Raw genomic sequence first — 576,716 nt, forward strand, 5'->3', positions numbered from 1 at the left:
GGTGTGGAGACAGCTGCGGCATGGGCGGGAGATGGCGTGGTGGCATGGAGACGGCGTGGGGACAGCTGCGGCGTGGTGGGAGATGGCGTGGCGGCACGGAGACGGCGTGGGGACAGCTGTGGCGTGGGCAGGAGATGGCGTGGGGCAGCTGTGGCATGGGCAGAAGATGGCGTGGTGACAGCTGTGGCGTGGGCAGGAGATGGCGTGGGGGCAGCTGTGGCGTGGGCGGGAGATGGCATGGTGGCATGGAGACGGCGTGGGGACAGCTGCAGCATGGTGGGAGATGGCGTGGGGGCAGCTGTGGCGTGGGCGGAGATGGCGTGGTGACAGCTGTGGCGTGGGCAGGAGACGGCGTGGTGACAGCTGTGGCGTGGGCAGGAGACGGCGTGGGGGCAGCTGTGGCGTGGGCAGGAGACGGCGTGGGGGCAGCTGTGGCGTGGGCAGGAGACGGCGTGGGGGCAGCTGTGGCGTGGGCAGGAGACGGCGTGGGGGCAGCTGTGGCGTGGGCAGGAGACGGCGTGGGGGCAGCTGTGGCGTGGGCAGGAGACGGCGTGGGGCAGCTGTGGCGTGGGCAGGAGACGGCGTGGGGGCAGCTGTGGCGTGGGCAGGAGACGGCGTGGGGGCAGCTGTGGCGTGGGCAGGAGACGGCGTGGGGCAGCTGTGGCGTGGGCAGGAGACGGCGTGGTGACAGCTGTGGCGTGGGCAGGAGACGGCGTGGTGGCAGCTGTGGCGTGGGCAGGAGACGGCGTGGGGGCAGCTGTGGCGTGGGCAGGAGACGGCGTGGGGGCAGCTGTGGCGTGGGCAGGAGACGGCGTGGGGGCAGCTGTGGCGTGGGCAGGAGACGGCGTGGGGCAGCTGTGGCGTGGGCAGGAGACGGCGTGGTGACAGCTGTGGCGTGGGCAGGAGACGGCGTGGTGGCAGCTGTGGCGTGGGCAGGAGACGGCGTGGGGGCAGCTGTGGCGTGGGCAGGAGACGGCGTGGGGGCAGCTGTGGCGTGGGCAGGAGACGGCGTGGGGGCAGCTGTGGCGTGGGCAGGAGACGGCGTGGGGGCAGCTGTGGCGTGGGCAGGAGACGGCGTGGGGGCAGCTGTGGCGAGGGCAGGAGACGGCGTGGGGCAGCTGTGGCGAGGGCAGGAGACGGCGTGGGGCAGCTGTGGCGAGGGCAGGAGACGGCGTGGGACAGCTGTGGCGTGGGCAGGAGATGACGTGGCAGCATGGCTGCTGGCATAGCAGGGTTGGCGCCATTGCTCCTGCGATTAGGAACCGCCCGAGAGACAGCCTCTGCCCTGCCCGTCTCTTTTCCGTGGGTTCTTGACATGAGTCTAAGTGTTACGTGCCATTCATGCGCCCGCTAGTTCATTCACCGCCTTGTTTATCCAGCACTCAGTGACAAGTGACTGCTGATAAGACATCCAGCCGTGGACATGGAGGGCCTGGGTGAGAAGAAGCCTTTTGGAAGCACTTTCCAAGTCTCCCTGGGGAGCCTGGGTCAGGCTGGGTCAGCCCTGGGAGAACCGAGTCTCAGGACAGGGCAGGTGCAGCCGGTGAATCAGTGGGCGGGTCCTCCCTGAGTCACGGAGGCCACGCCTGAGGACGGCGGTAGCCTCGGCTGCCCAACGTGTCTCCCTAGGTGTGAGCTGCTGACACCCGGCCCCGCCAAACGCAGGCGTTGCCTTTACATTCGCCTCACCCAGGTTTAGGTTCAGGAGACAGAAGCCTAAATGGTCTTTGGCGGAGCTTTCCATGAATTTCCGTGGGACTCTCTCTCCTGGTTCCCATGGCGGCGTTAAGGCTTCAAAAGCTCCTCCCTCCAAAAGCCTCGAGAAGCTTCTCCGAGGGGTGTGACCAGGACGGCTGCTCTTCTCAGCCCGCAGCAGGGGCTCCTGCGATGCCTGACGGCCAAGTCAAGTCCCCAAAGCCAGGCTCATTCCCAGTGGCCAGAGCCGTCTGCCGCTGCGTTGCCCAAGCTCGCATGGGAGAGGGCTTCAGATGCTGGCAGCCCCAGCCTGTTCTTCCCCATGGAGTCACAGGCAAGGCCTCCGGGAGCCTCAGGATCTGCAGGGCGGGTGCCCCAGGGAGCCCCATGGGTAAAATGACTCCTATCCCAGAGCGGCAGGCGGCCTCGGGACCCACAGGCATGGGGAATGCTGTTGGAAGGTGTCATTATCAGACATTTATTTATTGATCAGAGTTTCAGGTGAAGTTGGGCTGAGGTTGTCCAGTGTCTCTGCTTGGGAAATCCTCAGCAAGGCAGAGGCTTCTTTCTCCTCCGGCCTCTTCCCCAGCACAGTCCTACGGGCGAGAGTGGGGCCTGCACCCCACGGATCTGCCTGGAGCAGGGAGGCCCGTGGTGGGGTGGGCGTCCGACTCCCGCCGTCCCCACAGAGACCAAGTCCGGGACCTCTGCCAGAGGTCGACCTGTGTCTCCCGGAAACTCACAGGGTGAAGTCCTGAACCCAGGACTCAGAGTGGGGCCTTGTTTGCAAACAGGGTTGTTGCTGAGGTGAGCAACTGCGATGAGGTCCCGGGCAGGGGCCCTCACACTCCACAACCGAGGCCCTGAGGAAGAGCCCACAAAGGCACAGATGCAGACACCACACAACGGAGGCGGAGATGGCGAAGAAGCGCCAGGCCCAGGGAGGCTGGAGGGAGGCTGGGACGGCTGCCCCGCAGAGCTCAGCACCAGCTCTGGCCTCAGGGTAGGCAGGATGCCTGCCTTCCCCGCCGTCCCCACCGCCCTGTCTGTGGGTCTGTGAGGCTCTGTCACCTGCCTTCCCGCCGTCCGCGCCGCCCTGTCTGTGGGTCTGTGAGGCTCTGTCACCTGCCTTCCCGCCGTCCGCGCCGCCCTGTCTGTGGGTCTGTGAGGCTCTGTCACCTGCCTTCCCGCCGTCCGCGCCGCCCTGTCTGTGGGTCTGTGAGGCTCTGTCACCTGCCTTCCCGCCGTCCGCGCCGCCCTGTCTGTGGGTCTGTGAGGCTCTGTCACCTGCCTTCCCCGCCGTCCGCGCCGCCCTGTCTGTGGGTCTGTGAGGCTCTGTCACCTGCCTTCCCCGCCGTCCACGCCGCCCTGTCTGTGGGTCTGTGAGGCTCTGTCACCTGCCTTCCCCGCCGTCCGCGCCGCCCTGTCTGTGGGTCTGTGAGGCTCTGTCACCTGCCTTCCCGCCGTCCGCGCCGCCCTGTCTGTGGGTCTGTGAGGCTCTGTCACCTGCCTTCCCGCCGTCTGCGCCGCCCTGTCTGTGGGTCTGTGAGGCTTTGTCACAGCCACCCCGGGACAACAACGGGGTCTCCTAGGAGCTCCCTCTCAGCCCCACACACATCCTCCCTTCCCGCAGCCGTCGCAGTCCGGTGGGGCCTGGGATGTGAAGGGGCCCCCGGGGATGAGATGATGCTCCTCCTGCTCCACACGCAGGGGTTCAGAGCCCCGAACTCCCCATCCCCACGAGCCGTGGGGGTTGGCGCTGCTGGCGGAACCCATTGGCCCGAGCTCCTGGGCAGCTCCCAGCAGAGGTGCTGAGAAAAAAGTCAGAGAATTTGGGTGATGAGCGACTGGCAGAGCAAAACCAGAAGCAAAATAAAATAACCAGCGCCCCTGGCAACACGTAATAAACGCCGCATGCAGCGGGCATCTCGGATGCCTGGTGAGGGAGGAGGCCCTGGCAGGGCCTTGGGTCTGGAGGACGCCACAGCCCAGGGACCCAGAGCCCGGCCGGGCCCGAGAGATGTCACAGGTGTGCAGGGTCCCAGTCCTGGGAGAGCCGGCGTGTGAGTGACCCCGTGAGGATACCGAGCCCCCAGCCCAGTGCCCCGCTCAGGCCTCCTCCCTCCGGGGTCAAGCATCCCCAGGTGTAAGCAGGAGGCTGCGGGGGAAGTGGCCAGGCCCCCAGACCCAAGCACTGCAAACTCCAAGAGCCTCTGGGGTGCTGCGTCCTGTTCTTTCCCGCCGTCCTCCTCGCTCAGGCCCTGGGCATCGGCCTCACTGCCCCCGAGACCCAGCCTGGCACAGCACCCACACCGCCTGCAGGAGCTGCCCTCCTGTCTCAACCCGTGGGTGCCACCGCCTCTCCAGCTGCTTCAGGATGAGCCTCATTCGCGGCAGGGCCAGTGGCTCCTGGCACCGTCCCACCCACTGGCCTCTCCTCTTCCCCCTGCCTGCCCTCAAGAGGACACCGCACCCTCACTCCTCCCCGACACCCATGCCACCGACTCAACCCCTCGTTCCCCCCAGACTGGAGGAGACCCTGTCCCAGCTCCTCAGCGCCTTCGTACTCCTGAGGGATCCCGTGACGCTGGAAGGAGCTGCTCTTGCTTCCAACAGGAAGAGGGTGAATGTCGCAGCAGACCAGGGGCGAGACTAACAACAGCTCGCTCCTTCCTCACCCCTTCCTGGCAAACAAAACCCCTCTGCCCTCTGGCGGGACGCAGCCGGGCTCCCTGTGAGCCTGGGGCGGACGCGGGGTTGTGAGCCGTGCACGGAGAGGGGGACCCCTGCGGATGCTGACGGCTGCCCAGCAGCAGACACCAACACGTGGCCCCCGCGTGGAGATGCTGAGTGGGGACGCGAACAAGGGGTGCTACAGAATCATTCTTGGCAATGTTTTCTTTAGTAATTATGATCCTGAAATCATCTTATTGTTGTGTTGAGGGTTCGGAAAGAGGCGGCCAGGGTAAGGAGGCTCCTCTGAGGCTGGAATGCAGCTTCCTCCTGTCCCAAGCCAGGCCTCTTCCCTCACCAAGTCAAGCCGCAGCTGGCCTCCGAGAGCTGGTGGGCGCCGTGCACCCTCGGGGACAGCCCTGAGAGCCTGTGTTCTTGGGGTGCCCAGAGGCCAAGGGCTGTGCGGGGCTGGGATGGGCTTCAAGGGTAGCTGCTGCGGCAGCGTGGACAGGCGTGGCCATCTCAGTGCTAATTAGAGCTCGAGGGGCTTCTCGCGGAACTGGGGAGGAATCAATTCTACCCCAACTGCGGCCGCGGCTGTGGGTGCGGGTACGGGTGCAGCTGCGAGTGCGGGTACGGGTGCGGGTACGGGTGCAGCTGCGGGTGCGGGTACAGGTACGGGTACAGGTGCGGGTACGGGTGCGGGTACGGGTGCAGCTGCGGGTGTGGGTACAGGTGCGGGTACGGGTGCGGGTACGGGTGCAGCTGCGGGTGCGGGTAGGGTGCGGGTACGGGTGCAGCTGCGGGTGCGGGTACAGGTGCAGCTGCGGGTGCAGGTACGGGTGCAGCTGCGGGTGCGGGTACAGGTGCGGGTACGGGTGGAGCTGCGGGTGCGGCAGGCTCGCACAATGACAGGGGTCACCAGCCCCCAGATCCGCAAGCCCGGGACCCTGGAGGCTGGCAGTGGGGTTCCGGTCTGAGTCTAAGAAAAGCCGAGCTTCAGTTTGAATCAAAAGGCAGGAGGGCCCTGTGGGAAGGTTGGCCGTGTCGTTTCAGTCAGGACCTGGGCTGAGGAAGAGGCCACCGTGCTGGGGCCGTCTGTGGTGCATGGTCCACACGTCCCAGTGCCAGGCTCATCTGGAACTCTCGCAGACATGTCCGGCCTCACGTGTCTTACGTTGAATGCCAGGTAGACGTCGTGCTCAGCGGACGTCTTGTGGTGCTGCCGGGCACGGCTGAGTCACACTCAGCGTCAGCAGGGCCAGCAGGTGGAGGGCGGCCCCCCGGGACCAAAGTCAGAACTGGCCAGTGCGGACGCCTTGCCTCAGTGAGACAGAGCAGAGGGCTGGGAGCCCAGGCCCAGGCCGGTGCGAAGGAGCCGCAGAGGCACCGGAGGTCCGGCAGGGGCGCCTGGGCCTGAGTGGAAGTAAAGCCCCGCCCAGGTGGGCGGCAGGCAAGAGGTGGCCTCAGGGCTGGGTGGATTCTGAATTTGGTTGCAATTCTCCTACTCACTCTCTTACTCCCTCCGCAGCCTTTGTGTGCCTGAGTCAGGCGCTCTGGAGGAGGCCCTGGGTCAGCAGCCAACTGAGGGCCCTGGAGGCCTTCGGGGGATGGGGCGACAAGAGCAAGCCCAGGGCACCCACAGCACGGCTGGTGGTACCAAAATGGTGGAGACTTGCAGGCATCTGGAGGGGCTTCTGCGTTCTCCAGACACAGCTGCAGCCACACCAGACAGACCCCGCTCCGTGGCCAGCCCAAGGTGTCGGCCGTGTGGCTCCTAGCGGGCCGCCCGCCCTTTGGGGCCCAGCCCTCCTATGGAGTGGGGCACGGGGCTCACTGCTCAGAGCTGCTTCTGCCAGAGCCAGGCATCTGGGCCACCGTTCTGGGTGTGGGCCTGGCTCGCTGGGAAGGAGCCATGTGCGTTCTGCCATGACTCAGCCCTGGGAAGGTGCTGAATGACACTGCAGCCCCCCGGGGGAGGCTCTGACCCAGACCTGCTCCGGCACGGCCAGCTCTGCCTCCCTAGAGTCCCGGCTGTGGCCCCATGGGGCTCTGGGGTACAGTCTCAGGGAAGTGAAGACTGTTTCGATCCAGACGTTGTCAGCGAGGGGAGAGTCCTTTCCTTTTGATCCTTAAACTCCGTTATCACCACATTTAGGTTCGTGAAACTCCTGGAAACTTATTTAAACTGTTTTTAATCTAAACAGTGGGCTCACCAGTCTCCCATTTTCAAAGCCTGTATTTGAAGCTGAGACTCAGCCTCCGGAGCCACACCGTGGTGTGGAACTCAGCACAGGCCTTGGCTGTGAGCGACAGTGGGGTTTGCTTTGCAAACCACAAGTTTAGCACTTAAAAAAATACTGCTCACCCACCAAGAAGAAAAGAGGGGAAACAACACACGCTTGTTTCGTGAACAAAGCGGGCACTGAGCCGTCTCACTTGCCACAAGGATTAAAGAGCGTGCACCCTTGCGAGGCGCCACGGCCTCGTCCACGCCGGGCAGCCGTGTCAGCAGGCCGCACAGCCCCCGCCCCACGATGCCCAGAGCGAGCTTCTGTCTCCGCAGACGCTGGGCGCTCAGCCAGCAGGGAAGGGGCCTCTCTGCAGGGGCTGTGGTGGGGGGAGGGGTGGGCGGCCCAGCCCGCCAGGGAGTGGACAGTGCCCAGGGGAGGGACGCAACAGGAGAAGACATGGGGGCCCCAGGCTGCCTGGTGGAGCCAGGCCAGCGAGTTACGCCAGTGAGTTAGGCGCAATCTTCCGTGGGGTCTGACAGCTGCCATCCAGCAGCAGGGAGAGGGCGAGAGTGGAGAGGGCGAGCGTGGAGAGGGCGAGCGTGGTATGTGGGCACCGCCTTTCCATCCTGACGGGTGTCATGTGGTGCTGAGTGGAAGATGAGGCCCCATTGCCCCCGGGGGGTGCCAGGCTGGCAGAGATTAAGGGCTGAAGAAAAGAGTTTCTACATCTAATAGAAATAAAAATCCCCAGGCCGCAGCAGCCTGATGGAGCCACATCGCTCAGTATCTGCAACTCCAGGAAGCATCTGGAAGGTTTGCTGGGCAGGGAGGCAGGTCCATGAGGGTGCGGGCCTCCACCGTGGCTTCGTGTGCAGGTCCCGCCCACACCCACAATGCGAGGCAGCGCTGAGCCCCGCTCACTGTGCCGCGCCCTCCCCTGGGCCTCAGGGTCCTGCCTCCCTTTGCCTTCACTAGTTCAGCACTCAGACCCCACTGGGCCCCGGTGGCCGTGGCCACGACAGAACCGTATGTGACATTGCAGGTGCTTAGGGCCCCTCCTGCGTGCAGCCAGCCTCAGCCCAGAGCGCATCTTCCAGCTTCGGGCAGTGAGCTCTTTGTTGAAAGAGGGAAGAGGAGAGATCCCGCAAATGGAATAAAACCGGACTTTTTTCCCGGAGCCCAGGGATTTAATATGCACAGTCTCCCCAGCAAACACAAATGCCTCCTGTGAGGATGCAAACCACAACCAAAAGCCCTCAAGCAGCCACCCAGGTCGAGGGCACCTGCCCAGGGTCCACGCCCGCCCTCCCTGCCTGTAGCTCCTGCCTGGCCCTGGGAAACATTTTCCCACTTCAGCCCCGAGCATCCGGCCCGTCCACTGCCCTGGATCAGGCCTCTCAGCGCCGTGTTCCAGCCTCATTCCTCATCCTCTCACTGGTAATGGGGTGGGGCGGGGGCCCCTCAACCTCCAGCTCGGAGCGGTAGGAACAGCAGGGGGTGTCCTGTCTCCCTGGGTGCAGACCCCCCAGCACGGGCTCCTTCCTTCTCATTAACAGAAATGCTCCCAGGATCTCAGCGCAGCCCCTCAAAACACAACCCAGAATTTCCTGGTTAATGGAAGGATCAGGAAATGGATGGCCTGGTTAATGGAGCTTAGAAACTCCTCTGGGAAGTTTTCTGCAAACGTATTATTAGTCCAGCAGCTTCAGTGGTGGCCAACATGAGACTCCATTTCAAATCCTTGAATACAGTGGAACCGCGAAGACAAGGGCAGAGGCCCTCACGGCTTTGTGATAAGATAATGACCATTTTTCATTTGATAGAAACAGCCCTGTACGTTTTGGACTTGCAGGGTCAGTGAAGCTCTTTCCACATCTGTGGATTACAGAGAAGCCACCGGGCGCCCCCATGGCGGGAGGGGTCTGCGCCAGGTGGCCGGGGGTCCCGGAACCAAGCCCGTGAGGGGAGGGATCGGTGCCAGGTGGCCGGGGGTCCTGGGACCGAGCACATGAGGGGAGGGATCTGCGCCGGGTGGCCGGGGGTCCCGGGACCAAGCCCGTGAGAGGAGGGGTCTGTGCCAGGTGGCCGGGGGTCCTGGGACCGAGCACATGAGAGGAGGGGTCTGTGTGAGGTGGCCGGGGGTCCTGGGACCGAGCCTGTGAGGGGAGGGGTCTGTGCGAGGTGGCCGAGGGTCCTGGGACCGAGCACATGAGGGGAGGGGTCTGCGCCGGGTGGCCAGGGGTCCCAGGACCGAGCCCTGCCAGGGGCTTCCTACTTCCCAGGAGTTTGTCTTCCTGCCTCACAACATGGCAGGGGCCGCCTCCTCCTCCCTCCAGAGCCTCCCCAGGCAGGGACGTTTGTGGACATGGGGCAGCCTGAGGGGCGGATTCCACCTTAGGGGGCCGGCTTGCCTGCAGCCATTGCAGAGAAGAGGGCACTGTCTTTTCTCACAGGCCAAGGTGGGGATCCTCACTGCCTGCTGTCTGGGTGCCGGTGGCGGCAGGTGGGGGGCAGAGGAGGAGGTGGAACCCGGGCATTTGGGAGGCCCAGGAAAAGCAGGGCAGCTGCAGCCGGGCGGGTGCAATGCTGGGGGTCCCACCCACCCTCCACACAGAGAGAGGCCAAAGGGCAGAGAGGGAGCCACCTGCCAGGGGAAGGACTGGCCTACCCTGTCCTAGGGAGCCCCTGGTCTTGGCCTCAGGGCCGCCTCTCTCTCCAGCCCACTGTCCTTGGCCCAGTTGGCTCAGCCCAGAGCCCTGAGGACGTGGACACAGTTGTGGCAGCCACTTGGGGAAGAAGCCCTCGTGGTGTCCAAAGGAGCCCAGGCCCCTCACGCCCCTACCCACAGCCCCGGCCGTGGCAGCTTTTCCACAGGACAATGTGGCCCGCAGTGAAGGCTGCCAACAGCCAGAGATTAGACAGGTCCAACATCATTCAGAAGCCAGTGCTGTCTTGGGAAGGGCTCCTGGGGCAGCGGGGGGACTGGGCACAAAGCTCCTCCAGCATCAGCCTGGGCTCCTCAGCATGGAGTAGTGGCCATCATCAGCGGCCTTCACAAGCCTGGGCACTGGCTGGGCCGGGCAGGGGTGTGGCTGGGTCTCCCAGTGTGGGGTGAGGGGGTGCCCGGGGAGCCAGGCGTGAGTGCCTCACTCTAACCTCAGCCCCAGCCACGACAGGCTGAGGTGGATTTGCCTTGGGAGCCTCCAGCGGGAAGGTTTGGGGACGCGCAGTCCTTCAGGCCCCTCAAGGGTGCCCCACTGGCTGCCCCTCAGGACTCAGGGCTGTTCCGCCATGGTGCAGTCACGGTTTGGGGCCCAGGCACAAAAACATCTTCCTGGTCGTTGTAAATATCAGTATGATAACACAGAACTAAAAAATTTCTGAAAGTGCCATGGTTGGTAACTTGGGCTAAACCCAGGACTGTGTCATGTTGGCTTTGATTTACTCAGCCCCCTCCCCTCTCAGGGCCTCCTGTCCTTCCCCAGGCCTGGTCTCCATGTCCCCAGGCACCTGGCGCACACACGCTAAGCGCACAGCCTGGGGAAGCTGCCCAAAGTGACATGTACGTCTCCACACACCCTCCTGCCAGGCACCGCCAGCCCGTCTCATCTCAGAGAGGCTCCTGGCAGAGGCAGCTGAGTCAGTGGGGAGGGATTTTGCTCTGCTCCCCAAGAATAACCAGCAAACCTGTCCTGGAGTAAAACACCAGCCATCCATCACCAGCAACCAGGACAAGAAGGGACAGCCTGGCCAAGGGGCCTGATGACAAGGATAGGGGGCATACTTGGGGCAGAAATGATCTGGGCCTGTGGCCCCTGTGAGAATCTGTTTCCAGAAAGCTGAGACACGCCCCCCACCAGGATTCAGCTCTGCCAGGGAACCCACCCGACAGACCCAGGGAAACGTGAATCTGTGCGCAAGAGGGCAGCAGAGTGGAGCCCAGAACCCTGCAGGTTCCTCCTGGGACCCTGGGTGCTGGCTTGGGAGGGTCTGACCCCCGGCAAAGCTTGGGAGGGCCGGGGTGAGGCAGGGAGAACACTGGGGGCCCTTGGTCCTGGCCACCCCTGTCCCTTGCCCTCCCTTCCCCTCCATGGCTCTCACTGCTCCCTGCCAAATGTCCCCTCCTGTCTCAGTTCACTGAGTGTGCCTGAGGGACAGCCTGGAACAATTCAATTGGCAGAGGTGTCAGGACAGAGCCTTGCGCAGAGTTGAACAACTCTCAGGTGCAGCCGGCTTTTGCTGTGCCTTAGCAAACTCTTCTGTAGAGTGGTGCTGGAATCTCAGTGTCAACCATCGTCATGAGGTGTAAGTGAGAAAGCATAGTAAAGTGTATGAACTCAGTGGGAATGGATGAGTAGATGGATGGATGAATGAGTAGATGGATGGATGAATGAGTGGATGGATGGATGAGCGGATGGATGGATGAATGAGTTGATGGATGGATGAATGAGTAGATGGATGGATGAGCAGATGGATGGATGGATGATTGGGTGGATGGCTGAATGAGTGGATGGATGAGTGGATGGATGGATGGATGAGTGGATGGATGAGTGGATGGATGAGTGGATGGATGAATGAGTGGATGGATGATGAATGAGTAGATGGATGGTGAATGAATGAGTGGATGGATGGATAAATGGATAGATGGATGAATAGATAGTGGAAGAATGCACGGATGATGAATGGGTGAATGGATAGATGAGTGGGTGGATGGATAATGGATGGATTGATGGCTGGGTTGGTAAATACATGGATGGATAATGGATGGGTGGGTGGGTGGGTGGGTGGGCAAATGGATGAATAAATGAATGAGTGGATGGATGGTGGATGAATGAGTGCATAGATGGATGGTGGATAAATGGAAATGGATGGATGGTGCATGGGTGTGTGGATGAGTGGTGGAATGATAGATGGATGATGGATGGGTGAATGGGTGGATGAATGAATGGATGGGTGGTTGGGTGCATAAATAATGGGTGGATGGATGAGTTAATAGATGAATGTGGCTAAATGGATGAGTTAATAGTTTAATGGTGGCTAAATGGATAATGGATCAATGGGTGGATGAGTGGGTACACGGATGGGTAGAAGAATGGATGGATGGATAATGGATGAATGAGTGGGTGGATGGATGGACAAGGGATGGATAATGGATAAATGGGTAGGGGGATGGATGGATAGATGGGTGGGTGGGTGGGTGGATGGATCGATGAAGGGATGAATGAGTGGATGGATGGGGTGGATGGATGGATGATGGATGGATAATGGATAGATGGATTGGTGGGTGAATAAATGGATGAAGGGGAGGATGACTGGATGGATGGATGGGTGGGTGGGTGGATGGATGAAGGGATGAATGGCTGGATGGGTGGATGGATGGATGAATGGGTGGTAGATGGGTGGGTGGATGGATGGATGGATGGATGGGTGGGTGGATAGATGGGTGGGTGGATGAAGGGATGGATGAAGGGATGGATGAATGGATGAATGAGTGGGTGGATGGATGGATGGGTGTGTGGGTGGGTGGATGGATGGATGAAGGGATGAATGGCTGGATGGGTGGATGGATGGATGAATGGGTGGTAGATGGGTGGATGGATGGATGGATGAGTGGGTGGATAGATGGGTGGGTGGATGGGTGGGTGGATGGATGAAGGGATGGATGAATGGATGAATAAGTGGGTGGATGGATATGGATGGATAATGGATGGAGGGGTAGGTGGATGAATGGAAGGGTGGATGGGTGGATGAAGGGATGGATGAATGGATGAATGAGTGGGTGGATGGATGGGTGGGGGGATGGACATAGATGAATAATGGATGGATGGGTAGGTGGATGAATGGAAGGGTGGATGGGTGGATGAAGGGATGGATGAATGGATGAATGGGTGGATGGATGGATATGGATGGTAATGGATGGATGGGTAGGTGGATGAATGGAAGCGTGGATGGGTGGGTGAAGGGATGGATGGATGGATGGATGGATGGGTGGATGGATGGGTGGGTGGATGGGTGGGTGGATGGATGGATATGGATGGATAATGGATGGATGGTTAGGTGGATGGGTGAATGGATGGATGGATGAAAGGATGGATGGATGGATAGGTGGGTGGATGGATGAAGGGATGGATGGGTGGATGGATGGATGGATATGGATGGATAATAGATGGATGGGTAGGTAGATGAATGGATGGGTGGAGGGATGGATATGGATGGATAATGGATGGATGGGTAGCTGGATGGATGGTGGATGGATGGGTGGGTAGATGGATGAAGGGATGAATGAAGGGATAGATTGATGGATACAGATGGATAATGGATGGATGGGTAGGTAGATGAATAGATAGGTGGATGGATGGATGGATGGATGGGTGAGTGGATGGGTAGGTGGATGGATGAAGGGGTGGATGAAGGGATGGATGGGTGGGTGGATGGATGAGTGGATGGATGGATGGATGGATGGATGCGTGGATGGGTGGGTGGATGGGTGGGTGGATGGATGGGTAGGTGCGTGGATGGATGGATGGAACAAACTATTAACACAGTGAGAAAACCCTGCAGCCTGCAAGTTAACCCTGTCAGTGCCTTCACCTGTGAACTGGGTATGTGGCATGTTTCGTTTCCCTCTCAGAGCAGCTTTGAGGATCAAATGAGGTAGCACACATTTGAAAAATACTCTGACAACCATAGTTGAGCTGCATACATTGACTGTTATCATCTAGATTAATGGTGTCTAAATTTGTGAAAAGTCTATATTAGAGGGTATTTTTAAAAAAATTTTTCCTTTATTTCTTTCAAGTCTATGTCGTTACAAGAACTAATTGCTAATAGCACATTTTCAAGTCAGGTCCTGCTGGGACCGCCAATGAATTGGAAAAAAAATCTCATAATTAGCAGCCTTATTTGCATGCAGACAATGAGCATTCCGAAAAGTCTTTAAAATGCTCCCGTGAGAAAACACTTGCATTCTTGTTTTAAGAGATTAAATTGCTTGGCAAACTCCTTTCTCACTAGAAAGTCAGAAGGTAAACTTGAATCCAGCCAAATCATCATTAAGTTCCAATTATTCCAAATTCCAAATTAAGGTAGTCTCAGTTAATAAGGTTTCCAGGTACAGTCCACGAAAACACAAGAATTAGAACCATCCGTGAATTCAGCAACCTTCGTTTTCTGGGTAGGCACACGCAGGCAGTTCCGTGGTCAGTCTCCAGGTTCCATGCTGCAGCAGGCAGATAGTGGCCCTCCCTGAAAAGCAGTGCAGCCTTGGAGAGGCAGTGGCCAAGCCAGGCAGCAGCGTGTGCAGGCATCAGGATGAGAAAGCGCAGTGCGGCTAGGCGGAGGCGGCGGATGGGAAGCGGGGAGCTCCCAGGACACTGACAGCCACCCCGAGCTGGGTGGAGGCGGCGGATGGGAAGAGAGGAGCTCCCAGGACACTGACAGCCACCCTGACCCCCCGAGCTGTGTGGGAGGAGTGGGGGATTCCCATGCCAGCTGGACATGGATACATTTTTGTTTCCCTGTTGCTGTTTTAAAAGTGAAAACCTCCTGTGTCTTCCCCGGGATTCTTTTGTTTTTCCTCCAGGTAAAAGGCACATCTGGCAGCCAGAGCTGTTTTTCAGCCTCTGTTTGATGCTTTCCCTTCCGATTACAGTTACAGGAGGCCCCGAGGCAGAGCTGGTGATCACAAGCCTTTCTCTTGGCTAGACAGGCAGTTTTTATTTGAATAGCATTATTGTTGTATCGCATAAAATGCAAGGCAATGGAAGATCGACTACTGCACTGACTAAAATTTGGCCAAGGAAGCTCTGAGACATCAGCATCAGAACTTACGCTTTCAGCCAGGAAGGACTAACAGGGACCAGATTCACCCTTCCATGAAAACAAGTTAGAAAATGGACAAAATATCTGAAACATGTGTTAGCCTCAGACACCAGGCACCGAGACCACAGTCCCTGTTAGCCTCAGACACCAGGCACCGAGACCACGGTCCCTGTTAGCCTCAGACACCAGGCACCGAGAGACCATGGTCCCTGAGGGGGCGGGCAAACGAGGTGGGGCCCAGTGTACAGTAGGCATGGGTTCCGGTCCCGGTGAGGGGAGAGGCCCCAGGCAGGGCTGAGGAGAAGGAGCCGGGTCCAGGGAGGACACAGAGGCTGGAGGTCTCAGGCTGGATCTCCGGCAAGGAGAGCTGCCCGGAGGGAGGACTCTGGGATCTGCAGGGGCAGCCTGAGTCTTCAGTCGAGGGCTGACCAGCCTGGCAAAGAACCTCCCGGGCTGACCAGCCTGGCAAAGAACCTCCCGAGAGGCTCTGGGGAGCAACACGGGGTCTCCCTCAGAGCCGGGAGTAGTCCTCGTCCCGCCGTCCACAGTGGAGACACTCGCAAGGCACCAGGCAGTGTCCTGAGAAGGGCTTTGTCTTCACAGAGTGAAAAACTAGTTGGAGACGAAACACTGCTCAGGTCCCACCTGACAAAGCCTGAGAGCAGGGATGGCCCACCAGGATCACCGTCCTCCAAAGCTCCAGATCAGCCAATTCATAAGAATATACAAACCAACTAGCACCAAACGAGGCGGAATTCAGTGTGTAGCGTGTGATCAGAAATGAGCAGGCATTCAAAGAGGCAGCAGAGTACAACCTACAAGAAAACCAAATAGTTAACACCAACGGTGAACGGAGCAGATGGAGAGTTAGCACCCAAGACAGTAAAACAGTTACTGGGACAATCTTCCGCCGGTTCAGGGGGTCAGAGGCGAGGCTGAGCATGGACGTGTAAACATTCCCAAACCACTTCTGGAGTGGAACGCTGCAGCGCTGGAGTCGAAAGGTGTAGTGGGCGGGCTTCATGGCAGACGAGACGGTGCAGAAGGAAAAAGCTGGTAAATTTGAAGACACGGCACTAGAAGTGACGTAAAATAAAAACATAGAAAAGGTCTGAAACGCAGACTGTTAGTGAACCGTGGGCCAGCGTCAAGCAACTTAACACACACGCAGCTGCAGTTGCTGGAGGAGGGGCAGGGATATTTGAACAGAACGGCTGACATTTTTCCACGTTTGTTGAAAACCACAAAAAGAAAGGAAGGGAAGGACGGGCATACACATTAGGGTGGAAGAAATGGCCTTTTGGTAGATGATATGATTGTCTCCATAGAAAACCAAGGAATCTACAGCAAAACTTGGACTTATAAGTGAATTCAGTAAGCTCACAGGATAAATGTCAACCAACAAAAGTCAATTGCATGTCCATGTACTAACACTACACACGTAGAAATCTAAATTAACAACACACCATTTACGTTGGTCCAAAGAGAATGAAATACAAGACACAAACCTAACAGAACACGTGGAGTATCTGTATGCTGAAAATTTTAAAAGCCGATGAAAAAGCTTTGCTTGCGAGCTAAATGGATGAGATGTACCATGTTTGTGGGCTGGAAGGCGCGAGACAGTAAATGTGCCAGTGCTCCTCAGATTGGTCTGTGGGTTAAATACAGTTCCCACCAACATCCCAGCAAGGTGCTTTTGTAGATATAGACATACTTATTCCAGAATTTATAGGGAAAGACACAGGGCCTAGAATAGCTAAGATAATTTTGGGAAAGAATGAAGAAAGAAAGAAAGAATGAAAGTGTGAGAAATCGCTCCCCTAGATTTCACGACCTCCATGATGACGGTGACGCTGACCGGGTGGAACCGGGGACAGACAGGCACGGAGGCCAAGGAAATAGGACAGAGAGCCTCACTGAGAGCTACACCACCTTGTCCAAAGCACACACGTGGCTGTTCTGCAAACAGAGCTGCAGCAACTGGACATGCACAGGGAAAAGGGACCCTCAGGCTGAGTTTTACGTCTTCTCCAAAAATTAACTCAAAATGGATTACAAACTTAAAGCTCAAGGCTATAGAACCTGTCGAATAAGGTGCAGGAGAAACTCTTCCGGACCTGAGGCTGGGTGAAAACTTCTTAGGCTTGACACCAAATGCACGACTCGAAAAAGGGAAAATCAAAAATTGGACCTCATTGAAATGGAAGTTTTTCTCTCCTAAAGATCCTGTTAAGAGACTGAAAAGACAGACTGCAGAGGGGGAGAAATGTGTCGGACAAAGGGCTTACACTAGGATGTTTAAAGACTCTCAAATCTGGCAGTAAAAAACAAACAGAAAGGCCCAAGGAGACGTTCACCAGCTCCAAATGTGTCCAGATCCAGAGACAACAAATGGTCTGTGAAGATGTCCAGCGTCATCAGCCGTTAGGGAGGTGCAAGTTTAGGCCACGATAAAGCATGACCGCGCACCCGTCAGAACGGCTAAAATAAAACCAATCACTCCTGCACTGCTGGTGGGAATGCGAAATGATAAAGCAACTCTGGGAAATTGTTGGGTAGTTTTAAGAAAAGCTAAGCATGCACTTACATAGGACCCAGCAATGGCACTCTTGGGCCTTTATCCCAGAGAAACGAAAATGCATGTTCACCAAAACCCTGGACACCACCAGTGTTCACAGCAGCTTAATTCATAGTAGCCAAAATGTGGGGAAGAAGAAGAGAGCTCAGATGTCCTTCGGTGACTGAATGGTGGAACAAACTGGTACGTCCACGCCATGAAATAAAGGCGCGAACGCCGGACGCAGGTGACAAGGTGGATGGCTGGCAGGAGAGCTGTGCTGAGTGAGGAAAAGCCAGTCTCGAAGGCTGCAGGCTGACTGCAGGTGTGAGATGTTAATTGTAAATATGGAGAGCACATCACTGGTTGTAGGGGCTGGGGATGGAGGAAGGGTGCAGGCGTGGCTCCAAAGGGTTAGGAAATCTCATCATGGAATATTCTGTATCCTGACTTTGGTGGTGGTTACATGAATATATATTTGAGGAAAAAGTTGCATAGAACTATACACACCCACAAATACGTGCATGTAAAGCTAGTGAGATCCACATGAGCCCTCTAAGTGGTACCAGTGCCAGTTCCCACTTTGAGGAGAAACGTGAAGTCTCAACAGGACCTGTCTGTACTACCTTTTTTTTTTTTTTTTTTTTTTTTGCAATTTCTTGTGGCTCTATAATTATTTTAAAATTAAAAAATTAGAAAACAGACAAAGTAAAGGCTTTTTCACATATGCAAAAGCCAAAATAATTTACCCCCCAGATCTGTGCCACACAAAATAATTTACCCCCCAGATCTGTGCCACACAAAATAATTTACCCCCCAGATCTGTACCACACAAAATAATTTACCCCCCAGATCTGTGCCACACAAAATAATTTACCCCCCAGATCTGTGCCACACAAAATAATTTACCACCCCCAGATCTGTGCCACACAAAATAATTTACCCCCAGATCTGTGCCACACAAAATATTTTACCCCCCAGATCTGTACACACAAAATAATTTACCCCCCAGATCTGTGCCACACAAAATAATTTACCACCCCCAGATCTGTGCTACACAAAATAATTTACCCCCCAGATGTGTACACACAAAATAATTTACCCCCCAGATCTGTGCCACACAAAATAATTTACCCCCCAGATCTGTACCACACAAAATAATTTACCCCCCAGATCTGTGCCACACAAAATAATTTACCCCCCAGATCTGTGCCACACAAAATAATTTACCCCCCAGATCTGTGCCACACAAAATAATTTACCACCCCCAGATCTGTGCCACACAAAATAATTTACCACCCCCAGATCTGTGCCACACAAAATAATTTACCCCCCAGATCTGTACACACAAAATAATTTACCCCCCAGATCTGTGCCACACAAAATAATTTACCCCCCAGATCTGTGCCACACAAAATAATTTACCACCCCAGATCTGTGCCACACAAAATAATTTACCCCCCAGATCTGTGCCACACAAAATAATTTACCCCCCAGATCTGTGCCACACAAAATAATTTACCTCCCAGATCTGTGCCACACAAAATAATTTACCCCCAGATCTGTGCCACACAAAATAATTTACTCCCAGATCTGTGCCACACAAAATAATTTACCCCCCAGATCTGTGCCACACTAATTTACCCCCCAGATCTGTGCCACACAAAATAATTTACCCCCAGATCTGTGCCACACAAAATAATTTACTCCCAGATCTGTGCCACACAAAATAATTTACCCCCCAGATCTGTACCACACAAAATAATTTACCCCCCAGATCTGTGCCACACAAAATAATTTACCACCCCCAGATCTGTGCCACACAAAATAATTTACCACCCCCAGATCTGTGCCACACAAAATAATTTACCCCCCAGATCTGTGCCACACAAAATAATTTACCCCCCAGATCTGTGCCACACAAAATAATTTACCCCCAGATCTGTGCCACACAAAATAATTTACCCACCAGATCTGTACACACAAAATAATTTACCCCCCAGATCTGTACACACAAAATAATTTACCCCCCAGATCTGTGCCACACAAAATAATTTACCACCCCCAGATCTGTGCCACACAAAATAATTTACCCCCAGATCTGTGCCACACAAAATAATTTACCCCCCAGATCTGTGCCACACAAAATAATTTACCCCCCAGATCTGTGCCACACAAACGCTAAAGGAAAGTGCGTCAGGAAAAGTTAACTGAACGGAAACCTTGGTCTCCAGAAAGTAGTGAGTAGTGCTGGGAATGGATAAGCGTGAAATGCTTACAATTTTTTATTACTTAATCTCTTTAAAGCAAAATATTAAGAATACATTGTGGATTTATAACATACATAGATGTGAGAAGTTTGATAACAGTTGCACGAAAGCTGGGTACAGGGAGGTGGAGGTCTGCATTTGGGAGGTTCTTATCCTATTCACCATGTGGTAACAGCACTTGAAGGTAGGCTGTGGATAAGCAAAAGAGGTCACCTGTAACCTCTAAAGCAACCACTAAAGTGACAGAACAAGAGATATAGCTCAGACGCCAACAACGGAGAAAAAAGGGGTATCATAAAAATACTTGATTTAATCCAAAAGAAGGCAGAAAGGGGAAACAGGTAATAGATGGATCAGATGAAAAACAACAAGGGGGTAGCTCTGAATCTAACATGATCAATAATTAGATGAAGTGCAATCGTCTAAAACGCCGCTCTCGGAGGCAGAGATGATGAGATTGTACAATAAGTAAGACCAGATTGGATGCCTGCAAGACGCCCACTTCATGTACAAAGATATCCAGGCTGAGTTTCCCTTGCCCCAGATGCTCAGGACCAGAACTGTTTTGAATTTCAGCTGTTTTCTGGTTTTGGAATATTTGCATTACACCAGTTGAACATCCCAAAGAGAAGAAGTCTGAAATCTAAAATGCTCCAACAAGCATTTCCTTGGAGTAGAAAGTTTCAGATTTGGGTGCATTTTGGATTTTAGATTTTCAAATTTGAAATGTTCAATCTATACATGGGCTAAAGGTTTAAAGATGAAAAAATGTCTCTGATGCACACTAATCAAAAGATGGATTAATATCAGACCAGGTAGATTTTAGAGCAGAGTATTACCAGGGACAAGGGGAGAAAATTCATAATAAAGGAGTTGATGAACTTGGAGCTCTCAACAATTCCAAATCATCGACCTTCAAAATACACAGAAGAAAACCTGATGGGGCAACAAGCAGAAAGAGACTCACAGAGTCCGAGGCCGAAACACCTCTCTCTTCATAGTAATTAATATAACGAGAAACCCACAGAGTCCGAGGCCGAAACACCACTCTCTTCATAGTAATTAATATAACAAGGAGACAGAAAATCAGTCAGGAGCTGAAACACTTGAACACCGGCACTGAGCAGCTTGACCTCACTGAAATTTTAAGAACACTCCACCCAGTAATACAGAAGACAGATTTTTATCACGCACTTGGGAACATTAGCAAGACAGCCTCCATTCTGGACTGTGAAATAAGTCTTAATGCATATAAAAACTAAAATAATATAAAGTGCATTATCTGAACAACAATGGAATTAAGTTAGAAAACCTCGAAATTCCCAAATATTTGAAAACTCAACACTTCTCAGTAGGTCAAAGGAGCAGTCAAGTGGAAATTAGAAAGGATTTTGAATTTAATAAAGTGAAAGCAAATCCACATTTGTGGGATACAGCTGACGCAGTATGAAGGGCATTTTATAGCACTGCGTGCCTATATCAGAAGAGAAGAAAGTTTCAGATTGATGACCTCCGAGTTTACCTTAAAAAACTAGATAATGAAAATGAAATTCCAAGTAAGCAAATGTAAGAAAATAATAAATATCAGAGTTTATGATATTTGCAATCAGAAGCCGGTTCTTTGAAAAGATCAACAAAATTGATAAACTTCCAGCTAGACTAGTCAGGAAAAAAGAGAGACAACGCACGTGGCCCAGGTCACGAGCGAGGGCGAGGACGCCGTCTGGTTCTGTGCATGCTAGAGGATAGCAAAGGACCCCACAAACACCTTTATGCTGAGACATTCTCCAGCTGGATAAAATGTACAGGTTCTAAAGGACGTCAGCTACCAAAGACATAAGCCTCAAAACACAAGGACCCTGAATAACATTGTATCTATTGGAGGAATTAGTAATTAGCAATCTTCCTGCAGAGAAAACTTCAGGTCCGAATGACTTCATGAATTCCACCAGGCCAGTTTTACACAGACTCTTCCAGAAGCCAAGAGGAGGCACTTCCCAACTCATTCTGAGCCTGGCATTACTCTGGAGCCAGAACCAGACAGAGGCATTAAAGGACGAGGCCGTGCTGCTCACTGAGCCCCCGGCATGGGGTGTTGACTGTCGAGTATCTCGGCGAAGGGAACCGGTCTCCATTCCCGACTTGATCGGTTTTTCCACCCTCATTGTTTTCCTGCACCTGCTGTCAGTTTAGATGTTAAAGGCCAAGAGAGTGATAAGAGCAGGGAAGAAAGGGAGGAAGAGATTTAGGAGGCTGTGAAGGGAAGAGAAGGATTTGGGAAGAAGGTTCCAGCGTGACTTAGACCTGCTTAGACATTACAGCGTGAGAGGCAATTCTCAAAAAGGATAAAAGGATTCCTGAGTTCACTCTGTCTTGTAATTCTCCTATTCATAGGCTAAAACTAAATCCCCAAAGAGTTCCAGAAAGCTATCATTTTTATAAAATTAGGCCGTAATTATACTGTTCCATTAATTAAGGAGTATTTTAACTCAACCCTCTTTTTTACTGGACATTAAAAAATTACTAATCATTTATCGGGTTGGAATAGAACCCGCTTATAGTGGCCTGCCATGGAGACAGCATCTCAGATAATTTGCCAACAGTTTTAGGATTGCTGTGAATCTGAGCCCTGAGAATTGTGGGCAAATTGGAATGTGTGGAGAGACACGTGGGTGGCTGGAACCCGGAGGTGCTGGGATTTGGAGGTGCTGGGACCTGGAGGTGCTGGAACCCGGAGGTGCTGGGATTTGGAGGTGCTGGGACCCAGATGTGCTGGGACCTGGAGATGCTGGGACCCGGAGGTGCTGGGATTTGGAGGTGCTGGGACCAGGAGATGCTGGGATTTGGAGGTGCTGGGACCCAGATGTGCTGGGACCAGGAGATGCTGGGACCCGGAGGTGCTGGGACCTGTAGATGCTGGGATTTGGAGATGCTGGGACCTGGAGGTGCTGGGATTTGGAGGTGCTGGGACCTGTAGATGCTGGGATTTGGAGGTGCTGGGACCCGGAGGTGCTGGGACCTGTAGATCTTGGGATTTGGAGATGCTGGGACCCGGAGGTGTTGGGATTTGGAGGTGCTGGGACCAGGAGATGCTGGGACCTGGAGATGCTGGGATTTGGAGGTGCTGGGACCCGGAGGTGCTGGGATTTGGAGGTACTGGGATTTGGAGGTGCTGGGATTTGGAGGTGCTGGGATTTGGAGGCACTGGGACCAGGAGATGCTGGGATCCGGAGGTGCTGGGATTTGGAGGTGCTGGGACCCGGAGGTGCTCGGACCTGGAGGTGGTGGGACCTGGAGGTGCTGGGAGTGCCATCTCTGCAGCTACAAGGGGACTCCGCATGGCCTCCCATATCATCCAGGTTCTCTCTTTGCCAGCAGACAGTTAGTGACACTCGGAGAGCTGCCGAGACTGCAAAGAATATCAGGTTTGGAATGAATAACGTCCTTCCTTTACAGCCGTGGATGTTGCAGTCCGTCAACTGAGTTCCTGGAGAGGCAGATGCCATGTGGCATTAGATGTGTGGACTTACAGGGCCACTCCTGGGAGAAGCAGCGAGGAGAACAGCCTGGGAACATGAGGCCGGGCTAGGAACCATGGAAGGAGCGTGGGAAGGAAGGAGGGTGGTGGACGGGCGGCAGCGGTGGTGTGGCCTGGGAAAGGCTCTGCCTGAGCACTTGGTGCCTAGGAGACCCGGGTGGCCCTAGCGGCCACTGTGCCCAGGTACTGGCTGGGTCGGCCCGGGAAGAGCACCCCGCAGGGTCCCCCAGGGCTCCAGCCGACCCACAGGAGATCTGAAAGGGTGGCGCCAGTGGGATGGTATGTGTGTGTCGTGACTGGGGCTCTGTCTGCTGAGCCTTGGTGGGGCCAGCACCAAGGGGGCTCTTCCTAGCCTGGAGCCGTCCCCAGCCAACTCTCGCCTACCCCGCGTCCGTTCCAGCGCTGCCCCGAGGCCCCCGGCTCTGACACGGGACCCGAATGGGACCCCTTTCCAGCACCTTTGCCATGGTTGCCACTATTGGTGCAACTGGGGTTGCTGTTAATGCCACCCGCTCGTTATCGTCACCTTCCCGAGCCTCCTAACTGGTCTCCCTGCCCCAGGCAGCCTGTTCTCAGCTACAGCAGTGGGGCCACTTCAGACCTCACATTGACTCAAGGCCTCCTCTGCTGGGCACCTTCCCGCCACCTGTCCCAGCTGAGTCCTTACTGTCACCCACAGGGCCCCGGGGCTGGCCCCTGCCCGCCACCTCTCTGGCTTCTCATGGCCACGTCCTCTGCTGCTCTGCACCTGACACCCAAAAGTCAGTGGCTTACACCACACCTCACTATTGCAGAGCTCAGCAGGAACCAATGGGTCCTGCTTTCTGTGCAGCTGGGGAGGCTCAGAGGCTCGTTCACTTGCTGGCTGCTCACTAGTCTTACATTTCTCTCTCTCTTACTCGCTCGCTCTCTTGCATGGCTGGTGCTGTCCGCTGGGACCTCCGCCCGGGCCCTGCTGGGACACCTGCTGCAGCCTCCCTGTGTGGCCTGGGCTTCCTCACACCCTGGCTGGTGCTGAGGGGGAGTGTCCCGGGGAAGCGGATGGAGGATGCTGTCCAGCCCAGCCCAGCCCTGCATGTCCTGGAGAGCTGCTTCCCTGCGTGACCTTCGCTGAGGCTGTCACAGAGTCCGTGCAGGCCAAGGGAGGGGAAGGCGCCTCCATCCCTCAGCCAGGGGACAGCAAGGTTCAGAGGAGCCTGTGGGTCCATAAATGTGGCCTCGGTCACTTCTGGGAGATAAAAACCTGCCACCCTCCTGCTCCGACCCAAGCCCTCCTGCCGCCAGCACCCGGTGCCCTCGGACCTGAGGCCTAACACTGACCGTTCCCTTTCTCAGAGCTCTTGTCCCGGACACCTGGAAGGTGGTCCTGCCCGTGGCCTCCGAGGCTGGCGTCCTGGCCCCTCCCCATGGCTTCCCATGGGCTGTGCCTCCTGTTTTCCTCCACTCTCGCCTCCTTCCAGCGGACAGCACGATGCGCTCACTTACTGGGTTTGGGGTTAGCACTGTTTTCCTGGCAGGGGGTCCTGCCTACCCACAGATCTCAGCCTCCAGGATGGGGCTGTGGCGAAGAAGGCTCCCCTTCAATCCTCCTGATGAGGACACTGAGGCTGGGGAAGGGGAGGGTTTCCCTGAAGGTCACAGGTGGCAGATCTTGCCTCACAGCTGTGTGAGTGGCACCGGGCATGGCATTGGGCTTTGGCTGGGGGAGGGAGCCCACCTTGGCATCCCCAGAAGGGAGTTGTTGAGAGCCCTGGAGCCGGCTGGGCACTTGGTCTCTGCTGACATGTCACAGGCACCTCCCCTCCCTCGGGGGCTCAGCGCGCAGCTGTCTCCCATGAGAACCGCACCCAGGAAAGCAGACACCCCCACTGCAGAGAGGGCGAAGTGTCTGCTGAGAGTCCACAGCATTCCAACGGTGCCACTGGGGGCCTGCTTTGCCTCTGGGTAGGACCTGTCCCCACATCTGTGCTGGGCAGCATGAGAGGGGCGTGGCGTTTGCAGCACGAGAGGGGTGTGGCATTTGCAGCACGAGAGGGGCGTGGCGTTTGCAGCATGAGAGGGGCGTGGCGCTTGCAGCACCAGAGGGGCGTGGCGTTTGCAGCACGAGAGGGGCGTGGCGCTTGCAGCACGAGAGGGGCGTGGCGTTTGCAGCACGAGAGGGGCGTGGCGCTTGCAGCATGAGAGGGGCATGGTGTTTGCACCACCCAGGGACCCCGTAAGGCAACATTCACACTACCAGGGTCTGTGCAGCCAGCAGGCCCCTCAGACACAAATGTGCAGTCTGGAAAATGCACCTCTGCAGATTCTCAGCTGGGAAGAGCTGTGGTGGGTGGAGTGGGAGCCCAGACCGTGCCCCCAATGCCCAGGTTGGAAGAGCGGGCACAGCAGGGAGGGGGAACAGCCCGTGAGAGGCTGAGTACTGTGGGCCTGAATCACCCAGCTCCCCTGTCCGGATGGGACCCAGGCCGCCCCCAGCTCCCCCCTGTCCGGATGGGACCCAGGCCGCCCCTAGCTCCCCCCGTCCGGATGGGACCCAGGCCGCCCCCAGCTCCCCCCAGTCTGGATGAGACTCAGGCTGCCCCAGAATAGATGCTCATAAACATTTCCCTCCTTTTTGGGAAAAGGGCATTGCCTGCTGGACACAAAAGTGCTCTGCGAATTAAACCATTCACAGCAGTGGCAGCGCATCTGCCCTCCAAACACTCTGAGGAAGGAGCCACTCAGCTCCGTCCTGCCGGGAAGATGGGACCCAAGTCCCACGTGCTGAAAAACTTGTTGGTCCCAGAGAACAGCCACGTGGAGATAGATGGTAGTCGCTTTCTGGCGACACAACCTGGAAAACGCTCTGCAGCTGTGTTTATAGAGAGGTCAGATGCTGAGTTCTAGGGTCAGCTGGAAAGTCACTGCGTAGATGTCGGCAGAAGCCCCTTTCCTCATGAACCGCGTCCACTGGCTGACGTCTCAGCACCGACGCCCTCACCACGGCTCTTTTCTCTAATTTATATGTGAAGTAAAATGAACGTGTCATCTGGGGCTCTGTGGGCACCGTCACGGCAACTCAGACACTGTGCATTTAGGTCCTGGCAGAAACCCAAAGCAGGGGGGTCTGCCGGGGGAGGGGGGGCTGCAGGCGGAGACAGGGGGGTCTGCCGGGGGGAGGGGGGGCTGCAGGCGGAGAGAGGGGGGTCTGCCGGGGGGAGGGGGGGCTGCAGGCGGAGACAGGGGGGTCTGCTGCAGAGAGAGGGTCTGCCGGGGGGAGGGGGGGCTGCAGGCAGAGAGAGGGTCTGCCGGGGGGAGGGGGGGCTGCAGGCGGAGAGAGGGTCTGCCGGGGGGAGGGGGGGCTGCAGGCGGAGAGAGGGTCTGCCGGGGGGAGGGGGGGCTGCAGGCGGAGAGAGGGTCTGCCGGGGGGAGGGGGGGCTGCAGGTGGAGAGAGGGTCTGCTGGGGGGAGGGGGGGCTGCAGGCGGAGAGAGGGTCTGCCCGGGGGGCTGCAGGTGGGCACCAGAGGGGTCTGCTGGGGAAGCTGTGGGCGGGCATTGAGGGGGTGCAGGCGGGCACGGGGTGGGGGTCGGCCAGGGGGCTGCAGGTGGGGTTGGCTGGGGGGGTCTGCTTTCTGCTTTGGTATAAATGAACATTTAGTCATCTTCTACCTAACTTAATTTTTTTGGCATAAATAATTATAAATATGATGTGCTTCACATATGTGATTCCAAATTAGGTTAGTGAGCCAGGATCTGTCTTAGGGATGGATAATTTAAAAACTGAGGAGGAGAAAACAGTTCCTCAAAAAGTTAAACATGCAATTACCGTAATACCCAGGAGTTCTACTCCCAGGGAATATGCCCCAAATAATTGAAAACAGGGACCTGAACAAAAACCTGAACACCAGCGTTCACAGCAGCGTAGCTGACGGCAGCCAGGAGGTGGGAGCCACCGTGCCCACCAGCCGACAAAGGGGCAGCGGGACGTGGGGTCCCCATCACCCGGGGAACATGACTTGGCCATAAAAAGGGATGAAATATTGACCCACGTGACCACACAGGTGACCTTGGGAAACACCGATGACCTTTGGAAACATACTACGGGGAAGACACCAGCCACAAAGGGCCCCACATTTATGATTCCATTGACATGAAATGCCTGGACGGGCAAATCCGGAGGCGCGTTAACCCGAGGTCCCAGGGACTGCGGGGGCGGGGAGGACACGGGGAGCAGCTGCTGAAGGCCACGGGGTTTTATCTGGGGGTGACAAAAAGATTATGGACACAGAGGTGGTGGCTACACAACCTTGTGAATGTACAAACCACCACGGAATTGTATGTTTTAAAGTGGTTGCTTTCATCTTATGTGAATTTACAGTGTTAAAAAACCCACAAAGCTGGTCCTGGACTTCTCCTAATGAGGTTATCTCGGCGTCAGTGTGCCCTGAGCTCGCGCCACTCATTCACTCAGGTGTAGCTTATTAATCTCAACATGGAATGTATTTTTAAAAATATTCACGTTGAGATGAGACAACCTCCAGTGACGTCACTGGTGGGGACGCCGTGTGGGGAATGTGGCGGAACTGGCGGAAACAGCTGATTTTTTGGGTCCTTCTCTAGAAGCGGGGCCAGGGTGCGTCCCGGCTGGGGAGGGGAATGCTGGGGGAAGGGGCCCAGGTTGTTCATGTAATGAGATGCCCTTGCCAGGGCCAGAAGCTCAAGCACTTGGGTCTTTCCTGGGCTCCACTTGGCTCTGAGGGGAAACTTGATACTTCCATTACTTTCGTGCCACCCAGTCTGCTCAGGAGCAAAGCACATGTGGTCTTGTGGGCGGCTGCGGCTGCCCTGCCTCTGGCTGGGTCTCAGAAAACGCCCCATCCCCCAGGTTCCCCCAGGATTTCGGTCACCGAGGACCACGTCCTAGAGAGGCCAGCGAAGACCAGGAAGGTGGTTCTGCTGCCTCCCGAAGCTGACTTAGCCTTCCAGGAAAACGCAGTCTTGGTTCTGGTGTACACGTGAGGGTGGCGCACGTAACTGCCCGATAGCTTTTCCCCCCGACAGGCAGAACCTCTGGCTGGTAATCAGCCTGTGGGTGCATTTTTCTAGTTACTCAAAATCACCCTAAAAGGCACAAACACTAAGAGGGTTATTCGCAGAAGCTCAACCTCTTTTGCAGAAACTATCACTTTATACATTCAAGATTTTGGAATATTCTATTACTGGGGTTGAGAACAACCAAGGAGGTTTCAAAAAGTCACTTTGAAACCAAGGAAGAGCTTCCAGAGCATTCTGCGTGGACAGCTCCGCTCTCAGCAGAGGGAGGCGATGGGCACGTGCTGGCCGCCTCGGGGCCGAATAGTCCAAGGCTCTGTTAGGCCCTGACTGGGGCCAGCTGGAGGAAAGCAAGGGCTTAACCAACTCCCCCACTCGCTGAGAGCTGAGATCTCCCCCAGAACGCTGGCCTCTGCGCTCTCCTCACACCACCGCACGTGGGACCTTCCCTGCTCCCTGACAGCTGAGGGCTCCTGACGCCTGCAGGGCCTGTGAGGTCTCCTCCCGCTCCCTCGGAACGCTGGCCTCCTGCGCTCTCCTCACACCACCGCACGTGGGCTCTTTGACAGTGTTCTCAGGCTCACTTCAAATATTGTCAAGCGCAGAAGACCGGGGGATAGATGCTTACTAATTGTTTAGGTGGTGATGACTTCTCTAGTTCTTTAACTCAATCTGAACACCTCTGAGCAAAAGAAATCGGTATTCTTGCATTTTGTAAAGTCCTAAATGAAAAATGTTTCTGAAACATGAGAACAGTAATTGCTGTAAAAGTTCCAAGTTTCATATTTTAACTCATGGCCAGGTAATATTTTCCCACCCAAACATGAAGTAGGGAGCTTGGGTGGGGAACAGGGGAAGAGCAGCTTCAAGAAGCAGGGAGAGACGGCGAGAACCTGCGGCTTTCCACACACACGCTTCCTCGCCAGAGGACCGTCAAATGGCATGTGACTGTGTGTGTGGCCAAAGCCTCACCCAGGATATTCCTCTCAGCAAAAACATTTGGCACTAGCAGGCGTTCCTTCTCCACCTCACCCGGATGAACATTTCTGAGCCGCTTCAGTTACAGGGCCTGGGAACTATCCGGCGTCTCGCAAATTTCTACAGCAGGTTTTCACCTCAACACAGAAGAAAGGGACGAGCTCTACTGGCAAGATGCCCTTCCAACTGCGAACGGCTGCGTCTACACAGCCGTCCCAACACGAGGCTCGTCTCACAGACGATCCAATTACACTCAACTGCAAACATACTCCAAGAACAAAGCGGAATCTTCCATGCATGTCATGAACCACTCGCAGATGCCTGTCCAGCAAAAAAAATACGGCTTTATTGGATCTATTTCCTAACTACAGCTGACACAGACATCAAACGTTTCCTTTTCGATGGCAGTCCCCTGAGAAAGGCTGCATGTGACTCCCAGGATGCCGGGTGCAGGGTACCCAGCTGCAGGCAGGACGCGGCCACACGTCTTCACGGTTGTGTGCAGACTGACGGGACGGCCTTCAGGTTGTTTCTTTCTGTGAGGGAGACACAAGAGACGCCATCGTGCGGAGTGCACGTTACAGGCCGTTCCTCCTGCAGGAGCCCTTTCTCCATCAGTGGCGTTCACAGCCGGAGCCTCCACCCACAGGTGCAGTTCAAGCAGGTTCCATGAGGGGGCATTAATTCCTAAGGCACGAGTTCAGGTCAACCGTGTTTTAATGAATAAACCATGCTTTTGGGTTATATGGAACAATAGATCACTGCGAGTAATCATACGTAATAAGCAGTTAATTGTACAAAGTGCCACAGCAAAGCCTACATGAACCAATCTGTTAACCGTAACTCATCTGAAAACACTACGCGGGGCTGAGCGTTCATTAAAGCGTCGTTTTTGGTATTGGTTTTCTTAGATGAAGCAGAGAGTGGTAAGGCTTCTGTGAAACAATCATCTTATAACTGAACAAATATGTTACACTCATGTTGCATGTTATTTACAATCCCTTTCTAATGCTGCCGTCTGGTAACCTACAGCTACTGTGAATCACAGCTCCTGGCTTTCTGGGGTCCTCCTCGAACTGCACGCGACGAGAAAATGCACAGTCGTCCGAGGCGGCGATGGACGCCAGCAAGAGCAGCGCCTGGAGCCCCAGACGCAGGTTCCAAAACGGATGCCGGTTATTGCTGACAGGGAAGCCCTCCTGGGCGAGGACGCGTCGGCTCTTTTATTATTTATCCATAAATAGATGCCTAGATATGTACACACATGCAAATGCAGTCTATCCTGTAGCAGGTTCTTCTGCTTTTGTCCAGTAACCTATTGATGTGCTATTCAACTTACTTGTGCCATGTTCGAAGCCAGATTAAAAACAAAGATGCTAGCATGCGACTATGAACAGGCCTACGGTTTCGACTGCACAGACGAGGGAAGCGTGTTACAGAAGAGCTGAGATGACAGACTGGAAGATTCTAGAACACACTGGGTGAGGCAGCAAGGTTGTACATGACAGCCCAGAAAACGTTCCAAACGTAGGAGGCTCGTATGAGGGTCCTCCCGCAGCCTGCCAGTGTTCTCTTCGTTCATACAAAGGGTAAAACCTCACAATGAAATGTGTTTACGGTTTCTGCTCCTACAAATACTCCTACAGTAGCAAATCCAATGCTCAGTTCTACGATGCCCTGTCGAGTTAAATAAGGCACTTCCAGTATTGAACCCCAGGGCTGCGAGAAGGGCTGGGCTTGGGGTCAGACTGCATGTGGGCCGTTCCCATGAAAGGCCCCTGCACGGTGGGTCTCCTGTCTCAGCCCAGCCACCTCCCTTCTGTTGTCGTGAGATGACTTCTCCTCCAGGAGACACAGTGGCCTCCCTTCTTCCGGGCTTTCCTGCTTGGTGGAGAGCCACGTCGTTGCACGTATTAATGTTCAGCTCCTAGCATTCAGCCAACTGGAGGTTCCGAGTGGTACCAGCTGTGTGTTCAGTTTATTTACTCAAAAGTCTGTCTGCTGAAGTCAGCACAGCCCCGCTGAACCGAGTGCTCCAATGTGGCAACTAGGAGTGGGTGCTCGTGCCGGAGAGGTCATTTCGTATTATTTCATTTACTGCAAGAAAAGAAAAATTGAGAAAGTGTTAGTCAAACACGCCTCTCCAGCAAGTATCTATAAACATCAAAGAAATGCCCCCAGCCCTGCTTCTCGTCAGTGACGCTCACGCCTGTGACAAGGCGTCCCCCCCAGGAACCTGCATTTCCTCCTTGGTCCCACCCTGGTCCATGAGCGTCGGGAACCAGCGCCTGGCTGCCTCGGCAGAGAGCTGGGGTCGCCGGGTTTCTGCCGGCAGAAACCCACCCTTGTCCGTAGCACGGTGCCAGCACGTCTCAGACGGCCAAAGTGCCGGTGCCAGGTGCTGGCCGCGAAGCTGCCACGGATGTCTCTCCACAGACCCAGCGACCCGCGGGTCCACAGCAGCACCTCCGTGGGGGCAGCACCAGCGTTGCCTGAGCCTCCCTCTCAGGCTCTTCCTGATTTTTATTTCCCTTTGGACGGCGGTGCCCCTGAGTCCCCCACACACCGGTGATGTCCCCGTCACCTGGACGGCGGTGTCCCTGAGTCCCCCCCACACCGGTGATATTCCCGTCACCTGGACGGCGGTGTCCCTGAGTCCCCCACACACCGGTGATGTCACCTGGACGGCGGTGCCCCTGAGTCCCCCACACACCGGTGATGTCCCCGTCACCTGGACGGCGGTGCCCCTGAGTCCCCCACACACCGGTGATGTCCCCGTCACCTGGACGGCGGTGCCCCTGAGTCCCCCACACACCGGTGATGTCCCCGTCACCTGGACGGCGGTGCCCCTGAGTCCCCCACACACCGGTGATGTCCCCGTCACCTGGACGGCGGTGCCCCTGAGTCCCCCACACACCGGTGATGTCCCCGTCACCTGGACGGCGGTGTCCCTGAGTCCCCCCCACACCGGTGATGTCTCCGTCACCTGGACGTCGGTGTCCCTGAGTCCCCCACACACCGGTGATGTCTCCGTCACCTGTGACTTCTGGCAGATGCAGAGGAAACAAGCGGCACTGCGAGGGCCTTTGTGAGCTGCCGGCATCCCTGCTCCACCCACCTCCTGCCGCGGCTGCCCTGATGGGCGCTGAGATAGGGAATGTGCCCCCAGCACTGTCACCACGTCCCATCTCCCTCCCAGGTTCTGGCAGGGCGTGCGCTGACGTCACGGAACTGCCCGGGCTTCCCTCTGCCCTGGGCTGGAGCACCCAGAGCCCAGATAAGCCCCATGTGTTTCTGCAAAGGCCCCGGCCTGTCTCAGGGCGGCTTTTCCTGGAGCAATTAGTGGGTGTGCATTTCATCACCCCACTCACTTCCCTAAATTCCCTTTCAACAACCCCCCTGACTATTTTTAAGAATAACAATAACAAAACACAGATGGAGAACCAGGAACTGTGTCATGGAAACTGATAACAGGGACGCACTGGCACTGAGCTCCAGGAGGAATCCTGGCTGCAAACACACACCCGAGGCCGGCTCGCCCAAGGCTCTGTGGGGCCAGAGACCGGGCAAGTGAAGGTGCCCCACACGCCCAGCCCCACCTGCAGCACCTCCTGACGCGGTGCCCACAGAGGGTCCCGACTCCGTCCTGTGTGGGAGCTCAGCCTCCATAAAGACACAGGCACACGTGGGCTCCCCGCCAGCCCTGCTCAGAGGCCCCACTGAACCTGGCCCCTGCCCAGGACGGGACCTGGCGCTCAGCTACAGGACACAGAGCCAGGTTCTCTGCAGAGGGCTCCGCCCCCGGTGTGGAAGGCACCAGAAGGAGCCCGGGCTCCCGCCCTCCGTGTGACTCTTCACAAACACTAATGAGGATTCCCCAGCAGGGCCCAGGTGCTCCTGGACGGGCATGCAGGACCCGACTTGTCCGGAGTGCCCGCGGCAGCTCCTACGCCACAGGCACTTTCCGTGACACTCGGGCGGGCCACAGGGCCTCGGCACAATGCGGAGAGGAAGAGGGCTCTGCTCCGTAAGAGGTCGAATGGCCCCACCCAAACGCCCTGGGCTGCTGGTTCCTCAGCGTCCTCGTGCCCACCATGCTGCTGAGCGCAGCGTCCCCCAGGAGCCCCACGCCCTGCTGTGCTCGGCACCTGTGGCACGAGACGGGGATGCCCCAGAATTTGAGACCAGTTAACTCTCTTCCCATTGCACTGGTTCAGCCTTGCAACAAAAGACATCTGCAAGGAGGCAGGAGGAGCCGCCTGCTCAGGAGGGAGACACGGCGGGGATTCTGGGAGCTCAGAACAGGCCCCACCTGTGGGAGGGCGGCTGCTCAGTGCATGAAGAGGGCCGGGCTCAGGCCCTCACCCAGCCCCGGCCCGCGGAGCTCCAGAAGAAAGGACTCCAGTCAGAATAGTGATTGTGGGGTCGAAAGAGGCCTAAATGATACAAACGGGAAAGACGGGGACACGACAAGGAACTAATGAAGCCAGGGGTGGGTCATGAAGGGTAACAGTGACAGGGACAGGAGGGAGGCCTGAGAGGCAATGATGAAAGGGACAGAAGGGAGGTCTGAGGGGTAGTCATGATGGGACGTGGGGAGGCCTGAGGGGTCATAATGGTGGGATTTGGGGAGGACTCAAGGGTAATAATGGTGGGATGTGGGGAGGACTGAGGGGTAGTCATGATGGGATGTGGGGAGCCCTGAGGGGTAGTAATGGTGGGACGTGGGGAGGCCTGAGGGGTAATAAAGATGGGACGTGGAGACACCTGATGGGTAATAATGCTGAGATGTGGGGAGGACTCAGGTAATGATGGTGGGACGTGGGGAGGACTGATGAGTAATAATGGTGGGACGTGGGGAGGACTGAGGGATAATAATCGTGGGACATGAGGAAGCCTGAGGAGTAATAATGGTGGGACGTGGGGAGGCCTGAGGGGTAATAATGGTGGGACGTGGGGAGGCCTGAGGGGTAATAATGGTGGGACGTGGGGAGGCCTGAGGGGTAATAATGGTGGGACGTGGGGAGGCCTGAGGGGTAATAATGGTGGGACGTGGGGAGGCCTGAGGGGTACTAATGGTGGGACGTGGAGAGGCCTGAGGGGTAGTAATGGTGGGACGTGGGGAGGCCTGAGGGGTAATAATGGTGGGACGTGGGGAGGCCTGAAGGGTAGTAATGGTGGGACGTGGGGAGGCCTGAGGGGTAGTAATGGTGGGACGTGGGGAGGCCTGAGGGGTAGTAATGGTGGGACGTGGGGAGGCCTGAAGGGTAGTAATGGTGGGACGTGGGAGGCCTGAGTGGTAGTAATGGTGGGACGTGGGGAGGCCTGAGGGGTAGTAATGGTGGGACGTGGGGAGGCCTGAGGGGTAATAATGGTGGGACGTGGGGAGGATTGAGGGGTAATAATGGTGGGATGTGGAGAGGCCTGAGGGGTAGTAATGATGGAACGTGGGGAGGCCTGAGGGCAATAGTGAGGGGACATGATGGGTGATAGTGACGGTGACAACGTGGACACGGCATCTCAGGTCTCCATCGTGTTTGTGGGACAGGCCGCCTGCATGGCAGCCGAGAGCCGTCTTGCTCTCCACGGGCACAGGAGGGGCACGTCTGCTGAGGGGCGAAAGGGGAAGCGGCGCGGCAGTGGGGCTTCCCCTTGCTGCCCACGGGCACCTGAGCCTTGGTGGGAGAGCCTGGTGGGGGGCGGGAAAGTTCCTCGGTGTGTCCCCTAGCCACCCAGGTTCCCGCCGGGGACCACCACAGCCTCCTTTGCTCTCTCTGCCTCTGTCTGCGGCTGCTGAGCCCTGGGGAGGGGAGGGGAGGAGGGCCGGCCTCGTGAGAGCTGTCGGGGCCTAAGGAGCCAGCAGCCTGCACCCCACTCCTGTGGGCTGGCGGTGCGTGTCAGCCGACCCTGTCCCAGCGCCGGGTCAAGTGTGTTCCACAAGGTCTCAGACACTGCAGGGACACACGGCTGGGACCGGACACAGCCCAGGCACCCTCCAGTGCCTTCCCGATGCCCCACAGCAGCAGCTGACAGAGAGTGGGAGAGACGACCCCGATGCCACTCAGCAGAGGACGGCACAGCAACCGAACCGCAGAGGCCAGTGCCACTCAGCAGAGGACGGCACAGCAACCGAACCGCAGAGGCCAGTGCCACTCAGCAGAGGACGGCACAGCAACCGAACCGCAGAGGCCAGTGCCACTCAGCAGAGGACGGCACAGCAACCGAACTGCAGAGGAGGCCGCGCTGCCCAACCGTCCACACCGTGGAGAAGAGCCCTGCGTGGAGCTGCACTCACCCCGCAGACGCGGCCTGTGCTGCAACCCTGAGGAAAGCCACAGCTTCCCCTTTCACAGGTGGACAACGGGCCCATCCCGGGGGTCGGTCTGAGGCCACATGGCTCGCTGGCGCTGGGCTGAAAGACAGTACGGGACCCCCCCACGCCTTCCCGCCACGAGCACTTCTGACCCATGAGGTCAGCCACAGCTGCCCAGCTCTGCCCTTGCTACGCCGGGGGCGGCTTCCTTGGGTATGGTTGCTGATGACACCTACGGTTTCCCATACCAGCTCTCGGCTGATAATTTCCATCTTCTTATTCAGCTTTTCCACAGACACACAGGGTTTTTTCCCTTCACGACGCATTTTGAATTGCAGGTAACATGTGACCCTCACGGCGTGTGGGAGAACCTGAAAGAGGAAACTCACTTTGCTTAACGTCAGATGTCCCCGCAACAGGATGTGGTGAGCTGTTACACCACAATTTCATTTAATAAGGAAGGTTTTTTTCCCCTTATATTAGATTTTTCTCTAAAATGCTCCTCAGGTGGAAACTATTGTTTTTTCCTAAAACTCGAGTGTGGCGTTTTGAATCCTTGCTGCGGGCCGAGTGCCTCCCTGGAGGCCACATGCACACACCCACGCTCACACCCACCTCTCCACACACATCTGGAATGGAGTGAAGGAGGAAATCAGTATATTTTTAAATATAAAAACTACCAAGTCCACGGGCAGGCGTGGCTCTCACTGCCCCACCTGTGGATCTTCTCCGTGCCCCTGCTGGGGCCACACAAGCTCTCACTGGCTGTGCGTAAACAAGCCGTAGGCGAGATGCCTTTCTCAGTCAAGTATTCGACCTTCACATAACCAGTTTCTTCTTTTTGATCATCATTTTGAAAGAAAGTTGACATTTAAACTTCACCCTATAGTGAGCTACCCAAAGTTCACCTCTTAAGTTTCACGCAGGAGTTTCGTTTCTCTACGCTGAGAACGATGAGAGCCAGAACGGAGCTGTGAGGGCCTGAACGTTGTTTGATATATTTTGCCCCCTCTCTGCCTGGCTTGGAAGCAACATTTTTCTGCATTTCTGAATGCTTGGTTTCTGAAAGCAATTAAGGATCTTACATTTTAAGGAATGAACAAACCACCCTTTTCCCCAGCAGTTACGCAGCCCTGCCTGGCCCTCGGGGCACCTGCCTGGCCCTCCGGGCACCTGCCTGTCTGCTCCTGGCAACAGTCCCAGGAGGGGCAAAGGCAGGCACTGTAGTCACCCATTCTGTCCATGGGACCACGGAAGGCTCAGAGAGTGGGAATGGCCGCCTGGGACCCCAGAGCTGACAGGGCGGGGCTGACCCTCACTGGGGTCTGAGCTCGCTGGCTCTGCTGGGCCCTGCACAGTCGCCTGCCCCCAGATCCTCTCAGATGGTGGCCTGGGGCCCCACTGGACAAAGCCACAGTGTTAGATGTGCGTTTGTTCTTTCAGTACTTACTAGGAAAGTCGTGGAAAGCTGGAATGGGCCTACTGGCTGGTGCCTGGGGGGGCGACTCAGACCCTGGGACAGGAGGGTTCCCACCCTGCCCGGCCAGCTCCTGGCCCCAGATGCCCATCCTCTCTCCTCCATATCTGCCCCGCTGTCCCTTCCCTCTCTGGTCCTCCCTGTTTCACCTGCAGGGTGCTCAGAGCCCGGAACTTGGTGTGTCTGAGGTGAGGGAAGGCTGGGGGTGGGAGTGTTTACTACCACTTTCCTTTCCTGCGGTGTGCGCCTTTTAACACAAACAAAACACACACACACCAGCAGACGCCCCCCCGCCCACAAAACACACCGGCAGATGCCCCCCCACAGAGATCTGTAGACGCACCCCCCACACACAAAACAAGCACATCAGCAGACGTCCCCCACACAAAACACACAGACATAGACATCAGTGGATGTACCCCCCCAACAAAAATCAGCAGACACCCCCCCCACACACAAATCAGCAGATGTCCCCCTACACACACACAACACACACATCAGTGGACGTCCCCCCGCCAACAGACACACACATCAGCAGACGCCCCCCCTTACACACACACACACAGACACCAGTGGACGCCCTCCCACACACACACAGTCTTCTGCTACTTGGCTATACTTATTTTTCAGTCATTTCTCCGGTACTAGCTTAAATGTGCCTTAAACATTTTTTATGTGGGGTTGGGGGAGGCAGGTGGCCAGTGGAGGAGGACGTCGCGCTGCTGCTCGCCTTCCGCTATGCCGAGAGCCACCAGGACACGTCGGCATCTCCCCTGCTCTGAAATCAACACTGAGATGCACCGAGTCGCTTCGGAGGCACACACAGAGGCAGCGACACCGCGCGAGGCCTGCTGACTCTCCAGCTCTGACACTTCGTCCGGAGCTCCCGGCCGCGCGGTGCGGGATCCCCTCTCGTGAGGGGCCCGGAGGAGCATTGAGAAGGCTCTCGCCTGATGGGTTCCCACAAGTTCCTCACTGCAGACCCTCACTCAACCAGTCTTGATTCCATTTGAAATCTGACTTCCAAGGCAGCCCTGCCGACTGTCAAAACGCCCCCCTTTCCTGGTGTGTGCCCTCCATCCTCGCTTCCTGGGGGCAGCCGGTTTCTTGCTGTGTGGACAACAGAGCTCTGCCAACACCATTTATCTCGTCCATCCAGGACTTTTATCACCAACTGTCCTACTTCCGGCTCCTTTGCGATAGCGTACGTGTCTGTGTTTGGCTGTGACTAACAGGGCCTGTGAATAAAGTGAAAATAATCCCATTTTAAGCTGCAAGAGGAAAGACTCACAGACGGAAAGTCCTTCACAGAGACCCAGGATCCTGAAATGCAGCACGTCCCTTACATGTTCTGAGAGTAAAACTTTAAACATACAAGCCCTGGGAGGAAAAGCAATTCCTAAAACATGGCAGAAACAATGTAAAAAAAAATCTTGCTGTTGTTTGTTTTAAAAATTGACCTAAGACTGGGCATGGTGGCTCACACCTGTAATCCCAGCACTTTGGGAGGCCAAGGCAGGAGGATCACTTGAGGGCCAAAAGTTCAAGACCAGCCTGGGCAATGTAGTGAGACCCCATCTCTACAAACAAATGTAAAAATGAGCCAGACACGGTGGTGTGCACCTGTGGTCCCAGCTACTTGGGAGGCTGAGGTGGGAGGATGGCTTGAACCCAGGAGGTCGAGGCTGCAGTGAGTTGAGATTGTACCACTGCACTCCAGCCTGGGTAACAGAGCAAGACCGTCTTAGGAAAAGGAAAAAAAAAAAAAAAAAAAAAGCCTGATCTCCTGTTTTCCAGGAGAGCCCGAGCCTTGTGAGGGTTTTTCAGATGGTAATGAAACAACCTGGAAGTCAGCAATTCCTAAGGATTTTCTGACTCTTCTCAGACTAAAATTCTCCCACTTTCCTGCTGCCTTGTTCAAACCACTGCTCGGAGATCTGGGAGCAACCACCAGCCGCTGGAGGCTCTGAGGCCTGAGGCGAGGTCTTTGCACCTGAACGCTCTGGTAGAACAAGGTTTAGCCAAAGGGGGCCTGGAAGGGCCCATCCTCGCCTTCTGCCCAGTCCTGCAGGGCTCAGGGCACGTCCTGGGGGCTAATCTGTGGGAAGAGGTTTGACTGAGACCCCGTTCTGCTCTGTGGATGGGTGGACTCTTCCGCATCTCACACGGAGAAACAACTTCCTCCTGGATCGGAGCCCAAGTCGGGGATAAGGTGCCTCCTGCCTGCACTGTGGGCACCGGCCGCCTTGTTACAGAATCACCGGCCATCTGCTGAGGGACACTGGGTGCCAGGGATCCTCACACCCCCCAGAGCACCCAGCACAGCTCTCCTTGGAGCTGGCTGCTACCCTTAGTCTTGTTTTGAAGACAGGATTGGGTGGTCAGGTCAGCCCATCCTCACGCCACGGTGAGCAGCAGGGGCAGGAGCAGCCTTGCTGTGTGCCACACCCCAGGCAGTGAGCAGTGGCTCCTTGGGGAATCTGAGATTTTTCCAGGTCTGTTTTCTATATGGCTGAATGATGTGGCGAAATGTTTGTCAAGGACACCCCCTCGGGTGCTTGGATCTGCCTCTTTCACGAGCACGACGGGGGTGCCAGGCACTTCCTGGTGAACCCTCAGTTACCGCCCATGAGAACAGAAGCAAGCAGTGCAACACAGGCTGGGCCCGGGGGCTCCATCGCCCTTTACACTGCCACGCTCAGCTTCCAGATGTCCTACTGTGCGCGTGTGCCCCTCCTTCACGTTTCTGGGGTTCATGCGAACATTAGTGTTGTCCTTCCCTTTCTGACTCAAAGAATTGACTGTGCCTGTCACTGGACGCAGCGGCTGCCATGAGTGTCGACCGGGAAAGTGATGGGAAAAGCTGTTTGGACACAGCTGAGCTGCCTCTATCTGGTCACCTGCACGCCGGGCCCATGCAGTCTGCTCTGTCCCTGTCCCTGGCAGAGCCCATCTGGGAGCGGTAGTGACCATGCCAGCTGGAGACCCACTGAGCACCAGGGTGCCGCACAGACGACGACGCCCTCAGGCTGCAGGCAATGAAGAGCCGGGAGAGGCAGCACTAGAATTGTTTTTAGGAACTGGATTTGGGTTTAAAGAATAAGCAATGTGGTTCAGCCATGCTAACCCAAATACATTGTTTAATCCTTGCATTTAAAAAGTTTAAGTAGCACAGATGAAGGCCATAACTTGCATAAAAGATTTTTATGTCAAGTTTTAAAAAGCGTATTTGTTCATATAGGTACCAACTAACTTAACTGCATAAAACACATTTAAAAGCATCTTCCCTCTTTTTCAATGGTTATATCAGTTCCAATCAAGAAACCAATTGTGCTACGAATAGTAAAGTCTAACAGTATTTATCTATGACCGCTTAGCAAACTGGACAGTTTGGCAAGGACACAGGCCTCAGAATTCTCAGACATCAGAACGTCCTGCAGGACTGCTCCTTCTTTAGAGCTGTCATTTTCCTTTACACTAAAGCAATACAGGAAACAAAAAAGGTTGTCATGATGCCACCCACGCCCTCTGGGGGCATGTTCCCATCGCCTCTTCCTGTGGCAGTGTCCCCGTCCGCCTCACTTTCTGTTCAGCAGGCTCCCTTCTAAGGCCCACCGTCCCACTGGACATGGCGTAATTAAACCTGCAGCAGGAACGCAATTGTCCCCAGCTTATTCCACTTTCCTCTGAGGGACAGAAAAGTGCATATTTTTCATAGAGGACAAGTCATCAAAAATAACTTTTTAAAAAGAGCAAAACAAAACAGGAAAGACATTCTCCTCGATTCCTATAACTAAGAGATAATTATAAAAAGTATTTGCTAACCTTCCCAGAAAATACACCTTTCGCTAAAGTTAGTCTTGTAACCTAAGAGGGTAATAATTTGGGTAGGACACAGATAGAAACAAATATCTCAGGCCAAATCCTCTTCTTAAATAACTAACTTCTAAGATGTCTCCCAATGACGTCTGCTGTACTCAGCTCTGACAATATCTAATAATTCCTGGAGTAAGAATGCCACTTGGTGGTGGTTGAAAACCTTAATGAACATATGGATTTTCAAGGCTGTGACGTTCATTACAAGGGGCATGATAGATGTATTTGCCAACTCTTTTATGGTTTCAATGAATTGCTGAATACACAACTTTCAATTTTTCCATCTGACATACACATTTAGACTTATATGGCTCTCGTTTAAGGTATTACAGTAGATATGAGCTAAGTACATAAAAATATGGTTAAAGCCACAAATTAGAGATCAGAAAATAGGAAGCGAAGAAGAAAACGCTTTTGTTCCACTGTACGTATATTGTGTCTGATGCAAAGAGCCGGCTTCGGTGTGTGCACCAAGGAAACTGAAGAGGCTGCCTCTCATGTGGGCTTTTTAATTTTTTGAGAAGTAAACTCTTAGAAAGTCTACCATAAATGTTTCCTCCTTCACAAGCAAATATCTGGATTTTCCATAACCTCCTATGTGTAGCCACCACCATGGCCTCCTTGGTCCACCCTAAACTGCCTGCCCCTGCCAGGCGCCTGACGCTTGGCTGAGAAACGGGGCCAGAACAAGGGCGATTCTGCCACCCCACAGCCGAGGAACCACCACGTTCTCAAAAGGCAGGGTCGCGGCGTCTCTAGAATCCTTCTTTACGATTCTGCATTTTTCAAAGATGCTTTGTAAAGCAGTGGAAAATAACAGCTTCTCAGGTTTCATTAAAAAGTACGTTCTCAAGTCCGGGACCTATTTCAGCCTTCACGTATTTTTATCTTTTTCATCGCAATAAGCCACGGCCACAGGGCCTGCTATTTTTGGAAGGCGAGGACGGGACAACAGAGGGATGGTGTGACAAGTCACGGTTTTCATAAAACAGGACCCTCATCTGGACGCAGCTGGCGCTGGGGAGCGGGACCACCACTCAGGACGCCAGCCACTAAGACAGAATAATTTTCCTACCTTAACTGCCTGCTTCCTTATTTAGCCTGAATGTTGCACGAATGCAAACGCCGCGTGGAAACTCCGGGTTCAGGTACAGGACCACGTGCCCGGGAGATTCCGACAGGCTGTCCTTCCGCCCCCCGCTGTGACAGCACGCGGGCGTCTGTTTCCATGGATCTGGTCCACCGTCTTATCTGTGCCAAACTGCCATTCCAGTCACTCACTGGGATCATTAAACCACCACCCGCAGTTTCCAGGGTTTCTTTGTTCTAGGAAATACATGTCCCCGAATTATGAAAATTCCCAAACAGAATTAACAGAATTGAAAAAATAAAAGTGTTAAAGCTCCTTTTAAAGAAGATAAGGCCGGGCGCGGTGGCTCAAGCCTGTAATCCCAGCACTTTGGGAGGCCGAGACGGGCGGATCACGAGGTCAGGAGATCGAGACCATCCTGGCTAACACGGTGAAACCCCGTCTCTACTAAAAATACAAAAAATTAGCCGGGGGAGGTCGCGGCGCCTGTGGTCCCAGCTACTCGGGAGGCTGAGGCAGGAGAATGGCGTGAACCTGGGAGGCGGAGCTTCCAGTGAGCTGAGATCCAGCCATTGCACTCCAGCCTGGGCGGCAGAGCGAGACTCCGTCTCAAAAAATAAAAAAATAAAAAAATAAAATAAAGAAGATAAAACGAATGGACCCCGAGGAGAGTGACGGGTTGGGCCTGGTGAGGTTCTGCTTCCTCCTGTCCCTCCGCTACAGAAACACACAATTCTTCCTCCTGCCTGTTCCGGGGGAGACGGGCACTTGGTGTGAACCGGCACTGACTAGGCAGCCTCCTTCTCTGTAGGGTGGCGGAGAGGGTCAAGATAAAATGTCACCATGTGAAGTGTGTAGCAGCAGGATGTCAAAAGCTCCATCGGCAACTCAGAAGCCAACACGCCCCTGGTGCCCAGCCAGGCTGCAGGGGTGTGAGCCTTGCCCCACCTGAGCCCCCATCCACCACCACCGCCCGCCCACCACCACCACAGGTATCCTGTTGGCCAGGGACTCCCAAAGGAGGCGGCTGGAGACCACCACTCCTGTGGGATGGGAAACTTGCCTTCCTTTTTTCCTTTTTTTTTTTGAGACGGAGTCTTGCTGTGTCACCCAGGCTGGAGTGCAGTGGCGTGATCTCAGGTCACTGCAATCTCCCAGGTTCAAGCGATTTTCCTGCCTCAGCCTCCTGAGTAGCTGGGATCACAGGAACCTGCCACCACACCCAGCTAATTTTTGTATTTTGGTAGAGATGGGGTTTCGCCATGTTGGCCACACTGGTCTCGAACTCCTGACCTCGTGATAGACCCCCCTCGGCCTCCCAAAGTGCTGGGATTACAGGCGTGAGCCACTGTGCCTGGCCTGCCTTCTTATTTATTTTTAGAATCAGGGTCTTGCTTTGTCTGTCGCCCAGGCTGGAGTGCAGTGGAATGATCTCAGCTCACTGCAGCCTTGACCTCCCAGGTTCAAGCAATCCTCCCTCCTCAGCCTCTCAAGTAGCTAGGACCACAGGCGCATGCCACCACGTCTGGCTAGTTTTTAAATTTTATAGAGACAGGGTCTTGCTATGTTGCCCCAGCTGGTCTCCAACTCCTGGGCTCAAGTGATCCTCTGGCCTCAGCCTCCCAAAGTGCTAGGATTACAGGCATGAGCCACTGTGCCCAGCCCCGACCTGCCTTCCTAAAATGTGTCTTTCAACTAAATCTTCCTGTTACCAGAGAATTAGCCATTTTGTTAGGTGTGAAAGTTGCACTGTGGCCATGTAAGAAAACGGCCATTTGAAAAAGAACATGCGTCGGAGGCATGTCGGGGTGTGGGGGCGGGGAGCCAGGTCCGGGCTTTTTTATTCTGTCACTGGCCGGAGGTGCAGCTGTTCCATCACAGCTCACTGGAGCCGTGATCTCCCAGGTTCCTACGGTCCTCCCTCCTCTGCCTCCTGAGCGGCTTCTGAGCACCAACACACCAGGCTAATTTTTGCATTTTTTGTCGAGATGGGATTTCACCATGTTGCCCAAGCTGGTCTGGAACTCCTGGGCTCATGTGATCCTCCCACCTCAGTCTCTCAAGCAGCTGGGACCACAGGTGTGTACAAGTGTGACCCACTACACCGGACTAATTTCTAAAATTTTTGTAGAGATGGGGTCTTGCTATGTTGCCCAGGTTGGCCTCCAACTCCTGGCTCACCAATCCTCCCGCCCTGGCCTCCCAAAGTGCTTGGATCACAGGTGTGAGCCACTGTGTTGGCCGAGGGTTTGATTTTTAAACATCTCAGCAACGACAACTAGATGGGAACGCCAATCCCTGCGGCCACACCTGGAGCAGCTCACAGCTGAACCTGGGCAGCGCCTGGAGGAACCTGCCACTCCTCACTGGGCCCCATGCACGTCCACGTTCACCGTGGAGACCAACACGGCTTTCACAGAAGGAGCCTGAAACACAGTGAGCGGCCGGCTCAGGTGGGGACACGTCCCCGAGAAGGGACAGAGGCTCAGCACACAGTGAGACGAAGGACCCGTGGGCTCCACAGTGGCCCGTCCCGGACCTGGACACGCACATGGCACAGCCAGCGTACCCTCAGGCTTCACCACACCACGTACCTCCCCTTATGGCGAGTGTCCACAGACCACCGTGGGTGTCATCTGTAGCTCTGCAGTGCACAGGCCACACACCCCCAGCGGATGCAGCCCCAGTAACGTCTGGGGAGCCCTGGGTCAGAGGGAGGAGACCAGAAGCCCCAGGGGAAATGGCCCCCATGCCTCAGGGACACTTGCCTTGAACAGTACTTCTCAAGCCCATGAAAGACAACGTCCACGCCCCCGCCGGCAGGATAGCACGTGCCCCTCACCACCACAATGTTTTCGAATTATCATTTGAATCTTTAAGAGGTGCTTCTGTACCAGTTTTTAAAGTGACATTTTCTTTGAGGTTTGAGAAAAGCCCAGAGTCCTCAGAAGCCCTGGTGGATGATGCGGGTATCTGGGAAGGTGGGTGGGAGGCAGGTGGAAGAGCAGAAAAGGGAGCAGGTCATCTCCCTGCAGACCCTACAGGTAGGGGCCGGGAACGGCATCTCTGCAGCGGTCTCAGTGCCCTGAACCCCGAGTCCACCCCCTGGCATCCTCTGCTCTATGCTGGCGGGAGCTGACACAGCCTGGCGGTGGTTCTGGGTATCGAGAGGAATTAAAATACTGGCAGTGCTCCTTTTTTATTGCAAGGGTTTGGAAGTAATACTGTTTTTAAAGTGCTCTTTAAAAACATGGCAGATACAACTCCCTGTCTCACGCAGAATTCCCGCCAGGCCCTCTCCCATCTTACAGGCACATGAGCCAGGTGGGTATGGAAGGCGATTTGGCGTGGGGGGGGTGTGGACCCATGGTCAGGACACCCCTGCAGGCAGCACCCCACGTTCACACAGGAAGGCTGTTTCTTTCAGTGGACTCAGTGGCCGTCAGGGCGCCTCCCCACAGCACACGGAGAAGGTGCCCTCAGGACCTCCCTGACATACAGAGAGGCTGAGAGCTCGAATGGGATGAGACGTGGCTCCTGTGTGCAGCTCCCATTGTTCAAATGGCAGCCGCAGCCCAGAGCAGCAGACACCGACGGTGCGTCCAGGTGGACAGACCGCAGCTCAGCCAACGGGAGGCACACGGGGCCCACCGACTGCAGGCGTCTCCTCCTGCCACACCTGTGAGTCCACAGCCACACAACGGCCAAGGCTCTGACCTCATGGAGCCACAGACGCTGCTCTGGCTCCAATTCCTAGCCAGGCTCACTTCTCCTCCTTGGGAGGCTGTCTAGAAAAATTCACAGCAAAGCAAAAGCTCGGGGTGTGTGGGTGTGGCGGAGTGGCTGTTGTTCTCATAAAACCCCCAAGCCTCAGTGTAAACTCCGCGTGGGGGCGGAGGTCCCGGTGCCGCGTGGGGGCGGAGGTCCCGGTGCCGCGTGGCGCCCGGATTTTGCTGTGGTCAGACCCTTTTCCGTTTCTTTGCCTCCCAGGGCAGCGCCTGTAGCGCAATTTCGACAAAGTCTAAACACCCGCCAGTGTCCTGGGGCCAGGCTGCTGCCTCCTCAAGCCACCCTCCCTGAGGCCTGCTCCTCCCGGGCCTCCCTCTCAGCCATGCCAGGGGTCGCTTGGCCGGAGACAAGGCGCCATTGCCGGACAGGCTCCCGTGCCTGGCTGCTCCCACCACCTGTGCATCCTGGGACGGCTGCGGACATCTCCGCTGCGTCCCATCCACTGGGCTCCTGAGCCAGCACCCAGCGTCCTGCTCTCCCCAGGTCCGTGCCGTCCTCTGCCCCGGGGGGCCTCTGCTCCTGGCCTCCCTCAGAAGCCCCGAATCCTGCCAACTCCCTAGGTGGGTCCTGGACCCGCAGCAAGTCCATCTGCCTCTCCCAGCTCTACTGCACCTCCTGAGCTTCGAAAGCTCTCCTCGGGCCACCTCAGTGCCTCACCGGCCGGCCCCCCACTGACAGCCTCAAACGGGGAGCCTCAAACACAGGCAGCTCCCCGTGCTGCAGCCAGGCGAGCACCTCCGGGAGGCAAATCCAGGCCCTGCCCGCCTCAGGAGCTCAGGGCACAGATGTGTCCCGGCAGGAGGCACAGTACCTCTTGAGCTGGCCCTCTACCCCTCCACGGCCCAGGCTACGTACATCTGGGCACGGCGAGGCTTCTCCCCAGGGCCGCCCCGGACGCTCTGTACATCTGGGCACGGCGAGGCTTCTCCCCAGGGCCTCCACTGTGCCATGGCCCTGGTGCCCTCACAGCTGTTACCTGTGCCGCCCTCCCCTGGCTTAACGGAAACCACTGCGTAGTCACCGCTGTCTGTGTTAGCAGCACTGACCCCCGGCAGAACCTGCTGTTTGCTCTGCAAAGAACAGAAAAGTCACGGAGGTGCGGAGACAACACACAGTGAGCCGCCGTGGGGCGAGGTGCTGGCCACACGCCCAGAGGGGAGACAAGGAGGGGGAGGAAGGCAGAGTCGGGCCCTGTAATCTTTACAACATATTGACCCCGGAGTGAAAAAACACACTCCAAGATTGAATTTCTGTATTGATTATCCAATTATTAATCTTGTGGAGGCTACTCCAGCACTGTGTCTAATGAGCTATTCATCAGAGCGAGCGGGTGCCATGGAGCGGCGCGGCAGGAAGGACATTAGGTGCCTGTAATTGCCGTTGGTGAGCTCTCGTTAGCTCTAAATCGAATCAGCGGGGCTGGCCCAGAGCACCCTGACCGACGCCGCGGGCCCACGCCAGGCCTCGCCAGCGACCACTCCCAGCCTGGCCAGAAACAGGGCACTTCCATGCGGCGGGGCGGCAAGACGGGCGCAGGAGCCTCCGCGGAGGAAGCCGGGGTCTGTGCCCAGGGCCACACAGGGCAGGGGCGCTCCTGCAGGAAGGGCCTGGGTGCCCCCACACCCTGTCTTCCAGAAGAAATTCTATCAACCAACTGCTCCCAAACCCAGCAGACTTAGAAACTGAGCCTGGCAACTGGGAAGGCATCTCGTCCTCAGAGTTTCCAACCTCATGACACTGCGTTTCCCACATGAACGGAAAACACCGGCTGAAACAAGAGAGACTCAGGCCCATGCCTGTTCCTCCGAAAAGTTCTTCAGAGATGGCCTCTAAGCCCCTCAAATCCAAACGCAAGAGCCCTCCACCATTCCTGTGGCAACCGTGCAGGTGCCGACAGGTAGGGCCGCATTCATTTCACCTGGAATTGTGATTTAAACATGAATTACTGTTCTTCCTCTCCCTACTGATTTTCTGAGGGCTCAGGGATCTGATTCCTGTATGTGGTTTTTTAGCCCTAAAGTAATTCCTAAATATTCATTCTATGTCATCTTTTGAAAGTGGGGCCGGGCATGGTGGCTCAAGCCTGTAATCCCGGCACTTTGGGAGGCTGAGATGGGCAGATCACGAGGTCAGGAGATCGAGACCATCCTGGCTAACACGGTGAAACCCCGTCTCTACTAAAAAAATACAAAAAAACCCCCAAAAAACAAAAAACTAGCCGGGCGTGGTGGTGGACGCCTGTAGTCCCAGCTACTCGGGAGGCCGAGGCAGGAGAATGGCGTGAACCCGAGAGGTGGAGTTTGCAGTGAGCTGAGATCCAGCCACTGCACTCCAGCCTGGGCCACAGAATGAGACTCCGTCTCAAAAAAATAAAATAAAATAAAATAAAAAAAGAAAGTGGAATCCGTCCCATTCCTGAGTTTCCAGGTGGGGGCACGACCCAGTGAGCCTCACCACGGCTACGGTTCCCATCCCACGACCACGGTTCCCATCCCACGGCCACGGTTCCCATCCCACAGCCACGGTTCCCATCCCACGGCCACGGTTCCCAACCCATGGCCACGGTTCCCATCCCACGGCCACGGTTCCCATCCCACGGCTACGGTTCCCATCAGGCGACCCTGAAGTGATGGCCGGGGAACCTGCTCGCTGTCCTGTTGGCTGGATTTCTTCCTTGAGGGGGCCATGAGTTCTCTGGAAAACTAAGCACTAATTTCTTCCGTTTTCCTAAATTTGGTTTTTTTTTTTTTTTTTTGAGACGGAGTCTGGCTCTGTCGCCCAGGCTGGAGTGCAGTGGCCGGATCTCAGCTCACTGCAAGCCCCGCCCCCCGGGTTCATGCCATTCTCCTGCCTCAGCCTCCCGAGTAGCTGGGAGTACAGGCGCCGCCACCTCACCCAGCTAATTTTTTTTTTTGTATTTTAGTAGAGACGGGGTTTCACCGTGTTAGCCAGGATGGTCTCGACTCGATCTCCTGACCTCGTGATCCGCCCGTCTCGGCCTCCCAAAGTGCTGGGATTACAGGCTTGAGCCACCGCGCCCGGCCCTAAATTTGGTTTTTGAAGAAGCCTTGAAATATGTCTTCAGAAAAAAAAAGATTGACCATGGAGACAAAAACTATTTAGAGATGCCTGTTCACAATAAACAAGGACTGAAGATCAGTGAGGCTGCACCATGAGTGGTTAACTTTAAACGGAAGCAGCCTGTGAGCTCAGTGTGGCACCTGGCGCTGAGGACACCTTCCAGTAAGTCTTGGCCCATTTCTGAAACACCGAGATGAGGTCAGCCCAGACAAAGTGCGAGGGGTGCCCCAGGAGGAGCAGAAGCGGGGATCGGAGCTCAGAGCTCCCCGGCTTCGCATTCCCTCCCTGGTCTGTGAGCTGACAGGTGTCAGAGCCTCCTGCTCAGGTGTCGGGTGCTCAGCTCAGACTGTGCTGGCACCTTCCAGAACCTTCTGCAACTTTAGCAGGTCCAGATCTAATGGAGATCACTGACATAATCAAAGTGGTCAAAACTGCTTAAAAAGAAAGCCAGGTATCTTTGAGATCCTCCTGAGAGCAGGGGTGCCCTGCCGGGGAGGGGAGCATTGCACGTTGAGGACCACGGCACGGCACTGCGGGAGCATCTGAGGAAACATCACCAGGCCGGCATCTGCGTGCTCTCCTCTCCTCCCACACCCTCTGCATGGCCAACCCCCTCACCGCCCACTGTCCACACCCCAGGCCCAGCTCCTCCTACGGTGAAGGGGGACGTGGGGGAGCAGCTGGGTCCTGGCTCAGCTGGCAGCCCAGGGTGGGTGGCGGTGAGTTCTGGCTGGTGGAGAGCTGGCGTCCAGCAGGCACGGTGGACATCTGCATATGTGGGTGCCAAAGCTCCGCCTTGAAGGCAGCAAGAGACAGGTGCAGAAAAGGGGAACAGGAAGTGGACGGCGGGGAAAGGACACGGGCCCTGCCACTGCACAGGGGCTGGCGCGTCCCTCTCCCCGGAGCCCACACACCTCTGTGGAGGCTCATCACACTGCTCAGCAATGGCGTTTCCTTCCCTGCGGGTCTCTGCAATGCTCTAATTCTCCGCTTTTTCCGTACAAGACACCGCAGGAAGCACAGACACCTGGCCCGGCAGTGGAGACCGACAACCCTGTCCACTCGAGCAGAGAAAAGAAGCTGAAAAGAACCAGACATCACAGTGAACACAGCGACAAAAGAGAAGGCGGGGATGAGCGAGAAAGGGAGGCAGGGACGGAGGGATGGAGAGGGAGACCGAGGGGCAGAGACAGACAGAGGGAGACGGAGAGAGAGAGATGGATGGAGAGACAGAGAGAGGGACAGAGAAACAGAGACTGAGGAAGGGAGGGAGACGGAGAGACAGACAGAGATTCAGAGATGGAGGGAGACAAAGAGGCAACAGACTGAGAGACAGACAGACCAGGAGACAGAGACAGAGAGAGGGACAGAGACACAGAGAAAGACTGAGAGGGGAGGGAGTTCAGGCCCTCCATGCGTTTATGAGCCTTTGAGCACTTTTGAGGGGCAGTCAGACTCGTGCTTTCAACTTTTCTTTTAATCCAGCATAAACACCTAATTAACAGGCTCTGACAAACATTTCTGAGCTCTTTTCTTAAATTAAAACACATAAAAAACACCTGCCCATCCGCCCCCACCAACCCTCACATGCCCTGTGGCTGCCGGTCAGGCTGAGCGAACTGCCAGGTGACCAGGCTTCCTCCTGCCTGGCACCCTGTCCGTCCTCCTTCCCTCCAGCCAGGTGACCAGGCTTCCTCCCGCCAGGCGCCCTCTGTCCGTCCATCCTTCCCTCCAGCCAGGTGACCAGGCTTCCTCCCGCCGGGCGCCCTCTGTCTGTCCCTCCCTCCCTCCCTCCACCTTTTTTCTCCAGCCTCTGCCAAGAGGAAATAACTCAGCTGCGCTGGGAGTCTGGGAATCCCAGAAAACAATCTGAAATCCACAAAAATAATTGAAGTTCACTTTTACTGAGCTGCTCAGTTCCATTCTGATTTTTATTACAATGTCAACAAGAGTTTAATTTGTTTTAAAGTTTGGGTTCTTAAATCTGAGTGATAAACGGCGGTTTACAGCCCGCTGGCAGCAGCTACTGTGGAAAAGGGAAAGTACATGACAGGGCTCCTCTGCCTGACGGCGACTGCGGCTGCGGGGAGCCTGGCCAGAGCGACGGCCCCCAGGGACCCGCAGGACGGCGGCCACGTGACGGGCGCGTTTCCCTCCACGGCCAGCTCCTCCGAAAGCTCCCCAAACCTAACTTCTCACACAAAGACAATGTGGTCACTAACATTCACTATTTCAGAGGGTGAGGGACAAGGTTCTTATTTACTGACTTGCAGCACATCCCAGGTGCGGGCGCAGAACCCCCGTGTCCTTTCCAGGACTCGGGGGACGTGCGCCAGGAACCCACACATCTGTCCCCTGCCCAGGGCTTGTCTGTGAGCCTGCTGAGACGCTGCCGGGGTGGACATCTGGGCCCGTCGGTGCCAGCTGAACAGACACTGGGCTGAACTGCAAACCCATCCACTTGGGGGGCGCAGCCTTCAAGGCGCTGCCCGGGAAGCGGGGGCTCCCTCGGCAGAGGCTGAGCCAGCCAGCGCCGCACAGGGTTGACCCTGTGTCTGTAGGGAGCCAAGGGGACCCTCCCAGCCATGCCTGCCTGATTTATGCGGCGGCTCGCTCGGCTCCACCGGCCCCGGCACAGCCCTCCAACCTGCAGCCCAGGCTGCTGTGCCTTCTCCCTCTCTGCCACCAGCTCTGAGTGCAGTCTCGGGAACCGAGCTGCTGCCAAGGGCTGGGAGCTGTGCGGTTTCCAGGACCTACTTCCTGCCATATCTAAAATAACAGCAGCTGGGAGGGCCTGATAGGGCCTGTCTGGGGCGAAGACTTCACCTCTGGGGTGGGAAGCAGGCCAGGGGCTGATAACCCCCTCCCCGCAGCGCCTGGCGACAGCGTCCTGCTCCACCAGCTCCGTTTGGGAACAAAGACAGCCCAGCCACAGCTCCGGGGTGATAACCAGGGGAGGGCTGGCCTAGCCGCTGGGGCCATTGTCCCAGTATCAGGCTTTGATTAGGGGTCTGGGCCTGGTGGGCGGATCTTTGGAAGGGGACACATTTCTTTGTCCCTTACTGTGTGTGAGTGTCCCCACTGTAATCTGGAAGGAAGGAAGAACCCTGTTTCAAAATTAAAACTGAAAAGGATCAAAAGATTCTCAAAATTCCACACCCAGGCCTCCAGTAATACAACACAGACCCACCCAGAAGCCAGGCAGGAAGTGGCTGAGAAGTTCATGCTCCCGTCTGTGTTTCTAAAGAGATGCCTTAATTAAGCAACACAGCAAGTAACTGGGAAGCACACATGTTTTTCTTCCCCATGAGGAATTCTGTCATGAGCACTGCCATTTGAAAATAGAGCTAGACTCCTCCGAACACTCCCTACAGGACGTGGTCCAGGGACCGAGTGTGGACATGATGGCTTCAAGCCCGGTTCCCCGGCACCGAGCATCTTCAGAGGCCGATGAACCACGTTATGAAACTGCACTCAGCTCTCAAGCCCTGTGAAGGGAGACTCCAGGGGCTGCATGGAGGGCAGACGGACCCACACCCCCAGGGAGGGCACATCAGAGCAAGTGCCGGGCCGGCACAGAGGGCCCCTGGGAGAGGCCTGGTCACCGGAGTTGGGACAATGCGGGGGACGAGGCGCACGGTCCCAGCGTCTTTGCTGGGGAAGCTCAGGAGTATCTGTCCATGGAGGGAGGGACAGACACACAGGTGCCCACAGCCGCTGCTCGGCCGAGGCCACTGCCCCACACCACGCTGCGGCTGAGGAGGTGATTGAAACCAGCCACAGGCTCGGACCCCACAGCGAACCACTCTTTATAAGGAGTTCATTTTCTTGCATTAACAAAACGCTTAAAACTCACTTGAAGAAAAGCTAAAAGCACATGGCGTTCTGAGGGTCTCCCAGCCCCTCCCTAAACACACAGCATTCTATGGAGGTACATTTCGCACAGGGAATGCACCCTTGAGAAGGGCACAAAATTCAGTGATTTTTCGTAAAGGTGCCCAGTCGTGCCACCATCACCACAGGTGCCAGAATTATTCTATCACCCAAGGGTCTCGCCCACACCTCCTCCCACGCAGCCGTCTCCTGCCTCCAGAGCTGCGCCTTTTGTGGACGTCTCACATACAGGCATGCCTGGCTTCACTGCGCTTCAGACACTGCTTTTCACAAATGGGAGGTCTCTGGCAACCCTGCACCAGGCACGTCTCCGGGCACCCCGTCTCCAACAGCAGGTGCCCACTTTGTGTCTCTGTGTCATGTTTTAATAATTCTCATGAAGTGCCAAGCTTTCTCACTGCTCTCATATCTGCTGTGGGGATCTGTGATCTTTGGGGGTCACTGCTGTCATTGTTTTGGGGTGCCACAAACTGTGCCCATCTAAGATGAAGTGAACGGATAAGAGCTGGGTGTGTCCTGACTACTCCACCGACCAGCCATTCTCCATCTCTCTCTCAGGGCTCAGGCCTCCCTATTCCCTGAGACACAACCATACTGACATTAGGCCAATTAAGAACCCTACCCACAGCCTCCAAGTGTTCAAGTAAAAGTTCAAGGGCAAGGAAGGGTCACACGTCTCTCACTTCAAAAGTAGGAATGATTAAATTTGGTGAGGAACACCCGTCGAAAGCTGAGACAGGCTGACAGCTCAGCCTCCCGCGCCAGTCCAACTGTGAATGCAAAGGAAAACTGTAGACAGACAGAAATGAAAACCGCTGCCCCAGTGAGCACACTGATGATAGGAGGGCAGAACAGCCTTATTGCTGATATGGAGAAAGTCCGAGTGATCTGGACAGAAGACCAAACCAGCCACAACATTCCCTTAAGCCGAAGCCTAATCCAGACCAAGACCCTCACTCTCTCTGCCCTACGAAGGCTGAGAGATGAGGAAGCTGCAGAAAAAAAAAGTTTGAAGCCAGCAGAGGCTGGTTCATGAGGTTGAAGGCAAGAAGCTGTCTCCATACCATAAAAGCGAAGGTGAAGCAGCAGGTGCTGATGGAGAAGCTGCAGCAAGTTCTCCAGGGGATCTGGCTGAGACCATCGGTGAAGGTGGCCACACTAGACAATAGATTTTCCGTGCAGACCAAACAGCCTTCTATTGGAAGATGCCGTTTAGGACTTCCACAGCTGGAGACAAAGCTTCCAAGGACAGGCTGACCCCCTTGGTAGGGGCTAATGTAGCTGGTGACTTTAAGTTGAATCCAGTGTCCATCTGCCACCCTGAAAATCCCAAGGCCCCTAAGGATGATGCTAAATCTCCTCTGCCCGGGCACCACCCATGGAACGACAAAGCCTGGATGACAGCACCTCTGTTCACAGCATGGTTTACTGAAGGTTTTAAGCCCACTATTGAGACTTACTGCTCAGAAAAAGATTCCTGTAACAATATTACTGCTCACTGACAATGCACCTGGTCACCCCACACAGGGACGAACACTTTTTTAAGACGTGATGCTGGTGCACACTTAACGGACTCAGTACAGTGTGAACGTCACTTTTACATGCCCTGGAAGCCACATACTCCAGCGGCTTTCTTTTGCCATACTGGCTGTATCCCAGTGGTCTGAGGCTGAACCTGCAACGTCTCTGAGGCGTGTGTGCAAGGGAGCCACTGAGTCTGTGGTCTCGTGTGTGGCTTTTTTCATGGAGCACGAGGGTTTCCAGGTTCATCTGTGTCCTGGTGTGTTCAGTACTCCTTCCTTTTGGGGATGAATAACACTCTCGGGTGAGGATGAGCCCCACCTTTCCTCTCTCTTGCCCACGTGTCGGGCATCCTGGTTGTTTCAGATATTTGGCGGCAGAACGCTGCGAAGAACAGTTGTTGCAAGCCTTTGTGTGGATGTGTGTCTGTTTCCTTGGATACATACCTAGGAGAGGAATTGCTGAGTCACGTGGCAAGTTTCTTCTAACAAATTTCTTTAAGAAACTGCTTAAGTGGCCGGACCACGTTACATTCCTGCCAGCGAGGCTTCAGGGGTCCAATTTCTCCTGGTCTCTAAAATTTGCTATTGTCTATCTTATCTCCTAAAGCCACTCGAATGGATATAAAATGGTATCTTATTGAAATTTAAAATGTGCATTCCCTAGTAACTAGTGATGTTGGGTATTTTTTCATGTGCTTATTATCCGTTCCTATATCTTGTCTGGAGAAATGTCTATTCAGATCTTTTGCCCAGTTTTTGATTAGGCTTTCTGTCTTATCATGGAGCTGTAAGTGTTCTTTGTATATTCTGGATATAAGCCCTTTATCAGATAGCTGTTTTGCAAACATATTCCTCCAGTCTACTGCTTATCTTTTCATTTTCTTAATAGTATTTTTGAAGCATAAAAAATGTAAATTTTGATGGGGTTCCATGTATCAAGTTTTTGTTTTATGAGCTGTGCTTTTGATGTCGTATCTAAGAAACCTCTGCCTAATCCAAAGTCTTGAAGAGTTCCTCACGTGCTGTCTCAAAAAACGTTTGACTGTTTCGCCTCCTACTAGTCCAAGATCAAGTTCATTTTCAGTGCATGGTGTGTGCTTTTTTGCATGTGGCAAATGTCCCGGCACCGCTTGTTAAAAAGGCTGTCGTTTACTCCAATGAAATGGGCTTTGTGCCTTTGTCAAAAAATCAATTTACCACAGATGTAAGAATTATTTTGGGGCTTTTAATTCTGCATCACTGATCTATGTGTCCTATGCCAATACCACACTGTCTTGATTATTATAGCTTCATAGTAAGTTCTGAAATTGGGAAGTGTAACTCATCCAACTTTGTTCTCTGATTTCAAAATTGTTTTGGCTATTCTGGGTCTTTGTAACTCCATATAGATTTTAGGATCATTTTGTGAATTTTAGAAGAAAAATTGCTGGAATTTTGATGGAGATTGCACTGATTCTACAGATCAATCTGGAGAAAGTTGCCATCTTCACAATATTGAGTCTTCTGTTCCATTAACATGCAATGTTCTCCCATATATTTAGATCTTAACTTTCCCTCAGCAACATTCTGCAATTTTCAGAGTGTAAGTCCTTAACTTCTTTAAAGCTATTCATATTTTATTCTTTTTAATGCTATTGTAGAAATTTTGCCTTGATTTCATTTTTTGATTATTCCTTGTGTATGGAAATACAATTTATTTGTACCCTGGTCTCACATCCTATAACCTTGCTGTACTTGTTTGGTAGTTGTAATGGTGGGTTTTTTGTTACCTTTTTTTGGGGGGTAGGCAGATTTCTCAGGATTTTGTACATATAGAATCATGTTGTCTTCCAATAAAGACAGTTTTACTTCTTCCTGTCCATTCTGAATGCCTTTTATTTCTGTTTGTTACCTGGCTGCACTGGCTGGAACCTCCAGTACAAGGCTGAGTAGTAACAGTGAAAGTGACCATCTCTGAATCCTTCCTCATCATAGGGGAAAAGAAGGTCCTCAGGCTTGGATGATTCAGTGTGATGGTTGCAGTTGGTTTTTGTGCATGACTTTGATTAGGTTAAGAAGTTCCCTTGTATTCTAAGTTTGTTAAGCGATTTTATCATAAGTTGGTGTTGGATTTTGTTAAATGCTTTTTTTCCTTGCATTTATTGAAATGATCATGTGGTTTCTGTCCTTTTTCTATTAATATGGTATATCACATGACTTCATTTTCTGATGCTAAACCAACCTTGCATTGATGGGATAAATCCCACTTGGTCATGGTGTAAAATCTTTATGTTGTTGGATTCAGTTTGATAATATTTGGTTGTGGATTTTTGCTCTTGTGTTCATAAAGAATATTTTTCTATAGTTTATTTTCTTATGATATTTTTGATTTTGGTATTAGGGCTATACTGGCCTCAGTATTAGAAGTGTTCCTTCTTTATTTTCTGAAGAGTTTGTGGAGTATTGGCACTGGTATTATTCTTGTAATGTTTAATAAAATTAACCAGTAAGGCTCTCTGGGTCTGGGCTTTTCTTTGTGAGAATATGTTAAATTATTACTTTATTTTATTTCCCTGCTATAGGTCTATTATACTTTTCTATTTCTTCCTGAGTCAGTTTAGGTAATTCGTGTCTAAGAATGTTTCCATTTTATCTAGGTTGTTTAATCTGTTGGCATAAGGTTATAGTATTCCCTCATAACCTTTTGATTTTGGAGGAGTAAGTAGTAATGTCCCCTCTTTCATTCCTAATTTTTCTCCTTAGAGAAACTCATTAAGGTTTTGTCAATTTTGTTGTTTCTTTCGAATAACTAACTTTGGTTTTATTGATTTTTCTCATGTTTCTATTTCATTGCTTTTTCTTCTCATCCTCAGCATTTCCTTTTTTCCACTTGCCTTGGGTTTAGTTTCCTCTCCTTTTTCAACATTTTTAAGGGAAAAGCTTAGATTATTGATTTGAAATCCATCTTATTCCTCATATAGGCATTTAGAGGTATAAATTTCCCTCTAAGCACTGCCTTACCTGCATCCCACAAATTTTGATATGTTGTGTTTTCATTTGCATTTAGTTCAAAATATTTTTCAATTTCCCTTATACTTTCTAACTTCATAATGAATTATTTAGAAATGTGTTGTTTAGTTTCCAAATATTTGTGGAAATATCTGCTGTTGATTTTCAATTGATATCTATTGCAATCAGAATATTCTGATATTTATTAAGGCTTGTTTTATGGCATAGTAGGAAGTCTATCCTAGGTGCACTCCACTCTGTAGAGTGTCCTACAGATGTCTTGTAAAGTTCGTTGATAGTCTTAAGTGTTTTATATCCTTTTGATTTTCTGTCTAGTTTTTCTACCCATTAAGAGTGATATATTGAAGTCTCCAGCTATTATTTTTCAACTATGTATTTCTCCCTTTGTCAGTTCTTGTTTCATGTATTATGGAGCTCTGTTATGTACAAATGTGTTTATAATTATTATACCTTCCTGTTCAATGTACGTTTTATGATAAAATAGAACATTACTACTGACAGTTCATTGTTTCTAGTAATATTTTCATCTTAAGAGTTTAATTTGTCTGATTAGTGTAGCTAACTCCAAATCTCTTCATTAACTCTGCATATCTTTTTCATCCTTTTACTTTCAATCTATTTGTGTCTTTAAATCTGAAGTATGTTTATTTTCCATTATCTCTATATCTCTTTTGATTACTATTTGTACAATATCTTTTTCATTTTACTTTCAACCTATTTGTGTCTTTACATCTAAAATATGTATTTTTTAGACAGCATATGGTTGTATCCTGTTTCATTCTGTCTTCAAAATTCAGTCTGACAACGTCTACCTTTTTATTGGCGTGTTTATTCCACTGACATTTAACGTGATTATTGATACAGTAGAATGTTTTCCATTTTGCTCTTTGTTCTCTACATGTCTTGTGTAATTTTTGCTGTTGTCATTGTTTCTATGTTCCTTCATTACTGGCTTATTTTGTGTTACACACATATTTTCTAGTGTATCACTTAAGCGCATTTTTTGATATTTTATTGTGTGTGTGTGTGTGAGAGATACACTCACACACATATATATTATTTTCTTAGTGGTTCCTCTGGAGATTACAATAAGCATCTTACTCAAAACAGTCTATTTCAGATTAATACTGAGTTCTAATAATACATAAAAACTGTGCTTTGCTCTAACTTCCTTCCCCACCCCTTCCTTTGTGCTACTGTCACACAAATGGTTATAAGCACATTATTATCAGCACAGGTTTGCAATTGTGTCTTATGCAGTTTCCTTTTAAATCAGTTCAGAGAAGAAAAGTTTAAAACATGTTTGTACTGTCTTTTTAATTAACCTATGTAATTACTCTCACCAGTGCTTTTTACCTCACCCTGAAGGACTCCCTTTAATATTTGCTGTAGTTCAGGACTATTGGCAACAATTCTGTGTGTCTTGTTTATCTGAGCACAGCTTTGTTTCTCATCTCGAAAGGTGATTTTTACTAGACATAGAATTCTTGGTTGACAGTTGTTTTCTTTCAGCATTTTGAATACGCTATGCCACTGTCCTCTGACATCCACGATTTGGAATGGTAAGCTAGCTGTTAATCTTACTCAGCATTCCATGTACCGAGAAGCTGTTTTTCTCTGACTGCTTTTGGGATTGTCTCTCTCTGACTTTCAACAGTTTGGTTTGTGTCTATGAGTGAACTGCTTTTAATTTATCCAAATTAAATTAAATGCTTTTAATTTATCCTACTTGAATTTTGTTAACCTTCTGGATGCACTGAATAATGTTTTCCATCAAATTTAGGAAGTTTGGGGCCATTATTTCTTCATGTATTTTTTCTAATCGTCTCTCTCTTTCTGTAACTCATTACCACGAGTGTTTATGGTGTCCCACATGCTCTGAGGCTTTGTTCATTGTTATTGATTCTTTCTTCTGTTCCTCAGTCTAAATCATCTGTTGATTTTTAAGTTTGTTGATTCTTCTTCTCTGCCAGTTCATATATGTTGTTCAGCCTCTCTAATGCATTTTTCATTTCAGTTCTTATAATTTTCAACCCTGTAATTTCTATTTGGCTCTTTTTAAAATAAAAGGTCTCATTATTGATATTCTCTATCTGGTGAGACATATTTGCCATACTTCCCTGTAATTCTTTAAATATAATTTCTTTTAGTTCTTTCAGCGTATTCATTGCAGCTGATTTAAAAGCTTTGCTGGTTTAATACTTGAGCCCTCTTAGGGGCTACGGATTTTTCTTCCTGTGGATGGGACATGTTTTCATGTTTCTTTGCATGTACTGTAATTTTTTGGTTTATAACTGCAGATGACAGGCAATGCATTGCAGCGACTCTGAAATAAGATTCCCCCCATCCCCCTCCAAATAGGAATTGTTTCTTGGCTTCCCCGTCTCCTTGTTGTTGCTTATGTGATTCATGAGTTTCCCAGACTAGTTATCTAGATGTTGTATTCCTTGCAGTATGCGGACACTGAGTTTTCTGTTCTGTTTTAAAATCTTGTCTCTGTCTTTAAGCCAGGCTGCCTAGGGATCACCCTCAGGTTAGCAGCGTTTAATGGCCTGCTGTTACCAGACAGGAGGTTTCCTTAAATCCTTGAGCCATGAAACCAGTCTCCTCCCTCTAGTCATGAAACCTGTGTGCCAGGACCTGCCTCCCAGCCACAGGTAGCTTTAGCTTTCACTTCTGCTTGGTGGAGTTTTGAGATCAGCCAGAGGAGAGTGGCCATGGCTATCTCTGTTGTGAAGCCGTCACACCTCCATTTTCACACGTGCCGTCTTCCAGGTCCCTGGGAATCTCCAAGGTTTTTCAAAGTCCCCGGGGGCCACCTGGTCTGGTCAGGCTCGTTTGCTTCAATGGTGATCACAGCCTTGGGGCAGCTCCCACGATCCCGACTGCAGCCAACGGTGACTGTGCCTGGGGACGGGCCTTTTCCAGGAGCTCCGTGACCAGTCCACATGTGGACTGCATCCTGGGATGGGGTTTTCAACAGAGCCCAGTTCCTCCAAGGTCTGTGCTGTCACTGGCTTTCCACGGCTGTGCGCCTCAGGGCTGGAGCAGGGGTGGAGCGGCCCCAAGTGAAGACACCGCCATCCTGTTCTTCCCCCTGGGGCCACGTTCCTTGAGTGAACGTCTGCATTTGTTCTGTCCTCTTGGTTGATTTGACATTGTTGCTGTATTTTTGTTGCTTTGGGCAAGAGCTGATTCAAGATGCTCTCCAGCAGTTCAGAAGGCCTGCTCCTCTCCAGTCCTTCTTACGGAAACATGCCTTAGCGAACAGTCAAATTCTCTGAAGAAAAGCAGACACCATGCTCCCGTTTGGCTTGCAAAGCCAACTCATACTTGGATGTTAGGAGTTCTGAGCAGAAATCTGCTCATCACCTCTCTCTAGTGGGAAGAAAATACTCAGCGGCAGAACTGGGACCCATGACAGCATGTGGGCCTTGGTGCTGGGGTTAGGGCACTCCTGGTTCTGCCTCATCGACTGGCTTGGAGCAAGTCCAGCGGCATCTCTCTGACCTCGGCTTCCCCCTGGGGAAGGGGGGTGGTGAGTACCGGCATTTCTGCCTGCCCACAGGGCCGTTCTAAGGCTGAACACACACAGGAGAAGATGTGTAAAAGGTCACTTTGGAATGTACAAAGGCTACACATCCAGGACAAGCCCTAGGATTGCTATCCGGGTCTTCTGTTTGCTGGCAAGGATGTGTGACCTCAGGAGTGACTCTCTCAGCATCGATAGGAAGAGAACACTATGGTTCCGACTGTCCTCTCTTTCTAGCCTGGGCTTGGTGGAATGTGTGAGTCAGTTCCTCGCTGCTCCTCAGGAGTCCACGCGCAGAAACACACTTCGCTATCAGGAAGATCACCTGAACGTGCCCGTGCTCGAGCTCCAGGGAGAGCCAAGTGCCCAGCTTAGCGGCCTGGCCCTGGCTGCTCTGGCAAGAACACGGCTGTCTGATAGCCATGGGCAGAGCCCTCCACTGCCCCGGCCACCTCTCTCCCTCTGACGGGCTGTTGGCCTCTGGGAGCTCAACGTGGCTGTTATGCTTTTAAATACCTTGCTCATGGCTTCACGCTGTGGTGCCACAGCACAGCAGTGTGACGTGCTGGCTCAGATCTAAGCGTGTCTATAAAGAACACTGATTCTTAAATAAGGAAGCTCTTTGAAATGTCTACGCAGTAGGAAGAGAGAACGTACGGCAGTAGCAGGAGGCCAGGCAACTTGATTTGAAATGGTGACAATGACACTTAAAATGTTTCTGTAAAGTTTGGCCCCATTTGTAGGAGGAAAACAGTGCATCTACACAAGAAAAACACAGCGTTACAATAACACACTCGCGAACACCTTACTACCGTTCACGGCACACTCGCAAAAGCCTTACTACCGTTCACGGCACACTCGCGAAAGCCTTACTACCGTTCACGGCACACTCGCGAAAGCCTTACTACCGTTCACGGCACACTCGCGAAAGCCTTACTACCGTTCACGGCACACTCGCGAAAGCCTTACTACCGTTCACGGCACACTCGCGAAAGCCTTACTACCGTTCACGGCACACTCGCGAAAGCCTTACTACCGTTCACGGCACACTCGCGAAAGCCTTACTACCGTTCACGGCACACTCGCGAAAGCCTTACTACCGTTCACGGCACACTCGCGAAAGCCTTACTACCGTTCACGGCACACTCGCGAAAGCCTTACTACCGTTCACGGCTTGCCTAAGCAAGATGACAGAGACGTTGCAAACACGCCCCACGCCGCCCAGACGTGCAGTCGCGGCTCAACATCAGGGCTTGGTCTCTTTGCTGCCACTGGCCGTGCATTTTCTTTGGCACAAAATAGATCTAAACAGCGCTCATCATCCAAGTTCCATGAAATCTTCCCAGCTCTTCCCTCTTGCTTCCTTCCACCTCGTCCCTATGTCCCTCCCTCCGGTTACTGACTTCAGACAGCTCTCCGCTTAACGCCGAAACAAGCTAAGACCCACTTTCGAGAAGTCAAAGGCAGAAGGTTAATAGCTGAAAACGATACCGCCAAATTTCCCTTCCAAGTATACATAATTGGACCGTAGACTGATATTTCCATTCTAAACAGTGTAGAATTCAAAGCATTCTGTGTCCACAGTGAGTATCTTCAGGCAATTTTAAAAAGTGCCCAGAACCTCACAGGCCCCGAGGAGCAGCCTGTGGGCAGCTCACAGGAGTGTGCACCTCTCTTCTCTCCCATGCCCACCTCAGGGAAGGACGGAGGCACTGCGGCCTCACAGCCTGCACACCAGGGCGGGAGACCTGTGGCAGCACCCACACAGTATGAGCACGGCCCACTCAGCCCGTTTTTAGAGCTTTGTTCAGTGCCCATCTCAGCACCATCCTTGCCCCCGTTTCCTGAAAGGGCACACTTGCCACTGCAGCTGCCCCAGGGTTCTCCAGCCATGGGCTCCGTGCTCCCCTGGCCGTGCCAGGGTAATGCGGGGCATGTGCCTGCTCTCGCCTTCCCCCGGCCGTACCAGGTTCATGGGGGGCGTGTGCCCGCTCTCGCCTTCCCCCGGCTGTACCAGGTTCATGGGGGGCGTGTGCCCGCTCTCGCCTTCCCCTGGCTGTACCAGGTTCATGGGGGGCGTGTGCCCGCTCTCGCCTTCCCCTGGCTGTACCAGGTTCATGGGGGGCGTGTGCCCGCTCTCGCCTTCCCCTGGCTGTACCAGGTTCATGGGGGGCGTGTGCCCGCTCTCAACTTTCTCACCATCCCTCGCGCTTGCTGGCTGAGACCAGGTGGGAGCGTTTTCTAGAGAGGAACTGAAACACGTGAGTCAACCTCTGTGCCTTGGACCACACGCTGCCTGGCGCACAGGTTTGGATGCGGCCTCTGGTGGCTGCCTCACCTCGGGCACGTCACAGGGTCGGCTCCCTGAGGAAGCAGCTCTGGGCCTGGGGCTGGACAGGCTCCTGGCGTTGGGGAGCTGCCTCTTCAGCGGCCTCTGGAGAGCCCGTTCCGCAGCCTGGCCCGGCCCGCCCCGCTGACAGCAGGCTCCCTCTGGGGGGTGTGCGGTGCGATTTTTATGCCTCGAAACCCCCACGCAGCAGTCCCAAGGCACCAGGCACTGACCCTAATGAATGATTTGCACGGCTGAGTTCACTGCTCCATCCATCACGCGGTAGCCGACGTCTGCAACGTTAACGACGCTGCGTGTTTGATCGCGGCACACAGACCCTTTCAATCATCCTCAGCCGCGGGGAAGGCCTCAGACCTGGGCGCTGGGCCAGGTTAGTAAAACTTTCCATGAGGAGAGCTTTTTGTTCTCTCTGGAGCAGCTCGGGCTCAGGAGGAGGGGCAGGTGAGGGGCCAGTTCACAGCCCAGACTGCGGCAGACACGCTCTGGCCGCCTCGTCTACCTGCTTGTTGTTTTAATGACATCGAGACTTTTTAAACCCAAGTGCTTCTGAGGGACTGAAAGGGCCGATTGTGGCAGAGGCCGTGTGGCCGTCCAGGTGACACAGGGAGGCGCCTGCGGCAGACCAGCCCCACACCGAGGGACGGCCGCTTCCCTCACGAGGCTTGAGGGAGGGTGCCCACTTCAGCGGCACAGACCCGTGGGCACCACAGTGAGCCCCGAGCGCCTCCATTTCAGAAGATGGGCCCCACAGATGCTCTCAATGCTGCAGCGTGTGACACAGAGCTGCCCACGCTAATGTGTAATTCACCGAGAGTCCGTTCCCCGTGGAGCCTCCTCACGGCCCTTCTCCATGACGCGGAATGCGTGGAAATCACATTGGAAAAGGAGCCACACAGAGCTCTGTGGCATTTTTTCAAATCAACATTTAAAATAATGCAAGATACAGAAAACTACTGTTTAAAAAATGAAGCTCTGTGGCTCGGCCATGCTTGAGAAGTCTGAGGGGAAAGCTCAATCTTGGGAAGACACAAAGACGACCTCATTATTGGAATTTATTTACGGTCAAGCACTTCTGAAACAAAACTTGTGAGTAGAAAGGACTGGAAAGCAAAGAAATCATATATATATATATAAAAGCTGGATTCATTTTTTTTTTTTTTTTTTTTTTTTGAGACAAAGTCTCACTCTGTTGCCCAGGCTGGAGTGCAGCGGCGTGATCTCGGCTCACTGCAAGCTCTGCCTCCCGGGTTCACGCCATTCTCCTGCCTCAGCCTCCTGAGTAGCTGGGACTACAGGAGCCCGCCACCACGCCCGGCTAATTTTTTGTATTTTTAGTAGAGACGGGGTTTCACCGTGTTCGCCAGGATGGTCTCGATCTCCTGACCTTGTGATCCGCCTGCCTCGGCCTCCCAAAGTGCTGGGATTACAGGCGTGAGCCACCATGCCCGGCCTGTTTTGTTTTTTTTTAATAGTGTCTCGCTCTGTCACCCAGGCTGGAGTGCAGTGGTGAGATCTCAGCTCACTGCAACCTCCATCTCCCGGGTTTGAGTGATTCTCCTGCCTCAGTCTCCCAAGCAGCCGGGATTACAGGTGTGCACCACCACACCCAGCTAATTTGTGTATTTTTAGTAGAGACAGGGTTCTACCATGTTGACCAGGCTGGTCTTGAACTCCTGATCTCAGGTGATCCACCCATCTCGGTCTCCCAAAGTGCTGGGATTACAGGTGTGAGCCGCTACGCCCAGCCTAATTTTTCATTTTGAGGCTTGAATTCCTTGAGACACACAGGACGTGGGCTGTGCATGACCCTCAGGTTCCTGCGGCCAAGCAGAGGCTGCCACAGAGGAGGGTCCGTTGTGAACTGCCCTCCTCAGACCCCTCAGGGATGCAAATGAGGACACTGTGGACCCCCTCCACCCAGACTCTGCAACTGGACACTATTCTATTATTTAAACAAAATCAAAACCCAAACAAAACAAACGCAAAACCCGTACGCACAGAATAAGTTCTTTCTACGTCCCCAGGGGCAGGCCCTCGTCAGCGTCATGGTGTGTGAGAAGCCTGGATTGCGCCTGGCTGCCTCTGTACAGCTGTTCACGTGAAGCAGCAAAACCCTAAAGTGACTCAGTTCACGGACCCACAGCTCTGATTCTGGTCAGGCAGAGGGAAGCCTCTCAACCACGGCTGGGCGCCCAGGGGCCAGGGCTGGGTCCCCGGCCCCACGAGGACATCCCAGGCGCTGGCCTGTCTCCCCGCTTTCTAAGCCCTGCACGCAGCTCTGCGATCCACCACGGCTTGGTTCGCAGAGGGCTGGAGACTCAATCGGCGCCCCACGCCAGGCTGTTGGCTCTGGAGGCGGCGGCGAGGCCGGCGGAACGCAGAAGGGAAGCCAGGGAGGCTGGAGACGTGGACCCGGCACTGCTTCTGGCACCTGCCATGCCCACGTCCTGCCACAGGCACTCCACAGGGCTTGGGGCTGGCCAGGAGGTCCCCTGCCTTCTGTCCCATAGGCCCATTTACAGATAGTCAGAGGTGTCTGAGTCTCGTCCCCACCACACAGTCTTATTTCTCTCCAGTTTGCTCCAACCCCAGCTTTTCGCTCTGTCCCTGTTGTGTAAACGAACAAAGACAGAGACAATTTCCACCTGCTGAGGACGCCTGGCACGCACGGCACGTGCTGAGGACGCCTGGCGCGCACGGCACGTGCTGAGGACGCCTGGCGCGCACGGCACCGACTTCTGACCTGGGTTCGTGGTTGTTCCTGTCTCCTGTCTCTGCTCCTTCTCCGGGTGCTGAGATCGTCCCTTGGTCGGGGGGCCCTGTGCTCCCCACCCTTCTCTGCCCCCCAACTCCAGGTCACGCTTGCCCGCTTTCTAAGCCAGTGACTGAGCCCCAGGGTGGCTGCTGAGGTGCCCGATTCTCTTAGGGGACGTGAAATTAGACAAAATATATATTAATACTAAACCAGCACTACCCACATTCACCCCAGCCCGCCTCCCTCTCCCACTGTCCCCCATCGAGATGGCCCCTACGTGGACCCCTGCATTTCCGTGGAGCTTCCTGGGGTCTGGGGGACTCAGGGTTTCACCTCACAATTCAGGTCTTCGCCCTGCGTGAGGCTTTCCCAACACAACCTGGGCCCCGACCTCGTTTATGTCATGGTGTTTGTGAGCCTGGGGTGTGGGTTCCAGGTTCCAGGGACCGAGGGCAAGCCGGAGGTCATCTGCAAGGGAGTGACCGACCCAGACTCAACCTTGACCCGGGACCCTTCCCGGCCATCTTGGGGGGACGCTCCAGCCATCTTCTCACAAGGACAGGAAGTGCCCTGTCCACAGCCCCGTCCACCCAGGACACGGGAAACAGCTTGGCCTGTGTCATTCTCAGTGAAGGCTCCATCCACTCCAACACAGCAATAAACATTTGAATCTGCTCTTCTCACTGGGGAGGGGCAGGTGTCTAGAGTGGGTGGACCTGCCCCTGGGTGCTCAGGAGGAACCTGGAGCCCACGGCCTGGTGCCTGTCTCCCAGGGCGGCAGCAATGTCAGGCCTGCACCAGGGACCACCCGCCTGCACCCCCTCAGCCCCCAGGACTCTCCCCTCCCCTCCCCTTGACATACACTGTGAGCAGAACTTCCTCTGCCACACGCCCCGCCCGCCTGTGGACTTCCTCTGCCACGCGCCCCGCCCGCCTGCCCGTGGACTTCCTCTGCCACGCGCCCCGCCCGCCTGTGAAGGACTGAGAGGGGCTGTCTGCCCGCGGGGGCAGATCAGGCCACGGCTGACACTGCTTCCAGCTGCCCAAAGCCTTAACTGCTGTGGTCCTGGCTGGGCATGAAGGGACCTCACAGGTGGAGACGAAATGGACGACGTTACCTGCACACATTTGCCACATCATAGGGAGGTGTCTGCACAGGTATCTGAACCGCCATCCCAACCCTGACGCCCAAAGTAGCACCGCCTAGCGCCATAGGCTAACCCCAAAAGCTTGTGTGTGGCTGGTCCCGGGTTATGGAAACAATGAACGCAGGACTCAGAAATTGTGCCCAGAACAGCGTGCAGGGCTGGCACTCGGGGACTGTGCTCAAGGTCCCAGGACCGGCCTTGAGCCTGATGAGACGTGCGTGTACGAGATGATTGTGGTTCGTGGGCTGGGGTGGGGGAGGCTGGAGCCAGACTCCAAGGCCATCTCTGCTCTGGCAACACAGAAACCCCTGGGTCTTTTGAACAGGACGTGACCCATTTAGATCCGAGTTTGGGGACGATCACCACGGCAATAGAGTGGGGAAAATGGGGAGAGAGGCCTGCTGGGAACTGAGCTCACCCTGCGGGGAGAGGCTGTCCTCAAGTGTCCCGACGGCAGGACTCCGGGACAGAAACTTTCTTAAAAGGGGCGTGAGCAACTGCTTTACAGCTGGCGAATCTTGGGCTCCAGGGTCCCACTGGCGGTCAGGAGAGGCCCCAACGGGAATGTGGCATCGGGCACCCTCAGAGGAGCCGCAGGCCAGGCCCAGCGGCACGGCAGATGCACTCTGGCCTCAGCCCTTCCATGTATCGGGGAGTCGTCCATGCAACCCCCTCCCCCGTCCCGACCCCTCCATTTCCACGCACGGTCAGGTAGGCCAGGGCGGGGTCACACCCTCACCCATGCGGCTCCAACATCCCCAGCCTGTGCACGCAGCAACACAGCAGCCCACCCTCTGTGGCCCGCCAGGCCCAAGGCGAGGCCTGGCTCACGTAGCTTTGACCTCTAGGACCACGGCCAGAGGGGCCCGGGCGACCTGGTGAGGCTTTGGCAGTCACGGGTTGGGTAAAGGGATGATCTCACCTGAGCACCATGTGGGTCAACAGTCCCCTGCCTGCTGTGTTGATGCAGAATACGTCCCAGTCCCCAGCACTTCCCTGGCTCACCCACCCCAAGTCCCACCCCAAACTCTCCCCTTGCCATAAAGCCACACGTGAGCCCCAGGGCACCTGCTTCCCACCTGGGCCTGCGGGAACTGCCCAGATGTGGGAGCCCAGGGCCGGGGGGTCACAGCTGGGACAAGGCGTGGCGGGTGGGAAGAGAACTTCTCAGCATCTCCCAGCCACCTCGGGACCACGTGGCACCACGTGAGACAAAGCAGGGGTGAGGGGCTGGAGGCACGGACGCAGGGGTGAGGGGCTGGAGGCACGGACGCAGGGGTGAGGGGCTGGAGGCACAGATGCAGGGGTGAGGGGCTGGAGGCACGGACACAGGTGAGGGGCTGGACGCATGGATGCCAGCGTCCACCTTGTGCAGGGGCTGGGGAGGAAGGCAGAGTCCATCTGTGCCCAGGAGGCAGCAGAGCAGGGACACAGGCAGCAGAGCAGGGACACGGGCCCCACGCGGAGCTCCAGCTGACCTCGCGGGGGACAAGGAGGACAGCAGGCAGGTCAGACAGAACTTCAGAACGACATCGGCACAGGACACGGAACATTGTCCTGGCCCCGCCCCACAGTCATCATAAACCTCCAGAGAGTGGCCGGGGGCAGCCACAGGCCTCCAGTGTGTGGCTCCGAGGGACAGCCCCAGGGAGGCAACAGCCTCCTGATCTGATGGGACACACTCCCGCAAAAACGGACGATGAGGGCTCGGGCTCCATGGAACGCACGACCGCAAGCTCAACACACACACACATATACACACACACACACACATACACACACACACACACACACACGCACCAGGGCTGCGGACTCAAGAGCTTCATGCTTTTGGGGCTAAAATATTTGCATGCATTCTCCTCAAAAAGCTTGTAGCCTCCCGTCAGGAAACAGCAGGGAGGCCTCACTCCCTTCCCAGCAGATGGAAACTGAGCCCCCGACGCCCGGGAGTCCCTGCCCCCAGGTCAGGAGGGGCTGATGCCGCCCCCTCCCCAGAAGGCCGAGGCTCACCTGGACCCCAAACCACGGGGCAGGGAGTGGGCCAGAAAACATGAGCTGAACCGCCCTCTAACGCGTGGTCCCCACGGCCGCGGGCGTGTCCCTGATCACAGAGCAAGCAAGTTGGGCTGCGCCTTGAGATGTAAACACTCGCCAAGAATGCCACGGCGCCTTCGGTCACTCGCCAAGAACGCCACGGCGCCTTCGGTCACCACCCCTCACAGAAAGGCCTGAGCGCTCAGGGCTCCCCACACCACTCGCCTGGCTACAGACGTGAGGCCACTTCCTTCCCAAACAAGCCCGGGTGCGTGGTGTTGGGTGCGTCTCCGCGCTGTGCGAGCCCAGGGGCTGGACGGGGAAGACCCTGCGCCTGGGGCCTGAAGGCACAGTCTAGGGCCCCCGGTGTCACGGCCGTCCCCCGAGCTCCTGGCAAGGATGCCGTGGCAGTTAGAAGTGTTTACAGAACGGCACAGGGTAACGTGCTCATCACTTCGGCTAAGCTGTTGTCTACAAGCCATTCACAGGACCCAGGCAGCACCCAGGATGCCCCGACTGCGCACGCCGGTCCCCCTCCACCCCTCCAGGTCAGGGCCGGTCCCCCTCCACCCCCTCCAGGTCAGGGCTTTGAGCCTGAGCCGCGTGGCTCCACGTTCAGCTGCAGAAGCAAACCTGGGCACCCAACGTGAGCCTTAGACCCCGGGACAGTCTTGTAGGAGGGTCTGCAGCCCGGGACCCGCCAGGGGCCCCACGCGTGATCACTGGAGCCGATCTCACGGCGGGCACCCCAGTTGGCACTGATGCCATGGCACCACACGGGGGCACTTTATATCAGGAGGACGCACCCCACACCCAACCCAGGGCCTCGGTGCACTTCCACACGTGCCACACTTGCAGCACGCACACGGCCCCTCCGTGAGCTCACGCCGCCATGCCAGGCCGAGACCACATCTGCATGGCCACGGGCACTCACCGTCATCCAGGTACAACTGGTCCAACTCTTCAGGCTCTTGCTTGACCGTTACAGGAATAGGGGCCAAATTAGGACTACTGTCCTCACACGCCTCGGGCAGCAGCCGTGGCTGGGCGGCCGGAGACTCATCCCTGCGGACCGTGGGCGGCGGGTGCTGCGGGCGGCCCGTGGCGGGCGGGCACGCTGGGCTGCAGGGCTGCAGGCAGGTCAGCTCTTGGGCGGCGGGCGGGAGTGGAGGAGAGGGGCTGCTGGGGCAGAGTGAGTGTTCGAGACCGGGGGGGCAGCTACTGCTTGGAGGCACACTCACCTGCTGCGGCAGCAGGGCCGGGGGCGGCTGCCCGGGCGAGCCGGGGTGCGTGGCCACTGGCCTGGGCACGTCCTGGACGGCGGGGGCCTCTCCGGCCGGCTGCGGGAGTCCGAGGTGGCAGTGGCCCGGGCTGGTGACGCCCTTGGTGTAGGCGGCGGGAGAAAGGTCGTGGAGCTTGGGGCTCGCGCCGGGGGCTGCTGGCATCAGGGTGCTTCTCTGCGGACAGGGCGGGAAGCCGGCCACGAGGCAGGAGCTGGGGTCAGGTGGCATCGCGAGCTGCTGGCTGTAGTATGGTCTTGGGAGAGGACTTAACCCCTGGCTCACCGGCCCACAGTTTGGAGCAGGCTCATAATCATCCGTGGGTTCTGTTTTTATCATTGGAACTGTGAGAAGGAAAAGAGAAGTTAAATAAACACCAGTTGCAGATTTGCAGATGAGTATGATCAGGCAGGCTTGTGGCTGGGACACCCTCCGCAAAACCGACAGGGCCCTGACTGGGTCCCTCTGTCTCCTGCCTGGTTCTCCCACCCCATTAAAAAAAAAAGGTGTGAGTCATCGGCCGAGAGTCGCAGCTGCTTCTAATACTGGCGAGGACTGTTTTCCTTGGACTCTCCCGCAGCACTAATGTGCTATGAAAGTCCACTTGCAAACTGCGGTGGGAGCCCTGGACCCAGGGGCCTGTGGATTCGCAGGAATCAAAGCGAAAATTTCAACTTGGAGGCACGACGGCATTTCTGCTCCCAACACTCGGTTTGATAAATGTCTGCACATTTGGTAAACTCGAATACACAAGACGGCTTTCAGGAGTCAGTAAAAATCCAACTGCAAAAGGGAATGACTGCTCCAGGAGAGAAGCCGTCCGTCACTGCGAAAGAAAAACACTGTCGTGGAGGCTGGACCGCCTCCACGGTCCTCCGGATTCCCCTTCTAAAGCGATGGGCTGTGCGGAGGCCGTGACCTGGCAGCCTTGGACGAAACAGGGGGCTCCTGAGTTTCTAGAGCTTTCTCCCACCCAGCCCTCCCTAGAAGTCTAGGGCTGTGGGGAGGAGCCTACAGGTCAGGCACCGGGTCCCCAAGGTCACTCCGCCAGGCCTGGGCCAGAACCGACACCGGCTCCCGGCCTGCGCCCACCCCAGCCTTTGTGCCTGCTTCTGCAGGGGTGTTGGGAAGAAAGCAGGCAGGCGTGCAGTCAGCGGGAGCAGCGAGGCGGTCCTGGCCGGCATTCCTGCGGTTGCTGTTTTTCTGCTGGTCTTAGGTCTCTCGTGCTACTTAGAGGAGACATCAGACGGCTCAGTGGCTCTAAAGCTCTCGCAATGGTGCACGCAAATTCCTAACAGACGTGCAGCGCTGCTCTGGGCAAATGCTGTGTGGATCCTGTTTGGCAGCAGGGTCGGCCACAGGGAGGGAAACTCCCCTCCCATCACCACCTGGGGCCTATGTGTGGCCCCCAAAACCGGCACACAGGCTCCTGGTGCCAACACTTGCCGCTGCAGAAGGTCCAGCAGCCTCCTGCAGTAAACAAAAGCATCTCCAATTCGAGAGAAAATATTTAGCCCCGGGCTTGAGCCTGCGAGTCCATGCAGCTGTTCCCCACCACAGCTGGGTGCCCACGAGTCCACCAGCAGCTACAACCGATGGAGACGGCATTTTCCGGCAGCTCGGGATATGGGAGCACCTGTGCTAGTGCAGCCTCCCCTGCAGCTCCCACCACAGGTCCCGGCGATTGATTAGCCCAGGGGCGAGTCATCTGTGTAGCCAAGGCACCTTCCCGCCACACTGCAGGCATCACAGGAACTGACCCATATGGGCCGTTCCCGGCTGTAGAACCTCACCAGCCTCTGAGTCCGAAGGAAGTCAACCAGAGCTTTCCACCCAGGGATTCCCAGTGGAGTTGCTGCATTTTGTTGCTTTTGTGCTCACTTTTCAAGTCCCTACTTTCATTCACTCATTCAAATCTTTCTATCATCTGCCCTGCACACTGCCTAGGGAGGCCCAGGTTTAAACTGTCCGCCCTGCATACTGAGTAGGGAGGCCCAGGTTTAAAGTGTCCGCCCTGCACACTGAGTAGGGAGACCGAGGTTTAAACTGTCCTCCCTGCACACTGCGTAGGGAGGCCGAGGTTTAAAGCGTCCACCCTGCACACTGAGTAGGGAGGCTGAGGTTTAAAGTGTCCGCCCTGCACACTGAGTAGAGAGGCTGAGGTTTTAGATGGGGTGGGTGACCAGGAGGTGCTGACGTCCAGGAGGCAGGAAGAAAATCACAGGGTAATCGTGATTACAAGGCCTTCCCAGGACAGAGCCTGCAGCTCACTGACCAGGGCCCATAAAGCCACACTCTGCTGAGGGTCCTGCCAGGCATTCCTGGGGCTCCATAGCCCAGGCGTCCCCAGCCTTTGGCCCGGGGCACGTCCAGCCACAGAGAATGCGGGGAGTGCGGCCTGAGCTGTCAAGCTTGGAGGAAGAGGCCAGGGGCTGCCTCTACAGTGGTGCCCAGGGCAGGGGAGGGGGAACAGGTGCGCTCCCCCAGCCTCGTCAGCCACCCCGTCCTGCAATCGCCGCTGGGGTCACGCTGGAATTACACCCCGGAACCGGGTCAGGACTGGAATTACACCCCCGGAACCGGGTCACGCTGGAATTACACCCCAGGAACCGGGTCACGCTGGAATTACACCCCAGGAACCGGGGCATGCTGGAATTACACCCCCGGAACCGGGGCACGCTGGAATTACACCCCCGGAACCGGGGCACACTGGAATTACACCCCAGGAACCGGGGCACACTGGAATTACACCCCAGGAACCGGGGCACGCTGGAATTACACCCCAGGAACTGGGGCATGCTGGAATTACACCCCCAGAACCGGGTCACGCTGGAATTACACCCCAGGAACCGGGTCAGGACTGGAATTACACCCCAGGAACCGGGTCAGGACTGGAATTACACCCCCGGAACCGGGGCACGCTGGAATTACACCCCCGGAACCGGGTTATGCTGGAATTATACCCCCGGAACCGGGGCACGCTGGAATTACACCCCAGGAACCGGGACACGCTGGAATTACACCCCGGAACCAGGTCAGGGCTGGAATTACACCCCAGGAACCAGGGCACGCTAGAATTACACCCCGGAACCAGGTCAGGGCTGGAATTACACCCCAGGAACCGGGGCACGCTGGAATTACACCCCCGGAACCGGGGCACGCTGGAATTACACCCCAGGAACCGGGGCACGCTGGAATTACACCCCAGGAACCGGGGCACGCTGGAATTACACCCCTGGAACCGGGGCACGCTGGAATTACACCCCCGGAACCGGGGCACGCTGGAATTACACCCCCGGAACCGGGGCACGCTGGAATTACACCCCAGGAACCGGGACACGCTGGAATTACACCCCGGAACCAGGTCAGGGCTGGAATTACACCCCAGGAACCGGGGCACGCTGGAATTACACCCCCGGAACCGGGGCACGCTGGAATTACACCCCAGGAACCGGGGCACGCTGGAATTACACCCTGGAACCAGGTCAGGGCTGGAATTACACCCCAGGAACCAGGGCACGCTGGAATTACACCCCGGAACCAGGTCAGGGCTGGAATTACACCCCAGACGTCACATTCAGTTGTCACAACAGTGAGGCCCGCTTGGTCCCATCTGAAGACAACGCTCACGCCTGGCGCACGAGGGTCTGCGTGCTCTCAGCCCCGCACGCTCTCCTTAGTTGGGGCTGAAGGAGGTGCACAGACCCTGGCAGCGCTGGGGGAAGTTCCTGCCTCCAGCCACCTGAATGTGGCCGCCTCTGGGGCTATCCTCTTCAGCTGAGGGGTCATGGATGGGGCAGAGCCCCAGGACTGCCTGTGCAAGTCGGGGGGCTGTGGAGGAGAAGGCGCCCTCATGTTGATTGGGAAACCCTACAGGCCTCACTTTATATTAGAAAGTCGAATATCTGGGCCGTGGGCTGCAACACCTTTTTGAAGGGGCGGTGGGAGGCGGTGCCTGTGGAGGGTGGGGCTCTAGCCACTGTCTGGAGACCACAGGGCTGGGGTCATTTTCATCCAGGGGACGCATTTTGGCCTCAGGCCATGGCCTCCCCACCAACTCTGCGGAGGCAGCTGGGCCTCAGGAACTGCCCCTTCCTGCCGTTCCAGCTTCAAGCATGTGGTAAATCCACAGATGACGAGTCCACGACAAAGCCAGACGGTGGGGAGCCCCAGAGGCAGGGCTCGGCCAGTGGTCTCTGTGAACTCAGGCCTGTGCCTTTGAGAGGCACGGGGGTCACTGGAAACAGGCCCAGACGTGGGAGTGAGACGCTGGTGGGCACCCACGTCTCTCCCGCTCAGAAGAGGCTGATGTCCCCAACAGCCAAGCCTCCATTCTAAATTCGGCCGGTAATTTTCAGAGTTTATGATCTTTAGCAAAAGCACATGGCTGGAAGGTTAAATTAATACCCTGTTGGGATCCTCTCTCCGCTGCATGGGATTTTCAGCCAGGGCCCAGAAACGTGGCCAGGCACGGGGGCCAGCGCGCCTCTTCTGTGAAATGTCCCCCAAGCGCTTTAAAAACTGGTACCTGCCAGCTCTGCCGGACACTAAAGGCCCCGAGCACAGCTGTCCCATAAACAGCAGTGGCCATAAATCAGCCGCCCCACGGGCCAAGGCCAGCGATGCCAGAGAGCCATCAGGCCAGGGCAACCGGGTGGCGTCTGCTGCTGCTGGCCGGAGAATGCCAAGAACACGGTGCAGACGCCGTCCGTCTAAAACCGCGGTGGCACTGGCATTAACCCCCGCATCTCTCCAGCCACTGGATTCTTCCTGGGGAAGTCCTGACCAAGGATCGTGGTGGCGAGGGACACACGGCCCTGGGACATACGACCCACCTCCCCAGGATGCTGGCGGCCGGCAGTGGTGTCGGGATGCCCCGGCCGCTTGCCCTGTGGGTTTGAAGCAGGCCCAGCACTGATGTGTCCACCACCCCCAGGGGCAGGCAGAAGGCCGAGTGGACGCTTCACTGGGACCCCACCAGGTTGGCAGCTCCCGTCCCCCCACCCACAGGCAGGCACTCCCTGAGGCCCGGGGCTCCAGCCCACAGAGGCTGTGGCAACACGCTCCTCACAGGAATAAGCTCGTGTGCCTGCCCGCTGCCCCTCTCCCGCCCACAGCTATTTGCAGGGAGCTGGGGGCAGTGACTTGAAACCTGGGGTCGCTGCATGTGCCCCACCCATGATGGCATCTTCTGAGTCTGGAGAGCCAGTCCCGGTCCCTTGGCAGTATGAGCTGTGGGTGTGGTCACCACGCTGGAAGGTGGCCCAGGCTGACCCTGCAGGTGTCTGCTCCTGTTCCTGCTGCAGTGCCCCTCCCTGGGCTGGGGTCCCCAGGCGGTTTCTCTCAGCCTTGCCCATGAGGTCCGGCTCAAGTCTGGGGTTGGCCGGATGGTTTCTCGGCCCTGGCAGCAGCGTCTTGTGCCATCCCAGCTGCTCCAAAGTTGCCGCCCACCAGGGCCGGGCCTTCCCCAGGTGACTCCCCCATCTCCCTGTCCTTGCCCCAAGGGGCACTGACGTGAAGCACAGCCAGGGACAAAGGGCCGTGGACGGCAGGGACGCGTGAGGCACCTGGCACCCGGCACCCGCGGAGGATGTTTCTGTATGGCCCTGCCTGACCTGCTGGCCCATGAGGATGTAGTGGGATGTTCTCTGCTCAGTCAAGCCCCAGAGAGCTGTGGCCTTCTCAATACAGAGAGAAGCTGGAAAGCGCAAACTCACCTTCACAAGCAAAGGAAAGCCACACGGCTGCTTCCACATCCCAGCATCTAAGACGCTTAAATGCACGAACATACTGCACCTGCGCTTGGCCTAAGCTGTGCTTTTTGTGTGGGTTTCAGGGAAGATGTACACCTGCGCTGTAAATCAGAGCCTCGTGAGACGCATCCTATCAGCGAGGAAACGAGCGAGCGTCTGCACAACAGCCTGGGAGTCTCGCCCGTGGAGGGAGCCGCACGGGCCCCGTTCACGCGGACAGCACGTGTTCTGGGCTCACCCTGCGCCAGGCGGCCTCTGGCTGCCTCCTGATGACGTCAGCCACATGGGGCTGGGGTGGAGGCGGCAAACGGATGGGCTCAGAAGAAGGGCAGCTCACTTTCAGGCTAAGCAACGGCGCACCAGAAACGCCAATCACCTGAGAGTGAGTTTATGAAACTCGTTACAAAGAGCAGAGTGTGGAAGGCGAGTGCTAGCCTCAGCGCCTGCCGGCTTTACAAACCATATACCCACGGGGCAGGCTGGCTGCAGTGTCCACGGCAGCCCCATTGTCCACGGTGGCTACCCCATTGTCCATGACAGCCCCAGCGTCCATGGCAGCCCCAGCATCCACAGCAGCCCCGTTGTCCATGGTGGCTACCCCATTATCCATGACAGCCCCAGCGTCCACAGCAGCCCCATTGTCCACGGCAGCCCCATCGCTCACGGGGACTGTCTGTGGAGGCAGCGCACAGCGGTCAGCGGTGTGCAGAGCTGACAGGTAAACTGTCCCCGCAGACCCAGGCCTCACACTGCATCCTCCGTGGAAGGCACTGAGGGCCTGTCCCGTCCCTGGTGCTGTTCTGGGGCCCAGCTTTTCCCTGACGCCACTGCAGAGTCTCTGCCTCAATAGCAGTGACGTCGGGAGCTAAATCCTGGAGGGAGGCTTCTGCCCCAGGTGAGCACGTTTCCAGGCCCCGTGCAGGTGCCAGTTCTGGCCAAAGACGCAGGCAGTGAGCTGGGAGAGCCTCTCCCCCAGGGCCTCCCTCCCAAAGCCCCCACCACGGCCAGAGAGCATTCAGCACAATCTCAGCCTCTCTTTAAAGAACCCCAAGCCTGGAAAATGGGCTCCCATCTCTACATGGCAACAGGAGCCAGGACGTAAGTGGGCTTCACCCGCTGCAGCTCCTCGAACGGTTCCAGTTCTAAAGCCCCAGCTGGATCTATGCAGCCCCAGGACAGGCAGAGCCCCTCACCTAGGGCAGACCTGGGGGCCCCTCACAGCTCCTAATGGCCCCGACCGCATCCGCCTCCCAACGTAGTCCCCTTGGCTGCCTTGGTGTGACCGGGCTCCTGGGGGAACAGCTGGGGTCTTCATGGCTCCCAGATCAGGGCCCCCTTCTGCTATAAGACAGAGGTGACAAGATCTGAGAATGAAAATCGGCACGAGCCTGCCCCACCTGTCGGCTTCCTGTGCAGTTGGTGACCAGCAGCTCCTGGCTCCTCAGGGACTCTGTCTGCAGCACAGTGAGCACCTGGGGGTGGGCGGGGGGGCCTGGGGACAAGAACGGGGACCTGGGGATGGGCAGGCAGGGGGGCAAGGGGCAGGCCCAGCCCTTTGGCTTTAGACAAGTGGGGTCACTGCTATGGACGGAATCATGTCCCCTCAACCTCATGTTGAGGCCTTAACCCCCGTCCGTGTGACTCTACCTGAGAATAGGGTTTGCAGGAGGTAACTGGGGGTTAAACAATATCATCAGGGCGGGGCCCTGATCCAATGGGACTGTCATCCCATGAAGAAGAAGAGACAAATTGCCTGTCCTGCCATGTGAGGATATGGCAGGATTTTGGCTGTCTGCAACCTGGAGAGGTCCTCACCAGAACTTGACTATACCAGCCCTGACCTCAGACTTCCAGCCCCCAGAGCTATGAGAAATGAATGTCTGTTGTTTACAAGGCACCCAGCCGGTGGTGCTCACTACGGAAGCCCTGAAGGCTGAGACGGTTCCCCGGACCCCCTTCCTGCATCCACAGTAACATCTGGTCCCCAGGTGGCGTTGGGGGCGGGGAGATCCAACACCGAGCTGCCTGCATGCTGCAGGTGCCATGCACAGCAAGGAATGATCCCAAGACAGCTCCCTTCTCCCCCAGGCCCACATTTTTACGCAACCTCAAGTGTTTAGCTTGAATTACTCTACGAGGTACGCGCTACAGTACTGGACAAAAGGGGTTTTGTTCAAAGTCTAAACCCCTGGAAAACAAAGATCAGATTGTCTTCTGTTTGCTGTACGACAATAAAGTCCAAGTTTTGCCATCAACATAAACAACCAGGAATGACTCCTCCAGGGCATAACTTTTCTCAAATGATGAAGGAAAACAGCGGATGGAGCTGTCCTCTCGCCCGTCCCTCGAGGCTGAGCGGGCATCATTTCTTCATGTTCAGAGCCAAGATCAGTTTCCAGAGCAGGTGAGGGACCCACGGCCCACCAGGGGGTGAATCTGCACCAACCAGGCACCGCCCGACGGGAGACAGAGAAAGGTCCTTCCGAACTCCATCTGCCTTTGGGAATTCGTGCTCTCTCCCCGACTCTTCACTGGCGTTCCTGACGAAGCATGTTCCAAGGTTTCCGGGAAGGCACACTCTTCCGGAGCCACAGCCACGTGAGTTGTTTCCAACCACGCACGCCACAGACCTCCAGGCTGAAACCGCAGCTCCGTGGCGGCCGACAACCGCGGCTAACCCCGGCGAGGAGCCCAGGACGGGCCCGAGTGCTTTTGTTCATGATCTCACTTTGCCTTCACACCCATCCTGCGTGTCGGTGGGGGTGAGAGAATTCCCTTTCCCTCAGGTTTATCACGTCGACCCCAAGCAACATCGGTGGGGGGCTTCCTACACACACAGAAGTGTGAAAACAGGCGCAGGGCTCAGTGACTTGACGGGGGTCTCGGGTGGCAGCGACGGAGCCAGGACGACACGGCCGCGGCGAGGGAAAGCGTGAGGGGGCCTTGGGCCGTGGGGCGGCCCCATGCTGCTCCAGGGCACGGCGAGGAGGATCTGTTGCCCAACTAGGCTGATGACAGAGGACGCTCCCACAGACCACGTAAGCCGAAACGCACACTGGTCGGCTCTCGCCAATCCTCACCTGGGTGGCCCTCCGTGTTCTGCGGGGCCAGGCTTTCCCATTCCGGCTGGAGCCATGGAGCCACAGTGGGGCAGCAGCATGGCCGATGCATCGGTCCGGGAGCGTCTCCACGTGGACAGGCGGGTCCCTCCCAGGTGCGCGGCCAACGTCGCCAAGCTCAGGGTGCTCCTCTTGCCCCACGCATGTCCCGGGGCGCGGGCTTCCTGGCGCCCAGCCTCCCCGCTGACTCACACCTCCTGGTTTGTTTTTGGTGGCCCATGGCCCTTAGATTTCTAAACAAGCCCCTTCCCGCCCTCTCGTCCTGTCTCAGGCTCCCGGCCCCATCCTCCTTCTGCAGCCAGACTCGCCCAGCCCCAGGCGCGCCCGTCGGATGCAGAGTCCTGTGGACTCTTCCACACCAGTCTGGATCCCGACGCTAGTTCCCTAATTTATTCCCCTCATCTCTGATTTCTGAAGGAGCCGTCTTCCACCCCAAATCCCTCCTGCTTTAAAACAGGCTCTGAGGACACGCACGGCCTGAGTGTCGGGTGGCTGGGATGCCTGGTGTCTAGCTGGTAGGGGTTTTGGCGAGCACATCTCCGGCTCCCCTTTTAATTGGAGCCCTTCTCTGGACATTTGGGGAGGTCTCCTGGGAGGCCTGGTGGGGCCGGCATCCCACAGCATGTGACAGAATTCCCTTCCCTCAGGTTTACGGCATCAACAGTGAGCATCAGAACACCCCTCCCTCACTCGCTGTCTGAAGCGTGAGGCAACCGACAAAACTGAAATTTAATAAAAGCTGCCTCCCTCCCTCGGGTGGTTGTGGGGCTCTCAGTAGAACAGGGATGAGGAGCCCACAGGCCGCTGCTCACAGGCGGGGCCAGCTCAGCTCCCGCCACAGACACACTCGGCAGCTGGGCTCCCAGACTCCTCGCCCCGTGGCCACCTGGAGCGCGGCGCAGGCCACACTGCGGGCTGGAAATGTCAGCATCATCTGCTCTGTTTGAAATCAGGTAGGACTTCTAAGCTGGGGCAGAGCTGGGCTGAAACATCAGTGTGGGGGGCCCGGCTTGACCCCTACAAGCGGCAGAAAGGGGAGGCCACCCTGGTTCCTGCGCAGGACGGGGCATGGAGTGTGGGTCGTCTGCGTTTTAGGCCCTTGGAGGGCGCACAAGGGGTGCCAGGAGAATCTCTGCTTTAAGAACCTGTGACCAGGCCCTGGTGCATCGAGGCGCCCACAGCCGACACACGGAAAGCATCTTAAGGCTGAAACCCAGAGCACCGCGAGGCCAGGGCTGACCTGACGTTGTCAGGAGCTGGGAGGCAGCTGCCATGATGGCAGGATCAGATGAGGGAACATGGGAGCCATGCCTGGGTGTCTGAAATGGGCAGGTTCACTTTGCAGTGAGAGCCGAGCTCAGGCCCAGCCCCAGGGTGCCTACAAGTGAGGGGAGGGGAGAGGAAGAGGCCACAGGTGTTCAAGGCCCACCCAGGCTGTGCTGTTGGCCAGTGGCAACGAAAGCGCGATTTGGGGCCGCTGAGCATCTGCAGAGACCTCACGAACTTCACTGTCTCAGGATCAAGCTTTACATGCAGTGGACTTGGACAAAGTGAGCCGGGAAGTCCAGGGAAAAGGCAGAATGGGAAACCCCTGGGAAGGGGAGGCTGCTGGGCTGAGCAGGAGGGCGTGGAGGTCGGGCGGTGGCCCAAGACTGCTTGTCTGCAACCAGGAGGATCCCTTGCAGGGTGCTCTGAGCCCCTCAGCTCACGCAGCCCCAGCTGAGCTTACTGAGGGCCTGGGCCACGCCATCTGGAGGAGGCTTCCTAGAGTGGCCGGTTCTGTGGCCTGGGAAGTGCCAGCGGAGACACGCCCCCAGCTGTTGACCCTGGGTGGTGCGCTCTGTGCACGGGGACCTCAGTTTCACAGCCTCCCCCACCCCATGGCTCACTCCCTGAGCAGCTCCCTCCAGTGACCTTCACTGGGGTGGACCCAAGGCCACAGGACCCCGGCTCCCTTTGTACCAACACCTCGCCGATGCCATAGCTATTGCTAGATTTAATAATCCATTGCAAACAGGGAAGTAATGGAATCTATTCCCCTTTCTACCCCTTGAGGCAGAAAGAGATTCTCAGGCCTAGGTCATCGTGGCAGGGCCAGCAGAGCGGCTGGTGAGTAACGGGGGCGGGAAGCGCATCTACCCTTCTTTGTGACATTTGAGTCTCCAGCTGGCTCCTGTCTGGTCTTGGGGCCCATGCCCACCCCCCGTGAGAGACCCCCAGATCCCGAGGCAGATCCGTCCCGACGCCCTCGCACCCCGGACATCGCATTCTGTGGTCAAAGATGTTTCTGTGCCTGGATTATCACAGCAGCCACTCCCTGTCACCGGATGACCCTCAGCTGGACCGCGTACCCGAGGAAGGGGGCTCTGGCCACCAAAGGGACCCCCACAGAGGCAGGGCTGGCTGTGTGTTCCCACGGGGACCTGGGGCTGGGAGCAGCTTCTCCTCGGCACTGATGGGGGAAGAGCTCCATGTCCCCAGCCCTGGGGCCCTGGAAGCATTTCCAGGTAACTGACTAAAACGACTTCAGACAAAAAGACCTGACAAGACCCAGTGATTTGTCATGTTTTATTTTCTTGTTTAAAAAAGTACTGACTTTGGCAGGTAATTTGGAGTTTGTAACTTGGTTTTCTTTCTCCAAAGTGCCCGTGGTCCCACACTGCCTGCTCCTATCTGGGGGTGTAAGTGCACCCCTCACGCAAGCTCCAGGCCACGCGGACGCCGCCTTCTAACCAGACCTGGGCAGGGTCCCCACGTTCCGGGCTCACCTCTCTCCACCTACAATGCTGACATTTTGGAATCACCTCTTGGAACTGCGAACCTTCCTGGTACCAGATCATCCCTCAGCCCTCCTAACACGCCTTCCGGGAGATTAAATTCAGGCCGCAGTTAAACAAAAACAGTGACAGACAAGCCGCTCAGGGAGCCTCTCTGTGGGCGCGTGTGTTCCAGCCTCTTTAATTGCAGACGATCTTTTCACTTTGCTCACCGGGCAGCACCCCGGGATGTCAGGAGGGGCGGCCGGCAGGACTCCTCGAGGTCTGTGCCTGCTCCGTTCATGGAGCTGATACATTCTGGTGGGAACTCTTCCCCATTTAACGCCTGGCCCCACTAGGGAGGGTGAAGAGAACTCTCCCCCTGGGCCCCATCACAGACCATCAACCAAAGGCTCAGCCCCACCTGAGCCCGGGGCCCTCTGCACTCAGATGCGTGATTCCCGGAGGCTGACCACTGAGACCTTCTGACTTGAAAGGAGAGACGCCAGGCCACGGCCTCCCTGGGCCGCCTCCCCGCGCTGCCTCCCTGTCCTGCCTGTGGGGACGGCAATTTTGAAGGAAAACCTAAAATGAGACTTGATTTTACAAATGTGTACATAAAAGGAATTCCACAGCTGGAGTTTAAGTGGGTTCATTTTTGTCATCTTGTGCATTTCAACAGCACATTTCACGACCCCAAGAGTCTGCCCCTCACCACCGTGACCCCCGGGCGCACAGACCCAAAGCTCACTGGCACAGTGGAAACGTAGAATGCGAACAACCCCCCACACAACAGTGTGGAAAAGGGAAAAAGTAAACCAAGAGAAGCTTTGAGTCCGGCCGGGGCTTGCTAACCTGCTGTCCTCCACCCACACCCACCCGTCCTGCCTACACTCCAGGTCCTGCGGAAGCAGAGCTGGCAACTATCTCTCAGACCCCGTGGAAGAAGCCATCTGAGCTGGACCCCAAGACACAGATGAACAGCACGGAGGATGAAGGTCCTGGAGTGGCCTTGGCGTCCTCAGACCCAGCCGGGGTTGCAGGAGCAGGAGGTGCAGCGGGGACGCGGGACGGAACAGGGATACCTGGGTGCTGGTTTCCATTCATTCGTTTATTTATTTAAGAACCACAATGACAGTGGCCTCGAGGTAGGCACAGTGTCAACACCGGGGATCTCGCCCTGCGGCAGCCTGGGGGCTCTGCCTGAGGGGCTCACAGTCTGGTGCAAGTTGTGGTCATACCCCTCAGGACCAGGTGGGGTGACAGGGAGCCGGGGAGCCCCTGGGGGCCTGGTCAGTGTACTCGTGGGGGCCTGGGATGGTCACCCAGGGACTATGGCGCTACGTCCAGGAGAGGAGAGACGACAGAGGCAAAGAGAGGGAGGACGGGCGAAGGCTGGTGCCCAGGGCGAGCCTGGGGAACCTGGCCTGTGTTGAGCCATGCTGGGGCAGATGGCGGGTGGAGGGTGCAGCCGAGACACTGGGCGGGGGTCCAGGAGAGACGTCCACGCCGGGCACGGAGCTGAGAGGGGAGCTGAGGCTGACCGAGGCAGAGGCGCGGCTGGTAGGACAGGACGGCCGGCTGCCAGGTGGGGTGTGGACAGGAGGTAGCAGGAGCGGCTCAACCCCACCGGCTTCATGCTGTGGCCATGGTCCTGGGGGCCTCCACCTCCCGCCTGTGAAGGGCAGGCATGCTCCCCACACACCCCTTCTTCTGCCTCTGAGACGCGTGATCTGTGCTAAACTTGGTGCTGCTCAAACCCACGGTGGGGACTGCCGGGTGCCGAGCAAATAAGAAAAAAATTAATGCACTGCTCTGGAAAGCAGTCCTTCTCTGTAAGGCCTAGGTTTTCTTTAAAACATTCAATTTCTGGTCAACCACGCTTGAAGTTTAATTAGGACACAATCATTATATTTTCAGAAAAAGATGAAATATTTTCTTCTGTAAGATATATTGTACTTTGTTCCAAGAACGGGTCGGGCTCACCAAGTGTGGGTGGCACAGATCATGTAAACCCGAGGGGGGTCCCAGAACGTGAGGCTCTTCCCCACAATCCCAGGGGGTCCCAGACTGTGAGGCTCTTCCCCGCGAGGGCTGGGCTGGGGGCTGCCCGTCCCTGCTACAGCTTGTCTCACAGACACTCTCAGGGGACAGCGACTTTACGGCGAAACCCCATTTTCCACCTGTTGAGAGGCGTTTCTAGAGCTTGCCTGACAAAACGGGGAGTCCCAACAGTTCAGTGTGAACGTGGGGATTCGAGGGCTTTCTTAGAATCTGGTCTATTACAAATGCTGTTTACGTTCAGAGAAAATGGAAACCTTCAAAACACCTCGATTTTGCTAAGAAAACGCGGCTGCTTTTGCAATCAGTTTGCAGTGTGTAATTTCCCTCTTGATGATAGGAATCTCTGCAGTTTTTAGAAAAAAAGCGATATAAAAAGATTGTTGATGTTAGCTAGGCTTACCCAAAATACAGTAAAACTCAGGATGACAGCTAACTCTGTCCTCTCCGAGCTGGGGGGTGTGGCCTGTACCCACAAAGGAAGCCCAGGATGGCGTGGGGGACACCCTTCTCTTCTACTGGTTCAGGGACTGAAAAAACAAACTCAATGGTATTTTCTTTAAGAAAACACCCTAAAGGTTAAAAACAGAAGCTGATTTTTTTTTTTTTTTTTTTTTTTTTTAGTGAAAAGGAGCCATTCCCACGGCAGTTAAGGGACAGGCAGGTTGAGGAGAAGGTGCCCCAGCGTGGATGCCCATGGTCCCAGGAGATGAAATTACCCTTGGAGAAGTGTGTTGGGGACGTCCGCCCAGCACAAAGCTCATTCACCATCCTTAAAGACCACATCAGGACTATATGCTTAAAAGCAAAGTTTATTCCTAAAGTTGCCTGCAAAATAGCTGTACCTATTTGCCTTCTCACCTGAAGCAGCTTTAGGATGCAAATGCACACCAGGACCCCCTCAGTTTTTTGGAGCAGGAGAGCCATGTTTTCCCCTGGGCTGTTATACATTCGCAAGAAGCAGAATAACCGTGACTATCTGAGTATGCAACCCCCCGACCAAACCCCACCAGGGACCAAGGAAAATGCATCCGAAAAAAGCTTCCCTTTTCCTTTCCTTCTCAGGGAATCGATGACTCAGCGTCACTAACGGGACATCACACAGTTAAACGTGCAACACGCCATGCTGCTGTACGGCGACGTCGTTTCTGCGTCTTTAGAAAAAGCACCCCACGCGCTCATTTTCACTGCTTAAGGTTAGAAAGATGGCGTTACCGTTGGCGGGAAGGTAGGTGAAACGCTGGTACTGGCTTCGCTTTCTCTTCCCGTTGCAGACGTAGAAACTGACGTGAACAGGGCTGGTTATCCTCTGATTCCGAAACGGCGGGATCTCAACCACCAGAGAATTCTAGAGGAGAAGGGCACACAGGAGGCACAATTAGCACCCGGCAGGCGACGGCTGCCGCACCACGGCGGCCACACAGCAACCCTGCGTTTCCATGGCGGCGCGGGACGCTGTGACGGCAAACTCCTGACTGGCCACCTGGGTGTCCAGAAGCAGCCGACGACACCCCGGACGCTCTGTGCCACCTGCACTTGTGTGTGGACACTAACAGGGAAGGGATGCCCTTGGCTTCTTGCACACCTAGGAGCCGAGAGGCTTCCTCAGAGCAGTGGAGCAAACAGGACCAACCTCAAGACTGAAATCTTGTCAATAGAGAGAAAGAAGCCAGGAAAAGAGAAGCTGTGAACAGAACTGGGACCTGAGGTGCCTGAGGGTGGAGGTTGCCCGGGGCCACCTGGGCAAGGGGCCTGGTGGGGATGCAAAAGGCTCTGCCTACTCCGATGCCAAAGGGTTGGTGGCCTTCAGAAAACGACCCAAGGCCCCATCGCTGGCCGCTGTGTGATAGAAGTGGTTGGTGGCCCAGCAGCGCTCAGACGACTGCAGTGAACCCCGGAGGAGCAGGTGCATCCTGGACACGCGGTCTCAGGGGAGGGCCTGTGTTTGTCACATTTGATGACGGCCGAGGCCCTCAACCAGACCCCAAATTCACTCCAACTGAAGAAGAGGAGGTGGACCCTGACCCCCGCAGACCCCGGGGTGGGAACAGCCAAGGGCACGGAGGCACAGACAGCAGAGGACGGCATGTGGAGGCTGCCGTTACCATTTCATGTTTTTAATATGAGTCAGCAGCACGTTTACAAAACTCATGCTCTCTCAAGTACACACACGAAACGCAAGCCATGGGGTGTGGCGCTGTTCGCAGAGCTCGGGGCTGGGTGCGGGACTGGGACACAGACTTCCCGACCGCTTGCTCAGGCCCCAGCGTTACTCGGGGCTCTAATGACCCTAAATGACTGGGGTGATGCGGGCATCCCTGCCGAGGGCGACACTTGGTATCTGGGGAGAGGCTTGGTGTGAGTCGCGTCTATAAAGTTTAATTTTTATAATCATATGACTTAGTTTAACAAGCAGGAGAAAAATCCATTGTATTACTTCTTTTGTTAAAATAATTAATTATAGCACAGCACCTAGCTTAATAGCTAAATTGATTGAATCATGTTAACAACAAAATCTTGTGAGTGTTAAAGACAGAAAACTGAAGATAACTTCAGGTCCAGGTTCTCTCATTTACAAATAATGAAAGAGCTGAGGCCCAGACACCGATGCAGAGGGGCCATGCCCGCCTGTGCCCCCCCCGGGGCCCTGTGCCTTGGGACCACGCTTTCTCCTGGCAGCAGGACTGTGTTGTTTAATTAACTGCAGTTCATTGGGAAGAAGCAGAAGCCACGGCACATGGGCGTCTTCCTGCCTCTGCCCCTCATCAGAGCTGCCCCAGGAGAGCTGAAGCTGACGCTGGAAGGACCGCAAGTTCTGTCAATGCCCACGGAGCCTGGGCTGCCCCCAGAGCACTGTGGGTCTGGGCTTCGCCTGGCCTGGCCATCTCCTAGGCTGACCTGGGAAGCTCTGGCCGCCCGGAGCCTGTCTTGGCATTTGTATGGGGGATAAAGAGACGCTTCCTCCAGGGCTGTTTTCTGAATTCAGCAGCGCTCAGGGCAGCTGCTACAGCAGGAGGGTCTTTAGAGCAGAAGCAGCTGAGGGAAGAGACAAGAAGGAAACCTCTCACGAGACTGAAATAAAAACGGGCCGGGAAGCGCTCAGAGGCAGTGGCGAGAGGAGTGGAGGCTGGGACCCCATGGGACAGGCTGGGGTGGAGGTGAGGACCCCGTGGGCCAGGCTGGATGGGCGGAGGCGGGGACCCCGTGGGCCAGGCTGGATGGGCGGAGGCGGGGACCCCGTGGGCCAGGCTGGATGGGCAGAGGCGGGAACCTGTGGGCCAGGCTGGGGTGGAGGCGGGGACCCCGTGGGCCAGGCTGGATGGGCAGAGGCGGGAACCTGTGGGCCAGGCTGGGGTGGAGGCGGGGACCCCATGAGGCGGGTTGGATGGGCGGAGGCGGGACCCTGTGGGGCAGGCTGGATGGTGCATACCAGTTTTCCTAGGTCCTACCTGACTGGAAGGGCCTGTGTTGATGTGGGCACAGGCCAACCCACTTCATCTCTCTAAATAGATAAATTATATGACAAAAATACTATCACCGTGGGAGCACTGCCACTTAAATACACAGAGAAGGAAGCGATAAAGAAGCAACACGGAAGAGCAGGAAGGGAGAGGGAAACTCGTCCGTACCGGAAAAAATACAGGCTCCAAACGGCACCAGCACCCACGCAACCTGCTTTAAAACTCCACTGTTGAGATGAGGCTCATACACTTACTTATAGAAAGTACAAAAACCGTAAGACACAGCACATCCTATTTTGTTTACACACAGGCAGCACGGTGGCTCACACCTGTCATCCCAGCACTTTGGGAGGCCCAGGCGGGAGGACTGCTTGAGCCCAGGAGTTCAGGACCAGCCCGGGCAACACTGCGAGGCCCCGTGTCTACAAAAATTTAAAAATTAGCTGAGCAGGATAGGGCACACCCGTGTTCCCAGCTACTGGTGAGGCTGAGGCATAAGAATTGCTTCAGCACGGGAGGTTGAGGCTGCAGTGAGCTGTGATCAAGTCACTGTACTCCAGCTTGGATGACAGAGCAAGACTCTGTCTCAAAAAAAAAAAATATACACACACACACACACAGAAACACGTATGTACACAATATAATGTATGTAATGTGTGTATGTGTGTGTGTGCATGAACATCTATACACAAAGCAGCAAATGGAGCAGGACGCATGCCCAATGCCAGCAGTGGTTATGTCTAAGTTGATGAGACTACACTAGGTTTTATTTCCTTTTTTATATTGTCCAAATGTCCACAATGAGTATGAAGTTCCTTTATGATGAGAAAAAATATATATTAAAGCAAACTCCATTTAACAGATTAAAAATGAAACAGGAGGCCAGGTGTGGTGGCTCACGCCTGTAATCCCAGCACTTTAGGAGGCCGAGGCAGGTGGATCACTTGAGGTCAGGAGTTCAAGATCAGCCTGGACAACATGGTGAAACCCTGTCTCTACTGAAAAAAATACAAAAACATTAGCCAGGCATGGTGGCTGGCGCCTGTAGTCCTAGCTACTTGGGAGACTGAGGCACGAGAATCACTGGAACCCGGGAGGCAGAGGCTGCAATGAGCCGAGATGGAACCACCGCACTCCAATCTAGGTGACAGAGCGAGACTGTCTCAAAACAAACAAACAAACAAACAAACAAACAAACCAGTAAACATGAAGTACATAATTTTTCACATGTGCTCTTAAATTTCTTTTAAAACATACAACTGTTAAGCTTTCTTCGAAATATGCTGGTGTCAAAAGTAAAACAGAAAATCACAGAGAATGTGGATGTCGGCTTGGCTGGGATTGTTTTCAATGCGGAAAGGCTCACAGCTCCTCCAGACTGCTCTCCCTGCCTAGGGGGACAGGGCAGGCCGGCTCCAGCGTCCTGTGTCCCACATCCTGTGTCCCACATCCCGCGTGCATGTGCGGGGCTGGCGAAGCCTGTGGAGACCCTGACAGAGCCAGGGCCAGGGAGGGTGGGTAGCATGAGGCCAGGCACCAGGCTACGATGCCCACAGGCAGAGGGACGGAGAGCCAGGAGGTCAGTGTACCCAGCACAGACGCAGAGCAGAGCAAGGGCAGCCCAGTGGGAGGAATGAACCAGACACCTGGTGGGCGGGGAGGCCCGGCGACGACCCCGTGAGCAGAGGCTGCCAGCCCCCTGGGCAGCTGCAAACCCCCGGCCAGCGGGAAGCCACAGACCTTCTGGGCACAGGAAATGGCTGTGGGCAGGAGAGGCCGGTATGGACACGGCGACGGGCTGCGGTAAGGAGGCCAGTACGGACACGGGAATGGGCGGTGGGGAGGAGAGGCTGGTACAGCAGCTCAGGCTGCTTCTGCCTGTGTCCGGCCAGTCCCAGGATGCTTCTGAGCACCCCGACCCACTGGCTGCGGGGTAGGCCGAGACTCCTTCCTCTGAACGCCGGCCTGCCCTGGGGCCTCCAGCTTTCCTCGAGGGGCTTCTCAGGTGAAGGCAAGAAAAGCGACAGCATTGAACCAGAGCCCTAAGCTTCAGGGGAGGCCTGAGCACCACTGAAGCTGCAGGTGAGCTCACTTCACCCAGGGCCAGGGAGGAACCTCTTCCATCTGATAACCACTTGGAAAGGGTTCTGGGAAGGGGATGGGCCCTCGGGGGAAGGGCGCTGAAGTCGCAGGGTGGAAGACGCGGCTTTCTGACAGAGCTGCCTCTCGGGACAGGGAGTGAAGGTGCCAGCACCACTCTCCATGGAGGCCACCGACCCTCCCACCAACAGGAGATGACCTCAAGGCCCCTCCCCGGTGTCCTGTCCACCTGCCTCCAGCCGCCTGAAGGTCCCTCCCCAGTGTCCTGTCCACCTGCCTCCAGCTGCCCGAGATCGGCTCTTCCCTGCGGTTTCTGAACGGATCAGCTTCCACCTGCACACACTGAGTGGGTGCACAAGACTTCCCCGACCCCTAGGGACACACATTGCTGAGCTTGGAAGCACGTTCATGTCTTCAAAACCCCCTTGTGAGCCATGTGGTATCTTATGTTGGCCTAAAGATTTCTACTGCTTTTATACGACTAAATAGAACATTCAAAGAATCCAGTGTAGGGATCAATCCAACTGTATCAATAATAAGTAAACATCAGGTCGGGCACAGTGGCTCACGCCTGTAATCCCAGCACTTTGTGAGGCCGAGGCAGGTGGATCACCTGAGGTTGGGAGTTCGAGACCTGCCTGACCAACATGGAGAAACCCCGTCTCTACTAAAAATACAAAATTAGCCAGGTGTGGTGGTGCATGCCTGTAATCCCAGCTACTCGGGAGGCTGAGGCAGGAGAATCGCTCGAACCCGGGAGGTGGAGGTTGCAGTGAGCCGAGATCACGCCACTGCACTCCAGCCTGGGCAACAAGAGCGAAACTCCGTTTCACAAAACAAAAACAAACAAACAAAAACAAACAATGAAACATCAATGGTCTACATGTGCCAATTACAAGACAGCATCAGAGAGGATCCAAGACACCACCAAGAAGATGTTGCCTCCAAGAAACCACTTTAAACATGAACACTTGGATTATGAGAGACACACGCAGCAGCCAGCACCTCATGGGAGATGTGGGAGCAGTGACAACCGTCCAGACAAAAGGTCATCTCCATGACTAGCCAATCTGAGGACGGTCATTATCTTCAGGCACCCACCACATACACATGGTGCCAGGGAAGCTGTGGCAGGTGACTAGGGGTGCTGGAAACGGCCCGGTGACAGCAGAAGCGTGACCCGGCCATGCGTCTGCCACGGCTCCATACACGTGCACCACCCGCTAACAGGCTGTGGCCAGTCGCGAGTCCGGGAGCCACGCCCAGGCTTTTGTGCCTGAGTCACCATCACAGGAGAGGTTGGTGCAATCGGCGCCCTCAGAGGATGGGGTGAGGAGTCCCCATGGGGATGCCACAGAGCCCTGCCCTCGGTGCTCTGGGTCTGGGCAGGTGCTGGCCACGCCCCGGGAACTCAGCACAGCACCGACTCCCAGGGGCCTGCTCTGTGCCAGGTGACGGTGACAGCAAGGGGACAGCAAAGGGCGGGAGGGTCCGTGTGAGATGTCCTTCCCTGGGCTGTCTCAGCACCAGGATGTGGGAGGCAGCCCTTGGCCTGCCCGGCACCGTCCCCAGCCGCCAGGGCTCTGACCTGACCCTGACAGGTTGGGTGCAGTACATGGTGCTTCGGCAAGTACTTGGCGATTCTGTTTGTTACTGGTTCTGTTACTCTATGCATTATTTTTATTTGTTTCATTTTAACAAACAGGAACCCCAGCCTCCCAAGCCCTGGGGACCCGCAGTGGCTCCAGCAGACCCCAGCCTCCCAAGCCCTGGGGACCCGCAGTGGCCCAAGCTGCGCCAAAGGCACTCACCGGCTTGCATAGGTCACGATCGGTTTTCGCTTCCATCTCCCAGACGTGGTGGCCATCTGGAAGAAAGGAGCAGGAAACGTCTGTGACTTTGTGTGGCGGGGAGCCCCCTCCCCGAAGCCCCCATGTGATCCAGACCCAGGGCCCTGAGCCCGGAGAGAGACCCCGGGAGACCCACGTAGGCCCATCCCAGGGCTTTTGTTGAGGGCAGCGCCTCAGGACCCATGTGCCCAGGCGGGGCCCCAAGCTCAACGCCAGAGTTCCCCTGGGAGCCTGGGGAAGCTGAGGACACGTGGCTCAGGGCTTGTTCTGACCCCAGCCCTGGGCGGGAAGGACTACAGGGCAGGGGTATCATCAGGAATCTGTCCTGGGCCTGCATCTGCTGGCCTCTCACAGCCTCAGGACAGGTCACGGGAGGGTTTCTATGCCCCCGTCCTCTCCAGGGAGAGCAGGTGTGAGGGGGAGCAGGTACCCCATCATCAGAGCGCGTGCAGGGCATCTGTGCGTGGACCTGGGGCCCGGCTCTGCAGTCCCCGGCCCAGCCTCCAGGGATGCAGGAGGTGTGAGAGTGGCGCCAGGGGGGCCGGGGGCTCCACGCCAGGGTGCGATGCCTGCCCGTGCTGGGGTCCACGCTGGTGGAAGAGGGCCTGGCCGCTGGCCCTGCCTCTGTGCAAAGGAACCACTGGGTAAATGTGAAGAGCCTTCCTCTGACAACTTCTTGCCCGTCAGGAGACAGAAATGAAAACACAGGTATTTTTAGCCTTTCCCCAGAGGCCATTTGCATGTTTTTAAAAAATGAAAAGGCTCCCAGAGGTGCAGTGAAAGGACGCGTTGTTCTCTCTGCTCCACGCCCGGCAGAGTGGGGACTCCAGGCGCACACGGACAAAGGCGGCCGCACCACAGCCTGGCCCCTCAGATGGGCTGAGTTTGGGGCAATTATCTCAAACTAACAGATGTCAATCTCCCACAGTCTCTTCCTCTCTTTTATCTTCTCCAAAATAAAGTCCGCTCCCAAAATGAACAGTTACAGGTATACACACTTAAGTTTATCCTTATGCTCTCTCTCCAAAGAAGAAAACGTGTCTGTTACAAACTCTCAATTACTGACAAATCAGACAAAATCTCCTTTTTCTCTGTTCCAGTGCCGGGCTGCTGTCTGCGTGGAGGGTGGAGAGAGGAAATGTGAGTCACACAGGACCCCAGAGCCGCCCAGCCGAGCCCCGGCCACGCCAGCCCGGGACGCCCGAGGTCCCCACGCAAATCACCCACCAGATGAGCCCACTCGACAGAGCCTGGCATCCATCTCTCCTCTGGGAAAAAAATAACAGGGAACTAAAACATACACTCAGTTGCGCCTGAAGGCATCTGAGTTTCACGAAGCAGCAAGGAGCTGGGAAGAAAGGCGTGTTCACCCCAGCACAGGTGCTGGTGACGGCGGATTCCCAGAAGCCCCCAGCCCAGATGCACCCGGCGGCTCAGAAGCCCCTCCACCCCCACTTCATAACAATCGAAACCACTCTGTGTGCAGCTAAGTCTTCGGGCTGTTTGGCACCTTTTAAAAACGACTTTTGGAGTTTTCTTATGACAAAGCCCATCTTTGGGGTGAAGCCCCGTCTGCACCCCACAAAAGACTGTGGTCCTCTGAAGCTCCGGGGCACCACAGGCTATGGTTTGCTCTCTGCCCAGCCCAGAAGCTCAGAGTCACAGCTTCAGCTTCCCCAGGAATTTCCCTGAGGCTGTGGAGGCCTTTGGCGCCAGGAAGGGGAGGGAGGTTGATGGTGCTGAGCAGGAGGGACACTGAGGCGCACAGGGCCAGGACGCTGCGTTTAATGACACCCCAAGGAGACGCCATTTTTGCAGCCGAGGCAACACAGCCTGTTCCTCTCTTTATGTCCCGAGAAGGGAGAGGGACTCCAGCCGTCTCCCCGTGGCCTCCTTCAGGCGGCTGCCCCACAGCAGTGAGTCCATGAAAAGCAAATGGAACGACGGCATGAAGGCGTCTTTTTCCTCCCGTGCCTCATGGGCCTGTGGGGAACCAGCCTTGCTGGAGCAGCCCCAAGGGGAGCCACATCTGCGTGGCCAGCCAGGCCCAGCTCAGCACCTGCCACGGAGCAGCCTCCACCACACACCTGGGAGCGCCTGCCCAGCAATCCCTGCACAGGTAGGAGTAGATATGCTTAGACTTCCCCTGAAAGTGTGGGGAACCGACAAACATCCCCGCTGTCCTCAAAGACCCTGGCTGAGCCAGCACCTGTGGCCTTCCCCCTCGGAGGCAGGGCCTCTCCCCGTGGTCTCCGACGTCAGTGGCTGTTTCACCGTCGACCAGGGTGAGGGTGAGGGCAGGCTTTCTGTTTCTGCTCAAGGCTCATAAAGTAATTCTTTCCAAGGCAATATATATTCACGGCCAGAAATGTCTGTCTAGCAATTGCTTCCAGAACAAGACAAAGCACTGAGGCTGCCGTAAGATGCAAATAACCTCGCATCTCAGGAAAGGAGACGGAGGGCCGCGTCCCGCTGGCGAGAGCATTGCCATGGAGGCTCCCGGCTCCGTGGAGGCCCAGGCGGGCAGGGCCGGCCCCCGCGCTGTTCAAAACCCAGCCCCTGGCAGGAAGGAAGGCAGCCGGTCCTGAAAGGGCCTTTGTGTTCAGCCTTATCAGAGCTCCGAGTCCTCAGTAGGAAACTGCCTGAGTGCAGGAGTAAAAATATTCCAGATCATTAGGGAATTCCCTGCAGTCTGAGTCATCGGGAGGCTTCCCTGCCACACCCGCGAGGTTTCCACACAGGCAGGCCTGAGGGCCCAGGAGCCTCCCAGACCCGCCAGGACCCGCCGTCTGGAGCCGGGCCACCCCCACGCTGGCGCTGACGCTGAGCCACTGTTTCCACAGAGAAAGCCACAAGGGCCACCGGTGGAAGCAGCGTCCCTGGGTCCCACGGCGCCCTCGAGTCCTGCACCCTGTGGCGTCCTCCTGCCCCGCTCCCCGTGGCGTCCTCCTGCCCTGCTCCCCATGGCGTCCTCGTGCCGTGTGCCCTGTGGCGTCCTCACGCCCAGAAGCAAGCGTCCCCAGGGCATCTGTCATCCATCCGGGACTCTCCCTCAGGAGTCTGTCCCAGCCTGGCTCCCAGAGGAGATTCTGGAGAGCAAACAGCCACCCGGCCGCACTGCACATCAGCCTGCAGGGCCTCACACGGAGCCACCCTGTGACCCACAGCCCTTTCACGCCGAGGCATGTGCTCAGGCGACAAGCAGGCATCCACACGGGACTCACGCACTGAGGTTCACAGCGGCTTTTCCACGATCATCTCCACAGGATGGACGTGGCCCAGCACCATTGGCAGATGGGTGTGGCAGCCACATGGTGGGCTTCCCTCAGCCACAGAAAGACCCACGTCCCGATCCGCACCAACGAGGGGACCCGAGGACCCCACGCCCTGGCCCGCGCCCACGAGGGAACACGGAGGATGCCACCCTCCATGGAAGCTGCCAGGCACCGCAGCCGGCAGGTTGGGGTTCCCCAGCAGGGAGCAGCCAGACCAGGCAAGGCCAAGCGAGGGGGCTCTGGGGTGGTAGGGGCTGGGGGTGGGGAAGGGAGAGCAGGGGTGGGGAAGGGAGAGCAGGGGTGGGGAAGGGAGAGCAGGGGTGGCCGCTCACGAGCAAAGGTTTCTTTCTAGGGACAAGAAAATGTTCTGAAATTGGTGGTGGCTGCGTAATTCTGTGAAGCTACCAAAACCCGCTGAATTACACACTTAAATGGTGTATAGATCACATCTCGATAAAGCTGATAAAGAAATTAGGCAACATGATCACGGGTGATATTGTCACGTGTGATCCCAAAAGGCCCGAGGAGGAAGAGGAGGGCGAGCAGCCAGAAGCCCGGCCCCCTCCTGTAGTGGGAACTGACACGATGCATGGCCTCCCTCCCCACACCAGCAGGGCCCACGCAGGGGGCGTCTGAGAGTCCCCCTAACGCTATTCAGAATGCGGCTTGACGAGAACCGTGGGTCGTCACTCAGTTCGAGGGGTCCTGGGCCATCTCAGGCCACTGAGCCGTCCTCAGGGCATGAAGAAGAGACGGGCAGATGTCTCCTCCCAGGGTGTGCCCTCCATGCCTTCCCTGTGTGGTCTCTGGGAGCACACAGAGAAGCCCAGGGGTCAGCCCGGCCACCTGCCCTCCTCCCAAAGATGCTGTATGGTGATGAAGCGGCCCCAGCTCTGCTCTTGGAGCCAGCAGTGGCAGTGACGTCTGTCCATACTCACAGGCACCCAGCAGGGTCACCTCTTCCCTGAAAACACAAATCTGGAAGATCTGCATTTGGCCTTTAAACTGTTGGACCAGACACCTCTGAAGATTTTGTCATTATGATGCTGCCTCCGGGGCTGGCATCCAACATCTTCAGGAGGCAACGGCTGAGCTGCTCTGTACGGGGACTGCCCACACCGCAGACGCTGGAGCTGGGGACTCCTTGCTCATCCAGCCCCGTCAGAGGACATGCCATGGAGATAGATGCCACGGAGGCAGCCATCCCCCGGGTCCATCTCCCTCAGCCTACACCCCGCACAACTAAAACAGACAGGCCACAGACCTGCCTGGACTCCACCTCCCACCTCGGCCTGCTCCTCTGCCCCAGGCCAAGACCTTCCACGACGGACAGAGGAGGGACAGCAAGGCCTAAAGGGGTAGTGCCACTAGGTCTGCCGTATGGGGGCCCTGGCCCTCACCTCCTCCCCGCCTGCAAGAAAGAACCAGACCCCAGGAAACCGAGGAGCAGGGGTGGCTGAAGCGGGGGGGCAGGCAGGGTGGCCAGCGGACACTGATGCCCCTCTGGGGAAATCGGGGCCTGCAGGGGCCTCAAGGCTTCCGCGACACCCCGGGGTGAGTGAACCACCCCCTGGCCTTGAAGGGACCTGAAGGTGAGCCCGGAGGGAGTGGCTTCAGGCCTGGGGACTCCTCTGACCCGGCTCCCTGGGCAGACAGGAGGGTCCTTGCCTGGCGCTTCCTGCACCTGGATGACATGGCCTCTGCCTGGGGACGTGCACCCCCCACTCGCCGTGGTGAACGTGTGTGTCCTGCCGTAGGACCAGCAGCTGCCAAGGCCACGGTGGTTCTGTGACAGCTCTGTGTCCTTGCAAGTGTCCTGCCAGCTGCCAGCTGAGCTTGGTGGCTGCTGGGTGGAGCCTCTGAAAACAATGGCCAGGTGCCTGTCAGAGCTTGTGGAAGACCCGGGAACCATGCTGGTCATGGTCCCAAGGCAGGGCAGCCTCGGAAAGGCCCGGACCTTTGGTCCCTTTATTTAAAAAATAACAACATACATTTGGCCCACATCTGGAGTCCTGACCCTCCCAGTGAGGTGGGAGGCAGAAGCTCCGCCTGCGGCTGTGTGGAGCAATCTGGAAACCCGGCCTGTGTCTCCTGCAGTATGGCCAGCGCCTGCCCATAGGCCTGTCTTCTCCATGTGGTAACGTCCAGGGCCAGAGGATGGGGCGGCCGTGAGGTGGGGGCGAGCTGGGGTCCCACCATGTTGGGTTTGGGGGTTTGGGGCGAACCTGGCTGTCTGGGGTTTCTCAGGGGAGGGCTCTAGATGTGCTGGGCTAGGGCCTCTGGGAGGGGCCCGGGCAGCTGTGGGACTCTGGCTACTCGCTCCTACCACGCAGGCCCCCCGGACTCCCACATTTCTGTGTGTCTCCCTGTGAACCTGGGCAGGGCCCCCGGTGTGGTGGCTGGCACAGCACTGGGTTCAGGCCTGGGCCTCGGAGCTCTGGCACAACCTGTCTCTGCTTCCCAGGGGCCCCAGGCTGCCTCCGCAGAGGGGACCCGGGAGGCCACGTGGAGGGGCCCTGATTACCTGGAGATGCTGGCAGTCCAGGCCCCAGCTGGCCTGCCAGTCATGGCGGCCACAGAAACGACCACGGACGCAACCCGCACGGCCCCGCGTACTGAGCCCCGCCCGCTGCGCGATCGCCAGCAAACGGAGCGGGTGTTTTAACCCCTGGCATTGTAGCGTGGCTTCTGCACGGCGACGACACCAGAAACAGGCTTCACTGATGTTTTTGAAAAACGGCACCAGAACAGACGTGTGACTCAAGAAAAGGAGGTTGTTCAGCTCCAGCATTAAGAACTGGCTCATGTTTGATGCATCCAAATCTCAGAAACTTGCGCCTTCTGTCTCATCTCAGCCAAGCTCCAGACACAGCCTGAACTCACGTTTCACGCAGGTGTTTTTCGGGCGTTTCATTTATGTTTCATTATGTGTCCCTCAGCCGCTTCGACGTTCACGCGTGTGCAGGGAAGTGCCTCACATCACACGTCGGAAGAGAGAAGCGGTGATCTTTAAGGGGGGGGGAAGGGAGGGGAGGGGTGGGGAGGGGTGCGGGTGTGAAGGTGGGGAGGGCAGGGGTGCGGGTGGGAGAGGGGAGGGGAAGGGTGCGGGTGGGAGAGGGGAGAAGAGGGGCGCGGGTGGGAGAGGGGAGAGGAGGGGCGCGGGTGGGAGAGGGGAGAGGAGGGGCGCGGGTGGGAGAGGGGAGAGGAGGGGCGCGGGTGGGAGAGGGGAGAGGAGGGGCGCGGGTGGGAGAGGGGAGAGGAGGGGCGCGGGTGGGAGAGGGGAGAGGAGGGGCGCGGGTGGGAGAGGGGAGCGGAGGGGGTGCGGGTGGGAGAGGGGAGCAGAGGGGTGCGGGTGGGAGAGGGGAGAAGAGGGGTGCGGGTGGGAGAGGGGAGGGGTGCGGGTGGGAGAGGGGAGAGGAGGGGTGTGGGTGGGAGAGGGGAGGGGTGCGGGTGGGAGAGGGGAGAGGAGGGGTGCGGGTGGGAGAGGGGAGAGGAGGGGTGCGGGTGGGAGAGGGGAGAGGAGGGGTGCGGGTGGGAGAGGGGAGGGGTGCGGGTGGGAGAGGGGAGGGGTGCGGGTGGGAGAGGGGAGGGGTGCGGGTGGGAGAGGGGAGGGGTGCGGGTGTGAAGGTGGAAGAGGGGAGGGGTGCGGGTGGGAGAGGGGAGGGGTGCGGGTGGGAGAGGGGAGGGGTGCGGGTGGGAGAGGGGAGGGGTGCGGGTGGGAGAGGGGAGGGGTGCGGGTGGGAGAGGGGAGGGGTGCGGGTGTGAAGGTGGAAGAGGGGAGGGGTGCGGGTGGGAGAGGGGAGCGGAGGGGTGTGGGTGGGAGAGGAGGGGGTGTGGTTCCCACTTCCTGTAGCTGAACCCCTGCAGCCTTGAAAACTGAAAGGCTCCCGTAATGCTACGAGGGGCTTCTGAGCTGACACTCGGCCCTCGGCGCCCCACAGCCAACCTGCCTCCTGAACAAACATTCCGCACAGGCTTTCATCATCAGAAAATGTCGTTTTCCGAGGAAGCAGTAAACTAAGTCCCCAGAGAAAGGCTGATTCTGCCCCCGGCCTTTTGCGCCGCCCTGAGAGACCTGGGAGGAAGCTCCGTGGAGTGCAGGTTGAGACCCAAACACCCACCGCACTCCCGCCTGCTGGTGCTGGAGCTGGAGCATCCCGGAGGGACCCAGCACCCACGCTACGGCGAGCCATGCCCGTGCCCGTCGGTTCCCCACAGCGCAGCCCTGCTGCAGGGATTCCCTTCCTCAGGAGGGCCCAACACCAGCTTCTCCCAGCCTTCCAGGGCCGAGCAGCCGCTCCATCCGACGCTTCTCAAAGTTCAGAGGTGCTGTGAACCCACGGCAGCTGAAGGGGGCCTGGCCGAGACACAGAGGCTGAGCTGGCTTGGACAAAGGGCTTCCCTATGTACTCCAGAGAAGGACAGGGCGGAGCCGACCCCGGCCTGTGTCCAACATTCACAACAGCTACAACCGTCCGCACCCTCAGAACGAGGACAGCCGACAGACACAGCGGCCCTTCCTGGAGAAGCCACTTCATCTGCCCGACTGACGGATCCTCGACACGAACCTCCCGAGCTCACGTCCGGCCCTGGTTCCATCCGCGAGAGCAGTCGAAAACAGAACTTTAAACAGACCAGACGATCCCATCACAAGACGAGAGGGCAATTGTGTTTTTAATTTATATTCAGTTTAGTGGTTTCTCCAAAAACAACTAGGAACTCATCGCCAGGATGAGGATGTGGGGCCTTTTGCGGCTCCATCCTCCCGCCTGAGAAGCCCAAAGTAGAGAAAGAAAATTACGTGGATGTTTGTTCTTCGCTTTTGAAAACATGTGATGTGCTTGTGTGTGTATGAATATGCAAATTATCTTATTTAACTATAAAGAATAAAATCACAAATGTGGTCTGGCTTCATCCCTGCAGTATTCACAGCTTCACGTGCTCTTGAGCGCAGCACCTATTCATTTATTGTTCGCCTGCTGTATACCAGACACCGGCTGATGCTGGGAGAGGGTCAGAGACCCGCCCTGACCTCATGGGACAAGAGAAGGACACGGGCAGACAAACTGGCATTGCCTAGAAGTGTGGCCGCGGCAGCCGAGCTTAAGGGCAGCACCTCTGGCCTGCTGACGGCACAGCTCACAGCGATGACGAAGGCAGGAGGGGCTGCCCGTGGGGGCGGCCGCATGAAACCAGGGCTGCTCCTGCATCCCCTTGGCTTCCGGCCCTCGGAGGCCAGTGGCTGCCCTTCCCCATGGCACTGTGGCACCGATTTGGCTAGTGCAATAACTCGGCTAGGGCAGGAGCTGGGGCACCTCTGCTGACTGCGTTTGGGGGGCGGGGGGCTCTGCCAAGGTGCCCAGGCCTCTCTGCACAGAAGAAACCACAAGGAGGCTGCTCAGGCCTGGGCTTTGAGAAGCAGAACCTGGGAGCCATGGTTCTGGCCAGTCTTGGCCCAAGCGCCTCCCTACACTGGGGGCAAAGTGTTTCTCTGCCAACGCGTGGACACACACTGAAAGCTCTGAAGGGCAAATTATTTCAAAATTAGCCTCCTCCTGAGAAGGCACGGGGGATGCAAATGCCTTCCTGGTCACTGCCTTAGTTGGTTTTCTCTATAATTTAAAACGTGTTTTCCAATTATGCCCTGATTCTACAGAAAGCCACGTTAGACGTGAATGACCTCTAAAGCCTATTTTGATTGAAGCACTTAAGTTTCCGGCAAACTGTACAAATCAAGATCCCATTATCAAGGCTGAATGCCTCCGCGGTTTCCGGGGATCAGAGTAAGTGCAAAAAAATTCCAATTGGTAAATGTTAAAAAGAAAAAAAAATCACAAAACAGGTCTTGTAGGGGTGTGTCCCTCATCTGGCCCACCCTGGGCAGAGGCCCAGCAAGGCACCAGGAAGCCCCAAAACCAGAGAGCTCATGGCAGGCTTTGTGGAGAGCCAGGCCAACTCTGCCTGAACCCCCTCGAGGGCTGGGCTAGGGTCCCTGCACCCAGCCACACTGGTGCTCACTCTCCCTGCAACGCCAGGCTCCCGTCAGTGCAGCCCACACTGTTCACAGGCTCTTCTCGGAGCCAGCCAGGCCCTGCTCTGGGATGAGAGCGCTGGGGCCCAGCATCTGCAGAGAACTGAGCTGGGCCGGGAGCCACTTTGTGAGCCCTATCCCTGCAAGACAGCGTCTCCTGTGGGCAGCACAGAACCACAGGCGTGACGGCCCCAGGAGGAACATCATTCAGAAGATGCCCCCGCAGCTGTTCCGAGGTCAGCCCCAGAGCTTCCAGGCTGGGCCGGCACAACACCTACAGGCAGGGGTGACCCGGGCCCTCGGGGCACAAGGGCCTCACACACACCATGGCTGTAGCATTAAAGACCGCCCCAGCCCCCGCCATCTGTGGCACCCACACCACCCCTGCCTCCGACCCCAGGAATGCTGGCAGGAGGGGAAGGCCCCAGAGGGGAGCTCCCTCCTGCCCTGCTGCTAACTGACCCCCAAAGTGTCCACTTCCTGCAGACGGAGGACCCCAGCAAAGCCATCAAGCGCCTTCGCCCTCCTCCGCACGTCCTCAGCCCGCGGGCTCCCTCCGTGTCAGCGGCGATGTGTGTGTGGTGGCCCCGGCAATCAGCATCTACCTCCTCCCTTCAGCAGCACAGCTGTCAGCTCACACAAGAACTCACAGCCGGATGCAGCCACGGGCCCCGCAGAGCCTCTGCTCTGTGCCACACCCCGTAAGCCTGTCCCGGTGACCATGCACAGGTGGGTCCTGCTCCACCGACCGGGAGCGGTTCCCGCCAGCGCTGAAGCCCAGGCCGCAGATGACTCCTGGTGAAGAGCATACCTGGCGCTTTCTCCACGAAAATGACCTTGGAGTCCTGCAGGAAGTTGTGGCCGGACAGGACCATCTTCTTTCCGCCCATGACCGGGTAGCTGTCCATGCTCTGCTTCTCCACCAGAGGCAGCTCCTGGGCCGAGCGCTGGGCTGCGTCAGGGGGAGAGGGGCGGTGAGGGCCTGTCCTGGGTGGGCGGCCCAGGGCACACGCGTGGCACCCAGCAGGTCACGTGTGAGCCCACCCACCCAGGGCAAGCACCGCCACGGCCGGCGGGCTGAGTCCTGCGGATGCCATTACTCCTAGGGGAGAAGCTATGCACATGAATCCTCATGGTCTCCACCTCGTGCTGAAGGCAGCATCGAAATATCCTCCTAAGACTCAGCCAGTTTCACTCAAATCACAGTCACCGCACAAATACGCAAAGGTCAGCACAGCGTGGGGGAAGCCCTGGCCCACACCGCATTCCCTGGCCATGCTCGAGCATTAGAGGAGCCAGAGCCAGGGGCCCCCGGGAGGGCCACAGGCAGTAATTCAGCCGTGATCAACTCAGACCCCACATGGCCACACACTGTGGTGGGTTTGGGGGAACAGTTCAGTACCAAGTCTACACAAACGAAAAGCTGAGAGAGGGAAAGACAGCGACAGCATGTGGGACACCGACGGTTTCCTTCCCCTGCAGCGCGCAGGTGTCCACTTACAACATTCGATGGGGTTGGAGGCCACCTGCAGGGACAGCGTGCGGCCGCTGGGCTGCGGGACGTGAACACGGAACACCAGCCGTACCCGTGTGTTCTTCCTCCCGATGTCCGTCTCTCCTTTCCGAAGTTCAATGTCGGAGTTTCTGAGCTTCAGGATTCCAGCACAGTCAATGCTGCCCAAAACAAAAGCCCACAGCTTTTCCTTCACTAGCTGACACGGGAGCAGAAAGGCCCGGCCCCCAGACCCTCTGGCCCTCCCCCTAGCCCCGCGAGCTCATGCCAGGGAGCTGGTCACTGTCCCTCCCCCGAGGAAAACAAGACCTTGAAGCCGCCAATGTGAGGCCCTTGCCTAGCGCAGAACAGAATCCAACGCCAGCACAGGTGAGAGGGGGCGAGCGGAGGCAGCCCCAAGAAAAGCGACTTCCACCTTCCCCTTCCCACCTTCCCCTTCCCACCGTTCCCTTCCCACCTTCCCCTTCCCACCGTTCCCTTCCCACCTTCCCTCCAGCCTCCAGCCCTGACCAAGTGGGTCCAGTCAGAGCTGTCCCGAGTCCTGGCTGCCTCTAGCACCCACGCTGGCCACGTACACGGGGATGTCACCAGAACAGCAGAGAGCAGCCCAAGGGAGGGGCCGGAGGCACCTGCTGCTCTCTCTTATCTTGGAGTAGTTCCCAAAAAACTTGATTTATCAGAAGATGCTATTATTTCCACTATATTTAAAAGCCTTCATTTTTTGTTTGTAAAACCCGTTTCTTCTACGGTTTCATATAATCTCTTTTAACTTAACAATTTCATTCAAAATCAGGCTCCAGTAAAACATTCCATGTGTATATTCTCAATGCACTAAAAAGCAGTATTTTTAAGTTAAGAGAATGAGAATAAACAGAGACACCCTGACCACCCTTGAGTGGGCAGCGACCACCAGGCTGGCGTGCGGTCCTGGCTGTGGGCGTCTCCCAGCCAGCCTTGCTGCCCCACATCATGGTGGGGTGAACACAGCCGCCAGCGAAGCCAGGACATTTACCGCAGCTGCGGAACACAAGGTTTGTTCTCGAAAACCACCTGACTGTGCCCTGTCTGCAGGAAACTTGGATTATAGCTCTCCAGGAAAACCCAGGGATTCAGAATGAGCTCCCAGGTGCACACATTTCCCCCAACACTTGAAAAGCCAACGTGGAGAGAAAGCGTTCCCTTTGTTTTTGACTTAGAGGCTTTGAGTCACTTATTAAAATGCCTGACGTGGCCCCTGCCGCCATCCCCTACATGCTGTCCCTCCCCGTGTGGGGCTCCTCCCCACTCCTGCAGCCCCAGGACCTCTGCACCCACCCCCGGGGCTCCACCTGGATGGGGCACCCCCCTACAGCTTCGCCATCACACGGGCTCCCGGCCTGCGGGTCACCCTCGTAGGACGCCGTCCCTGCCCTTCGGCCCGGCTCTATCCTGCTGGTCTGCACGTTCCAGCCATCCCAGCTCAACCTGCGCTCATTCACCCATAGACGTGTTTGTCATCTGTTCCCACCATGGTACCATGGGAATCTCTCAGGAACCAGCAGTCCTCTTTCCTGGCTGCCTTCACAGGTCAGGGCCAGCGTGCCCAGCACAAGCTGGGATTAAGCGAGTAAGGCCTTATTTGGAAATTACATGTTTTGTCCTTGGCTTACTAAAAAATTCACTTTTAAACAAATTACAGTGCCAAATTAGACTCAGAACGTCAGCGCAGGCCTATCCGTGTTGTCCGAACCTCCTAAAGTTCAACGTGATCCGGATATGCTGACTGCTTTAATTTTTTGATGCTCACGTTTTAACCATCCTTCTCATTACAAAACTGCTGTATTCAGAAAGAAACAGGGGTCCTGTTTAGGAGCTAAATGCGGAGGGAGGTATTTATAGCTGCGTATCTGAGATATTATTTTAAGTGGCAACATACACAGAGCTGAAACCCTAGAGAGAAGCAAATCCATTGTCAAAAGCAAGAGTGAAGTTTACTTACTGGCTGTTAAACCAAGAGTGTCCTAGCCACGGAGCTTGGAAGTGCAGGGGGCCGGCCAGACCCCCCAGGGCCGGAAGGAAGGCACACCCCGCCCACCGCCCCCGCCAGAGGTCAAAGGTCGAAGGTCCCCGCGCTTACACGGCTCGCATGCTGTTCTCCGGCAGGAGCGGGATCTCCAGGACTTTGGTGTTGGAGAGGATGGCCTCGTGGCTGGTGGTGGACACGGTCTTCCCCGTGATACGGTGCACCTGGTAGAAGGCATGCGGGCGCAGCAGGCGGTCGTCCGCCGTCCCGATGAAAAGCTGTAGCATCAGCGGCTCACTCTCCAGGTAGCCATGGAGCTGGCGAGAGAAGAGGAAGCACCCACTCAGAACCCAGAGTGCGGACCCCTGGGAGCCACCGAATGCAGAGAAAACCTGCAGTGGGTTCGAGGCCTGCGTCCCCCTGTCCTACCCACTTTGTATTTTTCTGCCATATCATACTGGTGTCTTTGTAAAGCAGATTAGAAAATGCTTTGTTATCCTAATGGACCTGGGCACTGAGGGTTAAGCTTTGAACACACCTGTGGCCACTTTCAAACACACACACACGTATGCACACACCTGCACACATACTTGCACTCTCACACGTGTGGGCAAGGATGTGCACACGTATGCATCCACACATGCTCACTGTGTGTGCCCACGCCGAGGCCACGGTGAAGCTGTCCAGGAAAGCTGAGCCCTCGCTGAGCCACGGGCAAGGCTTGCTTCACCAGTAAATCCAGATGAGGCCCTGCAGGACACGACCCATCTTCCTGTGTTCCATTAACCTGGAACTGGGCAGCGTGCAGCTCCCACTCCTGACCAGGGATGCCACACTGTGTGCACACACACGGCACAACGGGCCTCGGGCCCCAGCACCCTTCCTGATGGCTCCCTGCACCTCTCCTCCGGCAGAGGCAGGGGAGTAGGGGAGTGCTCAACACCATCCTGGCAGCTGAGCAGAGGCAGACGCTGGCGGCAGACACTGCCCAGGGCAACCGTGCATGGAGGTGTCTATCGGCCGCACCACCCTGCAGAGCCGCTCATGGCTTCTCGGCCGGCGCCGTGTGTGTGAGACTCAAAACCCACATCACTGGGATAAGACTCTGGCCAAATGGAGCAGCCCCCGTGCTTCTGCCAGGACATGGGTGGCCGGGCCCCGCTCCCGCCTCTGGGAAGGTCTGCGCCTTTCGGCGGGGCACACGCGTGTTCAGGACCAGCTGTTCTGAGGGATGAGTTGCTCATCGGTGTCTGAGAGGTAAATGCAAGGTGCAGTGCTGCTGCCTCTCACCCTCCTTCTCCGTACCATGGAGGCGTGCTTCCGCCTTCGGCAGTGAGTCGTTTTTAGAAATGTTTGTTTTTATCTTTAACGCTCCCATTTACAATCACTATATTGTGATTCTATTTGAAAGAGGCCGATTTGGTTTGGAATACGAACGTCTGATTCTCAAAGCAAGCACACAGGCCTAGAGGGAGGCCGCAGGAGTCAAACCCTTTGCACAGTGGGGCCTCCCACAGGGCCCCTCGTTCAGAGCGCCTTCCCTTCTGCATCCCCCAAGTGGGGCCTGATGGGCACCAGCCTCAGAGCCCTGAGATTAATCAGCAAAATCTGTGCAAGGCCCGTGGCAATACCCAGCCCCGGGAACCGCTCATCCTGGAACGCGTCAACCCCTCTGATCACGTTTGGAGTCAATTTTCTCACTAAACTAACTTTAAAATCTTTGACCACCGATGGCAACTGCAGCACTACCACCATGTGAAGGCTCCAAGCCCGGGCTCCTGCAGGCACGTTCCAGCCACAGGAAAATGCGATATCTGCCCCCACCACGCAGATGCCTGCCGCCCACTCAGGGCCAGCAAGGCGGGGGAGAAGGTTGGGGAGCCCGAGCCGGGGGCTGCTCCTCAGACTGCAGGGTACGGAGGATTCTCAGATGTCAGTGGGCAGAGGGGAGATGGGCCTGCAGGGGCCCGGGCAGGCAAAGAGGCGGCCCCTGCTCCGTGGCTCCAGCTCAGCCTCAGCCTCAGCCTCCGTGCGGTCACCACAGTAAAGAACAAACCAATCTCACTGGTAGCTGAACTCAGAGCCCCCCAGGGAGGAGGCCACAGTGAAGCGATGGCTGCTGTCACCAAGGGCCTGACCGTGAGGCCCAGACTGATGGGCAGGGCCTGGGACGCCGCGTGAGGCCGAGCTGGGACCCAGGCCCCGGCTGAGACATCGAAGGGGCGTTTGGGGTCTGAAGTACAAAAGCCAGAGGCTGAATGAAGGCATCACGTGGGAACACAGTGGGGAAGCCACAGACAGGGACGAGGACACAGCCCCGATGTGTCAGATGCCCACAGGAGTCTCTGCACCCAAAGCCACCAGCACCCCATTCCAAAGTGATTACAGCTAAGACCACGTAACTCCGCAGAACAAGCCTTTGCCTTTCCACTGCAGCCCCCTCTTCCCGCATGAACACACAAGTGTCTCCACAGTCAGGACGGGGGACGCTGGGACCTGCCTGTCCAGCCCTTAGTTCCTCGGAAGACAGACTCCAGCCTTTTGCCAAATTAATGAACTTCCTGAGATACCTTAACTCTCTGTAGGATTCAAACACCTTTATGATGGGAAATGTAAGAAGAGAAGCAGAGATTAAGAGGCAGATTCTGCCACACAGTATTCCATTTTCCGAGATTTAATACCTAAAAATTTAATTTACATAGAAAAAATGTAAATGAGTCTCTGACCAAAACCACCTCTGGGGGTGGGGGAGGGGCGCCTGGGCAGCTCCGAGGGCCTGGCCAGGGTCATGTGGTCTTAAACTACAATTTAAAATTCCCCCAGGATCCCTGTGGCAGTTCTCTGATGGTGTGTGGAATGCTGTGAATTTGGCGTAGGACTGTATCCTTTAAAAAACATGCCATTTCAGTGAAAATGGGAATATTTAAGGTGTAACCTGGGAGGTAAACATCTATTATTTAAAACATGAAGTTCATTTTAAGAAAAGTAATTTAAATACGTCACGGGCCCCACTGCACGGGCTTTCTGCCTCTGGCACAGTACAGAACCTGTCAGAATCCTATTTATAAAATTACCTGTCACAACAATGACCTCCCTTTGCCTGAACCTTAACTAAACAAAATGTATTATTCTACTGCTGAGGTGTAAGAGTTTCTGAGTTTCCTACACATTAAAATGTTTGTTTTTAGCTCCTGTGCTGGCCTCAGCACTTACAAGGTAACATGACGGGTAGAGGGTGATTGAGGCCAAATGTATTCAATGCGGAACTCAGCTGTGCGCACGCAGGGGAGGGAGGTGTGGGGTGGACAGAGGCAGCTCACGACTAGGAATGTCTCACCCTCCGCCCCCTAGTCTGAGCTGCTGCACAGAAATGGAGCCAAGGCGACCTGGAGTCAGGCTCCTCTCCGGGCAGGGCACAGGAGCAGCTGTCAGCCTAAAGGGAAATTATGCATTTAGGGCCTACAAGTAAAACCTGCATTTTTCAAATTGCCCCAAGGAAGTCCCCACAGGGACAGAAAATCTGGCTCACAAACCGGTTTCAACCCCGATTCCCCCCACGCTGCGTTAATTTAAGAGATTGCCATGCTGTGTGGACAGCGCCTAGGGTCCTCTTTGCAGCCCTGGAATCCTCATCACCCACAACAGCAGCCAGAGGTGACACTTCCAGGTGAAGCCCACGGGGCGCCTTGCGGGGCTGGGCCTGGGGCCAGGGGCCAGCGAACCAGGCCGGAGAACACGTCCCTCATGGGAGGACGTCCAGCCACATTATCCACCAAAGCACGAGAAGGAAGGCATCAGAGACCCCGTGGCTCCACCCTCGGTGCAGGGGCCTGGCCAGGATGACATGGCGGCCACTGCTGCAGAGCCAGGTGTTCCTGCGGGAACGAGGCCCACCTGACCCACAGCACGCCCGTCTGACCTATGGCCACGGCACAGGCCCGCCTGACCCATGGCACAGGCCCGCGTGACCCACGGCACAGGCCCGTGTGACCCACGGCACACCAAAGCAGATGAGGCAACAGCACAGGGTACTTGTAAAAAAACCCAATTTGATGCTTCAGGGAGACTTTACTCAAGATACCAGGAAAAATACAAACAAAAAGTAAAAGACATCAAAAATGGAGCCAGTAGTCGAAGGGAGCAGGCTAAACCCGAGGTCGGTGGAAAAGCAGGACGCGGCCCCCACATCCTCCCTCTCCTTCCCCACTTTTCTCAGCCAGGCCTCACCTGCCAAAAGCAGGACAGGCGGGGGCTGCACGGCTGCCGGTGTGATTTCTGTGCTTGCCAGGACTTCGGGCTCTGGGGTCCACAGTGACATTCCAGGTGAAGCCGCTAAGAGACAGCCACGCTGCATCCACTTCCTCACCTGCTGGCTGTGTGGTGTGCAGAAGCCGCGTGAGTGTGGGCGTGTGAACCAGAAGTGTGCGTGTGCAGGCATGTGTGGCCACGGGGGTGCCTGTGTGTGCAGTGCCGGTGTGATCTACCGGGTGGTCCATGAGCAGTGCTTCCCTGTAAACCGGCCCAGACCTGGCTTTAAGGGGAGCTTCACCTGCCGGACGCCCTGGCCTGGCCCTTTCAGATGCAGGAAAGGGACTGAGGGGCCTGGGGTCTCCCTCTAGAGCAGTGTGGGCTTGGGGTGGGCGGGGGAAGCCGGGGTCTCCCTCCAGAGCAGTGTGGGCTCAGGGTGGGTGGGGGAAGCACACAGCCTGGCCCCGCATGCCTCTCGTCCTGGTTCCCAGTGTGCAGAGCAGAGAAGGACCAGGGGAGGAACGCGGACACCATGGCTGGAGACTCAGGCCTGAGCCAGGAGTCGGGGCAAAGCGTGGTGTTCTCTGAACACACGTGTGCATGTGTCCACACACACATGCACAGCCACACTGGGAAATGTGCACACACCCCACAGAGCATGCACGCGTGTGCACACACACACCCCCCACACGTGACAAGCCTCTGACCCACTGGCACCAGCTCACTGCTCTCTGGGAAGTTCTAGAAAAACGTTTTTTTCTCCTTTTAGGTTTTATTTCTATCTGTCTGGCCACAGTTGCCAGCCTCCTGACAGACCCAGAGTGCACGAGAGAGGCCTCCAGGAACCCCACAGCCAACCCTCCCTCAACCCTCCTGGGAACAGATCTCGGCCTTGCAGGAGCAGGGCCAGGCCGTCCCGACCCCCAGGTACCACAAACCTGGTGCCGTTGGCATCATGAGCCCTGGCATGGGGCGCCAGGTACCAGGACCCACAGCAGCTTTCGCCATGTGGCACAGCCCTTCCCAGCGAGGGTGGGCAGACCAACACCTCAGGGCTGGGGTCTGTGGGCAGCCTGGGGAAGGGGCCTTGTGCCTGGCAGTGCCGGGACACCTGCCCAAGGCTGGGGGGACAGGACCAGGATCGATCGTACCTTCCCTCCCGCAGGTACCATCGGCAGGAGGATTCAAGGGAAGTGTCACGTGCCCGGCAGGAACCGAGGCAGAGGCCGGGCAGTCCTGACCCCACAGGCTTACTGCACGCTGAGGCCTGAACAACAGAGGCTACATAGCAAGCCCGCTGAGTGGATTCTCACACTGGTGAACGCACAGGCACCGGCTGGGAAACTAGCTCCTCCCTCCCCATCCCTGAGGGACAGCTCCACGCCCCTTCCCGTGACAGGGGAATACGACGATGCGACGACGCCTCCGTGCAGTTTCCTGCACGAGAGGCCCCGGGTGAGTAGTGGGCGCTGCCCTCACTACCATGCCTGGTAAAGGAATCTATCTGCAGAATCTCTTGAGTGACCGATTCGTCTTCCCAGCTCTCAGGGCTATGTGTGCATGGGCCCAAAGCAAGCGTGTGCATGACTGTGTGCGTGCAGGTGTGTGCCCATGTGCGCGGGTGCACAAGCCAGCAATACTGAGTTCACACCACGGAGTGTCACCTTAATGCTGGGAATCCTTCCCGTGAACACAGTTGCTTTCCTAGTGATTTATAGATCGTGTTCAGATCCATAGGTAAAACTGAATTTGTGGCTGTAAATCAACTCTAAAGGGACTCACAGCCCTGCATAGGGACCTTCCAGCCGTGATTGAAAAAGTGCACTCAGCCACAGGCTTGGTCTTGACCGGGAAGGGCTGTTTCAACATAAAAAGTCTCTTGGGGTTTTCGGTTTTCAAAAAGGGGCAGGCGGAGCTGCAGGCCTGCCAGGCTCTAGCTGAGTGCACCCCACTCGCTACACAGGAAGCTCTGGTGTGTCCCCTTCCAAACATAGCTGTTGCTGTCTGGGTGGGAGTGGGGAGAAAACTCGGGTTTCTTGATGCTCAGAGCTGAGCTCCGGGCTGGGGCCCCAAACCTCCACCTGACGCCAACCAGATGACCTGCAGGCTACGGCAAGGCCCGGACCACCGGAGCAGAAGCTCCCCAGGAGGGGCCCAGCATGAGCACCAACAACCGCACGCTGCTGCAACCACCACCCACGGCTGCCACCGCACGTCTGTGAACCAACATCATATCCCCACTCCAGAGAAGCAGTGCTGAGCTGCAAGGGCCTGTTTCCCGGACCCGGCTCTCCAAGGTGCCTTGGGCTTTCTTCCCAGGTCCCTACTTTTCTAGCCCCTTCCACTGACTTTGGAGAAAGATTATTCAAACCAGAAGCCCAGAGAAGGTGCTGGAAGGATGTTGAGCGGCACCCCCGGAATGGACACGGCAGGAGCCTCTCTTCTGGGAGACGTGGTGCCCGTGAATGGCAGGTGCGCTGTCACCTGCACAAAGACAGCCGAGGTTGCTAAGCAGGACCGACGTCGTGGCGAGGGTGGACGAGGTGGGGAGGAGTAAGGCCGCCCGGCCACGCCTGCGGGTCCCTTGGACGCACCAGTCTCCACACATGCACGTGGGTCTCCACGTCTCTCTGGGACAGCAGCCCCAGAGGCCGTGCTTGCCGTGGAGAGCTGGTGCCCTGCCCCGCCGCCTTGGCCCACCGCACTCCCCACCTGTGCCTTGCAGGGACCACCCTGCCCCACCAGTGTGCTTCCCGCCTGGACCTGGCAGCAATGGCGCTCGGCACGAACCCCAGACTCACCAGAGCGAACCCCAGACTCACCAGAGTGCCGACAGGGCCGCGGGGCCAGGGCACCGAGGTGGAGGGTACAGGGCACCAACGCACCTGGAAGCGCCCGGAGAAGAGACAGTCACGCTCACTTCGGCTGAAGAAGATTCTGCCCCGAAATACCACATTTAGATTTAATTAAATCTAATCAATCCACACTGAGAAGCCTCGACCTTCTATGGAGAAAGAATCACCTAAAATGGAACTCCTAAAACAGGCAAGTGGGAAATGCCACGACCCCGCGACCCCAGGCCAGGAGCATATAGAATCCACGGCCCACGGCCACGAAGGGAGAAACGGCAACCTTCTAGAGACATCCGTGCCACTGAGAGTCGCGTCGCCCGACACCAAGCGGCAGAAGAGCTTGTCCTTTGTCAGAAGCGAGGTGGTTTCCGCTCAGAGCCTCCTCCGACTCTACCCCGGCAGGGCCTGATGGGCTCTGGGCACAGCCCACCCACAGCCGGGGTGCCCTGGCTGATCTCAGGGAGACATGTCAAGGAGCTGGCAGGGTGGCCTGAGGACGGGCAAGCAGCCCCTGTTCATCCTGCCTCCCCGACAAGCCCTCCCAGCTCCAGAATGGCCCCCAAGCCTGCTGGTCAGTGGCTCAAACACACCAAAACTGAAACCATGGGGGAGAGAGGCCCAGGAGTGCCGCCCGCCCAGCAGCCATGTGCACCTCCAGAGCCCAAGAGCTACACTGACACTCAGTCCAGACACACAGGGATGAAGGGCCCAAGGAATCCCGGGGTGGAAGAGCCACCATCCAGCAGCACCCCTGCCCCTCCTCTGGGGCCCGCACCCCACAGTGCCACAGCCCTGCGCTCCCCAATCTCCGGGTGAAACCTATTTCCCTAGAACATGGCCTCGGGGAGCCTCACAGGGTGAGACCTGGCCAATCTATGTGCTCCAAGTGCGGACGATGGTGTGTCTCAGCTCTGCAGGGCCCAGGGGCCATCTGTGCTGTCCCCAGCAAAGCACCTCTGTCCACAGACAATGCCCAGTGTCCTCCCTGAAGGCGGGGGGTATGGCTTGAGGCAGGTCCATGGACAGGAGCCAGGCCCAGATGGGCACACATCCACGGACACTCCCAGCCGCCACTCCCACATCTGGCCTGGGCAGGGCCCGGGCAAGGAACAGCCACCAACATCACAAAGAAAGCAAGCAGCCGTCCCACCCAGCAGCTCCTCAGAGGAGTGTCTCTGAAACCATGTCTCGTTCCTCTTAGAACCGACACTGACACAGAAACCTTGGACTCCAGAGCTAGTCAGACACAGCAGGGCACAAACCTGGGAGGCTTCAGAAATGGCTGCCACCCTCAGCACTGGGCAGCGCAGCCAGCAGCTGCTCTTTCCCGGGAGAACCCAGCTGGGTCACAGCCCCAGGTCCTTGGAGAAACGAGCAGGGACCTTCCGTGGCCAACATCACCTGCAGTCACTGGACACCTGCTGGGTGTGGCCCAGGGGCACCATGGTGTCTACGGGGAAGCAGGGCCCATTGCTCAGGCAGCGAGGAAGGACCAGGCCCCACACGAGAGCCGCTAGGGTGCCGTCTCCCCACCGGGTGATGGCTGCCACAGGTGGCCGCTTCTCACGTGGTCTCCAGGTGATGTGTCCACCCCTCCTGACCCACCTGCACCAAATGTGGGTTTTCTGAGGCTGGGATACAGTGTGTCCCAGTGAGTGTGCAGACCCCTCTCTACCTAGGAAAGACCACTGGGAGCCCCTTCTGTGCTCCTAGGAGTGGTCACTAGTAGCAGCTGTGCCACAGCCCACGTGTCACCTTAAATTTCCCCAAAGCACCAAGAAACCAAAGCTCTGAAATTACTAATAGAAGATTGAGGAGGCTGATGGTCTGGGCTTAGGGACGCTCATGTGTCTGGTATTTCCTGTCTCAGCTGCACACCCCCTACTCCAGCGGCCAGGCCTGTCAGGAGACCCAGGCCACATTTTTGCCACTTTTTCCAGGTGGCGCAGCTGTGGAATGGTAGTTAGAAGTCAGTGTCACAGACCTGCCAGAGGCCACATGCCTTCCCTGTGCCAGTAAATCTCCACAAAATTCCACCCATTTTCTGAAATATTGTCATGACTGTTTTATGCAGTGAATGGCTGGGCCGACCTCATTCCACGTTGCTCTCCTGACATAGCGAATCTGCCCCGTGAACACCCTCCCAGCAGCACCGCGCGTCTGTCCCCATCGCTCGAGACACAGCCCGTGGGCTTTGCTTTAGGGAAGAAATAAATGGTGAATCCTCGTTCATCATAAAAGCTGACACCGTATCTCAGGGTGGCTCGGGCTTCAGCACTGCGCTTCTGAGAGTTCTTGCTCCTGGGAACACACACACACAGCCCGACAGCAACCACGTCTGCTCTCCTGGCCGCGTGCGCTGCGGGAGCAACGGCATATGTGGAACTAGGAAATTCCCTGTGCGTTTATGTGCTTGGCAGTCCAGGGAAGGGACAGTCATTTGCCCTGAAATTTTGCTGAAAGAGGAGAGGGCTGTTGTCTAGGTTTCAAGGCAGACCCATAAAAAATTAATCCGTGCCTCTTGCAGGCCTCCGGCGTTTGGCAGCAGCAGTGCCATGGCGTGCGGTTTTGTGGTCAGACCTGCACTTTAGTTTCCACCCCATGGTGTCCTCCCTATGCGTGGGCCTCTGCGGGACTCCCTGGGCAGGGCCAGAGCGGCTGCTGTTGGAGGCTCTGCAATAGCACAGCTCCTGGTGGGGCCTCGGAGCTCTGATCAGGTAACAGCGTGTCCCAGCAACCACCCTCCCGGGCTTTCCCATATAACAGCCCTGCCTGGCAGGGGACATGGAGAACCAGGAGCTCCTGTGTGCGGCAGACCACTTAAGAAAGCGTGGATGAGGCCCTGCGTGGAATAGTGTGTGCGTGGTCATCTGTCCACGGTATTCACGGGCTCTCAGGAACCTGCTCCTCACGGTACTGAACACTTCCTGAGCCCCTGCCAGCTGGGGAAGGCACCACACAAAGTGAGAATTAGTCAGGACCACCGGCCCAATGCCCATTTTAACAAGCAGAAAGGAGCTGCCTCGCAGGGGGCTCCACTCCTTGGTCTGCAGCTGTCAAATTTCTCACATGACAGAAAAAATATCTGTTCCGGACCTACGGGGGCAAAGTTGACCCATAAGCCAGACGATGGGAGGAGAGGCCCACCGAGGCCGCCGTGGGCACCAGCGGGCCCACTCCACCCTGCGTCCTGAGCTTGGGGTACGGCCAGGAGCCCTCCCTGGGGCCAGTCTGGCCTCCCGACCCTGGGTCCTCACCTGACCCGCCAGCCCCTCTCACTGCACGGCTGAGGCAGGATCCCAGACCACCTGCCCTCACCTCTTTGCGGACTCAGTCAGCCCCTCTCCTGACTGACGATATTACAAGCTGCAAACCTAAAATGCTGTTTCAGAATGGGCCAAGGCTTCTCGTTTCACATTCCAGTGACCTATTAATTATTCACACAAACCCGGCCTCCTGTGTGATGGGTGAGATGCTATCGGGCAGGTTATTTTGGTGACTTGGTAAACAGACCTGAGTTATTTGACCCCTGGGTCAGAGGTCAGGCTACATCCCACAGAGGTCCACGTGCCCCCACAGAGTGGTGGGTGCCAGGGAGGTGGCAGCCGAGGGCCAGGGACGTGTTGCAAAGACATCTTCTCAGTGCCCTGGGCCCTTCCCGGCTGCCTCCAGGAGAGTGTAGCTGCGATGAGCAGTGGAGGACGCAGGCCGAGGACGGGGTGACTCGTGTGAGGAACACATCGGGCGAGGGGCCTGCAGGCCACGGTGAAGAGGGCAGGAGGGAAGGAAGGAGGCGCGACCAGAAACAGAGAGGAGGAAAGCAAGGCAGAGTGACCAGGGCGGGTGCTGCTCACGCAGCTCAGGTCCTCCTCGGACGGAGAGGGGAGCCGGACTCCACGTCTCCTCAGGGACCATGGTCCCCCTCGATGGGCAACAAGCAGGCGGAGGACCAGCCTCACCTTCACGCCCGGAAAGGCAATGGGTCACGTGAAAAGGCCTCAACGGCTATACCCAGGTACTTCTCTGCCCTCCCTGGCCAGAGAAGGGGAGGAACACTGCTTGTCTCACCCCAGACCATCCTGGTGGAAAACCTCTAAGAACCAGCCTGATGCCGGCTGCCCACGTACCGAGGTGACCAGGACTGAGGGCAAAGGCTGTGTGGGGATGAGGAGGTGAGACAAGAAGAAAAGCCAGCAGCCCCCCACAGCACTCGTGAACTCCCGGTTCCAGGCTCGCTGAGAGCAGAACAGGCCCTCTGGGGTGAGGAGACTGTGTGTACAGAGAGATCCTCACCCTCAGGCAGAGCCTGCTGTCAGGGCGGAGGGTGGAGGGCAGAGGGTGGCGGCTGCCCGAGGTGCCACCATCAGGACACTCAGTGTGAGCCGGGATTTGGGGGAAAGCCGAGGCTGGAGGGAAACACCCGCTACGTGTCATTTTTAGGCCTGGCGGGAAATGCTGGTGAGAAGCAGACAGCAGGCGGACGCCCCCTCAGCCTCCCCTGGAACCAGCGGCCTGGCGAGGTCCCAGCATGGGCAGATCCAGACCGGCCCACCGAGAACTGGCGGCCAAGGTGCTGGAGCGGGGGCAGGAGGGGCCAGTGACAAGGGGGCTGTGCGGGCAGCAGCCGAGGCCGGCCGGGCTGCGGGTCACTCCCTCCGAGAGGCTCTGTCCAGGTCACGTGTTCTACCAGGGCCAGGTGAGCCCCAAACGGGCCTCTTCATCCTTGGTTTCCCAGGAGCACTGAGGCCCATGCCGGACCCGTCCCCACCCTCCGGACCCGTCCCCGCCCTCCGGACCCGTCCCCACCATCCCCCTCACACACATGGGGGCAGAACGGTCCTTACCCGCAAACCGCACCCTGCAGAGGGGGCGCAGCCATCACCACGGCCGAGGGCCCACCAGACGCTGCAGGGACCACATCCGCCAGGGGCTGCCGGCCGTCCGGAACCACCCAGACCCCCTCGCGGATGGCTCCAGAGCCCCACTCTTCCAGGCTAAACCACGCCCTGTTCCTTTGATGCTGGCGTGTCTAGCGCCATGGCAGCCATAACAGGGGTGGCCTCAGGGTGCGGATGGCGTGATCATGGCAATGTGGCCACAAGAGTAGGGGCTGGCCTGGGGTGGTCTCTCCCCGGCGTGGGAACGATGTCATCCCCACAGAGACGGCAGGCGGCACGCTCAGTGCTCACTGGAGGGGGCTGGCCTCCTTCCCTCTGAAGGAAAGGCCCGAAACAGGAGGAGCCCCGGATGCCGGCCGTCCCTCGCGCCCCTCGGCGCCCACAGGTACCCGGATGCCGGCCGTCCCTCGCGCCCCTCGGCGCCCACAGGTAAGAGCGAGCGCCTGCCCGGAGGAGCAAACACCCTTTCCTAACCTGGGGTCCATGCTCCGAATGCCTCCTGGAGAGAAGGTGCTGTGTTCTACTCATGCACTTTGCTTCCCAGCTGCGAAACACATGGGAACGGGGAGAAGTGGGGGACGGGGGGGAAGTGGGGGACGGGGGGGACGGGGAGGCCGGGCGCGGTAGGAGTAGGGGGCCAGGCGCGGGAGAATGGGGACGCTGGGCACGGGAGGCCGGGTGCGGGAGGACGGCGACGCAGGGTGCGGGAGGACGGCGACGTAGGGCGCAGGAAGATAGGGAGGACGAGGACGTAGGGCGTGGGAGGGCGGAGAGGCTGGGCACGGGAGGACGGGGACGCAGGGCGCAGGACGGGGAGGCCAGGTGCGGGAGGACGAGGACACAGGGTGCGGGAGGAGTAGGGGGCCGGGCGTGGGAGAATGGGGACGCTGGGCACGGGAGGATGGGGAGGACGAGGACGTAGGGTGCGGGAGGAGTAGGGGGCCGGGCGTGGGAGAATGGGGACGCTGGGCACGGGAGGATGGGGAGGACGAGGACGTAGGGTGCGGGAGGGCGGGGACGCAGGGCGCAGGATGGGGAGGCCAAATGCGGGAGGATGGGGAGGCCGTGCGCGGGAGGACGGGGACACAGGGTGCGGGAGGACGGGGACACAGGGTGCGGGAGGACGAGGACACAGGGTGCGGGAGGACGAGGACACAGGGTGTGGGAGGACGAGGACGCCGGGTGCGGGAGGACGAGGACGCCGGGTGCGGGCGCACAGTGCTCTCCTGACCGCGAGAGCTGACAGCCACCTCCCCAGGCCCCCCGCTACCCTCCAGGGCTCAGCTGCACTGCAGGAGACAGCGGGCTTTGATTTTATGGACAAGCTTTTTGAGCTGTAGTGGACAGACGATTCACAATGAAGAGAACAGCATTTCTCAAATGCAGGAAACTCCTGTGTCAGTGGTTCCCAGTGGCTCTGACCAGCCACCTGCAGCGCCCACCACCCACGGCCTCGTCCCGCGCCCCCAGGCCAGTGCAATGAGCCTCGTTTCTGAACAGCGGGAAAGGGGCTGTGTCCAAGGATGTGCTAAAATAACCCAACGGCAGTGAGTGCACGTCTGCGGTTCCGAGGAGCTTCCACGGCAACTGAGAGCTTTCTATTCTCATTTGTTTTATAATTATGCACAAATTCTATTTTTATCCAATTTGTGGTCCACCAACTGAAAGAGAAAACAAACCCCCAAAACCCCCTCTTTTTAGCTGCTTTTACCTCACACTTGCATAGACATAAATGCCACAGATACATCTGAAAACTCTTTAAATTACTAATTTCTCACAATGAGATATGCTGATAGCGCCTGACGTTTTCCATGTAGGGGACTGTTTTCTCCTGCGTTTCAACGGAAAGGTCTCCTTCTGTGGAAACACAAGGCCAGCCTCTCCCATTCTGCTGCTGCTCACACATGGGCCACTTGATTTGGAATAATTTTTGAGGGTACATTTTAAAGATATTTTAAATTACTGTTTCAAGTTTCCTGAGTCCTCCAGAACACCTCGACCCTCTCAGTCGTATCTGTATTGATAGATTTCAGCACCCTAAGCCCAAGACACCCAGACAGTAGAACAGAGATGGGATTCCACAAGATTCCAGAAGATGCAGGGAGGAGTGCCCAGCACTGAGCCGTGTCCACGGAGACAGGTGGCACCAGGCACCGGCGCTACTCACAGGTAGGTGAAAATACATCCATTAAAACCCAGGGCTGCCTGTAGTCCCGGCTACTCGGGAGGCTGAAGCAGGAGAATCGCTTGAACCCGGGAGGCAGAGGCCGCAGTGAGCTGAGATCACACCACTGCACTCCAGCCTGGGTGACAGCGCGACTCCATCTCAAAAAAAAACAAAAACAAAAAAACAAAACAGACAGACAAAAACCTCAGAGCTCTCTCCACACTGTTGGTCCCACTTTACCCTCCAAATAACAGACCTGATTCCTACAACTGCCCCTCATCTGGACATGGTGAAAAGGGCGATGGCCGGTGACCCTCACCGATACAATTCACAGCAAATGGGGTGGACGAGGCCATCATTTCTCTATTGCCTTATTTCCACTCTTTCTTTCACTGCCTCATTTCCTGTCCCTTCTAATATCCTTTCCACTGAGCAATAACAGGCTTTCGGTCAGTGAAAACCGAGGCAGGGACGGGGAGGTACAGGCCTGCAGGGACGAAGCATGGCGCAGCGCTGTCTGACCTTTCCCACTTGGGAGGGTGGAGACTTTAAATGTCAAACTGGCCGCTGTGCACTCAGGTGTCTCCCGCATTTCCTTGCTTCAAGCACCGACAAGGTAGGTACTAATTGGCATCAAGCACACAGGCCACAAACATCACGTTAACAGCATCTGCAAGTGCTGGTTGAAACGCCTCGCCCAGCACCCTGCCTGCTAATGCCCTGCTGCCGGCTGTTGCGCTGGCAAACAGCCATTTGTCCCTGTGGCCGCCTTCCCTCCACTATTTATCTAAATGGAAAAAAATAAAAACACGGGCCACCCTGCTGAGCACCCCTTCCGGCTTGCATCATTTCCTAAGTAACGGGGCTGGGGCACCCGGTTTTCTGCTGTTGGTGTGTGCTGGGAAAACGTCCTCTGCATTGCTGCATGGCCTGGAGCCCTGGGGCCGGACACCCTTGCTGCTCTGTGGCTGCCAAAGCAGTGGACCCAGGGCCTGGGGCTGATGAGGTAACAGGTGAGACTGAAGAAAATGCCAACACCCATGGCTACCCGGGACCCACATCAACACCTGGGGTGCAGAGGGGGGCATGGCTCTGTGTGCAGACGCTGCCCATCCCCGGTGCGGTCACTACACGCCTCCCTGGACAGCCTAACTCTATGTGGCTTTCCCCCAAGGTGAGAGCAAGGTGAGGAAGCCACACAGAGCCCAGGGAGACAGGCCTACCCCGGCAGGGACACGGCTGCCAGCCCCAGGCCCACTCTGAAAGCCACTCCTCCTCTCCTCGGGAAGCACCTTGAGCCCTGGTGCCCCCAGCACCCAAGCCCAGAGTGTGGGATTCCGCAGGGCTGGTGGGCCACAGAACCTGCATTTCTCAGGGCCCCCCACCAGGCGAGGCTGGTGCTGCTGGTGAGAACCCCAGCAGTTCAGAGGCTTTAGAGAGGGGAGAATCAACCCCCTGAAACATCCACACCACAGGCAGCATCCGTGGACACGAGAGCTGCTTTGGGCAAATCTGAAAACAAAGAGGGAGGGTCTGCACGTGTGGAGGCAGGAGGTGCTGTGCCACGCTCCCATTCCAGCTCAGGGGCGGTGAGCAGCCGCCCAGGACTAACCACGACATAGCATTCAGCTGGCCTGGCTGGGAGAGTCTGTGGTTTCAGCACAGTTAGCTGTGGCTCTAAAGTTACTTTTGGACCAAAACAGCAAGTGGCGTGCGAGTCTGGCCTCGGTGCCTACCTGCACGATGGGGTGTCCTCCAGCCGACGCCTTCACGGCCCCCCGGCTGCCCTCCGTCTCGTAGTGGGCTCGGTGGTGGGACTTGGGCTGCACCTCAATCCGAAGCTCGTACGGGCCCGAGTGGGATGGCAGCTGCCAGTCCAGGGCGGGCAGGGTTGGGCTGGAAGGGAACAGAGCAGAGGAGGCGTTTAGCGCCACACGGACCTCACCCGGGCCACACGTGCCGCGCTCAGCCATCACCATCTTGGGTGGACACTTCCTCAGTGAGCGCACATTCTACACGGAGACGGACAAGCCCGTGTCGACGCGATGCTTACTCATCGTGACCCGTGGCCATGGCCCGGCCAGTTCTCTAAGACGGAAACATTTTCCAAGCACAACCTTAACACACTTCTCTTCCTTCGTGACAGGCTTCTATCAGTTACTTAACCCTCCAGTAAGACAGGTTTTAGAACTCATTGAAAATCTTTTTTAAAATCTAAGAGGTACAAGCTGTGGTCTAAGAACAAGGAAGCTCAAACCTCTCCTTGCTATGAACCAGCTGTGCGGCTGCTGTTGGACAGGTGACTAACTGGGCCCTTTATAAAATGGTGGGTTTGGAAGACATGGTGTGTGAAAGACCACCAGCCCCCAGATTCCATGATTGCTGCAAGATGAACAGAAGGGCCTGACTGAGGGCCAGGAGGAGGAACCGGGCGTCCATGGAGGGCAGTGAGAGAAAACGCAGCAGGGCGGGGTGCGACAGTGAGGGCTTTGGGAGCCTGCTGGTTACTGTGCAGAGAGGACACGCGCCGCATGACGCGGCGGGTGACAGGTGCCGGGTCTGTCCTCAGAGCCCATGGCTCAGCTGGGGGCTCCACGGCCCCTGTCCTTTCAGGAGATGAATGTTTGGTGTGAAAGGCTAAGGTGAGGTCCTGCCTGTGATCTCGGCCTGAGGGTCTTCCCAACTGTGTTCTGTAGGAGGCCCAGGTGGACTGTCTCAGCATTCCTGGGCGCCACACCGTGCACCCAAGGGGTTCTCGCATCCAGGGAGTGGCCTGCCCCCACGCAGCACCATCCACGCAGGCACCACCTTCCACCCCATGCAAGAGGCCGGCGCTTCTGCCATCAGAGTCTGTTTCTGGGAGGCCCAAGGCTCTGTGGCCGCTGCAGCCCTGGCCCAGCCTCCTCTTCCACTCAGTCTGTCTCCTCAGCACTGCCTGCTGCAGGGGCCAAGGCAGGCGGAGGATGCGGTGGGACCCTCCCTGGACCAGCACTGCTCAACAGATCAGGTACAACACCCTGCGTGGGCAGAGCCAGCCCAGGGCCCAATGACCGTCCTCACCGCTATGTGGGCAGAGACCCAGGGCCCGCCGACCGTCCTCACCACCGTGTGGGCACAGCCAGCCCAGGACCCAACGACCATCCTCACCGCTATGTGGGCAGAGACCCAGGGCCCGCCGACCGTCCTCACCACCGTGTAGGCACAGCCAGCCCAGGGCCCGCAAACCGTCCTTACCACCGTGTGGGCACAGCCAGCCCAGGGCCCAACGACCGTCCTCACCGCTATATGGGCACAGCCAGCCCAGGGCCCAACAACCTTCCTCACCGCTATGTGGGCAGAGACCCAGGGCCCACCGACTGTCCTCACCACTATGTGGGCAGAGACCCAGGGCCCGCCGACCATCTTCACCACCGCGTGGGCAGAGCCAGCACAAGGCCCAGCGACCGTCCTCAAGGCTATGTGGGCAGAGACCCAGGGCCTGCCGACCGTCCTCATCACCGTGTGGGCAGAGACCTAGGGTCCGCCGACTGTCCTCACCACCATGTGGGCAGAGACCCAGGGCCCGCCGACCGCATTGTGGACTGGGGCCCCTGAGGTCACCCTCCACACAGGGCCTGTGACTCCCCCATCTTCAGAACCAGCCCCTCTGCCAGGACTCAATTATCGCCTAGAGCTGCTGACCGTCATTCTATGTCCGTTTTAAGTACAAGCCACAGAGACATGGGACACGCAGGCAGCTTCTTGGGAAGGGCAGGTTCCGTGCGATGCAGGCTCAGAGCAGGGGCATCTGCGAGTTCAAGGAAATTGCCTCCCAAGCCCCCAGAAGGCCCCCACACCTCAGGACACACTGTGAACCCAAAGTGACCTACAAACAAAACAAGGGCGGGACACGGTGGCTCACGCCTGTAACCCCAGCACTTTGGGAGGTCGAGGTGGTGGGATCACGAGGTCAGAAATTGAGACCATCCTGGCCAACATGGTGAAACCCCATCTCTGCTAAAAATACAAAAATTAGCCAGGCATGGTGGCGGGTGCCTATAGTCCCATCTGCTTGGAGGCTGAGGCAGGAGAATTGCTTGAACCGAAGAGGCAGAGGTTGCAGTGAGCCGAGATCGTGCTACTGCACTCCAGCCTGGGCGACAGAGCGAGACTCCATCTAAAAACAACAACAACAACAGCAGCAGCAGCAGCAGCAGCAAAAACCAAGGCCAGTCGCAGTGGCTCACGCCTGTAATCCCAAAACTTTGGGAGGCCAACGGGGACGGATCACTTGAGCTCAGGAGTTCAAGACCAGCGTGGGCAACATGGCGAGACCCCATCTCTACAAAACAAACAAAAAATAAAAACATGAGCAGGATGTGGTGCACATCTGTGGTCCCAGCCACACAGGAGGCTGAGCGGGGAGGATCCCAGCCACACAGGAGGCTGAGCGGGAAGGACTGCCTGAGCTGGGGGAGGTGGAGATGGCGGTGAGCCAAGATCGCATGGGCTTCAGCCTGGGCAACAGGGCAAGACTCTGACTCAAAACAAACAAAATAAAAACAATGGGCAGAAAAGACTGCTTTAAAGAGAAAAGCCCAGGAGGCTGCTTGAATGGAATCAAACACATAATTTTAAAAAATACGAACACCTAAAATGTTCCTTAACAAGACTACATATTTTGTGACATTGGAAGCTTCATAGTAATTTGAAAACTTAGAAATAGATTTATACAAAGATGCACCTGGCAGGCTCACCACCCACCTCCGCTCTGTGGGGTTTTGGGCTCTGCGGGTGCCCAGTGGACCCCGACAGCCACAACCGCTTCCCTGACAGAGGAATCTCCAAGACGCAGCTTCGCGGGCTGCACTGTCCGAGCTCTTTCCCACGGGAGGTGATCAGCACGGACGCCCAGCATCTGCTAACGCTGCCAGGTGGAAGGAAAGGCGGCTGGACCCAGGGCTCCGCACAGGAAGGACAAGAGCCTCTAGAGAAAGGCTTCCCTGCACAGAGCTCGGGGCCAGCTGTGAGTCTCTGGGGAAGGGAGAGGGGGCAGCTGCAGGGCTGGGCAACGAAGGGCCCCTCTGCAGCGGCCACACCCACTCCTGGACAGGCAGGCACCAAACAAAGTCGTGGATGGTGCGAGGCGGCGCCTGTCTCAGGTGCCTTGTACCTATCTTTTTCTATGAATTGAAAAAGCAACAAATAAAACGCAAAATTCACAGCCGGGTGCGGTGACTCACGCCTGTAATCCCAGCACTTTGGGAGGCCGAGGCAGACAGATCACCTGAGGTCAGGAGATCAAGACCATCCTGGCCAACATGGTGAAACCCCGTCTCCACTAAAAATATAAAAATTAACTGGGCGCAGTGGCGGGCGCCTGTAGTCCCAGCCACACTGGAGGCTGAGGCAGAATTGCTTGAACCCGGGAGGCGGAGCTTGCAGTGAGCCGAGATCACGCCACTGCACTCCAGCCTGGGTGACAGAGTCAGACTCCGTCTCAAAACAAACAAACAAAAAAACAAAATACACAGTGAAAAAAACTGGGCTCACCGGATTCCCAGGAAAGTTAAGACACAGAGAAGAGACAGAGCAAGAGAGAGGAGAGAAGAGGGAAGAAAAACAGAAAAGCCACCTCCCCCACTGCTGGTCTGCTTAAAGGCAGATGCATTTCCTAAAGATGAGGTAGTCTAAACCACTCTGCAGTTGACTATTACATAAGAATAAGTTTGTGTAAACACAGCCATGTGTCACTTTATGACGGGGACACACTCTGAGAAACGTGTCCTTAGGCCATTTTGTTGTCGTGGGAACTCATGTGAACCGACTCGGTGTGGCCAGTGCACACCCCAGCCGTGTGGCTCACGGCTCCCCAATACATGTCTGCACGGTGTGTGGCTGTGCTGAACACCGTGGGTGACTGCCTCACAGTGGTCAGGGTTTGTGAATCTAAACACATCTAAACACGGAAAAGGTCCAGTAAAAATATGCTCTCATGATCTCACGAGAACCCTCATACGTGAAGTCCGCCGTTGACCTGAACCGTGGTGCAGGACTGCATTTGGCTCTGGAATCATTTGCAGATTTAGTAACACAGTGTGTGCACGGCTTAAAGCAAGAATGATTTACAAAATAAATATCATAATCCAGACAATTAAGATGATTGGTTTTGGTTGGAAATTTTCAGCATGAATTTGGCAGCTCTACAAATTTGTGTCTCTGGTTCAGACAAAAGAGCCCAAATGAGCAGGAAGGGAGCCTGCACTGCTGCGGAGACGGGGCCGCTGCTGCCTATGCTCCACCCCACTCCACTCCACGTGCTTCCTTCCTGGGGATGACAGCCGGGGCACCCGTGGGCAGGCGTGCTTCAGTGGGGGGTCTCTGACCAGCCTAGCCCTGGGAACTGCAACTTGCTTGCTGAAGCCCTGAGCTCAGGACTGAGAATAATTCCAACAACTTCAAAGTCATCTTCAACGTAAGCCAATTTTTTTAAAAAGTGACACTCAACGCAACCAAAAAAAAAAAAAAAAACTCCGGTGAAATTTGCATCCAACATCTACCTGGTCTGGACGGTAACCAATGCTCACAGAGCCACGGTGTGTCTCTCTCTCTCTTTTTTTTTTTTTGAGATGGAGTCCCACTCTGTGGCCCAGGCTGGAGTTCACTGGCGCCATCTCGGCTCACTGCAGCCTCTGTGTCCCAGGTTCAAGCGATTCTCCTGCCTCAGCCTCCTGAGGAGCTGTGAGTACAGGTGCACACCACCACACCAGCTAATTTTTTGTATTTTTAGTAGAGATACAGTTTCACCATGTTGGCCAGGCTGGTCTCGAACTCCTGACCTCAGGTGATCTGCCCGCTTCAGCCTCCCAAAGTGCTGGGATTACAGGCGTGAGCCACCGCGCCCGGCCCACTGCGTGTATTTCTATAAGAATTTTTACAAAATGATGCATCTTAACAAAATGAGATACATAATCTGGTACTTTGTCTTTTCTTTTTCTTTTTCTCTTTTTACTTCTTAGAAACAAGGTCTCGCTCTGCTGCCTAGGCTGGAGGGCAATTCTCCAACTCCTGGGCTCAAGGGATCCTCCCACAGTGCTGGGGTTACAGGCACGTGTCACCATACCTGGCCTTTTTATGAAAGAAAGATCACATTTTGAGCACTTTAGCATATTCAGAAACAATTTAATCACAGCATCCCATTTACCACAAGGACCATCCTCCCTGTACTGCCAGACTCTGCTGTTATAAACGTCGGTGACATGAACATCCACACAACCAACTCCCAGGCCACACCTCTGGTCACGCCCTGAGTGCAGACCCATGGATCAGAGGCGTGACCATCTCGAGGCTCCCTGCAGGCGCCACCAAGGCCGCTGCTGGTGGGTCTGACTCACCCACCGGAGTCCGGGGCTGTGCTTGGTCTTTGCCGATGTGTTACATCAAGGCAGTTTTCTGGGCTGCTGTTTGCATCTTTACATGACAGTTAAAAACACGAGTGCAAGACTGAGAACACCACACTGTGTACAAATAATAAAAACAAACACTTCTAAACCACCAGGGTAAAACTTCTAGAATATCCCCTTGATTTATTTCCTGTTTCTCACTAAAGACACCACAGGGCCTGGCTGACCTACCAGCCTGCCCGCCAGCCCGAGGCCCGCCCCCGACCACACAGAGGCTAGCCGTCCAGCCCCAACAACCCACCGCACAGAGACCAGCCATCCAACCTTCCCAACCCACCGCACAAAGGCCAGCCATCCAGCGCCCTCCAACCCACTGCACAGAGGCTAGCCGTCCAGCGACCCCCACCACCCACTGCACAGAGGCCAGTCGTCCAGCCCCTTCAACCCACTGCACAGAGGCCAGTCGTCCAGCCCCCACCACCCACCGCACAGAGGCCAGCGGTCCAGCCCCCACCACCCACTGCACAGAGGCCAGTCGTCCAGTTCCCCCCCAGCTGCAGAGGCCAGCTGTCCAGCCCCCACCACCCACTGCACAGAGGCCAGCCATCCAGCTCCCCCCGCAACCCACCGCACAGAGGTCAGCCATTCAGTGCCCCGCACCACCCACTGCATAGCGGCCAGCTGTCCAGCCCCCACAACCCGCTGCACAGAGGCCAGCCGTCCAGCATCCCCCACCACCCACCAGAGGCCAGCCGTCCTGTCCCCCTGCCACACAGAGGTCAGCCGTCCAGCCTCCCCACTGCACAGAAGTCAGCCATCTAGCCACCCCCCACCCACTGCACAGAGGCCAGCAGTCCAGTCCCCCCCAACCACTGCACAGAGGCCAGCTGTCCAGTCCCCCCCAACCACCGCACAGAGGCCAGCTGTCCAGCCTCCACCCCCACCCATCGCACCGGGGCCAGCCATCCAGGGAGGCTCACTGTTGTGCATGTTGACAAACCGGGCAAATACTGGTCCCCCTTCCCTAGGTCTATTCCATACAATCCACAAAGTAAAACCTTGTGATTTCACAGACAATGGGACATGGGTCTTGAAAACTTTATGTGAAGGACAACATCACAGCACAGCACAGAGACACCAGACACGTGGGTACACGAAGGGCCGCAGCCCGGGGGACCCCTGCAGACATGGAGACAGTTCAGCCTCCAGGAGCCCCACCGTTCCCAGCCCATGCCGGCTTCAAGCCGAGGACCTGTTCGTCCTGAGCTCCTGCAGGGCTTCCCTGATGAGTCTGGAGAGTTGAGAAGGTACTAGGCAGAATGCAAGGCGCTGCCAGCAGGGAGCCCCTCTGGGGCCTGGGGCCTGGGGCCGGGGCATGGCGGCTGCCATGGGGCAGCCCTGGGTGCCAGGTGGGACACTGCCTCCCCCAACTTCCCACGAATCTGCAATGGCTGCAGAATCAAGTTTAAAAATGCTTCTCACTGAGCCAGATGCAGGCTCCACACCCGCAGCAACACCCAGAGAGGCTGCAGCCAAGTCACGGGGGTCCGGCCTTCCCGCCCCAGCAACACTCCCCAGGACCCCTATGTTTGCTGCCCCTCTGGGGGTCCGGGGATGGTGCGGCCACGGAGGCTTCAGGTGGACACCAGGGGGCCCAGAGCTGCCAAGTCTGAGCCTGCAGGTCAAAGGGAAACACCTGCCAGGCCCTGCAAGTCCCGACACGGCTCCCACAGCAGTGCAGCCTGGGTCCTGCTGTCCTCACGCTGGGGTGGAAGTGGCGTGGGACGTGGCGTGGAGGACAGTGGCCCCCATGGCCCGGGGAGCCGGCCACACAGTCCTTTCCACGGGAGGAGCCGTTCACGCCCCTGAACCTGTGTCTCCCTCACCTGGGAGGGGCGTGAGGGATTTTTTTCAGCCCAAAGCTCACAACAGAGATGCCCTCCGAGCTGGGGTGGGGGGGCGGGAGACAAAGATATGCCCTGGAATGATCACTGTCTGATTCTAAATCGCTGGGGTGGGGGGGCGGGGAGACAAAGATGTGCCCTGGAATGATCACTGTCTGATTCTAAATCGCAGGATTGCTTTTTTTTTTTTTTTTTTGAGACAGGGTCTTGCTCTGTCACCCAGGCTAGAGTGCAGTGGCCTCACGGGATCCTCCCACCTAGTAGCTGGGACCACAGGCACACCACCACACCTGGCTAATTTTTATATTTTTCGTAGAGATGGGGCCTCCCCATGTTGCCCAGGGTGGTCTCAAACTCCTGGGCACCAGCGATCCTGGCGCCTTGGCCTCCCACAGCACTGGGATTCCAGGCGTGAGCTGCCACGCCAACGCACGTGGGTTATCTGTTTAAAAGGCCGGCACAGGACTCATTTATCGTGGTTTATCTGTTTAAGTCTTCTACAGTTTGTTATTTGTACAACCAAAAAAGTGAGAAACTTTGCTCTCAGGTCTTGCGTCTCGGCCTCTGCCCAGCTCATCCCCTGCCCGCCTGGTGAATGGGCTTCAGTTTCCAAACAGCTGAGCCTGAGGCCCTGCCGGGTCCCTCCCCCTTAGAAAGGCCACGTCCCAGCATCTGAAAACACCCTCCTCGTGAGTGGCCCCCACCCTGCCGGGGAACGATGAGAATCCCGGAATCGCGCCCTCAGCGGCAGAAGCCCAGAGCCGAGGCAGTTCCTTTGTTTAAGTAGTTTGAGTAAAATCCTTTAATTCTGATTTTCCAAGGGTTAAAGCCTGTACATGCTCATTGCTTAGGTGAAAACCGAAGGCTGCTCCTGACTCCTACAGTTTCTAGACAGACAAAACGACAGACCGAACTCAGCAGGGCCACATCCGCCCACAGCACGCGACAGGAGCAGCCTAGGGAGGGCGAGGGTTCCAGGGTCCCCTTGCAGCCTCTCCTCGGCCGGCAGCCACAGGCCTCATAGCCCTTTGGTTGTGTGGGGGTTTTTCCCTTAATTAAAAGGAAAGAGAGAGAGAGAAAGAGAGACAGAGACAGACACAGATGGAGACAGAGAAACAGAAACAGAGACAGAGACAGAGACAGAGATGGAGAGACAGAGAGAGACAGACACAGAGAGGCAGAGACAGAGGCAGAGAGACAGAGAGACAGAGACAGAGAGAGATGGAGAGACAGAGATGGAGACAGAGATGGAGAGACAGACGGAGACAGAGACAGAGAGAGGGACAGAGAGACAGAAATGGAGAGAGATGGAGAGAGACGGAGGGAGAGAGATGGAGAGACACAGATGGAGAGACAGAGACAGAGAGACAGAGATGGAGAGACACGGAGAGACAAAGACAAAGAGACAGAGAGAGACAGAGATGGAGAGACAGAGACAGAGAGAGAGACGATCGGCGCATTTCCCCGACGTAAGGCAGCCTCTGGGTCTTCTGGGCTTGTGTTTCTGGAGCTGCCCCAGGACCACACAGCAGCCAGCGGTCAGGGGCCCCGAGAAGGCCAGCCTCGCCCCGACCTGTGCCGGCAGAACTCGGCCCTGAGAAAGTGTTGCCCGCCCAGGAGAGGTCGGCCTTCCTGGAGGGCAGCCCAGAGCCGGGCCTAAAGAGGCCAGGTGGGCCCGCACACGCCGCGTTTCTCGGTGGTAGCAGTGTGGCGGCATCTGTGCGTCACTCCCAACATGATTCCCGACCCCTGGCTGGGCCTGGCCACTGGACGCAGCCTTCACCCTCCCACAGCCTGCCCCAGGGATGACCCCACAGACCACGTGGTTTTCTTCCATGACCCAAGGCAAGGCCTTTCACAAAATCCCGCCCAGCAGGCCAGGGAGTTGCGGGAGGGCTCGGCGGCCCAGGCAACCTCAGGATTTCAGGAGTCGGAGGGGGCATGGGGGCACTGCTGTCCCACCCTGGGGGTTCACCCAGAGGCCCCGGCCTCCTGTCCAATGGGCTGGCTCCCATGTACCCCTCCCTGAAGCCAAGGCCGCCTGACCCTGAGGCCGTGGGTGGAGCCTCCTCTCCACATGGGACCCAAGCTCTGTGCCCGTGGGATGAAGGCGGCCCAGAGTGGGGCACGGGCCTCACAAGCCGGCAGGAAAGATGAGATTGGTGGACGAGAAGCAGGTGATGGGCCAGGGAGGGACCAGAAAGGCAGGGACACCCAGCCTGGCTCTCCTGCCCGCCAGGTGAGGTTCAGGATGCAGAGGCAGCCCCTCCAGTTGTCTGTGCCTTGGCCTCTTGTCCCAGGCAGTCCGGGTCCAGCCCCTTCCACCAGGACAGCGGTGCAGGCACCAACAGCCCATGGCCCACCCGCACTTCCCAGGACAGAGGTGGCCACGGGCAATGTCCCTGGGGCAGGACCTGCTGTCCCCATCTGTCCTCCCCCAGGCCGGGCAAGTGGATCCCAGACTCAAACCAAAGTCAAAGCCACAGACCGGGAGCACGCAGGATCCGGGCTGTGAGGCCAGAGTGTCAAGGTTTTGTTTTAAAGGGCACATTTGAGGATTTCATAAAAACTGACGGCGTCCTGCGGCTTCACCACATGGGACTGGAGCACGGCCAGGGCACAGACCCTTCCTTGTTCTTTGGAAAATCAAAGTCATCGCCTCTCTACAGGCCCCACCCCTCCCAGGCCCACCCCTGTATCTCGTGAGCCTCGAAACGGCTTTGGACACATGACTGCCGTCCCAGGCCCAGAAGCCCCCGACACCGTCCCCACCCCTCTATCTGCCCTGCCCTGCCCCGGACGGGTGAGAAGCTGAGCTCAAGACCCTGAACCCCCACCCCCGAGGCAGCCCCCAGCCCTCGCCCAGAGCCAAGAGCTCCCTGTGGGCCTCCTCCCAAATGTTAACGTGGGGGCCAGAGCACGCTTTCTACAAAGCCCCCAATGTCAGCCTTTCTCCCTCCCAGAAAAACTACACAGATGGGAGAAAGCACCTTTCCATGGCTCCCAAACATTCCTTGCAGCTCAAGGGTGGGAGGGGACATTTGGGGAGCAAAAGGAGCCCGTTGGGGACCCAAGCTCAGCGGGAACAGGGCCGTGCTGTGGGATCCCAGCACCCCTGGGCAGCGGGAACGGGGCTGTGCTGTGGGATCCCAGCACCCCTGGGCAGCAGGAACGGGACCGCGCTGTGGGATCCCAGCACCCCTGGGCAGCGGGAACAGGGCCGTGCTGTGGGATCCCAGCACCCCTGGGCAGCGGGAACGGGGCCGTGCTGTGGGATCCCAGCACCCCTGGGCAGCAGGAACGGGACTGCGCTGTGGGATCCCAGAGCCCCGGGCAGCGGGAATGGGGCCTCACTGTGGGATCCCAGCACCCTGGGCAGCAGGAATGGTGCCTCACTGTGGGATCCCAGCACCCCTGGGCAGCGGGAACGGGGCCTCACTGTGGGATCCCAGTGCCCCGAGCAGCAGGCCCCACACTGAACACCCTCCCTGTCCCTCACTCCCCTGCCCTCCGGGACAGCAGCTGCTGGAGCCGGGGCCCGTTGCATCTTCTCAGGTTTACTCCGTGGCTGGAGAGCAACAGTGTGGTCCAGAGGGCGGGGAAGTCCCCTGGGCCCCCGCCACACCCCCACTATCCCCTCATCCCCAAGTTCACACCAGGGTCGGGTTCTAGTCACTGCACACGCAGACTCTTCCCAGACCCCAAACACCTTCTCAGAGGTCTCCAGGGTCAGGGCCCATCTGCCATTACTCAGAGGAAGTTTTGGCAGTGAGAGGCCTCAGACTGCACTTGCCATGGATGGCTTATAAAACAAAAACCAAAACCAGAAAAGTCATATTGCACGAGTTAATGTGGGGTGGGGCACAGATCAGTCATGGAACTGATTCCGTTTCTAGTGGTGCCAAGACCGCCCGGCTCAGCGCTCAGAGTTCACTCAACCTCAGCTTGGACCTATGGGAAACCTGGGGGTTTCACAAGAAATGACCGCATTCTGGATGTTCACTGGACAGCAGCCCAGGTGATTCACAGGTAATACTTGGAGCTACAACAAATACAGTGGCTTCTCCAATCACCTACGGGATCTTTCAAAATAGGGACGTGTCACTCTCCAAGGACTCCTGTCGTGAATGTTGCCAAAACAAAGGATGCTGAGACTCTGACGCCTGGAACCACAGAGCACCCTTGGCCCTCGGGATCAGAGGAGACCCAGCAGCAAGAGGCACCCAAGCTTCCAGCTTCACGCTCAGCTGTGAGGTTGCCACGGGGACAGGATGCAGCCCGCGGTGGCGGCACCGCCAAGAGCTGCTGCTTCAGCCCAGTAAACACGGAGTCGCTTCACAGCCCTCTCCTGGTCTCTGTGCCTGCAGCACGGCTTGTGGACGGTGACCCTGCCTCAGAGCTGACACCTGGAGGCCGCTGGGCCACGTGGACCTCAGAGCCCAAAGTGCTCCAATACCTGCACTGCACCTGGCCAGAACCGAAACCTGAAGGCTTGACAGCTTCTTACCCTTCCCTCGATGCCTAGAAGTTTCCACGTGGCTAGTCTCCATTTCCTCATCCACAAAAAGAGGCTGATCCCTGCTCTCCACCCCCACAGGCCCCGACACTGTGCTCCCAGGCCCCCGGGGTGGCCCTCGTCCCGCACCGCCCCTCGCAGCCAGGGCTCCAGGTGAAAGCAGACGTCATCCAGGCGCTATTGCGGACGGCCCAGTCTCTGGAAACACACTCGGCCTGTCTGCCCGTGGGAGGAGGCCAGCATTGCCTCGCGATTCCTGGTCTGTGCCACGTGTCACCCTGGTGTTGGGGAACCCTTGAGTTCCAGGAACAGCGGCCTGTGCAGAGGGAAGGAGCTGGGGTGCCCCACAAGCCTCAGAACTGCTGTGATGGGGGTCAGAGGTGGCGAAGGCACAATACTGATTCTGCACGCCATCAGACCACATTCCTGACACACATCACGGCTTCCAGCGTACACGTGTGTGTGGGCTCCATGTTTCCGGCGAGAAAACGCTCCTTCCATAAGCTAGAACCTCTGGCCCTGGGAAGCAGAATCAAGCTGCGGATGGGTTTTGGGGGTTCCTGGTACATGAGTCCCCGCGGGGCAAAGTCAACATCTACGCGACCCTCCTGGAGGGGCCTCCCTCTTCCCCCCTGCAGCGACGTCGCCCGGAAACGCGTCCCCCTCTTCCCCCCTGCAGGGACGACCTCGCCTGGAAATGCGTCCCCCTCTTCCCCCCTGCAGCGATGTCGCCCGGAAACGTGTCCCCCCTTCCCCTCTGCAGCGACGTCGCCCGGAAACGCGTCCCCCTCTTCCCCCCTGCAGCGATGTCGCCCAGAAACGCGTCCCCCTCTTCCCCTCTGCAGCGACCTCACCTGGAAACACCTGGAAACACGTCCCCCTCTTCCCCTCTGCAGCGACCTCACCTGGAAACACCTGGAAACGCGTCCCCCTCTCCCCCTCTGCAGCGACGTCGCCCGGAAACGCGTCCCCCTCTTACCCTCTGCAGCGACCTCACCTGGAAACACCTGGAAACACGTCCCCCTCTCCCCCTCTGCAGCGACCTCACCTGGAAACACCCGGAAACGCGTCCCCCTCTTCCCCTCTGCAGCGACGTCGCCCGGAAACGCGTCCCCCTCTTCCCCTCTGCAGCGACCTCGCCTGGAAATGCATCTGTCGCACAGCCTGGTGCCGACGGGACGTGGCGTGCAGGTCACATGGTCTCACACGGGAAACCTTGGGGGGTGCACACAGCATCTGGTGTGGCCTTTACCTCTACTGTCTCTACCAAAAGCCGACTAATCCCTGTGTGTCTAACCCAACTTCCAGAGATGTTCTAGAAGCACTTATAAAAAAGAAAATCCCATCATAATATAGTAAACGTTTTGCTCAAGAATCCAAGAAACATTAATTTGCACCTAAGAGTCTAGTTTTGAATGTGAATAACTGTTGTCTTCCAACTCTTGACTCAAGTTTAATCCCAAGGCAGGAAGTTCCTGCGGCTGCCCAGCTGCCGGAGCACCCACCCCCAGGCCCACCTTCCTCGCTGCTCAGAAGCCAGGCGCAGGAGCAAATCCTGTTTTGTCTGTGGTCACCGATGCACATCAGGACCAGACACTTCCTCCCAGCGGGGCCATAGGCAGCTTAGGAAATCTCAAAATTGGGAACCTGTGAAGGCTTCCAGCTCCCTGCCGTCCCCACACTGTCTCCACGGGGGCATCTGAACCAACCAGGCAGGTGCTGACCCTCCTAGGGTAGCTTCTGGGCACACGGTCTTCGGTGAGATGGGGCAACGTTTCAGATCTCAATGATCTGACTTTAAAACTCTGGCTCATGCCTGCAATCCCAGCACTTTGAGAGGACAGGTCGGGAGGATTGCTTCAGGCCAGGAGTTCCAGACCAGCCCTGGACAACATGGCAAGACCCTGTCTCTACAAAACATAAACCATTAGCCAGGTGCGGTGCCACACATCTGTGGTCCCAGCTACTTGGCAGGCTGAGGTGGGAGGGTCACCGGAGCCCAGAAGGTCGAGGCTGCAGTGAGCTGTGATGGTGCCCTGCACTCCAGCCTAGACGACAGAGCGAGACCCTGGCTCAGAAATAAAAAAATTATATATATGTATGTGTATATATATGTGTGTGTATATATGTATATATGTATGTATATATGTACATACGTGTATGTGTGTTTATATGTGTGTGTATATATGTATATATGTATATGTGTGTATGTGTACGTGTGTATATATGCGTGTGTGTATATATGTATATATGTATGAGTGTGTATATATCTGTGTATATATGTATATATACGTATACATGTATGTATATATGTAAGTATATATGTCCATATGTGTATATGTGTGTATGTGTATGTGTGTATGTATGTATATATGTACATATGTATATGTGTGTATGTATATATGTGTATATATGTATGTGTATATATGTGTATATGTGTGTACATATGTATGTGTATATATGTGTGTATATATATGTGTGTGTATATGTGTGTGTATATATATGTGTGTATATGTATATATATGTGTATTTATATATGTGTGTATATATATGTATGTGTATATATATGTGTGTATGTATATATGTGTGTATGTATATATGTGTGTATGTGTGTGTGTGTATATATATGTGTGTGTATGTATATATATCTGAGCGCAAAGCCACAAAGCCGCGTTGTTTTACCCTTTCCAGAAACACAGTGCCTTCTCCTCCTCATGGCTAACAACAGACATCGACAGAGTAACACTGAGAAGGACCAGGGAGAAGATGCCCTGGCCCTTCCACACACGCTCTGGGAGAACGCGCAGGCCCTCGGCTTCTGCAGCCTCCTCGCACCCTCACGCCAGTCCTTCCCATCAGAAACTGCTGTTGCAAACCCCGCCCTCCAAGTGTCAGCTGTGAACTCCTTAACAGCAGAAACAAACTAAACAACGCAGGTAGAAAGCCGTGGGCTGCCAAATGCTACCGAAGCGGCTCAAGAAGGAACAAATGAGCTAAGGCCAGGGTGCTCGTGCAATCAGGAGGCAAGCTCTTCTTAACTCCGAGCCCCTTGCCCACGGAGGCTGGCAGACGCAGTGCCTTCTCCAGGGAGCTGCGGCTCCAAGGACACCATGGGCTGCGTAAAGCCCTCGACTGGGCTCTGACCCCAGAAGGCTCCACATCTTGGTGATGAGAGCAGAAGGCCAGTCCGGGCCGAGGGTCCCCGTGACACCTGCCCTACCCCGTACAGGCCTCGCGACAAGAGGGCTGAGCTCGCCAGGTCTCCTGGGAGTCGCGGTCCCAGCACGGGTGGAGTCTGGGATGCAGGCTGTGGGGTCTGCTCATCACGGCACAGAGTCCAGTCCTGTTGGTTGTGACTGGACAGCCCCGGGCAAGTGGCCTCAGCCGTGTCCATGGTCGGGTGGCCATTCAGCGCCTGTGGCCGGACAGCTCCCCACCACAGAGCATCATGGGGCATGGCAGGGCAGCACACGGATTCTTCCCGCCATCACACAAAGAAACTGCTGGCTCCCCTGACCCCCACAGTCTCCATCAACACCCCGAGCCCTGCAGACCCACAGGAAGGGTAGGAAGAAGGCAGGGTGCCGGGGGCTCCTCCCATCCCATGGTGGCAGGGACCAAGGACAGATTCCAACATTGCAATGAAACTGGGTAGGAGCAGGACGCATCCACAGCACCACAGAGGACAGGCCCAGCCATCGCCCATCTCCCGCCACGGCCCATCTCCTGGTATAGCCCATCTCCCATCTCCCACCACAGCCCATCTCCTGGTATAGCCCATTTCCCATCTCCTGCCACAACCCATCTCCCACCACAGCTGAGGGCTTCCTGGGGACTGTCCGGCTTGTGCGAGTCACCTGCTGGTCTGCTCAGCCAAACACAAGCTCCAGAGCCACCACTGTGAATGCCAGGGAGGCACATGGCCACGTTCTTCAAGACCCTTCAGAGTCAGCCCAGCACAGTACCCACAGGAGGGACTGGAGACTCCCCAGGGCCTGACACGCATGCCGGGAGCCAGAAGGCTGGCTGAGGCCTGTCCAGTTCCCAAAACAGCAGGGCAGGTTGCTGGGGGGGATGCCCCAGCCAGGCGTAGTGGGAACCAGAGCCAGGGTGACGTGGCTTCGAGGCTGGCTGTGGCCTGTGGGCTGCGGGGTGGTTTCCCTTCCCAGAAAGGGAGGGGCTTACAAGGAGATGCAGTGGAAATCAGTCCTGAGCCATTCCAGCCCATGCCAGCGTTTTACAAACCATGGGGCAACTGGACACCTTCGGCTTCTTTGCTAACCGTCTTCCCAGGAGGTGATGGCAGCGGGAAGCTCGGGGAAGACCCCACAGCCACCACTTTACGTGTCCTGCTATGCTGGGGTTCGGTACAACGCCTTAGAGACTATGTTCACCATCACGCCAAAGGGTCCACCAGTGCCCAGGGACATGGAGGTCTGGACAGTCCGGCACCAGAGCCCAGAGACAGCCCCACTACAGGGCCTGGGAGCTCTCAAAAGCCTGCACTGTTCCCCCAACACTGCCGGGGCCTGAACCCCTCAGATACCAGAGCCACAAGAGCAAAGGCATTCAAATGCAGTAGGAATCACTACTGAGCCTGGCAAAGGACTCGTGTCTGTGAAAGAGAAGACAGAGTCTACCTGTTACTGCGCTGGGCTTATATGATCTTTTTCCAAATTCTGATAAACTCTGAAACTTTCAGATAACTTACGAAACGCAAGGGTGAAAGTTTTCTCAGGCCTTTTGAAACTAATACTATGCATAGCAGAAAAATGACTGATATTGCTAAAATCTTCAATATTGCAGCCCAAAACTTAAACAATGTCTGAAATAAAGAGGTTTTTGTTTGTTTGTTTTGAGACAGAGTCTCGCTCCTCTCACCCAGGCTGGAATACAGTGGCGCGATCTCAGCTCAGTGCAACCTCGGCCTCCTGGGTTCAAGCGATTCCCCTGCCTCAGCCTTCTGAGTAGCTGGGATTACAGGCGCCCACCACCACACCTGGCTAATTTTTGTACTTTTAGTAGAGATGGAGTTTTGCCAATTTGGCCAGGTTGGTCTTGAACTTCTGACCTCTGGTGATCCACCTGCCTTGGCCTCCCAAAGTGCCGGGATTACAGGTGTGAGCCACTGCGCCCAGTCAGGAGATTTGAATATACATTATTGTACCAACCTAACAGCTATTTCTGATCATTGAAACTGAGCAGGTTCTAAGTAAACACTGTTCATTAGCCTATCTCGCCCCTTAGAAATTCTTTTTCTTTAAACATTCAGTTCTAACAGGCAATGTTTCACGTGTAGAAACTGAATTCAAGGGCTGGGTGTGGTGGTTCACGCCTGTAATCCCAGCACTGTGGGAGGCCGAGGCGGGCGGATCACAAGGTCAGGAGATCGACACCATCCTGGCTAACATGTTGAAACCCCGTCTCTACTAAAAATACAAAAAACTAGCCAGGCGAGGTGGCGGGCACCTGTAGTCCCAGCTACTCAGGAGGCTGAGGCAGGAGAATGGCGGGAACCCGGGAGGCGGAGCTTATAGTGAGCCGAGATCGCGCCACTGCACTCCAGCCTGGGCGACAGAGCGAGACTCCGTCTCAAAATAAATAAATAAAATAAAAAGAAATTCAATTCAAGAATTGTGCTGTTAAAGTTACCGATAAATTCAGTTAAAATACCTCTGCCTTTCCAATTCCCCTACAACCTTGCTTCTACAAAGGCAACTCCGGAGACTGTCTGGGTGCAGAGAGTGAGACATGTGGAGACACTGACAGGGACACTTTCCAGAGGCTGATGCCCAAAGAGGAGAAGATGTCGGCACAGACAGACCTGGACATGGACGCACATGGCCTGTGGCAGGTGCCCAGGTGGAGGAGGCCGAACAATGAAGGAATGAGGAAGCAATCACGTAGACTTTAGTTCCTGTAGGTCAATATGAAATCTTTAAAAGCCACCATCTGAGAACCACTATTTATAAATAACAAGCACAGCATTCAACATGCACTCTCGCCCTGGCCTCCTCCAGACGCAGCCCCGCAACACCTCCTTACACCTTCAACGGCACACGGAAAGGTGCCCTGGGAGCACTTGCTGTGATCACCGTCATTATCCCTGGAAAGAAGCAAGGCGGGAAGAAAACCACTCCTTTCTGATGCCAGAATTCACAGCTTAAGATTCTAATTTGTAGGGCTCTGGCAGGTGGCCTGTGGTTCCGGTGCCAGTCCTCCCAAGCTTTGACAACAGACACATAATTCCGCTGAGCTCCAAAATAGCTCCAAACTCTAAAACTACCAAGGTTCTATCACCTACTCTTACTAACTTCACAAACATTATCATTGCTTCAATTGCAGCAAGAATTCAGCATTGTTCTTTGACCGCTGTGGGTCTCTCAGAGGCTCTGCATAGGACTGGGGGCCACAGGTACTCAACAAGCAACAAAAGGCCTCAAAGGACAACAACCCTGGAAGGTCCCCAGGAAGGATGCACACAGCACACTTTCCACTAGAAAGCTCCTTCTGGCATAAGGACAGGATTAACGGAGCAGCAGTTCTCTACCACGGCGGGGAGAAGATGGGCATGTTGTACATTCTCCATCCCAAACTTTGGAGATAATTAAAAATACAACTTTCTAGTTGCACAGCCCGAGATCCTGGTGACGTTTTCCATGCTGGCCGGAGTTGCTGCGTGCGACCAACGGAGAGGCATTCCTGGGGAAGGAAGTCTGGCCCCTCCACCTTGCTGGTAAAAAACTTAACATTTCATCTCTGCTGTGGCTTCCAGCTGCCCCGGGGCACCCGCTGACGAGGTCGCTTGGAAACAGAGCACAAGGAACCAGGAAACATATTTTGATGTGGAACCAGAACAGTGGGAAAAGGTTAACTGCAAACCCCAGAAGCGAGTGTGGGACATATTTACTGAGCTTTGTTTGTGTTAACGCTCAGAAATGTTTCAGGCATCACACCTAACCAGGCACTCTGCAGCCAGGAGATAAAGCTAACAGGGTCACATGGCCACGGAATTCTTGCTGAAACTCCCAAGCAGAGGGAAAAAACAGCCTCCTATACTTTCCAACCTCCACACCAAACACAGGCCCAAGGGTGGGCAGGAGGGGCCGTGCCCACCAGAACGTGAAGTCCCTGTGGACACCTCGCCACCCAGGAGACGGAGAAGGAACCAGGACGAGCTTGTGCTTTCAAAGGCTGCCTGCAATTTTTACTGGGACCGTAAGACTGGGGCTGAGGGCCAAACGGTGTTCCCCGCAAACTCACATAATGGAGTCCTGCCCAGTGTGGGACTGTGTCTGGGAGATGGTCCTTACAGAGCAATGAAGTTCAAATGAGGCTACCAGGGTGGCCCCAACCCAGCAGGACCCGTATCCTCATGAAGGGGGACATCTGGAAACAGACATGCACGGGGGACGGCGAGTAGGAGTCATGGGGAGAAGACGGCGGCTCCGAGCCAGGGAGACAGGCTGGGCAGATGATCCCTCACAGCCTCCAAAAGAAAGCCCCGATCTTGGCTTCCAGTCTCAGGACCCTGAGAGAAAATCTTCCTGCTGGGATGGCCACCCGTCCGCGGGACCTTGTCAGGGCAGCCCCAGGAAACAAACACGCGGGGTTCACCCAAAGGTTCACCACTGCGTTATGTCCCAGTTACACCTCGACAACATCACTCTTCCCTTATCTCACCAGTTCAGTCAAGTTCACGGTGATGGACGACTTTGTCACCGTGGAGACCATGAAGCGCACCCTACGTGACCATGTGCTGGAGAGTCAGTGCCACGGCGCTTTTACTTTTACTTACACGATGACAGTGATAGTACAGCAGAGGCAAAAACAGTTTTTAAATTTTCCCAATGCCTCCAACTGGATGGGATTTTTATTGTAAATTCAATCCAGGTCCTGACATAGGCTCGTTGTGATAACCTAGAATATGCCAGCCTTTTAAACCTTAAAGTATTGAAAACAGAAGTTGGGATAGAAAGGTCTTGACTGCAAGTCAAGAAGAACCAGTGGTGATCCTTGCTTTCTCTCGAAACCTCAGCTGACCACGATTCTAAGTATCACACCAGCAGAAAGGCAGAATCAGCCATCCGGCTGCTCAAAACACTGTCAGCTCTCACACTGTTTCTCTGACAGAAGCCTTCAGGGAGGTTTAGGTGGGTTCGTTCCCAGCCTGGAGGAGCGTTACCTGCTTGCAGCTCTAATTCTGAGACCAGAGCAGAGACGGGTCCTCCCAGAGCACCCTCACTGCCTGGCTTCCTCACCCTGCAGGCATGGGGGCTGCACCTGCCCTCCCTGCCGCGTGGTCTCGCCTCCCGAGTGCTCACTAATAAAAAAGGAGTAGGGAGTGGGGAATGGGGAAGAACGAAAAAAAAACAACAGGAAAACACCCAGTCTGGAATGCCCCGGGCTGCGCGTGGCAAACGCCTCTTCCTGAGGATACAGCGGCAGCCCTGACGTCACGGGCCATGGGGCACTGCCCTCGACCGCCTGTGCGGACGTTTTCGTGCCTCAGATAAAAATCCCGGAGCAGAAAGCACTCTCAGGGGCCACTCGTAGCCCACCTGCTGGGAAAGCTGTTTCGTTAGAGATAAAAACACCCAGCTGGTTAAGTGGACCCAGCGGAGTCCCAGCAGCCCCTCACACCGTTAAAAAGAAAAACCAACAACCTGGGACCCAAAGAAGGAGGCGCGTGAGCTCCCCCAGCCTGATGCCGCAGCCAGCGTCTCCGGGGAGCAGGAGGCCGCGCTGTTCCGAAGCGCGGGCTGGGGGCTCCGGGGCACTGCGGAGCTGCGGTCCCATCTGCACCCGAGGCAGGGCTGGCAATTACGGCGGGGGAGGAAGCGGGAGCAGCCGGCGGCCACCGAGGGGGGCCGGCACGTGCAATCCCCCGAGGAAGACACTGCGCGTGTGTGAGCCCGCCCGAGGGGCGGATGGCGTCTCCCGGAATTCCCACGTGGAAGCCGTGACCGCCAGCAGCGCCGCCCTCTTAGAAATGGGTGTTTGCAGAGACTGATCAGCAGGGCCCTGATCGGAGAGGACTGGAGACTTCAGACGGGAAACGCGCAGACGGAGGCAGGGGCGAGGCGCCCAGGGAAAAGGCCGCAGGAAGAGGAGGCAGACGTGGGGAGACGCTCCCTCCCGGCTCCATGAGGAGCCCACCTGCCCACCCAGGCCCCAGACACCGCCACCCCGCCCCGCGCCGCCCCGCCCCTCCCGGCCCCGCCCCGCGCGGCCCCGCCCATCCCCACCCCTCCCCTCCCTGCCCCGCCCCTCCCGGCCCCGCCCATCCCCACCCCTCCCCTCCCGGCCCCGCCCTACCCCACCCCACGCCACCCCGCCCAGCCCCGCCCCTGCCGCCAGCTCACCTCATGTAGGACGCAGGGGACAGGGGCTTGGGCTTCGCCCACTGGTATGGGTGCTGCGGCACCGCCAGGTACTGGTCGCAGAAGCCGCCCTTCCTGATGTGCTGGAAAGAGGAGAAGTCTTCGGGCGCGAAGTCGGCCGGGGGCGGGGGGCTGCCCAGGTCCTCCCCGACGGGCTCCACCTTGAGCGCCACCGAGGGCGGCTGCTCCAGGGTGGTCTTGCGGGACTTGACAGGGACGCCGTCACCCAGGTCCAGGCTGCTGTCAGTGGTCAGCGCGTTGATGGCGGCCACGATGGCCGAGCTGGTGTACTGGGTGGTGTTGCCCAACCACGAGTCGTCGGTCACGCTGACCCGCGGGGAGCCGTGCGGGGACGGCGTGGGCGAGTGGTGGGGTGAGTAGGGCGGCTGCCGGCCGTTGAGGCTGTACTTCCTCTTGTTGCACGGGGACGCGGGCCTGGAGGAGCGGGCACCCAGCCAGCTCTCCTCAGTGACGCTGGCGCGGGGCGAGGTGGAGGGGGAGTGTCGCGGGGAACCCAGCAGCGTGCAGGCCCCCAGCCCGCGGGGAAAGCCCTCCTCAGGGTCCGTGGTCTTGGGAGACACGCAGGGAGACTGCCATGGCGACGTCTGGGGGGACGCGTACGGGTACGAGTAGTTGGACTCGTAGGAGGAGGCCTCTGAGTTGCAGCTGCGGGAGGACAGGCTGCTGGCCGGGCTCAGGCACGAGGGGTCTCTGTAGGCCTCCAGGCTGGGCAGACTCAGCGTGGCCGTGGAGGGGGACCGTTTGGAGCTGGGGAGGACGTCTTCCACCTCCACATCGTGGAAAAACTGGTTGTTGTTGTGGTACAGACCCAAGCATGAGGTTATCTCGATGCGAGGACTCTCCAGGGCAGGGGCCCCATCTGGCCTGGCGTGGCCGGAGGAGAGGAAGTAGCCCGTGGGCCCACCGTCCAAAGCTGCTCCGTACCCCGAGGGGTGATCCGCCGGCTGGACGATGCCCGGTGTGGAGGTCTGAAGGTTGTGGCATGGGGCCGGCAGGGTAGAGTGTGCTGTGGGGAGCGGCAAGGCAGGGCTGACATTGGAGGACGCATAGCCATAGTGTTCTAGAGAGAAAAAGAAGCAGATGGTGGCATGAGGGGCTGGGCATCACAAAGCAGACACCCATGACCTCAGGGCAGCCGGCAGCCCCTGGCCTTGATGAACGGCTGGGGGGCCTCAGACCCCACGGAGCAGGCCTCTGCCAACGCCCTGAGACTACACTGCCCGACAGCTCCAGGCCACTTGGAGTAACAGGTCCCCATGAGCCCCTCGCTGCCCACCTCCCCTCCTCCCTCAACAGCAGCACAAGCCCCCGAACGTCCCTCCCAGACAGAGGCAGCCGAGTCCTCACCAGTTCCACTCTTCATTCAAAAACCACCTTCCCGAACCACCCCATCTTCACTTAAACCCCAAACTCAACATGTGGGCCCTCCTTCTCTAGTTTATTTTTTCTCCTAAATACGTATCACAATCTAACAGCAAGTTTTTACTCATTCATCTCACACTGTCATCTCTTTGACAAACAGAATCCTAAGTTCCATGAAGGCAGAACATTTGGACGTCTTAGTCTATTCTGGCTCACCACTGTTTTCAGAGCCAAAGACTGTGCCTGGCACATAAAGTGTGTTCAATTTGTTTAATGGATGAATGGTTGGTGGGTGGGTGGACAATGGATGATGGACAGACAGGTAAATAAACTGATGGATGGATCATGATGGACATGGTGGGTGAAGGGATGATGGGTAGATGGAGGGTAGGTGGATGGATGGATGGTGATGGGACAAACAAGGGAGGAATGAGGGATGAAGAGATGGGCTATGGATGGGTGGATGGGTGGGTGGATGAATGGATGGATGATGGATGGATGGACAGGTAAGCAATGGATGAATGATGGATTGGGGATGGAGGCATGATAGATAACTGGTGGATGCATGGATGGATAGATGAATGGATGGTGATGGATGGATGGATGAGGAATGGAGGAATAAACGATGGATGATGGATGGATGAATGAATGGATAGTGAATGGAGGAATAATGGATGGATGATGGATGATGATGCATGGATGATGGATGGATGATGATGGATGGATGGATGGAGAATGGAGGAGTAATGGATGGATGATGATGATGGATGGATGATGGATGGATGGATGGATGATGATGGATGGATGATGGATGGATGGATGGATGGATGGGGAATGGAGAAATAATGGATGGATGATGGATGGATGATGATGATGGACGGATGGATAGGGAATGGAGGAATAATGGATGGTTGATGGATGGATGATGATGATGGATGGATGGATAGATGGATGAGTAGATAGGGAATGGAGGAATAATGGATGAATGATGGATGGATGGATAATTGATGGATGATGATGGATGGATGGATACGGAATGGAGGAATAATGGATGGATGAGGACGGATGGATGAGGAATGGAGGAATAATGGATGGATGATGGATGATGATGACAGATAGATGGATGGATGCATAGGGAATGGAGAAATAATGAATGATGGATGGATGGATGATGATGGACGGATGGACAGATGGATGGATAGGGAATGGAGGAATAATGGATGGATGATGGAAGGATGGATGATGATGAGGACAGATGGATAGGGAATGGAGGAATAATAGATGGATGATGGATGGATGGATAGGGAATGGTGAAATAATGGTTTGACGATGGATGGATGGTGGATAGGAGGGTGGGTGGGTGGATGGATGGATGTGTTTTAGATCTAAGGACCTAGAGATGTAAACAGATTTTAATAGGCCTTTCACTGTCAAGCTGCCCTCATCACCAGCAACAAAGAAAACTCCTCAAGGATTGGATGAAAACACAGACTCTGAAATCCCCCTCACGGAGATTCTGAAACTGGCTCATGTCCTAGGAATCCATCTTTTAGAACAAAACAGAAGATTCCGGTACACAGCTAATTCTAAGGATCATTATGTGTTAATTACACTCAAAATATTTTTTAAAATCATTATTAGGGAAATTAGTAATTTTTACAGGAAAGATGTACTTCTGGATTTCTGATTTGAAAAGACTTTTTATGACATCTTGGAACCTCATGATTACATGCCTGGAGATGGGTATTCCCAGGCCTCTAAATAATACAAACAAGCACATGGAAATCCTATATTCATCTCCTGGTGCAAATGCACTGGCTGGAAGATTTTTATTCAAGGACAGTACTGTCTTTCCGCTAAGTTGTGGTTCAGAAACCAACAAGGATAAATGCCAAGAAAATCGAGGGTCTCAAAATACCAATCCAAACCCCACTGTATTTACTAACAGAAATGGTTCTAACGCGCAGATAGGTGGGAAACACGGCATGGCGGCCTGGTAAGAGGACACACTGTGGCCTCAATGCCAGGAGTCACAGCTGCCTTCTGGAAATTGCAGACACTCAGGGGCCAGAGCTGTGACAAAGAGAAAAAAACAGAACTGCGATGGAGCCACACCTCACAGGTGTGACCAGAAGCTCTCAGGGGTGGGAGCTGAGACCTGCTCAGGACGTCTTTGTACGGGAAGGGCCCCTTAGCTAAGGCTGAGCACCTTGGGGATGGTGCTAGCCAGGCCCCAGTCCCGCCTTCCCCATCATAAAGAAATGCCCTCAAGAGGACGGGAGCCATGCAGTCTCCTGCACCCAAGAGAGAACAGGAATTGTCAATAAATCCAGGAGGTGGCCAGGCACGGTGGCAGCTCACGCCTGTAATCCCAGCACTTTGGGAGGCCGAGGGGGCAGATCACCTGAGGTCAGAAGTTCGAGACCAATCTGGGGAACATGATGAAACCCTATCTCTACAAAAAATACAAGTAGCCAGGCAAGGTGGCGCGTGCCTGTAGTCCCAGTTACTCGGGAGGCTGAGGCAGCAGGATCACTTGAGCCCGGGAGGTGAAGGTTGCAGTGAGCTGCGATCACGCTACTGTACTCTAGCCTGGGTGACACAGCAAGACTCTGTCAAATCAATAAATCAATCAATAAGGAGGTCTTTCTTTTCCCAGAGCCACAGGCGGGGCCTGGGGTGGAGCTGGAGCTGGGCATCCTGACGCCAATGCCAGCATCCAGCCTGGCCTCTGGTCAGGACACACACACCATCCCCGGGGGCTGCCCCAGCCGCGAAACGCCAGCGCTGGGACTGACCACCTGTGTTCACCGGCATCCACTGGGCCCCCCATACTCCACGCCACGCTCCATGCTCACTGGACACTTCAGGCAAACACCAGGCTCCAATGCTAAAACTTCTGCAACCATCATTCTAAAAATGGAGCTGGAAAGCAGCTTCCTGGAGAAGGTGAGGCTTCCAAGGAGAATTTGAAGTCCTCCGATCTGCTGGTGATACCTGGGGGGCTCTGGGCCAGGCAAGCGGTAGCCCTCTGAGCGCTCCGCCTGGGCGTCACAGCGGCCCCTCCGTGGCCCGTGCAAAGCTCCTGAGCCGGCTGCGTCAGACCCGCTGGACAACAGGCCACACAGGCAGGTCCCCTCTGCCCGGTGCCCCACACGCCCGGGTGCCCATGCTAGGCCAGCCCTGATGTCTGCCCAGCGCACAGTGCTGCAGGAGACCCACAGAGCCATGACTAGCTCTGCGTCTGGGGGTCCCACAGTGGACACAAGGAAGGCGGGGTGGGGAACCAATGAGGGGGTTTTGTCCAGCGCAGGCCTGCGGCTCCTGGGGGGTTCCCATTGGGGCACCACACAGAGCCACCTGTTCACAGGTCTGCAGCTCCTGGGGGGTTCCCGCTGAGGCAGCATGCCGAGCCACCTGTTCACTACTCTGCATTCTCACCAAAAGTTGTCTGAAAGATATTCCTTAGCCAGAAATGCTACGTTATACACACCGGCGCAGGAACTCACACCCACACTTAGTGCTGGGCCCGCTTATTTGTCTAGAAGCCCTTTCGCCTGTTGGAGCAGAAACATAACATTCCGTTAGGAATGAGCTTCCGTCTCAAACCAGTCATCAACTCCAGGAGACGCGGAAGCACAGGAGCGGAGCTGAGGGAACGTGAAGGCGGCGGGGATCCGATCACGGGGGCCCAACCTCCCTCCCACACCCCGACTTCCTCTTGGAGGTATCCGTGGCCTTCAACTGGCTCTTCAGGCCCCACCTGCTCCACACACTTCCCCTCACTGTCCAGACCTCAAAGGTGGCTTCACTGCAGTTGATTAATGTACAGATTCCTACACTTCCTGTTTCCCAATCAAAAGAATATTTATTTCCAAGACAGCTGATGCCACAGTTGAACTACCATTTGTTGGTAGGAAGGTAATTCTGAAGAATTTTTAAAAATCCTAGCAATTAACAGAGCAAATATTGGGGCCTCCCCACCACTCACCCTCCCACAGTACTCAGCCCTGAAACGGGTGCCCAGCCAGTGGCAGAGCCCAGAGCTGGGTCACATGGGGTACTAGAGCCAGATTACCGGAAGGTTCTAGATGAAACGGGGCAGGAAAGGGGAGGCGGACCTCACAGGTCTCTGTGTGCAAGTCCTCTGGGGCTGTAGCCCTTGATGTTTATGTGACAGGGGCCCGGGCATGAGGGGAAGTGAGGAAGAGGAGGAGACTCCACCCGTAGCCAGAGCAGGAAGTGCATGCAGCGAGGCCCACGGACGCCCAGGGCACCAGGGGTCTTTATTTAAACTAAAGTATTGCAATAAAACCTGATTCAATGAGGCAAAGAAACACCATAAAGCTTTTATTAAAAAACAAAAACGTCTCACCTAAGCATGAGTTTTCCCTGATCAAACAATGGCAAAATGAAAGCTCAAATGCCTGAATTTCATTAGGATCCCTTGCCCAGGTCCTTGGAGGGCAGGTGGTGGATAAAGTTCCCTTGTTCTTCCTAGAACAAGAGCAAGGTGGGGGGTCAAGCTGCCCCCAGAGGCCAAGCCCCACACACCAGGGGCCACTGTCCTGGCTGTGAGCCCCTCCCTCCCAGCTCCCAGTGAATTTGGTTTCATGACCCACCTAAACCATATTCAAATCTGAGTTATTTAACTATTCAAAGGGGTCATATTTACATGAAAGGAAAACATTCCCAGTAACTTTCTTAATGATTCTGAGCTGCTTGGCTGACTCATGTCACGCCAGACGCCACCGCCGAGCTCGGGGACCCCACTCCCTGGCCACCGTGTTGGAGCGCCTGGCTCTTTGCTAAGGAGGGTTCATTAAATTACAGTGCAGGTGAGCAGGGAGGCAGAGCTGGGTTCTAGGCGATGATCATGGAGAGCACATTCAAAATCCCTTAACAGAAGGTAACGGCATGGCCCCTCCGCTGAAGGCACCATCTCCCCACTTTTGAGTCCCCTGATCCTCACCGGCTTGCTCAGCCATCAGGTGCCCCATGACACACAGGTGGCCACCCGGGGAGCACCAGCTCTCAGGCCGGCCCAGTCCCACTGGCCTCAGCAAGTTCCACATGTTCAGAGCTGTTAAAAGTGATCTGTCTCACTCTGAGAAATAATTCACTGCAGAACCACATACCTTTCTCGTTTCTGAACGACCACAAAAAACTGTATTGGTGCATGACATTAAATTAATACATGAAATACTTCTGGTCAGGGCTCCCTACGGGTGGGCAGCATTCTAACCTTGCAGACCCCGCCCTGCTGAGCCCCCGGGCACCTGCCCCTCACAACACGCAGTTCCCAGATGGTCACTCCCTCACTCGCTGTGTGCAGGGCAGGACAGCCACACCTCCGCCTTGCGCATCAGGCCAGCACTGCCGACAAGAATCACCAACTCCGGCCACAGCCAGATCTCTCGTCTTTCACAAACTCTGAGAGGCGGCCGTCACAGATGATGTTATTTTTCATTTTAAGGAACATCCCCTTCAGCACGTGCTGGGGCTGAACTGCAGGTGGACCCCCAGGCACTACTGTCACCTCTCCAGACAGCCACGGAGTCTGCTGTGGGTAAGGCCAGATGACAACTGTGCATGTACTGGAAATAAAACGAAGCAGAGCGATCCACGCCAAGACCGTGCTGTTGGAAGCAATGTGCTTAGCAGGCCCGGGAAACGCTGCCTCACAGTGGCACCAGGACATGGTCAGGCCCGTGGCATGACAGACAGCAACAGCTTCCCAGACACCGTTCCCCCAACAATCTGCCAGCAAGAAAGATTTACAAAGGCAAATAGGATGGCCTCATCACAGCGCAAACAAACCGTATTTAATGTTCCATAAATACGCACGCCAACGCCTTAATAAGGGTCCTTCGTCCAGCCCGGGGCCCAACCTGGGACATCGTTCCTCAGAGGTACTGCAATATTCCCCCTGGTCAGACGCACACATCGCTGTAAAGCGTCCTTTTTGAATTCTGTTTTCAAGGAATGAAAAAATATCCGAGTTGTTCATGGCTGGCTGAGATCTTCCTTTGAAGAGCACGACACAGAACTGAAATATTCCAATCTGCCAGATAACTCCACCCTCCGCAGAAACACCTCTGGAACCTCAGGGGGTGAGCTGTGCATGGTAATAGCAGAAACGCCCTCCTAAAACACTGAACCTGAACAACAGCGCATTCCTAATTCAGCACTGTCCTGGGACCTCTCTGCTCACCAGGTGTCTCTGCCACGGGTTTCCTGCAGCAGCCCCTGACCAGCCAAGGGCACCTCAGGCCCTCTTGGGGAAGATAAATCCTATTTGGTGAAAATGGACTTGAGAATAAAAGTCTTCCAAAGCTTCATTTCTGCATAAGATGTTCTCTTTCCACAGGGAACCATTAAATGCCCCAGCAGTGGGCACAGGCCAGCGGCAGACCCGGGCACACAGAGGTTCGGAGGGTGGCCCTGACTGCCAGGGAGGCTCCAGCCCAAACATAGAGGCCTTGGCCAATTTCCTCCGAGTTGCCACGGCGACCGTGCTGGCAGCAGCCCGGCTGGCCAAAATAACTTAGAAAACAGGAGCCCTGGGGCGGGAAGCAGGGCACGCCCGCCTCCCAGCTGACAGCGAAGCAGCTATTTCCTGAGCCCCAGAAGGGAGCGGGGCCTCCTCTCTGCAGAGGGAAGCCCGGGGCCTGCTCCTGGGTGGACACAGCGAGGAGCCAGACCCTGGAAGCCCAAACACCACTCCCATCCCGCCTGGGAAATTATTTACAACATTCTCTTTTCGTTGTCCCAACAAATGGTTATTGAATATCTATTCTTCGCACCTGCCGAGCACTTTCGAAATAAAGAACAAGGCACAGCCCCTCCCTCAAAGTGCCCCGTGAAGACCTAAGTCCAGTGAGATGGAAGGGGTGGGGGCCACAGCGGTGTGGGCCAGGCTCCCGGCCACACACAACCGCCCTGCGGATGCAGCTCACGACCCTGGTACACTGACCTCAGCTCTGCCAGGACGTACAGCCCCTTCTCGGGGGGTCCGGTTGACAGACTGCCTCTTGGGCTCAGGGCTGGCCACGTCCTTTACAACAAAGCTTGACTTTCTGTGCTAAGTCTAATCTATAAAACCCAGTTTGCCTTGCTTTGCAATTGATCTCAGACTTATTCATTTATTCATTTATATCCAGGCTCATCCCAGAAATAACGTGAAGTAGTTTCTATCACTTGTTAAAGGCTGGAGAGTCAATGTAATCATTTAACAATGTGATATAAATAATTAACATCATTGAATAATTAATCATCAAAATGCAGTAATAATGGTAATAAAAAGAAAGGAGAAAACAGCACGGGTGTCCCACAGGAAAACATAATATGTACACTTAACGTATGTGATACATAAAGAAGCTTTTCCAGCAACTTCTTGACACCATAAAAGGAGGAAGGGGCTCTTCTCAGCTCTGGCCTCTCCTGCTCGGAGCCCCCACTCCTAAAGCCGAAAACCACGGTGGTCTCTGGAGGGGCAAGGACCCAGCAGAGAGGTTTCACAAGCAGCCTGGAGAGCCAGCAGCTCAGCTCTGCGGGGTTCTCAGGGAAGAGTGCAGCTCCAGAGGGCCCAGGGTGCTGGTGAGGGTGAGGGTCACAGCTTCACTCGTTCTGCTCAAGGAGCATTTGGGGGGAACGAGCCCGGTGGGTGCTGGGGAGGACTGTGTCCTGAACCCACCTGGGAGGCCACCTGCTTCCGGGTCAGGAGGGACCCCAAGTTCACCAGGGTCCCCACATCTGATGCCACCAGGAAGTCTGCCCACCTCAAAATAGTGTAACAACTGGCGTCCTTGTGAGACTAGGCCTCAAGGGGCACAGACTGGCCTCGTGTGCATCTTCCCGGATAAGCCTAGAGTTACCTGTAAAGTCACAGGAGGATGCCGGCAGTGCCCTCCCTCTGCGGCTGCTGTTACGCAGTCACGTGTGCACGGAGGCAGGGAAGTGGCCCTTGCCATTGGGCATGCGCTGAGCACCTGCCAAGCCAGACACGGCGCCCAGTGCGGCACAGCCCACCCTGGGGGCCCGGCAGACCCGGCTCCATGGGGATAACTGCCCCCTGTGCTTCCTTCCAGGAGGCAAAGCAGTGAAATCTTCAGCCCGGGCCGAGGGGCTGGGGCTGCACGCTGTCCTGCAGCACCCCGCGCCTCTGACTGGGGTGTAGGGGCTGGGTTCCGGCCGCACTGCGCCTGTTGCAGGCCCAGGGTCAGTGATTCACACTGTGAACGACCAGGGAGTGTACTGGAGGTCCCACCCGACCGGGACAATTGCACAGGCGTGGAAGCCTCCGCCCCGACGTATCCCAGAGGGGCCACCTCCGTGGCCACACTCTGGTGGGACCGACTTTCACCCCGTAAAGAGAGATCAGGAGTGGGGCGACACTCCTGCATGGCACAGTCAGGTAGAAAACTCTTCTGCTGAAATGCCCTGGCTCAAGCTCTGAGGACTGGAACCAGCTCTGGAAGGCGGCGCCAGGACCACAGGCAGCCCGGGTGGGAAGGGCCTCTGGCGGGGCTCTCTCCCACCCTCATCGGCCGTGGCTCCCACTGACCCCAAAGACCTAGAACCCAGGCACGGGCAGGGAAGACGTTTGGGGAGCAGAGGGTCATGAACCGCAGGCAGCACGGGTTTGGTTGGAGCGCTGATTTTCAAAAATGATCGAGACGTTGGACTTTTTAAAAGAGAGTAGGGAATGATACGGAAAATATGACCCTCATTACAGACTCGGAGGTCCCTGCTTGCCAAGCTCCTCCGGCTTCACCTCCGCACAGGGGGGTTGGGGGGGAAGCAGACACGAGGCCTTCGGGATGGGCACAGACAGGGTGCACGGGGACCAGCCTGGGGTGACCTGGACAGAAGAGACCCCAGGCAGTGGGAGAGGGGCCCAGGCCCAGGGGTGCCCACCCCACTCACTCGCTGCTATTCGGAAGTGGGGAGTTATTTGTGGTTTGTTTACTTGGAAACTTTATTTCTGACACAGAGAAGAGAAAATGAAAGAAAAGGCTGGGGTCATGGTAGCTCAGGTAAAACTTGAAAGCTGGACGTTTACGGTGCTCTGCGGGGTGTGGGGGGTCGGCGGGGGGGGAGGGTGGCTGCGGGGGGGGAGGGTGGCTGCGGGGGGGGAGGGTGGCTGCGGGGGGGGAGGGTGGCTGCGGGGGGGGAGGGCGGCTGCAGCGGGGGAGGGTGGCTGTGGGGAGGGGGCCAAGGAAAGTTGGCGGGGGCGGGGAGGTCGGAGGAAGGGGGGAGGGGAAGAGGAGGGCGGCAGGGGGCGGGGCGGAGGTCGGGGAGACGGTGTCTGGGGGAGCTGGGGCGCCTCTGCGCCTCTGTCAACGCCGCCGACCCTCTGTCCGGAACCACCCCGTCCACGCCCGTGTCCGCGCCGCGCTCTCCCCCAGGACCCCGCCGCGAGCGCTCGGAGGAACCCGCTCCGAGCCCAGGACGCCCCGCACCGCAGCTCCCCCGGCCGCAGGCGCCTCTGCCCTGGGCGCACCGGGGACTCCTGGGGTCCCGGGGGAGCGACGAGGACGCGGAGGGGGCTTGGGCGCCCCCAAACCCCGACCCAACCCCGCGCCCTCCGGGACGGACCCACCTGGGGCGGCTGCGGCGGCGCCCTCGTCGCGCTGGTTAAACTCGAAGAGAAACTCGAAGTCGAACTCCTGGTCCTCCAGCCCCGTCATGGCGGGTCGGGCCGGGGCCGGGGTCGCGGCGGCCCGGGGTTCGGTTCTCCCGGCGCTGCCCGCGCGTCCTCCGCGTAACGTGACCCCCGCCCCTCCCCCCGTCCCGCCCCGCCCCCGCCCCCCGGGCGTTTCCGGGTTTACATAAACAACCGGCTCGCGGCCGCCGGCTTCCGAGTTTTAAATAAACTCCCTGGGCCGAGCACAGGCCGAGGGCTCGCGTCCTCCCCGCCCCCTCGCGCGCGCGCGACCCCAGGGGTCCCCGGCCTCGTGTGCCCTGGGGGTCCCGGTCCGGCGCAGGCTCCTCCCGACCCGGGGGTGGGGGCGTCGGGACCCCACGGTTCCGCCCCCCGGGCACGAGTGGCACCAGGTCCCTAAGGCTACGCCCCGGGCGACCGAATTTTTAAAAAAGTTTTAAAAAACAAGTTTTCAATCAGGGCCTCCTCGGGAAAGCGGCTGCACCGGCGACCCCCGAGCACCACGTGCGCGCCCTGCGGAGCCCCGGGAGGGGGGAGGTCCCAGCCCGAGGCCGCCAACGCTGGGAACCCCGATTTCAGCCCGACGGCGCCGGGAAGCGCAGGGATTCCCGCTGGGTTCATGGCGCGCCCCTCGGCCTGCAACCCCCTGCGGGGGGCCCGGCACCCACCGCCCTCTCCTGCGAGTCCCCAGCCTACAAACATCCGCCCTGCGTGCCCCCGCCCCGCGGGGAACCCGCTGGTCCTTCCAGGGGCACCTCGAAAGATGACCTCCTTGAGCGGGGCGGGAAGGAGGGTTCGGGTCCCACCCCCGGCGGCCCGAAGCTTGTGTGCGGCTGGGATCGGGCTGGGATCGGGAAGGCCGGGCTGCTTAGCTGGGGGCCGCCCTGGGCCTGCCTCTCCCGCCGCGTGTCCTAACTTCCCCCGAGGTCTCGGCACCACATACACCAGATATCTGGAATAGCAGGAGATGGAGGGAGGCTGAGGGCGGAGGGGAGTCGGCCCGGGTGGAGGGGTGCGCGTGTCAAGGCTGGCAACCCCAAAGCTCCTCGGAGCGCTCCCTCGGGCCTGCCCCGCTGGCACTGCCTTTTCCAGAGGCGAGAAACCCGCCAGTCCCAGGTGGCCCCGGGCTTCTCCTGAGACCCTTTCACTGGCTGGTTTTCTGCAGTGATTAGCCATCGTTCGGTGTGGCCTGATTTAGTTTCTAATAATACTTCTGATTTTGGTATGCATGTTGGAGCGTTGTTTTGTTTTAGTTTGCTGTTTTTGCTGACCTTGGGCAAGTGGAAGTTCTGTTTTCTGTGGAGAAGCCACAACGTTTCATTTTTTCTCTTTTCATTGTACAGGTTTTTTTGTTTGTTCGAGACAAAGTCTCACTCTGTCACCCAGGCTGCAGTGCAGTGGCGCAATCTCTGCTCACTGCAACCTCGACCTCCCAGGTTCAAGCGATTCTCCTGCCTCGGCCTCCCGAGTAGCTGGAACTACAGGCACCTGCCACCACGCTCAGCTAATTTTTGTATTTTTAGTAGAGATGGGATTTCACCATGTTGACCACGATGGTCTCGATCTCTTGACCTTGTGATCCGCTTGCCTCGGCCTCCCAAAGTGCTGGGATTACAGGCCTGAGCCGCGGCGCCCGGCCTGTACATTTTTTTTTTTAAACTCCAGCCACCTTTTTACCCGCACCATAAAATTATACACAAATGACAGCCCTTATCATCTGTTTAGACTAAAACTTTTTGCTAAACTGTCCCGCCTGCTGGTGGCCCCAGGCCGCGGGCCCTGCAGGGATGGAGGCTCACTGCGCCCCTGTCCTAGGACTGCACTGGTCTCCATCCCAGAGAAGGGGTCGGTGGCGCAGCTCCCCTGCTGCTCCTAGGAGTCACCCTGCCCCCCCCCCAGCCCCCTGGCCCCCCGCCCCGCCCCCGCCGCCAGTGCTGGGCTTCTTTCCTGCAAATGGTTCAGAGCTATTGGTCCAGATTCAAAGCTGCCCGTTCCACAGACACTGGGTGTCTCCATGGAAGTGTTTAGCTTGGACGCATCCTCCCAGAGGTTGGGGATGTCTGCGGAGGCAGAGGCCCCGCTGGGTGTGATGAAGCGGGGTGCCAGCGCCGTGCCATTTTCTAATCTGAGCTGGGAAACAACGCCGTGAAGTGGCAGAGAACAGGGTGAGCTTTGTTTGGTCCCAGCCCGTGGGGCATTCTGTCTGGAGCGACTTCTGACTGGGTGGCTACCTACAGGCCTGTACTTCTCTGCATTCTCCATGAGGAAGCAAGCCCGGGGCCTTTAGGAACCAGGACGCCTAATGAGCGTCCACCCAGATGGTCCCGAAGCCCGACGGACGCAGGGGAGGCGCCCAGGTCCTCAGATGGGCCAAGAGTGGTTTCGTGGGGCCTACTCAGAAGGACTAAGCGTTTTTCCCGGTGGTCTCAGTGATGGCCGGTGTGGAAACCACGCGTGCCTCGGCGAAGGCTGGTGTGGAAACCACGCGTTCCCCCATGCCACTGGCCTGTGTGTCTCAAGGACTAGATCACACTTTCCGGCTGGCCCAGTTCTGCAGCCCTCATGAAATACACCCATGTCGGTCGGGGCGTCACTGCCCGGCGCACTGCCTTGCAGCAGGGACCTTTTCGAGCTTATTTTCTTCAGTAGGAAACACGAAAAATAGCCACTACCCCGTCGGGTTTTTTCCTTGTGTAAAAGAAAATGGCTCCTTACTACAGGTCGGCCACCGGCTCTTCAGGTACAGAGATCTGAACTTGGCAAGACCTGCTTTTCTAAAGGGAGTGATGATAAACACTGCAGCGTAAGTGTCCCAGGATTTAAAACCGAAACTCCAACAACAACAACAAAAAAAATTTTTTTTAACTCTACTACTAGCAAGAGCACATTGTGTAAAACACTGACACGGAACATGATGTTTAAACACGTAAACATTTCCTAACATTGGGATGAAATGGTGTCTACCCCCCGTCCCGTGAAGCGTCAGGGCACCGACCACACGGATCCCCTCCGTGGAGCTCACGGCCCCGTGCTCAACTCTAAGACCCGCGAGTTCTCCCGAGCTGCTGGAGCCCGGGTCTCAAGCAAGCCCCGCAGTTACTAGGGTCGCGCAGGAAGCGGCAGCGCTCGGAAGGACGTCTACCCTTATGAAATGCGTACGTTGGCAGGTGTGCTGGCGCCCTTTAAATAAATTACATAAAATGTTTCAGAGCTGGTAAGGAATGTGGAAAAGCGTCTCCCAATTTCCATTAGCATTTGCAATCCCTAATCCCTAACTCGGGCGCTCACACCTCTCCAGGGGTATTTTCAAAGCCACCTGCAGGAGCCCACCCAGCACCGCCAGCGGTGTGGGGCGGGGACCGGCCAAGTTGCGGGGGGGAGGGTGGAATGTGAGGCTGCGCCGCAGGGGGCTCTCAGCGCCCCCGACACCAGGTTTCAGGGACCCACACTGTGCGGTCTTTTTTTCACTATAAAGAAGCAGCTCGAAACTTGGCGGTTCCTTTTCAAACTCGCCTGAAACATCTTCTCTGGCTGGAACTCCTGCCTATAGGATTTCAAAATGGCTTAAATTCGGGCTGTGTCGCGGCCGCGCTTTGGGTCTTCTGGTCCTGCAGGTCCAGGCGCCGGCGTGACGGGCTCGGCCCTGGGGCGTTCGGGGGCGCGGCGCGGGGGAGACGCCGCCACGAGCTCGGGGTGGGGTTGGGGGGCGCAGAACCCCCAAACCGCGCTCTTGGCGCCAGAGGGTGGCCCTGCCTCGCTCGGGAAGACACGGGGCATCCTTCACGCCCAAGGAAACCTCCCTTCCTCCCTCCCACGTGCCCTCTGCGGTCCTGACGGCCCAGCCTCGCCCGTCCCCAAATCGCTGGCCTGCGAGCCGCTTCCTCGGCGGGACCCGCAGCGGCCTCGGCTCGCGCCCTCAGCGCTGGGACAGAGGAGACACCTATTGGCAGAAGGCGCGCTCGGAACCGGGCTGCCGGGAGCTGGGGGGACGCCGTTCGCGGTCCACGCCGCGCCGCTCCCTGGGCGTACAGACCCTGCCGGCCTCGCCCTCGGGCCGGGACCCCTCCGTGCGGGAGACGGGGGCAGGGGCGGGGGCGCGTCCCGGGCCATGGGGGGCGCGGGGGGCCGGGGACGGCGGCCGCGCGGGGCTTACCTTCCTCTGCCGACTTCATGGTGCCGCCGGCGCGCGGCGCGGGCCCCAAAGTTTCTCCGCTCCCGAAGACCGCAGCCGCAGGGCCAAGTGGAAACTTGGAAGGGACTGGAAAGCTGGTGCTTGGCATCCGCGCGGCGGCGGCGGGGAGCGGAGCAGCGGGCGGAGGCACGGGAGGAGCGGGCGCCCCGCGCCGCCCGGGTCGGGTCTCCGGGAAGGCAGCCCTCGCCCCGGGCTCAGCGCCGCGCGCCCCGGAGGAAAGTCATCGAGGGGCGTGTGCGCGCGTGGCGGGGCCCGGCCTCGGCCCTGGGACCTGCGCGGTGCCTCCGAACCCTGCCCGCGCCCCAGTGCCCGCGCCCGGCCGCTGGGATCTGGCGCGGCGACTCCGCCGGCGAGTTCGGAGCCTCTGAGTCTCGCTCTGACGCAGGGCCGCGCTCTGCCTCCTGCCTTTTTAAAGCTGGAAAACACCTCCCCCGCCTCCCCGCCGGCCCGGCGGCTCCCGCGCCCCCTCCCTGCCGTGACATCACGCCCCTGCTGCCCGGGCCCGCGCGGGGCCCCGGGGACGAGTCGCAGAGCGTCCGCCCCTCCCCGCGCCGCGGCAGCCGCTTGCCCGGGGGCAGGGGCGCACGGGGAGGGGCGCGCACGGGGAGGGGGGGCACATGGGGTGGGGGGCCGCACGGGGAGGGGCGCACGGGGAGGGGGGCACACGGGAGGGGGGTGCACGGGAAGGGGATGGGGGCGCAGGGGCGGGAACAGGGACTCCGGGGGCAGGGCAGGGCAGGGGGGCGCTGGGGCTGGCGGGGGAAACGGGGGCGAACGGGCCAGACGGGACGCCTGAGTCCACACGGGTGTCCGGAGAGAGCCCGGCCCTGCTGGAAAAGGGGCGGGGGGCGGGGGGCGGGGGCGGGGGCAGGGGAGGGGTGCGGAGAAAGCCCGGCATGCTGAAGTCATTATGTAAAATCGCAGGCTTCCCCCGCTGTGGAAATTTGGAAAAGCGCTTCACTGGCAGGCCCTAGAAAGGAAATTCCCATCCCGCTAAATTGCTAACAGATTGCGTGGCCGTCCCGGGCGTCGAGTTATTGTCATTTTTATTCTGTAAATATCTGCGCGACCCAGACGGCCTGTGGCAGGGGCCGGCGTGGGGAGGCCGAGGGACGCGCTTACCTGCCCTAGCCGCCCGGAGGGCTGCGTTTTGTGGGCGCGACTGGGAGGCTTCTGACGGGGGGAGGGCCCCCCGGCAACTCACACTTTCCTCTGTCACGTCTCCCTGCGTCTCCTCGGGCTCAGCTCAGCTGCCAACACTGCACCGCATTTTCTTGTTGGCTTTGGATGGAGGGGGTTGGAGGTTAAAGTGTCTGGTGTGTAGAAATCATAAATCGATTGCACGACACCCTTATGTGATTTAAACTAAACCCAAAGGCTAAACTCGTGTCTGCTGCGGGGCCCAGGAGGTCGTCCACAGACCCCCAGGGATCAGTGTGCCCCGTGGGTGCCCCCCACAATCGCCTCCTCCCTGCCGGGGGAGGCGGTCGGGCGCTGCAGAACCCGCGAAGGTGCGCGGCCAGAGCCCGTCCATCCACGTCCCAAGGCCTGGCTCCATTCGGCCGCCCCGACTCAGCACAAATGGAACCCCGCTTTTCCACCGCAGGCCTCGGCCTGGAGAGACGCGCTCAGATTAGCGGGGTGGTGGCCGCCTCGCCCCTGCGGCGTCGGGGCCATTTCCAGGGGTCTCTACCTGCGGGGCCCCTCCCGCGCCGAGCCAGGCCTGGCACGCGCCCCAGAGCACCGGGCGCTGGGAGGGGAGGAGGGGGCCGCGGGAGGACGCCCAGGCCAGTGGGCGGGGGTTCTGGGGGGCTCCAGCGAGGCCGCGCCCCCACGCCCCTCCCTCTCCCCTCCCCTCTAGATCTTCCCTCCGCGAGTGTCCCCAGGCCCGGGGCCAGGATTTGGCCGGGAGAGTTTCCGTCCCCCACCCCCCCCCCCTTCTCCCCACCTCCAGGACGGGGCGGGCGGAGACTCGCCGGGAGGAGGGAATCCCGAGGCCAGGTCTGGCGGGGCGCGCCCAGTCGGTCACGTGGGAGACTGAGCCCCCCGACCCCAGCTGCGGGCCTCGAGCCCGGGCCCGACCTGGCGAGGCTGCCCTTGGCTACTGAGGGGCCGGGGCCGGGGCGGGGGCGGCCGGCTCTTCCTCCTCCTCCCGCCCCTCCCCTTCCTCTGCTGCCTCCTCCTCCTCCTTCAATAAATAATTTTTTCGCCCCATGCAGAAAAGCTCCCTTTTCCTGTCTGCTCTCAAAGCCCTCCTTATCCCCCCGCCCGGGTGACGGAATCCCGGGTCTGTTTCCCTCTGTTTAATGCCGTTGCCGGGACCACGGTGGCCGCGCGCCAGGCGCAGGGAGTTCCGGAGGCGGCGGCCCAGAGCGCGGCCAGCTCGCCCGGCCTGTGCGCCCCGGCCCGGCCTCTGCGGCCACCGCGGGCCCCGGCTCTGCTCCCCGCGCGCCCTGCGCCCCTTTCCTCTTCCTCCTGCCTCCTGGCAGGTTTGTTTATAGCCGCTACTAGGGGAGACGTTACACGGGTTTTATTTTAGGATTGGTGATGACTAACAAAGTTAAAAGGAGCTTAGGACAGAAAACAAAACTATTTTTAGACGACTGTTGTTTCTATGGATTATTGGGGCAAATACACCCCTAGAAGCTTACCGTTTTAAAAGCCCATTGGGGTGCCAAATCCCTTCTCCTGGAGCGCGCTTGGGTGTTCATCCACCCCGTCCAATATTTTCTAGAGCTTGGGTGGTCACTGTTGCTGGGGCTTCCTGGCCTCATGTGTGAGCACCGGGGCTATGGAGACGCCATCCTGGCAGATGCGGGCGTCTCCAGCACGGAGCTGCCCCGAAGTTCAACGCTCCATCCCGTCCCGTCTTCGGAGGGCCGGTGCCACCTGCCCCGCGTGGGGCTTTCCATCCTCAGGGGTGCTCCGCACAGGCGGTGCCGCCTGGGGCTCCCTGGCAGGTGCGCCAGCCAGGGGCAGGTGCGCCCACCCTTTCCTCCCCCGACTGAACCGCAGGCCAGATGCCACTTCCTGCTGGGGAAAATCACTTAATACAACTGTAGTTCACTGCGAATGTTCTGTTCTGCAGTTTTGCGTTCTGGCCCACAGCGGTGGTCACTTGAGAGCTTCTCCCATCAGGGGCCTTCGAGGGTCTGACTCAACTCAGAATCCACCCTCTTCTTCCTGAGGCACCTTCCAACCAACAGGGAAGGGCCCCCACCATGTCCAGAGACTCTCGAGACCATCTGGAGAAATGGGCATTTATTTAGCCAGGGTCTGGAGACTAGGATTAAATTAGCAAACCAGAATTATAGAAAAGGCTATTTACTTTTAAGTAAACTGCCGAGATTTTTTTTTTTTTTAAGTCAGTGTGAGTGAACCTCACAGCCATGGTTGGAGCTGAGAAAGAAATATTTCCCTTTAGTTATACACCTGTGTCAGCACCTTCTGACTTGCCTTCTAAAGTCTGGGGTGTTTCTGGGATCCATAAATTTGGGGTTCAGAGTTTCTACACCATATTGTTACTTGTGAAACATCTCTTTGACCACGCCCCTTCCCTGGAGCGTTGCTAAGGACTTCATAGGTTTCCCTGTCTAAACTCGGCCTGAACGCCCACCTCAGGGACTACCACCATGTCTAAAAACTCAGATCACCAACGGATCAGTCAACTTTCCTACCCTAGATGTGTGTCCAGGGCATGAGGATCAAGGCCAAACTGCTCAGCAGGGCACTTGATGCCCTTCAGCCCACGTCCCCTCCTGGAGTGGCCAGGCAGGAACCTCCTGACCTAAAAGCCACTCCCAGTCATTCTCACCCACTCCAGGACTTTGGAGGCATCTCTCCCCAACGCCATTCAGTCAATCCCCAAGTGCTTGCTGCACCCCAGTCCCCTCTCCTCCCTCTGCCCAGGATCCTGATTGATTTTTTTCCTGCTCTGTCATGCAGGCTGGAGTGCAGTGGCATGAACATGGCTCACTGCAGCCCCAACTTCCTGGGCCCAAGTGATTCCTCACGCCTCAGCCTTCTGAGTAGCTGGGACTATAGGCACGTCACCACACCTGGCTAATGTATTTCTAATTTTATTGATTTTTTTGCAGAGATGAGGTCTTGCTATGTTGCTCAGGCTGGTCTTGAATTCCTGGGCAACTCTGGGACATGGTTAAAGAGATGTTTCGGCCGGGCGCGGTGGCTCAAGCCTGTAATCCCAGCACTTTGGGAGGCCGAGACGGGCGGATCACAAGGTCAGGAGATCGAGACCATCCTGGCTAACCCGGTGAAACCCCGTCTCTACTAAAAAATACAAAAAACTAGCCGGGCGAGGTGGCGGGCGCCTGTAGTCCCAGCTACTCCGGAGGCTGAGGCAGGAGAATGGCGTAAAAACCCGGGAGGCGGAGCTTGCAGTGAGCTGAAATCCAGCCACTGCACTCCAGCCTGGGTGACAGAGCGAGACTCCGTCTCAAAAAAAAAAAAAAAAAAAAAAAAGAGATGTTTCACAAGTAACAGCATGGTGTAGAAACTCTGAACCCCAAATTTATGGATCCCAGGAACACCCCAGACTTTAGAAGAAAAGTCAGAAGGTGCTGACACAGATGTGTAACTAAAGGGAAATCCTTCTTTCTCAGCTCCCACCATGGCTGTGAGGTTCATTCACACTGATTTAAAAAAAAAATCTCAGCAATATACTTAAAAGTGAATAGCTTTTTCTACAATTCTGGTTTGCCAATTTAATTCTAATCTCCAGACTCTGGCAAAATACATGCTTACTTATTTTTTCTTTTTCTTTCTTTTTTTTTTTTTGAGATGGAGTCTCGCTCTGTTGCCCAGGCTGGAGTGTAGTGGTGCGATCTCGGCTCACCGCGACCTCCGCCTCCCAGGTTCAAGTGATTCTCCTGCCTCAGCCTCCCAAGTAGCTGGGATTACAGGCACCCACCACCATGCCCGGCTAATTTTTGTACTTTTAGTAGAGATGGGGTTTCACCATGTTGGTCAGGCTGGTCTTGAGTTCCTGACCTCGTGATCTGCCCACCTCAGCCTCCCAAAGCGCTGGGATTACTGGCATGAGCCACCACGCCCAGCCGATAAATGCTCATTTCTTGAACTCCTGGGCTCAAAAGATCCTTGTGCCTCAGGCTTCTAAAGCGCTGGGATTACAGTCATGAGCCGCTGCACCCAGCCCTAAGGGCCTCTCTGACAAGTCTCCGCTTGCCTCCTCTGAAGACCCTACTGTGGTGGTTAAAAGACAGGCCTCTGGCCTCAAACCGCCTGAGCTTGTTTGATGGCCTAGAACATGGCCCATCCTGGAGAACGTTACTTGTGCGCTTGAGAAGAACGTGTATTCTGCTGCCGTTGGGTGGAGTGTGCTGGCTATAGATATCTGGCAGGTCTGATTGGTTGATACTGTTGTTCAGGCCTTCTGTTTCCTTGTTAACTGCCTGGTTGTTGTATCCATTACTGGAAGTGGGGTATCGAAGTCCCCATTCTCTGTTGTTGAACTGCTTCTCCCCTCATTCTGTGAGTTTTTGCTTCACAGATTTTGGAACTCTCTTATTAGCTGCACATACGTTTACAATTGTTGTATCTTTCTCACGGATTAGTGCTTTTATCATTGTGAAACATTCCTCCTTAATAACACCTTTTTAAAAAAAGCCTGTTTTGTCTAACAGCAGCCACTCCACCTTTCCTTCGTGTGTCATCTTTTGCCATCGTTTTAGTCTATAGTGTGCCTTTGAATAGACAGTGTGTGTCCTGTAGACAGCATAATGTTGGGTCATGTTTTCTTAATTCAGTCTGACAGTCTTTGCTTTCTGATTGGTTGTTAAATGCACTCACATTTAATGTTATTGAACTTTACTTTTCATTTCTATTCTATTCCACTTTACTTTCCATTTTCTATTTTTTCTTATGTCTTCCCCTCATTTAATTATTTATTGATTTATTTGCATTAAGTGAATTATTTTCTAGTGTAGTTTTTGAACTTTTGTTGTTTTAGTGATTGCTCTAGTATGTACCATATACATTTTGACTCCAGTGACACACAAAAACACTATTCCTATGTAGCTAGCTCCATTCCCTTCCCCCTTTTATACATTCTACATTATAAACAGTAATGTTACAAACCTAAGAATACGTTGTGATAACCATTATTTTACCATCTGTAGTTATTTCTTTAGTCCAATATAGCTTTGTTCTCATTCATTTCCTTTGTATTGTTACTGGCACTATGCATATATTGCATTTCTGTAAGTTACAGGCCCAACATTATATTTTATATACATTATTTTATACAATCACTTTTCACACCAGTTACAGAAAGAGAAAAATATGTATTTGTACCATCTTATGAAATTACATAATTACCTTAAGAGGCACTCTGTTTTTTTCCTGTGATTTCAAATTACTGTCTGAAGTTTCTTGCTTACTGCCTGAAGAACTTTAGTATTTTTTGTGAGGTGGGTCAGCTAGCAACAAACTCTCAGTTTGTCTGAAAACGTCTTTATTTCACCTTCATTCTTGAAAGAAAGCTCTGCTGAGTATAGGATTTGGGACTGACAGGTTTCCTTCCTTCCTCCCTCCCTCCCTCTGCCTCCCCCTCTTCTCCTCCCCTCCCCTCCCCTTCCCTCTCCTCTCCTCTCCCCTCCCCTTGCCTCTCCTCTCCTCCCCTCCCCTCCCCTTCCCTCTCCTCTCCTCTCCCCTCCCCTCCCCTTCCCTCTCCTCTCCTCTCCCCTCCCCTCCCCTTCCCTCTCCTCTCCTCTCCCCTCCCCTCCCCTTCCCTCTCCTCTCCTCTCCCCTCCCCTCCCCTTCCCTCTCCTCTCCTCTCCTCTCCTTTGGCTGTTATCCCACTGCCTCTAGCTCACATCATTGCTGCTCAGAAGTCACTTGTTAACCTTATTGGTGTTCCCTTGTAAGTGATGCATTATTTTATTGTTTTGGCTTTTGAGATTTTCTCATTATTGACTTTCAGCATTTTTACTAATAATGTGTGGGTCTGTGGGCCTCTTCAGGTTTGCCCCAGTTGGAGTTCATTAAGATCCCTGGTTTTGTAGGTTATTTTTAAAAACTAATCTGTGATATTTTCAACCATTATTTCTTTTAATATTTTTTCATCCTTTCTTTCCTCTCCTTTCCTTGTTGTACACCCCTTGTGTGGGCTGGTGCCCTTGAGGGCATCCCTGGTGCCCCTCAGCTCTCCAAGGCTCCCCTTGGTCTCCTTCATTCTATTTGCTCCCTGTTCTGGGCTTGCATAATCTCTACTGATGTATCTTCAAGTTCACTTTCGTTCTTCTGCCAGTTCAAATCGATCGCTGAGCTCCAACAGTGAATGGTTCACTTCAGTGATTGCACCTTCCAACTCCAGAATTTCCACTGGTTCTTTTTTATACTTTCGATCAACAGTCTCTACGTGATGTGACATTGTTGTCCCGCCTTCTTTAATCAAGATTTACTTTAGTTCTCTGAGCATGTAAAGGATGTGTTGGCCTTTTTCCATTCAATCCAATATCTGGTCATTCTCCCAGGCAGTTTCTGTTGTCTGCTTTTTAAAAAATTTAAATGTGAGGGTCACACTCTTGTGTTTCTTTGCATGCCTCCTATTTTGTTGGAAACTGGGCGTTTTAAACAATGTATTATAGCAGCTCTGGATACTGGTCCTCCTGTGGGGCTTGTTATTTGCTTATTTACTTGTCTAGCGACTTCTGAGATTACTGCGGTGAAGCCTGTTCCATACACTGCGCCCTCCGCCAGCAAAGTTACGCCTCTGGCTTGCCCCGTAGGGAGAGGAGGCTTACATGTGCCCAGAGTCACCCTGGAATGACAGGATTTTGATAGAGATCTCTTCCTCTCTTTCTCTGACCACACCCAGCTGTTCAATTCCACCAACAGCCATTGGATTGCTCTCTTGTTTTTAACAATATCTGGGGCATAAATTACTCTACAAACTACTCCAATTAAATGGTGCCTTCTTTGAAGGAAGAGTTTCTGATGTCCACATGTGATGTTTGTTTTGACCCCTGGAGGCCCCTCACAGCTATTACTTTCCTAAATCTAGGCTAAATCTTCTTTAAATCCATGAATGTCCCAAATATGAGCTTTCAGCTTCTCCCATGTTCTGCTGAAAATGAAGTCGGTTCTTTTGGGAGGAGATGAGAAGCTCTTTTCCTTACTGCTTCTCACTCCAGGCAAAATCTCTGAGCCAGGGCTCTGGAGCTGGGGACGGGGACAATGGCCAGCCTCAGTGTGAATGACACCTCCATCTCCAGGAGCTGAGTGCTGAGAGGGCAGCATCCCGAGACCCCGCTGGCCTCTCCTGGCCTGGAATCACTGCCCTGTCAGTAGGGGCAAGGGTAGTCGCGCCCTGTCTTCTCAGTGTGCCACACCCAAGGCCCAGCCTCCCGCCCATGAGTGTGGGGACCGGGCAGAAGGGAGCCCCCACCCCTCCACCGGACTCCCCAGGACATAGCAGCCCCAGCAACAGGCAGATGGGGCAGGATGAGAAACGGTGACATGCTGCCCTCCCAGGGTCACTCTCCCCTACCCACCGTGTCCTCAGCTGCAGCCGACCTGCCAGAGTGGGAGGGGGAGGGGAGGAGGCGGTGACTTTGGTTTAAATACCAAATACATTCACCTTTCCTAGTAAAGGTGATTTAAAAAAATCAGGTCTTTTTCAATAGGTGTGTCTTCACTTGCTGTGTGTCCTTAGGACCATTTCCAGAGACTGTAAATGGCTGGGGGTTTTTAACTCCACCAGTTTCCTGCGGACGGGTTCACAGAGCACATCAGCTCCCGTGTGAGAAGCCACTCGCCCACAGCTCGAGTTTGGATTCCAGTCCCCAGAGCACCTACGGGAGCCAATAGTAACAGCCTTCACCTCGCAGGGTAGATCAATGAGAGGCACCTGCTAATGGCTCAATACAGCGTAATCATGATTTCAGAACAATGCTGTTGTGAATTGAACTGCGTCCTCCAAAATGACTCATTAAAGTCCCTGGTCTCTGGGAATGAGACCTCATTTGGTAACTGGCACCTCTGCAGTTGTAACTAGTTAAGATGGTGTCAATTAAGGGGACTCCAGTGATGACTGGTGCCCTCATAAGAGAAGACAGACAAGGGGAATGTGGTGTGCCGACAGAGGCAGACTGGAATGATGGCCCCGTGTGCCAAGGAGCACCTGGACTACCATGAGCCGGAAGAGGAAGGGAAGGGACCGCCGTGGCAGGTTCCAGAGGGCACTTGGCCATGCTGACCCTCGACTGTGCCTTCTGGCCTCCACAACTGTGAGGTCATGTTTCTGCCATTCAAGCCATGCAGTTTGTGGTCATTTGTGATGGCAGCCCCAGGAAACCAACCCAAAGGGCAGTGGTTTTCTTTTTTCTTTTGAGATGGAGTCTCGCTCTGTTGCCCAGGCTGGAGCACAGTGGCACAATCCCGGCTCACTGAAAACTCTGCCTCCCTGGTTCAAGCGGTTCTCCTGCCTCAGCCTCCCAAGTAGCTGGGATTACAGGTGCCCGCCACTGCACCTGGCTAATTTTTGTATTTTTAGTAGAGACGGGGTTTCACCATGTTGGTCAGACTGGTCTCGATCTCCTGACCTCGTGATCCACCCGCCTTGGCCTCCCAAAGTGTTGGGATTACAGGCGTGAGCCACCGCACCCGGCTGGGCAGTGCTTTTCATTCCTTCCGGGATACCATGCCTGTCACAGTGCACTGTGGCCTTTCCTAGAATGTGTGTCCCCTCTCAGGTGGCCTGGCAGCACCCACACCACACCTGTGCCTCCACTAAGACGCTCCCTTCCAGGCCAGTGCCCTGACGTGGGCCCCATGGCCAGGGCACTCCTGCTGGACAGAGCACTCCCTGTGGGATGACCTTTGCTTGAGGACCTCCACTGCCTGGCTCAAACTCCAGGGGGGTCATGGGAATGTTCCTAGTCCCTCCATAACCCATGCGGGGGCATAGCCCACCCAAGGCCAGGGAGGTCCACCTGCTGCTGCCTCGCAGCCACAGGGAACTGCATTCTCTTCCTCTGAAGCCAGGGCCTGAAGAGCGCCCTCCTGGGGAAGCTGTGGACCCTGGGGCTGCCATGGAGACAGGGACTCCAGAGGCCAACTCCATGCCCTGCTCAAGCCCCTGAGTCTAGTGGGACCTGAGAGCCTGCCCCTGGGGCCTTCACCTTGGTCAGGAAGCAACTTCCCTTTTCTGCTCAATCGAGTTTAATGTGGATTCTGTCACTCACACCTGAAGGAGGCCTAGTTCACAGGAAGGCCACAGCTGAACAGGGTCCTTCTTCCTCCACGGGAGCGGGGCCACAGGAATAGAGGCAGATGAAACAGCAACTCTAGCCAGAGGGAAGCTCCCGGTGAGGAGGCTGGGCCAGGCCAGCACAGCTGCTGCAGCCATCTGGGCCTCATACACCACGCTACGCAAGAAAAATGTCCCCTTTAAACCTCGATTTCTTGTAGAAAACACAAAGAGGGCTGAGCTGACACTCCACTGGTGTGCACGGGGGCGGGGAAAGGGTACCACGTGTGTGTCCCAGGGAGACGCGACCCCTTCAGGGACGTGCCAGGGGCCTGCGTCAGCCTGAGGCCAATGAGGACAGCTTCACAGAGATGCAATGGTTCTGCATAGCTGCGTCTTAAGTCGTCAGGAACGTGTGCAAAGCCCGGGGCAGAGGCACTCTGTGCTTCGGAGCCTCTCTTCTCTGTTCTGCACTTTGCAGGACAAGCAGTGGCTGTCATTGTGTGCCTGCCCCTCTCGCAGTGCCAGACGGCTGAGGCAGGAGGGCCCAGGGCTGCATCCTGATCCTGCAGGTCTGCTCTTTTCGCTAATGCTGGTCGAGAGGTAAATAAATCACGTTTTTAGTTTCTGGCAAGTTTGGGTTTGTCCCTGTGAACTCACAATTATTTTCCTCTTGCAAAATAATAATAGTTTTCAAATGGTAATATTCCAACATTTTTCTTTAAACTACTTGGTTTACCCAAATCCGTTTAATTAGGTAGCAACCCAAGGCGAGTCATTTCTGTCCCGGCCTTGGGCAGCGAGGCTGCCCTTTCTATTTTCCTTCCTGATGCTCAGCCACTCTCCTTCTGATGCATGTGCAGAGCATTCCTGACTGCAGGGTGACGAGGCAGGCCCTGGTGGTGTGGCCTGGCTGCTCTGCCTGGGGCTCCGGTCCAGGACTCCCATTACCTGCTTGAGGGAACGGAACCCGCCCTAGACGAAGCATGAGACTGGGCCACGGCCTGGGTTCACTGAGCTTCCCAAACTGTTTTTAAAGTGTTTTGGCTCAATAAAGCTCTAAACAAGTTTTGCCAGGCACTTTTTCCATTAATTTTTGAACCTGAGTGAGTTTCAAGCGAAACCTAACCCTGCAGTTCTGGCTCATTACACTTCACTCATGGAGATGCTGGGCTGGGGCCGTCTGGTGCCGGAGAAGAGATGCTTTTTACAAAGCGGTCGGGGCCTTGCTGCTTCTGAGAGACAGGAAGTGGCGTCTGCCAAAGTGCGAGGGCCCATGAACCCTCAACACCGAGGTGGCCACTGCAGGCCGGGAGCAGGGATGGGGGTGGGGCCATGGGTCAATGCCCAGCAGAGCAGCCCAGCACCTGCACCTGGGGCTTGGCTGGCTCCGCCCCACTCAGACAGCCCCTTTGAGGTTTAATTGTGGTAAAATAGCCATAACATAAAATTTACCATCTTGGCCATTTTTTAAAGTGCATTCACGTTGTGCAAACATCTCCACCATCCATCTCCAGAGGTTTCTCATCCTCCCAAACTGAAGCTCTGCCCGTGAAACAGGGACTTTCCTCCCTCCCAGCCCTGGCCGCCACCTGCTCCCTGTCTCCGCGGATCTGACAACTCTGGGGCCTCCAATGAGTGGACTGGGATGGGGCTTCTGTGCCTGCCGTCTTCAGCTTGGCAGGACGTCCTCAAGGCACATCCGCAGCGTGGCCCGTGTCCGAATTTCTTCCTTGTTAAGGCTGAGTCACATCCCTGTGGATGGGTTGGGCCCCACTGTGGGTCCCTCCTCTGTCCACGGACACTCGAGTGACCTTCCCCTTTGGCTGCTGTGAGCACCAATGGTGGGCAGGCAGCTCTTCCAGACCTGCTTTCTGTTCTCTCTGATGGCGTGGTGACTGTGTGTGCAGCTTCCTGGGGGCTGCGGTCCTCCCGGTGCTCTCCCACCTGCCCCTTTTTGGTGGATGGAGCCTGGGGTCCCTGCAGATGGCCCCACTAGGGTCCCCTTGGGGACAAGGGGTGTGTCTCTCCCTGTCTCTCTCCACTCCCCTCCGGTGTCTGCCTCTCTCTCTCTCTCTGCCCCGGCAAGTGTGGTGTCTGGTCGCTGCTGAGGGACCTCCCTCGTCACTCCTGTGTTCTCAGGTTTATAGTCCTCAGAGGCTGGGGCGGGGGCCAGCAGGGTGCCCCCATCCTTGCCATGGGTCTGGCCTAGGCCTGGAGGGTGGCCTGCCAGGGGGCTGCAGGTCGGGGTGTCCCCTCCTGAGCGGTGTGACCGTCACGGGGCTGCAGAGGTGTGCAGCTGAGTGACCAGCCAGCCTGGACACCTGGGACCAACACACCTGCGGATCCCACAGTGCATGATCTGGGTGGCCGTGGGCTCTGGGCGATCTGCAGTGGGGCGGACACCTCCTTGTCACCGCTGCCCCGCAGTGCTCCTGAGAACTTGTGTGGGGCCCGAACTGCAGGCTCTGGGAAGGGCTGCAGGGGACAGTCTGTCTTCATGAGTCCACACTGAGGGGCGTTTCAGAACCCACGGGTGGCCTGTGGATTGGGGCAGGGCCCGGGGAGGGCCTGGAAGGGCCGAAGCAACCAAGCCGGGCCCCAGAGGAGAGGCTGCAGCCCCATGGGTGCAGGTGGGCATGACCCAGGACTGGGATGCCCAGACCAGCCCAGGACGGGCTTTCCAACGCAGGCTGTGCTTAGGTTTCAGCATTTCAGGTTTCCTGTGCCCCAGCCCTGCAAGGTCTCCCACCCCCGTACAGCCATGGAAGCTGGCTTTGGTCCCCAGGCCCCACGACTCACCTGCTGCCGGCGCGTCCCTGCTCACCCCGCCCCGTGAGTCGCGTCAGGGATGCCTGGGTTTCCCTAAGTGCACAGCTCCACAGCTCTCAGCCGGGCTGTACCGTCAGCCACGTCTCTGCTGGTTCCCTGGCACAGCCCCCGCCCCTGGCTGGGCCCCCCGCACAGTCCCCACACTGGGTCTGGGCTCCTGGTCCTCAGGTCACTGAGAGCTGAGAGATGAGCGATGACGGTGCAGCCCAGGGCCCGATTCTGTCCCGGCCCACCCCGCTCTCCTCTTACTGCCTTTTGTTTCTTCTCATTTTGTCACAAATTAGGGGGGACTCAAGGAGGCCAAGGGGAGGGCCCTGTCCCCAGGTGAAGGCACAGAGCCCAGAGGACGCAGCAAGAATTTTCACAGGGGACCGTGGATGGCATCAGTCCAGGTAGTTCCTAGAAACAGGCAGAGCCAGAGACAGCCAGTGCCCCTGGTAAGGCGACGGTGGCCGTGATGTCCCCATACTGGCCCCCTGCTCCTGTCCTGTGGACCTGGTTCTCTCTCTCATTTTCTCATCTAGACAGTTACTCCCACCTGGATGGCCCCAGCTGGACAAGCCGAGGCTCAGGTCAAGAGGACACACGGCAGTGGGACAGGAGCAGGGACAGGAGCAGGGCAGGCTGGCCCGGGAGCCTGGTGCATCCCGGCGGGTCAGCAGGAGAGGAGCAGGGTGAAGTGGCCTGGAAGCCTGGCGCATCCTGGACTGGGCACCCACAGCCTCTGACCACCAGCCCTGCAGGGTCCGCACGAGCATCTGTGCCTGGGAGTCAGCATCAACATGTGGCCCGGGACCCCGGTTAACCCCACTGTCTGCACGGGGCTCCCCATGGCCAATGGAAGTGAAGAGGGCAGTCTCAGAGCCCGGAGATTGTACATGGATGCACGAGCTACTGTGAGGATAACATGGGAGCTCTCGCGGCTTCTCCTTCTCCTGGCGGGGTGCTTCCTGTGATTGTGCTGGACGCATGGTGTGGGCACAGGAACAAACCTTCAGCTAGGAGAATGGGCAGTATTTTCTCCCCAGCACCTACAGGCAGGGAATGTTAGGTTTACAACTTCTGAGGGACTACAACTGGACCCGTTAGAGACAAACTGAAATGCAGACAATTAAAAGTGTCCCTGAGGGCGGCAGGCACCTGCGATGGAAGCCGGTGGTACAGCTCCTTCTCGTGGCCCCAGCTCTTCTGCATAGCCTGGCCCGGGGCAGCTGCAGGTGGGAGAAGTGAGGCACACTCGGGATGGCCCTTGTTTTGCTTGTCTTTCCCCGGGGCCCATGGGGGAGGTCAGGAGTCCTCATCCGGCCAGGCCTCACCCCAGCAGGATGCCCTGAGGAAGGAACACAGGGTCTACAGGGCCAGGGGTTGCTCCACACGGGGCAGCCTCCGAGGAAAGGTCTCCTCGAGGGAATCAGTGAGAATCACGACATCCCATTCCTCCAGGGCAAGAGCCTTGCTGGCTCCCCACCTGCAAACACAGCTGTGCTTGACCCCAGGGAGAAACTGAGGCAAGCTGTGAGAGGGCCTCTCGGGACAGGGAGAAGGTCTGAGGCTGACCTTGTGGTGACGGGGGAACCAGCCACGGCAGACGGTGTCCCCTCGGCTGCCCTGCACAGTCTCCCAGGCAACCCAATGACAGCAACAAGTGCTGGGAGCCCAATTTTAAAACGGACACTTCACCTAAAAATCCAGATTTCTGACTTGCAGTGACGCCTGATCTCAGGGCCTCCCTCTCTTCCTTAATGAGGGGTGGAGATTCCAAAGGCCATGTGTCTCTTCCAGGACATGGTCTGTGCTGGCCTCGTCTTTCTAGATCTGGACCCCAGCGCTTCTGTTCGCATCTCGGGTCACAACCAGGGCGACGTCCACCCCCAGCGCGGATGAGCTCAGTGCCTGCAGCCTTCCGGGCCCAGAACTCTCAGGACCCAGGCAGAGGTGGGGCTGGAGAATTTCTGGATTCTCTTCCAGGCCCACAGGCGCAGGACAATCCATTTTGGAAAATCCTGTTGTTAGCCTGAGCATTGAGGACTCGGCAGAACTGGCACGAGGACCCCCTTCCTCCCGGGCTTCTGCTCGGCCATGGTCCCCAGGCCCACCCGAGGGGCCGACCAGCACCTGGGACGGGTGGTGGGAGCTGAGGCTGCCCTGCAGCCCTCCACGGGGGACTCTCTCCCCGTCCAGACACAAGTAACACCTCCTGTGTAGAAGCGCCCGCGGGACGGGAGGAAACTCTTCAGCGAGAGCAAACTGGCTTTCCTGGGGACCCCGTTTCAGGGGTTGCTTGTTGGTGCTCAACAGGACACCATATTCAGAGGAATCCCCAAGCTATCAGCTTCTCTAACCCCCAAAATGCGAGCTGGAGCCGGGATGTCGGCCCAGGTGGCCTCGCAGGTGCCATTTCGTGGCTTCTGGCTCCCCCTTCTGGAACCGCCTGAAATGACAGCCGTCTGCAGTAGCAGGACCCGCAGCCCGGGGTTGGGGGGGTGCCTGGTGTCCCCTCCACGGCCCAGGACTTACGTGCTGGGGACTGGGGGGGGGGCTGCTCCTGAGTGGGACTGAGTGGCTTGCTCAGTTGTGCCAGGGGGGCCTTGGAGGTGGTGACCCCAGCGGAGTCCCTGACCCTAGGAAGGGTGCACCTGGGCCTGCCCGTGACCGTCACAGAAGGGAGGCAAGGCCAGCTTGTTTGGTCCATGTCGGGGTCTTGCTACAGGTTTCTCTGCTGGGCCTGCACAGGAGAGGAAGGCACTGGTGGCTGTCGGGGGTACGGACTTACGGGCTCCGGGAATGCAGTGCGGCCCTCAAGGCATGGCCGTCACTGACCTGGAATTGGATGAGACTATGGAAAACTGGCGAATCCTCGCCCACCTGCCGCCCCTGCTGGGCGCTGGCACTCTGCTCTCGTCACCCCAGAGCACCAGGCCGCAGTCTCGGGTCTGAGCACGAGCTGCTCTGATGACAGGCTTTGCTTGTATCTTCCCGCCCTCGGCTCCAACCTCCCCTTTCCAAGGAGTCTCCCAAGGCTGCCGGCCCTGCTGGTTCTTCCGCAGCACTTACCTCCCTGGGACCAGCTATTCCGGGCGGCGGACAGGACCGTGAGGGTCACGCCTCTACACGTAAACCTAGAAACGTGGGGCCAGCACAGCACTGGATGCTCGGGGACGCTGCCCATCACACGCAGAAAGGAGGAACGGGCTCCTCCTCCTGCAGCACCGCTGACTCCAGACACGCAGAATGCTCTCCCCAGGATGGGCACCCTCCTGAAGGGCTCTGGGGCTGTACGGCCGGCTCAGAATTTCTGGGGCTGACACAGGTCCAGAACCTAAAAAGCAAAGAGGTTACACCGCAAGCCGGCAGCCGGTGGAAATACAGCCTCTCGCCTGACCTCAGAGCTGGTTCCTGAACTGGAGCTGGAACTGGATCTAATGCCCATCTAATGACCCTTTAGTGGGCTGTTATTTTCTTTAATCCAGCAGAGAATCCATGTCACAGACCCGTTCCGACTGCCTTGCTGCCCGTCTGCCGGGAACGCCCTGTCCGTCTCGTTTAACCCTCACAAGCAGCAGCCCCCCTGGGGTGATTTCGTTTACGGGGGAAAAGACCCCTCCCTCCTCCCGTCTCCACCTGCCCCAGACGCATCTCGATTTCTTGAGACGAGTCTTCAACCGTCTCCTCATCAGGATCCAAGTGATCTACGGCCGGTCGTTTATCTAAAAGCTGGACTGCAGTGTTACTCCCAAAGGCTCAGGGGTTCAGCATTTCTGAGGTTATTGACAATGTAATCAGTCTATTAGTGTCACAGGTGGGTGGTTTATTTGTACAGGTGCACGGGGGAGCAGCCTTTCATTTGCACTTGGCCTCCACCCCCGAGGCCCGAGCGTGTGACCCCATCTCCTGGGCTGCTGGCTGTAGACTTAAGATTTCTACCGTCCCAACGCCCCCAACGCAAACTGCTCTGGCAGAAGCGATAAAGACACGTAAAATCCAAGTCAGCCCCCCAGGATGTGACTTCCGGGCGACACCGACTTGGTGCACAGAAGGGAAAATCCCAGGCAGCCTCCGGCAGCGACCAGACGCGCCCAGATCACGGAGCGGACAGCAGCGACACCTTGTGGGGACGCAGGAAATCGCACCCTCGCAGGGCCAGGCCCGTCTGGAAATTCAGAACGCTCAGGACAGATGACCCAGGAATTCCATTCAAAAGGCCTGTTGCGTATGGGGAAGACTGGCAGCTTCATTGCTCTCTGCGGCTATTTTCTCCTCCGCAAAGCTGCGGGGGACGGTAGGTGGGTGCTGGGCAGCCCCTCCGCTGGTTGGTGAAATGCCCTTGGAGCCCCACGCACACAGCGCGGCCAGGATTTCAAGTGACAGGGCCCACCTTGATGGGAAACGACGCAGAAAATGAACAGGTGAAACTCCTGGCAGAGGCTGCGGCGCCTGCGTGGAAAATACAGAGAAACTCTCCTTTGAACCAAGAGGCCTGGTGTTTGACCAACTTCTGCTGAGGCCTCCAAGAAGGGGCATTGCTGCAGGCGGCACAACACACCGGTTTCGAGGAATACCCCAGGCACAGGACACAGCTGAGGAAATGAACTCCTGGCCCCAAGAACCTTCCCAGCGTCACAGAAGCGAGGGGTCTGGCTGGGCGACACCATGAATGCAGCGTGGCAGCCGCACAGGCTTTCATCATCTCAACTGGTGTGTGTTTCCAACCAAGTAAACTCCCATGACCAGGCAAGTGAGCTATCTTAGGGGATGTGAGTTTTACAGGACAGCTGATTTCTACCTATAGAAATGGCGTTCGAGTGTGATTTTGCAAATATAAAAGGATGGGAAGGACACGCGTGCTAGCAGCAAAGTCTCTGGGCAATGATTTACGCTGGTGGCTGCAATGGAATTGTGTTCGGAAACACCACTGTTTGTACGACTTGCCTTCAGAACGTGTGAGGAGAACAGCTCTTTAGTGAGAACTCAGTAACTCGAGTGTTTTTACTGAAAAGCGAAATGCGAGTATAAAGCGAGGTGCCTTCAGCAAAGGGCAGCCGTCTGTCTGAGCAGGAGCTGCAGCTGGTGTGGACACGGGCCTCCGTGGAGCCTCAATTTTATTACATTTGAGTAGGAATGACTGTGTATTATAACATCAAAGAAAGAATGTGAATGTTAGGGAATTGCAGAAATTAAACTTTCATTCTAATTCTTAGAATGCCAGAGTAAGATAAACCCTTTACAGTAACAGTAAAATAATTTGGGCTCATTTTCAGTAGAAACTCAAGCTGCTTCAATATGGAAATAGGATTTTGACAAACACAAAAGAAGAAAGAAAAGCAGGGGTGAAGCCCCACACTGAGAGGGAGAGGCCGTCCTGGCATCTGTGCCCTGGGCTCGCCTAGCAGGGGTGAAGCCTCGCACTGAGAGGGAGAGGCCGTCCCGGCATCCGTGCCCTGGGCTCGCCTGGCAGGGCTGACGTCCCTGCACTGAGAGGGACAGGCCGTCCCGGCATCGGTGCCCTGGGCTCGCCTGGCATACCCTCCCTTTCTCGTGGTGCTCGCTTGGTAGCAATGGCAAACCCTGTGTTCACTGGAAAGGGCAGAAGGTGCTGGGACCAGCCCGCTGGGGGTGCACAACCCCTTAGGAGGCCAGCTTGCAGTAGCTTGGCGGAGACAGCTTGCGCCTCAGGTACTTGAGGACATACAGCGGGAGGCAGCTGACCACGGTGATCGCCGACACTTTCCACAGGAAGGCCACGGTGGTGATAAAGGCAACATCTGTTGGCAGGAAACAGAAGAAAAGGTAAGAGCCGACAGGAAGCCCTGGGCCCTCATGGCCACAGCCACAGACCCGGCCAGGCCACCGGGCGGTCTCAGCTTGCCACGGAACTATCACCGTACGTTTATAGGAGCCCAGCTCCAAATCTCAGGTTTTCCTGACTGCAGAATTGTTTAACCTGCATACCGGGCATAATTCATTCTTCTTTTAATGGAAAAAACAAACCAAAGCATTATAAAGAGATTGTAGGCCAGGCGCAGTGGCTGTAATCGCAGCACTTTTGGGAGGCCAAGGCAGACGGATCACTTGAGGTCAGGAGTTCGAGACCAGCCTGGCCAACATGGGAAAACCTCCTCTCTACAAAAAAGACAACAAAACATTAGCCGGGCATGGTGGTGGGCACCTGTAATCCCAGCCACCAGGGAGGTGGAGGCAGGAGAATTGCTTGAACCCAGGAGGCGGAGGTTGCAGTGAACTGAGATCACACCACTGCACTCCAGCCTGGGGACAGAGTGAGACTACATCTCAAAAAAAAAAGTTTGCAGGCCAGCTACGGTGGCTCACGCCTGTAATCCTAGAACTTTGGTACGCTGAGGCGGGTGGATCACCTGAGGTCAGGAGTTTGAGACCAGCCTGGCCAACATGGGGAAACCTTGTCTCTACTAAATATACAAAAATTATCCTGGTGTGGTGGTGGGCGCCTGTAATCCCAGCTACTCAGGAGGCTGAGGCAGGAGAATCACTTGAACTCAGGAGGTGGAGGTTGCAGTGAGCCAAGATCGCACCATTGCACTCCAGCCTGGGTAACAAGAGTGAGACTTCGTCTCAAAAAAAAAAGGGTTGCAGATGACTAATGTCACCAAATACCACTAAATGGGTAGACAATGCTCTGTGGCAGAATTTGTAAAGGCACTGAAGCACTGGAACAGACACCAACTCACCTAACTTATGGGAGTGGTTTGGACGATCTAGGCTAGCCGTTTTGGTTTTGGTTTTTGTTTTTTTAAGGTAGAACTGACTTTATGAGGGGCTGGGGGCATCAGAGGGCAGCCGGCAGTTCCATCTGCAACACAAATGCTCAGACCGGTCTGCTCTTAGAGGCTCTGAGCCCGGCCCACCCAGAGAATGTTCTCGCCTATCACCCTCCCAGCATCTCCACAGAAGAACCATGTACTCACCATGGCCGAGCTGTGCTGCTAATGACTAGGCCACTTACATTCCTCACAAGAAGAGGAGGTGAGAAACTGGATATTTACATACTTCGAATCTACATATAGTGGAAATCCCTTTAGACTGTTGCCGGATGGGATAAAAAGATCTATGGAGCAGAGTTAGAGGCCTTTGTAAAATAAATGACAGAGGGAAGCGCCAGATCTCTGTATGAAGGGGAAGTCCTACGTTTGTGTGTACTCATTTTCTGAAGACCCTGAAAATGTTTTCCAGGAGCTCAGCCCCTACAACTGAAAAGGCAAACATGTTTTAGGGACTCGTGCAATCCTTAGCAGATGGCAGGGGGCCTGGCCCCTTCCCTTCACTCAGGGCCACCAAGCCCCCAACAGGCAAGCCAGCAGCACTCAGCCCACGACGAGCCAAGTAAGCACATGGCCACCAGCTTACGTGATATCAGGGAGTTCGTGAGGAACACTGAATTAGAGGACGGTTTATTTTTCGGATTAGTTAAGTATCTTTATCAATATTGTTTGGCTAAATTTCTACACTTTTGAAAGAAAGGATAACTTTACCTACCTAAGAAAGCTCCAAAAGACACTCTGCCTATACCTGTTCCAAAACAGGAATAAAGAAAATAAAGGACAGATTAAAGGAGATACTGGGTATTTCAAGGGGTTAGCAAACGAATAAGAAACACATTAAAAGCAATAAAATGGCAGGTGCAAGATGCGTTTTCAATGTGGTTTTAACCTCTCATTTCCCTGCCTGTTACCATACAACTGTTTAAACATCACCGAAACCCAACAGTTAAGTTTCCTGTGTCTGAGAAGCACACACCTTGGCATTCCCGAGGAGACAGAGACCTACCCAGGTCTGAGGAGCTCACCACAGAAGGTGCACGTGCTGGAGGGCTGGCCATGTTCTGCAGGTGCGAAAGGATCTCCGCACATTCGTTCACATGTACGTAAGCACGTTACTACTGATCTTCACACCCGTTCCCAACGGGAAGTGATACCAACTCCAGTTTGCAGATGCAAAAGCTGAGGCTCAAAGCGGTGGTGAGTCCTGCCCACGCCTGTGACGCGTGTCTTTGTCATTTTGTGAGCTCACTGTGGCACTTAGCGTGTTCACGTGTCCCTGAGTATGTTAATTCATGATCATACAGGAAAATATTCTAAAAGCCGATTTTCAAAAGAAAAATAACTAGGACATTATAATTAGAAAATAACCATTTCTTAGAAGCCACGGGTATTTTCTGAGAGTTCTTTTATGTAAGAACAGGAATATTTCACATTTTCCTCCATAGAGGTTCACCACTGCACGAACGCTCAGGCACTGAGATGGGGACAGGTGCACAGGCGGCTCCGTGTTCGCTTCCGGCAGGCCCGAGTCCGGCTCCGTGTTCGCTTCCGGCAGGCCCGAGTCTGGCTCCGTGTTCGCTTCCCGCAGGCCCGAGTCCGGCTCCGTGTTCGCTTCCCGCAGGCCCGAGTCCGGCTCCGTGTTCGCTTCCCGCAGGCCCGAGTTCGGCTCCGTGTTCGCTTCCCACAGATCTGAGTCCGGCTCCGTGTTCGCTTCCCGCAGGCCCGAGTCCGGCTCCGTGTTCGCTTCCCGCAGGCCCGAGTCCGGCTCCGTGTTCGCTTCCTGCAGATCTGAGTCCCAGCTGCTCCCGAGTGGCTGTGCTGCTCATGTCAGGGGACCAGCCAGTGACCAACAGGGCTCAGCGCCTCCTGTCAGGGGACCAGCCAGCCAGTGACCAACAGGGCACCGCACCTTCATCCCTAGTGCAGGGACGGTTAGAGCAGGCACTTTCTGATACGGGTTTTACCATGATCCACAACTTAAGACAACGTATTCAGAAGTAACAATAAGAAAATGCTTCAAAATCATGAATAGACAATGATTCAGAAAACAATTCCAAGGCAACTTACCAAAATATTCATTGAGAAAAGCGAGTGAGGACACGTAGCAGCCCAGGCTGAGAAACTCGGCCACCACCATCAGCCAGTGCCATGTGCGGACGGTCAGTGCCACCATCAGCAGCTCGGTCAGGATCAGTGCGGTGAAGGAGATGGCCACCACATGGACGAACTCAGACTCGAAGAGCACTAGGGCCCCGTACATGAGGATGCCACCTGAAAAACAGCAGGAGCTTTTTCCACGCACACGAGCAGGGTGTAAGCAGCTAGAGGAAACAGCCTGGAACCAGCAGCCTCACTGAAGACCCTTAAACGAGCAGATAGGCTGGGTGCAATGGTTCACATCTGTCATCCCCGCACTCTGGGAGGCCGAGGCGGGCGGATCACGAGGTCGGAAGTTTGAGACCAGCCTGGCCAACATACTGAAACCCCATCTCTACTAAAAATACAAAAAAATTAGCCAGACGTGATGGCGCACACCTGTAATCCCAGCTACTCAAGAGGCTGAGGCAGGAGAATCGCTTGAACCCAGCAGACGGAGGTTGCAGTGAACTGAGACCATGCCACTGCACTCCAGCCTGGGCAACAGAGCGAGACTCTGTCAAAAAAAAAAAAAAAAAGCAGATAACTGTCATGCCCATGCTTCATGCTGATGAACAAATCGCTTAAACTCTGGATTATGGACACGCGAATACGGACAAAATAAGATGGGATCCCAGCTAGATCAGTTAGAAATGGCAAATAGAGGCTGACAAACATTCTCATCTCTGGATGCAAAGCCACACCTCTACTACCTCTACTTCAATTAGTGTAAATAGTTACGTGTTGCATGTAACTAATAGATCTGATCTGTTAGTTATGCTTTCAACAATCTCCCATTTAGATGAACACTAAACAAAGAGCAGCTAATGGCTTCTCCTTACAGAACTCAGATTCCTCAGTCTTTTCACCACTCTATGAAAGAAAGCCATTGTGCAGGGTATACAATGTGTAAGCGCTTGTTAAAATCTTTCTGGATTAACATTTAATTAAAAACTAAGTCAGTTTTTGGGTGACATGCATCAGTTAAAAAACAAAAGGGCCCATGTTGCTGGAATATTGATTGACAGGACAAACGGAAGGCAGTATTTAACTGCTGGTGACATCTTAAGCTGTTGGAATTTAATCTGCAAGTAAAAACAGTATTGCTAAAAGAAGACCAAAATAAAAAAATTCTTTAGTCCAGTAAACTAAGGATCCCGCCTTACCTTGGTAAATGCTGATTAAAACCCAGATGAGGAAGGTTTTGAAGGACAAGGATCTTCCCTAGGGAAACAGTGGAAGAGTGTCGTTAATGCGCGGAACCACCTGCTTGACTCACAAGCCCCATCCATGCCACCCCAGCCACCTGGTCTACCAGCATTTCAGGGTGCCTTTTCCTGGCACCCGAATCCTGAAGAAGCTGCCTGGGCCCCACACGTGTCCACTGGTGCCTGAGGTTAGAGGTTCAAGTTCTCTTCTGTTTGACCTGCCGTCTTGTTCGATGTTTAAGCCATAGTTCTAATAAGCCAGGAGTGATGTATACAAGCAAACATTTTAATGAACCAGGGGGAAAGGCTCTTGGCAATAAAAACATTTACCCTTATTGTGAACAAATACTTCTGTATTTACTGTTTAGTTTTTTCAGATCAAAAGATACAAAAGGTTAACAGCTCTTCAGTAAGGATGGCACATCCCAACTGAAGTAAAAAATTATCCCTCAAACCCTTGTTGGAGAACGTGTCACATCCATAACCCCACATGGATGGAATGGGTCCTTGTGCCAGGCTCTTCACTCTGCGAAGCTGAAGGCAGGTGATGAGGGGGCCGGAGGCAGGGGAGCTCTGGCCCACAGGGTTGCTTGTCCCGCCGCACCCCTGAAGATTAATTCACAGTCCAAGGAGAGAGGCTAAGTCACTAACAACTGCCCTGACCTGTTGGTGCTAAGGAGCTGTCAACAGTGACGCGTGTCGCGAGGCCCTGTCTTGATGCGAGGACTTCGTTTACTTGACACCTTCGCGTCTATTTTCTCAGTTACGGAGGGCAGACGTCGTTTCCATTTACAGACAACGAAACTTGAGAAGTTTCCTGATTTCCTTAGGTTCTCGCTGGAGGCTGGGGGCGCTAAGTGTAGTCTGCCGATCAGAGCCCAAAGTCCTACCCTGATTTAGAGCTTCCCCATCCACGGGGGAGATTCTCCGAAGGACAGGAAGTGGTTTAAAGAGCCACAGAGGAAAGACAAACCCTCACGGAAGCTCAGGGGACACAGAAGACAGCAGGGAAGATGGAGGACGGTGACAGGCTGTGCTCAGGGCCCGTCTGAACCCGCACCTGCCTGAGTCTGCTGAAGACCTTTACACAGGCATGAGCCATCAGAGAACAGAGGCGCGGACGCTGGAACTGCAGCTATGTTTCTGCAGGAGCCCACCAGTGGCAGATTTACTAATTATCATTCTAGTTGTAGTTTAAATATAAAAGACAAGTGTGGTGACATACTGTTTTCCTAGGTTGCAAGGGTTCGTGTGTGAAGATGCTGACGGAGCCTGAGCCCTTACCACACGTGAATATGAAAAGGAAGATTCAAACTCACTGTGATTAAAAAGCACTACTGCTGTTTTTTGTTTGTTTGTTTTTTGAGATGGAGTCTGGCTCTGTTGCTCAGGCTGGAGTGCAGTGGCGTGATCTCCGCTCATTGCAAGCTCCGCCTCCCGGGTTCACGCCATTCTCCTGCCTCAGCCTCCCGAGTAGCTGGGATCACAGGCGCCCGCCACCACGCCCAGCTAATTTTTTGCATTTTTAGTAGACACGGGGTTTCACCGTGTTAGCCAGGATGGTCTTGATCTCCTCACCTGGTGATCCGCCCGCCTCGGCCTCCCAAAGTGCTGGGATTACAGGCGTGAGCCACCGCGCCCAGCCAAGCACCACTGATTTTTAAAAAGCAAGAAACTTTTAAGTTAAACCGTTTATGTACTCTAAATAAGTTCTCACGGTACGTATTTCCCGAGCACATTTCTCTCCCTGGGTAATGGTAGGTGTTTGGTCTTTGCTCATGAAATTCATCTGTAATTAAGTACCTGGCTCATTTTAATCAAAAACTGTAAAAGGAAATTTATTTTGACATAAGAAAGAAAAGGCTATTTTGTGGCCTGATTTGCTGGAGTGTATTCAGTTTTATTCACGTGGGACAATGACGGGCGTCTACGTGGAAAGATAAAGCAGCGTTTGTGCGGTCTCTCTTGTTAGGAGCTGCCAGCAGGGAGCCAGCACCGCAGACCCGCACCCGTGGGCTGTTCCATATCGAAGCAGACGACATTATAGATTAATAAAAGCAAACACAACAGAACTGGTACAAAAACCATCAATAAAATAGATAGTTTGAGAAAAACATGCGTACATCTCCTATTAATGGCTCCCAGACTGTAGCTGAGAACAAAATCCTGTTATATTTGATGGTACAGACACGTTACTCAAAGAAGCAATTCATTCACTAAGGGTTTCATGTGACGGACAAAGTCGCTCTTCCTGGGCCAGGTACCACTTCCTCTGGTTTAGGAAGAGGAAGCCGTCTGTTACTCTGACTGATGCCCCCGTATGTGTGGAATACCTGGAGTGGAGTCCTGCCTAGCGCACGCCTTCCTGCTGCATCCTCGGGCTCAGGACTTAATCTCTGTGCCTCAGTTCCCTCCTCTGTGAAATAGAATAGTGGTATGTGGCTCATGTGCATGAAATAAAATGAGCCATGAAATAAAATATGCACAATGCCAGCAGCATAGTAAATATTCAATGAATGCTACTGTTATATTTACCAATTAAATATTATGGATTCAGAAAGTATATTTCTATTGTACCAAAAAACGTAAAAAATAAAATCAAGCTAATTTTTTTTTTTTTTTTGAGACAGAGTCTCACTCTGTCGCCCAGGCTAGAGTGCAGTGGCGCAATCTCAGCTTATTGCAACCTCCACCTCCCAGGTTCAAGCGATTCTCCTGCCTCAGCCTCCCTAGTGGCTGCGATTACAGGTGTGTACCACCACGCCCAGCTAATTGTTGTACTTTTAGTAGAGACGGGGTTTTGTCATGTTGGCCAGGATGGCCTCGAACTCCTGACCTCAGGTGATCTGTCCGCCTTGGCCTCCCAAAGTGCTGGGATTACAAGCGTGAGCCACTGTGCCCAGTCAAATCAAGCAAATTTTAAGGAAAGATTAACCCACCTTAAAGTCGTATGCGCACAATTATTCGTTTGGAAGGCTCAGGGCGGCGGTGCACGGAGCACGCTCATGCGTGCATGACATGAGACGGGGTCCCTCTGCGTGGATCGGCACTGTGGGATGAGACCAGCCCCTCCAAAATGCCAGGGCTCCTGTCCTGAGTCTGTAACCACTGTTCTCACTATTACAATTTATTCTCCCAGCCTACCTCCACAATATACTTTCTCTGATTCTTTTTTTTTTTTTTTGAGATGGAGTCTCGCTTTGTCTCCGAGGCTGGAGTGCAGTGGTGCAATCTTGGCTCACTGCAAGCCCCACCTCCTGGGTTCATGCCATTCTCCTGCCTCAGCCTCCTGAGTAGCTGGGACTACAGGCGCCCGCCACCACGCCCGGCTAATTTTTTGTATTTTTAGTAGAGACGGGGTTTCACTGTGTTAGCCAGGATGGTCTCCATCTCCTGACCTCGTGATCTGCCTGCCTCGGCCTCCCAATCTGATTCTTAGTAGAACAACAACAATAAAAAATTTCACCTGTTCCCATAATTGTAATTATTTGAGGGAAGTTTGGGAGTGTGGAGTAGAAAGATCCTATAGGCAGACACAAGAGGAGAAAAAGATGCAGCCAAAGTGTATCAAGAACAAACTCTACAAACAGAGAGGGAAGGATGGTGCGCATGGTGGCGCGGGGGAGAGAAGCCCCAATTAACTGGGGCTCTGCACGTGTCTCTGGCCTTGGCAGGAAGGGAGGCTGGAGAGGAAGAGTGGGTTTCCTGCCACTCAGCGCCCGGCCTGCCCTGCTCCTGAGGGTGTGAAGGTCCTGCAGCAAAGGGGCGGGTAAGCAACGTCCCAGCAGCTCCTCTGCTTGCCAGGCTCACTCCACTGTCGCTTTTCTTTCTTCTATTAATGGTCTGAAATTATGGTTACTGATTTCTTCAAGGTCTCATTCCTTCATTCTTACATGGATAAGCTCAATTTCATTAAACACAAATCATAGAATACAAAATGAACTTCAAATATTACTGGACAGAAAGTTGCTGGACAGGTTAAACGGGAGCTGCCAAGCAGACAGTGTGCACCTAAATGGGCTTGCTGCCGCGGACTGGTCGCAGCTGGGCCAGGGCCAGGCCAGACATGGGCTGGTTATAAACTCCATACTTTGAAGGATAAGACTGCAGCTTTCCAAACACAATTCTGATTTTGTAGAGACAGGGTCCTGATCTATTGCTGAGGGATGGAGTGCAGTGGTGCGATCACAGTTCACCGCAGCCTCCACCTTCCAGGCTGAAGTGATTCTCCAGTCCAGGCAGCTGGGACCACAGGCACATGGTGCCGTGCCCAATTCTGTTCATCTCTCCTAGGAAAACTGAAGACTTTCTCGGCTCTGACTCTGTTTTCTAATCATTTTGCCTTGAGATCACTTTAGACTTGCAGGGAAGCTGCAGAAGCAGTGCAGACAGCCCCACGGCACCGTCCAGCTCACCCAGGACCACGGCGCCGTCCAGCTCACCCGGGACCACGGCGCCGTCCAGCTCTCCCGGGGCCACGGCGCCGTCCAGCTCACCCGGGACCACGGCGCCGTCCAGCTCTCCCGGGGCCACGGCGCCATCCAGCTCTCCCGGGGCCACGGCGCCGTCCAGCTCACCCGGGGCCACGGCGCCGTCCAGCTTACCTGGGGCAACACTCCACGAAGACACAGACACACCCCTTGGCAGAGAAACGGTGCGGAGGTCCCGGTTTTTCTCGAACGCAATTTTCCTGCCCAGGGCCCCTGCACTGCCCTGGCCGTCATGTCTCCTGGGCTCTGTGATCTGGCCAGTGCCTCTGTCTCCCCGTCTTTAATGACCTGGCTGCTCCTCAAAGCTCTGGACATGTCTTTGTGGAATGCCCTTGTTTTGGATTTGTCCGATGTCTTCTAGCGATGACACTACTGGGGAGGATTTGTTGAGGGGACGCGTGTTCCCCGCAGGGCTCCACAGCAGGAGGTGTGGCCTCTCTCATCCCTGGTGATGGGAACTGTGACCCCGGGGTTCTGCGTCCCTTGGAAGACCTCGTGACAGTGGCTGCTGCCCTGATGCCTCCGCGGGGCCTCTGACTGCCCTGGTTCCTTCACATTTATAACTGGAATCCTCCGGTTGAGGAGGCGCTTTCTCTGCATATACATGGTGGAGGTGGAGGTATCTGTGTGCTCTCTGGGTACCATCTAGTCATGCTGCTGTCTGGGCTGCTGTGCAGGGCGTTAGGTGCTGGGCCCTGGGAGGCTCAGTCTCTGACGCCGTCGGACCCGTCTCCTCCACCAGCCGCACTGATTCTTGTTCAGCAGTTCCTTACTTTTTTGTTCCACAAGAAGTTCCAGGCTCATCTTGTATTTTCCTTGCCTCAGCCCTGGAATTAACCCCTTCTCTAGGGCTCTGCACGGTGGGGGACAGCACAGGGCCTCGTCCGCACGATCTGCACACTGAGCATGCTCATTGCCGCCGGGGTTCGATTCCAGCTGCTCGACGTACGGCCTAGGACTGTGTGTTTACTAAGCCATGCTCACACATGTCCATGTTTATTTCTTCATCTATTTATTTATCTCACAGAAATCACAAGCCCAAACTGATCTGGGCTTCAATCCAGCCCTATATTTCTAACTTTGTCACTAACAGGGAGAAATCTGCTTCTCATTAGCTACCAGGCATGGGCTTATTGGTTCCTGTGAGAAGCAAATGCCAAACGTAGCCCATGGTTTGCAGTTCTTTTTTTTTTTTTTGAGACGGAGTCTCGCTCTGTCACCCAGGCTGGAGTACAGTGGCCGGATCTCAGCTCACTGCAAGCTCCGCCTCCCGGGTTCCCGCCATTCTCCTGCCTCAGCCTCCCGAGTAGCTGGGACTACAGGCGCCGCCACCTCGCCCGGCTAGTTTTTTGTATTTTTTAGTAGAGATGGGGTTTCACCGGGTTAGCCAGGATGGTCTTGATCTCCTGACCTCGTGATCCGCCCGTCTCGGCCTCCCAAAGTGCTGGGATTACAGGTGCAGTTCTTTTTGTCTTCAGCCTTACAGCGAACCAGAGGCAAAAGCTTTTCCTAAGCCACTGAAAAGAGCTCCTTTCTCCCCAGCCCACAGCGTGGTTCTGTGGTTCATGGGCCCATGCAGCCCACGCTGTCCTCCCGTGGGCTCCATGCTGGTGCCGTCCAGTGGGCTCTGACAGGGGCACAGTCAGGTGTCCCCCACCACCACGCCACACAGAGCAGCTCCCGCACCCACACCCCCTTGGGCTGCCTCTCCGGTCACCCTCTACACTCAAACCTTTAGCGGCCACAGGCGGGTCTCTTCCCTACAGTTCTGCACCTCCCAGGTGTCAAGTAAAAAGAACCAACTTTCCAGTCTGGCTTCTGTTGTGCAGCAAAATGCAAAATGTATGATCCAACATGTCGTGTGAGCCAGCAGTAACCCTCTCACTGCTCAGCACAATCCCACTGCCTGGTGGTATGACACACAGACTGTCCATGTCCACTAGGATGTCCTTCCATCACGCACGGGCTGTCCCTGTCCATGGAGATGTCCTTCATCCACACACAGACTGTCCATGTCCACTAGGATGTCCTTCCATCACACACAGACTGTCCCCGTCCACAGTGATGTCCTCCATCCACGCACGGGCTGTCCCCGTCCACGGAGATGTCCTCCATCCACACACAGGCTGTCCCCGTCCACGGAGATGTCCTCCATCCACACACAGGCTGTCCCCGTCCACGGAGATGTCCTCCATCCACGCACGGGCTGTCCCCGTCCACAGTGATGTCCTCCATCCACGCACGGGCTGTCCCCGTCCACGGAGATGTCCTCCATCCACACACGGGCTGTCCCCGTCCACGGAGATGTCCTCCATCCACGCACGGGCTGTCCCTGTCCACGGAGATGTCCTCCATCCACGCACGGGCTGTCCCCGTCCACAGTGATGTCCTCCATCCACGCATGGGCTGTCCCTGTCCACGGAGATGTCCTCCATCCACTGGCTGAAGGGCATAGGGTTGTTTCCAGTTTTTGGCAACGATGACAGTGCTGCTGTGAACATTCATATATACGATTTAGTATGAATCTGTTTTCATCTCTCTTGGAGAAATACCCAGGAATGGACTACTGGGTCATGGGTAAATATATGTTTACCTTTGTAAGAAATGCCCAAACTGTCTTCCAAAGAGGCTGTGCCATCCTTCCTTCACCCCCACAGTGAAGGGGAGTCTCTGTTGCTCTGGGTCCTCCCAGCCCTTCATGTTGCCGGTGTTTTGGCTGCTCTAGCACTGGGGGGTACGCAGCAACTCACTGTGGCTTCAACTTGCAGTTCCCTGATGAAAGTGACACCGAGCATCTTCACAGGCTTCCTTGCCATCTGAGGATCATCTCTGAGGTGGTGTCCAGTAATATCTCCTGTCTGCTTTAAAAACTGGGTTGTTTTCTCGTTGAATTTTGGGGATGTCTTATATACTATAGAAACAACTCCTTTATCAAAAGTGTGACGTGCAAATATTTTCTTCCAGGCTGTGGCTTGTTTTTTCATTTCTTTAACAGTATCATTCACAGAGAAAAACGTTTTCTTTTTTTTTTTTTGGAGACAGGGTCTCACTCTGTCACCCAGGCTGGAGTGCAGTGGCTCAATCACAGATCACTGCAGCCTCCACCTCCTTGGCTCAAGCAATCCTCCCACCTTAGCCCGAGTAGCTGGGACTACAGGCACACAGCAACCACCATGCTCAGCTAATGTTTTCTATTTTTGGTAGAGACACGGTCTTACTATATTGCCCAGACTGGTATTGAACTTCTGGGCTCAAGTTTTCCTCTCGCCTTAGCCTCCCAAAGTGATGGTATTACAGGCATGATAAGTCACTGCAACTGGCCAAAACTTTTAAATTATGATAAAGTCTAATTTATTATTTTTTCCCTTTAAGGATCATGATTTTGATCTCATGTCTGAAAACTCTTTGCCTAACCGAAGGTCATGCATATTTGGTGTGTATTTTCTTCTGAAAGGTTTATAGCTTTACATGTAGGTCAAGGGTCCACTTTGGGTGCATTTTCACATGAGGTGTGAGGTGGAGGCTGCAGGTCTGTTGCTCATGAGCAGCCAGTTGTCCCAACAGCTGCAGACACAACTCTTCTCCATCTGATTTCCTCTCACGTTTGCCAAAGATCATCTGACAGATGTGAGTGTATTTCTGGGCTCTCTTTTCTGTTCCATTGATCTTTTTGTTTGTCCTTCTGCCAATAACACATTGTCTAATTGATTACTGTTTTACAGTAAGTCTTGGAATCAGGTAGTGTGTTTTCCAACTCTGTTCTTTTTCTAAATTATTTTGGCAATTCGAGTTCCCTTGCCTTTCCGTACAAATTCTAGAGTGAGCTTGTCAATGTGCAACAACACTGAAGCTCTCACTCCAGGAACATCTGTTCACGCCTCTCACTCCAGGAATATCTGTTTACGCCTCTCGATGCATGAACATCTGTTCACGTCTCTCAATCCAGGATCATCTGTTTACACCTCTCACTCCAGGAACATCTGTTTACGCCTCTCACTCCAGGAACATCTGTTTATGCCTCTCAACCCAGGAATATCTGTTTATGCTTCTCAATGCATGAACATCTGTTCACACCTCTCACTCTGGGAACATCTGTTCATGTCTCTCACTCCGGGAACATCTGTTCACATCTCTCACTCCGGGAACATCTGTTCACGCCTCTCACTCCGGGAACATCTGTTCACGTCTCTCACTCCAGGAATATGTTTACGCCTCTCGATGCATGAACATCTGTTCACACCTCTCACTCTGGGAACATCTGTTCACGCCTCTCAATCCAGGATCATCTGTTCACGCCTCTCACTCCGGGAACATCTGTTCACGCCTCTCACTCCGGGAACATCTGTTCACGCCTCTCACTCCGGGAATATCTGTTCACGCCTCTCAATGCATGAACATCTGTTCACGCCTCTCACTCCGGGAACATCTGTTCACGCCTCTCACTCCGGGAACATCTGTTCACGCCCCTCAATGAATGAACATCTGTTCATGCCTCTCACTCCAGGAACATCTGTTCACGCCCCTCAATGAATGAACATCTGTTCACGCCTTTCACTCCAGGATCATCTGTTCACGCCTCTCACTCCAGGATCATCTGTTCACGCCTCTCAATGCATGAACATCTGTTCACGCCTCACTCCGGGAATATCTGTTCATGCCTCTCAATGAATGAACATCTGTTCACGCCTCTCACTCCAGGAACATCTGTTCGCGCCTCTCACTCCGGGATCGCCTGTTCGCGCCTCTCAATCCGGGATCGCCTGTTCGCGCCTCTCAATCCGGGATCGCCTGTTCGCGCCTCTCAATCCGGGATCGTCTGTTCGCGCCTCTCAATCCGGGATCGTCTGTCTACACCTCTCAATCCAGGAACATCTGTTTACACCTCTCAATCCCGGAACATCTGTTTACGCCTTTTAGTTTCTTTCCTCAGTGTTGTTGGTTTCCAGCGCACAGATCTTGCGTGTATTTTGTTAGAGGTACACTTCAGTGTTTCACGTTCTTGTATTATTATAAATGCTTAAATGTATTATATTTACACATTTTTTCACACCCCAATTATTCATTGCTAATATACAGAATCAGAAATGATTTTGAAAAATTATTCCTTGTATCCTGAAACTTTATGAAGTTTACTAGTATAGGAGGTTGTATGTGCGTGGATTCTACATAGAAAATTATAGTATCTACAAACACAGATATTTTTATTTCCTCCTTTCTAATCTCAATGTTTTAAATTTCCTTTTATTGCTTTATTCACTATTATTTTGAAAAGTATATAACTATATGAATATACATTTCAAAAGATAAAACCATTTGAGAGTATTCTACAGAAAATAAAAAATAGTAAAGGGGTCCGAATGGTTCAATACCTAATAGTTTCAAAGATTTTATGAAGAACTGTATGATATTACCTACTTGATATCTTTACAATTAGCACAACTACAAATCAAATGTCTTTGGAGTTAGCTGGTAATGTAAGATTATGAATTGGTAACAAAATTCACAGCCACAATCTGAGATATTCTGGGACCACGTGGGCTGGCTCAGTTAACCAGGGTCACCTTACTAGTCCTGATGCCTGGATCTTGGAGTTAAGTAGCCTCTCTAAGTGGTCACGCACCATTCAGAATGAATGAAGACATGTGCAGAGTTAGGAGAGAGATGAGTAGGTCAGCTTCCTGTCTTATTGGCATCCAGAAAATTAAGTCCCTGAACTCATCTTGATTAAAGTTTAATAATTCAAAGCAAAATTTGAGCTTCAAAAGAACAACAAAATATTGTTGCAAATATACCATTTTCTGTAAAGAATAAAAGCTACATAGTTTTAGGAAAGCAAAGGAAATCCTGACTCTTGGTTTAACTGATTCATTCACTGCCTCATTCATTTATCAAATACTTACTGAATAGATACTGTGTCCATGTGTGGCTCAGGCCATCGAGACACAACAGGGGACAAATGTTTATACTCGAGGTTGGCTAACTCATTAGGACAGTAAATGAGATTTATAATGCGTGCCTTATTTGTACTTTTAGATTAAAAAGACTGGTTATCAAATACACATGAAAAAAAGGAGATTTTCTTTCCAGTTGAGTCTTTTCCTGTGTGCAGGGAATGCACGCCTTGCCTCTGAAGGTGTTTTATAAATTTACCGTGACCTGAGATATGTGACTCAGAACTGACAGGACTGGCACTCGCTGGTCAGCCACTCACATTTCAGCCTGTAGCCCTTTACGCTGTTGCTCTATGCCACGGATTAACTGCTTTCTTAGCCTGACTAGAACACAGGCTTGCTGAGAGCAGGGCTATGTTGTCTTACATCACAGGAGCTTGAGCCGACGGACTGGGGACTCGGTGTCCACTGACACTGACCAGCTTGGATAGACTACGTCGGCACATCCAGTCTCCAGCTGCCCCGGTCATCAGACAACAACGCAGAGTGCTGCAGTCTGCGCCACCTTGGTGAACTGTTCAGAAGTAACAGAAAGCTTCAAAATAATTCTTTAGCTTCAATAAGAAAAAACAACTAAATTAACTTTAGTGGCTCAGTACTTTAGTGCTATTTTCTTTTCAAAGGATTTGAAGTGTAGTCGATTAAAAAGAAAGTTACTGGGCAACAGAGCGAGACTCCATCTCCAAAAAAAAAAAAAAAAGTTACAATGCAGATAAGATGTTGAAGAAAAGAAGCCTAGAGAAAATGAGTGACTGAATTCTTGACCAAAAAAAAAAAATGTAGGGATGGTGATCTGACTTTAGGATACTAAAACAGTCTAAATTGTTGATCACCTTAACAAAAATGGAAATTTAATGCCCTTAATGAGATCCAACTCAATCAGAAGTGAACAGGGTTCAATGGCACCAGTGAGTAACACAAAACGTACTGATTCCATGGCCACAGTTAGGGATAATCAGCTGCTCCGTCAGACACCTGTGGCCTTATGAGCATCTTGTTTCCAGAGTGATTTAGATATCCACAAAGAAAGAGACTGGTGGGTACAATCTCAATCCTTGCAAACAGTGAAAACGTGTTAGTGCCTCACTCCAACAGCCGGTCAACATGGCTGTGGCATGATGGTCCTATGACAAGCTTCTCCCAGCACAGTGATCTAGGAGCACCGGCTGGGGCTACGAGACCCCTAGTGACCTTTGCCCTGCTTGGGTGCTGGTTTCCTAGGTTTGAGGGTAGAGCATCAAGGTTTAACGTTCTTACATGAAAGGCTTGTTTCCGTACGTTTGTAAGGCAGCATTTAGGTAAACATTTTTGGAGTCTCTGGGAATGAGGAAATGCGTATGCTACTAAAATGATCATTATTCATACTGGCTTCCCGAAGTTTTTGGATCTTTGCTCCCTACTCTGCTGGACTTCATCACAATGGTTTCATCAGTTTAAGACACTTAACCAGTCTTCCTTCGAGCTGTAGATGTGACCTGGTATGAGGTTTCCCAGTCGCCATGATGATATCACCATTATGATAATAATGCTTGATATTTATATTTCATGTGATACTGGTGAGCTAGCTTTATTTGTCTTGATTAAAACAGCAATGAGAATTCTTATTTTTTTTCAAGAAACTTTAAAGTCTTTATTTCATTAGACCCTTACAATAACATCAAGAAATCAAAAAGTTAACATGGCTTCCCCAGCACCTCTCTGGCTAATGAGTGGTTATAGCTGGACTAGAGTCTAGTTCGTCAGTCAGTGGTTAGCTGGGTAAGAGTCTAGTTTGTTAGTGGTTAGTTGTTATTAGATAGAGTATCATTTGTTAGTTACTAGTTAGACGGGAGTCTAGTTTCTCAGTTTGTGGTTAGCTAGGTAAGAAGGTAGTTGGTTAATTAGTGGTTAGTTGGACTAGAATCTGTTTGTTAGGTAGTCATTAACTTTCTTTAATGCCTAATCTAATTCTTTCTTTACCATACAGCTACTGCTTTAAAAATCTGAGTTGATAAACCTGTCATTTATCAATTGTAAATCTAAATTTAATTGCAGGTTAGTGGATTTTGTTCTCAATGTTGGCTCAAAAAAGCTAGCTTTGTGGAAAATACCAGAGTTACCATGATTTGTGTCTGCAGAGCTAAGCCTCTCTTCTACCCTGCATCCTTACACGTTCTATGCTATAAAATATGCTGTTGTAAGAATATGATAAATTCAAAGCCTCCTTTAATCCTAACAGAGCACAGTTTTAAGCCAAATAAATGCATCTTTTGCAGAGTTTCAGGTAACTGAAGTTTCCTGGGGTGGATTTTTTTCTTGGTGGCATCACTGCAAAAATAGTCTATGGACCCCAGGGACAGACGCATGCTGTCAGTCACTTTTCAGATATAATTGTGAAATCCACAACTATCGACAGACTTAGAAATACACAGGAAACGTGAAGCCCATGGGTTCCCCAGCTTTGGAACGCTACTTCTGCAGCAGGTGCAGTGACACTGTCCGGGAGCCTTTCTACAGAAATTACGAAGCGAGCTCTTCTCTGACATTTGGTGAGCTCACTTCATGAAAGTTCCACAAATGGTGAGAGCATCTTTTACAATTCTAATTTTACGTACGATATTAGAGCTTTGTTGCAAACATTTGAGAAATTTTTTTCCCTGAGATGTTTTTCCCCTTTTGAAGTTTAACTCAAAGAGAAAATGCCAAAAATAATTAGGAGACATAAAAAACGTCTTGAAGGACAGAGAATCGTTTTTCACAAAATGCTTGGAAATGCCTCCTGACTGGCCTGTTTCTCACTCGTGTAAAATGCCAGGCGTGAGTGCCAGTCTTGAGGCAGACAGCCTGCCTGAGGCCCATACCTTGGTGAGGTCCTTGTACAGCTCCGGGTAGAGCATCGCCATCTCTGGCTTCACGTCCTGGTCCAGGACTAAGGAGAACACTGGGAACATGGTGTATATGGTGGCATACCTGCAAGACCAAAAGCGGAGTGCAACGGGCCTGAGAAACTTCTACCACACGGCTATAAAGAGACCTCTGGATTAGAGGTCACAGTTTCAAAAACACCAAAACGTACTCCACAAAAACCAACAAAGTAATTTGGCAACCAAGTAAGATGATTGCGGAGACTGAATATTTATCTCAGAGCACAGTAGCATGTTTTATAAGTCACAAATGCTTACAGGGAGAAGAATGATTTTTAAAAATGTTTACCTTTCTATGTTGAGATCATTGTAGACTCATATGCAGTTGTCAGGAATAGCACAGAGATTTTCTGTGATCTTTACCCAGTTCTCCCGTTGGTAACATCTTAGATAAGTGTAGTGTGAACCTCACCACCAGGATCCATAAGGACACCTCCAGACCCAGGGCCCCTCGCACAGGGTCCCTCACGCGGACACCTCCAGACCCAGGGCCCCTCGCACAGGGTTCCTCACACGGACACCTCCAGACCCAGGGCATCCCTCGCACAGGGTTCCTCACACGGACACCTCCAGACCCAGGGCCCCTCGCACAGGGTCCCTCACGCGGACACCTCCAGACCCAGGGCATCCCTCGCACAGGGTCCCTCACACGGACACCTCCAGACCCAGGGCACCCCTCGCACAGGGTCCCTCACGCGGACACCTCCAGACCCAGGGCATCCCTCGCACAGGGTCCCTCACGCGGACACCTCCAGACCCAGGGCACCCCTCGCACAGGGTCCCTCACGCGGACACCTCCAGACCCAGGGCACCCCTCGCACAGGGTCCCTCACGCGGACACCTCCAGACCCAGGGCACCCCTCGCACAGGGTCCCTCACGCGGACACCTCCAGACCCAGGGCACCCCTCGTACAGGGTCCCTCACACGGACACCTCCAGACCCAGGGCACCCCTCGCACAGGGTCCCTCACGCGGACACCTCCAGACCCAGGGCCCCTCGCACAGGGTCCCTCCTGAGGCTGCTATGTAGTTGCAACCACTTCCCTCTGCCGCCTCCTCCCTATTCCCTGGTCACCAAGAATCTGTTCCCCATCTCTAATCTGGTCATTTCAAGAATGTCCAGCAGGCTAACTTTGGGGATTGGTGTCTTTTACACAGCGCAATTCTCTGGAGATTCATCTAGGTTGCTGCTGTATCAGTAGGTAATTTCTTTCTATTGCTTACTATTTAGTGGCAGGCAAATGAACTACAGTTTCCTTAACCACTGAAGTACATCTGGGTTAGCCCTAGTTTTTGATTATCACAAATAAAACTGCTGTAAATATTCACTGCACAGATTTTTTGGCGAAGTTTCCATTTATTTTGGACAGGAGTGCTGAGTGAGATGGTATAAACCTCAGGAGCGTGAGTGCTAGGTCTGGACAGGAGTGCCGAGTGAGATAGTATAAACCTCAGGAGCGTGAGTGCTAGGTCTCGACAGGTGTGCCGAGTGAGATGGTATAAACGCCCGGGAGTATGAGTGCTAGGTTTAGAAAGGAGTGCCGAGTGAGATGGTATAAACTTCCGGGAGCATGGGTCCTAGGTCTAGACAGGAGTACCGAGTGAGATGGTATAAACCCCGGGAGCATGGGTGCTAGGTCTAGACAGGAGTGCCGAGTGAGATGGTATAAACTTCCGGGAGCATGGGTGCTAGGTCTAGACAGGAGTGCCGAGTGAGATGGTATAAACCCCGGGAGCGTGGGTGCTAGGTCTAGACAGGAGTGCCGAGTGAGATGGTATAAACGCCCGGGAGTGTGGGTGCTAGGTCACATGGTGGCGGTATAGTTTTTCAAAGAAATTGTTAAAACATCTTCCAGATAGTAGGATTTATGCTCCCACAGCAATATAAGAGCTACCCAGTTTCCATGACTCTTCCCCACAATTCTGGCAGGTGTGAGGCGGAGCGCCCTGTGGTCTAACCTGGTCTCTGTGGCTGACGATGCGGGCATCGTTTCACGGGCTTGCTTGCGGTCTGTGCATCCCCTCACACACAGGGTGGCTGCCTCTGTGCCTTCTGTCCTTTTCTTAATGGGACTGCTCCTTCATGGCTGAGCTTGGAGATTCTTTAGGGACTGCTGGACACAAGTCTTGCCAACACCTGCTTTCCCTTCTGGAAGTGGCCCTCACTGGCTGCAGCATCCCGTGCCCATGAGGCCTTTCTCCAGCACCTGAATCCCTCTGCCTGCACGGTTTCCAATTATCCCCAACATGCCCTGTCACCCCACTGGCTGCTTTCAATGTGTTTCTTTGTCTTTAGTTTTCACCAGTTTGATTACGATTATCTTTGACTTTATCCTGTTCAGGGTTTGCTTACTTTCTTGAATCTGTGCATTTATGTATTTTGCCAAATCTGGGAGGTTTTCAGTCTTTATTCCTTCAAGTACTTTCCTAGCCCTGCCCTGTCCCTTCTCCCCTGGAACTCCCATGGCACCAACGGTCAGAGGCCAGGGCTCCCACGGCACAAACGGTACAGTTACCATTTTGCTGTCCCTGAGGCTCTGATCCATTTTTTTTTTCAGTCAATTTTCTCTCTGTTGTTCATATTGAGGACTTTCTGTTTTTCTATCTTCCAGTTCACTGTGTCCTTCCTCTGTTCCTTCTATTTTGCTGCTAAGCCCAGTCGTGGCATTTTTTGTCTGGGTTATTTCTCATCTCTAAGATTTCCATTTGGTTCTGCTCTGTATCTTGTCTGCTGGGCTGTTCTATTTTGCCATTTGCTCCAAGTATGTTGGTAATGGCTGTTTCCCAGTCTTTGTCAGAGAATTCTAGCATCTCTGCCATCTCAGGGCTGGCTTCTGTTGCCTGTCTTCCATTCACCTTGAAATCTTCCTGGTTCTCGGTATGGCAAAGGACTGACGGAAGCCTTGACATTCCGGGTACTGCGTATGAGACTGAATTTTCTGAAGGGTGCTGACCCTGCTGCGGTGGGGAGAAGAGGGCACTGTTCTTGTTGCTGTGCAGGGGCAGGGGTTCAGGCTCCCTGTGCGGCCTCCACTGACACTGAGGGGCTCATTATCCTCGACACTGGGGATGGAGTCCTGCCTCCCATTCCATCACCCTGGAGATGCTGGGTGCCTCGCTACATCTCGTGAAGTGGCACTTTCAGCTCTCCACTTGCCTTTTTGGGGAGGGGGAGGCGGGCACAGCCCTTCCCTGGCGTCTGGGTGGAGTAGAGTGACGATCATCTGAAAGTCATCTGTCGTCCTGGCGCCCCTTTTGTGGACCTGCGGTTGGAGAGGCTGGGCCCTTGCTGGGACTTTCAAATTTTAAATTTCTGCACCCATGGGCGTTTCCAGGCTGCCGGCTCCCTCAGCTCCAGCTGTTGGAAAATGTGGGGAGCTCCTGCCGCCTCGCCCCTTGCCCCTCTGTTCACCTCGCTCCCCACTCAGAGCCTTCTGTGTGTGATGCCCACAGTTTCAAGCTCAACTTAGCACAAGGAGCAGGGAGAAACCCATCTACTCCACCTCCCACCGTCCTGGAAGTGGAATTGGGCCGGAAGTGGAGCTGGGCCGGAAGTGGAGCTGGGCCGGAAGTGGAGCTGGGATTTTTTTTTTTGAGACAGGGTCTCACTCCGTGGCCCAGGCTGGAGTACAACGGTACAATCATGACTCACTGCAGCCTTGACCTCCTAGGCTCAGCTGATCCTCTCACCTCAGCCTCCTGAGTAGCTGGACTGCAGGAATGCACCACCATGCCCAGCTAATGTTCTTTTGTAGAGATGGAGTGTCACCATGTTTCCCAGGCTGGTCTCACACTCCTAGCCTCAAGAAATCTTCCCAACTTGGCCTCCCAAAGTGCTGGGATTACAGGCATGAGCCACTGCAATTGGCTGGGTTTTTTTTTTTGTCGTTGTTGTTAAATGACATTGTCACCTATGAGAAAGCATTCTCATAGTTATCTCAGGTTGGGAAAGTGACCCAGTGGCAGAGAACCAGAAACACCCATGACACCACGTTATCTTGTAGCCTGGAAACATGCGGATACCTAAAGGCTATATTCTGTTTTAATATGACTGAGATCCCATGGTCACAGACTGTTCTATTTTTAAAACTGTTGTGGGTTCTATAAGAAACGTTTTCTTCTAAGGTACTTTTAGTCTAGCTCACATTGTTTTCTTGACGGGTCACTGCTGGGCACTAAACATCTACATGCTCAGAGAACTTTATCCAGAAATTCAACTTTAATTTATTGGGTTGAACTTGTACAACACTGCTGTACTTCCCTCGAAATCTTTAATCACTTTTGTTAACTTTCTTTGAAGAACTCCCACTCTGCTTAGGATTTAGGAACACGGACAAATAATTCAAGGAGAGCCCAACCAGGAGTTAAGATGGCAGGTCATCCCCTGGCGATGCCTGGCGAGGGCGGGCGTCCTGTTCTGCGTGCACACAGGCATGTGGACACTCAGCCGTGCGGCTTGTGACTCGCTCACACCAGCAGGAAGGACCACGTGCAGTCACGATTTCTGTATGTGCATTTATGAGAACTCTTGCTTTACTTATGCCAGAAATCTCCCTATCTCTTCAGCCCTTAACAACAAAAACCCCACTGCTGCCTCCTTTTCACCTACTCTCTGGAGGTGTAACTTTCAGCATGTGAGCGATGAGTTTTGACAAGCGTCATGGAAACACGGTGTGATCATGACGCAGAGCATCTCCGTCACCCGCCAGGAGGAGGCCTGTGATGCGCCAGGTGGGAGACCCCTGCTTCCCTTGCTGCCGCGAGTCCCACAAAAATGGCTGTTTCCCGCAAGCTCTCTAACACCTGGCTATTCTCTCCGGGTGGTCTCTGCTCTCTGCGGGTGGGTCTCTCCAGGCCAGTGGTGTTGGGGCTCGCCCACCTTGCCGAGTGTGTCCTCTGCTTTCTCTGTGCTGCAGGGCGATGGACACAGCGCAGCTCTTCCAACCCCCGGCGGACGGCCGTTGGAGTTTTCCCAGTCTGTGGAGATCACAGCTGAAGTGGTGAGAGTCCTGGTGCCAGTCTGAGTGGAAGAATGAGTGTTTTCCTTTTTCCTGGGTGAACACTGAGGAGGGAGGTTGCTGGGGCATGGACAGTGAATGTTTAATTTCATAAAAACTGCCAGTCTGCTTTCTGGAGTGGCTGGACCATCTGCACTCTCGCCAGCAGTGCCGCCCTGCTGCCCGCCTGCCAACACGCCGCTCGGCCTTTCGGCTTGGCCTCCGCGGTGGCAGAGCCTTAACTCTCTCTGTGGCTTAAATTTATCTTTCCTGGTAACTAATGATGTTAAATACATTTTCTTGTGCTTACTGCCATTCTTATGTCTTCTTTTGTGATGGATGTTCAAATATTTCATCTTAAAAAAAAACTGAGTTGTTTCATCGAGTTGAAGATATGTATTGAAAGTATTTCCTTCTTGTCTGCCTTTTACTTGATTAGCACTGTCTTTAGAAGAGCAAAAACTTAATTTTTATGAAGTCCATCATCTCAGTTTATTCTCAGTGCGTCATGATGTTTGTGCTTTGGAAGTCTGTGCCAACCTGGGCACAGGTTGAGGGGCCCTAGAACCCACCAGAGCCTGGCCCTCCTCGGAGATGTGCACACACTGAAGTTTACGCTGAGAAACTTCATCTCAGGTACAAGGACTATTGAAACACAGAGGTTTCGAGGCCGTCTGGCTGTTGAAACACAGAGGTTTCGAGGCCGTCTGGCTGTTGAAACACAGAGGTTTCGAGGCCGTCTGGCTGTTGAAACACAGAGGTTTCGAGGCCGTCTGGCTGTTGAAACACAGAGGTTTCGAGGCTGTCTGGCTGTTGGTTCTAGATGTGGGAGAGTTGTTTCTCTTCTCAGAGGCACCACCGTCCCCACTGCTTCCTATCCAATGTCTGAAAACATTTGTTTCATGTGTTTTCTCATGTTTTCCACTTGATTAGGCTTGGAAGATAAATCTGTTTCCTGTTATTCCAATCATGGCTGGAAGCGGAAGTTCTGAAGACCCTCTCTGACAAACCCACAGAGCCTCCCATTCCTGCAAGTCTGGACACGGCTCCGAGGGACCTGCCTGTGCTCCTCCTGCCCAGAGCCCTCTCTCGGGATGTCACGCACCTTCTTGGTGCTCAATTAAGGTTCAATCTAACTTTAACAAGAGCGCTCACAGGCTCTCCACCTGAGTCACTAGCAAGGGCATAAAGGAGACCCACACCCAGGAATGGCTGCTATGCCGTGGCACTGTGTGTGAGATCCTTGCGGGCAGCTGCCAGAGTCACTGGGGAGACACCTCCGGCCAGTTCAGACTAGCGTTTCCCAAAGCATTTCCGTGGAACATGAGTTGTGGGCTCATGAGATCAGGAGTCTCTCTCAGAGCCTCCAGCTTGCCAAAGCGCACAATGCTGCACCCCACAGAGGTTCCCCATGAGGACTTGGCCTAGGAGCTCTCTTTCTGGCGGAGGGCATGGCATTCCCTAGGCCTGCTTGGGGAGCAAGGGCAGGGTGGGCTTGGGGATCACAGGAGCCTCCCCAGGCTGTCCTGTCTCTCCCAGCCCCTCCTGCTGCCCCATTCCCCATGCCCTAGGGTTCCCCATCACCAGCTTCATGCCCCCCAGGGTCCCTGGTCCCTCCCTGGTTTCCCTGCTGTGCACTGAGTATGCCTAGTCCTTCCTGCTCCTGGGGCCTCTTGCTTCAGGAAAGTCACCTCGGCCACCAGTTCCCTCCAGAGCTGATGAAATGAACGTAGATGAAAACCATATTTGTGGAATTAAGTTCTGTCAACTGTCCTCTAGCTTCTAGAGCCAGTTTCTCTATCATAGCCATGATTTTGGTCTAGTTAGATGTTATTTTGTAAAAACACCATGTTGCTTTTTGCTCACTTCTTGGTATTTATTTCTTAGGTGAAGGCAAACTCATTATTTATTTTCAAAGATTAACTAAAAGCATTGCCCCTCCAAAGCTCCCACCTAACCAAATTCAGAGTATGAGTGCTTAAGAAAGTCACAGACATTTCTTGCGTGACGGACACTCAGAGTGACTTTACATAAAGCCCACTATAAAGAAGAGCTGTAGGAACAGGAGCTGGGGACACCGTGGAGCACTCGGGCTGTGAGGCAGGCATCCAGGCCTCGCTAACCCAAGCAGTAGTTCTTTAAAGAATAATCTCCATGGTCCCCTACATTTTCCTTTCAATGTTTCAAATCCATGATTTTTAAAATACGAAAGAAGGTGAGAATGGTTATGCTTTTCTATGACTTCCAAGGAAGAAGCACACTATTCAAACTCAAGATGCAATCAGCATTACTGTGCAAATTCGATACTATTTAAAAGCAACTAGGCTGGGTGAAAGGGCTCATGCCTGTAATCCCAACACCTTGGGAGGCTGAGGCAGGTGGATCATTTGAGGTCAGGAGTTCGAGACTACCCTGGCCAACATGGTAAAACCCCGTCTCTACTAAAAATATACAAAAATTAGCTGGGCGTGGTAGCACATACCTGTAATCCCAGCTACTAGGGAGGCTGAGGCAGGAGAATCACTTGAACCCAGGAGGCAGAGGTTGCAGCGAGCTGAGATCACGCCACTGCACTCCAGCCTGGGCGACAGAGCAAGACTCTGTCTCAAAAAAAAAAAAAAAAAAAAAGTCATGAACGTAATAATCACTGTAAAGATGTAGGCGATGGGAAAACCTATTTAAAAAGAGTTAGCACTTACTGCACCTTTAGGATTTTTCCCCTTTGTTTGAAGTACTACAGAAAACATTATTGAAATTCATGGGAAGCTGAGAATATTAGCACAAATCCTACCACGATTTCCATCAACTGTATGGGCTATGAGTTGGTAGGTTGCTGGGACATTCTTTGGTCACAGAGAGACATGAAATAAGGCTCAAGTGACACCATGGATGCACAGTGTCATCCTGTGCTACCTCATACTGGGGCTGAGGGAGCCTCAGTGGACAGGATAGCCCAGGGCCGATGATGGCACTTTCCTTGTGGGCCACAAAACGGGAGTCTGCAATGCTTACGATCATGATCAACGGGGTTACTCCCTGTGTGATTATAGCAGGCAGGGGTCTAAAACCTAGGCACTTGTGCCAAGATGAAGGGCTAGGGGTGAGAGAAGCCTGAAGACACATGTGAAGGTTTCCCCAGGCTCTTACCTACTTTATTCAAAGTGATTTTTAAGACCACAGGACAGGCTCCCGATACCCTGGGAGGAACGGTGCTAACACGTGCAGGCGAAGGACGTGGAGTCCGAGGCAGGTGCCCCAGGAGTCTTGGTAGCTGTGAGTCCCACAACTCAGCTGTCCTGAGGCTTGGGGTGTGGGGCCTAGAATCCGCCAGAGTCTGGCCCTCCTCTGAAATTCACACACACTGAAGTTCACACTGACAAACCCACAGCAGGTATGAGAATCTGATATACGTTGTGATTTGTCCTTGCAGAGCATGCAGAATAGGACGCTAACTGGAAATACAACTGTGTGGCCGGGGGTGTGAAGGTGCAGCGTGGGGGGGCCGGGCCTCCAGGGGAAGCAAGGACAATGGGGATGTGAAGGTGCAGCATGGGGGGCCGGGGCCTCCCGGGGAAGCAAGGACAATGGGGGTGTGAAGGTGCAGCGTGGCGGGGGGCCGGGGCCTCCCGGGGAAGCAAGGACAATGGGGACATCTGGCAGTGGTCTAGGCCAAGGGGACATCATGTGTGGAGGCCAGAGGACAGAGAGGACCTGAAGACTGGAGACGGAAGGAAGGCGGAGACCCAAGTGTGTCTCTGTGCATGGCAATGCTCCTTGGACAGCTCAGGATGATGCGGGCGCCTCTCAGGGATTGTGACTTGGGAAGAAGGTGACTTAAGAGAACCTCACATGTTTATCAAAAACCGAATACACGCACAGACTGATATTTCCCTGTATTTTGCTAAAATTGTGAGGAATTCCTGGGATTCAGGGAGCTGTCGAGTGAAACGGTGTTTAGACTGCGGATTAGAAACAGCTCTGCAGGGAGAAAGGACTCTGTTTTCTCTGTGGACCTGGGGTAAGCTCGGTGGCTGCGTGACGGGGAGGAGCACCCGGCGGCAGCCCCTGACGACTCAGGTCTGAGCTGGGCCTCCCACGGGCAAGTTCCTGAGCTCTCTGGGTCTCTCACTTTTCTCACACATGAAGTGGGGACAAGGTGGGGATGAAAGCATGTTCAATGCCGACAGCACTGAGGCCAGCAGCTGTTACTATTAAAGTATTTTCTGAGACTCCTTGTGGGGTAGAACCTGGTTAAGGTGGGAATAAGCTTTGCAGGGGTCAGGGAGGTCAGCGGCAGAGGAGAGGCCGCTTTTAGTTTGCTGCCAACATGAACAGTCACACTGATTTCATTTCTAGGCATAACCACAAAGGAGGAGGAAAAGAGAAATTCCCACCTATTCATCCTTCATAGGAAGTTCCTGTTTTGCAGATAAGGTAGGCGTGGTCGGCAAAATCAGCTCAGCTTTCAATGCACGTCGCATGCCTGCTGCACTTTTGGTGTCCTTTTCTAAGACACTGGTGCTGTTAAATCTTTACTTTTTTTTTTTTGAGATGGAGTCTGGCTTTGTTGCCCAAGCTGGAGTGCAATGGCATGATCTCAGCTCACTGCAACCTCCACCTCACAGGTTCAAGTGATTCTTGTGCCTCAGCCTCCCGAGTAACGGGGATTACAGGCACACACCACCACGCCTGGCTAATTTTTTTGTATTTTTAGTAGACACAGGGTTTCGCCATGTTAGGCTGGTCTCGAACTCCTGACCTCAGGTGATCCACCCACGCCCACCTCAACCTCCCAAAGCACTGGGATTACAGGCGTGAGCCACCACGCACAGCCCTGGTGCTGTTATCTTTGAAAATGAGATTCCATTCCTGCCCGGGAGAGACTGACGGTGTTTGCTTCGACGCACGCCACGCTATATCCCCGCACGCACTGTTCTCCGCTGCTGGCCACACCCCACAGCAGGACGAAACCCCAGCCAGGGGAGGGCAGCTGCAGAGAGCCGGGAGGGCTTGTCAGTGGCCACTCTGTCCCTCCGCCTTCTGCCACGGGACCCTTTAAAAATCTCAGATCCAACACAGTTCCTGACACAAACTATGGCTTCCACTTGAAAACAAAATCTAGTAAGAAAATCCCAGGAGGAACAAGTGTGCAGGTGTTGTCTTGAAGTTCACCCAAGTAAAATGTTGTTTTTACATCAGTATTATTCATTCTAAATGATGACTGTATCAAGAATCTTCTATATATGTTTTGTTTTGTTTTTTTCCAAAATAGATGTCCTCCCCTGGATGAGCTGGCAGGTGCTGAGTGTAACTTACCCCACCATGAGGAAGCCCTGATACAAAGGGACGGATGCGAAGTAGAAGACTGAGGAAAACACAGCCTGGAGAGAGAGCCACAGACGAAGACAACCGTCAGTTCCACAAGCACCTGTGGCCCCAGGCCTCTCAGGGGCCTCGCTACCTCCTAAGCACAGCCCAGGTACTTCCAGCAGCACTCAGCACCTCCTCTCCCGGACGCTGCCCTCCTCGGTGCCAGCACAGAAGGCTCAGTACCTGCATCGTGGAGATGATAAGGCCCCTGTGCATGACGAACTGGCCGAGTGCTGCTGACCTCTTGTAGCTGTTCCGTCCGTGCACCATGAGCAGCCTGCCAATGTGCCGGAACTGCCTGATGGAGAAGTCGGCCGCCAGCGAGGCCTGCTTCCCCTCCTGAAAGAAAAGCACACGGGGCCTTTCAAACACTGCGGACACTGGAAATCAGACTCCAAAAGCTGAGTTTTAGAACTCAGCCTACATTTGACAAAGACTGAAGTTCTCTCTGCAGGACTTTTAGAGCTTCAGCTATGTCAATGGGGACAGGTCCTACAGTCTTAGGCACAGGGGCAGGAAGAGCCCCCAGCACCAGCCCAGGCTCTCACAAGCACTTCAGGAGAGCTCGGCTCCGATAGTCTGTGGGTGTCACAGGAGTCAGCAGAGTCGCAGAGCCTGGGCCAGCCCTGTCGAAGCATTCCCTTGTGATCTGAGCGTGGGCCAGCCCTGTCGGAAGACGGCCCTGTGATATGAGCACGGGCCAGCCCTGTGGGAGGACGCCCCTATCATCTTGGGCTTCTTCAAGGCAGTTCTCCGTTTTTCATATTTAAAGAAATAATCTATCTCCTCTTTCACAATTCTGTTGTAAGGCATTACGAAAGGAAGTAGCCAAGGAAAAAGCCACACTTGCTTGAGCTGGGTGAATTTTCCAGGTCTTTTTGGGTGTGTCTGTATTAACATTTAAGTGACTGTGGATAAAGAGAGCGTAACACAGATAAGGCTGGCACAGAAGATGAACCTCAAACCACAGCTCAGCCAGGAGACACAGGCAACCACACAGAGAATGGCGTGTGGGAACAGGAGGGAGGAACCACACAGAGAATGGCGCGTGGGAACAGGAGGGAGGAACCACACAGAGAATGGCGCGTGGGAACAGGAGGGAGGAACCACACAGAGAATGGCGCGTGGGAACAGGAGGGAGGAACCACACAGAGAATGGCGCGTGGGAACAGGAGGGAGGCCACGGAAAGGCTTGCTGGCCGATCTGCTGACATCTGGACTGAGTCCGAGGGCAGGTGACTAAGAGTGACACCTCCCTGCATGCCACTCCGCCAACAGCAAGTTGCCGAGGGCTGGGCTCTAATGCATGTGGCAGGATCGTCTTTATGAAATGTGGGGTTGAAGCAGGGGACTCTGACCAATTCCTCCTTTACTCAAATGTACAGTTCAGTGCCTGGGACACACCAGGCTCTTCAGGCCGTGCTGACTGACTGTGTGCTGAACACACGTGTTGACCAAGTGTGCATTCACCAAGCATGTGTTCTGACCAAGCGTGCAATGAGCATGTGTTGGGTGTAAAATGACCAGGTATGCGCTGAGCACGTGCTGACGTGTGCTGACCTAGTGTGTGCTGAGCGTATGTGGTGTGCTAAACGAGTGTGCTGAGTGTGTGCTGAGCACGTGTTGATCAAGTGTGTGCCGAGTGTGTGCTGACTGTGCACTGAGCATGTGCTGATGTTTGCTGACCGAGAATGTGCTAAGCACGTGCTGACGTGCACTGAGTAGGTGCTGAGTGTACAATGGCCCAGCATGTGCTGAGTCGTGTTGATGTGTGCTGTGTGCCGAGCGTGTGCTGTGTGCTGAGCACGTGCTGATGTGTGTTGACCGAGCACGTGCTGAGTGTGTGCTGACTGAGCGTGTGCTGATGTGTGCTGTGTGCTGAGCATGTGCTGATGTGTGCTGTGTGCTAAGCACGTGCTGATGTGTGCTGACCAAGTGTGTGCTAAGCATGTGCTGACGTGCACTGAGTAGGTGCTGAGTGTACAATGGCCCAGCATGTGCTGAGTCGTGTTGATGTGTGCTGTGTGCCGAGCGTGTGCTGTATGCTGAGCACGTGCTGATGTGTGTTGACCGAGCACGTGCTGAGTGTGTGCTGACTGAGCGTGTGCTGATGTGCGCTGTGTGCTGAGCACGTGCGGAGTGTGTGCTGACCGAGTGTGTGCTAAGCATGTGCTGATGTGCACTGAGTAGGTGATGAGTGTACAATGGCCCAGCATGTGCTGAGTCGTGTTGATGTGTGCTGTGTGCTGAGTGTGTGCTGATGTGTTGATAAAAGGGGGAACCTACCTTTCCCTCAATCCCAATCCCACAGTCTGCTGCCTGAATCATGCTGACATCATTTCCTCCATCACCTGCAAAGCAAGAAAAGTGAGATAAAATAAAACCCCATCCATCATCACGTTTTTCATTTGTTACCATCAGCAGCTATTTCAGAAACTTCCATGAATAGAGACGAAATCAGTCTAGTTTTAGAGATGGAACAAACTCTGCCCGTCAATGTCAGCCTGCGGGTTTCTCTGGAGACCTCCCCGTGAGCGGGGTGGCGGCTCTCACCGATGGCGCAGGTGCGTCTCCCCGTGTGCTGCTGCAGCAGTGTCACGATGTGGGCCTTCTGCGTGGGCGAGCAGCGGCAGCACACCACGGCGGGGCACTGGCAGGCCAGCTCCACGAACTCATGCTCGTAGTACTTTAGACAAACCTGGACAACAAAGCCTGTGTTATTTCGCCTTATGGTCGACAACGCTGTCCCAGATTTGTGTGATGCAGAAAGTGCAAAACCACAGGAGCAAAGCCCACAGACGCCACCGTTCTCAGTCTTTTCAGTATTCTGTGAATCACTTCACAAGACTCACGGACAGGGGAAAATATAAAAACCATGGGAAGAAATTCTACATAACACGGAACCATCCTCCTGCCCAGGGAAGTTCTTCCACTTGAAGTACCAGAGAGAATCCTCTGGGATTTGAGCTACGACATGACCTTCTGGTCTGATCCCCCTCCCCTGGAATCCAGGCTGCCTTAGTGACTTTCTTGAACAACCTCATGTGACCCAGTGACGTTCTGGGGCAGCTTCTGCCAGATTTCTTGGAGTGCTTGCTCTGGGGACGGTCCAGGACGATTAAGTCCATGAGCCTGTGCAACAGCTGTGCAGGGGGAGGCTCCCACCAGCCCCGGTGCCACAGCTCTCTCAGCCGGGGGCCGCGCGTGCGAGGAAAACGAGGCATGAAGCTACTTGGGGCACTCCTGCTCCAGCGGATGCAACGTGGACAGGACAGAGAGCCAGAACCACAGCGCTGGACAGGCTCCTGTCGCTCCTGCTCCAGGTCTCCTGCAGCACTTTCAGGCTCTCAGTGTCTAATGGAGGAGTAACAATCACCGTGACCCAGCCCTGCTTTCAGACTCTCAATGTGTAAAGGAGGAGTAATAACCGCTGAGATCCAGCTCTGACATCTCCTCAGGCTGGGGCTGCTTTCCAGAGTGGCAGGTGCAGCGGCTACGGAACGGAGACTGCCGAAACAGCACAGACAGGCAAAAGCACTCGACTCAACAAGCCCTCGGTGCACTGGGATGGACGGACACGCTCGGCCAGGGGCCAGCCTTGCCTCAGAGACACAGACAGACACACATGTACTCACTCAGGGTCCAGCCTTACCTCCAGAGAATCCCCAGATATGACCAGTGCACAATCATGCTTCCTTCGAAATGCATTCAGCTCCAAATGTGCCTCTCCCCGATTGGTTACCTCCATTAAGGGAGAAAAAAGAATCCCAAATTAAAATGTTGTCTAAGTTAGAGGCACAGAGAAACAGGGCATTAGTTGCAGAGTCACGGTGGACTGTTTTGGGGTCATCATCTGAAACTAAAGTAGCTTTAGGATTTGGACGCAGAAGAAGGTCCTTTCCAATTCCTCCGGCAGTGCTGGGTGTGTCTACCACTCAGTTAACACAAATCATTTTCACATTTGTGGCAACTGCAAGCAGGAAACTTACAGTGAGGAATGCAGTGGAATCCCCACGCTGATGAAATTTACGTAAAGGGTGCCTGTGAGTTAATAATTACCCTCTGGATAGTTTGGGAAAGTAATTGCCTTTTATAAATATACTCCCTTAATATACAATGATAATGATTAAGAATTTTCTTGTAATTTCCACGAGGTGATTATTTATCAGAGCAACAGGCCAGGGTAGGCTGGTGTGGGGAGCAGCACTGCTGAGTCACTGACTGGCAGCATCACGGACATGGCTCTGCAGAACGAGGCTTCCACCCGACAGGGCACCAGAGCCCAGGGAGGCCAAGCTCCTCATCGCCACACATCGGGTAAGAGGCAGGACGCTCTCAAACCAAGGTGTTATGTAAATACATCTCTTTTCATAATAGGTCAAATAATGCAAAATACTTAATTGCTCGTGTTGTCTCTGCCATGGGTTTCAACTTACTCCATTAGGTTTTACTCAGTGTCTGAGGGATTTTTAAAAAACCTAAAAGAGTAAAATTAAGTCATAATCTTGAAATATCCTTCGTTTTTGAACAAAAACATTTCAGAAACCAACGTAACTGGTTTTTCATATTCTTTCTGTGGAGATTTTATGGAGCATAAAATAAATGATATATTAATAGTCCTATTAATAGGACCGAAATAAATTAAAAGCTTCATGTGGTTCAAATTAACAATCTCAGACTCATCTTTAAATAGGTAGGTTTTATTGTGAAAAATTTAATTTGTGGTGCTATAACACTGAAAAGTCAACAAAAATTGATCTGAAGTTTTATCAGAAGCATTAATAATTTAATTGCAAATAGTAGTCTTCAGGGCCTAATTTGCGATTCTGATGCTTCAAAACAAACTACATTTACATGTAAATTATATTCAAATAACTCCTTCTGTAGGTGCAAGCAATTCATTTAGAACAGACGCAGACACAGAATGTCTGTTCACCCACCATCAATCAAGAACAAGAAATTTTTATTTTTTGTTTGAATTAAATTTAGTCATAACTAATACATACAGTAAACACATAAACTTAGATCATTTCTATCAATTTTCTTTGAACTAATTAAGGCAGCACTTGCTCTGAAAATGGCAGTGATTAAAAACACATTCCTATTTTGTATTTATAGCTTGTTTCACAACAGCAGCTTCGGACAACATGTAGTATGTGTAACTTGTAGAAAAATGTAATTTTTTATCAATATACATTTTTACAAATTGAAAATAACTGCAGTATGCCTCTTTTAAAATAGTAAAAAATAATACTAATAGTATAACCAAAAAATACTTTTGAACTTAGAGTTTGTTCAATCTGTCAAAAAGCAGCTTTTGATCATTATTAATGTATGTGGTTAAAAATATCTATTTGAACATGTTTTTATAAATTAAAAAAATTACAGTATTTCTTTTTAAAAAGATATTTAGTGATTAGTAAATAACTGAACATATATTCTGAGAAAAACAATAGGCTTTATTTGTGTGAGATAAATGTTTAAAAATTCAAAGTGATTAAGATACATACTTACCTGTCTGAAAATATGAATGTCTTGTGTTCTAGACACCAGATGTGAACTTTTGGCAATGCAAGTAGCTGTCTCGAGTTTATCGCCTGTTAGCATCCATATCTACGAAGCAATTTAAACTGGTGAACTTCAACAAGACAAGGACACGCTCATCTCTGAGTCTCACATAATTCACAACAGCCAGAAGGTGCAAGCAAGCCACGTGCCCGTCAACAGATAAATGGATGAGCAAAATGTGCTCCATCCACACAACGGAGTGTCATTCAGCCTTGAAAAGGATGGAAATTCTGACCCAGGCTGCGATGTGGTTCAACCTTGAGGACATTATGCTGAGTGAAAGAAGCCAGTCACAAAAGGACAAACAATGTCTGATCCCATTTCCATGAGGTCCCTAGAGCCATCCAATCCATAGAGAAAGAAGTAGATGGTGGGTGCCCAGGTCTAGGGGAAGGGGAATGGGGAGAGGGGCAGTTCCCGTTTAGGAAGATGGAACAGTTCTGGAGGGGATGGTGGTGTTGGCTGCACAAGAATCGGCAACGCAGACTTCAACAAGGTCACACTACACACATCCAACCACAACTAAATGGTGTGTCGGCAATGCAGACTTCAACAAGGTCACGCTACACACATTCAACCACAACTAAACGGTGTGTGAACTTGCTTAAGGTGGAACAAGTGAGAGCACAGTGATGTGTAGATACAGCAGCTGAGATCTGGAGGCACGCGAGTAACACCTGGGCCCGGCACTCGCAGGCTAAGTCTAATAAGGATAGCTGTGAGTGTCAGAGGCGCTGTCCACACAGCATTCCACACCAAGCACACAGTCACAGTTTGCCAGGCTGGGAGGCTCAGGAAGACCTTTACTGCAGTTTGCTAGTTTTTAAGTTGGAAACGGAGGTTCAATGGGTAACTGGCCCATAGTCAAGCCAAAAGTTGTTTATGTCGTATAAAACATGTTAAATAGTAGCACTTTTACATTTAAAAATTGCATACCCATGCACATCTTATGTGTATATGTATCCCTAGACAATAAAATATCAGGATACTTAATAGATATCAGGATATTTGATATATATAACAGCAAAGAAATTCCAGTAATATTCTCATTAGCTGAATTTCTCAGATTTCGTATGTATTATATTGAAATATGCATTTTTGGAAACAGGAAGCAGAAAAACAGCTTCAACAGTGTACCGATTATCTGCTTAAGCACGCTCCACCTGTGGCTCTCTCAATGTCTAAGATTTGTGCTTTGTATTTATTTTACAGACTTATATTCATTTATTGGACCTAAGATTATGACACATTATTGTGACAAAGTTGAAGAAGAACTAGCACTGCGGCAACCTGAGTGGGATTCAGGAAATGCAGTGAGGTCCCGCTGAAAATCACCTTCGAGTTTCAGAGGAACATCTGAAGTCAGACTTTACATAATGTACAGAATAAAGAGCAAAACTCGACAAAGTCATATAATTTAGCAAATAATTGATGTAAAGATCCAAATTTTAATACAAGGGATATTCACTACTTTAATATACTAATAGTCTAGCACATATAAAGTAAGAAGTAGACTGAGGTGAAGTTTACTAAAAAGTTACAGTGAAATGCAGGGGTCATCTGGTCACTCATTCATGTGTCGATTTACAGATGGGTCTTGCCATGAACTCTGGGGCTCGACTGAACCTCCCGCCTCAGTCTCCCGAGTAGCTGGGATCCCAGGCACACAGTACCACACCCAGCTCATCTGCTAATCACACTTCTTTATTCAACTTTTTGGCTATACAATACAATTAAGTTTAGTAATCTAAACTTTCTGAGTCAGAATTGTTCTCTTGTCATTTTGAATTTCTACATGAACAATTACTCTGAAACCAGATACAGCTTCATGACACACTTCCTACTGCAATGATGACATACTTCCTACTGCGATCATGACACACTTCCTATTGCGATCATGACACACTTCCTACTGAGATCATGACATACTTCCTACTGCGATCTCAGACGGATATGATACAGCCTCATGACACACTTCCTACTGAGATCATGACACACTTCCTACTGCGATCATGATACACTTCCTACTGCGATCTCAGATGGATATGATACAGCCTCATGACACACTTCCTACTGAGATCATGACACACTTCCTACTGTGATCATGATACACTTCCTACTGCGATCTCAGACGGATATGATACAGCCTCATGACACACTTCCTACTGTGATCATGACACACTTCCTACTGAGATCATGACATACTTCCTACTGCGATCATGATACACTTCCTACTGCGATCTCAGACGGATATGATACAGCCTCATGACACACTTCCTACTGCGATGACACACTTCCTACTGAGATCATGACACACTTCCTACTGCGATCATTATACACTTCCTACTGCGATCTCAGACGGGTATGATACAGCCTGATGACACAGTTCCTACTGCAATCATGACACACTTCCTACTGAGATCATGACACACTTCCTACTGCGATCATGATACACTTCCTACTGCGATCTCAGATGGATATGATACAGCCTCATGACACACTTCCTACTGAGATCATGACACACTTCCTACTGTGATCATGATACACTTCCTACTGCGATCTCAGACGGATATGATACAGCCTCATGACACACTTCCTACTGTGATCATGACACACTTCCTACTGAGATGACATACTTCCTACTGCGATCATGATACACTTCCTACTGCGATCTCAGACGGATATGATACAGCCTCATGACACACTTCCTACTGCGATGACACACTTCCTACTGAGATCATGACACACTTCCTACTGCGATCATTATACACTTCCTACTGCGATCTCAGACGGGTATGATACAGCCTGATGACACAGTTCCTACTGCAATCATGACACACTTCCTACTGAGATCATGACACACTTCCTACTGCGATCATGATACACTTCCTACTGCGATCTCAGATGGATATGATACAGCCTCATGACACACTTCCTACTGAGATCATGACACACTTCCTACTGTGATCATGATACACTTCCTACTGCGATCTCAGACGGATATGATACAGCCTCATGACACACTTCCTACTGTGATCATGACACACTTCCTACTGAGATCATGACATACTTCCTACTGCGATCATGATACACTTCCTACTGCGATCTCAGACGGATATGATACAGCCTCATGACACACTTCCTACTGAGATCATGACACACTTCCTACTGCGATCATTATACACTTCCTACTGCGATCTCAGACGGGTATGATACAGCCTGATGACACAGTTCCTACTGCGATCATGACACACTTCCTACTGAGATCATGATATACTTCCTACTGCGATCATGATACACTTCCTACTGCGATCTCAGATGGATATGATACAGCCTCATGACACACTTCCTACTGTGATCATGACATACTTCCTACTGCGATCATGATACACTTCCTACTGCGATCTCTATGATACAGCCTCATGACACACTTCCTACTGCGATCATGACACCCTACTGAGATCATGCCATACTTCCTACTGTGATCATGCCACACTTCCTACCGCGATCATGACATACTTCCTACCGCGATCATGACACACTTCCTACTGCGATCTCAGTCGGATATGAACAGCCTCCTGACACACTTCCTACTGCGATCATGACACACTTCCTACTGTGATCATGACATACTTCCTACTGCGATCATGACATGCTTCCTACTGTGATCATGATACACTTCCTACTGTGATCTCAGATGGATATAATACAGCCTCATGACACACTTCCTACTGCGATCTCAGATGGACATTAAATCTTACAAGTCTCTTCACCATGCAGACCTCTAGACAGCAAGGAAAACAGTTGCCCATTTTCTGTCCATGGCACAGCATCTTCATCGAAGCTAGAGGGATGTATTTTTTATCTGAAGTTGGCAAAGCTTTGACTTCTGACACTGTCCTTCAGTTCCGTCCCTCTAGTCTAGATATACAGCTTTTCTCTGAAAACTAAGTTACACTTTTTTCCATTCTGAGCCCCAGGTCCTTGAGGTAATGCTAAAATAAATTATCTTAACCAATCTGCGTTGAGCTTTTGGCTTCAATGAGAACATGTGAGGAAAGCTCCTGAAAAATAAAACTTACACCACAGGTGCTAATTTCCCCTGTGTAGGAAGAGGACACATCAGTAAGTGAAAGAGCCAGAGAGCAGGTCGGCAGGCAGGGAGCATGGGCCCCGCCACACAGCATCTGGGGGAAGCCACCAAGAAGCATGGCCAGGATGCCTAACCTCTCCCATCCAAAGGAAACACATTTCACAGACACCATATTTAAACTGCCAAGGACCACACAGCTGGATGAGATGTGGCACTGCCTTGGGGAGCACGGGGAAGGTGGGCACTGCCTGTTGGAGATGGGACACTGCTGCTGGGAGCATGGTGTGGGTGGGGGCATGAGCCACACAGCCGAGGTGGAGGGGGTGTCTTCCAGCTACGGAGAAGGTGCTGGGAAAGAACGAAGAGCCAGAGGGAGGACAAGCAGCTTTGCACCTGCCCTGCATGTCCAGCCATCTCTGGGGCAGGCTTTTGCCGCTGAGCCCAGCAGTGAGAAGCGGCTTCCATAGGGTGTCCTTTTGTGCTTTCTGAGTTTGTGACAATGTGGATGCATTATTTCTTCAAAAACATCAATAAAATGGATGTAGTGCATGTCTGAATATTCTATATTCTCAACTCTAATATGCCCTGAAGCACGAGATGATTCCAAATCTGGCACAATTTAACCAAGAATGAAGCCAAAGCCCACATGAGGCCTGAGTTCTCACGCACTCCCATCCTCACAGAACACGTGCTGTCACACTGGACGTACCCGGAGCTGTGAGTGCTCACAGGGGAGGCACACAGGCCCCTGCAGGAGGAGGCCACGTTACACAGAGAACACAGTGGCCCAGCCTTGCCAGGTGCAGGGTTGTGACAGGCTGGGGGCAAGGGCATGAGTGCCAGCCAACCCAGGAATGGCTGCAGACGCCTGGCCGGCAGTGGCCAGGGCGATGGGCACTGGCCCCATGCGTCCTGTCGGGGGGTACATAACCATCCCTGGGAAATGGCATGTGAGAGTTTGACATCGCCAGGGCTGGGACCAGGGCTCGGACCAGGGCTCCTCTTCAAAAAGGCCAGGGTATCCAAAGAGGGAAGAGGTGTGGAGAGGAAGGTCTGGGGCAGGGACGGCGTGGGGACTTGTGTGCGCAGACGTCCCTAAGGAAGGAGGGGAGCTCGTGGGCAGCTTTGCTTACAGAGCTTGCTCACAACCACGACCCCACAGGAGTTTCACAAATCAGCGTGCCCAAGGAAAAGCAGTTTGCTTCAGCACAAGCAGCACGCACCAGCAGAGGTGAGCCCGCGGTACCTTGATCCCGGCGTTGCGCAGCATCTCCAGCGTGGGCCGCACGTCCGCCTGCAGCTGGTCCTCCACGCCGGTGAGGCACAGCAGTTCCATCTCCCTCTCCAGGCTCTCAACTACCGCGGCCACCTTGAGGGACCTGTCGTGCATGCTCAGCTTGGCCTGAGTGTATCGGCTCTGGGGACAGAGAGGGAGGCGGCTGTGTGCACACGTGTACGTGCTCCACGTGTGTACATGCTCCACGTGTGTACTCCACAGAGCTGGACTGCACGGGCTCTGGGGACAGTGGGGGAGGCGCCTGTGTGCACATCCTCTATGTGTACTCAACTCGACTGGACTGTGACCACTTAGGAGTTATCAAGCACAATTCTAAGAAAACTGGCACTTCTTTGCTTCTGTGACACTCCTTTCCCAGCAGGCTGGAGAAGTGGTGGAAACAGAAATGCAGAGAGGATCACCCCATGCTCCTGCTGAGTGAAGCTGCCTTCACTCCTAGGCTACAGCAGTCCCAGCTCTAATTTCATACAAAGACAGAAAGAGCTAAGCAGAAGGAAGGAAACGTCGTAGGAGGATGAGATGGCGGGGAGTCAGCTCACCTCAAAGTCCTGGTACTGCTCCTCTGTCAACGCCTTCTTTGCAACCACGAGGGTCCGCAGTCCTTCGCGAGCCATGTTTCCGCACTGGAAAAGGAGAGGCCGAGTCACAGGTGGGCCCCACAGAGCCCCTGCAGCCGTGTGTGGGGCCAGGGTAGCACCACACTCTGACTGTTGGTGCCCTGCCCTCATGTCCTGTGCCCACCTTCATCACCAAGACCAGAGACGACTCAGCAGAGGGACACCTTTATATACAACGCATCCTTTTAACCTCCCGACCTGTCTGGTATCTCGAATCCTACTAACCCCTTCACTTGAGAGGCAAAGACACTGGATGGAGTTGGGGCGCCTCTGCCTGGACTCTCCTGGTGCCTAGCAGAGCTTCCTTTTACCACAGCACGGGCTTTTCAAAAAAACACACTGATTCCTTAAACACCACCACTCCAGAGTGTGGACACCAGACTGCATGTAACGAGCACACACGGAGGGTGCACGTGGCAGTGCTGGGGACGGGGCGAGGGGAGCACCTGGTGCCAGGGAGGGCTCCTGGTGTGCACTGGGGGAGAGGTGCACCCCCCTGGCATGTTGTAATACCACGGATTTAGAACCAGATGGCTGGGCCTGAAAACTGTTTCTACCACAGACTCTGTGTTTTTGGGCAAATGACCTAATTTTTCTGTGCTTGTTTCCTCTTTAATAGAAATGGGCTCATAAGAGTGTTGTTCTGGGACTAACCCTGTGAATCTGTGTAAGTTCTTGTTGCTCTATTTTAAACATGCATTTAACTGGCCTCGCACGGCAGCCGATCACATGCAGTAAGTGCAGTCAGTGATGGAGGGGACTTTGAGTGCAGGGCCGCGGTGAGAGCTGGGGTTGGTGGGGACACGGCCAGATCCCAAAGCTCATGAGCCTCACCCTGCATTCCGGCTTCCAGAGCAGGGGGGAACCCTGCAGGAGTCACGGGGCCTGATGTGCGTGTTGAAGCAAGACATGGAAATGCCTGCAATGGGCACATGAAACAGGGCTAACCGTGTTCATGGTCAGGGAAGGCGTCAAAAAAATACGACTTTCCAAATCGAGGTAAAAGTGCAGCAGTTTTAGCTGGTGATGGGGCGAAGAAACAGGCTCTCTGGGACAAGGTGCAAACCTTTCCCAGAGGGGTGGTGCAGGAGCAAACCTGTGCGGAGGTAACACTCTCAAAGTTAAACTGCTCATACCAGTGACACACATCTCAGTCCTGGAAGTTCAACCTGCACTTAAAAAGTAGACCCTGATGTCCACAAGAGGTTGACAGGTGCCATGCTGCTTTTACATGAACAAGGGTCAGGTTTTAAAAGGCTTGGACGAGAATGCTCATAGTCAATAGCTACACCCTGCACTTCCACATAGCCAGCAGAGAGAATCTGGAGAGCTGCAGAAGCCGGTTCTGGAACTCTGCGCTTTCTATGCCATTTCCTTGTGTGCAAAGTGAAAACAGCTCCTCCCTCACATGGTTGTGGTGACGTGAAGGACACCCAGCGGGACAGGCCTCGCGGGGCCACAGGAATAGACGCAAGCAGCACGTGTTCCTGCAGGGCAGGGTGAAGAAACAAACCCAGCCCACTCTCCTACCCGGCACAAGGCGGTGTGGGCGACCCAGCAGAGGTGGGCAGGAGGGCACCAGTGGGTCTCCTACCCGGCACAAGGCGGTGTGGGCGACCCAGCAGAGGTGGGCAGGAGGGCACCAGTGGGCCTCCTACCCGGCACAAGGCGGTGTGGGCGACCCAGCAGAGGTGGGCAGGAGGGCACCAGTGGGCCTCCTACCTGGCACAAGGCGGTGTGGGCGACCCAGCAGAGGTGGGCAGGAGGGCACCAGTGGGCCTCCTACCTGGCACAAGGCGGTGTGGGCGACCCAGCAGAGGTGGGCAGGAGGGCACCAGTGGGCCTCCTACCTGGCACAAGGCGGTGTGGGCAACTGGGCAGAAGTGGGCAGGAGGGCACCGGTGGGTCTCCTGGGGGACCAGGCGGGTCCGCGACTTAGCTGTGAGCACACACAGTCCTGGTCAAGGGGCCAACGTCTGGGGGGTGCAGACAAGAGGTAGGGATTGGAGGGTGCTGGGCTCCCGGACAGCTAAGGGGGTGCTGGGGCTGCCAGGAGACAACCCCACCCCGCTCTGCTGTGTGGACCAGGACAGGGCTCAGGACAGTGGGGCCCTCTTCCAGGGACACACAGGGACCTTACAGTTGATTACTAAGTGCTGGGTGAGGTGTGCCTAAGCTTTAAAGTTGTGGTGTGTTTTATGAAAAGTACATTTAAAAAAACAAAGTAATGAACACCAAGCTATATAACTGTCCAAACTATCAATTTTTGAATCTAGCAGTTTCTACTTTTTTTTTTGAGATGGAGTCTTGCTCTGTCTCCCAGGCTGGAGTGCAGTGGTGTGATCTCGGCTCACTGCAAGCTCTGCCTCCCGGGTTCATGCCATTCTCCTGCCTCAGCCTCCCCAGCAGCTGGGACTACAGGTGCACACCACCACGCCTGGCTAATTTTTTTGTATCTTTAGTAGAGATGGGGTTTCACCATGTTGGCCAGGATGGTCTCGTTCTCCTGACCTCGTGATCCGCCCACCTCGACCTCCCAAAGTGTTGGGATTACAGGCGTGAGCCACCGCGCCCGGCCTAGCAATTATTAGGGCTAACATACTTTAAGATGCTTTAACGGCAACCCTCCCTGTAGACAGGGCTTCTCTGTGTCCTGGAAGGTCCTGAAAGATTGGCTGCTTAGGACTCTCCATCCAGTTGTTGTTGACTCCCTCTTAAATTTCAAATTTGAGGAACTCTTCCAAATTTTAACAGTGTTTATAAAGCTCCTATCTCTGGCAGGTTTAGCAGCCTCTGGCATTAGGGTTGATAATACAAAGAAATCAGTGGTAATCACATCTTCCTGAAGCCGCAGGAACTTTCTGCAGCTCAGGTGGACGCTCCCAACTCAGCTACGGCCCACAGTGAGCCCCGCAGAGGTGGTGCAGCTGCAAACCCGCCCGCCACCGTGATCCCCGGCGAGAGGAGAGGTCTTCTAGAGGCTATCTTGGTAACCTCCAAGGAGAAGAGAGCTCTACATTATAGCTAGAGAACAACGAATCACAAACATTATTTTCAATGTACACTTAAAACATTAAAAATGTGAACGTTGATAATGCAGACACTTAAGCAAAGATATCCTAAAGAAGTTAATTAGCTACACTTGTTTACGGAAAAGAAGATCAAACACTAGTAAACCTGGTTTGTGCAAGGTTGCACTGAACACTGAGAGTCTGCATGGTCGGGAGAGGAAACGCGACAGTGCCGCTAAGGAAGGCTCCGCCAGCCCTCAGGGTGGACGTGCAGCAGAGAGGCCAGCTCCGCAGGCAGCAACAGAAAGCCAGAGATGGGCAGTTGCGGCCCGGAGAGCTGGGGCTTTGGGCATCTGACCGTTCTCGGCACTGCCCAGGAGAAGTGTTGAGAAACCTCCAGGCACACCGTACGCCTGGAAACACATCACGGTGCACGCATGCACATCACAGCCCCCAGTCACGCGCAGAGACCCTGTCATCACCCATCATCTCTCCTGGGCAACAGGCAGCCCTGCGCATGGGAGGCCCCACTCTAATGAAGCCAGTGTACTATCTGCTGATCCAGGTTAATTTGTAGGCAAATAAACATTATTGAACTCTACAGATTTTTTGCAATTTCTTTTTAATTCATCCAGTTGATTGGATTTGACGTTGGTTTGGAGGCTGCAGGGATGGCAGGAAGGGCTGGAGGAGAGGTGTGGGTCTAGCACCCCTCTTCATGCATCCAACAGCTGTGTCTCTTCCCGTCTCCTGTTCAGGAATCGGAATAGTGACCTCTATAGGGTCATGTGTTACAGGAGACAAAGGAGGTGACAATTACTGTGAATTACAAAGGCAAGGCTGTCATCCATTATACCTCGTCATTCCCAATTTTAGCTACAGATGGCTCTTAAACAACATGGGTTTGAATAGCACAGGTCCACTTTTACGCAAATTTTTTTCAGTAAAGCTTATGTGGAATGAGCCTGCGCCTCCTGCTTCCACTTCCACCTCCTCCACCTGTTCTGCCTCTGCCCTCCTGAGACAGCAAGACCAACCCCTCCTCCTCCTCAGCCTCCTCAACATGAAGACCGTGAGGAAGAAGGTCAGAAGGTCATTACGATGGCCCACTCCCACTTACTGACGAGTAGATACATTTTCTCTTCCTTATGATTTTCTTAATAACACTTTCTTTGCTCTAACTTACTTTCTTGTAACAATGCAGAATGCAATTCACGTAACATACACATTGTGATAATCAATCTATCCCTGTTACTGGTATGGCTTCGGTTGACAGAAGGCTGTGAGTAGTTATGTGTTTGGGAGTCCGAAGTGATAGGCTGATTTTCAACTGTGTCAGGGGTTGGAGCCCCTGACCCTCGTGTTGTTCAGGGTCACCTGTGCTTGTTTCCTTTACGATACAATGTCCAGGGCCTAACTCAAGTTTGTGTTTAGAGGGAAGGAAGCCAATCACCTCAACACCTCCAGCTATCCAGAACATCACTATTTTTTTTTTTTTTTTTTTTTTTTTTGAGACTGAGTCTGGCTCTGTCGCCCAGGCTGGAGTGCAGTGGCCGGATCTCAGCTCACTGCAAGCTCCGCCTCCCGGGTTTACGCCATTCTCCTGCCTCAGCCTCCGGAGTAGCTGGGACCACAGGCGCCCGCCACCTCGCCCGGCTAGTTTTTTGTATTTTTTAGTAGAGACGGGGTTTCACCGTGTTAGCCAGGATGGTCTCGATCTCCTGACCTTGTGATCCGCCCGTCTCAGCCTCCCAAAGTGCTGGGATTACAGGCTTGAGCCACCGTGCCCGGCTCAGAACATCACTATTTTAAGTCTATTCACAGACTTACATATTCTTACATCTCAGGTTTGCAAAAACTGGTTCTGTTATGTGATCATGGAAATTTTTTTTTTTTTTAAACATTTGGAGAACACAAGTTGACAGCCAAGAATTCAGCTCTAGAGGAGCCTGAAGGAAGCGGAACAACGCGCTCGAAGAACCTACTGCCTCGTTTAGTCTGTAATAAAAGGAAAGGCTTTCACACTACAGTAGTACCACAACAGACACTGATGAAGGGACAACAATCTATTCCAAGGAAAGAAAATACAATGCTGAGAAAATAAATGTACATAGAATTTTTAATAAAGTTATCTTTGTGAAAAACATATGACATTATCTGTCTGTTGCAAGACATTTATTGATTTGACCTCATAAAGCTAAATAAATTAAACAAGTATTTTACAATAATTGCACGTCATTATGACCAAAAGTAATTTTTATGGCATTTTACTAGGTCTTCAGGGAGTTTAATTTATTCATGTCCCTGATTAAATGAAAGAACCCTGAAGGAGACATTGATTCATATTACCAATACCACTGTGAACGTCGGGGTGTGGAGGCTGCACGGACAGACCATCTCTGAGGTCCCAGGGTGGGAGGAGAGGCTCTGAATTCCAACAGCAACACGCACACGGCAAAAAGGGCCATGTTGACTGCAATGCCAACAGTCTGTTTTCCTCGGAAATCCAACCACTGATTTATACATAAGCTTAACGATAAACAAAACCACCTCATGAGACGACCCACAAATCCTGGTTACTTCAGGAGAATTTAATGAAATATGGAATTGCTTCTTATTTGTATCTTATGTTCTAATTTTAGGTGAATCTTATGCACAAATTTGCATCAGGTTAAAATTCTAATGAAAATGTCCTTGCAAATATTTATGTTACAAAAGAAATACATTAAAATATAACTTTGATTACATATAAAGTATTATTTCAGAATAATGAATGATTGATAATGCCTTCTCTTTCTCACTATTATAAACAAAATATTCTTTGAAAGGACCTACTTGTATAGACCGACATGCACTCACCCACAAAACAAAATGATTGTTATTCACATAGAAAGTAAACTATTGGCTGGGCATGGTGGCTCATGCATGTAATCCCAGCATTTTGGGAGGCCAAGGCGGGTGAATCACAAGGACAGGAGATAGAGACCATCCTGGCTAACATGGTGAAACCCCGTCTCTACTAAAAAATACAAAAAAAAATTAGCCGGGCTTGGTGGCATGTGCCTGTAGTCCCAGCTACTTGGGAGGCTGAGGCAGGAGAATCACTTGAACCTAGGAGGTGGGCTTGAACCTGGAAGGTGGAGGTTGCAGTGAGCCGAGATCACGCCACTGCACTCCAGCCTGGCTGACAGAGAGTGTCTGTCTCAAAAAAAAAAAAAAAATTAAACTATTTATAAATAAATAGACAGGACTCCTGTCCTTTCTCCTTTATGAAATTGAGAACTGTAAGCATTTAAAATAATTTAGTATAAATGATACTGTGTTTGACAACCTATGTGGTTCCCATCAGCATCTGGTTTGACATTTTGACAGCTCAATTTATCCAATGATACCAGTGTCTACAAGCTGGGGAAAGGATATCCTTTTTCTGTCATCTATTCAATAAAGTTCACAAAAACACTGTGAACCATGTGAAGAATCATTCACATACCTCCTCTTCCAGCCAGTCGTTATACTGCACGATAGGAGACATGGCCACATCAGCACCCTTCATGTAAAATGTGATTTCTGCCGTGGATTCATCCTATCACAGAACAGGAATAAACAGAAGCACATTTAGGCTGCATTGCTTGGTGCAAATAACTGCTAGTCTAATAAAACACATAATGGAAAAAGCAGTTCCTATGAACGTGTTCCTGTGTGGTAAGCTACTCACACGTGTTTCTACACAGAGGGCTAGTCCCGCTCTTCAGCACTAGTGCCGTCAGGATTGAGAACATGATTGTGCGTCCTGAGATGCTGGGCTGAAGGTCTGAATGTGTTAATGAGTATGATTTGGGTTGCATCCATTCTCTTAAACTTTTACAGTTGGATTGAATGCTTCATTGTTTAGTCAACTTCCAAGACATGATTTTGGTGTTTGCTAAAAAAAATTAAGGTACATTTTGGCAACTTTATGGTCATAAATCAATGTTCAAAAGTCAAACTCTTTGGCATCTTATTTTTGTTGAAATCAAAACAGCTTTAGTTGTTGATTTCAAAAAATAAATAAATTCCACATTATTGATTCTGGCTAGGTTGACTTAGGAGAGTTATTTTATCTCACTAGAGACACAGTGGCTTCTCAGACATAGATTATTAGCTTAGATTTCATTAAAAAAAAAAACTGTATGGCTCAAGCCTGTAATCCCAGCACTTTGGGAGGCCGATACAGGCGGATCACGAGGTCAGGAGATCGAGACCATCCTGGCTAACACGGTGAAACCCCGTCTCTACTAAAAAATACAAAAAACTAGCCGGGCGAGGTGGTGGGCGCCTGTAGTCCCAGCTACTCGGGAGGCTGAGGCAGGAGAATGGTCTAAACCCAGGAGGCGGAGCTTGCAGTGAGCTGAGATCCGGCCACTGCACCCCAGCCTGGGTGACAGAGCAAGACTCTGTCTCAAAAACAAACAAACAAAAAACAAAAACAAAAACAAAAAAACTGTAACAGCATAAAGCACTTGAGTAAATATTTAACTTTCTTTTGGGAAAATCTGTGTCTGAAAGGCCTGAAAACGAAATGTCCGGAGCCATGGCACGGCACCCTCGCCGCAGCCTCACCCTGACGATGATGCCCATCCGCTTGCTCTCCGAGGTGAAGGGGAACAGCTGCAGGATGCAGAAGCTGAGGACCTGGCCGCTGGGCGTCTTCAGCTGCATGGAGGTGAGGTCCCTGCTGACCAGTGTGAGGCCCACACTCTCTGTCCACTGCACCAGAGCGACCTGTGGGAGACAGCAACGCCTGAGGCCACCACTGACTCAGGAAAGCTGCACGCGGGCAAGCCAGCACGGCGGTGCTCAGAAAGCTCGCCAACATGGGACAGCTGCAGAAAAACTTAGGTGTTCAGAACGTTTTGGTTTCATGGCTAAGTATATACGTTTGAATAACATTGTTCTAGAGTAATCCTAAGCAATATGACCAAAGTCACTTGGTATTATTCTTTTTTTTTTTTGAGACGGAATCTCGCTCTGTCACCCAGGCTGGACTGCAGTGGCATGATCTCAGCTCACTGCAAACTCTGCCTCCCGGGTTCGTGCCATTCTCCTGCCTTAGCCTCCCGAGTAGCTGGGACTACAGGTGCCCGCCACCACGCCCGGCTAATTTGTTTTGTATTTTTAGTAGAGATGAGGTTTCACCGTGTTAGCCAGGATGGTCTTGATCTCCTGACCTTATGATCTGCCCGCCTCGGCCTCCCAAAGTGCTGGGATTACAGGTGTGAGCCACCGCGCCTGGCCTGGTATTATTCTTTAAAATAAAGACCATGATGGATCATAAAGACTTTCTTTACAATTTGTGTTAACTGCTCCCTAGAGCCAGATGGTGTTAAAATCGAGAATGCAGCTCACCCCATCAGTCTGGGGGCAGGGAGCAAGTGACCCGACCCTTCAAGGTTTCTCCCTTCCCAGTTCCATGGACTCCATGAAAGGGGAAATAGTTTGAATCTCATGTTTACTGTATTTATTTTTCTAAAATAAGAGATAAACTGGTGAGTAATTAACTCTATTAATGTGTCTACATGTAATCTTTGCAAGTTTAAAGGAGACCAAATAGACAAGGAGAAAGCAGGCCTGGGTTCTAAGCCAAGTGTGGAAGTCGGCACTTCTGTGGCCAGGCCGCCATTCTGCTGGGAACACGCTCCTCTTCTGTCGAGTGGAAAAATGGCTCCAAATTGTTTTGAGGCCAAAATAACATGAGTGGTTCCCTGGCATATGGCAGGTACTCATAAACAGAACATATTCTTATTGGTAATTATTTATTGATTTATTAAAATTTAACAATCACAAGTGGAAGAGCAATTTTTAGAGTTAATATTTTGTGAACAGTATTTTATGACAAAAAGTATTGTTTTCTGATAAAAGTCTGTCTGTATAAAAGGAACCTCCCTACCAGATATTAATTAGAAAAATAGGGTATACCAATCCTATTATGCAGCTAAAGGCACACTAACCACGGAGAGCACACCAACCACGGAGAACACGCCAACCACAGAGAACACGCCAACCACGGAGAGCACGCCAACCACGGAGAGCACGCTAACCACGGAGAGCACGCTAACCACGGAGAGCACGCTAACCAAGGACAGCATGCTAACCATGGAGAGCACGCTAACCATGGAGAGCACACCAACCAAGGACAGCACGCTAACCATGGAGAGCACGCTAACCATGGAGAGCACGCTAACCACGGAGAGCACACTAACCATGGAGAGCACGCTAACCAAAGACAGCATGCTAACCACGGAGAGCATGCTAACCACGGAGAACACGCTAACCACGGAGAACACGCTAACCACGGAGAGCACACTAACCATGGAGAGCACGCTAACCATGGAGAGCACACTAACCAAGGACAGCACGCTAACCATGGAGAGCACGCTAACCACGGAGAGTATGCTAACCACGGAGAACATGCTAACCACAGAGAACACACTAACCATGGAGAGCACGCTAACCATGAAGAGCACGCTAACCAAGGACAGCATGCTAACCATGGAGAGCACGCTAACCACGGAGAGTATGCTAACCATGGAGAGTATGCTAACCATGGAGAGCACGCTAACCATGAAGAGCACCCTAACCAAGGACAGCATGCTAACCACGGAGAGCACGCTAACCATGGAGAGCATGCTAACCACGGAGAGCACGCTAACCATGGAGAGCACAGTAACCATGGAGAGCATGCTCTCTCCAACATCCCACACCACTGCAGGACAGCCCAGAAACACAGCCGCTTCCTTCGGGGTCTCCTCTCTGTTCTGCAGGCCTGCCGCCACCAACAGCACTGAAGCACCTCACGGCCTGGGCGAGGCCTCTTCTCAAACCACCACCTCATTCTCACGCCCCTCTTCTGATGAGCATGTCCTTGCCTTCAGTTTTAACCTCTACCTCACTCTTAGCAAACAAACGGTTTTAAAATCTTGGGTTCTGAGAACTCAAGTCACTTCAGGAACATTTTAAATTCTGTCTAGTGTCCAGGACATTAAGTCAATCTTAGGGCCTTCTGAACGTTCCTGTGAGGATAAGTTCACGCTCTCAGAGAGACTACAGCAAAGTTCTCCAGAGCTCTGGCTCTGTGGCCAGCTGCTCAGGTTAGGACCAAACCCTGGGCAAATGGCTGCACCTCTGCAACCCCAGGGTCCTCGTCTACAGAACAGCCATGCCGAGGCACCACTCAGAGCTGCAGTGGGGATTTGCGAAATGAGGTGTGAGGGCACGAGGTGGACAGTCAGCACAGCAAGGCCACCAAGAGGACACCAGGGCTCCATCCTCACACTTTCTCACAGGAGCCCTCCAGACATGCACTCACAGGCAGACCAGGAACCTTTTTTAAAATCAGATTTTCTAAGCAATTCCCCACACGTCTGACCACAGAATACCTCCAGCATGACTTTCCAATGTCTGAGGGTGAAGAGCTGCTTCCTTTCTTCTCATGCTTTGAACTTGACACAGCTGGGCACTGTGGGGGAAGGAAGTGTGAAGCAATGACACCCTAACACCATGTAAGGGAGGGAGTGTGCAGAGATGACACCCTAACACCAAGTGTGAGAGGAAGGAGTGTGCAGAGATGACACCCTAACACCATGTGAGGGAGGGAGTGTGCAGAGATGCCACCCTAACGCCATGTGAGGGAGGGAGTGTGCAGAGATGACACCCTAACACCATGTGTGAGAGGAAGGAGTGTGCAGAGATAACACCCTAACGCCATGTGAGGGAGGGAGTGTGCAGAGATGCCACCCTAACGCCATGTGAGGGAGGGAGTGTGCAGAGATGACACCCTAACACCATGTGTGAGAGGAAGGAGTGTGCAGAGATGACACCCTAACACCATGTGAGGGAGGGAGTGTGCAGAGATGACACCCTAACACCATGTGTGAGGGAGGGAGTGTGCAGAGATGACACCCTAACACCAAGTGTGAGAGGAAGGAGTGTGCAGAGATGACACCCTAACACCATGTGTGAGAGGAAGGAGTGTGCAGAGATGACACCCTAACACCATGTGAGGGAGGGAGTGTGCAGAGATGACACCCTAACGCCATGTGTGGGGGAGGGAGTGTGCAGAGATGACACCCTAACACCATGTGTGGGGGAGGGAGTGTGCAGAGATGACACCCTAACACCATGTGAGGGAGGGAGTGTGCAGAGATGACACCCTAACACCATGTGTGAGGGAGGGAGTGTGCAGAGATGACACCCTAACACCATGTGAGGGAGGGAGTGTGCAGAGATGACACCCTAACACCATGTGTGAGGGAGGGAGTGTGCAGAGATGACACCCTAACACCATGTGAGGGAGGGAGTGTGCAGAGATGACACCCTAACACCATGTGTGGGGGAGGGAGTGTGCAGAGATGACACCCTAACACCATGTGAGGGAGGGAGTGTGCAGAGATGACACCCTAACACCATGTGAGGGAGGGAGTGTGCAGAGATGACACCCTAACACCATGTGAGGGAGGGAGTGTGCAGAGATGACACCCTAACACCATGTGTGAGGGAGGGAGTGTGCAGAGATGACACCCTAACACCATGTGAGGGAGGGAGTGTGCAGAGATGACACCCTAACACCATGTGTGAGGGAGGGAGTGTGCAGAGATGACACCCTAACACCATGTGAGGGAGGGAGTGTGCAGAGATGACACCCTAACACCATGTGTGGGGGAGGGAGTGTGCAGAGATGACACCCTAACACCATGTGAGGGAGGGAGTGTGCAGAGATGACACCCTAACACCATGTGAGGGAGGGAGTGTGCAGAGATGACACCCTAACACCATGTGAGGGAGGGAGTGTGCAGAGATGACACCCTAACACCATGTGAGGGAGGGAGTGTGCAGAGATGACACCCTAACACCATGTGTGAGGGAGGGAGTGTGCAGAGATGACACCCTAACACCATGTGAGGGAGGGAGTGTGCAGAGATGACACCCTAACACCATGTGTGAGGGAGGGAGTGTGCAGAGATGACACCCTAACACCATGTGAGGGAGGGAGTGTGCAGAGATGACACCCTAACACCATGTGTGGGGGAGGGAGTGTGCAGAGATGACACCCTAACACCATGTGAGGGAGGGAGTGTGCAGAGATGACACCCTAACACCATGTGTGAGGGAGGGAGTGTGCAGAGATGACACCCTAACACCATGTGAGGGAGGGAGTGTGCAGAGATGACACCCTAACACCATGTGTGGGGGAGGGAGTGTGCAGAGATGACACCCTAACACCATGTGAGGGAGGGAGTGTGCAGAGATGACACCCTAACACCATGTGTGAGGGAGTGTGCAGAGATGACACCCTAACACCATGTGAGGGAGGGAGTGTGCAGAGATGACACCCTAACACCATGTGTGAGGGAGGGAGTGTGCAGAGATGACACCCTAACACCATGTGAGGGAGGGAGTGTGCAGAGATGACACCCTAACACCATGTGTGGGGGAGGGAGTGTGCAGAGATGACACCCTAACACCATGTGAGGGAGGGAGTGTGCAGAGATGACACCCTAACACCATGTGAGGGAGGGAGTGTGCAGAGATGACACCCTAACACCATGTGAGGGAGGGAGTGTGCAGAGATGACACCCTAACACCATGTGTGAGGGAGGGAGTGTGCAGAGATGACACCCTAACACCATGTGAGGGAGGGAGTGTGCAGAGATGACACCCTAACACCATGTGTGAGGGAGGGAGTGTGCAGAGATGACACCCTAACACCATGTGAGGGAGGGAGTGTGCAGAGATGACACCCTAACACCATGTGTGGGGGAGGGAGTGTGCAGAGATGACACCCTAACACCATGTGAGGGAGGGAGTGTGCAGAGATGACACCCTAACACCATGTGTGAGGGAGGGAGTGTGCAGAGATGACACCCTAACACCATGTGAGGGAGGGAGTGTGCAGAGATGACACCCTAACACCATGTGTGGGGGAGGGAGTGTGCAGAGATGACACCCTAACACCATGTGAGGGAGGGAGTGTGCAGAGATGACACCCTAACACCATGTGTGAGGGAGTGTGCAGAGATGACACCCTAACACCATGTGAGGGAGGGAGTGTGCAGAGATGACACCCTAACACCATGTGTGAGGGAGGGAGTGTGCAGAGATGACACCCTAACACCATGTGAGGGAGGGAGTGTGCAGAGATGACACCCTAACACCATGTGTGGGGGAGGGAGTGTGCAGAGATGACACCCTAACACCATGTGAGGGAGGGAGTGTGCAGAGATGACACCCTAACACCATGTGAGGGAGGGAGTGTGCAGAGATGACACCCTAACACCATGTGAGGGAGGGAGTGTGCAGAGATGACACCCTAACACCATGTGTGAGGGAGGGAGTGTGCAGAGATGACACCCTAACACCATGTGAGGGAGGGAGTGTGCAGAGATGACACCCTAACACCATGTGTGAGGGAGGGAGTGTGCAGAGATGACACCCTAACACCATGTGAGGGAGGGAGTGTGCAGAGATGACACCCTAACACCATGTGTGGGGGAGGGAGTGTGCAGAGATGACACCCTAACACCATGTGAGGGAGGGAGTGTGCAGAGATGACACCCTAACACCATGTGTGAGGGAGGGAGTGTGCAGAGATGACACCCTAACACCATGTGTGAGGGAGGGAGTGTGCAGAGATGACACCCTAACACCATGTGAGGGAGGGAGTGTGCAGAGATGACACCCTAACACCATGTGTGGGGGAGGGAGTGTGCAGAGATGACACCCTAACACCATGTGAGGGAGGGAGTGTGCAGAGATGACACCCTAACACCATGTGTGAGGGAGGGAGTGTGCAGAGATGACACCCTAACACCATGTGTGAGGGAGGGAGTGTGCAGAGATGACACCCTAACACCATGTGAGGGAGGGAGTGTGCAGAGATGACACCCTAACACCATGTGAGGGAGGGAGTGTGCAGAGATGACACCCTAACACCATGTGTGAGGGAGGGAGTGTGCAGAGATGACACCCTAACACCATGTGAGGGAGGGAGTGTGCAGAGATGACACCCTAACACCATGTGAGGGAGGGAGTGTGCAGAGATGACACCCTAACACCATGTGTGGGGGAGGGAGTGTGCAGAGATGACACCCTAACACCATGTGAGGGAGGGAGTGTGCAGAGATGACACCCTAACGCCATGTGTGGGGGAGGGAGTGTGCAGAGATGACACCCTAACACCATGTGTGAGGGAGGGAGTGTGCAGAGATGACACCCTAACACCATGTGAGGGAGGGAGTGTGCAGAGATGACACCCTAACGCCATGTGTGGGGGAGGGAGTGTGCAGAGATGACACCCTAACACCATGTGTGAGGGAGGGAGTGTGCAGAGATGACACCCTAACACCATGTGTGAGGGAGGGAGTGTGCAGAGATGACACCCTAACGCCATGTGTGGGGGAGGGAGTGTGCAGAGATAATGGAAAACACCCTAATACCAAGTCTCTTCTGGCTCTGGAGACACTGTGTGCAAGTGGGGAGTGCCGGTAGCAAAGCCAGGGATCACGATGGTGTCACCGATGCTGCGTGGAGGTGACAGGCACCTGTCCCTCCTTTTCAGGGTTGCCCAGGTGCCACTGCCACTGATCCAGCCCCACAGGCAAGCTTTAGAGAGGACCGCAGCGCAAAAGCCCCCGCTCCTTCCCTATCATGTGACCTCAGGTGACTTACCAAACATTTTTTAGGCTCTAGTTAAGGAAATAAATAGACAAACAGGCCAACACACATATTTACACAGTTTTAAATGATGTGTACTGAATCTATCAGCATTTACCTTTTATAAATTTCTGATACTTTAAGAAGTTTACAAAGTAAAGTGAGCTTGTGATATATGGAATAGAATGATTCTGGAAAAGCAGTATTGAGAGGGAGATTATAACTACTGTCCTATAATTTGTAGTCATTTCAGTTACAAAATCCAATGTGCACTTCTACAGAAAAGGCATAAGAGATGGGAGAGTCAAACACCTTTTCTCAAGTTCTTCATCTGCATCCCAGAGAGCAGAAGTGCTCCGAGGCGCCATTTTCTATTTCCAAGGATAGTACCAACTGGTCCCGCTCTAGACTGGGGAGGAGAGAACGCGTCATACAAATAACCTGTGCCCTCTGGCATCTGGGGTCCCTCCTTCCCAGAACCTGGGAGAGGGGTTCAGGGGCGCAGGGGCTGTGGGTTCCCTTTTCCAGCAGGGACCGGGTCTGACCTCGGCCATGGCCTTCCTTTTCCCCACATGGCTCTCCAGCCCCACTGGTTTACTCCACAGCCCCAGCTGCTGAACACACTTCAAAACCTGCTTTCTGAAGGAGGAATGACTATGTACAGTGTTGGAATTTCTCCTCAGCCCAAATTTATCATCTAGAAATACAAATTTCATTTAAACAAATAAGACCATACAGGTAACTATTTATAAATTCAGGGACAGCAAAGTGTTACGTATTAGATTAGCAACTAAGAAGACTGAATGGTCTAGAACTACTATTTTTCTATAAGCAACACTCTGAAGTGAGGCAACTCGTTTCCGTATTTAAGGGAAAAGCAGCCTTCCCTCTTATTAATTAACCCTGCAGGTAAGCGCCAGTGCAATTTGCTGGGTGCCTGGTCAGCACCTGTTGGTCCTCCAGGTAGTGGGACGTGGGGCAGGGTCTGGTCTCAGCCCACAGCGCTGGCTGAAGAATTACACCCCAGGAGTGAGTCAGACCTCAACCCTTTTCTGCTTGAAACTGTATCTGTGGGTGGACTGAAAAATTAAAAGACATCCTTATAGGGGAAACACCTGCTTGGTATCTAAAACCACTAATCAAATTGGAAATGGGCCTAATAGGCTGGCATACTCCAGGGCATTTTGGTCTGGGCAAAGACTTCTTGAGTAAGACCTCAAAAGCACAGGCAACCAAAGCAAAAATGGACAAACAGGACCACATCGGGCTAAAAAGCTACTGCACAGCAAAGAAAATAATCAACGAAGTGAAGAGACAACCCACAAAATGGGAGAAAATATTTGCCAACTACCCACTGACAAGAGATTAATAAGCAGAATCTATAAGATTATTATAGATTCTCAAACGACTTAATCGGAAAAAACTGAGTAATTCAATTAAAATATGGGCAAAAGATCTGAACAGACATTTCTCAAAAGAAGACACACAAATGGCCAACAGGTATACAAAAACATGCTCAATATCCTTTAATCATCAGAGACACGCAAATACAAATTACAATGAGATATCACCTCACCCCAGTTAAAACGGCTTCTACCCAAAAGACAGCAATCACAAACGCTGGCGAGGGAGGAGGTGGGGAAAAGGGAGCACTGTTGTTGGGAATATAAATTCGTGCAGCCCTCTGGAGAGCAGCACGGAGGTTACCCCCAAATCTAAATACAAAGCCACCATATAATCCACAATCCCACTGCTGGGAATATCCCCCAAAGAAAGGAAATCAGGACACTGAAGAGCTCTCGGCACCCTCGCGTGTACTGCGGCGCTGTTCACGGTAGCCACGTTATGGAATCAGCTGCAGTGTCCCTCACTGGATGCACGGATGAAGAACACGTGGTGTATACACAATGGAATATTATTCAGCCATCACCAAAGAATGAGACCCTTTCATCTACAACAGTGTGAATGGAACAGGGGCCCGTTACGCTAAGTGAATCAGCCGGGCACAGAGAGACAAACGTTGGGTCTTCTCACCCTTACGTGGGAGCTAAGAAAAAAACGCTGAACTCCCAAAGATACAGTGTAACATGATGGTTACCAGAGTCCGGAAGGATATCGGGGATATCACGGATAGGGGTAACAAAGGGGGCTGGTGAATGGGTACAAAAATACAGTCGGATAGAAGGAAGAAGATCCAGCACTCAGTAGCACGACAGGGTGACCTTAACTGACAAGAATTTAGTGCATATTTTACAATAACTAAGAACGGAACGGGAATCGTACTAACACAAAGCAACGACAAATGCTGGAGGCAACGGGCATCCCAATTACCCTGATTTGATCATTGCATGTTGTACGCTTGTACCAAATATCACATGTACCCCATAAGTATGTACTACTATGTACCCATAATAATTTAAAACTTAAAAACTTAACAGAAGACATAAAACATAAAGCAAGACTAAATCAAAATCCCCAAGTCTCCACCATACTTCAGGCCTGTCTGACCCTGGCTGAAGTACTAGATTTAACTTTGCTGAGTGCTGAGAACGTTCTGCTCTGGGAGGCACCTAGCATTTCACCTTTATAAACCTGAAGCTTCCCACTCTCAAGCATGATTGATACATCTTCCTTTTGCTGAAAATAAATGGAATTAGCAAATTTTGACTTTGGTCTGTTTTGCTTAAGTGTCTTAGTAAGAAGATAAATTACACAAATAGGAGCAAATTCAATGCCTAATGTGTGCCAAATACTGTGAGAAACTGCTGTCTGGAAATTCTTTGCTTGTAATTTTCATGCTTTGTTGGAAATGAGGAAAGGGCATACTCACTGAGGAAGTGCTGATGTGGCCAGGACTGAATCCACTTGGCCCCATCGCCCCTGCCTGAGGTGGCATCAGGGTCGGAACCCTCTCCTACTGATGGGAGCTGCCTGACTGTGCCCCGAGGATGCACCCGGGAGAATGTTGGAATGGTTCTGCGCCCCACATTTGGGGTGGTGTGCTGTAACGGTGGCAGATGTCAACCCTCGCTGTTGCAATTCTGACACTGGGTTAGAGGTCGGACGGCGCTGCCATTCTACGGACGCTACAACTCTGGAATCCCATGCCTGTGTTAAATGTTCAATAGCGTGTCACCCACAGGGCTTGAATTAGAACTCCCTCTCTGACTTTCCCGCATGTTACTAAGCACACAGAGAGTCTAAAATTGTGCTGGGGATGATGCAGTCCCGTAATTGAGGGCATCAGCGACACGCTCCACATTACCAAAAAAGGCACACGGGGGTCAGCAGGGACCCATCGTAAGGGAGGGAGGCGGCACCTGGGCATCGCCGTCTCCAGTGGGAAGTGAGGGTGTAGCTCTACCATTGCTTCTTCCAATAAAACTTCTTCCCCACAAGCTGTAAATGATGCCAATGCTCCCAAAGCTAATTTCCAATTCACACAGTGAAAGGTTACGATTACATTTTGACCTGTAAATTGCATCTTTCCGTGAACACCCTGTCATCTCATTGGTGCCCCACTGCAGTCAGGACTGAGCTTTCTATATTTGGTGACTCACATCTGTTTATTATTTAGTTTACGCTCGGTTTCACAATCCATTTGAGCAAACAGTAGCTTATAACAAAAATCAGTTTAACTTCTTATACCTAGCCTAGCATTCCATCTAATTGTTTTTAATTTGTAATCACCTTGAGGATTAACTCTATATAATGCCAACCAGAAAAAAAGAATATCCAAATTTTTCATAAGATATAGATGCTTGAATTACTGTTCTAATGTAACTTGCCTATTGTTGGACCGAATTTTGACAATATAAAATTAAACATAGCCAGGCATGGTGGCATATGCCTGTAATCCCAGCTACTCGGGGGGCTGAGGCAGGAGAACAGCTTGAACCCAGGAGGCAGAGGTTGCAGTGAGCTGAGATCGCACCACTGCACTCCATCTCAAAAAAAAAAATATATATATATATATATATGTGTGTGTGTGTGTGTGTATATATATATATATTTGCCGGATGAAATAACTACAAGAAAAATAATTTCAGCGAGGATATGCAGTACTTTTAGAATCTTTGCTCCTGAATTCATACCTAAGTACTCAGGACTTCATGCAGACCTGGTCCTCCTTACTGAAGATACATCAGAGGAACCGCTGGTTCCCATGGACACGGCAGATTCTCCAGTTTTGGTTTGGAGCTTTCATATCTTATTTCATGCTCTGCAGCTCTGCAGCAGGTGAGTGTGGGGACTTGACTAGGTGAAGGCAGCCTAGCGAATTCTCTTTGTACATCTGAAATATAGTCATGACGTTCTTTTTGGAAGGCTCTTAGAAATAACTTACATCTAGGGACAGCAGATGTAGAAATTAAAAGAAAACTGCAAAGGATTGATGAGTTTGAGTCTATTATCTTCCTAAAGACGTTTGAGAGATTAAAATATACACTTTCCTAAAGTACATAAGCTCCCTCCCAACGTAACACCCACAGCATCCTGAGGCTTCCTAGTACGTAAGCTCCCTCCCAATGTAAAACCCACAGCATCCCGAGGAAGTGGGACAGGGTTTTCCAAGCAATGAGGGCAGGCGGGTGGGAGTTCTGCATGGCCAGCCAACCAGATGGCCCACATGCAGATCCAGCAAAGACAACCTGTCATTACAACTCCCAACTTCAGAATCAAGCTGTCCGAGCAAGACTGGGGATTAGCTTCCAACAATAGACAGTTATGGGGACTGACGGCAGCTAGCTCAGTGTCAAATACATTTGTTAGAGACCCATTCTCTGACTGTCCCCCTGGCCCGGCCCCGGGGCTCTCATGCTCCTGGTGTGTGTGGAGTGCTGGCTGCCTGCGGCCAGGCCCTCCGCATCACTCTCCACCCTGCGGTCTTAGTTTCGGCTCAACCCCAGGTCTCCAGAAGGCCCCGTTGACCACCTGATCAGAGCACTGTGTGCCCCTCCCCTTCCCCGGCAGAGGACATACTCGCACTGCGCCTCCGCTGCGTTCCAGGGACCAACACTCCCAGGTCCGGGCTCCTTCCCTCCCAGAACCTCAGTACCCCGCACAGGTCCAGGTGCGCTGTGCTCACCGATTTAGACTCATTTCTTGAATACATGAAAGCTGAAAATCTCCTGTTTAAAATGATTTAAAAGTGGAAAGCTGAGTGGAATTCTGAAGACACGGCAAAACCACAAATGGGACACATTCTCAGCAATCCGTGTCAGGACTCTCTGGGCCCTGGACAGCCTGGTGAGCTCACGGCTGCAGGGCAAGCGGGCTCTGAGTTGAAAGAGAGTCGCTCTCTCCCTGAAGTTACTAGTGTGCCTCTCAACCATTTATTCACATATAAAATGCAAATCACCTGAAAGCAGCAAATAGGTTAATACTAAATTAATTAAATCAAAGAGTATTCCTGTGAGCCAAGTTCTGTAGATGCAGAAATCACGGCAATATTTGCTTCAGGACTTTATTTTAGATTTATTTACATGGAGAATCACATACATGCATCACCTCTACAATCAATTCAATCCCGAGGAACTCGAAACTGAATTCTGGCAATAAAGGAAACGGAAACGTGGTGCAGATATTCTTTAGGCCGGTTTCCTTAAATCTTTTTGTGCTATCACTGTGGGACACTGAGGACAGCGATTCCAGCTGCAGGACTTGTCTTGTTAAGCGGAGAGAGGTAGGGAAGGGAACAATGCGGAGGACGGCGCAAGCCAGTGAAGCAGAGACCCCCATGGAGCCGTTCAGTGTTCCCTCTCGATCCACTCACATTAGCCAGGAGAGGCAGGCCCCTCCCAAACTGTTAACTCTTCCCTCCGTATTCACTCACATTTCAAACACTCTACATATACGAGGACATTTTATTTTCTTATTGAAGCACTTCTGGAAGTCAGCTTACATGTCTTTAACGAGGCAATATTTAACAGTGCTAAAATGTTTGTTCCTCAACCTTGATTTTTAGTGTCTGACATGGGTCTCCAACTTTCCTGAAAGTGAAGCAGAGAAGCCCGTCCTTGCTTCCTTCCACTGCAGGTCCCAGAACACCCAAGGCCTCTCCAGCGAAGGCACAGCCAGCTGGGGGTGAAACGGGAGGCTGCAATGCTGGCACTCACCGGAATACCACACAGATGGTCATGATGACCCTGTGCCTAGAAAAGCACTTTTCTTCCCTAACATTTTTAACATTTTTCCAATCTCACAAGGACACAAGTTAAAGGAAGACCATACCACCTGGAGCTGTCACCTTGTTCTGCAGAGGAAATATGACTGGGTGATCTATAGTGAGATCTGAAGCTGTGCTACCGTCTACAGTGACCCTGTGTCTCCCATACAATTACAAGATAAATACTAAAGGCCAAATATCACAAAGAAGAAACTGGTTAAACCACTATTGTAAAATAATCACAAAAAAGGACAAAGCACTTAAACATATCTGAACTTTTATTCGGTAATTTTCTGAAGGGTGCATATATACAGTGTTTCTTCAAGTTGTCAATAAAATCTGAGCAAGCAGCAGGTTCCATTTTTAAAAGCTTAAATCCATACGTGACTCGGACGGCCTTCGTTCCTACCTAAAGTCCTTGTCTTGTCCTAGGTCCCATCCGGACGTCACATCTAGTTTTCATGTCTTCTCTTGGCTGTTACAGTTGCTTGGCCCTGCCCAGTTTTTGATGACCTCGACAGTTTTGAGACGTACTGGTCGGGTATTTTGTAAAACATCGCTCAATTTGATTTGTCTGGTGATTTTCTCACGAGTAGACTGGGGCTGTGGGGCTGGGGAGGGCGACCATGAAGGTGAGGTGCTGCTGATCACATCCTGTGGGGGCTGCGTCTAGCAACGCGGCTTTTCACTGCTGATGCTGACCTTACTCACCTGACTAAGGTCGTCCAGTTCCTCCTTTCCCCCTTTCACACCATGCTCTTTGGGAGGAAGTCCTCGTGCGTAGCCCACATCTAGAGGAGGAGGAATTATGCTTCCCAACTTGTGGGTTCAGTAGCTACACACGTGATCCTTTTGCACAGGAATTCTTGTGCATGGGAGATCTTTCTCTCCCATTCATTTATTTATTCCTATCAGTTTGGACTCCTGCATATTTGTTTCATACTGTGGGCTATAATCCAGGGCGACCGACTTTGCGGCTCATACTGTTCCAGCATTCACCACAGGGAGCTTTTCCAGTTGGCTTCTGTGTCCCTCTCACACACCCCCTGCCACGCAGGCAGCTTTTTCTGTTTGTTGGCTGGCTTTGAGCAATTCCTTACTTTCTGGCAGTACCAGACGCTCCAGGCTCAGCCTGGGTATTTCCTGCCTTGGTTCTAGAATCAGCCATTTCTCCAAGGAGCCCTGTGTGTGTTCTACCACACGATGACCACGTTTCCACCACCCTGGAGAGGTGCATGCTTTTTTACCGTTCTTTGGCACTCACCCCACTGTTGCCAGCATAATCCTGGACTTACCAAAGTCTAAGTAAATCAGCACCTTTACCTGTACTCTAAGGACCTCAGAGTAATTTAATTCCATTGACATCAATCACCTCTTAACTTTTGGCTATTACCACGTATCTTAATAGTTTTTCTATATTAGATCCCACAAATCACTACTTTTATGAGGTATTTTACAGTCAATATTCATATCTCTTTTTGGTGATGTAGTTGTTCAAATCTTTTGCCAATGTTTAAATTCAGGTGATGCTTTCTCATTACTGAGTTATGAGAATTCTTTATATATTCAGCATACTAGTCACTTATCAGGTAAGTATTCTGCAAACATTTCCTACAAGTCTGTGGCTTGTCTTCATTTTTTTTTTTTTTTCAAATTTATGTTGAAATTCTAATTTATCTTATTTTCTTAACAAATGTCTTTAGAAAAAAAATAAATTTTACTCTGAAATTCAATTTATCATTTTTTTTTCTTTTAGAACTTTTGCTTTTTTGTGTCCTTAGACATAACTGTCTAACTCTTTCTTGCTCAAGAAAAGTTCTTACAGTATGTGATTTATTTGTGCCTCAAAATAACTGACCTATAAAACTGGTCAAAAGCCATTTTGGGTGATTTTTCTAAATTTCTCTTCTCATCTACTCAGATTTTATGGAGTCAGTTTTGAAATTTGTTTCTCCAGAAACTAGTTATTTTACTGTCTTTGAAAACATAAGCATTTGATCTGCGTTTCATATTTCTTATAAACTTTTAAGCCTATTTCATATGTGTGAACTTAGTTTACATTCACTGTTTTGTATTTACTGTGTTTTGCCAATAATCTTCCCATTTCATTTAACCTTTCAAAGAGTCAGCTTTTGAATGACTGCTTACTCAATCATTATTTTTATGTTTTCCTTTACTTTTTCTTCCTCCCACTTTCCTTTGGTTCTGTTCTTCTTACTGATTTAGTTTGATGCCAAGTTAACATATGTTCCTTTCTTTCTCTTGATGCACAGGGCATCTGGTGAGGGTGCCAGGTGCTCTCTGACATGTTGGCTGTGCTGCGGTGGGGCTGCCGTCCTGAGGTCACTGCTACTGCTGACCACATTTGAGAGGTGGATCCCTGCAAGAGCTACTCCCTGTTTCCCACGGAGACCACTTTGATCTCTGCCCTCTTTGCCACAGCTTCTTTGAGGCCATTATTTGCAGTCTTTGGTTGGACTGTATACCAAATGTGTTAGCTGCCAACAGGACAGGCATGGGAAGAAGGTTGCTGAGGGGTGGATGGAAATTCTCGGGTGTGCGCCTCAGAAGCCGTCTCCACAGCAGCAGCTGACACGTGGCTGCAGTCCTCACATTCAGGTGGTGGGTGGAAGGTTGCAGTGGACATTTTTCCCTGTTTTCCTTGGATGCTATCAGGGATGGTGCAGGCAACCACAGAACACAATCTCCACCTGCACGACCGGCCATTCATCAATTAGATTTTTCTTTACTCAGTCGGGAGCTCTCTAATAATCGTACTTCCGACGCCATCACTTGATCTCTTTCAAAGCGATTGTGTCCGCATTCAATAAAAAACTGGCAGAGTAGTTTATCAAGTACCCCTTGTGTGCTTCTATATTAATATGGAATTAACTGCTGCCTGACATTATGATAGGAAGTAATCTCTGAAATGCAGAAAGACCAGAATTTAAAGGTTTAGTACATTTCAAATGACTATTTCTCTGATACTGAGCTGTTAGAAATTTCTAATAACGTGATTCTTGACAATACAAAGGCAAAAAATAATTAAGATGTGAATGGGAAAAAATATATGTAAGCGGGAACCTGAGCTGAATCTCATGCACAGGCTGCTTAGCAACACACTGAAGTAATCTCTACCACAGGCAATTTGTTTACACACTTGCACTTCTCCGTGCTAAATAACCACTCTGGGAAACAGACCCAAGAGTAGCATAGCCAGGAGTAATATCATATGAGAGAATACAAATTACGGGACAATTTTTATCATTAATAATTCTCTGTAATTCCATTATTCAGAAATTTCTGAGCTACTATTCTTAAAAGTTAGGGAGAAATTCCTTTATCATATTAGCCATTCACACAGGCAGCTGCCTGCTACACTATAAATATACATTTTCTTACCATGCACTTTATACATCACAATTTAATCACTGAGATTTCATCATTTTTGATTGTGATTATAATCATCTTTATATTTTAATGGAATTATTAACATAAGATGCAATTTGATCATCTGAAAAAGCTGCTAATCAATATTCACAGACAGGCTATGTAGTATTTATTCTCTATCGGTCCTGAAGGTCACAGAGTGAAGGCTCTATGTCACTGACAATGATTTGCTCCTCACAAATATATTGACAAAACACCACAATTAGTCTTGCTTCAATAGGCACACACGATAAAATGAATTAAAAAATACAGCACGCCTCATGCATTAGTGCCTACTTCTGTAAACCCAAAAGCAATACTATTAATAACCCACTTGTGCTCTGTCATTAATTCTAGCTGATTCTTGCACACAAATACTAGAGTCAGACAATGACAGCTACATTCTGAAATAATATTTAAATATGGAACTTACCAACATGAGAAAACGCAGCCACAGAGGGGAAAAGAATAAGACTACTAAACAGCCAGGCTAGAGGAATAAGCAGTCATTGAGAATCACAGTCACTCTGTTCGGACCAAAAGAGGCCAGCGGTCTTCAAGGTTCCTTCCACCCCATGCCTTCATCACTTGAGCTGACACCCTCTGCACTCGGAGGCTCTGCCCACTGAGCTTCTGTCCTTCTCCAAGGGCTCATGCCACCAGTTCGGTGCTAGTGTTCTGTGACTGCACTGGACATATGCCCGAACAGTTAAACAGAGCTGAATTTTAATTCTGTGAGGGAATTTCCAGAGGGCATTTAACATTTGCTCAGCTGGAGCCTGCTATGCTGAGCCTGCGGAGACCAAGTGATAGGCAAGCAGAACTTCCTACTCTTAGAGAAAATGAAATATTGATCACTTATTATAAGAAACAATGACCAGAGCATAAGTAGGTTCCACATTATGAATACAAAATCAGTTATTTACACTTTGACATCACCATCACGTCTATACCTTCAAGTATCATATCACCAAACATACCACACAAGACACATCACACTTCAAGTGTTTAATTGCTTATGCCTCACATGACCTTTAAGGATTTAAAATTAATTTCTCAGAATTCACTTATTTGTATAACACAGATTCATCTAGGCGCATGTGTAGGTAAGGTGAAAGATTGTTTCTGCTTTAGGAAAAATGAAAATCAAAGACTGCTTATTTCGTGAAGAACAGCAACTGTGTATCAGCGACTAAAACTAGGGCACTCTACTTACTAAACTCCATCCTTCCCAACGACCGAGATAACACAGCACCACAAACAGGGTTTAAGAGGCTGGTGCGGGTGCACAGTGGGTGAAACTAGTTAAGCCTCTCAAATGATAATGTTGCTTATTAACCATAGATGTTGTGATAGGTCAGAGCTGAGGTTAAATAGAAAACATCAATTGAACCATTTCCCTAAATAAAGCTCCAGGGTGCAATATTCTAAGCACTTTATTCGATAAAAAATGCTTTTAAAATGGTACTTTGGTGATCGGGAAACACTGCTATCATCCGTCAACCTAACCGCAGCAAAGTTCAATAAGCTAAATAACGAACCATTTAGATGATTTTCCTGAGGCTTTAGGGACTTGCAAACATTGTATCAATAGAGCTCTTTAAAAATTATGATGAAGTCTATTGTTTTCATTTTTCAGATTTAAAACACGTTTTAGGGATTTTTAAAAGGTTATTTAATGTTCTGCTATTTTTAATCATTGTCCAGTTTCCCAAGTAGAGACATTTAGACAAGTAAAAAAACTTAACTGTAAGGTTAGCAATGTCTATATTACAATTTCTCTAAATTCTTAATAATCTTGGAGTCAATGAAATCTCTATTGTGAATTCCCAATTTAAGATTCAAAAAGTATTATGACTTATATTAAAACTTAAAAATAAAAACTCCCAGATACTTTGAATAAAAAATGTGGAATAAGGTAATATGGTAAACATATAATACAGTATTTTTAAAACTTCAAATACAATTTTCTTTGGGAAAAATCTCTAGTCTAGGTTTCTCAGACTTATGATAGAAAAACACTTCTTTTTCAATGCATAATCACATGACATTTTTGAGAATTTCCAGAATGCCATAACAGAAAAAACAATGCATTTAACCCTTTCTTGGTAGGAATAACGGGGGCTTGCCTCCTCCTACAGAGCAGTTGCTTGTGACCTGTGTTTGTCTCACAGCCCACGCTAGAATGCTAAAAAGACAGCAACTGATAAACCTTACAAGTCTCAACTCATCATCTTGTTGGTCGAGATGCCCAGATTCGCTTATGCCTCTTTGCTCAGATTTTCTATTACTAAATAAATAGATCTGACACATACACACATCCTAATTGCGAAAGTGGTTCTGAGTTTAGCTACACAGATTTTTACGTATCTATCAGTCAACACAGTCTATGAACTACAATAGGGCTATGACTAAAGGAAGCTTAACAACCGAGCCCACTGACAGAACGGGGCAGGCAGCGGCATGCTGGCAGGGAGGAGGAGTGGAGCGCGGGTTTCCACATTTCCTCAAAGCTGAAAAACCCTGTACGATGATGACATTGTATTCTGGAACTTTTCAGAAATCTAATACTTCAACTGATCCCAATTTTCACAGACTTTGCCAATTATTTTCTGAAAAGAGAGAAGTGACAATGTGATTCACAGGAAGGAATTTAAGTTCTTCATCATAATTTCACATTTGTACCAAAAAGGCAAATACCATCTAAACTTTGGGACACGGCCTTGCTAAACTATAGGAAACCAGCTCCTACTTAAACTTCCAATAATATGGCTTTAAGGACCAATATTCCTATAGATGTGTTTTATTCCCCTCCTCCGCCTTGACCAGTAGCTCCCCGCACCATCTTTCCACACCGTCAAGGTTCGCTCAGCAGGCGGCGCTCGTGAGCCCCTGAAAAGAAGGTGGATGTGGCGCAAGGAAGATAAAGCCTGCTGCTCAAAACCTGCAATACACATGGAGAGAGATACCCACCCAAAAGACACATGGGAATCCTGCGAGCCAATGGGCAGCTGGGGACCCCCGGCCGGGGGTGAGGGCAGCCAAGGGATGTCAAGCTAGGGACGAGCACAGAAGGAGCAAACGGGCGAGTGCTGGGAGGCAGCTGCACACAAGCTTGGCACAGCTTTGTTGAACAAAATGTTTTGAATAATTATAAAAGTAATGGAGTGACTACAGAAATTTCAAGTAGTAATATAACTGCATTCAGGAAAAACTAAATGATCCCTTTATGCCAGTCCACAGAAGGCACCACTCAATCCACATGTACCCACCATCACCAATTACTGATGTGTCCAGAAGAGCATCTGCATGGGGCAGTGGTCGAATCCAAGCAGGGAAGCCAAGCCCAGCACCTTGCGAAGGGGCGTGAGCAGACCGGTCTGAACACTGTGCATGGGGATCACTGGAGGGAAGGCGGCAGGCACACGGAGCTACTCAGAGAGGTCTTGGGAACAGAAGGCATTATGTGTTTGACAGCAAAAGCCTGACACGAGGGGAGGCTGCACGGCTGCGTGTAAGTGTGCCCAGTCACACCGGGCACGGAGATTCTCACGAAAGGCTCGATGAAACACAGAAGCTCCGGTGACGGTGACCGCGTGGTGACAGAGGAACGTGTACTGGCTGTGACGCAGGGCCGTGCCATCACAGCGGCATCACTGACACTTATCTAGAGACAGGAAGGCGGCGGGAGTGTGGAGAAGGATGGAAAGCCAACCTGCGATCTGCGGAGTCTGAGAGGAGATAAGTGATCCGTGTTCTCAACTTCCCATGTTTATAAAAACCACTTTCACCGTTTTCGCTACTTTTTCACCATCCTTTAGGTTCTTACCTGGCTAATGATGTGTCATAATTACTAAATTGGTCTAGTTTGTTTAGAGTAAGTTAGTATCTTGACTAAACAACAAAAAGAAAAATGCCTATGTAACTAAAGCTTTAAATAAGCAAGCTTGTTTTCCGAAGTCTAGCCGTGGCTTATACTTTGTCAAATACCATAAATCTGCGGGCGCATTTAGGCTTTCTTCTTCCTGAGGTCACTGTATCAGGAGATGTTTATATCTGTCCCCCGGACAGCTTCAGCTGAACCCCCTAAGAGTCACCACCACAAAAAGTGTACAGAAAATTTAAAACATTGGTGGAGGAGGGCCTCACATCCTCACATTCACCCTAGTTTATCAAACTTTAGTTACATAGGCATTTTTCTTTTTGTTGTTTAGTCAAGATACTAACTTACTCTAACCAAACTATACCAATTTAGTAATTATGACATGTCATTACCCATGTAAGAACCTAAAGGATGGTGAAAAAGTAGCCAAAACGATGAAAGAGGTTTTTTTATTTTTATTTTTATTTTTTATTTATTTTTTATTTATTTTTTTTATTTTTTGAGACAGAGTCTCGCTTAGTCGCCCAGGCTGGAGTGCAATGGCGCGATCTCGGCTCACTGCAAGCTCCGCCTCCCGGGTTCACGCCATTCTCCTGCCTCAGCCTCCCGAGTAGCTGGGACTACAGGCGCCCACCGCCTCGCCCGGCTAATTTTTTGCATTTTTAGTAGAGACGGGGTTTCACCGTGTTAGCCAGGATGGTCTCGATCTCCTGACCTCGTGATCCGCCCGCCTCGGCCTCCCAAAGTGCTGGGATTACAGGCGTGAGCCACCGCGCCCGGCGGTAAAAGTGGTTTTTTTAAACGTGGGAAGTTGAGAATATGGATCATTCACCTCAAGTCCTAAAAGTAAGTCAAAGGGAAAGATTTATAAAATGCAATGGTTCTCAATTGTGGGTTGCAACCTTTTAGATTTTCAAAATGGAGAAACGTCCAGCCCCAGCCCAGCATTTCTTTTTGTTTTTTATTTTATTTATATATATATATTTTTTGAGACTGAGTCTTGTTCTGTCACCCAGGCTTGAGTGTAGTGGCGTGATTTTGGCTCACTGCAACCTCAGCCTTCTGGGTTCAAGCAATTCTCCTGTCCCAGCCTTCCAAGTAGCTGGGATTGCAGGAGCCTGCCACCGCATCCGGCTAATTTTTTGTATTTTTGGTAGAGACGGGGTTTTGCCATGTTGGCCAGGCTGCCCTCAAACTTCTGACCTCAGGTGATCCACCTGCCTCGGCCTCCCAAAGTGCTGGGATGACAGGCATGAGCCACCACGCCCAGCCCCGGTCCAGCATTTCTGTAATAGGGGTGCTAGTGTGCATACATAAAAAGTTAAGTATTTTAAAAAAGAAGGAAACCCCTAGACATCTACCTGATGTACAGACAAGTTTAAAAACCCCTTGCTTATGTGTGTATCTTTCCTTCCCAGGAAAGTGGTTCCCACATCTGCACACAGACATGAGAATTGCCTTCAGGACACGAGATCTAGTCCCATGATCCTGGAAGCCTGTGCCCCGTCAGGACACGGTCACAGTGAACGCTCATGGAAAAAAGATGAATGACATTACTGGTTGTTTCCTGAGCCATAAAGTGGTAGAATTCTTCTGCCTCTAGAAGCCTAGACAAGAGACTCCTGCTTTGAGGCAATTTTAAAGTAAAAGTCGCTTGCCACCTTTGGTCAGCTCTGCAGACAGCATAGCTCCTCCTCAATTATCAACACACATTTATTCTGTTCTGTCTTCTTTGGGCTACAAATCGGTTCCAGTTATTACTCATAAGGCAATTTTCCAAACGTTCTAAACTCATAGGTGTATATTCTGACTTCTTACTTAATTTTAATCAGCAAAATGACGATGCCCTTCCCAGCGCTGGAAATGCCGTACTATGCATGATCAGGTGCACACGCCAGCTCTGCTTCCTCATGGTGGCCACAGTCTGTCCCTATTCTCACCTTTCCACGGCAAGGACTTGAGTCTCTGCTGCAAGATGTATTATCACCAGAGAAAGAGGCTCTCTCACGCCCCTCTACTCTTCTTCCTGTCTCTTCTCCACGTGCCTCCCTGTCTGTCTGGCCCACCTGCTGATCAGCAACAGAGGGGTTTTAGGCTCATTATTTCCACTGTCTGTGGAATTAGAATTGAGCACCTTTCATATCTATACATTCAGAAATTGAACGAGTATCCTAACACTTTCTAAGATACAAATTTTAGTTTTTTAACCTGTGAATTTGCTTTGTCTTTGTTTAGAATCTTAATTTTCTACTCGTTCAATAGTCATGGAACCTACACTCACTCTGCATCTTCTTTTGTTTAAATAGCTTTATGGAGACACTATTCACCCACTTAAAATGTACAATTTAATTGATTTTAGCATATTCACAGAGTTGTGTAACCAACATGATAATCTATTTTAAAACATTTTCATCCCCCTAAGAGAAACCTTCTACTTGCTAAAGGTCACTCCTCAGCCCTTGACCTTTTACCTGCTGGGGATCACTCCTCCACCCCGACCTTCTACCTGCCGGGGATCACTCCTCCCCTGACCTTCCATCTGCCGGAGATCATTCCTCTCATGACCTTCTACCTGCCGGGGATCACTCCTCCACCCCGACCTTCTACCTGCCGGGGATCACTCCACCCCTGACCTTCTACCTGCCGGGGATCACTCCTCCCCTGACCTTCTACCTGCCGGGGATCACTCCTCCACCCCTGACCTTCTACCTGCCGGGGATCACTCCTCCACCCCGACCTTCTACCTGCCGGGGATCACTCCACCCCTGACCTTCTACCTGCCGGGGATCACTCCTCCACCCCTGACCATCTACCTGCCGGGGATCACTCCTCCACCCCTGACCATCTACCTGCCGGGGATCACTCCTCCACCCCTGACCATCTACCTGCCGGGGATCACTCCTCCTCCCCTGACCTTCTGCCTGCCGGGGATCACTCCTCCACCCCTGACCTTCTACCTGCCGGGGATCTGTCCTCCCCTGACCTTCTGCCTGCCGGGGATCACTCCTCCACCCCTGACCTTCTACCTGCCGGGGATCACTCCTCCCCTGACCTTCTACCTGCCGGGGATCACTCCTCAGACCCTGGCACCTGCTGCTCTGCTGTCTCCATGGGTCTGTCTGCTCTGGACGTGTCATGGCAATGAAATCACATAGGTCTGCTGGTTGCCTTCTGCACCTGCCTTCTTTCACTGAGCAAAAGGTTTCAAAAGTGCTTCAACACCATCACAGACACGGCTCCTTCCTGCCATTTGTGATTGGATGATGCTCCATGTGTGCGAACAGACCCCATTTTATTGATTGATTGATAGCTGATAGACATTTGGGCTGCCTCCACTTCCCGGCTCTAACACTGCTGTGAACATTAACATACAGGTCTTTGTTCTCATGTCTTTCGGGTGTACACCAAGGAGTGGAATTGTGAGGCATATGGTAATTCCATGTTTAATTGTTTCAGGAACACCCAGACTGTTCTCTAGAGTGGCTGTGCACTGTTCCAATCCCACCCACAGTGCACGAAGGTTCCAATTCCTCTGCGTCCTCTCAGCACCTGCTATGGTCTGTCTTTTTGATTCCTGTTATCCTGGTGGGTGTGAAGTTGCATCTTGTCTCTCGGCTGAGATTCTATTCCATTATGGGGGGGACGATGGCGCTCTTTTGTAATAAACTCATCAACCAGAACCACCAGACTCCTCTCTTAAAAACATTAGATCTGATTTTTCTCTTTTTATTTTCACTGAAGGTACCCCCCACCACCAATTATTTATGTATATGACACAGTTTTACAAAGTATCGGAAGATACTAGTTTGTTTACAGTGCTTCTGTGGTTGGCTTGATTACGGAACTATCTCAAGAACCTTGAAGGGACAAAGTGTATATAAAACTGTATATAAAATATACTAAGACATTAATTAAATAAATTTGATAATGATTTTACTGATCTAAAAATCAAAGAATGATGTAAAGTTAGAAATAACTAATTTACCATGTTTATGATCTTACCATTTCTGTAGGTTTTGGAAATTTACATTCCGATTTTCTTTTGAAATAAATGCCCTGTATCAAAAATCTGGCAAAATATGTGTAAATTTAATATGGAAACCTGATGATTCAATTTGGACACGGAATCCAAAAAACCGGATGATGTTGCCATCCCAGTCCCAAACTTCAACAATTTTATAACATGCAGCTTTGACACAAGTTAGTTTATGGAATCAGTAAACCTCGCTGGCATTTCTCATGCTGTTCCCTGTGACCAGCCCTGGGTGTTCTGGGATGTGCCGAGACGCGCCGGCCGCACGTCTGCATCTGCAAGGCCCAGGCTACGTCAGAGGCTACATGCTGGAATGAGCTGGGCAGTTTTCAACCTACAGCTAAAACATACATTAAAGCTACGGTAAACTGCTCCTCTATATTCCCCACCCCAGAAAGAATGAATCCTCATGACTTTTGAGTCCAAATGGAATGCACAAGCTCCCACGGTTTTGTGCTCTGACTGACCTCATCGGGGCTGGAAGCCTGGTAGGTGCGGTTCTCATCACTGAAGTCTTGGTCAGCCTCTGCGAACTCAGTCTCCCCAGTAACGCCGGCCCGAGACTCATACACAGGGGTCACGTTGTGACACAGCACGATGGCTTTCACGGCTTCATGGATTCGACTGCTGACACTTTTCCTAACTTTGGGAGCTGAAGATTGGGCTTTTCTTGGTGGAGTTGAACCAGTATTGTTTCCACCAGCTTGAGACTGCATCTTTAGAATATGAAACGTCACGTAATTAAAGATAGAGCAAAGAGATCTCGTTAACATGGAATTATTAACATATATGATTTTTATAAGTGAAGTAGCTAGAAATAAGTAGCCTCATTTGATTCTGATTATCTCCTAGAAAGCACTGATTAATGAGTTATATTTTTAAGCCTAGTACTATGAAGCGCTTTGATACATCCAGGTTGTCAAATACACCAAAATATTCACTATACTACTTAAAAATCTGATAATTTGTTTTGACTGTATTCATTTCAACAACGGCAATGATTTGCTACGTCATTAAACCCCTATTTATTCATGACTTCTAAAAGCAGAGTCAGTTAAAGAACAAAATGAAATGGTATACTTACAACTGCTTTCAGCTTTCTTTAAATAGTGTTGTACATAAAATTGTATAAAGCTAAAAGCAGGACAATATTTTTAAGAATCTTCCCTTAATACCATAAATTAATCCTGCTTTCAGTAGTCTCAGTTTAGACAGTCCAGTTTTGTGGATAATAACAACCGAATACAATCCTAAATTGCATTCAGAGGAAAAACGACTCCAAGTCACATCTTAGAATTCTGCTCCCTTAAAATACAATCCTAAGTTGCCTTCAGAGGAAAAACGACCCCGTGTCTTATCTCGGAATCCTGCTCTCTCAAAGCAAGTCCTCATTTAGGGCTTATGTCTGTGCCTGGCTCTCCTCAGCCTCAGCCGTGTTTAAGAGGTTTCACGGCACCACCGAAGTGATAACTTTTTATTATTCACCTCCTATGTGGTGGAGGGTGTCAGAGGACACTCCCCCTGACCGGAACAGGGCGCCAAACGTTTCTTCAGTTGACTTCGGAGTAACTCATGACAATCCTCCTTAGAAACCAAGACTCTCACGTTTGGACGGAGTGCACAGATCCAATGAACTGTGAATCTCCTGCCCATCAAATTACAGTGGTGCCGAATGAAGGGTTTAACTTTCTGCTCAGCTGGTGCTGCCTTTCAGTGAGGACCCAGCCCATCTGCGCCTGCTCACGCTGCTGCGGGACAGCAAACTCAGCTGGCTCCCTCCTTCCAAACTACGTGATGTTTGCTGATGCCTGCACAATTTAATGTCACACAAATTCCATGAAAGATTATGCCCTCTATCACCAAATGCCTCCAGCGGGGAAATATAATCAGGTTATAAAAGATTTGTGTTGCACGGCAGTGGACCTACTAGACTCCTGTCGTCTTAGTAATAAAACAGAATACCAATAGAGAATCAGACCAATTTCACATAAGAAGTACTGTCTGTTTAGCTAACAGAAGCTTTCAGCAAAAATGATTTTTAAAAGTTCTCTTAGGTGGAAGCACAGTATTTACTGTGTTTATATAATGATGCTTCATCTTTTCTGCTTTTAATTTTTCCTAATAACGTATTTGAAGCTATTAAAATTACATTCACAGATAATAATTTTTAAAAAGCAGATCTCATCTGGTACTATTTCAATGTAGAAATAGATTCCTGGGAGAAACTGTACTTCTTCTCCTTTAAAGATTTTTCTTCTATTAATAAATATCCTAGGTTACAAGTATTCTGTATCTAAATGAATTACATCCAAAATAATAATGTGTTTGGCTGTGTATACATATGTTTGTTTGCTTATGTGTGTGGATAAACATTCCATATGCTAAATATATACACATATGAGACTTCTTCCATTTGACAGCATGCCAACAGTAAAGCTTATGCCAGACTGGTAGCAAGTATACAAGAAAGAGAAGGTTTTCAAAAACCTGAATACAATGCTGACCACCGTATGCTACTCTGGAGTTGTCAAGAGTAGAAACGCTGCAATGGGAAAGTGTCATTTAGTCTAGTCTCTGCAAAAATCAAGTTTGAAACAAATTACTGTTTGTTTCAAAAAGTCTCCTAGACTCCACAGCTGACATCGCTGAGTGGCCTCTGCAAGTCTGGGCAGTAGTGCCGTGCAACGCTGGGAACTGTCACCCCCCAAGGCGAGCTGTGTACACTTTTGAACCTGATAGGCCTTAGCTCGTTATTATGTGTATTACTGTATTCAAAATAAATCAACAAACAAGCAAGCAGAAAAAGGGCCTCAGGAGGTGTAAATTCCTGACGCACACTGCAGCCTTGTCTGCTAGTCTCTTAAATTGATTCTCTCAGATCTCCAGGTTTGATGACACTGAATCAGTGACTTCTAATTATGACAGGCACAAAAAAAAGAATGCAAATGAATGACAAGGAAACACTCCTCGGGGCCAGGGCTGTGCTCCACGTGGTGGCTCTGAGGTGCCTACTGCCAGAACGCGGCTGTTAGGATGACCTGGGGCCCTGGACAGACTCTGTACGCAACCCACTGCCTATAAAATCTCCGGCAAGTGCTACAGCCTCTAGGCTAAATCCTGCTTTAAAAGCAAATATAGGCTGAGTATCCCTGATCCAAAAATCTAAAATTGGAAATGTTCCAAAACTCAAAGCTTTTTGAACGCTATTGATGCTCAAAGGGATGTTCGGATAAGGGATTATAGGTGTTCAACCAGTAAGGATAATGCAAATATTCCAAATCTGAAAAAAATCCAGAATCCAAAACACTTCTGGTCCTAAGCATTTTAAATAAGGGATACTCAACCCCTAATTCCTGTTCTCAGAACTTCAGAGAGCTTTGGCCCCAGTGAAAGGCAGAGTCCTTATCTATTAGGGGCACATAATAAATATTTACAGGTGAAAGAATGTGGTATTTGAGCTCCATGTCGTAATATAATAATAATAATGAAGAACACCTACAGATGAAACATCACCACCTGGGCACTGATGACAGGAAGGTGAGTGACAGATATGAGGTTCCTAACACTACAGTGTCTACTTTTGTCCACTGAAAAGGCAAAAAAAGAATTTACCTTTAAAAATATGAGAATGTTTTATTATAGAGAAAAACAGGACTGTTAGAAAACATATTGATGTAGTATCCTACTGAATATTCTTCAAATACAATGTTTATTGAATAATTTTTTACAAATAACTCACTAGTAAAATGTAATATGAATAAATGACTTAAGCACACTATGCCTTCTACGATTTCACTCATGTAGAAATGCTCATCAAAGACGATTTCCTGATTCGTATATTCGAACGGATGACTGAAGTAGGAGGATGTTAAGACCACCGAGAAGTGTGCTAATTTACAGACGGGAACACACGAGGCTGGGGTGGACTCATGGCACGGGATGTGTGTGGAAGCAGATCCCACACAGGAGGAACCCACTTACCTGTGAGTAGGAGTCCCTGACATGGCTCTGGATCTCATCCATTGTGTCGGCTCCATAGGACACGGTGCCCAGGTGGAGCCGCTTAAACACCATTTCATTCTGGGTGAGGGTTCCTAGGATAAAGGGGACAACAGCAAACACATTAATGCAGGAGGCCTCGGGGAAGGCCCAGCTTTCCTACTGCACACACTGCACACCCACGTGCTGAAGCAGCTGGGATGCCCGACAGTATAATACAAAGTAGCATTAAGATTGTTACTTGCTACTATTTTCATTTTAACAGGAAGAACAAGGTATTTTCTCCCTAGCATGTCAAGGTACTCTTACAACATTTTTGTGGGTTTTTTTTTTCTTTTTTTTTTTTTTGAGACTGGGTCTCACTGTGTTGTCCAGGCTGGAGTGCAGTGGCATTACCACAGCTCACTGCAGCCTCCACCTCCTGGGCTCCTGATCCTCCTGCCTCAGCCTCCCGAATAGCTGGGACTACAGGTGCATGACACCACACCAAGCTAATGTTTTTGTTTTTTGTAGAGGCAGGGACTCCCTACGTTGCCCAGCCTGGTCTCAAACGATCCTTCTGTCTTGGCCTCCCAAAGTGTTGTGATTACAGACGTGGGCCACTGTGCAGCCAGCCTCTAACAACGTTTAATAATGGGAAGGACTCCAGTTATACGAAGAAAGTCCAGTCATTACCTTTCAGCTCAGAGCTGTTATTTGGAACAAATGCAACTTTCGCCTGTTCTGAAAGAGGCAGGCATAAAACTAGAAAACTGAGTCACCACCTTTATAATTACAATATAGAACACTGCCTGAAAAAGACATCAACGTGCCCCAAATGAGGGTGTCCATTAATTTTTTAAAAAAATCTGTTTCAAAAAATTAGGTCTTTTTAGCTGAACAGAAACGGATATTTCAGATGTGTTTAATCCTTAGCATCTATGTGCATCCCTTGGAATGACAGACAGGAGGTCTGTGAAACAGACGGCTTTTCTTTAGTATTTTCCAAATACTGGGTTATCTGAATGTGCCTCCCCAATGCCTGCTCCTCAGTGGACCAAGGCAGAAGGACCACAGTGCTTACTTAGGAGGACTGCCAGAAAAGTTGGGCCATGTATTAGGTGACAAAGAGATCTCACTTAACCTAAAAATACACATATTACATATGCATGTTTTATTTATTTGGCTTTATAGAAGCAAAGTAGCACAGGGAAGCTCAAATACCCTCTGGATATGTATGTAGCAAGCTGCCATGCGTGGTGCTTCCACCTTGCCCCAGAGGTGGGCAGGGTGGTGTCTGCACTTAGATCACAATGTGCTGTGATGCTGCGTGGTGCTTTCACCTTGTCCCTTGTCCGGGGGAGGGGTGGATTCTGCATTTATTTCACAACATGCTGCAATGTGGTGCTTTCACCTTGTCCCTTGTCCTGGGAGCAGGGCGGGGGTTCTGTACTTATTTCACAGCACATCCAAGAAGGGTTATCCACGGCTACTGACGACGTTATAAATCTGAGTATGAACAATGACACAGCCAATCGATTGCAATAAAAGTTGGACTTTCCACATGGTTGCAAAACATCCATTAAAATATTCACTCATTTTTATGTTCTTTGGCATGAGTGGTACTGGAATATAACCCAAAGCATTTTCATGTCTATGGTACCCTCTAATGGCATGAGGATTAGAGCACAGAGTTAATCCCAAGACATCAGTTAGGATCACAGCACAACAGGTCACCTGGCTCAGAGCCTTCCATCAGGACACAGCACTTACTTTAAAAGAGAAGGAAAATACAGCTTACAATTACTATTTTAGAGATTGTTTTGATAAATTCTCTTAAGAGAGATATAATAAAGTTTTAGAAATTCCAAATAGCAGCTAACTATCTACCTGAGATACCTGTCAGTTTTATAGATTTTGCCTTCCACAACGTTTTATGAAGCACCTTTAAACTGGCTGTGCTGTGTACCTTGAAAAAATGTCTCCAAGTTTCATAAATCTAAGTGGAAACAAAATCATCAAAATTACATGACAGGTAGTTTAAACCTTTTTATTTTGTCATGCTACCCTTGTTAAATAAGTATAATTAAAATACTAGGCTATATTAAATAATGCAGTTAGCAGCAATTTGGTCTCCGAATAACATAATGAAGTTCTACAAGTGCTTTATATTTTTGTTTGTTTGTTTTCTGAGACAGAGTCTCACTCTGTTGCCCAGGCTGGAATGCAGTGGCATGATCCTGCCTCCCAGGGTTCAAGTGATTCTCCTGCCTCAGTCTCCCCAGTAGCTGGGATTACAGACGTGCGCCACCACGCCCGGCTAAATTTTGTATTTTTAGTAGAGCCGGGGTTTCACCATGTTGGCCAGGCTGGTCTGGAACTCCTGACCTCAGGTCATCTGTCCGCCTTGGCCTCCCAAACTGCTGGGATAACAGGCATGAGTCACCACACCTGGCCTATGAGTGCTTTAAATAGCAAAAATGTGAGATGAAAAATGATAGTTTTATCATTGCCAACAGTTAAAAGATAATGAAACCTTCCATTAATTCATATTAGGGTAACTACAAAGTTTACCTCTATTATGTGTGCCTAAGTAAGCAGCTCTCTGAAAAATTATTTAACAAATGTGCTAAATTAAAAACATGTTATTTAGCAGATTGAGATAACAAAAGTATTTCCTTTAGACTTTTTTTTCTTACACTGAGTGTGAAGCATGATAATTTAGGGTGAGGAATCGTAATGAGGCATAAATCCTATGCAATTTGTAAACAGGACTATATGCCACTTTTTAAAATCCAACTTTTTTATTATGAACCATTTCATATGTAAAGTTAAAAGAATATTATAATGAACACCTGTATAGCTCTTACCAAGAATGAACAATTATTTCTTTAGGATTTTAAACGACTTTATCCAAGTACACAAAGAACCCTAAAGAAAAAAATAGCATTTCATTTTCCATCCAGTCCTCGCTCGGCATGTTTGTTGGGCGGCTGTGACAGGCTCTGGGTGTGGAGTCAGCTGCAAGTGCAGAAGTTCCACTGGGATGTGAGGTGCTGTTGTCCACGGCCCCCCAGCCCCTGGCTCAAGTCTCAGTGTCCTCACAAACAGGTTTGTGTCCTCACCGCAACCACATGCAACCCACAGCCCAACCTCGCTCTCCCTCAACAGCCTACACCTCTCTGTCCCTCAGCACCCGCTGAGACATCCGAAAGGGGCCTGTCTGGCCCCTCTGGCCTCTCCCGACGGGCACCTTCCCCGAGAAGGGCAAGGCCTCCCACTCAGCCTCCTCACTGTGCAAGCACTGCAGGGTGGTCCAAGGATGACATGAGGGCACCCAGGTGACACGCCTGACCCAATCAGTCCTGGATAAATGGGAGCTGCTCTTCCGCAGCCACCATCACCACCACCATCCTTTCCTCACTTTTTGGATTCAACAACCTCCCAAATGTTCTCATCCTCTTAATCCCGCCTCAGACACGGAGTGAGCCCCTCCTGAAGCGCCTTCGCTCTGCCCTCTCACCACGCGTCCTGACTGCAGCCTCTTCCGTGGCTTCCTGAGCTCAGCTCCAACATTCTTTAACCTATCTTCCCAGCAATGCTATTTCCGAAGACAAACACCTCCTCATTCTAGTGCATTGCTTTTAGTGACCACCCATGCCTTGCCACTGCTTACAAATCTACGCATCCACTCCTAAGACGGAGACAAGGCTCTGCACAGCCCGGCCTACAGCTGCTCCTCGTGGCCCAGCACAGGGCTCCGGAGAGCTGCCCGTGTGCAGCAGGAGCTACAGTGCTCCAGACAGTGATTCCCACATTCCCATAAATACCAACTTAACTGAGAATTTGTGTATTCTCATGAAAAGGCATCACTACCCATTGAGCTTGGGAGTAGATAACCCTGGGTCCAAATCCTGCTGTAACCTGCAGGCCTCAGAACTTCCTAAGAGTTGATTTAAGCTCTCCAAGCCTCAGTTTATTCACCTGTAAAATATGGAATACACCTCATATGTTGCATGGATACTGCAAGACAATGCACAAAGTGCCCCAAACACAAAGAGGGTGAGGGCGCCTTTCCTAAAGAACCCCACAGCATAATGGGGAGAGAGACTGCAAGAGATCACGCTACTGAGAGGCACTAATGCAGGGTCTGCGAGGTGCACTCACAGGAGACCGCAGAGGGGGGCAGGGACTGCTCCCAGGAGTGGTGGCATCTGACCTGTGACTTGAAGGATATGAATTTACTAGCGGTTTCCACAGGAGAAGCGCTCCAGGAAGAGGGAGCTGTATGTTCTTGGCTCACACATGGGTCTGGGAGCAAAGACAAATGCCTGTGAATGGAAAAGACACACTCAGGAGAAGGGGCTGGAGAGGGAGGAGTGGGCGAGGAGCTCTCTAGGTCCCATTAGGGGAGCACCGTAAAGCAGAGTCTCCCGTCCACCAAGAGGGCATACAGAGCCAGGCTCAGGAGTCCTGGCTTCATTCTGGATGGACCCCATCCAGGTAACAGAGTTAACTGAGGCATTATTCTAAGGACAGAGTGGCGGGGGTCAAATGTAGGGGAGAGAGCTGGTATCAAAGTCTAAGTGAAGGATGATGTGGCAGCAGGCATCAAGATAGAAAGGAAGAGGCAAATGCATGAAATCTTCAGAAGTCTAGAAAAGAGCATTGACTGGGCTTGGGAACCGAATGTGGAGCTCTGGATCCGAGACCTCGAAGAGCGGCTCAGGCTGACTGCCTTGCTCAGCGAGGCCGGCCCTCAACAAGAAACAGGAATTAAGAAAGTAGACAGCTTTGGGAGAAGGGCAGAAGACACAGGTGGTGAGTCTGAAGTGGCTATGGGACAGCCACTCTGCCTCTTGTGAAGGAGGAACGTCTTTCCTCATACTGATGTTCTGTTCCCATATCCTCTTTGGTGCAATGCCATTTTCTAGGTTCTGTGTCCATTGAAATATCCCCCAATACCACACAGTCTTGAGGACTGCAGCTTATTTAAGTCTTGAAATCTGGTAATGAGTCCTCCAACTTTCTTCTTTGTCAAAATCACTTTAGCTATCCTGCTCCTTTGCCTTAAAAACAAATTCAGAAATAATCTTACCTACAAAACAAATCTTGCTAGAAACTGAATTAAACCTGAATATCGAAAAGAGAAGTGACATTTTTAGTGTGTGGAGACTTTAGGTCCATGAGCAAACTCACTCTCTCTGTTTATTTCGGTCTGTTTTGGTTCCTTTCATGAGTGTTATGTAGTTTTCAGCCCACAAGTCCCGCACATTATATATTAGATTCACAGCAAACTACTGCTCTTTTGTCAAGGAATTATAAACGACACTGTACTTTTCATTTCAGCTGGCACATACGCACTGCAAGTGTGGATACACAATTGGTTTCTGCATGTGGTCAGTCTACCCCTGACCTTGCCGAACTTACTGCTTCACAGAACTTTTTGCACATTCCTTGGATTATCTAGGTAGATAATTATGCCATCTGCAGAGAGGGACAGTTTCTTTTATTTTTTTTATTTTTAAATTTATTTTATTTTATTTTTGAGACAGAGTCTCACTCTGTCGCCCAGGCTGGTGTGCAGTGGCGCGATCTCAGCTCACTGCAAGCTCCGCCTCCTGGGTTCCCGCCATTCTCCTGTCTCAGCCTCCCGAGTAGCTGGGACTACAGGCGCCGCCACCAGGCCTGGCTAGTTTTTTGTATTTTTAGTAGAGACGGGGTTTCACCGTGTTAGCCAGGATGGTCTCAATCTCCTGACCTCGTGATCCACCCGTCTCGGCCTCCCAAAGTGCTGGGATTACAGGCTTGAGCCACTGCGCCTGGCCTTCTTTCTTTATTTTTAACTTGATTTCTTCCTTTCTGATATCCATGCCTTGTATTCCCCTTTCTTACCGTACGGCACTATGGAGAGTGCTGGAGTGCTGGGCAAGCACCCGTGCTTCCTTCCTGACCTGGGGAAAGCACGCGTCTCCATCACACGGAGTGACGCCTCAGCCTCCGGTCTTTAAGATTCTCTTCAGCAAGCTGAGGATGTTCCCCTCTAGTCCTTGTTTTCTGAGTCTTCTTCCTAAATCATGTACGAGGGCTACATCTGTCAGATGCTTTTCTGCATCCTTTCCTGCTCTTTATACCCAGGCCTGTTCCGTTAAGGTCACTGTGGTGTTTCCTTCCTAATTACCGATCAGGCTAGCATTAGATACAATTACTGCACGACAATGTAGAGTCTTATCAAGGCGAAACATGAAATCCTGAGTCCCTGAGTAGCTATTTTATCTCCTTAAACTAAACATAATATAAGGTATTTTAAAGTGCAACAAATTTCTCTATTAAGAAGAGAATTTTTGACCTGGAAAGTACAAACTCCTACATCTAAATATAGTATAACTAAGCTACAGGACAAGCTACGGTCCTAATGGACACCCACATAGATCATCATGAAATTCCACAACCCACTTGTCTCACTAAAAAGTAGATGTATTACCAAAAAAACCCGTAACATATAAAATGTGTATTTAATTTTACTGAGTGCCTCATAACGTGCAATGAGAACGGTGGGCCGCATCTGGCTGGTCCCTGTGGGGTCTGGGTCGTCTCTGTCTTCTCTCTGGGTCGTCTGTCTTCTCCGTGGGTTATCCCTGTCTTCTCTCTCGGTCTCTAGCTGCTGAGCATGCATCTCCCCCACTGCAGTGGAATCTCCAGGAAGGCAGTGTCTGTATTATCCCAACTCTATCCCCAGAACCTGACTCCTAAATAGCAGCCAAAAGAGTTGCTGATTTAAATTTTTAAAAAAGAATTACGATAATGAGCCTAATTTTCAAAACCAGGATACTGGAAGGTATATAGAAGACTGCTGTAAACAGAAATCAAACACCTGCACTATTGTTTCTGCCCTGGATGAAAATATTTTCTGTGTGGAATCCAAAGTTGGAAATATTATACAAAAATCCGGAAGATACCTTCTGTATTTAGTTCTTTCCTGTCCTTAAAAATAATTGGGATTTATTTGAAAAATCTGTTTTTTACCTTGTTATTGATGTTGCAAAGTGCAGCTAGTGTAGGATGCTCACCACACATTTGGGAACATGCAGATAAATTTAAAGCCACATAAGATCTTTAGGAAAAAAACATACAATTTATGGTAACTGATTTTTGAAACTATGTGCCATTAAGTTATTAATACCTGTCTCACTCCTTCTGGGCTGCTATAACATGATGGCTCATACCTGTCATTCCAGCACTTTGGGAGGTCAAGATAGGAGGATGGCTTGAGCCCAGGAGTTCAAGACCAGCCTGAGCAACACAGTGAGACTCGATCTCTATCAAGAATACAAAAATTAGCTGGGCATGGCAGCACACACCTGTAGTCTCAGCTACTAGTGAGGTTGAGGCAGGAAGATCGACTGAGCTCAGGAGTTTGAGGCTGCAGTGAGCTGTGATCACGACACTGCACTCCAGCCTGAGTCACAAAGCAAGACCGAGAACCTGTCTTTAAAAAAAAAACAAAAACAAAAACAAACAAAAAAACCCCATAAATCCAGTGGTTTATAAACAACAAATGTTTACTTCTCATAGCTCTGGCAGCTGGGAAATGCAAGATGAGGCACCAGGAGATTTGGTGTCTGATGAGGGCCCTCATCATGGTGGAGCCTTCTTGCAGCATCCTCAGGAGTGGGAGAGGGAATCTGCCTCCCTAAGACCTTGCTTATAAGGGAACCAATCCCATTCATGGGGGTTCTCCCCATGGCCCAGTCACCTCTCTTAATTAGTACCATGCCATCACCTGGGACTTGGTTTCAACACAGGGATTTTAGAGAGAGATGAACATTCAGACCATGTGATGCCTGAGTATAATGCATCTGCTGTCAGAAACAACAGGCAACATCACTGCATTGTGAAGAAAGCTGTTCTAACGACACACATAAAAATTTAAAAAGAAAATGGGAGCAGAGGCTTGGCATACGTGGAATTTGCCGTGTGTGAAAATTATTCTTTAAACGTCACGTACATTCTGCCCTCAGACGTGACATAATACCCCCTTTCACTTACACAGTGGGCCAAAAAGCAATGAGAAAAACTGTAGACAGTAAAAGATTAAAGTTTTCCGGATATGAAACTTTATAATAGGTTTTAAATAACACAGTTTTCTTAGAGGAAATCAATGAGTGAGATGGTTATAAACATAATTATATGCCAATTTCACTTTGCTAGACCAATGTATTTCCGATGCTTTAGTAGGGCAGTTGATTTGAACAGTGAAATGTTGATTTTGGGTGTCTAATGGTCAAAATTTCCACTTTTCTGGTAATAATACCATTTCAACATGTGGAATATGCACTAGAAATCCCTCACGGTAGGTGGGGCATCAACCTTGCTGTGTGTCTGTCTCTGTGTGTGTGTGTGCTTGCACACATGGATGCACACACATGCCTATAGCTGGAATAAAACCAAAACCAACAGAAAACGTCATTTCTGTATGTAAATTTGAGAGATATGAAATGCAAGGAACTTAAATCCAGGAATGTATGCTTTTTCACCCCTTCTATATTTTCAAAAGGAAATGTTAAATTACCTCAAGAAGACAGACAGTCTCCTGAAAGCCCTGTGGCCATCGCTCCTTTTTGGATACATGGACCTGGGGCAGCTCTTTCATCTGAGCCCCCACCTCACTCCTTCTCTTGGTGCTGCTGAAACTAATCTGAGCCATATCATTTCAACCATGGGCATGTCAGTATCATTTGTGAAAGACACTTTAAACAGAACCGAAATATTATCACAACAGAAAGCCAAAACAACTCGTCCATGTCAAACAGAAGTCATGGTTCTAATTTCCAGGTGTCTCGTGTGTCACAGTTTTTATACTGCTTGTCAGAAGTATGGATCCAAGAAAGGTCTCTTGAGCCTCTTTTACTCTACAGCTTTCTCCTCCATCTCTTTCTTCCTTGAAATTGATTTGTCAAAGAACCTGGACTGATGGTTTCAGTTCCCACAATCTGCACTTGGCCATTGGCCATTTCTCCTGTGCCTGTGGGCCCTGTGTTTCCTGTGAGCCACGGCTGGGCAAAGCTGGTGAGGTGAGGTTCTGTGGACACCGCTCCAGTGCGGGGAGTGTCCTTCCATCAGGAAGCAGGGTGTCTGGTCACTGCCTCCTCTGATGTAAACAGCCACCCACCATCGATTCCCAGCCCATCAATTCATCATGGGCTGAAAGCGGCACATACATATCATTGACTCTGGGGCATCTTTGTCTGGAGAAGAAAACCCTGGCATTTCTAAATGCAATAAATCCACATGGACAACAGATGTTTTCCAAAAACAAAGTTAAATCATTTGTAATCACTCCATTCACAGACTCTTTCTAGTCAGTAAATCTGGGATTTTAAACCACTATTTTAATCCAGTGCTTTAGTTAGATATCCTTTTTCAGCTCGGTGGTAGTATTTCAAGTGCTGAGATTCCCAACTTCAGCTATGCTATTATACTTTGCTTCTTGCTGCTGCTTGGGGAAAACTGAGAGGAATTCTACATGTACGCAAAGACGCCTTGAAGTACTGGAGACCAGATAGCTGTCACAGAAACACACAAGGTGATGCTAAAATACTGAATATAATATCTGTGCATTTATGCATCTAATGGTTGAAAATAATTTAAAAGATAACTGAAACTTAGGTTTGAACTATTTCTCCTTTTATGTTTATAAAGCTTTGTATCTCAGTAGATACCCAAAAGTCTATTCAGTTACTTAACTGGAGCCAGGGAGAATGAAATGGAGAATTGTCTTAGTCCGTTTTCTGTTGCTATAACCAAATACCTGAGACTGGGTAATTAATTTTAAAAAGGAATTTATTTCTTACAGTTCTGGAGGCTGGAAAGTCCAAGGCTGAGGTGCTGCATCTGGTCAAGGCCTTTCTGCTGATGGGGACTCTCTGTGGAGTCCCGAGGCTCTGCAGGCCACCCCATGATGGGAGCAGGCTCATGAGGGCCAAACTGGCTTTTATAACAGACCCACTCTTGTGACAACTAACACTCCATGAAAACCCATTGATCCATTCACCCATTAATCCATGGGTAGATTCGCTCATTCATGAGAGCAGATCCCTCAAGATCCCTCACGACCCACTTGCCTCTTACAGGCCCCACCTCTTTACAGTGTCACACTGGGAATGACATCTCAGTAGGAGTTTTAGAGGCGGCAAACATTCAAACTGTATAACAAATTTAGAATACTTTCTCAAAGCTGAGTAATTAAAAATACTATAATTTTAGTGCTTGTATTTAAGTCTATGATCCATTTTGAGTTAGCTTTTGGGTACAAGTGGGATCATTATCCAACTTCATTTTTTGCATGGGATATCTAGTTGCCCAGCACCATCTGTTGAAAAGACTATTCTTTCTCCATATAATTATCTTGACATCCTTGTTGAAAACCCAATTACCATAAATGTCTGGATTTATTTATGGCCTCTCACTTCTAGTCCATCAATCTATGTGTCTATCCTTATGCCCGTACCACATACCACATTGTCCTGATTACTGTAGCTTTGTATTAGGGTTTGAAACCAGGATCTGCTGCCAGGTGCAATGGTTCATGCTTGTAATCCCAGAACTTTGGGTGCTGAGGCACGAGGATCAGTTAAGCCCAGGAGGTCAAGGCTTCAATGACCCACAACTGTGCCACTGCACTCCAGCCTGGGTGACAGAGCAAGACTCTGTTTCAAAAACAAAACAAAACAAACCCCCAACCTCACATCTTTCGCCCACCCCCCACTGCACAGCCCACATTCCTTGGAAGCATAAGTCTTTTTTTTTTTTTTTTAAGAAGCAATCAGGAGTTGCAAGTCCTCTAACTTTGCTTTTCAAGATTGCTGTAGCCATGCTGAATCCCTAGTATCTCCATATGAATTTCAGAATCAGCTTGCCAATTTATGCAAAGGTAGCTGGGATTTTAATAGGTATTACATAGAACCTGTAGATCAAAGAGACTAGAATTGTTGCCATCTGAACACAATGAAATATTTTTTGATGCACTGTAAATACAATTGTTTTCTTAATTCTATCTCTGGATAGTTCATTGTTAGCATACAGAAATACACTTTCATTCTTGTGTGTTGATCTTGTGTCTTATGATCTTACCGAACCCCTTTATTAATAGAGGGGCTGGCTGACTCCTAAGGACTTCCTACGGACATGACCACGTCACACACACACAGAGTTCTGCTCTCCTTTACAATGTGGATGCCGCCTTCCTGCTCTTGCCTGACTGTAATGGCTAGAGCCTTGAAAGCTCGCAGCAGCATTAGTTGTAATAGGCAAAAAGTAGAAACAACCCATGTCCATCACCTTATGAATGGGTAAAAAAAGTGTGGTGTATCCACACGATGGGATATTATTTGGCAATAAACAGAATGAGGCACTGATACACGCTACAATATGAATGAGCCTGTAAGAGTAAATGCCGGTGAAGGAGGCCGGCAGGGACTGCATACGTCTGACTCATTTACGTGGAACGCCCAGGACAGGCAAGTCCTCGGAGACAGAAAGTAACCAGGGGTTGCCTCAGGCCACGGGAGGTGGAAGGGGAAGGATGGGGAGTGCCAAGGTTGCTTTCTGGGGTGATGAGAATGTTTTAAAGTTAGATTATGGTGAGAGTTGAATACGAGAATGATGTATCCTGACAGGTGATCATTTAAATCAAACACACACGTGGTATTACTAGCTCTGCATCTTCTAAAATGTTTCTGTTGCTAATCAATCATGTTATCAGTAGCTTAAAACTGATATATTCAAATAAATGACTAACATCTCTCACCAAATGAACGATAAAGTTTTTGGGTTTGTTATTCTGTCCATGTGAATAAATGTAATCACACCTTGTTGGGTTAAAGAAACTGCAATACTTATGCAGACATTCCTTCAGGTGAGTGGCACATGTACTTTCTTCACATATGAAGATGAAGCCAAAAACATTTTTTAAATCTTGATGATTTTTTTATTTCATGACTTGCTAATTTCGAACTTTCCTTCCCCTCTTGTGCAGTAGTAGATAACGCAGAGTCTGTAATACAAATTATTTCTCAAATCTTACCTCAAATGCTCTCCATGATTTCAAACACTGATGATTTCTACAACTTTTGTCATTTTAATATGACAGAAATTAATATGCCCGAAACTGGAAGCTCTGAAAAAGGGAGGAATGAATGCAGCCAGAGAGCACGAGTCCCGTCACCTCGAAGAGAATCACGGCAGACTCGGTTATGGTATGCAGCTATATAGACAGAAAATGTCTTTTGACAAAAGGTTTCTGATTTCTTAAAAAAAAAAAAAAAAAAAAGCTGCAGCTCTTTAATGAAAAAGAGTTTTTTGGGGACTATAATGAGCAGAGCAGGCAAAGAGGAAATTAATTTCTAGGGGAAAAGTCCTGCAGGCATCATTCACAGAGTGGCAACAGATGTGATCCATGACTGAGCGGAGGAGACAGTGTCTGAGAACAGCTGCAGAGGTTTCAGACCAGACACTCCTGAACTGTGAATTGGCCTCACCCCTAAACTCTACCACACCGTCATACAAGAGGGAGTCAGTGATTTTCATAGATAGACAAAGGTAACACTGGGATGTGCCACGCACCTAGAGCAAGAAACTTTCTTGTGAAGATTCTAGTTAAAGTCATACACACACATAATCAACGATGTATCAAAACACAAACTTACTTAGACCTTACAAGAAATAGAAACAAAACTTAAGTGATAAGACTAATTTACCAATCTTTAAAGTATGCTTTGACTTTTGAAATTATTTGACACTTTTTAAAGTGAAGCCAAATGTATTTGAAGTCAATGACACTGTTTAAAGTGAAGTCAATATTATATTTGAAGTCAAATACAATCTCTGCGAATCAGGCTTTCTCTAAACATTATGATTCTCAGTACTGTACGCATCAGTTAAGTATCTGCATGTGTTAACATCTCAACTGGCCCAAACACCCCCAAAATGTTAATTACAGCACTCATATCCAAGGACACACATTAGTAACACCGTACCAGTATGGCTACTCATGTTTGTTGTAACTGAATACCCGGTTATTAGCATCATGCATAACAGACTATAGTTGCCCTTTGGTTTAAAAACCATTTCCAAGTCTTACCTGTGAGATCTGCGTGCCTTGTATGCACTCGCCAGCACACACGTCGTGCTTGCCCGCCCTTACAAACCGGGAAAACAGCTTTCCCCGTCATGATGATGCTGTCTTGTGAAACTCATGTGATTCAATTGTGAACAACATGGCATTTTGGGTAATGGATGCTATAATTAAAATGTGAGTCCTAAAAAACCTGTTGTTTTAGTGGGTGTTTTTAGTAACGGCTTTGTTCTACATGAAGATAAAACCTCCCTAACAAAGGAATTAATGTATTGCTTTAATAGGCTGCACCCTGAGTTAAGTTTTAAAATTTATGAGTTCTCTGCAGCATTGTTATTTAAACAATGGCATTGTCAAATGCAACCAGTGAGAAGATGAAAGTTCTCCCAGCAGATTAAGTACAAATTATCTGTCCTCCTGTTTCAGCATCATTTGTTCATTCATCAGCCGGCGTCGAGTATTTCTGGTCAGTGTCAATATGCTCTGCATCCTTGCAGCTCACAGATGTCTACGCCTGTCGAATGAACTGCTTTATGTTTCACGCACTGGTGGCCGCAGATGTGTCACTATAGCAACATCATTAATTTCAGATCTTACCGGAAATGTGCACTCCAATCAAACCTAATTATACCACATTGCTTTCTTGTCCACAAGAAGGAAACTATAATGCAATTATTGGGATACTTCATTTTCTATTCTGCCCTGGCAAATGAGAGAACCACTGTGATGGACGCTTCTTATCCAAAAGCTTATTGATGAAGCACAGACCCCATTTACAATCATGCGAAGGACCACCTTCCAATTATGCTAGTAACATAAGGCTCCTGAGACAACAGTTCACTCTCCATCACTTCAGCTGAAACTCAAGGCACTTGGAAGATATCTGCAAACTGCCTTATGCCTCAACATGCTTCCTCTGATACCGAGAACCAGAACGCCTTATAATATCAAACAACCATCCACAGTTACAGAACCTCTGCTGTGACTGAGGCCCCCAAGGTGACAGCAAAAGCCTGTCTGACTTCCGATTTACACACTTAAGGGCACAGCAAAAGAGCAGAAGTATTTATATGACTAAAATACGGAATACAAAATAGAAAGATCTTAATTATTTAAGTTCCTGGAAAAAAAAAACCCGATTAGCAGTAAATATCAGAGCACTAAAGGTCTCACAAAGGCAAGGGGGGCATAACCAGCTGTTTTCGGATTTGAGAGTGATTTGTATTTCTCTGTTAGTATGGGTGCCCCTGTTATCTAGAGCTGTGTAACAAACTAGCACAACATTTTAGTGACTGACGACACATTTCGTTTGCTCAGAAGGGTTAAAGGATTTGCCTAACATCACACACAGTTGGGGGGCACCAAGACTCAATCCCAGATCTGATTCCAAAGCCCTTTCTTTCCACCTGAGGATATGAAGTACATAGGAACTAGACAGGAAATTACAAGCACAACTCAGAGACAGCGGACGGGCTTGGTTCCAGACCTGGGTAATCAAGTGAATATCACAACAAAGTGAGCCACATGAATTTTTGCGTTTCCCAGTTCATAGAAAAGTGATGTTTACACTATACTAAGTCTATTACGTGTGCAATTAGTAGTATGTCTAAAAAACAATGTACATACCGTAATTTAAAAATATTTTTAAAACGTGTTAACAATCATCTGAGTCTTCAGCAACTTTCAATTTTTTTGCTGGTAGACGGTCTTGTCTTAATGTTGACAGCTGCTGACTGATCAGGGTGGTGGTTGCTGAAGTTTGGACTGGCTGTGGCAATTCCTCAAATAAGACAACAATGAAGTTTGCCACATGAACGGACTCTTCCTTTCACGGAAGACTTCTGCGTAGCATGCAATGTTGTTGGATAGCACTGTACTCACAGAACTTCATTTGAAACTGAAGTCGATGCTCTCAGACCCTGCCACTGCTTTATCAGCTTAGCTTATGGAATCTTCTAAATCCTTGGATTTTAAAGTCACTTTAGCAACCTTCACAGCATCTTCTCCAGGAGTGGATTCCATTTCAAGAAACTACTTTCTTTGCTCATTCATAAGAAGCAACTCCTCATCTGTTGGAGTTTCATCCTGAGGTTGCCACAATTCAGTCATCTTCAGGCTCCACTCCTAATTCTCTCGCTATTTCCACCACACCTGCAGCTCTTTCCTCCGCGGAGGTCTTGAAACCTTCAAACAGTCATCCGTGAGGGTTGGCTGGAATCAATTTCTTCCAAACCTGTATGAATGTTGACCTCCTCCCACGAACCACATATGTTCTTAATGGCATCTGGAATTGTGAATCCTATCCAGAAAGTTTTCCATTTGATTTGGCCAGATCCATCAGTAGACCCATTAGTAGAGACAGAGTTTCACCATGTTGGTGAGGCTGGTCTCAAACTCCCCACCTCAGGTGACCCACCCGCCTCGGCCTCCCAGAGTGCTGGGATTACTGGCGTGAGCCACTCCACCCGGCCCCAGAAGATTTTTTAAAAAACTACTCTAATGGTTTTAGGATAGCTAAAACTGTTTCTTCTGAGTCATTTTTAACAGCTTACATTTTTTTCTGAAAATTTTTCTATTATTCAGCTTTTTAGATTTACTGATTATAAAACATTGTCATTCTCCTAAAATTTCTTTTAAATATCAGATACATCTGTATCTATGTCCCTCTTCTCTTTTGTAATATGTATTCATGCCTTCTCTTACCTTTTTTTTTTGGGAGATGGAGTTTCACCCTTGTTGCCCAGGCTGGCATGCAATGGCACAATCTCGCCTCACCGGGATCTCCGCCTCCCAAGTTCAAGTGATTCTCCTGCCTCAGCCTCCCAAGTAGCTGAGACTACAGGCATGTGCCACCACGCCCCGCTAACTTTAGTAGAGATGGGGTTTCTCCATGTTGGTCAGGCTGGTCTCTAACTCCTGACCTCAGGTGAATCCACCCACCTCAGCCTCCCAAAGTGCTGGGATTACAGGTGTGAGTCACTGCACCGGCCCATCTTTTCTTACTTTTTAAAGATCAGAATTTTGAAAGTGTGTTTATTTTGCTGTCTTTTCAAAAGACTGACAGGCCGTATTAATCCTTGATGGTTTTATCAAGTCACCGCTTTCTGTTGGTATCTTCTTTCCTTGTATTTTCCTTGAATTTATTTTACTATTCTTAAGTTGGCTATTTAGATAATTTTTAGGCTTGTTTTTCTATTTAAAAAAATGAAAGAAAGTTCTTATAAAACCTTGATTTTGTACATTCTATGGGCTTTGATATAAAGTGATTATATTATTATTTAGTTCTAGGCATTTTTAATCTGTATTATTTTTGGATCTATGCTATTTAAAAGTATATACTTCAATTTCTAAAAATGAGAGATTTAAAAACTTATTTCTTTGTTATTAACTTCTAACTCTTACCTCTTTTTATTGTGATCAGAAATATCCATTCTTCGAAATTTACTGAAATTTGACTCATGGCCTGGTATGTATCAAATTTTTGTAACTTTCTCATACATGTCTGATAAGCACATATGTTCTCTAGTTGTTAAATAATTCTGTGTATGTCCATAAGATCTAAAATTGACAATTATGCTATTCAAATCTTCTGAACTGCCTGCTTGGCTAACCAATAAACAAAAGAGATGTAAACATTTCTTCCTGTGGTTGACAGCAAATAATCAATTTCTCCCTGTATTAATTCTTGTTTTATGTATTGAAGTGACTTTATTAAGTACACAAACATTTTGAATTGAACCTTTTATGTAGTGACCCTCTTTCTTAAATAATGTTTTTCATTTTAAGGTTTATTTTGCTTAATATTAATCAAGGTAGATATACCAGCTTCCTTCTGATTCATATTGGTCTACACGCTTTTTATAATGTTTGCTTTTATTTACAGCTTCATCCTTTATTTTTCTCTAACTATTAAATGGTTTAATCTTTTATGGCTTTTATCTTTATATAAATAAACCTTATTAAATTTTTTCTTGTATTTGTTAGCTCTTGAATATTCTATTTTGAAATCCATCCACATTTCTGTCAACATCTATACTCCATTGTCACTGCTATTTAGTGTTCAACTGTAAGAACATTCCACAATTTATTGGTCCATTCTACCTTTGATAAACTTTTTTGTGTTATATCTAGACAGTTGCTGGCTTTTGTTAACCATTATAATGCCATGAATACTCTTACATATGTCTTCTGGTGTAGATGTGCAAACATTTCTTTAGGGAACAGAAGCGGGAGCAAAACTGCTGGATAGCAGAACACGTGCATATTCAATTTGACTGATAACGCCAAAATGTGTTTTACCAAGTGATGCGCTTACCTAAGTTCCCACCAATAGTGAACAGGAGTTTCTGATTCCTCCTAGGCTTGCAAACATGTCGGATCTCTCAATGTGAGAAGAAATGATATCTTTATTAGGCTAAGATATTCTATTCATGAAGACAATATGCCTACATATTTCGGTCTTAAGGGCTTTCAAATTTTAAAAACTTACATCCATTTAGGTCTCATGCATTTTTGTTTACATTTATTTTTAATGATTTTATACTTTTTGTTGTTCTTCTAACTGGTGTTTTGGTATTAAATGTCCTAATTGTTGCCGGTGTACAGAAGTGCTGCTGAATTTGGATATTAAGCTCATATGTATGAATAAATTCTCTTAAAATTTTTCTTGAAGTTTCTTTTGCTTTTTCGATGAATTTGTTTTATTTGGGAACAGTATGGTTGTTCATATTTTGCTGCTTTGATTTCATGCTGGTGATTCTTCATTTCTGATTCTATTCATCAATCAAGACTAAGTTGTCTGTAAAGTAAGCTGGGTGGGTATCTTCTGCAGTTCCACAAACCTGTTCCTCCAAAGGGCCGGTTTCCGAATCAAGGGGCTGTCTGTGAACTCTGTGTAAGGGGCAGGGCACATGAAGCAGTGAGTGCTTCTCCCCGAAAGCCTCCCCACGCTGCGAAAGCAGACCTCAGGTGGCGCGTGGGCAGATGCTGGTGGCCACCTGCTCTCACAGGCACCACTCACAGTAGCCTGATGGCTTCCCGTGCTGCCCTACACACCTGTCAGCTCAGGTCTGGGGCTCGTCCACCCCTCGTTTCTGTGGGACATTTCTCCCACCCACGTGGGGGCCCCTCAGCAGCCACTGACAACTTCGGTCTGCTTTGCTCTGCTGTCACCTGCAAACTGATTCCGACTGTTTTCCAGAAATAACTCCATTTCTGGATCCTCTAATATTTTTACTCCTGCTTGTTTTCTGTGTATTACCATGGATTTATTTATTCTTTAAACATTTTTCTGTAGGCTTCATGAAGTTGGGAAGGGAAAATCTTAACACTCTTTCTCAGTCTACCTTTTTGAACCAAAGCCCCTCAAACTGCTCTCTGAGTCACTGGGATTCATAAGCACTGCTCTCTTGGCCAACTTCCTCAACCCCTCACAAGACACAGTCTAATGGAACTCAAACACAGATCTAACAACTGCACTTTCAATTACACTACACTTACAAATTCATCATGAGAGCTGACATGAAGAATATTGAGTTTCTACTTTTGAGACAACAGTATGACTTTCAAAACACAGACCCCTCACCTTATGATGGGGTTGCATCCAAGAGACCCATGCTCAGTAGAAAATGCATTTAATGCATCTCACCTTCCCAATACCATGGCCTAGCCCCATCTACCTTAACTGTGTCAGAACCCTTACGTTAGCTGACAGTTGGGCAAAATCAGCTAACACAAAGCCTGTTTTATAATAAAGTGTTGAATAGCTCATGTAATTTCCTGAACACCGTATTGAAAGTGAAAAAAAGAATGGCTGCACGGATAGTGGAAGTACAGTTCTGAGTGAATGCTATCGCGCCACCATCAAGTTGAGCGACTGTGAAGTTGGGGACCATCTGTGAGCCCTTTCCATTCATTCCTCAGGTTCCTGACTCTGTGTCTTCTATACATGCAGCCGCCGTGAATGGGGGTTTATTCTTCCGTCTCTTCAGTCTATTCTCCACTATGTATCAGTGACCTATTTTGTTATTTTAATCTGTAACCTGCCACTTTTGCTATATCTGCAAATATTTGTTTCTTCCTTTAGTCTTGTTTCTATTTGTCTTGCTGCAATGCCTAGAGCTTCCATTATGAATTTTAAATAACAACTTTTTTGCAGATTTCTCTGTCCTCTTGCTGACTACAGTGAGGATTTTTCTATTATTTAATAATTTAAAACTATGTTGAATTTCGTTTGCAACATATTTTATTATGCTATATAAGTATTCTTTTATTTTTAGTTCACTAAGAATTACTTGGAATTTAAATTATAAATCAATAAACCAAGGAGGAATTTTAGCCCTCAGATGTGGCTTTCCTTACAGTACCAGATTCCAATTGTTTGTCTTTAATCTGTTATGGATTGGTAAGAGTTCTTTGATGAAAAAAAGGAGAAAATTAGATAAGGACAAACAGAATTTTGGTCCTAGAGCTTTAGAGTGGGATAGTCTGTAGTAAAGCTTTTTAGGAGAATGTGAGTATTAAATACCAAATTAACATATCTGCTATTTTCTTCTAATAGCTCACAAGTATCATTCCATAATAAACAAACAGGGAATTTTTGCTCTTAATAAGCCACTAGGGAGGTGTTATAAGGCAGTTTAAAAAAAATGTAAGATTGTAGAAAATTAAAAACGCAGAAATATGTTACTTAAAGCTCTAAGAACTTAACATTTTGATAATTCTTATGATACCGTGTACACGAGAAGATGATTAAGCTGTGTGACAGTTTTCTAGAGGCTGAAAAATTCTAAATATGGATTCAATGATCTGTTCCAACACATACACATATATACACACACATAAACATATATCTACATGCTATGCTATTTTTTATTAAATGTCATTTCATCCATTCAAAGGTGAACACAGACCATGAACAATACCTGTTTTGTCTGTCAGTAAATACACCAGGCGCCCAAGTTCCTCTGGGATAGTGCTGGTCCGAACGACTGTGCCAGGGATGTTCTCGTCTTTCATCATCATCCATCCATACACCGCTTTGCCCATGTCCAAGTTCACACGCAAACTGCCAAATAAAACCCATTGCAGCGGTTACTGTGATCCAAACCCACGTCCCAGTTCACACCCAAACTGCCAGATAAAACCGACTGCAGTGGTTAGTGTGATCCAGACCCAGGCCACACATTCAGGCTCATGGTTCCATATACACGTATTTTTTTAATATGCATTATCTTTCATTTTATAAGGAAATATATAATATTGGATTTTAGACTTTAAAATAAATGAATTTACTGACATTTAAGTCAATAAACATGTTTACACCCAAAATAGTATTTGTAGGTGACAGAAAAACAGGTAACTCCTATTCTGTCCTTCAAGACAGTTTGTAATACCAGATGGGACAGAAAAACAGACTGTTGTGAGTGTGCCCACATACACTCGGCAAAGGACAACCACCAAAGGCTTACAGGACAGGGCACACACACGGAGTGAAGGGAGCAGGCGGGGTCCTCCTGCAAATCAACATGGGAAATGGGCCTTAAGGTTTATCCACTTGTTTTACAATGACCAATGAGATATTTCCCGGGTTTCAGGTGCTAAACTGGAAAACAAAACAAATGGGATATGATACGACAAATAAAATGGTATCTGCTAACTATGCACGGGACTTCTTAGTTATTTTTAAAATTTCATAATTTAAGTCTGAGTAGTAAGACTGCAATTAAAGCACATATGACGAGTCATCTGATTGGGGACAATTCTGCAGAACCTTGCCGGGAGGCACTGCAGTGGCGCAGAAGGCTGGAACCCTGCAGGCCTGGAACCCTACAAAGCGGCCATGTCAGAACATGCGTTCAAATCCCATCACTTTAGGGGGTAGACTCTGCCCATGTGGCAGGTGGCAGTGCAGTTCTTCCCATACAGCAACTCAAAGATGTTCACATAAGTCTAATTTAATCCTGTCAAGAAAGCAGACAGGATGTACTTACACCACAGAGTGAAACTGCTATTCAAACAATTTTGACCCAGCAAAATGGCAATTCACATAGTTCAACTATTAATAAGTACACACTCATAAAACAGTCTTTAGGAATCACAGTCAATGAAGGAAGTCTGTATGTAAGTTAAAGAACATTAAATAATCATACTTTGACTTATCTGACCATGGAGTTTACATCTTAAAAATTCTATGTACTAGTCAGAAAGTAAGCCTTTGACAATTACACAGCTTTTTAAACCAGCACCTCACCATCTTTCGCTATCTAAAATCCAAACTAATCAAAGACACAAGCACTAAGTGAAGATGACCCAAAGCTCCCCTGCAAGATGACACTCAAGGCAGGACACAGCACCCACTTGGCCTCTTGTTGCAGGAGGGCTGCAGCTCCCTGGCAAGGAGGGCTGGCTGGCCATGCTGACGCCTGCAAATTACCCACCTGTTTGCCTCCAGTGCCTCCTACTAACAAATGGGCTAGAGACAAAACCTTTCTTTATCAGCTGTGCTGAAGAGTATGTGAACTGCTGCCTGTTAAATGTTGAGAGGAGTGTCTGACAGGCAGAAAAGGCTGAGGAAATGCTAAGGACATTCCTGCAAATGGTTACTAAATAGCAGGGCTGCTCCACATGAGTTTAGGGTGAGTGGGAGGCTTGAAGAAGGAAAAGAAAACACACATTTACATGAACTCCTCTTTGATTTGGGCTTTGGAGAAAGATTCTCTGTGAATCAGAAAAAGAAAGTGGAAGTCATGGGCCACTTAGCTAAAATGTTAGCAAGACTTAGGAGGGAAGGAGGCAGGCAAGGGGCAAGGTGGCCAAGAAATGACTGCCTTCCCGTACAGAAGAGAAAAAGGCTTGAAAGGGGGATCGGACTTCCTACTAAGCTTTTCATGGCTCTGATTCTTTGGCTCGGATATCTGCACTTTGGAAAACGTGGCTTTCTATCTGTGTGCTGTGTTCCTTCAGATTTGTGTCACGCTGTTTTGAACAGTGTCAGCCTGCCTCAGCTACTCTAATGCAAACGGGTTTCTGCTGTTAGCTCGGATTTCTGAAGAGCTCGCAGTTGCCACGGGGCTCAGGCGGTGGAAGCCAAAGGACCAGGATGGCCCTTCTGGGCGCCGCTCCTCAGTCACGAGGGGCCTCTGGCTCCTGAAACCATTTCCACGGTTACAAACTTACGCGGAGCTGTTGCATCACGGAATGTTAAATTATTTCACGGAATATAATAATTAGCACTGAAATATGGTAAGTTGAATACAAGTGCTCTTGGAAGATTATATAAAGCAGGAGCTACTCATGAAAAGGTGAGAGATCATCTTCAGGATGAAAAAAGTAAGTAGAACTACTGCAGAACGCAAGCTGACAGCTTACTAGCGAAACATCACTGAGCAAACTATACCCGACTTCAACCGAGACAATACATAGAGAGTATGTAATACCACATACAGCACATATAATACCACACAGGCTGCATACAACACCACACAGGACGCATCTAATACCACACAGGGAATATGTAATACCACATACAGCACATATATATAAATACCACACAGGCTGCATACAACACCACACAGGGAATATGTAATACCACATACAGCACATATAATACCACACAGGCTGCATACAACACCACACAGGACGCATCTAATACCACACAGGGAATATGTAATACCACATACAGCACATATATATAAATACCACACAGGCTGCATACAACACCACACAGGGAATATGTAATACCACATACAGCACATATAATACCACACAGGCTGCATACAACACCACACAGGACGCATCTAATACCACACAGGGAATATGTAATACCACATACAGCACATATATATAAATACCACACAGGCTGCATACACCACCACACAGGGAATATGTAATACCACATACAGCACATATATATAAATACCACACAGGCTGCATACACCACCACACAGGGAATATGTAATACCACATACAGCACATATATATAAATACCACACAGGCTGCATACAACACCACACAGGGAATATGTAATACCACATACAGCACATATATATAAATACCACACAGGCTGCATACAACACCACACAGGGAATATGTAATACCACATAGAGCACATATATATAAATACCACACAGGCTGCATACACCACCACACAGGACGCATCTAATACCACACAGGGAATATGTAATACCACATAGAGCACATATATATAAATACCACACAGGTTGCATACAACACCACACAGGATGCACCTAATACCACATAGGGAGTACGTCATACTAATAGGATGCATATACTACCACATAGGGCACATATACTACCACATGGGGTATTTAATACCACATAAGGAGTATATAATAACACATAGGGAGCATTTAATACTACACACAGACAGCTTATATGCATGTGATTCACATATATTTTGATTGTTAATACAGCAATCTGTTCTTTAACGTTAAAAATCTCCATGATGCTGAGATTTCAAACACTAAGTTGGCAGAGTATAACTATCACTGCTGAATTCTATGTAATTTTTAGTAATGTTCTAATTTTATAGAATTTTAAAACCTACTCGGCTGTAAAGTACTATACTGTAACATAATTTGTCACCCCCTCAATATATATTAAACCTAGTATTTTGAGAAGAATTATAGAAATGGATTATAAAGTAATAAATACCAGCTATATTTTAAGCTCATTTTGTTGCTAATTTAGCAACTGTGAAATTGTTACCAGGAGACCTATTCCAGGTAAGTGGAAAAGGTATCTGTCACTTCAGACAGTTACCTGAAGCAAAAGGCAATCATGATTTTTATGCAATATGAAAAATGAAATAAATGATCTTAAACAAATACTGTGTTCAGCAATGTTAGGAGTAGGAAGATAACGAACCTGTTGCACGCTACAGGAAGAAAGCATTCGTAAATCTCAGAATGTCAGCTCTCTTAATGACAGCTCCCTGTGATCCAAACAGTTCCTTCCGCTCCACAGCTACAAAAGTGTCTGAGGAGGTAACTTGGACTCTGAACAAATTTGAAGTGCATTTTCCTAAAATATACCATGCCATCTTATTTAGGCACCACGATGTTTGCTATATTTAAGCTCCAATTTGTTTTAATTAAACCTGCAGCATTTATCACCACCAGGTGAACCCAGTCCCACAACTTGTCTGAGAATCGCCCAAGATTCCCCTCAGGGAATGAATCTACCTGAAATAATTCACATGCGTTCCTCTGCCAGACTTATTTTTGGATTCTAATCTGAGCAAAATGAAACAGAAGTCATTTACGTCAGAATTTTTATCAAAAGAAATTAAAATCTTTTCCTATAAATCATAAAGCTGAAAGGACACAGAGGCCATTTGATCTGAATTTTCCCCAACATTTGTCACTCTGTGAAATCTTTAATTTTTTCATGACACATAAGGGAGGCAGAGGCTGGCACCCAAACATTCTCCCTGGGTGAATCCAGCCAGTGCGATCCATGGTGGACACAAGACTCAAGATGTCTAGGCCTAGTTTACACCTCTCTCTGGGCTTCCGACTGATACATGTTCTATTTCCTGTGTCTTAGATTCATCACAAACACCCTGAAACGAATAGATATACAACGGGTGTTAACAATCCCACTTCCTCCCTTACATGCCAAACAAAGTAAAACACGCACATGTACTCTTCCTCAGCGTGGAAAGTTTCTCCATCGTAACGACTGGCACGGCCACCTGTCGCTGCAGCCAGACACCAGGAGTAATCCAGTTCCCTTTTCCTTCCAGTGCCTGCAGCCAGGTCACCAAGAACCCCTGCCAGTCCAACCTCCTAAGTTCCACAGCCACTGGCCTTCAGCGCTCCACCGGGAGGAAGCAGGCAACTGTGTTTTACCTGAATTGATTCCTAATTTTCAAACCGTCTTAGACCAATAACAGACGTGATCTTTCTGAGCCTCAGTAACACCATCTGTCGAGTGCCATGGTCATTGTGTGGATTAGGAAGGATACATAAAAGGAGGTGACGGAGAGTTACAGTGGAGCAGGTAATCAATGAGAGGAAATGATCACTGGTCTGAAGAGTTAGAGGGTTTACGGCAAAGGAAGAGCCTGAGCTACAGTGGAGAGCTCAGGGAGAGGAGCAAGGAGTGTATCTGCGCTGCGTTCAGTGGCGGGAGCTCAGGGAGGGGAGTGTATCTGTGCTGCGTTCAGTGGCGGGAGCTCAGGGAGGGGAGCGTATCTGTGCAGCATTGAGGGAAGGCTTTGGAGTGCAGATGTGCACCAGGCACATCATACATGTGTGCATACGGTGCATCAGGCATGCACAGACACATAGCTCACATATGTTGTGTTGCTGGAACAAAGGCAGAGATACACCCTAAACATGGAAGCATGCTATTTGATCTGCATCCATTGCATAAGATGTAAGGATAAACAAAAGTAGTCTTAGGTCCTAAGACACAGAAAATACAGCAAAGTATTACAGAAAGTCATTTAAATTGGTGTAAGCAAAATTCTAAATCCCATTGTAATGCTTCTGAGTGGGTGTGGGAGGACTGAAGATTTACAATAAAGTGGTGTTCTAGGAAGAGTGAACTGAGTACCAGCTTTGAAGATGAGTTGAATCAAAGAAAGACCAGAGGCAAGTGGCAAGCAAAAGACATTCCCAGCTGCACGTGCAGCTCACAGGGGCCGGTCTTCAGCACAGCCAACTCCCAGCCTCCTGCTCAGACTGACAGTAGCCCCTAGGACCAGGTCTTGTGGCAACTGGGAAACAGAGTGCCTCAGGGCTTCCCTCACACTCAGGACTCTTCCGACTTTCATGTGGGAAGTCACTGTGAAATACACAGAGGGGCCTGGGCCTAAACCCTGGGGACAAATGGGGTTTCATTCCCCAGGCAAGCCCAAGGACACTGTTTGAAAAGTATTCTGGTTGGTTGAGAATGAATCAAAATCGGAAACTCAGGAATGGGGGAAAGGTGAGCACTGAGATTAATGACTCCATGTTGTTAAGCAAACATGGGTACCAACCTGAAAGGATGGCCACCGTTGCTTGTTGAAAATAGGATTTCCATATTAAAAGAAAATAACTATAAAATTAGGGTTTGTAGATACAGATTAAATGATCAAATACTAGGAAGTACAAAGGAGGAAAAAAGAGTAAATGAAGATTAAACTCCTCACGATATTTAAGAGGGGTCACACGTTATTGTTTGGTTCTCGACTTTGATATTTGAAATCAAGGTTTAAATATGTATTTGATAAAGTCAAGCAGTGGCAAATTTTAAGAGAGTTTTGCAATTTTCAAATAATTTAAAAATTTTAAAGTAAAATATATTCTGTATAGCAGTACGAATATATACACAGTACACACACACACACACACACACACACAGCTGCCACACAGAATACATGAATGTGTGCATATAAATATAAATGAACACACAAGAATGCAGAAGCAAGGCTGAACACCTATGCCAGGATTGTGAAAGGAAGAAATATTCCTATTAAAGGCTAGCACTTTCAGCTTAAAAATAAATAAAATAAATACCGATTTATGCAATTTAAGAGCTACACCTTAAAACAAAATGTCTCCAAAAGGCTAAGAATAAAGGAATGGCAAAGATAAAAGGCAAATCCCCCAAAACCAAGCAGGTTGTGATTGTGTTAAGTACTAATAACAAAGCTAACCAGGCAAAAGGGAGCCGGTTAAAGGCCGCAGGGAGGATAAGCAGGAGCTTTTCAAGGTCAGAAAAGCTTAGTTTTCTATCCAACGGTAACACTAACCTCAGTAAAACTACAAAGGCAAGGATGCGCCTCAGGGAAGGCAGGGCCAGCAGGTGCAGGTCAGTGAGCCTGCTTCTGGAGCTGGAGTCAGGTTCCCGTTTCCTGAACACATTTCCAGTGACTTGAAATCTTGAATGAAGATGCTCCAAGGCAGAAGCAAGTGTGTATGTCTTAAGAAATGAACCTCCATCTCTGTTCCCAAATAAGTCCTATAATTAGTTTTTCAAATACGATTACCAAAAACACCTACCACAACAACAAACACTACCATACAACACAGAGCAAAACAAGACGCCACAAGCAAGAGCCAGAAGACCAAGATACAACATAAAAAGATTGACAAAGGTATCCAATACTGATACAGATGATAAAACAAATGGATACATAAAAAAATTTCAGAATGTTTGCGTGGAATAGGCAACTTTAAAAATAAAATAATGTGATAAAGAAACCAACCAGAATTTTTAGAACTAAGAAATATCAATAATTAAAATTAAGAAATTCATTAGTTTAACAGCTGATTACACACAGTCAAAAAATGAGTAACTTGTTAGACAGGTCAGTGAGGACGATACAAAATGAAGTGTGGAAGCAAAAAAAGTGGCAAGTGCAGCAGCAAGAGCAGCGGAAACAAAGGCGCGGCGAGGACAGCGACCAAGCCCTGACCTCACGTCCCGCGCAGGACGCGACAGGCGGGGACACAGTGAGGACATCGACCAAGCCCTGACCCCACGTCCCAGAGTGGGACGTGACAGGCGGGGATGGGGCAGCATCTGAAGAGATGATGGCGAAATTTCTAGAATGTATAAAAGAATCTACGGAGTCAAGAAGCCCAACAAATCCTAAGCACTGTTTAAAAAGAAACATTGTACCTCAACACATTATGTACGGTAGAGCAGACAATGCCACCAATGAGGAGAGGATGGAAAAGCAGCTGGAAGAGATGGATGGACCCAAAGAAGTAAAGTCTTAAAAGCAGTTACAGAAGCCAAAAAAGGTGACACCTAGAATTTTATACCCAATGAAACTATTTTCCAAGAAGGATGACCAAGCGAGAATTGAGAGTTCCCAACAGACCAGCACCAAAAGCACAAAAGTGAACACATTTCTGACAGAAGGAAAATTATTCTACATAGAAGGTCTAAGATGCAAGAACACATTACAAACTGAAATGTGGATAAAACAAAATGATAGAGAATGTATAAACAACATCAGTGATATTGTTAGGTTTAAGAATAACTAGGATTTTCTTTGGGGTTTAAGAACAACTAGAATTAAAATAAGTGACAAAAATGGTGTAAGTCCAGAAGGGAGCAAATTAAGTTAAATGCTCAAGGGAACTGACTTTTAACTCTGATAAGTTAAGAAGGTTTTTAACTTCTAGAGTAACTACTAAAAGAACAGAAACCACTTACATAACTTCTAAACTGCTGGAGAAAAAAGTTGCATTACAAAAAAAATAATAAAATGGCAAGAAAGGAGAAAAATATTGAACAGGTAAGTAATATTAAAAGCACAAAATAAAATAGCAGATTTAAACTAAAAATATAAACAGTATTATAATAATTGCATATGCACTAAATACTCTAGTCAAAAATTATCAAAGTTAGATAAAAATTAAACTAATTACAAGATGGCATGCTAATACAAGATGTATGCTAATTACAAGAGACACATAAAAATAAACATACAGAGAAGCTGAAAGTAAAAAGATGGAAAAAGATATGCTAAAGAAATTAAAGACAGCTGGCATTGCTACATTAACACAAAACAAAGTAGAATTTAATGCAAAAAGCTTTAGTAGAGATAAAGAAAGTCACTTTATAATGAGAAACTGCTTAATTCACTAGGAATAGATAACAATTTAAATTTGTATGCATCCAATATCAAAGCCACAAAACATAAAATACTAAACAGAATTCCAAGGAAAAATAGACAAATTCACAATACTGATGAGAGATTTTGACACATTTCAGCAACTTTTATGAAAGAGAAAGACCCTAGTGGTAGACAGAAACTAAAAAACAAGATTAAGAATCTTGACCTATCACGCAGACGAAATCATATGACCAACAATTTGGAATCCAAGTTGTTTTGAAGCACACAAAGAATGTTTATAAAAATGAACTAAATTTTGGACCCTACAACAAGTCTCAACACATTTCACAGATCTGAAGTTAAAAAGGTATGTCCTCTGAGAAAAATACAATCAAACTATGAACAAAGATGTATTAGAAATTTCTCAACTATGCTTATAAATTAAGATAAGAAATAAGCTTGTAATAAGCATGGGTCAAAGATGAAATCACAGTCGAAATTAAAATATTCTGTACTTAACAATAACAAAATACTACAAATGAAACTACAATACAAAAATACTACATATGAAAACTTCTGAAACGCAACCAAATTAGTACTTACAGAAAAATTTATAGCCTCCAATACATATATTCACAAAGGGGGGAGAAGGTGAACACTAATCAAGGAGGAAATAGACAAGTGAGAAAACACTAATGAAATAGAAAAATAATACACAGCACAAAGAATCCGTAAAGACAAGAGTAGGTATTTCCATAAGAAATGAAAGTTGGCAAACCTATTGGAAGAGTAGTCAGGAAAAAAAAAGAAAGCGGAAAGGGCAGAAATAACAAGTATGAATAATTAAAAAGGTTGATATCACAGATCCTATATATGTCAGGGATAACAGGAAAATATGAACAAACTGTTGTAAATAAAACTGAAAATTTAAATACCTGATTATGAATTGAAAACTGTAACTTTGCAAAACTGACTCAAGAAATTAAAACCTTGAATAGTTCCATACCTAAATAGTCCCATAACTAAATCAAATGTGTCAAAAATGTTTCCACAGTCAAAAGCTGAGGCCCACATGGACTTCTTATGTAAATGTTCAAGAAATAAACAATTCCAATTTTAGATAAATTATTTTAGAGAAAGAAAATGAGAAAAAAATGTTTTTATGAGACTAGCATAATCCAGATACCACACTCCACAAAAATGGTATGAAAAATAAAAATTACAAGTCAATTTCACTCCTGTAAATCAATGTAAAAATCTCACAGAAAATACAAGCAAATGGAATTTAATAATAAAAAAAATAGTAATATACCATGATCATGTTGGGGTTTTGCCCCTAGAAATACAAGGTTGGTATGACACTAGAAAGTCAATCAATATAATTTGCCATGTTAATACATTAAAGAAGAAAAATTTGAAGATGAAAAATCTTCAATAGATTTAGAAAAATATTTCCTAGAATATTTTCATGATTTAAAACAACTTTTAGCAAAACAGGAACAGAAAAATGTCAATGTATTAAAAGGCTTCTATAAACAAACTTATAGCATACTTAAATGACACTGTTGAAAGTTTTGCCTTTGAGGATGGGAACAAAAGAAGAATGTTTATTGTAATCACTTTTCTTTAGCAACATACTGAAGATCTTTGCTGCAGAAACAAGGAAAAGAAATAAATGGTGCAAAGAACTGGAACAAAAAAAAAGCTGTCATTATTTACTGATGATATGATTATATATAGAAAAAAATCAATACACCTGAATTAATAACTAAAATAGGGATTTTTACCAAAATTGATAGTCAATAATTTTATAAAAATTAAGTTTATTTCTTTACATCAGCAAAGAGAGAGGAAATGGTTCTTTTAAGAATGATATTTACAGTATCATTTAAAAAATCTCAAGTATCTAAGAACTGCTCTAACAAAATTTGAGAAGACTTATTTTAGAGAAGACTTAAATAATACTGGGAGATACACCATATTCATGGCCGAGAAGAGCCAAAACACTCTTAAAGAACACAAGGATGAATGGAACAGAATAGAGAACCCAGAAATAAGACTGCACACTTACAACCATCTGATCTTCCACAAACCTGACAAAAACAAGATATGAGAAAAGGACTTCCTATTCAATAAATGGTGCTGAGATAACTGGCAGGCCATTTGCAGGAGAGAGAAACTGGACCCTTTCTTTACATCATATACAAAAATGAACTTAAGATGAATTAAAGACTTAAATGCAAAACCCCAAACTATAAAACTCCTGGATGACAACCTAGGTAGTGACATTCAGGACACTGGCACGGGTGAAGATTTCGTGACAAAGACACCAAAAGCAACTGCAACGAAAGCAAAAATTGACAAATGAGATCTCAATAAACTAAAGAATCTCTGCACATCAAAAGAAACTTATCAGCAGAGTAAACAGACAACCTACAGAGTGGGAGAAAATTTTTTTGCAAACTACACATCTGACAAAGGTTTAATATCCAGCATCTAAAAGGGACTTAAACAAATTTACAAGAAAAAAACTAACAACCCCACTAAAAAGTAGGCAAAGGACGAACAGACACTTTACAAAAGAAGACAAACATGTGGCCAACAATCATATGAAAAAAAGCTCAACATTGGGCTGGGCGCGGTGGCTCACGCTTGTAATCCCAGAACTTTGGGAGGCCGAGGCGGGTGGATCACGAGGTCAAGAGTTCGAGACCAGCCTGACCAACATGGAATAACCTAAATGCCCATCAATGATAGAATGGATAAAGAAAATGTGGTACATCTACATCATGGAATACTATACAGCCATAAAAAAGAATGAGCTCATGTCCTTTGCAGGAACATGGATGGAGCTAGAGGCCATTATCCTTAGCAAACTAATGCAGAAACAAAAAACCAAATACCACATGTGCTCACTTATAACTAGGAGCTAAATGGTGAGAACACACTAAATGTGAGAACACACAGAGGAGAAAAATGCACACTGGGGCCTATCAGAGGGTGGACGGTGGGAGGAGGGAGAGGATCAGCAAAAATAACTAATGAGTACTAGGCTTAACACCTGGGTGATGAAATAATCTATACAACAAACCCCCATGACACAAGTTTGCCTATATAACAAACCTGCATATGAGGACAGAATTGTTCTATCAAATGTCAAACCATTATAAAAGTCTATTAACACACACAGTTTGTTATTTGGTGGGAATACAAAAACAGTCCAAGGGAACAGAACAGGTAACCCAAACAGGCCCATGTGTATACAAATGCTTGGTACATGGCAGACGGGGCACTAGATCACTGGGAAAAGTCTTTTCTATAACTGGTGCTGAGACAATTGGTTTGCAAAAATATGGTATTTAAAAACTGTACTTCACACAATATATATTTAAAAAAACAAAAAAACACTTATAGTGGTCAAAGGAAAAACAGTTAAGCTTCTAGAAGATAATGTAAAAGGAGAGCTTCATCTCCTTGGAGTAGGGAAGGGTTTTTTTTTTTTTTTTTTTTTTTTTTGAGACGGAGTCTCGCTCTGTCGCCCAGCCCAGGCTGGAGTGCAGTGGCGCGATCTCGGCTCACTGCAAGCTCCGCCTCCCGGGTTCACGCCATTCTCCTGCCTCAGCCTCCCGAGTAGCTGGGACTACAGGCGCCCACAACCGCGCCCGGCTAATTTTTTGTATTTTTAGTAGAGACGGGGTTTCACCGTGGTCTCGATCTCCTGACCTTGTGATCCGCCCGCCTCGGCCTCCCAAAGTGCTGGGATTACAGGCGTGAGCCACCGCGCCCGGCCGGGAAGGGTTTTTTAAACAACATAAAAAGTGATAATAAAAAAAAAACTTCATATATTTGGCATGTAAAATCAACAACTGTTTTTTCATAATTTCACCAATGGGTGGGTAAAAAGTCAAACTACAGACTGAGAAAGATATCAGCAAAACATAAGCCGAGAAAGCCTTGGCATCTAAAATAGATAACTGCAAGCTGCTCAGAACACCAGACAAAAGACTTAGAAAGTTCACAAAAGAGAAAATCTAAATAGCCAATATATATGGGCATAATTGTTTAGTCTCACTATCAAGCTGGGAAACGATCATTAAAACTGCAGTGAGAAACTCACTTATACTAAGTGTTGCTGAGAATGTGAACTACTCTTGACATTGATGTTGGAATGGCAAACTGGTACAACCACTTTGAAGAACAGTTAAAACATTATCTGGTAAATTTGGCAAATGATATAGCCAAGTAGTGCCTCTCCTAGATACCTTATACCAGGGTGCCAATGTGTGGAATACACATTCATGGAATGTTAATAGCAGCACTGCTGCCCACTGTAAAAAAACTGGAAGCAACCCAAACCCCGAAACAGCGGATATACTGGATACACTAGATACACTGGAATGTGCTCATGCAAGAGAATGACAAGCTGCAAGAAACAAGAAGAGGACAACACAACCTCCTGCACGCAGCCATGTTAAACAAAAGGAATAAGACAAAAAGAAAACATCCAGTATGATTTCAATTATAGAAACTAACAAAACAGGAAAAACTAATTCACAACTGACTCTCAAACAACACAGGCTTGAACTGTGCAAGTCCACTCAGATACGGACTCTTTTTAGTAACTCAAGTCAACCCTCCGTATCTGAGGGCTCTGCGTCTGCAACCAAACATGCATCAAAACACAGTATTCCTGGGAGGCGACCCCCGCAGATACAGATGGTCCACCTGTCCTATGGATAGGTTTTGCAGGGCTCACCGTGGGACTTGGGCATGCATGGGTTCTGGTATCCATGGAGGCTGCTGGAACCAATCCCCCATGGGTACCAAGAGATGACTGCATATATTTATATATGCAATTTTTAAGTGACAAACCTTTAGGAAAAGCAAGAAATTAACAATAAAAGCAGCATTCCATAATGTATACATATACCAAAACATTATATTGTATCTCATAAATAGATATAATTCTCTATTAAAAATGAAATGAAAACTTTAAAGCCCACACATTTCAAAACAAAACAATGCTCAAAGGCTGCTGAGGCAGCCCGTGCAACGAAAAGTAGTAACTTTTTTGATAGATTAAAACAAATTTGTTAACTATAATTTTTTAAAGCCAAGACAGTGATTATTTCAAAAGAAATGAAATGAATTGTGCAAAAATGTATCTTCTAAGCCAATATAAAAACTGGCACATAATTCATGCTATAACTAATAAGAGATTTATACAGAAAAAGTATAAAAGGAAACATCTTAAACGTGTGTGGCACCTTAACTCTGAAACTGCGTGAAGATAATGGTGCTAAGTGCTAGATGGTTTTTGCAGCCACGCTGGACCCTCAGGGTTCATATATGGAACCCCTGGCATATGTGCCACGTAAAGGGGATGGACTGTGGTATTAGTAAAGCAGTATTAACCAGTTTTCCTGTCACAGCATCTCCACTGACCTTAAAATCTGGAATACATGCTTCATCGTAGAAATTTTTCAAATTGTTTCCCCAAACAGTCTTAGAAACCTCTTCATTTTTCTGAATTTTCTGAGTTCAAATAAGCAAACTGGAAAAAGGGGCTCTTTAGCCAAAATTACTTCTGAACTATGCCTTTTTCTATCAAATGACTTCTCTGTTCCCCAGCACTATTTCCACAATTAGAGGCAATAAGGTTTGTATATATAAAATAAAACTTTGTTTTATTTCAACTTTATATAAAACTAGTGATGAGAGTTCATGAGTTAGCCATGCTCAGTAACTAAAAACTTAACATAAAGATAAATTATAGAAAAATATTTTTTTCCTAAAGAAAAATATATTATTAAAAAAAAAAAAACCTCTAAACAACCTTGAACATTTAGGGACAGGTTTTTGGCTTTTGTTGAGGGCTAGGTTGTGGGGAGAGGAGGAGGAAGTAATTTAAAGTTTTAGATAATTTTTACTTCTATGGAGAGAAAGAGCAGGGAAAGGAGAGGGAGGGAGGGGAACAGGGTGTCCAGATGAAGACGCTGAGGACTGAGCTGCAGGGCCCCGAGGGTGCGCGCCATTCATCCCTGCACGCTCACACACAGCGGCACGGGGCGTGTACTAAGCTGAATGGCCCATCGCAATACCTTCCCAAAAGCATATACTTGGATGTTGAGTAAATGAAGAACCATTACACATTCAACTAAGTGTTCAGCATGCAGAAGGCTGAGCTGCCTATTAAAAAGTGAGAGCTTAGCAGGACACTTAGCAGGACAAGGAGACATCCTCCCACAACACTCAAGGAACAACAGGCAGAAAGGAAACACTCCTGAATATCGGGAAACTGAACTGTTTCTTACAAGCCAAACAGTAGCCATGGGACGCTGTAGCATCTCACCCTTCCTGACGCTACCTTGCCAAGAGCAGGGGATGAAGCATTTTGTAAAAAATGACTCTATGTGGTGTGCTGGTTTCTTAAAGATGCCATCACTAGATGTCTTACAGCAACAGAATTCTATTTTCTCACCATCTGGAAGGTGTGGGCAGAGCTGTTTCCTTCAGGACACTGGTCGGGGGTGGGGCGGGGTGGGGAGGGTGGAGGTGGGCTGTTCTGCCTCTCTCCAGCTCTGGGTCTGCTCACAGTCCTTGGCATGCCCTGGCTTGTAGCGGAATCATTCCAGTTTCTGCCACTGTCTTCACCTCACCTTCTCCTTGATATATTCCTACTCCTTTGATTACAAGGACATTCACTGCAATTAGGGCCTACTCTAATTCAGGATGGTCTCGTTTAGAGATCATTATCTTAATCATATCTGCAAAGACTCTTTTCTCAAGTAAGGTTCCATTCACAGATTTCATGTGGGCACATGTTTTGGGGACCATCACTGCATGCACGGGAGTCCACCCTCTAGCATTCCCCAAATTTACATCAGTCCCAATACATTTACCCCATCCCAATATCCCAAATGTCTCAGCCTACTATAGCATCAACATTAAGTCCAAAATCTCATCCAAACCGCATCTGCTCAAATGTCCCAAATCTCATCATTTAAACCATCTAAATTAGGTATGTGTGAGACACTGGCCATGGTCCATCCTGGGACCTAAATTCCTCTCCACCTGTGGACCTGTGAAACTAGAAAACAAGCTATCTGCTCCCAAAATACAGTGGTGGCACAAGGATAGATAGATATTTCCATTCCAAATGGGAGAAACTGGAAGGAATGTAAGATCACTGATCCCAAGCAAGTCTGAAATTCAGCAAGGCAAACTCTGTCAGGTTTGAAGAGCTGAGAATAACAGAATAACTGCGTCTCAGTGCCCCTTAGGCTGACAGCTCCGTGACCTCTGCACTACCCATGTCAATTCTGACCCTGGGGTCATTCTTCCTCTTTCTGAAAGGGAGCACGTGCTGGCAGCCAGTAGCTCTATCAAGCTGTTCCCTGCCTATAAGATTTTGGGAGTCCAACAGACTTCTCTCATCTCATCCTGTCTCTGTTCCTTTAGGTCAAGCTGGTAGTTTCTGCTGATAAAACCCTGAGAGTCCACACTATTAGAAAACAGACTCCAACACAGATCCTTCTTGGATAGCCCCTCTCTATTCCTGGTTTCTGCAGAGTACATCCTTTAGTCAGCTCCTGAGAGGGTCTGGCTCTGTGTCCCCACCCAAATCTCATCTTGAATTGTAATCCCCATGTGTAGAGGGAGACAGGTGATTGGATCATGGGGGCGGTTTCCTCTATGCTGTTCTCGTGATAATGAATGAGTTCTTGTGAGGTCTGATGGTTTGATGAGTGTGGGATGGTTCCTCCTTCACATGCTCACACCTTCTCCTGCTGCCTTGTCATGATAATGAGTTCTTCTGAGATCTGATGGTTTGATGAGTGTGGGATAGTTCCTCTGATGGTTTGATGAGTGTGTGATGGTTCCTCCTTCACATGCTCACACCTCCTGCTGCCGTGTTGTGATAATGAGTTCTCATGAGGTCTGATGGTTTGATGAGCGTGTGACAGTTCCTCTGATGGTTTGGTGAGTGTATGATGGTTCCTCCTTCACATGCTCACACTTTCTCCTGCTGCCTTGCGAAGGTGCCTACTTCCCCTTCCACCATGATTGCAAGTTTCCTGAGGCCTCCCCAGCCATGCAGAACTGTGAGTCAATTCAATCTCCTTTGTTTATCAATTACCCAGTCTAGTGTAGTATCTTCACAGCAGCGTGAGAACGGACTAATACCTGCCTCTAATCTCTCTCTTCAAAGAGCAAAACGCCACCTGGACACACCCTTGGTGAATGCTTTCCAAACAATGAATCTCCCAATATTAGCATTTTATGCAATCTGGATAGGCTCCAAATTTTCCAAATCATCAATACCTGAATATCACATCTAGGTCAAAAGAAGTTGAAAACACTCTTTTCACCAAGCATTCTACCTGGAAAATGAGGTCTTACTAAAGCTGTTTGGTAAATTAGCAAAAACCTGTAAAATGTCACAGAAAGGGTACCTAACCGAAAAGCAACCTGATAAAGCTCCTAAAAGTTTTCCTTCAGAAAAGTTCTTTCCTAAATCCAGGAGCAATGACTGCTGTGCCTGTGCTGCCTGACACTTTTGGTCTTCCGGGGGTGTGCCGACTGCACAGAGCTCTGGGGGTCCCCAGTACATCTGCTCTGGAAGCTCACGGGCAAGCATCCCCACGCTCACTGGGTCGGATGCCAGACCCCTGGTAAATAAGAAACTGTGTCTCTCAAGCCACACACACCCTGCACCTTCAGTGCTTTCAACAAAGTCGCTGTATTGACAAGAGGTTCCTCGGTGTTCTCAGAAGGACAAAGCCGCTGTATTGACAAGAGGTTCCTCGGTGTTCTCGGAAGGACAAAGCCGCTGTATTGACAAGAGGTTCCTCGGTGTTCTCGGAAGGACAAAGCCGCTGTATTGACAAGAGGTTCCTCGGTGTTCTCGGAAGGACAAAGCCGCTGTATTGACAAGAGGTTCCTCGGTGTTCTCGGAAGGACAAAGCCGCTGTATTGACAAGAGGTTCCTCGGTGTTCTCGGAAGGACAAAGCCGCTGTATTGACAAGAGGTTCCTCGGTGTTCTCGGAAGGACAAAGCCGCTGTATTGACAAGAGGTTCCTCGGTGTTCTCGGAAGGACAAAGCCGCTGTATTGACAAGAGGTTCCTCGGTGTTCTCGGAAGGACAAAGCCGCTGTATTGACAAGAGGTTCCTCGGTGTTCTCGGAAGGACAAAGCCGCTGTATTGACAAGAGGTTCCTCGGTGTTCTCGGAAGGACAAAGCCGCTGTATTGACAAGAGGTTCCTCGGTGTTCTCGGAAGGACAAAGCCGCTGTATTGACAAGAGGTTCCTCGGTGTTTGCAGAAGGAACACCTTTATCACTCTGTCAAACAACATTCTGCCTGTAACACCCACATATGCCTCATGTGGGAGTAAAAACACTGACCCACACTGGTAGACAGTTTTTGCATTATCAACTACACTGGTATATAGCATTTCAAAGCATATGGACGAAAGAGGTAATAATTAAAGAGGGAAGTAACTGCAAGTCCCTGACCTCAGAGAACTTTAAATGAATACAGAATTCTGATAATCAATTTTCCTTTTCTTATGAGAGATGCACAGGATTTAGGGAACATGTACGAATTTTAGAATTACAAAAGTAAGAGTTAAATACTATAATATTTTCCTTTGAAATTTACAATGTAAATTATATCAAGTAACTCAAAATATTTTACTTCATATAAGAGGAATTTTTATAAAACAGCTTAACTCTCTTAAATTTGAAAAGCCCTTTAAGAGTGTTAGGACAACAGAGAAAAAAAGCACTTTACTTGGGAAGCCGAGGTGGGCAGATCACAAGGTCAGGAGATAAAGACAATCCTGGCTAATATGGTGAAACCCCATCTCTACTAAAAATACAAAAAATTAGCCGGGCATGGTGGCGGGCGCCTGTAGTCCCAGCTACTTGGGAGGCTGAGGCAGGAGAATGGCGGGAACCCGGGAGGCGGCGATTGCAGTGAGCCAAGATGGCGCCACCGCACTCCAGCCTGGGCAACAGAGCGAGACTCGATCTCAAAAAGAAAAAAAAGAAAAAAGCACTTTACTTTTCAGATTTGCATACCGTGCAAAACCAAAACATATTTTAGAAGTCTTACCTTTTATTCAATTCAAAAGCATATTTAGCAAATACTAGAACATGTCATTATTCGTATTTTACGTCAACTTTGCAAAAGGAAAACAAACTTGGCTTTAATCAAATGTGAACTTTAACGCCCCGAATCAGTGTCCTGTGCTTTTGACATCAGCGGATCTCACCCCGCGTGCACCCTGTGTCACTGCATCCTGAGTGAGAGAAACACGGCAGAGCCTTGTGTTGAAGTGGTGTGACATGTTCTGAAGCCAAACAGAGGGGAAGTGACAGTTCTGCCCCGAAAGCCTCTCCAAGCATGACCGAACATGCTAAACATCAAACTGTTGACTGAAAAACCAGAGCAAGAGAGACCTGCAGAAAGCCTGCTATCGTCCTCATTTTCTAAGCAGACACTAGAGGAGGATACACAGACTTAATCTGGGGTGTGGGTATTTTTTGTAGATATAAATATGCATAGTCGTATTTGTAAGTCTGTATAAATACACTGGAAATGTTTTGACAGAATTTGAGTAGAGACAGCAGGATTACAGATCATACTTACCATCTTCTCTTATTATTAGTTTTTTCTTTCTTTCGAGACAGGCTCTTGCTCTGCTGCCCAGGCTGGAGTACAGTGGCGTGATCTCAGCTCACTGCAGCCTCCACCTCTGGGGCTGATGCGATCCTCCTGCCTCAGCCTCCCAACTAGCTAGGACTACAGGCGCATGCCACCGTGCTTGGCTAATTTTTTGTTTGTTTGTTTGTTTGTTTTGGAGAGACCAGGTTTCACCATATTGCCCATGCTGGTCTCTAACTCCTGGACTCAAGCTATTCGCCTGCCCTATTTTCTATTTTGTTTTACTATAAATACATATAATTACGAAGGTATGAAAACAAAAATTAGTTTTAGTTAAAAAATGCTTATTACATAAACTAATTTTCATAACTATAATTAATTTTTCTTGCTAACCGGATACAGGAAAAAGGTCAAATCTTTCTATATTATTTTACTAAAGAAAGAAATAACTGGAGATAGTCCATATAAATAAAATATTTCACTAAAACATAATAAAAGTCCCAATACTGTTCAATAGTTTCTGTCAGTTAAAGACAGAGGTACCCCGGATACAAAAGGAAGCAAAGCTCTCATTAGGCCTTTTACGCAGAGAAAGAGAAGCAGTCTTGAAAGGAACATCATGTGACATTCTAGAACTGAAAGAAATCAACTGACATTAAGAAAAATCAAATTAAAGAGAGCAAAAAACAAGGAATTCCTAGAAAAAGATGTGTTTGCTCGACAGACACGGGAGCAGGTGCCCTGTGCTGGAGGCTGTGGAGGCTGAGCTGGAGTGCACGTGTGCCAGCCACCGGCCGTCTCTGCTGTGCTGGGACAATGTGCTTTCTCTGCCAAGACATTTTCCCCAGGTCTTCCACGGTGGCCTCACCATGCGGGCCGCTGCTTAATGAGCACCCGGCCAGGGAAGGCCCACATTGCTCTGAAGGCCTGCAAGGTTCTCTCTGTTCCAGTGCCTGGTTTGACTTTACTACATAGTGTTTTACTACTATGTAACTGTTTCATTTATATGCTTTCACCTGTCCCCTCCGATTAAGAAGAGGCCAAGGGCACTGGATGGCCTGCCCATTTGTTCTGTGTCAGCAGGGGCCAGTGCATCAGCTTTGACTATTTACTGACCACAACACTTACCTTGCTACCTTGTATTGTCTCTTTCTTTCTTTGAGACAGAGTTTTGCTCTTTTGCCTGCCCAGACTGGAGAGCAGTGGCGTAGTCTTGGCTCACTGCAACCTCCACTTCCTGGGTTCAAGCGATTCTCCTGCCTCAGCCTCTGAAGTAGGTGGGATTACAAGTGTGTGCCACCACACCCCACTAATTTTTGTATTTTTAGTAGAGATGGGATTCCACCATGATGGCCAGGCTGGTCCCAAACTCCTGACCTCAGGTGATCCACCTGCTTTGGCCTCCCAAAGTGCTAGGGATTACAGGCGTGAGCCACCTCGCCTGGCCAAAATAAAAAGCGATGGGATTGAACGTGAATAATACGCACTGTATTTTCCAAGTCTTACTTCAGACATAATCATTAAGGTTATTCTTCTGTAAATGAAATTTACCCTGCTAAAAGCCCTTATCCTCTTTGAGAAAAGACTGATCAAGAATATGTAGGATGATTCGCTAGAAACACCCTTTTACTACTGCAGTAATGCCAAGGCTGTGGCCTGGAGGTCTAGTGCAAACACGGAGTACAAACCAAACAGGATGACAAGATGAAAGCAAATGTTGACTAGTAAAGCATGTAAGTGGATGGGAGAGGGGAGATAAGCTGACTTAAAATATTTTAGGGTCTTAGCATTGATTGAGAGGAGAGTAAAGATAAAGCTTAACTTTAAACTTTACTAAATATTACATATTAAATATGTAAAACTTCTAGGGAAAGCACAATAATAGAAATATAGGGTATCATTTCAAGTTAATAGAAAAAATGGAATTGAAAAAACTCCAAAGGTTGCAAGAAAGAAAAGAAAAATATAGAAGTAAAACAAACAGCAAAAATAAGGTGGCATAAATTAATGCAAATAAAGTGTTAATCACAGTAAGTGTAAAGACAGTAGCATGGGATTTAAGACAACATCACTACCACCTAGCTAATGCTGTTTATAAGAGATTTTCATTCACCAGAATAAGAGCTCTTCTAAACCTGTAAGCAACTAATAACATAGCCTCACAATATAAAAGCTAGAATTCACAAAATGGCATGGGAAAATGGACAAGTTCATTATTATGGTGAGAGATTTGCACACTCTCAGTAACTAAAAAGTTAAGGAGTTTTTTTTTTTTTTAAAAAACAGTAAAGTGCATACATTAAAGAAGATCAATCTAATGGATATAGAATGATTCATGTAAAATACACATATTTTTAAAGCATACATGGAATATTTATAAAACAACCACATACCAATCCACAAAGCAAATGGTAATGAAAACAACATGCTATGAGGCTCTGGAAGCAACTTGCAGGGGAAGAATCCCAAACATGTTCTGTGTTATGAAGCTCTGATAAAAATGAACGCATAACCTAATACAACCCAAAAGGCAGATGCCGCAGAAGTGTCTACCAACGTATTTTGGGAGTTGGAATACATTTTCTCCATAGGAGAAAAATATGCCAGCCTTGAGCCAGGTTCTCAAGCTGGCACAGACATGTACATATGCCTCACTACGTGCCTTACGTGGAGCTCCTAAGAACCAGAGACTCGACTCCCATTAGTCAGAAGGTCTTCGAGTGACAAGGCCACAGTGTCAGGAGGTGTTCCCTGCAGCTCTAGGAGAAGCAGCTCCTCCATCTGGGCCAGTCACTGCAGCCTGCTTTGCCTGAGACAGGCATTCCAACCGGCAGAAACTAAGAAAAGCAGGAGAAATGTCTTATTTCCTCCTTCACTTGATGGCTAACCTATCTTCTCACGTGACAATACAAAAATGGATACCAGGGTTCGTTCATGTGTCTGGAGACAAAGGAGACTCTTGGGGAGTGGGTGGCATCAAACGGAGGAAGCTGGTGGAGAGAAGACGCAATGTGTGAATGGCCTGGGATCAAGGTGAGTATTTAGGCTGAACAACAAATGAGAACTACCTGAAGGACCATCACATCCGAATAAGTAAATTCTGGCATGACAAACAGATAAAAAAGGCAGGTTACTTTCTGGTTATACTTTGTTAATTGCCACTTAGCCAGTGGGGGGCTGGGTATTTTGAGGACAAAGACGAACAGAGTCCACTTGTGGCACTCAATACGTGCTGGCACAAGAACTGTGATGATCTGTGCTTGGGTCCTCTGAGCAGGACGGGGCCTTTGTAATGGGTCCATTCAACAAATACTTACAGAGGCCCTACCACATCCCAAGCGTGCTCCGTTTTAGGCCCTAACTAGGACACGACAACAAACGGGCCACACAAGGCCTCTATTCTCACAGGGCTTAGTGAGAAGAAAGAAACGGGCAACAAACAAGATGAATGTCATAGAGATCTACACAGATTTCAATAGGCTGCTGTGATAGCAAGTGGCTGGCTGTTTCTTGGTCTGTACTGAGCAGACAAAGGCAGCCTCTCTGAGGAAGAGTATTTAGGGTAAAAGCCAAGTGACAAGACAAGCCTAGCCACGGAATGATGAGGTAGAGGAGCACCGAAGCGGAGGACACAGCTAGGGTGGGAAGCAGCTGGCACGTGGGGATAGCTGCAGTGTGGTGGGAGAGGAGAGTGGGGAAGCTGGGCCTTATTTGGTTCAATCCACAAGTCAGGTTGGAACAGCCATCTCTGCAGTCAGCTTTATGGAGCGCAGAAAGTCCATGTCAGCAGCAAGTCACACAGCTGCAACGAGAAGTTGCTGTTTGCTGCGTGCGCTCTTTGCACCGGCCTGGCCACCGTGAACCAGCAACACTGTGGAAGGAGCGTCCACAGGAATCTGTGCTGTGACGGGCAGAAAGGAGGGTGATTTCCTGCCTCTCGAACAGACTGGGTGAGAGCAGCTGGATTCATTCCCAGCGCTTGTCTGTGAGGGCAGTGCAGTGTGCACACCCCCCAAGGAGAGATGACAGCTCTGACTTTACACGTAACTACGTGGAGGTGACATCACCTTTCAGCACATTCTGGAGAAAGCTGGGTTAGAAACAGAGATATCTTTCTCTTCAAAGTGGCCACATCCTTGAGCCGCAGCATTCTAACTGGTTTAGTCCATTCTGTTACAAAAGGCAGATGTTCCAGACTCGTACTTTACCCACCATTAGGTTTCAGTTGTTCATGCCTATGAAAACTTTAAATCATACATATTAAGAATATCTTTCTTAAAATATTTTTGAAAATACTTTAAAATGGATTTATGTTCATATGGGAAAATATTAGTCTGTACATTAAATAGGCATCTAATATTAACTACTTATATCCCAATCTGTAGTTATAACATAGGTTAACATTTTGAAATGATAGTCCATATTAAAAACACAGCCTTAATATTTTATCTAACTTGACAGATATTAGATATATTAAATAGAACTTTAAAATGCCAATGATTCCACACAGATCAAAGGGCACTGGAAATTTAAAAGTCTATCAGCAAAAAACAAAACTAATTTTGTGCAATTCTGGTTTATGTTTCATCAGGAAATATCTTCTGATTGTTGAAGAGGATACCGTCAACACATTCACTATCAGGAAAGTATGACACCTCTAGATCATTCTACCGGCACTGACGACGTCTCCCCAACAACATTTTCACTGAAGAATTCCTCCAGATTCCTCAGAACTCCTGGCTCTTACTTCTCTAGCTTTGTTTGGATAATTTCTTTCACACTGAGAAAGTTAAATTTCAATAAAATCATACTCAATGAAACCAGACATTTGTTTTATTTTCATTTTTAAACCTACCTTATGGGAATGATGTAAGAAAAGAGGAGAAGGAACCGAAAAAGATTGCGGTACCATGGACCCACAAATCCTTGTAAGGTTACCATGACAACAGAAAGAGCAACTAAAGCCAAAAATAGTGCTTTCGTCAGCCGATTGAGTTCAAGGTCCAACAAACCAACCTGAAAGAAAAACACATAATACATGAACAAGCTAACCACAATGTCCCTAATATTATAAATCAGAATGCGTGGTAATGATGACAAAAAAAACTTTAAGATTTTTTGGTATTAGCCTTTATTATAATGAAATATGAAAATGTTACTAACTTTTCTCCTGAAAAACCTTTAACAGATTCAGGCAGAATTTCTAGAAATGAGTCATGATTCCCAGAGCATTTCCAGAAAGGGTCTACTGACAAAACACGAGGCCAGAACACACAGCCGCAGTGAACTCAGACATGGCCTGTGGACGGGTGGCGCATTGGTCACCGGCTCAGGCAAAGTGAAACGCAAGCCTAGAGAAGGGCACTGGAAGCTTGCTCAGGGTGCGGCCCGGGAACAGAGAGTTCTGAGGGCGCGGGCGTGTCTTCCTTGCACGTGCCACGCCATGGCCATGCCTCTGTTATCTGTGTGGGCGCCTCTGCACATCCCCCATGAGGATTCTACTCTAGATGGAGAGTTCCCAAGAACAGGACCGTATGTATGTCTTTCCGATCTACCAACAGTCTCTTTGAAAGAACTTGTCTTACAGCAAAAAAAAAAAAAAAAAAAAAAAAAAAAAAGCAATAGATAGTTAGCTTAAAATAAAACCTTTTTAATTTGCACAAATCATATATTGTATGTTCTCCCAGTCAGGTACACTACACACAAGTCCATTCTATGGATCGTTTACCAGCTGAGCAAAATGTGAGGGAAAATTATGTCAATAAGAATCAGTTCATTTTTTTGGCTGCATTCTGTACAGGATCTTGGAAACAGTGAGAACTAGCAACCCAAAAAGCTCTCACTGCACAAGTTAAGAGAATACAGCTCTTTTGAAGCATGTAGCTTCAATTTCGAGCTCTAGCAATCGCTGTGAACTGTTTCTCTTTGCTTGCTTTCAGTCCTGAAAGACCACAAGGCAGTCCAGTGAGTGGGGTTGGGGGATGAGAGGGAACTCCGCGCTGCAGGAAGGGAGGGAGTGACACAGCACAGTAACTAGGATTCCTCGGGACTCTGGATTTAGGCTAATTTAGATGCTGACTCTGCCACTTAGCGGCATAACCTTGGGCAAGCTGGGCTTTGGTTTTCTTATCTGTAAAATAGGGAATGTGGGATGTTTTCCTTACAGCCCCCAGGGGATGCAAAGAGGGAGCTCAAGGCACAGTGGCCACAGTTCCTGCTGGGCAGTACGCTCCCCAGGTGTGCTGCTACTGCTCTTATTACACACTTGGATTGGAATCCACTTTCTCTGTTTACTAAATGTGTGACTTGAGGAACAACCTTAAATTCTTTGTTAAACCTCGTTTTCTTCATCTGTAAGTGGTGGTACCCCCGGGGCAGAGGTACCAGGGTGAGAGGCCACTGCCTTCAGCACCACTAGGTTGGGGAACAGCATGTACTTAACTTACCTACTTATTTCTGATCTATGTGACATTAACAGAAGACTAAATCCTATCAGGTTGGTTATCTATCTGCCACCTCAATTTCTCCTGAATCTGGAATAACTTTTGAAAAGGAGTACATGAAGAAAACATGATTGCAAAAAACCTGATTAAAAAAATAAAAAGTTTGAGAATTACAGAGCTAATAAATAACTTGGTTTATTCTGTAGAGCCTTTTGAAAAATCTGTAACTTCACCCAGTAGAAAGCTAGCCTTTTCCCACAACTCATATATCTAGTTTATATCTGGTTTTGATTAATACTTTCCACAAACTCTCATGAGATCTTATAACCTGCAATTATCAAGTAAAAATAAAACTTTGTCAAAAGTCCATTAAGTGCAGCTGCGAAGAAAACTCAACTAATTAAACAAATAAATTTAAATGTCTACTACATTTTGTGCTAAACTCTAAGGTTATGAAAACGAGCTAAGTATAAGATTTTACCTGCAAGAAACAGCTAATCTAGTAGGAGAAATAAGATGAACACCAGTGATCTATGTTATAAAACAGAATCATAAAATAGTAAGTTTTCTTTTCTAACCAGGCTTGTTTTAAATCACTTCCTGTGACCGACAGTCAGCACCACCACCGGTTAATAAACACTTCACAGCCTTTCACAACAGTGTAGGCACAACAGGAGCAACGACAAGGACTCCAAAGCCATGGGACTGGCAGTGCCCAGAGTGCGGGGTCCGTGACCAACACAGACAGGGTGCTGCACTCGGCAGGGTGGGGCAGCCCCTCCTGCACTCTGTCCTGTGCACACTGCCACAGGGCTCACTTGGCCACTTCACTGTGTAAGACTCCTAACTGAGGACACTTTAAACACAAAGTGTCAGTTTTATATGAAATAGCAACTGGATTCTAATGTAACAATTAATGAGACACTTGGCCTGCCACAAAAACTCTTCTCAGTGTTGCAATACAGCAACACAGACAGCAGCTCATTTTCAACAGAAACTCTTAAAGGCTGCACATTCCCAGCTCTGTATTCTCCAAAAAAGCACACTGCTCTCTAATTCACAACAGCAGATCCCCTTCTAGCCAAGTAAAATGTCCACAGCAACATCTCGGAGCTCCAGCACGAGGCTTTTTCATCTCTGGGTCAGCCACAAGACCAGTAACAGCGCCGCTCCCCCAGATCACAAACAGTCTGAAAGGGAGCAATACTCAACCGGTTCTGAAGTTCCCAACGCTGCTGCAGGGATGGGCTGTGCCTTCCCTTGAGAACGGGGCAGCTGAAGACCACAGCGGCTGATTTATCAGCTCTATTTAAAAAGCAGCACAACCAGGACAAATATCATGCAATTTCCGCTACTTCAACTACTACATAGTTTATGCTTGAATTATTGAGAAAAATAGGTTTTTGGATTAAAATGAAGAAAAATTAAGCCAGGGAAGTAGAGCATGTTTCAAAGCCCAGATCTTTTTGCTGTGACAAAGGCGGTCTAAGTTTCAGGCCTCACTGAGGATCAGATGAAGTCATTATTCATTCAGTCAGGGAAAAAAGACTCAATTACCTCAACCTAAAGATGCTATCAATGAATGCAAAGTGCATATTTTACTCTATTCATCCAAATCCCATTAAAAAGTGAAAGGAATGATTTAATCTGGCCTTCCAGAGTTGGTCTTTTTTTGTAATAAAATAAAGAATCACTGTCTTGCAAAATGCATAACCACCACCTCACACTTTCCCCTGCAACATAGCAGTGAGGAACTGTAAAAGCCAGGACAAAAACACTCAGAAATGAATACAAAGTTTCCTTTCAAAAAATGCCACGTATTGGGTGGAAACATTCAAAGCAGCCACTGCACACCGATATGCAGATCACTCAAAGCATTAGTACCTTTCTCATTGATGAAGACAGATGTGGTCAGATGCTTGACTAGTGAATGTAACCATTTTGAAGCCAAGTACATGTTGTCTTCTCCCAACCCCTTTTAACTTAAAGAAGAGCAATAAAACATTTAGTGGAATAAAATACAACTTTTCAAAAATGGGCTGTGCCTTGCAGGTGGCCTTTTCTGAACTGTGATTCTTGTTCCTGGAATATAACTTGTAACCAAACTACAGTACATAGTGTAAATCTTGTAGGTTGCTTTTATTTTATTTTAATTTTTTCAATTCTAACAAAACAGAAGAAAAGACACATTTCAACACTTGGGTTTTTTTAAAACCCACTTCAATTAATAATTTTTAATATTCAATTTCTCTGAAATATGCTTTTCTTAAACTCATTTAAAATACAATCTGAACTCTTATAAGCTATTTAAAATAAAAACCAGTTAACTTATAAAGTTACAGATTCTATAAAGTAGGTGGTAACTTTAGTTTTGATGTGGATCTCTTCCTTCTTTAAAAAAACATCTTAAATACCTGGACAGACCAGGTATCTTTTGCCATGACTGTAAATTTTTCACTCATAAAATATATTAATCACTTGGAAGTAATTATGACTGTTTAAGAAAAGGTAATGTAAATACACTCAGAAGTTATTTTCAACATTCATTGTCATCTCCTATATTAGGAGATGAAGCAAATTTTCTTCTACTTGTCATAATATTTGTTTTATCTGAAACAACTGTGATAACAAAATAAAATACACTACTGGAAATTTTAACCTCCAAGGGAAAATTTGTGCATAATGTCTAAGACAACCACAATGATTCTACAAAGGGGCTGTTCTAGGATAATGAACACAATAATTGCCTGTATAATCTAAAATGCTACTAATGGCAACGATCACAAATCCATTTAGCTCCTCTTTAATTTATGTACCAAGTTTAAAATAGCTAATGGTTCTCAGTAAAATAATGGTTTATACCAACAATGGTAAATACGGTATTCTCCAGCTTAATCAAGAAAAGATCAGCCTTTTTTTTTTTTAACGAATGCTCGGACGAGTGAGAATCGGACCTTATCTCCATGACACAGCAACACTTCAATCCATCTCAGTGTTAAAACTCACATCACACTACTAAGTTCCTAATCAATCAGTATAAACGGCAAATTGGAGCAGGCGTCGAATGCTGTAAAATCTCAGGCCCTATCCATGATTCAACATAGTGCCTGCACAACACTTACTGCTGATGACGTCGCCCCATGTAAACGGGATGTTGGCATCCAAACACTCTTACCCATCTTTTAAAACTCGCGCAGACTTACTCCTTTCACAGAAGTAGTTTACAATAGTAAAATGCAAAACTTCAGAGCGCCAGTTTAAACTCTGGTAGAGCACTAGATTATTTTAGCTTGTCCTGTAGTTTCCCTGTGAATACAGGACAATCTGAAAAGCTCCGATTCTGACACCTAATTCATTCATGACTACTCTGGACAGGCAGAGAAGGACAGCTTTGTACACAGCTGACTATGTACGGAAAAACACAACTGTTAACGTTGCTTGTCTTTCATCAGCTGAACTATCTGTGGATCAGTTCTTCATTTAGAATTTGGACCCTGACTACAAAATTGATATAGGGCTATGCTTTAACCTAACTGAAATTCCTATAAGAAGCATATTCTTTTAAGTATCTTTGAAGTAAATAAGCCCTATATTTTCCACTGCTAGTAGAATCTTAAGAGACAAGAAAAATATAAGTAATTTTCAGATCTTCATTTGTGTTTCCACATTTCAAATAAATGAAACTCATGCACTAAATCTAAGTACTAAATTTTACAGCAACAACTTTTTCCATTACGAAGTTTAAATTAAAAGTATTACTTTTTAAAAAGTGATGCTACATAGTTTTTTTCCTTCTGAAGTTTATTATTTATTCTTTTTTGGATATGAACTACTAAGCCTTAAGTGTGTGTAGTACATGCAGACTGACCACACACTATAGATGTGTCTGAGCCATTATCGTTTATCACCTCAGTGATCTGCAAAATAAGAAGGGTTTCTTTTAGCCATTATAGTCTGTTGGGTCAATAATCTGTGCTTTAAGAATTCCCTAAATAAGTATCAGCACAACAATTCTTAATGTTGCAATTTACCACCTTAGTTCTTAAAAATCAAAACCTGTATTTATACAATAGACAATTTAAAGTCTATTCTGAAAGAATATTTCATAACCTACATGTTTACCTACCAAGAAATTTAACATTTTGCCTATTCTATACTCAGAATTTAAGGTTTTTCCCTTGCTTGCTATATAGTTATTATATAGAATGTTTTCCCTTGAACATTTAACATTAAAAGAGTACTATATTTTTTGTATAAACAAGAAAAGTATTAACACAAGAATCAGCTACTAAACAGGGAAGCAAAACCACTTTTGAAACCAACACACGACACACAATTAAGAGACAAGGGAGTTCAAAGTAAACCCTCACACCTAGTTTACACAAACTGAAGCTACCCAACTTTTGATGTTACAGGCAATGCATATTGTCACTCTGTCAGCAGACCTATATAAACATGTTTTAACGACAAAATTATTACTAAAATTTGCAAGCATATTACCTGCTAAGTTTGAAGGGGGCTTCATGAGTACAGAATGAGGTTATCTTCTTAAACTGCTGGACTTCTAGATCACTTGAGAAGGTTCAATACTGGCTCTAGCATTTTCTAAGACACGTATCCACTCACCAGAATTTGTTATAATCATCCATAATGTCAGAAAGTAGCATCATCTCTGAACACATGTATACATATATACACATCTCATGTTTGCCCTTACAAAACTCATGCTTTCTACCTTCATACAGGACAACCGGATTCCATCTGTTAGTGTGTGACAGCCTTTACTGATACATTAGAACCTTCATCAAAATAAATCAATGTATGAAAAGTCAGCAAATGCAAAGCAACACAGTGGCTGAAAGGTAAGAAGTTAAAACTTTTATTTTTAGTAAGTATTATAAATTCATTTGTTATAAATTCTTTCAAATTTTCTCAACTTGTGATACATCAAAACCATATTTAAAACAAAAATAAGCATGTGAGAACATGCAAAATGATCTAGAAACTATTTGGAAATTTAATTTTTGCTCTACGTATAGAAATTACATTAAAATCCAGCACTGAATATTAAGATAAGCCGATACCTTTTCTAATGTACATTATTCCTAATCGTATTTTACAATCACCACATTGTTTATCTGAAAATCAGGAGGCGGAGGAGGCTGAAGTGTAAGAGTCACTCTCATTCCAACACTACACTGCCGACCACCGCTGCACTGCTCACATCCTTCTCAGGGTCTCACACCTCACGCAGGCGGCTGGGAGGGGACGCCAGCGAGCGCGGGGAGTGCGGGGCGCGGCCAGCAGGGGGAGCGCGAGGCCGGCGCGCTTCCTGATCTCCGCAGACCCGCTCTCCGGAAAGCGCCGGCCATTTCTAACCCCGCTCTCCCGAAGGCGCCGGCCATTTCTAACCCAGCCAGTCCAGCACAATACATACACTCATTCATTCATTTCTGAAGAAAGCGTTACCCTGAATATATGTTTTGTCATGCAGAATGCAGGCCAGAGTCTACAGACTTGAACATCCTGGATTATGGGGGGTGGGAAGGGGCCCCAGAATAAAAATCTGGCATCTCATAAGAAGCCCTATTTCAAGACAGGACCTCGGAAATGCTGTGCACAGTCAGTAGGGTGGTGCCCTCCTAAGGCTTTTCGAAGATTCCGGGCTAGAAAGTAAGTTGATAACACTGTAACAACAGCTTCCTTAATGATTTCAAGATCCTGAATATATTTACCTTTTTTTTTTGTCTTAATATAGGAAGGCATCAATTTTAAGTGGTTTTGCCAAGACCAGTAACCAATTTAAAATAATTCCATTAATAACGTAAGCTATCTACTAACACCAGAAACCTCAAAATGCAACATCATTCATAGAAGTGGCATTTGTTTTCAGTCTAACACACAGTTTATTTGGGTAATTTTATATTTAACAAATACTTTACAAAGAGCATGAACCTATTCTCTAAGCCTTACTATCTAAACACACAATACCCAGGACTTTAGGGGGGGTCATAAAGCTCTCATTGTATTTTACAAACAAGCCAGCAAGCTCTGCAGGAACTCCAAGAAGAGCAGATCCCGCCAGTGGGGGGTGGGAGGTCACTGGACCTCAGGGTCCCCAGGAGCCCAGGAGTTCTGACTGCTTCATGCTTCTTTACAAGGCGCACACTCAAATACTTCTTGCCCCAAGGCATATAAAAAATAGAATCTATTCTAATAATAACTCTAAGTGGTACTGATACTGTAAAAGAAAGTCTCTTACTAGGAGACATAAAACTTTAAGAGACATAGTAAAGGGAAGACCATGGTTTTCTTTAAAATGATTTAAAATACAGGGCACTCATCTCTTTTCATTTTCTCAGTCTATTTCTAATAGTACACACTGAAGAGACTATGCTCTTCAGACATCTTTCTTCTGGGAGGTATCTGTCTTTTTATTTTACCCTGAATGTAGCAAGTCTTTATTTTAAATATCTCAGGGTAAGGTAGAAACATTCTTAAAATATACTTTCAAATATTCATTTAAGTATAATTTACAAAATATATTGCTGAACAAAAAACTTGTACAGTACTAAAATGTCATCAGATTCTATTAAAAACTCATGAAGAAAAGTACTAAGTATGTGGTCAGGGCTTCTAATGTCACAGTATTCTGAAATTCCCAAGCACAAGGTCTGTCTTTCCTTCAAAGAGCTTTGAACTCTTTTCAAGGAGCTTAAAAAAAAAAATTACTTGATGTGTTTCTAGCGTTCAGAATGTGAGATACTGAAGAAATTATTCTGATAAGTAGCTTCGAAATGTTGGGCCACAGATGGTGGAAAAATGCTGAGATTCAGAAGAGAAAAACAGATGGGACGCTTCCTTTTCACAAGCAAAGTGAGTCCTTGCAAATGCAGGTGTACAGGAGGGCGGGGGTGGCCCAGCAGAGAGGCACCAGCCTAGCCCTGCTTCCATGGAGCCTGCCTGGAACATGGCCGTGAAAACGGTTTTAAAGAAACTGCAGAGCGGAGGGTGGGGTGGAGGGAAGACCACTTTCCACCTGCTTATTTCTCTTAGGAAATTTTAGAAAAGAGAATGGTTAAAAGATTATTAATAAACAAGATCACTAACTTTATAATTAAAACTTTAATTTCCAACCTAGATTATCTTCATAAGAGGTAATGATACAGATTAGTTGCTACAGTAAAGTGAGAAATTTCTTCAGTAATTAATTTCAAAACGTTGGCATCTGAATTCTTTCTTTGGCATGCCAACAAGTATAACATATTTAATGGTCTGTGCGAGGGAATTTACTAAACAGTATCAGTGAAAAGTATTTTTATATAAGATTCCAGAAAGTCTGGTTTCATTAAGGGCTACCTGAAACACTAAACATACCATTTGAAGTTGCTAATTGTTCTTGTAACAGTATCTTAGGAACCACCACAAAATGACAATGATCAGGAAAATCCCTGATTTTTCACTGAGCAGCTGGACCACACTGCTCAACTGTGGTCCAGCTGACTTCAGCATGTTTCCACCACCTTGATAGCCCACAAACAGCTGTACCAGAATCAGCACAGGAGAGAGGTTACAGGACGTAGTCAAGGACACAAGGCTGTCATTGTCAAGTAACATGTCACTCTCTCCTTCTGTGTTTCTTGGCTTATTGTGTAAATACGTGGGGATTTATGAGCCACTGGAAGATCTCCATCCCATTTTCCAGGTATCTGGCACCTACCACTATGTAAAATTACTCAAGACTATTTTTAAATCAAGAGTCATTAGCTGTCTTGACAAGATATATGACTAAAATATTTGCTGATCAGAACCACAATCAGTATTCTATTTAATTCCCCTTGCAATTAAATGCATATCACCGATTTATAATTATATTAAAAATGAGGATATATAAAATATTGACCAGTGTCTAAAACACCTCAAAATTACTATCATCTTAAACAAAGTCACTAGATTCTGTACATTTTCTGTTCCGCCCACACATCTGCTTAACTAGCTATTAACCAGAAGTTAATAATAGGTAAATGTTTTAATTTTTAAGGCAGAATAGCAGAATTGCAGACATAGAATAGCAAAGAAAGAGAAAAAAGAATGAAGGATAGTTATAGCAGTCTAATAGCTAACTTTGAATTACATCGTTTTCAAAAATCCATGGTTCTTAGGATTTGTATTCTTTTGTTTTGTAAGTAAAATGAACGTTAGCAGATTTGCCGAGAATTTTAAATGATAAAGGTATTATGGTTAAATAAACTTTTCATCTTGCATAATCACCCTTTTATTATTAAAACTGTCTATTTAAGAAGTTTATTACTGGTATCTTGGCAAAATGCAACATTATTTTAAACCATCTAAAAATTTTTTGTTGCTTTATGTCTTCAGAGACATTTTATGAGTCATTTCATACTTAATGGTTTGTAAGCAATCCCAAGAGTTGGGAATTGTGTGAAAAGTTGCTCAGATTGACAGATAAAGTGAAAAGGTCTGTATTAATTTCCAAATAAAGAAATGCATGGCGTGGTATCGCACGATGATTATACTCCAAAGTACCAATTAGAACGCATCAGAAAGTAGAGCAAGTTGACACTCTACAATAAAGCAAATAATTTCCAGTTGGAGGGGCAGAAAATGTTAATATGCAATGTTCAAGACTACAAGAATCTTTGTAAAAGGAAGTAGCTAATAAGGTTTAATGATGCATGTCAGGAAGCCACAGTATGTAGGGAAACACAGCTGGCTTCATTTTGTAAACTATTTGATATACACATCTTTCTCATTTGCGGTTATCAGCTGTGCAGTGCCATGGGGGACAGTTTAGACTTCAAATCAGGATATTCTTCTTGTTCTCTAAATTACAAGTAAAATACATTAATATAATATGGTGCTATAGGCTAGTGCCCTGACTACGGCTTATCAGTTTACAAGAGAGGATTAAAGAAGTCTTCTGTAAAATGCTGTGGAAACAATCTTGCCAGCCTAAATAGGCTACTAAGAACAAGAACCACTAAAACAATCATAAAACAGACAAAACGCTTGGATTTAGCGAATTAATAACCCTCACAAAATGGTCACCATTTTTCATACCTCAGGCATTAAAATAAAAACTGGCTGAAAATGCTCCTGCGTGAAACCACAGGCCTACGGCAGTGCTCGCTCTCCTGCACACACAGGTGGGCGCAAGGAGGGGCCCACTCTAAAGGCAGCAGCATCGCAGTGCTGAGGGACTCCAACGTGCAGGTGACAGCAATTAGCAGCAGATGACAGCAGCCCTTGAATCTGTACCAGATGGCAGCAAAGGGTCACTGGGAGCCATCAACCTTCCACAAGGAAGCCCTTGTGTTTGGCGACTATCAAACTCTAAAGCTCTTAGAAACAAACTAATTATTCAACCACCAGAAGACAACCGCTAGGTCACAACGCTAATATCAGAACACTGTTCAAGCACTTAGAGTGCACTTATTCTAAATGTAATTACACATATTAGCTGTTAAAAACAAGCATGCTGCATAATGACGAAAAGGTTGCCCTAAACTCAAAGAGCTAAAATTCTGGTAATTAGTGAATTGTCTTATGGCAAAATACAGTCAACAGGTTCTAACTTTGGATGAATGCTGCTTGTAGTTAAAGCTAGAAACAGCCACTTTCTAAGTGAGACTCTGTATGGAACCTAATCAGCACCCTGGCTGATGACTGAAGGCCAGAAGAACTACAGAGAAAGAACGACATCTCTCAAGACAGACGATAGAGAAGCTGTGGGTCGTCCCACTACAGGGGATCTAAGAAAAGCCTGAAAATCTCAGAGTCGTTTGTCAAGGCTTCCTGCTCAAATGTTAAGTATCACCCTAGGTAGCGAGGCCAGAACAGAGGAGGGGCAGCAAGAGAATGGAAAGGCTGTGGATTCTCACACAGGACAAACCCATCTGTCCATGTTCTACACAGAGAAAAAAATGCAGTCAAAATGCTTGAGACAACAAAACAATCAATGCGTAACTGATTTACCTTGACAAGACTAACTCCACACTAATAACTAATACATAAAACAGCTTACGTTTTGGTTTAAATGTATTAACAAATTGTAATTGATTCATTTTTTTTCTCCTCATGACCACAAGCAGCTTTCAACCCAATAGCCCTTTACAATTAACAAGTGCTGCTGCTATTCAGCCCTCCTGACTCTGCCAGGTATTACTATGTCTATTCCACTTCTAAGGTTAGGTGCTTGGTCAAGAGCACACAGCTCATGGCAGATTGGAGACCGAGCAGCTCCCCGCCCCCAGCTTCAGCTCTGCATCCTTGGCCCGACACTGCCAAATGCCGAGGTTCCCAGGGCCCACTAGTATGCATTAGAGGTGACATTATTTTCCTTCTCATAATTGGATGTCTCTGGTTGAACTTTCTTGTTTTTTGAGGTGGAGTTTCACTCTTGTTGCCCAGGCTGGAGTGCCATGGCACAATCTTGGCTTCACTGCAACCTCTACCTCCCAGGTTCAAGTAATTCTCCTGCCTCAGCCTCCCCAGTAGCCGGGATTTACAGGCATGCACCACCACACCCAGCTAATTTTGTATTTTTAGTAGAGATGGGGTTTCTCCATGTTGGTCAGACTGGTCTTGAGCTCCCGCCGTCAGGTGATCCACCTGCCTCAGCCTCCCAAAGTGCTGGCATTACAGGCGTGAGCCTCTGTGCCTGGCCAGATCTTTCCATTCACTACTCAAACTTCCATTAGGCTCATGAAATATAAACAGGTTGAATTTTCTTTATCAAAATGTTTTTCTTTTACTATTTTTATTTGGATGTGGTAAACTCATGAAATAAAACAAGCTGAATTTTCTTTATTAAAATGTTTTTCTTTTACCATTTTTATTTGGATGTAGTAAAACTTCCTGCTCCACTGGTACCAATTACTATCCTTTGAGAAAAGGAGGACAGACTACATGAAATAATTAAATGTTGTAACCCAAATGACCTACCAAGGCAGCAGGCACTTAACAGAGGGGAATATTGAGCCCAGCAAAGTCACTGAGGGCAGTTGCCCTCGCCTTACTTCGCCAGCTTCTACTGGAGCTTTCTAGCTGGAGGGCTCTCCTCCTGTGCTGCCAAAATGGGCTCCGCTGAGAACACTCAGGAAGGTTCCAGAGAGCGCAGGCAGGCTTGGGTCTCAAGCTCTAGGAAGAGACCACGGGTGTGGGACCCCTGAGGCTTGGTGCTCTGCTGGTCACTGTTGATGGGGATGCAGGCAGAGTGAGCCCGCCCTCAGGAACCACATTCTCCCAGCTACATTCAGATGCCTCTTCGTTAATGCCTCAGTGTAATAGTTAACCGATGATCAACTGCCCTCACAAAACAATGCTCTCAAGAAAACAGCAAGGTGAGAAAACACATTCCTCCTGAAGAATTATCATGTAACTTACATGAAAAAAATTTACATGAGAAAAGAAACTGTAATCAAGTGCCTGAAATAAGCCCTGGTCCTCAGCTACCTCTTGCACAATGATGCATGCAGGGAAGCTGATTTTTCTTCCATTTCTTTTTACAAGCAGCATGGCACAATGCTAGACAATAGCGGCACAATGACTCCACGCTGAAGGAAATCATCCTCTGAAGACGATTTTAAGTGCCGTGACACCATCGTCCTACGTCCCTATCCCTGCCACAGGAGACTTGGCTGGTGGTGCTCATACCACAACCCACTCTGGGGCTTGGTTTTATGAGGATGGTTTGTGTACATCCATGGGTGGACTCACAGTGTCTGCAAGAAACCCAATAATTTAATTTGGTTTGTTGTAAATTCCCAACCTCTCTGTTTTGGTTTCAAGATGCAGCACTTGTCATGAATTGTGGAGTGGTGGAAATAAGAGGGCTGAAGGGGCACACACGGTGGTCCACAGTCCACAGTCCGCCCCAGGCACCTTCCTGCATGCTTTCTGCAGTTCTTTCACACTGTCCCACCTTGGATCTGGGCACATCTGTTCTCTGCCTGAAATGCCACCTTCCCTTCCCAGCTGACCCCGCTGTTTTGATGACTGGGGGTTGGGCTCAGTGGCTGGAGGCCTGAGCCTGCCTATCTGAGGCATGAAGCAGAGAAACACTAACTGCTAATTTCAATGCCAGTTGTGACCACCTTCTCGTTCTTACTGACATGATAAAAATACACCTATTTCTCCTTTGACCTGACTTGGTTACTTCTGATTCTCCCACTTAATCTGAAATCTGAGCAGTGCTTCCATGTCATTGCCTGGGTGACCCCTGCAGATCTTTCCCGCTTTGGAAATCTATTAGCGGCTCCTCCGTGATCACCACAGATCACCACCCCAACAGCAAGAGGAGGAGGAAAATCATCCTCACTGCCTGTCCATACCTTGAGTTGGGGTAGAGACAGGAAGTGTGAAATCCAGGGCCCAGGGACGGGCCGGGGCACCACAGGCTGTGCCCACAGCTGCCGACACAGCAGAGCCCACCGGGGCGAATTGAGGAGAGATCAGAATGGGGCGGGAGCAGGGTCTGAATCACACTGACCACCTTAAGAGCAACCACCCTCCCAAGACCAGGGAGTGCACAGAGCGGGCACAGAAAGGGAGGAGCAACCTGGTCCTCAGAGTCCAGCTACAGCCCGGCCAGAACAGCAGCCGCCCACGCTGCTCCCAGGCAGGGGCCGGGCACATGCTCCCCGAGGTGTTCCTGGCCTGCACCGGAGACATGATGACCACAATCACCACCCTGCATAATCACCGGAACTGACCTCCCCACAGCCTTGAGATGACAGCAGCATTCAGACAACAGCAGCCACAAGATTATTGTGGAATTAGTTGCCCATGTTCTCATTAAAAAAAAAAAAAAAACCAGTTATCCAGTCAGGGTAAATTTCAACATGATAGTGCTCAACATCTGATTAGGATCTGTAATTAAAACGCAGAGTATATGAACTCAACATTTTTACTGTAGGCAACCAATTTGGAAATAAAATGCTTTTCTACTATTTAAAAATAAAAATACATCACCAAAAAAATTTTTAATTTTGAAATAGTAGCAAACAGAATATAAAAATTTTTTAAAGATAATAATTGAAATAATATCCAAAAATGTCAAAGTCAGGCACAGTGGCTCACGCCTGTAATTCCAATACTTTGGGAGGCCATGGCTGGAGGATCACTTGAGGCCAGGACTTTTGAGACCAGCCTAGGGAATACAGGAGGCCCAGTCTCTACAAAAAATAAAATATTAGCCAGGTATGATGGCATGTGCCTGTAGTCCCAGTTACTCAGGAGGCTGAGGTGTGAGGATGACTTTGGCCCAGGAGGTCGAGGCTGCAGTGAGCAGTGATCATGCCACTGAAATCCAGCCCAGGTGACACAGTAAGAACTTGTCTCAAAAAAAAAAAAAAAAAAAAAAGTCAAATACTTAGAAATAAATCCAACAAAAGGTATACCAACCTCTACAGAGAACAATCATAAGACATTATTGAAAAATAAAGGGATACACAATATTTGTTGATTAAAAGACTTAATATTATAAAAATAATCTCTGAAGATCTATAGACATTTAAATGCAATCCCTAACTCCCTACAGCAATTAAAAATTATTAGCAAAGAAAGGGATCAGCAGACCAATCACAGGAAAGGGCCAAGATGTGCGTGCACCCACTGTGGGTGGACACTGACCCACACAGGGGAAGGGGCAGATTTTCGACAGTCACTTCTGGGTCAACTGGAAATCCACATAGGGGAAAAACAGAAACTGGGTCAGTACTTCTTCTTATACACAAAACCGAATTCTAGATGTTTAGAAATGTAACAGAAAGGAAACAATAAAACTTCAGAAGACAGTATGAGAGAGTATCTCCGTGACCTACGGTGGAGAAAGAGTTCTTAAACCATAAAAAAAAAAAAAAGTTGATAAACAATGTTACAACTGAGAATTGCTACTCATCAAAACACCATGAAGAAAGCGAGAAGGCAAGCAACAGAGTGGGAGAAAACAACTCGGATATACAAAGAGCTCCTACAAAACAGCAAGAAAAAGACTAATAATTCAATGGGAAAATGAGCTATGAGCTAAGACTTTTATAGGAAATTCCCAAACCAAGACACCCCGACAGCCATGCCAATAAATACATGAATAAACCTCATAACTCATCCGAAAAATGAAAACTAAAAACCCAATGAGATATCACTACATCTCCACTAGAATGCTAAAATTAAAATAACATAAGATAGACAATACAAGTGTGATCAAGATTATAGGGAAACTTGAGTTCTCTTGCTTGACTGGGAAGAGTAAAAATCAGTACAATTATTATGTGAAATGAATACAGACACGCTATACGACCCAGGAATGCCACTCCCTAGGCACACACCTTACAGAAGGCATGCAGATTGCACCAAGAGATCTGTCTACACTATTTAGAGCAGAGGAATTCCTAACAGCAAAAAGCCCAAAGAACCCAGAGATCCAGGATGTAGAAATCGGTGGCTGCATACAATTACGGCTTCCTGATACAACAGAAGATATAAACATGTGCTGTGACACACAGCAACGGGAAACTTCACACATGCCTATGACTACACAAAAGGAGCCCAACACAAATGAATACATATGGTTTAATTCCATTTTTGTAAACTTTAAGAACAGACCAAAATAACTGGCCTGTTAGATAAGAGGATGGTGGTCACCTTGGTGAGAAAGGGACACTCCTGGGAAGGCGGGAGAATTCTGCTTCTTGACAAGTGTGACACACCATGAGTGGGTGCTCATTTTATGCTATTTAACTGAGCAGTGCAAGTTTTAAAACGTGTGCACTTTTGTTCACCGCTGTTGTCAATAATTTAAAAAGCAAAAACCAAAAAAAGTGTCACAGAAAACAAGTATTATAATTGTTATTATGCAAAATTCAAATACTGACCAAAAGCTTCACAGCTGAACGGGAGTCTAGTTTATATTGCTCTATGGCTTAAGATAAAAAGTGTTAGTAATATGATATGTGGAGGAAGGTTATTTTACAGGAGAATTAAATTGGAGTAAAACTGGACTTAATGTCTTATAAGCTGCAAAATAAAGAGCATTTCTGAAACTTCAGAAAATGAGAGACTGATGAAGTTATATACAATAAGGCCAGGCACAGTGGCTCACACCTGTAATCCATCCTAGCACTCTGGGAAGCTGAGGCGGGCGGATCATCTGAGGTTAGGAGTTCGAGACTAGCCCGACCAATATGGTGAAACCCCGTCTCTACTAAAAATACAAAAATTAGCCAGGCATGGTCGCGGGCACCTGTAGTCCCAGCTACTTGGGAGGCTGAGACAGGAGAATTGCTTGAACCCAGGAGGTGGAGGTTGCAGTGAGCCGAGACTGCACCACTGAACTCCAGCCTAGGTGACAGAGCGAGACTCCATCTCAAAAAATAAATACATAATATACAATATAAGCTTATAATACAAACATTTTAATAAAAGCTGAACCAAGGAAATCTTATACATAAAGCTGAACATGACAATAAACCAAATACCGTCCACTGATTATATTCCTAAGCTGCACAAACCCACGGTTGAAACTGCAGCCACAGCAGCCGCCCACAGCAGCACGCCCACAGCAAGCACGTCCACAGCAGCACGCCCACAGCAGCACGTCCACAGCAGCCGCCCACAGCAGCACGCCCACAGCAAGGACGTCCACAGCAGCACATCCACAGCAGCCGCCCACAGCAGCACGTCCACAGCAGCACGTCCACAGCAGCACGTCCACAGCAGCCACTCACAGCAGCACGCCCACAGCAAGCACATCCACAGCAGCACGCCCACAGCAGCCGCCCACAGCAGCACGCCCACAGCAGCACGCCCACAGCAAGCACGCCCACAGCAGCACGTCAACAGCAAGCACGCCCACAGCAGCCGCCCACAGCAGCGCGTGCACAGCAGCCGCCCACAGCAAGCACATCCACAGCAGCCGCCCACAGCAGCCGCCCACAGCAAGCACGTCCACAGCCGCCCACAGCAAGCACACCCACAGCAAGCACGCCCACAGCAAGCACGTCCACAGCAGCCGCCCACAGCAAGCACGCCCACAGCGGCGAAGCCAGCCGTGGACATCCCTGCAGAACACGCAGGAAGAAGTCCCGAGGAGCAGAGGCAGCAATCTACCTTCAACACGGCAGACAGATGAATACAAAGAAAAGGTGGCGGCACCTGCACAGGTGTAAATGCGTGTGCAGAAGCACACACTGACACACCTCACTGCTCGAGGAACTCAGAATGGAAAAAGGTCAAGGGCGAGAAGACTTTCACATTCTAAATTTGAATGTGTTAAATTCAGAAGTTATTCCTTTCATGAAGTTAAAACACCCATGTTTACCTTTAATTTGTGGATTCTGAAGGCCTCTAGCTTCGTCTAAATAAACCATCCTCTGTATTCCCCCAGTCTAATCGGAACCTTCCCTACTCCCTCCCTCCCACTCTTCCTCTAATCCTGTTCCAAGACTGATTATATCCACTCCTGTTTTCACCAGCACTTACCTGTAGTTGACCCTTGAACAACAAGGGTTTGAACTGCAAGAGCACGGAGGCAGCAAGACCAACCCCTCTTCCTCCTCCTCAGCCTACTCAATTTGAAGACGATGAGGATGAAGACCTTTATGATGATCACGTCCACTGAATGAAGTGTGAATATATCTTTCCCTCTTATTATTTTCGTAATAGCATTCTTTTCTGTAGCTTATTGTAAGAATACAGTATCTATTTTACATACAAAACATGGGTGAACTGACTGTGTTACTGGTAAGGCTTGCAGTCAACAGTAGGTGAGTAGTTAAATTTGGGGAGAGTCAAAACTTATGCGTGGATTTCTGACTGCACAGGGGTCAGCACTTCTAATCCCTGTGCTGCTCATGGGTCACTGTATTTCCTTGTACCCTCTTCCTCCTGCTCATCGACAGCTGTAGCGACACACCTAAGCCCCTCTCCTGGGGGTGGCCTCATGCACGGGGTCTGGATAATTCACTGTGACAGGAAGTGTCTTGCACGTGCCTTTCCCAGGCCAATGCTTTTATTTTCTCTGGCTCTTTGCCTTCAGTGTTGTTGTAGTTTGAATATTGTACGCCAGGGTGTACATTTTATGGCATTGAACCAGCTTGGTGTCCTCTGAGCTTCGTGGATTTATGGTCTAGTGTCTTGGAAAGATCTCAGACCTATTATTTCAAATATTTCTTCTGCTGTATTCTTTCTTCTTCTCCAGGTATCCCCATTACACATATTCGTATCTTTTTTCTTGAGACAACACCTCTGTTGCCCAGGTGGAGTGCAGTGGCGTGATCTCGGCTCACTGAAACCTCTGCCTTCCAGATTCAAGTGATTCTCCTGCTTCAGCCTCCATAGTAGCTGGAATTACAGGTGTGCGCTACCTCGCCTGGCTAATTTTTGCATTTTTAGTAGAGATGGGGTTTCACCATGCTGCCCAGGCTGGTCTTAATCTCATGGGCTCAAGCAATCCTCCTGCCTTGAACTCCCAAAGTGGTGAGATTATAGGCGTGAGCCACAATGCCCGGCCACATATTTGTATCTTCTGAAATTGTCCCACAGTTCTGGATGTTTTGTTCTTTTTATTTTTCCACTTTGACTCTTCTTACTTCTTAGTTTGGGAACTTTTCACTGGCCTGTCTTCAGGCTCACTGATTCACTCCTTGGCCACATCTGTCTACAAATAAGCCCTTCAAGGACACTCTTCATTTCTGTTATAATCATTTTGGTTTCTCGCAATGCCTTTGATTCTTTGGGTTTCCATCTCTGATTACGGTATCTCTCTGTTTTCCCGAATTGTCTACTTCTTCTACTCCAACCCTTAACATGTGTATCACAGTTCTTTTAGATTTCCTAGCTGGTAATTCCAAAATCTGCGTCATACCTGAGTCTGGCTATGATGCTTGCTTTGTTTCTTCAGACTGTTTATTTCCCACCTTTTAGCATATCTTGGAATGTCTGTTGAAAGCTGGACATGGTGTATGAGATAATAGGAGCTGAAGTAAACAAGCCTTTAGTGTGGGGCTTTGTGTTCATCTTGCCAGGAGCCAGCCTGTGTTCAGTGTCTGCTGTAGCTGTAGGTGTTAGGGGCTGCCAATTCCTCTCAGGTCCTTGGTTTTGCCTGTGCCCTTGACTTGGGCCTTCCTCAGAGATTCTGCACCTTGCTACTCTTTCACCGAGAACTCATGTTCATCACACTGAGCCCTGCTGGTGTGCGGGCAAGGTGTGGGGAAGGAGGAGCATGCTACAATGTTAAGAGTAAATCTCAGTTTTTTAAAATACTTTTTCAAATGCTTTTATTCTTTGGTTTTGCATTTCATACCAGAAAGCTAGCTTTCCCTGATATATGGTTACATAAGGGTAGTAATCAGTGATCAGTACACATAAAAATTATTTTAAAATTTAGCTCATTATATCCAAATTGTGCTTTCCTACACTGACATTGGCCTATGCTTAGTGCAGCTTTGGGATCATTTAGACCTAGATTCAAATCTCAGCTTTGTCACTTATTGGCCATATATAAGTTGTTCAAACTTCCTAAGCCTCAGTTTCATTTCTTTCTTTTTTCAAAATGGAGTGATAATATCTATCTTATGAAATTCTTGATTAAGGATTAAGTGAGCGAACACAGAAGTGCCTAGCAGTGAGAAATTTTTCTTTTATTCCCAAAAGTTAACAAATTAAACAGTGCACTAAAAAACCGACAATTGGGTTTTTGTTTTAGCACATATGAAGAACTAGTAACAGAAAAAAGATCAGTTTGTTCTCTTAAGTTCCATCCTATTCCATTTGCACATAAAAGAATGGAAACAGCCCACCCATTGCTTTGGCTTGATATGTGGCTCTTTTATTTATATTTTTTGCACGTTGTTGGCACTTAATAGTTTTCATACATGGGTTATTAGTCAAATCTTTTTTGTAAGTATACAATTTTAAACTATTTTATTAGTGCTTAACTTATTTCCATTTAATCTCGCACTAGTAACTAAATTTATAAAATATTTAATGAAAAGGCAATAATGATACTTTGTCATCAGAAAGATGCAGGTTTGAATCCCAATACTGGATGTGATCTTGGGCTAGCTGCATAATCTCTAAGCCTAAATTTCCTCGGCAATTAAATGATGATGATAATTATTTAGCATGGTACATGGAACAAAAACACTCAAAAAAAAAAAAAAAGGTGTATGTCATCATCATCATTAAGTGATAGTAATATATTTAACCCTACATGGTTTATATATGGGTTAACCTTATATGGGTTAAACCTGTAACCCATAAAGGTTACTCTTGGTGATTTCTAATTCTTTTATTATTATTATACTTTAAGTTCTATGGTACATGTGCACAACGTGCAGGTTTGTTACATATGTATACATGTGCTACGTTGGTGTGCTGCACCCATTAACTCGTCATTTACATTAGGTATGTCTCCTAATGCTATTATCTCCTAATGCTCCCCGCCCCCCCCCCAATAGGACATGGTGTGTGATGTTCCCCTTCCTGTGTCCAAGTGATCTCATTGTTCAATTCCCACCTATGAGTGAGAACATGCGGTGTTTGGTTTTCTGTTCTTGTGATAGTTTGCTGAGAATCATGGTTTCCAGCTGCATCCATGTTCCTACAAAGGACACGAACTCATCCTTTTTTATGGCTGCATAGTATTTCATGGTATATATGTGCCACATTTTCTTAATCCTGTCTGTCACTGATGGATATTTGGGTTGATTCCAAGTCTTTGCTATTGTGAATAGTGCTGCAATAAACATACGTGTGCATGTGTCTTTATAGCAGCATGATTTATAATCCTTTGGGTATATACCCAGTAATGGGATGGCTGGGTCATATGGTACTTCTAGTTCTAGATCCTTGAGGAATCGCCACACTGTTTTCCACAATGGTTGAACTAGTTTACAGTCCCACCAACAGTGTAAAAGTGTTTCTATTTCGCCACATCCTCTCCAGCACCTGTCGTTTCCTGATTTTTTAATGACTGCCATTCTAACTGGTGTGAGATGGTATCTCATTGTGGTTTTGATTTGCATTTCTCTGATGGCCAGTGATGATGAGCATTTTTTCATGTGTCTGTTGGCTGTATGAATGTCTTCTTTTGAGAATTGTCTGTTCATATCCTTTGCCCACTTTTTGATGGGGTTGTTTTTTTCTTGTACATTTGACTGAGTTCTTTGTAGGTTCTGGATATCATCCCTTTGTCAGATAAGTAGGTTGCAAAAATTTTCTCCCATTCTGTAGGTTGCCTGTTCACTCTGATGGTAGTTTCTTTTGCTGTGCAGAAGCTCTTTAGTTTAATTAAATCCCATTTGTCAATTTTGGCTTTTGCTGCCATTGCTTTTGGTGTTTTAGACATGAAGTCCTTGCCCATGCCTATGTCCTGAATGGTATTACCTAGGTTTTCTTCTAGGGTTTTTATGGTTTTAGGTCTAACATTTAAGTCTCTAATCCATTTTGAATTAATTTTCGTATAAGGAGTAAGGAAAGGATCCAGTTTCAGCTTTCTACTTAGGACTATCCACTTTTCCCAGCACCATTTATTAAATAGGGAATCCTTTCCCCATTTCTTGTTTTTGTCAGGCTTGTCAAAGATCAGAATCTGTTTTTTAATGGGTCTGTGCCCCTGCACTCTACCCTTCACAAGTGTTTCTCGGCTCCCCCCACGATATCCCACACCATTAGCTGAGACAGGAAGACTAGAAGGCGCTGGAGTGAAAGAATTCCTTCCCCCAGGTGGGACAGACCTGGTAAGGTCTTCTCCCCTGAGCAACGACCCTCTTTACAGGGGACACACTACTCGTTCTTCCAGGCCCAGGACGGGAGCTTTCTGGGAGCTTCCCTTTGAACTGGTAAGATTCCTGCATGTAAAGTTCACCAGAGTGTCCCCCTGAAGCCCCAAAAATGCAGCCCCCAAGTGTCTCCCTACGACGCTAGACGACATCCGCTCTTCACCACCAAGCTGCTTTGCATTCCACTGGCCTGATTCGCTCCAGTCTGCACCCCTCTTAGGGAAACATAAACTTCTGATACTCTCTGGCGTGGGGGGAGCGGGGAGTGCGGGGGGAGCGGGGAGTGCGGGGGGAGCGGGGAGTGCGGGGGGAGCCGGGAGTGCGGGGGGAGCGGGGAGTGCGGGGGGAGCGGGGAGTGCGGGGGGAGCGGGGAGTGCGGGGGGAGCGGGGAGTGCGGGGGCTGCCTCAAGCCCTCTAAGACTGCAGATACCATGCAGCAACCTAGGTCTGCGGCTCACCTCTCCAGCTGCCCATCTCCCAGAGTCATCTTGTTTCCACACCTCACTCCGGCATCCTGTGAAGAGAGGCAAGAGCCCCACACCCACATCAACCTTTCTTGCTCCTCCAATTCCTCTTCCTCTCTTTCCCAACACAGGCTATGATGGGAAGTCTACAAAGAGGAGTTAGGACTGTGCTCACTCTTTCTTTCCTACTGTTTAGACTTTAAGCTCTATCTTGATTCCTTTAAGATGTGGCCTCCTGAATCTAAACAGTACACTTTCAAACCAAAATGCTCACTTGTGGTCAGGAGCAGTGGCTCACGCCTGTAATCCCAGGACTTTGCGGGGTCAAGGTAGGCTGATCGCTTGAGGTCAGGAGTTTGAGACCAGCCTGGCCAACATGGCAAAACCCCATCTCTGATAAAAATACAAAAATTTAGCCTGGTGTGGTGGCACACACCTGTAGTCCCAGCTACTAGGGAAGCTGAGGCAGGAGAATCGCTTGAACCTGGGAGGCGGAGGTTGCAGCGAACTGAGATCACGCCACTGCACTCCGGCCCAGGTGACAGAGTGAGACTCCATCTCAGAAAAAAAAAAAAAGAAAGACTCACTTTAAAAATATTTCAATAGGTTTCTGGGGAATAAGTGGTGTTTGGTTACATTAGTAAGTTCTTTAATGGTGCTGTCTGAGATTTCGGTGCACCCATCACCAGAGTAGTGTACACTGTATCCAATGTGTAGTCTTTTATCCTTCACCTCCCTCCCACCCTTTCCCCCAAGTCCCCAAAGTACACTGTATCATTCTTATGCCTTTGCATATTCATAGCTTAGTTCCTGCTTATGGGTGAGAACATATGATGTTTGCTTTTCTATTCTTGAGTTACTTCACTTAGAATAATGGTCTCCAATTCCATCCAGGTTGTTGCAAATGCCATTATTTTGCTCCTTTTTATGGCTGAGCAGTATTCCATGGTGTGTGTGTGTGTGTATATATATATACATATATTTGCTTTATCCACTCATTGATTCATGGGCATTTGAGCTGGTTTCATATTTCTGCAATTGTGAATTGTGCTGCTATAAACATGTGTGTGCAAGTGTCTTTTTTGTACAATGACTTATTTTCCTCTGGGTAGATACCCAGTAGTGGTATTGTTGGATCAAATGGTAGATCTACTTTTAGTTCTTTAAGGAATCTCCACGCTGTTTTCCATAGTGGCTGTACTAGCTTCCATTCCCACCAGCAGTGTAGAAGTGTTCCCTGTTCACCACGTCCACGCCAGCATCTGCTGGTTTTGATGATGGCCACTCTTGCAGGAGTAAGGTGGTGCTGCCCTGTGGCTTTGATTTGCATTTCCCTGATCATTCTCGATGCTGAGCATTGTTTCATACATTCACTGGCCATCTGTGGATCTTCTTTTGAGAACTGCCCATTCATGTCCTTAGCCCACTTTTTCATGGGATTGTTTGGTTTTTTTCTTGATGACTTGTGTTCCTTGTAGATTCTGAATATTAGTCCTTTGTCAGATGTATAGGTTGTGAAGATTTTCTCCCACTCTGTGGGCTGTCTGTTTACTCTGCTGATTATTTCTTTTGCTGTGCAGAAGCTTTTTAGTTTATGTCACATCTGTTTATCTTTGTCTTTGTTGCATTTGCTTTTGGGTTCTTGGTCATGAAGTCTTTGCCTAAGCCAATGTCTAGAAGGTATCTTCCAATGTTACTTTCTAGAATTTTTATGGCTTCAGGTCTTAGATTTAAGTCTTCGATCCATCTTAAGTTGATTTTTGTATAAAGTGAGAGATGAGGCTTCTACATGTGGCTTGCCAATTATCCCAGCACCATTTGTTGAATAGGGTGTCCTCTACCCACTTTTATGTTTCTGTTTGCTTTGTCGGGTATCAGTTGACTGTAAGTATTTGGCTTTATTTCTGGGTTCTCTATTCTGTTCCATTGGTCTATATGCCTGTTTTTATCCAGTACCATGCAATTTGTTCTTTTTGCTTAGTCTTGCTTTGGCTATGCGAGCTCTTTTTTGGTTCCATATGAATTTTAGGATTGTTTTTTCCAGTTCTGTGAAGAATAATGGTGGTATTTTGATGAGAATTGCACTGAATTTGTAGATTACTTTTGCAGCATGGTCATCTTCATAATATTGATTCTACCCATCTATGAGCATGGGATGTGTTTCTATTTGTTTGTGTCATCTATGATTTCTTTCAGCAGTGTTTTGTAGTTTTCCTTGTAGAGGTCTCTCACCTCCTTGGTTAAGTATATTCCTAAGTATTACTTTTTTTTTTTTTGCAGCTTTTATAAAAGGGGTTGAGTTTGTGATTTGATTCTCAGCTTGGTCACTGTTTGGTGTATAGCAGGGCTACTGATTTGTGTACATTAATTTTGTATCCTGAAACTTTGCTGAATTCATTTACTAGTTCTAGGAGCTTTTTGGATGAGTCTTCAGGGTTTTCTAGTCATAAGATCATGTCATCAGCAAACAGTGACAGTTTGACTTCCTCTTTAACAATCTGGATGTGCTTTATTTCCTTCTCTTGTCTGATTGCTGTGGTTAGGACTTCCAGCCAAGGAAACCTCCACTTTATTATAGAAAACTAATATTATGATATTAATAGTAACTTTTTAAATATTCTTTGAACTACTTACATCATTTTAAGTGGGAAAATAATTAAACTACACTTTATTCAGTCTTAGCACTTACACAAAGATCTTTCCTGATATATCTATAAATTTCATTTTATAAAAAGTAGATTCAGATATTGAGTTCCTTTTTTCCTTTAATGCACTAAACTCAATTTTAAGACAAAAACAGTACATGTAGTTACAACCTAGCATGTCAAACATCCTTAAAATGATTCAAAGTGTATATTAAATGAAATTATGCAAATACAAGTAACAGATACTTTCAAATGTCCAAGAATTCATTTAATTTTGTTTCAGCTTATTAGCATCCATAAATTATCTTTAAAATTATGATTTTTTTTTATCCAGAAAGCTAACGTTTAAGAATGTAATTTGAAAGAGAAATGATTACTGATTAAAGAATGCAAGGAAACTTGCCAATCTGGTTTTCTTCTTGCATCTAGAAACATGCAGCAGTAACCTGACAGGTCTGTGAAGACGGCAGTGTGCCCGTGCCGCCGGTAACACACCCATCTGCCTCTCTCCAAAGGACCGGGAAACAAACGCCTCGTCTGAGACTGAAATGAAGCCTGAGAAGCAGTCATTTTTCTTTATATTGTTTGGAATTAAAAACATATTAAATTGATCCATTATGAAAATTCTGCTCTCTATACTGTGTATTTCAGACCATGTCTGTGTCTTAAGGCTATGAAACAATTTTTGTAATTGTAATAACAAACAAATTATTGACTTTAACTTAAGAAAACTGTTGCCTGAATGACTGAATATTCAACCAAAACAGATCCCTCCCTCAATTGTATCATACACAAGCTGTTCATTTCCACAGGTTAATGAACCTTATGTGGTACTGTTATATTTGGTTTGCTTTCTATTTCTGATTTTACATCTTTATTTTGTAGGGGTAGGAGAGTGCCCATGGTTCAGTTTTAGTAATTACATAATTCTATGTAACATGCTAGTGTGAGTTATTGACAGTACTGTACTGAAAAAAAAACGTTATATTTCACATCAGCACCAACAGTAATATCAAGAGAAATCTGGTTATACAACTTAGAAGTCATAAGTGTGAATTGTAGCCGAGCTGCTACTTTTTTTTTTTTTTTTTTTTGAGACAGGGTCTTGTACCGTCACCCAGGCTGGAGTGTAGTGGCACGATCTCAGCTCACTACAACCTCAACCTCCGGTTGAAGATCAAATGACCCTCCCACCTCAGCCTCCCAGGTAGTTTGTACCACAGGTGTGCCCTACCACGCCCACCTAATTTTTTTTTTTTTTTAGTAGAGACAGGATTTCACCATGTTGCCCATGCTGGTCTCAAATTCCTGGCCTCAACTGATCTGCCTGCCTCGACTTCCCAAAGTGCTGAGATTACAGGCGAACCACGCCCGGCCAGCTTCTTCAATCCATTCATTAACTTTGAGGTTACTTAATTTAGAAAATTAATTTTTAAAAGCCAAAAATAGTATATCTGATACCAGAACAGCAAGTCACACCTTAAGTAAATCATTAGTTATTATTTACTATGTGCAAAATATAGGGAAAGAGACAGAAGACAAATGTATCTATGACTTCCCACTTCTGATTATAATCTCTTTAAAGACTGTGTTTATTTCTAATCCCCAACCAATGACAGATGCAACAGGCAATCACCTTAAACAGGGATTATTTTGTTTACTGAATAACAGATTTAGAAAGGAAGGTAGTGCATCCTTCAGCAATTTTTTCCCTTGGCTTCACAGTAATGGGAGTTTGGTACAGCGGAAGTTGAGGAGATGGAAGTCCATGTAAAGAATGTTGTGTCAGCCCCTGTATTTATCCAGTATTTTCTGTGGAAAGATAAAAGTTCTCTCACAGTGAATTCTGTCTGTTCTATGGGCACAGGAGTCTGGTACAGCAGATGTGCAAAAAATTCTGCTCATCAAGCAAAATTTATCACTAGAGGAGAATTTGAGGTATTCTGACGATAATTTCTCTTAAATCAATTGAAGCCAAATACTATTCCATACTCATCTAAAAGGCTATTTTTTGGGCTAATGATTTAAGTGGCTCTAATATGTCCTGCATTGATTCAATGATGAATTCATGTGTTCAGTTAATCAGCATTTATCAAATGCCTAACGTTTTTGTCTTATCACATTATGAGCTTTGGCTAATGTATACAAAGTGAACAAATATGAGATTTTAACCCTCAAGAAAGGAAACCATTTTTAAAAACGAGAGAATAGGCGCTTCCACGTGTTGCTGTCTTGCTTTCTCAACACAGTGCACACACATGCCTGGGCAGAGCAGTTAAAACTTCCTGAGAAGGCACAGAGCCAGGTACTGGGCTGGAGCCCATGTGCAGTGAGGAAGGAGAACAGTCAGGGAGTCTGGGGTGAGATGCTGAGGGATGTAAAGAGGGTCACCAGCTGGTAAGGCAAGGGATTGCTCAAATCAGTAAATATAGTCAGTGTAATAATAAACCGGTTTCTTACTGTCAGGGAAGGAGTTACAATGTGGGAACAAAAAATAGAAGAAACCCCTGGATTCATCATCCATCCACCCATCCACTTATATACTTGTCTACCCACCTACCCACTCACTCACCCACTCACCCACCCACCCATCCATCCGATTCACCCACCCATCCATCCGATTCACCCACTCACCCACCCACCCATCCATCCGATTCACCCACTCACCCACCCACCCATCCATCCGATTCACCCACTCACCCACCCACCCATCCATCCGATTCACCCACTCACCCACCCACCCATACGTATTCACCCACCCGCCCACCCATCCATTCCGTCATCAATCCCTCCACTCACCCATGCATTAACACACACACACGGCGTGTTCACTGCAAGGACTTGGAAACAGCATATCGCAGTACACATGAGCAAGCCCAGCTCCCAGAACCTGACTTCTAAACAGCACTTTTTGCTAAAAGGAACCCAGAGCCAAGCCCAGGGCTGGAGCAAAGAAAGTACAAGATGAGTCTGGAACATCTGTCTGTGGAAGTAGGAATAAAAAATACTAAAAAATGATGGGTTCATGATAATATGACAGAGAAGCCAGCTTAAAGGGCTTGCAAACGCCAGAAAGGGGACAATGTAAAGGTCAATCAAGGATAGTAACAGGTTATAACCCACTGGTATACAGGGCCCGACGCAGAGCGGGCGTCCGGTCAGTGCCTGGTATACAGGGCCCAATGCAGAGCGGGCGTCCGGTCAGTGCCTGGTATACAGGGCCCGACACAGAGCGGGCGTCCGGTCAGTGCCTGGTATACAGGGCCCGACGCAGAGCGGGCGTCCGGTCAGTGCCTGGTATACAGGGCCCGACGCAGAGCGGGCGTCCGGTCAGTGCCTGGTATACAGGGCCCGACGCAGAGCGGGCGTCCGGTCAGTGCCTGGTATACAGGGCCCGACACAGAGCGGGCGTCCGGTCAGTGCCTGGTATACAGGGCCCGACGCAGAGCGGGCGTCCGGTCAGTGCCTGGTATACAGGGCCCAACACACAGCGGGTGTTCAATGTGCACTCCTTTCATAGCCTTCTACAGTCTCTACACTACCAGAGCATTTATCCTGTAGAGCACTGCAAAGTTTCCATTTTTATTAAAGATAGGTCCACCTCCCCCACACAAACTGTGCATTATTTTCATGCAAGTCCTCTTTAAATCCTCTTCTGGCTTCTTGTGTAGGCTGTCCCCCATCTACTGTGGGTGAGCAGCATGGGACAGAAGAAGGGGTAAGGCCCAGCTCCTGCCTCCAGGGCAGGTGAAGTCTCGTGGAAGAGGAGGCACGTAAGCAAACCGTTATCATGGCTTGACTCGTGTTCACCATTGTTCACTAAGCATGGACCCTGTGCAGGGCACCAGAATACCGAGGTAAACAGAGTCCTCAAAGTCAAGAAGCCAACATTTCAGTGGAAGAGGCGACATCTACCTGCACATTTTGTTACATCTCTCCTGAGAGCTGAGACAGAAAGGCAGGATGCATCATGGTGGCCACGGATGGGGGACAAGTCTTTGTGGCCAAGCCCCAAGAGTGCAGAAGACAGCAGTCTGAGAAAAACGCATGAAGAGTAAAGCAACCGTGGAACACAATGAAGATGCTGGGGCTCGCCACAGAGCAATGGAAATCTTTTGAACAGTTTTAGCCAAAGAATGAACCATATCAAACCTACATTTCATAAACATGACTCAGGCTGTGACGTGCAAAACACGATGGAGGGAGAAGGGGGAGAGGGCGGCAGAGCGGCCGCCGTCGCTATCTGGGTGAGAAATGACAGGAGCTTGAACTCTGCACTATGGACTCTGAATGAGGCTGACAGAAAGGAGGGAAGCTGAAGGGCTTGAGAAGCCCTTGCAGAATTCATGCTGCCGTAGCAGGAGGCAGTGAGGACAATGGAGAGGCGGAGGACAGAAAGATGCCCTAGGAATAAAGAGTCACTCAGACACTGAAGACAGTGGCCGCCCTACGACTGTGGGACCGAACGGTCACTCAGACACTGAAGGCAGAGAATTTAGCTGTGCTGCTTAGAAATGATGAGATACTGTCAAATATAGTTCTTATTTAATATGCAACAAATAATCAGAACTTTATGTAAAGCTAAGTCTTTCCTGTGATACAAATCAATTACTTCAAATAATAAAAATGCTTGTGTTTTTTATTTGGAGCACCTGTTTTCTAATTAAATTCATATTTAAAGGGAATTTAGGGATAATATCTAAGTTTTCTAGTTTAGATATCTGCTATACATTCTGATAGAGCTTATGCCCCAGATGCTATCAGTAGGACTGTTTTTTCAACACTTGGCATTTTGTTTCTTTACTGCTTTCCTGAAATTATAAGTTTATGTTCACACTACAGAGGAAGAACTACAACTTCTAATTGTGAGCAGCTGTCATATCTAAGTGTGCCGGCTACGCAAGTGAAGGCTGTGCTAATGTACCCCGAAGAGCCACCCTGGGTCTAGTCTAGAAGCTATGGAATTAGGTCATGGTGGGTTTGTTTTCTAGTTAATCTTTTCCTGATGAGGAACTGAAACACTATGATTCGTGAATATTAACAACAGTTATCAAAAAAAAAAAAAAAAAAGCATTCCAAGAGTCTTTTTATCTCTGTTGATTTACCGCAATACTACTAATGTATTCTACAACATGTAGCTCTTTGGTGAAGCACATGGTCACATTTTAAAATAAGTATTTAAACTCTAAAATATTTTATTACAAGAAGGCAACTGTTAGAAAAATTAAGGGATTCTATGATTGTATGCAACAAGATAAAATTAAGTTATTTTATTGTAATCCTTTAATATAAATCAATATAACTTTTAAAATATTAATAAATTATCCTTTTTAAAACAAGAAAGCTAGTCTCCAAAACTGCTTTGATATTTCAAGTTGCAAAGTACACCACAGCTGGCTCTATTTTGTTCTATGATCTCAAAATGTCTCGACAAGTATTCAGATAACAAGCACCAGCTCTAATTCACATAATGGCTCATGTCACCTATCTCTCTGCCAGTGAGACATCTGAAAGCATCTTTTTATCAGAAACACAAGTCAATATACCCAAGGGATTACAATAACTGCTTGAAGCAATTTGTATTATCATTTCATCCTTGATGTTCTTGCTCTGAGTAACTGATTATTATGAATGGCATGAAAATGGCAACCTGTCACAATTGATTTTTCCTTAACCTCCACAAGAATTTTTCTCCCTTAAATGTAATCAAGTCTCATATCATTAAATACGTCTGAGGCTAGCTTTTATAAACGAGTCCATTACTCAAGTTGTAGTCCTTGTAATTTGAACTTTCACCAAATACTACTATAATAGTAATTGCTTAGTAATAAAAATTTTTGTTTAGTCTTAAAATTTTCAAACTTTGAGTAGACTCCATCTTCTTTTAAATCTCTCTGTCATAAGCACTAGGATGCGGGAAAATATTCTAATCCTCACCTTTAAGAATTCCTTTTAATCTCAGAATTTTCCTCTATCTATCAAAACAGAAGGAATTTATTCTTACCTTCAAGTCTGGATAAAACATGCTGCATTTTTCAAAAGTCCAGGGAGGGGAACCAGGAAGTTGTGTCCTCAGGTCCCATTCCAGGGGATGGGATCAATACAGGCAGCTGTGCTGCTGACCTTGCCTACATGGGGCCACCCTCTACACACCACTTCACCCAGACTGTGGTGACAACCAGGCGTCACAGAAATAAGAAAGGGAGTTCAGGCAGCAGCCAAAGTGTCTTTTTTTTTTTTTTTTGAGATGGAGTCTTACTCTGTCACCCAGGCTAGAGTGCAGTGGTGTGGTCTCAGCTCACTGCAACCTCCACTTACTGGGTTCAAGCAACTCTCCTGCCTCAGCCTGCCAAGTAACTGGGATTACAGGCGCCTGCCACCACGCCCGGCTAATTCTTTGTATTTTTAGTAGAGATGGGGTTTCACCATGTTGGGCAGGCTGGTGGTCTCTGCCTGCCTAAAAAAATAAAAGATAAAGACTAAGAGATAAATACAAATTATTTTTTGGAAGAAGTGCATATTTAGGATAAAGCAGCACAGTACCCGTAACTACAGGACAGGCAAGCAGGAAACATCTGTTGAACTCAGGGTTTAGGGATTTGAGTGATGTTTTTCTCCTTAGCTTTCTGTACATTTAAAATTTTTCATAATACGTTTTTCTTTTCTTTTCTTTTTAAAAAAGCAGCTTTTTTAAAGAACAGAATGACCAAAATAAAGGCCAAAAAAAAAAAAAGGCCAAAGAAATTTGGGGATGTTAGATGAGAGGAATGACAAGTTAAAAAAAAGTAAAAAAAACACCTTTATATAAAACTGGTTAAATACCTAACATCCATCAACTTAACTGGGAGGATAGGTGGAGTTCTGTTTGTTTCTTTGTTCTGAGACAGGGTCTGGCTCTGTAACCCAGGCTGCAGTGCAGTGGTATTATCTCAGCTCACTGCAACCTCCACCTCCTGTGCTAAGGTGATCCTCCAACCTCAGTCTCCCGGGTAGCTGGGATTACAGGCACATGCCACCACACCTGGCTAATCTGTGTATTTTTTGTAGAGAGGGGGTTTTGCCATGTTGCCCAGGCTGGCCTCGAACTCCTGGGCTCAAGTGATCCGCCTGCCTTGGGCTCCAAAGTGCTGGGATTACAGGCACGAGCCAGTGCGCCCAGCCTGACAGTTTTGAAAGTATATCACACGCTATTCCTCCAGGAATCTGCAGCTGAGATGGGGCAAGTCCTCCTTATCAGCTGAATCTGTGGAAGCAGATGGCTGCGGGAGGCTGGCGCTCTTCCAGACGGAGCTGAGAACGCTCCTTCATGTCCTGCAGGAGGACATGAAGCCTCTGCTGGGGCTGGGATGACTCGAGGGGAGTCGGTGGTAGAGGTGGTGAGGGCCCATCAGAGGCTTAAGACCAACAGGGAGCGCCAGGGCTCTCTGTGTTGCTGCCTCTGCAGATGCACTGGGACTTGCACATGGTAACAACAGGTACCAAGGACTCAAGGCCTGGTCTCAGGCACGCAGTCTTATGGGCTTTACACCCTCTGCTAGAGTCAGGGAACAGCAACACACTGGAAAATGTCTACTTGCTTAACCATTCTATGTAGCAGGGATTATGTGGATGATTTTTAAGGCAATTATATCCCAGGAACTTCCTAGTCTAGGCCACACCTACGGTGGAAGGCAACAGGAGAAGACGCTGCAGGTGCTGAGGCAAAAGCACCACAAGAGGCCCAAAGGCCGACGAGAGTGAGTCAGAGGCAGCAGGGCCCAGCAAGAGGGCATGACATCCCAGAGCTCCCGCTGAAAAGAAAAGAAAAGAAAAGAAAAGAAAAGAAAAGAAAAGAAAAGAAAAGAAAAGAAAAGAAAAGAAAAGGGCACTCTCTTCTTTCTTACTGCTCTCTCATGGAATAAAGAAGATTAAATAATAAATGTGGTATTCATTAAATTGAATTTATATAAAAGATCTACAAGCAACAGTGTAAGACTTGTCTCCCTAGAAGATCAATTACTGGATAAACCTAGAAAATGTGAAATAATGCTCAATTTGCCTTGACATACAATCTACAATAGTGGCTAGATTTTTTTAAAATTAATTTTTTTTTTTTTAATGAGACAGGGTCTCATTCTGTTGCCCAGGCTGGAGTGCAGTGGTGCAATCATGGCTCAGTGCAGCCTCAAACTCCTGGGTTCAGGCGATCCACCCACCTCAGCCTCCAGAGTAGCTGGTACTACAGGCACATGCTACCACACCCAGGTAATCTTTGCATTTTTTGGTAGAGACAAGTTTCGCCATGTTGCCCAGGCTGGTCTCGAACTCCTGGGCTCAAGCAATCTGGCTGCCTCAGCCTCCCTAAATGTTAGGACTACAGACGTGAACCACTGCACCTGGTAGAAAATATCTGTAAGAAGGAAACGAAGCTCTCCAAAGTATTATACAAAAGCTTATAATTTTAGATAATCCAGTGTCTGTAACAGCCTCCGAACCTCAACAACTCATTTTCATCACTGTACTCCAAATCTTACCACCAACAACTACTCTGCTTCCAAAACTTCTTGTCCATAAGGAGCCCTCTCACCTGCCATCCACCATCACGACTAGCTGTCCCTGCCTTCTCTGCTGACACATCCACCTGCAAACCTCTGGACCAGCCCAGCAGCCCATCTCTGCTTCTGCACTGGGGCTCCTGAACATCAGACCCAGAACAGCCATACCCTGGTTACTGGCACCATTTTAAATTACAGATTCCCAACAACAGCTGGGTCCTGCACATTGCCAACAAGGTATGAGCCTAAACTGTTAGGCTCCTGTCCTTCTTGATCCCTTCAAGAACTGTCTCAAAGTCTTACCATGTTGCATCAATTTCACTACCTAAAGTGTTGTTAAAATTAACTTCTTTCTTGTATCAGACTTTACTGAAGCATTTTTTAACCTTAGGAACGTAAAGCAATTTTGTGAATTGTCAGGGTCCTGCTATACACACTGTAATGAAGATAGGAAAAGAGAGAAAAAAGGAGGGAAGAAGAGGGAGGAGAAAGAAAGAGAAGAGGGGAGGGAGACAGAAAGAGTGACACATTGATTGACTGTAAATATTTTCTACAAATGAAAGAAGTAATGTCATAGTTCCTGTGGTGGCCATATAATACTATATGATTTTCTTTTCAGTAATCTTATCCTCTTATGTTTAAATTACTACTGGATGCCCACTAAACTTATTCTTCCATAGAATTAATATTTTTATTTATAAGACCCTCTATTCTTTGACTAAAGACGTTAATAGTTTTGTGATAAGGATTTTTCTCACCAGGAAAAAAAAACAACAAAATCAACACAATCTTTTCCCTTACAGTATAATCAGTCCACTTCTCATCACCACAGGCGCCAACATGGTTTGGGCTGCCTGCTCAATATGCTCAGAATTTCCTCTCCCTCGCCCTGGACCTGGCTCCCTCAACAGAGCACTCTCTCCTTCCCCTGAACTCTTGGAAGAGCTCTCCAGCTGTGACTGCACCTGAGCTCCACCCTAATAAACATACTGTCCGTTTTAATTTTACCAAGATTTCCTCGTTGCTAAAATTACTAACCTCTTTCTCACTTTTCACTCCAAATGACCTTCTCTGTCCCCAGCACACTGTTGACTACTAGCCACTCCCTAAAATGCTTTCCTCATTCATTATTCTTCTCCTGGTTTCTCTTCCTCTGCTTATCCCTTAAATATTGGTATTCTTCCGGGTTCTGTAAGGTTCCTCTTTTTTGTACATTGAGTAAAAGCCCTGGGAAATCTTGTTCGTGGCGTTGCTGCTCACAAAGTGTTTCCAATTCTCCCTCCTTCTGCACATGAGCTAGAAGTGCAATTCCCTGACTCCTTGAACTTGGCCAAGGCCATTTAATTGTTCTGGCCAATGAAATGTGACCCATATTGCTCGCTGGCAAAGCCTTAAGAATCAGTCAGTATGTAATTGGCCACATCAGTATTTTCTTATCCCAGTGGTCATGGAAATGTGTTTCCAAGATGGGCCCTGAGGGATCATGACCAGCAGGAGCTGCCAGCCTGCGCCGGACCCAGGACATGGGGAACACATGACAAGAAGCAGGAGCTGCCAGCCTGCGCCGGACCCAGAACACAAGGAACACAACGCTGGGGGAGCCACTGTGGAGTGTGAGGCACTTTATTACCACAGCAGCACTCAGCCCATCCTGACTGATAACCCCACTACTCATTCAAAAATATGTATTTCCAGCTCAGTTCCTCTGCTGACAATGAACTCCAATGTATCAATGTCCCAATATGGCTTCTACTCAGAGAGCTGTCAGAACTGAGTGTTAGAAACATTTTTGCTACCTAAAGAAATCCACCAAAGCTCAGGTAAATGATGAGATGAGATTTCCCCTGTACATGTTTACCGTTTTGTTTGCACCAGCCTTCTCTGAAGCCCAAAAGTTTGCTTGTTTACTAAGCAAAACACCACAACGTCGTCTTCAGAAAATAATGTACCAGCAATAAATAATAAATAATAATTTCCACCTTCCCGTCTCTGTTCAGAGACCAGTGTCACAATCCTTTTCCACTCAACATGTATCAACACCGAGGCTTTCCCTGGATAAATTACATGTTACCTTTCGCTCAGTGTAGCTTGCTGAAAACCTTGTCCTGAATTTTATTCTTGTAAAACTAGCATTTAACACTCAGAACTATTTAAGTCTATATTTCATTTCCCTGTTACGTTATGCCTTAATTGGATGTTTAAACACCAAGTCTAAGGAAAATCTCCTCAGGAGCTTCACTATCAGAGTGCTTGTCTTGAGACGCGTCACGGTTCCACGCCTTGTGATCTCCCCGGCTCTACAATCGGGAACCCTCTTCTTCCCGGGAGTTGTCGTGTGGATTCAAGACATAAAGCAGGTAAAGTTTTAGGAAAGTGCCCACCAGGTGGTCAATGCTCTCCAAGCCAGAGCTAGAACTGCTATCATGAATCCCTAACTGAGCATGTATTAAGCAACAGGAAGATACCAGTCACTGAAAGAACACTTTTACATCAGGTTGAAAAGCTAACATCGTCAGCAGCAAGAAGTAAATCCAATTCTGTAAAAGTCAAAAGACGTCCTTTCAATTATGATGTATATTCTGCCAACACTAAGCAAATTTAGAAGGCTATTTTTTAAGAAAGGAGAAGAGGAAGAGAGGAACAGGGAAAAGAAAAGAAGAGGGAGAGAAGGAATGCACACACAGTGGAAACTGGAAGAATTTCTAGGCCATGTGGTAGCTTGACAGTACAGAACCTAGTGGCTTGCACAAACTCGTTACAAAACAACCATTTCTTGACTGGCAATCGGGGTTGGGTTGAAAAATGATGCCACTGAAAACCATTCATTTTATAGAAAAATAAAAATTTAGGTAACATTTACTGAGAATCTGTCAACGTGGCAAGTTCCTTCCTAAGAGCAATGTGTAGATGAGCATGACCTTGTTCCCAGCAACCCCGCGAGTCCAACCCCACTTCAGAGAGGGGAGGGTGAAGAGGCTGAGTGACACACGAGTGTGCACCAAGACCTGGACACAGACCCACTAGCGAGGCTCCAGGGCTGCATTCCAAACCGTGCTTGCAAAACTAAGAGGCCGCTCCAACTCAGAACCAAGACCCTGAGTAAAGAGCTTGACGAGCCAAAAATAACAGGTGTATAAGATGAGAAGAAATAATAAAGTGGAGACTGAATTGAGGAAAAAATGACAGAAAATAAGTTGAACTGAAGAAAAAGGTGGGCTAAAAAAGGAGTCACAGTAAAAGGCAGTGTAGCTTTAAAGATTTTAAATTCATATTTAAAATTAAATTTACCCTCAAATATCATAAATGCAAAAGTAAAAAGATTTAGGAAAAAAAATCCTAGAACTGTACATACATTAGAATATTCTAGTTTTGTGGTTAGGTGCGGTGGCTCACGCCTGTAATCCCAGCACTCTGGCAGGCTGAGGCAGGCAGATCACTTGAGGTCAGGAGTTTGAGATCAGCCTAGCCACCATGGTGAAACCCTGTCTCTACTAAAAATATGAAAATTAGCCAGGTGGGCTGGTGCTCATCTGTAACCCCAGCTACTCGCAAGGCTGAGGCAGGAGAATCGCTTGAACCCAGGAGTTGGAGGCCTGCAGTGTGCCAAGATCACACCACTGCACTCCAGCCTGGGCGACAGAGTGAGACTCTATCTCCAAAAAAAAAAAGATGTTCTAGTTTTGCTCACATGAAAGAAATAACATAGCACTTACCAGAAAACACGTATAAATACTTATGTGATTCTAACTCTATATATGATTACTTTAAAAATTTATTTTTAAATAATTTTAATACTATTGTAGAATTACTGACTTGAATATATTTGAAATGCAAATTAAACTGCAATGCAAGTCTAAAGAGAGAACTTTCCCCATTACCACAATTAGAATTTATACTCAGTAGTAACGCAGCATTTTTCTTTGACTTTAGCAAACATGTTACACACAGATATCTGGAGTTCTGTCAGGTACAGGAGATGCACACTAGATTTCCCGAGTGCACAGCTAAGGGCATTCTCAAGGCAAGCCCCAGTGAAAAAGCAAACAATCGACACAGAAGGCCTCACTCTACTTACTGCCGCAGATGGCCTGGGGCTTTATACGGTTGGTGGTATGTTACTAATTTTCGAAGAGTTAACCATTTTTAAAATAACATTCACCTGAGAAAATGGAATACATCTTGCCCAAACTTTTTGAGACACAGTCTCACTCTGTTGCCCAGGCTGAAGTGCAATGGTGCGATCTTGGCTCACTGCAACCGCCACCTCCAGAGTCTGAGCCATCCTCCTGCTTCAGCCTCCTGAACAGTGGGGACTACAGATGCCCATCACCATGCTGGGCTAATTTTTGTATTTCTGGTAGAGACGGTTTCACCATGTTGGCCAGGCTGGTCTCAAACTTCTGGCCTCAAGTGATTCACCTGTCCCAGCCTCCCAAAGTGCTGTGATTAGAGGCGTGAGCCACTGCACTTGGCCTATCTTTTCAAAGAATTATTTGATTTCCACTGTGTTGTAATAAGACTTCCAGCAAAAGACAGCAAAAGATAACCTTCACTATTAATTATCCACAGAGTGAGGCATAAATCCATGTGAAGATTTTTTGTTTCATCTAAATGCACACAAATTACATTTTAAATAAAAATGAGTAAAATCAATACTTAGGAAGAGCTTCTCATTAACTGTACATTAGCACATACCGTGAATTCATCTCATATACGGTATCACGATGATAGCAACTACTGAGGAGTCAGACTTTTTGTTAATGATTTTACACACATGTTGGATGCATAAATAACAATTTCAGAAATATAATCAATTCAGGATATAATCAAGCAGCCTTTAAAACTAATCTTTGGCTTTCAATATGCTTCTTCTGACGTGCAAATAAATAAAACTGGCTTAATACTATAACATCAAATTAAATACTATAAAAACATTAATATAGATTCCTTTATTTTAAAATGAACTATCAACATAAAAGAGTGCAAACTGTAAAATAAATAGACTGAAGATAAGAAATTAGCCACAATTAACTGTCAAATTACGGGCAAATTATGTATCTAACCATGAAAATTTAAGACACATATAAAACTGATTAGCCAAGCAATGATACTTTTGGAAATTCGCCAGTATGAGAATGTTGTTATATAAACACAGAGAATTCATATGGTAAATCACCAACATTTTCGAAAGTCTACTTTAAGCCAAAAGAATGAGCTTTCAGAACTATGCAGACTTTCTTGCTGAAAGGAAAAACAAGATCGTTAAGGCAGTTGCTCCTCAATCTAGCCTACCTTATTTTTTGGATTGGATGTGTTCATTACACTTCGAGTCTCTTTTCCAGTATAAATGACAACACCTATTACCGTACCTGCAAAAACACGAAAGTGGTCCTTATAGAAACACTTTACAGATGAGTAAAAGATAACACTTTCTAATTCATTGTTTTGATGGAAAGCATTATCACACTATTTTATATAAATTTATCCAACAGTGTATTTAATTTGGCTACTTCAAGAAAATCTAATCTCAGCTTTAAAAATGGCCTTTGAAAATGTCAAACGATTTGTTAAGCAATACAAATGTACCTACATATAACATTAGGAAATGTACTAACATTCTTTTCACTGACAACAGAGACAATGACAATGGCCTTTCACTACTGTCTACTGAAACGGTGGTTCTATCACTGAAGGTCAATGAAGAGGCTATATTCTTAACTGATCAAACTTGTCCTTTGATCTTCAAATAAAGATGGTACCAGTTGAACCAGTTTCTTTTAATGTATTTCCACTGTAAAGATCAAAGTATTACTAAATATCAGTGACAGTCTTTGCTAATATTTCAAAATGTATACAATTAAAATAGAAATATTATAAAAAACAGTATTTGACTTTGCATTTATAGAAGCTATTACTCTTTTTTATACATGTCAAAAAGATAACAATAATTTTTAAATTCAAGAGAAAAGAATTTAAAAAACCCTTGGTATGACCGATAGATTGCAAAGGCTAAAGGGCACTTAGCTCTAGAATGTCAGTATTAAAATCATGGAAGTCTCTTTCTGCAACGACAGCTATATATTATTTATGTTCCTAATTTTCATCCTTAATTTTTTGTAAATTTTGAAGGTGAGAAACACAATTAAGGTAAGAAAGTACATACACATAATGTGCAATTACCATTACAGAATTAACTATAATAATTACACAAAAACTCTTTGATGTCACGTTAATTTAACATGTAAAATGTAGAGTGTCATACAACAGGCTCTTTGAAGTAAAGATGATTGATACGAACTCTCGGCTTTTTGTGAACCTTGATATTTAACATATTGTACATATTACATAGCTTACACCTTCCTCTCTAGAAAATCTAGGAACGGGGAAGGTATGAAGTATTCCCCAGCAGGGATGTGTGCAGGGATTATATATATTTCTCTTTTAACTGAGTGCCACTGAGAAAGTGTGAGGCTTCAGTTTGTAAAGTTCATGAAAGGCAAGGCCAGCTCACACCTGGAATACACGCTCCCCGATGCACAAATGCCATCTTTATTATTACATCCACACAAACTTCTGAGATTAGATGACTATACTTACTCTGCAGGGAAATATTAAATACATAATAACACAATACTATAAAAAGCTTTCAAAAAGAGATCACAGAATTACTTTACATCAGTGAAGCTAAATATTAAATATTACCTGATCAGTATTTTCTGTTTTTCCAATCTAGTTTAACTAAATCTAACTATAAACATCCCACTAATGTTAAATTATCACAATGATGTAACAAGGCAAACTGCAAAATTAACTTATTTTTTTAACATTAACAGAATGAGCAATGCTCAGAGAAGTCTTTGCAAGAATTAATCAAGCTAGAAACCCCTGACCTGAAAGCAGGCTGATGAACCAAGTGGACTCTAGAGTGGCCTTACAATGTACAGCACCGAAATTCAATGTGATAAAGGACAAGGCATACGTTATACATTTTTAACAGAGGGCCTGGTACAGTATTTGTATAATCTGTTAAAGTTTGCTAAAGGCTCTCATAAGTATTCTCTCACTTGATTCTCATGAAAAATGACTACTTAGTAGAATTAGATTAAATGAATTTTTCTGACTGTCATGCTTTTTAATATCTAACGTATAGTATCAGTGCAGAAATATCTGGAACATTTTCCATTCTCTTTGACAAAGGGTATGTACTTATGAAGTAGAATAGGCTAAAAGACTGAGTAAAACCTGTACACACGGCAAAAAGAAATAGAGGAAAGGGGTTAACTGTGGATTGTGAAAATGAGACACAAGAGGACAACAAAATATGACCAACTCATTTTGTGTCTCAGAAGAGAACAGGAGACTGAGTATGACAAATATAAAATGTCACAAAGATTTCTCAGTAAATGAAATACTTAAACAGGAGAATTCCAAAACTTTAACCCATATTTTCAGTGTAAAATCAAGATCCACCTCCCTCACAACGGGCTCCAACTGGAGAAACTTCTACATCAGAAAGATCTGAGTTCAGGATCATGTTGGTAGATTAAAACCACAACCACAACAACAAACCAGTTCTTAACAGGACCCTAAAAATGGTGGTGCTCCAGTATTCATCATTAAATCAAAAATTTAACTCCATTTATCCCAAGAAAACATTTAAAAAGATTTAGGAGCACTTAATCTTCAAAGCCAGTGGATTACATTTGCCTGATCTGTAACTGGACACTTCAGACTGACTACAGGTAAAAATTAATATAAAATATTCAGATGCTTTGGGTCCAAAAAGGGAGGCATAAAATATGACCACATTTACTCCTACACTCCACAGACCCCGTGACTAGGGCCCTTGAGACTTAGCCTACTTCCAAGAGGCTACTATGTGGACAGTCTGTAAGTCATTCTACAGTCCAACTCTATTATGTCCAACTTCTGTTCAATCACAATTTCATGTGAGTAGGATAATTACTCCCTTAGTTATTATATGCCTTCTTTGCTACATGCTATATAGAAAATTTCATGCAAAATTATACCACCTTCTAATTGACTACAGTTGTATTTTAAGCAAATAACTTCCATGATGCAAAGCAAGACAAAGAATGCTAACAAGGTCAAATTTTGTAGAAAAAGATACTCTCCTTTATTTAAACGTTTCTAGTTTATATCACAAAACATAATCCAGCACTTCAAAACAAGCAGTCCACTCAATATTTCAAATGACAGGCCTATTGCAACACTTTTAGTTGCTATTTTTAACCACTGATATATTATGTTTAATTTGCAGATAATCAACCAATCCTCACAAATTCAAATTAAGATGATTCACAGAAAACTACATAAAAACACAAAATATAAAACCTAGACCACTTTAACAAAACAACTAATGGCCTTAAACTAAAACATCAAAACGATGTGAAATGCTTACTAAAAGTCAACACGTATTTCATGTGTGTCTAATGAGAGACAGAGGTATTAACAAATCAACGTATTTGTTGACCCTCAATTATATACCCAAAACCTGCTAGATGCCATTAGCAAAAGCAGGCAGGACCACATACACCAGCCTCTGGAACACACTCCAACTCGCAGATGCCCTCCAGGAGCCAATTTCCATAGAACCCCAGTGTGTACTGCTCACTGGGGCAGGTGCTCCCGGGCTGGACCCAATGATAGCAAGGCAGACACTGAGCACTACATATACAACTCCAATCACACACCAAGTGCAAGAAAACTGATGAAGACCATGAACTGAGCCCCAGCATGTAAACGACCTAGACCCAAACTGATGCACAGAGTACAAATGAGACCCCCAACCAAGGTCTAGAGTCCACACAGCCGGGACACAGAGACACAGCAGACCCGCACCCAGGTCTAGACATCACGCAGCTGGCCCACTGAGTGACAAGGAGACCCGCACCCAGGTCTAGACATCACGCAGCTGGCCCACTGAGTGACAAGGAGACCCGCACCCAGGTCTAGACATCACGCAGCTGGCCCACTGAGTGACAAGGAGACCCGCACCCAGGTCTAGACATCACGCAGCTGGCCCACTGAGTGACAAGGAGACCCGCACCCAGGTGTGCGTCCACATGGCCAGGGATTGCCCTCTGACGGCCCCGTCACACTTTTGTCAACCTTGCCTTAGGGAGCCGAGCTTTCCTTCCAGTTTTGTGACAGCTGAGAATCAGGAACACTCCTTTCTATGCTCATCATGACAGTAAACACAACAGTTCTCCAGGACTCCATTCTGCATTTTACAGAGTAAGTGTTCTAAATCCACATGGGAAGTGAAACCTCAGGCAGCACAGCAGGCTCCCTGTGTCCTGCCTTGGGTCGCCTGTCTGTGTCTAACCTGAGTCCTGGTTCCCATGCACTGAGAACTCTAGGACGGGGAGGAAGGGCCAAGTTCACTTCCCTCCAGAGTCAACTTGAATTCAACTGAGATACGACTTTTAAAGTATAAGAGTAAAAGGAATTCTCAACTTGTAATCAATTACAAAGAATGCAAGAGTGCTTAGGTTACTCTGGAAATCTTAGTCTTTCAAACATTCCTTAGGACATAGCAGTGTGGTAAATATATAGAATGTGGTAACTGTTCACATTAATAAGGCTTTTAAATAAAGATATGTATGTACTAAAAGAGTTGTAATTAAAGAAAAAGCTTACATTTAAAGATGTTCGAATATAAACTAACATTAAAGGCACCTTAATTAAGCTTCTCGAGTGGATTTTTTTTTTTTTGAGACGGAGTCTCGCTCTGTCTCCCAGGCTGGAGTGCAGTGGCCGGATCTCAGCTCACTGCAAGCTCCGCCTCCCGGGTTCCCGCCATTCTCCTGCCTCAGCCTCCCGAGTAGCTGGGACTACAGGTGCCGCCACCGCGCCCGGCTAATATTTTGTATTTTTTAGTACAGACGGGGTTTTACTGCGTTAGCCAGGATGGTCTCAACCTCCTGACCTCGTGATCCGCCCGCCTCAGCCTCCCAAAGTGCTGGGATTACAGGTGTGAGCCACCGCGCCCGGCCGAGTGGATGGTTTTAAAGCCATCTTCATGCCCACTAGGAAGACACAACACTGCATGTTAGATGGCAAAGAGAACAGAACGGGCAGGATGGGGCCGGCATGTCACAATGCCTAATTCGCGTCCAATTGGTCGGGTCCACTTGCCAAGGTCATCAAGAGAACCGAGGTCAGGAGAGAAAACTTGGTTCAGGGAACTGTATCGGATGTCTCAAAAGCCTTTAGCTCGAGCAACTTCAGTCTCCCTCAGGAGAAGGGCCACAAATCAACAGTACTAAGGATCAGTAACATTTAATACACGTTTACACAGCACCCAGGAAAAAAAGATGAAATTTATTTTAAAAAGAGAAGCATTACTATCTTCACGAATGATCCTTAATTAAGAATAAATATCGTGAGATGGAAGAAATAGGCTGCAATAACTACGTATGGAAAATGTAAGCTTTCTCCCCATGTGTCAGCTTCTGAGTCCTGTATCATAAATGCTTTCGTGTAACTACTGAAAGTCGAGCACTCAAGGACACTGGCTTCAGGGGAAGGCACAGCTGGACTCCATTCTGGTCTCGGTGTGGCCTGGCTCTACGGTAACTGGCAGAGGGAACACACCGCCTGAGTGCAGCCATTCACGTGAGGCCAGACCGGCACTGACCGTACTCACCACCTGGCGGAGAGGCTGGCAACACTCATGCCTCTCAGCAATGCCAAGGCAGCAGCATGAAGACAGCTGGAGGGCAGGTTTCCCCGGCTGAATGTGCCTGCCCATGGCGTGAAGACCCCTACAGAGCCCAGGGTCCACGTGTCCACCCCGGAAGAATCCTCCTGGCATGAACTCCTTCTCAAGGCCTACAGAGCCCAGAAACTGGCCTGCTCACCTCTGAAGTCTCTTCATGGAAAACTGTCCTTATTCTCTTTGTATGTTGAGAAATTTATATATGTATGCTTTATACATACACACACACACGTAACATTTATATCATACACAGATGTAATTTATATATAAATAACAGCAAACACCCACAGAATTGTCACCTATTAAAACTGTCATATACCCATCAAGCATTTTTTAAAGACACAGAACACTAGGATAAGATTAATCCTCTTTCAAATTCTATCCTCCAAAAAGCTAACATGTGTACTTCTCCTGGAGTTCGCTGTATAGTTTTGCATAGTGCAGGCCAACAGTTAAACACAAGCACACAAAGCTGCCCCGTTGTGTGACACCTGCCTTCTCCATGGGCCTGGCACACTGGCCCTTGGATCCTTTTCTTCAAGGTACTGTCTCTTGGTAGCAGGCTGCTAGCAGGAATGGTCCTCACACTGTTCCTGCCGCCCGCCTCATCCTGCCACATCTGCATATTCTTTAAATCTAATTTAGATGTTTCTTCTTCAGAAAAGCTGCCCTTAGACCTGGTCTATATAAGCTTATTTTCTTTTGTGAGACAGAGTCTCGCTCTGTCACCCAGGCTGGAGTGCAGTGGCGCCATCTCAGCTCACTGCAAGCTCTGCCTCCAGGGTTCACGCCATTCTCCTGCTTCAGCCTCCTGAGTAGCTGGGACTACACATGGCCGCCACCACGCCCGGCTAATATTTTGTATTTTTAGTAAAGACGGGGTTTCACCGTGTTAGCCAGGATGGTTGATCTCTTGATCTGCCTGCCTTGGCCTCCCAAAGATGGTCTTGATCTCCTGACCTTGTGATCTGCCCGCCTCAGCCTCCCAAAGTGCTAGGATTACAGGCTTGAGCCACCGTGTCTGGCCTATAAGCTTCTTTAATTACAAAATTTCCATGGCATTCTGTACTTGTTTGTGTTACTTAGCACAGTAACGTTATCTAGATCACCTTCTTAATCTCTGTCCACAAAGCCATAAGCTCCCTGAGGACAGGATCTGTAACTGCCTTGCCCCAGACCACATCACCATGCCTGGTGTAGAACAGGTGCTCCATGCACATGCATCGGGGAGTGAGTGGCATCCAGGCGAGAAGGGCTACCAGTATTGGGCAGCGCTGAGAAGACATAGCTCCGACAATCTAGCCTCACATTCCGGGCTGCCATCACCTTTCGGGCACTCTCTTCCAGGGCGCCTTGCTGCTAAGCCCCATTACTGGCACCAGCATCAACATCAACCCATTCCTGCTTCTGTAGCGTCTCTCATTAAGGAACACTGACAAGTTTGTCAATAAACAGGTCAAAGACGAACAGAATATCCCTATACTCTTGCACAAAGGCTGCATCACCTCTCCCTGTCTCGGGCCTTGCAAACCACGTGCAGTGTCTGAGGAGCAGCACAAGCCTCACCACAAGCTCCCAGGACTGTCTCAGACCCACTGAGCTGGAGTCTGCATTTAGCAAGGTCCCTAAAGATTTCAGGGCACTGTGAGAAACACTTGTTTGGAGTCCCTGGACAAAACAAAGCATCATCTATCCGGGAGCAACCACACTCAGAGGAGAATGCTTTCCTTACCCGATGCAACAATGGTGCTTGCCCACAATGTATTTTCTATGCTGAGACTTTCATGAACGGGCGGGTCACTGTCTTCCTGTGCAGGGAGACAAAAAGAAAACACAACTGTCAAATAAGTGACTGTTCATTATTCATACCTTAGATATCCTCAGTGTTAGAAACAGGTCTGCAAGCTCAATCCAAGTGAACAGCAGTGCAAAGGCCCTGCAAAATAGAAGAAAAAAGGGACTATAAAAAATTGAAAGTACAAGTTCAAAGAAGTCCCGTAATCAATTAATTGCTTTCAGTGCTTAACATTAATACACAAACAAAATAATTCTAAATTTTCATGAAAGTACTACATCTTCTAATATTTATTTATTTATTTATTTATGAGGTGTTATTATGTCGCCCAGGCTGGTCTCAAACTCCTGGGCTCAAGCAATCCGCCCATCTCAGACTCCCAAGTAGCTGGGTTTACAGTTGCATCCAGCATGCCTACCTTATTCAACTACATCTTTAACACGTCATTTAACAACACTCCTGGAAAGGTAGAAAATATTAGCACAGAAACAGCCACAAGTCAACTCTTCAACATTTCTTTTGCATGCATAGCATAATGTCCTCTTCCTATCTCTCGTGAAGGACAAGGGCAATGCTTTTTAAGTGTACATGTATTCACGAGAGAGAAAATGCTTCGTGAATATTGTTGTAAAATAAACATATATTTTTAAAATGTATTTCTCTTAAATTCCTCTTTAAAAGTATGCTATTATTGGCCAGGCGCGGTGGCTCACGCCTGCAATCCCAGCACTTTGGGAGGCCGAGGCGGGCGGATAACAAGGTCAGGAGATCGAGGCCATCCTGGCTAACACAGCGAAACCTCATCTTTACTAAAAATACAAAAAATTAGCCGGGCATGGTGGCGGGCACCTATAGTCCCAGCTACTCGGGAGGCTGAGGCAGGAGAATGGCACGAACCCGGGAGGCGGAGCTTGCAGTGAGCCAAAATCGTGCCCTGCACTCTAGCCTGGGTGACAGAGCGAGACTGTCTCAAAAAAAAAAAAAAAAGGTATGCTCTTATTACACTAAATATTCTTAAACAAAATTCAAGTAAGTTATATGATGCTAACTACCTAAACAGATAGCAAGCAAATATGGCCACACACCAGTATCACAACAGCAATACATACAGTCTAGTTTTACATTTACACTTTCAATGTTCATATTCAGAGAAGAAAATTACAATTTAAAATCTGGGAATTTTTCATCTTGATGTAAAGTCACAGCCTACATTTTGGTTATGGAAGCCTTACTAGAATAAAGGACCGCAAGCGCCACAGCCCTGCATCTAGAAGTAACACAGGGAAGACGTCCTGTGTGGGAGGTAATGACCTCACCATCTGGATAGGGTAAAAGCCACACACTGTCCTGACTGCCGGGCGTCCGTCTCCCGTCAAATAATGCCACCTCCACAGAACTGTATTTTATTATGAAATGGTAATTTGCTATCAGGATATATAGCTTAAGAAAAGAAAAAGAAATCAAATTTGAAAACGAAAGAAATTGAAAACATATTTTCCAAAATAATCTGCATGTACAAAATACGTTTATGCTACTGGTGTTTCCCTTCTATTTACTTATCAAGCCACTTTTAAATGATGTAATTTTGGCCATTTTGCTCATTACTTGGGAGATATTGGTTGGTCATTTTGCTCATTACTTGGAAGATATTTGCTAGATATTTGATTCTCTCATATACTTATTTGTGAAGCACAGAATCTAAACCAATCCTAACCGTTTCCAAAATATTTCCCCTAGTATGTCAATTATTTAGAAACTAAGGTATTTTCAATTACATTCAATCTGAGGAAGGAGTTTGGCCTCCAGTTGCCTTGTATGCCTGAAATAGCAAGCCCAGGAGTTGGGAAGCGTCCTGCAATGCAGGTGCAGCTCAGAGTCAGACTCTCTGGGCCCTGGGGATCGTGACCCTTCCACCACATCCCTTCACAAGAAGCAACCACCTGACCTGAAGACCGACCTTAGCATCTGAGCCTTTGGGGGAGTGAAGGCTATGATGCTGGGAATTGTTTACAACACAGCTGGAGTGCTGTTTCTTTGAAAAAAAAATCATTTCAAAAATAGACACTGGCATCTAAATAAACAGTACCTTGGTTACATCATCTACAATATGATCTCAGTAGGCACAAGTGCAATGCCAGCCACAACAAAAGACACAAACAGGTCTTCTCAGGGACGTCAAGGGTTTTAAGGAGCAAGTGCCCTGCAGTCACAGCTGGGATGGAAACAATCTGTCTGCAGCATGTGCTGACTCCAGCATGGACCAACTACTATTCCTGCAGATACACAAACACCTTCAATTCTACGGTCCCTTAGGAAGTTCTTCCTTCAACCCCACAGCCCCTTAGGAAGTCCTTCCTTCAATTCCAGTTTATCAAGTACAACACGTTGCACGCTTTGCTGAACTTAGCAGTTACACTTACAAAAATCTGATAATTAACCTGTACTGATATGCAAAATAGTAAGGATATATATTTTTAAGTGGAAAACCTGAGAATTATATTATCCCAATATAAGTCTGCATGTTTACAGGGGAAAAGAACTTAAAAGGAAGAGTCAAAAGAGTAATACTAGTATCTGTATCAGGAAGGGAGGAGGGCTGTAAAAGTGGTTTATACCTTTAACTACTTTATTTTTATATAGTTTCATACTAATGGTAATATGTTTACAAATGTCAATATATACTGGAATCAAATTAAGCTTCTGCACAGTAGCAAACACACCACCGTTACAGTCTTTAAAACACAGAAGAACATTCAAGTACTTAATTTTCCAACACTGTTCTTGTTTTTTCCCATAGAAAATGCCAGATGGAAATTGCCTTTTGTTTACTTTGTTTATAACTAAAGTAGCTGTTCAAAGTACAGGCATATAATTTATCCAATGCTGAGATAAACAATCCAGAAAAACTGAGTTACCCCTATGACTTTTATGATTTGATAGAACAAGAAAAATATCAACTTTAAAGAAAAAGCAAGTAGCCTCTGTGGATTAGACCACTTTGTAACTGAATTTAGGATTGCACCGAAATGGGTAATTTCTGACTCATGCAAAAAATGGTGTTACAGTCTAACTCAGCTTCACACTGTGGAAGAAACAAAAAAAGATACATATCCTCATTCCTACTTCCCAGATACAGTTGGCATGGTATATCCTTTACCTCCTTTACCTGCTGGGAGTCTAGAGGTTCCAGCGTTGGCAGAGCCAGCTGAGCATACAGTTGGCATTAAGAAGTCAAATACTGAATTCTATATTTATCATTTTAAGGCATGAAGCAATACAATTTCTGTCTACCATAAATTCAGAAGTTTATTGTATCAGAGCAACTGACATGTTTCTAATCCCATGTTTTATGGGTTTTACCTTCCTAGCACCTAGCACAGAATAGGCAATGAACATTGTCCAATAAATAAAAGAACACTCATGAAATTCTTTTTCTAATATCCACAGGAATCAAGATGTCTTTACCTCCAGTGCCTACTAGCACGATGCTAAAGAAATGAGTCACCTGCTTGTAGTTAATTTGAGTCTCCTTCTTTTAGGAAGCATCAGGTACCTGCTCCTCCACGCCCTCCTGCCTGCTGTTACTCTAAGCTTCCTGCCTCGATCATTCATCAGGTACCTGCTCCTCCACGCCCTCCTGCCTGCTGTTACTCTAAGCTTCCTGCCTCGATCATTCATCAGGTACCTGCTCCTCCACGCCCTACTGCCTCCATGATGCACCAGGTACCTGCTCCTCTAGGTTCTCCTGCCTGAAGATGCCCATCATGACTTCACCACCCCAGTAGAAATTCACACAACTGTATTCCCTTTAAACTCTTCCTAATGATTCACTTGACGTGAAAGTTTAATTATTGATGCATGTCAATATTTTAGAACTATATTTTCTCCTAATGTCAAAGTCCAAGAGATAAGGGCATTAAAAAACATAAAAATTTTAGAAGGGTTTCTCAAATGTAAACAAAAGTTTCTATATAATTTAGTTTTAGAAATTTTAGCTGGTTTCCTGTTACTTTTATATGACCATTTTTTCATATGAATGTTTCTGTTTCTCTCTAACACAATTTTATGTTGAAGAAAACACAATACCTACGTATTTTTCTTTCAGTTCTGGAATGGCAATGATTGACTATAAACATTAAACATTTTTCTAACATGGAGAAAATTATTCCAAAAGGTAGTTTTTTACCAGACTCATGAAGCACAGAATAAACGACTGGGAAGACTTTATCTTCCCAGTCTTTTAGATAAATAAATTATCTCTAAAATGTTCCATTTTGCTTTCCTTCTCTTTAATGGTCTATAGTGTGAATAGATAAAATGTGCTTGGGTGAGGACGCAAAATGTTACCATTTCATGCTGTTCTCTCAACAGCACACCCTACTTAACAAACAGCAGAGGTTTGCTTTTTTGAAGGAGAGTATTTTGGCTGAAGAAGACATGAACAATGATAAGTGTGCTATGGTTTGCAAAAGAAATTACAGCAGAAAATACATTCTCAAAATGACGAACTTGGAATGTGACGTTAAAGGACCATAAATACTGCTAATATTTCAAAACTGGCTACAATTTCCAAATCCAAACTTCCAGGAGAATACATATAGATTTTGAACAATTAGTAAAATTAGCGATATCAATCATTCACATAATGAAAAAGGTTATACAATCAGTAATTTAGGTTGTTCTCACATTACCTGAGAAAAGCAGAAGCAGACACCATCACAGCCCCACATCTATATTAAATTCTGCACAGGCATCAGCATGCATATTGAGTATATTGCCACAGGGACCTTGAATTAATTTGCTCTAATTCCGTATTTATTTATTTTTTAAGACAGGGTCTCACTCTGTCACCCAGGTTGCAGTGCAGTGGTGCAATCACAGCTCAGGGCAGGCTCTACCTCAATCTCACAGGCTCCAGCAATCCTCCCACCTCAGCCTCCCAAATAGCTGAGGCTACAGGCGTGCTCCAGCTGTAGCCATCCCACTAGGCTAATTAAAAAAAAAAAAATTTAAATTAGAAATCAGGGGCTGGGCACAGTGACTCACGCCTGTAATCCCAGCACTTTGGGAGGCTGAAGCGGGTGGATCACTAGGTCAGGAGTTCGAGACCAATATGGTGAAACCCTGTCTCTACTAAAAATACAAAAATTAGCTGGGCTTGGTGGCACATGCCTGTAGTCCCAACTGCTCGGGAGGCTGAGGCAGGAGAATCGCTTGAACCCGGGAGGCAGAGGCTGCAGTGAGCCGAGATCGCGTCACTGCACTCCAGCCTGGGCAACATAGCGAGACTCCATCCCAAAAAATAAATAAGTAAGTAAATTAGGTCTCCCTATGTTGTCCAGGCTGGTCTCGAACTCCTGGGCTCAACTCCCACCTCAGCCTCCCAAAGTGCTAGGATTACAAGCATGAGCCACCATGCCCAGACAATTTGTTCTAAATCTTATTTAAGTATTTAAGCTGACACAAAAGAAAGATATCTTTTGTCTTATATTACACTATAAGAAAGGAAGTTAAGTGGATACCACTCCTTAACAATGCCCAGTTGATAAATTTGAATTTAACTGAATTCAATTTTCTCGTTACAAACAAGTTATTTATCATGTCTTTATTTTCTTCCTTTTCGAAAAATACACACAAAAATAAAGAATTTTCATCAAAATAATTCGGATTTCAGAATGGATATATCTTAAAATGAGAAAAAAAAGTTAGAAAACATCAAATAAAGGCAATGAAAGGCTATCTGTTTGAATGAACTTGCAGTAATTTGCACAAGGTAAATGTGTCTTCAATTAGCTTGAAAACCAGAAGGAAGTTTCTCTCTTTTGAGTGGCACAGCCTCCCACAAGTGGCCACCATCACCAGGTCATTGGCACACGTCTCGTGCCTCATGGGGTGAAGCCATTCCCATTCCTAAATTCAGTTTGTGCTCAACACTTGGCACTTGCACTTGAAAGGCCAACCGACTGTCCTGAAGTAACGAGGGCAGCAGCCAGCACCTGCTCCTAAAAGGGTGTGTGGGAGCCTCAGGCTCTAGAATCTGGATGGCAACTCAGCATTGTGGCCTGGAAATTCAGTGCCCCACCCAAGTCTGTTCTGATGAAAACAATTCCACCACTACCTCTGCTCTGACCCCCGCGGTTCCCACCTCTGCCTCTGCTCTGACCCCGCGGTTCCCACCTCCACCTCTGCTCTGACTTGGTCTGTTCCCACCTCCACCTCTGCTCTGACATAAACAAATTTACTCACAAGATATTCAGAAATGTATCTTTATTATCTGATATTTGGCAATTTCCGAGAAACCTTCATTATAATTTCTTAATTAAGCCCACTTGGTCAGACAGCATATTTTATTAGTTGGCTTTTTTTTCCTAAGCTTTTTTCTAGCATATCTTAATAAATGTTCTGTGTGCACTGGGTAAACTACCCATCCTGCTGCCTTAAGTCTCTGTATCTATCAATGGGGTCAACTTCACGGACAGTGTTCTTCAACACTATAGTGTTCCACTATATCCTTACTGATTTTCTCCCTACTCATTTGTTCAATTATTGAGAAGTGGGTATTAAAATCTCCAACTATCATAATGGGTTTGTCAATTTCTCCTTGAAGTTCTAACAGTTTCTGCTTCAGGTACAACCGTGTACAACATAACAACATTTCAGTAGACAATGGATGGCACAAACCACAGTAGTCCCATCAGGGTATAACAGAGACGAAGCATTCCTACTGCATGGTCATGCTGCAGCATCGGAAAGTCATAGCATTAGACATGACTCACGTTTTGTGGTGGCGCTGGTGAAAACAAAACTAGGGGCTGCCAGTCATGAAAGCCTAGGGCATACAATTATGTACAGTACGTAATATTAAATAACAAACAACTGTGTTACTAGTTTATGTGTTAAACTAGTTGGGCCACCACGCCCAACCGTGTCTTTGTTTTTTAACAAAAACAGTTTAAAAAGCAAAATTTTTAAAACTTAATTTAAAAACTAAAAAAGACTACTGACTAGGTATATAAAGACAACATTTTTGTACAGGTGTACAATGTGTTTGTGTTTTAAGCTAAGTGTTATTAATAGAGTAAAAACTATTTTTAAAAATTAAAGTTATAGGGCTGGGCACGGTGGCTCACGCCTGCAATCCCAGCACTTTGGGAGGCCGAGGCGGGCGGATCATGAGCTCAGGAGTTCGAGACCAGCCTGACCAACATGGTGAAACCCCATCTCTACTAAAAATAGAAAAAAATGGCCAGGCGTGGCAGTGTGTGCCTGTAACCCCAGCTACTCAGGAGGCTGAGGCAGGAGAACCACTTGAACCTGGGAGGCGGAGGTTGCAGTGAGCTGAGATTGTGCCACTGCACCCCATCCTGGGCAACAGAGCGAGACTGTCTCAAAAAAAAAAAAAAAAAAAAAAAAAAAACAAAACCGATAAAGTTATAGGAAGCTGAGATTAATTTACTATTTAAGAAAAACATTTTAAAATAGGTTGAGTGTAGCCTACATGTAGTGTTTAAAGTCTCCAGTAGTGTGCAGTCATGTCCAGGCCATCACATTCACTCACTGCTCACTCACTGACTCACCCAGACCAGCTTCCAGTACTGGAAACTGCACTTGTGGTCAGTACTCCATACAGGTGTACCAATTCTTCATCTTTTATACAGCATTTTTACTGTGCCTTTTCTGTGGTTAGATACACAGATGCTTACCACTGTGTTACAACTGCCCACATTATTAAACACAGTAACACGCTGTACAAGTTTGAAGTACAGGAGCTACTACACCATACAGCCTGGGTGCGTAGCAGGCTACACCATCTAGGTTTGTGTAAGTGCACTCCGTAACGTTTGCACAATGACGAAATGGTCTAACTTCTCAGAATGTAACTCTGCTATTAAGCAATTCATGACCGAATTTTGCAGCTCTGCTATTAGTGCATAAATGTTTAGGGCTTGTCTCCATAATAAACCCTTTTCTCATGATGCTCTGAGATGTACTTTGTGTGATATTACTGTAAGTAACTGCAGCTTTGATTAGTGTTGGTACGGTATCTATTTTTCCTTTTACTTTTTACCTGTGTTTTTAATGTGTTTTCTTATAGGTACCATATATTTGAATCTTGCTTTTTTACACAACTTGACAATCCTGGCCATTTAATTGGGGATTTAAACCATCTAATTTTAAACTTAGGTTTATGAGTTTAATTTCCAAATACCTGAGGATTTTTAAGACTTTTTTTTTTTTTTTTTTTTTGAGACGGAGTCTGGCTCTGAAGACTTTTTATTTATTTCTAATTCCATATTGTAATTAGTGTGTGTGTATATATATAATTACAATTTAAAAAAAATATACTAAGACTTGTATTCTATTCAACTATAGTTGGGATTGTTCCATGAGATTTTTAAAAATGTGTATTATGTAGCTGTTGCATTTAATAATATCTGTCAATATGCTAAAGTGCCTTCCTAATGTTATTTTAATATTCTATAGTTTTAATAAACTACATGTCCGTATTCTATAGATTAGAAGGAAAAAATCCATTCTTGTAGATTTTATGTTGCCTATTAGTTCTATCAGTCTGGGGGTACTATGTTTTTCTCCAGTCTGACAGTCTGTGCCTTTTAACTGCAGAGATGTTTAATTACTGAGTCAACCATCTTGCTCTTTGTTTTCTACTTGTCACACCTGGTATTTCGTTTCCTGCACCTATCTTTTTTCAGGGGAAAGAAACCAGTTGATCCCACTTTAGCATCTAACTTCATCACCTCTATTGACCTCTTTCTTTTTTTAGTGGTTGCTCTGAGAATTATTGTATGCAACCTTTACTTATCACAGGTTACTCTGAATCAATATTATATCACTTAACACATAATATTTTTTTTAAAAACTTACCTCCATTTATTACCTGGCCTCTGAAATCCCCACCCTAACAGAACGGTTTTGTAGTTATGTGACCTTAACATAAACCTTTATATGTTCTTCCCTCTGCACACTTTTTGTTCACCTTTTCATATACTTAATTCATCAATTTTCATTCTTTTATTTTTATTGCTCTCTCTATATATAAAGATTATAAATTTTCCTATTTCTACACATATCCACCAGATTCAGATTTTGATATGTAGTGTCTCCATTACCAATATTTTTTAGAAATTCTCCAATTTCAGTTCATATTTCTCCTTGGATACAAAAATTAATTAATATATAGTATTTACATTTGCAGGCAGAAAGTCGTTTCATTCACTGATTTTGTTACTGCTTACTAATTTTATTGCACTGTGATCAGAGAATATTGTCTGTATGAGTTCTATGTTACAGAACTAAAAATTTCTTTACAAACAAATGTATGTTCAACTTTTGGTGACACCCTATATATGCTGAAATAAAAATTACTGGGGAACAAAGTTCAATAAAAATTTAAAATGATATATTTCACTGCTCATGTTCTGAGCTCTCTCTTCTATACCTCTCCTACCTTTCTGTCCACCTGACCCACTAGGCACTGCAGGTGGATGTTAAAGTTTCCTATGACGGACTTTATTATCTTATAGCATCTTTCTCTTCCTCATTCTAAAATGCTTTCTCGATTCTATACTGGTATTCTTGTTAAATACCAAGGCTGCAACTCCTGCTTCCTTTTTATTTGTATTTGCTTGATGTATCTTTCCTTAACCCTTTAGCCTTTCTGATCCAATTTTCTGTGTGAAAAAGCCTGCGTACTATGCATCTTTAGCCATATTAATTGATAAACTGTTGTCTAATTTTTAAAACCAAATTTATTTTTTGGTGAGGTGTGTATTTTCTGGTCACTACCATTTTCCCAGTGTCCCAGAAGCCTGCCTTCATCCTACTCTCCTTGCTTAGACAGCTACTATTGAGCTCGTCAGCTTTCAATAAAGTCTCTGACAGCCTTTCCACCCATGTAGCAACCAATGAGCTCCTTCTATTTTCTCCTCTCCTCCTCTTCCTGCTTTTCAGCTGATTATTTGAGGAAGCATATAAAATTCATATACACTGTACCATCTTCCACCCATCCTCCCTCCACTGTTTTATTCTTAGATCTGTTAGAGCTTCAGTGCTCACCATAAAACTTAAAGTTCATCCAGGTCATCTATAGGCTGGGCAGAGCTAATCCTCTGTGAGATTATTCACAAAAGGCTCATGTGTACAACACACCTGAATTCTGTATTGTACAGAATTCTCTCTGAATTCTGAGAGCTTGAGACTGCTCTCCACAGAATTGGCACTTGCAGGACAGTCTCGAAGGAGCAAAACGCTCCACTCACACATTCTTCCCCTGCGCCTCCTGGAAAGGCTGCCCTGCTCTTGTATGGCCCTGCATGCTGCAAACACTGACACCAACCTGGCCCTTTCCAACTGTGGGGAGCTAGTCATTTTCCCAGGGAGACCAAAGGATTTTTCCCTGTATATGTAAAATATGACAAGCAGCTACATGTCTTGAAGTTCTCTCACGTGCATGCTGGGCCCTTTCAGTGTGTACCTTCAGACATCCTTGTATTTAGTAACACATACTTGAGCTGTCAATGTTTCAAACCGCTTCATGATTTTGTTTCAAGACTCTCATGTCGGGTCTTTCTTGCCGTTCTTCCCCATCTATCAACCTCTAGTCCTTTTCACCTCTTTAATCATCTCGTTTCCCCGACTCTTTTCTTACAACCTCCCTATCTCTTACTGTGCATCCCGCACAGGCATGCTGTGGTTCAGTCCTCCCTTCTCAGATGCTCATGTTCAGTGTTTCAGTCCTCCCTTCTCAGATGCTCATGTTCAGTGTTTCAGTCCTCCCTTCTCAGATGCTCATGTTCAGTGTTCTGAGTTCAGTTAGCCTTCTCATTCACATTGTCCTGTTTTATTCTTAAGCTTTTATTCTTACATTCTTGAGAAATTTATTCCACTTTGATTCTTGTGTTTTTAAATGTCTGATTTACGGTGTTCTTTCCTAAGTACCATCGTTTGGTTAGTTATATTTAAATCAGGCTTGTTGCATTGTTATAGAATTACTTTGCATTGAGGTTTTTCCTTTCCCTGTTTTTAGAAATTTTTTATCAATTGAAAATGTGCTTCTCACTTATCTGTTTTCTTCTGTTGATAACTACATTTGCCCAGGCACGACGGCTCTCGTGTCTATAATCCCAACACTTCAGGAGGCTGAGGCAGGAGGACTGCGTGAGCCTAGGAGTTTGAGGCTGCAATGAGTTATGATCACACCACTGCACTCTAGCCTGGGTGAGACAGCAAAATGGGTTCCTTCCTCTATTCATAATAATAAGAGCTGTTTTTCTTGAATCTGTACAAATAGGAAATCCTATTCCAAGGATGGGAGGTGGAATTTGTTTCTTAATCCAAGAGTGTCTTCTTCTACAGGCACAATGAAGGTCAATGTCTTCAGTGAAAAGCATCCTTTTGGGGTGGTGTGGACTGACTCTTCTGATTGCTATTATCATGTTTCAGAAAGGTCAACTTTGTCTTTTTCTTCCTAATTAAGCCTCCGAGAGCCACCAACTCTTTGCCAGTGCCCCTTGCCCCTGTACATTCCCCCAAGGTCACTTCCAATCTGTACTTCTCCACAAGTCCCTTCAATGTCCCATCGCTTTGCTTACCCAATTCATTCACAGGATGCATTATCCTAGTTAGGAATCCTTTTTCTTCTGAATGCAAAACCTACATGATATCAGCATCCCAAGACAATCTCCTTCTGCTGCACCATCCTGGCTCTGGAGCTAACTGTGTTATTCTGGATATTTTCCCCACTTACAGTAAATTGAAGTTCACAGTATTTTCTGTCTCACATTTCTGCTAAACATGAGCTACAGATTACACTCTCTACTCTCATAGTTAGCCTGTATGATTTTGGAAGGCTATGTGGTATATAACAAAATTAAGTGGCCACCATTATCCTAAGGGAATCAGAACTTATGAATGAATCTTTTAAAAATATATTTATCATTTCTCTTCTAAGCTGAAGATCCTTCAATGGCTTCTTCCGGTCAAGCCTGGATATCTTTCTAGTCCTACATGGCCCAGCCCTTGTCACACCTGCATACTGAGCCATATGCTTCCCTTTGAACCAGGTTTTTCAGCCAACCCGCACTTGCTCTCTGACTTCCTTGTACTTCCACACATTGTCTAGCAAACATTTCCAACTTTTCAAAGTCATGAGCAATATAAATTAGAGAAAAGAGTAAGAAAAGGAAAGGAAGAAAGCAAATAATATTTCAAATTCTTAATAGTGGTTACATAAATAACTTTTCATTTATCATACTAAGGGTACCTTTTTGTAACATTTATTCTCATATGTTGTCTTTAATAAGAACACACTGTTTTCATAACAACTACTTTTGTTTAAAAAAAAAAGATATGAGTTTATTTCAGAATTCATTGCATGATACTTATCACCAGGACATGCTTCCTCCTCTGTCCCTCCATGAACATCTTATGCATGCTTGTGTGCAGCACCTATGGAAATAGGCAGCTGCAAAAGGCCCAGAGCACCACAGGACTGTAATGACCTCACAGTGCCCGCACTTCACATTCCCAGAGTTTGCACACTAACTGTCGCATTATATAAGCTCTGAAAATGCTTTTTCAACTGATGACAACTGCTTGCCAATAACTGCATGTGACCAAGAGTGAAATAAAAGATGAATTCACCAACAAAAGTATTTTTAAAATAACTGCAGCAATTACAAATAACCTATAGTCATGTACTAAAATCCCTTACTATAAAGCATTTATAATATCAGCTATAAGCTGTTAAAATAAAGAGTTACTGAGTCTCTCAAGCCCTATTAGTCAGGGGCAAAGTTCTTCCAGCTTTAACAAAACTCTATAATAATATAAAGTGTGTGGCATGAAATATACATATGTGTATAAAGAAACATAACATGCACATACAGACTCACAGACATACATACAAACACCCACCCAACTCAGACAGTAAAAAGCTAGACATGATGTGGATATTATGGTATACCAACTATGGGTCAAAATGAAAATAAATTACTTCATTTAACTGATTCACAATATTTTAGGAGATAAAGATCTTATTAGTAACTATGCTAAAAAAATTCCAAAAACTGTACTAAATGTATCCCAAAGACATATTAAATATGGGTACACTTAAGAACTTCAAACATTATATAGGTTTTCCCTTTCTAGTTTGAAACTTCTATTTGAATTTATTCTTGACTGAACTGTCTCAAAATAAAGGTTTGCTACTTTTAACTTACACAATAACTCTATTTGTACTGAACAACAGGTTTAACTTACCCTGGTAAATGTGCCTTCAAAACTGTGAATGTCCATTTGTGGTTTCTGAGCATAAACATAAGCACTGATAGAAAAAAGGTCCTGGAATACAGAACATTTGAATTGATTATAATGTTATAATTTAGTAAAATTACTTGGAAATTTCTCATTTGCTAATTAATATTTTTCATATATTATTTACAAAAAGCGATCATTGATTTTCTTAGATTTTTGTGTGTCAACACTATAAATTACAATGTCAGATAAAGACAGAAACCATTTTTAAGCTTGACAGGGTGTGCCCTTGAACAGCAGGTGTGAATCAAAATCATGCAGGAGACATCACAACAGGCAGCCCCAGGGCCTGCCAGGGGGCTCCAATGGTAGAGGTGGAGCCTGTTTAGGAATATCTTGAAGTCACCTCAAAGTGTTCAGGGGGAATTAAGGAACTATCACAATTCCTCATAAGTTTTATAAAACAGTTTAATAAATTCCTAGATCTGTTTACATGTTTTCATTCAAGCAGGGACTGATCACTATAAGCTAAGTGTGGCCTTCCTTACAGCCACAAGCAGGCACTGGTCACTATAAGCTAAGCGTGGCCTTCCTTACAGCCATGAGGACGTGCTTATTCCATGTGTCTGAACCATGTGCTCATGATGCATACTTATAAAATCACATGGGAAAGCTTTCACAAAACACACATCATAGCTACTTTCATACCATTAATTTTGGAGCAGAAAAGACATAGGCTTTAGGTTGTTTCATTCATTGACTACACATAAAGGTTAAATCAGAGAGTCTCCAGAGGCGAGGCTGAGCCTGGTCTCCACTGGAAGCCACACCAGTGCCTCTTCTTGCTGCTGACTGTGCTCTATGCTTTTGCTGTCATAAATCACAGCCAGGAGGAGGATCATATGCTGAGTCCTGGGGAGTCCTCCTAACAAACCATCTAATTTTGGGTGGTCTTGTGACCCGCCCCGCCATGACCCTTTAATACACACAGTTTGCCATTTCTACAATTCTGATTTCCATTCTGTACATGTGAGTGTATAAAGTTCTGTCATGGCTGCTAAAACTCAAACAGAAAACTCCCAGACTCCCAGACATGAAGAAGCAGAGGTGAGAGATTAGGGTGACCACAGCAGCTGCAAAGTGAGAAAGAAATGGAAGCTCAGAAAGGAGAGTGCCTCAGAAGGGGCCGAATGTGTGTATGATCTCATTCTGACATCTAACCTGTCATGCCCTAACCTATATCCACTAAAAGAATGGAACCGAGACCACCACAGCAGCTCCCTAATGCCAGAAAGGTAGAGTCTAGAGTTTGACTTCAGTCAAGTTAGCTACCAGTTAAAACAGAACCAAACAAAAAACTAGTACTTTCAGGAGAACATAACAGAACCCTGAATCCTGCCTCTCTACAATGAATCATTTTAAAAAATGAAGAGATGATCCAAATTTCTAAACATATGAAGAAACAAAAACGCAAGGTCCATATCCAAGAAAGCACATAATCAGTGAAGACTAGCCCTGAGATGACCAAACATCAGAATTAAGAAGGGAGAATTTCAAAGCAGCTTTAGCACATCTGAAAGAAAAGCATGCTCCTAACGAGTAAACAAGGAGGAAATCACAACAAAGAAAGAGAAAGTGTATTTAAGAACGAAGAAGCACACAGAAATTCCAAAACTGAAAAAATGCAATGTCTGCAATAAATTCTTCAGATGGGATTCACAGATTACAGACGATGGTGAATCTGAACGTGGGTCAAGAGATAATGATTCCAAAGGACATAGGAAAAAATTATTTTGAACATGAATACAGTCATAGAACCATGAAGGGAATATCACGGAGTCTAACATGCATGTAACTGGGGTTCAGAATGAGTGGACAGACAGAGAATGAAAAAACAAAAACTACTTGAAGAAACAATGACTAAAAATATGCCAAATTTATTGTCAGCCAGAAATGTACAGATTCAGGAAGCCCAGAAAACCCCTAAAAAGACAAATAAAATTTAGAAATAAAAGTCAAATTGCTAAAAAAAAAAAAAAAAAAATCTCAAAAATACCTAGAGAAAAATAACATTACACACAAGAGAAGTACTATCAAAATACCACTGATTTCTCATAAATAATGGAGTCGGAAGACAATGGAACAAAATATTTAAAGTGAGGGGTGGAGGGTGTGGAGGGCAGACTTGTCAAGCAAGAATTCAATATCCAGCAAGAATATTCTTTAAGAATACAGGTGAAATAAAGACACTGTCAGATAAATAAAATGAGAACTCCATTCCAGCAGACATCCACTAGAGGAATATCAGCAGAGGTCCTTTAGGCTGAAAAGAAACAATATCAGGCAGAAACTCATATCGTCAAGAAGGAATGGTAAGGAACAAAAGTGGTAAATATCTAAGTAAATATTTAACAAAACAAAACAAAAAAAACCGAAATCCAATTTTTAATCTTAATTCCCTTAAACTATAAATAAAATGGGCCAGGCCCGGTGGCTCACGCCTGTAATCCCACGACTTTGGGAGGCCGAGGCAGGCAGATCACATGAGGCCAGGAGTTTGAGACTAGCCTGGCCCTCATGGAGAAACCCCGTCTCTACTAAAACTACAAAAATTAACCACACATGCTGCTGCATGTCTGTAGTCCCAGCTACTCACCAGGCTAAAGCAGGAGAACTGGTTGAACCCGGGAGGCAGAGGTTGCAGTGAGCCGAGATCGTACCACCTGCACTCCAGCCTGGGTGACAGAGCAAGACTCTGTGCCAAAAAACTATATGGGTGTGGGGGTGTGTGTATGTATATAAATAAAATGGGCTGGAACAGTTTATAATATTTGTAGATATAGTACATATTAAAAGGTACAGTGAGCTCTTGAACAACATGGGTTGGAACTGTGCAGGTCCACTTATACAAGAAATTTTTTCAATAAATCTATTAGAAAACTTTTGGAGATCTGTTGATAATCTGAAAAACCTTGAAGATACATCACATAGCCTAGAAATATTTTTTAAATGTTTAAAGTTAGGTATAACATGAGAACATAAAATGTATGTAGACGTAGTCTATTGTATCACTTTCTACTATAAAATATACACAAATCTATTACAAAAAGTTAAAAGTAAAATAAAACCTAAACACACAGGTCATGACAACATCTGCAGCTGAGTGACTTGCAAATTGATCCTGAAGATGCAGTATCAAACCCTAACTGCACAGAACTAAGTGCAGTACACACTGTGCTCCCGGAAACGTGTCGCAGCCCCTCCTGCTGTTGCTGCGGGGAGTGAGTGCGAGGGTCCGCTGGAAATGTGGTGCGGCACCATTGACCTCTGTGTGAGCCATCTCCGCTCCAGGACCCTATGCATCACAGTACCGAGTGCTCGCTCATGGCGCTCACATATTTTCCATCGTGTTTAGCATAATACCATGGTGTGAACCTTGAATAACACCACAGGACCCATAAGAAGTGCCTCTAGTGATGCTGGATGGAAATGTTCTCAAAAAGTAGACAAAAGTCATGACATTACAAGAAAAAGCTGAGTTGCTCAGCATGTGTGGTGGATTAAAGTCTGCAGCTATGGCTGCCCACCATTTCAGACAGACAGTGCACCTTGTAAACAGGTGATGTCAACTTGTGCCATCAATAAATTCAGTACTGTACTATAAGTGTATTTTCTGTTCAGTATGATTTTCTTAATAATATTTTCTTTTTTCTAGCTTACTTTATTGTAAGGATACAGTATATAATACATATGACATCCAAAATATGTGTTAAACAACTGTTTAGGTTATCAGCAAGGTTTCCAGTGAACAGTAGGCTATTAACAGTTAAATTTGGGGGCAGTTAAAAGTTTACACACAGATTTTTGACTTCATGGGGGATTGGCACCCTTGAGCCCTGTATTGTTCAAGGGGACTGTATAGTACAAAGCGTGAGTGGGGGAAATAGGTCTATTCAAGGACAAAATTCTTTTTTTTTTTTTTTTTTTTAAATGGAGTCTCGCTCTGTCACCTAGGCTGGAGTACAGCAGCAAGATCTTGGCTCACTGCAATCTCTGCCTCCCGGGTTCAAGTGATTCCCTGGTCTCAGCCTCCTGAGTAGCTGGGATGACAGGTGCATGCCACCATGCCCAGCTAATTTTTATATTTTTATTAGAGACGGGGTTTCACCATGTTGGTCAGGCTGGTCTCGAACTCCTGACCTTGTGATCCGCCCACCTCAGCCTCCCAAAGTGCTGGGATTACAGGCATGAGCCACCGTGCCTGGTCTCAAGAACGAAATTATTATATTTTATGTGAAGTGGTATAATTTTCACAATACACTTTTAGTTAAAGGCATATTGCAAACTAAAGGCATACTGTAACTAGTTAAAAACTCTAGTTAAAGGCATATTTTAGTTAAGAGCATACTGCAAACTAAAAAAAAAAGTGCTAAAAAGTCAAGAGATAAAATAGTATTCCAAAAATATTCAATTACGGTAATACTGAAGAAAGATCTAAAGGAAGACGAGAAGCCGAGGTACACTTGAAGGCCTTAAGGGATAACAGAAAGAAACTAACAGAGAAAGATTAGAAAAAGAGAGAAGAAAGTACTCATCTACCAAGGTCTCTAAAAAGCACAATTGGATAAGATCAGTTGAAAGTTATAAAATAATTATTCTTAGAAGGATTATTTAGTGTAATTATAGGCAAAACAGTGGAATAGAGGTAATGTTCTTTATTTATGGGATAATGAAGGAATTTCCAATTGATAGACTGCTTTTTCCATGTAAGTTAAGACAAACTGGTCTTACCAGTGAAGGAAAAGACAGTTGGATCAGAAATTAAAGGAGAGTGGAAAAGTCTGAAAGCACTGTCATCAATAAGGGGAACCACAGTTGGCCGGGCGCGGTGGCTCACGCCTGTAATCCCAGCACTTTGGGAGGCCGAGACGGGCGGATCACGAGGTCAGGAGATCGAGACCATCCTGGCTAACACGGTGAAACCCCGTCTCTACTAAAAATACAAGAAAACTAGCCGGGCGCGGTGGCGGGCGCCTGTGGTCCCAGCTACTCGGGAGGCTGAGTCAGGAGAATGGCGGGAACCCAGGGGGGCGGAGCTTACAGTGAGCCGAGATCGCGCTACTGCACTCCAGCCTCAGCGACAGGGCGAGACTCCGTCTCAAAAAAAAAAAAAAAAAAAGAGGACCCACAGTTGATTATAACTCCTAACAAGGATTACAGGGAGCACTGAGGGCCGAGCTAAAACTGGTAACCATCAATTTGTATTTCCCAGTCTTGCCCTGTATTCTGAGGGATACAGAACAATTCATTTTCCACTCTTACTTGCTTTTGTAAAATTTCATCAACTATATATATTTCTAAGAGTTTTTATTTTCCGCATGATCCTTTCTCATAGCTTGTTTTATTTAGGTTGCTAGTAACATCCTCTCAGATTTCTTAAAGTATATTAGACATTTGAATTTATTCTCTTCTGTTCCTGAACATCTACTTCCTCTGGGCTCCGCTTTTACATTTGTATCGGGCTTTCTCTTCCCTGTGGATTCTACACACGCATTCCAATAATCCTTTCAAACAAGGGGTAGCATGGCTAAAGGGCGTCCTCATGTTTTCTACACAGGACTCCTCCTGCCAGATCTCTTCTTAAAGGGACTGGAGAGTTGTATGTCACGCTCAATCACCTAAAAAAAATCTTTAACAGAGAAGATTCGATCATCTAAAATTGATACGGTCTTTTTCATTTCTAGAAGAATATTTACTGTTTTTCTGTTGACATTTCATTCATTTTTGTATTTTAATCTATGTGAGTCATTAACATACAAATTTGTAAATTGCTTTGAGTTCCTTGAAGAATGCACGTGAGATAACTGATGCTAATAAAACAGGTAATTATGACAACAATTCTAAAGGGAGCATCCTGTTCTCAGGGTAGCACAGTCCTCTGAGAGCTGCTGGAATGGTTTTGTGCACTCCATGCAGCAGCAGCACAGGGGGAATCAGACACTCAACAGAAGACAAAATGAAGAAATGGCTCGGCAGAGACCACCTTCCATCTTTCTTCCCATTTCCTTTGAAAAATAGAACTTCGGAGCTGTAGATGGGTAGGCGGCTTCTCACTTAAAGGACACATTTCTCAGCCTTCTTTGCAGCTGGCTAGGACCATATAACTGATTCTGGCCAGCAGAGCATGTGAAAGGACATGTGCCCCTCTGAGTCCAAGTACTCACCAGGCCCTTCCTTCCCCTCCCCTGTGGGGCAGTGTGGAGGTGGGGCAGCCACTGGAACCCACCCTGCAAAACCACATATCACGTATCAGCAGAGATCAGCCTTTGACCACCCACCTGGGCTGTTGTGAGGGTGAAAATCTGTTTTGATTCAAGGTGTGTCAGTCACGTTTCAGTACAGGAAACAGAAGCCATCCTAGACCGTGTAGCAGACAGTGATTTCATACACAGAACAAGATGCTTCTCAAATCAATGAAAGGATGAAGCTCAGGACTGAAGCTCCAAAGCTACTCTCAGAATGCTACCAAAATATCCATCCAAGGAAAGCACCACGGCAAGGAACACATCTGAGACACATGGTTTGGAGACCACGATGCACACAGTGCACTCCCACCCAAGCCCTAAAGCTGGAGAGCAGGAGCAGGAGCTCAGACCCCTGAGAACACCTGTCAGCAGAGAACACACAGGCAGAAAGATTCCTCCTCCTCACTCCTGCCTTACAAGCTCTGCAAAAGTACATTCAACGTGAAAGCGAATTCACACACCTTTCAAGAAACTGTGAAAAATACGTGCAGGCTAGTTTCCAGATTTCTAAAGAACAGAGGCTGCAGGAAGGGTGGACTAAAGGTTGAACATACTAGTTTACCACAGTGCAACTGTTACAGTAACTTAGACTATGTATTAACTGTTAATAGCAAAAATTTATTTTCAATTAAGCTGGTTTACACAAAAAGAAATATTCTCTAGTAACTTGAGAATTATGAAGCTTCTACTAGAATGTTTAATAAGCAGTCAAATGATTCCAGCAATAAGGCAAGTCTGAGAATCACTCATCATTTGAATATGACACTGTCACAGTAATTTCCAAAACATGAAACTTTCATACCTCAAACTACCTTTTGATACATGAAAATAAAAAACAGGCTGGCAAGCTCATTTCTACACACACATCAGCATTTAGAGTAATGCATTTCATCTAGTATAGTAGACATCAAATGACTGAATAAATGGCACAATAATGAGAATGTCATTCGAAGCTTTTCACGATAATTTAAAAATCATTCTGAAGTTTTCAATAATGGAAGAAAGCCTCTGCTGTGAGGTCAAGGGCAACATTTGTTCGCATTACTTAAAGGTCATTAAAATACATCCTTAATCATAACATGTGGTTCATTACAAATAAAATTGCCTTTCGTTCAATAAAACTAATTAAATGTAAATGGTATTGTTTACTGCTATATGGATCTTTTGAAATAAATCAGCATGTCATGATTTATTGAAAATTACTGTGGTCTTGTGGTTGTTAATAAATTTGTTTGATCACAAAAGCCAGAAACATATTTCCCAAATGTCTACAACGCCTGAAAACTGTGCCTCTAGACAGCTATGAAGCCACAAGAAACCGCACCTGCCATTACAGGCTCTGAAGCACACATGACTCTTCGAAATTTTAATCCTCTGATCATATTAAGTTCCTGAAAATGTAACAGAATCGATGAAGGTTATTCCTCCAGATGAGTTCTTAGGTCTCTAAGTTCACTTAGCCTGGCTGTCACCATGGACACAGTCTGATGTGACACAACTCGGATACAACGAACAGCTCACAACACAGAAGACCCTCAGATCTACACCACGAGAGACACCAACGCCAGAATGAGGACGATTATGGGCATAAGCTATTACATGAAAAACTCAATTGCCTTGCCTGCATCCATAATGAAATCAGAGCTTTCTTCTCTAAGGAAAAAAGATCTATACCTAACGTGCCAAGTTATGTGAAGCTAAAATTTAAAATTGATTAATGAATCAGATATTCAGTTGAACTTCCTTTTTTCCTAGGATATACTGCTTTTTGGTGGTGTGGTCACAGCAAAAATTAAAATGTTTTCATTTTGCCATATAGTTATGTCACTAAAATTCTTAATCAGACTCTGTATCAAAGTGTACTGGCCACAAAAATTTTAAAGTTGCATTGTATGAATTGTTTAATTCTGTAAATATTTTTGAATTTATATATGTGTATATCTGTCACTAATAAAAATAAAGAAAACATCCTATAATATTGAAGAAAATAAAATGTCACTTCCTGTAATCATGGCAAAGAGCACTACTCAAAGTTATAGATAACAGTATGAAAAACTGTAACTACTTCATTAAGGTGTGATTTACTGCAATAAACTGCATGTTTAAAGTGTACCGTTTTGTTTTGATGTGTGTGTATGCCTGTGATCATCACCACCTCATGATACTGAATATTTCCATTATTCACAAAAGTGCCCCCATTCCCCCTTGCAGCCCACCTATCCCTGCACTGCTAACCTCTATCACCTGTTGATTGTTTGTACGGAATTGTATGTTAATGGAATCATACACCAATATTCTTGCTTGGCTGGATTTTTTGGCTTTCTGTTTTTTCAGACAAATATTTTCTAACATAGTGTTTTGATTCTGTACTTTCTTTTCTACTACCCTTAGCAAAATTAAATCTGCTAGAAAAATATCATTTAGTGTGACTTGCTCCCAAGCTGGCTACTGCCAGTGACGCTAGAATCCTTGGAAGGCTCTTCAGGAGGAGGACCCAGAGGGTGGGGCTTTCGTCCAAGTGTTACAGTCAACCAAAATCCCCTCCAGTCGTTTAAGGACTCATATTATCCGCACTTTAGTTCTGCAGAGATTACTTGAGGATGTATACAAGAAAAAGAAGGACACAAGGAGGAAATATGTAACCATGAAACAGTAGCACTAACCCTGCAATCAGTTCCAATTACATTAGAAAGTCAATAGATTGCAAGAATGTCTCTATGATAAAACTTACCTTAACAAATAGTATGAGAATAATAAGCTAGATGTCAAGTAATAAGATAACAGAACAGATTTATTTCACAACATAAAAAAAAAGAAAAGCAAGTTGAAAACCCTGGGAAGCACAGCAAGGATGGGAAAGGGCTGAGGAGGGAAATGATGACACAGAAGATGCAGGCTGGAGTGAGGCATGACTCTGCTCAGCTCATAACATGAAATAAAAAAATAAAATAAAATAAAGAACCTACTTAACTCTAAAACAATTCCTTAGCCACACATACTAAGTGACATGATTCAACTTCCCTCTCCTAGGTCTCTGTGCATCAGACAGAACTGTAGGAACTATTTCAATAATTATAATACTGTAAATGCAAATTACTTGGCTCTCACCTTTCAATTCCAGCTACTGACAAACATTTAAAAGTGGTTAAAATGATAAATGAATATTGGTGGGCAAACAGCCTCCTGGCACAAGACAAAGCCTATAAATGCATAAATAAAAACATATAAACAGTAAAAGAAAACATATAAATATTTACCTAAATAAAATTTGAAATATTTACATGGCAAAGATATTATAAGGCCAGAAGTTAAGAAACAGATTGGAGAACATATTTGCAACGTGTACTGGGTAAAGTTATGGAGAAACAGACACGCTCATACCCTGATGTTGAAAAGTTAGAATTGTATAACCATTTGGGGACAATATTAAATTTGTGAAAAAATAAAAAAACTAACAAAACAGTTCTTCAGTGAATGGTACTGATGCACCTAACAGCTTTTTTTTCTTTTTAACTTTAATTAAACTAAAAAAAAAAAACTCCCCCCAAAAATGGTAATCAGATTTTATATGTAAAGCAGGAATTATTTTAAAACTAATTATTTAAAATATAATCATGAGTAGAAATAGTCTAGGCATAAAACCAAAAAGCAGAAACCATTTAAAAAATATTGGTAGGTCACATTATATAAACACACTGAACTTTTATATGGGCAACAGAAACTATAAACGAAAGTATTTAGAAAAATTGGAAAATAAAAAGTTATTAACAAACTTTACATGCAAAGAACTTTAAAAACACACAGTAGAAAACTAAGCAGATAACATGAACAGACTTAGAAAATAAAAATATGAGAAATATACTTTCTTAGGTAAGAATTATCTTCAACCTCACACATTAAAATCTAACCAAATGTAAATTTAAATGGGATACCATTGTTACAGTTATCAGATTGGAAAACAGAGAAAGATTAATTGATTAATTAATACACAGTAGATAAGTTGCATAGTCTTCTGAAGAGCATTTTGGCCAAATAACCAAAATTCTTGAAATATGCTTATTTTTTTAATCTAGAATTTCAAAATAACTTTTAAATTCACCAATATCAGGCCAGTTACAGAAGCTATAATTTATCAGAAACTATGCAGCTAATAAAACACTTGCAAGGACACACAATTTCTAACATGAAAGGATGACCCATAGCATATTGTTGAATAAAGATTTTACTGGAAAAAACAGTACTATACAGAATTATCCAACCATGCAAGAACGTGGCTCGGGGAAGGTACTGTCAGAAAGGATTTATACCAAAATGCTCATGAGAGCCACCGCAGACTGGCAGGGGTTTTCTATTTTGTGATTTATGTATTATTTTCAATGCACACGTTACTATCAGAATCAGGACTCAAAACTGACATCCACCTCTTTTTTAAAGGGAAGCCCCCAGAGAGGGCAGGAACATCTAGAGATGGCAGAAGGGCCGGCATTCAGGCTCTCGGCAGGGCGGTCACAAGCCTCCCAGCAGGGAGATCCCCACCAACAAGCAATTTCTCAATAAACAAATACAGGTTTGTTTGTTTGTTTTAGTTTAACCATAATTTGAAATGTCACGTAGTTTGTTTCATCCACAAGTAACTTAATATTTTTCATTAAAAATTAATCAAGGGCTTCTACAAGCAATGTTGTGGTAACTAATATGAGACTTGCCCTCCCATGAAAACAACTGGAAAATGGACAATATTTATAAAATATCTATTTTCAGACACTAGATACAGTGCCCCAGGGAGAAGAGAAACAAAGCCATGTGCCCCACATAAGCCCAGGTAAAGAGACTGACCACTTCACAGGGCAGAAGCCAGGCAGAGGGAGGCAGCTATTCCGAATTTAGGAGACTGAGACCAGAATTCAGGGAAACTGACAGCTATAGCATTTGCAAAATACTCAAAAAGGGGCAAGGAAGAAAAAGACTTGCAGAAATATGCAGAGGGTTCTACCTAAGTGTTACTGAATGTGCGCACACACAGCATACAGGGTAAGAGTGTGTCTGGCCAAAGGAGAACCACAGACTTCCAGCCCCAACCACCCACAGAGACTACAGAGTTGGACAGAGTTCAGTTTTGACTAGTCAGAGTTCAGAGGCACCTGTGAACCAGCAAGGATTTCAGCAGATATCAGAAGGATCCCAGCAGGATCATGCTGTAGCAATCGGATTAATTAGCATTCCAATAAAGGAGCCTCTAGGCCTCTAACAAAGTCTAAGAACAAGCCTTGAAGACATCAAGTTGACCCACAAGTTGCTGAACTAATTTAATAAAGATCAAGATGCTTTAAAGATAGAAATGAAAATCTCAGACATTAAATATAACACTTACATACTCAGCATACAATAAAAAAGTACCAGACACGGAAAGAAGCAGGAAAGTATGGGTCTATAACGAGGGCCAACAAATTTAAATAGAAACATGCCCAAAAGTGACAGAGATAAAGGAGTTAACACACATGGAATTCAGCTTTATAAACCATGGAAATAGTCCAATGAAGCTATATACATAGAAGGAAAGAACAGAAAAGGTATTTAAACAAAAATGAGAGAAACATATGGAACATCCAGAGATTACAACACTCGGAATAACAAAATTCATTGGGTGGGCTTAACAGAAGACTAGATACTAAAAAAGATAAATGTTAGTGAATTTAATGACAGAGTAACAGATACTATCGAAATTGAGTTACAGAAGGAAAAAAAAGGCTGAGAAAAAGAGTAAGAGAGCATCAGTGGCATGTGGGAATCTGAGTACTCGATATTCCCACGTCATTGAAGTTCTTACTCTTTTTTGATATGAGTAGTTAGACTAACTTACTTGATATTAGTAGTTAGACTAATTTTGTTGGTCATGTCTCAGAGGGGTTTGGGCAGAAAGATAAGAAAAATAAAGGCTGAAAATCTTGAAACTGGATAAAAACCATGAAACTCCAGATACAAGAAGCCCAACAAACCCAAGTAAGACAAATCAAAACACATCATACTTAAATTCCTGAAAGCCAGTCAGAACAGGAAAGTCTTTCAAAATACCCACAGAAAAAGGCACAGAGGATAAAGAAGTCAGGCTAAGAATGCCTGTAAGCGTCTTTTCAGGACTATGGATGCCATAAGATGAAATAAAAGCTCTGAAAGGCAAAGATAAAAAAGAAAAGACTGTCAAATGAAAACTTCAAGACATCCTTCAAAAGTGAAGGCAAAATAGGCCCCATATGATGGCTCACACCCGTAACCCCTGATTTTGGGAGGCCGAGGTGGGCGGATCATCTGAGGTCAGGAGTTCAAGACCAGCCTGGCCAATATGGTGAAACGCTGTCTCTACTTTAAAAAAAATACAAAATTTAGCCAGGCGTCGTGGTGGCACGTGCCTATAATCCCAGCTACTCGGGAGGCTGAGGCAGGAGAACTGCTTAAACCCGGAAGGCGGAGGCTGCAGTGAGTCGAGATTGCGCCACTGCACTTAAGCCTCTGTGACAGAGTCTCACTCTGTCTCAAAAAAAAAAAAAAAGAAAGAAAGAAAAAGGCAAAATAAAGACAATTTTCAAACAAACAAAAATTGACAGACTTCTGCTAGAAGTCTCTAGCAGACTTCACTACAAGACTCATTGAAAGAAGTTCTTAGAGCTAAAGGAAATTGGCAGTAAATGGAAACTTGGATCCACACACAGGAAAGAGAAGTTCCAGAAAAGGTAAACACATGGGTGAACAGAAAATACTGTTTTCATTTCTTACTATCTTTAAAATGTGCTTGACAACTTTAAACAAAAGAAAAACAGTAACGCACTGTGTGGCTAATAATATGCAGAAGTAAGACAGACGACACAAATACAAAGGATGGGAAGGAAGTCATGGACATCTACTGTGCATGACTCTTACACTGTAAGTGACATGGAGAAAGACTGTGATAAGCTAAAAACACACTGGAAACATGATAATGACACAAAACAGAACTAACGCACATAGCTAATTAGCTAACAATGGTAACTAAATGGAAACATAACACACCATCAAAAGATGAAGAAAAGAAAGAAATGGGATAAATCGAACCTAAGGAGTCAAAGGACTGACTTCAGCCCAACCACATTAATGATTACAGTAAATGTACACAATAAAAATGCAGCAATTCTCAGAATAAAAAAAGGAGTACCTACTTTTATTACATTAAGAAACACACTTTAAAATCAAAGAAAAAGATACATAAAACAAAAACTAATGGAAGATATACCATGTAAATGCTAATTTTAAAAAAGCTGGAATTACTATAATAGTAAAGAACAAAATAGATGTCTCAACAAAGAATATTACCAGGAATAATGAAAAAGGGCATATTCAAGAAAACATAATAATTGTGAATGTGTATGAACCCAGTAACAGTGCTTCAATAGAGATAAGGAAACAAGTAACAGAGCCAAAAGGAGAACTCGTTCAATCTACAGAAGGTATGGGATCTTAAAAGTTTTCTTCAGTAATTCAGAGAACGAATGGTAGAAAACAACTATAAAACTTTTTAAACAAGTTTCCATTAGCTTGACCTAATGAACATTTACAGAACATCCAGACAATAGCAGAACAAACATTATTTTTAAGCTCACATGGAATACTGACCCAGAGAGTTCATACGCTGGGCCATATCACAAGTTTCAATACATATAAAAGGACTGAAATAGAACAGAATATGTTCCGTGACCATAAGATAATTAAATAACAATAAATTACCAGACATTGGGAAAATCCCCAACTATTCAGCAAATAACAATGTATTTCCAAATAATCAAGGGATGAAAAGAAGAAATCATGAAGGAATTAGAAAATATTTTTAACTAAATGAAAATGATTTTTTAACTAAATTATTAACTATTGTTAACTAAATAAATCACAATTTGTGTGACATAGGTAAACAATGCTTGGAAACAGGTTTATAGCTCTGAAAGTTTATAAATAGAAAACAATAAGTTATAAAATCAAAGGTCTAACTTCCACCTTACTGAGGAAGAAACAAAAAAAATTATACATAAACTATGTAGAATGAAGGAAATAAAGAGCAGAAATTAATACCACAGAAAATGAACAAACAATAAAGATAATCAATGAAACAAAAAACAAGTTCTTTAAAATGATCGATAAAACAGAGACAAACTACCAATATTGGGAGTGAAAGAAGGAATCCTAAAATGGCTAAAAATAATGGAATATTATGAACTTTATGCCATTAATGTTGTCAACTTACATGAAATGAACCAATTCTCTGAAAAACACAAATTTCCAATGAAGAGAAAACCTGATTAACTCTGTACCAAAGAAATTCAATTCACAATCAAGTGCTTTCCCAAAAAGTAATCTCTAGGATCACAGTTCCAAAAGCGAGTTTGTTCAACATTTAAAAAATAAGTAATACCAATTTTATGCCAACTATTTTAAAAATTACAGGAGGCAAAGAGACTCCCAACTTATTATAAGGCCAGCTTACCCCTAGATATCAAACTAAAGACATTAAACAAAGGCAATACAGATCCATATCTTTCATGAACATCAGCACAAAACATCCTTAACAAAATGTCAGCATATCAAATACTGTGACATAATAAAAAGACATGCAGTATGACTACTAGGTGAGGTTTATGCCAGTAACACAAGACTGGTGTAACACATATGAAATCAGTCCACATACCATCATATTAATAGATAAAGGAGAAAATCCGTATGATCATCCCTACAGATGCAGAAAAGCTTTGGAAAAATCTAACACCCATTCATGATAAAACCTCTCAGCAAACTAAGACTATAAAGAACTCCCTCACCCTGACAGGCACTCCCTGAACAAGCTGCAGCTAGCATTATCCACCAAGGCAGAATGCTTTTGCTCCGAGACTGTCAACAGGACACATCACCAAAGAGGACAAGCAGATGGCAAACAAGCACACGAAACAATGTTCAACACAACCAGCCATCACAGAAACGCAAACTGAAACCACAATAGGGTATCACTGCACACATCCGTCAGAATGACTACAATAAAAACTGGTGACAACACTGAAGGCGGCAAGGACACAGAGAAACCAGGTCACTCATCCGGTGCTGGTGACGACAGGCAATGGCACGGCCACTCTGGAAAACTGTTTGGCAGCTCCTTTGAAAGCCACACTGTGTGATCCAGGAACTGCCGCATGCACACACAACCCAGCCCCATCCTCAGGTGAGGAGGTGCTGCTCCCTGACATATGACTTCACGACGTAATAGCTGCCTGGTTGACTCTACCCACCACCAAGCAGGTAAAAGGTAGCTGTCAACAGCCCAGCCTCTCCAATCTGCTCATCTGTTGGTCCAGTAGAACCTACCTTCCCTCATTCACTAACCATGAAAAAATGTAAGTTGTAATAACTCTAAACATATAAATTATGCATAGTATCCTAGAGAATTTAAGTAAACAATCACAGAACACTGAAAATTAAAAACCCATGAGAACAAATCATCTGAGTAGCACCTTGCTGCCTGGCTTTGACTGAGAAGCCTGACCCAGAGAAGCAGCTTGGACGATTTTCAAACAGAGCTCCTGACCTGAAGGCTAATGAAGCCCATGTGATGTACAGAGAGAAAATAGAAGAAAGAAAAACACTTTTATGTGCCTAAGTAGGTGAAAATTTAAAACAGGATATTCATTTGTGAGTATCTGGTTTCACTGATTTGAAAGATTCTACACACACGAGCATGTATGTACTTTTTAATTGGCAAACACCAATACAAAATCACAAAGGAGAGGAGCAAACAGCCAAATAAGAAATAAAAATTTCTGGCTGGGTGTGATGGCTCAAACCTGTAATCCCAGCACTTTGAAAGACCAAGGTGAGAGGATTGCTTGAGGCCAGGAGTTCAAGACCAGCCTGGGCAACATAGCAAGACCCCCATCTCTACAAAAAAAAAACTAAGAACTGACTGGGCGTGGTGGTGTGCACCTGTACTCCCATCTACTCAGGAGGCTGTGGAGAGAGCATCACTTGAGCCCAGGAGTTTGTGGCTGCAGTGAGCTATGATCACGTTATTGTATTTCAGTCTGGGCAAAAGAGTGACAACCTGTCACATAAAAAATAAAATAAATTGAAAAAGAAAAAAGACATTAAGAGGAGGAGGCAGAAGAAGGGGAGGAGGGCAAGGAGAGGAAGGAGGGGGAGGAAGGTGAGCAGAAGGAGAAAGAAAACCTAAGTGTCGAGGAAAATTTACAATTACCTAAAACTGATTATGTGCTAAGACATCACAGAAATTATTTTGGCATAATTCTTCAATGAACCTTCATGAGGAATAAAGAAATTATAAAACAAATTCTCAATGCATTAAATAAATTAGCTGGTATAAACAGAAATATGTGTGAAACCTAGAAACTACCACTAAAGATAAAAGGATGGAGTAGTCTTGATGCTGCTCACCCCCAGAGCCGGCAGCCGTTGCGTGCAGCTCACTGCCACCTTCAGCTTCCAGTCAGTTTCACCATCTAGTTGATCAGTTCGAATAAAACACGAACCTTGGAAGTAGAAAATAAAAATTTACCACTCTTGAATTGTGTTACAGAAGGTTTTTCCTGAGCTACAAGTGCCATCAAAGAGTAATTCCAGGGCACAGTAGGACAAATAAATAACAACCTAGATATTCCCAGGAACAAAAATCCTTAAAAACCTTTATTTTACACAATGTTCCTTGATTCACAAAACAAGTTTCATGAAAAGATGTAGGCCATTACATTCTTTTAAATCACTCATTTCCTATTTGCTGCTCTTGCCTATTAGGTTTAACATTAATCAGTCTTCTATTTTAGAAAAACTGCACTGATCATTTCTACTTTCAATGTATGTTCTGATAATAACAAAATAACAAACACACAAAAATATCCAAGAGTGTATGGTATTATCTTGCTAATAAAATATCAGATTTACCATCATAAAAAATGTTCAATTATAAAAGCACAACTACAATGCTAAGACCAAGGTAATTGTTACCATATGCCCACAGGCCTATCCAGTTTCAAACGTGCTAAGATATTCTATAAAGAAAATCCATTACTCTGGCCATGCTATCATCCCACTTCTCAGAGACTATTCTAACAATGGAATAGCAAAAGCACAAAATGACATACACACAAAGCCGCTCCCTGCAGCATTATTTATAGTAACAGAAGACTGTTGTGAAACAAAGGGGAACAAACAGGACTAGCTGAATAAAACAGAGCACATACGGCAATAGAGAGAGAAGAAAGTAAAGCAAACAAGATGACCTCGATACACTGACATGGAAAGATCTCTAGGATATAGACTGTGAAATGAAGAAAGCAAGGTGCTGGACATTATATATAGAAAAATACATTATAGTTAAGAACAAGGGAGGGAGGAGAGAGAATTTGTGTATGTCCATACATATCTCTATGCATGTATAACTATATACATACATGTTCATCTTTGTGTGGATATGTATCTATGTGTGTATCTGTGTGTGTGCATGTATATGTGAGTGTGCATGCATGGCTAACTTGTGTGTGTGCAAGCATATCTGTGTGCACACATGCATGTGTATATATGTATTTGTGTGTGCTTGCGTGTATGTTTGTGTACATGCGTATCTGTGTATAATATGCATGTATAACTGTGAACAAGCACCTGAGGATCTGTGTGTTTCTCTGTGTGTGCATACTGGTGTGTGAACATATCTGTGCACACGTGTACCTATGTATGCATGCAAGCATATCTGTGTGAGGGATGTGAGGGCATGCAAATCTGCGTTTCTATGTGTGCTCCTCTATCTGTGAGTGTATTTGTATGCATGCAAATGCTTCTGTGTGTGTGCACATATATCTGTGTGTGCATGTATGTGTGTATAATACCTATAGAGGGAGGAAGGGAACAGGAATAGATGCTAAGACTTCTGAATATATCTTATACTGTTCACTTTAAAATCAGATACATTTTATATAATTAAAAAGCCAAATTACAGCAAACTTTTAAAAAACTCCTAAAAAATAAAAAGCAGCGTATAAAACATAATTCACAGTTTAATCACAGTGAGAATTCATCCAGGTGACTTCTGAGGTTTCAGATTTTTTTTTTTTTTTTTTTTTTTTGGACAGAGTCTAGCTCTGTCGCCAGGCTGGAGTGCAGTGGCACAATCTCAGCTCACTGCAACCTCCACTTCCCGGATTCAAGCGATTCTCCTGCCTCAGCCTTCCAAGTAGCTGGGACTACAGGTGCGTGCCACCACGCCCAGCTAAGTTTTTGTATTTTTAGTAGAGACGGGTTTTCACCATGTTGGCCAGGATGGTCTCGATCTCTTGACCTCGTGATCCACCCGCCACAGCCTCCCAAAGTGCTGGGATTACAGGTGTGAGTCACCGCGCCCGGCCTGGTGGAGAACGTTATACTGGGAAGATCGGTTGATAGCACCTGTATCTATTCATCACTAAAAGACAGACATGCAGACATCTGCCTACAGTTACAAACAGGACTACACAGAAGCACTGCTGTAGTATTCTTTCACCAAAAAAATGAAAAGCTAAAAGAAAACTGAAAATGAGTATGGCCAACCCTTTAGATCCACCTACCAGTTAACAAAAATACAAGAAATAAAGAAATGTATTAATAATATAGTTGTTTTGTGTATGCACTCACACAAATCTAGAATATCAGATATTCTCTATGTCCAATAACCCTGTTTTTTCAACAAATAAAAAAACAAAGATAAGGAATTGTTGTAGATAAAAACAGATTTGAGAGATACCTGTAACAAATGCAAGAGAAGGGCCCTCGCATCCTGACTAGATCAACTGTAAGAAGAGGTGTGTGAGACAATCAGAAACCGGGACACTCACCAAGTGTTGATCTAAGAAATTCTTGTTCAATAGTTTATGGTATGATAATGGAATTGTGGTTGTAATTTGTAAATGCTGAATTTGTTAATGCAATCAAATTATACACAGGACTTTATCCAAATGAGACATACGGATGAAACAAGTCTGGTTATTTAAAGAGAAGTTTTCCAGGGGACAATGGTGATGCAGCAGTGCATTACACTATGGCTTCATGCAGTGAAAATTCCTATAATAAAGTTTAAGATCCAATTTAAAAAATAGAAAATGAATAAAAACTTTAAGGGAATTTTATTTCCAGAAGGATAGAGCAGATGTACTCTTTCCTATTCTTCCTAAATAAAGCAAAAAAATGCTGAACATTAAATTTTTTAACATGATGATGATTCTAGAAAAGCAGGAAAAGTGCAGTCCAGCTCAAGTCCTCGGGTATCAAGAAAGGACAGTGGTGATTTCCTGTTTTCATCTTGCCCTTTTTATCTCAGACTAGCAACTGAAGAACCTGGTCACCCATAAATGCCAACAGGTCTTTACTTCATGACTATCATAGTCCCATGAAGATTTGCTTTAAAGATACAGGCAAGATTATTCTAAAATGTGTATAGAAAGGCAAAATTGTTTAAAAGAGCTAAAAGTTGTTTAGAAGAGCTAAAAAAAGTGGGCGGGGGGTAAAGGAAGAAAAACTGGGAGAGATCAGCCCACCAGATTATAAGACTTTTCAGACAGCTGCAGTAACCAAGATTGTTTGATACTGGAGAAGGAACAGAAACACAGATCAATGGAACAAAATAAAGAACCCAGAGAGAGTCCCCCCAACATCCAAGTATGGCAACTAATTTTGATGCATTCACCAAAGTAATTTATGGAGAATAGAATCTTCACTATAAATGACGCTAGAGCATTTGGATATACATAGCCCAACAACCCCAAAGCCTTGACCTAAACCTTACATCTTATACAGTAATTAACTCAAAATCGATCACAGATCTCAACGTAAAACTTTTCGGACAAAAAAAAAGCCACCACAAGAAGAAATCCGCAGGGCATATGGCTGGAAGATGAGTTCCTAAACAGGACATCAAACGCATAACCCATTAAAAAAAATCAATTGGACTTTGATAAAATTAAATACTTTGAATATGTAAAGATCTTTGCAGAAGATGAAAAGACAAACTACAAACTAGTAGAAAATATTTGTAAGCTGTGTATCTGACCAAAGGACGCCTACGTAGAATATATAAGGAACTCTCAATATCAATAGTCAAAAAAAAAATCCCATTAGAAAATGGGCCAAAGACATGAAGAGACACTTTCCTAGAGTCCTGAGGATGGCAAACACGCAGCAAGAACGTGCTCGACGTCACAGCCACAACGGAGCGGCACGTGCAAACCACGAGGAAGCACCGCTACACATACCACCAAACATCGGCCAGATATGGCAAAACTAGATGTCCCAGGCATTGCTGGTGGGAATGTAAAACAAAAACATAACTCTGGAAAAGGGTTAGTCAGTCTTAAAATAAGCATATAATTACCATAAAAACCAGCAACCCCACTCCTGGACATCAATCTGGAGAAATAAAAACTTATGTCCACAAAAAAGCTGTACATAATTGTTCAAAGCAGTTTTATTTATAACAAAAACCTGTAAACAACAAAAAACTCCAACCAACAATGATGAATGGTTTAAAACATGCTGTGGTACATCCATCCATGAAATCCTAGTTAGCAGCAAAAAAGGAACAAACTGTTGACTTATACAACAACTTGGATGGATCTCAAGGGTGTTGTGCTAAGTAGAAAAAGAATCTCTAAGCCAGGTGCAGTGGCTCATGCCTGTAATCACAGCACTTTGGGAAGCCAAGGCAGATCACGAGGTCAGGAGCTCGAGACCAGCCTGAACCAGCCTGGTGAAACCCCGTCTCTACTAAAAATATAAAAATTAGCCGGGTGTGGGGGCATGCACCTGTAATCCCAGCTACTCAGGAGGCTGAGGCAGGAGAATCGCTTGAACCCAGGAGGCAGAAGTTGCAGTAAGCTGAGATTGCGCCATAGCCCTCCAGCCTGGGTGACAAAGTGAGACTCCGTCTCAAAAAAAAAAAAGAGTCTCTGAAGGTCATGAATGGTTTATTTCATTTATATAACATTCCAGAAATGACAAATGTATAGAAATGGAGAACAAATTCATGGTTATCCAGGGTGAAGGTTGCTGGAAGCAGAGGGATGGCTGAGCCCACAGGGCTAGTGTGAGGGAGATCCTCAGGGTGGTGCAACAGTTCTGCACCTTGACTGCATTGGTGGTGACAGGAACCCACACCCAAGATGAAATAACACAGCCTTACGTGCACACACTGTACCAGTGTCAACATCCTGGTCTGATATTCTACTACAGGTAAGTTGTCAGCCACTGGAGGAATCTGGGTGAAGGGGACCCACAGGGTCTCCCTGTACTATCTCTGCAACTTCCCAGGAGTCATTAATTATTTCAATGTAAAACATATTTTTTAAAAAGGTGTTGTTCACTCTAGGAGTAAGTTTTAAATGGCAAATTAAAGCTCTCAATTTAGGTTGCTAATACAACTGCAATCTATCTTTCCTATTAATATGCATCTATATAACTCAATTATACTGGCATAAAAATATTCACATTTGACAAGTGAATTGCTTCATAACACCCTTTCTCAAACATGAACAGTCTTAAATTTTGGAAATGAACAAAATTTCAACAGTGCTAATATACTACAATGGTACTGAAGCAACAATCAGATTTAAATAATATGTAGATTTTTTAAAATAGATTTTTAATAAAAAAGCCCTATGAAGTTTCAAATATTTCAAATATACTTTCAAATCTTGAATTTTAATTCTGTTTTTAAGTAACAAAGTTACTTAACATTATAGGGAGAAGGTTGCATCAGTTAGACTACACGAAATATGCTTATTGGCAAAGAATCTTTCATGTACAACTTGAGAAAATCTAGAAAGATTCTGAAGCATACCATGTATAGCTGCACAGCACAGCCACGGCAAAAACAAGAAACCAGGGAAGAAAATGGTTTTTCCTCCAAGTTTTGAAAGCCAAGATTCAGGCAATAAGTACTATGTGTTCTAGTGACTACAACTTAACAGACTGAATAAATTCGGGGTCACAATCAGGTAAGGTCTAGTTTTCAGAACTCAGTATTATACTGGCTAATGCTTATAATCAAGCAGCTCAGCAGACCAACTAATCTGACATGCAGGAGAGAGACCTCTGACACTACACTGGACCAGAAGGGGGTCTTCACACACCAGCCTTTCCAGCAACTGATGGAAATGTTTAAACTCAGAAACGACAATTCCAACACAATCTAAAATTTGATTCCAGAAACCTAAAAAATATGTTAAGATGCTTTCCCAAACAAATTCTACAGAATGGCATAAAAATCATGTTATAAACCCAGAGATTAAAAATCTGTTTTAAAAACACATTTAGATTAAATAAATATCAACCTAAAAGTATGACTCAGACATCTGGTGTTTGCAATAAAGAGATAAATAAAGCAAGTAACTGGACTTAACCTCGAAGTATTGCACTACAGGAAGCACACTGTAACACCTATTTCAACACCTACAGAGGAGGAGACTCACCTCAGTTGTTCTTGGCTCCCACTGCCATTCTAGGAGAGTATCAGTGTTTGCTCCCATTCATCAATTTCATTCAGAATCACACGAGGAATCGATGCCACCCAGGCCCAGGGTGGCTCTGGGGAGTTTCTGACATGAGCTTGTGCTCATCCGACAGAGCCAGTGCATGAAAGTTACTGGCCGGTTGTAGCTCCTCCCTACCTTGGCAGCCAAGGTCAGCCATAACAGAGCTCCTGGCCTTTCTCTCTGTCCAGGGCAAGAGAGTCTGAGCTCAGTCAGCTTGCAAGTGATTACCAGAGCAAAACGGAAGCATTAAATAAAAGGTTCTTTACACAGTAACAGTAATGACAGTATGACTTTAAGTACTGGGGAGTCGTAAGGCAATTTTGTAACTTTGCTGGAAGTCATAAGATAACTTTGTAATTTACTGTTAGAAGGAAAAAATAGGTGAACGGCCTTTCAAAGTTCCTCACTGCTTAGAGGTCGCAGCCATGTAGCAAACAGCCTAAAACTTCTGATTGTGGTCATTTCTAAGTCATTCAGCATTCAGGAAACATTTTTCCCACAGAAATGACTAAGCTTTTACAGATCTAATAAAGTCCGATGAAGATCACCTAATGCATAAAGCAGCTGAAATACTATGATACAGTGGTCAAAATAATTCAAAATGGCTAAACTAATACTATTAAGTACTCATAATTAAAACAACAAATATATAACTAAATAATGGTTAAGAAAAGGTATGTTAAGGAAAGGTTTACTTTTATCTTGAAGAAAGTAAACAAAGACTCGATGAAGATTTTACAGGAAATGTCCAGAAACACTCCGTGGGAACGCCGAGTCCAGAAACTCTGGGTGAAGACGCGTGACTTTCACACAGTCCAGCACAGGTGACACACAGCATATGCTCTCACATATTTCACCAGTATTTACTGAACACCTACTATACTGAAAGCATTACTCTGGCTACCAAGTTTCCTACTGACCTTAACAGTGTTAGGTGACAGTCTAACAAGTAAAGACAGGCAAACAAATGTGAAAGAGAAAATAAGAGGTCCTAGAAGGACCTATTAATAGTATGGGGTTGATCATACAAATAGCCCAGCCTCAAAAATCACCAAGAGGACTCACTGTTCACCATTTGGAAGACAGGGAAAGTCCCATTCCAGAGACAGGTGGAAGCCCCTGAGGGACCTGTCATGGGAAAACGCCTCCACCGCACAGGAAGTAGGTGACCAACAGCCTGTATCAGGTCTTCTCAAAGTCTCAACGCGGCAGGACGCTGCCTCCGCAAATATGTTGCCTCTGCAAGCATAATGCTCTTTTCTGTCAGGAACCTCAAAGGCCAATCAAGATCAGAGAGAACAGCGGGGCGGAGAGGAGGAGAGAGAAGGACAGGGAAAATGTGGCAAGGAGAAGAATGAGGCATGGGAGAGATTTAATTCAAGCACACACACTGGGGGCTTGGCTCATTTAGAAAATACCTCCCAAAGACTGTCAGGGGAGAAACAGACATAGCACTCCAAATTAAGGAAGGAGTCATGGAGTTTATTCCATACTGTACTCCAAACTTGCCCACAGCTACCCCTTCTTCGAAAAATGTATGGAGTTATACATGTCTACTGGAAAGTCACTTCTTTCTCCCCCGAAAAGGGGAAGGTTACTAAAATTCACTAAGCGTCTACTCATGAGATGCCAGGCATGGCCTATATACAATATCTGATGTCCTGTGAGACAGAAGGAAAAACTGTCCCTATTTTAGCCTCAGAGGTAAAGTACCCCAAGGTCTCCCAAGTGAGTGAAGAGTGCCACGATTAGGTCCATCTAACTCCAAACCCGTTATACAAGAACACATAGCTCAGTCCCCCACCTCAGCACTTCAACCAAGAGTTGACTTACTGAACAGCTGCAACTGCAATATATAAATGTCAAAACAAAAAACAAAAAAACAAAAAATAAAACTACACTTGGGTTGTTTGTTGTTTCAGTCATCTGTTTATTTTTATATTCACTGGGCTGAACTACTACTAGGAAATCCATCCCCCTGCAGGATGCAGCCATGGGCCCCCTGCTCAGACTTTCCGGAGGTTGCTCCTGGCTCCACGTAAACCACTTTCTGATCAATGTGATGGCAGCAGTGGCCCCTCTGGAGTGGCGGCTGCGAAGACGCCAGCTGCAGTGAGGGAGGCGTGCCCAGGGCTGCACACTCCCCGGAGCTGGCAGGATCTCCATCCCCTTCCGAGTTGGCAGGTATGCATGTGCTCGGGACAGTGCTGACATGCCCGGCACTCTGCTGGCTCGGCCCCCTCCAGACTTTGGTCACCAACAAGCGTGGGAGAGTGGCTCCGGGCAGGCCTGCAGGCACCCCTTGGGACAAACAGCCTGGGAGCCATACATGGCATGTTGATGGTGGGAGTCAGACAAGTTCCTGGGCAAAAACAGGCAGGTCCCCTATGAAACCCCACCTTCAAGCCAGGAACAATCTGAAGCCTGGGGGCCGGGCTGCCAGTTCCCGGTGAAGTCCACTGCCGGGAGTGCAGACTTCATTGATGACCATACAGCCAATCAGATAGTGCTGTTCCCAGGCCCGCCATGGCTGTCCATGGACCAATCAGCACGCATCTCCTCCTTTCTGAATCCATAAAAAAGGCCAGTTTCAGCTAGACTCACTCAGAAACTGGGACTACCAGCTGTGGGAAGGAGCTACCCACTCCAGGTCCCCTCTACGCTGGGGGCTGCACACTGCACGAGCCAACCTGCCTGCTGATAGGAGCTACCTACTCCGGGTGTCCTCTCCACTAAGAGCTGCAATCATCCGGACGACCTGCCTGTGGAGTGGAGCTACCCACTTAGGGTCTCCTGAGAGCTGCACTGTGGCTCAATAAAGCACCTATTTGCTTTGCTTACCCTCCTGTTGTCCATATACCTTGTTCTTCCTGGATGCGGGACAAGAACTTAGGACCAGCTGAATGGTGGGAATGAAAGAGCTGTAACACAAACAGGGCTGAAACACGCCCTGCCACTCGCCATATTGCAAGCAATGAGAAGGACAGAAGAGCTGTGGCCCTTCAGAGAGCCCAGACCTAACAGCTCACTGAGCCAGGGCTGTGACATCCTCTTTGGGGCTCTGTGGTTCTTAGTGTCTCCAAGCCTCCTGGGGCCACGTTTCCTGGTGCCCGCAGTGGAAGCCGCTTACAGAGCGCCTGGTTCAGCAACAGCCTCACACACAGCCAGCACCTGGAGCTGCCTGCCCTACCACAGTCGGTATGCCTGGCTGTGAGCAGTGGCCAGACCCCACGCTCGCTCACACACCTCTTGCCGCTCTGTTCCTGGCTTGCCCTCAGCAGGCGTGGGATCCGGGCCGGCAGCACAAACTGAACGAAGTCTGCTGGGCCAAGTAGGCAGAATGAGCCCAGCAGGCCTGAGCAAAACTCAGACAAAGGCGCCACGGGACATAGAGGTTTCTGGCTGGAAAAGTGACACCCCAAAGATCCTGTGACAAGAGGTGGTGCTCAGGCTGGCTTAGCTAGTTGGACTTCCACGCTTCATCACTGGCTGTATGTGGCTTGGAGACCTCTCACAATTCAGGGAGTTCGTGACTTTGCCCGTGTTCAGTCAGGGATGGGTGGATGGGTGGCTTGAAGGTGTTCTCCATTGACTCCTGAGACCATCACCTTGGGTGTGCAAACCATCTTCCAGACTGACACGGATGCCTGTGATGTCACGTGTAAGCTCAGCATTGTAGGACTCACCTTGGGGACAGAGGACCATGTATCATTTGGCCAGCTCAGAGGTTGTGGGTAAGCCCCTTGGATTGGTGAGCTCTCACATCATGGAGGGCTGTTCATCACCCAGGGAGTCCTTCCACATTTGCCCCGAGTCCCACTGCAGCTGCTTCTGAGAGCACCTAGCACATGTACACAGCCTCCCGGCCCCAGGATAGGTTGGATCCAGTACTCTCCAAGAAGCTGGGTTGCTGTTTCTGCCCTCTGAAATGGTGACCACCAAGCTCTCCAGTGTTCTCAATGACATCCTCAGAAATGAACTCTGCCAGGCTATTTCTCAGACAAACTCTGTAGGTAAAGCTGCAGACATCTCAGTCCTTAGGACCTGTCTCTCACCCTGAGCACTCAGAGTCCTTAGGACCTGTCTCTCACTCTGGAGCACGGCATTGGAATTGGGGACAGGACAGCAGCCAGCTCTACCAGGAGTGACACTCAGGTCATCAAGTGGACACTGGGGATGGGGTTGTGGTGTAGCCCCTCCAGCACTGTCAGCTCTGCCTTACAAGCTGCTGGGGCTAGGACTCACTGGGGTAGAATGCTCAGGAGCCCAGGTAGAGTCTAGAATCTAGTCCACTTTAGGTTACTTTATGTTAGTGCCCTAGGCCAAGCCTGTCAGGAATTGGGCTTCTGCCAAATGAGTCTGGGGAAAATAAGAGCCATGGCCAGGCCTTCCTGGGTGGGGCTACAGCCGTAGCCTAGGAAACGCAGAAGACAGAGCCCCTGACTTTTTGGCTGCACAGGCTTAGAGTAGAGCTTCCTGCACACAGAGCTGGGTAGAGACGAAGATAACAGGCCATGGCTCAATTTCTGCAGACTCAATCTGTTCTCACTGAGAAAGAAGGTCTCTGAAAAATATTAAAACAAGTATTCCTAAAGGTAAATAACTGAACAATTATGGTTAATTTTAGAGATTCTCTTCAATGGATGAAAAGCCCTCCATAGTTTTTCAACTAGGGACAATTTACATTTGGCAACTTATAGAGACACTGTTGTTTTTCACAACTGGAAAGGAAGTTAGGGGAATGCTACTGGCTTCTGGTAGAATGAGGACAAGAATATTCTCAACACTCAACAGTGCAGAAGACAGACCCGCCCACCACAGCAAAGACATATTGGGCCCAAAGCACCAATAGTGCTAGATAGAGCTGAGAATGCCTGCTCTGGAGGCTTCCATCCCAAAGCTGGCATAACTGAGAAGGCAGAGTCAGACAGTCAGAAGCTGATCACCAGCCCTGTAACTGACTACTCAATGCCCTTGAATTTCAAGTAACTTGACTTGTTAGACCTCAGTTGTTTTTTTTTGTTTTTTTTTTTTTATCTGTATAAGACTTACCCTGAAGTTATGTTGTAAAATTTCATGGAAAATACGTGAAAGCCTGTCATGAGTGTCGTATACTGGGAACTCTTATCATGGTAGCTACTTGTTTCTCAAATTTGGAGAAATCATTAGATTATGTAAGAACAGATCTTCACATAGCTTAGTCCAGCCTACCCTTTCCACAGAACATTCTACAACTGAAATGTCCATGCAAATCCACATCCACAACACCCTCCTTTCCCCCCAACCGCCGAACCTCCTAGAGTATTTCCGCCTGCTACTGAGTATTCTTGAGGTCTCTTACTCTACACAAGTATTAAATATTTTTTCTCTCCCAGCTGATACATTTTCAACTAATTGTAACCTCCAGCAACTCAGTGCCTAAAAGTGCCCTATCTATGTAATCACCCCACCAATTTTATTTTTAATCCTTTTAACTACCCTGTACTATGGGAATTATCATTGTTAAAATGGAATCTGAGAAATACAGAGACATTAACCCACTTGTCTGAGGCACAAAAAGATCAAGAGCCATGAAAAGATTCTCCAGTTATCGGCGTTATCAATTAAAGTTACATCTGAGACAATGTCATCTGATTACAGGGCACAGTGGCTCACGCCTGTAACCCCAACACTTTAGGAGGCCAAGACATGAGAATGGCTTGGGCCCAGAAGTGCAAGACCAGCTTGGGCAACATGGCAAAACCCCATCTCTACAAAAAACAAAAAATTAGTGGGGCATGGTGCATGGTGGCGAGCACCTGTAGTCCCAGCTACTCGGGAAACTGAAGTGGAAGGATCACTTGAGCCCAGGAGTTCGAGACTGCAGTGAGCTATGATTAAGCCACAGCACTCCAGCCTGGGTGACAGAGTGAGACTTTCTCTCTCTCTCTCTCTCTCTCTGTGTATAAAATAAAATATTAAAATATTAAAACGAGTATTCCTAAAGGTAAATAACTGAACAATTAAGGTTAATTTTAAAGATTTTAGAGACATATACTTATACACGTGTATACACACACACACACACACAAGGATATATTTAAATAAACCGTGTTATGGATCTGTCAAAAGAATTATAAAAAAATATATTGCACAAGCTCGCTGTTTTCAGCTAAGAAGCAGTACATCAAAGTTTGCAGCGCATATTACTTCAAAGTTACGGTATTTTTTTCTAGATTGAATTTTCCCCTTTATGTATGTGTGAATATTCTGATATAAAATATAAAAGTAACATGAAATGGACTGGATTCTAGACTCTATCTGACACATAAAGAAAAGATAAGTGAGAATCTCCGGAGTCTCATAAATTTCCCGCATTCTGTGTTTCTAAAAGTGAAATAAATGTCTAAATTTCTGTAAACTTATTAAACACTGAAAAAACAGCTGCCTTTGTTTAAAGAAAAAAGACATGCCTCATATTAAATCATATGCTATTTTTTAAACTTAGAAGAAAAATGACATGTTATTACTTTTACTCAAGTTAAGTACAGTTAAAAATACTAACCTTGCAGTAACTGATGTGATTTAAAGAGAGAAAGAATGAACTCTAGCAAATCAGAAGTATGGCCAGCTTGACTGGTTCCACAGGAACTGCATCTAATAATTTTTTAACAGAGAGCACTCGCTACAACTGACGCCAGTTAAGGCTCGGCAGAACACATGTTATTAAATTGGTCTGCTTATACCCTATTACAGCTTATGAACACTCGATTTTATTTTATACGATTGACAAGCGTCCACAGGAAAGGACAGGCTTAATGACAATTAAATTAAGATGAACGTGTGTATGTGTCACACAGGAGGATGCATCAAGTGTGCTGAAGAAACCGATGGGACATCATCGGAGCACGAGTCTGTCATATCACAAGTCACCCTGTAATATTAGCAGACTTCCTACAACAGCTCACAAATCCAATAGCTCTGAAAGAGACGGGCCAACAAAAGAAAGATAGGCATTGACTTTGCATTTATAACACCAGATCGTCTGCCATTAAACTTAATTTTTAAATCATTTATATGATTTAATGACTCAGCCTGAAATTTTCAAGCTGGTAGCAAGATGAATAGCACTGCAGAGATCATGTGGATGAGTACAGTGTCATTTAACCACCCCCCGTCCCACTAACAAGTGACAGCTGAGGTACTATAGTATGTCCCAAACACTTAAAGTATAATGTCTTCACTTAGGAGACAAGTGAAAAAGATATTGGCATTTATAAGAGATTGATGAAATTAGTTCTAAAGCATTAATTTCTCTTAATACCACTAAAAGAATTGTGTGCACTCTGGAGATATTTGATCTGAATTAAGAAAGTGATGAAGCAATTGATTAATTGGAATTTAAGCCATCAGTCACCAGATCCATCAACAGCTTCATTTACATTCTAAACAATCAGCTCACAGTCCAACAGATTACTCTGTGTTAATACACAGTCAATATGATGCCATAAGCAACCTGCCATGCTGTACTGACAAGCACCCAGCTGCCAGTGTTCAAGCTGGGATACGCTGCATATATTAACACTTAGGACTTCTATCATATCTAAGATTTAAAATGTTCTTATTATAATAAACAATGTATTATCAGATTTTTTTCAAACCAAAACTAAAAAGCAATAAAATAGTATTAAAAGTGTTAGCAGATACAAAACTTCAGTACATTTGTAGTCTACTGAAAACAAGTAGGCAATAAGAAAACTTTAATTACTTAAAAATCACACAAACAGAATTTCTAAAGCTAAGAATTCTTGAAAGCAATATTATAACACAAATTTTTTATTTTTATTTTATTTTATTTATTTATTTATTTATTTTTTAATTTTCTTCTGAGATGGAGTCTCGCTCTGTCACCCAGGCTGGAGTGCAGTGGCGCGATCTAGGCTCACTGCAAGCTCCGCCTCCTGGGTTCACGCCATTCTCCAGCCTCAGCCTCCCAAGTAGCTGGGACTACAGGCGCCTGCCACTGCATCCGGCTAATTTTTTGTATTTTTAGTAGAGATGGGGTTTCACTCTGTTCGCCAGGATGGTCTCGATCTTCTGACCTCGTTATCCGCCTGTCTCGGCCTCCCAAAGTGTTGGAATTACAGGTGTGAGCCACCGCGCCTGGCCCTAACTTCTTAATACCTGCATTTGAGTAACTACTATTTTAACAATTTTAATTTGACAGAAAAAATAAAACTGAGGATGAAAATAGAAGCATAGGTTAAAACAAACTACGGCAGGGTCTTAACTTGAACACATCAATAATCTTCCAGGGATATGTAAACAATAAAAAATCTAGTGTACGTGTGCACTGTATACATTTTTCTGAGGAAAGAGGTGATAATTCTTAAGATTCTCAAAGGGATCCACGACATTCAAAATATTAAATATCACTCCACTACAAAGAGTGATTCTCCCTACAACGTGGAATGTAAGACAAAATTAGAGAGAAATGTTTTAAAACATCATCAATTTGAAAGTGTTATTTATCCAAGGTTAACACAACAGAGTATCTCATTTGAGTAATGTTCTAATACTCCATTTATGTTTTTCTGTCTTACTATGGCTTAAAAATGATGCAGTGAAAAGATTTTTAAGAGGCTGAGGAAGAATTTCCAAAATTGCTATTAGTGGTTGGGCTCAGTGGTTTACACCTATAATCCCAGCACTTTGGGAAGCCGAGGCAGGTGGATCGCTTGAGGTCAGGAGTACAAGACCAGCCTGGTCAATGTGGTAAAACCCCATCTCTACTAAAAATACAAAAATCAGCCAGGCATGGTGGCATGCCTGGAGTCCTACCTACTCAAGAGGCTGAGGCATGAGAATCGCTGGAACCCGGGAGGTGGAGGTTGCAGTGAGCCAAGATCGCACCACTGCACTCCAGCCTGGAGCCTGGGTGACAAAGCAAGACCTCCTCCAAAAAGAGAAAAAACAAACAAAAACAAAAAAACAAAAAACAACAAAAAAAACACCCCATAAAATTACTATTAGTCATATAATGTTAAGCAAGGTATTTACATTCTCCAGCCCTCAGATTCCTATTCTGAAAAGTGAACATTTCCAAACACCTTTCAGCTTTAAAGTGCTTGACTTTGTTCATAATTTATCTTCTAACACAATCTACATAATCTTTTCCTCTTAATTACTCAAAACTGTTTTCATATTTGGAATAGTATCTTCCATATATTTCTATCATAATTGTTAAAAGGGCAATTAATACAATACCATCTCCCAAATCAAAGCATTTTCTTATTCATTACACTGGATACACATTTGTAAAACAGGACAAATAAATAAATAAGTAGGTGAAGTAAGCAGGGATGGCAGTATAAAAACCTCTGAAAATATACTTCTGTATAACTGCAATGAGAAGACTAGTGAAAATTATCAAAAGCAACTGTTTCAGAACTCTGGAAAATAACTAGACTTGAAAGAATTCCAGGAGCATTTACTCAACAAAAACACTAAAACTAGCTAAGAGTGAGCTGTGTTAGTTAAAATCCCTGGTGCAATCACTAACAAAATAGTTTTTTTAGTACATTATAAAAGAAATGATGAGGAATTAAAACATCACGTTAGAAAATATTTAAAACAAAAGAAGGCAGTAATGGAGCTACAAAGACACACAAAAATGTCACAAGACACACAGAAAACAAACAGCAAAATTGCAGATGTAAGTTCTGCCTTATCAGTAATTACATTAAATAGAAATGGATTAAAGGCTCCAATCAACATGCAGAGACGATGGAAACTTTTGAGTGTGCCACCTACAACCTATCAGGCTCTGGTGTATAACCAGATGATATAAAGCCATGAATGAAGTTACAGTTTCCCAGGAAGAACATGTACATCACAAACGTAGATGTGCTTAGGACAGAATCCTGAGAAACACCATTTAAATTTCACAGAGAAAGGGGATGTAGGGTGAGGTCATGACGAAAAACATCTTATTCAAAAGGTTTGGCTGCAAAGCAAAGGACAGAGACAGGATGGTAGCTAGATAGCTGCGTCGTGTCACTGGGGGTTGGGGGTGGTCTTTGGTGACTGGGTAGAGACATTTTTCATGCCTACAGGAAGAAAGCAATGGAGATGTAGTTGAAAACGGTGGAGCTGAGAGGAGGGTCGATGGCTGAGAGTGAATGAACAGGTGGTAAAGGCAGGCAGGAGAAACACTGAGAAAGCTGGAATAAGCCACCTTCAAGAACGGGCCTAGTCAACAGGAACACTGCGGGGTCCACAGTGAACTCTACTGATTCACAGAGCTCCAGTTAGATGCTTGCGTGGCCTTCTCAGCTGGAGCTCTACAGCCAGGTATGAAAGAAGAGACACTGGAGGGACTGAGGTAGGGCTGTAGGGCTGATCAGGCAGGACAACAAGGCAAACGGAGCTCGAGAATAATAATTAGTAAGTATACACACCTGCTAAGATTTTAAATGGATACATTTTACTGGATGTGAATTTTCCTAAATGAAGCTGATTACGGATTGACAGAATGAATGAAAAATCATGATGCAATTACATGCTGTCTACAAGACACATACTCCGCGTTCAAAGACACAAATAGGTAGAAAGTATGACAACAGAAAAAAGGTGCAAACGGTAACCAAAAGAGAGGTGGCATGGCTGAAGATAAAAGGGTCAATCTGCCAAGCAAACATTAATATATTTACATCTAACAGCACAACTTCAAATACATGAATCAAAATCTGACAGAATAGAAGGAAAAACAGAGAAAGAGTGATAAACTTCAGTACTCCACTTTCAATAATGGATAGGACAACCAGACAGAAGATGAACGAAAAAAGGAGATTTGAACAAAGATGCAGACCAACTAGAACAAAAATCTATGGAACATTCCACTCAACAGGAGCAGAATGTAGATTTTCCTCAAGTGCATACAGAATATTCTCAAGGATACCCAACATGTTACGACATTTTTCACAAATGTGAATAAACTTCAAAGAATAGAAATCATATAAAGTACATTCTCCAACTATAATGGAATGAAATTAGAAATCAATAACAGAAGGAAATTTAGAAAATGTATACATATGTAGAAATTCATATTCATTAATAAACAACGAATCAGGCCAGATAAGGTGACTCCACACCTGTAATCCCAGTGCTTTGGGAAGCTAAGGTGGGAGGATCACGTGAGGCCAGGAAGTCGAGACCAGCCTGGGCAACAGAGCAACAGACAGCCTGTCGCTACAGCAAAATTTAAAAATTACCCAGATGTGGTGTTATGTGCCTGAACTGCTAGCTATCTGGGAGGCTGAGGCAGGAGAATTGCTTGAGTCCAGGGGTTCAAGGTTACAGTAATCATCATAGTGAACTATAATCATGTCACTGCACTCCAGCCTGAGTAACAAAACAAGACCCTGTCTCTACAAAAAAGATAAAAATAAAAACTAAAAATAAATAAGCAATGAATCAAGGAAAAAAATCACAAGGGAAATTAGAAATTAATTTTGAGATGTATGGCCAAATCTCATGAAATACAGCAAAAGCAGGACTTAGATGGAAATTTGTAGTTATAAACACCTGTACTAAAAAAGACCCTCAAGTAAATAATCTAACTTTCCACCTTAAACTACAAAAAGAAGACTAAACTGAACAGAAAACAAGCAGAAAGAAGAAAACAATAAAAACAGAAACCAATAAATGAAATAAAGAACAGAAAAATAAGTATGAAAAATCATTAAAACCAAAAGCTGGATATTTTAAAAGATCAACAAGATTGACAAACCTTTAAGCTAGAGTGACCAAGAAAAAAAGAGAGGAGTTCAAAAGAGTTACTAAAATCAGGAACAAAGGAGGGTACATGACTATCAACATGACAGAAACAAAAAGGACTGTAAGGAAATCCTAAAAACAACTGCATGGCAACAAATTAGATAACCTAGATAAAGTGGACAAATTATGAAAAAGACACAAACTACCAAAACTGACTGGGTCTATAGATAATCTGAATAATCCTGTAAAGGAACTGAATTAGTAATTTTTTAAAAATCAGAGTAAAGTCCAGTCCCAGAGGGTTTCATGGGTGAATTCTAACACTTAACAAAGAATTAATAATTCTTCACAAACTCTTCCAAAAAATAGAAGAAAGATCACTTCTTAACTCATTCCACTGAGGCCAGTATTACTCTGACACCAAAACAAAAATAACACAAGAAAAAGCAAAAAAAAAAAAAAAAGCCCAAAAACCTGTACATCAATACATGTTTTTTTGTTTGTGTTTTGTTTTTTTTGTTTTTTAAGACAGAGTTGCACTCTCGTCACCCAGGCTGGAGTGCAATAGTGCAAACTTGGCTCACTGCAACTTCTGGCTCCCAGGTTCCAGTTATTCTCCTGCCTCAGCGTCCTGAGTAGCTAGAATTACAGGCCTGTGCCACCACGACTGGCTAATTTCTGCATATATATATATATGCCATGTTGGCCAGGCTAGTCTTGAACTCCTGACCTCAAGTGATCCACCCACCTCGGCCTCCCAAAGTGCTAGGACTACAGGTGTGAGCCAACGTGCCCAGTCCAATACATCCTTTAAAAATAGATGCAAAAAAAGCCTTAACAAAACAGTTGCAAATCAAATCCAGCAACACACAAAAGGACCCATGATCAAGGGTTATGTATTCTGGCCTCCGTCTGTGGTTGAGGAGATCAGCCTTTCTGGGGACTGGAGGCCCTGCAGAGTTCTCCCACTCAGTCGTCTGTGCTGTGAAACAATACACTACGAGGTGAGTTATTCACATGTGACAAACTATGACGGCAGCCTACCCACTGGACTGTAAAAGCACCTAAATGGTCTTATTACACTATTGTCAAGAAGAGCAGAAATACTTGAAAAAAGAGCATATTCTACTTCAATACTGGCAAATGATGGCTTCAAAATATAAACATTAACATTTCAAAAGCAAATAATGCCACTTGCAAAGAGAATTAGTAAGGCTTCCAGAATGAAGAGCAATTAGGATGAGAAATCAGCTAAGGAAACACCAGCCAGCATAAAAGATTAACCTTGCAAATGGAACTGCTTAACGATAGGAATTTACTCCTCTTTCATATACAGTTCATTTGGTAATGGAAGGGGAGGGGCTCTGTTCCACACATTCATTCAGGACACCAGGCTGATGGAAGCTTTGGCATCTTTAACAAGCAGTTTCCAAGACTGCCCTAGTCATGGCCATCTAACCAGCAAGGGGCAAGAGACAGCAGGAGACCGCAGGAGAGGTTAGGTGCAAGGCTAGATGTGGCATACAGACTTTTGGCTCTCCCGCTTTGGCCAGAGTTCAGTGACATGGGACCAGCTAACTGGGCAGGAACGGCAGTCTAGCCGTGTTTCCAACAGGAAAGAGAAATGGGTTGGAAAAGTAGCCAGCCAGTCCCTGCCACAGTTGGGAAAATAAAAGCTCACATGAAACAACACATAATAAAATAAACATATCAAGTGTACAGAAGTCACTTGATTATTGGGTAGAGCTGATCTCCTGTTAATGGCAGAATTCATCTCACAATGTAAATAATCATAACAACAACTGGTAGAAAGAGAAAACACTTTTCTTCTTTCTCATGACAAAAACGTCACTTCTGAAAGTAGTTGTTTATAGAGAAAAATTAAATCAACAACTCTGAAATCTAACAGTCCTTTCTACAGTTTTCACACCAGAAATAAGATATACGCTGTGTTTCTAATAAAAATAATAACACGCCTCGCTTCCTATAAAAACCACTGTTCATTTATAAAAAATGTCAGGAATGTAGGGCAGAAAGAAACTCTGGATATTACTCGATATACCTCCCTCATTTCAGAGACGACGAAAACGTGTGCCCACCTGGCAAGGTCACATAACTAGAAACGGGCCAAAGTGATTCAAACTCAGGTTTCCCGATTTCCAACAATTTTTCTATTTGGCCACACTAGGCTTCTATCCAATTACCTCTTTTCCATCTTTATATTTTTGAAAGCTCAAGTCATACAAATAGCATTTTTTTCTGCAAAGTCTGCGTCAACTCAATAGGCAAAATTATCTGTTCCCACATAGCCCCAAACATTTCTGAGTCCAGCACCTACACAATCAGGATTATCACTGTCCATGGATACACTTCCACCGAGACCACCCACTCTGTAAAAGTTGCTCCCATTTGTATCTTAACCAACAGTTAGTGCCTGGTACGTATTAACAGTAAGTGGTAAACAAGTATTTGCTGAACTGCTGAATAAAACTGCAAATGCAAAACAGCCATCAAATTTTAAGTAACATCATCATTTAATTAGATGTCAGTATGAATTTGAATGAAAACACTCATCGGATACATAGGTCCTGACAGGATTATTTTTAAACAAATATATTTCACAGCAAACACCCTTTTAAATATTGACTATTAAATATAATTTAGGTGTTAATGAATTCAATATATTATTCAAAGAAAATTTTTACAGGATAATTTTTACTTTTACCTTTTAAAATGAAAATTAAACTATGAAAATACTAAATCATCAGCAATGTAACTGGAGTACATGTATTTTCTTTGTAAAGTAGCTTCATATGAAATGTGGACTCTTTTTTCAGAGGTTTCATGTGTTTATATTCAAAGTAAAATACCATTTCTACAGAATATTCCTCATTGCTGCAGCATACTAAAAATGTAAGGAAAACAGTTTTCGCTTGTATAGATATATGTAAATTTGTTTTTGCAATAATAATATACAGTTAGATAAGTTTTTTTAAACGTAAAAATACCTGCTTTTTCGGAAGTCCTAAGAAACACCATGTCTGATGGAATTCTTTGATTCTGCAAAGAGCATTATAAAAGATGAATTATCTATATGCAGGTTTATAAATTAACACAATTCCATTCCAAAGAAGAAACAGCTATGAAAACAACTAATATAATTAAAATTCTGCTGAAATAACTAACACAATTTGTATATAAAAAATTGATACTTTAATTCACATTTTAGTTGAAATGCTAAGATTTTTTTCCCATGAGTGAGTCATATACTGGTATGTAGTAGTGACTTTAAAAATGCTTCATGTCCAGTGGCTCATGCCTGTAATCCCAGCACTTTGGGAGGCCGAGGCAGGCAGATCATGAAAGTCAGGAGATCAAGACCATTCTGGCTAACACGGTGAAACCCTGCCTCCACCAAAAAAAGGATGCAAAAAATTAGCCGGGTGTGGTGGCAGGCGCCTGTAGTCCCAGCTACTTGGGAGGCTGAGACAGGAGAATGGCGTGAACCCGGGAGACGGAGCTTGCAGTGAGCCAAGATCATGCCACTACACTACAGCCTGGGCGACAGAGCGAGACTCCGTCTAAAAAAAAAGGCTTCATGTCAGCCAGGCATGGTGGCTCACGCCTGTAATCCCAGCACTTCGGAAGGCCAACATGGGAGCCCAGGAGTTTGAGACCAGCTAGGGCAACATGGCAAAACTCCACCTCTACAAAAAGTTGAAAAAGTAGCCGGTGTGGTGGCATGCCTGTGGTCTCAGCTACTAGGGAGGCTGAGGGTTGAGGATGGCTTGAGCACCAGGAAGGTCAAGGCTGCAGTGAGGCATGTTCATGCCACTGCACTTCAGCCTGGGCAGCAGAGCAAGACCCCGTCTCAAAAAAAAAAAAAAAGCTTTATGTCTGAAAAAAACGTTAAATATTGCCATTTCTGTGGCCTCTGTTAGTCTGTACATGTAACACAGCAGGTATCGCCTTATAAAAAATTATGTCCTCCCCATTAGATTAAATGGCCCTGGAAAGTGAGGACTGTGGTCCTCCAATGCCCGCAAAACAGAGCACATCATACACAAAACACTTCATAGATGTGAAAGAATGAATCTATGACTGAACAAGCCAACAAGCAAAACCCCACAGATTTGAGATATTCTTTCATGACACAGAAAAACTCAAAGATATTTTATGGCATATACAAACTTTTACAAGTCACTATTCATACATTTAATCATTATCACTAATAGTTCTATCAACTGGGAAAGCTATATCGGTCTAAAGAAAAAATATATAATTGTACTAAGAATACTTCACATAATCTCATGAATTATGTATGATTTTTGAGACCTAAGTAAAGACTTACCTACCCATGGTAAATAAATGTATAATAATTGGTAAATAAATGGATTGTCAGTCAACACGTAACATGTTAAAGCTGAACAAAGCTATGTTATTGGATACAGCTATTTCTTTCTAACACTAGGAAAAAAACTAATATTAGAATGAAACCAATAAAAGATATGTAAGACCTCTACACAAAAAACTATAAAATATTATTGAGAGAAATTAAATGTGAGGATTAACTGTACAACCTAATTAAACTAAACTAGAGTAGTTAAGAAAAGATGGGATTACACCAAGATAGACGATTATACCAATACAAAACCGTATGTCCAAAAATAGGTCCACACATATAGGGACACTATGAGAAAGATGAAACTGCCCATCAGTGAGGAAATAATTGTGTTTCCAATCAATAGCGCTGAGAAAACCCAGTATCATCAGGGGATGATGAGAGATGATACCTGACCTCGACTTCAATGTAAACACAAAAATCTACCTAGAATTACAGTTCTAAATCTGAAAGCCAAAACAATAAAATGCCTAAAAGAAAAAAAAAAATAGTTCTTTCCCCACTGAATTGTCGTCATTCACCAAACATGACAAGAATATTTTCATGACTTTTTGAGAGGTAAGGATGCTTATAAAGACCATCAACAAAAATTGTCTAAAAAACTAACCTTAAATGAAAAGATTAATAGCAGACTTCATTAAATTTAAGAATTTCTGTTCAATACAGCCTGCCAGGAAAGAAGAGGAAGATATCTGCAACGCATATATAACTAACGAAAGACTCCAAACCAGAACACACAAAAGTCCACAAACTGATAAGAAAAGAAAGAATAACTCAGAAGAGAAATTCCGAGGGATTTTAGCAGGCTTGTTACATGACAGACACACACAAAATCATATGAAAAAGTACTGAATCTTATTAGACTTCATAGAAATATGCATTAAAACCACTTCTACTGATTTACACTCCCACACCAACAGTGTAAAAGTGTTCCTATTTCTCCACATCCTCTCCAACATCTGTTGTTTCCTGACTTTTTAATGATTGCTATTCTAACTGGCATGAGATGGTATCTCAATTGTGATTTTGATTTGCTTTTCTCTAATGACCAGTGATGATGATTTTTTTTTCATGTTTGTTGGCTGCATAAATGTCTTCTTTTGAGAAGTGTCTGTTCATATCCTTTGCCCACTTTTTGATGGGTTTTTTTTTCTTGTAAATTTGTTTAAATTCTTCGTAGATTTTGGATATTGGCCCTCTGTAAGATGCATAGATTGCAAAAATTTTCTCCTATTCTGTAGGTTGCCTGCTCACTCTGGGTCTAGGAGAGGGATAGCATCAGGAGAAATACCTAATGTAGACGACGGGTTGATGGGTGCGGCAAACCACCATGACACGTTTATACCTATGTAACAAACCTGCACGTTCTGCACATGTACCCCAGAACTTAATTTAAAAAAACAAAAACAAAAACACTTCTACATACATATCAGAAACGCTAACTTTAAAAGGCTGAAAATGCACATGCTGGCAAACATGCCAAGGCACTGCTGATTGGAGCAAAATTTGGTACACCACTTTGCAAAACCATGTGTAGGGTCTACCACAGCAGAACTGCATAACCCAAAACACAGCAGCTCCACTCCTAGGCACACCTGCAACAGCAGTGTGTGGATGTGTGCACCAAGAAATACAGTCAAATATGACACAAAAGTATCCTTCATGATAGGCAAAACTTACATGTAACCTGAAAACCCATCAACAGGAAAACAGATAAGAACCATACTATACAACCCCAAAATGGGTGGGTAACAGCTACACACAACAACATGGATGTATCTCCTAAAGAACATGGGGCCAAAAAAGCCCCTGTCCAAACACACTCCCACCTTGGTAAATTTTCTAGGCACTCTTGCCAAAAATCAATTAACCATAAATTTCAGAGTTTATTTCTGGATTCTCAATGTAATGCTAGCTCCTGTAAATGCTGATTACTGTAAATCTGTATTAAGTTTTGAAACAGTGAAGTACAAATATTCAAAGTTTGTCCATCTTTTTCAAAATCGTTTTGGCCATTCTGGGTCCCTTCAATGTCCATATGAATTTCAGAATCACCTTGTCAATTTCTGCAAAGACATCAACTGGGATTTTGAGAGGGATTAACACTGAATCTATAGATCAATTTAGGGAACACCACCTTTTGAACAACATATACTTCTAACCATGGGCATGAAATGTCTTTACATTTACTTTGGTCTCTCTAATATGTTTCAACAATGATCATGGCTCACTGCAGCCTTGAATTCCCAGGCCCAACTAAGTCTCCCAAGTAGCTAGGAAGCAGATACGTGCCAGTGTGCCTGGCTAATTCTTTAAACTTTGGTCTATGTTGTCCAGGCTGGTCTCAAATTCCTAGCATTATGTGATCCTCTCACCTTGGCCTCCTGAAGTGCTGGGATTACAGTTATGAGTCATCATGCCCAGCCCTTAAAAGTATTTTTTTTTAAATTTCATATTCAGACTCTTTATGTCCTTATTCTGTCTTATCTTCTATGAAGCACTCATAAACAAACCAGATAATTTCAAACAATTATTGGACACTTTTGTTTCTTTTTCCTTCCCCTCAAGACTAGGGGCACCACAAGAGCAAGGAGCCCTGTGTTCTCCTAACACTGCATGCCACAGCGTGAACGCACAGCTGCTTCTCTGACTAGTCACCCACCTGGGATATATGGACTTTCCGGAATTGAACTACTGTGAATAATGTAGATATAGACATTCCTGCACAGGTTTTTTGTATCAACATAATTTAACATTTCTCTGATAAAGATCCAGGAGTGCAACTGTTGGGTAGTATGATGGCTACACAGTTTTTTTAAAGAAACTATCCAGTGATTTTCCAGAATAACTGTATTGTTTGTATTTTCACAAGCAATATATAAGTGATCCGATTCTTCACATTGTTTCCAACATTTGGTACTGTCACCATTTTTTCCTTTTAGCTGTTCTGATAGATGCATACTGATACTTCATTGTGTTTTAATTTGCATTTCCTGATGACTAATGATGTTGAATTCCTGTTCATGTGTTTATTTTTATTTTTTATTTTTTTTTGACATAGAGTCTCACTCTGTCACCAGGCTGGAGTGCAGTGGCGCTATCTCGGTTCACTGCAACCTCCACCTCTCGGATTCTAGCGATTCTCCTGCCTCAGCCTCCCAAGCAGCTGGGACCATAGATGCCCACCACCACATCCAACTATTTTTTTGTACTTTCAGTAGAGATAGGGTTTCACCATGTTGGCGAAGATGGTCTCAATCTCTTGACCTCGTGATCCACCCCCTTCGGCCTCCCCGAAGTGCTGGGATTACAGGTGTGAGCCACCGTGCCTGGCCCATGTGTTTATTTTCTATCTGTAAATCTTTGTCAAAATGTCTCTTGAAATCTTTTGCTCATTTTCTAATTTCAATTTTTTTTTTTTTTTACTGTTAAGTTTTAGGAGTTTTTATATATTCTAGATAGAATCTTTGTCAAATATATGGTTTACAAATATTTTCTCCATCTGTAGATTTTCATTGTATTCACATGGTTTTTCACAAGGCACACAGTTTTAATTTTAATGATATGCAATTTATCAAGTTTTCCTTTTACACATTGTCCTTGTGGTGTCAATTCTAAGAAATATTTTCCAATCCCCAGATTCTAAATATTTTTTTTTTCTAAAAGTTTTGCAGTTTCACATTTTACATTGAGTCCATGACCTTTTTTTTTAGCCTCTGGATGCCCAGTCCCATTTGAGAAGGCTATCTTTTCTCCACTTAATCATTTTCACACCTTTGTCTAATTCTGGTTTCCCTATAATGTTTTGTTAACTTTTGTTTCTATCCTTCTTCCACACTATGTTGACTAATGTAACCATGTAATACGCCTTAACATCAAGAATGATGATTCCTCCCACTTTATTTGCCTTGTCAAAGTTGGTTTAGCTATTCTACAACCTGTGCCTTTCCAAATTAGTTTTAGAATAAGATTATCTATGTCTTTAAAAATAAGAAGAAAAAAAAAAAACCCTGCTGAGATTTTTATAGGAATGGTATTAAGCATACAGAACAATTTTGGGAAAACTGAAATGCAGAATGTTACAATCGAAAACAGACGGGTCTATTTACTTATGTTTCCTTAAATTACTTTTATCAACACATTGTAAATTTCAGCATAGATTTCATCTTCATAGAATGACTGTAAGAGTACTGCATTTTAAATTTCTGTGCCCACATGTTCATTGCTATTATATAAAAATGAGGTTCATATTTGTGCATCGATCTTATAACCTGACACCGTGTTGAAATCACTAGTCCCAGATTTTCTACAGATCCGTTGGGATTTTCAACATATATGTATATGTATCTATGTACATGTATACATAGTTATATCATCTGCAAATTGAGACATTTTTATTTCTTGTCTAATCTCTCTTTTATTTTCTTGCCTTACAGACTAGAAGTGCCATTGAATAAGAGTAGTAACGGCAAACATCCTTGTCTTGTCCCCAGTCTCAGAGAGGTGGCATTCAGTCCTACACCAGTAAGTATGATGTTGACTACAGGTTTTTTTTGTAGATTCTTTTTAAACAAGATATGGTTATTCCCCCTCTAATCCAACCTGCTCAAAGTTTTTATCATGAATGAGTGTTGGGTTAAGTCAAATGATGTTCCTGCAACAACTGATTGCATGATTTTTCCTTATTCTGTTGATAGGGTAAATTACATTGCTTTAGAATGCTGAACCACATTTACATACCTGGAACAACCTGTACTGGGATGTATTACTCTTCTTTATATATTGCTGATATCAATTGGGCTGTAGTTTTCTTTTATTGTACTGTTTTTTTTCTGGTGTTGAGATAAAGACATTCCTGACCTCATAAAATGAGTTGGGTAGTGTAGCATTCTCAATTATTTTCTGAAAACAACTGTGTGAAGTTGATGCTAAGTCTTCTTTAATGGTTTTAAGGAATTCTCCTGGACCTAGGTTATTTCCTTCCTAGAGCTTTAAATTACTAATTCAGCTTCTTTAGCGGTTACAGGACTATTCATACTGTCTATTTCATTTTGACTGAATTCTTATACTTTATGGTTTCAGAAGAATTTGTCCATTTCTTCTATTTATGAGCATCAAGGTGTTTGTAGTATTTCGTAACTGTCTTTTTAATGGCTGCGGGATCTATAGTGAAAGCCTCTATTTCATTACTGATACTGGTGATTTGTGACATTACTCTTTTTATTTTGATCAGTCTTGCTTGCTAGAGGTTTATCAATTTTATTAACTTATTTAGAAGAACCAGCTTTTGTATTCATTGATTTTCTATCTTGTCTTCCTAGTTTCCATTTTACTGACTTCTACTTGTATCTTTATTATTGCCTTCCTTCTGCTTGCCTTGGTTTAACTTTGCTGTCTTCTCCTAGTTTCTTGCAGTAGGGATTTAGACTACTGACCCAAGACCTCTGCTTGTTTCCACATAGGAGTTTCATGCTACAGTTAATCCCAGCACTGCCCTTACATGCATTCCACTTATTCCAGAATGCAGAATTTTCATTTTTATTCAGCTATATGTATTGTTTCCTTGAGACTTACTATCTATCCTATAAATTAATTCAAAGGGTGCTGTTTACTTTCCACGTTTTAGAGTTTTCCTGTTGCCTTTGTTACTGATTTTTAAGAATTCTATTATAGTGAGAGAACACACTCTGTGTGATTTCAATTCTTTTCATTTTGTTGAGGTTTATGGTACAGAATATGTCTTATCTTGGTGAATGTTCTATAGACACTTGAAATAAATGTGTTCTCTCCTACTGACAGGTACAGTGGTCTACGCATGCTAGACAACTCCTGCTGGTTGGTCCTATGCAAATCTTCCACATCCCTGCAGAGCGTCTGTCCACTACTTCTATCCAACGCCTGAAGGGTGGTGCTGAAGTATCCACTTGTAACTGGACTTGTCTACTTTTTTCAGCTCTGACAGTTGTTGATTCACGAATTTTATGGATATGGTGTTTGGTGAGTACCACTTTAGGATCATTGTATCTTCCTGATGGATTAATCCTATTATTGTTATATAATATCTCTTTTTGTACGTAGTAATTTTCTTCACTCTGAAGTACATTTTCTTGGACATTAATATAGCTCCTACTACTTTTGTTTAATTTTACATTGTATATATTTTTCTATCCTTTTACTTTCATCCTATCTATGTCACTGTATTTGAAGAGACTTTTGTGTAAACGACATAGAGATGCATCTTGGGTTTTTGGTATGTTTTTTATCTATTCTGTGTCTTGATTGCTGTACTTAGACCATTAGAATGTACGTCTGCATTTTATTATTTATTTTCAGTTGGTTTCCTCTGATATTTGTTCCTGGGTTTCCAATTTCTCCCTTCCTGTGTGTGACCTGAGCTCTTTTTACTCACATAGTCATGGAAGTAGGCAGATGAGAGCACTTGAGAATGAACTCCCTTAACACAGACCCAGGTGTCCTGCGCACAGCACTCATGTGCTCGGGGACAAGGCAGATGAGAGCACTCTGAATGCACTCCCCCCACATGCAGCCTGCACCTTCAGTCACTCTCAACACCACCAGCTCCCCCACGTGAAGCCTGCACCTTCAGTCACTCTCCACACCACCAGCAGCCCTGACGATCTCCACATCAGACCTAATGTTTTTCTTACAGCTTCTTCCTACATTGATCAAAACTTTCTTTTGTAATGCTTTTACTTCTATTCACTTTTCCCTCTTAAATTTTTTAACCATATGAATTATATCCAATAATTATGTGTAATATAACTACAGCTGGCCCTCTGTATCCACGGGTTCCACAGATGGGGATTCAACCAAGCATTGAGAGAAAATATTCAGGAAAAAAATAAAAATAAAAAATAAGAAAACAAAAATAAAAAAATACTGTATAACTATTTAGATAGCATTTCAATCGTATTAAGTACTATAAATCATCTAGAGATGATTTAAAGCAGAGGTCCCTAACCCCGGGCCTTTTAAGAATGGCACTGCACAGCAGGAGGGGAGTGGAGGGCAAAGGAGCATTACCTCCTGAGCTCCACCTCCTGTGAGATCAGAAGCAGCATTAGATTCTCACGGAAGCACGAACCCTACTGTGAACTGCGCACGAAAGGGACCTAGGCTGCACACTTCTTATGAGAATCTAACGCCTGATGATCTGAGGTGGAACAGTTTCATCCCAAAAACAAGCCCACTGAACCTTGGTCCATGGAAAAATTGTCTTCCATAAAACTGGTTCCTGGTGCTGAAAAGGTTGGGGACCACTGATTTAAAGTATACGGAGGATTTATTAATGCATAGACTATGCAATTTTATACAAGAAATTTGAGCATCAGTGGATTTTGGTATCCTTGGCAGGGTCCTGGAACTACTCTCTCATGGATATTGAGGGATGATTATCTCTGTAGGAGGAAGTTCTGAAAACTGAAGCATAGTACTATAAATAGGTTCAAATACAATTCTATGACAACATAAAATAATCTTGATAATGCAACATTAAGCAGTTAACCATCTTATTTCAGAAAAAAATATGACTGCTTGCACACACTGAAATACACTTTAGCAAAACAGAATATACAAAAATCTAGATTTTTCTTCACATACAACAAATCTTACACAAGGATATTATGATTCAAAATACATGTCTCAAACAATTTCTTTCAAATTCAGAAGTTACTTGCAATCAGGCTAAACATTAATAACCAGTATATATAGGTCTAAAATATATTAAAAATTCATCAACCTTTTCCACTATGATGAGGTCTCCAACTTGTATGTCTGAACTCTTAACTTGCACTTTACCTTAAAAAAAGAAGAAGTACAGTCAACTCAAGGAAACAATAGCACACTCAAGTTCAACTTTCAATTAAAAAATAATTACTTTAGAAATAAGATGCAGAAAAATATACTTCAGAAATTTCCCTGTACTTATACTTTCAGACAGTCACTAATAATTAACTTCTCTTAGTAAACTTCCAAACACAACTTTTATCTCCCAATAAAAACACAGAGGGAGAATTTCTTCATGGTAATTTAAAAGGGGACAACACTCAGAGGGCTATTACCATGTTTTGTCGTTGTTTCAGTTCCAAGTCAACAATGATCAGAAATATTACTAAATGATTTGAGCGTAATTAAAACTTAACACAGAGATGTAAAAATCCTTAAGTTAATATCATAAATGGCATTAATTAGCACATAACTGACCAAAAAAGAAATAAAGCAAATTATATATAAAATCAGCCTCTATTAATAGCTTTACCAACACAGGAGAGGACTGAAAAAGTTATATCTAAAGCTTTATTACTAAAAGTGATTTATCTATGTGAATAAATTATTATGTACAAAATATCTAATGTAGAACAGTCATTGATAAAGTTTCCTATATACTTAAATATCTATAAAATATCATGTATAATATGATGTAGAATAGATGAATGTTGCATACATAATTTGAGACATACTCAGGTAACAAAATAGGCAAATTCATTCTCTCCCTTCCTCCCCTTCTCTCTGTATCTGCCTCTCTTTCTCCCCCTGGGTGTCTTCCAACCTCCTCCCCTCACTTCCTCACTCTCTCCATCTCACTCTCATAAGACTAGCAATGGCCTTGTGTGTTAATTTTTACATTTTTGAAATTACTGTCCTAACAAGGGAAAATGTTCCTTCCTTTTACATTCGGTTTATGTTGACAGCTATCAAAAACTAACATCACACTTGTTACACTGACTTTAAAGATTTAAAGATCTTCAATAAGATCTTATTAAAAGATCTTATTTCCCAAACACCTCTTAAAGCAGCTGTATTTCAGTAGTTTCACACTGTTCCTAAAGATCTGCTTTGGAGATATCAAAACTTTTATATGCATTATGTTGTATTTTTTTCTACATGCCTCAATTATATAAGCCAATAAGGGCTGAAGCTATTTTTATTTATATTATAAAATAGCAGTGCTCTTTAGAATTATGTGTGAAACAAATCTTAACATAGCTTTAAAACCACTAAGTGTATGCCTACACACAACCAGAAAACAGATTCACAAAACACTGTCCACTTTAATTCCTGTGAGCACGGTCACTCAGGCTTCAGGCCTCCACCCCTGCTGCTATGCTTTTCATAGCAAAGCATCTGGCAGTAGAGACGCCCCACGGACCCAGAGCTCCGACTTCATCATCTAATTTCACTCTCCCCTACCTATCCAATCCACCCTTCTTTCCTTGTATTTTTCTCACATTCTCTGAAATCAACACATTTTAAAAGGAGAGAAAAAGAAACACTATAGTCATAACACATAATACAGTAAACAATTTTAAAACATTTTGAAGATAAAACATATCCTTTTTGACTGTAATTAAGATCTAACATTTCTGAAAGATTTATTATTCTATAACATGGTAAAGAGAGAATATATTTAAGAGCCTTTAATTTTCAGGCATATAGTGATTATGACTCATTTCTATGGAAATTATCTTCAATTACCTGTTTAAGGAAAAAAGTTTATGATAAAATACAGCATAAAAAGTTCTCCAAATGTTAATATTACGCTATGAACAAAGTATCAGAAAGCTAAACAGAGTACAGTAACAAAATAGTATGACCATCTGCCTTATGTATCTGCTCAAAGTACATGTATCTAAATTTTGAACAAATGATCACACTGTTATCAAGTCCTAGCATCCTGAATAACTGATTTGCTGTCCTCTTTGCCAAAGAACATGTAAGGCACTGGACAGAGAAGATACAGGAGGAAAACGAACCACTTTCACAGACCTGTCCACCAGTGAAGGTCCAGCACGAATTATCTTTGCTGCCACATTCTAACAACCCACACTTACATTAAGTATTTGATTTCTGGCCAACACTTTGTTAACTGAGCTGACAACTGATCCTAGTAATATAGTAATATCATATTTGAGAGAGTCTGGTAACAACAGAAAAAAATCTCTCAATTTTAAGAGTCACTGTGCACATACAAAACACACAACTGTCACCTGGCCTCAATAATCCTACAGAGCAATCAACGACACAAAGTGTTTATGAAATGGACACTCAACATTTAATAATCTCAGAGCTGCACTTGATAGAGAAGGAAGCTCTAAATACAGCAGCAAAGATATTTCGATGTAAATGCTAGTATTTAAATCTAATGACATATTTTTTTCTTAAAATTACCTATTCAATATACTATCAAGTGCACATTCAGTAAGTCATGTAGTATCAGCTTTTTGTTCTTTAATGAACTAGTTAATTGTGACTATTACCAAGTATATTAGTCCGTTCTCACACTGCTAATAAAGACAGACCCTAAACTGGGTAATTTATAAAGGAAAGAGGTTTAATTGCCTCACAGGTCAGCGTAACTGGGGAGGTCTCAGAAAACTTACAATCAATAATGGTGAAGGGAAAGCAAACACGTCCTTTTTCACATGGTGACAGCAAGGAGAAGTGCCGAGCAAAGGGAGAAAAGCCCCTTATAAAACCATCAGATCTCATGAGAACTCACCCACCATCACAAGAACAGCATGGCGGTAACCGTCCCTATGATTCAATTACTTCCCACTGGGTCCCTCCCATGACACATGGGGATTATGGGAACTCTAAGTGAAGATGAGATTTGGGTGGGGACACAGCCAAATAGTATCACCAAGTAAGGTAACAACAGTACTTTCCGCTCTCTAAACTATTTCAATCAAATATTTCCAGTAAATCTTTCTAGTGATAAATGTTCCCTTCCATCATTCTTCAGAAACATAATAGCATTAAGTGGGTTTTTCCTCATAGAGGAAAAGTATTCATCTCACTTGCTCCCATGAACAAGTTCTATAGGCTCCTCTGAGAAAGATGCAAATGTATATCAAATAACTACATATTCTTTTTTTTTTTTTTTTTGGTTGCTGTTTGAGGCGGAGTTTCACTCTTGTTGCCCAGGCTGGAGTGCAGTGGCGCGATTTCGGCTCACTGCAACCTGCGCCTCCTGGGTTTAGGTGATTCTCCTGCCTCAGTCTCCCGAGTAGCTGGGATTACAAGCGCCCCCCACTACGGTTGGCTAATTTTGTTTTGCATTTTCAGTAGAGACAGGGTTTCGCTATGTTGGCCAGGCTTGTCTTGAACTCCTAACCTCAAGTGATCCACCCGCCTTGGCTTCCCAAAGTCCTGTGATTACAGGTGTAAGCCACCACGCCCAGCCATAACTACCTATTCTTAAGCCAATGCTTCTTAAACATACAACCTGCCCACTAACCCCACTACCAGTCATTAATTTCTGCCTGTGTAAAGAAAATATAACATCATAATTTCCCTAATTCCAAATGAATGAGTTGAAAAAACTAAGGACTGTGTTTATCCCCCAAAAAAATTCCATTCTATGATAATTATTTAAAAGATAATCATATTTGTATCAAAAACTGTAAGTTCCTCAAAACAGACCCTAAGTTAACTGCCAGGCTTTACCAACTGGCTCCTCCATCTCTGTTGACCCCTGCTGTACCTCACCGGGAATCTTGTCCCTCCACTGTAAGGTGCCCTCTATTGACTCGCAGAAGCTCCCAGCACTTGCTCCCTTGGATTAAAATCCCTCCCTTCCCAGAATTAATTACACAGCAAATCTAACCTCTGTGAAGCTTTTAATAACCCACATAAACACCAGTAATACTTTATATACACCTGTAAATAATGTGCTTTAAATGCTATCAATATTTAAGTATCTGAATATCCACTAAATTTCAGATCCTATGATAGGTTTAAAGTGTAACTGAAATATACTTTTACGACATGTAGTTTCTTCTTTCCAAATGCATATCCAAAATTTATCCATATTAAATTAAACTCATGGAGACAGAGATTACCATAGGCAGGGAAGGTTAGTGGGAGCTATTGAGGGAAGCAGGGGTGGTTAATAGGTACCGAAAAATAGAAAGAATGAGTAAGACAGTATTTGCTAGAGCAACAAGGTGACTACAGTCAAAAATACTTGCACATTTTAAAATAACTGAAAGAGTGTAAATAGATTGTTTGTAACACAAAGGATACATGCTTGAGGGGATGGATACCCCATTTACCCTGATGTGATTATTGATTATTCCCCATTGAATGCCTGCATCAAAATATCTCATGTAACCCACAAATATATATACCTACTATGTACTCACAAAAATTTAAAAAATAAAAATAAAATAGAGCCACTGTGGGGAAAATAAGATGATAATAGAGCTGAAAAATTCTTACTGTCCCAGTGATGTAGTAGCCGACATGCCACCACAGCACGAGGAGGGAGTCACGTGTTTGCAGTGACGCTGCTGTAAACCATCCAACACACTGCAGTTGTGTCAAAGCCTAGCACACATGATTATGTACAGAACAGATTGATAATGATAATAAATGACCACATTACTGGTTTGTGGATTTACTATAAAAAGATTAACCCATTTTAAAATCAAAGGAATTTACAACCATTCTAGTCCTAAGTAGTTAAAATGAGTCCATGTCATAATGGATTAAAGCACGAAGCAAAGTAAGACCTACTAAACACAAATACTAGCAACTAAGGATAAAAATGTATTTATATTCAAACAAACACACACAAGGTATAAGATTGGTAGATAAGTAACTTTTTTTTACTATTTTCTGTCACCCAGTTTGTAGTGGCACAGTCACGGCTCGCTGCAGCCTCAACCTCCCTGGCTCAGGTGATCCTCCCACCTCAGCCTACAGGTACGCACCACCACACTCGGCTAATTTTTGTATTTTTTGTAGAGATGAGACTTCACCATGTTCTCAGACTGGTCTCAAACTTCTGAGCTCAAGCAATCCACCCACATCAGCCTTCCAAAGAGCTATGAATATGGGCATGAGCCACCACACCCAGGCAATACTGATTTTTTTTTTAATGCAAGAACAACAATAATGAACAGAAGGTTCTAATACTTCTAGTAATTAATCATTAAATCTTAATATCCATCCATTAAAGTGAAATATAGTATAACTTACTTTTCTCTATAAACAAATTTAGTTGAGATGATAGTTTACCACCTCACATTTAAACTAAATAAATAAGCTGATCAAAGTAAACAAAACTTAGATCTCTAAGACCTTCAACTGCAACAGCAGGTAGTCTCATTGCCAAATTACTCACATCCACGTGTCTCCGTAGAGTTTGAGGCATATTGTTTAAGGACGTAAACAGGATGTGCCAAAGCCCTAAGCAGGTACACAACAAACATTTTGTGATGAAGTGGCTGAGTGAACAAACTAGGATTCCTCTCCATTCCGCTTGCAAAGGTGATCTGAAATGTAAGTCAAAAACACTGAGGTCCAGGCCTGAGCCTGCTCATGTAAAACTGTGTCACTTGAGTGTATTAGTTTCTTTGCAGGCCACAACATCCACATATTTCATATAAATGTTCCCAATAATAATTCCATGAAACCGAGTTGAACAAAATTACTGTTATCTTCTAGCTAATTCTAAAATTTCTTACCTAATAAAATAAATACTGGTAAAAATTCTAGTTTAACAAAAAGTTACAATTTATCTTATGATGTAGATGGCATTACTACTCTAGGCTGTAAAACACTCCACAAAAGCAAATTCAAATGGATGAAATCCTAAAATGTATTAAAGCACTCAGAACATACTTCAAGAAAGAAGTACAGGAAACCCCCACAAAATCTGAAGACAGTACTTAACCCATTTCCTCAACACCTACTACATTCCAGTTCCTACTGCAGGCGCATGTACTACACTAGTGACAACGGCACACGTTTAAAGGGTGTATGGCATGCTGAAATGTAGCAGGTGCTATGGAAAGATGAGGGCAGAGCACACGGCACAGGATGCTGGCGGAGGGCAAAGGTGGGCATTTGTGACTGTGGCAGGGTTAGGAGAGGACTCCTAGAAAAGGAGGCACTGGAGCCAGGAGTCAGGAAACAGTGGGGAGGCCACGAACAGGTGTCTAAGACAGAGCATGCAGGCTGAAGGAAGGGCCAGAGCAGAGCTCCTGAAAGATAACATGCCTGGATGCTGAGAAAAAGTGAGTGTCCAGAAAGGAAGGCAGTGACAGGGGGATATCCAAAAGGAACAGAGAATGCCCATGTTCACAAAGTGCCCTTCCAGCCAGACTGGAGAAGCCCATGACTCACAGACCACGTGTGGCCTCACGCTGGGGAATAACCAAGCCCATGGAGCATGCCCCAGATCTGTCCAATGATGTAACAAAGCAAGGCCTATCCAAGTAGCTGAACAGCATCCCACAACAATACTCAACAGTATGTGCAGGAATATAAAGATATCCACCACCCAAAAAGGTAAAATTCACAATGTCTGACATCCAATAAAAAATTAATAGGCATGCAAAGAAGCAAGAAGAGATGACCCACAGGAGGAGAAAAACCATTCAATCAAAACTGACCCACAACGGACACAAATGTTAAAATTAGCAGACACGGACATGAAAACAGCTATGAAAACTGTATTCCAATGATCAGAAAGTTAAGAGACATGAAAGATACAAAAAAGACCCAAATCAAACTTCCAGACACAAAAACAACAACGCTTGAGATAAAAAAACACAACAAATGAAATTAACAGTATGATATGGTTTGGCTGTGTCTCCACCCAACTCTCATCTTGAATTGTAGTTGTCAGAGGGAGCCGGGGGGCGGTAAATGAATCATGGGGCGGTTACCCTCATGCTGTTCTCATGATAGTCAGTGTGTTCTGATGGTTTTGTAAGTGGCTTTTCCCCTCTTTGCACGGCACTTCTCCTTGCCGCCACCACGTGAAGAAGGACGTGTTTGCTTCTCCTTCATCTATGGTTCTAAGTTTCCTAAGGCCTCCCCCAGCCATGCTGAGCTGTGAGTCAATTAAACCTCTTTCCTTATAAATTACTTGGTCTTGGGTATGTCTTTATTAGCAGCATGAGAACAGACTAACACACAATAGAACAGACATTCTGGAAGGAAAGAATAGTGAATCTGAATAACAGCAATAGAACTGTGCAAAATAAAACAGAAAAAAGAATTTAAAAGAAAAATTTAAAAACATCAATGAGTGTCACTACCTCGAACAGTCTAACACAGGTATAACTGGAAACCTTGACACTGGAGAGTGAAGAAAAAAATATTTGAAGAAATAAAGGCTAAACACTTTCCATATTTAATGAAGCTTACATCCCACAGATTCAAAAAGTTAAATGAATCCCAAGCATAAAAACATAAAGAAAATTACACGTAGGCACATCATAAACAAATCGCTCAAAACTATTAACAAAATCTTCAAAGCAGAGATAAAAGACAACTAACCCGCAAAAAACAACAAAACACTGCTGAGAAAAAAATTTTAAAAGGAAAGATGCATTTCACACATGGGTCAAAAGATTAAATATTATTTAAATGTCAGTTCTCTGCCAAATGGATTTACAGATCCAAAGAAATCCCATTCAAAACTGGAGAGAGCTTTTTTGTAGAAATTGGCAAGCCGATTATAAAAGTCATAGGCCTACAACTAACAAAAACAACTCCAAAAATGAAGAACAAAGGTTGAGGGCTTGATTTCAAAAATTATGAGAAAGCAACAGTAACCAAAAGAGCATGATGTTTACAGACAGACAAACAGATCAGTGGAGCAGAAAGAGCGTCCAGAGATAAACTCACATGAAGAGTTCAAACGCAATGCAGTAGAAAAAGGATCACTTTTTCAAAAAACTACTGACAACGACTGAATGTCCACATGCAAAAAAAACCACCTATATTCTGCACAGTAGACAAAAATAGGCTCAAAATGGATATTCATAAGTATAATTCCTAAAACTAAAAAACTTCTAGAAGAAAACAGGAGCAACAGTGGAAACATTTGTAAACGTGGGTTAGGTAAAGAGTTCTTAGAAAAACAAAAGCACAATCATAAATAAAATTGACCAACTGGACTTCTTCAAATAGAAGATTGAAGGGGCTAGGAACGGTAGAAAGGATGCAAAGTCAATAAACTGGAGGTTGAAAAATAACTGGAGTCCAGGCACGAAAGAGAATGAGCTAGAGAGAGCGGCCTAACTGCAGGTGGAGTGGCACTAAGGCTACAGGAGCCAAAACTAGGGCCACCAAAGGGTCTGTTTAGGACGTGGGCCCTCAGAATAGAGCCACAGTCTGAGAGCGGGAAGGTACCTTCAGAGAGGAATCCATAGATACAAAAGCTTCAGGTTATGAAGGAAAAAAAGAACGTGAATTCTGGAAACCCAGTGAAAAAAGACCAAGGGTAATAATAAAGATACACACTATCCCATGGTGATTAAAATGGAGAATCTGAAGGATGACTTGGAGTCTGGGGCTTTTCGTGTTAACATAAAACATAAAATTCATCTTGAGATCAGTCCTGGTGCACACAAGGCCCACACTGTGCTCAGGCAGAGAGGCACAGGTTCAGGGGAGGCAGCTCATATTCTGAGTCCTTGGACAAGAAACCTGGTTAAGTCTCAAAGGTTTGGAGAAGAACTCTGCTAACTTTAAACATGGTTTCGAAACAACTGCTGAGCATTTGTGGGGAAAAAAAAGAAAAGAAAGGTCCCTTCTCCACATAGTATACATCTTAAGTGTAAAATTATGAATGCAGTAAAACTTAACTACAAAAAATGAAAATCCAGAAACACTTTATGAAAACACAATGCTCATTTATATTGGGAACGAATAGACTTTCTAAGATTAAAGTAAAAATCACAAAAGATCAGGAGATTTAAATTATAAAAATTATATATTACATCCAAGAAAAATGATTTTTAAAAAATAAGTCAAGGTAAAAATATTTGCTACATGTGACAAAGGCAAATTCCTTTTAGTAGAAAAATTGTAATAAGGTAAAAATGTAATAAGGTAAAAATAGAAACAAAAGGTATTAAGTAATTTATAAAAGATCACAAATGAACAATGAAATTTTTTCTAATAAGGTAAAAACAGAAACAAAAGGTATTAAATAAGTAATTTATAAAAGATCACAAATGAACAATGACTTTTTTTTAACTGGAGTGAGTGGGTAAGGGTGTCAGAAGGACATTTGTGGGCACAACGGAAACGCAAACTGGTGCCACCTCACAGGGCAGCCCCCCGGCCTTAGACCAGACTCAGCACTTTCATCTGGATCTGGAACTTTCTTCTTCCTTGACTCCCTCCGTTTACTGAGTGCTCACCACGTGCCAATGACTCTACTTACTCCGGGGGAAACCAGAACCCCATGCTCATGAAACTGAGAGTCCAGGAATTGAAGTAGTCTTCAGAGTAATGCCACTTCCCACAGGGAGGTACAGGCGCCATGGGATGTATGTGTGGGTTGGGGTGGGGAGTAACATTTGAAGAAATCGAGGCAGACCTCTCTAAGATAATCTTTTAATAAAACCTGAAGTTTTGAGTAGGAAGTGGCCAAACAGTACAGGACAGAACAAGAACCCCCAGACAGAGTGGCTATTACTTTAAACGCCAGTCTCTAAGAGGGAGAAGGAGAGGCCTATTCAAGGAACTAAAGGAAAAACCAGTGCAACCACCCTTCAGAAATCACAGAAGGAGCTGGAGCAGGCAGCCAGGGCCAGGCCACAGGGAGTTGGAGAGTCACATGAGACTCAAGGGTTCTAAGCCATAAAATGGCATCAGATTCACTTTTTGAAAATACTTTTTACTTTGAAAAGAAAGGGCTACTGCCAAGGAAAGATGGAACAGTATCAGCAGTGAGGAGTCCATTTTCCACTTCAGGCAGAAGAGACAGCTGGAGCCAGAGCTGGAGCCAGGCCAGGAGCTGTAGGCCCACCGGTCAAGTCCCATCAGCCAGGCCCAGCTAAGGACTGTTCAAGGGCTGCGTGGGGGGCAGACCTCAGTCGGCTTTAGTGACTAAGAAGTATCTCCCTGGTTAGAAGCACTGGTTAGACCTGGAGGTGGCACACACATATCAAGTGAAAAGGAAGGATGGAAAGACTTGTAGTCGACATATCATTAAGAAATGAATTCATGCAGACCCTCTAAGGGTGACCTGAGAAAAAACAGTGGTAATGAGTTTATATATCTACTTGAGTGTGTGTATATGTATGTTTACAACCACTCCTCAGTCTACGTGGCCATGCCTGAGTATATCTACCCACTTGAGTGTGTGTGTTTGTGTGTGTGTGTTTATAACCACTCCTGAGTCTATATGGCCATGTCTGAGTATATCTACCTTGGTCCAGCCACAGAGAACTAAAAATATGAGATAATAAATGGAAAGTGCTCGTGAAATATCATTACATAGCAGACATACAGGTTGGTGCAAAAGTCATTGCAGTTTTTGCTATTACTTCCAATGACAAAATTACTTGGTGCAACTATTTTTGCACCAATCTAATACCATGATGTATACCGAATGTTCCTAAATGAAATACTGGGATGGATTCTTTTCAAACGCTGCTCAGATGTTAGACCACGGAAACAAAAATGATTTAAGTATACTTCAAGAAAGGCCAGGCATAGTGGCTCACACCTGGAATCCCAGCACTCTGAGAGGCTGAGGAGGGTGGATTACTTGAGGCCAGGAGTTTGAGACCAACCTGGCCAACATGGTGAAACCCTGTCTCTACTAAAAACAAAACAAAACAAAACAAAACAAAACAAAAACAAGCAGCCATAAACAAGAAGAAAGTAAAGTAACAGCAACATACATAGAAAATTCCTACACCCAAAAAAGTATAAGAAAATAAAACACAAGATAACTCAAAATAATTCTAGTGTGACTGTGATAATATATTGGTTAAAATATTTTCTGTTTCCAAACAAAGCAATTTAGAAGTGGCTTTCCTTTTCAAAAGAAAAAAGTAACAGAGAACATTCCTCCAGTTTACTTCTATAAGTGTATGCTTGAGAACTCCAAAACAACACACTCCAAATGCTGTAAATACGGTTCAGCAAACCACAGAAAGGCACACAAGGAGGCTGCCATCAATGCCATTCAAAGAGGTAACTGTGAAATACTGGAAACTGAGGAGGAGGTTAACAGCAAACATTCTTAACGAAAAAATAAATTCTAAACTGTGCTCAATAATAAGCCTAAACGGATGCATTTTTTAACACTACCGGTTTTACTCATCAAACATCTGTATCAGAACCACCAGCCATAAAGCAGTGTGCCACAGCTGAAAAAACAGTGGATTGGAGTCAGATGATCTAGGTTCAAGCACCAGCTCTACCTAAAACTACTGTGACTCAGGGCAAACAGTTCACAAACCGCAGGTTTCTCATCTAGAACTTGGAAAGCACATCAACTCCCCTTTGGACGGTGCTGGATAAGAGAACTAGGACTCTAAATGTTATCTGACACACACAAGGAAGTCAAAAAGCAGCTGTCGTTATTATTATTGACATGTGAAACTTCCACTTCTTAGATGACCAGCAATGATGGCTTTTTCAAATGGTAAATTTTCATGTACATTTGAAATAAACATACTGAAAATTATTTTTAAAGTACTTGAAGTTCAAGTATCACAGACGTACAAAAGACGTAACAGCAGAATGTCTTCTTGAACATTTTATGCCATTTTGGGGTGAAACTAACATAACATAAAAAGCCGTTTTACAGTGTATCATTCAGTGGCATTGACTGTATTCACGATGTTGTGCGACCAACTCTATCAAGTCCCAAAACATTTCCATCACCAAAACACGAAACCCAATGCCCGTTAGGCAGACGCTTCGTGCTCCCTTCTTCCGCTCGTCCATGGCCACCTCCAATCTGCAGTCTATCTCTACTAATTTACCAATTGTGGATATTTCATATAGATGAAGTCACAAGGTATGGGACCTTTTGCTTCTGGCTTCTTCCACATAGCATAATGTTTTTGAGGTTCATCCAGGTTGTAGCATGTAGCAACCCTTCATGATTTCTCAATTTGCTATCCATCCGTTTATCCGCTCATCTTTTAGTGAACATCCGGGGTATTATCACGTTTTGGTTATTGTAAATAGTGAATAAACACTAAATAAACACTGGGTCCCTGCTTTAAATTCTTTTAAACCATTTGAGAAACTGAAAGTGTGTTTTCCGCAGCTGCTGAACCACTTTGTTCCCACAAGCAATGTGCAAACATTCCAATTTCTCCAGATCCTCTTTCGCACACGATATTCTTTATTTTCAAAATTATAGCCAACCCAGTGGTGTATGGTGATGCCTCATACAGATTTGTACTTCCCTATGGTCTAAGGCTGTTGACTGACTTATCATTTCACATGCATGTTGGCCATCTGTATATCTTCTTCGGAGAACTGTCCGTTCAGGTCGTTTGTCTATTTTCTAATTGGATTATCTTTCTGATGTTGAAATTGTAAGAGTTATTCATGTATCCTGGATACTGGATCCTTATCAGATATACAATTTTCTCTCATTCTTTCTTTTTACATTTTTGATAATGCCCTTAGATGCACGAAAGTGTATTAGCTTTTGTTTATCTGTGAATGTCTTAACAACTTCTTTTTGGCTTTTTTTTTGAGACGGAGTCTTGCTCTTTCACCCAGGCTAGAGTGCAGTGGCATGATCTCAGCTCATTGCAACCTCTGCCTCCCAGGTTCAAGCGATTCTCCTGCCTCAGCCTCCTGACTAACTGGGATTACAGGTGCATACCACCATGCCCAGCTAATTTTTGTATTTTTAGTACAGAGTTTCACCACATTGGCCAGGCTGGTCTCGAACTCAGGTGATCCACCTGCCTCGGCCTCCCAAAGTGCTGAGATTACAGGCATGAGCCACCAGGCCCAGAAAACTTCTTCATTTCTGAATGACAGTTTTACCAGATACAGAATTCTTAGTTGACAGGTTTTTTTTGCTCCTCTCTCACCATTTTTAAAATGTCACCCCAATGCCTTCAGACCCCCATGGCTTCTGATAAATCCTACTGAGGGTCCCTTGTGTGTGACCAGTTACTTCTCTCTCTCTCTGCTTTCAGGGTGTCCTCTTAGTCTGTGGGTGTCAGCTGCTTGGTTATGTATCTCATTATGGATTTTTCTCCTGTTATCCTTCATGGGCTTTGCTGCACTTCCTCAATGTACAGATCAATGTCTTTTATCAAATTTAGAAAGTTTTTGGCCATTATCCCTTCATATATTTTCTCTGTCCTCTTTCTCCTCACCTTCTTGCATCTCCATCATGTGTATCTGGTATGCTTGATGCTATCCCACAGGTCTCTTAAGAGCTGCTCTTTTTTTTTTTTTTTCCATTCTTTCTGCTCCTCAAACTGGGTAAGTACAATTGACCTAGGCTTAAGTTCACTGATTCTCTAGTGTGCTCAATTCCGTTACTGAAACCCTCTAGTGTTTCTTTCCACCTACTATACTTGTCAGTGCCAGAATTTGTTTGCTTCCTTTAGATAATCCTCTACTTGTTCTTACATCATTCTCCTGATATCTTTTAAGCAATATCCCCATGATTTCCTTGAGCACCTTGGCACACTTAAGTCAGCTGATTTAAACTTTTTGTCTCCTAAGTCTGATGTCTGGCTTTCCTCAGGGGCAGCTACTATTACCTTCTTCTGGGAGTGGGCCACATTTTGTTTTGTTGCATACTTTGTAATGTTTTTTGTAGAAAACTGAACACACACCGGGCACAGTGGCTCACACCTATAATCACAGCACTTTGGGAGGCCAAGGCAAGTGGATCACCTGAGGTCAGGAGTTCGAGACCAGCCTGGCCAACATGGTGAAACCCCATCTCTACAAAATACAAAAAATAGCCAGGCATCGTGGCACATGCCTGTAATTCCAGCTACTCGGGAGGCTGAGGCAGGAGAATCACTTGAAGCCGGGGGGGCAGAGATTGCACTGAGCTGAGATCGTACCATTGCACTCCAGCCTGGGCGACAGAGCAAGACTCTGTCTAAAAAAAGAAAAAAAAAAGAAAACTGGACATGTATTATAACCGGGTAATTCTTGAAATTAGCTATTTCTCCCTCTTCTTGGTTGATTTTATTGTTACATGCTGTAGCTGTGTTCGTCTACTGATTTTTCTACACTATTTTTGTAAAGTGTGTATTCTTTATCATGGATGGTCTCTAAAGTCTCTCTTCCATTCTTATATTCAGACAGTGTTCTGACAAAGATTCCCTTCAATATGAAGAGAGAAAAAGGAGGGGCAGGGGAGGAGGAAACAAACCCAAACAAAACCTGTCCTGGGCTTTGCAGCCTGGCTCTGTGCTGCAGCCTCACGCAGGATTTAGCCAGGCCATTAACAACTCTGCTGCATCCTTCCCCTCCTACTTGCACTGAGCCTAGAAACCAGCCAGAGGGAAAGACTTTAGATCTGAGCGTGCCTCCAGTTCTTGGCTTGCATGTCACTTTCAAACTTCCCAGCAGCACAGGGGAATTTCTGAATGCTCAAATTTCCCAAAGAGACTCCCTCCCCAGCTTCTTCTGCCTGGCACTTGACACTCTACTGTCTGGCTTGACTGTCATCTTTTGCCCTAGGCTACTACAGGCTGTTCATTAGCCTTGCATATGTTTGAGAAATCCCGCTACATTTCTGCTTTTCTGTCCTGAGTTCAAGTTAGGTGAAAAAAGACAAGCACCTAGCATCAACCCTCCAAGCAGTCCCCCAACTGGTTAGACGCAGAAACAATTCTTTTGGAATAAGCTGCAAACAGCGAACATGGGCCATCATCTTCAAGACTAGTGCCCTGTTACAGGATTGGGAGAAGGTGTTGAGATCAAGGCAATTGTGGGGGAAAATCTTTCCAACTGTTTCTAGGTTGACTTTTTCTGGAAGCAGCAATTTCCTGGGTGCTGTAAACCTTTGACTTTTCTAGAGCTCTGAAGTAGTTAGTTCTAACAGTTTCTGCCTGATTTTCAATGTTTCTGTGGAAGGGCAGACATATGGAGCTGCCAACTCTGCCATTTCACTGCCATCACCTCTAGTTATTTCTGAATGATACAATTAATACACCAGAAAAACATCTCTGCCTAGCCCCTCCGTTACAACAATTTTAAAAATAAGATAGATCTATATTATATTCTTACAAAGACAATGCAAAGTTATACATAATTTACCAGGCCATTTGGGGGTTTTTTCCTCCAATACTAAGGCCTACCTTCTTCATCCTTCCTCCACCATGCCACCATTCAAGCATCAAAGAGTTTTAATAATTTTTCAACTCCATGGAGAAAAAACATTGTTTCCAACAGATCATACTAGGACAACCTGATATTCATACAAAAGAATATGGACCCACACCTTACCCCATACACAAAATGAATTAAACAACCCAGTTAAAAAGTTGGCAAAAGGGATGGGCGTGGCTCACACCTGTAATCCCAGCCCGAGGCGGGTGGATCACGAGGTCAGGAGTTCAAGACCAGTCTGGCCAACATAGTGAAACCCGTATCTACTAAAAATACAAAACGTCAGCCAGGCGCAGTGGCAGGCACCTGTAAACCCAGTTACTCGGGAGGCTGAGGCAGGAGGATTGCTTGAACCTGGGAGGCGGAGGCTGCAGTGAACGGAGATCGTGCCACTACCCTCCAGCCTGGGCGACAGAGCAAGACTCCGTCTCAAAAAAAGAAAAAAAAAAAAAAAAACTCGGCAAAGGATCTGAGCAGTTATTTACCCAGAAAAGATATACAAACAGCTAATCAGCTAATAAGCAAATGCAAAGATGCTCAACATCATTAATCATTAGGAACATACAAACCCAAACCACGACGAGATACTACTTCACACCCACTCTAATCAAAAAGCAGTGGCTACAATAAAAAAAGGCAGAGAGTAATGTACAGGTGAGGATGTGGGAAAACTGGAACCCTCATCCATTGCTGGTAGGGATGTAAAATGGTGTGGCCAATTAGGAAAGCAGGTTGACAATTCTTTAAAACGCTAACCATAGAGTTACCAAATAATCCAGCAATTTCACTCCTAGGTATATATCCAAAATAAATGAAAACAATTTTCACACAAAAGCTTGTACACAAATGTCCATAGCTGCATTATTCACAACAGTCACAAAGTAGAAACAACCCCAAATGTCTATCCACTAATGAATGGATACACAAAACGTGCTCTATCATACATTGGAATATTACTGAGCAGCAAAAGGAAATAAAGTACTGATGAAAGTTACTACCAGATGAACCTTGAAAACATGCCCAGTGAAAGTAGTTGGTGACAAAGGGCCACATGTTGCATAATTCCATTGATATGAAATGTGCAGAGTGGGCAAAACCACAGAGACAAAAAAGGAGAACAGTGGCTGCCTGGAGCTGGGGTAGGGTGGTGAGGGAAACAGAGAATGACTACTGCCTTCTAATGTATTCAGAGCTCCTTCTGAGAATGTCAAAAGTGTGCTAAACTTAAATGACGGTGATGGTGATGGCTGCACAACTTTATGAATATACCAAAAAACACTGAATTGTATACTTTACATGGATAAATTTTATGTTACGTGAAATACAGCCCAATAAGGTGTTAAAAGTAAGTCATTTTTGAAGGTACTATCTCAAGTTAAATAATTCATTGTAAATGTCCTCTTACAAACAGAAGATAAAAATCCACTGTAAACTTTTTAAACAGACTTGGGGGTTATTATGAATACCCATTCTGTTTTTGAGCGTCTCCCTTATTCCCAAGGTTTTCAGTCACTTTTTTACTGTCTCATGCCTACCTGTAATCATTTTCCTCCCTCTCTTCTTAATACATTGCTTCTTTTACTACTATGGACTGAAAAATCATAAACAAGCGCTTGAAAGATGTAAGTGAAGCAAGAGTTAAGGCCCTGAATGAAGGTGAAGGAGAAACGTGCATGCATCAGTTACCATCTCGGATCACGATATTTATTTCTGTTGTTCAAAGGCCTCTGTACTTAAGAATAGGTTAATGCCATGGTATAGACGTTTGACCTTTATGAGTGTGTTTAAAATATAATACCAAGACAGATTTTAGATAAAGTGACATTATGCCTCTCAGACAATATGTATATACCAATAGGGCACATTATATGATTATTAATAATATATGTACATGCCTGTGTGGTTGTGTGTGCGTTTGTATATATGTGTGCACAACATACATCCAAACATCTAGAGAATGAACAAAAGTCTACCCTAAAATTGCATGCACTATACATTATAAGGAAATTAATTAGATATCATACACAATCACATAATACTATTTCCAGTAATAGAATTAAAATGTTTTCATACATTTGTTATGTTAACTCTAAAATGATAATTACAGTAAGCAAACGCTAAGCACGATTAAAGCGTCTTGCTGACCTCTTACTGTAAGCTTGCTATATAGCTGTGAATTCACCTCCTTGTCACGCTGAAAACGCCGAAATTCATCGATTGCTTCCCGTGTCATAGTCACAGCCAAGACAAATCCCTATAAAACAAAATAAGGTATTTTTAGAAAACTGAACTTTAACAAAAAAGAGAAAATTATTTGTTACTTGGTTTAACTTTTTTCCTTCCATTTATATTACTCTCTAAAACATAAAATAAATGAAAATCAAAAATGTCAAAAAGTAACAATGAAATATTACAAAAGGATTCACTGTAAAAGGCTTACAACTCTTAGTATACTCCCAAAATTTTTAATTCACCTCCTAATATATACTTCAAGCTAAATGTCAGAAAATACCTAGTAACCCAAAGAAAAAGAAATTAACAATCTTTGATAAACCCACAAATTACATTTAGAATACCTGGGCATTCAAATACAAAATTTACAATCACTGACATAAAAATCTTATACTTAATTTCTGCACTTAAATTTTTCTTACAGAATAAAAGTATTTAGGAACACAAAACAATTCCCAGATAGATAATCACACATCAATTTTCTTACATAGTGCATTATTATATAACTCCAGTAGAATGAACAATTATAGTGCTTTCATCTCACTTTTAAGCAAAAATCTGACTATTACTAATATGATGCTATCTAGAAAAAAATTTTATATCCTCATAATTTATTGTGAAGCCCATTATACGACTAATATAAAGCTAATGCCCATCATTTTTAAAGGCTGCATATATATTTTCTGACATGTTACAGAAATATTCTTCAAGTCAATCTCTATTATTAATGATGACCTTGCTTCAGTCAAAACGGTAAATAATGGAACACTGGATGTATGTCCACTGAAAGCAAAATAATCTATTTTATTTCAGTTTTTTGTTTTCTGTATAACCAATAGGCCAAATTAAGTGTGCTGCTGGAGAATGTTTCTTATATTTACTGAAATGGTATTTTTCTCATGTGTCCTATTTGAAAACCCCTTCAACAGTCATGACTTAAACATGGATTCTTCCAGTCTCTTTCCCATTCAAAATCAACCTGACAGCCTGTCTCTCTCACTCCTTTTCAGCCCCTCTGCCATCTCTCTTCAGCCACACTGTGTGCTCTCCCCCTAATCATGAGCCTCCCTTGGCCCTACAACCATCTCTCCCTGAGCACATCGAGCCCTTAGTCTGCACTCTGCACCATCGGAAACCTTTTCACATCCAGTTTACTTCTCCACTTGCCACAATTTCCTTCTACCACCACTTGACTAAAACTACTCTCAAGTAAGGTGGACCATCTCAAGAAACTTCCCATTCCTCTGTGCATTACAATTGTTCACCAGGCCCTCTTTCTAATTCCCCATCCCTTGGCTTCCTGGACAGCACATTCTCCTGGTGCCATGTACCCCTCTTTATCCAGTCACCCCAAAGCTGGCCTCAGTCCACTGATGGCCCAATTCTCTACCCATCCCACTGCCATCGTCCATAAGCAATACTATGGCTCCTTCCTCCAACTGCTAACTGTGCTTCCTTCTACACCTCTCTCCAGCCTGACTGCATTCTGTGTGGCACCCCAGCCAGACCCAGGCTTTCCCCAGCTATCCCACTGAAATACAGTGCTCTCCCCAAGTCCCCAACCGTACGAATAGACAGATCTCTAGCCTTGTCCCCCACTCAATACTGCCGTATCCTTCAACACTAGGGAACTATGAGTAGTCTCCTGAAACACCATGACGTCTTTCTGATCTTTGCCAGTGTATTCCCAGGGGTTATTGGAAGCATTGTTTTGAGAAGTATCCTAAAGCCACTCTTGGACTCAAGGAAAAAGCAGCCATGAACAAATTGTGATGTGCCCCACTTGCAAAAAAGGCAGGCATGGCACGGCATGTGCCATGTATTTGCCCTGGTCTCCACTGAAGACAACGGCTGATGAGCAGAGTAAGACCTCACTTAGGTCCTTTAGCACACACTGTATTCTTTTTTTAGATAATAGTTTTATCGACATATAATTCACATGCCATAAAATTAACACTATAAAAGTATACAATTCGTTTTTTAGTACCTTCACAGAGTTGTACAACCATCACTGTCATCTAATTTTAGAAGATTTCCATCACCCCAAAAAGAAGCAACATACCCATTGGAAGTCACCTCCCACTCCCTCCCACTCCTAGGCCCTGGCAATGACTCATCTCCTTTCTGTCTCTATGGGTTTTCCTATTCTGGGTGACAACATGGTAATTCTGCGCGTAGTATTTTGAGGAACTGCCAAACTGTTCCTCAAAGTGGCTCCACCACTTTACATTCCCGCCAGCAACTAATGAGGGTACCAACGTCTCCACATCCTCACCAACACTCGTTACTGTCTGCCCTTTGTATTGTAGCTATCCTACTAGGTGTGAAGTAGTATCTCTGGTTTTAACTGGCATTCCTCTACTGACTAATGATGGTGAACAACTTTTCACATGCTTATTGGCCATTTGTATATCTTCTTTGGGTAAATGTCTATTCAGACCCTTTACCTACTTCTTTCCAAGGTTTAATTGTTGAATTATAGGAGTTACTATTTTGGTGCCCTAGTTGAAAATCAATGTGTCATAAATGTCAAGGTTGATTTCTGGATTCTCAATTACATTGATCTATGCACCTATCTTTATGTCAGTACCATACTGTCTTGATCACGCAGTTTGTAGTAAGTTTGGGAATGGGAAAGTGTGAGTCCTCCAACTTTGATCTATTGTTTTCTATGATGTATTAACTACTCTGAGTCCCTTGTATTTTCATATGGATTTTAGGCTCAATCTGCCAATTTATCAAAAAAAAATTTTTTTAAATAAAAAAAAAGCCAGCTAGGATTCTGTTAAGCATTGGATTAAATTTGTAGGTCAATTTGAAGAGTGCTGCCATCTTAACAATATTAAGTCCTTCAACTAATGAACGACTTTCCACTTATTCAGACCTTTCATTTTTTTCAAAATTCTTTCATAGTTTTCAGTATGTAATTTTATGCTTTAAGTTTATTCCTATTATTTTCTTTTTGATGAAATTATAAATGGAATTGTTATCCTAATTTCATTTTGGGATGGTCATTGCTAGAAATACAAGTGACTTTTGTATGTTCATCTTGTATCCTGCAACCCTGCTAATTCATTTTGTTTAGTTACAATATTTCCGTGTGTAGATTCCCTAGGTTTTCCTATAAACAAGATCAAGCCATCTGTGACTAGAGAGAGACTTTCTTCTTTCTTTCCATCTAGACGCCTTTTACTTCATTTTCTTCTAACTGCCCTATTTACCTTCAATACAACGTTGAATAGAACTGGTGGGAGCAAACACCCTTGTTCCTAAGCTTAAGGGGAACACATTCAGTCTTTTATGACTAAGAGTGATGCCAGCTGTGTAAAGTACAAAATTTTAAGAATAGAAGAAATTTTTGTATTATAATAAATGTCTCCATAATAGAGTGAAGAATATACAATAGGGAATGATGGCTAGTTTCTTCAAAGCTGATAACAAGTCATGACAAAGCAGCAATGAAATAAAAGTAGTCATCAAAAAGCCTATTAGTTAGAGACAAAGAAGAACTTGAATATAAATTCATCGTTTTATTGAACTAGAGTTAGCAACAGAAAAACAAAGAAAATGAATATGAAAAGCAAAAGCAGCAGACATCCCCAAAAAAGTTCGAAGAAAGTTGGTGTTATCAAAAGCCTTAAAATTTGCACATATTTAACCAAGCGGTTTTACTTCTAGAAACTTATCCTAAAGGAAAAATTCTAGGATCACAGCATGAATATGAAAAATTAGAAATAACCTGAATGTCCACAAGTAAGAAATTCATAGCACAGAGTCATATGAGGAAATGCTCTATTTCCTTGATTCAACGATGTCACTGGTTTTAAGATACATCAGTATTATTTTCGTAGTAGTCTTGGGTAGGAAGACAACAGCATTGTAAATATATACATTTTATAAGCCACAGCTCAATTTTAATAACATAAAAAACATGCATCTTTGAATCCAGGAAATATACTTGTCTGTGGCTATTCCCACGTAAGAGAAGATTTACTGCTACAGACTCATGTTCATGATGCAGAGGTAACTTCTTAAAGTTCTGTTTGTGACTCACTGAGACAGAGAATGAAAGTGATTAGCAAGCACATTTTATTTATATAGTATAGACAATATTTTAAAGGAGTGTTTTTTAATCAGGTAAGCATATCATAATCACCTGAAAGACTTTTGGAACACAAATTTGCTCCAACCCTATCTGAAACGTGTACTTTTACCTCTAATTTCCAGGGAAGAGATCTCAGACACATATGTTAAACTCTCCAGGTGACTCTAATTTTCACCCCTTTAAACTTATGGCTTAAAGACAGCAAAAGTTAACCAAATTCATTAAGTAATCATAAACCACAAAAATGTGCTAGTTCCTAAGAACTCGAGGAAGTCAGTGAAATTAAGCTCCTACTTCAAATGAAGTAGTATTAAAGAAGACAGAACAAAGAGGGTTAGGTCCCAAGTCCTGAAAACAGGAGTTAAACACTGTTAAGAGGAAACAGGATCCTGGTCACGGGCAAGGACTATGAGAGTGTCCAAGCTGCCTTACGACACATTTCCAAATCTGTTTCTCTGAATAAGTAACACAAGTGTAGGATTCTCAACATCCAAAAGATGTCACCACCACCACGTCCATCTCCAGCATATCTATCCTGAGGAAATGCCCAATGGCCAGCCTAGGAACATAAAAGAGACTAAAGGAAAGGGAAGTTAAGGCCACCATTTCCTTCTGCCACTGGAGTCTACAATAAATGAGCCTCTACCGTAAGAGTTTAGATCTGAGTTCTTAAATGGATCATTACAGATTGGTGGTTTATGGAGGACTGGAGTAAGCAAGTCTTACTGTAGGAGCACTTAGGTCTTCCCACTACCTCGGTACCAACCAGGTCAGAGGTTGATGCTATAACACTGCTCCCTAGAAAAATCAAAACTGGAAGCAGAAGGGCCATATAAACTATTGACATCCTGGAAACAGCAGTATTTGTGCACGAGTGTGTCAGACAGACTGGACAACATGGACTTCTTCTCACATGGCTTGTCCACAGCCTTTCTCCTATTTCTCCAGATAACCCAAGAACCACGTGGAGTGAGTCCAAAACAATACACATTTTTGTAAAAGGAGAAAAAGTTAGATGGGTACATTACAGGTTTGCCTTTGACGGCTTATCATGTGCCATACACTTTTCCAAGTATCCTAAATGAGTTACCCCTTTTAAATGGCGCAAAAGTCTTACAAAGTATGTATCTTTACCTCTAATTTACAGATAAGCAAATTGAGACACAAAGGGGGTAAGTAACCTTACCAAGGCCACACAGATCACTAACAATGGTTGTCTCTGCATGATTCCAAGCAATTGCATTTTGTTTTCCTTTTCTTACTTTGCCCACACCTCTAATGCAGAGACATGCACATGAAAAAAGAGTGGATGGAAGGAAGGATTTTTAAATAAGACTGAAAAATCAAAGTCCTCATAGACTGATTTCTCGCCTACAGCCTATCTGGTTGCCACTTATCTATTAACAAAGTAGCAGAAGACATTTTATATAGAAGATACAATGTTAAAAATTGTTAGAGCCAGAGCTATCTTTATCTAAAGATCTTCTGCATAGACAGATCTATTCTACCTCATTCATTTTGATAGAAGTATGACATTCTGTTTTGTTACTCTGATTACACAAGCTTTGCTTTAAAGAATTGTTCTGAAAGCTGAATATGAAAGGTAATCTTCATCCAGACATGATAATGTAATGAAATCAACTTATTTTCAATTTACACTTCTACTATATGGGAAAATATAACATAAATTAGTTCAGACCTAGAGCTAATAAATAATATTACCAAAAGTAACTTAAAAAGAAATATTAATTAAGCTATCACTGTTTTCAAAAACATCTCAATTTTAGTTAGAGAACAGAGGGAGTAAGTTTGAAGTAACTTGTTTTATTTAAAATTAGTGAACAACAGAAATAGAATTTTACAACCGACAACTGTAAAATGGTTTTATGCCTCAGTGGTAGGATTTTGGCTAGAAGAAATCTGGAAATGTTAACTAGTATCTTTTCCTTGAGAAAGTTATAGAACCTTAGAGAACGAGAAAAAATTGAAAAGAAGTCAATGTATATAAAAAGATCACATAGTGTTACAGGCACTGGACACAACGGGGTTAATATAAACTGGTACAGAAAATGCAAGAACTCAAGGGCTTACGAGGAATTCTTGTGGAAGAACATTTTCTTCAGTTAAAAAGAGACATCTATATGTATTTTCAAATTTGCATTATTTTAAATAGTTTCCTTTAAAGAGATTTCTTTAGATTTAGTGTATGTTTAATTATTCCTTAACTTTGTCTAATTTTTCAAACTGTCTTGATTTTCAACATTTTTAAAAGCTTTTTAAAAGAATCAATATGCCCTAGTAAGCTTGCTTCTCGGATTTGAAGGTAAGCCTAAGGTGCACATCAACTTTTTAAGAGATTTGCTCAATCAAAGGTTAAGATGCATATAAACAGTGAAAGCATACTATTCATCATTTGTTATCTGAAAGGTAGCATCAATTGTGGTTGCTGCCAAACCAAAGAACAAAAGAAAATGATTTAAAAAGTAGATCAATTCTCAGATCTAACAATATGATATTCAGGACACGAGAGAATTCATCTAGGTGTATCAGAAGGCAACGTCAAGCATCATTCAAATGGAAAAAGTGGCTTTTCACTTCTCTAAAAACTTAAAACGCAAATGTAGTGGAATAACAACATCTTTTACATGAATATTGAAGTAGTTGCTTATTGAAGTACTTATCCAAAAATAATTAAAGCTAATATATGTCAAAAAATGATAAAGTACTTCAAAATAACAGGATGAAAATTCAAGTTAAAGGACTAAAAATTGCAGCTAGAACTGGAAATGAACGAGCATATGAAAAGAAAAAACAAAGAAATGTTTTCTTGTCTTGATAAACAGATGTGTGTGTGCTTGTGTGCACACTTCACTCAAGTATGGCCAAGATCATCAATTTTGTGAACAAATCAAATAAAGTTCTTCATAAAGAACCATCTAAAGGACATTTTCTCTGGTTGAAAGCTAGTTAAATCACGGTAAGTTCAAAAGGCCGAAGCAAAATATACATAAATACATTTTCCTTTACTTTTTTAAGAAGAATTTGTGTTCTCAGACCATCATTGTTTAAGTTAAAACAGTTTTAACCCACAAGGCAATTTTTTGTTTTTTGAAGACAGGGTCTCACTCTGTCACCCAGGCCGCCGTGCAGTGGCGCAATTTTGGCTCACTACAACCTCTGCCTCCCAGGCTCAAGCAATTCTCCAACCTCAGCCTCCTGAGTAGCTGGGACTAAAGATATGCACCACCACACACAACTAATTTTTCTATTTTTTGGCAGAGATGGAATTTTACCATCTTACCCAGGTTGGTCTTGAACTCCTGAGCTCAAGATATCCTCCCGCCTTGGCCTCCCACAGTGCTGGGATTACAGGCATGAGCACCCAGCTGGGAAATGATATTTAAGCAGTAAATACAACTGTGAAAGCTATGAATAGAAAAAAAGGGGCTAGAAATAAATACATTAAAATCGTAAATATAATCGGCCGGGCGTGGTCGCTTACGCCTTACGCCTGTAATCCCAGCACTTTGGGAGGCCAAGGCAGGTGGATCACGAGGTCAGGAGATCGAGACCATCCTGGCTAACACAGTGAAACACCGTCTCTACTAAAAATACAAAAAATTAGTCGGGCATGGTGGCGGGCGCCTGTAGTCCCAGCTACTCGAGAGGCTGAGGCAGGAGAATGGCGTGAACCCAGGAGGCAGAGCTTGCAGTGGGAGAGCTTGCAGTGGGCACAGATGGCGCCAGCGCACTCCAGCCTGGGTGACAGAGCAAGACTCCGTCCAAAAAAAAAAAAAAGAGTATGTTGCAATAGGCCACACAGATTAAGATAACCTTTATAGGCCGGGCGCGGTGGCTCAAGCCTGTAATCCCAGCACTTTGGGAGGCCGAGACGGGCGGATCACGAGGTCAGGAGATCGAGACCATCCTGGCTAACGTGGTGAAACCCCATCTCTACTAAAAAAATACAAAAATCTAGCCGGGTGAGGTGGCAGGCGCCTGTAGTCCCAGTACTCGGGAGGCTGAGGCAGGAGAATGGTGTGAACCCGGGAGGCGGAGCTTGCAGTGAGCCGAGATCCGGCCACTGAACTCCAGCCTGGGTGACAGAGCAAGACTCCGTCTCAAAAAAAAAAAAAAAAAAAAAAGATAACCTTTATAAAAATTTTTAAAGCATACAAAAATAGTACTGCGTATTGTTTTAATGATAGATATAAACGTAGTAAAACTATTAACAGATACACAGGAATTATAATCTCACATTCAGAATTGGTTACTGCTAATGTGGTGGAAGGTGGAGAAAAGAAAGGAAAAATAGTTATCTATACCCCCTTCCACGGTTACCTAGCTTCAACAACAACTTTCAAAATTCTGTTGTATACACTTCAGTGTTTCTTCTGTGTGTGAATATATGTAATACATACACAAACACACGGCTTCCTTTTCCACCCAGGACGAAATCTGAGAGGATTGGAAAAGTTGACGCCAGGCCCTGTGACCTCCTTTCCAACTGCTTCTTCCCACCCACACCCTTCTTCTGGATGATCTCCTCACACCCTGGAGCATGCTAAAACAGTCCAAGACCTCTGCAGCTGCTCCTCTGCCTGCAACCCTCTTCCCTGTTTCATACCTGTCTGACTGTTTTACCAGTAAGATGTCATTCCAATGTCACCTCACAAGAGACGCCTTCCTTGACCATCCCATATAGAACACCCCCTTCATCCTCTACTCGTTTTTCCTGCTTCCCATTTTCTTCTTCATAGCCTGATGGTTGGCTACGTGGCATTAGGAGTATACTGCCTTCTCTCTCCCAGAATTTTAATTCTATTAGAACAGGCTTTGGTTTGTCTTGTTCACTGTTGTATCAACACTTCCTAGACTAGGGCTGGACATGAAGGAGCTCAATACTGACTGATCAAAAGAACTGTGGATTTCATTCTATACATATTTTGAGCCACCTTTTAAAACTTATTCTAATATGTAACTTTTATGTTACTAAACACTTCCTAATCACCATTTTTAAAGCTACACAGTATTCCAACAAGTACACAGGATATAGCAGAGTTTAAATAATCTATTGTTAGACATTTGATTTTTTAAAATATTTATAATGGACATTCTTTAGACTTTGATCAATCATCATTTCTTTAGGATAAATTCCTCAAGTAACAGGTCTTTAATATATATTATCAATGACCCTCCATAAAGGCAACACAGGTGTGCATGCACACTATGCACACCAACGGGGGAGCTCGCTGCATCTATACTAATGAGATGAGCACCACAGTGTTACAGTTTTACCCGTGCTCAGCTCCAACGTCTCTTTCAATCTTACTAATTTAATAAGCTAAAAAGTATTCATTTATCTAGTAATTTTGTGTTTATATTACATATAAAGTTACTCATTCCTCAAATCCACCCTACTATGAAGTCTATGTGAAAGAGAATTCAAAAAATGTCCCTCAGCATGGTTTTACTACAGGCAAACAGGAAAGCCTGACTGTGCCTGTCCAGGAAACAAGAATTCAATCTGTCTTCCAGTTCTCCTGCTTCATCTGGAGCCCTCTGGTTAGGGAGATGGAGCCTACCCAAGCCAGGACAGATCCCTCAGGAGCTGACAGCTCGGCTCTCCATGTGGAAGGCCACAACTCACGTGGACCCCGAGGACTGCACTCTTCTTTCACTGAAGGAACCCTTTCACTCTCTGCATTTCCTACCTAGATTCCTCGGGTCATCTGCCCAAAAGGGAGCAAATCCAAGAAAGGAAGTAGAGGCCAGGCGCGGTGGCTCATGCCTGTAATTCCAGCACTTTGGGAGGCTGAGGTAGGTGGATCATTTGAGGTGAGGAGTTTGAGACCAGCCTAGCCAACATGGTGAAATGCCATCTCTACTAAGAACACAAGAATAGCCAGGTGTAGTGGTACACGCCTGTAATTCTAGCTACTCAGGAGGCTGAGGTAGGAGAACTGTGTGAGTCCAGGAGGCAGAGGTTGCAGTGAGCCGAGATTGTGCCACTACACTCCAGCCTGGGCAACAGGGTAAGACTCTAGCTCCAAAAGAATAAAAATAAAGGAAGTAGTACATTTTTCCATGAAAGGAGGAAAGATGATGTACATCTTGTCTGTACAAGCTAAAAGTCAATGAAAACTATCAGCCAATAGCTTAAGACTATCAAGACAGCATATGTTTGAAATGGAAACATTCACTGACAAGCATCATTGCATCATTCGCCTTTTGAAAAACTTTATGCACTGAGATGTCAACCAGACATCGTATGTACTGCACTTGGATATTTCAGAATGCTCACCATGGTCAGGGTGTGAAGAGAGTAACAGAACAGACCCACAGCCCCATTCCCAACAGCTGCATCACACAGGAGGGAGCTGCTGATGACCTGCACCCTTAACACAGGTGCAGAATGACCAAGGAAAACCCCTCTGCCGCCACTCTACAGGCAGCGTGCTACCACCACGCTTCCCATGGTTCTCAGAGGGACTGAGTCACTCAGCAAAATCTTTTACCCCTCTGCCGCCACTCTACAGGCAGCGTGCTACCACCACGCTTCCCATGGTTCTCAGAGGGACTGAGTCACTCAGCAAAATCGTTTACCCCTCTGCCGCCACTCTACAGGCAGCGCGCCACCACCACGCTTCCCATGGTTCTCAGAGGGACTGAGTCACTCAGCAAAATCTTTTACAAGAAGTTCAGTGATGCACTGCAACAACATCATGTTTGTAAAATCTGGTCAACTTAACTTTTAACCATCTCAACTCTTAAAACTATATTCTAAATATTTCATAATTTAACTTAATTTTTAAAGTCTTTTCTTTTACCAGAGGAGCCCAGTAGGTGTAGAGATAGCCTATTTTCAATGCTGGCACAAACTGTGAGCAGGATATTACCAGAAAATAGAGATTCAAGAAAAACTTGAATTGTTCATACAAAACCTAAAAAGGAAAAGAGAAAATTAACAAAATTCCTACAAGGAAAAAATTTAATACCTAAATTAAACAGTTAAAATCAGCACAACATATAACCACATTTCCATCAGTGAGAATATGTTCTGATTCAAAGTAAATGTATTAATTTTCACATTGGCTTTCTAATAGCTATATTACAAAGAAAGGTAAGGTTACTCCCAAAATATATTTTAAATAAACTGAAAATAAGACAATTAGGACGTTCAATTATGTTTAAAAATGTCACCTAAAAGTTTTTTTATTTTTCTTATATGAGATTTTCCAGTTTTCCATACTCATTTAGTAAGTTTTTACATGAACATCAAAAAAAGATAGCAAAACCTTCCCAATGTTAGTAAGCCAGTAAATATACAGGTGTATCTTGATAATGACTCAGAAAATCTTACAATGGAAAAGACATATTAATCTTATATTTATGAAGTAGTAAAAAACAAATAAATAGCCACTTTTTTTTTTTAACACGACATCCAGGTGGCTTTACAAAGACTGAGTGAACAAGCCAAATGTGAACAGGCTGACTTCACGAGATAGACTGCCTTAATCTCCTGTGGGTATTTACTTCCCTCAAAACATTAAAAAAGACAAAATATAAGAAGTTGTAACTGCAGACCAATTTTCAAGAAGACAACTACTCACCTACTCTTATGGTCTTTGGGTTGTTAATTCTTAATATTTTCAAATATAAAAGAAATTTCACCATTCAATAAAATATTAGGAATGTCAATACTGCAAGGTTTTGGTTTTGGTTTTTACTTCAAATCATTATCTTTAGGGACGAAAACCCAAGATCTAATATATGAATAGATCTCAATTTACAAATGCCTCTAATTATTAGATTTACACTGAAAATCAAAATGGAACAAAACTTATGTTTACAGATGAGAATAATTCAAACAGCACACCACAATTCAAATCAAACTTGCAAACCTGCAATTTACAAATCGCAATCTCTTTGGATGCCATTTCTATGCCACTTGGAAGGTATGAAAATTTCACCAAGCAGGGCAATGGGTTAAGTGCTCATTGCTGACCTACAGAGTCTGCAACTTGTTTTCAGAAAATGAGGTTATCTGCATCATCATACAGCGATGTGTGGGACTCAAAATCAGTTACACTGACAATGCATTTATGTTCATAATCACGTTCAACCTGCTGTCTAAGAATGTTTTGAATTATTTCATAAATTAATCTCAGCAGGAAATAAAGTGCTTTTTCCTTAGTGATTTCTTTAAAATCTCAGTTAGCATAAATTATATCTATTAGCAATTTAGAAATTGCCATTCGTGGTAAAAATGACATAGAATTCCTACTGTGTAATTACCAAATGTTTCTAAAATACTACATTTTAGATGAAAAGACTAATTTCAGAGACAATCTAAGATAAAAAACTCATATACATGGTAATCATCATACAGTCACATCCACAGGTATTTTCAGCATGCAGCCAATCTGGGCAGGCTGTGTGGACTTACACTGATCAAAGTTAAGCTGCACTGCTGGCTTTAAACGACTGTAATCAATACTCTACTGTCTACTGACTGAACCTGCTGACCTTTAGGAAAACGTACACTGCTTAGCCAATCTCTGAGATCTGTGAGTATTTAATAATTTAAACCTAAGCAGAAAACAGTGGCTTCATTCAATAAAGATGTGAATATTTATCTGCCTATAAGACAGTTTACATTTTATTATCCTGACAAAAGATCAGTCTTTTAATTATGAAGCCATTAGTTTTGTGGGTTTTAATAAAGAAGTACATTAGATACCAAGTATTTGCCAATCACTAGGTGGATGGGGATGAGGTGGGGGTGGGGGTAAAATCAATGCCCAATACAATGTCAGCGTGATTATTTAAATTAAATATACAAGACAAAGCCGCCCACATTCCATGTAATCAAGAGCTTTTCTTGCAAATAAAAGACCTAAAACATGCCAAAAACTTTGGTATAGAAATATAATCAATACCAGCTTCCTTTTCCTTTAGAAAGATAGATAAATCTATTAAAATAAGGAATGACATACAAAAAACAAAAAGTATTCAACTATTCCAATTGTATGTGAACTGTTTTATAATTTAAGCCAGTAATATCACTAGCAACAAAAAAGTAATAAAATATTTAAACTACAGTATTTAAAATTAACATAATACCCAATTAAACATAACTAATGATATAACAATATAACAAGGTCTGAGATTTATAATGTGAAGTAGCAAAGACATCTATATATAAATATGCACATTACAGATACTTTGTTACTGTATCATTTCAATATAAAAAATGTTTCATTTTCTTCGTGAAATCTCTTGGCAGGGCTTAAACATTACATTTACTTTTTTCTCCAAACTAGTTCCCAGCCAAACAAAATGTATAACTTGTTTTCTGATCATTTTATTTACCTTTACTTCATTATGTCTATACTGTATTTCTAAAATAATATAAATATTGTTTATCAAGAACTGAAGGCAATAATCAAACTGTACATTTTCCTGAGCTGTACTCTATGATGTAGCCATTAAAAATACACATGAATTATTTAACAATTATTGGGAACACAGATGGTTCAAAAGCAAAAGGACACTGATTTGGATGTGACACAACTCAATACCTAAGTCAGAGTCTCAACAGGCTCCGTCCTACAGCAAAGGAAGCCAGCAATGTCTGACACACAACCCATCTCCAAGAATGCAATAGTCTTACCCCAGGTATAAAGGTAAACACATTGTATTTTTGATTTTTTATAGAATTCCTGGGATGTTTTTCTTCACACTTTTCAGGACATCCAAGCCATACTGTGCGAGCTTTCAGTTCTTTCTTTCTTTGACAAATATTTACCAGCCAATCACAGCAACTGTATGAAACAAAAGATACATATTGTGTACTTTTTTTTTTTGCTTTTTAAAAAAGTTCAAACTAATTGTACACATTTAGAGCCAATACTGATTATTTCTGTATTTATCAGACACTAATAGCACACCTAATGCTAATCTGTGGGGTTTTTCTTATAACAGGTTGGTTACACAAATTTAAATTTGACATAAAAATACAAAGGCAAATAAATATACAATGGCTTCTAGAACCCCAGGGGAATTATCTTTCTGTTTAGACACTCTTACTGGCAAAATAAAACCATTAATATTCTGAAGCGGTCAATGCTCTGTATGTTGAGAAAAGGCATAGCTATAGGTTACCCACTGGTAATTCCCAACATACCATTCAATGATAAAAGTCCTTAGATTTCAATTAATCCAGGATGTGACTCATTCTCTGAAGTAATAACCACTTTTTCCACTCTTAAAAAATGACTTTTCCAGTAGTATTAACTAATGCAATATTAAGACTTACAGCTCAGGCCAGGCATGGTGGCTCACATCTGTAATCCCAGCACTTTGGGAGGCCAAAGCAGGCAGATCACCTGAGGTCAGGAGTTCGAGACCAGCCTGGCCAACATGGTAAAACTCTGTCTCTACTAAAAATAAAAAAATTAGCCAGCTGTGGTGGCAGGCACCTGTAATCCCAGCTACTCAGGAGGCTGAGAAAGGAGAATAGCTTGAATCTGGGAGGCAGAGGTTGCAGTGAGCCAAGACAATGCCACTGCACTTCAGCCTGGGCAAGCCTCCATCTTAAAAAAAAGATTTACAGCTCAATCCAATATTTAAAGAGAATACAAATGTTTCCTGTGATATTCTAATGATAAAAGCTTGACTGTATTTCCACATAGCTCTCTTCATCTATGCAGTAAATATTTTAATTTTAAATTTACCCTGTTCCAATAGTGTCTGGGTTTCAGGAGCACTCTTCCCCTTCTTGGTCATCTAAACCATTATTTGGGGGTGGAGAGTATAGAGTTTCTAGTAAAGTAACTTTTCTTAAAATACTTCAGAAAATGACGAAAAGGTATCAAATTCATCTCTTTTAAGCACAAAACAATCATGAACTTAAACTTCAGTATTAACATCTTGGTTTAATTCAGATTTTCAAAATGTAGAGAAAGACTAAGAATGGCTTATTAAAGGAAGTTGTTAAATCTCACCTTCTAATTATATTCAAGGCTAGAATAGAAAGCCTGCTGTATAAATCAAATATTCTTCATTTCTGTGACAAAGGAAGCTTAAAAGTTAACAAAAAATTTTGCATAAAAATGACAGCATATGGCTGATTATAAAATGAGGCTGACACATCAGAGCTCCATCGCAGAACTGCTGTCTCCCACGCTGGAGTGCCACATCCTTACTACAATCGTAATGCTCTCATGCTTTAGAAATCACTTTACAAATACTGAAAACTTACAGGTTTCAGTATTTGAATTTATCAATTTGAATATATGAAGTAAACTTCATAAATCTCCCATAGTAGCATACCTTATGAGGCCGCATGTGTGTGTGTCTCAACTGAAGTTGGTACTATCCCTATGAATATTCATCTAATTCTCAGCTATGCTGGGAAGACCTTCACATTGAAAGGTCAGAGGTTGGTTTTTCGGAGGCTGCCCATCCCTAACAGGGACTGTTCCAGCATGAGAAGGACTGCCAAGCACTGCTCCCTTAAGCAGCACTCTCTCACGGGGCTGATGCTCTGCCATGGGGATAGCCAAGGAAGCCAGCTCCCCCCACCCTTATTCTAGAACTTCCACCGCAGCACACAAAGACTGAGCTGTGCAAGAATGGAATATCTTAGCACTGCCATCATCACTTTTGAAACAATAAACCCAAACACCTCCAAACTGAAAGCATACTTTCAAGTCCACAACAGTTATAAATCAGGGTGGTATTAAAGTGATTTAAGATTATCAAAACAAGTATGTTCACCATTACTATTTCTTGGTAAGGTAGGAAAGGAAATGGTCAAGTAGATTTCAGTAAAATGATGATGATATTTGATCTGTTTATGCTTGAATGAAAGAAAAATTAAATAAGGCTTCAAATAAAAAAGAGTAAGCTTTCAATGACTATTTCTCTCACCTTACCTGTTGCTTGTACTGTCCAGTTCGAACGCTCTCACATGCCTCCTTCCCTCCAGCACCCCCACTGTGGTGCCACGCAGACTGCGACTGCTCTGTGCTCTCCTCCACTCTGAGTCGCCTTCCCCTCATAGGGGAAGGAGGGGCTCATGGGCACTCCTTCCCCAATTCCTCCCACCAACAGCAGCTATAAATCATCACTCTTTTACCTGGTGACAGCACACACTCCCAGTGCCAGGAAAATCCTAGTTATGTTACCTAAGAATTACCATCTCAGACACCTGCAACTACACTAGACTGATGCCGGACTCCCACACTACATAGTTGAGAAAACTGGAAGTCCCACAGGCAAGTGACTTCTCTAAGACTAAACCACTAGTTAACGGCAGAGTTGAAACGAGAGCCTGGATCTCAACCCCCTACCACATCAGTACCATGTCCATTCACTGAGCTGACAACAGGCAGAGGCCAGCTCTCATTCAAGTTCATGCACCACCTTTCCTCAGCCCAGGCATGGCACCACAGCCATTCAAGAGATGATGAAAAAAAAAAAAATGAATCACTTGTGAGCAGGCAACAAAACACAATGGAAAAACATGGACTTTAAAGTCATGTTTTTGGAAACAATCACCAGCAAGTGACCCTACGGAAGCTCCTTGGTCTGAGTCTTTGTTCGCTCATCTGCAAAGCACTGACGAAAGTGGACTTAATACATTATGAAAGCGCAGCACAATGCCGCCCACAGAGGAAGCCCCCAAGGCCTCAGTCTTCACTCTCCTGCTTCCCAACATCCCACTCAAAAGGTCACCCTCCTCACAATAGTAACTTGGGCACAGAGAGTAGCCAGGCCTGGACTGTCCAAATGAGCATCCATTGGCTCCATGTGGCAACCTGCATTTCAATTAATTAAAATTAAATAAAACTTATAATCCAGTTCCCTCAGTCACATTAGCCACATCTCAAGAGCTCAGTGGGCACCCGGGCTAGTGGCTACCATAGTAGACATCACAGATGGAGAATATTCCATTACTGCAGTGAGTTCTACTGGACAGCACTGGCATCAACAGAGCACACTGCAAGCTGGGTCACAGGTGCAAGACAGGCTTCAAATGAACACATTCTCTTCAGCATTTCAAATAGAGCAAAATTCTTCAAGAATGGAATCAGATATGAATTTTTGCTCTACGACACATAATTATCTACTCTGACGTTCTAGTATACAAGTCAGACAAATTCAAAATGAAAAATCAAATATTTACATCTAAGTATTTGAAAAGATACATATAAAATTTAGAAAATATAAACTTTATAGCATTATCTGATATTAACATGTTCTTCCAGACAAAAGATACTATTAATGCAAGACCACTGTCTGCAAAACATGAGCATTGTAAACAACAGCAGCAACAGAAACCTCAACGCCAACATCACTGTCAGCAACGACATGAACTAATGCCTCACTGACATCACTCTTCTTTAGAAACTCTAAATTACATGCCCGCTGCTAAAAACATATATATTCAACATTTTACTCGGTTTTTCCTCTATAATCCTGTACCAGTAAATCTAAGATGCCTAGACTTTGATGATACAATTACATTATTCATATCACTGTGCTACTAACACCTGTTAACATGTAAAAATGTTATTACTAATAATTTTATTGTGTACAGACAGAATAAAGTAGTGGTTAAGACGCCACTATCAAATCATGTGTTACTACACAAAACTGAACGAATACACTCGCAACAGGCGTGAGGTGTGAAAGGCCTGCAGGTGTGCCAGAACTGCCCTTGGATCACGCAGCCAGAAACCACTACGTGGGGGAGTCAGGCGACTTCCACGCTAGGAGTAAAGGGCATGAGTCACAAGGATACAGAAACACTGTAACGAAAACGGTAAGTTTAAGCCTCACTGAGTAGTAGAGCTAAAAAGGGAAAATGAAATATGGGGAATTTTTTGAGGACAAAAATGTGAGGAAGGCATACTGGTAAATATTGCAAAACAAGAGACAGCAGCAAGCAGAAGTCCTTCGGAGACAGCAACTGGGAGCTTTCCTCAATAGCATTTCTATGTATGCAAAATAATTTCTAAATTATTGATTATTCAGAAACATTTTCCCCTCTGTATTTAAATTGCCTTACACCATCAAGTCCAGCTGAAACTAAATCCAGTGGTGTACAAGTTATACTTTTTTTCTTAAAATGTTTTAGGATTAGCAGCTTTTCATAAAATGCCTCTATAACCAAATCACAACATTAAACAAAGCATTTTAACACATCAAGAGCCTATCTTCTAAAATTTTAACTAGTCACAATTAAATAATTCCCATAGTTTTTGCCTCCTTTCTCTCCACCCCCCAAAAATTAGACAATTATTATATCCAATTTAAAAGCAACACAATGCTAATGTCTTCTTAAAAGATGACATGCTTCTGTGCCCCCAACGTCTGCCAATTAGCTGAGGACGTTAGAACTAGGAATGATCCCAGCATTTGATACCTCCCCTCCCTTCTTATGGAAATGCCATTCACTGGCTCCACTTTCCTAAGGACAAAGTGATTTTTGATAACGGGTGAAATGTAAATCTCGTGAGAAAGACATTAACCCAGACCAGAGAACTATCAATGTGCCTCACAGCAGCTTACAGAAAGGTGTATTCACCCGCGGGAAAAAGATTCCGAGTTGTGAAAGACAGAAATCAGAACAATTTTTCCAAGTGTCCAAGTTGGGGTTTTTGTCAAATAAAAATGAGAAAGCAGGTCTCAAGCCATGAAGAAATTAAAGCCTACTCGCTCAGTCTTTTAATAATCATTTTAAAATGATCCTTACTACTTACAGGATCTACAAATAGAAACACACTGAAATATTTACAACTCATTAATATGAGTTACAATCTACCTGTATTGCAATATTCCAAACATTTTCCTCCTGCAGTTAAACTAATTGTATAAATTAGAATACAAATTAGAATAAATCTTCTATTCTTTGAGCCACCAAATAATAATGTTAGTAACAATGAATTTTATAATGCCTGGTTATTTGGGAAATTACAAAGTAGCAAACACTGACAACTGAAAATTGATAAGAAATAAATAAACAAGACTAATCTACTTGCTAAATGTATAGTTTGATTCTCTATGGTGCAGGGTTTAATTTCCATAACCATTTCTCAGTGTAGTAGATATCTTTTGAACAAGAAGAGCATGACAATACCTCAGGTTGCCTCTCATCCCATATGGCAGTAGGACATTCCTTAGCACCACACAGACTGATTACAAGCTGCCAAGATGGCTCAGCTAGCTTTTTCCACATGATCCCAATTTATTAAGATAAAGACTTTCAGCCTGGGTAACACAGAAAGATCCTGCCTCTATAAAAATAAAGTATCCAGGTGTGGTGGCACATGATTACAGTCCCAGCTACTTGGGAGGCTGTGCTGAAAAAACTGCTTGAGCCCTGGAGGTCAAGACTGCTGTGAGCCATAATGGCACCACTGCACTCCAGCCCGGGTGACAGAGCGAGATCCTGTCTCAAAAAGAAAAAAATAAAAAATAAAAGATAAAGACTTTATAGACAAATCTAAGATATTTTACTAAGCTGTTTTAACTCCCCCAAACACGGATGTTTTTGCTGCTACCATCTACATTTTCAAATATATTCTTAATATTTTCCTTAAGAAAAGGAGTATATTACAAGTAAAACCTAAAATTTGGCTGTTATGTTCCATCTGGTAAAAACAAAATCATGTGAAAAACCAGAAAAATTCAATAATGTATTTAACACTATGATGAGACTGAGAACATTCTGAAGTTCACAATTCTTGTTAACTACCTGACTAGTACAGTACTGGTATGGTACTGTTACTAATACGGCCAAATAAGTACCACTTCCAAAACACACAGGGTCTGTTAAGAGTCCCCACCATGACCACCACACTGTCCATGTCCCCAGCACTGCACCCATCAGTGCCCAGTTCCCATTTCCTCTATGAACGTCCCGCAGTCTCCCCCAGTACCCAGTGATTTTCCACACACACTAAAAACCACCTAACAGCCTGGACACAGATTCCCAACCTTCTCAACCCAATGATCTCCACGGTGATGTCCCTCTAGGATGGGGAGACCAGGCATTTACCACAGAGCTATTCCACTTCAAAGACGGCAAATCAGGATCTTATTCGGGCCACACCTCCATGTCCTAGCAATTTTTCCAGTTCAGAAAGCAAAAAGGAAGGGCTTTAGGTCACCAGGTTGGGACCTGGTTCATTTCTGGGCTGGCCCTTACCTGTCACAAAAGGGACTCTTTCAGTTCTTGGCTGTAAACAGTGGTGAGAACACCCACCTTCTTTAAGAAGGGAACATATGGACCACAGAAGAAAAGCACTTAGCCTTTCCCCACACAAATTCAGAACACTTGCTTCTCAGCCACTCCCACAGCCAGTAAATTGGTAGCAGTCAACCCTCTGCGCCTACAAACTCATCAATTCCCATCGTCGTGGGGACCTACCTCACCACAACTCCCCACACCACACTTCCTCAGTTCTGTCATCACCCAGGCTCTTCCCCGATGGATACATCACCGTAAATTTATGCCTAGTTCAATACAAATTATTATTGATTTTCTTTTGCTGATTATTTATGATCTCTACCAAAGCATGACCAAATTTTCCCATTTTTTTCAGCCCTCGTCTGAATCCTAATCATATCCTTACTCAATTGACCTGACGTTACCAATTAAGAATAAAAGTCACAGTCACCACCACTATTTCATTCTTCCTCCCCTAGTTTTCCTCCTGCCAAAAAGGATGGACATTATTCTTCCTTTCCAATACATCCTCTTTCCAAAGGTGTCACCTCCTTATTCTTCACAGAGCTACACCACATGTCTCCCAACCTTTTCAAGAACATCATCCTTTTGTGTGGCTTCCACTATCACCACGATGATAAGGACTCTGCAGCTTACATCTCCAAAGCCTGCTTCTGGGTCTGACAAAACTACGCATTGGACCACTTCTCCTGCCAATGCTTTGGTTTGTTTCTTAATACAAGATAGTTTAAAAAAAAAAAAAAAAAGTTATCTGGTTTAGTTAGGTAGGATCTTTAAAAAACCCACAGTCCATATCTGCTTAATGCTGCAATACTGCCAGCTCCTGCCTGGGAAAGAACAAGATGACGGAGCCGCTTCTCATCGCCACTGCACAATGCTGTACGTTCTAGCCAGCTCCACGAGGCAAGGCACACAGACCATAAAGGAAGAAGTAATACCACTGCTATTTGCAGATGGCACGACTGTCTTTATAGATTACAAGAAATCTACAAAACCACTCTTACCACCAGTGAGTTCAGCAAGGTTATAGGATAAAGGATCAAACATACAAAATCAACTGTATTTCTATACACTAGCAATGAAAACGTGGAATCAAAAATTTTAAATACCAAACCATTTACAATCACTACAAAAAAATACTTAGGAGTAAATCTAATATTTGCATGCTGAAAACTACAAAACGCTGGTGAAAGAGATCAAATTATCTCCAAATAAAATGGAGCAAAAGGAACCATGTTCGTGATCTAGAAGACTCGACATAGGAAACATGTCAATTCCCCCCCCAAACTAATATAATACATAGGTTCAACACAAGTCCTAACAAAATCCTAGTAAGGATTTTGTAGATACGAACAAGATTATTCTAAAATTTATAGGGGAAGGCAAAGGAACTAGAATAACTTAAAGATTTCTGAAAAAGAAGAAGAAGAAGAATCAGCCTACCCACGTTAAGACTTTCCATAAAGCCACAGTACAGCACACTGTGTGGTACTGGCAGGAACTGACACACTGATGAGATGGAGAAGAGAACAGAACCAAGGTCATAGAGAGCCCCGCTCATGTACAATCAAGTGGTATTAGAACATCTTGATACACACTGGCTAAAAAATGAACTTCAATCTAAATCTCTCACCTTACCAAAAAAATTTTTTTTAAATATTCAGACATAAAGCTATAATACACATACAAGAAAATCTTCAACAGAGAGTTTTGTGAAATTCTTACTATGATACCAAAAGCACAATTCACAAAAGTAACAAAAGCAATAAATCAGACCTCACCAAAATTAAAAACACTGGATCCACCGAAATCTCTCTGAATCTCAACGGATGGAAAGACAAGATACAGACTGGCAACATGGTGAAACCCTGTCTCTACTAAAATACCCACACAAAAAAACTTATCCAGGCATGGTGGTGGGCACCTGTAGTCCCAGCTACTCGAGAGGCTGAGGCAGGAGAATGGACCCAAGAGGCGGAAGTTACAGTGAGCAAGATACTGCCACTTCACTCCAACCTGGGCAACAGAGCGAGACTCTGTCTTTAAAAAAAAGAAAATATGTCCAACTACCTATCTGACAGAGGACCCATAGTTAGAATATGTAAAGAACTCTCCAAATTCAACAAGAAAAAAAAAAATCAAACACCACAACTAGAAATTAAAGATGGAAAAACATTTACTTAATAGAGTACACAAATGGCAAAAAGATGTCCAACCTCACTAGCATTAGGAAAATGGAAATGAAAAACACAATCAACCATCACTCCACATCTACTAGAACAGCTACAATCAAAAGCAGTGACAACACCCAATGTTGGCACAGACGAAAATAAACTGGATCTCTCAAATACTGCTAGTGCAAATGTAAAATGGTATAGCCACTATGGGAAATAGTTTGGCAGTTTCTTAAAAAGCTAAATATACAGCCGGGCCCAATGGCTCAGACCTGCATTCGCAACACTTTGGGAGGCCAAGATGGGAGGATCACGAGGTCAGGAGATCGAGACCATCCTGGTTAACACGGTGAAACCCCGTCTCTACCAAAAATACAAAAAATTAGCCGGGTGTGGTGGCGGGCGCCTGTAGTCTCAGGCACTCAGGAGGCTGAGGCAGGAGAATGGCGTGAACCCAGGAGGCAGAGCTTGCAGTGAGCCAAGACTGCGCCACTGCACTCCAGCCTGGGCGACAGAGCGAGGCTCTGTCTCCAAAAAAAAAAAAAGCTAAGTATACACCTACCATACAACCCAGCAGTGAAGTTTCTGGACATTTATTCCAGAGAAATGAAAACTTATGCCCACACACACACAAACGTACACAATTGTTCATGGCAGCCTTATTTCTAACATCCAAAAAATTGAAACAACCTATACAACAGCTTGGATGGCTCTCACAGCATTATGTTGAATGAAATAGGCCAACCTCAAAAAAACAAATCACATAATACAGATATCACTACAATATGGAAAAAAATAGAAAAATTTTTTAAGTATCACATATTGAGTAATTTCAGTTATGTAACATTCTTGATATTAAAACGAGATGGAGAATCGATGAGAGGTTTCCAAGGCCAGGGGTCAGAGGGACGGGAGTGGCTGTGGCACAGGAAGCTCCCTGTGGGGCTGGAATGGTTCTGCATCTTGGCTGCGGTGGTGATTACACAGATCAACACCTGATGAAATCACAGAGAACCACGCACACACACACACACACACGCACACACACACACTGTGCCAAGGTAAGTGTCCTGGTTTCATATTATAGTTATATAAGATGTAACCACTGGGGTAAAATGGGTGAAAAATACAAGAAACTTGATATGGTTTGGCTGTGTCCCCACCCAAATCTCATCTTGACTTTAACTCCCACAATTCCCATGTGTTGTGGGAGGAACCCGGTGGGAGGTGATCGAGTTATGGGGAAGGGTCTTTCCTGGGCTGTTCTCGTAATAGTGAATGAGTCTCACGAGATCTGATGATTTTAAAAATGGGTTTTTCTACACAAGCTCTCTTTGCCTGCTGCCATCCACATAAGATGTGACTTGTTCCTCCTTGTCTTCCACCATGATTGTGAGGCCTCCCCAGCCATGTGGAACTTTGAGTCCAACGGAACCTCTTTCTTTTGTAAATTGCCCAGTCTCCAGTATGTCTTTATTAGCAGTGTGAAAATGAACTAATACAAGACCCGTCTATACCATTTTTGCAATTCCTGTAACTCTCTAATTATTTCCAAATTCAAAATTTAAAAAAAAAATTATTTTTAAAGTAAAATAATGACAATATATGCCATGCAAACATTAATCAAAGAAAGCTGATATAGTTTTATTGAAATTAGACAAGTCTTCACAAAGCATTTTTAAAGATAAAAGAGGGCATTTAAAGACAATAAAAGGTCAAGTGAATAGGTTAATAATCCTAAACGTGCATCATCTAATAACACACTCCAAAATTAACCAAAAGAAATAGACACATCCACAATGATGTTTAGAAACTCATGAAGTCTCTCAGTAACTGACAAACAAGCAAACCATGAACAGCAACAGATTTGAACTAGACAACCAACAACTATGACTTCACTGACATACAGAGCAGTGCACTTAACAACTGAAAAATACAAATTATTTTTAAATACACAAAGAAAATTTGCTACAAGTTGTCTAATGATGAACCATAAAGCGAGTCTCAACACATTACAAAGACTGTAATTTTTATTTTATTTTATTTTATTTTTTGAGACAAAGTCTCGCTCTGTTGCCAGGCTGGAGTGCAGTGGCATGATCTCCGCTCACTGCAACCTCTGCCTCCTGGGTTCAAGTGATTCTCCTGTGCCTCAGCCTCCCGAGTAGCTGGGATTACAGGTGCACGCCACCATGCCCAGCTAATTTTTGTACTTTTAGTAGAGACAGGGTTTCACTATGTTGGTCAGAATGGTCTCAATCTCTTGACCTCGTGATCTGCCTGCCTCAGTCTCCCAAAGTGCTGGGATTACAGGCGTGAGCCACCGCACCTGGCCCGTTTTTTTAAATTATAAGTAAATGGCCTCATGATATTCAGATACAAATCAATTACAAAAAGATAACTGCAAAAAACAGGTCAGGCATGGTGACTCATGCCTGTAACCCTGGCACTTTGGGAGGCTGAGGTGGACCACTTGAGCTCAGGAGTTCAAGACCAGCCCGGGTAACATAGCAAGACCTGGTCTCTATTTAAAATGATAATAATTATAATAAGTTAACTAGAAAAAATCTCTAACTTTGGAAATTAAGCAACATAGTTCTAAATTAAACATGGATTTAGAGTAGAAATGACAATGGAAATTAGAAAATATTTGGGCCTGGGTACGGTGGCTCACACCTATAATCCCAACAATAAGGGAGACCGAGCCAGATCTAGTAGATGGGATTACAGGCACTCACCATCTCATCCAGCTAATTTTTGTATTTTCAGTAGAAATGGGGTTTTGCCATGTTGTCCAGGCTGGTCTCGAACTCCTGAGCTCAAAGTGATCCGCCCGCCTTAGCCTCCCTTAGTGCTGGGATTACAGGCATGAGCCACCACACCCGGCCTCCAGGTTTTAACCATTAAAACTTCTCATAAGACAATTAATTTGGCTCTCCTTTCTTTTCATATTAGCACTGTTTGGCTTTGATTAATGTACTAATAATCTGCATGATATCATTTAAGGAATATCTCCTTGAGTTTTTATATTAATAAACACCCTGAGAAGGCCAACCACAGCATCACTTAGACAGGATTCCACAGAGGGTGCTTAATCTGAGTTTAACTGCGAGGAAACACAAAACAGAATGTGAAACATTCTGTATAATAACTGATCTTCATTCTTCAAAATGTCAATGGAATGAAAGATAAACACTAAACTACTACTCCAGATTAAAAGACACTAAAAAAGCATGCCACCTAAATGTGACATGTGATCATACCCAGTACTAGAGAAAATAAGGCTACAAAGGACATTACTGGGATGATAGACAACATTGAAATATAAATTTAAAGTAGATACAAAGCATTGTATCAATATTAAATTTCCTGAATTTGATAACTGCACTAAGGTTACATAAGAAAATACCTATTTCTTAGAAAATACACACTGAAGAATTAAGAAGAGGAATGAAGTAATCAACCTAGTCTGAAATGACTCAGAAAAATAAGAAGATGTGAAAATAATAATAAATGTAGCAAAATACGGGAAAAACACAGGTGAATGTGAGTAAAAGATACACAGGAGGAATATAGGGCCATACCTAACTTTTGGGAAGAAAAAGAAATACCATTTATAAATGTTGATAGAGCAACCAGGATTAATTCTATCATGCATTAGCTATAAAGTCACAAATTTTCTCCAGCTTTTTTTTTTTTTTTTTGAGACAGTCTCACTCCATTGCCCAGGATGGAATACTGGGGCTCGATCTCAGCTCACTGTAACCTCCACCTCCCAGGTTCAAGTGATTCTCCTGCCTCAGCCTCCCTAGTAGATGGGATTACAGGCACTCACCATCTCACCCGGCTAATTTTTGTATTTTTAGTAGAAATGGGGTTTCGCCATGTTGTCCAGGCTGGTCTCGAACTCCTGAGCTCAAAGTGATCCGCCCGCCTTAGCCTCCCTTAGTGCTGGGATTACAGGCATGAGCCACCACACCCGGCCTCCAGGTTTTAATCATTAAAACTTCTCATAAGATAATTAATTTGGCTCTCCTTTCTTTTCATATTAGTACTGTTTGGCTTTGATTAATGTACTAATAATCTGCATGATATCATTTAAGAAATATCTCCTTAAGTTTTTATATTAATATAGCTAATAAGTATATTAGAAGCTAAGCTTATAAGTAAGCTTAGCGTATAAGGAAATTAGGTAGCAACGGATAACAAACCTGGTACAGAGGAACTTCCAGCCATCACAGACAAACCACTCCAGTCCTCTTTTCCTTTGCATTATCCTGGCCCGTGGTAAGGTATGGTAATCACTTTCCTCATTCTCAAAGCCTTCTTCAGACATCATTAGTGGCATTTCATCCAAATGTGCAGACTCATCCTCCAGCTGGTACCTAGTTAGAGTAAAAACAGATAGCTGAGACAGGCCAAGCAGGCTTCTTTACAGTGTGTTTCATATAGGGACAGTATTTCCTCAAATTAGGCTGTCTTCAGCTGAGGTAACGCATTATAAATAAGACTGCAGAGGCTGCTTTCTTTTGCAAAGGAATGTTGGCTAAGGTAAAAAAGCTGCCCAGCGAGGCCTGTGCTAGCTGTTAACTGTGCTGTGAGCGTACTCCTGGAGGCATCTGTGGTGCGGATGGCCAGGCTGACAGCACAACTGATGCTGCTCAACAGCTCCTCACTGCACTTGATCCAGTCAGAAAACACCACTCTTCTGAAACATGACTATAGCAAAGAATGTTCACTCCAAGCAACATCTAAACACTCTATGTTACACAACTTTACATCATCAGCCAACATTCTAGAAGTGACTTTCAACAATATGTAGCTATCTGTATCTGAAAAGTATCAACATCATCCTTTGGTTTGCTGACAGACTTGATAATCTTTGGGGAATGATGCTATGTCCCATTTATTCTGTTATTCTCTTCACTAAAACGTGCTATTCAATGAAAAACTCTCAACAACCAGCATACCTTTTAAAGCTCAACAATCTTCTTGATTCCAAGAAACAGGCGGCCTATCATCAAAACTGTTCCTTTTATCCCTCCTCAATCACAAACATAATTTATCTTTAAAAAATAAAAACTTACCTTTTTGAGAACAATTTGTCAGAAACGATAATGGTGATTCAACAAGTGCTATCTTACTGAATTCTGCATCAAGTATTTGTGGAGGCATTGTCACAATGTGAAAAATACGAGAGCAGACTTGTGGGTTCCTCTCTGGGATAAAGGCAGTCACTTATATTGAAATCTTTTTTCACATTCTCTAAATTCCACATAGAAGACAGCTAAAACTAACCAAAACCCACCACTAAAACATAAATAAGGGACAGAGATAGTACCATCCTTAATTGACACATAAGGAGAAAAGTAAGTATTCTAAACCAACAAAGCCAGGTCCAGAGTCCAGTCTGGATCACAGCCAGGCAGCTCAGGGGCAAAACAGGACTGGGGGCCCTAGCAATGGCAGACCATGGATAAAAATTATACCCAGACAGAATCTACCCTGAGAGCAACAGGTCTGTGATCACAGCACTGGTTACTGGGGGACCTACAGGAGGGTGCACAGAGCTTGGTTAGTAAGGCATCAATGTCGGGGGCAGAAGTCCACATGGGAAGAAGGATGCACCTCTTGGAAGGCTTGTTGGTGAGGGGAAGAAAAGGAGCAATAAGTGGAAATTAAGAGTTCTTCAGAAACGAAAAATAGGAATCAAACACATAAGCAGGCAATTCTAGTACATTCTGGTAAAGTGCAATTTAGAGATAGGTCACTATTGTGGAAGACTTTTCTTTTTTCAAGAGAATACAGTGAGTCTCAGGAACCCAGTCATGCAGTCCTCACTGCCTAGAAAACTCAAAGAGAAACAGCACGTTGTAAGTACCCAGAGGCCAAAAGGCACGGATGATGTGAAGGTAAGCGCATGCAGTGGCCGAGTATACATGTCATGTACGATGGAATCGTATTTCTGACCACGACCTGGCATATTTCATTCCTAGTAATTCTTCCTCTTTTCAGACCTCCAACTGACAGGCCTGACGTGCACAGTTTCCAGACAAGGGCAGCTTAGCTCCAGGCACCTAAAATAGGCTCTGAAGTCCAGTGCAGAGTTCCTGCCAAAGTGAAGACTCTATTTGCACTGCACGCAATATGCAGAGTGCAGACTCCAGAAGAAACCCACCCTTTCTAGCCACAGCCCCAGCAAAGGGGGCTCTTGCAAAGCAGAATGTTTTTTCTGTTTTCCGTTTTGTCTCTCCTAGCCCTCCCAGGGCTACCCTGTAGTCACCTCTATGAGAGCAAGGGAAACAGGAAGACGGGCTCCTGGAGTCCAAACAGGATGTGGACGTCCCTGGTAGTTCTCTCTTTTCTCACACAACTTCTCCCTGAGAACTACCCCAGTCAGGTAGACTTTCACAACAACACGAAGGGTTAAAACTCTGAGAGAAAACCCTGACTTTCAGAAAGTATAAAGCTGAGAAAAAACAACCCTGGAAACTGCAGACGTGGGATAAACCAGAGAGCAGAGAAAGCTGGACAAGGGATGCCCTAATTCTGTATATGAATCAACAGAAGTCCCAGGCTCACCCCCAAGCTGCAAAAATGTGCCCAAACCCAAATAAGCACAGGACAGGCTCTGGGAACTACTCAGGTCCTACACAACAGGCCCTGACAAGCACTAGTGGGCAGCTGATGGCCTGGTCAAGGCTTTGCAACTGAACTGACATGGCAACCACCACCCACTGGTGGTGAAACAGAACTAGGGGTCGAAACCTACCCAGGTCAATGCACTGCTAAAACAAAACATTCTTCAAAGGATTATGAGACCCAGAGTCCCTCAACACAATATTCAAAATGTCCAGGATACAAGCCAAACTTACTCAACATACAAAGTAATAGGGAAATATGGCCAATAGTCAAGAAAAAGAACAACCAACAAACGCTACTTGCAGTATGAAAAACATATTGGAGTTTTAAAGCAGCCATTATATCCATGCTCCATGAGATAAAGCTGAACAGTCTTGAAGTGAATAGAAAAACAGAAGTTCTTTTTTTTTTTTTTTTAATACTCTACAAGTATCCTAGGGTAGACAGAAATTCTAAGCAGATGGGGGAGGCGGTGTGTGCACACGCACCCACGTATACACACTATTTATCTATATTTCTTTATATATGAAAAGGTCTAACATGTATGCACGTCATTAGAATACCAGAAAAACTGAGGCAGAAAAATATGTGAAGAAAAAATGGATAAACACTTCCCAAATCTGTTGAAAGAAATCTACTAAATAAAAAAGACAGCAAACTAAAAACAGCGTGCAGTCCAAGATACCTACATAAAGATACATCATAATCAAACTACTAGAAGCAAAGATGAAGGAAAAAATCTTGAAAGCAGCCAGAGAAACACAACTCATTACATATAGAGGAACATCAATTCAAATGCCTGTAAATTTCTCATGGAGAAAAATGGAGGCCAAAGCACAGTGGAACTTGATGTTTGAAGTGCTAAAAGAAAAGAACTGTGAACCCAGAAATCTATATCCAGCAACAATGTCCTTCAGGAACGAAGGAAAAACAAAGATATTCTCAGATGAAAGAAAACTAAGAAAATTTGCTGTCAACAGATCTGCCCTGAAAGAATGCTAAAGAAAGACTCACGATGGAGAAAATGATACCAGAAGGAAACACGGAACCTCTAGAATGAAGGAAGAGCAACAGAAAGTTCTTGAAAATATGTATGACTATTAAAAATAAAACGTATTAAATTGTCAGGTTAAGTTTTTAACATAAACAGATGCAAATATATATAAGAAGCCTAACAGGGAAGAGTAGGTGACTCTATAGTTTATACGAGGTGGTAAAATACTAACCTTAAGTAGAAGTGAAAAGTTAGCCATATTATCATAAGCCCTAGAGTCGGATTTCCCAGCAGAGGCACATTAATATTTTGGGCCACAGAACTCTATTGGGGTGAAGCTGTCCTATGCACATATTTATTCCACAGTATCCCCAGCCTCTATGTACTAGATGCTAGTAGCAGCCCCACACTCACCCCTTGTTGTGGCAATCAAAGATGTTTCCAGACATTGCCAAACATCCCCTGGAGTACAAAAATCACTATCTAAAGGAAGTACTTTAAATATAATGGTATTTAATGTTAAAAGATTAAAAGTAAAAAAAATGGAAAAATAAGGTTAATCACTGCATAATGACATACCAGTCAACAATGGATTGCATATAAAACAGTGGTCCCACTAAGGAAGCTAAAAATTCCTAACACCTAGTGACATCACAGCCATAATAACGTTCATAGTACAATGCATTACTCACATCTTTGTGGTGATGCTGGTGTAAACCAAATCTATTGGGTTACCAGTCATTCATATAAAAGTCTAGCATATACACCTAGTACAGTATCTAATACCTGACAATCATAACTAATGACTATACTATTGGTTTATGTATTTACTATACTATACTATTATTATTTTAGATCATACCTTTCTATTTATTTTCTTTAAAAGCTAACTGTAAAACAGCCTCAGGCAGGTCCTTCAGGAGGTATTCCAGCAGAAGACATTGTTATCACAGGAGATGACAGCTCCGTGTGTTATTGCCTTCCAGTGTGACAAAATGTGGAGGTGGAAGATAGTGATTAGATGATCCTGACCCTATGTAGGCCTAGGCTAATATGTGTGTTTTTGTCTTAGTTTTTAACATTAAAAAAAAAAAGTTTAAGTAAAAATAAATTTTAAAAAAAGCATATAGAACAAGAATATTAAAAAAGAAAATATTTTTGTGCAACAATACAATCTCTTCATGTTTTAAACTAAGTGTTATTACAAAAAAGTCAATAAGTTTTTAAAAATTAAAAAAAGTATAAAGTAAAAAAGTTGAAGTAAGCTAAAGATTAATTTGCATGCTAAGTGTCCTGTACAGGTGTATGATTGTTTATGTTTTATACTGCATTTTACTATGTTCAGTATGCTTAGATACACAGATACACGATTGTGTCACATCTGCCTGCCGTATTCAGGACAGTAACATGCTGCACAGGTTTGTAGCCTAGGAGCAACAGGCTCTACCATTACAGGCTAGATGTGCAGTAGGCTCTATCATCTTGGTCTGTGTGAGTACACTCTAGAATGGCTGCACAACAATGAAATTGCCAAACATATTTCTGCAGTACAAAACTCAGTATCTAGGGGAAGTATTTTAAGTATTAATGGTATTTAACATTTCTCAGAACATCACATCCCCATCCTTCAACAACACATGACTGTATATAATGGAAACACTAGTCAAAAGAAAGCTAAGTAGCTATATTAATATAAGACAAACACATCAAAAAAAAAAGAACTGCCTAGCATAAAGAGGAACATAATGAAATAATAAAAGGATCAAATCACCACTAAGATCTAAAAGTCCTAAATATGTATGCACCTACCACCAGAGTTTCAAAACACATAAAGCAAAACTGATACAAGCAGAAGGAAAAATAGACAAATCCACAATAGTAACTGAAGACTTCAAAACTCTCAGCCCACTGTTACCACTGTTACTCGACATAGTACTGGAAGTCCTAGCTAGAGCTATCAGACAAGAGAAACATATATGGGGGAATCCAAATTGGAAAGGAAATAATCAAATTATCTTTGCTGATGATACGAACTTATATTTGCAAAAACCTAAAGACTCCACAAGAAAACTATTAGAACTGATCAATTCAGTAGTTGCAGGATACAAAATCAACATACAAAAATCAGTAGCATTTCTATATGCCAACAGTAAACACTGTGAAAAAGAACTCAATTTGTAGTCTTTTAGCCCTCACCCCCTTCCCAACCTTTCCCCCTGCATCCCCAAAGTCCATTGCATCATTCTTATGCCTTCACAGAGGACTTCTAAATATGCAAATTCAAACAAGAAGAGACCATGTCTTGCTTATCAAATGTAAAAAAGAATTCTTAACATTCAATATGGCCAAAAGTCTTGGATAAACAGGTACTCTTAATCGCTGGTAAAAGTAGAGAACAATTTTTGAAGATGCATTGAAAGCTTTTTATTTCTGTAATGTAAATAAACTTTAACCAGGGTTTCTCATTATCCCATGGAAATTTAAAATGTGTTCAGTATTTCTCTACAAAGGTAACCATCACTGTACCGTGATGCTGAAAAAGATCCAAGGAAACACAGCAAAAAGCACAGTATCCATGAATAAATAATTGGTGAAATATACGACGGAATAGAATATCGTCACTAAAAATAATCACGGAGAAGAACTTTGTTGAAAGTAAATGTGTTAGGAGAAATGGTAGTCACTTCTTTTCACCCCTCTTTTAAACACCCTACTCTACCAATCCAAATGCTACTTGCTGTAGTGTCTCCAGATAATCTTTATACACAACTCCAACCACTATTGACAGCATCACAGAACATCCTTACAACATACAAGTTTCATTATAATTTAGGCAAAAAAAATTACACAATCTGTGAAGTAACAGACCTAAAACATTAATATTTTTCCCTTAAAACGTCATTTTTTTCTTCTCTGTATGAGATTGCTTCTTTTAAAACAGTCAACTAGAAAATGAATATTTATACAAAATGCAAATAAAATTCAAAACACCACATAAATATACTGTAATATAATACACAAAATGAGACTTTTGGTCTTTTTCATTATTTCAACAGTTATGTCTTATTTTAGTAAAAGTCACAATCTTTTTTTTTTTTTTTTTTTTTTTTTTGAGACGGAGTCTTCACTCTGTTGCCCAGGCTGGAGTGCAGTGGCACCATCTCGGCTCACTGCAAGCTCCGCCTCCCGGGTTCGCGCCATTCTCCTGCCTCAGCCTCCCGAGTAGCTGGGACTACAGGCGCCCGCCACCGCGCCCGGCTAATTTTTTTTTTTTTTTGTATTTTAGTAGAGATGGGGTTTCACCGTGTTAGCCAGGATGGTCTCGATCTCCTGACCTAGTGATCCGCCCATCTCGGCCTCCCAAAGTGCAGGGATTACAGGCGTGAGCCACCGCGCCCGGCCACAAAGTCACAATCTTATCAAGTTTAATGCAGGAAACTCAGCACAAGGAGTTCTGAAAGATAAGGAACACAAGCAACATCATGTTTTGTAACCTCAACTCCAGAAATGGAGCCTTTGAACTGGCAAGCAATTTATTCCACTTCCAAGACAATTTTCCTATTGTATTGAAAATTTTACCACAGTATTTAAAAACAGTAAGATGATGAATAATGGATTTTTTCAGAGACAGGAAAAGTGCAGAATCTTAAGTGTCTTTGTTGCCTGGTGTCATACACACTTAATTGGTTTGTCACTCAAGAAAAATCAACGTTTCCAGCAATTAAGTATAATTCTGGGAACATACTTTTAAAATGAGTAAAAACAATTATGAACAAAGACGACAGAATGGATGATACCAAACCCAAGAGCACTGCCATGGTAAGAAACAAGGACAGCTATCTGAACTGCAGCCAAAGGTTTCAAAAAAAAAAAATTAGGAACTCTCAACTCGCAAGTACTGGAAGGCACATAATTTACATGTATCTAAGTAAAAGTAAATCAACACAATAACTAGCTTTAAAACTTACATTTTATCTTAAATATCTAATAGCCTTATTGTTTCCATTTCGATGAGAAACACTTCTTAGAAGCCAATCGATATTAAAGAAATATATTTAAAACATGTCTAATGCTCAAAGCTTCTTTAAAAATAAACACTCCCCCTTTGCCTGCATGTTAGTAAAGTAGAAAAACAAAGCAAAAAACTAAGTGTTATAAAGAAATGTGCATATTTCCTTCATCAAATACAACTACAAGGTTGAACCGTCATTGATAAGTCATTAGTAAGCAGCAAGCTGCATAAACTAATGAGAAATTGGGACTCTCCCTTCTATAGCAGCAAAGGAGACAAATGGTGCTATGGTTGAAATGTTTTTGTCCCCTCCAAATTCATGTGTTGGAAGCTTAATCCTCAAAGCAACAGTCTTAGGAGATAGTGCCTAAAGGGAAGCATTTAGGCCACAATATTTCCACCCTCATGACGCATTAATGCCATCATAAAGAGGGCATATTGCATGGGTTCGCTCTATCCTGCTCTTCTGCCATGTGAGGAAACCACGTTCTTCCTCTCTTGCCCTCCCATCCTCTCCCATGTGAGGACACAGCAAGAAGGTCTCACCAGATGTCAATACCTTGATCTTGGACTTCCAGCCTCGAGAAGTGTGAGAAATAAATTTCTGTTCTTTATAAATTATCTAGTCTCAGATATTCTGTTACAGCACCACAAAATAGACTAAGACACAGGGTAAGATGTTAAAATAAATAAATAAGCCAGCAGATAAATGAATAAAATTAAAGGGATGGCTGCCTGAAAAATACGCCTTGACTTTAGTAGCAAAACGCAGCAAAAGGAACATGGAAATAGTCCCCTAAGCTGAGATGTCATTTCCCCCATGGGAATTATATATACAGTAACCTTGGAGCTAATGATTTCTAAAATGTTCTACAAGAAAACTGAAAACCAATTTCTTGAAATAAGAAATAATACTGCTATACATAAATTGAGAAAAACTTCTGAATTAGAGTTAATGGTACAATATCCAATGTTATGTAAATACAAACCCAGAAATTTGAAGCTATATAGCCAATTAGCTCAGGATACATACTTCAGTTACCTAAAATTGTGATGTTCCCTATTATCAACTCTGTCTTCATGCTAATACTATTAGGAGTAAAAAATAAATAAATAAATAAGTAAAACATTTATATTCTGGCAAGTGTAAATAATTTTTTAAACTTGAAATTATTTTATTTTATACTTTTTTTTTTTTTTTTTTTGGAAATAGAGCCTTGCTCTGTCTCCCAGGCTGGAGTGCAGAGGTGCAATCTCAGCACACTGTAACCTCAGACTCCTAGGTTCAAGAGATTCTTCTGCCTTGGCTTCCCAAGTAGCTGGGATTACAGGTGCTCGCCATCACATCCAGCTAATTTTTACACTTTTAGTAGAGACAGGGTTTCACCACCTTGGCCAGGCTGGTCTCAAACTCCTGACCTCAGGTGATCTGCCCACCTCGGACTCCCAAAGTGCTGAGATTACAGGTGTGAGCCACCGCACCCGGCCTACATATGCCTTTTAAAGGAAACTCTTATAGAACCGCCAAGAAAATGTCTCTGATTTCAACGAATCCTGGGACTGGACAACCAGATAAATACTGTCTTAAGAATTAGTACTATGTCTTTAAAAAAAAAAAAAAAAGGCATTTCAATTGTGAACCATCACAGCAAAAGAAGTTTCATTTTTACAACTAGTAAAATATTAGACTATCATAATTATCAAAGTTTTATGATTCATAGAAAATTGTGTATAGACTCTCAGAATGAGAAATCTAACATTTAAAAAAATTGTGTTGCTTCTATCAAGAAACACTAATATTTTACCAATAATCAGACAATAGACATCTGTTCTTAACACTAGTATCTTTCAATGCTAAAACTTAACTATTAGAAGATTGCAAATGCCTCTGGGCAGGGCCAACAGTCACACTGCTGGCAAAAGCAAAGAAAAACTAATAACGGACGTGGATAAACAAAACAATGCTTAATGTCATTCATTCTTCATTTAACTGCAAAGATAATTTGAATGACACCACCATCACTTAAAACACAAAAATGGGAAACACCAATTTAACAAATACCTTATTTTCACCCAGATGTTAACAATGCGAAGGAGAAATCAATGTCTCACATGACTTTGTAGAAAACAGACTTAACAAGTAATTGCATTCCCAGTGAACTATGAGTTACTATGTGTGATACACATCATTTTGTTTACTTAATGACATATGAAAACAGTAACATCCTCATCCTTGATGATAATAAAGGCAATGTGCTATTGAATGTTTTAATCTTCCTTAACCATATGATATGGTTTGGATGTGTGTCCCCTGCAAATTTCATGTTGAAATGTGATCCCCAATGTCAGAGGTGGGGCCTAGTGGGAGATACTGAATCATGGGGTAGGGATGGTGCCCTCATGAATCCCCATGGTGATTGATAAGTGAGTTCTCACTCAGTTCACGTGAGATCTGGTCGTTTGTAAGAGTCTGGGACCTCCCATTCTCTCTTGCTCCCTTTTGTCATGTGACATGCTGGCTTCCCAATACCTTCCACCATGATTGTATACTTCCTGAGGCCTCCCCAGAAGCAGATGCCAGCACCATGCTTCCTGAAAAGCTTACTGAAGCATGAGCCAATTAAATCTCTTTTTTTTTTTTTTTTTTTGTAAATTACCCGGCCTCAAGTATTATATTTCTTTATAGCAATGCAAAAACGGACTAACATCATACTCAAATCACATCTAATTCTTCCCTTGGAAATTTTTATAAAATATAAGCCCAATCATGAAATTTTTTATACGTTTTAACAACTAACCAACATTATCTTTTAAATATACTGTGTTCTAAAGTAGTATGATTATAATAAAAATAATTCCACTTCAAGGAAAACCTGAGAACTTCTAAAATACAATAACTACAGTTCTTTATACATAAGAGCAAAATGTCATTTTCATATGGTCAAGGAAGGAAACTTTCAAAGCTTACAAAGCGAAGTAAAGCTCATATGAAAGCTGTTTTTCTAATAACTATTTCGTTTTCAACTGCCAATGTGGATATCTAGGCTACATAATGTAAAATTCTGCTTCTGGTAAATTAAGACAATACACTAACTTACATTTCTTTTTTTTTTTTTTTTTTTACTTTTATTCTATTCTATAGCACACACTTCCCAAAATTTAAATTGGGAAGTGAATAAAGTTTATAGCAAAATTGTTATGTTCTAATATTTCTATTTTGGGAAATGTGTACCATTGTGAAATTAGTGACTTGTTACAAATAGTTAAAATGGTAAATTTTAAGTTACCTATATTTTACCACAATGAAAACACTCTACAGACAAGAGGCTGGGGGATCAGTGGAATGGAAAATGACAGGATGAGGGTGGTAGCTCCAGGGTACAAGGTTTTTTTTGGACATGATGAACATGTTCAAACGTTGACTTTGGTGATGGTTACGTTTATCTATGAATATTCTAAAAAACACTGGGCTGGGTGCAGTGCTCATGCCTGTAATCCCAGCACTTTGGGAGGCCGAGGTGGGTGGATCATGAAGTCCAGAGATCGAGATCATCCTGGCCAACATGGTGAAACCCTGCCTCTACTAAAACAAAACAAAAAAAAACTAGCCAGGCATGGTGGCACGAGCCTGTAGTCCCAGCTTACTCAGGAGGCTAAGGTAGGGGAATCGCTTGAACCTGGGAGGCAAAGGTTGCAGTGAGCCAAGATCGCGCCACTGCACTCCAGCCTAGCAACAGAGCAAGACTCCCTCTCAAAAAAACCAAAAATGCTTGAATAGGAATAGCTCTGGTCTGCAGCTCCCAGTGAGATCAAGGCAGAAGGCGAGTGATTTCTGCATTTCCAACTCAGGTACCCAGCTCATCTCACTGGGACTGGGGAGACAGTAGGTGCAGCCCACGGAGGGCAAGCTGAAGCAAAGAGGGGTGTTGCTTCACCCGGGAAGCACGAGGGGTCAGGCAAACTCCCACCCCTAGCCAAGGGAAGCCCTGAAGGACTGTGCTGCGAGAAACGGTGCATTTTGGTCCAAATACTATGCTCTTCCCACGGTCTTTGTAACCCTCAGACCAGGAGATTCCTTTGGGTGCCTACACCACCAGGGCCCTGCGTTTCAAGCACAAAGCTGGGCAGCCATTTGGGCAGACACTGAGCTAGCTGCAGGAGTCTTTTTTCATACCCCACGGCACCTGGAATCCCAACAAGACAGAACCGTTCACTCTCCTGGAAAGGCTGAAGCCAGGGAGCCAAGGGGTCTACCTCAGTGGATCCCACCCCCACGGAGCCCAGCAAGCTAAGATTCACTGGCTTGAAATGCTCACTGCCAGCACAGCAGTCTGAAGTCAACCTGGGATGCCCAAGCTTGGTGGGGCAAGGGGCGCCTGCCATTACTGAGGCTTGAGTAGGTGATGTAAACAAAGCCGCCACCAGAGCTCAGCAAAGCCACTGCAGCCAGACTGCCTCTCTAGATTCTTCCTCTCTGGGCAATCTCTGAAAGAAAGGCAGCTGCCCCAGTCAGGGGCTTATAAATAAAACTCCCATCTTCCTGGGACAGAGCACTAAGCAGAAGGGCAGGCTGTGAGCACAGCCTCAGCAGACTTAAATGTTCCTGTCTGCCAACTCTGAAGAGAGCAGCGTATCTCCCAGCACAGTGCTTGAGCTCTGCTAAGGGACAGACTGCCTCCTCAAGTGGGTCCCTGACGGCCGTGTATCCTGACTGGGAGACACCTCCTAGCAGGGGTCAACAGACACCTCATACAGAAGAGCTCCAGGTGGCATCTGGCAGGTGCCCCTCTGGGACAAGGCTTCCAAGGGAAGGAACAGGCAGCAATCTTTGCTGTTCTGCAACCTCCGCTGGTGAAACCCAGGTAAACAGGATCTGGAATGGATCTCCAGCAAACTCCAGCAGACCTGCAGCAGAGGAGCCTGACTGTTAGAAGTAAAACTAACAAACAAAGAAATTGCATCAACATCAACAAAAAGCATCAACATCTACACAAACACTCAATCCGAAGGACACCAGCATCAAAGACCAAAGGTAGATAAATCCATGAAGATGAGGAAAAACCAGCACAAAAATGCTGGTAATTCCTAAAACCAGAATGCCTCTTCTCCTCCAAAGCATCACAACTCCTCACCAGCAAGGGGACGAAACTGGACGGAGAATGAGTTTGACCAACTGACGAAAGTAGGCTTCAGACGGTGGGTAATAACAAACTCCTCCGAGCTAAAGGAGCATGTTCTAACCCAATGCAAGGAAGCTAGGAACCTTGAAAAAAGGTTAGAGGAATTGCTAACTAGAATAACCAGTATAGAGAAGAACATAAATGACCTGACGGAGCTGAAAAACACAGCACGAGAACTTCATGAAGCATACGCAAGTATCAATAGCCAAATCAAGTGGAAGAAAGGATATCAGAGATTGATGATCAATTTAATGAAATAAAGCGTGAAGACAAGATTAGAGAAAAATGAATGAAAAGAATCAACAAAGCCTCCAAGAAACATGGGACTATGTGAAAAGACCAGACCTATGTTTGACTGGTATACCTGAAAGTAATGGGGAGAATGGAACCAAGTTGGAAAACACTCTTCAGGATATTATCCAGGAGAACTTCCCCAACCTAGCAAGACAGGCCAAAATTCAAATTCAGGAAATACAGAGACCACCACAAAGATACTCCTTGAGAAGAGCAACCCCAAGACACATAATCGTCAGATTCACCAAGGCTGAAATGAAGGAAAAAATGTTAAGGGCAGCCAGAAAGAAAGGTCGGGTTACCCACAAAGGGAAGCCCATCAGACTAACAGCAGATCTCTCTGCAGAAATCCTACAAGCCAGAAGAGAATGAGGTCCAATATTCAACATTCTTAAATAAAAGAATTTTCAACCCAGAATTGTATATCCGGCCCAACTAAACTGAAGGAGACAGACACAAAAAACCCTTCAAACCCTTTTCTTTGAAGGGTTTTTCATGTCTGTATCTCCTTCACTTTAGTTTGGCTGGATATAATGAATATCCAGGAGCCGGTTTTTTTTTTTAAAAGATTAACAAAACAGACCACTAGCCAGAATAATAAGAAATAAAGAGAGAAGAATCAGACACAATAAAAAATGATAAAGGGGATATCACCACTGACCCCACAGAAATACAAACTGCAATGAGGGAATACTATAAACACCTCTACGCAAATAAACTAGAAAATCTAGAAGAAATGGATAAATTCCTGGACACATACACCCTCCCAAGACTAAACCAGGAAGAAGTCAAATCCCTGAACAGACCGATAACAAGTTCTGAAATTGAGGCAGTAATGGCCTACTAACCAAAAAAAGCCCACGACCAGACAGATTCACAGTCGAATTCTATCAGAAGTACAAAGAGGAGCTGGTACCATTCCTTCTGAAACTATTCCAAACAACAGAAAAAGAGGGACTCCTCCCTAACTCATTTTATGAGTCCATCATCATCCTGATACCAAAACCTGGCAGAGACACAACAAAAAAAGAAAATTTCAGGCCAATATCCCTGATAAACATCGATGTGAAAATCCTCAATAAAATACTGGCAAACCAAATCCAGCAGCACATCAAAAAGCTTATCCACCACGACCAAGTCAGCTTCATCACTGGGATGCAAGGCTGGTTCAACATCCACAAATCAATAAACGTAATCCATCACATAAACAGAACCAATGACAAAAACCACATGATTATCTCAATAGATGCAGAAAAGGCCTTCGATAAAATTCAACACCCCTTCATGCTAAAAACTCTCAATAAAGTAGGTATTGATGGAATGTATCTCAAAATAATAAGAGCTATTTATGACAAACCCACAGCCAATATCATACTGAATGGGCAAAAGCTGGAAGCATTCCCTCTGAAAACCGGCACAAGACAAGGATGCCCTCTCTCACCACTCCTATTCAACATAGTATTGGAAGTCCTGGCCAGGGCAATCAGGCAAGAGAAATAAATAAAGGGTATTCAAATAGGGAAAGAGGAAGTCAAACTGCCTTTGTTTGCAGATGATATGATTGTATACTTAGAAAACCCAAAATCTGCTTAAGCTGATAAGCAACTTCAGCAAAATCTCAGGATACAAAACCAATGTGCAAAAATCACAGGCATCCCTATACACCAATAATAGACAAAGAGAGAGCCAAATCATGAGTGAATTCCCATTCACAACTGCTACAAAGAGAATAAAATAACTAGGAATACAACTTATATGGGATGTGAAGGACTTCTTCAAGGAGAACTACAAACCACTGCTCAAGGAAATAAGAGAGGTCACAAACAAATGGAAAACATTCCATGCTCATGGATAGGAAGAATCAATATTGTGAAAATGGCCATACTGCCCAAAGTAATTTGTAGATTCAATGCTATCCCCATCAAGCTACCACTGACTTTCTTCACAGAATTAGAAAAAAACTACTTTAAATTTCATATGGAACCAAAAAAGAGCCCACATAGCCAAGACAATCCTAAGCGAAAAGAACAAAGCTAGAGGCATCATGCTACCTGACTTCAAACTATACTACAAGGCTACAGTAACCAAAACAGCATGACACTGGTACCAAAACAGATATATAGACCAATGGAACAGAACAGAGGCCTCAGAAATAATGCCACACATCTACAACCATCTGATCTTTGACAAACCTGACAAAAACAAGCAATGGGGAAAGGATTCCCTATTTAACAAATGGTGTTGGGAAAACTGGCTAGCCATATGCAGAAAACAAACTGGACCCCTTCCTTATACCTTATACGAAAATTAACTCAAGGTGGATTAAAGACTTAAATGTAAGACCTAAAACTATAAAAATCCTAGAAGAAAACCTAGGCAATACCATTCAGGACATAGCCATGGGCACAGACTTCATGATTAAAACACCAAAAGCAACGGCAACGAAAGCCAAAATTGCCAAATGGGATCTAATCAAACCAAAGAGCTTCTGCAAAGAAACGATCATCAGAGTGAATAGGCAACCTACAGAATGGGAGAAAATTTTTGTCATCTATCCATCTGACAAAGGGCTAATATCCAGAATCTATGAGGAACTTAAATTTACAATTTAAAAAAAACAAACCAATCCCATCAAAAAGCGGACAAAGGATATGAACAGACACTTTTCAAATGAAGACATTTATGCGGCCAACAAATATATGAAAAAAGCTCATCAAAGACATGCAAATCAAAACCCCAAGGAGATACCATCTCATGCCAGTTAGAATGGCAATCGCTAAAAAGTCAGGAAACAACAGATGCTAGAGAGAATGTGGAGAAATGGGAATGCTTTTATACTGTTGGTGGGAGTCTAAATTAGTTCAACCATTGTAGAAGACAGTGTGGCAATTTTTCAAGGATCTAGAACTAGAAATACCATTTGATCCAGCCATCCCATTACTGGGTATATACCCAAAGGATTATAAACCATTCTACTATAAAGACACATGCACATGTATGTTTACTGCAGCACTATTCACAATAGCAAAGACTTGGAACCAACCCAAATGCCCATCAATGATACACTGGATAAAGAAAACGTGGCACAAACACACCATGGAATACTATGCAGCCACAAAAAAAGGATGAGTTCATGTCCTTTGCGGGGACAGGGATGAAGCTGGAAACTATTACTCTCAGCAAACTAACACAGGAACAGAAAACCAAACACCGCATGTTCTCACTCATAAATGGGAGCTGAACAATGAGAACACATGGACACAGGGAGGGGAACAACACACACCAGGGCCTGACAGGTGGTTAGGGGCTAGGTGAGGGATAGCATTAGGAGAAATACCTAATGTAGATGATGGGTTGACAGGTGCAGCAAACCACCATGACATGTGTATACCTATGTAACAAACCTGCACATTCTGCACATGTATCCCAGAACTTAAAACATAAAAAAAAAAAAAAACACTGAACTATACACTTTAAGTAGGGTAACTTGTATGTATATAAACTATATCAAAAAAGCTGTTAAAAATGAGTAAATGAAGCAATTTTAAAATAAAAAAGAGTAAATAAAAAGAAGAAAAAAGGAAAAATGTAAACTGCTCCTTCCTTCCAGTTCTAGACCAAGATGGAGTATATGTGCTACTCCTTATTCTTCCCACTAAACACAGATAAAAACCCTGGACATTAAACATCTAAAGGTGGGGAGAAGAGGGCAGACCAGTAAGGTCCTTGAACTCAGAGAACAAGACATCAGTGAGTTTCCAGTATTCCCTTTTGGTCTCATGCCCATGTTGTGTACTAGAGAGCTGGCAACCAGAAAAGTAATAGACACAGACCAAAAAAATCCCCAACAAAAGTCTGGTCTTTCTAGCCAAAGGACTAGGAAAAGGGCAGCCTAGCGGAACAAAAAAAATTTGATAGGAATATCCCATCCAAAGATGACAGAAAAAGCACAGCCTCACCCACACTGAACAGCAAAGAGTAAGCGAAGCCTGGACTCCCACACTGCCCAGCTGTAGGAAGATACTCTCCCCACTGCCCAGATGGTGTCAGGGCAGACCAAGTGGGGAGTGGAGACATCCATCCAAGCCTGGCAGTCATTGTAGGGTACATGCACAAGGGTGCCGGACGCTCATCCCTGTTAAAGTTTCAAAAAATTAGTTTAAAGATCGAACTGGCTTTTATTAGCAAATCAGGCAGTATTTCATCTATGAAATAGAAAGATACTCAGATCAGCTGAGCAGCAGAAGTAAACTCTGCAGCCAGAAAAGGCTGCAGAAAGCAGATTCAAGGAACAAAATACAGATTGGGCATTTCAAAGTTACTTTCCTTACAGGGTAGAGAGGACTCTCTTATGCTGGCTCAGTTTGGCCCCCTTATGACTGGTTGCTGTGAATCTCTTGTTTTGGGGGAAACTGGCCTGTTTTTAATTTAGTTTGATTGTGGCACCTAGCACAAGTGACTCCATTCTAGTTTGTTCTAGTCTGCTTGGCCTGGTGCAGGAGCTTAGTCTGAAATAATGGCCTCTGGTACATTTTATTTAATACCCCCAACTGGCAGTAATAAAGCACTCCTACCCATCTCGATCAGTGTCAGAGGAGGCCTAGTGAAAAGTGGAAAATCTAACCACCTTCTAAAAGATAACACCACCCATGCAATGTCAGTGGAAGCCACAGGCATGCAGTAACCAGGCACTCCTCCCCTTCCCAGCCAAGGTGGTGCTAGCAGAGACCACTGGGGAGCCAGTAGTCACATGGCACTTTCCCTTTCCGGATGTCAAAATGGGCTGTGAAGGGAACCTGGCTCTTCACCCCCTTCTGGCAGTAACCCCCACATTCCACTACCACTACCACCAGGCCCGATAACCAGAAGATTTAAATAAGATCCCAAATCTCATAACAAAATGTCTAGGCTATACTGGAAAATCACTCATTATCCCCAAAACCAGAAAAATTTCAACTCAAATGAGAAAAGAGAATCAACAGATGTCAACATCAAAACAACACAGACACTGAAATTATCTAACAAGGATTTTTAAACACACATCATAAAAATGTCTCAATGGACAATTATGAAGAGACTTGAAACAAATGAAAAAAATATAAAGTCTCAGAAGAGACACTGCTAGTATGAAGAAGAAACAACCGGAAATTCTGAAACTAAAAATCTTAATGGATGGGCTCAACAGTAAAATTTTAAAAAGGGGGAAAAAAATCAGTGAACTTTAAGACAAAACAATAGAAACTGCCCAAGATGAACAGGAAATGGACTTAGAAAAAATGAGCAGAAACTCAGGACCCTATGGTACAACAAGAAAAGATTTCACAAGGTGTCACACCAGGGTAAAAGAAGAGATGGAGAGTAGAGCACAAAACTTCTCAGATCTGACAAAAGATCTGACAAGAATGGCTGCAAACTTCTCAGATCTGACAAAAGGTACAAACTTAAAGAATCAGGATGCTAAGCAAACCCCAAACAGGGTAATCCTGAAGAAATTCATACCAAGACCCAGAATAGTCAAACAACTAAAAACTAAAGACTAAAAAAAATGTTGAAAGTAGTAAGAGAAAAATGACACCTATCTCAAAAGGAAAAACAACTCAAATGATATCAGATTTCTCATCAGAAAGCACAGAGACCAGAAAGAAGTGGCATAATAACATTTTTCAAGTGCTAAAAGAAAAGAACTGTCAACTCCAAATTCTGTATCTGATGAAATTATCCTTCAGGAATGAAGGAGAAATACAAGCATCTTCAGATGAAGGAAAACTAACAGAATTTGCTTCCAGTAGACTTACCCTAAAAGAATAGAGAATTACTGAAACAGAACAAAAATGAGAAATTGTGAACTATCAGGAAATAAGAAAACAGAAAGGGCAAAAAGGGTAGGTCAATACCATAGGCTTTCCTTTGCCTCTTGAATATTCTAGATTCTTAGAGAGATAAAGCAAAAATTATAACACTGTCTGATATAGAGTTCTAATTGTATATAAAGGAAATATTTATATACCTTTATGTATGTAAAATCTACATATACTTTTACATGAGTATTACCAATGGGAGGATAAAGGGATTTAAAGAAGCGAAGCTCTTACACTTCACCCAACAACTGTTAAAATATCAACAGTACACTGCAATGAGTTATGTATACATAATGTAATTCCTAGAGCTACCACTAAGTAATATCTACACAAAGAAATACACTGAAGAACACTATAGATAAACTAGAATTCTAAAAAATGTTGAAGCATAACCCATAAGGCAGGAAAAAGAAAACAGAGAAACAAAAACAGAAAGCAAAAAATAAAATGGCATTATCAAACATTACGCTGAACATAAACCCTCTAAATACATCAATCAAAAGACAGACAATGGCAGTGGGTAAAAAAACAACCAACCATATGACAATTACCAGAAACTCACTTCAAATATAAGTTACCTGAGAGTGAAAGGATGGAAAATTATATACCATGCAAACATTAATTGAAGGAAAGCAGAGGTGGCTATATTAGTGTCAGATAAAGTAGATTTCAGAGCAGAAAAATTACCAGAGACACACAGGTGAACTACATAATGATAAAAGTATCAATCCATCAAGAACACACAGGAATCTCAAACGTGTATGCACCAAACAATAGACCCTACAAAATATGTGAAACAAAAATTGATAAAACGCTAAAAAGAGGCAGGGTGCACTGGCTCATGCTTGTAATCCCAGCGCTCTGGAAGGCCAATAGAAGGCGATCACTGAGCCCAGGAGTTCAAGTCCAGTGGAACCCCATCTCTACAAAAAAAATTTTTTTAAATCAGTTGGGCATGTTGGCGTGTGCCTATAATCCCAGCTACTCTGGAGGCTGAAGCAGGAGGATGGCTTGAGCCCAAAAGGTCGAGGCTGAATTGAGCCATGATCATGCCACTGCACTCTAGCCTGGGTAACAGACTGAGACCATGTCAAAAAAAAGAAAAAAGAACAAAAGAGAATAAACAAAGCTACAAGGAAAGACGAACTCAACAGGACCATTAACTAAAAGGAAATAAATAACATTTCAGAACACTCCACCTAACAATAGCAAAATAAATGTTCTTTTCAAGAGCCAAAGAATACTTACCAACATACAGGTAGAGTCACAATATCTTACTGTATGCCTTGTAAAAGCACCACTTAACTTTTTAAACTATGTGTATGTTACCACGATAAAATAAAACCCAACTTCAGAAAATAATGTAGAAGCACAACTTCTGGTCCAGACAAAATGCCATAGACCCATTTCTCTGCTTCTCCCCAGTAAGTCCAACTATAAACCCTGGTAATTAAGCAAAAGCCAATCAAAGGAGAGTTCTGAAAGAAGGTAAGAAGGCAGCAGTGACTTACTGAGACTCCCCTCTCCCACCAAGGGATATTGGGGCCTGAGACTCCCCTCTCCCATCAAAGGATACTGGGGCATTTGGGCAGAAGCAGTAAGGGGAACTTGTCACTACAAGCTGCTGGCCCAAGAAGGCTCTGTGCCTCTCATGCCTGAGACTCCTCTCTCTCATTAGGGAGAGCCAGGCAGCACCAACAGGTGCAACCCCACCACATAAGGAGCCCGGTCCAGAAAAACCTTTTTATCCATAACCTAAGATCTTGCTCCAAGACATCAGAGCGTCAAGGTGTCACCAGCAAGAGGGATTCTGCCACAGGAACCCTTTTGCCACAGCGGTGCTAAGACTCCTCTTCTCCAACCCAGAGACACCAGGGCAGTCACTGGGTCCATATGGATGGGATACAGCCACAGCCAGGGCCCAACCACAGAAGCCTCTTCATCCCCATGGGTCTGACACTTTCATCTTTTAACAAGAGAAACCAGGCCTAGGAAAATCCACCTTTCGCTCTCACGCAGCGCCAACAGAGACCAGGAAGAGCCCCAGTGATACCACATAAACCAAGCAGACCAAAGATCACAGCACAAAGGCTCTGAGAATTAAAATGTCATTTAGAACCACAGGCCACAAATGTAGTCCAGGACCTATGTGCTGAATCTAAACAGGGTGGCTGCACGCTAAAATAAAAGATATAAATAGAACCCAAATTCTCCTAATATACAAAATACCCAAGAGACAATCGAAAACCATCTGTCAAACCAAGAGCCAAAACATTCACAGAATGGAGTGGAGATAAGAGTAAAGAATTAGGGAACTTGAGAACAGATTAATAGAACGTACACAATCCGAACAACACAGAGAAAAGAAACAGGGAAAAAGCCTAAGGGAATTATGAAACACCAACATAAGATCCAACTTTCTTAACACTGGAAATCCAAATGGAGAGAAGAGAGTGGGAGCAACTCTCCATTATTTCAACAACAACAAAGAGTAGTTGAAGAAATAATGGCTAAAAACTTCCTAAATTTAGTCGAAGACCAAAAGCAAACAAACAAACAAAAAACCAAACATAAAATCCATGACAAGACACATCATAATTAAACTTCTGAAAACTAGACAAAGTAAAAACTTGAAAGCAGCCAGAGAGAAATGACACATTATCTACAAGGGAACATCAATCTGAGTGACAGCAGCATCCTAATCAGAAACTACGGACGCAAGAAGGAAGAGGCACAAGATTTTTCAAGTGCTAAGAAAAGAATGGCAGGCTAGCAGCCATGGCTCACGCCTTAATCGTAACACTCTGGGAGGACGATACAGGAGGATCACTTGAAACCAGCTGGGCAATATAGCAAGATCCTGTCTCTTAAAAAAAATTTTTTTTTAATTAGCCAGGCATGGTGGTATGTGCCTGTAGTCCCAGCTACATGGGTGGATTGCCTGGGCCCAACAGGTCAAGGCTGTAATGAGCTATGATCGCATCACTAACTCTAGCCAGGACAAAAGAGCAAGATTCTGTCAAAAAAAAAAAAAAAAAAAAAAGGAAGAACAATAGAAAAAGGGGAAATATGGGCACGTGGTATGTGCAATACACTATCCTTATCATCATGAGTTTTACAAACCATATTTGATGACTGACACAAAAACTGTGTCAACCACCTGTAACACCATCTGATACCCAGGACATGATATTTAAAGTGAGGACCTAACTGAAAGAAGGGTTTCCACACTTGACTGGAAGTGGTGAAATACAGCAATACACCATGGTGATAAGTCACATATGTATACTGTAATACCCAGATCAAGCACTGTGAAAACTATACAAACACCTAATCTCAAACACACTATACGGATACCAAAAGTGTCCAAGTAACCCAAAAAGTGGCAAAAACAAAAAAAAGAAACAGTAATGAGAATCAGAAGAAACAGAACACAGATAATACATAGCACACTTATATTCTAACATATCAATAATTATTGTAACTGTAAATGGTGTAAATATGCCAATCAAAAGAGAATGGCATAGTCAATAAAAAATAGGATCATAAGATCCAACAAGAAACTCACTTCAAATTCAACATAGGTAAGTTGAAAGCTAATATCATGCAAACATTAATCCAAAAAAAGCATAAATGGCGACATCAATATCTAACAAAGAAGATTTTAGAGCAAAGAAAATTACCAGAGACAGAGGAACATTAACCATGAAAGGAACAATCCACCGAGAAGACAAAATTCTTGAATGTGTGTGCACCACATGACAGTGCTTCAAAGTACATGAGGCAAAAATGGATTCAATCTGTGACGGAAACCTATTTTGAAACAGGTGGCACATTTCCAAATAATGAACTCCTAAAATTAAACAGATTTACTAATACAGTTACTGCTATAGGTAACACCAAGGAGGAAAGGAGAAATGGTAGTTCCAGAGAACCCACTTTCAACCAAGCACTGAAAAAAGGGCACCTTACACAGGTTCTACTGTAATCTCTAATAATCCCGTAAGAAAAAATATTATCCAGCACTTTACAGATGAAGAAACCATGGCTTTGAGTTTAAGTTACCCAAGAGCAAACAGCTAGTGGGAAAATCAACACACAAATCAGCGTTATAACATTCCGATACGTACTCTGAGCTGTATGTTACAGTCTCTCAAATGGCCGAAACCAAAAATTGTTCAAAAACTCAAATTCTGAAGCAACTACATATTGAGTGAAATTATGTTTTCTACAATTCCTCTGGAATAAAACTTCAAAAACTGTAAGAAGCAATACTTATTTTTTAAAATTTTCTTCTTTTCTTTGAAGGAGAAATAAGTTAAATATGAGTTAAATCCAATCTCGGGTATGAAAGGTCTGTACACTAATTCTACCGCTAACCTGTGGCCCCACTAAACAAGTCAACCGTTCTCAATACTCCATTTCCCTTTCCTAAAGGCAAAACTACATGTCGACAAAAAGCACTTTGTATATATGTGTTTAAGTAAAAAGTGTGCTTAGCAAAGATACCGAAATGTCGAACAGAAGTCATTTCAATAAGGAGTGTGTTTTTAACAATATAATTAAAATTGCATCTGTCACCTTCACAATTCATACGGCTACACAAACAAGTTTCGGAGACTCTGAATTATCCCATAAATTAGGACTTTTGATCCCCGTTTACTTTAGGAGAGCAGCCACCCCTCAACTCCGGACCGCGGTTCTCCGCTCCCGTTCTGGCTCCTGCGCTCGGCTCGGGCGTCCCGGGATGCAGACGCTCGCTCCGGCAGTTGCCCGCGGCCCTCACCACAGCGGACGCCACAGCTGCGGCGCGCCCAGAACGCCCAAGACTCCGGACTCCCGGCGCACAGATGGGGCGCGCCGGTAGGACCCCAGACCCGCCCGGCTCCGGGTTCCTGCGGTGGACTGGAGCCCCCGGGGCGCGTCTGCGGCGGACGCGCGCCGGTCCCGCCTCGGTTACCTGCTGTGCCGGTCGGCTCCCGGCCCGGGCCCCGCGGCGCTGTAGTAGACCGCGCGTTTGCGGTTGGCTGCGGCCGCCGCGGCGCTACGCACCGGGTACAGCGGGATTTGGTCCGCCATGTTCCGGCCGCCCTTTCCCGCCCCTCCCGCTTTCCCCTCAATTCGCCACCTTTTCCCCGCCCTCTCCCCTCAGCGCCAACCCCGGCTGAGGCACCGCCCGCGGATCTTCCCCGCCTCCGCCAAGCGGCGAGGTCCGATGACGTCAAGAGCGGCGGCGACGCGACGCGGAAGGCGTGGCTCGCTAGGCCCGCCCTCCTTTGGGCGTCGGCGCACGATGACGTGCGCCAGGTGGCAAAAAGGCGGCGCGGGAGTCAGTGGAGTCCGGACGATGACGTCACGAGCGGCGAAGACTGGGGCGGTGTCGCCGCGTTCTGAGGCCCCGCCCCCGCCGCGTGAGGGCCCGAGACGTCACCAATCGGCGGGGCGGGGCTTGCGTACGCCGCGGGCTGGTCTTCTGGTAGCGCGGGAGGCCCCGCACATGGATCAAGGTTCGGCCGGGCGCGCTCTGGTCCGCGGGGGGAAGGACCTCGCAGCCGTCTCCTGGAAGTTCTGCCGGGCACATGCGTGGGCGCGCGCGGCCTCCTGAGCGGTCCCGAGCCTGCGCTGCTGGGAGTAGTAAGCTGCTTGCTGCCGCCCCGCGCTTCTCCAGCCTGCCTTCGGTGCCCGCTTCATGCCCGTGCCCTTGGAACCGCTGGTGTCTGTGCGTTCACAGGCAGGGTCGTGCTCCGTGGCCCTGGTCCCTAAAGCGGCGCGACCCCAGGCGCGCCCACCGCGCTGGGCTGAATTTCCGAGATGTTCTTGCCCTGCTTCGTCACTGCCGCTTTCCTCCTTTCCTCTGGCTCTTGGTCTTTAGCTTGGGTCCACATCCGCAACCTCTAGGCCCGCGGCCTGCTGAAAAGTCCTGTAGGCGACTGTCAGAAACGAGGTTTACACCCTCAATCTACACAAGAAAGAAAAACGATATTGAATGAACGAATATACACCTTTGGTTGGGTTTGTTTCATTTCCTGTCCCGAGGACAGCCCCCTTCCACCTCCATCACCCACTGCCCCTGGAAGCCCGCAAGCTGAACACCGCTCACCTCGCCTATTTCTGGTTTATTCACTTTGTGTTTTTTTAACCAATGTTTTTCTGATATTCCATTATCATGACATACACATTTTGTCTGTGTGTTTGAAACACTGTTCAACATGAACTTATAAATGCTTTTCTGTTTTTTGGAGATGGGGTCTCCGTCACCCAGGCAGGAGTGCAATGTTTTGATCACGGCTCACTACAGCTTCCACCTCTCAAGGTTCAGGTGATCCTCCCCCATCTGCGTGTATTACTTTTTCTGCACTCCAGCCTGGGCGACAGAGCCAGACTCCGTCTCAAAAAAAAAAAAAGGTCATTATGAATATTAATTTTTTGGGGGAGACAGTCTCGCTGTCGCCCAGGCTGGAGTGCAGTGGCGCGATCTCAGCTCACTGCAAGCTCCGGGTTGACGCCATTCTCCTGCCTCAGCCTCCCGAGTAGCTTGGACTACAGGCGCCACGCCTGGCTAGCTTTTGTATTTTTAGTAGAGACGGGGTTTCACCGTGTTAGTCAGGATGGTCTCCATCTCCTGGCCTCGTGATCCACCCGCCTTGGCCTCCCAAAGTGATGGGATTACAGGCTTGAGCCACCGCGCCCCGCCTGTGAATATGAATATTCTTAATTTGTTGCTGCCACTTTCTGATTGCCAGTTTGCTTCTCAGCTGCTTTTCATGTAGCTTGAATACACGCCACTCCACAGACACTAACTACTTTCAAAAGACACCAGTGGCCTCCCAATTGACAAGGGACTTCACGCATTATTTCTCTACCTCACCCTCAGCCACGGACACTGTTCACACCATCTCTCACCTACATTCAACAACTGATGTTGATAACACCAGCTCATTCTCACAGCACTGGCACTGTAACACCATCTCCTCACCCTCACTCAACACCTGACAGTGACAACAGCATCTCCTCACCCTCAGCAACTGACAGTGACACCATCTCCTCCCCCTCACTCAACACCTGACAGTGAATAGCATCTCCTTACCCTCACTCAACAACTGACCGTGACACCACCATCTCCTCAGCCTCACTCAGCAACTGACAGTGACATCATCATCTACACCCTCACTTAACAACTGACAGTGAGACCATCTCCTCACCCTCACTCAACACCTGACAGTGACAACAGCATCTCTTCACCCTCACTCAACTACTGACAGTGACAACACCATCTCCTCACCATCACTCATCACCTGACAATGACACCATCTCCTCACCCTCAACACCTGACAGTGACAACAGCATCTCCTCACCCTCAACTACTGACAGTGACAACACCATCTCCTAACACTCACTCAGCAACTGACAGTGACAACACCATCTCCTAACACTCAACAACTGACAGTGATAACAGCATCTCCTCACCCCCACTAATCACTGACACTGTTCATATCCTCTCCTCACCCACAGTTAATAACTCACACTGATAACACCATCTCCTCACCCTCACTCAATTGAATGGACTCACGGTTCCACATGGCTGGGGAGCTCTCACAATCACGGCAGAAGGCAAGAGAGAGAATGAGAACCAAGCAAAAGGCGTTTCTCCTTATAAAACCATGAGATCTCGTGAGACTTATTCACTACCACGAGAACAGTATGGGGGAAACTGCCCCCTTGATTCAATTATCTCCCACTGGGTCCCTCCTACAACACTTGGGAATTATGGGAGCTACCATTCAAGATGAGATTTGGGTGGGGACACAGCCAAACCATAACACGCAACCACAGGCAGTTTTCACACCAACTCCTTGTAAATTTTTTCCTCCCTTAATGTGCAGACTAAATTAACTAGCTCTCTTCCTTTACCTATTCCATCTCTCTTGAAAACTCCTCCTTCATCACCTACCCACTTAGGTAAATAATACTCATTTCTTTTTTCCTAATTCTAACCTCTTCTGGCTCCATTTCTGAATTGCTTATTCAGTTTCAATTGCATGCAAAAGTTAACGATGGGGTTTATGGGGAATATCAGTATGACTAAGGCATACTGTCTGTCCTCTAGGAAGCTTAGTAGGAGAGGGAGACACATAGGGAAACAGCTTGTTTTTACTTAGGACACAATGAAATACTTGCCATAAGTCCACAAGTATGAAGTTATACCAGTGGGTATCTTTTTTTTGAGACAGAGTCTCACTCTGTCGCCCAGGCTGCAGTGCGGTGGTGCAGTCTCGGCTCACTGCAACCTCTGCCTCCCAGGTTCAAGCTATTCTGCCTCAGCCTCCCAAGTAGCTGGGATTACAGGCACCCACCACCATGCCTGGCTAATTTTTGTATTTTTAGTAGAGACGTAATTTCACCATGATGGCCAGCCTGGTCTTGAACTCCTGACCTCAAGTGATCCACCTGCCTCGGCCTCCCATAGTCTTGGGATTACAGATGTGAGCCACCGCACCCATCCCCCAGTGGGTATCTTGACAGGAAAAAGATGACATACTTAAAGCGTTAAACTGAAGAGAGTTTAAGGAGCTGTTTGCAGAGGTATAGATGGAAATAAGAAAGCCAAATATTTTTGACGAATTAACTGGGAGAAGCAATAGTGGAAAACTGGTTTCACCCTTAGACCAAAGAGATTAGATAAGGAAAAGTGTTGACCCTGAATAGAATCCCTCCTGAGTTGGAGCCCTGGGAGCAAAGCTACCTCAAAGAGCATGAGGCTACGGAGTAGATGCAGGCCAGCTGGTGGGCAAAAGCCACCTGCCACCAAATTAAGTGCTTTTGAAACACAACCACACTGATCTGTTGACTTATTACTTATGGCTGCTCTCAAGCTATGATGGTAGAGTTAAGAAGATGCTACAGAGACCATATCACCTGCAAAGCCTGAAATATTTACCATCTGGCCCTTTAGAGAGAATGTTTGTGCATCCCTGTTCTACAGGAAAGAGCGGGTGGCATAAGAGGCAGAGACAGGCACAGAATGGCTCTCTCACGGCAGAAGGCTGCATTGGTCAATGCCACCCTAGCGCAACCATGGAAAGAATAACAACAGAATGTTTAGCTAACAAGTTAATGGAGGGAGGAAGAGGGATAATAAAAATACTTTATTGCTTCAAGGAAGCCGTGAAAGGAGTTTAAAGAAAAAAGAATTGATGGAATAAGCGGGAAACAAAGAAGATGGTAGAGACAAACCTGAAGGTCAGTTTATGTATATTAAATGTAAACAGACTAAATACCTCAGTAAAAAGTCAGATTGTCAGATTGCATTAAAAATAAAACCCAACCGGGCGTGGTGGCTTACGCCTGTAATCCCAGCACTTTGGGAGGCTGAGGCAGGCAGATGACTAGAGGCTGGGAATTTGAGACCAGCCTGGGCAACATGGCGAAACTCCGTCTCTAATTGAAACAAAAACAAAAAGAGAAAAGAAAAAAAAAAAAAGAAAAGAAAGAAAACTATATGCTTGAGGTCTCAGATCTCACCTTAAATAGAAAGACCCAGAAAAGTTGAAAGTAAAAGCATAGAAAAATATACGCCGCGCGACCACTGATTACCGTAGCCTCCCCATGAGGTAAGCTCTGTGAGTCTCCTTCACCTTTCCCCAGATAAGGAGCCTGGAGCACAGAGGGCTTAGGCAATCTGCCCGAAGTCACAGCTGCAGAGCCAGGTTTCAACCCAGGTGCCAAAAGCCATACCCTTAACCTCTAACCTCAAGTTGCCCCCTGAGTTTTAGGAAGATGATACTGATGGCTAGAATTTGAAAGTAAGGCAAAAAGGAGAAATGAATGTCATTTCATGTCATGCAAAGGGACAGTCTCACCCAAAGATGAGTGGAACGTACTTTGTTCAACTCACTGCTAACTAGTTGATGAAAGTCTTTGACTTAGTGAAATCGCATGTTAACTTAAAGATGTTTGCCAATAGAGGTACAAATAGTTTCTGTTTTGTTGTGTATTAACTACATTTTATTTTCTACATTCTTGATGCTCTGGCTAACAGGGGAGAGCCTGTCCTGCTTACAGCTCATCCGTTCTTAGAGATAGCAGATGACTCACCTGCAAGCACATCTTTCACATGCAAGCCGCCAATCCTGCCAGCCACCTCGATTGGTGGGATAAGCTCTTGCTTTCCAGGCCACTGTGCCCCTGCCCTACTTACCATGGGGCCAGGCCAGAGACAGGGAGGATGGTCCTTCATGCCAAAGCCTGCTGATCACATCAGCCAAGGCCAAACCTGCCCAGCCTGTTCTCCCCGCCTCGCCCGGCCTTCCTGTGGACGCCACAACAAAGGCTCTTGGCTTGCCTCTCTCCCTCTGTGTCCCAACCCTGCGTGGCGTGGCGTGGCGTGGCGTGGCGTGGCGTGGCATGGCCCCTTCCTGTGGGAGCTCTAACAAACTGTGTTTTCTGTGGCCATCATCTCCTGATCTTTTGGCCTCACTATAGCTAAACAATAATAAAACCTACATTTTAAAACAAGTAGGAAAATATACCTCAAAGGAGGTATAAATAAAACTTATTATCCTTTAGGAGATCAACCAGTTTTGTATCTAACTAAACAGTCTTATTGTAATATTCCTTTAGAAAATTGCCTCAGTATCTCTATGTCCTAAAATATACTTTGAACCAGTTCTACATCTTACTCATTATATCTTCCTTCATCGATTAATAAGTTGAATAAAATCTTGCATGAGCATTATAATTTTACCTCTTTGAAAATTATACTTTAGGCCAGGCACAGTGGCTCATACCTGTAATCCCAGCACTTTGGGAGACCGAGACAAGCAGGTTGCTTGAGCTCAGGAATCTGAGACCAGCCTGGGCAACATAGTGAAACCTTGTCTCTGTAAACATACAAAAGATTAGCCAGGTGTGGTGGCACATGCCTGTGGTCCCAGTTGCTCGGGAGGCTGAGGTGGGAGGATCACCTGGGCCCAGGAGGTTGAGGTTACACTGAGGCAAGATCACACCTCTGCACTCCAGCCTGGGTGACAGGGGAGATCCTGTCTCGAAAAAGAAAAAAAAAAGAAAATTATATTTTAGCAAAAAGACATAACTTTTCACAAGTTAAAGAGGAGCTTGTTAAGTATTTTTTATGGATAACAGTGAGTATCACATTATTATGGAATTTCGATGCCATTTAACACATTTGAAAAAATGATGTTTTATTTTTAAATGTCAATACTTTATGATATGCCAAAAATACATAATTGATAACTATTTATACCTATAACAAAAAATGTTTAGTTGTCCACACACAATATGTGAAGGGACACACACTTTCCAGAAATTATTTTAGGGGTCAATGTGCAAAAAAGTTGAGAGACTGCTCTCGTAATGCACACTTAAAAATCAAACACTACCATGAAAGAGGAACCTTGTAAGAGCTGTCTTTAAAGGCATTTGTAAAAGGCCGATTTCAACATTTGTTATTTCCTACTGATGCTTTCCTTACTTTGCTCTTATGGGATTCTCCCTGGAGAGAAATGCATTCTCTCTCACAGTAGTCAGGGGATGGAAGATGTGGAGTTAGTGAACAAAAATCAACTTTACTCCTACTCCTGTCTACCATATATCTGAATTCAGAACACTCCAGCATAGACCAAAATACAGGATGTCCAGCATCATCTTTCACCCACTGAATAGATGTGTCTTCAAAAGAGGATGATCAAGTGCCCCCTCAAGACTGATGATGCCTTGATCAGTAATAAAAGGAGAAAAATGCAGCCACAATACTGACATTTTATTCAATTTACCATGCAATGCTTTCGTATTAATTATAGCAAGTTAATAATTAAAAACCAAAATATTTTTGTCTAGGAATATATTCTAGCTTCTGATTTCCAGAAAGAAAACTTAAGTCAGCTGCAAATACTCGTGTGTGTGCGTGCACACATGGCATGTGGATTGCACGAGGAGCTTTGGTCACATCCCACAAAGCCCGGGAGCTTGAGAGGGGCTTGCTGCTGTTTGGCATCAGGTGAAGTGCATTTAGATCAATGTATTTAGTGGCTCACAGTTTCCTTCAAACATTCACTCAATTACTGCTTTGTAATGACCCATGGATGTTTCAATAACTGTCACAAAACAGAAAAAAAATGTAATTAATAGCTTGTCATGGGAATTTCAAAGGTTGGTAAAGAATAAATAAACTGGACTCAAATCTCACTCTTTGGGTCTGGCTATGGTTGGTTGGGATTGGGGTTGATGTGACTTTTCTGTATTGCCCACTGTGTGGCTGACAAGGTCTCACCTCCTTAAACTTAATGCTTAAGGATTTCTTTCTTGGCACAACCACAGTCTCAACAATGACAGAAATGGAAAATCTCTTCATATACCTCCTAAAGGAAGTATGTTCTTTTGTTAAAGTTCATTTATGTCTCTACCACTTCAGATAGATGAAGCTAATTACTTCCAAATTCTTAGTGGAAGCCCAGAAGATATCATGCAGGATGTTTTTAATAGTCATGCAAAAATTCTCTTGAAAATTCCAAAGAGAAGGTGTAATACCAAGTACTACCATATTATAATTTTATGTTGAGAGATGTAAAATATTTTATTTTGGAAAAATGGAAATAAGAATTTATTTTGTAAAAATTGCATTTCCATGAAGAGAGTTACATAAATTGGGATTTTACTATATTTTTATATACACATTATATGAATATATAAAGAGAGAGTCAATATTAAAGCATATGTGGCAATAGCAAACATATGAAAGGAACTTAAATGCCTATCAGTGGTAAATTGGATAAGGAAAATGTGGTCCGTATACGCCATGGAATACTACACAGCCATAAAAAAGAATGAAGCCATGTCTTTTGTAGACATGTGGGTGAAGCTGGAGGTCATTATTCTAAGTGAAATAATGCAAGAAGAGAAAACGAAACACCACATGTTCTCACTTATAACTGGAAGGCAAACATCGAGTACGCATGGACACAGGGAGGGGACAGTAGACCCCGGGGCCTACCTGAGGGTGGGGATGGGACGAGGATGAGGATTCCGTACTGTGCTGCTTACCTGGGTGACGAAACAGTCCGTCCACCAAGCCCCTGCAACACACAATTTACCCACATAACAGACCTGCCCGTGTACCCCCTGAACCTACATAAAAGTTGGAAAGGAAAGAAAAAAAAAGCGTATGTGCCTTCCAGATCTTCCACATGAAAGCAAAAGGGAAAGGCTGATGGGCCGAGATCCAGCCTGCAGCAGAGGAGCCGTCTTCGGTGTTGCCGGGTTCTTCCACTGCTGCGATTTGGAGGAGGAGATGGCTGCCTCTCACTGTTGAAGTAAAAGAGGCCAAAGAGTCCACCTACCCAGCAGTTTACCCCTGGCTGTCTCTCATCTGCATGCAGGGACGGCTGCAGCTGCTGCCCTCGGCACCCGAGGTCTGTGGGGCTGACTCTTGATCGGCCGCTCTTTTCGGCTTCTTCCTTCAGGATGGTGCAGAAAAAAGCTAACAAGCAGGCCTGAGTACCATCCTATACAGGGTCTGCTTACCAGGCTGACCCTGGGCTGGCCTCTGGCGACTCGGATTTCAGGAGGGCTCCCAGCAACCTGACAGTGCCTCTCCAAGCCAGAAGCGTTTTTCCTGAACACCTGCATTCCTTCTAGAATTCTGGAATCTCAGTACACGCCAAGAAGAGGATGCCTGCGTGAGGGCCCCCAGCAGAAGCCCTGGGGGGTCTAAGCTGCCCTGGTGGACAACACTTCACACGTGTCGCCGCTCTTTGCTGAGAGAATTCGCACGTCCAGTGGGTCCAGTGGGTCCACTGGGTCCAGTGGGAGAGGGTGCTGGACCGGTGCCTGCCTTCCTCTGACCTCACCTCACACACCTTTTCCCTTGACCGGCTGTGCTGGGTGCTCGGTTGCTCTAGTAGGTGGGCAGGAGTCAGATCATGCGCTGAGTCCTGGGAGTCCTTCTTGTGAACCGTCAAGCCTGAGGTGGTCCTGGGGACCCTGGTCCAACCGCCATATGGCGATGCAGTGGCCGCTGTCCTGCTGACCTTCCTCCTGGTCCTGAAACCTTTTCCCTCTTGCAGTCGACTCCCTTGTTTTCTCCCCTAGTGGTTTCCTGAGAAGGGCTCATGACAGGAAAAGGTTTCCAGACCTCACACCTCTGAAAGCGTCTCTACACCTTCACCTTAACTGGTACGAAATTCCAGGTTGGAAATACTTGTCTTCAGGATTTTGAAGACCCTGCTCCATGTTTTTCTAGAGCCTCACTTTGCAGTTGAGCCTTTCTATGCAATGAAGTCCCTTACATGAAATCCTGAGCCTTGCATGAAAACTGCTCTTTCTCTGGAAGCTTTTGTGGACTTTTCTTTATCCTGAAATTTCATCATAATTTTCTTTTTGTAATTTTCATTATTTATTTATTTTGAGACAGGGTCTCACTCTCTCACCCAAGCCAGGCACAATTAGCAATCTTCCCATCCCAAATAGCTGGGACAACAAGTGTATGCCACTGTACCTGGCTTTTTTTTTTTTTTTTTTTTTTTTTTTTTTGGAGACACAGTCCAATCTCAGCTCACTGCAACCTCCGCCTCCTGGTTTCAAGCAATTCTTCTGCCTCGGCCTCCCAAGTAGCTGGGATTACAGGTATGTGCCACCAGGCCTCGCCTGGCCAATTTTCTGTATTTTTAGTAGAGATGGAGTTTGACCATGTTAGTCAGGCTGGTCTCCGCCTCCTGAGCTCAAATCATTCTCCCACCTCAACCTCCTGAGTAGCTGGTACTACACGCGTGCACCACCACATCTGGCTCATTTTTGTATTTTTTGTAGAGATGGGGGGTTCGCCATGTTGCCCAGGCTGGTCTCAAACTCGCGAGCTCAGGCAATCTATCCTCCTCGACCTCCCAAAGTGCTGGGATTACGGGCATGGGCCACCAAGCCCAGCCACAATTTAAAACTTTTTTATACGTAAAAAAAATTGAGGTAAAATATACGTGTAACATTTACCGTCTTTACCATTTTTAAGTGTCCTATTCAGTGGTAATAAATACGTTCATATTCTTTTTTTTAAATTTCCCTTTCCCCTACTCTGTCATTACTTTATTCTATTTACTCATTTATTTTTGAGATGGAGTCGTGCTCTGTTGGCTCAGGCTAGAGTGCAGTGGTGTGATTTTGGTTCACTGCAACCTCCACTTCCCAGTTCAAGCAATTCTCCTACCTCAGCCTTCTGACTAACTGGGATTACAGGTGCGCACCAACACGCCTGGCTAATTTTTTATTTTTATTTTTTGTATTTGTAGTAGATATGGGGTTTTGCCATATTGGCCAGGCTGGTCTCAAACTCCTGACCTCAAGTGATCTGCCCACCTTTGCCTCCCAAAGTGCCAGGATTACAGGTGTGAGCCACCACACCCAGTCTCTGTTACTACTTTAAATTGCACACTGAAATTTGGGTTGGAAACCTGGTACACCTCTTCAGTTTAGATATTTGTTATGTGACTTGCTCAAAACTCTAAAACTTTCTGTATCATTATTTCATATACAGATAATGATATCCAAGCACACAGATATTTTGTGAAGAAAATAAATGACTAGACAGAAAGGAATTATAGAAAAAAAGTATAAAAATACCATGTGTTAGTATACACACACACACACACACACACACACACACACACACATATATATATATTTTAGATAGAGTCTCACTCTGTTGCCCAGGCTGGAGTGCAGTGGCACAATCTCAGCTCACTGCAACCTCCACCTCCTGGGTTCAAGTGATTCTTCCGCCTCAGCTTCCTGAGTAGCTGGGATTACAGGCATGCACCACCACACCTGGCTAATTTTTGTATTTTTAGTAGAGACGGGGTTTCACCAGGTTGGCCAGGCTGGTCTTGAACTCCTGACCTTGTGATCTGCCCGCCTTGGCCTCCCAAAGTTCTGGGATTACAGGCGTGAGCGACCACGCCTGGCCCCTAGTATAAATGTTTTTTTTTTTTTTTTTTTTGAGATGGAGTCTTGCTCTGTCGCCCAGGCTGGAGTGCAGTGGCGCGATCTCGGCTCATTGCAAGCTCCACCTCCTGGGTTCACGCCATTCTCCTGGGACTACAGGCGCCCGCCACCACACCCGGCTAATTTTTTATATTTTTAGTAGAGATGGCATTTCACCGTGTTAGCCATGATGGTTTCGATCTCCTGACCTTGTGATCCACCTGCCTCGGCCTCCCAAAGTGCTGGGATTACAGGCATGAGCCACCACGTCCGGCCTAGTATAAATTTTTTTTTAAGGCAGACTCTTTGATTCTCTCACTTAGGTGCTCTGTTTTATTTATTTATTTATTATTTTTTGAGACAGGGTCTTGCTGTGTTGCTCAGGCTGGAGTGCAGTGGTACAATCACGGCTCACTGCGGCCTCTACCTCCTGGGCTCAAGTGATCCTTCTGCCTGAGCCTCCTGAGTAGCTGGCATAGTGCCAGCTCCCACACCCAGCTTGTGTGAGTATAATTAACGCAACATCTACGGTTTCAGCTTTAGTGGGACTTCAACATGCCTGGACATTTCCACAATACTGGTAGAAGAGACCACAAGAAGCTAGTTTACAAGAGAACAGAGGGAAATGGTGCAGCTTCTGTGGAAAACCGGGCAGCAATTCCTCAAGAGATGAAGCAGGGAGCAGCCATCTCACCCAGCAGCTCCATGCATTCCATGTAACTTCTAAGAAATGAAAACTTGCCAAAAGCTTGTGTACAAACGTTCATAGCCACACTATTCGTGATAGTTAAGAGGTGGAAATAACCCAGATTCCTACATAACTCATGAAACAATAAACTGTGATAAAATGAAATACTCCATGGTAACATGACGTGCTGACACAGGCTGCATTGTGGATGAGCCTTGAGAACACGCTTAGTGAAGGAAGACAGTCACAGAAGGCCAGGTCTTATGTGATCCGGAATAGGAAAGTCCACAGACAGAGAGAGAGGCAGATCAATGGCTGTGTGGGGCCAGGGATGTGTGAGGGTGACAGCTTAAGGGCATGGGTTTCCTTCTGGGGTGATGCAATGTTCTCAAGTTAGGTGTGGTGATGCAAATACTAAAATGTGCTATACTGCAGAACTGTGGCCCAGCACGGTAGCTCATGCCTGGAATCCCAGCACTTTTGGAGGCTGAGGCAGAAGGCTCACTTGAAGCCAGGAGTTTGAGGCCAGCCTGGACAACATAGCAAGACCCTGTCTCTACAAAAAAACAAAAGTAAATTAGCTGGATGTGGTGACACGTGCCAGTAGTCCTGGCTACTTGGGAGGCCGAGGCAGGAGGATCACTTGAGCCTGGGAGGTTGGCGCTGCAGTGAGCTCTGATCATGCCACTGCACTCCAGCCTTGGCAACAGAGACAGACTCTGTCTCAAAAAATTAATAATAATCTTAAAAACGCTACCGAATTGTACACATTAAATGAGTGAACGGTATGGCATTTGAGTTACATTTCAAAAAAGCTGTTACAAAAACATAGGCCTGAGGGGCTCCCAGGACAAGAAGCTAATGAAATCATCACCATGCACTTAGCCCAGAAAGGGGGGCTTGGTTCTCGGAGGGCGGCTGCTCAGAGTCTGGCCCGGTGGGTCTGTGACACGCCCACAGCCCACCCTCATCCAACCCACGTCTGAGCTCTGAAGAGGGCGAGGGACCATCGGCCAAAATCTCAAGTGAGGGCTTTTGCTCCTGGCAATGAAACTACCTGGAGCTGGACAGAGCTAGGTCCTCGTGGCTGACGTGTCTTCCCAGAGCCAGGTCCTCGTGGCTGACGTGTCTTCCCAGAGGCAGGTCCTCGTGGCTGACGTGTCTTCCCAGAGCCAGGTCCTCGTGGCTGACGTGTCTTCCTTTCTAGCGCCAGTGTCAGAGACTCGGGAGCCGTGCTGAGCAGGGCTGCGTCTGGAGCCGCCTTGCCCTGGGCTCTGAGGAAATGCAACGGAACTGAAGACTGCGCCCTGGTGAGCCCTTTCTCCCGGAGGCTCTGCCCAAGGCCAGCGTGATGTCCCAAGGAGCACAACTGCAGCCGTGACTGCTGCCTGCCCTCCGGAGGACTTGTAGACCACGGCTGACCGATGGATGTGGAAGGGCTGGGGGCTGCTCCGGGGGGCCTGATGAAAGTCTGTGGGGATGCCCGAGTGTCTTCCAGCACCGGCTGGGATTTAGTGTGGCTCAGTTCAAAAACCCACAGCCGAAACCATCAAGGCTGGCCCTTGCATCTTGGCCAACCTGGGCAGTACATCCCCCTCTAAGGTGTACCTTGAAACAGTCAAGAAAACCCGGGAGGCATAAAGGACTTCTCCTGACTGTTTCAAGGAACACCTTGAAGTGTATGCTTGATTGTATACACCTGGGCACAGATGCGCCTCTGGCCTGCTCTGCAGCCTGTGGTCGGGGAGCCGGCAGCAGAGAAGGGCCACGGGTGGTGATTTGCTTTCCACGTCAACTGGAAGGGCAGAAAGTGATTTCAAACATTACTTTCAGCAATGTTATGAACCTAATCTCAAAATCTTCAGAAAATTTGTTACCTGAGAAATTCATCTCTGAAAACCAACCATCCACTGTCAATGAAAAAGAGGCATGAAATGTGAGAAAAGACAAAAAACCTGTGTCATGTGACACAGAAGATCATGGTCACATGGCAGGGTGCCACAAACAGCAGCAGTAGCAGTGACTCTTGCAGTCGGCCCAGCCTGGGGCCGCTGGGTGCCCACTATGGTGACAGCATCTGGGACTTCCTGCTGGAGTCAAATAGCATCACTCACCAACTTCTAGGCCGAAAAACAAAACAAAACCACAAACAAAAACTAAGACAGCAAGTCCTGCCAGAAAGAGATGCAATGTACACTGCAGGAACGGAGTTCTGACCCACTTTGGTCCTGACCTCTTACAAAGATGGCACCTCTCAGCATGGCACGATTCCCACTTCTTCCAGCGTTCTCTTCACCAGCGCAGCAACTCACCTGCCGATGACCTCTCGCTGTTAGACACAGGCGGGAGCCTCACCGCAGCAGAGACGGCCCCACCGCCGTGCACGCACATCGCCTCCAGGGACTCCCCAAGTCCTCATCTTCTCCTTGGGAGTTTGGGTGCTCTGTGTCACCAGCACCTCCCTTTCTCCTGGAAAACCTTCCAATGGATTTGGGCTACTTCTGGATGTTTTTGCTCCAAGAGTGCCAAGTCTCTCCCGTAGCTGGAGTTAACAGATGCGGCAAACGCCAGGAACACATGACTTTGTGGTCAGCCCGGAAGCCGGGAGGGCAAAGCCTGGAGGGACTCTCTTAGGTCAGAAAACAGAACAGGCTTAGCAGCTACGTGGCCCACGCTCGGCCGTTTTTATCTTGCTGCAAATGATGTGTGTACCTGAGCATCTACTTAGTTAACAGTCTCTATGTGATTTTCATAAGCATTTATGTAAAAAGCGGCAAACATTTCTAAAACATTATATTAAACAGTGTCAAAGAGTAACAGGTCAGATTCTGGCTTGTGCGGTTCTGAGAAATCTTACCACTTGATTGACGGCAGAGGCCCGTGAGGGCCCGCAGGCAGGAGCTGGGTCTCAATCACCGTGCTAGGGGCTGCCACGAAACAGCAAGGACTTGGAGGTCGACGTGGGCTTGTATCTCGCTTAGCGTATGTGGGGTCAGAAACACACGGCATGCAATGTACCTTCTCAACTCTTGCTAAGTGTGCACTGCAGTGTCGACTCCACTCACACTGTTGTGCTAAGTGTGCACTGCAGTGGTGTCGACTCCACTTACTGTTGTGCAGCAGCCCTGTCTCTGTGGTCTTGCAAATCTGAAACCCTCTACCCACTGGGTAACACTCCGTACCCTCCTCCCCCCGCTGGTGATCACCACTCCAACAGTCTGACTACTGCAGACACCTGGATGTGAGTCCCGTCCGTGGCTCGCTGGCTGCGGGCCAAATTGTGAGTCCTGTCTGGCCCCTCCCTGGGTCTGTGCCTGACTCAGCAGAGGCTGTGCTGCCCTACTCCCTCTAGCCCACAGGGCAAGCCACGTGCTGGACCCGGCCCCTTTCGCCCCTTCTCATTCTGTATCTAGTGGGCTGAGCGCTGCTGCCCCCCCTCCCCCGGTTTCTGCTCCTTCACGGGTCCTCCCCTCCCTGCAGCTGAGACTGACTCTGGTTGCACTCTGGGAACCTGCTTGTCACCTGCCCCGTCTCCCGTGCAGCCTCCACTCAGCTCTGTCTGCACTGGGTCTCCTGCTGAGCCTGGCTGTGGGTTTCAAGGCACAGGCCGGGCGCTATTCCTGGAAGAGGGCAGCCTGCCACTCGTGTGTCTGACACTGGGTGGGCCCCTCCTTCCCCCTCCAGCACCGGGCGGGCCTCTGTCACTTGCTTCCTGTTGGCGTTGTGTCTTGATTATCAACAGAAGCTGCTGGAATTGAATTCCTGACTTCCCCACCTGGCTCAGGACCTGACACAGGTTAGGGTCTCCACAGACATTGTCATCCCACCTCATTGTGAGATATTTGTGCCCAAATACTACAGGGTGACTAATTTTCCCCTTCATAGTACTCATGTCTGTTATTTGTTCCAGCCCTTATTATGTGAAAAATTAACACCTGCTCCTTTTCCTCTCCTGTGTCATCCCCAAGATACCCGCAGGTGCTGTGTGAGCATCTCAGAGACACGCTCAACCTTGTGCATCTCACCCTGGCTGGCGAAATCTCTCAGTCAATTTGACCTCAGATTTCATGAAAATACCTCTCTGAATTCAGTGACAATGACAAGTGCCACATCAGATGTCTCCTAATTCATCATTTATAGGTGTCTCATTCATAACTGCCTCTCCTCCCATTCCAAACTCACTGAATATGCAAGAGAGGAGAAGCAGCAATTATTTATAATAACTTTATTAGCTATAATTTGCATCTATCCTCTGAAAGGACAGAGTGATGTTTCTGGAAGCTGCATATTAAACACGAGTGCTTCTACTTGACCTTGCCCCCGATTCATTCCACACACAGCAGTGTGTCTTTCTTCTCGGGAAGGATGGGGACGATTTGTCACCACACAAATTATACTGTACTTGCTGTTGACATTCTTTTATCAGATAAATTACTTGTACTTATTATGCTGAAGGCAGTTTCCATGAAAATTTGATATTGTGAAAATCTTAGCTTAAGTTGAGACTAAGAGGATTGGATCTCTTTCTACAATGGACAGAGAAACACAGGTCTTGATTACACGTGTCCGTGACTGTTTTCTGGAATAAAAACCCAGATTTTTTTTGTGTCTTCTAGTTTGCAGCACAGTTCAGGCATGTCCTGTGCCTCCAGCTGGCTGTCTGTCCACGTGGCGAGGTATCACACACGCCTGGACACAGACGCACCCCATCCTTCTCTGCATCCTGTGGTCGGGGAGCCGGCAGCAGAGAAGGGTCATGGGTGGTGATTTGCTTTCTACAACTGGAAGGGCAGAAAGTGATTCCAAACATGACTTACAGCAATGTCATGAACTTAATCTCAAAAAGCTCCAGAAAACTTGTGACTAGCCTGACAAATTCATCTCTGAAAACCAACCATCCATTGTCAATGAGAAAGACGTACAAAATTTGAGGAAAGACAAAAAAAGCGCTTGTTTGTGTTTTTCTGAAAAAAACAATTCTTTCTTGCACAAGAGTAATATATATTCATTATAGAGCTTTTTAAACTTTGAGGAAGTGAAAAGATTGAAATGAAAACTGTCCACATTTCTTTTGCCCAGAGATGGCCACTGGCAGCACTGTCGTGAGCCCTGCCCTCTCTCCTCTCCTTTTCTATACGTATGTGTACTTTTAATAGTAAACATAGGCATTTTTATTCCTCTTAAAGGATATGAAAGCTTCTAATAGAAAATAAACTTAGTCTTCTATTTCAAATGCTTGTTCAAAAATTTTATCTTATACATTTGTATGGAATATGCACGTATACAAATATTACTGATGAATTGTCAATAACCAAAAATGAATCTTCAGTAAAGACAACATTTTAACCTTCCTTTTATTGTTTGTTGCCCTTTTGGCTCTTTTCAATTAACTGAATTTTTTTTTTTGTCTTCGGTACCTTCTTTTTCTCTCTTTTGAGACGGAATCTTGCTCTGTCCCCAGGCTGGAGTGCAGTGGCATGATCTCGGCTCACTGCAAGCTCCACCTCCCGGGTTCCCGCCATTCTCCTGCCTCAGCCTCCCGAGTAGCTGGAACTACAGGCACCACCACCACGCCCAGCTAATTTTTTGTATTTTTAGTAGAGACTGGGTTTCACCGTGTTAGCCAGGATGGTCTTGATCTCCTGACCTTGTGATCCGCCCGCCTCAGCCTCCCAAAGTGCTGGGATTATAGGCGTGAGCCACTGCGCCTGGCCGTCTTTGGCACTTTTCAACATTTTGTTTTGTAAACTTATGAACAGTATGTCCAGGTGGATTGAGAATGTGATGGTTTTATATAAATAATAGGACATATTTCAAGGGTGTACCAGTTGTTTGAAGACAACATATTCAATCAATTTTAGTCATTTTCTTAGCTCTCTCTTCTGTATTTTAACTTCCTACACTACTTAAAATTGATAGCAAATAAAAATTTTAAGCTAGTCAGAACACAAGCTATTTTCCTGAATTTTTTTTTTCTAAGATTAGTAACACTTAATCAGACTTTAGGCCGGGCGCGGTGGCTCAAGCCTGTAATCCCAGCACTTTGGGAGGCCGAGACGGGCGGATCCCGAGGTCAGGAAATCAAGACCATCCTGGCTAACATGGTGAAACCCCATCTCTACTAAAAAAATACAAAAAACTAGCCGGGCGTGGTGGCGGCGCCTGTGGTCCCAGCTACTCGGGAGGCTGAGGCAGGAGAATGGCGTAAACCTGGAAGGCGGAGCTTGCAGTGAGCTGAGATCTGGCCACTGCACTCCAGCCTGGGCGACAGAGCGAGACTCCGTCTCAAAAATAAAAATAAAATAAAAATAAATAAATAAATAAATCAGACTTTAAAATCTATGTAATATAAGCAACAGAATGACTTTGAAAAGGACCAATGCTGTGAGTCCACGTCGAGCAGCCCTTTAATAGACACAGGGTCACTGCAGGTGGAAACTGTGACATTATGATTGTGTGTGTGTTAGTGCGTGTACCACACTTTACATGACGGTGACAGCAAACCACTAGAAAGTACATATTTAGGACGTGCCCCATGACACCTGACTGTTGAGTCATTGGAGGCTGAAGGAGACCCCAACACGCTGAGAGCACCTGGGAGGCAACCAGGACCGTTCCTGGTTTGTTTAGACAAAGTAGACGAGGTCTCCGTTAAACAGCACGCAGGAACTCCCATGCTAGACACTGCAGAGTTAGAAGCTTCTGAGAGACCCTTGTTTAGACATTGTGACAATGCCTAACGAGACTTCTTCCCCATGTTTCTCATTAGGAATAGCAATTTAAGTTGTAGTATAAGACATTTCTTATTATGGGTATTAACATTACAGTGAATGAAGCTATTAATATTACAATGAAAGATAATCTTTCTTAGGCCACATCTTGTATGATTCCATTTAGGTGAAATGTCCAGAATCAGAGAATTCTATAGATACAGAAAGGAGAGGAGTGGTTGCTAGGGGTGCCGGATGGGGTGGGAGTTGGGGTGGGGGTTGGGGGGGAGTTGGGGTGGGGGATGGGTTGGGGGTCGGGGTGGGGAGTGGGGTGGGAGTTGGGGTGGGGGTTGAGGTGGGAGTTGGGGTGGGGAATGGGGTGGGGGTGGGGTGGGGGTGGGGTGGGGGTTGGGGTGGGGTTGGGGTGGGGAATGGGTTGGGGGATGGGTTGGGGCTCGGGGTGGGGAGTGGGGTGGGAGTTGGGGTGGGGGATGGGGTGGGGGTCAGGGCTGAGGTGGGGGATGGAGTGGGGGTTGAGGTGGGAGTTGGAGTGGGGGATGGGGTAGGGGTCGCAGTGGGGATTGGGGTGGGGGTTGCGGTTGAGGTGGGGGATTGGTTGGGGTACGGTGTGGAGGATGGGGTGGGGGTGAGGTGGGAGTTGGGGTGGGGGATGGGGTGGCAGTTGTGGTGGGAGTTGGGGTGGGGGTTGCGGTTGAGGTGGGGGATCGGATGGCGGATGGTGTGGAGGATGGGGTGGGGGATGGGGTGGGAGTTGTGTTGGGGGGTGGGGTGGGGGTTGCAGTTGAAGTGGGGGATCGGGTGGAGGATGGGGTGGGGGTGGGGTGGGAGTTGGGGTGGGGGTGGGGTTGGAGTTGGGGTGGGGGTTGGGGTGTGACTGCTAATGGGTATGGCGCTTCTTCCTGGGGTGAAGGAAATGCTCGAACATGAAGTCATGCTGATGCTACATCACTCTGAAGATAGTAACCTATTCAGTTGTGGACTTTAGTTGGGTGACTCCTACAGTGTGTAATTTACATCTCAATAAAGACCTAAAAATCCTTCCTTTTGTCTAACATCTGTAAGGCTGTGACTTACTCTGATGTCATTATTTACTCTAGTGTGGAGTCAACGAGCTTTATTATTTGATCTAGTCTCCATGATGGTTGGTTTGTTTACAGCTGAGCAAGTTCACATGGGGCAAAATTAAATTTTCATATTAATTTGGTAAAACAATGCCCAGATGCATTCAAAGTTTCCTTTATGTCAGAATGCAAAGATGTTCCTACTGCCTTTCATTTGTTACAAAACTAAAAGGTTTAGTATGTGGCTTTTAGATATCTCATGACAGAAAATGTAATGTTTACTTATTCCAGATGTTGTCAGCTTCGGCAGTATAAATGTAAATCAGAAAAAAGCAAGGTTACAGTCTAGCATTCTATTATTATGTGTCAAACCACACATCATTACATTGTCTCATTTTCTATCTTTAGCTAGCTAATTGTAAATATTCTAGACTGTACCTTAAGAACCCGTTCTTCTATTATATTTAAGCTCTGAGTGGAAGTGGAGCTGAAGCAACTGGAAAGAGGAAAAGGGTTGGGCCAAGCTGTGCAGTGGGCAAGGCGAGCTGGCTGCCTCGGGTGCTGGGATTTGCTTACGTCTGGGAGTCACGGGCAATAAAAGGATCCTCGGGACCCGTTCCCTTCCTTGTCCACCTTTGTGGCCCTTCAATATTGTCTACAGATTGGGGTGGCCGTCTAAATAGAAGATGCAAGGAGATCACTCGCTGTTTCAGATCCTCCTGACGCCCCGCTGCGCTCTGGGTACGTGGCCGACACCTTCCTTCAGCCACCAGACCGCGGGGCCTCCTGCGACACCTCCCACCATCCCTGGGAGCGTGGCCGCCACAGGCCAGGCCCCTGCACGACAGCTGCCCCTCTGTCCAACTGACCCTGCCCCTTGGGTCTCACTTCTTTCAGGAGCCTTCTGGGAACTCCCTCGTTTCTGGGTAAAGTCCCTCTTCCTGCTTCTGTAGACTGCATATTGTATGATTCCATTTATATGAAACGTCCAGAATAAAAAGGAAGAGAGAGAGAGAGAGACAGAACATAGATTGCTGACGGCCGGGCTAGGCGGTGGGGGCTGCTCGTCAGCACGGGGAGGACGCACCTCAGCTTTCAAGACCTGCCCTTGGGCCGGGCGCGGTGGCTCAAGCCTGTAATCCCAGCACTTTGGGAGGCCGAGGCGGGCGGATCACAAGGTCAGGAGATCGAGACCACAGTGAAACCCCGTCTCTACTAAAAATACAAAAAATTAGCCGGGCGCGGTGGCGGCGCCTGTAGTCCCAGCTACTCAGGAGGCTGAGGCAGGAGAATGGCGGGAACCCGGGAGGCGGAGCTTGCAGTGAGCCGAGATCGCGCCACTGCACTCCAGCCTGGGAAACAGCGTGAGACTCCGTCTCAAAAAAAAAAAAAAAAAAAAAAAAAAAAAAAAGACCTGCCCTTGGTATGCTCCTGCGTCCCTGACCTTCCAGCCAAGCCAGGCCTGGCTGCTCTGGGGTTTGTCACCTCCAGGCCTTTGTTTCTGGGGACCCTCCTTTCCCAGTTGCCGCTGAAATCCTGACTCGAGTCCCCATGGATGTCACTGCCTCCATGGTCACCTTCGGGGACCCTCTGCATTAGACGTCTCTTCCTCCTCTGAACTCCCGGCACGTGGCAGAACTTCTCACGCAAGGCAGTCACATTTGCATTTTGTTATCTGTGCAGTTGTTGTGTTCATTCTTTGCAGAAAGGAACTGTGTCTAATTCCTGAGTGTTCTCCGGTGACCACCACACCTGCTGTCAGAAGGGCTTAGTAAGTACTTCCTGGGTTGAATGGTTAAGCTTTTCTCTCTCTTCCTCCTCATTGTAGCGTGGCTTAGGGGTGCCGTGAGCAGCACAGGTTGCTCCCACTCTGCATCGCAGACTCCCTTGTTCACTTGAACTCCCCCTATGAATTATACATCATTTTTTGGTTTTTTTGCTTTTTTTGGTTTCGTTTTGTTTTGTTTTGAGAGATGGAGTCTTGCTCTATCGCCAGGCTGGAGTACAGTGGTGCGATCTCGGCTCACTGCAAGCTCCACCTCCCAGGTTTAAGTGATTCTCATGCCTCAGCCTCCTGAGTAGCTGGGATTACAGGTGCTCCCCACCACACCCAGCTAATTTTTGTGTTTTTAGTACAGACAGGGTTCCACCATGTTGACCAGGCTGGTCTCGAACTCCTGACCTCAAGTGATCTGCCTGCCTTGGCCTACCAAAGTGCTAGGATTATAGGCGTGAGCCACCGCACCCAGCCTAGTATTATTATTTTTACCACATTTATTTTTTGTTATAACTCTTCACTCCTTCTACTGCAAATTTTTGACTGTAGAAACTTAATACCCATCAAAGATCATGACACATCTATGTTCAGATGTATTTTAAGGAGTGGTGATACCATTATGAAATTTGAGAAGCCAACACAGCTCAGTGTTGAGTTAGTGCCCTGCAGTGAGACCTCTGGGTTTTACTCCCTTCCGTCCCACTTAGCAGCCGTGTGATCTTGAGCAGGTTTTAAGTTTGGAGTATAAGTTTCCTTATCCAAAGAGTGGGGATGATAATGGTACCAACTTCAAAAGATTTATGTGAGAATTAAATAACAGAATGCAAATAAAGCATTTAGCAGAGTGTTGACTCATTAGCAAATGCATAATAACGGCTGGAGATGATCACGACCCACTGCCTCAACTTATGGCTCCGTCTCCTCTAAGGCATCTCCTCTCCATCGTCTCTTCAGTTTAGACATTTGTGTTGCTGAGCATCGTGTCACATATCAGGTCTGCCTCACAAGACACAACAGAGTGCAAGACGGCATCAGAATGATGTCATAGTCCCTGGACTACACTGATGTTCCACAAGAACATACAGTACCATCCACGAGAACCTTAGGATAGAGTACCATCCACGAGAACCTTAGCATAGAGTACCATCCACAAAAACGTTAGCATGTAGTACCATCAGAACCTTAGCATACAGTACCATCCACCAGAACCTTAGGATAGAGTACCATCCATGAGGACCTTAGCATAGAGTACCATCCACCAGAACCTTAGGATAGAGTACCATCCACGAGAACCTTAGGATAGAGTACCATCCACCAGAACCTTAGGATAGAGTACCATCCACCAGAACCTTAGGATAGAGTACCATCCACCAGAACCTTAGGATAGAGTACCATCCACCAGAACCTTAGGATAGAGTACCATCCACGAGAACCTTAGCATAGAGTACCATCCACAAAAACGTTAGCATGTAGTACCATCAGAACCTTAGCATACAGTACCATCCACCAGAACCTTAGGATAGAGTACCATCCACGAGGACCTTAGCATAGAGTACCATCCACGAGCACCTTAGCATAGAGTACCATCCACGAGAACCTTAGCATAGAGTACCATCCACGAGAACCTTGGCATAGAGTACCATCCACGAGAACCTTAGCATAGAGTACCATCAGAACCTTAGCATAGAGTACCATCAGAACCTTAGCATACAGTACCATCCATGAGAACCTCAGCATATAGTACTATCCACGAGAACCTTAGCATACAGTACCATCAGAACCTTAGCATACAGTACCATCCATGAGAACCTCAGCATATAGTACTATCCACGAGAACCTTAGCATACAGTACCATCAGAACCTTAGCATAGAGTACCATCCACGAGGACCTTAGCATACAATACCATCCACGAGAACCTTGGCATAGAGTACCATCAGAACCTTGGCATATAGTACTGTCCACGAGAACCTTCGCATATAGTTCTATCCACTATTATCAGGGTGTGCACCAGCCTCCTCCTCCTTCCTTTATGAAAAGTTGCAGATGCACTTTGTGGATGTTCCATTCCGTAGAGGGAGCTGTTCACCAACACTCAGCACTCCCAGGAAGGAGGGAAGGAAAGTGCCCTCCTAACGCCAAAAATATCTCACAATAAAAAACTCCTGATTAAAGAATATTCATACTCATGAATTAAGAAAAACAAAAGGAGAAATTGCCTGGAATAAATTCAGATCACCCTTTGATTCTGTCCACTGAGACGTATAAGTGACTGCTCCATTAAACAGAGGCAGCGTAGACCGGAACAGAGGCTGCGGCTCACAGCCTGGGCTCCCTGCCCAGCAAGCTGTGTCCAGCCAGCCTCAGTATGGTGCTCACCTGTTCTAGGCCAACAGCTGGGTAATGGGCACCAAAGTTATTTTTCAATGTAATACAAAAACATAAAATCATATGTTGACAACTCTTTCCCTCCCTAGAGAAAAGAAAGGATGGTGTCAAAAGATCAGACAAACAGAATAAAACTCCAGACCCAGGGGCAGCCAGATTCATGGCAAGAAACCACACTATTTCAAAATGATTTTTCATAAAATTTAAATGTAACACATGAACGTTTAAACTCATGTTTGCTAGCACTTACACAAACTCCTGTGGATATAGATGCCATTTACTTGAATCCATATTAAATATCCACATTAAATAAATAACTTCAGTATTTTGTCCTCACAGTGGGCACATGACAAGGCCATTCAAAGAAACCCATTGCCGGGAGCAAGCCCTCTCACTCACCATGGGAAAGAACAGAGAGAGTGACATCCCCTGGAAGGCTCTGAGATATGGTGGCCATGAGGAATGCTTCTAGAACCAGGATGCCTGGGTTGAGGGTGACAGTCCCCTGGAAGGCTCTGAGATATGGTGGCCATGAGGAATGCTTCTAGAACCAGGATGCCTGGGTTGAGGGTCACAGTCCCTTGGAAGACCTCTGAGATATGGTGGCCATGAGGACTGCTTCTGGAGCCACGATGCCTGGGTGGAGGGTGACGGTCCCCAGAAGGCTCTGAGACATGGTGGAGGGGAGGACTGCTTCTAGAACCAGGATGCCTGGGTGGAGAATGAGAGTTGTGGAAGGTGATGAGACATAGCAGCCATGAGGACTGAATCTAGAACCAGGATGCCTGGGTGGAGAATGAGAGTTGTGGAAGGTGATGAGAGATAGCAGCCAGGAGGACTGAATCTAGAACCAGGATGCCTGGGTTTGAATTTCATCTCCACCACTTCTTCCCTTGGTGACCCTAGCCAAAGTATTTCACTTCTTTATCACTTGCTTTCTTCATCTGTAAGATGGGGATAATAATAGTCCCAATTTTATAGGGTTGTTAGAAGGAATAAATGACTTATGATTTCTGAAGTTCTTAAAACAGTGTGAGTATTGTATGAAGTATTATACAAGGTAAGCCCTATAAGTGCTTGTGGAATGAAAGCCTTCAGAAATTAAAAAACAAAATCAGAGAAACTCGTGGAATCACTGCACTTTTTTAAAACCGTTTGGCCAGCCCAGTGGGAGCTGCATAAGCACATTTTATCCTCTGTTAGTAGGATCATGTCATCACAGAACCCCATATAAACACAACAACCTTCCCGGCATGATCATGGCAACCGTGGGGAGCACCTCGATCTATACCCATGCCACAACACACTGCAGAAGCAATCAGCACAGGCCCGGCAGCAGTGCATGTTTTTAGAACTAGAGCCCTAAAGCAGGAAACAAAACTCTAGGCCCAGCATGATATTGCCTGAATTATGTCATGTGGGGTCTGTTTATATACAGGTAATGTATGTATCAAGAAAGAGTGGAAAGAAATGCATACAAATGTTAGCAAAAATATTTAACAGTAGTGGGACTTGGGATGATTTTACTCCTTTTTATTTTTATTTATATTTGACATGTGTTCTACAAGGAACATGAATAGTATCAGAAATTGGAAGGAGAAAACTTTTAAAAGTGAGATTTCTTCAAGGGGAAATTTTTCTTTTTAAATTTCCTAGTAAAAAATAAAACTGTGAAGTTCAGAAACCCTTGTGGCAAAACACATTTAATTTGTTAAAAAAAAACCCCTAAAATGAAGACGATGATGGATTATTTTCTGAGAACATGGAGGGAGGAAGGCATGGTCCTCTGCCAGGGGTAGGGGTCTCACCAGGTAGGAGGCAGGCCCAGCTAGTTTTTTGTATTTTTTTTAGTACAGACGGGGTTTCACCATGTTAGCCAGGATGGTCTCGATCTCCTGACCTCGTGATCTGCCTGCCTCGGCCTCCCAAAATGCTGGGATTACAGGCTTGAGCCACCGTGCCTGGCAGAAATCCAGTATACTTTGAATATGAGAAAGACAGTGCAGTGCACATTCCATGTACCACATAACATGTTCAGAGGCTCTTGGGAGCGTCCCACAGTCAGTCATATACTTCTGCAGGGAAACACTAATATTCACCATCAGCAAATACTCATCTTCATTAGTTTGATGTAAGTAGGTATATACATGTGTATAGGCATTTATGTATATGTTTATACACATGTATGTGTGTATGTGTATATGTACACACATGCATACAGATGGCCCCCAACTTACAATGGTTCAGCTTACAGTTTTGTTTTTGAGACAGGGTCTTGCCCTGTCACCCAGGCTGGAGTGCAGTGGCACAATCAGGGTTCACTGCAGTCACAACCTCCCAGTTCAATCGATCCTCCCACTTTAGCCTCCGTGCAGCTGGAGCTACAGGTGTGAGCCACCACATTCAACTAATTTCTGTATTTTCTGTAGAGACAGGGTCTTGCTATATTGCCCAGGCTGGTCTCGAACGCCTGGGCTCAAGCGATCCTCCTTTCTTGGCCAAAGTTCTGGGATTACAGGCATCACCCATGGTGCCTGGCATTAACTTACAATTTTTCTCCTTTATCATGGTGTGAAAGTGATACGTATTCAGTAAAAGCAATACCTTGACTTTTGGATTTTGGTCTTTTCCCAGGCTCCTCTCTGCAGCAGAAAGCGGAAGCCCCCAGTCAGCCACGTGATCGCCAGGATCCACCGCTCTCTGCCAGCACTGACCCTACTGCCGGGTGATTTTGCTCCCACCTGATTTTGCCCAGCTGTGGCCAAGGTCAGAGTTCTGAGGAAGTAGAAAGTAGGCGAGGCTAAGGCAGAATGTTCGGTAGGTTAGGTGTGTTAAAATCATTTCCAACTTACGATATTTTCAACTTTTGATGGGTTTATCGATTATATCCCAATGTTCGTGTGTATGTATACATGTATATATGTGTATGTTATGTGCATGTATACGTGTGTCTATGCATGTATACACATTGTGTGTGTATGTACCTATGTGTGTATGTGTATTTATACATATGTATGTGTATATATGTATACGTGTGTACATATAGAATGTTATATGTATGTGTGTATATATGTGTGTGTCTGTGTGTGTATATATGCAGGATATATATAAGACACACTATACATCCTATAAATAACCTCACTAGTTCGGGTCAGGATTACCATCCAATAAATTATAGAACCACTTCTGGGTTTTAAAGCATTTCAAGTTTCTGGAAGATAATAGATTGTCACGTGCGTTAGCAAAGGCTCTGTGCTTGTACCTCTGACGGAGGGAGACAGAGTTACAGCATCCAGTCTCCAGTCCAGCCACCCAAGTCCAGCAGCCCCACCCTCCACTCGGCTGCTGTTCATTCTGCATGGAATCACTGCGCAGACGTGACAGGGATTTCCACGTCCACATCCCGCCAGGCCGCCCGCTCCTCTGCAGGGCTGGGTTTCACAACGCTGCCAGTGGAGCAATGCTCATTTCACATAAAAAAGAAAGCAGCATAATTTGCAGATAACCCCCGATGGGAAACTTGGCAATTTAATTAAAAACAGCTCTTGAGGCCTTAAGTATTTTATTTTTCATAGTGAAAATTCGGAAAACCAGCAACCTACTACCAAGGGAGACATAGGCGGCTGAGTTATGTTTAGCAAAACTTTTCTGGGAACATACCAAAACTGTTCGAGATCATTTGGTTTGTATCAATAACCCCGGTAGCTTTTAGTGAGACGTTAGTGTACTCAGTTGAGGGCCCAGATCTGAGCTTCGCATCGAAGTCGCCAGCCACACCAACGTGGGGGGCTGTGAAGAATACAACCGCGCTACTTGGTGATTACGACAAGAAGTCCCAGCAGCCGGAGGCGCCACGGCCCAGGACCCGCTGCCCTGACTCCTCGCGCGGGTCCCAGAGAGGTCGCCGGACCCTCGAGGCCGGTGCTCTGCGGGGCTGGGGCGGGGCTGGTGCGGGGCTGGGGCGGGGGGCGGGGCTGGTGCGGGGCGGGGCTGGAGCTGGTGCGGGGGCGGGGCTGGTGTGGGCGGGGGCGGGGCGGGGCTGGTGTGGGCGGGGGAGGGGCGGGGCGGGGCTGGTGCGGGCGGGGGAGGGGCGGGGCTGGTGCGGGGCGGGGCTGGAGCTGGTGCGGGGGCGCGGCTGGTGTGGGCGGGGGCGGGACGGGGCGGGGCTGGTGCGGGCGGGGGAGGGGCGGGGCGGGGCTGGTGCGGGCGGGGGAGGGGCGGGGCGGGGCTGGTGCGGGGGCGGGGCTGGGGCGGGGCTGAGCTGGTGCACGGCGGGGGCGGGGCGGGGCGGGGCGGGGCGGGGCTGGAGTTGGGCGGGGCCAGGGCAGGACTCGGACCCTGCGCACCTGCCTGGCCACGGACCGTGAGGAGCGGGACCTGCTGCCCAGCCACGCTGGCTTTCTCGTGGGTCCGCGGGCTCACAGCCGTGGTCACGGCTCACAGGGTACCCGTCCTCGGGCAGAAATTTTTCTTCGCAATAGAAAGGAGAGCAACATTTTCTGGAGAGAGACACTGTTGAAGATGCGCCCCTGATCCAGCCGGCTGTCGGATTCCATTTCTTTTTCTTGCAAGCCAAATTGATTCAACATAAAAAGTCATCCATTTGAAAGGAATTTCTCATCAATGTCACTCAGAGAAGGCGAATTAGGCCATGACACTCGCGAGAGATACTTTAATGCTGTTATTACATCAGTTTTAGCCAATCTAGCCTCAACATCGAGGTGACTGCATCGTTTTCCCTTTCTTTGGTTTTCCGTGTTACGTTTCATGACAGAAAATGGAAAGGAGAAAATGGATCTGAAGATCACATTTGGGTTATATGCTGGAGAAGAGTCATAAATCTGTGTATTGATTCAGATTTTTAGGTATAAGGCCCTATATCTTTCTAGCTAGTGAAAGTCAGAGTTTGTTTTTTAACTAAATATCTGGCAGTATTAGAGATGCTTGTACCCATTTTGCTGAATGAGTGGCATCTCTCTATGAGATGAAGGCATTTTTGGAGTCAGGTTGAGTTCCCACTGGGAGAGGATTCTGAAAGGATTTCTCACATTGAGCCGGCACTGAGTTCCCTTTGTTCTAGATGATCTTTTCAAGGGTGTTTATGCAGCAAGCAGCTTCGGAAGGTGAAGACAGTGTCTCCCCAGGAGCCATGGGCAGGCTTGCTCACAGCTGTGGAAGACAGGAATGATGTTTTCCTTTGGGGCAGAGGGCAGGCAATCTCAGTGCCTGTTATAAAAGGCTCGGGGGCCCTAAGCCCAGGCTCCTCCCATGCCCCGCAACAGTGTGCAGGCCCTGCTTGGTCCTCTTGGCACGCCCCGTGGGAACTGCTGCAAGATGCTGGGGTGCTGGCTCCTGCTGTTAGTGTGAGTATTAACTGTCCTTTCTCTCTGACCCAGGAGTCTCATATCTTCTGCCAGCATCCTTGAATGTGTGCAGGCCAACTCTTAGCTTGTAATGGGTAAAACCCCAGCTCCTTCCTAGTTCTTGGCAGTACCTAACATGTTCTGGGTATAAATAATAACAATCTAATCTTCAGATATTCTGAAGTTGTTTATAATAGCATGCACTAGTAGAGTAACAGTTAGTATCCCTCCTTGGCCAAATAGGAAAACAGATTCAGAAAGACCAGATAATTTTCTGAAGGCCACAGGGGGATTTTTGCAGCCACTTATGTACAGCAGAGAGCGGAATCCTCAACCTCTTCATGTTGTAATATTACAAGCAGGCAGGGTCTGTTTCTCAAAGGATTTGGAGGAAATATACGTGCAAATAAAAGAAGAAGAAACATGCAGGATTCAGTGGGAGTAACAGGTATCGAGAGATGTTGTGGGCTGTGGAGGGGACAATTGCTGTGTGAGCCCAGAACAGAAGGGTCTTGCCTCAGGCGACACCACCAGGAAACCTGTGCAGCAGCCCGGACTGGTCTGACGTGTTCCACCTGGGGCAGCTGTGTTGAGCCTGATTGTACCCGGGAATGTGTGTAACAGCAGTTCCTCTAACCGGGGTCAGCTGTCTCGGCTGTTTCTCAGCCAGGAAGGCCTGGGTCCCTCGGTGGAGTTTGCACAGTCACCAGATCGCCACCTGCTTGCGGATTCGACTCTCATTCCCATTTTCCAATTGCGGTGTGTGCTCAGGTGGGAGCTCCGATGCGGAGGTGAGCTCACAGCTTCCAGCTTGGAAGCTCAGCTCTTCATAAACCATTTTGGTTTGACAAACGTCTATACTTTGGTGACTATAAATAAGCATGAAAATAAAACAATGAAACTCAAGCCTGATATGAATATTTTGTTTGTTTTTAAAGCCCAGCTCTGGGGCCAGGTGCAGTGGCTCATGCCTGTAATTCCAGCACTTTGGGAGGCTGAGGCAGGTGGATCACCTGAGGTCAGGAGTTCGAGACCAGCCTGACCAACATGGTGAAACGCTGTCTCTACTAAAAATACACAAATTAGCCAGGTTTGGTGGCGGGTGCCTGTAATCCCAGTCACTTGGGAGGTTGAGGCAGGAGAATCGCTTGAACCCGGGAGGTGGAGTTTGCAGTGAGCTGAGATCGCCCCAGTGCACTCCAGCCTGGGTGACAGAGCGAGACTCTGTCTCAATAAAAATAAAGAAATAAAAAAATAAAGCCCAGCTCCTGCTAGGAGAGAGGTTGGTGCTGAGAGATTGGGAGTAATTATAGACTGGAATGGCACCTGCAGTGCAGGGGACTCCTAGAGGTGGCTGCAGACTGGAGGTCACCCTGATGACACCCAGGTGTCTACAGACTCCCCTCAGCTGGAGGTGCAGAGCCTACACAGCAGGCATTGCTGTAAAACCTAAGACTCCTACTTGCTTTTATTTGTGCAGGAAATAGGAATAGAAATAGCCAAAGCTACTGATGTACTAAAAACATCAACACTGTGCCCGAAAGCAGGACTCACAGACAGACGTCCACAGAGCAATACATAGTAAGCAGCCAGGCATGAGGATATTTGACTTAAAGGAAAAGCAACAGATCAAGCGAAACGATGAGACAGTCGGCACACACTGCTTTCATTTGTGCAGGATGCTGTAACAAAACACCTGAGACTGTGATTTATAAGCAGCCGAACCTATTGCTCACAGCTCTGGAGGCTGGAAGTCCAAGATCAAAGTGTGGCTATATCTGCTGTCCGGTGAGGGCCCATCCCTTGTGGCCGGCACCTTCTGGCAGTGGTCCCACGAGGTGAAAGGGATGAATGAGCTCCCTCGGGCCCTTTCATAAGGCCCCTGATTGCATTTTCATGAGGGCTCCACTCTGCAATTTAGCTCCTTCCAAGGGCTCCACCTCCTAGCACCATTACCTTAGGGACTGACTTCCAACATATGAATTTTGGAGGGATACGGACATTCAGACTACAGCACATGGCCACAGGGTGCATAAGAAGTGGCAAGAACTGGCAAATGGGACCCCAGCACTTGTGCAGAGGACAGCGGAGACTCAGCTCCAAGCGAGGGCGACGGTGCAGGAATGCAGGCCCAACAGGTCCAGATCTAGTCTTCTTTGCAGAAGTGAGAAATCTGGGTTTGGGGGTAAATGCGTTACAATTTCACAACCCAGCCGATTAAAAAGAACAGTGGAGCATAGTGGGCAGGACTCGTCCGTCCCACCATTCTACAAGCTCTGCTTTAGAGCCTGAATTCTGAGCACTCCCAGGGAGAGATCCTGAGCCTGAGGACCGTGAGACGTGCTGGTGGTTCTCATCCCTGCAGATGCACTGTCTGCCTTTGTGTGCACTATGCCTGGGAAACTGACTGCTGAGGTGCCCTGGCCTCTGAGGGCCAAGTGGACCCAGAGACAGGGGGCAGGAGGTCCATGGGGGAGGTGGAGGGGCTGCAGTGGCATCCCCTCAGTCTCTCCTTGCAGTGCGGTCTGGTGGCAACGCTGTGTGTCAGCCTACGTCCTCTGCTCCACCCACTGCTCCGTCCAGACGGCAGGACCCTCAAGCCCCGCTCTTGCTGGGTCCCTGGGAGGCTCAGCTGCCACTGGCTCCCACAGCCCTGCTGTCCCTCTGTGAACAGTCCCCCACTGAACGCTCCTGTGAAAGGCTTCTGTGCTCCCACTGCCTCCTGCCAGGGCCCTGACCAACGGGAGCCCTAATATAAGAAGGGGCCTGTTGTGGGCTCAGCTGTGTCCCACCAAAAGATGAGTTCCAGGATGAGCCGTCTGAATCTGTGAATGTGACCCTATATGGAAAGAGGGTCTTCGCAGATGGGATTCGTTAAGATGAAATCATAGTGGGGGAGGGTGGACCCTAAACCCAAGGACTGGTGTCCTCATAAGCCAAGAAGGGACACACAGAGACTCATCGGGGAAGATGGACACGTGAAGATGGAGGCGGGGGTTGGACGGAGGTGGCCACCAATGCCAGGGAGTGCTTGGAGCCAGCAGCCGCTGGTTGATGGGAGGAGGGACCCCCCTCACAGCTCCAGAGGGAGCGTGGCTGCAAACACCTTGATCTTGGGCTTCTCGTCCCAGAACTGTGACAGGATGAATTTCTGTGTTGAAAGCCCTCAACTTGTGGTCCTTTGTCACGGCGGCCCCAGGACACTTACACATGCCTCTCTGGGAGGACATGGGGGGCACCCAGATGAGGAACTGGGAAGGCAGCATCTTAGCTGATGAAGTGGCGGTAGGTTCACCTGCTCCAAGTGTCTGAGTGTCACCACGGGGAATTGTGGGGAATGGTTGGCTGTTGGCACCCAAACAATACCAAAGTGTTGTAGCCAACACAAAGGTCAGGGTTTCCTAAGACCGGCTCTGGGGTCGGCTACGTTTGATAACTGTGCACTCTGCATTCCACTCTTGGAGAGCCAAAACTTCTTGGCTGTAAGTCCATGAGTGTATTTAAGGCTCTGAGAAGTCCTTCAGCAAAGAAAAGCAGCTTAACCTTACCTTTCGTTCAATGTTTTCCCAAATAATTTGATTCCCAGGCCAGTGTCTTGCCCCTCACTGCATTTTCTGCTTTGGCACCACATCTGAAAATAGACATTACTGTGACTTACGTGGGGAGCAAGTAGGATAATGCATTTGAACCCAGGGCTTTCCGCCTGGGGATGGTAACCATCGATCAAAACAAACTCAACGTTCATTACACCAATATTAAAATTCAAAGTTAGTCAAAGATTGCTTTGGGAAATGCCGTTCTGTTGATTTTGCCCTAGAATTAAAGAAATGTCAAATACAAAATTGTCTAAGTTACAGTTTATACTCAAATCCTGACCTAAGCTGGGAGATTCGGTATTAAAATAAAACCTCTTAAAAGATTCCCTTCATAGCAACGCTGGCATTGGGAGTGGCATCAGCAACCACTTTGAAAGCACACTTTTTTTTTTTGAGATGGAGTCTCGCTCTGTCACCCAGATCCAGGCTGGAGAGCAGTGGTGCAATCTCTGCTCGCTGCAATCTCTGCCTCCTGGGTTCGAGCAATTCTCCTGTCTCAGCCTCCCAAGTAGCTGGGACTACAGGCACACACCACCAAGCGTGGCTAATTTTTGGATTTTTAGTAAAGACGGGGTTTCACCATGTTGGCCAGGCTGGTCTTGAACTCCTGACTTCAGGTGATCCACCGGCCTCGGCCTCCCAAAGTGCTGGAATTATAGGTGTGAGCCACTGCACTTAGCTGAAAGCACACATTTTTAATAACCAAGAGATTATGAGGCTTTTGTTATTTCTTGAGTGGTCAAAGACCTGATAACTCCAAATAATTTGAAAAGTAGTAAGTGGGGGACTGATCACGCACTGGGTCATGAGGTGTTTAAGTAGTAAGTGGGGGACGGATCACACACCCGGTCATGCAGTGTGTTTGATGTAAGTAGTAAGTGGGGGACAGATCACACACCTGGTCACGCAGTGTGTGTGATTTAAGTAGCAAGGGGAGGGCCGGGTGGGGTGGCTCACGCCTGTAATCCCAGCACTTTGTGAGGTCGAGGTGGGTGGATCACGAGGTCAGGAAATCAAGACCATCCTGGCTAACACGGTGAAACCCCATCTCTACTAAAAATACAAAAAGTTAGCCGGGCGTGGTGGCGGGTGCCTGTAGTCCCAGCTACTCGGGAGGTTGAGGCAGGAGAATGGCGTAAACCCGGGAGGCGGAGCTTGCAGTGAGCTGAGATCGCGCCACTGCACTCCAGCCTGGGCGACAGAGCAAGACTCTGCCTCAAAAAAAACAAAACAAACAAACAAAAAAAAGGTCAGTGGGGACTTATCATACACCTGGTCATGCAGTGTGTTTGATTTCTCAGGTTTTTCCAAATCCAGTTAATTAGGTGTGCATTTCTAACGTGGTCTTTGAACAAAATACCCCTCAGGCAGGTGGCAGGCCTACCCTGGTCTGTTCCACAGGAGACACTCTGGTGTAACTCAGGGCCTGGCAGACGTCTGTCCCACTGCTTCTGGAGCAAATGGAGTTGCCATTTCCAGTGTTAAAATTCTCTGTTCAGCTGCCTCAGCAATGTGTCTCTTTCTATTGAAACTCCTTCGCCCTGGCACAGTTCCATGCTCCTGCCGTGGCTCCCGCAGCCCGGGGAGGTTCTCGCTGTCGCTGGGCCGCTGGGACTTTGGGAGTTTGCTCTCAGCGTTTAAGAAAAATGCTATCTTTACGAAGAGAGTTTTGGTTCTGCTATTATTTCTATTACCCAAAACACACCTAAGTGCTTCAATCATGCAGACATTTAAAAACTTATTGTATATTTTTCCTCAACAACTGTTTATGCCCTTTTTGCTGAAGATAAATATTTCATCTCAGCTATGGAGGTGACTTCTTGGGTGGGAAATGCCGTGTGTATAGGCAACCAGCACACACATTCTTTCACAATTTACAGAAAGTGCTTCTCCTGGGTTTTCAGAAATATCGAAAGTACATATTTGCCCAGACACTTGTTTAGTTGGGAGCTGTGCTATGCATAATGTTGGTGATTCCTCAATTTTATATCTCCTCCTGCATTATTCTGTTTTTAATTCTTTGGCCTCCAGATTGTGATACCTTCCCTTCTCCATGGCTAAAAAGACACCGTGTCAGAAGCCAGAGTCATTTATGAGGATACGACGCTCACCTGCGAGTGTTCAATGCAATCCTCCCAGCTTTCTGGCTTGGTTAAGGGTACAAAATTATGGTTCTGATTGTGTTTATCTACTTAAAGCTTAAACATTTTTGCAGGATAGAACTACTGAGAATAACAATCCTCCCCTTTATTTTTGCTTTTCTTAAAATCAGTGATTTATTTTTGGAAGTTTGTACCATCTCTGGTTGGATGGTTACACCTTGTTTTTCTATTTCTTTGGAATAGCTATACCCACCCTTCTTCATTTCCTGTATGAATTATAAAAAACCCTCCAGAAACCTCAAGAAAAGATCCCAGTGTTCATTCTTACATGTGTCTCACCTTAAAATTGTTGCATTTCATCATTTTGTTACCAAGTAGTTTATGATCCTTCCCAAAGCACATTCATGATTCAAAACCAATGTGATTAAAACCTTTCACCATTGTCTTCAAAACCAGTGTGATTAAAACCCTTCACCATATTGTACTAGTAATACACGCATTCAGGGAGTTCTTCCATAATTGAAAACCTCCTTAAGTTATTCCAATAGATTTAAATTCAATAGAGAGTTACTTACTATATAAAACCTTTTAAACCTTTATATCAGGAACTGCAAATATTTTTATTTCCATATAAACAATTTTAATATAAAGGGACATAAATGTTTGTCTAGAAACCAAACCCAAAATATAAAATGTTGAAAGAATGACACATGATTAAGGGATGGAGCAAATGGTAAAAAATAATTGAGTAACAATGAAAAAAGAAACTTAGCAAATATTGGAGCAATAGATGATTCAAGAGTTGAATAATATTATCACTAACATTTATGTAATACTATATATCAACCACTGCTCTGAGCACTTTATAAAAAGTCATGCATCACTTAATCACGAGGGTGTGTTCTGACAAATGGGTCATTAGGCGATTTGTCATTGTGGGGTCAACACAGGGTCCTTACACAAACCTGGGCGGTGTGGCCTACACACACCAAGGCTGCAGGCGTGGCCCACGGCTCAGGGCTGCAGACATGCATGGCCTGAACTGAGTATTGCAGGCAATTGTAACACGATGGTAAGTATTATGCACCTAAACATACCTAAACGTGGAAAAGGTGTAGTAAAAACCGTAGATAGGATTAAAAAACGGTGCACTGCATTGGGCACGGACCATGAACGCGGCCTGTCAGACTGGGGGCTGCCCCGGGTGAGCCGTGAGTGAGGGTGTGGACACAGCTGTAGACTTTATAAACACTGCAATTAGGCTACACTCAGCTCATTACATAAACTTGAGCTTACTGTAACATTTTTACTTTATAAACTTTTAAATTTAAAAACAGTTTTTGGATCTTGTCATAACACAGCTTAAAAGATAAACACATTGTACAGCTGTTCAAAAATGTCTTCTTTATATCCTTATGCTATGGGCTTCTTTCTAGTTAAATTTTTTTTAAGTTTTCAAACTTTTTGTTAAAAACTAAGACACAAACACACATATTAGCCTTGGCCTATACAGGGTCAGGATCACCAGTGTCATGGCCTCTGCCTCCACATCTCGTCCCGCTGGGAGGTCTCCTGGGGCGATAACATGCATGGAGCTGTCCTCTCTTGTCATAACAAAGCCTTCTGCTGGACATTTCCTGGTGGACCTGCCTGAGGCTGTTTTCCGGTTACCTTTTAATATAGACATACATAAGTAGAAAGAACACTCTAAAATAACAATAAAAAGTATAGTAAATACGTAAAGCAGAACAATGCTTTTTATTATGATTATCGAGCATCATGTACCGGACACAGCTGTGTGCTGGACTTTCACAGACCGGCAGTGCAGTCTGCTTGTGTACATCAATGTCACCACACACACGTGAGTCATGCGTTGTGCTACATGCAGCCATCCCAGCGTCACCGGGGATGGGGATTTTCCAGCTCCACTGTGATCCGATGGGCCCAGCGGGGGACGTGTGATCTGCTGTTGACTGTTCCGCTGTCACAAGGAACAGTGTGACTCCCTTCCACGCGCATCACCTGCACAAGGAGTCTGTGGAGCTGGCACTGTCTTTATGCCCATTTCCCAGATGAAGGAAATGACAGAGCTCAAATCTGAATCCTGGCAATCTGACTTCAGCTTCATACCCCGAGCCTTGAATCCTTCCTAAGCAAGGTGAGGACTCAAATAAAGTAGAAGAGAGAAAAGAAAAGAAAAAGACAAAGGAAAAGATGCATCCATACAGTGACGTTTTTCAAACGGTGTGGTCATGACCCACTTCACATGGACAGCCCAGCCACACTCACGCAGGAACATCAACTGGGACTCACCCTTTTAATTTGCCACAAAGCTTGACACTTTCTACTCTATTTTCTTTCATTAAACACACACACACACAGACACACACACACACGACTGGTTTAGAACCGCTAAGCTGATCTCATGACCCACAAATGAATTGTGACCCACATTTTGAAAACTGCCACTTGGCCAGAAACCCTTAATTCTCTTTCATCACGAAGGTAACAGAATGAGGGTGCAGTTTCAGTTTAAAAGAGAGAGTGACATCTATACAAACCGCTTATTCTGAAGATGATAGATAAAAATTTCAGGATAAATTACTCTAGCTTTAAAGTCAATATGAAACAATGATAGGGATTAAAATTTCAATGGTAGTCTGAAAGATTTCTAACATGTTAACAAAATATCGCTGAAAATTTTGACATGGGAAACAAATAAACTACAACAAAAAACCCCGACAACTTAGAATTCATAATTATTTCTCACATTATTGCCAATAAAACTGTGAGCAACTTAATTTTTTTGATGTATCTGTATCACATTTAAGAATATTTCTAGCAATGGAGATAAAATATTTCACAGAGGAGTTTTTGCAAGAGGCAAAATAATCTCACATGATCTGCTTAGGAGGAAAATTATATTTAAGGATAGTTAGCATATTCCTCACATTCAGCTACATAATGTTACATAATGGAAGGATATAAATGCAAAGTAAAATACAATCTCAGCTGATGAATGGGGATAACAATTCCCCTAGGGCTACAAATTAAGTACACTGAGGCAAATAATATTTAAGCCAGTTGACAGTGGCATCCGATGAAATGGTTGATGATAGTAATAAAAATAAAGGTTACTTTCACAGCTCAGAGTGTATAAAGGTTCACTGTTTTGGATTCAAAGATTTTTAAATGTGGCTGTAGGTCCGTGACAATTCAATGATGAATCCAAATTCAAATTTGACACTAAGGCTTAAGCCCAAGAATCAAACTCAAGATTCTAGTAACCCTTTGGGAGGCCGAGACGGGCGGATCACGAGGTCAGGAGATCGAGACCATTCTGGCTAACACGGTGAAACTCCGTCTCTACTAAAAAAAATACAAAAAACTAGCCGGACAAGGTGGCGGGCGCCTGTAGTCCCAGCTACTTGGGAGGCTGAGGCAGGAGAATGGCGTAAACCCGGGAGGCGGAGCTTGCAGTGAGCTGAGATCTGGCCACTGCACTCCAGCCTGGGCAACCGAGCGAGACTCCGTATCAAAAAAAAATAAATAAATAAAAAAATAAAAAGATTCTAGTAACCACTGGCTTACAAACTCCTTGAACCCAGAATGATTTCAGAGATACAGTGCATTTGCTTCAAATTTTAATTTTGGGTTTATATGGAAATGTTCCAGGATACCATAGGGCAGATGAAAATTAAATGTAAATGCCTAGAATCCAGTCATTGTTGATAGCTGAATACCAGCGATGGTTGCAAAGTATTTAGATCTTGGCTCCACAAAGCAAGTGCTCTGAACAGACTATCAATCGCAATAAGAATAATGCACTATGATGACAATGGAAACGAGATACAGCGTACGTTTAACAAATGGAAACACGCCGTCTACTTGGGCTGTTTATTCATCCCAGGACCACGACAACTACTGAAATTTCTGAGTTTCTAATTTAGAAAATCTTAAATAGGGAGAGAAAGGTTTGGACAAGCCTGGCTAACAGTTTTCAAAAACTCATTAGTCCTGCAAAATTTCAATTTATCCTCTCAAATTTGCAAGGCTTCCAGCGCATTTACCAATAATACCCTTTCTTTTCAAGTTATCCTCACCTCCATCTGCAGTTCCCCATATCATTAAACTGAACACGGGGATGTGACCACAGAAAAACCATTCAGCATTCCCTGTCAATAATTACTATTAGAAGAAAAAGGAGAGGTGGAAAAGATTACAGTTTCCTGGTGGACTGGCTTCCCTCTTCAGCCAGATTTCTGTGAAATTCAGAGAATATTTCTGCATTTACAACACAAATATCAGTTTATCAACAAATATTTATTGGACACTTGTTACGTGCAAGGCTTTGGGACTGACTCCACTAAGGTGAGAATGTACGTATGTTTCCCTTGTGATACACAGTTCACATAATCATGCAACTAACATGCAGGCCTGCGTCCAAAGCATCTCTTGGGTGTTAACACGACCCTGGCCCTTAGTGGTTGGCAGGGTGAGTCTCCTGCAGTGGGCCACGCCGCTCCTCTGATGAGGAAGCTGGAATACGTGGACAGCACGCACACAGACATAGAACAGGGAGTGGTGGGAACATCATCCGGAAGTGGGACCGTTCGCGACCACCTCACATGCTACTTTCTGGAGCAAAAGGGGGCCCAGCAGCCCCTTCACCTCGCGGACAGGCCACTGGAGTGGCTTTGTCCTGCTGGTCCTGGCTCCAGTCCTGGGTCTGCCGGTGGCTATCTGCATCAGAGCTCAGAGTGTGATGGCTTCCCTCTACCCTCATTATCAAAATTAACTCCCCCAAAGGCTCCAGCATCCCCTGCCCCGCTGGCGAGGCTGAGCCTCAGCCCTAACTTTGGGGTTGGGGTCCTGGAGTCTGTGGGGTGCTGTGCCCTGGCCCCGTGCCTCAGGCTGCCCCCCTCAGCTGGCTCCGCTGGAAGTCGCCTGGAGCCAGCCATGGACGGTGCAGAGCCCCCCGCCCGCTTCCCTCCCACACACTGACCAGGTTGCTGGAGCACTATCTCCGGACTGCGGATCTGGTCTCCTCGTTGCTCCGCTTACACATGGCCGATGACTCCCTTTAGGAGGGATGGGTGCCTGAAAAGAGCTGGGGGAGGCATTCTGGGCAGAGGGAGCCCCTCAGGAACGGATGGCATCAGGCTGGTGACCCTTTCAGAAGCCCAGCAAGGCAGCCCCCTGGGTTCCATTTTACAAACCCTGCATTTGAGATGCAGAGAGCACAGGCAACGGCCTGGGGTTAAAAGCTGTGCGAGTAAAAGCTAGAATCCAAAGAGAGGACTCTGATCACAGAGCCCAGGCTGTCTAGGATTAGCACGATGCCCACTAACCTACTTAGGCAGGAAGCAGCCTCGGGCAGCGTGGAGATGGCTGAACAGGTCCTGTTGGCCAGGCATTCGTGAGGCTGGCGGCACAGTGGCTCAGGGCAGGAGGCCAGAGGGCCCCGGGATGAGCCACTGCATGGCTGATGACTCTTCTCCTCCATTGAATAGAATCAGGTGTTCTATTCAACGCCTTGTGTGTATCCTATGGGAACATATGTAGGTTCTCACCTTAGTGGAGCCAGCCCCAAAGCCTTGCACATAACAAGTGTCCAATAAATATTTGTTGATGAACTGATACGAGTGTTATAAATGCAGAAATATTCTTCAAACTTTACAGAAGTTTGGTTTCTGGGAAGCCAATTTGTCAGAAATTTTAATCGCTTCTAACTCTCCTCTTTTTCTTTTGATAGTGAGCCTACCTGACTCACTTCTCAGTTGGGAGTTGCCCCAGGACACAGTGTGGGTCCAAGAAACCCAAGCAGAAGTCAGCTGAATGGGGTTTCCAGAAAAGCTTTCACTCTTTTGATCAAGGGATGGGGTTGGCTTCCAGGCCTGGTGCCCTCGGTTCTTCTTTCCTCTTTCTGAGGGAGCGTGAATGCAATGGCTGGGTCTGCAGCAGCCATCCTGTGGTCACATGGGGAGCAGTGTGAGAACAACCCACACACTAATGCCTGTGGGGGTGTCCATGAGGCACTGAGTCATCCCCAGCAAGCCCCTAGCTCTGGACTTCGAGTTATGTGAGAAAAACAAACTCTGACTGAAGCTATGATACGGGGTTTCCATTATTTGTAGTCAAATGCAAACTTAACTGATAGAACAAGGACCTTGGAAAAAAAGGACATAAGGACACTGGGTGCCTTGGGCAGCACTGGAGACAAACTTCTACTTCATCACAGCACAGGGCCAGCTCCTTCTTGAAGCACTGTTCAAAGCTTCCTTAAAGTGATCCCAAGACCAGAAGCAGCTGCACCAGCGCCTGGGATCCTGTCAGACTCACCTGGAGAACTGGAATCTGCATCTAACCGCATAGTCAGCGCCCTGTGCTGATGTAACAGCACCAAGTCCCGTGCAGACCAGCGGTTTTAAACCCTGGCCCAGCTGATCAACACGTGGGCTCTGCCCTTGGACATTCTGACCCCATGAGCCTGCAGAGAGGCCGGCGGAGTTTCCTGCGGGAACCCTTCCCTCTAAGCTGCCAGGTGTACAATTAACTGTTAATTCTGGACCCAGCTCCGCAGCCCCATTCAGTCATCACAGCTGACTCGCCTCGCGCTTAGGAGGCTGACCCTCCAGACTCGACCCCCACGTGGAGCTGTTGGGGTGACCGCGCCACGGGCGAGTTTTGCTGTGATTCTGGGTCCCCCAAAAGGAAGGGCTCAGCAGTGGCCTGGGTGCCCCGTGCCTGCCTGCGGGGACAGCCTCCCGAGCCCGTGGACGTGGAACACAAGAGAGACGTTATTTAAAATACAAGCTGGCGCCGCGTGGGGCGGAACGGAAAAGATGTTGAGCCTCACGTGCCAAAATGACATCGGGGGGCTGGCGGCTCCGGTGCGGCTCAGAAGGGCGGGCCCAGGCAGGGACAGGGCGGCCGGTTCCCGGGGAGATCGCACCCCGCGGGGGGCGTCACAGCCACTGCTCGGGCCTCACGTGGACGCCCACATTTTGTTCCAAGATCCGAGTGCGACCGGGCAACGGGCGCGCCCGGGACCCGCAGCCCCGCAGCCTGGTGAGAAGCCCCGCGGGGCTCATCGGGGGTGGCTGTGGCCGGAATTCTGGCGACCTGGAGCCAGCCTTGCCTTTGCAGCTGGGGAGGAGCCACCGCGCCGGCCAGGGACATGCCTGGGGGTGGCAGAGGCCTTCCCTGCGCAGGGCTCGCCCTGGGCCCCGAGGATGGGCCCCGAGGATGGGCCCCGCTCCCAGGGCTGGGTCTTCCCTCGCGGGCCGGGCTTCTCCCTCCCAGGGCAGCGCCTCGGTCGATCGGGCTCTGCAGCCAGCGAGTGAGGACTGACCCCGGGCACGCCTGCGGGAACCATCCTGGCACCGACAGCCGAGGTCACAGGCTTTCCTGCCACGATGGCCGAGCCCCTGGGAGGGGAGGCCCTGCCCTCCTCCGTGTCCGGGTGCTCGACGCCTCTGGAGCCCACACGCCCTCCGCCCCCACAAGAGCCGTGGGGTCGGGGTCACTGAGGGCTGCACGTGGGCCGCAGGGGCACATGCTTTTGGGGCTGGCGCAGGGCTCAGAGCTCTGCCCCAGAGCCCCGGTCCCCAGAAAGCCCGGGGAGGGGACTCAGGAGTGTCCGCTGGCTTCCCGCTGCTCCGGGGCCTCCGGGGACACGTGCGGAGACACACGCATGAGCACCTTAAAGCAGCGAGGCCGCTGTGAGACTCAGGGACTTACCTAGAAGTGACTGTCAAAAGCGGACCAACACTTGCTAGCTCGCCGCGGGATCGGAACTGGGCCTCGAAGCCAGGCCCGGCGCAGGCCACAGCACAGCCAGGGAAACGGCTGCCCACTCGCCCACCCCGCAGGCTCCTTCCTCTCACCTGTGGCTTCAGGAATCTCTTTGCGGGAATCCTGGCGTTCTGTGTTACCAGAGGACTCAGGTTGCCACATCTTACATTTTGGAAATTATTTTAAGCATTTAGAAAGGCTGGAATGTTTTGTGTTTGGTTTCATGTTTCTAAACGAAGTTAACTGTAACTTAAAAATCAAAGGACCCACACCTGTGATCCTAGCACCAAATTTGCGAGGCTGAGTCAGGAGGATCACTTGAGGCCAGGAGTTTGAGACCAGCCTGAGCAACATAGTGAGACCCCATCTCGAAAATAAAAACAAAAATAAAAATAAATCAAAGGGCCTCAAAGGTACCATCAATAATTCTTAGAAAAAGCCAGGGACCGGGTGCGGTGGCTCACGCCTGTAATCCCAGCACTTTGGGAGGCCGAGGCAGGTGGATCACCTGAGGTCGGGAGTTCAAGACCAGCCTGACCAACATGGAGAAACCCAGTCTCTACTTAAAAAAAAAAAAAAAAATTAGCAGGGCGTGGTGGCGCATGCCTGTAATCCCAGCTACTTGGGAGGCTGGGGCAGGAGAATCGCTTGAACTTGGGGGGCAGAGGTTGTGGTAAGCTAAGATTGTGCCATTGCACTCCAGCCTGGGCAACAAGAGTGAAACTCTGTTTCAAAAAAGAAAGAAAAAAGAAAAAGCCTTGGAGGAAGTTGTTCCACTGGGGAAGGAGGCCTGTGGCTGGCGCCTCATCCTGAAAGGCCAAGTAACTGGTTATATTCGCATCGGTGAATTCAGTACTCCAGAAGCAACACGTAGCCTTCTGCGGACGGAATTCCAACACACCAAGAGAAACGCTCCATCTCTCTAATTACAAAAGCCTGGGAAATACGAGTAATAGCCAACATACAATTCTTTAAATGCTTGTGAAATAGCGATTTTTTTTTTTTTTTTTTTTTTCTGAGATGGAGTCTCACCCTGTGACCCAGGCCGGAGGGCAGTGGTGTGATCTCGGCTCACTGCAACCTCTGCTTCTGAGTTCAAGCAATTCTCCTGCCTCAGCCTCCTGAGTAGCCGGGATTACAGGCACCTGCCACCATGCCCGGCTAATTTTTGTATTGAATATTTTCTAGTATAATAATAATAATTAAGCCAGCCTTGCAAACATATGTCAAACGTTTCATCTGTGTCTATGAAGTTTAGAAAAGCTAGGATTTTCTGATGTCAGGGAGTACACATTAATAAAATTATTAAGCTCAGCATTATCTTCTACTTTAAAAGTTTAACTTGTTATTCTGGACAAGCAGACATTTGCTGAGCTGAGCTAAGTGCACCTCTTCTTAGACAGTTGATTGTTACTTTAAATAGTCATTCTTTCTTGTCCGCACATCTTATAATAAAGTAGACATTTCTACTAAATATTATAATGAAGATTAACATAATTAAAAGTAGTTCTGAACAATTTTGCAAGATAAAGATTGGGAGTTAAGAAGCTTTTTTGAAGTGAGTTTTTATCAAAAGACAGGCAATGCCCCCTTTCTGCAAGACCTGATGCCCATGTTCTCTTTGTGGTTCCTTCAAAGATGAGCTATCTGGGTGTGGTGATGCTTTTTTCCCCCGTGGTTACAAATATTATTTCCACGCATTTATTACTTTTACGTGGCCTATAATTATTCGTTTAACACTCCCAGAGCCAACTGAGTTAGATTCCATCAGGCACACACTGTGGGCAAATTGAGCTTCGACTTGGCCAATCCTGTACTATCTGTGGTTGCGATCAGATCGATCCTGGAGCAATAGGCATCAATCCCTAAGGCAGGCAGCAAACACGTGTGGTCTTTCACACACACACACACACACACACACACACACACTTTTCAGCTGGTGTACTGAAGCCTATGTATGGAGGGCACCACATGCACTCGTGAATTTGCTGTGCACCCACCAGGACATGGTCTGAGTCCACAGACAATGGTTGGTTTGTGCCAAATTGAAACCCACGCCCAGGGAGGACATGGAGACACAACTCCTCTGTCAGGTCCCCTTTTCAGGGCTTTTGAGAAAATCTTCAATCTGCCTTCAGTTAAATACTAAGTCTAGCCATGATTTTCAGTTTTTTGAAGACCACTGAGTGTTTCCAAAACTGAGACTCTAATCCAGGCCAGTGGTAGGAAAAGGTTATTGGGTTCAGAGCTTGGTCTCAGGGACCATCCTTGAAAATAACCACTGTATTGTTGTAATTTAAAACTTGGTCTACAGCTACTCTTCAGCAGATGGTGATGGAGGTGGTAGTGTCAAGGTTAAAACATAAATTGAAAGAACAGAGTAACTAAGTCATGAGGTAACTTCTCAGTGAGAGACAGCAACGCACACGTGAATAAATACACAGGGTCTTTAGGCAAGGAATTAGCTCCGAGTGAATGAGGTGGGGGATTCATTAACTTCAACAACAGGTTAGATTTTATTTTCAGATCCTATAACATGTTCTGAGATGAGAATATATATATTTAGAGTTTTGCTTGGGAAAAACTAATTACTTACAAATATTTACTAATGAAAGTTCATTTGCCCAAATTACCTACAGCCCCTAATTAAAATCTGAGGTTTATGCACTCTATTTCTCAATAATAAAGAAAGATCTAGTAGTTTCTTGGGTGAAATTATAGGCTGATTATTCAACTTACTACTCAGCATGTGTCTATAATGTCCAATAATAACTGCATTGTTTATCTTTGAGATAATATGCTTTAACAGTACCCACCTCTTGAATTACCAGTAGGATTTTTAAGAATCCCAAATATAAAGTGTCTGGGTTGCAAAATTTTTCTTGATGGTTCCATACCTAACATTTCAAGTAGGCTGACGCTGTGCAGTTCTGCGGACCTGCCGGCTGTATTTCTTGGTGGTATGTGATGCTCTGTTACTAAAAATCACCAAGAAAAACAAACAAGGGTGAGAGGCTTATGTGCAAAATCTTCCTTAAACGATCTCAGTGTGTGGGGAAGTCTTTCTGCACTTTTTAATTGTGTATTCATAAGACTGTCACCATTTGACATGGAAAATGTTTTTCTAGGCCTGCTCGTTCTGCTGCAGCAGCAGCGTGAGGGTGGGCGGGCACGTTTTTTCTGGGTAAATTAAGGTCACAACGGGAGCTGTTCTTAAACCGTCCTTGATACGGCAAAGAGAAAAAAAATCAAACAGAAACATTTTGCATTATACATATAATTAAAAGATCTTGTGACTTATAAAAATGATTTTGTCATTTAGATATTTTTATCCCTATTTGTAAAAAGGTATTGGTATTAAAATTCAGATGTCCTTTAAGTTAAGCTAGAAAGAACGAAATGGAAATTAGTCACACCTAAAATAACCACGAGGAATGAAGGAAATAATTTACACTTTTCTGTAAGAATTCTAGTTTATAGATCATTCTGTAATTTAAAATATGTGTATCATACCAACATAGAAAGTATTACCCATTTCCCATGTTCACAAATAATCACATTTGGAACAACTGTAATCAGACATTTATTTCCACGTTTGAATCATATACAGTGAGCGATTCATACCAATATGAACAAGTCCTTGCATCTTTCGCTGCAGGGCATGGCCTATGCACCATTTGTTTTTCATTTACTGATGTAAAGAACTTTGGACAGAACAGAACACAAACGTAATCTGACACCGTGACTTCTCTTCTTCCTCTTGTCTCGCTGGCTTTCCGATTTTCCCACAGGGTTATCCAAGCTCCCCGAAAGGCAAGTATTCGCTAGGAATGGTCTGTCCAAATGACAATCTATGATACTTCCAATGAAAACAGGCCAAAGATGCAGACCGTGGTAGAAATCAGGACAGTAACACCAATGTTCATAGTTTAGGCTCTCTGATATTCTACTAAGGAATAACAAGAAAAAAAAAACACATTGTTTTCAATTGCATACTCTTTTGAATATATAATGCTGTAATGAGGGGCTGTGTGTGTACTTGTGTGCAGGACTCATGGAAAAATCAAATATGTTTCTAATGTCCCTTATCTAACAGAATATGCAGTACGCATCAGTTCACAGCTTGATTTTATTTTACCAAGTATAGTTGCATTTTTAACATCAATAAGTTCAATGGCTTTTTCATTTAAAAAAAGATACAAATACATTTTTCATGATCCAAAAATGATTCCGTGTAGCAGTTTCTTTAGCAAAGTTACTTGTAATTGATTTTTCATATCTATGGGAGAATATTTTTAGGTAATAACTCATATTTTCTCTCTATATAATAAATACCATCAATTTTTTTCATGATTATTTTTGGGTAAAGAGAAAGATGTACATTAGTGGTAGTTCTTAAAAAAAAACATGGAAGTTTGAAAAGAACTGAAAAGGATTTGAATATCGTCAAATTCTACCCTCTTCCTACAGATAGCAAAGCAGCTTTTACATGGCACAGAGTGAGAGCCTTCTCCACGCCAGGCCCCCTCCCCGGGCCCCAGCGTGGATTGTACCAGCCAGGACAATGCAGAGAGGACAAGGTCACGCCCCAAGCCTCGCTTGGTACAGAAATGCTGAAAAGAGAATGGCCAAAAAAAAAAAAAAAAAAAAAAAAAAAAAAAGCCTCTATTGTCATTTCATTTTAAAGTTTTCACTTCATAAAGAATACTGAGAATTAATGCCCAATATTTCCTTCTTACATGAAAAAGGGGAATGTCACTTCCTTCCCATGTTATATAGAATATTTTGTAGATCAAGTTTTAACATAGCTAAAAAGCAGCAAACAGGTCTGCCGGGATAAACGTTTCATGTCCTCTTTTTTTTCAGTGAAGCACTGTGTCGTAAGAAACTTTCAAAGGAATAAACAGGTACCGTCTGCCTGTCTCAGTAATTAGCAAACGAGCACAAGGTGGTAAACACAGAGGCCTGAACACGGGGCCCTCAGGTTGGCAGTGAGCTGGCGGGTGACAAGCTGGGCGAGAATGAAACACGTGCAGCACCGTCTCCGGCTTCACGCGTGCACCAGAAGAGGGACGAGAGGTTTGGGCATCTGCGGCGTCACAAACCACCACAGTGAATACAGTGATTTGAAACTGGTTGGGCTGGAAACATGCATGCAGCCTAGTGATAAAGAAATGGCCCTGATGTTCACCGGGGCTTCGTAAAACACAAGATGGGGACCGGGCAGTGCCTGCCAAAGGCAGAGGAAAAGCAGGTAGGGGCTCCCATGCCTCCAAGCTTCCATGGGGCCAAAATTAAACAGCAAGAGCTGGAAGACAATTGCTTTTTAGCCCTTTAGCAGTACTTATTAATTAGCTTAAATGTTAATGTTTCCTGTAATGAACTTAGAAATGTATTTAAATAATTTTTAGGGATTGTTGGCATTTATGATTCTTTGATACACAGTTTACATCACCATAGTTGGCATCAGAAAGCAGTAAACACCCAGGCTTGCCAAGCCTAACATCTCTGACCTTACCTCTGGAAATATTTTTAAAATACAAGAAGTAAATCCCTTTTCTCCTGCATTTTAGTTTATGTTAATTACTTTAGATGGCTGTACATTTTTTTGCTAATTCCTTACTTTAAAAAAATTGAATTTACGATCTCATTTAGTCAGTTTACATTTTATACTTTCTATTCTAACATTGAAATCAACATGGTTTGATTTCTAAGGCTAGCGATATCTGCTGGAAGGTTGGCCTGGATTGGTTAGTTTAGTGGTTAGTACCTTTATCATTCGTTAAAAGCCACCTGGTACTTCCCAGGTAAAAATCACTGTAGCTTTTAGGTTGTCAGTAGTTATTCTTTTTAAAAATAAAAATAATAAAAAAAGAAATTGATTACATATCTTGAAATCCAGGAGCTATAAAATCATTCTTATTAAATGTTATCAGTGAGGTAAAGCTTATTTTAAATTAAGGACGTTCTCCATCTGGAATTAAGCTGTGTGGAGCCACCATCCATGAACTCACAAAGCTGCTGCTGCTGCCACACTGTGGGCACCGCCCCACCCACTCCTATCCTGTCCTGTGATTAGATGCACATCTATGTGTTCAAGCAACCTGAAAAGCTGGCATTTTCACTTCATGCTGATGACAGGAAGGCAATTCTGAGCGGTCATTTTTGGGCACTGCGGAGTCTCTGATATGCAGGAATTTTCTACCACATCTTCTTCCATCATAGATGTAAAAAGAACCCACAACTAGGAGGCCGAATTTTTATTTTGGAAAAAAGCACAAAGTAAAAATTTCAAGACCAATCAAGATGCACCGAGACGCTGCTTAAATCTAAGCTGCCAACCTGTGTTGACGTTCCTGGTGGAAATACCACGGACACACACCCACCACAAATGACCTCCTCAAATTCCACTTTCTCCATTAGGGAAATCAAGGAACGCAACTCAGAAGTAACATTACATCCTGCATTTTATTCAATTCCATGTGACAAAAATAGTAACCTAGACTAAGACATCCCATTTCAATCAGTAGATGTGTCAAGCCACAAGATTTAATAATAAAAAATATTGGGTCTAGGTAACAATCCCCAGCTGCTCAGAGAGGCCCCAGCCCCGCATGGCATTACAGTATAAAAATAGCGTCTCTCTTGACCATGCAGAGGGATGGCCTAGCCCTGCACACAGGAGGGTCAGTCTCACTGTACCTTCATGAGCCATCTTATTTACAACACTTTACATTTCTCTTTAGTTATATACACATCCATTTGGGAGAAGAGAGGACACTATGTGGTACCAAATACTAACCAAAAAACAAACGAACAAAAAACCACACACACACACCAGAAAGGACACTGATAAATAGTGAAAACATTCAACTGCTGAAACACAGCGACCTCAAGCCACCTCAGTTTTCTCTGCCTAATGCTTGAGACACCCCGACCCCTCATCCCGTGAGAAGAGGTGGCACAGTGGGGCCAAGTTACATCTCATCACCGTGGAAAACAGAGCTGTAGAGTTCAGTGTTCATTTCCAATAGAAATAAACAGCTAATGAGTCTTTGATACTCTTTTTGTTCAGTGACACACTAGCACACACAGCCCATCGTCTCACAATGATTGTTGTTGCTGCTGTGGTTGTTAGGAGAAGATCGTTTTATTTTTCTGTCTCAACCGAGAAGACTTCACTGTCCGGGCATGCAACTCCTCGCACTGTTACCCAGCTGACAGAGCATCTCTTGAACAATTTTGTTGTTGGAAGTTCACAGTGTCAGACGCCAGCACGCTTGCAACGCACGAAAATGAGGTAGTTCACACGACGCCGTGTTTGCGCTGCCTCGGCCGCCCCTGCCTCCCGGGCCCTCCCGGCTGGATGCAGCTCAGCCATCAGCGCCAGACTGTGTTCTGAAAAATCAGAGGACACTGTGCTTTGCTTTCATCTGAGAAGATAATAAATAAATCAGGAACTCGGAAAATTTCAAAGTCATGACTGATTGTACTGCCTGATACTTGCCACTTCTCTTGGGTTTACTGTCCACGTGACCAGTGCCACCAGGCAGCCACAGTCTTGTCTGTGGGTGAGAGAGAGAGAGACAGACCCGCTTACGGGAAAATCAGACTTGCAAAAGGTTCTCCTAGTTCCTTCCTGGCGTGTACTGACGTCACAGTCCTAGGAGGAATTCACCAAGGTTTCATTAGGGGGTGGTCACAGTTTGTAAATGGGCTTTGTGTTTGTAGAAAAGTTAAATAAATCATTTTAACTCAAGAAACGGCAGGCCCTATTTTCTGAGGAGCTGACAAGTCTTGGTGGCTTTTCTTTTTCTTTTCTTTTTTTTTTTGAGACGGAGTCTCACGCTGTCGCCCAGGCTGGAGTGCAGTGGCGCGGTCTCGGCTCACTGCAAGCTCCGCCTCCTGGGTTCACGCCATTCTCCTGCCTCAGCCTCCTGAGTAGCTGGGACTACAGGCGCCCGCCACCGCGCCCGGCTGATTTTTTGTATTTTTAGTAGAGACGGGGTTTCACTGTGGTCTCGATCTCCTGACCTTGTGATTCGCCCACCTCGGCCTCCCAAAGTGCTGGGATTACAGGCTTGAGCCACCGCGCCCGGCCTGGTGGCTTTTCTTTTTAAGTGGCATAGATTTCTAATATTGTTTGACCATAAGACAAAACAAGAAACTGTAACAGTTTTCCCATTTTCCTTAAATTGAAGTACTATTTATAAAATACTTTACATCTTTTTAAATTTTCAAATTATAGACAAACCTCCCTAATACAAAATACTAAAAGTGCAATAGTATAAATTAAGAGTTTGCAACCACATTATACAAACATTACCTTTTTATTGTACAGCTTTGATAATGTGAAATATTTTCTCACAACTGTTTATAATGTTGTGAGTCATTTACGGTGATGTTTGTCTGTAACTCGTTCCCCAGTCATTGGGCTACAGACCACACTAGAAAACAACAGTCCACATAGCAGCTACAAACATTTAAATTAAAAAAAACAAAACAAACAAACAAAAAAACCAAAAAAAGGCTTATTACTGACAGGTACTCGCACATGAAAAGCATGCTATCTTTCCCAACAGAACTTCACAATTTTGCCTGCATTGAAATAATCCACTTATTTATAGTAAAACAAATCTTGCTTAAAAAAAAAAATCACATAGCCAGATGTATTCTGCAGTACAAAAGCTTCGTTTAAGGTCGGGGCTATTATATTGTCTGTTACCCGCATAATCTTAACATTATAAATACTACAGACGAAGATAGTGTCATGATACACAGCATTGGGAGTACTAAACCACGTCTTTAACATGAAGAGTTCTAAAAAACATCGTTCAAGTGTCTTAACTAATTCAAACGAAACCATCAAATGAGTTTCACTGGAATACCGCGGGGGACCCCTTTCTCCCTCGTAGAGATTATTGGGTTTCAGGAGAAAGGAAGTGGACATGGTCTGAGCTCTTTCTGTTCCTAAGGCGGTTTTCCAAGCACTTTTTTTTGACAGAAACTTATGTAAAAGGTTGCAGAGTTCTCAAGAACAGTCAGGCTTGCTGTTGAAGGGGGCGCCATGCAGCACTTTCAAGACCACCTCTCAGCAGTCGCACAAAGTGTTTTCTGCTATGGGTGAAAGTGTAATGAGAACCGAGGCAAGGAAGGTCAGAGGCCTGGCGCTCCAACTTCAAAACGTGGGCCTGGGCAGGGCAGATGAGCGAGTCACTGGCTAGTTGATACCAATCTCCTTGTTGTCCTCGATAAACCGTGTGAATGGGCGGCTGGCTGCTGTTTCTGAGCTTGCTTTGTCCAAGCTGACGATGGGTGGGCTACTGCCGGTACGCGCTTTGTCCATCCCACTGGCCATGGTGCCCAGAGGGGGTAAGGCGCTGCCCCCGAGACTCACGGGGAGCTGGGGGATGCCTCCGTTCTGGATGACGGAGATCTCGTTGTTCTTCATGGCGAGCCCGTTCGTGATGGCTGCAGCATACTGGTTCCAAAAACTGGGGTCGACGTTCATTGCCCGAGCCGCCAGGTCCTTCTGGAACATTTCAGAGAACTTCAGGGCATCGCCCCCTAGGAGAGCCATGGGGTTCTCCACAGACAGGCGGCGGCCGCGTCTCGCGGGGGCGTTATTCCACATGTGTGTCCCCATGTGCACCTGCGCGAGACACGGAGACAGCCCACGAGTAAGCGCCCAGACACGGAGGCAGAGCTGCTCCGCGTTCACTGCGGCAGACAGAGGTCTACCCCGCTCCCAAGCGCGACTTAGGGACAACAAAACACAGGTGGACTTTTCCGGGCACTTCATATTTCTACATGCAAACATCTTGTTTTATTGAATATAATAAGCAAAACCAACAAATATAAATTAATGAATGCGGTCTTTCAGTAGACAAACTTTAATTTTCTCCTAAGGTGTAAAGCCCACATGGCCACCCAGAGAATGTTCTGGAGCTCGAAGGGTCCAGGTCTTGCCCCTTCACTTGCCCAAGCCCTGGCTCCCTTCATGGCCTCCACCGTCCCCCACTTCACATCCTCTGCCGCTGGGACTGTCTGACTGTGCCTCTCTTCTCTTGCTTTCTCTCAAACGAGAAAACATTAATTCTAGAACATCCCAGGGCCACCTGCAGCCAGCAGACCCTTGGGTCAGTTCTTATCCAGCCCACACACGCTGGGTAGAAACCACAGGCAACAATCTTTGGGCTGTCTGAAGAGGCTGCCGGAACCCAGACAGGCTGGCTTTGCAAACGAGGACTTCACAGAGGACAGAAAGCAGCCATCAGCCAAGACGGTACAAGGAACGGGCCTGAGCCACCCAGTACTCGTCACACACCCTCTCTACCACTGCTGCTGCGATCTCAGCACAGCGCTGGCTCCTCTGCCCCACGCCAGGAGTTTCTCAACCAGCGCCCCTCCTGTGGGCCCTCTTGGCAGACACAAGGACAGAACGACAGGGCCTGTTGAGTGACCTCGCCTTGGTATTTCTTGTATTACATGTGAGGTTTAAAACCAAGTTTATTTTCCATCAGATTCCAGAGGGCTTCAGGCCCTAGACCTGTCCCCCAAGTTGCAAAGTGAGTGTTCTCACCCCTAACCAATGCCTAACCTGGCTGAAGCCATCAGAGGCCCAGCTGCATGTGTCCCTGGGGAGAGGCCCAGGCCCCTGTTCCTCCTGCAGCCGATTAACAGCATGTAGCCTAAGTGTGTGCACAGGGACACACACACATGCCAGTCACCACACACACGACATGCCCATTTGGACATGCACATTATACACGTATGGATACATTATACACCCACACATGGGGCACCTACACATGCATACTCATACACAACCCATACCCACATGCATGCACATAGGTACACCGCTCACCCACACGCACACCCGACACACACATCACACCCTACAACACACACACCACGCACATGCATGCAAACACACCCACACCCACACGTGTGGCATCTCGTTCCCCTGGCCAGAATAGGAGCAGGACCTCGATGGCTGTGTCCGCGGCAGGTGATGGAGGAAGCCACGGCGGCTCGGCGCACCGCAGCCGGGGCTGGAGCCTGCCATGCTCTTACCTTGAGGTTGCCCTTGGTGGTGAAGGCCCGGCCGCAGATGGTGCAACCGAACGGCTTCTCGCCGGTGTGCGTGCGCTCATGGATCTGCAGGGCACTGGCCGAGGAGAAGGTCTTCCCGCACGACTGGCAGTTGTGCTGCTTGGGCGTCCGGCGGGGCGGGGGGGCCAGCATGGGCGTCAGGCCCGGGCCCATCACTGTCTGAGGCCCGGCGGGGACCTGGACGCCCGCGGGCAGCGGGGGACCCTCGCCCAGCGCCATGGCCTTGCCGTGACCGTTCACTTCCACTTTGATCATGGTGGGTGCGGCGCTGGAGATCAGGCTAGGAGTGCTTTGGCTGGGACCTAGAGCAAAGTTGGGGTCAAATAACTGAGAAGGCAGCTCTTTCAATCTGTGCGTCAGTAAGTGCTGTTTTAAATTACCCATAGTGGAGCACCCTCGCCTGCAGAGCGCGCAGACGAACGGCCGCTCCTTAGTATGGCTGCGGTAGTGGATTTCCAACGCGCTCTTGCAAGCAAAAGGCTTGCCACAGACACCACACACAGTGCTGGGACACTTACCCCGCTCCCTGTTCAGGAACAGCAGGCTGAAGGGCGCCTCCTCCTTGATGCCCGCGCGGCCGGGGGCGCCTCCACTGCCTGGGGCGGGGGCCGGGCTGTCGGGCCTCTCGGTCTTGAGCGGGATCTCCTGGGGCTCCTCCGGGGCGCCCAGGCCCGGGGACTTGGAGCGGAAGCTCTCGCCGTTGCTGGGGGCCGGCGACAGGGCCTGCGAGGACGAGGACTCGGACAGGGCGGGGCTACCCGCGCTGTGGCTCTCCAGGTCGCCCACGGCCGACGAGGAGTCGTTGCTCAGGCGGTCACTCTCTCCGGACCCGTTATCCACGGACTTGAGGCTGGTCAGCTGCTGGCAGCTCATGACCGAGTCGATCATCTTCATCTGGTTCTCCAGGGCGGCGATGCTGGAGATGACCGAGGGCGGGGAGGGCGGGCAGGACCCCGCGTAGGATAGGAGCGGCTTGGCCGGGTCGCTGGCCGCGTCCTTCAGCTCGGCGTCGTCTTCCATGGAGTTCTCGTCCATGTCGTCGTCGTAGCTGCTCAGAATCTCCGCGTTCTTGTCGTCGTAGGCCAGCTCGGAGTCCATGGCATCCTGGAAGCCCTCGGGCAGCGGCGTGTTGGGGATCTGGCCGCCCATGTGCATGCGAATGTGCTGCTGCAGGACCACGGCATTGGTGAACTTCTTCTGGCAGATGGGGCAGGAGTGCTGAACGCGCAGGGGCGGCTTGGCGCGGTGCACGCCGAAGTGCGTCTTGAGGTTGCCCTTGGTCGTGAAGGCGCGGCCGCAGATCTTGCACTTGAACGGCCGCTCCCCCGTGTGCGTCCGGTAGTGCATCTTCAGCGCGCTCTGGCAGCTCAGCACCCGGTGGCAGATGACGCACTGGTTCGGGTCCGTCATCTTCTTGTCGATGTTCTCCACCAGCTGCTGCAGCTTCGAGGTTTCCGACGTTTGCATCGAGTCCAGCAGCCCGCCGAACGGAAACTGGGCCTTGAACTGCTCGGAGACGGCGGGCAGCCCGGGGCTGCCGAGGCTCGTGGGAGCGCCATCCACCGATGTTGGCGCGGCGCTGGCCTGCGCGCCCACGGGAGTGTCCCCGGCCCTGACATTGGTGCAAGGCAAGCTGACGGGCTCGGCTTTAGTCAGGGGCGGCCCGCCGAGGAGTGGCTGTGGGGACTCGGCGGTGGCTGACACGCCGGACTCGGGGTGGTTCAGGCCTGGGGACAAGGAGGCGCACTCGCTGGAGGCGGGCGAGGGCCTCTGCGGGGAGCGGCTGGCGGGGGTGGCGGTGGGGGAGTCCGTGTAGCCGTGCGCGCCAGGGACAGTGGGCGGCAGTTGCAGCCCCACGGACGTGGGCACGGTGGGCAGCACGGGCTTGCTGTCCAGCCAGGTGGTCACGGGCTTCTCTGGGGGCAACGACATGCCGTAGGGAATGCCCGAGCAAGTGGGCACATTGTCCAGGTACTCGGGGACCGGGTAGGGGTTCATCTGGATGTGGGGGTACTTCTCCTTGTGCCTCTGGAAGTGCACCTTCAGGTTGCCTTTGGTGGAGAAGCGGTTCCCGCAGATGTTGCACTTGAAGGGCCGCTCGCCTGTGTGCGAGCGCAGGTGGATCTGGAGCGCGCTGTCACTGCCGAAGACCTTGGCGCAGAAGCGGCATTTGTGCTTGAAAAACGGGTCCTCGGCACTGGCCTTGGGCTCGAACACTGACACATTGGGCGGCTTGCCCTTGCGGTGCTTCATGAGCGCGGACAGCGGGTCCAGGGCGTTGGCCGTGGCCGCGATGCTGACCAGCGGGTTGGGGAAGATGACGCCGCTGGCAGAGGTCTGAGGTAGAAGCGGGCTTGGCAGGCCGGGCGCCGCGCCCAGCAGGGACCCCGGGCCCAGGGCAGGCGGCGTGGACGCGCTCTGTGGCTGCGATGAGGCCGCACTCTGCGGCGCTGGGGCCGGGGCGGGGGCGGCAGGGGCCGGGGCGGCGCTGGGGGCGGCGGGCGCGCTGGGCTCCGCGGTGCCGCCGGGGGTGCTGGCGCCAGACTCGGGCCGGGACAGGGGCTGCGAGCCCTCGAAGGCAGCCGGGGCGGCGGGGCCCGAGCCCGCGGGGGCGGCGGCGGGGGCCCCTGCCGACAGAGGGAGGGCCGCCAGCCCGGGCAGCTGGGTGGGGGCCGGGCCCGGTGCGCTCGGGGCGGCCGCAGGACTGAGTGAGGGCCGCGGAGGCGGGCGCTGCATGAGGGCCACCTGGCTGCGGATCTGCTCGATGAGCTGTAGCTGGTGGATCTGCTGCTGCTGCAGGGCCATGAGCTGCTCCAGGATCAGAGGCACGGCGGCAGCCGCCACGCCGCCACCTGTGCCCGAGCCGCCCGCTGCGCGCGCGCCCTGCGAGAACTGCGCCACGGCCACCTTCGTACTCAGCAGCGCCTCCAGGGTCACGTTGGTGCTGGGCGCGCCGTAGGCGGGCGTGGGGGGTGCAGGGGCCGCGGGCGGGGGCCGGGGCACGCGAGTGTCCCCCGCGGGTTCCGCGTCCATGGGCTCGGCCTCCTTCTCCGCAGGCCTGGCCTCGCCCTCCGCGCCCTCGGCGCCCGCCTCCTCCGCTGCCTCGCTTTCGGCGCGCTCGCTGGGGGAGCTGGTGGGCGAAGGCTCGGGGAAGTCCTCGGGGGGCGGCGCGGGCGCGTCCTCGTGCACGATCAGCACGGGCGGGAGCTTGGTGCAGCTCCGCTGGTGCTCCAAGAAGTCTGCCCACTTGAAGAACTCGGCGCAGCATTTCTCGCACACGCTGGTCTCCTCGCCCCCGCTGCGGCTCTCGGGCCCGCTGTCGGCGTCGTCCGCGCCTTCCCCCGGGGCGGCTGCAAGACCAAGAGATTGCGTCAGCCGGGGCTCAGCGCCCGCCCTCCATCTCAAAATTTTGCACGAGTAAAATCAATATTTTTTATTTTGTACAAATTACCCCACTTCAACATTTCTGACGTCCCAGCGTGCGTATTCTATGGCTCCTTCTAGCTAGCTAATCATTTTCTTAGCCCAATCCATCAAATTATGAGGCCCTATCAATTGTGGATCCTGCTTCTTAATGAAATTCCATAGAAGCCATTGATTTCCAATATTTTCATACAATCCGCGGCTACCCTGTCTGTTGGGTACAAAGCCGGCTTTCGATGGGCTCATTAGGATTCCCCTTTACCATCCGGCTTCCTCATTTCCAGCAAAATTAGAGATGCCTTTGCCAGTTCACTTAACATTGCTAAACCAATCTGTAACCTTTCAAACTCACATCAACACCTGACAGGGGGCCGCGCTGGGCCGGTGTGGTCCCCACCACGCGGATTTCTCATCTTTACGCAGCGCGGGGACATTCCAGATTTAAGGTGAGGTTACATACAGAACCTTTGAGCCAATGGGCATTTACTTTATGTAGGCAATTTTGGCTAAATGCTCTCATTTGTGAATGTAACAAAGGAAACATAAGCGCTTCTTAACACCAGCTTAGAAAAACAATCTCCGCCAACTCAGAGCGGCAGAGCAGTTCCCCCTCTCTCTGCCCTTACACTTTCTTCCAGATAGGGTCCAATTCTACATTTCAGAGTTTGCCAAATGCATATCAATACAGTCTAGGCCTAAAATGCATCATGTTTAATACAATTAATTGGCTCTGTCAGATGCAATATTTCTTGGCAAAATGAACTAAAATTATATGTTACTGTTATTAGCCAATAGAATTCAGTGGTTTGTTAACAAACTAGAAATTATATATTTAAAGTTCATTTATGTTGACATGTTTAACATGAGAATGTTGTAGTCAGACACACTTTTTGTACCTATTTTCATCTATTCTCATAGAAGACTTAGCAAATTATATGCTTCTGCCATAGTGGAAAACCCTCTAATTGGTTACACATGTTTAATTACTGTTGTAGGCAGCCACTTCCTCTGTCTCCCCTTACCCTCTTGTGCCGAATAACAACCATGTTTAATGAACAACTCTAATTCACACCTGATCAAATAAATAGCTATACAGGAATGAGAAATCAACATACAGCAACGTTGCTACCTTCTATTTTTTGGGTGGTTGGGGTGAAAAGTAATTCCCAATAATTACTCAGGTTCTCAGTACTCGCCTGGATATTACTGACTCGTAACTGCTTTTTGTCAACTTACAGATGGAGTGACGGCAACAAATCAGTTCCAACAGACACAATGACAGCTGCACATCAGCTCTTTGTTAAACGCGCACAGTTGAGTGTGAGAACAAAACATCTTCAAGTCTGTGTCCCCGGAAATAATTTACTGTTAGAACATCAACAAATGCAGCATTTGCTAAAAAGCTCCACATTTGTTAGTGGTGTTTAGGGTTTTGGAAAAAGAATAATTTAGCACTTGAGTTCAACAGAGAATTCTGATTTTTAAAAAAATGTCCTGTAAAAACATACTTTTCCTCTACTGGAAAAGAAAAAATATTTTTTTGAGGCTAGTTTGTGACTCACCATGAGGCCATTATTCTCAGGTAATTTATACATGCCTTTAAAAAATTATTAGCAGTGTTCAATTAGCATTTTCTTAACTGGCTAAACCATTTGAAGGGGAAAGAAGTTAGAGCTTGCGGCCCACAAAGCCTGCTAGACTTTTAAACTAAATTCAGCGCCGGAGACCAGACTGCAGCAAGAAGTCTCATTACTATATGGAGGAAGGAATGTAATAGGTATCTGTAATGAGGTTGACTATAGCTGGAAGCAAAGACACAGCTGATTTATACTGCAGATAGGCACATTAGCAAAATAAATACTCCAAGTACTCAACTTTGCTCAATGTATGCAAAATCTAATTTTAAACCCGCAAAGGTTATGGAACAGGGCAAAAAAACCAAAAAGAGCCTCAAATCTTCAGGTAAGTAGTTTCTTAATGATTGATAAAAAGGCCTCACTCAAATTCTAGTCATGTATCTTAAAAATAACCACAAAGTGCAAAGAATTTCTACTTTTAAATTTCTTTTTAAGAGTGGAATGTTCTTCAGCAGCCCTGCATGTTTAAAAACAAAAATCTAAGGCCGAAGCGGGCGGATCACGAGGTCAGGAGATTGAGACCATCCTGGCTAACACAGTGAAACCCTGTTTCTACTAAAAAGTACAAAAAATTAGCCGGGTGTAGTGGCGGGCGCCTGTAGTCCCAGCTACTCGGGAGGCTGAGGCAGAAGAATGGCGTGAACCCAGGAGGCGGAGCTTGCAGTGAGCTGAGATCGGGCAACTGCACTCCAGCCTGGGCGACAGAGTGAGACTCTGTCTCAAAAAAAAAAAAAAAAAATCTAAGTAGCCACTTAAGTTCATCTGCATTAAGCCATCCACACACATCTATTATAACACAGAAATAACTATTGTAACAAGGAACAAAGTGTTTTAAGGGGTTTTCCAGTATTTTGAAACAATGATACAAAATATTTTAAAAATTCAATTATCTTAATTTAATAAGAAATTAAATGCTTGCTAATTCCTTGAAACATTTTCTACGCTTAACTCCTTACAGAAGATAAAATGTATAACTTACATGCTATACAAAAACATTCAGACAGTATATGTATTTACAATTTTACAAAGTATGTATCTTATTAAAATAATACTTTATAGGGAATACGTGTTAGGGTTAGGGACAGTTCATTGAGAAAAATGTTTTTAAATTACGTTGATTCTTGGATCATTTAAAGTGAGTTCGGTGTTGAAAGAATTAACTTACATAACCACAAATCAATTTTATCTTTAAAAATGAACATTTCCCAGATTTTGTCACAAACCATAGTGTGTGATAAATATCACTTTTGTTTTTCACAAATATCTTGTGCTTTTTGCAAAGGTCCTGACCCAAACACATATTTGCATTTTTACATTCCCATTAGTTTTTTTAATATGTTAAATATTTTTAGGGTTCACTTCCTAACTCATGGATGTTGGGAAGTGTTTCCACAGGTAATTTCACTTTTTCCATTGGTAAGTTTGCCAAATTGCAACTGTTTCTCGATTGTGGAACCGTGCATAGAATGTGTAGGCACTTTCTGCCAAATAGTCATTTTGTTTAAAGCAATTATAAGTGATAATTACCAGTACATTGAAGATATTCTTTTCAAAGTAAAATAAGCTCCCACTTATTCCTTCAAAATTGAAAAAGGAAATTGTGTTAAAAAATGGCATTGTGACTATTTGGACCTGTTAACAGTTCATTTTGTTAATGAGCCCAAGGAAACAGACGATGCTGGATTTTATAAGCAAAGCTCCATAATAAATTTGACTTTTGACTAAAACAGACCTTAAAGGTCATTATTAACGAAGGAAAAAATTTTCAATACAATTCAGATTTATTATTTCAGGCAAATAAATCAGGATCATCATCTATACTTTCTATTGAGGTGTGTATAAAATATCAATAATGTGATCACCTCAATTGTTGTTCTCATGTGCTCACGCTGTGTCTCACTATCAACATTTGAATGTGATTAGCATTCCATAAAAGTTGTAGATAAGAACGAATTTCACAACATAGCCCTGAATAAAAGAAATACAGGTAAAAACACTCACATGTGGGATCAAAACAATCACATATGGAATTGAAATTTTGTCTGCATACTTTAAGAATGTTATTAAACAACAATAGTAAGCACTTGACTGAACTGGTTGTAGGAAATAACCAAAGTGAACATATTTTACTAAGGACAGTTTCTTGAGAAGTAGCAAGACATTTTGCTGGCTTGTAGACTGAGTGCTGACTTCTGATGCATTCTGAAGAATTAAAATAAGTTCTTATAAACTTCTTCCATGGCCCTTCTCATTATGATGATTAAATGCACATATTACAGTGTTTATGTGCCAATCTGACATTATTTACTTATTTTTAAGTGCTGTCTATAACAAGCAAACCCATATGGGAAAAATCTGAATTTAATCCACAATTTTATCATATACACTTCTAAAGTCCTTTAATCCTGCCATCATATGTCAGATTCAAACGTATTTAACCATCTTTTAAAATTAAACTTGTATTTTGAACTGGCCTGTATGCTCCAAAAATGTAAGTTATTACGTTAATTAATATGGCCTAAACTTTTTGTCAAGGCAAAACCATATCAGCAAGGCACTGTAACAACAGTACAACAGTGACAAGTTTGAGAAATTTATTTCCAATGCAATTTTCATTTTCTTCCTCTCTTTAAGGGGCAAATTAAAAAGCAAGCATTGCAAACGTTATCATTAATGTCAAAGGAACTTATTTTTTGCACACTGTTCAACAGCTAAGAGATGTGAAACTGTAAACAGGCAGGGGACGGGCAGGAATGGGATTACATTAGAACAAGTCAAGAAAAATGCCAACCAGTTCACCAACTAACAGAACTTAGCGAACAGTCTTCCCTTCTTGGTGAATGGGAGTATTTGGCCAGGGCTACTTTTAGGAAGTACCAACCCATTTGCTGTACTGCTTCTACGTGAACGTGAAGGACGCCTCAGGAGCTGCTGCACCACAGCCCCCCTCAGCTGATCTCAAATTAAGCATCACACCCATGGTGCCACGTTGGCCATCTGCACTACACAGGATAAAAATAGAGGTTTTTTTTCCATTTAATTTATAGCGATCCCAGTATCTGCTTTTTACAGCTAGATTTTCAGGGTCTGTATCACCGTGTGCACATTCCCTCCTGTGTTTCTCAGTTATACAGAAGAGGAGAGGAAGGTCCCACATACCTTTCAGAGAAAACAAAAGCGTAGCTTCAAAGACGATAGTTTAAAAAAATACATGTATTTTCCCCTTCTCACTAATAAAATATACACAGAATGTTTAACAAAACTTCCTATTCTTAGGAGTCACCCTCAGTGTGAAAGGAACCCCTCAGACTGTTTTTGGTCTTCACTCAGCTTTAATCCCTGGTCTGTTGCAGAATCTACCTATCTTCTAAGGAACGAGGTATCAGAAAGACAGGCAGAATTTTTAGCCTAGTTAATCTTTTTAAAGCCACAAGTGAAAAACATTATTGAAATATGTATGTGTGTGTGTGTGTGTGTGTGTGTGTGTGTAAAATGCAGCTGTGTGATTTCCAAGCAAACCAATCCTTTGATTTGGTTTTACATGAGAAATTACATGAGAAATAACCTAAAAGTTTTTTCAAAAAAAAAATAAGTTTACTTGGAATAGTATTAAAATGCTTAATTTTTACAAACATTTTATGTTTGATTGTGTATGAAATGTATAACTTAAGATATGCTGTATATACATATATTTAAGACGATGCTTTCTTCAAAAATTTCAAGCTACAGTTCTTAGCATTTCAAGTACAGTGGCTTGTAAGTAAGCTAACCAATTACAAAGTAGTATTAAAATAGCTGTTCTATAATTTTCTTTATCAATCTGAAAAGCTCACCTTCAGTAAACTTTTGCTGCAATTTTTATTCATTACAATTAACAAAAGAAGCAGCAGAATTGTTTAGTGCAGGGAAAGGGATGTTAACTTATCCACTTCAATTAGTAACTTTAAAATGCCACGTGGATCTTCAGGAAAGGACAACGGACTTTTTCCTTTGCCTTTCCATCTCTTAAAATCCAGAAAGCATTTTTCCAGTTTTCCTAAATTGTTAGGAGACACTTATTTTCTTGCAAATTAATTCTTTTTAACTCCTTATGATAGCTTTGAATCCCATAAAGAAAGATGAATTATCACATACTGAGCCCAAGCTGTGAAACAGGAGGAGACAAATAGAGACCCCTACTGTGTTTAACAATGTAGAAGAAATTCCAGACGCAATAGAAAAATTTTCTGTCCTTTTCCCGAGACCTCAGAGTGTGTGCGCACAGCGCTGAACAGTGGAGGGCACTCTTGCCATGCTCAATGCGGCTCTGACCGCACACTCCCGCGCGTCGACACAGTGGCCCACACCTCAAATTTGTTAAGTCACGACCACCTGTGGCACAGTCACCAACTGTCTCCTGTTTAAAACATTTGCGGTTTTTAACCTGTGCGGTGAAGCACCCGGGAGGAGACACTGTTGCGTTTATGGGTACATGCAGATGGGAGCTGGACAGTATTTGCACTTGCTTTAACTATCTGCCCTCGACGTTGCTTCAAATAATATGATGTTTGTTACACTTCAAGGTTGCACAATAGTTCTTTCATGTAGACTTTAGGCTGTAATCACACTCACAACGAATGCACATGTATCACTATCTATGCCTAATGAAAAATACACAGATCTGAAAATATGTCAGCTGACACAAACAATTTCAATCGAAATTTGATGAGGGGGTGAAAACAAGGTTTTGCTAAATCACTTTTGGTGAAGATGCAGATGGTTTAAATTCAAAGGCTGTGGTCTCACTGATCTAACACACAAAATTAAACGTGCTATTTCATGACATGCCTACTTGAAAGCACCCAAACACTGTCCGTTTTTCAAATCCACTATGCATAGAAATAAATATGCAAAACCACGTAGACGTATAAATGCCTACATCTAAACAGCTCTAGAGGGGCACATGAGTCACGCTGGGTCCAGAAACAAGGCTATGATCAGCTGTGACCATCAGCCCGCTCACACTTGGGATCAGGTGATGGAATTATTTCCATCATTTGTCAGCACTTCATGGCACCGTTTCATTTCTACAGGCAAAGTCTGCACATACGCAAAAAGTCATCGTGGAAAAGCCACTGCCCTGGGTCGTTGAAGCCAGTGACTCTACACGTACACAGATCCTACAACAGGATTACCAAACAGTGCGGCGAAGGTCACTCTCAAAAAGACGACCAGGAATGCTGACGGATCACGACAAAGTGCCGTGGCACCTGCAGGGTTAATTAAACAGTTCAAGATGCAATAGCTACACAAAAGAAAGCCGTTTTCTCTTCAAGAACTATAAACACTTGTGCTGAACTAGATGGCGTCTGAGAAGCTGTGCAGCACAGCGCAAGCTCGCGGGATCTCTAGTTAACACTCAGATTCAGTGTTAACACTTAACAGAACAGTGGTGAGCCCTGTTGCCAAGGTCAACAGCACAGATGCACTAATTGTATTATGAGCTTGACATCTAGTGGCCACCCCTGGCAGGGCAAAGCAGGCAAAGGTTAAATCAGCAAGGCTTGTCAAAGCACTTCTAACTACCCACCTTCAGGGAGAGACCGTCGGAAGCTGGCCAGCACTCTGCAACCCCACCTTTTCAGACATCAGACAAAAAGGCTTTCTGTGCCGAGCTGGCTGCTAATGCTCGCAGAGAATGCAAAGGGGGTAGGGATTTTAGATAGTAAGCATAACTAATCTGAAGGTGATTGAAAAAGACAGGCCCACAGAGGAAAATATTTAGATGCCACACTGGCATTATTGGATCCCCTTGGTGGACACCGTCTCAGTCTCGAGAACTCTTCCCTTTAATTAAGAAACAAATCAATCTTCATCTCTAACATAGAGACCATTCCATTATTTTATTACAATTAATATTTTATACTTTCTGGAACATGACTGGCCTGGTTTGCTTGGAAATCAGTTAGCTGCATTTTAAATCATAAATGTGTTGAAATTGCACGAGAAATAACCCTAGACAGGTTTTTTAAAATAAAAGTTTACTGGAATATTAAATTGCTCCATTTTTACATACATTTTGTTTCATTGTGTTTGAAATGTGTAGTAGTAATTAAGGTGTGCTGTAATTACAAACCTGTCCTTCCAAGACTAAAACATGTTGGTCATATTCTGGCAACTGTTCAACAAATCATGTAGGAAAATAAAAACTAATAAAAACAAAAGTCATTCCTGTTATATTTAGAAGTTATGCTTCTTGAAACTATCTGGCAGCACTGAAAGACGGTGCACATCCTCATTAGAAGTGAAAAAGATTTTCATTGTACTTAAATACAAGCCAGTGCCAATACTTGTAAGAAGGCTAAATTCCAACGAATGTTCAGCACGCAGAATAGAAACCCCGGTTGTGCTTTTGCTGAATTCCCCCCAAAAGAAAATATTCTTCGGGCTACCTGGAGATGAATGGTACAGCTTTTGTAGAGATTGCAGTTGGAAATGAAATTTGACCCACTTTGGCCATCATCTTGTATACAAAAAAGAATCAGCTTGCTAAGTAATTCCTGCTGTTACTCCATACCTTTTTCTGGCTTTGAACAACAGATCTAAAAACACTGGATAATGCATATGCCATGGAAGCTGAAAATGTATTGCACATAAAATTCCCACACTGTTACATATTCAGCTCTCTCTAAGGTGGGAATTAATTGGCATGCTTTTTTGTTGATCACAGAAACGTGCATTTTAAAATAGGTTAAGTTTTTTAATGTTGTTTTTAAAAGAAATGTTTGCAAAGTCTTCTTTTCCTCTCCCCTCACCCAACCCGGTTACTTTTTACCTTTCATGTTTCAGAGAAAGCAATCAGCCTGTGAATGTTAGAAAGTGGCTCCTGCATTGTTCCTTTTGGTATGCTGAATTGTAAATGTGTGTAGTGTGCTGGGCGAGCACTGAGGGCAAACCATGCATATACAGATAAAAGAAAAAGATCCTGCGCCAAGCACTGGTGGCCGAGCTTCTCTCCCTTAATTCAAACACAGTCTGTGAATACCACTGGTAAATTCTTAAATCACATGCTCAACACATTTAAAAGGATTTTTAAGACAGCCATATACTTCTAAGTTGGCAGAAAAAGGAAACACACACTTCGAAGCAATTAGTGCTAACAAACAAAATACAGGATGGTAAATGGTTTTAAATTATAATATCCTTTTGTTCCTTCTTAAATACATATATTCTAACAATAAAATACATTTCTTAAATTATATTTTATTACAATAAAGAATAGCAATATTGTATCTTTTAAAGTTCTTAGTGGGCATATAACTGTCATTGGAAGTTTTAATTAATTTTTCTTAGAACAAAAATATTCAGCTGGCTCACAGGATTACTAGTGGTGCAAAGTTAACTGGATCCCAAAGCTGCAGCACCTTTTCTTCTAAAATAGGAATGAGATCATTTGCAAGTAAGTAATTTTAAAAAACAATTTCTGTTAGGAATGTCTCAATAATTTTTTTTTTTTTTTTTTTTTACAAAAGGATGACTTTAGAACTTTACATAAATTATCCTTACTTTTTCTCATTCTAGACACGTCATGTTTAATTCCCGTAGTGATAAAGTTTGGGTAGCACCAGTTATTTTTGCATAGAATCTTTTCATTGCTTCAAAAATAAATCATAATTTTTTAAGAGATACAGGCTTTGTGCTGTAAATTAATGTGACTGCATCTCTGTCCCCCATTATACTAAACATTTTTGCATATAATATTTGTTCTGCATGACATTATCAGTAGCTTTCCATTCTACTGCATGTAGATGGACCTGCTGCTTTAATTAATATGTCACTCCCCGAGTGATACAAAGGAATTATTTACCTCGTTTCTAAAACACTAAACTAACTCAGCTCACTTGTAACTTCCGGCACGGTCTGTTTATTTCCATTGCATTTAACAAAATTAAAATTCTGAGGAGATCTGATTCAGGTTGGAGTAATTTGGTTTCCACACCCATTTATCTTTTAAAAATTTTTACTTAGTTATCTTAGGAACGATGCTGAGTGCGACCGAGTAATACACAAATGGGGCATTCCTTGACTTAACACGGAACAGAGTGTCTGTTATGCTCCTTGAACAAGCTGCTTCGAATATAATTAAATGAGAAAGAACTTTAAAAAAATAGTTTGCCTAAACTATCTCAAACCAGCATGGAAACCGCTCGACCAAGACTCAGCCCCAGACCGTATTTCGGGCCTGTTGCAAAATATCACCAGGAACTGTGGCAACGTCTGGATTACAACTCTGGATGTTGTAAAAAACACAGGCTTGACAAGAACTTTAATTCTACCATGGGTAAAAAACCTGAATATTTTGCATCTCTAAATAAATTCGAGCAGCAACAAGAGGAATTCAAAGTAGAACTTGTGAATAATTTATCCCATCTTAGGCTTTCAAATATAGGCGATATAGCCCTCCACATGTTTACACTATTAAGTTCAGCATGCTCACATTTCTGAAGTGAAATTAAAAATGAATAGCAGTGCCTCAGCTTGTTAATTGTTAAATACAAGGGGGTTTACTCTATTAATTAAAATATGCTTTAATAAAAGGAGACATTGCACATTTTGATAACGACCCTACAAAGCTGAGAAGTATTTACATTGTTGCATTTTGGGGCGGCTGTGAAAGCCGATTTTAAGCTATTCAGGAGCCACAATAATAAAGCTTTAAAATTCCTCACTGGGATGCAATGTAGTTCTTTTGAAGGAAAGACTGTCTTTCTCATTCGGCAGAAATAAATCCATTCATTTGATCATGTAGTCATTGAGGGCGATACAAAACAAACCAAGTGTGAGAAATTCTATGTGATGAAGTAAACAAAACAAAAAAAAATCCATTTCCATGACAAAAAGATTCTTTGTCCTTAATCTACCCACCATATGCAAGCGTTTCTTTTTAGCATATCGCCTGTTCTAATCTTGGCTGACTTGGCTACACAGATAAGACTCCCTTACCTCCACGGCAACAAAAAGACCCCAGCGAGCTCACTAATTTTATTTAATTCATTAATTCTCCAGCCGCGTCAGAAGCATGCTCTCTCGTTCTCATCCGACATGGGTGTCTACCTGCTTTGTCAAACTTTACTCCACTGGGTGGGAAACTCTTCCGCCCCGTTTCCTTTTCGCAGACAGTCTCATTCTCAGAGTAAAAAGATCACCATCTGCCTCCGACAACTTGTAATAGGTCAATCATAAAAGTTGGCCTGCCTATTTTTTTTAAGGAGCAAATTATTTTACTGCGAGCTGTGCTGCAGGCTCGGGGTCGCGGGGCCGCCCCTCCTCGGCCCTCCATCCTGGCGCCCTGGGGGCCCCGCGGGGCGCGCCAAAGCCTGGGCGCCGCGGGCCGAGGTTTTAACTCGACGAAGGGGGTGGGGGCGCCCCAAACCCTGCGGGGAAAGGGGGCCACTCTGGAAAGTCCAGCCCTCCGCCAGTCTCTAACTTTCGCGGCGCCTGCCCTTCGCTTTCGGATGTTTCGAAGAGGAAGCTCCTACCAGCGAAATGACTGCCAAGGCGTCTCCAGCGCCCGGCCTCGGCGGATCCAAAAACACGAGAGAGAAAAGGCCCGCGCGGTCCCTGCAATGAACGCCCCGGAAACACGCCGGGGTTCTGCCGCAAGCAGGGGCCAGGCCCAGGCCGCCGCCGCCGCCGCGCTCACCCCCAGCTTAATTCCCCAGGCGGCCATTAGGCAGGGCCGAGCCCCCGACCTTCTCCTGGCCTCGCCAGATCACAGGCTGCGTCAACGCGCTGGGACACCGCGGGTCACCCGAGGCGGTGCGGGGGGCCGGGGGCACAGGCGGGGCCGGGGAGGTGGCGCGGGCCCCCGAGGCGCCGAACAAAGCTGGCCGGGCGGCGGCGTCCCCGACCCGCGTCCAGCGGTAAGTGGGCTCCGGTTGCCTACCCCGCCGCCGCGCTCGCCCCGGGGTCGCCGAGGCCGGCCCCAGCGCCCTGGCGCAGAGACCCCGGGGGGCGGCGCGGAGGCGGAGGCACCGTGGACTCCCTCCCGCTCCGGCCTTCGAGCCGTCCGCAAGCCGGCCGCGGCCTCGGCGCCCTCCGCGGGCAGCTCCCCGACTCCGAGGAGAGGAGCCAAGTTTACTTCGCCCACAACTCTCTCCGCGGTCGCGCGCGCTCCGGCGGAGTACCCGGGTCCCCGCGGCCGGCCTGGCGCGGGACGGACACTTGCTCGCGGGAAGCAGGGAACTTTCTCCCGCTCCCGGACGCACGCAGCCGCTCCCGCCGCACGCGCTTCCCCAGCCCGGGTGGGCAGCCCCAGACCCCCCAGAACCCCCGGCCACCCCGCAGCCCCGGCCCTCACCGTGCTCGGGAGCCCCGTCCGGCGGCGGCAGCTCCTCGTCCGACTTGAGGTGCTGGGGCTTGGCCTGCTTGCGCCGAGACATGCTGCTAGCGGCGCTCGGGCCCCGCGCGGGGCAGCGGCATCAGCGGGGCGGCCGGCGGGGACGGCGCGGGGCGGGCGCGGGGCGGCCGGGTGGGCGCGGGGCGCGGGGCGGCGGCGGCGGCGGCTGCGCGGGCCGCGCATGGGGCTGAGCAATTAGGCTGGTGAATAATGCATGGCCATTAGCGGAGGGCCGCGCCGATTGGCCGGGCTCCAGCGGACTCCGGCGGCCTATGCAAATGAGGCCGCGCTCGCAATTAGCGGCCGCGCCGGCGAGGAGGGGGCCGCGGCGCCTCGGGACCGGGGCGCGCTCTGCCCGGCACCGCCTCACATCGCGGGCTCCAGGCGCCGCGCTCCTCGACCGCCCCCGGTGCGGCTCTGGCGGGGCCCGGGTGCGGCGCGGGCCGCGGTGGCCGCCCCTCCGCAGGGCGCAGGCAGCAAACTTTGGCGGCGTCCGCGCGGCGCCGTCTCCGCCGGCGCGCCGGGCTCGCCCCTTTATAGAGTGTCTGCGCCGCCGCCCGCGCCCCCCCCGCCGCCGCCGGGCGGCCCCTCCCGGAGCGAGCGGCCGCGGGCAGGGCTCCGACCCGGCGCCTTTGTCTCGCCCGGGCTGCTCGGGCGCCGGGCCTCCTGCTCCGGGCGCGCGGGGTCGGCCGGCCGCCTTCACTGCTCCGCCGCGGTTCTCGGCGCAGCTCAGCGCGGCGGGCCCGCTCGGGCTCAGGTGCCCCCGCTCTCCGGACCTTCTCGCCCGGCCCCGCGTCCCCTCCGCGGGCTTCCCCCGGCGGCCGGCCGGGCTCGGAGGCTCGCGGCCGGAGCGGAGCGGAGTGCGCACGCCGGGGTGGCAGGACTTCGGCAAGACCAACTTTCCGGTTCGGAAGCGGCGCGGGCCGCGCGGCTCCTCCCCTCCTTTCCCTCCCCTGCGTGCCCCCTCCCTTTCACTCCCTCCTCTCCCCGCCCCCCATCCCGCGGGCCCCACCGACTCCGGAGCGCCCGCCCCGCCCGCTGCCGCCACCGGGGCCGCCTCGCCCCCGCGCCAGCCCGCCGGAGCCTCTGCGCCGCCGTCGGCTTCTTAAATGCAGGAAAGGGAGGGGACCGCAGGACCCCGGTGTCCCCACCCTAGTCCCCCTTCCCCACGGGCCTCCGGGCGCCAGCGGAGTGGGCAGCGAGCGCGACCGAAAGTTCCAACTCCACCAAAGTCCTGCGCGCGGCCCACCCCGTTCCCGGATTTCGGGGATGACACGGGGGCCAGGTGAGGGGGTTGCGCACTTTTGGATCGGCCCCACACTCTGGGGCAGCTGGCGCGGCGCGCTCCCCGCACACGCGCCCGCCCCCTCTCCCGCGGTCGCACGCACGCGCCCTCGCCCTCGCCCCGCGCGCACAGGCGCGCACTCCCACCCGCGGCCGTGCACCCGCCTCGCGCCCTCCCCCGCGTGTCCTCTCTCCCCGAGCGGCCGCCAGGATGTGCCCCAGGCCCAGTAGCCGCCGCGCCCGCGCCCCTCGCCCCAGTACGTCTTTTTTCATTTCCTAAATTTCTTATTTTTGTCCTTGCAAGTGGCCCTGTCTGATGTGAAGCGTCAGCACGGATGGCCTCCTGGAGCTTCCCCGAGTCTTTCGCTGGGGGAAGCGGGCGGTGAGCGGCCGGCCCGGGGCGCTCCGCGGGCCGCGAGCTCCTGGCAGGGCTGGTGGCGGGGGTCCGCCTGGGGGAGGAATCCCCGCCTGCTCCATCGGACCCGGCCTGGCGCGGCTCGCGGCGCTCGGCGGGCTGCCTTCCATTCTAGAATCTTCCCGCTTGCTTCCCAGCCCGAGTTCTCCCGCCCGCCTTTAATTGTGTAAGTTTGACGAAGTCAGAGCTTTGGGTTCCAGGAAAAGCGCAGGAGAGTCATAGAGGAAGGGAGGGCGCAGGTTGGAGTCATGTCCAAACAGCTCCTATCGCCACTTTTGAAAAATAAAAAAACCCACAAAAAACCCTTAAGGTTGGTTTTATTTTGCCTTTTGGTGGCGGGCGTATTCATTTGAATTTTTTTTTTTCAAGACAAATAAAAGATGTTTGAAATCTCTACTTATCCCGTTTAACACACACATCGATGGTGCTTTTCTAGTTAAGCTACGGGCGAACGTCTTTATCCCGCAGTTAGGCTGCGAACTTGTGCAGATGCTCAGGCTTTGGGGGAACGCTCCGGCATCTGGCGCAGAGGCGCCCGGCGGGGAAAAGTTTGCAGCCCGGGCTTTGGGGCGCGCGGGGGGTAGGAATTTTCCGGAGAAAAGAGGGGCATAGAGAGGCGGCACGGGTGGGGAGAGAAAAAAGGAACGTAGGGGGGAGGGGGGGAAAAGCAGCTTGCAGGATGGGAGTTTCTTGCAGAATTTACAGGACTAAAGAGTTTGGGGAAGTCGCAGAGCCGCAGCGGAAAGGCAGGGGTCTGAGACTACTTTCGAGAGGAGAAACAACGCAAAACGATCGCTGGACGGCCAGAGCCCTGGTCGAAGGTGCCCTAGCTTTTATGACCTGGTTAATTGTGTCTCTCTTTTAATTTTTATTTTTTTCCTGACCACTACTGCTACTACTACTTCTATTTTTCTTTTAACCGACACACTTTGGGGAGAAGAAGCAGACACAGGTTCCCACAGCGTCTGACGCCTGCCGAGCAAGTCCAGAACCGGCTGGACTCGCAGCCTCTGGCTCGGCGGCACTAGCTCCCCACTGGGTCATTTTAAGCGCGCTGTGGCCACCTTTTCTGTTGCGTAAGGCCCGCTCCCCCTGTCCCGCACCCCTCTCTCCAACAAACTGGCACGATGTCTTTAGGTCTTTCTCGGGCTTCCAAATGCAACTGTTTAATTTTATCGATCTGTTTTGCATTTCCTACAAGGTGTGGACCTGGGGAGGATCTTCTAAGTCCCTCCAGCGAAGGCAAGTGTGAGACTCTGGCCCTTTATTTGTAAGAAGCAAGCCTTCAGACTGCAGAAGTGTCGCGCGGGTCGCCGTGCGTTGCGCGAGTGGGAAGATGGAGGAGGCCGGCACGGTGCTTTCGTGGACGCAAGTGAACCGGGCGTGAAGGCAGGGTGCAAGCTCTGCCCTTGGCCCAGCCCGGCGTGGGTGCCGTCCCAGATTCCGGGCGGTGCGGGGTGCAGAGATCTGGAGAGAGTTGCGGGCTCCCCAGCACAGGCTGCTCTGGGATTTCGTTGGAAGATCCGGTAGAGCCTTGGAGGAGAGGGCCGGGGAGGCTGTGTGTGCAGCGGAAGCTTGTACGAATGCCCCCACAGCTGAAATGGTGCGCACGAGTAATTTCTGCGGCGCACCCTTTTAAACATTGACTGAAGTGAACAAGATCAATTTTTTAAAAAAGCAAAAGTAGAAAATAAAAGGCGTGAGACTTCTTGACTGGCTTGTTCCCGCCTTTCTTCCTTCCCTATACTCAGATCAGAAACTTTAATTGCTCTTATTCAGTGCGACAACTTTTAATAAAAGCGTTTGCATCTTAAGCCCGAGTTGCAACCATAGATTTATTGCGAAGTGACAACGTGTCCACGGAATATTTTCGCAGATGACACAGGACGTGCGCTCTGGTCCTGCCCAGATTAAAGGGACGCTGGGCCATGTGCCTGTGTGGGTGTAGACTCGGAGGGGCACACACCTACTCGTCATCACATGACCACTGTCTATTAATATTGTCATACCTAAACACTCGCAAAAACAAAAGTTGCTTTTCTTCCCTGTAATTAAATCTAATTTGTTAATTGTCTTTCCTCTTGCAATGTTGTTTTCATCTTAAGAGGTGACACATTATTATTTTGTCTGTCTAATATTATTTACAAATTAATGCTGTATATTTTACATTAGTGAAACATATAATTAGGTGTTTGGTTCAATCGGTAACATTCAGATAAAACAAAGCCTATCTGCAAGATTGATTGGAAGTGGAATAGTTGGTTCTAATTTACCATCACAGTCACAGTTTATTGAAGCTACCTGGCCCCAGATTCACAGAAGCTAGTTTTACCTAAGGTGCATTTGAAGCTTTGTTTACAAGTATTTTCCCCAACCACTTAATGCAAAAAAAAAAAAAAAAAGGTCAAATATTAGGGCTTGAATTTTCTGTCTTCTTTCACTGCTCCCCCCACCCAAAGTTCCTTTCTTCTGTTCTCTGGCCACCTCTCTCCCTCTCTCTGGTTCCTCCCCCACCCCCAACTTTTGTTTTAGGTTCTTAGAGTTAAATCCAGCATGATTTTGTGCCTTTAATGCTGTGACAAGTGACTGCTAATTGGTTCTCACTTGAGCAAAGATATTACCATACTAATATTATTATTGGTAAGAAGAGGTAATTGATAACACCACCTGCCACTCTGGGGCAATCAGGATGATAAATGTTTCCATCAACAGGAAATCTGTGCTTGGTGTGCCACAGCCCAACGCAAACAGCATGTCAAGTGCCAATTATAAAGATGTTGCTTTTCTATTACATTGGGCGGGGGTGTGCTAGAAAACATGTAGCCAAAAATTATATTTATGGTTTTTTGAAAACGCTTTTTCCAACCCTCTGCCTACTTGAAGATAACTTGCCCCATAAAAATAAAATGGTTTATTTACGTAAATAAACCAGCACATAGCTAACTGCCCTGTCCACACTGGATACAACTGCTGTGACCTCCTTTGCTCTCAAAGCTATTGAGATAAATATGCCTGAATATTTTTAACAGATGCAAGCTGGGTGTGGAGTGTATCAGTCCATTTTGGTTGTGTGCTCCGAAGCCTTCCTGTGTGTTATTCCAGTACACTGTGTAGTTTCACTGTAGCCATCAGAGGCAGACATTCCGTGGCTTTTTATGGCACACACAGAAACATCCGCTCACAATCGTCTTTGCACTGAGGGATGCAAACGATGGTGAAGTACTTCTCTCCTGATGGCTGAACTGTGGCTCGGGGCTGCATGTAGACCAGGGGGGCATTTCGGCATGTATGATTACATAAATAATGCTAGCAAGTTAAAACTTTGACTCCTTGCCTATAGGGAGGCTCAAACGATCATTATTAGCTTGCATTAATAGATGCAGGCCTCAAAAGGCGAAATCAGCTATTGATAATTGCAAGAAGTATACAGCAGCTACTGTATCGATCGGCTTGTCCCTTATTCCCCTGGTATGGGAGAGATAAGAAGACTCACTCTTTAGTGCAATATAATTTCTTTTGACCTATCTGCTTGCTACAGACTTATGATGAATAGCCAGAGTGGTTAAAGTCCTTTATCACGAAAGTTACCCCTTGATATAATATTGATTCTTTATAACTAGCTCCAAACACAAAAATCAAACTGTCCACTTGACCATCATCATCATCAATATCATCACAAAGCCCCTGGAATAAAGATCAGCCCCAGCCTGAAAACGCTTTCTATAATCTTCCCGGCTAATCTTTATTTGCTGATGATGAAAAGAAAAAGAGGGGGAGGCAGAGTGAGTGGAATGTCATTTGGACGACCACTGTATTTATATGTGTACATACATTAGGTCAAGACAAGGCGGCCTCGCCTCATGAGGACCCGCGGTCAGCGCGATCATTCCCCGCAGCGCTCGGTCTCCGGACCCACCCCAGGAGGCCCAGTGGTTGGGGGAGAAACAAAAAGGGCTCCACGCACTGTCTCGCGTTGCAGACAGAGTGAGCCCACAGCCTCCTGCTCGCTGGAAATCAATGCCACGCGTCCTCCGCGCTCAGGCTGGCCCTGCGCTCCCGGGAGCGCCGGCGGAGAGGGGCGCACGCCGGGTGGGCTTGCCGGCGTGGAGGGGCCGGGCTGGCCCGGAGGCGCACATCAAAGGCCACCCGTGCAATGCATGCGCGTTTCCCTCAATTAACGGCATTTCCTGCCCCCTCGCTTCCCTCCAGCCGCCCCGCCCCCCGCGCCAGTCCGGGCTGCCTGAGCGCGGGGACGAGCCTTTGCCCGTGCGCGCGTCCGTGTGAGTGCGCGCGTGCGCGTGCGGGGAGTTCCAGGGGCGCTCCGGGTTTGCCCAGGGGAGGCTGCGAGGGTCGCCGGACCCCGAGGCCCAGTCGAGGCCGAGTTTCGGGCGCGTTTTGGGGAGAGTGAGACTTAAGGGTGCGGCGGGTGGAACGCAGGGAGGACCCCAGTTTCTGTCTCCTCTAACGTTCCCTGTGTCCGCACCCACAGGTGCGGCCTTCGACTCTGGCCTTAAGGCGCGGCTGCCTGCAGGACCGCACGTGCAGGGAGGGGTTCCCGGGCACCCTCATTTTACACGCCCCGGCGCGGTCTGTTCCCACCGCAGTTCCGCAACCTCAGACGTAGCGCGCCAAATGGGGGCTGGGAGGTAACTGTGAAAAGAATGTGGCCACAGGCGTGGGGACTGCAGTGCGGGGACCCCGCCCCCGAAGTTTCCTCATTGGCGAGGCCGCGGGGTTGGGGGCGGACGGGGGACACCCTGGCTCCGGGCCCCACTCCGCCGGCAGGCCGGGTCCTCGCTCCTCCCGCTCCCGTCGGTCCCGCCCCAGGGCTTTCCCAGGGCTCTGCACGGGTCCCAGCGGGGCTCGGGCACCCTCGGGTGAGCGGCGTCAGGCCCGAGGCCGGTGCCCCGCTCGCTCCCGGCTGTGGGCTGTGTCCCCGCGGCGCCCTCTCGGGAGGAGGACTGACACCCGCCCCCGCCCGGGGTTCTACCACCGCGGAGGTCATCGGGTCTGGCCCCGCCTCACCACGCGGGGGCCACTTGGATGGCTGCAGCCGGAGGACGGGCCTGGGCGAAACCCCACAGCTGATTTCAAAACAGCGTCCCTCGCGAAAGGCGTCCTGCGGGGGCTGAGCGGGGCGCAGACCCGAGGCCTCCTGGACGGCCCAGCCCCGCGCAGGTCCCCGAGGTCCTCTCGGCCTGCGGGGCGGGGACTGTGTAAGGGGAGCGCGCGCGGGGAGCTCCTGGCGTGAGAAATGCCGCGTCCACGTCTCCGCTCTGGGTCCGTCTGCGTCCGGGACAAACCAGCTTGGGGAGCCCCGTGCTCTGGTTGTGTGCGCGCCCGACCCGGGGACGCCCCCTCCGCGCTTTTCCTGGCAGTAGAGCTCCTCTGCTCTGCACAACCAGTTCAAAGAAGTTTCAGAAAGTGGGCACAACTTCGATGCAACCATTTCCATCGTTCTTGGCTTTCTCATGATCACAGATGTCATTCATCTTGGCTCCAAGCTCTGCAAAAGTGCAGGGCCGAATCCCGCAGGAGGCTGCGTGTGTGGGGAGGCGCTCACCACAAGGCCCTTGACCACTGAGCAGCGGACAAAGAGGGCTGAGTGCGGGGGCGGGGGTGGCTCCCGCTCGCGTTCCAGGATGGGCGTCTTCTCTGTGACCGATTGCACTGAGCTGTTGGCCCACAGATTCCATTCGGGCTGTCCTGGCAGGTCAGGGACAGGAGAAGAGGTACAAAAGTCAGATAGATTGGAAGCAGTGCAGTCTCCAGGATGAAAGAGAGCAGAGTGATCATCTGATTCTCAAACGGCCATGTGGCTTGATTAGTTAAATACTCAGCAGGTGTGTCCAGCGGCCACGTGCTGGCGCCCAGGGATGCCTGGCCTAGGCAGACTGGGGGCCAGGTGTGAGGCCTCCTCTCGACCTTGGCAGAACGAGGGCCAGCACTGCAGAGCCTGTGCCGCCTGGTGATGTGACGGATCTGCGGGGATTCCTGTGTCTCCCTTGACCCCCAGACCTCTGCAGAGGTTTGCTTGATAACATGTATTCCCTGCCCTCCAGTGTGGATGTCTGACTCATCAGCACTTTTCTGCTTGAAATCAGAAATGGAAGAACGAAAAGCACAGCGTCTCCAGGAAAGGATAGTGTCACAGGAGCCACAGGTAGGGGCCTTCACTGATGGAGACACATGGGTCCCAAAGAAACTGATTTTCTTTGGAATCGAAAAGTTAAAAAAAAAGGAATTCTTTATAAGAATTTCGACTCCTGGTTGGAAGGTGGGTTTGCCTCAAGTCTGGAAATGATTGGATGCGGCGCAGGTGCACTCTACTCTAAGAAAACCTAGTAAGTCAAAATTCAGAAGCTAGAAAAGTTGATGGGATCTTTCTTTGCTTGACCAAGGATGCTTCACTTTTCAGGACTGTTCACTGCAGCTGTCTCTTAAGTAGCCAGTTCTGCCATGTGTTGTAAAATTGGCTGGCCGCGTGCAGTGCGGTGTGTGGTGAGATGCCAGCACCGCCTTACTCAGCCCGGCTTGCCCACATGCCTGGACCTTGGGAGTGGTGTTCCGGGCCTTTCAATGAGTCGCTGAAAGGCTGCAGTTGTGTTTTATTACAGTCATTCCTCTAGGAAGGGACAATCTGCCGTGACATGCCTGCTTGTTGATCTGGGCAGGCAGCGGGGGCTGGACAGTGGTGGCGTTGGGCCTCCCTTAAATAAAGGTGTCCTCAGAGGCTGGGGGAGGAAAATGATAGGCTGCAAAAGGGAGCCCCAGGCAGTGTGAGAAACGCCAATGGCAGTAAAAGTATCTTTTACTTTTGATACTTTTGATGAGGGCCACGTGGCCATGTGGAACCTGTGATGGAAAGTAGGATGGAGGGGTCCCGGGAGGCTCTGAGACCACAGAGAGCAGTGGTGGAACGAAGGCTTCCAGACTGGCTTGGATGTGGAAGGTGAGTGGGAGAAGGCCAGGACCCTCGATGCTTGGGGCCTGGGCAGTGGGCTTGTTCTGGGTGTTGCAGACAATGGAAACCTTGGGGAAGAGGGGACCTCAGTGGAGCTGCCGGGGTAGTGTGGGGTTCCAGGTCAACCCACTCAAAATTCTGTCTCAGGGGTTCCGAAGGCCTGAAGGAAGAGCTGAGACTTGAATGTGACACATCCAGACAATAAGACACCATGATAGGAGAAAAATGCCTCCACGGAGAAGGCCAGGACATGTCCTTCCCAGGCCTGGCAGGAAGTCAGTGCCTCTAGCACAGGAAGTCTTAGCGACCTTCTCCGTTACAAAGGCATCTCAGTATTTCCCAAAACACGACAGTTCTGAGAGTGTTTGGTAAACAGACTTGCTAATGGGAACCATTTATTTCTTGTGGCAAACTTCAGAAGGGGTCATACTTGCTTACATATTCAGGGCACCACGGCCACCTCCTGCTCTCCAGCGGGACCTCCTCTGTGGACCCTGAAGACCCCCGTCACAGCCCATCGCCTGCTGCGTAGCTCTGGCAGGTTTCATTGTCTGTGCCTCTCAAATGCGTGTCACAACCAGCCTTTGTGGACCCAGGTTAGGAGGCACAGGCCCATGTCTTCTAAGCAGACGTCAGAGCCACTGGGGGTGCCTATAAATGCTACTTTCAGCACCCACTGTGGATGGGTGGCTTGGTGGGTGCCAGGTTGGGATGGGAGTGATTTGAGATCACACATGTGCAGTGGGCACACATGTGTGCACACACACATGTGGTACATATGTACATATGTATCCTGTGGTACAACACACCATGGAATACTATGCAGCCATAAAAAGAATGAGATCATGTCCTTTGCAGGAACATGGATGGAGCTGAAGGTCATCATCCTTAGCAAACTAACACAGGAACAGAAAACCAAATACCACATGTTCTCACTTGTAAGTGGGAGGTAAATGATGAAATCGCATGGAATCAAAGAGGTTGGAGGAGGTGGGGAGGGAGAGCAGCAGGAAAAATAACTATTGGGTACTGGGCTTAGTACCTGTGTGACTAAATAGTCTGTACAACAAACCCCTGTGACATGCGTTTACCTACGTAACAAAAATGCGCATGTATTCCCTAAACCTAAAATAAAAATTAAAAAAAAAGGAAAAAAGAATACACTGCCCATCCATTGCATGCGAGCACCATGGTCCTCCCGCCCAGCCCACCTGCCAGTACTCCCTCCTGCTCCAGACGTTAGAGGCACAGGACACTGGAGCGCTTAAACCCAGCTCAGGAGCTGCCCCTCATTTCCTCCGTGTCATATGGTATTGGCACATGTGTTCCTAAGTCAGATTATTCACCTGTTCTAAGGGCTTTACAGTCCACACAATACCCAGTAAGGTACTTATTTATTTAGTTTTATTTTAGAGATGGGGTCTCATTGTGTTGGTCAGGCTGGTCTTGAACTCCCGGCCTCAAGTGCTTCTTCTGCCTTGGCTTCCCAAAGTGCTGGGATTACTGATGTGAGTCACTGCACCCGGCCCCTGGGTACTTATTATTGTCCCCTTAGTAAAGATGAGGAAACTGAAGCCACAAGAGTTGGAATATCTTGTCCGAGGCCACTTGGCTGTTGTGCCGGAAGCCAGGGCGCAGCCAGGTGAGGTGGTGTGTCTGGGCTCCCGCAGGCCACACTCAGGCCTCTCCAAATGCCGAGCTCGCTCTGCTCTCTCCAGCCTTCCAGGGACTGTTTTTGAGGACGGTGCCTCCCCTTAAACAGGAATCCCCGCCTGGTCCTCAGAACCTTCTAGTTGTTTGTGCTAAATCAGAGAAGATGAAGCGTTTGAAGAGGGGGTGGTGCAGCAAGGATCTGCATGGGGTTTGGGTGTGGCCAGCCCTCCAGGATGCTGATGTGCACCATGGGCTGGTGCAGCCCTGGGCACAGCAGTCAGTTCCGTGGAGCATGGAGAAGTGTGGGGAGAGGGGGCTGTTCTCAGGAAACGCTTCAACCAATGGCACCGTCGCGGCCGAGCCCTTCTGCGCCCGGGCCACAGGCTGGCCACGGGGTTGGTTCGTTCTCCCAGATGTGATTGACACCTCACTCCAAAGCGTGCAAAGATCTCAGTGTGCCGCAGGGAATTTGCATGAATGTGAGCATGGCCACCTCATGCCGTCAGGCACATTTGTGTTCTGAGACTGCTGACTGGGCCATTGTAGAGAATGGCCTCTACACTGCGGAGCGTGGCCCAGTGCTGAGACCCTGAGGCGGCTGCGGCTTCAGCGCCCCCGGCGCCCTCTCCCCACCGCCTCCGCAGCCGCTTTGTCCAGAGGAAGACGACACGGAGCACTCACGGTGGCTGCTTGGTTTTCTGCCGGCGAAATGAATACAGAGTACTTTTCCTTAGACGCGGGGAGAAATAGCAGCCTTGGATGGTCAGCAGGTACTCCAGTATCACAAGGGTGTGGTATGCTGTTGTAACAATGTCTTTGCCACAACGATGACCAAAAATCAGTGAACATTTTGTGTCTGTCTATCGAGAGAGGATAAGGAGAGGACTGATGGGCCTGCTTTGCTCTGTCATGTCATCTTTGCAGGCCGTTCACCCTGAGTCTACAGAACCACCTGGGATTTCACGTCATACATGCAGCTTTTCTATTTTCTCCTTTTATGAAGAGACGTGTGTGTATATAAAACATCACTAGGCGCATATACAGATTTTTAAAGCGTTCCTATCTTCTGAGGCAGGGTGCTGCCAAAGAGGGTTCTCGCAGCAGGAGAGAGGGCTAAGCTCAGGTGCAGGCTTGGGAAAATAGGTCACTTGGCCGCAGGTAGCAAAACCAGACCACCCCGCAGGATCATGAAGAGAGTTTATTAGAAGGATCAGGACAGGAGCAGGATGAGGTTTTCTAGAAACTACAGACTCCTGTGATTAGAGGGGTGGAGGGAGTGCAGCAACATCAGACCGGCCCCCCGGAGGTGCCGGACGAGGAGCCCTAGAGGCCAGGTAGAGGAGGGTTGTGGATAACAAGGAGACTGGGAAGCAGGCTCGGGAGGGTGTGGGAGGGCAACCTGACTTGTTTCCAGAGAGAGCTGGGTTCAGCAGCCAAGAAAGACAGGGTTGAAAATACGATTCAGGGTGTTGGTACCCAGGCTCGGGGTGCCAGCCCAGCCCGGTCCTTTTCTCTAAGCTGCCATGGGGTGGAGCGAATGTGCTGTCATCTCTTCCATTCCTTGAGTTATGTATTTTATATCTCTCCTCTGTTGTTAATAAGCGTCTTTGAAAAGTCTGAACACAATGTTCCTATCTAGCCATGTGATTATGGGTGTTCTCCGCAGTTTCAGGTTGTAGCTTATTAAATACACCTGCAGGTTTCAAGAAGTAAGGTAGACTCGAATACCATGACCATATTTTCTAAAAACAGAAATGACTTAAGAAGAAACATTTTATGACCTAACTACATTTTAAAGTACCATTGAAAATAGCAGAAGGTGAATATGCTTTAGTAATACAATATTATGTTGGTACAAGAATACTCCGAAAACATTCCCAAGAGACCTGCTGTTAACAGACGTGTCCTCCCAGGAGCCGGTGGTAGAGATGAACAGCTGTGGAAATGGAAGCCACCCATTTTTTGCTTTTCTGTTTCAAGTTGAGGTGAAATTCACAACCCGTAAAGTTAACCATAGTAAGGAGAACAATTTCATAGCATTCGTGCATTCACAGTGTTGTGCAAACACCACTCCTATCCGGTTTCAAATTGTTTCATCTTCCCAAAAAAACACAATTGCCCATAGCAGTTACTCAGTATTCCCTCGCCCCCATCCCAGAAGCCATAGATTCACTTTCTATCTGAACCATGGACTTTTTTTTTTTTTTTTGCCTTCTGAAATATGTTTTATTGATCAGCTATTTCTTTGATAATGTGATGCAAAAGAAAACTCTCCAAATCCCAGGGTGGTGACGATGACCGTGGGTGTTCCTGCCCCACGACGGTGGGTCAGCTCAGCATCGCTTGGAAGTGGAGATGTAATAATTATGCACATTTCTGGGGTATGAGGCTTTTAGATCTGTGCATACGATGGATAATGATCAAATCAGAATAGTTAGGATACCTCAAACAACAATTATTTCTTTGCCAACCAGTGGTTTTTAGTTGGAAGGTTTTGAGGAACCAGTTTGGGTGATTTTCAGGTTGCCCTGCTTGGATCGTGTGACTTAGATATACCCTTGGTGCCATCTCCGAATGACAGAATCATATAAAAACCAGTCAAACAGGTGACGGAAAGGAGACGTGGGGCAGATACCGGTTCTGTGTTGCCGTCCGCTGATGGTCACTGGGCCCATCCACGGCCTCTTGGTTCCTGTTCATGCAGGAAAGAGTTTCAACCTGCGATCAGTGACCCCCAAAATCTGTTCCTATGTTTATAGGTGCGTGTGTGGTGTCTGAGTTTCTGGAGATTTGTAAGCTTTCGTCACAACCCATAATGTAGGACGTAGGTCTGTTCAGTTTATTTTTTATTTTTGTAGTGATGTTTTTTGAGGAAATTGCTGAAGATGATAAATTATTTACATGATGAAGCTTAAAATATCTAATCTCTTTGAAGAGCGGATCATGGTGGTCAACTCACCATGGAAACCTAACGCTTGGTCAGAGGAGGTGTTCCTTCAAGTGTGGGATCCTCGAGTCCCCTGAAATAAATGTTTTATGGTCACAGAAATTGGGGAAGTCTTGCTTGCCGTACAGCGCTCTGGGATTCTTGACATGAAAGTGTATTGAAGGCCCCGGCACAGTGAAGAAACCCCTGGTTAGTGCAATTCAGCCTTTTCCAAAGATATTTGACCAGAAAACCGTTTTTCAGGCAGCTTCTGGTTTTAGCATGTGAGTGTGATGGGTGGAGCATCTGCGGGGAACTCTGGGTAGGGAGCTGTTTCTGTTGTAATGGGAAGAGTTCCTTGGGCTTCTCAATGGGAAACCCCCTGGCCTGCAGCAGGACTCCTGTGTTAGGGCAGCCATCGCTGTGCTGACCTCAAGATCCCTGGAGCAGGCTTCTTGCCACCAGCACCCTGCATTCGGGGCAGGCCGTTCTCCACGGTGGGGCTGCCTGTACATTAGGTGTTCACGGGCAGGCCGTTCTCCACGGTGGGGCTGCCTGTACATTAGGTGTTCACGGGCAGGCTGTTCTCCATGGTGGGTTTCCCTGTGCATTGGGGTGTTCACGGGCAGGCCGTTCTCCACGGTGGGTTTCCCTGTACATTGGGGTGTTCACGGGCAGGCCGTTCTCCATGGTGGGGCTGCCTGTACATTAGGTGTTCACGGGCAGGCCATTCTCCATGGTGGGTTTCCCTGTGCATTGGGGTGTTCACGGGCAGGCCGTTCTCCATGGTGGGGCTGCCTGTACATTAGGTGTTCACGGGCAGGCTGTTCTCCACGGTGGGGGTGCCCGTTCTCCATGGTGGGGTGCCCTGTACATTGGGGTGTTCACAGCACCACTGGCTTTTGCACACTGGATGCCATGGCACCCCTTGGCGGGGAAGGGGGAATCACCTGCCCCAGGCTGTGGCTCTGGCGTGAGCGGATGGCTGGGCTGTGCCTTTGGAAGAGCTAGACTCAGGCCACACGAGGGGTGTCAGGTGGAGAATTCCCTGGTCAGCAATGGGTGGAGGCTTTGAGTCAGGGGGAGGGAGAGAGGGGTTTCAGAGAGGAGGGTGGAGGAGAAGCCAACAGGGCAATCCGTGCTGCGCAGCTTCCTGGGGTGGGCAAGGCAGGTCTCGAGGAGCCTCCGTGGTGCTGGGCCGACCTGGAAGGAACCAGGCTAGCACCAGGTCAAGAGAGGGGAGACTTGTGAAGAAATGTGGGGATGGGGAAGGCGGTGACCAGGGCGAGGCCTCCGGGGGTGCCTGGCCTGGGTTCGGGCTGGGGCACCGGGTTGGGTGTCAGATGTGTGTGTTTTATTCTATGACGGTATCCCCTCCCTGGGGGGCACGACCCTCAGGATCCACACCTGCCCTCCTAGAGATGGAGAGGAAGGGAGAAGGAAGTGGAAGCCATGGAGTTCACTCGCTGAGTATGTTAGGAAACACACATTTTAAATTAGCCCACTCTACTATCCAGAAATACGTAGATGTTAGGAAACATACATTTTAAATTAACCCACTCTGCAGTCCAGAAATATGTGGAAGGTGGAATAAACAGGAATTGATGATGGATTGTGCATGCGGGTATTTGTTGAGGGAAACAAACATTTTATTTTTTAATAAAGAGAAGCTGTGGTTTAAGAGTTGTAACTCCTACGAATGGAAAGAAACCCCTTCAGTTGTGTGGCTTTCAGATGGTTTGAGAAGCAGACAGGGCAGGGGTGTGTCAGCAGCATGGTGGGAGGGCAGGGGGACGAAGGCTGGCCTGGAGCTTTTGATCTGGGCCACATGGGAGAACGGAACATGGAAGGTCACGTGGAGGGGACACTGGAGGGCCTCAGTTGGAGTTGGGCCTATGAGCAGCCGAGACTCGGCTTGGGACAGCTGGATCTGAGAGGTCATGGCAGTGCGAGAGGAGAGGGAGCGGGCTGGTCCCAGGCAGCGGGTGGGCTGGAGCAGAGGGACGGGATGTGGCCTCAGAATCTGTGAGTGGAGGAGCTGAGCCTGGAGCCAGGTGGAGGGGCAGCCTGGGTCCCACCGATGGCTCCTGGAGAAGGCGGTGCTGGGGCAGCCCACAGGCCGGCCACGTAAGGATTTGGGTGCTGACTTGCGGGTTCTAGACAGGGCAGACCTTTCCCTTTTTCTTGTTCCCCAGGAGCCACTTCTGTGGCTGGTGTGGACCATGGGTCCTGGGAAGTGACCATCCTCCAGTGAAAGGGGAGCTGGAGCCTTCATTTAAACTAAGCTCCCCCACCTTTTATTTTTAATTAAAAGAAAGTTTTACACTTTTTACCCTACCATCAACTTGACTTTAATAAACTTTCCCCTTTATAAGAATTTGATCAAGCCTCTTTGTGTAAGAAAGTATTTCTTAGTTCTAGAATTATATAACCGTTTTTACAGTTACCTCTTTACTTACATATTTGATCAAACATTAATGTTTTCACCAGTCTCCGAATATATGTGTGCTTCTGAGGGCAGAAATACCAAATACTATGTTTTTATAGATGACTTAAACATTTTTGTAAATGAAAAACAGCAATGAGAGGAAATCTAACAGGCGCTTCCAGTCTGTGGTGGAAGGTCATCTGGAATGAACATACATGCACCTGAGCCCAAACCGCAAATTTTTTTTTTTTTTTTTTGAGATGGAGTCTCGCTCTGTCGCCCAGGCTGGAGTGCAGTGGCGCGATCTCGGCTCACTGCAAGCTCCGCCTCCCAGGTTCCCGCCATTCTCCTGCCTCAGCCTCCCCAGTAGCTGGGACTACAGGCGCCGCCACCGCGCCCGGCTAGTTTTTTGTATTTTTTGGTAGAGATGGGGTTTTACCGCATTAGCCAGGATGGTCTCGATCTCCTGACCTCGTGATCCACCCGTCTCGGCCTCCCAAAGTGCTGGGATTACAGGCTTGAGCCACCGCGCCCGGCCCGCAAATTCTTAAAATCCATTTTTGTTATGATGGTCACAGACTTTTGAAGTTATTAAAAATTACAATGCTTTTAGAAAATGTGCATTCATTTGAAAAATTAGTTTCAAGGAACTGACTTAAAACTATCGTGGCAAGAATAATAACAGCAAAACCTTTGTTAAAGGAAATTATCTCTGTCATTAAAGTCTAAATAGAACTTTTCATTTTCTCTGAAACTCATTTTAATGTTGCAGTATAATGGCAATTCAACTCAGCATTTTGTTGTTCTAAGAACTCAACATGAGACTCATAGAAGTGATTATTAAGGGAGTAATTATATTTCAAAAAGAAACTGCTTGATGAAATGATTGAATTATAGTGACAAATGACAAATCATTGCCTAATGCTGTGGTTTCAACGTGTCCCCAAGTTCATGTGTTGAAAACTTAATTCTAACAGTATGAAGAGGCGGGACCTTCAAGAGGTGATTAGGTGGCGAGGACTCCTCCCTCGTGAATGGATTAATGCCATTATAGCGAGAGGGCTAGTGATCGTGGGTGTGGGCTCCGGATACAGGGTGAGTTTGGCCCCCGTTTTCTCTCTGGGTCATGTGCTCTCACCATGCGATGTTGCCCACCATGGGACGACCCTCACCAGGTGCCGCGCGGCCTCTTGGACTTCCCAGCCTCCAGAACCATGAGCCAAAGGAGCTTCTTTTCTGTATAAATTACCCAATCTGTGTAGTCTGTTACAGCAGCAGAAAGCAGACTAAGAAGCCTAATTAACACAACAGAGTGTGAGTGTGAGCATGTGTGTAAGAGTATATGTGAATGTGTGTGAGAGCATGTGTGTGAGAGGATACGTGACTGAGTGTGAGCATGTGTGTGAGCATATGTGTATGTGTGAATGTGAGCATGTATGTGAATATAAATGTGACTCTGAGTGTGAGTATATATGAGTGTGAGTTTGTGAGTATATGTGAGTCTGTGTGAGCATGTGTGTGTATGAGTGAATGTGTGATCATTGTGAGTCTATATGTGTGTATGAGTATATGTGAGTATATGAGTCTGTGTGTGAGTACATGTGTTAGTGTATATGTTACTGTGAGTGTTAGCATGTGTGTAAGTGTATGAGTGTGAGCATTTGAGTATATGTGTCAGCATGTGTGTGAGTGTATGTGTATGACCATGTGTATGTGTGTGAGTGAAAGCATGTGAGTATAGGTGTGTGAGTGTGTGTGTATGTAAATATGTGTGAGCATGTGTTTTGAGTATATGTGTGTGAGCATGCATGTGCGAGTATGTGTGTGAACGTGTGTGTGTGTGAGAATGTGTGTGGGTGAGTGTGAGTGCATATTTGTGAGTGTGTGAGCATGTATGTGTGAGTGTATGAGTGTGTGAGCATGTGTGTGAGTGTGTATGTGTGTGAGCATGTATGTGAGTGTATGAGCATGTGTGAGCGTGTGTGTGTATGTGACTGTGTGTGCTGGGAAATGTGAAGGTGCGTGGGAATCTTGAAGATCAAGAATCAAATAAGATAAATATTTCCAAAGTTGTAATAAAGCTGCTCAATAGAAAAACCTGATTTAATTTACAAACATTCATCCCACACACTTCAGGAACAATTATTCAAGGAACTGAAGTGTACCTGGATTGCCTTTAATTTATGAATAATCAAACATTTGGGAGGAAAAGAGAAAGTACATTCCTAATATCATTTGATATAAAAGTAACTACTCTCTAAATACCAGAGTCAGGTTACTCAATGTTGCATGTAGAAGAATATAAACTTAAACTATCAATTTTCTTCTATATAATTCACCCAAATTATATTAAACTGAAATTTTAAAAAATCCTTGTAACATTGAGTAACACCAAGGTTTGTGGCAACCTTGAGTCAAACAAATCTATGGGAGTCATTTTTCCAACAGCACACGTGCTCACTCTGTGTCTCTGTCACATTTTGGTAATTCAGGATTTCAAAGATTTTCATTACTTATGATATATGGTGATCTGTGATCAGGGATCTGTGATGTTATTTACTATTGTAATTGTTTTGGGGCACCACAAACCGTGCCCACATGAGACAGCAAACTTGCTGGATAAATGCTGGATGTGTTCTGACTGCTCCACCAGCCAGCCCTTCCTCCACCCCTCTCCCTCTCCTTGGGCCTCTCTATTTTCGGAGACATGAGAACATTGAAATTAGGCCAATTTGTAACCCTACAATGGCCTCTAAGTGTTTGAGTGAAAGGAAGAATTGCAGGTCTTTCACTTTAACCCAAAAGCTAGAAATGATTAAGCTTAGTGAGGAAGGCATGTGAAAAGCTGACACAGGCCAAGAGCGAGGCCTCTTGCACCGGACAGTTAGCCGAGTTGTGGATGCCAAGGACAAGTTCATGAAGGAAACTTAAGGTGCGACTCCAGTGAACCACAAGGAAGCACACAGCCCTACTGCTGAGAAGGAGAAAGTTTGAGTGGTCTGGACAGAAGATCAAACCAGCCACAACATTCCCTTAAGCCAAAGCCTAATCCAGAGCAAGGCCCTAACTCTCTTCAATTCTGTGAAGGCCGAGAGAGGTGAAGAAGCTGCAGAAGAAAAGCTGGAAACCAGCAGAGGATGGTTCACGAGGTTTAGGGAAAGAAACCATCTCTGTAACATAAAAAGCACAAGGTGAAGCAGCAGGTGCTGATGGAGAAGCTGCAGCAAGTTCTCCAGGGGATCTGGCTGAGACCATCGATGAAGGTGGCCACACTAAATAACAGATTTTCAACATAGACCAAGAGCTTTCTATTGGAAGAAGATGCCATCTAGGAGTTTCCTAGCTAGCAGGCAGTCAATGTCTGGCTTCAAAGCTTCAAAGGACAGGCTGACTCTCTTGTTCAGGGATAATGCAGCTGGTGACTTCAAGTTGAAGCCAGTGCTCATGTGCTATTCTGAAAATCCCAGGGCCCTTAAGAATGATGCTAAATCTCCTCTGCCTGTGCTCTAGAAATGCAACAACAAAGCCTGGATGACAGCACTTCTGTTTACAACATGGTTTACTGAATATTTTAAGCCCACACTTAAGACCTACTGCTACTGCTCAGAAAAAAAGATTCTTTTCAAAATATTCCTGCTCATTGACAATGCACCTGGTCACCCAAGAGCTCTGACAGAGACACACAAAGAGACAAATGCTGTTTCCATACCTGCTAACACAACCTGTAGTCAGCAGTCTAAATTACAAGGAGTAATAAGACTTTCAAGTCTTATTTAAGAATATTCTTGGGTGACAGAGCGATACTCCGTCTCAAAAAAAAAAAAAAAAAGAATATTCTTTGGAAGGCTAGAGTTGCTCTGGACAGTGACTCCTCTGATGGATACAGGGAAAAGTAAATTGAAAACCTCTGGAAAGGCTTCCCCATTCTCAATGCCATTAAGAACATCCGGGATTCATGGGAGGAGGTCAAAATATCAACATCAACAGGAGTTTGGAGGATGTTGATTCCAATGCCCGTGGGTTCAAGACCTCAGTGGAGGAAGGGGCTGCAGGTGTGGTGGAAATAGCGAGAGAATTAGGAGTGGAGTCTGAAGATGACTGAATTGTGGCAACCTCAGGATGAAACTTGAACAGATGAGGAGTTGCTTCTTACGGATGAGCAAAGAAAGTAGTTTCTTGAAATGGAATTGGCTCCTGGAGAGGATGCTGTGAACGTTGTGGGAATGGCAACAAAGGATTCAGAATGTTACGTCAACTTAGTTAATAAAGCCGTGGCAGGGTTTGAGAGACAGACTCCAATTTTAAAAGAAGTTCTATTGTGGGTAAAATGCTATCGAACAGCATTGCATGCTACAGAGAAACCTTTCACAAAAGAAAGGGCCACTTGATGGGGAAAACGTCACTGTTGTCTTATTTTAAGAAATCGCCAAGACCACCCTAACCTTCAACAACAGCCACCCCGATCAGTCAGCAGCTGTCAACATCAAGGCAAGACCCACCAGCGAGATGATGATCCACTGATGGCTCAGAGGATCCTTAGCAATTCTTTTTTTAGCATTAAAGTATTTGTTTTAAAATTAATGTATGCACATTTTTATAGACACAATGCTGTTGCACACTTAATGGACTAAATATACCATGAACATCACTTTTATATGCACTGGAAACAAAAATACTCATGGGACGTACTTTAGTGTGATGTTCACTTTATTGTGGCTCTGAACCACAATGTCTGTGGTGTGTGGCTGCGTAAGCCTCTGTCGTTGTCTGAGGAGAGAAGTTCAGGACCTCTCTCAGTTGTTTTACTGACCATTATTTCTGCAGTTTTGTGGCCTGGAGAAAAAAACATGAGGTGTTATGGAAAATTAGATATCAATTTAATGATTTCTATTGATATGAACACTGTTAAAACTTTGCAGTTTGTTATCATTTCTGTAAAACATCAGTTAAAATTCTTCTACGGCTCCAAAACGACTCATTGAATAATGTCAAAGGAGGAATGTGCTCTCTATATGCTTGCAAGAAATAAAATGTATGCAATCAGGAAAATTTATAGGCTATCTCTGTAGACAACTGATATCTGAAAAAAAATTTTTGACTAGTTAATAAGCAGTATACACCTATTGACAGACCTTTATTAAGTCAACTTTTCCACTTCCTATCATGTGATATACAAATACTATTTTCTAGTAGTGTTTTTAGTTCCAAATTAAGTGGAGTTATGATATGATTAATAAAAATTAAGACTCTATAGTGTGGACCCATGTCATATTTTATTGTCAGAGTAAGCTGTATGTTTTCCCATCTATATTTCAACCTGAAATTCATTTTCCTGGTTGAAAAGTAAGATTCAGGTTGTTTAAACTTTTTCTGAGCTATTGTGTTCTTAGTTCAACATACAATATTTTCATTTAATATTACAGATAAAAGCACTTTAAGCTGTGGGGGCTAACTCCCTTAGCATTTGAAATAAGTCCCCATGGTCATTAGTGAGTAAGTGGCATGTGGCAAACAGTAAACTTCAGCAAAGGCCACACACATGGAACTAAGGCAGTGGGTGGGGTGAATTCAGAATCACAGGTCCAGAGTAGCTGGTCATTCATGTTTGCAGAAACACAGCAAACAAACAAATAAAAATACTCATGTGGGGCAGGAGGACTTGAAAAACTACAAACAAAAAACAAGAATGGGTGAAAATGAAATGACCATAAACTAAAATTGGTACATGGTCTTTTTGACAAACACGTAGCTCTAACTTACCAGCATCTCTTTTTAGTTGGTCTGACTGCTTTTTTAATGGCACTGATACTTTTCAGAAAGGGCCAATTTGGCATCTTTTTATGAAAAGCAAATTTTATTTACTAATATTTTCTGTAGGGTTTAGACCCTTGTAATTCATTTTTTGATTTTGATTTCTTTAATCTTTTAACCTTTGAAAGGCAAGTGTATTAGTCCATTTTCACACTGCTATAAATAAATACTTGAGACTAGGTAATTCAGAAAGGAAATAAGTTTAACTGACTCACAGCCCGAATGGCTAGGAAGGCCTCAGGAAACTTATGGTGGAAGGGGAAGAAGCACGTCTTACACGGCGGTAGGTGAGAGGGCACGAGCAAGAACAGGAAAAACTGCCTTATAACACGATCAGATCTCCCGAGAACTCACTCACTATCACGAGAACAGCATGGAGGAAACCTCCCTGGGATCCAATGGCCTCCCACGTGGCCCCTCCCTAACCCTCCCCGGGATCCAATCGCCTTCCACGTGGCCCCTCCCTAACACTCCCCGGGATCCAATGGCCTCCCACGTGGCCCCTCCCTAACCCTCCCTGGGATCCAATCGCCTCCCACGTGGCCCCTCCCTAACCCTCCCCGGGATCCAATCGCCTTCCATGTGGCCCCTCCCTAGCCCTCCCCAGGATCCAATCGCCTTCCACGTGGCCCCTCCCTAACCCTCCCCGGGATCCAATCGCCTCCCATGTGGCCCCTCCCTAACCCTCCCCGGGATCCAATCACCTCCCATGTGGCCCCTCCCTAACCCTCCCCAGGATCCAATCGCCTCCCATGTGACCCCTCCTTAACCCTCCCCATGATCCCTCCCACATGGCCCCTCTCTCAACATGTACGGATTATGGGGATTACAATTCGAGATGAGATTTGAGTAGGGAACACAGAGCCAAACCATGTCAGCAAGTAATTCATTTTTTACGTATGAGAAGTTGGTAGATGAGGCAGAGGAATGAAGAATTGTAAACTGACTTATACCCCAACAGACCCTTATCCCAATCCTCACTTTCCAGAGCAATGCTATGTAATATATTTTCAAAAAGTTAGATCATGCCTACATGTGTAAAGGAAAATTGAAATATGATACAACTGTTTTTATGATCGAGACACACATCTTAAATATATCTGAAAAGTAAAAAAGCAAATTTATTTTGCTTGAATTTTGTACTTTATTGGCTTAATTGATTCATTTTGCTTATACTGTAGTTTCATGTTTGTAAATCAGAGTTAGTTGAAAAATTTAAATATAGAATTGATAATATAAATACATATTATGTAAATTATATAATACAAAAACATGCTTTTTGGATGCTCTTTGCATTTTTGTGTTTAATTAAGAACAAGGCTGGCTGGGCGCGATAGCTGACGCCTGTAATCCCAGCACTTTGGGAGGCCGAGGCGGGCAGATCACGAGGTCAGGAGATGGAGACCATCCTAGCTAACATGGTGAAACCCCGTCTCTACTAAAAATACAAAAAAATTAGCCGGGCGTGGTGACAGGCACCTGTAGTCTTAGCCACTCAGGAGGCTGAGGCAGGAGAATGGCGTGAACCTGGGAGACAGAGCTTGCAGTGAGCCGAGATCCAGCGACTGCACTCCAGCCTGGGTGACAGAGTGAGACTCCGTCTCAAAAAGAAAAAAAAAAAAAAAAGAACAAGGCCATCCAAAAAAAATGGCATATTTGGGTAATTACTTTAAAAATAACTGGAGAGCTCACTAATTACTAGGCCTGTGCTGGGCCCTTCCAGGTAAATCTCGTTCTCATCGTTACCTGTTAACTGTGCTCAGTGCACCTACGTGCTGCCAGGGCCATCTGAACAAGTTTCCAAATCCCAGCTCCTTGCTGAGAACTGTTATTAAATTCGTATTGGAATTAGTTGGAATTGTTTTCCTCCTAGTCACGTGGCATTGGGTTTTACAGAGACTTCATAAACGCAGGCATGCTAGCTACTCTAACTCCACACAAAACACACATTTTGGTCATATCAAGGCACAGAGATAATTTAGTTGCTATTATTTTGTCATGATGCATTCATTTCAAAGAGAATTAACACACCATCACGTTGGGCTGTGTTGAAATTCACCACACCTCAAGTGCATTTGTGCTGAAAATCAGCCAGTGGGTTTTCGGGCCTCTGCTTTTGCTGCTGGACTTGTATCTTTGACACGGCTTTTCTGCTACTTTTCCCTTATTCTCTTCTCTCATCTGAGGCTCTACTTAGTATTTTTAGGATGTTGTCATTAATCAGCTGTCTTTAGGTGTAATTTCAGCGTTAAATGTTAAAGACTCTGTGATGTGTTGCTGTGTTTACGAGTGAGTGAGGGAACAGCCTCAGCCCTCGAGTGACCCAGCCTCATGTAGACCGGCATTAGGGGACTCTTCCAGGAGCTCACGTTCTGGATTTGCCTAAAATTGAAATGCATGTTGAATTCTCATTATAGAACCATCCAGCACTCACCACTCCTGCCTTTTTGATGAGCGTGTCCCGTGAGCTTGCTGTCCAGGGAATGTCTAGACCTCAGTGAGGTGGCTCTGGGCAAAGGCATGATCTCCGAATGATTCCAGAAGGACAGGCCCCACGGAACTACAGCCGGCCTGGCAGAAAGGGAGGTGTGAGGGTTTCATGTCATAAATCCCCAGAGAACTAACAGGCTTTGGACTAAGTTTTCTTTTTTCTCTTCCCTATCATATTTCAATTTTCCTTTACACATGTAGGCATGCTCTAACTTTTTGAAAATATATTACATAGCATTGCTCTGGAAAGTGAGGATTGGGATAAGGGTCTGTGGGGGTATAAGTCAGTTTACTTTCTCTGGGGGAGACGCTGTGTTGAAATCCTGAGAGCAGGATATGGTTTACGCACGGGAGTGCCTTGCTTTTGGTCACTGCCTCCTGACACGCCCGGCTGCCCCTGGTAAAGTGTGGGCACAACGAGGCTCTCCTGGCCTGCAGAAGTGGCCTGTGGAGGGATATAGGTGTACGCTGTGGGACAGGCGGTCTGTGTCGTGCTGCAAGGAAAGCCCCCATCGTGTGTGCGGTGTGGCTACTGGGAACCCCGAGAGACAGAAACCACAGGCTGCTCCCCTGCCTGGTGGAGCTAGCAGAAATTTTGGGAGTAAATGCCCATTTGGTTAAAAAAAATCCCCAGAAGAAGCAAGCAATTATGTTTTTAAAAAACATCTATTCAGCCGGGCATGGAGGCTCGTGCCTATAGTCCCAGCAGTTTGGAAGGCTGAGGTGGGAGGATTGCTTGAGGCCAGGAGTTTGAGACCGACCTGGACGATGTAGTAAGACTCTGCTTCTACAAAAAACAATAAAAATAAAAGTGGTGGGGTGTGATGACACATACCTGTGGTCCCAGCTATTTGGGAGGCTGAGGTGGGAGGATTACTTAAGCCCTGGAGTTGGAGGCTGCAGTAAGCTATGACTGCACCATTGCACTCCAGCCTGGGCTGCTGAGTAAGACTCTGTCTTAAAAATAAATAAATAAAAGCACATTTTAATTTCAAACTTTGTCTTTTCCTCGCAAGCTTAAAAAGCTTACGTATGTTGTATTATCTCCCTGGATATAAACTCTGGAATATTGAAAGAATAACTAGTTGTGACTTTTAATTATTACTACAGTTTGAACATCAAATTTTTGGCCACATCTTATTTCACAACAGTAAAGAGTATTTTATTTTGGCTGGGTGCAGTGGCTCACACCTGTAATCCCAGCACTTTGGGAGGCTGAGGTGGGCAGATCACTTGAGACCAGCCTGACCAACACGGAGAAACCCTGTTTCTACTAAAAATACAAAAATTAACTGGGTGTGGTGGCGGGCACCTGTAATCCCAGTTACTCGGGAGACTGAGGCAGGAGAATCGCTTGAACCTGGGAGGCGGAGGTTGTAGTGAGGCAGGATGACACCACTGCACTCCAGCCTGGGCGACAGAGTGAGACTCTGTCTGAAAAAAAAAAACAAGTAAATAAAAAACTTTTTCATTTTAATGCAGAAAGGCACGATTATGTGCTAGCGATTACCACCTTGCTGCAGGAACTCAGGGACACCTTTCTTTTTTTTTTTTTTTTTTTTTTTTTTTTTGAGACAGAGTCTCGCTCTGTCACCCAGGCTGGAGTGCAGTGGCCGGACCTCAGCTCACTGCAAGCTCCGCCTCCTGGGTTTACGCCATTCTCCTGCCTCAGCCTCCCGAGTAGCTGGGACTACAAGCGCCCGCCACCTCGCCCGGCTAGTTTTTTTTTGTATTTTTTTTTTAGTAGAGACGGGGTTTCACGGTGTTCGCCAGGATGGTCTCGATCTCCTGACCTCGTGATCCGCCCGTCTCGGCCTCCCAAAGTGCTGGGATCACAGGCGTGAGCCACCGCGCCCGGCAGGGACACCTTTCTTTTTCAGTCAAGGTCCTCTGTGCTGTGTGTGTGTGTCCTGCACGTGAGAACGATATGAAGTGCTGTGGAGGGATCTGTGGTGGGAAATTAGGAATGACATGCTTAAGATAAAGGGTTGCAGCCACTGGAATAGTGTCTGATGAAGACTTAGAGCGATCGTGAAGCCCCTCGCACTGCTTATCCACCCTGACACTCTGCCACTGTGAGCCAATGGTGGTGTAATCATTTATTTGGAAACTGCAGCTTGGTGCAGTGAGAAAGAGCCTCCGGCAGGACCGTGACAAGCATCGTAGAGAGAGAGGAAGGCGAGGACCAGATCTGCTTCTCCCGAAGGGCACAGCAACCAGGAGTGACCAGGCGGCAGCAAGCACAGTTGCCGAGTTGCTTCTCTGTTGGGCTCACGCGGCTCCTGTTTGGTTTTCATGGGTTGAGATATTTGAACATACTATAGGCGATATTTTTCTTTCTTTTCTTTTCTTTCTTTCTTTTTTATTTCTGAGGGAGTCTCACTCTGTCGCCCAGGCTGGAGTGCAGTGGTGTGATCTCGGCTCACCGCAACCTCCACCTTCTGGATTCAAGTGATTCTCCTGCCTCAGTCTCCCAAGTAACTGGGATTACAGGTGCCCACCACCACACCAGGCTAATTTTTGTATTTTTAGTAGAGATGGGGTTTTACCATGTTGGCCAGGCTGGTCTTGAACTCCCGACCTCAGGTGATCCATCCATCTCAGCCTCCCAAAGTGCTGGGATTACGGGCATGAGCCACCACGCCCAGCCAGGTGATCACTTTTCATCATGCTGGCCATTATCTTGTTATTTTCTGCTTTTATCAGCTTTTCATTATTCACGAGGCAGCTTTGTTCTTCTAGAACACTGGCCTTCAAGGATGCTTGGGCAAGGCTGTCCGAGTACTGGGCGCTCTGCCCCTGGCCTCCCCTCTGTGGACCAGGCTCCTCTCAGCAGGTGTGAACCCCTGACAGATCCAGGGCTGCATGCTGCTGCCTGTTCTCTGCTGGCCCCGACAAGATGGAGCAGTGCCCAGGTACTCCCCGGCCCCTGTTTTTTAGTGACAGGCGTTGGGAGGCCCTGTCAGGCAGGGCTGAGTGCTGGCAAGCAGAGCGTCTCCACTGGCTTCTCGTCTGGGCAGCATCACAGTGGACCTGGTGAAGCAGAGCTTCCTTCTTTCAGGCTGAGAACCGACTGCATTTGGAGGCAGACAGAGGCACGCACGAGGGTTCTGGAAATGAAGGCCAGGTCCATGGATGCTCAGGCTGCCTTTCAGCAACTTCTAATTGTTGCACACCCCGGCGAATGCTACATCCTGCCACAGATGACAGAGTGGGCAGCCTGGGGTGGCCGGAACCTGTTACGTGATTGTCCCTATGAGCAAATGCAGTGGATGTTACAAACGTCCACATGTTCTTTAGCAGCCGAGTGCTAAAACACAGGCCTCCCTGGTGGCAAGCGATGGCAAGGTTTGCACACGGAGGCTTCGGCACGTGAGAAAGTTAGTGTTACATTCGTCTGTCCACACTGGGCTTAGAATTTTTTTAACTTTTTATTTTTTGAGACAGGATCTCACTCTGTAGCCCAGGCTGGAATGCAGTGGTGTGAACTCAGCTCACTACAGCCTCAACCTCCTGGGCTCGAGTGATCCTCCCACCTCAGCCACCTGAGAAGCTGAGACTACAGACATGCAGCACCATGTCCAGCTAATGTAAATTTTTTTTTTTTTTGTAGAGACAGGGTCTCTTTATGTTGCCCAGACTGCTGGACTCAACAACCCTCCTGCTCAGCTTCCCAAAGTGTTGGGATGACAGGTGTGAGCTGCCGTGCCTGGATGTCTTAGGCAGTTTGCTCTTAGCAGCCATATCCACAGGATGTCTGTGACATCTTGCTACTTACATACAGTAGAAAAATTTGTCATGGAATCTGGGCACACTGAAACCATCCATAAAAATTGATGATCTTTATTCTGATTTCAGGTAGTGACAGGGTTTGGCTGTGTCCCCACCCAAATCTGATCTTGAGTTGTAGTTCCCATAATCCCCCCGTGCCAGGGGAGGGACCCGCTGGGAGGTCACTGAATCATGGGGGTGGTTATCCTCATGCTGTTCTCGTGATAGTGAGTGAGTTCTCATGAGATCTGACGGTTGTATAAGGTGCTTCTCCCCATTCACTCTGCACTTCTGCTCGCTGCCACCATGAGAAGAAGGACGTGCTTGCTTCCCCTTCCACCATGATTGAGGCCTCCCCAGCCACGTGGAACTGCGAGTCAGTTAAACCTCATAAATTACCCTGTCTTGGGTATTTCTTCATAGCAGTGTGAGAATAGACCAATGCAGGTGGTATAAGAAGTCTGTGTGGAGCTGAGGATAATGAACAGGGAAGCTGAGGAAATTTCTTAGGATCAGGGTGGCTTTGGAGATGTGGCTGGAGCCCACTGGGTGTGGGCACCTGAGATCCAGTTGGAGAGGAGGGGTCAGAGAAATCACCCAGCTTCCTTGCCCAAGAGGAACCAAGGGAAGGGATGAAAGCCACTTGCGGAGCCTGTTCTCACCCAATCCCCATCTCTGTTGGCCTTGGCCACCCTGGGGGCACCAGGACTTTTGTTGGGATTAGGAGCTTGCCTGTACATGTCTTTGGAAAGTCAAAATAATTATGCAGTTTTATCTCTATTTCGCAGGTGACGTTTAAAATACAGCAAATATGAGAGCAATCTGACTTTTTAGAGTGCGATTCTAATAGACTTTCCCAGATTTGATGTCTACCTAAGACAAGCCATAAAAGATTAAGCAACGGAGTCACATTATCCAATGGCTCTCTTCAGCTAGGGGGCCGCAGACCCTGCATTTGCTCAGGCCGAGTTCATTCAAATATTAACTGATTAGTCTTCATTGTGCACGGTATTCTCTAGAATCGTGACTTGTTGGTGAAAGCTGGGACATAATTTGGACTCTCAGACCGAATTCAAAATTGCCTGTTGACTTGGCAGCCTCTAAGGTGCCATGAACAGTACAAGGCGTGTCAGGGACCCCTGGAGCAGCTTTGTTACTGAATGGACAAAGAAACGTTTTGGCGAGATTCTCCGATCTGCTCGCGGCCACACGGCGCGCCACATCCTCTGTGTGTTGTTGATGATGAGGAGGATGACGGCCTTGGAAAACCACAGCTTTGGAGCTGAGCTTTCAGCGTGGGCGGAAGCCCTTGTGGGAATGAGAGAGGCCTGTACTTCCCCAGGTGATGCCTCACTCTGGTTGCCCGAAGTCTTTCACCAGCACCTGCTGTGTACAAAGCCCCACACACGTAGGTGGCTTAGAAACAGTTCTTACGGCCAGAAGTCAAAACCAGGGTGTGAGCAGGGCTGTGCTCTCCCGAAGGTTCAGGGGAGTCTGCTCCCGGGCCCTCTCCAGCTTCTGGCAGAGGCCGGCAATCTTGCTGCCCCTCAGCTGCAGATGTGTCACCCCGGGCCTTGCTTCCATCCCCATATGGCCACCTTCCCTGGGCGTCTGTGTCCTTTTCTTATAAAGACATCAGTCCCACGGGAGTGGGCCTTTCACAGCCTCATCTTAATTTGATTACATCTGCCAAGGCCTTGTTTCCAAATAAGGCCACATTCACAGGCCAGGGTTTAGGACGCGAGCATATCTTTCTTGGGGGACACATTCAACATTTAGCACCCCCAAAAGGAAGAATATTGCACACATAGTTACACTGGCGAACAGTACCTCGGTTTGTACATGTGACAGTGAGATGCGATGGGTGGAACTGGGCTGCAGTTTAGAAGCTCTGTGATTTTTACCGAAGAAGAGCACTTGTGTCCTGAAGAAGGTGACGAACGCCGCATGGACCGCGCGTAGTGCAGGTGGTTTGCATTCAGGAACCACGCAGTGTGGTGTGTCTATAATGTCCACTATGAGAGTCCTGCTGTGTGATCGCCTGTGGCTGGTGCCGCAGGAGTCACGCCCCAGGCCCCAGGCTCTGGGGTCATCCAGGACGGTCCTTGGCCCTGCCGGCTTCTGGGGATGTCGGAGCACCGGGTGGTCACCTGACAGCCATCGTGGCATGAGAGTTGAAGACGCCAGGGCTGCTTTAGGCTCAGGACTGGGTCTGTGTCTGTCTCTCTGTAAGTTTCACCTGGATGTTGGTGTTGGACTCTGCTGAGGCTGTTGTAACAAAATGCGTAGGGAGAGAGGCCCATGAGCAGCAGGGCTTTATTCTCCAGCACTCCGGGGCTGGAGGTTGGAAAGCGGGGGCCAGCACGGTGCGGCTCCGGCTCCGGGAGGACGCTTCCGGGTTGTGTCCTTGGGTTGAGGGATGGGGCCGAGGGCTCCTCTAGGGCCTCATTAATCCCGTCCATGCGGGCGCCCATCTCGGGGCCTTGTCACCTCGCCAAGGCCCCCCCTGCTAAGATCACCGCCTTGGGGGTGATGATGTCAATGTGGGAATTTTCGGGGGCCACAATGTTCAGTCCATTTCAACTGGCAACAGGACAAAGCCACCGAACTGCCCAGATGTGTTCAGGTACAAAGCAAATACCAGATGATGAGCTGAGCGGTGAGAGTCAGTCGCTGAGAGGGAAATGCCAGCAAGGAAGATGCAAAGAGACCCCGTCACAGGAAAAACACAGCAGCAAGAGCATTTTTCCGATTCACCTGGAGGCAGGAGGGGGAAAATCCATGCCTGGCTGGGGTCTGGTACCCAGCGAGTACGCTATTGCTTCTTCGTGAGTTTCCAAAGTCGCTCTTTCTGTTTCCAATTCCGTGTAGCGCCGACTCATCCTGCAGTAAGCCGTGTGTCCACGTGACAGTGGGATGTGTAACAGGACGCTGCGGGGCCCTGGCAGGGCGTGCGTGGAGGAAAACATGTTTACGTAGCTAATTCTTTCCATAGCCATCTTAGAACAGGGAGTGGTTAAATGTACTGGTTTAGTGTGATCGTATTAATTTTATAAATGTGACGAATAAATCATGATGTGCTGCTGTGCCAAAGTTGACTTAAAGAGCTCAGTGATTCCAGTGACGTCGATGGCAAGGGAAGGGTCATGGTTCTGATCCATCCAGTGACGTCGATGGCAGGGGAAGGGTCGCGGTTCTGATCCATCCAGTGACGTCTATGGCAGGGGAAGGGTCGCGGTTCTGATCCATCCAGTGACGTCGATGGCAGGGGAAGGGTCGCGGTTCTGATCCATCCAGTGACGTCGATGGCAGGGGAAGGGTCGCGGTTCTGATCCATCCAGTGACGTCGATGGCAGGGGAAGGGTCACGGTTCTGATCCATCCAGTGACGTCTATGGCAAGGGAAGGGTCATGGTTCTGATCCATCCAGGCAGGGGAAGGGTCACGGTTCTGATCCATCCAGTGATGTCGATGGCAGGGGAAGGGTCACGGTTCTGATCCTTCAGATGGGATTTCTGTGCTAACTTCCCTGGCCCACGCCTTCGTTGCTTCCTCTACGGTCAGCTGGGGCTTGGGATGTGCCTCCCATAAGAAACTACAGGTGCCTGCTGCAAGGACACTCAGCAGCAAGACACACCCCCCGGGCAGAATGAAGACCAGGTCAGGGTTCCTTCTGGGGCATCAGACAATTGCTCGGAGACCCAGGCTGGTGTGGGATGGTGGCTGACCCTCTCTCAGCCCCACTCTTCTGAGCCCGGAGCCCTGGCCTTTGACTTCTGTTCCAGTGAGGCCCACGGACCCCAGCTCCTCTTCGGGTGTGACTTCCAACCTGCACCGGTGTTTTATCATCACCATATTGATCTCTGGCAGACGAAATGGATCCAGAATTCTCAGTTCTCATTCCCATCTCATACCAAGTGAGAAAATTTAGGGCAAAACCAGAGCTTATTTTCGACCAGACAAAATTTTAGAAAGTTCTACCATGGGATTTTCCTAAATATAAGGAATAAGGCAAAGCAAGATGTGTTCTCAGTGTGAGGACTGGCAAGGGCGCTGCATTCTGAAGATGCTACGCTGGGCTGGGAGTTGTGCAGCAGCGAGGTCAGCCTGGGTTTGTTGTTGCTGTTCAGTGAGATGCAAAAGCACAACAGAAAGACTGAAAGCCGTTACGGAGGAAACGGTCCCATCCATCTCCCCGCTCATGCGGGTGTGTTTTCATCAGTGGCGTGCGTGGAGATTACAGCAGTGGCAGAGGAACCGTTTGTTATTATTTTCAGTTTCATAATTCAACCTCAGACTGCAAGGGACGGAGACAGGGTTTTTATAGGTGGGACTGAGTTTAGTGTTTTTCCTATAAAATAATTTCCACAAATTTAGCTTCAGGCTCTCATTCGGATACAGGAGCCCAGATTCAGAATTCATTTTTTGGACCTCCATAAAATGCACAATCCTCTGACCGACGAAACCCTCGCGGCGTGATCGCGGCCGCGCCGGGCTGCTCACTGCGCGCCTTGCTGCCCACCCTGCTGCTGGCCGCCCTGCCTGGCTGGCTCCCTTCTCTGCCCACCGTCTCCTTTGTGCCCGTCTCTCCACTGTCAGCTCAGGCATTCCTTCTTTATAGAAGCGCCCTTGCATCTGTGGCCACCTGTGTCCTAGCAGCAGGTGTGCATCTCAGCCCCCCGGCGTCCGCAGGTGGGGGGCATGTGGTCGCTCCTCACCAGGCCCAGCAACCTCAGGGCAGGGGTGGTGCTGGGCCACTTCTGTGTCCTCCACTCTTGCACGTAGGAGGAGCTGTGGTGGCCACTGCTGCTGTGGGGTAATGCATGCTACCATGTCCCTGGCACACAGGACTGTGTGACTGTGAGAAATGACAGCTCCTCCTCCTCCTCTCTTCTCTTCCTCCCTCCTCCGTCCTCTTCCTCCCTTCTCCAGTCTCTTCCTCCCTCTTCCTCCCTCCTCCGTCTTCCTCCCTCCTCCTCCTTCCTCCTCCGTCCTCTTCCTCCCTCCTCCCTCTTCCTCCTCCCTCCTCCATCCTCTTCTTCCCTCTTCCTCTTTCCTCCTCCGTCCTCTTCCTCCCTCCTCCCTCCTCCTCCGCCCTCCTCTTTCTCCCTCCTCCTCCCTCCTCTTCCCTCTTTCTCCCTCCTCTGTCCTCTTTCTCCGTCCTTCTTCTCCCTCCTCTTCCTCCCTCCTCCTCCATCCTGCTCCTCCCTTTTCCTCCTCCCTCCCTCCCTGTTCCTACCTTTCCCTCCTCCTCCTCCCTCCTCTTTCACCATCCTCCTCCTCCTTTTTCCTCCTCTCTCCTCCTCCCTTCCCTTCCTCTCTCCTCCTCTCCCCTTCTCCCTCCTCCTCTCTCCTCCTCCGTTCCTTTCCTCTCTTCTCCCTCTCTTTCTGTAAATCCACTCTGAGAACTGATAATTAATGACGCTGATCAAGCTGTAGGTACAAGATTCATGTATTTATGTATTTTCCCCAATTTGGTCTCTTCCCAAGGTCATCTTTGATTCTACTTTTTAAAGTAGATGTGCTAAACTTTTAGGAAATTAGAGAAAAGGTACAGCTATTTTAAATTTGTTTTAATTTAATGGTAATGGAATAGTCTAATTTCTTTTCTTTAAAATGTGCTGTTAAAGCTCACCCAATTTTTCTTACGTTCCTCAGTGTTTATGGTGATGATCCCTTTAGAAAACCTGAACTGGCCTGATGTTTGAATTCCTCGACCAAATGAGTAAAAATACTGGCTTTTGTGGTAAAAGCAACAGTAGCTAGCGATAGAGGACAAGGGAGTTCACTTACAAACACGAATTTCCTACGCACCACCAGAGGGGCTAGAGGGGGAGACAAGCTTCACTGAAGATCGTGGGAGACTTCCTTGCTGAAATTCCACATCATTTCTTAAAGAATCATTGACCATATAAAAAACAAAAAACAAACAAAAAACGCCCCAAACACAAAGTTAAAGACAATATATTTTCTTTATTTTTATTCCCACGTAAGAAAGAAACGGTCAGTGGGAAAACCAATGAATTATTTTGGCATTCCATATAATACAAAAGTAGTAAATTTATGCTCTCACAATGAACATACAAAAGAAATGAGAAGAAAATAAAATATAAGGAATGTTTAGACTCAATAATGCAAAACGGCTTAGGAGGGATTCTGTTTGTTAGTCTCTGATCTAGCATTTATAAGTGCAAATATTTTCACACAGTCAGATTTGTGTCTCTCCCCTTATTATTACTCCAGGGAATAATGTAAATGACTGGCATCTAAAGTAATCAGAAATCTTTTTTCTCTTCGCAGTGCACGTTGTTCACATATAAATGACTCACATCAACTCAGGCACAGTCCTTAGCATAGAGTGCTGGCCTGTTTTATGTAGACACGCATTTCTCTGTTTTTCCTCACAGCTAGATTCTTGCTTTGATGGTGATGACTTCTGCACTGAGATAAAAGATGAATTGATTCGTGGCTCCATGTTGGGCCAGGCTGGACTTTGTTCTGGGGTTTTGCTTCAATTTGAGTCATTAAAGGAAAAAATCCTCTGCAACAATGTTATTAATGTGATAACAGAAATACTTGTAATAACTAGATAATTTTAAGAACCTAAGTCCATCCGTCTGTTAATCTCAGCTGTGATTAAGGAGGCAACCCTAATGCCCATTATTCCTAATGACAAGACCAAGCAGGCTTAAAGCATTAGCCGGCGGCGGCCACAGAGACGGGCGCTGAAGGGCATCAGCAGTCCTGGCCACAATTGAGGGATTGGTCCGTCCTCCACACAACAAAAGTGATACAAAAGAATGACACCCTCGCTAGAGTCCATTTCCTCGTATAATCACACAAAATGATTTTTCTTAAATATGATAATAAATCACAGCAAAAAATCAATATGGCAGGGCCCAACTGCTGCGGCCTGATAACGCATCAATCAATAGTTAGTATTTAGATTTTAATTAATACATAGCTGTGCAGAGGCTTTTTAAGAGAGAAATATTATCTCAGATAAAAAATCCAGCACTGTTAGCATGCAAAAGTTGTTGCTCATATCTGTCATTGATCAATCCGCTGGAGTTGTGATTAAAAACCCTTGAAAATATCAGACAAGAGGGTGAAACAGATTGAACAACAACAAAAAAAGAATGTCTTGGGCCTGTTTGCCTAGAAAATGGCTCGAGATGCTGGAGAGTCGGCACGGCCGCTGCAGCCTGCCAGGCAAGAGAGTCCATTTCACACAGATGGATACAGAATTTAGGAGCCTATGGAGACACAGCCTGAGGCCTGTGTCACTGGGTCAGAACCACAGAATTCCGAACGCACAACCCCGATTCCCTCCATCCCTTCCCCCAGTCTTCTTAGATATATTTTGGATGAAAGTTTTCCCTTGATGAGAAAGTATTTAAAAGTAATTTTATTTTATGGTTTTTTTTTTTTTTTTTTTTTTTTTAGTAGAGATGGGGTTTCAGCATTTTGGCCAGGCTGGTCTAGAACTCCTGGCCTCAAGTGATCCACCCGCCTTGGCCTCCCAAAGTGCTGAGATTACAGGTGTGAACCACAGCACCTGGCTAAAAATAATTTTACTGTTGGGAGAGCCACATCTTTTTCAGTGATGCTCTGAATTTCTTGCATTTTCTTTGACATATGAATACATGGGCTATTCAAATTGAAATTGCAAATAGGTGGGCTGAGATTTCCCTTTCCAAATCTCTGAAGAGGACCATGCGTCCCCTTGATGGGGTTCGCACACTGTCTTCCTTGCTGCTCACTCGGCCTCTCTCCCTCACTGCCCATCGCCTTGTACCTTAGTTCCCACAACCTTATGTGAACCAGGAGTTTACAAAACCAGTCCCCAGGGAAACGACTCTTCTTTTGGTGTCCCCAACCCTTGATATTTACCAGGTGTTTTATCAAGAAGAAAATGTTTCTTGCTCTTTAGGGTCAGGTGAAACAATCAAAGACAAGCGGTGAAGACAGAACACCCGTTTTTGAAGCTTCTTGGGAAGAGGGTGTAAGACGATGATGCTAAGTCCTTTTGGGAGTATCTGGTGCAGGTGCAACTTCTTACGGTTTTCTTTTAAGTTAGTTCCCTTGCTGGGTCTTCTCCTTTCTCTGTTGATTTTCTCTGTTGGTGTCCCTTTTCCCACTCACGTAGAGAGTGAGCTGCAGCCTCTGGCAGAATTGCTAAATCTAGTGTTCTTTAGGATGACCTCCCGATGCAGCAAACGCAGGGTCAAGGGGAAATTCACCCACAGAGGCCAGGTTGCATGGGTCTAGAGAGGAGAGCGAGCGCTCCAAACTTCTCTCCCTGACGTCTTCCTGAAGGCCTGCCGGATTCCTCCTTCCGCATCTTCACTTCACGTGTGACTTGGTGCCAAACTCAGGGGGCGCCCGTGTGGGAAAGAAGGCTGCTTCCTGGTGGCCCACGCCGCCCGGGTCCCCTGGCCGTCACGGCAAACGGAAGAAGGAAAAGGCGCTTCAAGGCAGCTGAGTGGATGCCAGGAGGATTTTCCAAGCAGGGTTCTTATCCATGAGGATGTGAGTTGAGGATTTTGTCAAAAACAGAAACCTCAGAAGGTTGAAGTGATTTGTTCCCAGCGGAAGAGAAGGAAACTTTCTCCAGAGCCAGCGCTAATGTTGAGGCAAAGATTTAAACAAACAGAAGCACGAAAAAGCACTTAGGAACTCCTGCAGAACCTTGGAGAGATGACGCGACTTGCCTACATTTCCAGGTCATGTCCCATCATTGGGAACCCTGAGAGGCCCTTGGTTGTGGCCAATGGCCATGAAAAGTGACAACAAAATTGGTTTCTGGGAGTCAAAGGACATTAGGATTATTGGGTAATGGGGGTCCCTGGTGGAATGTGGGTTCAGGGATGGTGGTCTCGATCCACCAGGCTTCCTCACCAAAGTTCCAGGTGGAATGTTCCAAGCCGGGGAACGTAGCCAGATGAGCACCGTGGAGGAGCAGGCAGGCGCCTGGGCTTGTACGTACTGCAACCCTGCAGCATGAAAGGCCTATGTGCTCGCCTGACCATTCCACCTCCAGGACTTTACCCTGTGGACATAATCAGATAAGCACAGACATTTGTGTATCAAGATATTCCCTGCAGTAAAGCAACAGCAGAAACAACCCTCACCTTGCAGCAGCTAAATCCTCAGCCGTGGAGGAGTGCTTCGTGCAAGGCACTGTGTAAAATACAGTCTGTAGAACACAGACGGTGTCAAACACAGTCGCCGAGGTCGTCATGTCCCGAAGAACCCTCAGTGACACTGGGGGAAAGACAGTCTCAATTCTGTTAAAGAAACAGTGACAGTGCCTGGAAAATTTAAAAAAAATTCATACGTGTTTTTGGGACATGTCCTCACGTTCCATTTGAAGTAGAAAGGGAGAACTCGGGTTTCCAGGCTGCGGTGAGAGTTGATTCTCTGCTATCCCCGAGCCCTTCAGTGGAACTCTGCTGGTTTCACTCCTAATTCAGACAAAACTATATTCACCAAAGCCTACGCCTGGATATGGCAAACTCCGAGTTCCTTGATTTTTGTTTTCCTCCATTTCCCCTTTTTTCACAGGACGTACCATCATCTTTCCAGCTAATTGAGCCCAAACCCTGTCTCTTGCTAATGTCAAATCGTTGCCCTATAATGCTTCCCCAGCCCCAGGATCTTTAGGAGCTGGTCTCCTTCAGCCCTACAAATTAGACCAGAGTTTCTAAAGCACCTGTATTCGTCTGTTCTCACACTGCTATAAAGAAACATCTGGGCCGGGCGCAGTGGCTCACACCTGTTATCCCAGCACTTT

At 47.5% G+C, this 576,716-nt stretch overlaps 4 protein-coding genes across 51 annotated transcripts; 1 reads left to right on the top strand and 3 right to left on the bottom strand.

Annotated features, from left to right (window-relative positions):
• Nucleotides 1-29,124: 29,124 nt before the first annotated feature.
• Nucleotides 29,125-159,429, bottom strand: NFATC1 (nuclear factor of activated T cells 1). Of its 15 annotated transcripts, none has more exons than XM_077974864.1 (12): nt 159,116-159,429; nt 157,669-157,745; nt 156,426-157,434; nt 141,205-142,303; nt 119,774-119,933; nt 103,987-104,189; nt 101,859-102,031; nt 101,169-101,309; nt 91,013-91,068; nt 84,856-84,988; nt 69,606-70,295; nt 29,125-30,897 (listed from the first exon to the last, which is right to left on the bottom strand). In XM_077974864.1, the coding sequence occupies exons 3-12, from the start codon at nt 156,550-156,552 to the stop codon at nt 30,848-30,850; spliced, it is 2,832 nt and encodes a 943-aa protein (XP_077830990.1). In that variant the 5' UTR covers nt 156,553-157,434; nt 157,669-157,745; nt 159,116-159,429; the 3' UTR covers nt 29,125-30,847. The 15 variants fall into 15 exon arrangements, with proteins under 15 accessions (XP_077830990.1, XP_077830989.1, XP_077830988.1 ...); XM_077974863.1 differs by lacking the exon at nt 159,116-159,429 and adding an exon at nt 158,413-158,938; XM_077974862.1 differs by lacking the exon at nt 159,116-159,429 and adding an exon at nt 158,413-158,938 and having other exon boundaries at nt 157,587-157,745.
• Nucleotides 159,430-174,609: 15,180 nt separating this feature from the next.
• ATP9B (ATPase phospholipid transporting 9B (putative)) lies at nt 174,610-470,233 on the bottom strand. Of its 29 annotated transcripts, none has more exons than XR_013408181.1 (30): nt 470,099-470,233; nt 446,370-446,543; nt 433,397-433,547; nt 430,551-430,664; nt 419,529-419,637; nt 402,028-402,086; nt 392,875-392,926; nt 371,994-372,088; nt 355,237-355,317; nt 341,893-341,968; nt 334,709-334,785; nt 295,385-295,545; nt 271,198-271,340; nt 251,143-251,255; nt 247,629-247,877; nt 222,562-222,723; nt 221,453-221,545; nt 214,874-214,957; nt 214,284-214,454; nt 208,891-208,989; nt 207,029-207,118; nt 205,930-206,074; nt 205,663-205,727; nt 203,560-203,715; nt 203,323-203,387; nt 192,947-193,055; nt 179,624-179,681; nt 178,389-178,592; nt 177,298-178,187; nt 174,610-175,289 (listed from the first exon to the last, which is right to left on the bottom strand). XR_013408181.1 is itself a non-coding variant. In XM_001087804.5 (30 exons), exons 1-30 carry the CDS (start codon nt 470,215-470,217, stop codon nt 175,153-175,155), a joined length of 3,444 nt encoding a protein of 1,147 aa, XP_001087804.2. In that variant the 5' UTR covers nt 470,218-470,233; the 3' UTR covers nt 174,610-175,152. The 29 variants fall into 29 exon arrangements, 28 of the variants coding, with proteins under 28 accessions (XP_001087804.2, XP_077830966.1, XP_077830972.1 ...); XM_001087804.5 differs by lacking the exon at nt 177,298-178,187 and adding an exon at nt 177,037-177,069; XM_077974840.1 differs by lacking the exons at nt 177,298-178,187; nt 402,028-402,086 and adding an exon at nt 177,037-177,069.
• A 45,960-nt stretch (nt 470,234-516,193) lies between these two features.
• SALL3 (spalt like transcription factor 3) lies at nt 516,194-539,321 on the bottom strand. 2 transcript variants are annotated; one of them, XM_077974831.1, is made up of 4 exons: nt 539,141-539,321; nt 524,260-527,091; nt 523,703-524,043; nt 516,194-522,278 (listed from the first exon to the last, which is right to left on the bottom strand). In XM_077974831.1, the coding sequence occupies exons 1-4, from the start codon at nt 539,220-539,222 to the stop codon at nt 521,847-521,849; spliced, it is 3,687 nt and encodes a 1,228-aa protein (XP_077830957.1). In that variant the 5' UTR covers nt 539,223-539,321; the 3' UTR covers nt 516,194-521,846. The 2 variants fall into 2 exon arrangements, with proteins under 2 accessions (XP_077830957.1, XP_014977713.3); XM_015122227.3 differs by having other exon boundaries at nt 523,703-527,091.
• LOC144336412 (uncharacterized) lies at nt 538,635-542,689 on the top strand. Of its 5 annotated transcripts, XR_013408182.1 has the most exons (3): nt 540,767-541,044; nt 541,575-541,699; nt 542,080-542,689. XR_013408182.1 is itself a non-coding variant. In XM_077974882.1 (2 exons), exons 1-2 carry the CDS (start codon nt 539,394-539,396, stop codon nt 542,103-542,105), a joined length of 717 nt encoding a protein of 238 aa, XP_077831008.1. In that variant the 3' UTR covers nt 542,106-542,689. The 5 variants fall into 5 exon arrangements, 1 of the variants encoding a protein (XP_077831008.1); XR_013408184.1 differs by lacking the exons at nt 540,767-541,044; nt 541,575-541,699 and adding an exon at nt 538,635-538,703; XM_077974882.1 differs by lacking the exons at nt 540,767-541,044; nt 541,575-541,699 and adding an exon at nt 539,394-540,084.
• Nucleotides 542,690-576,716: the final 34,027 nt, after the last annotated feature.

The sequence above is a fragment of the Macaca mulatta genome, chromosome 18 (genome assembly GCF_049350105.2).
Source record: "Macaca mulatta isolate MMU2019108-1 chromosome 18, T2T-MMU8v2.0, whole genome shotgun sequence".
NCBI lineage: Eukaryota > Metazoa > Chordata > Mammalia > Primates > Cercopithecidae > Macaca > Macaca mulatta.

What these genes read in the sequence shown, in the direction of transcription:
- NFATC1 (XM_077974864.1), bottom strand. Translation starts at nt 156,552, where the DNA reads ATGCCAAGCACCAGCTTTCCAGTCCCTTCCAAGTTTCCACTTGGCCCT. An exon ending in GAGGACACCCCATCGTGCAG is followed by an intron (nt 104,190 to 119,773) that starts GTAGGCACCGAG and finishes TTCTCTCGCCAG; the next exon opens with CTCCATGGCTACCTGGAGAG. An exon ending in CTCCAACCCCATCGAATGTT is followed by an intron (nt 101,310 to 101,858) that starts GTAAGTGGACAC and finishes CCCCTGACGCAG; the next exon opens with CCCAGCGCTCGGCCCAGGAG.
- ATP9B (XM_001087804.5), bottom strand. Translation starts at nt 470,217, where the DNA reads ATGGCGGACCAAATCCCGCTGTACCCGGTGCGTAGCGCCGCGGCGGCC. An exon ending in TGTACAAGGACCTCACCAAG is followed by an intron (nt 179,682 to 192,946) that starts GTATGGGCCTCA and finishes CTGTTTCCCTAG; the next exon opens with GGAAGATCCTTGTCCTTCAA. An exon ending in GTCTTTTGGAGCTTTCTTAG is followed by an intron (nt 175,290 to 177,036) that starts GTAGGTAAAGTT and finishes TCCTGCCAACAG; the next exon opens with ATGTTGCCTTTATCACCACC.
- SALL3 (XM_015122227.3), bottom strand. Translation starts at nt 539,222, where the DNA reads ATGTCTCGGCGCAAGCAGGCCAAGCCCCAGCACCTCAAGTCGGACGAG. An exon ending in GGACGGGGCTCCCGAGCACG is followed by an intron (nt 527,092 to 539,140) that starts GTGAGGGCCGGG and finishes TTGGTCTTGCAG; the next exon opens with CCGCCCCGGGGGAAGGCGCG. An exon ending in CCACCAAGGGCAACCTCAAG is followed by an intron (nt 522,279 to 523,702) that starts GTAAGAGCATGG and finishes TGTCTCGCGCAG; the next exon opens with GTGCACATGGGGACACACAT.
- LOC144336412 (XM_077974882.1), top strand. Translation starts at nt 539,394, where the DNA reads ATGGCCATTAGCGGAGGGCCGCGCCGATTGGCCGGGCTCCAGCGGACT. An exon ending in TCGGCAAGACCAACTTTCCG is followed by an intron (nt 540,085 to 542,079) that starts GTTCGGAAGCGG and finishes ATTTCCTACAAG; the next exon opens with GTGTGGACCTGGGGAGGATC.